The 479549-nt window shown below is 42.5% G+C and overlaps 9 protein-coding genes, 3 long non-coding RNA genes and 1 other non-coding gene across 33 annotated transcripts; 5 read left to right on the top strand and 8 right to left on the bottom strand.

Moving 5' to 3' along the window:
- Positions 1 to 17892: 17892 nt before the first annotated feature.
- On the bottom strand, positions 17893 to 17970 carry TRNAA-UGC (transfer RNA alanine (anticodon UGC)). The gene has a single exon. It is a non-coding gene; the product is annotated as a tRNA-Ala (tRNA).
- Positions 17971 to 70294: 52324 nt separating this feature from the next.
- On the bottom strand, positions 70295 to 149775 carry MYRFL (myelin regulatory factor like). Its single transcript, XM_053256231.1, has 25 exons — positions 149730 to 149775; positions 136106 to 136199; positions 132321 to 132380; positions 131954 to 132154; positions 130020 to 130108; positions 125818 to 125968; positions 116867 to 117062; positions 115469 to 115545; positions 112505 to 112615; positions 109657 to 109747; positions 106279 to 106479; positions 104715 to 104823; positions 104294 to 104403; positions 100058 to 100224; positions 97033 to 97096; positions 96114 to 96202; positions 94070 to 94138; positions 93701 to 93747; positions 93070 to 93231; positions 91722 to 91784; positions 80055 to 80142; positions 78110 to 78184; positions 72479 to 72587; positions 70640 to 70714; positions 70295 to 70545 (listed from the first exon to the last, which is right to left on the bottom strand). Exons 1-25 carry the CDS (start codon positions 149773 to 149775, stop codon positions 70459 to 70461), a joined length of 2631 nt encoding a protein of 876 aa, XP_053112206.1. The 3' UTR covers positions 70295 to 70458.
- A 5850-nt stretch (positions 149776 to 155625) lies between these two features.
- Positions 155626 to 201802, bottom strand: RAB3IP (RAB3A interacting protein). 2 transcript variants are annotated; one of them, XM_053256587.1, is made up of 11 exons: positions 201639 to 201802; positions 170135 to 170410; positions 169737 to 169995; positions 167051 to 167146; positions 166413 to 166490; positions 163256 to 163459; positions 162315 to 162443; positions 159521 to 159633; positions 157610 to 157709; positions 157428 to 157497; positions 155692 to 156050 (listed from the first exon to the last, which is right to left on the bottom strand). In XM_053256587.1, exons 2-11 carry the CDS (start codon positions 170383 to 170385, stop codon positions 155968 to 155970), a joined length of 1383 nt encoding a protein of 460 aa, XP_053112562.1. In that variant the 5' UTR covers positions 170386 to 170410; positions 201639 to 201802; the 3' UTR covers positions 155692 to 155967. The 2 variants fall into 2 exon arrangements, with proteins under 2 accessions (XP_053112560.1, XP_053112562.1); XM_053256585.1 differs by lacking the exons at positions 162315 to 162443; positions 201639 to 201802 and having other exon boundaries at positions 155626 to 156050; positions 170135 to 170430.
- BEST3 (bestrophin 3) lies at positions 201765 to 247494 on the top strand. Of its 4 annotated transcripts, XM_053256581.1 has the most exons (13): positions 201768 to 201824; positions 204208 to 204310; positions 207557 to 207713; positions 207930 to 208337; positions 211366 to 211535; positions 214190 to 214284; positions 216641 to 216874; positions 218439 to 218593; positions 221027 to 221104; positions 227149 to 227301; positions 241910 to 241990; positions 245871 to 246022; positions 246422 to 247494. In XM_053256581.1, the coding sequence occupies exons 5-13, from the start codon at positions 211384 to 211386 to the stop codon at positions 247335 to 247337; spliced, it is 2016 nt and encodes a 671-aa protein (XP_053112556.1). In that variant the 5' UTR covers positions 201768 to 201824; positions 204208 to 204310; positions 207557 to 207713; positions 207930 to 208337; positions 211366 to 211383; the 3' UTR covers positions 247338 to 247494. The 4 variants fall into 4 exon arrangements, with proteins under 4 accessions (XP_053112557.1, XP_053112556.1, XP_053112558.1 ...); XM_053256582.1 differs by lacking the exon at positions 221027 to 221104 and having other exon boundaries at positions 201765 to 201824; XM_053256583.1 differs by lacking the exon at positions 227149 to 227301.
- A 6172-nt stretch (positions 247495 to 253666) lies between these two features.
- On the bottom strand, positions 253667 to 284355 carry LOC128327521 (cathepsin E-like). Its single transcript, XM_053256384.1, has 9 exons — positions 284300 to 284355; positions 282895 to 283072; positions 279414 to 279531; positions 274185 to 274303; positions 271010 to 271209; positions 261244 to 261366; positions 259357 to 259498; positions 256541 to 256639; positions 253667 to 255701 (listed from the first exon to the last, which is right to left on the bottom strand). Exons 1-9 carry the CDS (start codon positions 284353 to 284355, stop codon positions 255519 to 255521), a joined length of 1218 nt encoding a protein of 405 aa, XP_053112359.1. The 3' UTR covers positions 253667 to 255518.
- A 9336-nt stretch (positions 284356 to 293691) lies between these two features.
- On the top strand, positions 293692 to 296797 carry LRRC10 (leucine rich repeat containing 10). Its single transcript, XM_053251978.1, has one exon. It carries the CDS (start codon positions 293783 to 293785, stop codon positions 294617 to 294619), a length of 837 nt encoding a protein of 278 aa, XP_053107953.1. The 5' UTR covers positions 293692 to 293782; the 3' UTR covers positions 294620 to 296797.
- An 824-nt stretch (positions 296798 to 297621) lies between these two features.
- CCT2 (chaperonin containing TCP1 subunit 2) lies at positions 297622 to 316111 on the bottom strand. Of its 2 annotated transcripts, none has more exons than XM_053252591.1 (16): positions 315917 to 316111; positions 314308 to 314382; positions 314116 to 314181; positions 313891 to 314002; positions 313368 to 313444; positions 312713 to 312825; positions 309566 to 309768; positions 306121 to 306221; positions 305842 to 305969; positions 305164 to 305267; positions 303519 to 303638; positions 301747 to 301875; positions 301530 to 301633; positions 299121 to 299220; positions 298145 to 298286; positions 297622 to 297866 (listed from the first exon to the last, which is right to left on the bottom strand). In XM_053252591.1, the coding sequence occupies exons 1-16, from the start codon at positions 316094 to 316096 to the stop codon at positions 297836 to 297838; spliced, it is 1785 nt and encodes a 594-aa protein (XP_053108566.1). In that variant the 5' UTR covers positions 316097 to 316111; the 3' UTR covers positions 297622 to 297835. The 2 variants fall into 2 exon arrangements, with proteins under 2 accessions (XP_053108566.1, XP_053108567.1); XM_053252592.1 differs by lacking the exon at positions 315917 to 316111 and adding an exon at positions 315260 to 315764.
- Positions 316112 to 321597: 5486 nt separating this feature from the next.
- Positions 321598 to 383002, bottom strand: FRS2 (fibroblast growth factor receptor substrate 2). 3 transcript variants are annotated; one of them, XM_053252593.1, is made up of 7 exons: positions 382843 to 383002; positions 346835 to 346935; positions 345596 to 345687; positions 339962 to 340148; positions 334350 to 334508; positions 332823 to 332986; positions 321598 to 332323 (listed from the first exon to the last, which is right to left on the bottom strand). In XM_053252593.1, exons 3-7 carry the CDS (start codon positions 345659 to 345661, stop codon positions 331334 to 331336), a joined length of 1566 nt encoding a protein of 521 aa, XP_053108568.1. In that variant the 5' UTR covers positions 345662 to 345687; positions 346835 to 346935; positions 382843 to 383002; the 3' UTR covers positions 321598 to 331333. The 3 variants fall into 3 exon arrangements, with proteins under 3 accessions (XP_053108568.1, XP_053108569.1, XP_053108570.1); XM_053252594.1 differs by lacking the exon at positions 346835 to 346935; XM_053252595.1 differs by lacking the exons at positions 345596 to 345687; positions 346835 to 346935; positions 382843 to 383002 and adding an exon at positions 335072 to 335118 and having other exon boundaries at positions 339962 to 340111.
- A 40-nt stretch (positions 383003 to 383042) lies between these two features.
- LOC128326193 (uncharacterized) lies at positions 383043 to 387161 on the top strand. The gene is made up of 3 exons (XR_008307882.1): positions 383043 to 383570; positions 384647 to 384801; positions 386923 to 387161. It is a non-coding gene; the product is annotated as an uncharacterized LOC128326193 (long non-coding RNA).
- Positions 387162 to 396518: 9357 nt separating this feature from the next.
- Positions 396519 to 407173, bottom strand: YEATS4 (YEATS domain containing 4). 6 transcript variants are annotated; one of them, XM_053256028.1, is made up of 8 exons: positions 407035 to 407173; positions 405334 to 405453; positions 405158 to 405191; positions 404673 to 404739; positions 404481 to 404575; positions 401981 to 402073; positions 401818 to 401905; positions 396519 to 397533 (listed from the first exon to the last, which is right to left on the bottom strand). In XM_053256028.1, exons 2-8 carry the CDS (start codon positions 405423 to 405425, stop codon positions 397364 to 397366), a joined length of 639 nt encoding a protein of 212 aa, XP_053112003.1. In that variant the 5' UTR covers positions 405426 to 405453; positions 407035 to 407173; the 3' UTR covers positions 396519 to 397363. The 6 variants fall into 6 exon arrangements, with proteins under 6 accessions (XP_053112003.1, XP_053112005.1, XP_053112007.1 ...); XM_053256030.1 differs by lacking the exon at positions 407035 to 407173 and adding an exon at positions 406767 to 406958; XM_053256032.1 differs by lacking the exon at positions 407035 to 407173 and adding an exon at positions 406787 to 406958.
- A 47-nt stretch (positions 407174 to 407220) lies between these two features.
- On the top strand, positions 407221 to 453024 carry LOC128327324 (uncharacterized). Of its 6 annotated transcripts, none has more exons than XR_008308585.1 (9): positions 407221 to 407358; positions 410619 to 410682; positions 416709 to 416777; positions 431922 to 431997; positions 435043 to 435121; positions 444747 to 444926; positions 448596 to 448686; positions 449551 to 449600; positions 451673 to 453024. It is a non-coding gene; the product is annotated as an uncharacterized LOC128327324 (long non-coding RNA). The 6 variants fall into 6 exon arrangements; XR_008308587.1 differs by having other exon boundaries at positions 448596 to 448697; XR_008308588.1 differs by having other exon boundaries at positions 407223 to 407358; positions 410603 to 410682.
- On the bottom strand, positions 416380 to 457412 carry CPSF6 (cleavage and polyadenylation specific factor 6). Of its 3 annotated transcripts, none has more exons than XM_053256011.1 (11): positions 457258 to 457412; positions 453078 to 453287; positions 452644 to 452747; positions 451579 to 451724; positions 450854 to 451027; positions 448842 to 449346; positions 446998 to 447090; positions 445898 to 446013; positions 445221 to 445374; positions 430612 to 430806; positions 416380 to 416800 (listed from the first exon to the last, which is right to left on the bottom strand). In XM_053256011.1, exons 1-10 carry the CDS (start codon positions 457315 to 457317, stop codon positions 430617 to 430619), a joined length of 1752 nt encoding a protein of 583 aa, XP_053111986.1. In that variant the 5' UTR covers positions 457318 to 457412; the 3' UTR covers positions 416380 to 416800; positions 430612 to 430616. The 3 variants fall into 3 exon arrangements, with proteins under 3 accessions (XP_053111986.1, XP_053111987.1, XP_053111988.1); XM_053256012.1 differs by having other exon boundaries at positions 430612 to 430803; positions 457258 to 457411; XM_053256013.1 differs by lacking the exon at positions 446998 to 447090 and having other exon boundaries at positions 457258 to 457411.
- A 5-nt stretch (positions 457413 to 457417) lies between these two features.
- LOC128327326 (uncharacterized) lies at positions 457418 to 469489 on the top strand. 2 transcript variants are annotated; one of them, XR_008308594.1, is made up of 5 exons: positions 457418 to 458567; positions 460911 to 460987; positions 462540 to 462601; positions 462887 to 463039; positions 467741 to 469489. It is a non-coding gene; the product is annotated as an uncharacterized LOC128327326 (long non-coding RNA). The 2 variants fall into 2 exon arrangements; XR_008308593.1 differs by lacking the exon at positions 467741 to 469489 and having other exon boundaries at positions 462887 to 463665.
- Positions 469490 to 479549: the final 10060 nt, after the last annotated feature.

Raw genomic sequence — 479549 nt, 5'->3', positions numbered from 1 at the left:
CATTCACACAATCAAAAACTGTGTTCTACCCAGCAGAAGCGTATCTAGGGAAAATAGCGCCTAGGGCAAGCACTGAAATTGCACCCCCTATCCAAACATCTGACACCCATCTTTCAGATAACTTTACCAGCTGAAAAATATAAGTCAAGCTCATTAATCTTTTAATATTTCAAAAACTATTTAGCAGTGGATGTAGCCAGACCAAAAAATGCTGGAAAACTTCAAATTTCAGTATGCTGGGGCTCATGAAATACCCAAATACTGTGTGGAGGTGTACTTGGAAAACTAAACAGAAGTGCCTGTCTAATTCTCTACTATGCATTATAGCATCACTATCACATAAGTTTAAAAAATTAATGGAGAATTTGACTTTTCCCAGATACTCTGAAAATAATTAAAGGATATGCAGAGTAAACTGTGTCACTGCTTGGACTATATTCTAGTATTTCAGAAAGACAGTTAAAATGAGAGAAAGAGAGCACGAAACTCCCAGCGCCTTAATACTAAGGATTTCACACTGATTCAAAGACAAACTCACCATTAATAGCCATATTATTAAGACATCACATTTAACTCACTTATCACAAGAAGCAAAGTAAGAGCAAATGAATACAATCCTAGCTCATAAGCTTCAGCTCAGTATTCACAAGCCCTGATTCTCTGTACATAGTGCCAATCTGAATATGTGTACAGTGATTTATATTATATTTTTTTAATTTAAAAAAATTTACCTGTAGCCCCTTCGAGGGTCTTCCTAAAGGCTGTGGAGGGGTCTGCAAAGGTTCCCCCCCTGGTCTCTAGGGACTCACAGAGGCCATTTGAGTATGTGCAGAGGCCATTTTGTTTTTGGCGGCAATTTTTTAAATTTTTTAATTTTAAAAAATGGTGCCCCCTTCAAGTGGTGCCCAGGGCACATGCCCTGCCTGCCCCACCATAGATATGCCCCTGCTACCCAGGTTTGAGAGCTGTGTGTACTCCCAATCCTTGGTTGTGTTGAAGCAAGGTAGGAGGAAAACCTGGGTAGCTTTTCCTCCTACCTTGCTTCCACACAACCAAAAACTGGGAGCACACACAGCTCCCAAACCTGGATAGAACACAGTTTTTGATTGTGTGAATGACTTTGCAGTCTTCCATAGTATTTTATATTCTACCCCTGCATATGTGTACATACGCATGTGCACGCACACATGCACACATCCCTAAGCCCAGTGAATATTATTCTAAAGCCACAAAACCAGAAACCATCTAGACATTTCAAATCCTTTGAAGTCAGATGTCAACAGGGTCATATGGGTTGTAGGAAATAAATGTTTAAAGTAGTCCCATTTGGAGATACTCTAGGAAGATGTTAAATGGAGTTTTTATTGACTTGTGCATTTTTCTCAGTTGAGTGACAAAGCAAAAACCAGATTAGAAGAGGCTGACCAGGATGTTTTCAGAGAGAAAAGATACTGGACAAAGGCAACACATCTGATTATTTCAGAAACAAGGGAGCAAAGAGAAAGCATAGCTAACTAGAGGAGCAGGACTGATGAGAGACAATGTTTCACCATGTGAGGGAGGAGAAGCTTGCACCACTGGACTCATGCCACTTAAGGGTTAAGTGTAATGTTAAGTTTCACTTTATTGAGGCCAAGGGGATTTGTATCTGTGGGACAGCTATTAAACCATAACACAGCTGTTGCAAGTCCACTGAGCGCTAAAGGTCACATGACTTAAACATTAAGAGAAACAAAGCCAGAGTAAGCTGTCCAGTTAATGTCTAGGGAAAGCTGAGAATGGAGTAGCCGGTTGCTCTGTAGGAGTGCTATCAAACATTTACTGCTACTATTAATGTTGATGCCAAGTGAGATTCAGAAGCTGTACATTTTTTTTTTTAAAATTGTTTTTACTGTAGACACTGGAACTCTAAACGGCTTGCTGATTTAATGCTAGTGTTTTAATACAGATCTGTATAGGCTTAGATTAAAATCAAAGCAAGGAGCTTTGCCAGTTGCATGCTGAAAAGAGTATCAGATTATTTCAACTGTTTAATCTTTCCTCCACTGATCTGCACAGTGTGCTTGCTTCAAATAAAAATAACTTCATTCCACTGGCTAAATTCAAGGTGAAATGCTGTAGAGTCCTGACTTCATTCAAAAATGGGTGTGTGTGTGTTAGACATACAAACTGTTTCCTTTTAGCGTTGACATTCAAAGCTCCTTTTGGAATCTTCTCTCACCCTGATAATCTTACATTATCACTAATTGGGCAGTTTGACATGTACAATTCCTTCTTCATGTCACGCCACATGCTAGCCTTGTCTTTGACCTCAGCAGATACAAGCAAGGCTGGACTGAAGAAACTTATCTATAATGTTTGTTCCCCAAAGGACTACAGAGAGGCCAGGGATCCTAAGAGGAGAAAATGGGTGTTTTCCACCCTTCCCAACTTTGCACTATGTAGGAAACTTGCGCCACCTTCCAACAACTACTGAAAGCTCTCAGCCAAGCACTGGGAGGGGGTAATGGACATACAAAGATACAAAGCTGCCTTACAGAGAGTCAGCCAAATAATCTAGTTCAGAGGTTCCCAACCTATGGTACTCTAGATGTTGCTGAACTACAGCTTCCATCAGCTGTTGGACAACTCCCAAATCCCTCTCCATTGTGACTGGGGGTGATGGGGCCTGTATACCAATAGCAGCTAGAGAACCTCTGGTTAGCCATCCCTGCTTTACATAAGATCCTTGTTTTTTAAGAAAAGGGAGGATTCACAATCCAGTTAGATGGTCAATGAGTGAGTACTCCTCTGAACAGAGGAAATCTCCAGTGTGCCAAATGAAGCAGATAATAAGGCTTCCAATGGCTTCCAAAGGAAAGTATAGTGCATCATTTCCTGAGCCAAGCCCCAGTAAGCAGAGCTCCCCTAACTAGTGTCAAGCCAGGGCTTTTCAGAGAAGCTTTGTTCTCACCACCACCACCACCACCACCACCACACACACACACACACTGGTCTTTCTTTCCAGATCAATAAATATGTATTTTGTATTTGTCATCCTAAACATTGTTGCTAATGAGAAAAATCTAACTATAGAATCAATATTACGAGTGGACAATACAGCCAAATCACAGAGGCACTGGATTATATTCCTGAAGGTTATAAATTCAGCTGTTAGGACAGACAGCTGCTTCAGATTTATCCAGCTTTAAACAGATACCTTGTCCATTGGGATGAATAAGACGGAAGTCAGATATCTTGTTGGCTACACAGCATCCTTTTTACTATGTCACAAAATAGATGTCACAAAACATGAATGACTTGAAGTGTTGTGACAATGAAAGATGGTCTCATTTAAAATTTAAACTGTATGTACAGACTCTATCTGTATAAGCTTATTCATGTCTACACGTATCGGCTCATTCTCTCCATCAGACCTTATAACAAGGGATTTATGTTTGTTTCTCTATACTATGGATCATTTCTCACATTTTTCCACTACAGCCACTAAGATCTGCTTGAGACAACAAATGTGTTTTCAGTGTGTTTACTGTGTGCCAGATGGTAAGCGTGGTGACGTTCAAAGGAGATTTGGTGTTAAACATATGGTGAATAGATGCCAGAGTACGAGGACAGATTTCATGTTTTGCCGATGTGTCTCCTTCAGATATTATGGTGCTCACAGCCTAAGACAGGTATTAAATGTGAATTCACAGATGTATACCTGCCATTTACAAGTAAGAGTGTTTACTGCATGGACATGTGAAAAACAAGTTTGGTACATGAAGATCTGGTTCACATAATGGTTCAAACCTAGGTTTAATGTGGTTTACCAAATTAATGAGCATGATTATGTGAACCTATACTAAGTTGGAACCATAGGAAGCTGTCAAATACCAAATTAGACCATAGCTCCATCTAGCTCAGTATTGTCTACACAGACTGGCAGCAGCTTCTCCAAGGCTGCAGGCAGGAGTCTCTCTCAGCTCTATCTTGGAGATGTCAGGGAAGGAACCTGAAACTTCTGCTCTTCCCAGAGCGGTTCCATCCCCTAAGGGGAATATCTTACAGTGCTCACACACATAGTCTCCTATTCAGATGTAACCAGGGTGGACCCTGCTTAGCAAAGGGAACAATTCATGCTTGCTCCCACAAGACCAGCTCTCCTTCTCTTGGTTCATGGCCTGAGAGTCCGAGCTTGGAGTGAGTTCATACAATCACATTAATGTTGGTAACCCACAATAAACCTAAATCCGAACCATTGTATGAACTAGGTTGAAGTGTGGAGTGACTCTATGTTCAGAGTGTTTAAAACGTGCAGGCCTAAACTAGGAGGCATTTAATCATCTCCTGTGCATATTTTTCCTTGCAAAATAGAGAAATAGAGGGGAGTGGGGTAAGAGCTGAACCAGGATTATGGTGGTAGTGGGGTTAACCCTCTGCATCCCAGCTGTCTTTCTACCAATCCCCGCCCTGCCTCTGCAAGCTGCTATTTGTTGCAAATTGCTACACCTATGGAGTGAGGTTTCTAAGCTCTGTAGAGCAGCCAGATAAAATATGGTTCCTCAGATTCTTTTCAACTGTTGGAATGTTCTCAGTCACAAAGAAATACTTTATTAGATAAACATGACTGGCTCACATTTTGTCAGTCAAATGTCTCTTTCACTTAGTAACCTCTGTAATGCTCTGCTTTCCCAAGAATATCTGTTCATGGCAGCCTTTTAAAATAGATCTTAGCTTCTTGTAAGGGAGAAAAACAAGCAGTAATGGATGAGAAAAAGAAGAGTACATCCACATGGAGCTTTTGAAAAAGTCTGCAAGAACTTTGAACTTCGCAGGATATGCATGGAGATATTGTGACAATTCTGTTCTTCAAATTCCTGGCATCACAGACAGAAATCAACTACTGTAGGTATCACCGCACGAGCCATACTGCCATCTGTATGACTAGCTTCCCAATTTCAAAGCAGCAAAGAAGATTCTTCTCTGCTGAGGAACCCTTCCAATACACTTTAAATCTAATGCTAAAATGATAGTGTGGGAAACTGCCATGCAGACATGCCCAAAGCAGACCCATATAATCACATGTTCTAATTTAATGCTTGTCTCATAAAATAACATGACAAGTGCTGCATGGCTTTTAACAGAGAGAGAGAGAGAGAGAGAGAGAGAGAGCGGAACAGCACTTTTAATCAAGACACTCTTAAGCCCTAGATTCAATTTTTTAAAGAATGAAACAAAGCAATCAGGAGATGGTACATCAAGAAGGTTATTCCCCACCACCACCGGAAATCCCCCTCAAACGAAGAACTAAACCTTATAAGTTATAACATAAATTCTAAAGTGTCCCTGAAGGAATGTGTTGAGAGACAGTCAAGATGCTACATGCAGACTCTGAGAAGCCTATATTAGTGAAACAGTTGGAAGCCAACACATAGAGGGATAATCCTTCATTTTCCACACAGGGGTTGAGTGGTTTGTTCAGCAGAGCTCAGACAGAACTCTGAGAGGTGTGGTATCCCCAGCACACAAAACATAATAACAGAAGTAGCTTGAAATAACATGCCGTTTGACACTGTAGAGATGCATGGAGTAATTAATGCCCTTACTTGCTGAAACACTGGTTCAAAGTGATGTAAAAGAAATTCTTCCATCTGTCCTCATTTTCTTCCTTCCGCAGGTTTGGCTGTTTTTCTTGTCCTCTTGTCCTCGAGAAGAGTTCATTCTCAAAGTGCGAGAGCTATAGCAAAGATGACTTTGTTACTGAGGGCTGAGTCACACATTCACACATCACTTATTAACACCTCATCACTAGATTACTCAGCTGAACACATGAACTGCACTGGCATGCCTTTATCGACAAGCTTGTGTTCCAGGTGTCTATAGTATGAGATTACAAGGTTTTTGAGCCAAAGTAGAGATTACTTTAAGTCAAAGGTTTCTCAAACTTGGGTTTCCAGATATTGTTTGACTGCATCACCGACCACAATGGCTGAAGGTGCCAAAATGCAAAAGGCCCTTCCACAGGTCCCCATCCATCTGACTTCTGAAGAGAGGAGACTTGAAGAAGGGCTTCTAATGAGGTTCTTAATAGCTAGGCAGGCCCGTGTGGCAGTCCCCGGAGCATAGCTATAACTGAGCAGATGGGTTCAAAGAAGCTGGGACCCCCAGCTCCTGAGGGCCCCAGCTCCACTCCTCCATATTTTCTTCATTATCTCCCTCACTCCAAGGGGCTGCTAGGGAGAGGGGTAAACATGGGCCCCCTCTCCCTTCGCTACACCCCTGAATCCCCCAATCTATTTAGGCAGGAATCTCTAACTCCACATGCCACCTCACCAGATGCCACCTCACCAACTTTGGCTTAGACAAATTCATGGAGGGCAAGTCTATCAATGACTGTTGGCTATGGGGTACCTTCTGCTTCTGAATACCAGTTGCAGAGGAGCAACAACAGGGCGATTTCCAGACTAGCTGCTGGAACAGCAGTAAAATGCCTCTGTTTGGACAAGTCGCATTTGGCACATAAACATCAGGGGGAGCAGTCTTGCAGCAACTAACAACCCCCCAAAACAGCAACTTTTTCACGCTGGATATACAATGTCCTTGCTCTGTATCACAGTGATTAAATTTGCAGCAAGGCATTGGAAATATGTATGGCACCCTGCTGTTCGCATAGGGACTGCGGTGTCACAACGCAGGAAGTGTGGAAGCACACTTCCCTGATACATCCTGACCCCGTTGTGCTCAGGAGAGGCAGCATGCCTTTACCACTTGCCTGTGGGCTTCCATCTGGTGAGCCACTGTGGGAAACAGGATGCTGGACTAGATAGGCCTTGGGCCTGATTCAGCAGGGATGTTCATATGACACACAGAACTACATAGGTCTTCCCAGAAGTAATGTTTCCACTTCCATTTTTGAGAAGGTAAAAAACACAGCAGCCCTTCTGAGTAGTGGGAGAGGTTCCTGCTGCTTAATATCATCACAGCCTAGAGATGTACATATCAGGTGGTATATAAATATGATTGATAAACAAACAAACAAATATTCCAGGACCCTGCTGCTCTCACAAAACCTCTACAAACGCTGGAGGACTCGAGAAAAGAAAGAAGGTTGGTGGCAATAACAGATAATGGCTAGCAAGTAAGTCAAGTCAACAATTGTGGATTTTTAGCCCTTAACGCATTAAATGCAGGAGCCCAGCAGCACCTTGGACTGAGCTTTGAAATGGACCACGAGCTAATAAAGTTGTTTTAAAACAGGTGAAATGTGTTCTGTACACCTAGTCTCTGTTAGTAAGCTTGCTGCGATAGTCTGTAACAACAATTATTATTGTTGTTGTTGTTTGTTGTTCACACAGACAGTTGTTATTGACTGGTTTGTTTTATCTAGACATTGAGTCCTTCCCAAGGACCTGGGATGGCTGAATTTTATTATCAATGTTGTTGCTGTTATTATAGATATCGTCGCAGAATATAGGCTGTTCCCAGTAAAGCTGCTTTTTGTAATTGGCTGATGGTGATTTCTGTGGCCCCTATGGTGTTGAGGTGCTCTTCAAGGTCTTTTGGAACTGCACCCAGGGCGCCAATTACCACTGGGATTATTTTGGTCTTTTTCTGCCACAGCCTTTCAATTTCAGTTTGTAGATCTTTGTATTTGGTGATTTTTTCTATTTCTTTTTCTTCTATTCTGCTATCCCCTGGTATTGCTATGTTGATTATTTTAACTTGTTATTCTTTCTTCTCGACTACAGTTATATCTGGTGTATTATGTGATAGATGATTGTCTGTTTGTAGTCGGAAGCCCTATAATATTTTTACATCTTCATTTTCTACAACTTTTTCAATTTTATGGTCCCACCAATGTTTGGCTACAGGTAGTTTGTACTTTTTGCAGACGTTCCAGTGTATCATCCCTGCTACCTTGTCATGCCTTTGTTTGTAGTCAGTCTGTGCAATCTTTTTACAACAGCTGATTAGGTGGTCCACGGTTTCATCTGCTTCTTTACAAAGGTGGCACTTGCTGTTTGTGGTTGATTTTTCGACTTTTGCTCTTATTGCGTTTGTTCTTAGTGCCTGTTCTTGTGCAGCCAGTATTAAACCCTCTGTTTCTTTCTTCAAGTTGCCATTCTTAAGCCATTGCCAGGTCTTGCTGATGCCTGATTTTCCAGTTATATTGTCCAAATATTGACCATGCAGTGGCTTATTTTTCCATTTTTCTGCTCGGTTCTTGACTTGTTCTTTCTTGTAGGCCTGCTTTGTTTCATTGGTGTTGAATAGTTTCTCATTATTGACCATTTGAAGTGCATCTTCTTCACTGTCCTTGATATATTCTTCAAGGCCTCCTTTTTCCTCCTCTACTGTTTGATGGACTTGCAGCCTTCCTCTTCCACCTGAGCTGCGAGGGAGGTATAGCCTATTGACATCACAGCGGGGGTGCAGAGCATGATTGATGGTCATGATTTTCCTGGTCTTACGATCTAGCATCTCTAGCTCTGCCTGGGTCCAGTCTATTATTCCTGCAGTGTATCTGATAATAGGTATAGCCCAGGTGTTTATGGCTTGTATGGTGTTCCCACCATTGAGTTTGGACTTGAGGATTTTTCTAACTCTCCTGATGTATTCACTTCCAATTTTTCTTTTAACTTCAGTGTGTGCGATGTTATCAGCCTGGAGAATGCCCAAGTATTTTTAATGTTTTTTCTCTTCCGGGTTCTTGATGTTGCTTCCATTGGGCAGTTCTATTCCTTCTGTTTTTGTTATTTTCCCTCTGTTCATTATTAATGCAGCACACTTGTCTAGTCCAAACTCCATTGCTATATCGCTACTGAATATACGGACAGTGTTTAGCAGTGATTCGATTTCTGACTGGGACTTTCCATACAACTTCAGATCGTCTATATATAGCAGGTGGTTGATTTTACTTGATGTTTTAGATCTTTGGTATCCGAGGCCTGTTTTGTTTAGTATTTGTGAAAGTGGGGTCATGGCGATTACAAACAACAGAGGGGATAGTGAGTCCCCTTGGGAAATGCCTCTTCTAATGCTAACCTGTCCAAGTGTCTCGCCATTGATTGTTAACTGTGTACTCCACATGCTCATTGCTTTTTAAATAAATATCTGAATGTTTTTGCTGACACCAGTTGTTTCTAAACATTTTAGTATCCATGTGTGAGGCAATGAATTGAAGGCTTTCTTGTTGTCAATCCATGCAACACTTAGAATGGTTTTTCTTGTCTTGCAGTTTTCTAAGATCATTTTGTCAATCAGCAGCTGGTCTTTTGTGCCTCTGGTGTTCGGGCAATTTCCTTTCTGTTCAACTGGAAGCTGTCTGTTAGTTAATAAGTGTTGCATGACTTCATCTGCTATTATTCCAGTTAATAATTTGAACATGGTTGGCAGACAGGTTATTGGTCTATAATTACTTGGAACTGCACCTTTTGCTAGTTCTTTCATGATGAGATGAGTTTTCCCAGTTGTTAGCCATTGTTCAATATCACCACCTTGCAAAATGTGATTGAACTGTTTTGATAGTTGTTTATGAAGGCTTGTTAGGTGTTTAAGCCAAAAGCCATGCAGTTCATTGTCGTCTGGAGCAGTCCAATTTTTAATTTTCTTTGCTCTTTCACTTATTAATTCTTGTGTTATTATTAGATCTTGCATTTGTTGCTTACATTTTTTGACCTCTTTCATCCAGCCTGCTTTTTTTATTATAATCTATTGGATTGTCCCATAATTTCCCCCAGAATTGCACTGTTTCTTCTTTATTTGGTGTTTCTATGTTTCTTGCAGTTTCTCCTTCTATGCTTTGTTAGAAACGTCTCTGATTCGACTGGAATTGGAGATTCTGCCTGTGTTGTGTAGTTCTGGTTTCATATCTGCTAATCTTCTTTGACACTGCTGTTATTTGCTGCTTTATTATTTCCAGGACTTCTCTAATTTTCCTTGAATCTAGGTGGTATTTTTGGATCAGATACTGTTTGGTGTTTTCATTCTTCAGCTTCTTGTCTTTCATATCTTTCAATTTACTAGCATCTGATCTAAGCCTGGAGATTTTATTTTCTAATCTAAGCTTCCATTTAGGTGATGTACTACTTTCTTTTTTTACAGGTCCATTGATCTTATATCCGAGCTCTTGTGTTGTTATTGTTGCTGCACTGTACATTAGTTGGTTTGTTTCTTGCAAATTATTGGTTGTTATTTCTGCAAGTGCAGCATTGACATCTTTTAATACCTGAGCAAGTTGTTTTTTGGCAACTGTTTTTAGAGCTGGAAGTCGAACCCTGGTGGTTGCTTGGTTCATGTGCTCAGTTATTTTTTGCTTTAGTTCTTGTTGCTTTTCTGTTAAACGGCATTTGGGTTTTTGAGGTGAAGGCAAAGGGGAGGTTGCCTGGTTTTGATTTTGAAACAGTTCAGCAACGGAGGTATCCTCTGTTTCCAACACCTCCTCCACCTGCACCTGAGCAACTGCTTCAGTTGGTGGTGATTCTTTTTCCATATCTTGAGCCTTGTTGCTCTTTGCAGTTCTTCCAGCTCAACTCCTGTGAATACTTTATTTCTTATTATGAATCTTCTCTGGTCTGCTAGCCTTTGTTCTGTTATTTCTGTATCTGGATGCTTCTCTTTCCAAATTTGGTACATTCTTTTTAAATAACCTCTTCTAGTTGGACTAGACTTGTAATAGCAGATCATTATTTCCTTGTTGGCATTTTTCGTATATTTTTTTCGGTTAAGCGACGTTTTTTCCAGGAACTTTGCTGTCTTCAGTCCTGGTTGCTCAACTGAAGATCCTGAGTCCTGTTGCCCACTTGCCACCAGATGTCCAGGGACTCCAGCACCTGGCGCGGTCCTTGTTAACCCGGGCGACGACCGATCCGGTATAGATTTATTAAAGTTACGTCTCACCATATTGTTATTATTATTTCTTGTTTACACAGTCAGACAGGTGTTATTGACAGATTTGTTTTATCTAGACATTGCGTCCTTCCCAAGGACCTTGGATTGCTGAATTTTATTATCAATGTTGTTGTTATTATTGTTTTTGTTATTTTATTTGTTGGCTGCTCCAAAACTTCTCAGTCCATCATTGCAAGTGCAGCATTGCATAGAGAACATTGCAGTCATCCAAACAAGATGCTGTTGTTATTTATATACTACTTTTCAACAAAAAAGATTGTTATAATTTACATAGGAAAAATATGAAGAAGATTGTTCCTTGTACCCTAAGAGCTGAAAATCTAAAATCAGAAATAAAAAAACAAAGTTGACAAGTAAACAAGTAAAACAAAACAAGAACCACTAAAGGAACTCTGTGCTGGAATTAAATATGGACAGTTGCTCTGTCCAGGAGCACAGGGACAATGGAGCAAGGGGGGACAACTGTCTCTAAGTCACCAGAATCTGGGGGCCCACCAAGGACCTCTCTTGTCACTCCCGCAAGGCACCCCCTTGTCCCCTCCCACACCCAGCTGGTGAACTTGCTGGTTGGGAATCTGTGAATGTGAGGCATGCCCCTCTCCTGTCCAAATGATGCTTCATTAAAATGCTGGCTGGCTCAGGGCTTCTTTCCCTGCCTCACTCCTCGTGAGGCAAATAGGCGAAAAAACCCTGACAGCATTTCAGCCAAAGCTGACTGGAATGGGAGATGGTCCAAATGGACCCTGAATATGCATATAACCATATTTTAACTGTTATTGTTCTCAATAGATTTTTAACACTCAGTAATCAGATCCATCATTCCGAAATGACATCCTACCCAAGAGAAGCAGAAGATTTTTCTCAGATTCAAATTTAATATGGCTCAATTTTATCATATATGGCTTTATTATATATGGCTCAATTTTATCATATATAATTATTCAATAGAATAAATACTGTCTGAAGTTTAAATACTACAAATTTCAAACTGTTCTTTTACTTCATTTTTGCAAGATCATTGACAAAAGATTATATTACATACATTGAATTCCTTGAACTTTCTTGTAAGTATAATCTATTCCTCATCTACTAGTCTATGTATGTGTGTATCCCATACCTCCACAAACAGATGTGTTTCTCTTTCTTGCTTCTGATCCTTCAAGAGATGCTGATGTCTCTCTCTCTCCCCGTTCTAAATGGGGATGTAAATGGGGGGGGGGGTGCGGAAGCAAAAACTTCAGCTGAGCAAGATGGTTTTGTTTCTTATGAATTACTGTACTACTGCCAAAATAACAGAAACCAATTGCTACATGATTTTACATCAATTGTTAAGCTAAACAGATGCCAAATGTCTCAAAATACAACACGGTTATTTATGATGTAAGCATGTACAGCTGTTTGTATGCACATGTACACATTCTCATATGAATGACTGGACATGCACTCATTTTAAAAGTCAACATAAGGACTAGACTCTTCAAAAAATGTAGAGAATGGATCTTAAGTACCGCTGTGTGTGCATCCAACATGAATTAAGAGAATTAAGTGTGCTCTCATACAGAGTCAGAGGTGCAACTAGGTAATTTTGGAGCCTAGACCTAAAGGCCTTTGGAGCCACCCCCCCAAAAAACCACTGCAAGTTAAGCATCATCCCCCCAATAATCCCCATGCTAGCTTAATGCATATGTTCTGGGATTGCCCCATAGTGCTAGGATTCTGGAGGGAGGTTATTACGCGTATTAATTTAGTGATGGATTCATTCCTTGCACTGAAGGATCTGAATGCAGTACTGGGGTATATCCCAACTGAGTAGGGACTAAAATCAGGTCCTAAACAGTGGCTATGGAGAAGCTTACTGGTAGCCAAGAGATTCATACTGTGGTGATGGAAATTAGGGATGTGCATGGTCCGGAGCAGTCTGGACCAGCACCGAAGGGGGGCCTTTCTTTTAGGTAGCCGGAGGCCCAGTCTACCCGGCCTCTTCCCGGCAGGTAGACCGGGCCTCCGGCGGAAGTTCCATTAGATCAGGTGTCCTATCACGCGCGCCCACGGCCCCAGTTGGGCCTGAGACTTTGGCGAGAGAGGAGCTCTGTTCGCGAGCTCCTCTCTTTTTTTTTGCAAACAATGTGGTGAGCACTCAGGGGGGGTGGCGGGGGGGAGGGCAGCAGTAGTTTTCTTTTGCCCCTAATCCGCTCGCGGGGGGGGCGGCTGGGGCGGCTGGCTTCCAGCGCCCCAATTACACAATAGAATACGGGCACTGGAGGGGGCAAAGAGGCGGGAGGGGTAAGCAAGCCCTCCCGCCCTTAAAGGAAGACCCCCCACCCGGACCCGGACTGGCCAAGTCCGAATCGGTCTGGACAGTTTGGAGGCCTTTAGAATGGCCTCCAGACTGGTTCGGACACACCCCTAATGGAAATCTCCCACTCGCCCTAGGAATGAGGAATGGGTGTATGATCTGCTTGAGTTAGCGGAATATGAAAAATGGGCTGTCATAGAAGTAAATAAACTGGATAAATGGTCAGAAATTTGAGATTACTTTATTGAACTATTCTTAGAATAATTAAAAAACACAAACAAACAAAAATCAAACCCAAAACACCCTTTCTGATTTACCCACATCTATTGGTGCAATGGTGTGTATCTCCTTCTCTTCTTCTCTCCCTCCCCTCCTGCTCCCCCTCTTCTTCTCTCTCTTTCCCTCTATCTCTCCTCTCTTTTCCCACCTCCCCCCAGCCAATGGAGCGCACAAAGCCTGGTTAGGGGAGGGAAGGTCGGGCTCGGGGTTGGGGCGGGGCAGGTGGGGGGAAGGATGGGGGGAATGGGGAAAGATGTGTGTAAAATAAAAAAATGACAAAAAACATTAAATAAATTTAAAAAGCATCACCCCCCTACACACACACACACACACACACACACACACACACACGAATATAAAACTGCTATATTTATGCAAATATGGATTAGCAGAAACATTTCAAAATGCAACTTAACATATTCCCATCCCACATATTTCTTTGCCCACTCCCCCCTCTGTCTCTAAAGCAGAGGTCACGCTCAGCCACCTGGAGCAAGTCACAGTCACGCTCAGCCGCCTTGTGCCGACGCCGCAGTGACCACACCACTCGGGACAGACTGAAGAGGATTTGGGAATCCCCAGGAGGTGTGAAGGCCCTGGACTTTGGCCTGCAAGTCCAGGGGTTAGAGCGCCTCTATACAGAGCAACAATCATGTGTATCATAGAAATGTTGAATGTAGCATGTTAATGGGGCTAGTATGAGAGCTAACATAAATATGAAGTTACATTTGTTCGTGTGACATCATGGGTACACATGTAGAGAGTGGGGCTTGGGCTGGCACTCACTGGCTCTGTCCTTGACTTTCAGGTGGACGCTCTGTATAGGCAGGATTTCGATCATGTGTACAGTCTGTGCACACGGAGGCTATGCTCAAAAGTTCTACAGAGGTCAGGGGCTGGGACTGGGCCAGCAGACATGATCCCACCAGAGGTGTTGACAGCATTGGGCCACCAGGGCACACACCCAGGATCACTCCGTTGGCACCTTAGCCCCCTGCACTGTCTGATAAGCCAGGGGCTCATTTGCTTTAGCTGTTTAACTTTAAATGAGAGCCAGCGTGGTGTAGTGATTAGAGTGCTGGACTAGGACCGGGGAGACCCGAGTTCAAATCCCCATTCAGCCATGAAACTAGCTGGGTGACTCTGGGCCAGTCTCTCAGCCTAGCCTACTTCACAGGGTTGTTGTGAAAGAGAAACTTAAGTATGTAGTACACCACTCTGGGCTCCTTGGAGGAAGTGCGGGATATAAATGTAATAATAACAACAACAACAACAGCCTCAACATTGTGCACTACTCTTAAGAGCCCCCTGCCATGCACACTGTGCAGCCACAACATTCTCTGCAACATTCTCACCCCACCCCATGGGATGATGACAGCAGGCAACAGCCTCCTTGCTGTGCAGTGTACCCCCAGTCAAGCAGGGAGTGCCTGTAGTGCCTACATGTGATGCAGAATGCAGGCTGCAATGCCTTCCTCTTCCATTTCCTTCCACTAACATGGATCAAGCACTGGTTTGGATAAAATGTCCAGAGCTTGCTGTTGCTGCTTTAAAAATGGGGTGGGTGGGGGGTGTTGCTCACTTTTCTTCTTTCCCAATTGTGTGTCTGAGATAGGCCATGCGGGACCAGGTCCTCAAACTTTTAAGTACGTAGTAAGTGTTGGGGTTTGTGATTATTTAGCAAAGCACCAAGGAAGCTACTACTCCAGTTACAGAGTGAAGAGTTCAGTTGTTGCAGCTATTTAAGTAACATGCATGGAGGTCACTGTAGATTCTAAGTTACTTAACCAGTTTATTGGTGAAGTACATTTGGGATAGGAAAGACCTATCCTATCTATCAGCTGCATAATGAAGAGGTAGGGAGAGAGAGAACGGGGGTGGGGGGAGAGATGTTTCTATCTTCTCTCTAGGAGGAAAGGAAGAGTTCTGACTCACTACAGGAAGTACCTGAGGAGTCAAAGCAGGGGTCATAGAGTAGAGGCAAGCAGGGACAGGTAAGGAGAGCCTCACTAACTACCTCCTTGCAAGAGCCCTGTAGCGATATAGTCTTGCACCAACACAATCACTGATACCGGGGGATGGCAAGGAGAGGGCCACAAGTTTCGCGTTAATCTGGGAAGGGATCGTGATGACTTCTTAGGAGGGAATATGTATATGAGGGCAAGCAAAGAATCCTGGGGTTTGGTCCACTGTGACAAAGGATGCTCTTGGACTCATAGACCCAGGCCAAGCAGTCCAGGAAACCCCAACACACTCCTTCCCCTGTGTTGGCTTGCTAGTTGGGGATTAGCCCTCTCATGAGAAGGCCAGTCCACTGAGGAGAACCAGAGGCAACATGTGCTTTGGGTCTCAGTTGGACTGCACTCTCATAAGGTAGGCCATCCAACTATAGGGGCCTCCATTGATGTGGGGCTCCCGATATCTCTGCTTAATAATAGAACTCATGCTCCATACCTTCCCCTTTCCACTCAACCCTTCCAGACTTCCAAAGAGTGTCCAAGTGGTTTCAGGTGGGCAGAGTTCTGAAACACTGGGGATGGATCCTACAACCACAGCCAAATGGGCCAGGCTGGGACCAGCACTGTGTTGTATGTAAATTGGCCACCACAGGGCAGGGCACCCATGGATCTGAGTAATCCCTGGCAAACCTGGTGGCTATCTGGGGAGAAAAAAAGTCCCATGGATATGTGTTGCAGGGAGACCAGACTGTCAGAGGGGGTGCTTGGACTCCTGGTTTCTGGCCATCACGGGGCCTGGGAAAGGTGTTGCTAGGGTACCCTTCCCTGGTGCTTGCATGGATCTAGCACTCAGGCTGGGTGGCAACAGCCCTCCGGTCCACATGTGTGTCTCCATGGCCAGGCACTCTCATGAGAGCAGAGAAGGGAATATGTATCTATTGCACATTTATTATCACACAAGGCTTTTGAGCACATCTCTTTTGCCTCATTGGTCAGTCCTACTCATGAAGTATGGCTGAGACTGCATGTTTGCATGCCAGGGGAAGGGGCTGGGCCCCGCTTCTCCTACAAACTGCTAAAAAAATTAGAACAGAACCACTGAAAAAAACCTAGGAGCTTTATTTTAACCCAAACTTTTGGGTTATCCCATTCAAGGTAGCTTTTCCTTTGCTGGTATGTGTGATTCTGCACCAGTCTGGGGTACCTCCAAGCCGGAGGGCCAAGGTTGGACATGTTGATACGTGTTTGTGTGTGTACGCGTGCTTGTGTGCATGCAGAGTTGAAAGTACCCCTCTATACAGTTGGAGAGAGCAGTACTGTCCACGGGAACCTTAAAAATACAAACACTGCCCAGGCATCCAGGAAAATCAATGCTCTGCTGCCCACAAGATACGACACACACAACACCTTTGAAAGGATGCCTTGCTGAGCAGCTGTGCCAGATAAGGTTGTGTTATTAATGAAAGGGGTTTCTTGCATGTGTGCCCCCTCCCCTTCCCCGGATAGAAGCTGTCAAAACATTGTATATGGTAATTCCAAAGAAAGGCCCTGCATGCCTGGCACTGTGCCAAGGTGTGCATTGCAGGCTGCTCAAGACATCCAATCCAATGGACAGAGAAAGTCACCAGATTTGTGAAGCGACGTGGTGTCTCTTTCTGTATATGACTGGACCATAGCAAAGCTTCAATGGCTGGGGTTCCCACAGATTAATGCAAGGGGTCGGCACATTGGTATTTCTGTTAAGCACTGTTGTATCACTCTCCCAGCGGCCTGGCATATGTGCCCTTTGTTCAGGAAACAACCTAGTTGTTCAATTTCTGCTGTTGCTGGGGCTTCATAAGTTGGTGCACATATCTCTGCAGCCCTGAACTGCAGAGAGACCTCTCCTGCTGTGCCTGTCTTGTCATCCCATCCTTTTTGTGAGGATGGACAAGGGGGAGCCATAAGATGCAGGTGGATGCAGGGTCTCTCCAATGTGGTTTTCCCCTCTAAAAGGATGAATGCTAGGGATGTGGTATCCCTGTTGCCAAGCAACAGCTGGAGGAGTGCGGAGATGGCGGAGGGTGGGGTAACAAATCCAAGAGGCAGCCAGCAAGCAGCACAGCCAGCATAGAGCTGACACATTTCTGGGCTGCTCTGAGCTGCCCTCTCTGTTTTGGGAGGAGCCACAGCACAGAACCTAGGTTATGGCAGTGGCAGAATTTGAACGAAACAACAGCCCTTTGGAACCTGAGGTTTCAGCAGTGAAATTCACTACAAATTGAAGATTCGAATTCAGGTTGGGGTCAAAAACCGAGGCGCAGTTGGGTGACAAAACCACGGTTTCACACATTCAGATGACCACAAACTGGAACCTCTGGCACATTTCCTTTGGTTTGGCATTATGTCCAAACACGGCCAATTGCCTACTCTGATCTACACTGACTGGCAGTAAGGTTTTAGGCAGGTGTCTTTCCCAGCCCTATCTGAAGATACCAGGGATTGAACCTGGGTCCTTCTGCATGCAAAGCAGATACTCTACCACTGAGCTAGGGCCCTATCCCCTAAAGGGAATATCTTCAAGCAGACAGTTTTCACATATAGTCACTAATCCAAATGCAAACCAAGGAAAACCCTGCTTAGTAAAAGGGACAGTTCATGATCACTACCACAAGACCAGCTCTGCATCCTAAAAATTATGGGGGGTAGAACTAATCTTATGTGAGGTGTTGGACATGCTACCTTGTAGGAGTGCCTTTTTGCCTTCACTTGTGTTCTACTTCCACTGATTTGTAAAGGAAGCAAAGATCACAAAGGCATATCACTCTCTTCCCCCAAAGGAAGCCAAATCAAGACTGGTTCTGGAACCTCTGACCAGTCAGGGAAGTGAGCAACATGCAACAATATTAGTTACAGAACTTTTCAACCAGGGGTGTAGCAAGGTTGGAGTGGACCCAGAGATAAGATTTTAAAATGCCCCTCCCCCTCACTGAAGTTCAGCTCATGAAGTAAAGAAATCTTAAATGAGGCTGAATAGTGGTAACAAAAAGCTGTGTGTGTGTGTGTGTGTGTGTGTGTACACACACACACACACACACACATACACACACACACAAACCTACGTGCCACAATAGAACATCATCCATGCTGTTCTGGTAGCGCCAGGTCTTAACACTCACATCAATTTCAGAGGATGAATAAACTGAAGTAAGCCTGGGCACAGGGTCATAACTATAATAGGGCAAGGGGAGACAGTTGTCTGGAGGACCACTGCCTTCCCCCCCCACCGAGGCAAGTCACATGACTGACTCACCCAGCTACGCACTCGCCCAGGCTTCCTTCAGTTGTATTCATCCTCCAAAATTTTAAAAATAATTTAGGATGATGTTCTATTGTGGCACATAGGTTGTGTGTGTGTGTGTGTGTGTGTGTGTGTGTGCTTTTTGTTACCACTATTCAGCCTCATTTAAGATTTCTTTACCTCATGAGTTGAGCTTCAGTGAGGGGGAGGGGAATTTTAAAATCTTGTCTCTGGGCCCACTCCAACCTTGCTACGCTCCTGCCTGGGCGGGTGCGCGGTGCGCAGCTGGGGGAATCAGTCATGTGACTTGCTTCTGGGGGGGGCAAGGCAGTGGGCCCCCAGACAACTGTCTCCCCTTGCCCTATTATAGTTACTCCCCTGATTTCAACTTCATAGGCTATGTACAACACTCCTACAATCTATGAATAGATACAGATCTGCATACAGCTATAGGTATTGACATGTATCCGGCATTTCAGGGGACCTGTACCCAGGTTCACTTTCAAAATGAACACATGCACAGTCATTCACACCAAAACATGGATGTGTGTACAGACAACTGAATGCAGGTACAGCACAATGTGTGAAAAGAGCTTTAGAAAGAGCATGAACATTTTAAGAACCAAAACCTTTGAGAAACTAGGGGAGGAGAGAATGTGTGGCTTGTACAAGATCTCTGGTTGTGCCTCAACCGAGTCCAGTAATTAGGAAAGAAATATGATGTTATAACCCTTAATCAGTGAACTTGAAGTGATAACTCCCAGTCTATGTCTAGCTCATTGTAGAAAATGCTTGACATGGCAAGTGATGCTAATTAGCACTTGTGGAAGCAGCTTCTGTTGGCATCCTGCAGCCTCTGTAAGCAGCTCCAACAGACCTTTTGATTGCTACTATATTTATTCATCATATGTAACAAGATGAGTCACCATACCATCTCTTCTTTGCCTCTTGAGACTTCAAGTTGAGAAATCTAATATTTATATATATATATTTGTTCACGTATCAATATGCATAAAGATTAATTTGAAATCTATACAAGTTCACAATTTATCTCATTTTCCCATGTCCTAGAATCCTATATACATGATAAATGTTAAACCTTTTGAAACTGGTGTAGCTGTCATGATTTCCCCCAAAGAGCCCTGGGAATTACAGTTTTGGTGAGCAATTACCATTTCCACTAAAAAGATTCCTAGCCATTTCACAGCACTACTGTTCCTAGTGTTCCTCAAGAGCATGATTGAATCAGGTTTAGAAACTGGTTTCAGTTCCTATTAAATCAATAGGACACCGGTCTTCTCACATCATGGAAATGTTTGAGACTGCATGTTGGATTGCATTAGAAACAAATGGTTAAAAAAAAAAAATCCAAACTTTACTTTAACCCCTTGCTATCATTCCTTCAGTCTGAAATAGTGAATAGACCATAAGACACTATTAATCAGATATTTAATCCTATGGATCATCTTAAGTAGCAACTGTGATAGTGGCAAATTGCATCACTGCAGCTAGACTACAGTAGAATCATATCTTAATTCAGGCCAGTTATAACCAAAAGGCCCATAGGATGTTGAAAAGGGGGCTCGTAGGATTGAGTCAAAAAACATACATCTCTCTTCACTTGTATTTGCATCCTAGTTTAAAATCCATGTTAATCTGGTAATATAGACACACACAATATGTGTTAATTCCTACTTAGCATTCAGATGTTGCTCTTGGTCCTTCTTCAACTGCTCCTGGACTTGGTTTAGATCTATTTTGGATGAATTTGACTGAATCTCTGAAGATGACATCTGTTCACTCTGACAATGCTTTGGAATGAGAACAAATTTATCTGTCTTTAAATTAAAAAAAACAAAGAACCATGACAAGTGTTAGAGAGCTTGGAGGGGAGATTTGTTTATCTACCTACCCCTTTGCTTCAGAAGTGCAAAGGCAAGGTAAGGTAAGCACTGCTAATTAATACTGTCTGGAGACATGTAGTTGAAGTTCTAAACAAAGTAGTTTATTTAAGAAATCCATCAGGGAGATAAATAAACCTACATGCCTGCCTGGTTGCTACATACTGGAAGAGGGGAAGGGAGAAGATGGAAGTCTCTCTCTCCTAGGCCTTTCACAGATGACAGACTTACCACAGAATTAAGTGGGGTAAAGTAGAGCGAGTTTTATGAGGTAATATATTAGCTGCATATAAGCGCAATAAAGATAATTCGAAGAAATGGGGGGGGTATATAGGGCTGCTTTAATATGGTTCCTATTGGTTCCTCCCAATTTTTCCCCATGCACCATTCATGCTGTGCACCATTCAGATCCATGTAGGGTGTACCACTGGTGGACATAAGAACATAAGTGTGTTTTCTTAAAACCTCGCCTTTTGCTTTTTAAAAAAAACACCCCACATTTGCTTGGTGATTTTGCAGAACATCATATGTACCTGCACCCACACGGGCTGGATGCACATGATGTTCTGCAAGATCACCAAGCAAATGCTTTTTGTTTTTGTTTTTAAAGCAAAAAAGTGAGGCTTTAAGGAAAGCCTACTTATGTTCACCATAAAGTACCACTGAGAGTGGTACGTCTTCTGGACGGTGCATAGCATGAATGGTGCATGGAAAAAACTTGGAAGGAACCAACAGGAACCCTAATTAACATCCTTAAGAGAAGAAAACTTTAATATCTTGACCATGTTATTAGAGGGGGGAAATACTCCTTATTGCAGTTAATCATGCAGGGGAAAATTAAAGGAAGAAGTGTCAGAAGACAAAGAACATCCTGACTGAAAAATGTGCACGAATGGTTTGGATGCACATCCTTACAACATTTTAGAGCAGCACTATCCAAAGTCAGAATAGCCTTAATGATAGCTAACCTCCTGTAGGAGATAACACCTGAAGAAGAAGAAAAGCCTACGTATGTTCATCATAAAGTACCACTGGGAGAGGAGAGCTGGTCTTGTGGTAGCAAGCATGACCTGTCCCCTTAGCTAAGAAGGGTCTGCCCTGATTGCATTTGAATGGGAGACTAGAAGTGTGAGCACTGTAAGGTATTCCCCTCAGGGGATGGAACCACTCTGAGAAGAGCATCTAGGTTCCAAGTTCCCTCTCTGGCAGCATCTCCAAGATAGGGCTGAGAGAGATTCCTGCCTGCAACCTTGGAGAAGCTGCTGCCAGATAAACCAATGGTCTGACTCAGTATATGACAGCTTCCTATGTTCCTATGAGTGGTACACCCTACACAGATCTGAACAGTGCATGGCATGAATGGTGCCATGGTGAATGAATGGTGAATGAATTGTGAGAAGACAAGAGCTGGTCTTGTGGTAGCAAGCATGACTTGTACCCTTAGCTAAGCAGGGTCCACCCTGGTTGCATATGAATGGGAGACTAGAAGTGTGAGCACTGTAAAATATTCCCCTCAGGGGATGGAACCACTCTGGGAAGAACAGAAGGTTTCAAGTTCCCTTACTGGTTTCTCCAAGATAGGGTTGAGAGAGATTCCTGCCTGTAACCTTGAAGAAGCCGCTTCCAGTCTGTGAAGAAAATACTGAGCTAGATAGACCAATGGTCTGACTCAGTATATGGCAGGCTCCTATGTGCATGGGGAAAAATTGGAAAGAACCAACAGTAACCCTATTAAAGCAGCCTTACGTAAACAGCCCCCAGGTTTCTTCAAATTATCTTTATTGCACTTATATGCGGCAAATATATTACCTCGTAGCTTGCTCTACATTACCCAACTTAATTCTGCAGTTAAGTTAATCTAGGAAAGACCCTGATCACCAAGCAAATGTTTTAAAAATAAAAAAGTAAAATGTGAGGCTTTAAGAAAAGGCACTCTATCAGCATGGCCGCTCCATACATCTCAGAATAAACACTGGTGTATATTGGATATTTTGAAGTATCCCCAAAAGCCACTGTAAAAAGTGGAACTTTTTAGTGCGTAGATAATGCGGGCTAAGTTCCAAAGTGCAGGGGAAACCTCAAATCGTATATGGAATGCTCCCCAATATCTCGCACTGACTTCAACATAAATCCACCTGATGTGTGAACGCACACCTGCCCTTCTCATGGTGAATCAAAGTACAATCACCATTTGGGAATGCTCCAGGGAAGAAAGTGAAACCTGAGACTATCAATCTAACAAAGGGAAATCTAACAAAGGGGAGTATTATTATTTTTTGTTTACACAATCAGACAGGTGTTATTGACTGGTTTGTCTTATCCAGACATCAAGTCCTTCCCAAGGACCTGGGAGGGCTGAATTTTATTGTCAATGTTGTTGTTGTTGTTATAGATATCGTCACAGAATATAGGCTGTTCCCAGTAAAGCTGCTTTTTGTAATTGGCTGATGGTGATTTCTGTGGCCCCTATGGTGTTGAGGTGCTCTTCAAGGTCTTTTGGAACTGCACCCAGGGCGCCAATTACCACTGGGATTATTTTGGTCTTTTTCTGCCACAGCCTTTCAATTTCAATTTGTAGATCTTTGTATTTTGTGATTTTTTCTGTTTCTTTTTGAAGTGCATCTTCTTCACTGTCCTTGATATATTCTTCAAGGCCTCTTTTCTCCTCCTCTACTGTTTGATGGACTTGCAGCATTCCTCTTCCACCTGAGCTGCGAGGGAGGTATAGCCTATCTACATCACTGCGGGAGTGCATAGCATCATCATCATCATCATCATCATCATTATTATTATTATTACATTTTATATCCCGCTCTTCCTACAAGGAGCCCAGAGTGGTGTACTACATACTTAGGTTTCTCGTCACAACAACCCTGTGAAATAGGTTAGGCTGAGAGAGAAGTGACTGGCCCAGAGTCACCCAGTAAGTATCATGGCTGAATGGGGATCTGAACTCGGGCCTCCGCTGTCCTAGTCCAGCACTCTAACCACTGGGCAGAGACAGAATGCCCTTACTAGCTGTTTCTACCCCTAATACCCCTAGTGGTCAAAAGTGTTGATGGTGCTAAGAATCAATGCCATGCAGGAACTGCATCTCCAAAACCATGACTCTTTCTATCTGGCCTCCCATATTGTTCCTAAGGGTTAGACTATAACACTCATTGAAAATAAAAATACTACAGAACATTGAAGAGGTGTAAAGTGTGGACAAATATGCATTTGGATAAGAAAAACCTAATTTAGAACACAAGTATCACTATCGAGAGTAGAGCTTTCTAAGAGAACATTTAAAGGGCCTAGTCAGTGGCTAATTCCTTCAAAGGAAGTTGTCAAGGTTCAAGCATGCATAGGAGGGCACTCTTTACCCAAGGAAGCTTTGATCTCAAGTGCCTTGTGTGTGGGGGAGATTGGGGTTACATCCTCAGAGGAACTCTCAATTAGATTCTTCTCCATGTGTTTCATCTCTGATTTCTTAGCAGAGGAAACAGGTTTTAAGATAAACTCTGATGAGCTGTGTCTCAAGTTAAGCCTTCCTTTCAGGAATTTTTTTATTTCACCTTTGACTTCAGTGAGGGAGACTTCAGTTTTCAGCCTGAGATCCCCCCACCCACCCACCGCCCCGATCTGTGCACGTATGAGTGTTCTGGAAGCTGTAAGACATAGGTGTTGGTCTGGATCCAGAGTTACATGAGTGGAACAAAGCTTTCTGACCTCATATTTCCTGCTGCAACTGCCTGTGCCCCCCACTGAAAACCCATTCCTGAGGGCAGAGGGAGCTTTTTGAATTGCATGTGATGTGGCTTGGAGAGGCCATAACTGAAGCACAATGATCAGAAGTTGGAGAGCTCATTTCTATCTCGCAAAAGGGCCTCCCTCTTGTGGAAGGCTCTCCAGATCCAGCCAGTTGAATGTTTAGTTGCTTGGCTTACATTTTTTACATTTTTTAGCAAAGATGGGGATTTTATGGGAGAACAAAATACAATGCATCAGAAAAAGGCTGAACCAGGCATGGCACAACATTAACCACAACATTTGGCTCTGCATGTATTTGGCTCATGTGCATTTGGCTCTGCATGTGCATGTGCACCTTTTAAGATAAATAGCAGCTGCAGACAGTCTCAGTCAGGAACGTGACTGTGGCATGAGGAAAGGGGCTTTTGAATTGGACTATTTGCCCCAGGAAGAAGGCTCCCAATGATGTCAATGGATGCTTGCCTTGTGCTACTTGTAACAGCTATCACAACTACAACTACAAGAAGGTGGGAATAAGGATTAAATACCTTCTTCCTTGTGTGCTACAGTCCACTCCTTATCTGCACCCCATCCTGCTTCACAGCTGCTACTTAACTTAAAAACAAAACAAAACATTCAGGGCCAATAACATGACAAAGATCACATGTGCTTTGTCTCATAGTGATGGGCCCTTAGCTTGACACTATGATTAATAGTCAACATAGAACACAATAACACAACAATGAAAAACAACATCACAAATATAAATACAAATAGCAGTAGACTAAAATAATATTCCCAAGAGGCAAAACATCACTAAATAGATCATTGGGACAAGATGGGACAGACTGTGGCTATAGCTCAGTGGGTAGAGCATCTGCTTTGCATGTAGAGGGTCCCAGGTTCAATCCCTGACATTTTTTCTTCTTCTTTTTAAAATATCTGTTTATTATTTTTCAACAAGGTGGCAGAAATAGAAAAAAAGACATAGAAAGAAAGATAAAAGATAAAAGTAAATTTACAATTAGCAGTTCTTAGACATCTCATAATTACATACATCAATTGGGAGGTTCAGCAGCCCTCTGTTTTCCACCTTCCAAAAAACACCCACCCACACAAAACCACCCTTGCCAAGAATTGTAAACAAACAACATTTTTTTAAAAACCCCACAGAAATACCACTTTAATTAACTGTGTATTCTAGAAAGAAAAACCAAATCTTGGATAAGGGTGTTGATGCCGTGCTAAATTGTAAATTAGGAAAGGTTCCCAAATAGAAATAAATGTTTCATCTGAAATATATCGTAAATAAGCAGTAACCTTAGCCATAGAGGCACACGCCCATAATTTTAATAACCACTCATCTACTGTTGGGATTATTTGTTGTCTCCATTTAGCAGCATATAAGCTTCTGGCTGCAGTAATCATATACAAAGACAGCTCCGAATACTTAGTAGGAATATAGGATTTAGTCATGTTTAACCAAAAAAAAAAAAAAAGCCTCTGGAGAGTAAGGGAAATTTATGTTTAAAATTCCTTGCATCTTTCGGTGAATTTTTTTCCAGAATAGTTGCGCATTGCTACACATCCACCACATATGATAAAATGTCCCCGCATGGCTCACACTTCCAACAATCTCCAGAGTAATTACTATTCATCGTTGCAATCATTGTGTGAGTAATATACCATTTTAAATACATTTTGTACCAATTTCCCCTTAAAATGCTATCTGCTGTAAATTTAATGTTCTCCTTCCATTGGTATTCCCATTGTTGCATATCAATTGTTCTGTTTAAATTTTGCATCCACTTGATCATACAGTCTTTTACCTGTTCTGTGTCTGAATCATATTTCAGTAGCAACTTATATATCAAGCCCAGTAAATGATTGGTTTTTTAGTAATTAATACTTCAAATTCTGTTAAGTCTCTAAGTTTCCCACCTTATCTCTGTATTTCTTTCTGCACTATAGTACTAATTTGTAGATATTGAAACCATGAGGGTTCATTGGACCATTCTGAAGCAAGAGTCTGGATGGATTTCATTTTTGATTTTCCTGTAGTTAAGCTTTGCAGATTGTATGCCTTTTCTCTCCAGTGGGCAAAATTTCTAGAGGTTCTTCTCCATGAAAAAAAATGTTTATGGTAGATGCCAAAGGTGATAGCTCTGGACTTATCCTGTTCTTATATTTGCCCCATACATGTAATAAACTACTTCTAATTGTATGGGATTTTATGTCATGATCTTTCCTTTTTATATTAGTCCATAAAGACTTATGTAACCCTTCTGGAAGTTCAAACCCTTCCATTGCCATCACTGAACCATATGGTTCTCTGATCCAGTCCGAAATCCATGTCAAGCAACTGGCATGATGATATAATTTCAAATTAGGAACAGCCAATCCTCCCTGAGGATTGCATGACACTGAACTTAATTCTTGGGGTTTTTTTTGGCCCAAATAAAGAATTTGTATTCCTCTGCCACATGTTCAATGTCTTATCCTCAATTTTAATAGGGATCACTTGAAATAAAAAGCTCATCTTTAGTAAAACATTCATTTTGACCAATACTATCCTTCCCAGCCAAGAAAGAATTAATTTTTTCTACCTGGTTAAATCTGCCATGATAAGGCTCCACAATGGTAAATAATTATTCTTGAACAAGTCTTTGTTATTCACTGTTAAATTAATCCCCAAATATTTAATTGGTTTTTCTGTTAGTTGAAATCCAGTCTTGTCTTTCAAATATAATAGTTCTGTATCTGATAGGTTCCATGTAAGAATCTGCATTTTGTTTTTATTAATCTTATATCCTGAAACCATGCCATAATGATTTATATGCTCTATTATTGAGTCCAAAGAGTGCTTTGGTTGAGTAATTGTAAGAACTACATCATCTGCATACAATTTTATTTTATGTTCTTGATTCGCCATTTTAATTCCAGAAACTTTTTGTTTTGTTTGTTCTTCATTGTCAATGGTTCAAGAACTAGGATAAACAACAATGGTGAAAGAGGACACCTTTGTCTAGAACCCTTTGTGATACTGCATTTTAAAAAAAATATCCCATTCACTATTATCTTTGCTAATTGTTCCTGATAAATACTTGAATCCATGAAAGGAAATTAGGACCACAGTTCATTTTTTCTAATAGTTTAAACAAGAAGGACCAATCAAGATGGTCGAACACTTTATCTGCGTCCAAGAAAATCATCGCTGCTTTACTCTTATTCTTTGAAATATCATCTATTGCATTCAATATATATCTCAGATTGTCTTTCATGTATCTCTTCGGTACATATCCTGTCTGATCTGGATGTATTATATCAATTTAAAAAACTTTCAGCCTTCCTGCCAAAATCACCGCAAAAAGTTTGTAATCCACATTCAGCAGAGAAATTGGTCTGTACAATTCTGGTCTAGTTGGATCCTTCCCTTTCTTATGAATAAGAGAAATGAATGCTTCTTGCTAAGAAGAAGGCAGTGTATGGCAATGTAATATTTCATTCATCACTTTGGCCAATGGGCTGATTAATATTTCTTGAGAAGACTTGTAAAAAACCACTGAAAATCCATCCGGGCCTGGTGACTTAGACCTCACCCGCTGTATTACTTCTTTTGTTTCTTCCTCTGAAATTGGTTTATTCAGCAGCTCTTTCTGCAAATCAGTGAACTCTGATATTTGTAAATCCTCTAAATACTGTGAAACCTTCTCAAGATCCAGCATTTCCTTTCTGTATAATCTGGTATAGTATTCCGTAAATTGGTCTATCATCTTATCCGTATTTGATAAATTCTTCCCCATTCCATATTGAAATGATGGTTCTCTTCTCCTGCTCTTTTCTCAATTGGTACGTCAATAATTTGTCAGACTTATTACCTTTCTCAAAATATTTTTGTCTTGCAAAAGTTATGTTCTTGTATCTCTTTTTGTCTCTATGAGATTTATTTGTTTACGGAGCTCCTTTATGCTTTGCCATATATCCGTCAAGGGATTCACCTTATGAGCCATTTCTAATCTAGTCAACTCGTTCAGTAAGGACTCCTTCTGTTGCTGCTGAACTTTCTTCCGCCTCCAAGCCACTGAAATAAGCAATCCTCTCATGAAGGCTTTACTGGATTCCCATACTGAAAATAATGAAACATCAGGTGTCATATTTCTCTGGAAGAAGCTCTTTTGTTCATATTGACATTTAAGCTTAACATCTTCCTGCAGTAACAGAAGATTATTCAGTCTCCATCTTCTTGGATCAGTAGGTTCCCTATTAAACCTAATGATCAATGGATTATGGTCAGCATACATTAAAGGTATGACCTCCAATCAGTCTCGATAACGCAGATTTTGAAGTCAAACACATATCAATCCTTAAATATGTTTCATGTCGTTGGGGGGAAAAGGCTATAGTCCTTCTCCAAGGGATGTTTATATCACCATACATCTTCTAAAGACAGGAGCACCATAAATCTCTGACATTTCTAGTTGGTAATAAATAATAATAATAATAATAATAATAATAATAATAATAATAATATAAGATAGTGTAGACAATACTGAACGAGATGGACCAATGGACTGGCAGCATTCCAGTTATGGTCTTGGGCGCCCACCTAAAAGCAGACAGGAATAGGACCAGGTGTACCTCTCTGAGAAGGCTGTTATGTAGTCTAGGAGTTACGAAAAGAAAGACCATTGCACCTCTGATAGTTGGGGGTACACAGACCAGGTCCTCAGAAGTGGAATGGTAGGGACAGGTTCATATGAGGGAGGCAGTTTCTGGGCACCTTGGTCCCAGGCCATTGAGAGCTTTAGAGTTAGAAAGCTGAATCTTGAATTGAACCAGAAAACCATTAGAAACCAGCGCACTTAGAGGATCAGCTTAATATGGTCTGATCTTCTGGAGCCAGACAAGACTATTGCAGTTACATTCTGGACCAGTTGATAATGCCAGACTGTGTTCAAGGGTATCGCCATGTAAAGGGCATTCCAGTAATCAAGGGTTGCACAACTTTGGCCCACCAGCTGTTGTTGGACTACAAATCCCCAGTCACAGTGATCAATAGTCAGAGATTATGGGAATTGCAGTCCAACAACAGCTGGAGGGCCAAAGTTCTACACCCTGCAGTAAACTAACTGAGTGCTTGTACAGAACACCACTATGATGGTTCATGGCCAGTTAACTCACAATCCAAGTAAGGGTTAGAAGACAAAAAAATTAAGTCACAACAGCAAGACTTCATGGAGGAAAAGGATTTGGGAAAAGGTAACTTGTATCAACCAGGAGAGGAAATCAGCAGAGTAGGCAGGCAGCAGCATCAAGATGCCAAAAAGTATTTTGGTAACGTTGCTGGTTAGTCTTGGCAGAGCTTTGCAGACAACTGCTTCCTCCATCAGATGTGTGGAGTGGACGAGGAAGGCTAACAGGATAAACTAGACTGGAAGACTGTTCCAAGAAGAGAGGTAAGCATGGAATAAAGTTGAAAAGGAAGTCACTGAAAACAATACCATGGAAATAATATTAGCCCGAAGTCCAGATATTATGAGCCCTTTCTCACCGAGAAAGGGCTCGAGGCAAAGCGGAGAGGAAGGATATTTGCACTTACTTCCCCATAAACAACCCCACTTCTCTCTCTGGGCAAGCAGATCACCCATCCACACAATTGCTGGGGGGCTGGGATACTTTGTCCCAGCCCCCGGAACTCCCATAATGCACTGTGCAAGTGTGTGGTGCATTAAGGGGATTCCCCCCAGCTGGAGGGCCAAAGTTCTACACCCTGCAGTAAACCAACTGAGTGCTTGTACAGAACACCACTATGATGGTTCATGGCCAGTTAACTCACAATCCAAGTAAGGGTTAGAAGACAAAAAAATTAAGTCACAACAGCAAGACTTCATGGAGGAAAAGGATTTGGGAAAAGGTAACTTGTATCAACCAGGAGAGGAAATCAGCAGAGTAGGCAGGCAGCAGCATCAAGATGCCAAAAAGTATTTTGGTAACGTTGCTGGTTAGTCTTGGCAGAGCTTTGCAGACAACTGCTTCCTCCATCAGATGTGTGGAGTGGACGAGGAAGGCTAACAGGATAAACTAGACTGGAAGACTGTTCCAAGAAGAGAGGTAAGCATGGAATAAAGTTGAAAAGGAAGTCACTGAAAACAATACCATGGAAATAATATTAGCCCGAAGTCCAGATATTATGAGCCCTTTCTCACCGAGAAAGGGCTCGAGGCAAAGCGGAGAGGAAGGATATTTGCACTTACTTCCCCATAAACAACCCCACTTCTCTCTCTGGGCAAGCAGATCACCCATCCACACAATTGCTGGGGGGCTGGGATACTTTGTCCCAGCCCCCGGAACTCCCATAATGCACTGTGCAAGTGTGTGGTGCATTAAGGGGATTCCCCCCGCCTCCCGACGCCGGCTGGGAGCGTCATAGTCTTCAAGCAGCCAGGGCTGGCAGACGATTTTAAAAATGGGGCTAAGAGAGTTCTAGCTCTCTTAACCCCATTTAAGAAGGTGGCCTCTTTGCAGGGTTTGCCACCGTACTGCCGCCAGGAGCCACAGGCTCCCAGCAGTTCTTACGATCAGCAAAGACTGGGCTTTGCTTTCCTAGCTCAGTTTATGCTGACCACAAGAACAGCCTCAATGATTTGTATATATTTAAAGCATGCAAGGGTTGACATCATGTTCATTTTGCTTAATTTCAATTCTGTGATAACCCATGACCAGAACTTTCCTAGATACAAAAATAAAAATTTAACAAGCAGTAATCTGATTAGTAATCTGATTTGATAAAATCTCTCTGTTTTTCTTATCTCGTGTTTGGGACACAAACAGTTATAATAATGAAGCATATTCATCTTACAGTCATCACTATTGTTCTAAAATTCAAAGGGGATGGAAATAGTAGAAGCATACCTTAGTAGGTCCCATCTTCTTTTCTCTTCCCTTCTTCGCTTGTCCTGAAGTCTTTCTTCTCTTTTCAATAACCAGAATATTTTTATTTTTCTTGGGTCTTGTCTGAATTTTTCTTACCCTTTTTTTCTGATGCCGCTTCATCTTGTGCACCATCACATCCCTAAATAATGCATTGAAGTCTACAGTTTCAGTCAATCTTTAACAAGCACAGGTCCTGCTTTCCCCCTTTAACATCAGTTAGGTAACCAAGTCTGTAGTCCTAAATATACTGATTATGGGCCAAGTCTGAACTACAGAGCTCTGTGGGCACCAGGAATCGGAATCGACTTGACGGCACACTTTACCTTACCTGACTGGAGAGAGCAGGCCTCATGAATAAACATGTGTAGAACTATGCTGCACTTTACCTTTCTGTAGGTATCTTCCAATAGTGGCTGGTGGGCATAGGAGCGGGAGCGGGGAGGCAGGGAAGAACCTGGTCACCAAGGCAGAAGCCTACTGCACACTTTTCTCCACGCCAGTGGGCTTGGATACTTAGCCAAGCCTGCCAACACTGAGGAAAACAAAGGGGGGTGGGGAGAGAAAAGCAGGGGCAAAAGTAGAAAACAGAAAGGTTTTGTGGGGTGGGGGAGGGAAGAAGGCAGAATGCAAAAAAGCCAGGGCAAAAAGCAGGGAGAAAAGCAGAAAGGAAGGGCAAAAGGCAGAAAGAGGGACAGAACGGAGAAAGCAGGGATTGCATCTCCCCTCCCACCAAACAAACAAGAAGGGGGGAAATGAAGTAACCAGGAAGTGCATTTTCAACCCATTATTTTCGTTCTTCCTGGGCGCAGTGCCCAGCGCTCTCCTAACCCCATTTCTGTGATCATCTGCCAGCCGGGGCTGCTTGCAACCACAGCTGGCAGATTGAGGAGAGCTCGGGCAGTTTGGGGAGGGGGGAATCCCCATAATGCACCACGCACTCATGCGGTGCATTATTGCAGCTCTGGGGAGTGGGTAATGTGTCTCGGCAGTGGCACCCCAACCCTCTGAGCTACTGGTAGCAGCCGGTAGTCGTCTGGGTGGGCGATCAATCGTCTGTGGGGGGGGAGGTCTTTAGGGCTTCCTCCCCGCTAACCCTCTTGCCCCTTCTCACTGCTTGTGAGAAAGGGCTCCTTCACTGGCTCCTGGTCCACTTCCAGGTTCAGTTTAAAGAAGGTTTTGACACCTGAGCAAATACATATGGGAAGAAGTCATTTGATTCTAAGCCATTTTAGGACTTTAAAAAATTACCAGCATCTTGAAGTGAGCCTGGAAATGGTCCAGGAGCCAGTGAAGTTGTCTCAACACTCCTCTACAGAAGGAAGTCCTGCTGTGTGCTCCCACCCCATTTGAGATGCAGCAGGCAAGGACTTTTGACAGAGTCTTCTCGATGGTGGCACCCCACTTATCTCCTCAGGTTTGCCTGGCACCAAGTTTGTTTTCTTTTTGGTGCTGATTGAAGAAGAGATCTTGTCAGAACTGGCTTTTATATTGTTTATGTTGCTAGAATAGTTTCAATGCATTAATTGTTGTAAACTGACTTGAGAGGTTTTTAATCTGGTGGATGGCTAGAAATAGGATACATTAAATAAAATATTTCTATTTTAGGCCTCTGTTTCTACACTTTAAGACTGCAATTCTAAGCACAGTTACTGGGGAGTAAGCTCCACTGAACACAGTGGAACACCTTCCAAGTACATACACATAGAATGGCACTGCATTTCACAGATAGGACTTTAGTTATTTTTAATTGCAGATCTCTTGGCTTAAATAGTTTGTGAATTGTGGCTGAAAACCAAAGTGCAGCTTCTCATGCTAAATCTTGCTACTGTGCCTATGTACAAATTGAACTTTCCTTACTGTTTCCCACCCCCCCACCCCCCGTTCATGGATTATAGATACTGTTCCACTCATTTGTAATAACTAATATGTTTTGACTCCGAATCTCCTTTCATCACAATGTAGAATGAAAAACCAGTGCAGAAAATGAGATAAACTCCCTATGATAAAGGGGGGAATGTAGCAAAGGACATTTGTCTGGAGGAAGGGCATCTCTTAGTGAGATGGAAGATGCCAGAACATTCACAAGGCTGGGATAGTTCTGAAGAGTAACTATTAATATTAGTAGACAGTGAACAATGGATTGCTGATATCTTGAAAAGGGATCCTTGCCCAACAACTTTTACTCTTCACAAGGGAGCAGAATCTGAGCTGATGGATTGTGCCCGCATGGTCTGAGGGCACATGACAGAGCCATGCTGCTGAAGCTAAGCAAGTTTGAGTCCAGTCAATGAATGAATGGATGACCTCTTGGGAACCCCATGCATGCCACCTTGAGTTCAATGAGGGAAGAAAGGCAAGATATTAATGTAATAAATACATATGTTACCTACATAGGAGGGTACTTCTGTCCATGCCAGCTTTAGCTGACTCAACCCCTTCATATACTCAGACAAGCATTTTCCCTAACACTGGTCTTATTGGCATGGTAGATGTTAGGTAGTTGTTAACTCATATACCCTTATAAAGCAATGGCCTTTTACATTCCAAATCATGTGGCTGGCTCTTCCTTTCACAGCAGATTTCTAGTGAACTACAGGTGGACCTCGTCACTCGCTGTCCTGACACCCATGGTTTCACGTATCCGCAGTTGGACAAAGGAGACCCAACCTTGGTATATACCATTTACAAAAGGGCTTAAATTTGCATATCCACGGTTCCTAGGTGGCTGGAAATGACCTCCATTTTGTGGCTCTTTCATAAAAGAAAAGAAAATAAATCCATGATTTTTCTTGGAAAATTGGCCTAATGTGGAGTTGGGGGTGGGGGCATTGCTGGACTGCTGGAGACACAGAAAGCATGTTACATTACTTCCTTTCTCTTATTTTTGCCTTTTAAAGCATTTTGCCTTCCCACCGCCCCCAGGAACCTAACCCTGCAATTCCCATTGCCTTCAGGTCTTGTTATCCACGGTTCTGTTATCCATGGTTGTAGGTGAGAACGGAACCCCCGCAGATAATGGGGTCCACCTATAGTCCTAAATAGACAGCACCATAAATTGTGTGAAAATCTGCCAAGGGGAAATAAGGTTGTGCTGGAAGTGACAAAGAAAGGCAATGTAATGTTTTAACTGCAATAATGTATTAATCATAATGTATTAGCTGCCACAACCACACCCCAAACTACAAGTAATTTTAAGTGTAAAGATGCCAAAGTTTCTATACAAGAAAGGTCAGTCAGTTGAATGAGTGCAAATGTTAAAGCCTCAAAATGGTATGGTTCTGGCTGTATGCATTTGCTCTGCTGCTACTGATTATTGTTGATTGGTTTTATTGCAGTTGTAAGATGTTGAAAGCCACAATGGGTGTTTCAATAAAATGGAAGGGTGGGTTATAATTTATGATAATAAATAAACAAATCTTAGCAGCACCTGCTGGTCTGAGACCGTAATAAAGATTGATTTGATTTGATTTAGCAGCACCTGTTATAAAAATCATACATCTTTGCAAGAGATTGGGGCTCGTGCTTTTTAAATTATGATTGCTTCATTCATGCTATTGGTCTAACAAATATAATTGAGGAATAAAAGGAGATACTGGTTCCTTCTGAAAATAAAATAAATAAATAACAGATTTTTATCGTAGCAGCTTGTAAAGTCTGTTGCCAGTTGTAAAGATCAAATGATGCTTGCTATTACCCCCTTAAATTGCATTTCCCATTGTATCATCTTTCATGCATACCACAGCACTTCCTCATTAAGTGCATATAAGATAGTTTAACAAGCACATTAAATATTTTGTATTTTTTAAAAAGGATAAAAATGCTTCCATGGTTGGAGGAGGCTAGTACACAGGGGCATCACAAATGGATATATTGGCCCATTGCCTGTTTTATTTCCATCTTCAAATTACCATCAGCTTTTAAACAAGGCAATGGAATAGTTTAATCTTGGTTCATTTAAGAAATCAGTCCACACATTCGTCGCTCATAGTGGTATTCTGAGCACGTACTGTTGATTTGTTACTGAAAAACATTAATCAAATATATGTTCAGTGTTTAATGCTTTTATGTAGAAGAGACGCTTAACTGTACTAGAGCCGTCTGGCTTTCGTGGGGTGCATAATTAACTCATTTGTAATGAGATAGTTGCATCAATTGAAGGGGCTTTATGCACTTGAATCCATTCCAGATTAGGATGTGTGCTAAGCAACTAAAAGTGCTTCCTGCCCATCCATACATACAGTACATTGTCAGAAGTAGTAAAGGTTATGGTGGCTGCAAAAGTAGTAGAGACAACCACAGTAGGATTAGTAGGATAGACAAAGAACTGGAGAAGACAGTGCCATGCATGTCAAAATAAACCAAGATGGGTTGTGACATTTGAACCAGCTGATCTTTCTTTATTTTAACCTGCTTATTTGAAATAAGCCATGATCTATAACTCACTTCAAACCTTTGATTCAGATCATGGTTTATTTCATGTAAGTACACTAGAACAAACCAAGATCAGTTGGTTTGGACATTGTGATCCATCTTGATTTATTTTATTCTAAATCGCAAGTAGATGCTTGTGTGGACATGGGACGAGACATGGGATGAGGAAGTGTGCTTGGGGACATCATGCAAAGCTAGATGTTAACCAAGATTCTGAGTGATCGGATGGTTCAGACATCACTCAGACATCACTATATATTAATTAATTAATTAATTAATTAATTAATATACTACAAAGGCTCTAGGTGGTTGATTAAAGGTGAACCCGCCTAATAATTAGCAGCAGATTTCTAGGATGTCAGGCAGAGGTCTTCCCCATCTCCTGAAACCTTAACTGGAGATGTCAGGGATTGAACCTAGGACCTTTAGCATGAAAAGCATGTGCTCTACCTTTGAGCTATTGCCCCTCCTCAGGGAAAATAGCCTACTAAAGCACATCCGTAGGACACAACATGGCACTAGCCTTGCGACCCAGTTAACTGGAGGAGAAGGCAGGAGCTCCATTATAGGGATGTGCACAAACCGAGGTTTGTGTGGATGCCATGTATATGCACAGAGGTTCTTGGGGGGAGTGCTATCGCAGCAGGAAGCTACATGGGGCAGCAGAGAGCAGGTAAGGACCTGCTCTCCTCCTTTTAAAAAAATCCCGCTTGCTGGCACCAAACTGGTTCAGATCAGATCAAAGTTTATTTTGGTCATAGACCAGCATAAAAAACTAGTTCAGATGTTGCCTGAACCGGTTTGGTGCCAAACCTGTGCACAAGCTTTACACCAAATTACCGAATCATAAAAAGATGCATTCACTAGAGCTGCACTATAAATCCACATTTGGTTTGTGCACATCCCTATTCCATTACTGTTTTGTTATGATAATAGTTTTGGCTTCTTTTCCACAGGCACTTTAAAATGCAGCTACACTACTCGCCTTAGAAACCTCCCTTAATAGAAAGTACCAGGAACATTGCTATCTGTAGCTTTAACCAAGATTCCTGTTTTATTGCCTTTAAAATTTATTGCCCTTTAATTTAATCAAATGTTCCCATGTTCAGGAGTCAATAGGGAACAGGGTGATCTACTAATATTATATCCCATTCTTGCCAAAGCAACTCTATCCCAGAATAAATAATCTGAATTTCTGCAGTCTTTTATTAAATGCTAATCTCATTAAAGCCCTAAATCTGGTATTTTTGAACATGTCTTTTCAGCCAACAGTACACAATAAAATTGGATGCAACCCTCACCAAACTAATTACACGATAGATTCTTTTTAAAATGGTTTCTGCAATAAAATGGTTACTGCAATACTGTTCTCTCTTCTTATGCACAGAGGCAAGGATTTGATCTTTCTTTCTTTCTTTCTTTCTTTCTTTCTTTCTTTCTTTCTTTCTTTCTTTCTCCACTGTTCAACTGCAGGCTTATTTATTAATACACAGTGATGCTATTTAAAGGAGTTTGCCCACATAACTTAATTAAGATTCCATAACTTTATATCCAAGCAACATTTCTTAATTTAATTTGGAAGAATTGCAGAATATATTACCTGAAATAATGTATTACCATTAACCAGTCTACTTGATCCCAGCTTCTCTATACGTTTTTAAAATATTTGAGCTTTTAATAATTTCTAAAAGTAACTTCCTGGCTCGATTTTATCAGGTCTCTCCATAATCAAACTTAAAGCTGATACTATTAATATACTGCTGCACATACATACATCACCACCCCTGAAGCACATTGAAGGAAACTGGGATCATGTAAGCCAGCAGGAAAAATGTTGGGGGATATTTTTATTTTGTTGTTTTTAAATGTTGCCAGCTGAGGGAAAGGATTGATTATTTGAAATATTTGAATATTTCAAGAACCCCCTGAAGCCCCTTTTTGTGCCAAACAAATTCACAGTGAAAATTCGGCAGAGCTCTAGATATTCTGCATTAGACGGACATCTGTCCCACTGCAAGATGGCATGAGATTGCACTCACAGAGGTGATTGGACCACTACCCAAATAAATCCTGTCAGGGTAGGAATGAGCAAACTTGCAGGCTGAGAGAGGGTCAGTGTGGTGGATGATGCTTCTCTCCCAGATAGTTTACATTTGGGAGAGGCTTGAATCTCAGAAACAAGGCTCGGGGAAAGATAAAAACAGGTTACTGAAGATGATTGAAGATATATTAATCAAGAGTCACTCATCAAGAGAGATGTACTCTCCAACTTTAACAAGCAATTCTGATGTGTTCTTTTTGATCTCTACAAAATGTTGTATACTGGAATAGAATGAAGACACCATTGATTTTGCAAAGGGAAATGCCCTGATGAGATGCTTATGTCCATCATTCCTCACCCCTGTTTCCTGCCCAGATAATATTGTCTCTCCCTTGTAGGTGGAGGATGACGACATCTGTCTGCAAGTCGTTCTCAGATTCCACAGGGCTCAAAGGTCACTTTGCTCATTCTCCCTGTCTAAAATATGATCTCTGCCACCAACCGGCTTGTGTGCATTTCTGACAACGATGTGATCCAGCAAAAAATCTTTTCTTCCTGATCTGTAGCACGACTCTGTTTTGCTGGGTTGAGCCCCCAAAATATTGTCAGTGCCATGGTTCAGTCCTAGCATGTGTCATATCAATGAAAAAAATGAAGTATGAGTACATGCAGAAGTGTTCTGACCCCTGGACCATGGGCCGCTGGTCTGTGGCCTCCTAGGTCAGGGAAGGCCTCCAAAGTTCTGAGGGGGCCTCCTGCAGCCACTCTGCGCTGCTCCGCTGCTGCCCCCACACCCACCCTGCTCCAGTGCACCTTAAAAAAAAAAAAAACCACCTGCCACTGCACAGCTGCGGCACTAGCTGCAGAGGGGGAACAAGGAGGGGAGAGTTCCCCTTTACCGAGATCTTTACCTAGGGGAGGGTGGGATAAGGTGTGGCAGTTGCAGGGAGGGTGGGGTGCAAGGAGGGGAGAGTTCCCCCTGTTACCATGGAACCTGGTAAGCTGTTACTTCCTTCCAGCTCCCCTCCCTCCTCCCAAGTGACTGGATGGGCTTCCCTGCTTCCTCCATGTGGAGGAAAGCTGGAAATGGAGGTGAGAGGCTGTCTATTCACTTGGGAGGAGGGAGCGGAGTTGGAAGGAAGTCGCCACCTCCCATCCCGGAGAGTAACCACTCCCCCCTACTCACCCCCCACCCTTCCTGCAACCACCACTGCCATGCCGCATCCCACCCTCCCCCTGGGTAAAGATCTCAGTAAAGGGGAACCTGCCCCCCCTCACCCTCCTCCCCACATCTAGTGCCACTGCTGTGCAGCAGCGTTTTTAGTTTTTTTACACTGCAAAAGAAGGGGACACCATTGCGATGGGGGGGTGCTCCAAAGCCTTTCAGGTTCAGGCTCCTAAATGACCTGGGCGAGCCACTGAGCACATGCAGCATTCTGCTAACCACTGAAAAATTGTCAGCCCACCTGCCCATTTGGGATTATTAGTAAGGGCTTTCAGGGCAGATCATGCAGCTTTCCCAGGGGAATTTCAGCTTCAGTGCCTCATTTTACATTGCAATCCCGTGCACAATTACTCAGAAAAAAGACCCACTGCATTTAATGGGATTTACTCCCAGAAGAGTATGCCTACAATTGTGGCTTCAAAGATCAGGCATAGTTTTGACATGCTTAGTTATTCTTAAAAGCCACAATATTTAATAATCAGTTTGTGATCATTGTATTATGGCTGCAAAGAAAAAATGGCCACCATCTTGACTACAGATGTAGCAGTGCTTCAGGGAGATCTGTTGGCACTGCAGAAGGCTTCCCAGTTACTACAGAACAGGCACTTGTGGTGCGGGGGCAATTTCGCCTCTCTCTCCTTCCACCAGAAGTGCCCTGAGCATCACAAAAATATTTCCCTCCAGATTGCATGATCCTTGGGGACAGATTTCTGTGATGCACAGGGCATGTTCAGAAGAAGAAGAGATCAGTGAATCCCCTCCACCCCTGCAATGCAGCATGTTGCACAACCAAGAGAAATGCTCTGCTAGTGCACACTTAGGATGTCAGTTGTTTTTTTAATTATATGGAAGCTGCCCTGTTTCAGGGAGTTCCCTTCCAGTTGATCATATATAACCAAGAAGTGCAAAGCCTTCCAACTAAATCTGAGCCAAATGTCGGGGTATTTTTAACCTACTTTCCAGTAGGCTTATGAGATCACACGGCATTCCATGTGTGTGTTTGTATTCCTATCAGCTTTGAAGTGCCTGGACCAGTATGAACCAAATCAGGTACAGTTGTAGGGACACACAGGGACACCTCACTGGCATAGTTTGTGATGATGCCATTCACCTCAATTCAAGCTGGCAGATGCGTGAATGTTTGAGGAGCAAGTGGGCTAACTTGTGGGCTGTCTAACTGATCTGAACCAAATTTGGTACAGCTGTAGGAACACAGGGATGGCTTAAGGGCACAGTTTATGGTGATGTTGTACAGCTGTAGTGAATGACACACAGGGACACCTCAATGACATAGTTTGTAATTATGTCATCCATCCTGATCCAAGATGGCAGACGCATGAATGTTTGAGTGCAAGAGGGCTAACCTGTGGACCGTGGAGCTGATCCGAACCAAATCTGCTACAAGCATAGGGACACATAGGGATGGCTCAAGGGCATAGTTTGTAATGATTTCATCTACCCCGATTCGAGATGGCAGACACGTGAAGGTTTGAGGTGCAAGTAGGAACCAATTTGGACCAAATTTGGTACAGTTGTAGGGACACATAGGGATACCTCAAATGCATAGTTTGTGTTGATGTCATCCAACCCAATTCAAACCAGCAGATGCATGAACATTAGAGGCATGACCTTTTGAACTGTCTAACTGATCTGGGACAAATTTAGTCCAGTTGTAACAATAGTGAAAGGAAAGTAGGCAGATTAGTACTTACTAGAACAAATTCTTGTTAAATTTTTCTCCTCCACAAAAATGCCCCCCATTCAGTGATTTTTTTCTTCCAGGAAGCAGGGCAGAGAGAAGGAACTCCTTGCATTTGGGGAACAGCACAATAATACATACATACATACATAGTATTTTAGTTTGTAATGTTTTGACATTTTAGTAATGGTTATTTTGTTTTATATGATTTAATATTTTAATTGTGTTTGAATTTGTAAACCATCCAGATATTTTATATGGGGTGGTATATAAATGCAATAAATAAATAAATGCCCTTGGGGAGAAGGGCTGCAGAGAAATAAGCTATGAAGGGGAGGATGTTTTGCGCTCCTCAACCCCAGAAACACACACACCCCATACACCTTACTGATCATACTCATGCCTAGCTTTCCCTCATTTTTATCCAGCTGTGTTTGTCTTGTCTTTACCTGTTGGTTTGCCTCCTCCTCACCAGCCCAGCCCATTCCTTCCTAATCTCTCCCTTCCTGAACAAATGATCAGCTTTTGATCTTTCACCACCATCACTTTGCTTTGTTCTTTCCTCATTTTAATACAGGACACATTTTCTGATTCTTCTCTTGGCATCCACCCGAATGGGACCTTCAAGGGGAAAAGCTGAAACCAGAGAAGCAGCTAGGGACAGCAATGTTCTGCTTTCTGCACTGCCTTCAGATGCAATGTTCAAAACTGCCTTCTTAGTTCAGCACTGCATCTGTTTAGTAGAAATTAAAGCCACTGTAGCTTTTAAAAAGACTGAGGAAATAGAGTGCTAAGGATATTACAGATGCTTTCGGCAAGCAAGCTTCAGTGCCAATAGCTTTCTCTTGGCTTAATATTGTCTTAATTTATTGCTGCACAATCATCACCCAATACATTGTGAAAGCACTTCTAGAAGTATGAAGGCTACAAAATTTACACATTTTTGTACAATAACATATAATTGCTATAGGCCTGTTATTCAACAGGGAGTTGTATAAACACAGTACTGGATAAATTAATGTGAAGTGTAGTATTTAGCCATATCCCTAAATGTAGACCCTGCAAAGCACCATAAAGGGTCTTGCCAAGGTTAGATTAGAACATGGAGGCCTGGTTTGTGTAATCAGTCGGTCCCTTTTACTCTCAGAAATTTTTCTTTTATTAGGGCATTTTGGGGTGTGGTGGGGTGGGGGAGAAGACATATGCACAATGGAAGCTGATAATAAAAGAAGTGCACAAAAATAAGTCTTGCAGCTAAAGAGAGGAACACACACACACACACGGGCTTGCAGTTTTCAAGCATATTAATGTCTTATCTTGATGTGACTCCAGTCTTTTGCCATGTCAATGAGGTCTCATTGCCTAGGTGCTTCACTGGGAGAGGTTTTCTGGATTTTCTCGGAAAGCAATGAATTTTTCTGGGGTTTTGGATTGTTTTGGTAGTCTGGCCAAGGTCTGGAACACACCTGCAAAAACAGCATGTTTCTATCTTCCATGATTTGGTCTGGGAGCTTCATATCAGTCAGCATTGCTATGAGAAATGTTAGCAAAGCAAACCATTCCGGTGTTTAGAAAGATCACCTGGTGCCACCATAAAAATGCGATTAAAATGTTAGATTCAATTTAGAAATTCAGTCCTTGATGAAACCCATTACAAGATGGCACTGCAGTATCAGAAAGCTTGCAATGGATGTGCAATAGCCCTTGACTAGACATAAAAGACCCCCTGATAATTCTGTTATGATGAGAGACTTAAAAAGTTAAGCAAATTCTCTGGAAACTACAGAAACCCAAACCTCTGAACAGGGAAATCAGTAAAGAAAAACACATGCTGAATACATGTTTGCAGACTCTGCCAAGTTTAAAAAGAAATATCTCTGATATTTAATATGTTGCTTTCTGCTGCAGTATGTTGCAGGAATGATTCTAGTCTAGAACAAGTAGTTGGGGGGAGCAAAGTGGTGGCAAAGAACATTGTTGGTGAGGGAAGATTTTGCTATGCATTAAAGACGAGGGAAGTATTTAATTATTGTTAAAAGAGGTAAGGTAATTACTGTAATTAAGGTAATCAATTTGTCTCCTTCCTACATAGCTGCGCTGGCTTCTGCAGCTTGTTCTGATGTAGAAGAAGGTGTGGATGAGGTTTCTGTAAACAACGGAGGCTTTTAAAAATAATTAATTCAAGCTATAGGACCACTACATGTTATGCTGGTCTTGTCTGCCACTTTGCTGTAAAGATCTAGCCTGATGGATAGGAAAGCAAAAGGGGTAGTGGAAATATTTTTCGGAGAGTGCCAGCAACTACCCCTGGTAGTTGTCCGTGTCTGGATGGCTGTGTTCTATTGTTATCCTTGTTTTCTCAGCCTGCAACACCATATATCCAAAGGTACCACTCACACGCCACTTGCAGTTCCCTGACATCACCTGCCTCCTGCAACAGCCCCAAGAGACCCTCTCTAGCAATCCCAGGGGCACCAGCCACAGGGATCCCACACGTGCTGGGCTGCCTTGAAATAGCCATCGAGGATGCTGCAACTGGGTGGAGAAGTTACAACAGCTCCTAGCCATCAGTGGCAAGCTGCAACTGGCTTGGCTTGGTTCTGTGATGCCCCTTGCTCTCTTTGTTTCCTTTCCTTTGTTTTCTGATATTGGCTTTTAAGATCGGCTGGGTTTTGTTGATGTGATCTGGCTCTTTGGTCTGGGGGTTTCAAGGTGGTTCTTAGTCACCTTGGAGAATGGTTGAATAAAAAGCACCTGAGGCATCAATCTTAAAATGAAATAAAGCAAAGTAATAAATAAGTGAGCCTTGCGAAACGCCATTCCTCCTGTAGAAGGAATCTCCAACTAGGATTGATTATAGACAGAGGCCTCCCCGTTCCATCAGACTCAATGCTTTATTGATCATGGTACCAGGTATCAGTCACGAGGTGAAAGAGCCCCACAAAATGGTGATTACAGATTATATACCAAAACCTTATCATTTGGTGCAAATTCAAAGGCCCAAATGTGCACTCATACATTGTACATCTCCAGACCAGCATTGACCAATCACGGTGCATTAGACCAGATACATTTCCTCTTGCTACTGTGCATGTCCAACCTCCAAGCCAGAGAGAGGCTATTGTTTATTGTTTTGCAATCACAGCACCTTTCCCAAATACCACAGACAGGGAGTAAAACTTTGGTTCACTTCTCCATCTTTAATTTCTTTCTTCTTCTTAGATTTCCCCCCAACACTCCCCTGGGTAAACAAAGGCTCATGCTGGAACTGAAACAACGCCTCCAGACTCTTTCTTTCTTTCTTTCTTTCTTTCTTTCTTTCTTTCTTTCTTTCTTTCTTTCTTTCTTTCTTTCTTTCTTATATATCCTGCTCTTCCTCCAAGGAGCCCAGAGCAGTGTACATGGCTAAGTTTATCCTCACAACAACCCGGTGAAAAAGTTTAGGCTGAGAGGTAAGTGAGTAGGCCAGAGTCACTCAGTGAGGTTGTTCACACATCCTGGAGGAGAGGGCAGCAGAGGGTGGTGGTGGGGGGGCTGGTTGAACTCACCTTTCCCCATATGACTGCTTCCTGTTTCTGGGAGCACAGGTTGTCCTAGATGGTCGCACTGCGTACCTGCAGGACAAAGCTCCAAATGCCAGGTTGACATGTCCTGGCCTCCAGAGACCCCACAATGCATCGTATGAGACGCACAATGCATTGGGGATTCCCCCAGGAATGAGTGCTCTAGGTGCCCATCTCTGTGTTTGCTGGGGCTGAACATAGCCCCAGCGGATACATGATCCCAGTGCCCGGGTTAAGGGCTCACTTGAGCCCTGGCTAAGAGCTGGATTTCAAAGCGGGGATAGGCGATGCTGCCCTGCTGGGATTGGGCATGATCCCAGCCATTTCTCACAGGCTACCTAACCCAGGCTGGGCTTCCCTAGTCTGGGTTAGGCCACATGTGAGAACAGCCTGAGTTAGTTTCATAGCTGAACAGGGATTTGAATTCTGGTCTCCCAGGGCATAGTACAGTATGGCGCCAGCATGGTGCAGTGGTCCCCTTTAACCACTACACCATGCTGGCTCTTGCTGTAGAGTTATATTGTATGCAGAGGCAGCCCTTTCATGAGGCAAGGTGAAAAGTATGCCTCAGGCAGCAGGTTACTGGGGTGCCAGCCAGGCAGCCAGATGCCTCCTGCTGCTACCACCAGAGCAGACTCCGACCCTTGCAAGCTTTTCAAGGAGCACAGAGAAAACAAAGAAGGCTGCTCTGCTCTCCTCATATTCTTGTAAGGTGGCCACCTTCCCTCCTTCCTGTCCCCTACGCCGCTTTCCAAGCTTGCAAGAGTCTGTTTTGAAATGGGGCAAGACAGCATTTGGTGCTTTAGTTCAAGCGCCACAGTATCTCAAGCCTCTGGTTGTATGTGGTGTGGCTTTGAGGTTGGCTGGCTGCATTCCCTGGCAACAGAGGGGAGTCATATCAGTGCAAGCCTCTGAATGCTAGAACAGGGAATCAGCCTCTCTCATTTGTGGGTGGATTTAGAATAATGAAAGTGGCCACATTCACACATAATGAGAAACTGGAGTTGAACGGGCCTGAGGTTGAATTTTTTGTACATCTGAATGTGTGTAAGCGTGGCTTGGACAGTAAAGTGACCCAAGATTTCCCTCCCCAAACTCCAATTTAAACCTTCTCTTTGTAATGGGTTTCATTTGTCCTACCTGAGGTTGAATTGCATCAGTATTATGTCCAAATGCTGCACTCCAGTCCCACCGTGATCCAACCGGAGTTGAGGGAGGAAGCTCCTCCTCACTCCAGCTGTGATTGGCTGCCGAGGTTGGCCTTCAGTCCAGAAGGAGAGAGGAGAGCTGGTCCTGTGGTAGCAAGCAAGACTTGTCCACTAAGCTAAGTAGGGTCCACCCTGGTTGCCTATGAATGGGAGGCTTCATGTGTGAGCACTGTAAGATATTCCCCTTAAGGGATGAAGCTGCTCTGAGAAGAGCATCTAGGTTCCAAGTTCCCTCCCTGGCATCTCCAAGATAGGGCTAAGAAAGATTCCTGCCTGTAGATTCCTGCCTTGGAGAAGCCACTGCCAGTCTGTGTAGACCACACTGAGCTAGATGGACCTATGGTCTGACTCAGTATATGGCAGCTTCCGATGATCCTATGTTAAGGAAGCCCACACAGCCACTTCTCCCTCCTCTCTGTAGTTTCCCTGACTGCTGTAGGGGTCCTGCCAGTTACGTCCAAATGTGAACAGGTAACCATGCAGGGTGGGAGGAGGTCAATTGGACCCACGGTCCCTCATTACGTGCAAATGCAGCCAGTGTATAGACAGTCATTGCAGACCTTCCATTTTTTTCATCCCAGAGTCTCCTGTCATAGGAAATTCACTCAACGGTTTCGTTAAAGACCTCTCGGAGCTAACAGGTTTCTTTCAAGAGCTTTTGTAGCCTTGTAGCCTTAAGGCACATTCAGGCATCGCTTCCTACAATGCTGGCTGTGAAACAGTGCTAAACCTCCAGTGCCAGAAGCAGGCACTTCTTGCAACCAATAAATGGGGGGAAATCATCTTATTGAGTGAAAAATTCCCAGTACATAAATACTGAAAAGCTTTATTACATATTGCAGCAATTTGCAAAGGAGATATCAATTGCTGTGTTTTTGTGTTGGCTCCCCCCCACACACACACACTCCAGGTAATTACGTTTAAAGAATCTGTTTAATATGCCTGGTCCGGCACAGAAACTGTCATATCATTTGGTCTGATAGTTGACCTGAGTTGTGCAGTGGTTAGCGTGTTAATTACCAGGAAACTGTCATATCATTTGGTCTTATTATCAGCCCCATTCTGACATCCCCTGCCCAAACACTCACACTTACAGTTCCAGAAGCGGGTGAGCAGTGCCACTCCAGAGCTGTCACTCACACCCTCTGACCCAATGTAACCGTGAGGGAAGGCACTTCCGTGATTGACAGCCTAGATTTCTCTGGGTTGCTGGTCATGGAAGCAACCTCCTTGCAAAAATATAGAACTTATCCCTACAATCAGGCTCTGTACTGGAGGACTGGAACATAGTCAATGTAACACTGATTTTCAAAAGAAGATTTAGGGATAATCCAGGAAGTTAGAGGCTGGTTAGCTTAACGTCTGTTCCAGGAAAATTGATGGAAAGCATCCTCAAAGATAAAATTGTTAAGCACATAGAAGAACAGGCCCTGCTGGGGGAGAAACAGCATGGCTTCGGCAAAGGTAAATCTTGCCTCACAAACTTTTTGGAGTTCTTTGATAGTGTCAACAAGTGTGTGGATAAAGATGATCCAGTTGACATAGTATACCTGGACTTCCAAAAAGCTTTCGACAAAAGTTGCTCATCAAAGACTCTTGAAAAAACATAGCAGTCATGGGATAAAGGGACAAGTACGTGTGTGGATTGCTAACTGGTTGAAGGACAGGAAAGAGAGGGTAGGTATAAATGGAGAGTTTTCACAGTGGTGAGAAGTAAGAAGTGGGGTCCCCCAGGCATCTGTACTGGGACTGGTGCTTTTTAATTTATCAATCAATAAATAAATAAATAAATAGGCCAAATCTGCAGATGATACCAAACTATTTAGGGTAGTGAAATACAAAACAGATTTTGAGGAGCTCCAAAAGGATCTCGCCAAACTGGGTGAGTGGGAGACAAAATGGCAAATGATGCTCAATGTTGGCAAGTGTAAAGTGATATACATTGGGGTGAAAAACCCCAACTTCAAGTATACGCTGATGGGATCTGAGCTATCAGTGACTGACCAAGAGAGGGATCTTGGGGTCGTGGTAGACAGCTCGTTGAAAGTGTTGACTCAATGTGCGGCAGCTGTGAAAAAGGCCAATTCCATGCTAGCGATCATTAGGAAGGGGATTGAAAATAAAACTGCTAATATTATTAGAATGCCCTTATACAAAACTATGGTGTGGCCACACTTGGAGTACTGCTTACAATTCTGGTCACCACATCTAAAGAAAGACATTGAAGAACTGGGAAAATTGCAGAAGAGGGCAACCAAGATTATCAGGGGCCTGGAGCACCTTCCTTATGAGGCAAGGCTACAACACCTGGGGCTTTTTAGTTTAGAAAAAGACGACTATGGGGTAACATGATAGAGGTCTATAAAATCATGCATGGTGTGGAGAAAGTGGATAGAGAGAAACATTTCTCCCTCTCACGTAACACTAGAACCAAGGGTCACCCCATGAAATTGTTTGCCAGGAAATCTAGGACCAACTAACGGAAGTACTTTTTCACACAACACATAATCAAGTTGTGGAATACTCTGCCACAAGATGTGGTGATAGCCAACAATCTGGATGCCATTAAGAGGAGTTTGGATAACTTCATGGAGGAGAGGTCTATCAGCTACTAGTTGGAGGGCTATGGGCCACCTCCAGCCTCAAAGGCAGGATGCCTCTGAGTAGCAGTTGCAGGGGAGTAACAGCAGGAGAGAGGGCATGCCCTCAACTCCTGCCTGTAGGCTTCCAGCGGCATCTTGTGGGCCACAGTGTGAAACAGGACGCTGGACTAGATGGGCCTTGGGCTTGATCCAGCAGGGCTGTTCTTAAGTAAGCACATTCCCTTAAGGTCGCAACCAGTTGCACTGCAGACAACCAACCAGTGCTGTAACCATGAGCAGCTGAAGACAGGGAGGGAGTGACAGCTCCAGGGTGGGACTTCTTACTCACTTCCAGAGCTGTAAGCATGAGTGATTTGCAGGGGGAAACATTTGAATGGAGCTCTAGATTCTAAGAGTGGGTTTACACATAATGGTAGCAGGTAAGGTGTCGCCAACCTCCAATTCCCGGCGAGCAAGATCAAAGTGTCCAAGATGCAAAAGAGCAGCCAAGGAATTTATTCCATTCTCTGATTTCACAAATCTGGTCTTACACTTGTATTAAAGGCCATACTGAAGATCTGACTGAGGCAGTATAGGGTCACAGTATCGGAAGCATTAATATTATAGGAAACCTTTTAAACCGGCATCCAACTATTTTTCATTTTAATGCAACTCATTGTGGATTTTTCCCAAGACTCTGCCAGGATCGGTGTCTCCCCTGTGTCTATAAACAAGTCCCCCCTAGTTGTTGGCTTAAAACAGCACTTATATTAGCAGGCCATGTGGTAACTGTATCTGTCTCAAAGAGGATGCATTGACCAATTTTATTTGCAAATAACATTTGGCACAAAAGAGCAATAAAAGGGAAGGCCTAATAATCAGAAGATCAATTTTATATTGCTGCATAGCTTTTGGCTGTGGATTATTAACATATAAATTAGCTTGCTGAGGACACTGAGAGTGTGGCTTATGGAGTTTATGAGATTTTGATATAGGTAAAAGAAAATATTCAAGGACTTCATTCAAGAACAAGAGCTTCAGATGGAATGAATAAACCTTGAATAGATGTATAAGCCATGTAGAAATCAGAGTGGCATTACATTGTCAAATGTTATATAAGATAAAATTATTGGTTTACTGGTGGTTTTACCATTGCTTTACCTGCTATTTTTTAACCTGTAACTCATCTTTGTTGTTAATGATTGATAGATTCTAGTGCATTTTAAAATGTTTTATGCTGTTAACTCTTACTAACTGGGAAAAGAGGCACCTTTTTAACTTGGTGATTCCCTTTATTTAGCAGGAGGAGAGTAGCTGGTGTCTAACTTAAGTTGCTTTTTAGATTGTGAGCCCTTTGGGGACAGGGAGCCATCTTATTCATTCATTCATTCATTCATTCATTCTCTATGTAAACTGCTTTGGAAACTTTTGTTGAAAAGCAGTATATAAATATTTGTTGTTGTTAACCACTTGGGAGTTTTACATAAAATGAAAAGCCAGGTCACAAAGAAAAGGTTAATAACAACAAGCAACTTCAGATCTATCACCCAGTTATAAAGCTGATCTCCCTCTTTCTTGTATTGCATCCTGATCTTCTGCTTCACTTACTTTGATATTTCTCTCTATTCCCTCCTGCTCCTTGGCCTTGGACGGCTAGAACAAGAGAGGGGAACACATTGTAACTAACAAGAAGTGTGCTCTGGAGATACATCATTATAAATATGTATTTGGGCATTTTTATTCTGCCTTTCCACTCAGAATGGGGCCTCGGTGAGCTTGTTGCTTGAAATGATAGGCTGGGCACATTTATGAGAAGATCTGCTTACTCTGCTTCATGAGTAGATCTTCTAAGAAGTGGTAGATTTCCCCCTTTTTCTGCTGATAGAGAAACAGTTGCTTGGCAGTAGAGAAAAGGGATGCAACTTGCAAATTCCCAAATAATTGGAAGTTCTTCAACAGCAGCTATAAGACCCATTGAAAGGAGCTTGATCTGAATACTTGAAGAGTTATGGATGCTAAAACACTGAGTATTTCATAGTTATTGTTCATTAAATGTCTATAACAGTCAATTAATGTGGTGGAGAACACAATGCAGAAGAGCATTCCGCTAATGTTTCCTGGAGGATTCCTCTCATTCTCCACTCCCCATGAGTATCACTCATGATGATACTCTCAACATGACATACGTCTATCTAAAGTCAGATTATAGCCACTTCCACCCCACCTCACCCCACCCGCACTTTCCAGGGTGTGTTACAACAGCATGATGTGATGATGTAATACTTGAGTGACATCTCAGCAATGCCAGTGTAATGACATTCCGGGCATGGTAGAAACAAAGTGATCATCCCTCTACCCCATCTGAAATGAACTATCTACTGGAATGCATTGTCCTCATCTCCAACCGTACTAATGTCAAAGAATATCATGTAACTGTGTTTGTCCAAATTCAATCTTTCTGCACTACCATACTGCTCTGTTTTGTCATCCTTGCTTCTCTTTTTCATTTTATCCCTTTGTTGAGCTTTGCCAACTCTGCCAGTAAAGTCCTTTGTTTAAGGGCCTGTCTTCTTCCTTATAGGAAGCTGCCTTATATTGAGTCAGACCATTGGTCCATCTAGTTCAGTATGGTTTGTATCAACTGGTTGCAGCAGCAGTTTCCAAAGGTTTCAGGCAGGAGCCTCTCTCAGACCGACATGGAGATGCCAGAGATTGAACCTGATATCTTCTGCATGCTCCACTAGTGAGCTATGGCCTCATCCCTATTTTACTTTGTAAAGCACTTTATTGCCTGACAGTTTGGAAAAAATGGAAAAATTATTCTTTAGGTTTATCAGTGAAAACGATCACGTGAAAAAAGGAAGCAACTTTGTGTGACATCCTCCTCACCTAATGTGCAGAATTAGAATGCAGGGCTTCTAGAACAGCTGCCTTCTTTTTCCCCCAGACATGAACATAAGAATATTAGAGGCCTGCTGGATCAGACCAAAGGTCCATTTAGTAGGAATTCAATCTTTTCAATCTTTAGTAGGGATTCAGTCTTTGCAAAAGATCACACAAACCAGCAGATGGCTGATTTGGCAGTGGGGGAGGGAGTTACCTTTAAGGAGCAGGCAGGGTGCTCCTACCCACCCACCCTACCATATTTCCCCCACCAGCACTGTGCCCAAAATTACTGGCACGGGGCAGCAGCATACCTTCTTGCCACCCCAATCAGTGTCAGACTAGAAGTGGTTAGTGCACATGCGCGACGTGCGCACACACACCGGCCACTTCTGGTCTGACGCTGACCAGGGTGGCAAGAGAGTACGCTGCCACCCCATGCCAGTAATTTTAGGTACAGAGCTGATGGGGGAAACATGACAGCAGGGGGAGAGTACCCTCCCTGCTCCTTAAAGGTAAACCCCCACCCCCACTGAACCAGCTGGACCCATTTGGAGGTTTAGAAAAGGACCTCTGAACCGGTTCATGTACATCCCTTCCATTTAGTCCAGCATCATGTTTCCAACAGTGGCCAATGAGATGCCTTTGGGAAGCTTACAAGCCAGCAATTATCATGATACTTTGTGACATAATACCATTAGATTTGTTTTTCCTCACCATGCCTTAGATAAAATCTGAAAAAAGATAAAGAGGGCTGGTTCTCATGATCCCAGGTAGAAGAGCTTCCAGCTAAGATTCCAGAGCCATGCATCCTCAAGAAAATTGATTGTTTGGCAGCAAAAATGTTGGGCAGAGGACCAGGATTTGATTGTGTGAAAGGAGTCAATAATAGTTGGTCAGTGTGGGCAGCCAACCTCCTCCACCCTAGACCAAATCTAAGCTCACCAATGTTGGCAGCTTGCACCAATCAACTGCAATTGACTCCTTGCACATGATCACTTCCCGGTCCTCCATCCAAAATTTTCACTGCCCACCCAATTGATTTTTGGGAGCATCACAGCTTTGGAATCTTAACTGGCAGCTCCTCCACTTTACTTTTGATCATGAGAACCAGCCCATAATGTAGCTCCTGTGTGAATAAATTTATAATGCTTCCAGAAGCACTAGTCCTTGAGTCATGTAGAAGACAGCACAAGTATGCCAATCCCAATAAACTATTGCTATATTTTTTCACAGTTAGTACTACACTTAATTTCCTGAAATACCCATATATATAGTTTTCTCAAAGGAACACTTCATGAATTTCTGCAAGGACACTGATACACTTCCTATGTGCTCATCAAAAGAGGAGTACAGACTTCAGATAAGAAACCCCTGCAATGCATTAAACAATCCCCAAAGAGCAACTCAAGAATTGGATTAAATCCCAGAAAGTGCAAAACTTTAGAACTATACTTAGTAACATTGAATAGTGTATGATTCATAGCAAAAATAAATTGTCAACATGGCCTTTAAAATACAGGACAGTAGCTCTCAAAATGAGACACAGGACAAAACCCAGTGTACTAGTTTAAACTTTGCAAAACTAATGAAAAGAAAGCAAGAAAAGATTAAAAGAAGTGGAACAAAGTTCAGTGTTTTACTCAGTGTGAAGTCCTTCAGTGTCCCTACTAACTGAGCAAAGAGTCACCTTCTAAAGTGGTGATTCTCTTATATTTAGCATGGGGAGAGTAACTGGTCGCATCCAACCCAAGCACAGTATTCTTCCAGTGGTTGTTCCTGGTGTCTACCTTACGTTTCAGAGACTCAGCTTATGGGTTTGGCAGTTTACACAGAGATCAAATTCCAGGAGATGAATTCTCGAGGGTTATGAATCGTGGAAAGATGTTTGCCAAGTGAAAAAAATCTGTGGCTTGCTAACCATGAACCCATTCAGAGAGAGCAGCCATTTCGCTCTCAGTATGGCGCGGCGGGGAAATGCTTGACTAACAAGCAGAAGGTTGCTGGTTCGAATCCCCGCTGGTAGACTATGGGCAGCAGTGATATAGGAAGATGCTGAAAGGCATCATCTCATACTGCACAGGAGGAGGCAATGGTAAACCCCTCCTGTCTTCTAAAACCACAGGGCTCTGTGGGCGCCAGGAATTGAAATCGACTTGATGGCACACTTTACCTTTACCTAAGACCAGGAAACTAAACCAAGAACAAAAGGTGGGGCTGCTTATTCTGGAATGACTGAGAAAGATAGGAAGCCCCCTTATTGTGGGTAATCCTATTGCATATCGACTAAAGGCTCTAGGCAACGACACAGGCTTGTGGCTGGACCACACTGCAATAATACATGGCTACAAAAGGGCTAGTACATAACAACCAAACTCTCTAGTCTGCATGCATTCTAAACCCATGATGCCCTCATGGCAAAACAGACAGCTGCTCGAGGTCTGCATAGCATCTGAATGTGCATCAGCTCTGTATTTTCAGCCACTGCACCAGCCTATGAATTTATGGGTAAAATGATCTCTCTGAGTTTTACCTAGCTGGTCCATGAAAGGACTCACAGGGCTAACCAGGTGCTCAACCCCATCTTTCAGGTGGTTTTTAAGGATTTAAATGATGTTTGGGTTAGTTTTTCCAGCAAGCTAAAAACCATCAGTTTATTCAAGGTGACCTTCAGAGCACAACTTCTGTGTGAATTATAATCTCAAATCCTCCAAATCAGTAGTCTTTGTTCTTTGATCTTAGCCATATGTCCTCCTCTTGGCAGCACAAACATAGTATAGACTGGACTGCATCCAGGAATGCTTATATATGCAATGTCTGGCAAGGAACCTCCTGTCATTCATGGCTGCGGAAAAGGTAATATGGGATTAATTTCAAAACGAATAAAGCAAGATTATTCCTGGCAAGATTTCTAGCAAATTGATGCAGTGCTTTTCAAGACAGGGTCACAGGAGTGAATACCTAGCAAGAGAGATTACATAAAAGTGGAAATGCAGCCTTGGCTTCAGGAGGCCAAACATGATTTGGGCAGAAATTGCAGAGCGGGGGTGGGGGGACATGTAAAAGTCACTGAAATAATAAAATGTAGCCTGTTTGTGGAAGGAATCAAACACTCAGTTTATTTTATCAGCACATGCCTAATGCAGTTTCAAGCAGAACTAATGCTTGACTGAAAAATCCTTGGGCAGCCAATCCTTCTTCTTCTGGCAATAAATCCTTTCCCACAAATACCTGCTGTTAGGATCACCCAACAGCAACAGGATTTCTAAACAAAATAGCTGGAAAGTGGTTGTGAGGAGAGTATCAGCAAGTACTGCTGTCAACATGGAAACCCTGAAGAGCTCATATTCTGCCTTAAATCGCCACACACTGTGGTGGATTTAAGGAGAGGCAAAGTAAACACTTGCCTACTGCGACAGAATTTGAGGAGCCACTCTTCAAATTTTGCTGCCCCTCTCTGGAGGCGAGGGGACCCCCCCCCTTTTTTTCTTATAAAAAACTGCTGCTGCGTGGCAGGATGGGGGTAGTGAAGTCTGCACAGTGGCGGCTGTGGGGAGGGGGGGCGAAGGAAAAGTCCCCCCTTTTACTTTAAAAAGCTGCGGCGCAGTGGTATAGCGAGTCTGCAGCAGGGAGGGTGGTGGTGAGATGAGGGGGGAATTCCCCCTTTTGTCTTTAAAGCAATGCCGCTGAGTGGCGGGACAGCAAGGGAGAGCTCCTTCCCGCTCCCCTCTTTCCTCCCACTGCACACCTCCGTCTGCAGCCCATTATGGACCTTTCTCCACACCTGCAGAGAAAGGCCCATAACAGACTGCAGCTGGTGGGGGGGGGGTGCAGTGGGAGGGAGGAGGGGAGCGGGAAGGAGCTCTCCCTCACCGCCCCACCACGCAGCAGTGTTGCTTTAAAGGTACAAGGGGGAACTTTCCCTACCACCCCCTCCCCATTGCAGCCGCTGCCACCCCATCCCACTGCGCAGAGGCATTTTCAAGTAAAAAGGGAAACTTTCCCCTCACCCCGCCTCCCTGCAGCCGCTGCTGTGTGGCCTTCACTGCCCCATCCTGCCACGCAGCAGCGGTTTTTAGAAGAAAAACGGGGGGGGACTTTCCCCTCGCCACCCCTTCCCTTGCAGCAGTAGTGGAGGCGGCAAATCCTTGGACAACTATGGGTGGCAACAGGCTCAATCCGCCCCTGGCCACACATGCAGCATCCTGTCTCAGAAGTCCTTGCCCCCAGGGCCTTCCAGATGGCAATAAACGGTGCTGTTCTGAGCACAAGTTCACTCACCCTCCACACACTCCCACAGGCTTCCGTCACCCTCCCCATGCTCTGTTCAGATGCTGAGCATCTAGAATGGTAAAAGAAACTACCTTTGGGGTTTAGAACTCAAGTAATCAGAAGATGAGGTTTTTAAAAAAAAAAAATCACTCCATGTATAAAACAAGCTGTCAGAGAAAGCAAACTGTTCTCCAGACATGCAGTTTTTCCCGGTAAAGGGAAATGCTTTGTACAGAGCAACAGTCAGACATGTGAGCCTTTACCTGCAGCTTGAAGTCATATGGCCCAGATACAGGTTTACCATCCCAGTGAGAACTAGACACAATTGGTATCTTCTAATGACTGGATTAAAAAAAAAAAAGATAAGAGAAACATATATTTATTATGGACAGTCTTCAAGCTCACCCAGCAGTGTTCCCTCTAACAGGGATTCCCAGATGTTCTTGACTACAACTCCCAGAATTCTCAGCTGCAGTGGCTTTTGCTTGGGGCTTATGGGAGTTGTAGCCAAGAACATCTGGGAATCCCTGTTAGGGGGGACACTGTCACCCAGCAATTAGGTCTATGGCAGTGGGCCTCAACCATGTGCCCCCAGATGTTGTTGGACTACAACTCCCACGCTCCCCATCCATAATGGCAAAATGCTATTGTGGCTGGGGATGATATGAGTTGTAATCCAACAACATCTGGGGGCTCAGGGTTGGGAACCCCTGTTTTATAGCATTTAACCAGTATTGGCTCGGTGCATTTTTTAAAAAAATGCTGCCATATATTTGCATCACATGGAACTAAAACATCTGCCACTTAACCATGATAATTGCTGCACTTTTTCATCTCTGCTTACTGCTCCTTGAGTTCCATGAGCCTGAAATATTTATGCATTTAACTGTGCATGACCTACTCCACATTCAAGCTCTTTTTAAAGAAAATGGCTCCTTAAGCCTGGTTGTTACAAAAGAAATAGTTTCAGTTAAATGGAGGGAGAGTAACACCCAAACACAACCACCACCACCCCAAAATTGGCCAGTTATTAAGCAAAAAGGCAGATTTATTGCAAAATACTCATCATAAGGCAACCAATGCATTTGATTATACATTCAACTCTAGGAACATAGGAAGCTGCTTCCTACTGAGTCAGACCACATCGGTCCTTCTAGCTCAGTATTATCTACACAGATTGGCAGCAGCTTCTCCAAGGTTGCAGGTAGGAGTCTCTCTTAGCCCTATTTGGAGATGCCAGGGAGGGAACCTGGGACCTTCTGCATGCAAGCATTCAGGTGCTCTTCCCAGAGCAGCCCCATCCCCTGCGGGGAATATCTTACAGTGCTCACATATCTCCCATTCAAATGCAACCCAGGGCAGGCCCTGCTTAGCAGAGGGGACCATTCATGCTGACTATTACAATACCAGTTCTCCTCCCTTGCAATTATTCATAAGGGGGAATCTAAATCAAAAGACAAAGAATCTGATGCAATTTAGTTTCATGTAGTTTTTCATTTCTTCTAGGAAAGGCTAGTGCTAGGATGGGAAGGAGCCATGTTAGTTCCTCCTTACATGGCGTCATCACATATGTTCTTGTGGTAGTCCTGGAAACAGCCATGCAAAAGTGGTAACCACTTTGGAAACACGAGAACTGTCCTGCCCCAAACAGATCTAAGATATCAGATGTTCTTAGGACAAGAGGAAGCATCATAAAACGGTAGCATTTATTTATTTATTTATTTATTTATAAATTTCTATTCTGCCTGATATAGAAATCTCCAGGTAGTGTACAAGTTAAAACATAAAACAATAGAAAACAGTTAAAATTCATAAAACAGATAAAATCTCAATCAATAAAAACACATTAAAATTTAGATTTCAATTAAAAACCTGGAAAAACAGGTACATCTTCAGGGTCTTTCTAAAAACAAACAGAGAAGGAGATGCTCTTATTTCTGCAGGGAGTGCATTCCAAAGCCCAGGGGCAGCAACAGAGAAGGTTCAATCCCGCGTTGCCACCAAACAAGTCAGCGGCAGCCATAATCGGACCTCTCCAGATGACTGTAATAGGCAATAGGGTTTATGACAGAGTCTCACTAGTAAGTGTTGAAGCCAACCAAACACCTTCAGTTTAAAAAAAAATTCACCCTATTATTTTCCATCTTGAACTGAATGGTATTCACTTTGACCCAGTTGTACATGTTCTAAAGAAGCTATGTGACAGAAAATGTGTGTGACCTTTACAAAAATTTGCACAATTTTTGGCAGATGACTAAATTTCATGCTCATTCCCATCATTTACCAGTAAAGAATGACATTTAGCCCATCATGGGTGTGAAGTGAAACACCATTCAGACATTCACTGAACCAGCAAGTGCCTTCAGCATATAACTCTGTTTCAGCCTGTTACTAGTAGATATCAGCATTTACCAAGAAAGGATGTGAAATGACAAGAACTGTGAAGAAATGCATTACTTTTCAGATATTTGCATATATTATGATTGTAGTGATCAGCCACCCCTCCCCTAAAGAGTTAACCGGAAGTGAACCCTGTCCTGACTGACAGGCGGGTGAACTCCAGGCCTCAGCCAATCAGCACACTAGGTGGGTGGGACCTAGAGAACCATTGGGAGGAAGATGAGTTTCTTTGTTAGAAGAACATGGGCTGGAGGTGCAGGAAGACACATGCGGCCATGGATGATGGCTGCAGGAAGATGACTGCAGCTCTTGAAAGATAGAACTTCAGGGACTTGAATTCTGAAGCAGGGTTTGGGTGAGTACAAGACAAAGGAAGCCAGGGCTCAGGCTTCTGGAAGTTTAGTCTAGGGAAAGTTGGATTAGTCAGATTTTTCATTAGACTTTCTGTTTCTTTGGTGTGTGCTTTATATATCCCTGATACTGGTCTATTATTGTTTGCCTGTAATGTAACTAAACTAAGAAAAAGTAGGCTTTACTCATCTAGCCAGGGCATTGCAAAAGACTCTGTAAGCTTTAAAAGGTACTTTTGTATTTTCTGACATACCCGTTCCTTGCAACTGGGCAACCACAGTGTTTAAAGCATGTCGCCCCAACATCATTCGGGGTGCTTTTTGAAGTATTCTTGTAACCTACTGAAGCTATTCACATGACCGCGCAAAGGTGGGATAATGCAGACCACCCTGCTTTTGTGCAGTTGTGAGAAGCACTGGGCTCACAGGCAAGCCTGGTGGTTCTCTGGCAGCTAGCCTGCCTAAAACCTCCTCCCCTTTACCCAGGTTAGCGGAGCAAGCACTCCACTAACCCGGGTTTTCAGGTCATGAGACACTGCGGTGTGTTTCTGCACCATGGCGACTCGTGAGGAGACCCCTGAAGAGTCCCCAACCAACAGGCTCCACCAAGCCTCCTGGCCTCGGGGGTCTCCCCAGCATGTCCCATGCCCTCATGCGGGACATGCTGGGACTTTCGGGTGCCAGGCACCCTTGATCCCCACCGCCCCAACTGGCTCTGTGACGGAGTCGGTAGTCATGTGGGAAGCCAATCCGGCCGCCCAAGGCAAGTGCTCTGCTTGTGTGCAGGGTGAGCAGGCTAAGCCCGCTCTCCCCACACTAACTCTCCTGGTGCTTCCCACTAATCGGGCGTGCCTCACTGAGTATTTTTATCTGTAACTAAAAGCTGAGAGAGCCTCAAATGGAAGCAGTCTGTAGCACTGGAATAAAACTGTTTTTCTTTTTGTTCTTTTCTTTTACATGCCTCTGAGTGGGTTTTTAACTCAGGAGAAGTGGGGCTGAAGGGGGCGTTCTCTGGTGCAAACACATAGCCTCAGGCATTCAGCAGCTATCAGTTTTTTCACCACATGCAGGCATACACGTGGAAGGTTTTTGTACTTATCTAATAGCAGAATAAGGAGAGTTTTCCCTGGGATACCACCCCATGCCCAGGGATGGTCAGGTTTTGTTAGAAAAGAAGGATGGTGTGGCAGCCATTTTTGAAACTACCAGAAATAAAGAAGAGTTTTAGGAGAAGCCTAGTCATGCAGCTCAGCAGGGAGGATTCAGCATTTCTTTCCCTCACGTGAGCTTGCTCTGAGACAAAGGGTTTCATCCACTACAATGATTTTACGAAGCAGCACAGTAGAATTCAGAGCTGCAATCCACATAATTTGAAATAGTTTGGTTCTTTGCCTACTTTTCCATCCAAATTTCTAAAAACCCTAGTTACTTCCACTGATGCTACATTTTACATTTGCACACTTCAAAACTGGCAGATTCCATATATTATCTATATCTGTACATCAATGGAATGGATCTGAGAACCAAACTAGACATGAACCAGGTGATTCATGAACTTAATATATCACAGTTTGTTTGTTTGTTTGTTTGTTCTTTCATTTAAAAACAGCCAGAAGAGGAACCCAAACTAGAACAGAGTCAGTCATGGTGCAGGAGTGGGCAGGGGAGGAGTTTAACTCTTTCCTCTATGCCATTTTCCACATTCAAGTTGCTCCAAAGCTGCTATTTGCCCTATGGATAAATATACAAGCACCACAGACATTCTTTCTCCCACAGGAGAAATAGGAGCATTGGGAGTGGGGAAATTTAATCAAGAAATATGGTCTAGAGGCCACTCCCACCCCCATTAGCAAAGAACACACATTTATTTTATATTCTTGTTTATTCCTCAAGTTCCCTGATAAGAGGATCTGAAAAAGCTGCAAGCAGAAGTAGTGAAACTGTCCTCTCTTTGCAATACAAATTCATTGATAACCTACACAATATCTTTTGAAGCGGAGCCCTGGCTTTATAAAAGCCTTAATTCCACGACAAAATCACTGGGCGATCTTGGGCAAGCTGCTAACTCACAGTCTCAGTTGTCCATCTGTAAAATGAGTCTAAGAGCAGCCTACATCACAAGTTTGTTGTGCAAATGAATGAGAGCATTCTCATCTGCATTTTTACCATTCATCTGACCTTTTACTGCTTAGGCAGGGATTCTCAATTCAGGACCTCGAATGTTATTAGACTATAACTCGGTCACTGTGGCTGGGGATGATAGGAATTGTAGTCTAACAATATCTGGGGACCCAGGTTTGAGAACCCCTGCCTGAAGGGACAATACAGAAGACATGGGAGTAGTTAGTTAGTAAATCTACCTTCCTCCACTCTTTGCTCTCCAAAATGCCAAGGGCATGTTTTTTGCATAGCCAGTAACCTCATCATGAGAGAATCCAGGTCTCTTGATGATCCCTTTGTGAGCTTCCCATCATGCTCACATTCCCTGTTTATAGGGCGCATGGTGAGAACATGTGCGGGATGACAGACAGCTCATGTACTGATAGCTTTGGCAAAGCTGCATTATTTCACAGAGGACACTCCATCTGTTGTTACATTCAGCAACAGAAACTGACCTCCGTGGCACTAAGGAAGCCCCGGCAGATTAACATTTAATGATGCTTTCAGCTTCAGCCTTTATCATTTTTCATCTTCCAGGGGACACAGAACAGGAAATGGGCAGCATGTGGTACAGTGCACTGGAGTTCTCTGTAACCCTTGCCAACTGCTTTGGATACTACCTACGGAGGGGGGGGAACCCACCTGCCTACTTATCATAGAGACTATGAGGTCATTCACACAATCAAAAACTGTGTGCTACCTAGGTTTGGGAGCTCTGTGTGCTCCCAATTTTTGATTGTGTGGAAGCAAGGTAAGAAGGAGAAGAAGTGATAGTCTGGAAGCAAAGTAGGAGGAAAAGCTACCCAGATTTTCTTCTTACCTTGCTTCCAGACAATCACTTCTACTCAGATTTTCCTTCTACCTTACTTCCACACGATGAACACTGGGAGCACACCCAGCTCCACCCAGGTATAATACAGTTTTTGATTGTGTGAATGACCTCTACAGTGAAAATGCACTGGAATTCTAAGAGTTCGTTTACACAGTCAGTATACACTAGGTTTATTGCCACAAGTGACAGCTGGCTAGGAGAAGCATCCAACCAGGTTCCAAGTCCAGTGTGCGCTCCTGAGAAACAGTTTTGTGTTGGCAGTAATTGAGGCAGGAGCAGGGGCGTAACTACTATTAGGCAAGAGGAGGCGGCTGCCTGGGGGCCCCCACGCCTCGAGCCCCCCCCCGATGCAAGTCACATGGCTATATATTGTGGTGTGTGTGTGTATCAGCGAGGGGCCCATTTTAAAATTTTGTCTCTGGGCCCACTCCAGCCTTGTTACACCTCTGGGCAGGAGGAGGGAAAAATGTTCGTGTGCTAGCTACAATCTGGGTGGATGGTGCAGGATGTGCTTTACTCCACACCTGATACAGTTCTGGATACATGACGTGGGTTGGCCGCTGCTGTCCTACCCAGATTGCGGCTAGCACATGATCACTCTCCCACCCTCCTGCCTAGATTTTTGCTGACACATGACCTTTCCTCAGGAGCACACATGGGGCTCGGAGATCCTCCTACCAGCTGTAGGTCATAAGAGCCAGCCCAAGGATTGTTAATCCAGAGTTGTTTCCCAGGGTTGCTCTTTCAACCTCTGTCTCCTATTTGTTGATCACTTCTGATGGTCCAGAGCTAACAACTCTGCTAATTTTTAAACAAGCAGTTATTCAGACCCCAGAAAGAAATTACTGTCTCATTTGATCGGACAATGGAGTGGCCTGATAGAAGAAGAGCTGGTTATCAATTCCTTGGCAGATGACATTCCTTATGTACCCAACAAGTGGCTAAGTTTGTTGTGGCTGCCCATAAACTGCTTACAGGTTACCTAAGATTAAGGTGGTTCACTATACAAAGTGCTGCCCTTTGAGATGTGTGTGTGTGTCTGTGTGCGTCTCTGTGTGTATTTTCACACTATGATGCCAAAGGAAGAAGGGAGGAGGAAGTGGTAACAAGCAGCAGTGTTGAGAGTCACTTCCCCCCCACCCAGCTTATCTTGTTGGTTTCTCATTTGTGGACAGCCAAGGACAACTGTAAGATCTGCTGGCAAAGGGACTCTGCTGTGCTTATTCCTTCGGTGCGTTTGCCCGTACTTTGTGGGCTATCTATCTTCCAGCTAACGGAAACAAACTTTCACCTGGGTCTGTTGCTAGAAGGAGAGACTAGCAGCCATTGCAGCTACGTATAAAGGAGAGGGCTGTGCTAAGGGCGCAGCTGTCGCCGCAGCCCATGGTAGGCCGCTGGGTGGGCTGCCTGTAGGTGATCGCTGAAGCTGGCCGCCAAGGGGACAGGTCTTCGGGGGCAAGACAGAGGGCTAGGGCAAGCCACGCTGTTGCTTTAAAAGCTTCTTGATTTGCTAGATCTTATGCACATGTGTTTTGGTGTGCCTGGAGTTGGGGGAAGCGTGTTCACTGTCCCTGGGGTGATTCCAGTGGTGGTGGGGAATAGAGGAAGTTGTGGTGTCGGCAGGGTAACAAGCCTTTATAAGGGAAGGGAGATTGGAAATGTAATAGCTGTTACCCCTTCCAGCTTCCCTGCCAGCTCATTGGCCTTGGGGAGCAGTACCAACCTCTCACAGAACCTCACCTTGCTTCGTTGCAATGCCAAGTCATTTCAAAATAAAACAGAAATCATCCATGATTTGATTGTGCATGATGTAACTGACCTGGTATGTATTACAGAGACCTGGATGGAGGAGGCTTGTGTTCCAGTTTGGACCCAACTTCTTCCGGCAGGATACTTTATTGTAGAACAGGTGAGAGGACATGGGATGGGAGGAGGGGTAGCTGTGGTCTATAGTATCTCCCTTACCAGGGTTCCTGTTCAGGAATTGGCCTGTACTGAGAGTGTGTACCTATATCTGGGCGTTTCCCAGATTACGTGCTGCCGCAGTTTCACAACGTGTCCGCTAAGTGCTCCTCCATATTGCCTGTGTTTTGACATCACAGTCATAGCACTGGCAGCTCGGTGTCATATTTCCCATGTCCTGTTTCAGAATTTATTGATGCGTTTTAGCCATACAATGCTCTAAATGCGTTGCAGGGAAATAGCTGTGTTTTTTCTCTGTAGGAGGCTTGCCCTGTCATTAGCCTAAGTGGCGCAGCAGGTAAATGCTTGACTAACAAGCAGAAGGTTGCTGGTTGAGTGCCGGACTAGGACCAGGGAGACCCGAGTTCAAATCCCCATTCAGCCATGAAACTAGCTGGGTGACTCTGGGCCAGTCACTTCTCTCTCAGCCTAACCTACTTCACAGGGTTGTTGTTGTGAGGAGAAACCTAAGTATGTAGTGCACCACTCTGGGCTCCTTGGAGGAAGAGCGAGATATAAAATGTAAATAAATAAATAAATAAATAAAATTTGTGCATTGCAATGAATTGTTTGAATGGTTCAAATCATAGTGTGACGATTTGGTCACTTACATAAGAGGAAGCCCATTGAACTGAATCATTTACTTCAATCCCATTTGCTTACTGCATTCGTTTACAGATTTTTTTTCTCCTTGATTACTGCAAGCAGAGAAGCCCAGTGAACTGAATCATTATTTATTTTTGCAGCCCCTTTCCACTCCATTACCTTCTATTTCTTATTATTTCTATTTTTTTGCTTACTGCTTATTTCTTAGTGTGCAAACAGGGAGCAGCAGGCAGGCAGACTTTTCCAGAGAGAATGGGGTCAGGAGCGAGCAATCAGAGAGAAAAAGAGGGTGACTGCGGAAAGGAAAAAGGTGTCCTGCCACCACCACATGGTTCCCCGGACCTAGCAAAGCTCTCCCGGGGCCACTGACTGAGGAGGAGTGGCGGAGGCTGCTGCTGCTATGGCTGCCCCCAACAGCCACGACAGGGGAGCTGAGGGGCTGCTGCTGCTCGCTGCCGCCATGGAAGAGAGTGCCCAACCAGGTGTGCCAGTTCTTCTCTTTCCTCTTTTTCAGGCTCGCCACGGGATTCCCTTTCGCTCCCCCATTTAAAAAATAATATATTTTTAAAATTTGTTCCTGGAATCACTTGTACAAGGATGCAATAAACAACCCTTTACTCTCGTTTTGAAACCGTTGCACTGTTCCGTCATACTTTGCAACACACTAACCATTGCAAATCTTGTAGTCCGGAAAACGCCCTGGAGACCAAAGATAGACTGGGACTTCTATTGGTGTACTGTTCACTTTGGAACCAATTTGTCAGGATCAGTTTAGGAATTCATAGCAGCCATGACAACTATGAGCCTACCCCAAATGGTCTCGGAACTACTACTACTACTACTACTACTACTACTACAGATATTTATATACCGCTCTTCAACCAAAGTTCTCAAAGCAGTTTACATAGAAAAATAAGTACACAAATAAGACGGCCCCCTGCCCCCAGAGGGTTCACAATCTAAAAAGAAACATAAGGCAGATACCAGCAACAGCCACTAGAGGGATGCTGTGCTGGGGTTGGATAGGGCCAGTTGCTCTCCCTCTGCTAAATATAATAGACTCACCACTTTAAAAAGGTGTCTCTTTGCTAAGTTAGCAGGAGTCTAACACACATTGGCCTGACACACATTGCTGGGCACACTTTCAATTTGGTTTTTTGCTCTGATCAAGATGGTATTCCATGGGTGCGGATTCCTGTGGTATTCCCACTGACATGGACAGACCACCATCTGACTAAGGTTGGACTTACAGCCTCAACAGGGGTGAAGGACTTATTAGGATGGTCTGCCCCAAAAGGCTATTAGATCCAATTGGATTCCAAGGAGGCTTGGATGGTTTTAAGGTTAGTTCTGCGAACGATTCTGTTGATGCCCTGGTTGAATAATCTAGGGCAGTAGACATGATTGCTCCTAAGCGCCCTCTCTGACCCACTTCTAAATTAGCACCTTGGTATACAGAAGAACTATGGGGGCTGAAGTGGCAAGATAGATGGCTAGAGCACAAGTGGAGAAAGACTCAGCTTGCATCTGACAGATTACAACACAAGAGTGCATTTGAAAATCTATGCTCTGGCAATAGATAGTTCTTTTCTGCCCACATTGCTTCTGCAAGCTCACATCCAGTGGAGCTGTCTAGGGTTGTGAGAGGGCTAGTACATGCCCCTCGCACCTTGAATGAGTATTTGGATCCATCAGTTACCCGTTGTGATGTTTTAAATGAGTTTTTTTGCCGATGAAGTATATTGCATTTGAGCTGAACTAGACTCTACAGTTACTGCAGAGTACTCTGGAGGTGTCCAGCACTCTTGTGTGGTTCAATTGGATCAATTTCAATTTGTGACTCCTGAGGATGTGAAAAGGCTACTTGGGACACTTCGCCTTACTACCTGTCCTCTTAACCCTTGCCCAACATGGCTTATATAATCTAGCAGGGAGGTTATTGGAGAGGGTCTTGCTAAGATTGTTACTGCTTCTCTGAGGGGGGGGCAGGATACCTTCTTGTCTCAAGGAGGCAATTATTAGACCACTTTTGAAGAAACCTGCATTGGATCCCTCAGAATCAGGCAATTATAGGTTGGGCAAGGTGATTGAGAGGGTGCTGGCATCTCAGCCCCAGGTTGTCTTGGAGGACCACCTTTCATTCCCTTCTTGAGAGTGGGTATGGCTTCCACTACCAGTGGTGAGACCCCTCCTGGAGAAATCCACTTGTGACTCCCTTCTATTAGAGTACATCACACTAATCTTACATCAACTGTCTTGGTTAGCTATTCATCTCCAGCCTCCATAGTGCTAGTATTGACCTTTTATAAACCTTTCATTAGGGATGTACACGGACTGGTCCGAAGCCCATTATAGAGTCCTCCAAACTGGTTCAAACTTGGGCCCGTTCGGTGGTCCGGCGCCAGTGGGGGCAGTCTCCGTTTAAGGGTGGGGGGTTGCACTTACCCCTCCCGCCGCTTTCCCCCTGCCACTGCTCCATTTTTGCGAAAAGTTTTTGTGGCGGCAGCGTTCCTCCCTGCCGCCCCTGCTCCCGCTATTGTCCGGAAATACCGGAAGTAACAATTGTGTGTGCGCCTGCCACCGCACGCACATGCCTGCCGCGCACATCACACGCTGCGTGCGTGATGTGCACACGCAATGTGTGACGGGCGTGACAGCGCCATGCACGCAGGCATGGTGGCGGGCACACACGCAATCATTACTTCTGGTATTTCTGGACAATAACAGGGGCAGGGGCAGCAGGGAGGAATGCTGCTGCCCCAAAAACATTTCACAAAAACGGAGCGCCGGCGGGTGGGAAGCGGTGTGAGGGGTAAGTGCAACCCCCCTGCCTTTAAAAGGAGACCCCCTGCTGGCGCCAGACCGCACCTCCGCAGTTCTGTGCACATCCCTACCTTTCATAGCCTAGGATCAGGTTACTTCAAGGACTGCCTTTGCCACAGAAACCTATCCAGCACTTACAATCACCCTTGGAGGCCTTGCTTTCTCATCCATCCCTGCTGATGATATTGCTGTGGACACTAAAAGCAGGGCTTTTGCAGTGGTGGCACCACAGTTATGGAACCGCCTTCCTGGGAAGATCTGAAAGGCTCTCTCTCTTCTCACTTTTCAATGAGCTGTGAAAATTCATTTTATTCAAAGAGGTGTTTGGTGTGTAATCTTTTCCACTGGTTTAACTGTTTTCCTGCTGTTCTAATCTGGGTACATGCTGTTTTACTGTTTGATTGGTTTTGCTTTTATTGACTTTTTATTTATTTATTTATTTATTTGTTTTATTTAGTACATTTATATACTGCCCCATACAAAGAAGTCCTTGGACAGTTCACAATATAAAACCAATTAAAACAACACAACTAAAACAATTTAAAATGCAATAAAAACTCTAATGAAGCTTTAAAACTATAAACCAAAAGCCTGATTAAACAGGTATGTTCTTAGGTCCTTATTAAAAACATTCAGAGAAGGGGAAACTCTAATTTCATTAGGAAGCACTTTCCAGAGTTCCGGGCAACTCTAGAAAATAACAATTTTTAGTGTTTCTGTTACTACCAGCACTTGTATACTGCCTTGAGTATATTTTCTGTGGAAAACTGGGATTGAAATAAACAAGTAATATTTTATTTGCAATTGCCTTCTGATAAACCAGGAGTCCTTTGTAGTTCTAGAATGTGAATATATATATGGTTGGCGGGGCGAGCAGCTATATAGCAAAGATATCTAGTGAATCAAAACAGCCAGCTGCTCCCTGGTTTTACGTATTATAACATAAAACCTGAATGAGAAAAATACACAACCATAATCATCAAGACAAAGTATCCCTCCAAGCTCAGTTGAGATGAAACCAATATTCACAAATCCTTTCACTGTGCTGTTAACACTGATGGAATAGATGTAGCAACCGGAAATTGAAGCACTCCCCTCCCCTTTACTGAATGAATTTTGTTTTAAATCTCATTCAAAAAAAAAAAAAAAGATTCCACTACTACCACTTATTCTGAGATAACAAGCTAGTATTTTATATATAACAATGTAAAGTCTTGCAGCAGCTTTGTTTGCTGGTTGAAAAGATAAAGCAGGTGCCTTGGATGATTGCAAAGGGAGTGATTCAAGTGTAATCATTCAGAAGGTTACATAAGGAGCAAACCAGTCGCAGGCCTTCACCTAACCAAGGTAAGAAATTCAGGAGAATTCTGGGAGTCTAATGGGAACAGGCAGGGTTAGTTTGTAACAGTGGTGTAGTTGCAAATTCAGAAGTGCAGGTGCTTTCCAGGATAGCCCCCATGGCCATGCCCACCCTGGCAGCCAGAGAAGCCGAGAAGTACCAGCACTGTGTCCCTGTGCACCCCACTTCCACTACACCCCTGGTTCACAAAGATGATGTGAGGGGAAAACCAAATATGACCTTTCTGGAGAGGCAAGAATAGAGGCAATCTCATTACTGTTTCTCAATAAAATGAAACTTTGGTAAGTTGTCAGAAGAAACAAACACATTCTGGATTCAAGCGGACAATAAATAAAAGGCTTTAAGTCCTGCCCCAGATTGATTTGGGGCGTGGGAGGAAATTCAGATGATACATCCAAACTGGCCCCCTCCACATAATTAGGGGCATGTAAACTCAGTCTCATTCCCCCTGCTGACAAGCTGCGTAGGGAGTGGTTCATCTGAGCTGCTCTCTCACGTGGAGTTTGTGTTTAAATGGCATGGGAGACTTGACACTCCCAAAGCAATTATAAGGAGAGGAATAGCATGTCACGAAGGGGAGCTAGATGTGTGCATGTCTCGAATCATGTGTGAGAGGGGCCAGTTGGAATGTATTGAGGCTGTTCTCATGAGCAGCCAAGACCAGGCTAAGGAAGCCAAGTCCGGGCTTGGATGCCTGTAAGAACCGCTGGGAGGCACACAGCTCCTGGTGGTAAACCTGCCTAGGGAACCCACCTTGGAAACAAGCTTAACGGAGTGAGCACTCCCTTAACCACATTTTCCTGATCATGTATCAGTGCTGAAGCACTGATGAGTACCTTTGCTAGGGGAATCCCCACAATGCACCATGTACTTGCGCAGTGCACTATGGGATTTCTGGGGACCAGGATGACACGTCCTGGTCCCTGTGCCTCCACACTTTTGGGGGCAGTGGCAGACCATCTGGGCACAGTGGCAGATCAGTAAGGGCAGGAGAGGCTACACCCCTCACAACAAAAACAAACATGATAGTAAAAGTTCAGACTTACCGGAGCAGGGAATCCTCCAGAGCAGAGAGCTTCCTCCAGCACATCCTCCCCTGCCTGTAACTTCTTGTTTAAGTCTTACTGGCTGGAACAGCTGCTACTCAAGCTGCTTCAGCCAATCTGATTCCTAGGGGGCTCCTCCTGGCACTGGCCCCAGGAACAAGTAATATAATGGGGGGAAATTGCACTTCCAGGTTGCTTCAGGATGTATATTTTTAATACATATTTTCCCTTCGTCCTGGGGGCAGTGCCAGGAGCAGCAGCTAGACTAGAGCAACTTGAGTAGCAGCTGTTCCAGCCAGAAAGACCAAAAGAGGAAGTTGCAGTCAGGGGAGGAGGGGTTGGAGCAAACTCCCTGCTCTGGAGGGTTCCTTGGCTTCTGGCTAGTCTGATGTTTTACTAGCTTGTTTGTTTGGTGGGAGTGGGGATGCAAACCCTGCTTTTTCCTTTCTGCTCCTCATCCTTCATTTTCTGCTTTTTGCCCTGGCTTTTCTGCTTCTGCCTTCTCCCCCCACCCCGCTCAACAAAACATTTCTGTTTTCTACTTTTGCCCCTGCTTTTCTGCTGTTTCCTCCTTTCTGTTTTCCTCCAAGCTGGCAGGCTTGGGTAAATACCCAGGCTTGCTGGCATGGAGAAAGGGAGGGGGTAGGCTCCAGCCTCGGTGACCAGGTTCTTCCCTCCCCACCCCTGCTACAATGCCCACCAGCCACTACTGTGGGCACGTGATTTGCACACCCAGATGGTCCTCAGAGATCATCTGCGGGGAAGGCAGGCTTATGCTGCCCACCTGCCCAGTCATGAGAACGACCTCATTGTTTGAACCAGCCCTGTGTGCACATTTCCTACTAACTAAGCAAAGTGGTGATTCTTTTATTTTTGCATATATATGTCGATATATCAGGTATTTTTGCATATATATCTAGATATAGAGATAGATAGATAGATAGATAGATAGATAGATAGATAGATAGATAGATAGACACACGCACGCACGCATTTTTATTTCCCAGAAGGGGGAATGTGGAGGTCTCACTGAGTGTGTGTTATTCAGAATTATTTTTGCACAGGCTTATTTGCTTTCTCTTCCTCTGGTGCGTATCTAAACACGTGACTGGTATGATTATACCACTACAGCTTCAATGAAATAAGAAGAAAGAGAAGAGTGGGATTTCCCCCAACATTTACAATGCATGTTTATGATGACATAGAAGAAGTATGGTTTGCTATTAGATTAACATGGTGGGTTTTTCCTAGATTGCTCATAATGGGCTACAAGGGTGGCCCATCTTGATTGCGTGGCACAAATCGCATTAGGAGTCCTGTTGTCTATCTTTAGTTCGGGGACTGTTAAACATGTTGAGGCTCTGAAAAAATAAAATTGTTTCTATCCAATTACTCTGTTCTATAGTACCATTAAAATGAATGATGACAGCCCAATCCACAAAATAGAGCAGACAGATAGTTGGATTTAAGCCAATTGAGACTTACTGATGAAATCAGCTTAAACTGAAGTAGGCTCATATGTTCTTTTTGAATTGTCAGCAGTCACACGGTTTTACTAGCATTGATTAGGAAATCCTAGTAGAACAACAAGATGCTTTTATTTGCTTCCATTTATATCCAAAATGAGGGTATTATTTTAGTAAGTGTTCACCAAGAAAAAAGATCATGTGACATGCAGCTGTCCTTTGTCAGACACGAAATCTATTTTTGCCTTTTTCCCAAGAAAGAGTTAAAGCCATCCTTTCACCTGCACTTGCGATAGAAATAGAAGAAGTAATCCGTGAAAAATACCCCAGCATAGTTGGGATCTGTTGAACAGTCTGCAAGATCCTGTTGGAATAAAATGAAGCAAATTAAGATAGAGTCTAATTGTGGCTAAATGTTATTTTTATTTAGTATAATTCTCATTTGGAACTAGACTTACTGGGGTAGCCACCCGGAAATGGTATGCACTGTCATACATGGAGGCTACAGGGAGAACCCAAATATGCTGAAACCCCTATGTAACATATGAAAGGAGAGAGAGAGAGAGAGAGAGAATGAATATTCATGGGGCACTTTGCTGTGAACACACATTTGAAAACTGCAGTGTGGCACAGTTTCCAAACATTTGTGACTGTATCAAAACAGACACTTGTGTAGCTATACATTCAGCTACTAAGGATGAATAGAGCATCACTGAGATCAAACAAGCCTATGGGAATCATCAGATAAACCGAAAAATCACATGAAAGTTAAAATTTGACTAATTTTAGAAGTCAATTGAAATACTGACTACAGGATGTTGGGTTGTGGTCTTGTGCTCCAAAAACCATTTTAGCTTCAGGAGACCAAGTCAGCTGCTCCTTGCTCATGAAAAAGAGATCTTTACAAATCTCTTCAGCGTGGTTTGAGCAGTGGCCACAAGCAGGGAGTCATCACCAGAGACCACAATCAAAACAGGCAATCAGAAACCCAGAGGCTCTGTGTTCCTGTGATTTCCCCCCCTTCTCAAAATGTGATTTTTTCAGAATCATACTTGAGTCCGAGGCATAGTTTTTGCCCAGGTCGGATTGGCTAGTGAATTTGTTCCCTGTTATGATAGAAATGACCACTGATTCACACAATCATCTTGGCCTTGGTGGCTGTAGGAAAAGACAGCTCATGCTCACTCTGGTCATACACATGCACCACCACAGACTGAATTAAACTGAGATTTGGCTTTTGGCATATCTTTGTAAGTCACCACAAACTTTCACTAGCAGTAGCATGCTGAGAGCTAAAAATGACCTGAATAAGAATTCAGGTCATTTAGCACATGAACATGACTGAAAGTATGGGCAAAAGCAGCTTCCATAACTGTCATGAGCTGTGGTTGTGTAAACTAACCTTATTTCATCCCAACTCATGAAAAATGCACCTCATTTTTACAAATTGTCATGCATGCAATTTCCAAAATCAGACCCTCCCTCCTTTTCCAAAGGTATTGCACATTCAGTCATCTTGTGACATCATCAAGCCCAATGGTATTGCCCATCAAGCCCAGTGGTATTGCCCAGTAGTATTACCCATTCAGTGATCTTGTGACATCATCAAGCCTAGTGGCAGCATGTTGCACCCTCAGGGAAATGCGAAAGGCTGGTGTACCGGGAAGCCTACTGACACCATGAGCTGCACTGGGCCTCTTCCTTCCCAGAGACATAGGTTTGGGGCATTATAGAAATACGTTAAATAAAAATAAATAAAACATTGGCATGGAGAGGCACAATTGTAATTCCCTCAGAATGCATTGCCTTCTCTAAATAACACCACTCTGGAGTGATGCTGTGGCAGAGGCAATGCATTGTGGGGATTCAGATGGTGTCTCTCAGTGCTAGAATTGAGAAGAAGTGCCACCTGGTGCTGTTCCATTCTGCCACTCCTCACCCAGTAAGCTGACTAGGGCAGACCCACCCATGGTGGCACTTAGAGGAGTACCAAAAAGAGCGCCACTGACTGCGATTGCTGGCCACAGGTCTTGCCAGGCTTCCTGCTGCCCGATAAGCCACTCCAGTATTGGAGGGGCCCACAAAATGCAGAAGAGGGGGCCCAGCAGAGGGTCTGCTTAAGGCCTCCCAAACCTGGTCAGCTCTAGACATCACTAAACAGATGCTCCTTCCCCTGCCCATTCACCCACACTGGCCACAATTTAAAGGAGATTTTCTGTGCTGCTTTTTTGTTCTGAAGGTTGCTTGTTAGTGATTTTTTTTTTTAATCGTACATACAAGGCAACAAAAACCATTACCTGTGTGGTTTCTTGAAAAGTGTACCTCTTCTTACGGGGTTGTGGATGATAGAGGCAAGGATTCCCGAAAGTGATTTTACATTGATAAATAATTAATGGTTCTGTTGTACTTCAAGAAACAAGAATAATATGAAATGCTCTAAGGTGGCAATCTACTACTTTTTAAAAAAAGTATACTCTAAGAAATAAGAACTATGCAACTACTATAACATCCACAGGAGAAAAATAAGCACAGCACAGAATGCAAGCACAGGGATCTTTACATGCCATTGGAGGTAAAGTATGCTGTCGAGTCGGTTTCGACTCCTGGAAACCACAGAGCCCCCCTGTGGTTGTCTTTGGTAGATTACAGGAGAGGTTTACCATTACCATCTCCCACACAGTATGAGATGATGCCTTTTAACATCTTCTATATCGCTGCTACTCAATATAGGTGTTTCCCATAGTCTGGGAAACATACCAGCGGGGAATCGAACCAGCCACCTCTGGCTTGATAATCAAGTCATTTCCCCACTCTATTGAAAGGCAGTGCTAATTCCAACAATACAGCTGCTCAGATATAGCCCCAAGGACTCCACAGAGATATGGGAATGGCTATCTGTAATACCTAGAATGTGCTTAGTGTAACACATTGATGCCACTTGTCAATTTTAAAATCTGTGTGTCAGTTCATATCTGGCTTATATTCATATTTAATAGCCGAAGTGAAGATCTGTGTGTGAGAGCAGTGTAACTCATTGGTAAAGGAAAAATTCAAAGTGCTGTCTATTGACTTTAAAGTCCTTAACAGTTTGGGATTTGACTATGTATAGGGCCAGTTCTTTATTCAATCAATGCCTTACAGATGTTCCTGCTGATGTGGGATACAATCCTTAAAGAAAGATATTATAATAAATGATTGCCTCTGAGCATTCTTAAGTAGGGATGTGCAGAAAGTTTAAAGCTTGAAACTTTCCAACTTGAAATGGGCCATTTCGAGTGTTTCAAGCTCGAAACAGAACGTCCTTCAAATGAAGGGCCTGTTTCGAGCTCAGAACAGAATGATCCCATTCTGAATCAGAATGTTTCAAGTGTTCTGGGTGCCATTTTGGATTCCTGTTTTTCCCTTGCTGACTGATTTTGACACTGGCTTCCAATTGGCTTGAAATCTCCTTGCTTCTTGGTTGGCTCGTTATCATACAAATCAAGCCAACCAAGAAGCAAAAGGATTGCAAGCCAATTGGACGCCAGTGCCAAAACCAGTCAGCAAGGGGAAAACAGGCATCCAAAATGGCGCTCGAAACACTTGAAAAGTTCCAAGCTTTTTCTGTCAGAAAAACCAGCTTAACCGGTTGTTCCGATGGAACATTCCAGGCATTTGTGTTCCATTCCAAGTTCAGAATGGAAAGCAAATCCTGTTCCATGCATATCCTTATTCTTAAGCTCAAAAAGCATAAGGAAATGACTGAATAAAGAACTGATTCATATTCATTCATTATCTTTGGAATCTTCTCCCCCTCTTATCTTAGCTTTTTGGAGTTGTGTCATTTTCCTCCCCCCTCTCCCCCCCCGGTACATGAAAGACCACCTTCCAGGGGCATATCTAGGGTGTGGCAGGCAGGGAAGGGGGGGTGCCATTTTTGGGGGAAAAAATTTTTTTTAATGGCCACCAAAAACAAAATGGCCACCATGCATGCTCAAATGGCCTCTGTGAGGCGCTAGGCCATGCCAGGACTCGCAGAGGCCATTTGAGCATGTGTGGCGGCCATCTTGTTTTCAGCTGCCTTTAAAAAAAAAAAAGTTATTTTTTAAAATGGCCACCACACATGCTCAAATGGTCCCTGTGAGGCCCTAGAGGCCAGTGGGGAGAGGGGAAACCTTTGCAGACCCCCTCACGGCCTTTAGGAAGCCCCCCAAAGGGGCTACAGGTTAAAACAAATAATTTTTAAAAAATATAATATAAGTCACTGTACACATATTCAGATTGGCACTATGTACAGAGAATCAGGGCTTATGAATACTGAGCTGAAGTTTATGAGCTAGGATTGTATTCATTTGCTCTTATTTTGCTTCTTGTGATAAGTGAGTTAAATGTGATATCTTAATAATATGGCTATTAATGGTGAGTTTGTCTTTGAATCAGTGTGAAATCCTTAGTATTAAGGCCCACTGGGAGTTCCTTGCCCTCTTTCTCTCATTTTAACTGTCTTTCTGAAATACTAGAATATATTCCAAGCAGTGACACAGTTTACTCTGCATATCCTTTAATTATTTTCAGAGTTTCTGGGAAAAGTCAAATTCTCCATTTATTTTTAAAACTTATGTAATGGTGATGCTACAATACATAGTAGAGAATTAGACAGGCACTTCTGTTTAGTTTTCCAAGCACACCTCCACATAGTATTTGGGTATTTCATGAGCCCCAGCATACTGAAATTTGTAGTTTTCCAGCATTTTTGGTCTGGCTACATCCACTGCTAAATAGTTTTTGAAATATTAAAAGATTAACGCGCTTGATTTGTATTTTTCAGCTGATATTATGGTAAAGTTATCTGAAAGATGGGTGTCAGATGTTTGGACAGGGGGCGCAATTTCAGTGCTTGCCCTAGGCACTATTTTCCCTAGATACGCCTCTGCCACCTTCTTCCACATGAACCAGCCTGAACTTTGAGATCTTTGTGAGAGGCTCTTCTCCGGGTTCCACCTCTGTCAGAGCTTTGCAGTGACCTAAGTCAGAGCCTTCTTGGTGGCAGCACCTAGATTATGGAACTCCTTCCCACTTGAAGCTCAGCAGGTCCCCAGTGTCCTGACTGTGATCTTTTTCCACCACCAGATACAGTCTTTTCTCTTCCATTAGGCTTTTGCCAGCTGTTGAATTATCTTGAGCCGGCTGGAGTTTATTTTTATCTTGTGCCAGCTGCAGTGATTGTTTTTATTGCAGGGTGTATTTTTATTTTGTTTCAAATTGCTTTAAATTTTCTACACCACTTTGAGTACAAAACAGTAGAAAAGCATTCTAAATATCTAATAGGTAAATAAATAAGAAATAATAAAAGAACTCCCAATATTGCACACAGTGGTGTAGTAAAGTGAGAGGGGGCCTGTGTTCAACAAATGAACATTCCTCCCCTCAGTTTTTTCTCATGATACCTATGGTACCGCTTATTTTATTTTATTTTTTAGTTTTTATGTTTAACAAAGCCCCATCCACCCTCTACCCATCCCTGCAAATGTCCCTTACATACAAGGGGCCCTTGCTGCCACCACTGTTGCTGCTCCTGCCACTCACTGCCTGCTGACCAGCTGCCCCACAACCCCAGCCCTCTCACTCGCTCACTTCCCATTCACCTGCCGCAGTCAGCTGACCTCAGCCAGGCTGCCCACTGCCCAGACAGGCTCCGGGTCTGCCCTCTCCACTGCTCGCTCTCCCCTCTGACATCAGCTCCAGCAGACAAGCACCTGGCAGCAGTTGCTACTGCACTTGCACCCAGCCCAACTATCAGCTGTTTGGGGGGTGGACCTAAGGCAGTGTGTGCTTTGAAGGCCCTCTCCACAGAGGCGCTCTAACCCCCAGACCTTGGGGCCCCGGTCTGTAGCCTCCAAGGTCTGGGGGGGACTCCAAATGGCCAGGGGGCCTCCGGCGGCCAAGCCATGCCGCCCCACTGTGCCAAACCTCAGTATTTTTTTTTTAATTATTGCCGCCACGCAGCTGAGGTATGGCTGATGGTGGGGGCGGGTGAGCGGAGCAGTCTTTCTCCCTCCCCCCACCAGTGGTGGTGGCCGGAGTGACACTAGGCCTGTCCGTTCAGCACAGCGTCTCTTGCTAACTACACAGGCATGCAAAAGATGCTGGACCGAATGGACACGCCCAGTGTTGCTGTGGCCACTGCCGGCGGTGGGGAGAAGGACTGCTCCGTTCACCCACGGCAACCATCCCTTGGCCGCACGGCGGCTGTAATTTTAAAAAAACCACAGAGGTTTGGTACAGCAAGACAGGCACAGGTTGGCTGCCGGATGCCCCCCCCCCAGCCAAATGGATGTTTGGTGATGTCACGGACCCCCAAAAGTAGGTTTCAGGGGTTGCTTGCACCAGGGGCGGTCCAGGCACCAAGATGATCTAGGTGCACTCCTGCTCCTCCATTATGGCTGCACGTCCCATGTGACTTCTCTCTGCACTGGCATCCCAATCTTGGTCCCACTCTGCAGCAGGTGCACAGGTTGTGGAGCCTTCCTTCCCCCAGAAACATTTTTTCCAATGGGCCTGTGTTCACAGGACCTGCTGGAACACTGGTGGTTCTGCCCCATTTGCAAGCCAGCATAGGTGAGCACTGATATGATGGAGTGCTCATGAAAGCTGATCTGCAGAGGCGTATCTAGGGAAAATAGCGCCTAGGGCAAACACTGAAATTGTGCCCCCCTGTCCAAGCATCTGACACCCATCTTTGAGATAACTTTACCATAATATCAGCTGAAAAATACAAGTCAAGCTTGTTAATCTTTTAATATTTCAAAAACTATTTTAGCAGTGGACTTAGCCAGACCAAAAAAATGCTGGAAAACTACAAATTTCAGTATGCTGGGGCTCATGAAATACCCAAATACTATGTGGAGGTGTACTTGGAAAACTAAACAGAAGTGCCTGTCTAATTCTCTACTATGTATTGTAGCATCACCATTACATAAGTTTTAAAAATAAATGGAGAATTTGACTTTTCCCAGATACTCTGAAAATAATTAAAGGATATGCAGAGTAAACTGTGTCACTGCTTGGAATATATTCTAGCCTTTCAGAAAGACAGTTAAAATGAGAGAAAGAGAGCAAGAAACTCCCAGTGGGCCTTAATATTAAGGATTTCACACTGATTCAAAGACAAATTCACCATTAATAGCCATATTATTAAGACATCACGTTTAACTCACTTATCACAAGAAGCAAAGTAAGAGCAAATGAATACAATCCTAGCTCATAAGCATCAGCTCAGTATTCACAAGCCCTGATTCTCCTCCCCCCACTGGCCTCTAGGGCCTCGCAGGGACCATTTGAGCATGTGCAGTGGCCATTTTTAAAAATCTTTTTTTTTAATGGCCACTGAAAACAAAATGGCCACCGTGCATGCTCAAATGGCCTCTGCAAGGCCTGGCATGACCTAGGGCCTCACAGAGGCCACTTAAGCATGCACAGTGGCCATTTTGTTTTTGGCAGCCTTTTAAAAAAAAATTAATTTTACAAAATGGCGCCCCCCCTTCAAGTGGTGCCCAGGGCACGTGCCCTGCCTGCCCTACCCCTAGATACGCCCCTGCTGATCTGGCACTGTGCAAGTCCCCTCTGTGTCCACTACACTGCTCACATGATACACCATCTGAACCAAGTCTTAAATGTAAATATCAGCAATCATATAAATGGATTTAAAGATGCCAACCAGCTCCATTAAAATCAATGGAGATTTGACATTGACTACAATAGAAGATGAATCATAGTCTAGCTCAGTAAAAAGAATTCATTATTGTCTTTCTATTTTAGATTTTCTTGCCTTTGCCAGTTTGCATAAGAGCTGTTAAGACTTCCCCCTGATCATCACCTATTCACACAAACAATACCAAATGCATTATGAAAAATAGTTTGCCTGTAGCCAAATCTGCCCTTGCACTTACTTGATTTCCAGTGAGATTTTTACCTTGACAGGTGTGTATTTGTTAAGGGGAACAATGTAACTATAATTTCCAGACCTAAAATGACAGTAAACACAAGAATGTTGACATTTTGATATTGTAGGTGTATATCAGTGCGTGGAAACACGTAGGAAATTCATGAAAATATGACTGGTACAGTTCACAGTGGCAAGCTAGACAGCTAATTTGAATGGAGAACAGTGAGCACAACAGCGCAACCATTGTGACGGGATGATGGGAGTTGTAGTCCAACAACATCTGGGGACCCATGGTTGGAAACCTCTGCTCTAGAGGGAGGCCTACACCAACAGCTCACAATTTAGAATATTGCTTATTCTGTTCTTAGATTGGCTTAAGCAAATGTCATGTTACAAGATCTGGACTCTGTATATGTTGGGGAAAACGTTTGTATTAGGGATGTGCAGGAAACAGATTTTGCATTTTGTTTCAAGCTCGAAATGGCCCGTTTTGAGGTTTCGATGTTGAAACATTTTGCCCATCCCTAGTTTGTATAAACATGATTAACAGTTTAGCCTCAATTATATCCTCAGGGTAATGAGCTCACAGCCCAGACTAGGGACCCAGGATCTCTGGGCCTGGGTAAAATGTTTCCTCCTCCCCTATCTTGGTCCCTTTATTGGTTCCTGCAAACCTGTTGAGTGGAGAACAACAATGAGCAATCGTATTTCTCTGCAGACAGCAGCCAGTCAGCTTATTGCAGATCATCTAGGATCTGAACTAAAATGCAAAGCAACAATTGGGAAATCTTGTTCTATGTCCACTTGTGCAGATGAGTGTGCAACAACTCAAGCATGCAACATCACCTTGTGATTAAATGCAAATATTCATAGATATAATTGGAGAGGAACTGGAGAAGAAACTACTCTGAACAGGACATAACACTAGGTTAACTATAGGTTAAGGAAACGACTAAGATGGCAAATATTTATATACCACTTTTCAACAAAAGTTCCCAAAGCGGTTTAGATAGATATAAATAAATACATATTTTATCCGGAACTATCCACTGCACTGGGATCATAGTACACCCATTTTGAAAGAGCTACATTGGCTGCCAATTTGTATCTGGGTTCAATTCAAGGTGCTGGTTTTGACCTTTAAAGCCCTTAACAGTTTGGGACCTGGATACCTGAGGGACTGCCTGCTCCCAAGGTTTTCTGCCCACTTGACGAAGTCGTCAGAGGGGGCTCTGCTCAGTGTGCTGACAATGAGGGAGGCTTGGCTGTCATGCATGTGGGACAGGGCCTTCTCAGTTACTGCCCTCAGACTTTGGAATGCTCTCCTGGTGGGCATCGTCTCCATCACAGTTTTTAGAAAGGAAGTAAGATCCTGGCTTTTTAAGCAGGCTTTTATATTGAGTGTACTCTGTATGTTATGGTCCTGTCGTGTATGTTTTTTAAACTTTTGATTAGATTTGTATTTTTATATTATAATTTAATATTTCATTGTGTATATTTTATAGTCTTATATTGCTTTAAATGTTTTGTAAATCGCCTTAAGATTGTTTTAATGAAAGGCGATATAAGAAAAATCAACAATAAATAAATAGATAAACAAACAAACAAATAAATAAAATGGCTCTCTGACCCCAAATAGCTCACAATATAACAAAGAAACATAAGATAGATACTAGCAACAGCCACTGGAGGGATGCTGTGCTGGGGATGGATAGGGACAGTTGCTCTCCCCCTGCTAAATAAAGAGAATCACCACTTTTAAAAGGTGCTCCTTTGCTCAGTTAACAGGATCATAGATTTAGCAATGGCAAGTTTGGAATTAACTTCCAGGGTTTCTCGGTTACAAAGATTTTGGTGGTGGCACTGGCATGGCAATATAACCTTCAGCCCAGCAATGTTGTGCTGCACCAGACAAATGAGACATTTAAAAACACCAAAATTTTACCCACCCACACTGTAGGTTTTTGCTGCAATAACGATGATCAATTTTTTGTTGCGTCTCCAAGATCTGCATTGAGCTGATTGTTGTATCAGTCCCTAAGAATGAAAACAACAACTTTTGTCCAGATCATCATCATCATCTAGATATTATATACCACTTTTTAATATAAAGTGCTAAAAGCAATTTCACATTGACATGTAGAAAATCTGGGCAGTATTCCAGTGGTGTAACAAGCTCTGAAGTGGCTGTGAACAACAATTGAACATGGGCTCCAACAGATAATTTCTACATAGGGATCAATGGGAAAATCAAGAAGATTAATAACTCCCAGTCACCAACTGGAGATTTCTATATCAGGCAGTATAGAAATACAATAAAAAAATAAATGGTTGGGCAGAAAACTGAAATTTCACGTGGTGTTAAATTAAATTAAACATTTACTAGAATCACATGATGATAACATTAAGTATGAAGACTTTTAAGGATATTGGCTCACTTGTCAAATTGTAATGATTTTTTAAAAGTTTATAAAACTCTTTAAAAGTGTCATAACTGCTTTATTTTGTGTCAAAAAAGCTACAACAATTTCTGGAATTTAATCACACACACTGCCCACCATTCTAACCTCATTTGTAGGAAACTGCTTTTTGCTTTCATATAAAAGGAGTAATATCCCCCCTTTTTTTTGCAGCCCATGATATAACTTTAGAATGGCAGAGCAGAAAACTATTAAAATTCATATAGGAGTAGCACATAATAGTAGCAGTAAATGTGTGGCCGTTCAAGGAGATCAGTCCACCCATAGAGTTTTAATGAACTTTTTTATTTAAAAAAGTTTAAATTTTGTTTTTACTGTAATTCCTTAAATATGCACATATTTATTGCTATAATTATGTAGGAACACCATGTAAAATTTCAGCACTTACTGCCAGCCATTCATGAGTTATTCTTTTTGAGTTTTCAATTGATCCCTCTAAGAAATTATTATTCAAAATCTGTGCAAAGCTCCCTCTAGAAATGAGTGATGGCCAATGTTCATTGTAGATTGATGTAGAGGTGGGAAGTCCCGTCCCCCACCGCCCACCATTCCAGCAATCACCTCTAGCCTAATTAGGATCCATGAGGAAAGGCTCTGGAATCCTGTGTATTGAGAATCACAAATTCTTTATCCTGACAGAAGGATATTTTATTATCTCATGAGATTGCTAAGCAAGCATGATGACAATGTATTTAATGCATTTCAAAATAATCTCATACTGCACAGGAGGAGGCAATGGTAAACCCCTCCTGTATTCTACCAAAGAAAACCACAGGGCTCTGTGGGTGCCAGGAGTCGAAATCGACTTGACGGCACACTTAGTGTTAGGGATTCACACCACATTCACCGAGGAAGTGAAATTCCTCTCCTCCCCTCCACTGACACATTTCAAAATTCTGAGTGTGACACACAATAGACTTAAATTGGTTTGTCATTCCCTCTTCCCACAGAACCTTGGGAACTGTAGTTCAGTGAAAGGTGGGCTAGGACTGGAGTTCACATTTTGCATCCCCAGATGTTGGACTACATGTTAGACCCAGTTGCTGTTGAATGCTTTTTGCCACAGTGGACCAACACAGCTGTGGGGGAAAGCTTCCTGAGTCCCTAGATGTTGCTGGACTGCAGCTCCCATTATCCCCAGCCACAATGACTTCTGATCCTTGCAGCTGGGATGGTGTAGTAGAACTTCATCTAGGGACCCAAGATTGGGCACTCCTGGATTCAGGGCTTGGGCAATTATCAGCACTGTCTCCAAACTAGAACTCCCAGAATAGGACGAGTATAAAACACATACATGTTTGTAGTGTAGATAGGTGCCCACCAGCTACATCTCTTCCCAGTGCTGAAAGATGACACTTGGCCTCCACCTCTGCAGGTGGATATTATGACATCACCTGTGGTTTCTCTATTGTGATGCGCTCATTGTCTCCTTGGTGATGGCTACAGCTCAAAGGTCAGGCTCAGTGGTGTGGAGGATACAGGAGAAGCAACAGCAGCATCTCATAGAGGCAGCTCGGTTCTCCTCCTCCTATCCCAAGAATAGATGGGATAATCATGGCAAAGCAGTTGTGCTCCTTTTAAATCCTCAAATGAGTAGTAAGTCTACCCGGTAACAAGTATCTTTCCGTTATAGAACAGGAAACTGGCTGGAGGCAGTTTGAAACTAAGTGATCCCTCAGATGAAGCAAGTATTTCAGCATCTCTAAAAGCCTTTCTTTCTTTCTTTCTTTCTTTCTTTCTTTCTTTCTTTCTTTCTTTCTTTCTTTGGCTCTGTAAATAACTTTTGTCAAGGCTTAATTCTAGAGACAGGAGGGAAGAAGATACTACATTGTCTGAAGAAGAATCTTCACCCTGGAAACAGACCAACTTGCACAGGAAACTACAGACAAATGGACAACAAAAAGACAACCTTCATTTTGGGAATCATTTGGAAAAGCCAGATAGATAGATAGATAGATAGATATAGATTCTGCCAAGATTAAGAAAATAAAATCATTAAAAAATTGTGGCACAAGGTAAGGAACATAACTTGTTGCACTATTTCAGAAAAGGGGAAGCAAAAAGCTTCAGATATGAACATCACCAACACAGAGGTAAGTGCTTAATTGACAAAGAAAGCAACCCTTTGGTTTCTTTCCTAGAGAATGAGAAGCAGCACCATCAAAACATGCTTTACTAGCAGGAAATGGCTTGGCTTGAAATGCATGGGTTTCAATCAGTTTAAGAAAGCAATACACTTATAACAAAAAGTTTGATGATACACATCATTGCACTGTTTCAGGAAGGAGGAAGTGTAACAATTGTTTGTGAACCACCTCAGTACTTTTGTAATAGGCAGTATATAAGTGTGTTAAATAAAATAAAATAAAAGATTACAGGTGGTCACCGCCAACATGCAGGTAAGTCTTTAAGAGTTAAGTCATTTCCTGCCAAAGAAAATGAAGCTATTCCCACGATCCATGGAAAGCAGGCAAAGGGAGTTTAGCCCCCTTTCCATAGATCATGGGAAACACCAGGCTCGCGGGCAAGCCCGGTACTCCTGCATCGCTGTGGTGTGTGGCAACACACGAGTAGACCCCTTGCAGCCTCCCGGGTGTGGGGGTCTCTCCAGGATGCCCTGTAAGTTCATGCAGGGCATCCTGGGACTTCCAGGGGCCTCACGGCCCCCAATCCCCACAGCCCCTGCAGGCTGCATGACGGAGTCAGCAGTCGTGTGGGCGGCCAGTCCGGCCACCCAGGTCTCCACCACCGATCGTCTGCAGGGAAAGCAGGCTAAGCCTGCTCTCCCCACAGACCACACTGAGGCGCTTCACAGCAATTGTGTGAAGCACCTCAACGGCTACTTGGTTTCTTTTCTGGCCCACTGGCCTTTTCAAATCAATCACAGAAGACATCTATCATGATTAAACCAGTGATGTAGCAAGCTCTGAAAGGACTGTGTGCAAGAATTGAACATGGGCCTCATTGGACAGTTTCCTCATAGAGATCAATAGGAATATCAAAAATATCAATACTCCCCAAATGGCTGGGCATAAAGCCCTAAAAATTCACATGGAGCTCCTACATGGTGATTGCATTAAATGTGTGAATTTTCAAGAAGATCAGACCACCTGATGATTTTTATTTTATTTTTTTAAGTCGAGAGAAAGAGATACTATACTTCTCCAAGTAAGTGAAACAAGATACCTTTGTCTTGCAAACGTACAGACTTGTATCAAGAACTGGATGGAGGGCAATCCTTATTTGCAGGAAATGACTTGGCTTGAAAGGCATAAAGCAATTGATAGTTTCCCATAAGCTCAATCCAGAAAGCAACACACTCATAACAAAAAGTCTAGTGAGAGGTAGGGAATACCAAAATTGCTGCTTTGCTTCAGGAAGAAGGAAATGTGGAAATAGACCCTTAAGAAGTAAGTGCTTTCAATGATTAAACCAGTCATTGAAACACCAATGATGGTTAAACATCTATTTGATCATTTTGTTGTCTTTTTATTTTGCAGATTGAAATGGAATTTTTAAGTTTAGCTAAAAGGAATTGTTGTCCACCCATTATCTAAAGATGCTATCTCTGTAAGTGGTTATTCTACAACAGATAAGCAGCTGGAAGGAAAATACCATCTTTTAAAACAGTGTAAGATCTGTAAAACCAATCCATCTTTCTTACAAAGCCAAACAGTAGATTTATCATCAGGAATATTGGGAGCACAGGTACTTCCGTTGCTTTATCTCATCCAGAAGTAACAGCACAAGGTGTGTGAGAAGTAAGTAAGTTAGGAACATAGGAAGCTGCCATATACTGAGTCAGACCATTGGTCTTTCTAGCTCAGTATTGTCTTCACAGACTGCCAGCAGCTTCTCCAAGGTTGCAGGCAGGAATCTCTCTCAGCCCTATCTTGGAGATACCAGGGAGGGAACTTGGAACCTAGATGCTCTTCCCAAAGCTGCTCCATCCCCTGTGGGGAATATCTTACAGTGCTCACACTTCTAGTCTCCCATTCATATGCAACCAGGGTGGACCCTACTTAGCTAAGGGGACAAGTCATGCTTGCTACCTCAAGACCAGCTCTCCTCTTCTGAGGCTTATGCAGCACTACTGCATTCAGTGAATTGTGTTTGCCATTCAGAAGGGATCGTTCCTTCTCATGATATTTGAACTATTAGGAAGTCTTGTCATGAAAACTCAAATGTTGCCACATCTGAGAATACACTAAGCTTTGAATAATTTCTCTGACAGAACTACTCTGATTTTTTTCATATTTCATTCCCATGTTGAAACAATATATGTATGTATGTATTGGTTTATTTCGGCCCAAGGCCAGCATAGTTGAAACAATATAGTACAATCAATGCATGAGATTTTACTGTTTAAAAAATGCATGTGATAACTGTGCTATAGAAAAGCAGCCGGAAGGGACTACAAGGATCACCCAGTGTAACCTCTTGTTCAGATCAGAAAATCATTATATTCCTAATACAGTATGTCCCTATTTAGTGTGCTAGTATATCTATTCCAATGAAAAGGTTCTCAAGCAGTTTACAAACAAGAGGAAGAAGAAGAAGATGAGGAAGAGGAAGAAGAAGGTGCTTCCCTGTCCCCAAAGGGCTCACAATCTAAAAAGAAACACAAGGGAGACACCGGCAGCAATAACTACTGGAGGGACACTATGCTGGGGCTGGATAAGGTCAGGTGCTCTTCCCCTGCTAAACATAAAGAGAATCACCATTTTGAAAGGTGTCTCTTTGTCCAGTTAGATTTTTTCCTTTTATTTAGACATGGGGAAAGCAGAAGTGGTGTGACATCAGCTGGCTACTATCATAGTTCTTTGGAGGGCTGCAATTGCCTCCAGCAACAAGTAAATATATAAGGTAATATTTTCTTCTTCACCCACAGAAAATTCTCATGGTTTTTCCAGACTGGCCATATTTTGGTGCATGGTGACAAGCTGCTTCTTGAAACCCCAGTTCAACTCCTGCTACACCTGAAAGAGTTTTAGGCCTAGTGAACCAGAATTTAGCAGTAATTAATCAAAGCTGAAAATCTAAGGTCTGCTGGGAAGTGGATTTAAACCTGTCTCTGTAGGGGGACCTTTGCTCCATGTGCCGATGTTGAGAGAGGCTAAATTGTTGTGCACACAGGACAGGGTCTCCTCTGTTGTTGCCCCCAGGCTCTGGAATGCTCTCCCAGTGAATGTCCGCTCTATGACATCTGTGGCTGCTTTTAAAAAAAACTGAAGACCTTTTTATTTGTTCATGCTTTTAACCCTTAGGTGTTACCAGGCCTCTCCATTCTCATGCTTCTGTTGTCCTTTTTATAATGGTTGTTTTTTGGTGTTTTACAGTTTTTACTGTTTAACTGATTTTAAGGTTTTAACTGATTTTTATGGAATTTTATTGTATTTTAACTTTTGTAAACCACTTTGGGATGCCTTATGAAAGGCAGTATAAAAACTGAACAATCAATCAATTAATGTATGACTTTTGTCTGAGATACAGCAAGGGATGCCGAACAACAAGATGCATCTACTATAGCTAAATGTATTGATAAAGGGTGGTCTTCTTCTGAAGATGTGTTTGACCAAGTCATAACAATGTCTGGGACCAGAGTCAAGTTGCTGAATTGGCACCTGTGATTTGAAGACATGCCTCTGGACAAATGGTACTTGGTTATGGATAAAGAGGTGATAAGGGGATTTCAAAAGGGATTATAAGAAATGGATATAGCTCCTAAAACAAGAGAATAGGAAATTTGGCATCTTCTCCTCCATTCTCCGCCTCCAGTATATGAAGAGAGATATAAAAGGCCAAGAGTGAAGGCACCCAGGCAGCTCCCTGGGAACACCTCTTCGTTGTAGCATCACTTTCTTCAATATCCCGCCCCTTTCCTTCATCTCAGTTCCTTTCCATATTCTTTTATTTCTTATTTCTTTCTTTTTCAGGCAGCTCTCTTTGCATTTCTCCTTAGGAGATCTTTGCTTCTTCTTCAGTTGGTATGCTTGCCCTTTTCTTGACTTGAAGGTAGCCAAAGTCTGGGATATCACAGGGCTATATTGCTGGATTCCCAGATAGCTATAACCTTGCTTGAAACTACAGAGATTGTTCAGTAGAAGAACAGGAAAGTATGAGGAGATAAACAGATTGTCTAGAAGTAAAATAAGAGTCAGGAGTAATATTTCATCACTTGCTTTTGAAAATATTGCTGCTAAGAATTGCCTGCGTTGTCATGGATTCAAATGCATTGTGAGTTCATCTTTCCATTGTCTGTGAATGCCTTATGTGCTCAGCTTGCCATCAGCCTGAAAGGTTCATTCATATTCAAGGATCTATTTGCTTATTTTACTGTCATTGTATATCCTGTTGCTCATGTGCTGGATCTAGTGTCTCAATAAACTACTGCTAACACATTTCAGTAAAACTAGTGTGAGTCCGGGTGTGTTCCTTCCTGGTTATGTGTTTAGTCCACTGGGGCAATAAAGAACCTCATTTTCATTGGTGCATTGAGTGGTTATAATACTAGAGTCAGTGATGAAAGTGGACAGGAATGTACAAGTTTGGAGTAGCAGCCATGTGTGTTGCGGAGGTGCTGGAAACACTATGCAAGCTACTTTAAACATGAATTGGAGTTCAAACACTTTACAGTAACACCAGAATAACTATGCAACTATATATTTTGGCTCCAGTACATAATTTGGAAAACAAATACCTGTGTACATATTGGCTTAAGGACAAACATCAGGAGGCTCATGGAGGCTAAAATATACATTTTTGATGGTAGCATGAATTTCTTTGTCCACAAAGGGTAAAATGAGTAATTTTCCTTGGTATAGCATAGGGCAAGTAAAACAAATGTCTCCATCCCCATTTGAATACTTCTAACACAGGGGTGGGGAACCTTGGCCCTCCAGCTGTTGTTGAACTACAAGGGAGTTGTAGTTCAAAAACAGCTGGAGGGCCAAGGTTCCCCACCCCTGTTCTAACACAATCCTGTGTACAGGTGGACCTCGTTAATCATGGTACCACTGTTCACGGTTCTGCATATCCACGGTCGAAGAATGAGCACCCAACCTCAATATCCATGGATACAAAAGGGTTGAAACCCACATATCCATGGTTCCTAGGTGGATGGAGATGACTTCCAAGGTCATTTCTGGCCACCATTTTGATGAAAGGAGCCATATTGTGGCTCATTTGTGGTGGGGAGGGGTTCCGTGATTTTTCATGGGGAAATTGCAGTTTTGGCACTTTGTTGGGGGGGGGGGCATTGCTGGACACCTGGAGACATGGTATGGCACTTTATTTCAATTATTTCCACTTTTTTGCCTCCCCCCCCCCGCAGCCTCTAGGAACCTAAGCAGCCAATTCCCATTGCTTCAGTGCCTCGCTGTCTATGGTTGCAGTGGAGACTGGAACCCCCATGAATAACAAGGCCTACCTGTGTTTACTCAAAAGTTCCATTGAGTTCAGTGGGATTAATCCCAAAGTAACTGTGCATAGGATTGCAGTCTGAGAATAATTCAGCACAGGTTAAAACCAGAGCAAAGTATAGGAGATATGCCTCTCATTGAAAAGGTGACATTGTAGCATGGGCTATCTTTGCTAGTGTCACTGGGTCCCTTTAGAGGCAGCAGCTGCACAGTCCAATAAGAAATTGGATCAGACTACCTTTGGATGACCCTATTATGGTTTACATTTTTATCCTCTCTTTCTTCCAAGGAGCTCAGGGCAGTGTACATGGTTCCACCCGCTTTTACCCTCACAACCACTCTGTGAGGTAAGTTAGGCTGAGGGAGAGTGATTGGGCCATGTCACCCTGTAAACTTCATGGCTGAGTGGGGATTTGTCCTAGCCTAAGTCAACATTCTAACCACTACTGCGGGGAGACATGATAGAGGTCTATAAAATCATACCTGGTGTGGAGAAAGTGGGTAGAGAGAAATTCTTCTCCCTTTCACATAACACTAGAACCAGGGGTCATCCCATGAAATTGATTGCCAGGAAATCTAAGACCAACAAATGGAAGTACCTTTTCACACATAATTTCACACATAATTGGCTTGTGGAATTCTCTGCCACAAGATGTGGTGACAGCCAACAACCTGGATGGCTTTAAGAGGGGCTCGGATGACTTCATGGAAGAGAAGTCTATCATCAGCTACTAGTTAGAGGGCCAGAAGCCATCTCCAGCCTCAAAGGCTACTCCTGCCTGTAGGCTTCCAGAGGCATCTGGTGGGCCACTGTGTGGAACAGGATGCTGGACTAGATGGGCCACGGGCCTGATCCAGCAGGGCTATTCTTATGTACTCCACACCAGCTCTAAGCCATGATGTTCTCAGACCCTGGATGTGGTTACAACATCAATTCTGAGGAAAACAGGGCTCATCTGAAGATCCGTAAACATTAACAATGTTAAAGGTAGAAAGAATTGGGCACACTTCAGACTTTATGATACAGTAGATATTGGTAACTATTTGTCCTAGGGCTTGAAATTCCTGGGGAACTAAACTTCTGATACATGCAAGAATTTCATGAATATTCCTATAATTGCTTTACTGTGAATTTAAAGGGGAAAGCCACTTCTCTAGTGGAACTGCATTTTAAATGCATACAAATACACAAAAATATAAGCAAACTGTACAAAAATTATACAAGATGCATGTGTATGTAAAAACATCACATATATACTAGCTTTGTCATTAAGCCCACAAAAATTTCTATTCCACAAAATGAGGCTCTCCCCACAAGCAGTGTGGACAGCCATAAGGGGTTTCGCAGGGAGAGCAGGCTTGGCCTGCTCTCCCCGCAGACGGTCAAGTGACTAGCCCTGGATCGGCCGCCCACCCAGATCAGCCACCCACCGGAACAAACGGCTAACCCCGGTTCAGCCGCCCACACGATTACCAGCTCCATCACGGAGCCAGTTGGGGTGGTGGGGATCAGGGGCCTCCTGGTCCCCGGAAGTCCCAGAATGCCCCACACAAGTGCATGGGGCATTCTGGTGAGCCCCCCGAAGGCAAAAGGCCTGTTCTTGCCTCCCCATGAGTCGCTGTGCTGCGAAGCTGCACTGCGGCGATACATGATCAGGTAAACGGGGTTAGCGGAGCAATGATGCAAGGGCAATGACGTGGGCTTGTTGTCAGGAGCCGCACAACTCTTGTTGCAGCACATGACCCACAGTAACCAGGCTGGGCTCCCTTAGCCCAGTTTCTGCGGGTCATGAGAATAGCCTCAATATGTTTTACTTTACTTACCTGGCTACCGAGGATAGTGGGTAGGAAAGTGGGCAACATAGTGGGCTTCTTTTCTTTGGGCTGTATCCAAATCCTGACCTACTCACACTATCTAGTGTTCACATAAGAGAGCATAGAAGGGGATATTGGATCAGCAATTCCTCCTCAACTCTCCAGCTCCTGGCTGAAAATTCTCCCCCCGCAAATCTGCTCCTGAGGATTGAGGGACCCTAAGAAGCCGTTTGGGGGGGGAGTACAGGGAACAAGAGAGGGAAGGATGAATTGCCAAAAACTGCCCACTTCTTGCATGAGCACTAAACAATATGAGTGGAAAGTGGGGTTTAGCTACAACCCAATCAGTAGTTTACACAGTGTTGCCTGATGCCCATTGGGCTAGTGAGACAGAGCGCTGGGGTTACCTCATTTGCTTTAACTTCTAAATTCCCAACCCCACAAATGAGCAGCCCACACTGCTTATCAGCTGAGAGGACAACACCCATTCTTTAGTTTCTTCTCCTATTGCAGGTTAGCTATCATTAAGGCTACTTGATCTTTTGATACTGTATCTCTAAATAGTGACACAGTGCTTCTACCATACTAGTCTCTAAGGTTTTTCAACCATGATGTTTCCATTCTTCCTGCCTTCGATCCTTCCTTGCAATATTAATTGCAGAAGATGATATCTCTGATGTCTTATCACATGTCCCGAATATTCCAGTTTCCTTTCTTTTATTGTTCTTAAAATTTGCATGTTTCTATTCATTCTTCACAGAACTTCTAAATTGGTGAGTCTATCTACCCAGGACAACACCCCACCTATCCTTACTGAGGAGCCTCTCCTGAGTTTACACCATTCCTTTATGAGCAGCAGTGGCTTCAACCATACTTGAGGAGCTGATATTGTTTATGATCAGCTCCTGCTGGTCACCAGTTTTCTCTCTAGATCTAGAATATTCCAGAAAGTGACCCTTATGCTCGGACGGTGAGGGGGGGAGGAGGGGTGTTAATTAAAGGTGACCAGCAGAAGCCAGCCAGTGGAAACTATCACTGCTTTGAGTGCTGCTGGAGCTACCACGACCTGCAGAGTGGCAGTGTAAAACTTTTAAAGGACTCCCCCCCTCACCCGCCACTTACCTGGATATAGTTCCTAGTGACCCTTAGTGACTAGCCAAATGCCAACTCTAGTATAAACATTTGTTTCAAATCCTTTGCTTCAAGTTAAAATATAAACAAGATTCACAGGCAGCCTTTATGCAGTTTCAATAAGACACTACCGACAAGCTTGTTTAATATTCATTCCTTCTTCCCAGGGAACCCTGGGAACTATAGTTCTATGAAGGCGAGCTAGGGGTCACCCGAGTATCTACTGTTGATGAGGTTTTTAATGATTGGGGGGGGTCAGTAATTTTGGGGGGTTCAGAGGTTCAATCTGCTCATTCCTCTTGGTGATCCTTGCTGTCCCTTGCCAATTTAAAATGGTTATAGAGGGTTCAAAAAGTTTCCAGACGTTTGATCTGCTCATTCTTCTTGGTGACTCTTGATGATATCACATGATTTTTGTTGTTGTTAGCAAATTTTTTGTATTGTTTTCCCTTCATTTTTAGGTCTTTTTGCTGCCGTGATTCCCCTAACCCCCTGATTCCCATAGGCTTTAATGCCTTGCCAATTGCAAATTTGCCAACGGCGAGGTTTTGCCAGAATGGAACCCTTGCGGTTGGCAAGGGATGACCGTCCTGCCAATTTGCCACTTGCCTGATGGAGTGGCAATATTCCTTGTGCTTTCCTTTCCTTCCTGTTCCGACTTTTACTTAGCTGCTTGTAAGTATCCATACCACACCTCCACCCTGAGGAGTTTATCCCAGATCTTTAAGACTTCAAAGGATTTTATTTTAAAGGGCAGGGGGAGACTCACAGTCATTTCCAAGGTCAGGCTTCTCAATCAGGTTTTGTTCAGAGAGTTCTTCTCTTTTGTTTCCTGGGGGAAGAATGTGCATTTATTTTTCTTGCAGAGGCCCTTCATAAATTGAAACAGTTGCATGACAAGTAGAAATTCTTGACAGATATTTTTAAAATAAGCTTTATCTTCATTTCTCCTGGAATGTCAGTCCAAGACTGGTTTAAATGATGTTTGTGGAGAACTATTCTAATGAAAGTTTGTGGTGGTTTTGTGAAAACGCTTTTCACACTAAAGCTCTTGGCAGTCTTTACAAGGCCCATTCCCTTTGGAGGACAGAGGGCATGGAGAATATACCTGCCGATGTGTCCTTATTTTCCCATTCAGCTGAACAGGGAGATCGGGACATGTTGGAAGGCATGTAATATATAGGTTTTTTGTTGTAATGATCTGGTTGATTTGCAGACAACCAGATTATTACAACAAAAACCCTATATATTCCGTACCTGCCAACCTGTCCTATTTCCCCATTCACCTGATAAGCTATTGTGGAACTGAAGTTGCAGACTCAGGCAATGACTGTTCCAAAACAATATTAGGCCAGGTCTCCAAAACCCAAGCAGCAGCAAGTACAACTTCTCAACTGCTTCTCCCAAAACTCCTCAGAAGTCTTGCATCATCCAAGGAAATGTTTCAGCTTCCACTGCTTATAAATGCACCGACTTCCTGACATATTCCTAGCAGAGAGATGCAGATCCAAACAGACATAGGCCCTAACTTGCTGTAATGCGATTGTGTTATACAGGAGGCCATCTCTGAAAAGTGTCTGAAAATTTATTCAGCTGCTATGTTGTACATGTTCACAGGTGTCTGTATGCATGTACATATTTTTGTGTGTGAGTGGCTATATTTGTGTTCATTTTAAAAGAAAACCTCAGCACAAATACTCTCAATCAGGGGTGTAGCTATATTTGAGCAGACGGGTTAAATGAACCGGGGGGGGCAGCTCCTGAGAGCCCCCCAGCTCCACCGCTATCTATTTTCTTCATTATCTCGCTCACTCTGAGGCGCTGCCAGGGAGAGGGGCGATCACAGGCCCCCTTTCCCTCAGTTACACCCTTGCTTTCAACTGCAGGGTACAGGTAGGAAGGCTACTACTGTACATGCATTAAGCATAAATGTGTGAATAATGATACATGCATATAGATCTCATACACCATACACAGAATGTACATGCACTGAGAAGAGTGTGTGGATATTACATGTTATGATGCCAAAAATGTCTCTACAATCACAGAAATTCCTGCTGAGTCTATTTATCCTACTCTTGAGCAGCAGCAATATATAACTTCATGATTTAACTTACTCTCTTCTTTTGGCTTCATCTTCTCATAACTTAAATTTGTTCTCAGTGTTTGACGAGCTGTGCAGCAATATGTCTTGTGACAAGGTAAAATGCCACAGAAATTCACTTCAGGACTATTGGTAGTGGGTTTCGGGTTTGAAGGCATTGTACTGTATCTGGTCACTACAAAAGAAGAAATTCATCAGTAATGCTTATATAACCACTGTTTACATAACCAAGTTGTGTCTCAAGATAATCCACATTCGACAACCTGAATAACTTATTGCAAAAGAATCATGGCTGCGGAGGCTGGCTGATTTTACATTGGCTTTATTTCTCTTCTGCTGTATGTGGGAAGCATATCCAGAATCCTATCCTATCCAGAACAGTAAAGCCCCACATACTGGGACTCCTGCGCCTAGATTCTGAAGTCTTTTCTCACACTGCTCATATGTATTTAAACTCATGCCTTCAACAGTAAGGACTAGAAACTGAAGCTATTTTGAAACAGAAACGAAAGCTAAGATTCAGAAGATGCTGAAGTCTGTGTCAAATATAAAAATTCCATTATTCAATGGTATAATTAATTTTTACCAACTCTTTATTTTTGTTGAGATTTTTCAGCCTCAGAGAATGACTTATAGCACAGTACCTGTCAGAGTGGTGGATGGAGGAAGTGTGATCAGACTTGTCGAATTGCTGGGGAAAGTGCATACAATAATATTAGCAAATAAAAGCATGCAGACATTACTCCAGCACAGCACACCAGCACAGCAGCTACAAGGAAGCATATTCATAATTCAAGTGCACCATTTATGCACCAGTCTATAAGACAAGGGCACATGAAAATGAGTGGAATTGTATTCCTTTGGGGACTGGCCAATCCTCTTAATGCCCACCACTTGAAACTTTACATTTTATTCTTATCTCCTTTGAATAAGCAGTTATCTGCCCAGAGCATTTTGAATAGGGAGGAATTAAAATCCAACTGAGCAAATGAACAAAGAGATCAACTACTTGCCTGTGTTCAGAACGGATAATGTCTTGCTCTGGTATGCTAAGTACATAAAGGGTGGATATTGTCACACCACTGTAAAGAGACATTTATTTCATAGATTAGATTGATATCATCATATACAAAGAGAGTATAAAAGCCAGAAATAGAAACAACAACAACATAAACAACTATTTATATACCGCTTTTAAATAAAAGTTTCCAAAGCGGTTTACACAGAGAAATAATAAGATGGCTCCCTCTCCCCAAAGGGCTCACAATCTAAAAAGAAACAGACACCAGCAACAGCCACTGGAAGTACTGTGCTGGGGGTAGATAGGGCCAGTTACTCTCCCCCTGCTAAATAAAGAGAATCAACACGTTAAAAAGGTGCCTCTTTGCCCAGTTTGCAGGGGTCAAAAGACTCCTATTGATTTTTCAGACGCATAGAATAAAACCCTTTGTCAGCCATGAGTTCTATAGGCTGGGGAAACCCATTTCATGCTACAGAAGGGAGCTTCTCTACAGCCATAGGTATACTAGTTTCATGTCTTCAGACACACAAGTCACATGGCATGACTTATCTCTGGCAGCACCGAGGAATTTGGAGAAAGGGTGAGCATAGTGATGAAGGCCTTGCTTTCCAAAAGTTCATTCATAAGAAGACCCGTGCTGGATCATACCAAAGGCCCACCTAGTCCAGAACCCTTCTTCCATCAATGGCCAACTAGATGTAACCAGATGACATGGAGGTTTCCTACAATCATCATGGCAAATAGTCATCAATACAGCTATTCTGAATGAATATGTCAAATCCCCTTTTAAAACCATCCAAGCTAAGGATAATCACCACAACTTGTGCCAGTCAAATTAGTAAAACATTCTGTGAAGAAGTCCTTTCTTTTGTTTGTCCTGAATCTACTGCCAATCAATTAACTGGATGACTCCAAATTTAATGTCATGAGTCCCCCATGAGACATCATGCACTTCTATTTGTATGCTAAGGCAATGTTTCTCAACAATTTTGGAGTCATGGACCGGTACATTCTTCATGCACAGTTTCCTGGACTAGCAGTTAGTAAAGGGGTTATCCCACCCCCACCCCTACCCCCAGTGATGTCATGCGCAAAGGAGGCGGGGCCCAGGGTCCAAGGAGCCCAGGCGAGCTCTCCAGAGCTCATTTCTAGGCAGGCAGCCTTCACTACTGGATAACGTTCATTTTGCTTCCTCAAAATGTACATTATCCAGCAGTGAAGGCTGCCTGGAAATGAGCTTCAGAGAGCTCCCGGTGGCAGCCCCTGCCAGCCTGAAATTGGTTTTTTTTGGGGGGGGGGGATTTTTATTAGTGATGCCTTGTGGACCAGCACCGATCTGCAGACCAGTGGTTGAGAAACACTGTGCTAAGGTATCAGAACAGGAATGGTAGCATGGGAAATGTCCATATAGGATTATGACCTTTAAATATCTTGTTCTTGTTGCTAGTCTTAAGGTCCTCAGTTTATGACCAGGGGCAAAGTAAGTATACCTATTATAATCGTTATCATCAATAGTAGAAGTGACAAAATGTATAAAACCTGTCTAAATGTTCTCAAAGAACTGGTAATTATATTTTCTAACAAAAATTATAGGAGAAGGATGATGAACAAAACAATGAGGTGTTCTCACTCAAAGCCTAACCCAGGCTAGCGATGCCCAGCCTGGGTTAGGCTGTTTGAGAGAATCATTTGGATCAGACCTGATCCTGATGGGGTAGTGCCACCTAGCCCCACTTCATAGCCCACTGTTAGATGAGGTTGAGTGCTCCCTTAACCTGGGCTATGGGCTTGTTGGGGCTATGTTGAGCCCCAGAGGACACAGAGACGGGCACCTAGAGTTGTCCTGACCAACCGAACTTTGTGCAGCAGGCATGCAGTGCAGATCATCTGGGAGCACATCTGCGCTCCCAACAAAAAAGCAGCACCCTACTGTATTCGAAGGTGCAATAAAACAAGCTTTCTCCCTCACCCAACAACCATCACACCTGCCCGGCTATGTAAATGACCTCAGAATCTAATGAATATATTTGTCTTACCAGAGTGCCATAACAGCAACCAAAGCAATTACAGTTATCTGGGAAATCCTGGTACTGGACCATGACTGGTTTTTCACCAGAAACCTCATCTAAGGAGGAAAAAGGTAGGAATATGGACAGAATCCAGAGACAGCTGCATGAAAAGGGCACTGTGCATCTTTAGAATGAAAGAAAATTCTTTTCACGCAAATACATATTCATATCAAATATAAGATGCTGATAGGTACTTAGTTTTCTCCTGCATTAAGATGCAGAGAGCCAGTCTGGAGGGATAGACAAGCTAACTGCACTGACTGTGGTGCCATTATGCTTGTTTCATGTGCTACAGTTTGGAATTATATGAAACTATTGCTGAGGAAATTATATTATTACCCAGTATCCAAATACCTGTGATCCAATCTGGACATGGTTGTTTTTTGTTTTTTGTTATCCATGCAGCATGAGAGTGTTTCATTGGGCTGCATGCATGGAACTAGTACATGTTTCTACCATGCATGGGAGAGGATATTGAATTACAGTGCTTGGGTTTCCAGGGGAGAACTATTGCTCTGTTTTCTTTGGACTTTGCATTACATGAATCACTCTGCTCACTTGCTTGAGCAATCTGGACCATTTTACTAACGGTCTTTCAATAAGGCTCGTTTGTCTGTCATTGAACACCTTTGTTGCTGCTGCTGCTTTGTGTGTAGCACAATATATTCTCAATAAGAATGATCTGGGGAGAACGATAACATGTGATGTAGATGTGGCTTAATGAATGAAACTTCCTATCTGGAGGCAAAGTGCTTCTCAAATCATACCTTCTTTTCAGCTTAAGGTACCATGAGAAAGGAACAATTATTTTCTCAAAAATGGTAGAGTCTCTTTCTCTCTGACCCTCTGACCGTCACACACGATCTACACTCTTAATTCTACTAACCTTGCTGGGTTTTATGGGAACTGGTTTTCTTGATGGCAAACAAGAAGTAACTCGGCTACAGTTCCTGGAACATAAAATATACTTTAATTTCCAATTCACCACAGTCAGTAATAAAATGAGAATATTATGGATAGAAATCAACAGGGAGGGAATCACAGGAGTCTAATTGCAGAGGTGGGGAATCTATCATTACCTTCCTCAGATAGAGGCTATCAAAATCATCATCATCATCCTTTATTACAGTCATAGACCAGCATAAAGGCTATCAAAATGTGTTTTCATTTTTTAAAGTACTCAGAATTATGAATTTCTGTCGCTTCCACAGAAGCTGCAATAGACATTTGCTTGAATGATATGCAACTGAGATGCAATTTTGTCAGAACATGTAGTTTCCAGAAATTATTAGTACTAAAGTATGATTATGAACACATAAATACTTATTTAGATAGGCCATGTTCGCACATAATGCAAAACTGCAGTTAAACGGGGCAGAGGTTGGAGCTCAGTTATGTCCAAATGTGTGCAACCATGGTTTTGAGGCAAAAGTGACTTGCTGTTTGTCTCGCCAAACTCCTATTTGAACCTTCCTTTTGTAGTGAGTTTCGCTGCCATAACCTGAGGTTTTTTGGAGGCAGCACTATGTCCAAACACGGACACTGCCATAACCGTGGTTTCATGCTTCTTTTGGAACCGTAATAATAGAGAGGACAGCCCAGGTCCACCAAGGAATGTGGTAGTTCTATGCAAGCCACGGCTCTCGATGGCCACCTCTCAGCTAAAGTGCCACCCGCCCCCATCCTCTTCTGTCTTACTGCAGATACGCTGATTGAGTATCTATCCTGTCGGGTTTTGCTGGCTTTCTGCTGCTTCCCAGGGGAACTGGGTGCCCCCTTAAAAATATAGTAAAGAGACAGGAACAGTGACAGCTGGGGATACATGCCCACCTGCCACTTCACATGTTGTGCCTTTCAAGCCATACTGGTGGCCGTCTGTGCAGAAACTTGGTATGCACAACACAGTGCTGCACAGTACCCAAATGCTACCCCCTTACAGGGCCCCCCTCTTTGGGACTGCAGCACCCACATGAAGTTTGGCAGTGCATCTAACCCTTACACATGTCAATGAGGCAATAATCCCATTACAATTTGAGAGCACAGTGACATGAATTGCAGCTCTAAAGAAGCAACCAAATAATGCAGCCATATTAAAAGGTGCCTGTAGTAATCAGAAACTCCAGGCCGCTGTAGATGTTGAATGGAACCTTGGTTGAAGCCAAGCTCTGCACAACCTTCCTCAGCCCCAGAAGTGCACAGTCTCCAATCCCATCCCCACACAAGTGCCTACTTCCTTTCTAGGTTAGGATATGCAGAGATTGTTCACAACATCCAAACCCACCAATCTCATCTTATCCAAACTTATTTGCAGAGGCGTATCTAGGGTGGGGCAGGCAGGGCATGTGCCCTGGGCGCCACTTGAAGGGGGGCGCAATTTCTTAAAATTAAAAAAAAAAATTAAAAATGGCCACCAAAAACAAAATGGCCACTGGGCAGGCTCAAATGGCCTCTGTGAAGCCCTAGGGCATGCCACGCCTCGCAGAGGCCATTTGAGCATGCACAGTGGCCATTTTGTTTTCAGCGGCCATTTTTTTAAAAAAACCTTATTTTTAAAAATGACCACCGCATATGCTCAAATGGTGCCTGTGAGGCCCTAGAGGCCAGTGGGAGGAGGGGGAAACTTTGCAGACCCCCCACAGCCTTTAAGAAGTCCCCCAAAGGGGCTACAGGTAATTTTTTTTAAAAAAAATTAATATAATATGTCACTGTACACATATTCAGATTGGCACTATGTACAGAGAATCAGGGCTTGTGAATACTGAGCTGAAGTTTATGAGCCAAGATTGTATCCATTTGCTCTTACTTTGCTTCTTGTGATAAGCGAGTTAAATGTGATGTCTTAATAATATGGCTATTAATGGTGAGTTTGTCTTTGAATCAATGTGAAATCCTTAGTATTAAGGCCCACTGGGAGTTTCTTGCTCTTTCTCTCATTTTTACTGTCTTTCTGAAATACTAGAATATATTCCAAGCAGTGACACAGTTTACTCTGCATATCATTTAATTATTTTCAGAGTATCTGAAGTATGTGAACTGCCCTGCGCCGTATCAGAAGGGCGGTATATAAATCTAATAAATAAATAAATAAATAAATCTGGAGAAAGTTTATTTTTAAAACTTATGTAATCGTGATGCTACAATGCATAGTAGAGAATTAGACAGGCACTTCTTTTAGTTTTTCCAAGTACACCTCTGCATAATATTTGGGGATTTCATGAGCCCCAGCATACTGAAATTTGTAGTTTCCCAGCATTTTTGGTCTGGCTACGTCCACTGCTAAATAGTTTTTGAAATATTAAAAGATTAACAAGCTTGACTTGTATTTTTGAACTGATATTATGCTAAAGTTATCTGAAAGATGGGTGTCAGGTGTTTGGACAGGGGGCGCAATTTCAGTGCTTGCCCTAGGCACTATTTCCCCTAGATACGCCTCTGCTTATTTGCTTCAGAAAACCTGAGATCTGAAACTAATTTCAACACTTGGGTTCAGAGCTTGTGTTCTCTGAAGCAAGTTCCTAAGAATAAGCAGAGATTGTTGGGTTAGGATGTCATGACCAATCTTGGCATATCCCAACCTAGTAAGGAAATAGGGGTTGGGAGCAGTGTTCTCTATAACAGGGATTCCCAGATGTAATTGACTATAACTCCCAGCAATCCCAGCTGCAATGGCCTTTGGCTGAGGATTCTGGGAGCTGTAGTCAACAATATCTGGGAATCCCTGTTACAGGGAACACTGGTTGGGACAGTAAGCTCTCATGGCTGAGAGGTCACATGGAGCTCAGCTTCAAGAGAGATTCCAAACACCATCTGAACCTGTCCTCCAGTTTGAAACCTGTCCTCCAATTTGGGCACCCCAGCTGTTGTTAAATAATTTGTATGAAATTGTGTGTCCCTAGAAGACATGAAGATACCTCACTGGGTTCTTTTCACTGGTTGCTGTCGACTTTAAGCTGTTCATCCGTTTCCATCTGGCCAGTTTTTTATTCCATGCTTCCAACTCTTCTATCCTAACTTCAAGATTGTTTGTTAATTTGCAGAGCTGCTTAACTGCCCCAACATTCTCCATAAAAATTTGATCCTAGGAAACAAACATAGAGACAAAGAATTGCATCACTTCATAAGACACAAAAAAGCAAGGCTTCAAAGAGCTTGCAAGTATCCCAGAGTGGCATTTCTGTTTGTTTGTTTGTTTGTTTGTTTGTTTGTTCACACAGCAGATCCAATCCACACAATATCATATCACAAGCTGCTCTTGAGACTTGCATTAGTTTCAAAGGTTGGGTGCATGCAGCATAGGTGTTCTTTAAGAATCAGAAAATCTTCCAAGTCCCTTTGGACACATGGAATTAGCTGCATAGATATTTGGATACTAGGCTAGTGCCTCAGTTCCACCCTGTAAAGAGATTTAGTGTATAAAATCAAGACTATTCAAAATAAATAGAAGACTATTATGGACCACAACATTCCCTCCTAAACTGCTGATTGGTGGGGGAGAGAGGGATTCCATCTGTAGTCAATTGCTAGTGAGCACTTTTGCAAGAGACACAGCAACTAACTAGAGGCCATCATCCACCACCACTCCAAAACATTTGTTTTGAATTAATGTTGTGCCTAATCACTAAATATATCATGGCAGGCAGTTGAAGTTTTAAAATGTTTTCCTGTACAAACTGTTTCCCAAAGACAGATCCAGAATTCCCCAACACACGGTACGTTCTGTGCACATCAGATGGTGCAGACAGGCTCAGCTGAACCATTTATCTTGCAACTCCAACACAACTTCCCGAGAGAGAAAAAGACAGATGGAAGAGGAGAGTCCCTTATGCTATTTCTGAAATGGGAGCTCGGGAAGAATTTTGCTAAAATGGATAATGATACTGAAGAGACGATGCCAATCCCTGACATTTTCACAAGCCTGCCGTGAGCTTTCCTCTGTACTTGCCCATTTCATTCCGTCTTGCAGCAGGAATGAGTGGCTCTGCACACATACAGAAGTGGTCATGTGGCTATATAAAAGCACATCCCCAAGAGCAAGTATTTTAATGTGCTACATGGTGAGACTGGAGAGGGAAGGAACCAAATTGTATGCTCAGTCTGAAGATGTTACCAGCACAGTGAAGAAGTAAGCCACATTGAAGGAGTTCAAAAGTTACATGTGACTCGGGCCACAACTTGCTCTCTCAAGATCCTGGGTCTCTTTATAGATGAGTAGGTTGTATAAATAAGCAGCTGTGATACTTTGCTCTGACACTATCTTTTCTCGCTCCGTTTTACTCATCACAGCATCAATGCATGCTCCCTTTTATTTTTGGAGGAGGCACAGCCACTTCTATAGTGTGGGGGGGGGCGGGGTATGCAAAGGCCTGCGTAGCCTCATAGTATTTATAATACTGCATTTTCTAGAACTGGTTTCCCACACCATCATGCACCATGAAAATTTCCATTTAGACTTTGAATAAAGCACTTCTTGTTCCATATGTTGTTAAGCCACTGTAGTGTGTTTAAGGCACACAGGACACCATTGTAAATGACAAACAGAGATTTTCTGTTTTGATGGGGCCTGTATTGTCCTGCCGCATAAGTTACGGAGCACAAACAAAACCTATGCAGTGTAGTAAGCCCACACAGTTAACAAATACAAAGCACTCCACCATTTATTTACTGAATAGGATCTTCAAAACACTCATGTGCTTGAAGCCATGAAACTGATGTGATGGTCTCTTGTCCCCTAGAGAAATGATATGAAGCTGCTACTTTTCCAAACTTGGTTTCAAATCATGCCTAAATTCTCAAGCAAAGGGACAGTTTGAAGAGGAGGAGGGGGAGGAGGGGGAGGGGGAGGAGGAAGAGGAAGATCTGAGTTTTATGTAGGCCTCCAAAACACCCAATACTTATAATCAAATAAGTGGCGGACATCCACACTAACAAAGCACTTGTGACCAGGGGCGTAGCTAGGGGAGAGTGGGTCTGATTTCACCCCTCTCCCCAGAGGCCCCTCAGAGGAAGGGAGATAATTAAGAAAATAGGGGGGAGGAGCTGGGGGTCCCTCAGGAGCTGGGGGCCCCGGGTTCTTTGATCCCATCCTCTCAATTATAGCTACACCCCTGCTTGTGGCAACATTTTGCACTAGCACAAGGCTGTTGCACTAAGTCTGGAACTTTTGTTTCAAATCCAGCCTAGTGTGGCATTAGCACAAACATATTTGCACTTGTGCAGCAAGGTGTGGATCCTGTGGCCTGTCTCATCTGTTTTGCAGGGGACATTCGCTCAAGGCAAGAATGAAATTTCAAATTTTTCCATCACTTTGTGTAGCTATGTGATCTTCTTGCACTAGTGCAACATTATTTGTTGCACAACACTGTACGTTGAGCAAGTGCTTCATTAGTCTGAAGGTCAGCTAGGGTTCCCAAAAGAACTACTTTGCTGGATCAGACAGTGTGTCAATCAGTATCCCATCTAATACAATGGCCAACTACATCATGGGTTCTCAACTTTGGGTTCCCAGATGTTGTGGGACTACAGCTCCCATCATCCCCAGCCACAATGGCTAAAGGATGATGGGACAAGAGAAAGGACCGATATCAAGGTTCACTCACAATCAAAACAAAATCCAAAAGATCCCCAGCTTTTAAGAAATTACAAATTTATATTAATATGAGTAAAAAAGTTAATACAAATAACCCAATAAAAGTAGCCAGTAAGTCATTCATAGAATTTGGTATGCCCACTGGATCCACACCATTTTATTCTCAAAAAATGGTCTATATCCAAAGAGTAGTTCAAAAAGTCTTAGTACACAATGTGGTGGAAATAGTATTCACTGTTTTCTAAGCAGAGCCTATTATGCATTCTGCAGGGACTGACAAAGATGAACAGTCCTCCATATGAGTTTTGAGTTCTATGATTTGATTGCCAGATGCATTTCAGCTTATTCCAGCCTTCTTCAGTGGCATCCATCCAAAGTGAAAACTATAATGGAGGCTAATTCACAATATCCAAAAAATCCACCAAACTAAAACACCAGTCAATGATTCTTATACCCAAAGAAATAATCTCAGGTTTCTAACTCTATGAAGTAGCTTTGGAGTACGGAGTAGCTTCCTCAGCTTTAAGACATTTAAGTGAAAAGCAACTTAAACATCTGATAATAAATGCATTGACAGACCTATCCTCCATACGTTTGCCTATATTCAAGCTTAGAACACCATGCAAATTAATATTAGCACTATGAATATTTTTCAGAAAAACAAACTGAGATAGACATCTTTGGCAATTTTTCTTGGAACAGGTGCAAGTCTATTTAGCTTATCCACTCATGCAAGAATTCCCTTATTCTTTCCAGGCGCAGGTGATCATAAACACTCAGGATCACTTATCTTGAGCAGCTTGAAAAAAGTTGCCTTTTGGTTTCTGAAGAACCAGAATTAAAGGCCGAGTATTTTATTAAACTTTGCTCTTGGTTCCAGGGAGACCACTGGTAAATCTACCTTCCCACGCCAGTGGTACAGGCTCAACACCTCAGAGCTCATTCATATGGCAGCTTGTCATCAAGGTTCTGGTGGAGCAAAAGGGAGTTCAAGAGACAGGAAAGGATTTTCTCCCAAGCAAGATGCTCTTGCAGTCACCATTAATGAAAACCATGCAAACTACACAGCTCATACCTATCCCTGCTGACTGTGTGGGGTGCTGTTGGCGGGAGGGTAATATAGACTGAAGCACTAAAATCTGGGCTGTGGAAACGGTGCTGAAAAAGTATGCCCAACTATTTAAAAAAAACCCTACTGACTTCTGGGTGTGTCATTAATATCTGTACTGCTGCTTGTTCTGTTGGGACTGTACCTACTTTTCCTACTGCTTTAAGATCCAAATTAATCAAAGACCAGAAATTCTCTTCTTCTAAAAGCAAATACAAAACATTATGCGGAGCATCCAGATTAACTTACTCATGACTAAGCACCACTGAAATAAGTGAGTCATGACTACCTTAAGTCTTATTAATTTCAGTGGGACTTAGTCATGATTAGCTTGGACTGGATCTTGCCCGATGTGTCCAAAAATTACCAACCACCACTTGGGTTTGCTTTTTTAAAAAGGCTTACTTGCAGAATAACTGTTAAATAACTGTTATTCAAACCAAATAAAGTTACCTTATCAACCATGAGGAAATTATCCACTTTTTCTCCAGTTCCACATGTGACGTCTCCAACTTCTCTTACAGCTCTTGGTAGAAGTTTTTGCACTTCCTGGGCAATTACTCCTGATTACAAAAACAGGGAAAATGAAGCAACCAAAAGCAGCAAACATACATCACAGATAGTGACTTTGGTACCCTTTTTCATGGTTTGCCTACCAACTGCAAATATTACTGTATCCTTTACTACTGTAAATTCTCCTAATCTAGATATAATGCCTGCTTCTATTCCTCCCTTGCTCACTCAGCATATAATGTACCTTACTGGGTCTGTTTCAAAACAAAGGCAATGTCAGGGTTATCACAATGGAAGAGGAGGCTGTATTCAAGATCATGATGTCTGAAAAACTAGAACAGCAGATGAGCTGACTGGATACCTGTTTCGTGAGTTTCGTTAATTCCCATAACAGATGCAAACTCGGGCTTGTAGTCATATTCAACCAGCCTCATCTGTGCTATTCTTCTCAGCTGCTCATGTGTATCAGCCTAGTTGACCAAAGAGAGAGTGTTGCGTGTTAAAATATTTAATAGCATCGTCAGGTCAAGGGCTTCAGGGCTCGCATCTTTTGACATTTGACATAGCAGCAATTAGTTTTACTATTTATCATTAAGCAGCTTTTTCACATAGATACACACACAAACAGAGAGATGTAGGACTTCAATAGCTGTCACTATAGATTCGTCACTATGTTGATTGTCAGGAAGTTAAACAAAACTTCATGTTTGAAATACACAAATACCGCACCTAAAGAGAAAGATTTATTCAGACTATCACAGTCCCACTCCCACCCCTGATATTCAAGCAAAAAGGGAACATAACCCTCCTTATATTCTGTAGGCTGTCACTGCTTGCAGGTCACTCCTTGGTCTCCTGAAATAAAATCCTGTATCTCATTAAAGGGATTCAAACCTTTGTGAACTTATTCTGAGTCAAAATCTGATACTGGCCTTCTTTTTTGACTTATCACATCCTTCCTTCATTCATTCATTCATTCATTCGATGTCTATCCAATTCTATACTCTTTCTACATTATTGGTTGAATTTGGAGTGGATGCCAGGTTCCTGGCAGCTCTGGGACAATGCTCTGCACTGGGTCTTCCCAATAGTGCACATGCACTGTCCTGCACACAGTGCCCCGCCCCCTGGGAATCCTGAAAGAGGAGCAGATGGACACTTCTTCAGCACCACCATCCTCACTGCAGATAGCAGTACTGAAGAAGGGACATATGTTGCTGTTGCTGCCCATAGCCAACTAGTGAACCTCCCCATTGGCTACCCCAGCACCCAGTAAGCCAAGACCCAAAGAGGAAGCTTACTGGGCGGTGGCAGCAGCAGAAGATGCTTTAGGGATCAGACAGGTGGGTCTCCCAATGGGTGTGGGCCTTCAGGTACCCAGGTCAACTGAGCTATGTTGATTATAGCCTTGAAGATAGACAGACAGGGTGGACATTCTTAAAATAAAACTTTCCCCCCTCTTTTGAACATTTCCCAGTAAATTTGCAACATTGTACTTTTGTACATTGTACTTTTTGTATACAACATTGCACTTTTGAACAACATAGTAAGGTGTCACTCTGGCAACTTGTGAAATCCATTCACTAGCAAAAGCTAAAGCTTCGGCTACTTCACAATATGGAATCAAGCTGCTTTGCCATTTCTCTCAAGGCATCTGGACTGTCACAACATTCATGCACACATGTGCTGCTCTTGTGCACATTGAACATGCCCTAACTATTCAACAGCACCAGGGCAGCCCTTCCATGAGGCAAGGTGAGGTGGTTGCCTCAGGCAGCAGATTATTAGGGAGCCACAAGGCAGCAAGATGCCCGCCTGCCCCCAGTTTGAAAGAGGGAGAGGAGGGTGTTCATAAGGAGGGGGAGCATTTGGGGCCCTGCCTCAGGCGCACGGGAGATCTCGGGCTGCCACTACATAGCACTCACTTCTTGGATATTCTGTTTGGCTCGGCTGTCCGATGGATGCATGACTGACCCCATAATTTTCATGTTCCCACAGACAACCAGGGCTTCATCAGGTGCATCTGTGTTAATTCCAACTCGGCCATGACAGATGATTGCTTCTGGAACATGTCCACGCTGCCAGAGCATATCGCTGTCATTCTCAAACTGTCCAGGATTAGAGGCCTGAAAAACATTTGCAAGTTAGTTGCTTACAAATGCATGGACTGGTTTTCTAAGGGGAAAATTCATGCCATTCAACCCCTGCTTACAACATTTTACTTATCTATCTATATTTATACCCTCCTTTTCCGTTGTAAAATCACAACGTGGCTTACAAAAGTCTACAATAACAGGCCCATTCACACATTATGTCCAGCACTCATACAAGGAGTATACACTGTGCACAAGTACATATCTGTATGCAGGTACAGTGATTAACATGTTATGCTGAACGCAGGTACAAAAGTACACTTTCTATCTGTATCATGCATTTGAAGGGCCTGTATCCAGGTTCACTTTTAAAATGAACACATGTATAGTCATTTACACAAACAAATGTATGAGTGTACATGAAATGCAACCTGATGCTGCTTGTATAATTAATTAATTAATTAAAAATATTTATATCCCACCCCTCCAGTACACTACTGCTCGGGCCGGCTCACAACAATAAAATAGATACAGTATACAATAAAAGTAATAACAATAAACAAATTGAGTAAACAAATTAAAAATTAGGTAAAAAACCACCATCAGTATTATGTTAGGAACTGTAGGAATGCTTTACTATTTCAACTCCCTCTAATGATTAACTTGAATATTACAAAGACACCATCAGCCTCCATTGAGCTCTTCCTCCAGAGCAAGCCAGAATCCTGGGAGTGCTGCATCTCAGGAACTTCCCACCATTCAAGGAAATGGGGAGCACCCATATCAATGTGTGGCTAGCATACTATGCAATATTACACACACAGAATGTAATGTTTGCACAGTTTCACAAAAGCGATATTGCACAAGCATAAAAAATACATACAAGCCGGGTTGCACAACAGTGTAGACATTGTATGTATGTGTATAAAACTTTTGCACTTGCACAACTGTGCAAATATTATGTTCCACCAATTGCATAACGTGCAGAGTGTGTGTGTGTGATTCTTATCATATCATTTGTTAATTCTAGTCCATATGCAATAACTCAGAAGCAAGCAGTCTGGCTGCAAATGGTACAAAACATACTGATGCAGATGCTAACCTTTTATTAATTTATTAACCTTTATTTTAAGAAGGCAGAATGATCAATATGGATTCCAAGCATTCCAATTTGGATCTAAGCAAAACAGCATCCCAGAAGCTCGGCATTCATTAGAAAAGCCTTCTGTTTTTTCACCAGACTATGCCATCTGTGGTACATAAAACCAAGCATGCCACAATTAGAGCATGATCTGATATGCCTGTTAACCACAATTCAGTGGGTAGATTTTTCATCTTTTCTACGATTGTAGGCCAAGCAGAACATACTTTTTTCTCTTGCAAAGCACTCACTGGTCTTTGCCAGACACACGGATAAAAGCAGAGATATTTAGACTCATTAGGTCTTGTGTCTGAAGTACAAGAGAAGAATGCCCTCCAATTTTCTTATCATATTTGCATTAAGCACATTTCCCTAGGAGTTCAGAGCAGTATAGAGTCATGGTTTATCTCATTGTATCCTCACAACAACCTTGCAAGGTAGTTTAGCTGAGAACAGTGATTGCTCCAAGGTCAGCCAAGGAGCTTCATTACTTGGGGAAGAAATTTGAATCCAGCCCCTGCCCCCCTCCTGACGTATTTTGTTTGTTTGTTTGTTTGTTTGTTTGTTCGATTTCTATACCTCCCTTCCAAAAATGGCTCAGGGCGGTTCACACAGAGAAATAACAAATAAATAAGATAAACAAAATTGATCCCTGTCCCCAAAGGGCTCACAATCTAAAACGCATAACATACCATTCAGTATATTACTATCCAAGCATTATCCTTGTGTAATATGTGTTTTCTGCTATTTATATGAAAGGGAAATGCATGTTTAAGGCAAAACACTCATATTTAACAAGAGTATCAGAGTAGTTTTTTCTAGGGGTGTGCACAAACCGTTAAATGTCAAACTGGTTCACATTGAATCGGGCCAGCTCAGCGGCTTGATCATGAACTGAAACAGGGCCAGTTCAGTACGCAACTGAACTGGATGAAGCCCTGTTTGAAGAGTAATCCCACCAGCGATTCGGCTGTACTGGGGAGGCGGGCAAGCAGTAGCGAGCTGGTAAGAACCTTAAACAACCTTTCTTGTAGGGATGTGTGAATTGATTCGGATACAAATCGATTTGTACCCGAATCTAGTTGATTCGGGTGATTTGGAGACAAAATGAATCACCCCTGTGGTCCATTGGCTAGATTCGGGTACAAATCAAATCAAAGAATCCAAACACTTAAAAAATAGTGACCACACATTTTGCTCCATAACTCCACTTCTATAAGGGCTAGAGCTTAGCTTTTTTAAAAAATGAAAGCTGGGAATCTGGGGAAATTAATAGGACAGATCCAAAACCCGAATCAATTTGATTCAGATCAGCCACGATTTGGATCTGAATCGAATTTGGGGTGATTCGGATGGGTCATATTCAGATCCAAATCAAATCAGGGCTGTTTCGATTCAGTTACAAATCGAAACACAGAAAATCCAAATTGCACACCCCTATTTTCTTGCTGTTCCCCCGCCCCTTTACTTTTAAAGGAGAATCCTCACCAGATTCCCCTTTACAAGTATTACCACCCAAACCGCTAAACCAGTATAATTGAACAGAATAGACCAGCTGGTTGGTTTGACCGAACTGGTCCAGCAGAATGCAGTTTGGTTTTAATTCGATTCAAATTCAAACCAAACCATGGTTTTGATTCGTGCATACCCCTAGCTTTTTCTGATAAGCAATGAATATGATAATCTCAAATGAGAGCCAGTGTAGTATAGTCAGAGAGTAGGACTAAGACTGGGGAGACCTGGGCATCAAATCTCCACAAAGCTTACTGAGTCTCAGCCTAACCTATCTCACAGAATTCTTGTGAGGGTAACATGTGAAAGGGAAAGCCATGTATGCTGCACTAAACTCCTTGGAGGAAGGGTGGTCAAGGCTGCAATACAAATAAAATAATAAGACAATACTGTCCTTCCTATGAGACTCTTCAGTAAAAATGTGTTGGGAATGCAGAAAAATGTGCTGGAATGCAAAAAACAGTGCCTTGAAGTACTCATGTCAGCTCCCCTTTTGTTCTGGATCTTTTAAAGAAAAAACTCAAACTATACACTTACAGTCAACCTATTATACTTACCCTGACAATTATCCTTTCTGAGACATGAGCAATCACCAGATAAGTCTGGTCCTGACTGACAGCATATAACCCAGCCACTAACATGAAGTATCTAAATTAAAATAATAATAATGTTAGTTAATTACATCAGTATGCATCATACACACCACAGCTTATAGCTCTAGACAAAGCAACTGCACTGTCTTGTACTTATTTTTAAAGCACGGTGTTAACATTTGTTGGGATCTCCCTCCTGTGCTATAATTCACTGAGCCTGTTCACACATGCAGCAGAAACCAGGCTAAGGGAGCACAGCCCAGTTTCAGCTGTGTGTGAGAACCGTAAGGAGCCACGAGAAATTGCCGGGAACCCTCTGAAGTCGTGTGAGAAACTATTTCACACAAACAATGGGGGAGAGGCAATTTTTGAAAACCTCCCCTTGCCTTTGCAGCCCTCTGTGCCTCCCCAAAATATGTCCATGCAAAGACATTATTTAAAGATGCATGTGGGGGGGGGGTGGCTGCGGAAGAAAGGAGGGGTTCGGCAAAAGTTGCCCTTCCCCCATGGCACTCATTAACCATTTTCTAGTACACGCAGGGGCCATTCACATGACCTACCAGCAGGGGCACACCTCCTAGGTAATTTTGGAGCCCGGACCGGAAGGGTTTCAGAGGCCCCACCCCCGCTTGAGGGCTGGGGGCAAGTCAAATCTTTTTTAAAACATTTTTTTAAAGCACCACTAAACGGTGGGGACAGGAGCTGCCAGTGGGTGTGTGGGCACTCGGGGGAGGGAGGCGGCGGCAAGAGCTCCTTCTCGGAGCCCACTTGTCTGCCTCCCAAATGACAGATCGGGCCATTTCCATCCCATTTAGGGGCTTTCTGCGCACATATTTATTTATTTAATTGTTTGTTTGTTTAATACATTTCTATGCCGCCCCAAATGCAAGCTCTACACATGTGCTCTGTGTAGTGCGGCGCAGAGCAGATTGATTTGAGGCCAGGACTCATCCTGGCCTTTGTGAGGCCCACAATGCAGTATGTGACATGCACACTGCATGGGGGGATTCCCCCAAGAGCCGGGCACTCTAGGCAACCATCTCTCTGTGTGGCTGGGCTGGAAGCAGGCCGTGTTTGCACATGAGCAGGTAGCTGGGAGTAAGGGAGCACTCGCTCCTGTAACCTTGGCTAACAGCTGGGCTTAAAAGATAGGCTAGGCGGTGCTGGCCTGCTGGGATTGGACCCAATCCCGGCACTTCTCACATGCAGCCTAACCCAGGCTGGGCATCCCTAGCCCAGGTTAGGCTGCACATGGGAACAGTCTCTCTGTGTTAAATGTCAGCCACAATTTTGAATGTATTTTATGTGAACTTTTTCTTTTTCTCATTTTTGCCTTTCATTTGCTTTGTAAACTGCTTTATGAACTTCTGGTTGAAAAGCAGTATGTACATATGAATAACACTACTACTACTACTACTACTACTACTACAATGTTGTTCCATTTACTGTTTGCAACATTCAGACTTCTTTTTCAGACTACAAAGGCTGCTAGGCATATTTGTGGCAGCTACTCAGTATTTATTGTTCTTGTATTTTATTATCCGTGTTTGTCGACTGTTATTAAGTACTTGTAAGGAAATACCTACGATGTTTACTTGAATCCAAGACTAGGTTTTTTCTTTGATATTAGAAATTAGGATCTCTGCTGGTGTGTTTCCAATGATATGGAAAACTCCTATATTGGGCAGAAGTGATATAGGAAGGTGCTGAAAAGGCATCATCTCATACTGCGCAGGAGAGGGCAATGGTAAACCCCTCCTGTATTCTACCAAAGAAAACCACATGGCTCTGTGATCGCCAGGAGTCAACACCGACCAAATGGCACAAACTTTCCTTTCCTTAAATTCAGAGTGCGGTTTGTTTGGGGTAAATCCTGTATTTAACCTCTGTTTTTTAAGGGGCTTGTCTTCTATTCAGGTAAATACTGGCATTTCTTTACAAGAACTCAATATTTCATTTTCACCTGCAACATTGTAGGCATTGTACACAACACAGACATGACATAGTATAGATCCAGTAGCCTCACAATACGCTTTTGGCAGTGGATTTGGAGTGTCAGACTTACTGATCTGGTACAGTACATCCAAAATCTGCAAGCCATGTAGAAATTGCAGCAATCCTGAACTGACCTCCAAACAGCAGACAAGGGGATTAGCGATGCCATCAGAGAAGGCAGAATACAAGTGACAGATTATTGGAAGATTGTTGCACACACAGACACACATGCCTGCCCTGTAGATCTTAATAAGGATTGGCCTTATTTTAGATTGCGATCGCCTCAGAGCAGCGACGTATCTTCTTCCATTTTGTATAGTGCTCTGCATATTGATGACATTGCATATGTGTATGTAAACAGATTTTTTTTAATAGTGGTCTGGTGAACCTCCACAGAAAAGAGAAAAAGAAGGGAGAGATGTCTGAGGAGATTAAGGACAGATTATAATTAGGACATATTATATAAATAATTAATTTATACCCCTGCTAACTTGGCAAAGAGGCACCTTTTCACGTGGTGATACTCTTTTATTTAGTAGGGGGAGAGTAACTGGCCCTATCCACCCCCAGCACAGTACCTCCAGTGACTGTTGCTGGTGTCTGTCTTCTTATTTCTTTTTAGATTGTGAGCCCTTTGGGGACAGGGTTCCATCTTATTTATTTGTTATTTCTCTGTGTAAACCTCCCTATGCCATTTTTGGAAGGGCGGTATAGAAATCAAATCAAATAGATAGATAGATAGATAGATAGACAGATAGATAGATAGAGTGAGGACTAGATAGAATGTGTAGGATGTTTGTGGTCAAACACAAATTACCTTTGATCAGGGTTAGGCTTTCCTTTCTTTCTCATATTATTTGCTGTTGTTTCACTAAAGTGCAATCTTGCCAGAGTTACTTTGGTTACCTGGTTTCCAGGCAGTTCAACTCTAACACCGAAAGAGAAAGAGAGAAAAACACATAGCTTTCAGTTAAACTATTAATCCTCATTTAGTTACCCATTAGGCAATTGATAGGTTTTCCTTAGCTAAGGTAAGTTTTCAGAATCCATAAGGTGGTGGACAGAATCATAGATTACTTGTAATGCTAACATTTTAAGATTAGGGGTTGTTCACCTTAAACTCATAGTAGTAGTAAGCACTGTATTTACCTGAATCCAAGACTAGGTTATTTCCAAGTTGTTTGATGTTGGAAATCAGAGGATCATCTTAAAATCAGGCTCCTCTTTCTTGGGTAAATATAGGTATAACCTGTACTTAGCCTATAGTTTTTAAGGGGCTCACCTTAAATTCAGAGTCTTTCTTGCATTCGGGTAAATACAGTAACTTGTTGTGCACACAGGACAAGGCCTTTTCTGTTGTTGCCCCCACGCTCTGGAATGATCCCAGTGAATGTCTGCTCGTAGACATCTGTGGCTGCTATTAAAAAGCAACTAAAGACTCTTTTATTTGTTCAGGCTTTTACCCCTTAGGAATTGTCAGGCCTCTGAGCTCTCCTGCTTCTGTTGTCTTTTTTTATGGTAGTTGTTTTTTTGGAGTTTTGTGGGTTTTAAGGTTTTCAGTGATGTTTAAGGAATTTTATTGCATTCTAACTTTTGTAAATCACTTTGGGATGCTTTATGGAAGGTGGTATTGAAATTGAATAATAAACAAACAAACAAACAAACCTTCTGCTTTCCCCTCTCGACAATGCCCATTGTACCTCTCAAGCACACATTGTAATGTAATAAGGTATGGTAAGATGACAGCAAAGTAATGCCAGGTTGTACATATTACTGATCAGTGATGAAACTAACGGCATTCATGTTTGTGAACAGAACTGTCCATGTGAGTATTCGTGTAGGAAACATTGCTGAGTTTCTGAGCACCCAAGTGTACCTACATCTCACCATTCTTCATTCTTCTCCTCTTGGTTTGCATCACCCAGATGAGATAACCCGAGTTATTTTTCTTTTATTTCATTCCATACTTCCTTTCATTTTCGAAATGTAACCATGCCATTTCAGCACCATAACAATGCTCTAATATGAATTTCAGCAGAAGCAATGAACGTTCCAGGAAATTACTGATGCTGCTCAGCTACCAATTAACGGTTAACTTCTAGACTAATGTTGTATGTGTAGAAAAATGTTTCCTGTGTGCAATAAGAGAAGGGTGATTTTTGCTCAGGGGTTAGTTATAATTGAGTGAATGGGTTCAAAGAACCTGGGCCACTGAGCTCCTGAGGGCCCCTCAGCTCCATCCCTCCCTGTTTTCTTCATTATCTCTCTCACTCCTAGGGGCCACCAGAGAGAGGGGCAAACACAGGCCCCCTCTCCCCTATATGTCCCTGTTTTTGCTGATCTCCTCTTTCATTTGCAAATGCCTGTGCCTCCCAAAAACATGTCCCTAAAGCTTTAGGAATACATTTTCTGGAGGCACAGAGGGCTGCAGAGGGATGGGAGATCAACAAAAAATTGCTCTTCCCTTGTGTGTGTGAAAACCATTTATCTGCACATGTAACATTAATCTGGATGTCAGCCACCATGACTGAGATTCAGACCACCCAAGTGGGATCTCAACCTACCAGTCGGAGAGCCAAATAATATATAACATTAAACTAGCATTGAAACTGAAATTTCTCCAAAGTGAAATTCAAAAGAGAACTTGTGGAGTAACTGAATTTTCAAGAGGACTCCAGGATTCCTCCCAAGCAGAAATGTCAGAGAATGGTCTCAGGCAGTTTCTCCTCCTCCTTAACTTAAACCTATTGTGAACTGCCCGGGGCCTTTTTTGTATGGGGCGGTATATAAATGTATTAAATAAATAATAAATACTAAACCTGTTGTTAATGTGAATGGGCTTAACGTTTCTTTAAAAATAGTTGCTGCATGGACGGAGAGCAAGATTGGAATCATGGAAAGAGAGAGAAATAGTTGTCGGTTAGAGGAGTTCTTGCCAAACTAATGTTCTTAGTTCCATGGCAGAAGCAAATGCTCTCTCCAAAGCATCAGGACCACAACATAGCCATTGCCCATGTTTTTCAGTTAACTAATCAAGAAATAGGAAAGAGGAACAAAATATGGAGCCAGTTGAGACTCTTCTAGAGAGTCACAGATAGATGGAGAGAGAGAGAGAGAAAGACATGGCTGGGGATAGATGATGATGCCACATCCAAGTGATCAAGGTCTATCATAGATCATGCAGTGCAGGACAGATGGGCTTGCAAAGCCTTGAAAAGAACTATTCTGGCATCCAGAATCTGTCCAGCAGGAGCTTCAGTAATGATATGGCATGATTTGATTAAGGGCTTAATGGGTTGCCAGGAATTCTGAGGAAGAAAGCATTACAGAGTTTGGCAATAAGCCAACTCAGAGTTGGCTCTCCTAAGTCTGAATTGAATTATGACTATTGTCAGGAAAAGCTTTGGATCTGAGAAAGCTACATCAAAAACTCAACCAGCCACACAATTGATCTCAACCACTTTACAGCACTTTGTCTGAGCATACAGTTACTTTTCACTTACAAAATATGAGAAGATGTGACAGCTATTCCATGAGTTATACCAACAGCAAAAAAAATTAAGGGGGCAGCTGTTGATATGGAGGAAACAGGGAGCCAATGATTGGTCAGGGAGCACATGCCCTATTACAGTGGCAAATCTGGTACTGAGAAGTGTTCAGACTGGAGGCCCATGGAAGCCCATGGAAGCCACTCTGAGTTTTCTAAAAGGAGAAGTAGGATATAGGTACAATAAATATATAAGAAATACTTGTTAAAGACATTGTATGTTTTTTCACTTACTTAACAGGATAAAAAGGTTTTTTGCTTCGGTCAGATTGAGATTGTTCAATGACAATTACTTGATTGGGAGCTTCCATCTATATAAAGAAACAATAATCAAAGGTGTTAGTATGCAAATTTTAAATGAAAGAAGATTTAAAAGACATCATATTCATTTATGAGGCTAGCAAACTATTGTAGTGCCTTTGGATGAAGACTGGGTATGCAAATTTTAGGACCGGTTGAGTCTTCATTGATTATTGGGAAATCAAAGATATGATATAAGCCAGGGGTTCTCAAATTTGGGTCCACAAATGAGAGGGTGATGGGAGCTGGACTACAACTTCCATCCTCCTCAGCCACAACGTCACAAACACCTTGTGAATGGGGTTGCAATGAAAGGTAGTGACTGGCCCAAAGTCACTCCATGAGCTTCATAGGTGAGCAGAGATTTGAACCTGGGATTTCCCTCATCCAGGTTAAATATTCTCGCCCTTAGCAAACTATACTGGCTCCATACAGATCACAGAGATAAGTCAGACTCAGGCTCAAAATACCAGGCGCACTGCAGGCTGCATTGTTTTCCAGCTGTATGGCAAGCCTTCACAACTGAACTGACAGGTGTGCATAGCAGAAAATGAACTGCTGGAGGAAACTTGTCAGTCCTCCTTATTTCCCTGCCCACTTCCTCCTTCCCTGCTCTGGCGGGGGAAACCAAACAAAGCATCTGTCTGAGTCAATTGGTTAACTTTCCTCACTGGGACAGAAGAAGGAGGTGGAGCAGGAAGTAGAAGCAGCAGCAAGGGGAAGGGGCAGGACTTGGAGTATTTCAACCAGCATTCAACCTACTGATATACCTGTCTGTCATTTCCCTTGTGAAGGCAAGCTCAGGATGCAGCTAGCCCCCTTAATGCACAATATCACTCTTTTCTCATAATTAAGTTTGGAGAAATTTTTTTACTCCAGAACATTTTGACTTATATTTGAGGACAGGAAGACTAAGGATAAGGGATACAGATACCCCCATAACCCTCTGAGGAGTCCCCCCCCCCTCGTTTTATTGAAGTCCCCTGTCAAACCTAACAATTTATATCTCCCCCCCTCACCCCCACCTGCAAAATGTCTTTCCTTCCCCCACAAAAAAATTTGAGGAGTTCCTCTTCAAGCTTTCCCTTTCCCCCTCTTTTAGTGGAAGAGCAGCTTCCACAAAAACAGGGGGTATAATTTGGCTGCTGGTGACATTTGGGCTTATTTTCTCCAAGAGTATTTGTTTTCTCCTTTTCCTTACAATGACAGGAAATTATGACTAAATCATTTCAGCACTATGGAAACGGAAGATGAACTTCTTTACTATCTATATGTTAAGAGGGTTTGGAAACCATAATTACTGAGGAAGCAATGTATGTAGTATTAACTTGCCTTAATACCAAAAGCTTTCAAGTAAAATTGTTCCACTGGCTTCAGTCCCAAATGAGTTTTGACAAATGCTGGATTTCCAACCATTCGAATATAGACTGTGATCTGGAAATGGTTTTTCTTCTGACAAACAAAAGCATCATCTGTTGCTGAAAAATTAAATCCTTTGTTGGTAACAATGTGATATCCCACATCCGGGCTACAAAAACAGGAATCAAGAAATACCTGTGAGTAATATTTCAGCAACACTAGTATCTCACATTGCCCAGACCAAAGCACAAATGTGGATACCCCAGCCAACAAATATAACCAACTTCCAAGACAGGAAAAAGAATTCTTTAGCAGGACTCTAATACCATTCGGAAATGAGTTGAAAAATACATACGCTTTGAAAATAATTTCAGACTGCCTTCCCATGTTATCTTTTTAAAAGTGTGTGTGCCTCCTTCAACAGCTGGCAGGAAGCAGGACAGACAGGAAGCAGAAGAAGTGCTTAAATTGGGCCAGATTGGATGCTACTATTCCAGCCCATGAGATTAAAAGGTGGGTGCATGGAGAGTGCCCCCGCTATGAAGTGTTTTGTGGATGTCCTGACTCCCTCCCAGCGTGTGGGGGCGGATTGTTCAAACCACCATTCTACAGTACATGTATTCATTCAATTTATATACTGTCCTTCCTAAAGTGGCTCAGGGCTGTTTACATTTAAATCAAAAACACATAATAAAACAAATAAAATCAGAAAACATTTAAACCAGATTCAGAGGTGCATCTAGGTAATTCTGGAGCCTGGACCTAAAGGCCTTTGGAGCCCCATCCCAGCTGGAGGCCCCCCTTCTCACTGCAAGTTAAGCATCATCTACACACACACACACACTGTGACACACGCAATATTTTTAGCACATGGGTTCTTGAGGGCACAAATAGCAACTAAACTCACAAGAAGATAAGAATATAAAACAGGTATATTTATGCAAATATACATTAGCAGAAATATTTAAACACACAACTTAACATATTCCCATCCCACATATTTCTTTCTCCACTCCCTCCTCTGTCTCTAAAGCACCCGGCACAGGTCACAATCACACTCAGCTGCCCGCCACAGTGAGTGCAGGCCAGTGGCAACCACACCACTCAGGACAGACTTAAGAGGATTTGGGGGCCCTCAGGGGGTGTGCAGGCCCTGGACTTCGGCCCCAAAGTCCAAAGATAAGAGCACCATTGACCAGATTAAAGCTTATTCAAATTAAAATTCAAACTAAGGTAAAGTGTGCCATCAAGTTGATTTAGACTCCTGGCTCCCACAGAGCCCTGTGGTTTTCTTTTACAGAGGGGTTTACCATTGCCATCTCCCGCGCAGTATGAGATGATGCCTTTCAGTATCTTCCTATATTGCTGCGGCCTGATATAGTACCAGCAGGGCTTTCAACCGGCAACCTTCTGCTTGTTAGTCAAGCATTTCCCCGCTGCTCCAGGCCAATTTGGTATCTAAAAAAAGCCAGGCTTTTTACCAGGCCAACCTGGTATGTATCACAGAGATTTGAATGGGAGAGGCTGGTGGCCCAGTATGGTCCCAGCTTCTCCCTCCAGGGTACTCTGTTGAGGAGGAGATGAAGGCATGTGGACAGGGAGGTAGAGTGGCTGTAGTTTATAAAAACAACATCTCACTTACCAGGATCCCTATCAAAGTGTCTGACCATATCAAATGTGTGTACTTAAGTTTGGGGACCAGGGATAGACTGGGACTTCTGTTGGTGTACTGATCACCCCACTGCCCAACGGAGTCCCTAACTGAGCTGGTGGACTTGGTCTCAGACTTGGCATTGGCGTCCCCCAGGCTTGTGGTGGAGGGGGACTTCAGTGTTCATTTGGGGACCAATTTGTCCAGGGCAGCTCAGGACTTCATAGCGACCATGACAACTCTGGGCCTATTCCAAGCGGTCTCAGGACCGACACACATGGTTGATCTGGTCCTTCACTCTGATCAGGGTGGTGTTCCGTGGGTGGGAACTCCTGTGATTTCCCCATTGTCATGGACAGACCACCATATGGTTAAGATTGGACTCACAATCACATCCCACCTCCGCAGGAGTGAGGAACCTATTAGGAGAGATTATTAGCTAGGGTATTTATGTAGAGATTGAACAGGGAGGGTGCCAAAATGCCCTTCTTTTTCATGCTGTTACATGAGGCTTCTATGCTGGTGTATTCTGTATAATTTACTTCTTATCTGAATGTAGTATCATCTGTTTGTATATATAACTGATCAATGATCGTAATAAAGCTATTCACTAGGAACCATTGATTACCCACTGTGACATTTAATGAGTTCTATGTGGATAAAATCTCTCATATTTGAGCCGACTGAGATTCACACCCCACAATTACAGCAGTGTCTGGCGCAGAGGTGTCCAGCAATGCCTCTTTTGAGGTAGGCTGGATCAGTTTCAGTTTGTGACTCCCGAGTATGTGGGCAAGCTTCTTTGGAACAGTGCGTCCTACCACCTGTTCTCTTGACCCTAGTCCAGCATGACTTATACTATCTAAAAGGGGGGTTGTTGTAGAAAGTCTGGTAGATATAAATGCTTCTCTGAGGGAGGGGTGCTTCCTTGTTTTAAGGAGGCAGTTATTAGAGCTCTTCTGCAGTTGCCACCGGCTTGTCTGGTGACTACTCAGCAATGGGCCTTCTCCATTGCTGCCCCCAGGACTTTGGAATGTGCTCCCTGTTGAAATTAGAGCCTCTCCATCTCTGACAACTTTTTAAAAGGCAGTTAAGACACATTTGTTCACCCAGGATTTTAATTAGAGTTAAAGTTTTTAACTGTTTTTAACATTGTGTTAAAATTTAAATTGTTTTAATGTTTAAATTGTTTATATTATGAACCACCCATAGACATAAGTTTTGGGTGTTATATAAATTTGTTAAATAAATAAATAAATCAATAAAATAAAAATATATTTTGCCCAAATACATATTGACAGCCAGTACAACTGTTTAAGAACAGGCATAATGTAGTCTCTCCAGGATACCCAGAGACCAATCTGGCTGACACATTTTGAACTAACTGAATTTTATGAACCATGTACAGAGGCAGGCCTAGACAGAGTGCATTGTAGTAGTCCAACCTGGAGGTTACCAGTTGGTGTACCACTTTTTTAAGGTCATTTTCCTCAAGGAACAGGCAGAGTTGTCAAATAAATCATAGCTGGTAAAAAGCGCTCTTGGCCACAGCCTCAACCTGAGACACCAGGGTGAGTCCTGGGTCCAAGAGCACTCCCAAGCTATGAACCTGTTCTTCTGGGGTAGTGTAACCTTGTCCAGAACAGGAAGTTCTATCCCGTCTTGCAGATTACGACAATGAGCACCTCAATTTTTCTTGGATTCCGCTTCAGTTTATTATCCCTCATCCAGCCCATTACTGCCTGTAGACAAGCATTTAAGGGGCTAATGCCATTAGCAGTCCAAATACTACCACCAAGTTTAAACTAGTATTTGGAGTGTAGGGCAGCATTTCAGAAAATACTGCCATGCAATAAAGGTATGCACTGGAAAGGAGCCAGAACAGCCACAAAACACATCATGATGGGGACACTCTCAGTGCATCCCCCTTTTAATCATATGGACTGGTTCATGGGGGGAATATCATCTGAACCAGCCCAATGCCGACTGAAATAGAAAAATATGGGGCAGGATTGCCCCATATCAATAGCAAGCTGCCTCCAACTAAAGGAGCTATGCCATCTTGATGTGTGACTGTTCTGATGGTTTGAATCTCTGTGGTGCTTTCAAACTTGGTTCCAGGCATTTCAGAAAAACATTGCCACATGGAAGCACTTTTAGGTAAACCTCATACAATGAGGACATGAAGGCATTTATTTCCAAATAAAGGTATACTTTATAGAGCATCACAGTCTATCAGGAGCTCTCTACAGGATGCACTCCTATGAAATATCTATTTTATTTTATTTATCAATTATATTTTTATACCACCTGATATGTACATCTCTAGGCAGTGTACAAAATTTAAAATATTATTATTATGATCATTTACATTTTCTATCCCGCTCTTCCTCCAAGGAGCCCAGAGCGTTGTACTACATGCATAAGTTTCTCGTCACAACAACCCTGTGAAGTAGGTTAGGCTGAGAGAGAAGTGACTGGCCCAGAGTCACCCAGCAAGTATCATGGCTGAATGGGGATTTGAACTCGGGTCTCCCCAGTCCAAGTCCAGCACTCTAACATCAACACAGATTAAAATACATGACAATAAAACCAATAGAGTAAAATAATTATTAAAACAAGTTTTTAAAATTAATTCTAATTAAAAGCCTGCAAAAACAGCAGAGTCTTGAGGGTCTTCCTGAAAACAAACAGAGAAGGAGATGCTTTTATTTCAGCAGGGAGCATATTCTAAAGCCCTGGGGCAGCCACAGAGAAAGCCTGGTCCTGAGTCACCACCAGATGAGCTGGTGGCAACCATAACCGGACCTCTCCAGAAGATCATAACAGGCTGCAGGTTTTATGACAAAGGATTCACTCTCTTAAATAGCCTGGACCCAAGCCCTTAAGAGCTTTATAGGTAATAACCATCACTTTGTATTTCACACAGAAACATATTGGTAGCCAATACAGTTCTTTTAACACCTGTTTTATGTGGTCCCTTCGTGTTGACCCAGAGACCAATCTGACTGCCTCATTCTGTACCAATTCTAGCTTCCAGACTATGTACAATTTGCAACAAGTACTACATATTATAGTTTGCAAGTAGGACACATTACATTGTGGGGCCAGAATCCAAAGCACCATGCAGCTCTTTCCATGAACCTAAAGGGGCTTTGGACTTGGATGGATAAAGGGGCTTTGGATTTCCCCAGAGAGCAATCACTTATTTTGCATGGGAAACAAAGTTGTTTTGATGTAAACTGCCCTGAGTAATTTTTGGAAGGGTGGTATATAAATCAAATAGAGAGATAGAGAAATAGAGAGAATAAAATAAAACCACTTTCCAATTTCAAAAACAGCCTGTGATACAGCAGTGGGAGTTGATGATGAAAGAAAACTTTTTAAAATTGCACTAAGTATGGGCATGTTCTGGGTTTGTACCCACACTGAACTACTTTAATGCCTTGAACATGGGGCTGCCCTTGCAGATGATTCAGAAATGTCAGCTGGTACTGACTGACAGAGCCCCTGGTGGCGCAGTGGTAAAAACTGCCGCCCTGTAACCAGAAGGTTACAAGTTCGATCCTGACCAGGGGCTCAAGGTTGACTCAGCCTTCCATCCTTCCGAGGTCGGTAAAATGAGTACCCAGAATGTTGGGGGCAATATGCTAAATCATTGTAAACCGCTTAGAGAGCTCCGGCTATATAAATGTAAGTGCTATTGCTATTGCTACTGCTACTGAACTGTTGATGGACTTGGGTCAGTTTCCTATGTAACACTGTAGCAGATTAAAGCCTTTGTCTCAGAGCTAGTTCACATAAGGGAAGGAAAATGCTGAGTCATCCCTACTGAATGCCTGAGAGGACTTCTCATAAAACTATTCTGTTTTACCAGTAGATTCAAAATGCTGCTACCAAGCACCCTAAAAATAGCAGAGAACCATACCAGTGGATTGGGTGCTGTAACCCAAGGTCCTTCTGTAACTGGGTATTGGGCAAATTATAAAAAAAATTTCCACGTTAAGTTTACATGGGATGGGAAAAACAGATAGCTGCTGAGCTCCTGAGAAGGTGTGTGCACCAGAGAAATCCCCCTTCTTCTGCTGAGTTAAAAAACCCACTCAAGAGTCTTTTAAAAAGAAAGAAAGAAAACAGAAAAAGAAAGCTTTTATTCAAAAGGCTACAAAAGTAGGTTGTCTCAAGTTTCAGTAATAGGTTGCATTTAAGAAGGCTTAAATGGTTACAGAGTAAGTTACAAAAATAGGTTATGCATGCTTAAAAGTTTACAGAGGCTTTTGTGATGCCCTGGGTGTGTTGAGTGTAGGTAGGCTACTGTTTCTTATATCAATTATGTTGCATTTAAACAATAATAGAACAGTATCAGGAATATGCAAAAGCACACACATACAAAGAAATATAAGTTCCTAATGCACAGTCTAACTAAACAAACTGTTCCCTATGCTGAATTCCCTTTTCCTTGAACTCACCAAATTCCTGATGAGAATCAAGCTTCCTGCAATCCTTTCTTTTAAGGATCTACAAAAGTTATTCCATGAGAGAAACCTCCATATTGGCTTTGACCATGAGGAAGCAAATCTCCATTGCCTCTCACTAAGCCTTTCGGCACATGCTTCTCTCTAACAAAAAACACCCTTCTTGTTCTCAGAATTCCCAGCAACCACTCTCTAGGTTGCTCCAACCTGGTGTACTGGTTGGCTGCCCTGGAGTTCACCAGCCTGCCAGTCGAGAAAAGGGTTCATTCCCTGTTAACTCTTTAGCGGGAGGGGAGGCTAATCACTGCAAACACCCACTTTAAATGGCTGCACTGGCTATCAATATGTTTCCATGACCAATCTGAAGTGTCAGCTTTCACTTTTGAAGCCACAGACTTAAGATTTCTGGAAGTTAACTTTGGTGGTTGTTGTTGTTTTAGCCAAGACCTTGGGAGCTACCAGCATGAAATAGCAGTCTAGTTGACTGGGCCAGTCATAAAATGATGGCTTTGGGAGGTTGAGCCAGTCACAAAATGGTGGCTTGTACCAAAATTTACATTTACAGAAAAAGGGGTTCACAGCTTCTGAAATCTAGCCTAGTATCTGCATTTATTCAAAATAAATAGGACTCTGGATTTAAGAAAACCTGCTGGTTTCTAATATTTTAAAAAACTGGGGGGGGGGGGGGACTGGTCCTGGATTTAGGTAAATGCAGTATTTGTGGGAAGCGACCCACTGTGAGCTCATCATACACAAAGACTCATTTCTTCCTTACAGATCACAGATCACAGCTCTGCAATAAAGAACTGAAGAACAGTGCTGGATTTTGGCACAATCTCAGTGAGTTACAGCTTAGGGCCTCACATTATGAGGGGCCTCTGAATACAAAAATTGACTCTATATTTTCATTTAAAGGTATTTTCAATTCAAATAGGTTCCTTGCAAGGTAACTATTGTTGTCAGATTATTAGTTTTCATTGTATCTTTGCCAAATAAAAATAAAACTTTATTATTTCTGTTTTCGTTGTTATATGAATGAGAGAGAGACTGACTGGCTGTCTGGCTGGCTGGCTGAGGAAGGGGGCCTATTAAGCTTGATATAGCTTAGAGCCTCAGCATGTCATAATCCGGTCCTGCTGAAGAAGCGTAGTAAATTCTGTCATGTAAATGAATGAAACAGGCTTCTCTGCAAGTTAATTCCCATGCCCATGATGTAGACTCTGGAGTGTATATGGAACTCTGCTCACAAAAAAATGCCTTGCTCTGAAACTTGCAGATTCCATGCTAGGAGTGCTACTATCCTGAAATATTCAAAAGTGTATTACAAAGCGTGGGACATAAAATGAGCTTACTAGATTTATTTTCTACCATTCCACAAGGAGCAAAGGTGTCAAAGATCTGAAAAGAAGCAATGAATTTGCTATCCAGACAATCATGTCTTTCTGTTTGTGTAAGTAATACATCACTCCAAAGCTGACTGCCGACTGTTCATTATATAGAGTCATTTTGGCGCTTAAGGAAAGACTGAACAATGATATCTTATCACATGGCCCTCATTCCAGGCCGCCAATAAAAGGCAGCTTTTCGGGATTCTGTTCTTTCATTTGGCCATTTGAGGTTAGAAAGGTCTAATGTATAGACTTTATGAAAGATTTATATCAACTATATTGTCTTAGCAGGGTGACTAAAAAGATGCAAAAGGTTCCTTTGCGATCCACTTTCTCCAGTACATTTTTAGCACACAGAGAGTAGAAAACTGGTTCATAAATGTCAAGTTCTATCACACTTGAATTTGTACAGAGCATAATAGAAAAAGATAACAGGTTACAAACAGATTATAATAAATGAATATGAGGCTTGAAGTATCTGTACATTCAAAGTTTGTTTCTTTATATATAGGGATAATCATTTTTGCTACTGAAAGCAAAAATTATCCAATGTTGCATGAGGGGAACTGCCCTCTCCTACTGTTTATACCTCAGCAACTGGTATTCGGAAATATTTCTGAACTTGGTGGTTCAGACTCAAGGCTGAATGCCTCTCCCTGAAGTTAGTGTACATATAATGCAATGGTATACTGCTTTAAAGGGAAAATGGACTTCCCACTTACCTAAAAATCAACAACCAAGTGAACTCTTTTATTGATTATAACAAAGCTGCAAGGTTTACCAAGTACTAAATTGTTCCTGATAGTGACATATTGGGTTAAATAACAATAATAATCCGAGTAAAAAGTTAAATTATCACCCTGAAGGCAAATATTTAAAAAACACATTTTGGAAATCTTAAGTTGCCTGATCTTTGTCATTTTAGTATTGTATATAATTTAAATAATACAGGGAATTTGATTCTTTCTCTATCTGTGACAGCAGAAATTAAAACTTAAACAAAATGAGAAACCTTAAATGAGCTTGGGGACCATTATCTCCACATTACACTATATCCTTGCACTAATGCAACAGCATTAAGCTAGTGCAATGCTAATCTGGACAGAGGTCAGAATCAGGTTGCATCTTTTGCAAGATCGAGCTGTTTCATGCTTCATTTTGGCTTTCTCCAAAGGCCCGAGAAAAGTGTATCTTTGTGATAATTATTCTGTCAGATCATGGGCCCCCATCACAGGTGTACAATTCCCATGATTCTTGAGGAACAAGCAAACAATAACAATCTGATTTTCATATGCAATACAAACACGCTTATCCTCATTCTTAAGAAAGCATCTTGTGCTGTTTATTTCTGGATCCTTTCATGCCAACCTGAGCATCACAACAAAGGAAATAAGCGTGACAAGCACTTACAGTTTTTCATAATTGTGGTTAAACAGGCTGCTCCAGGGAGATACTCGATACGGTTGCCATGCTAGGGACTGGCTACATTTTTCAACAGATGCTGCATTCTGTCCATCACTGTCATATTCTTGCATTTCAGAAGAAGAATCCTTAACAATCACTGCAAGGAGACCAGGGAAACCGTTTACTTGTCAAACAGGTGGCACCGTATTGTTGGATGGGGCCTGGCTGGAAGCACAGTGCCATCACTTGCCACATACTGTGCCATGGGGGCAGCCTGACTGCTGCTCCCGGGATCAGAATGTTTGATGTGCAACTAAAAGCAATGCTTTGGTGGCCCTTCACCTGCTTTGTGTGTCACATAGGAATGAATGTCATTAAAATGGGAAAGTATTCAGAAGAAAATTAATTAAATGCACACCGCTGTCAAGGTAGATTTTACATTCAAGTTAGGTATAGGGCGTATTCAGACATCATATTGTACCTGCAGTCAGATGTCTGTACACACTTATGTAATCACGTACATGTTTTTGTGAATAAGTATACCTGCATTCATTTAAAAAGTAAACCTGAGAAGAGGTCCTCAAATGCATGGAACAGATTGGAAGTGTTCTGTTCTACCTGTGTTCAACATCATGTGTAGATAAATGTACCTGTGTTCAGATCCGTTCCGGTATACACTGTATGTGTCTTGAACATTACGGGTTAATAGAGCTACAGACTCAAAATCGGGGATGCCATTCCAAATTGGGAAGAAACAGGTTTCACACAAACATTCAAAATCCCACCCTTGAGTATGAGACCCTTATAGATATTCAAGAAGGGTAAAACCAACATACACTGAGGTGGAGCAGCAGTACAGTGATGGCTCCATCCTGACCTTTGTGCATTCATTAAAACACCTGTAGAGAACCTTCACCTTTTCAGGTTCCCAATCATAATGAAAGAACTATCTGCCAGTGACAACACCAGAGAAAATCGGGGGTGGGGGGGTGGGGGGAGAGCACACAAGGGACAAAGAGCATTTTTAGGAGCAGGGACAAGCTTCATACCACATGTCAAATGTCTTAAAAAGAAATAACAGTGTATTTCACACTAACACACACACCCCATCCTAAACAATTTTCCTCTGCAGCAGGTCCTGTTGATTTTTATGATACTAACTTTCAAGCAAGTAGGCTTAGGATTGCAGCCTTATTTTTACTCTAACTTCCAATTAATAATTCAACATTGGGTCCAGCAATTGGGAGGGGGGTGAGCCCCTTTGCTTTGCACATACAGCTGGACATGCAGATGTTATAAAGAACACACATTCATCGCCGGGGAGGCAGAGCCACTCGCACACAACAATGCCGCTCCCACCTCATGTGTTCATTTTTACTCCTTTTGAATATCTAAAAGGGGCTGTGATCCAGATTAAATGCAAACCACCCAAAGTATTGGGCACCCCCCCCGTAACACAGCCCCCCTCTAAAAACAACAGGATGCGCATCTTTTGCCATAAACACACAGCCATCTTTAATGGTTTATAACAAATAGTCACTCAGTGTGCAGACCCAGTGAAGTGGATAGAAATATGGGTGCTCCTGAGGCACAATCACATGTGACTTAAAACACAGAAGAGAGGGAGATGGACCATCCCTTGCCCTCCCTAAATGGCACTCCTGATTAACACAGAGCAAATGTACACATCAGATGTGAAAGAGGCCTAGAACACACTTCTCACTTTAAATCCTAAAGCTAATCTTGCCCACCTTATGTGATCTCCAAGTGAAGACAGACCTTCGTAGTTAATTGGTATTGGACTGTTGCTGTTGTGTATAGCTTTTGCTCAAGTACAGGTGTCATTTGGGAAAGAGGATGCAGCATTCTGCTAAAATGTGAAAACAGCCCTAAGGGCCTCAACTCTTCAGAACTAGAGAGCAACCACTGAATAATGCTTCAGCATCAGAAGTGTGTCTGACCTCTGGGCACATTACGGTAAAATAGGTCAGAGTTCCACAGTGATCCCAGCCAGCTTTACAGGCTTACGGCATTTCAGAAAGGGTGGGGCTGGGGGCTGAATGCTTTGTCAGATAAAAGGAGTGCGGTCAGGACTATAACTAATACCTCTTTGAGCTGCAAAGCTAAAAGGCTTTGCATGGCCCAAGGCAACACAGGACAAGAAAGAGAGTACAACACCACAGCATAATTGCAGCTCAAAGGTACAGAGAGATGGGCAAGCACTGCAATTACTTGAACATTCATAAAGGAATTCACTTCTTGCTCTCCTTTTGTGTTCATTAGACACCCGCGTGGGGTGCAGGGATCTGACTCACCAGTATTTCCCAGAAACTGCACTTTAAATCCATGCATGTTTTTAAGGTGGGAGAAAGGGCTCTAGGGGCTCAGGACAGGATAAACATTTTTTTCAGGTGAGTTTTATATCTGCGAATTGAATGGGCAAATCATAAAGTTACAATCTAGAGTCTTTTAATAACTGTGTAAAGGAGTTTATCACAATCATAGATACAGTGGAATAAACAAAGAAAGGTTCCAAGAACTAGTAATTCTTCAAAGTAAAAATTGTAGAACACATACGGAATTGAATTATGGAACACTATATAATGAAGCAAATCCATATTATTCACTTCAGAGAAGGAAGTGGGGGATGCAACCAAGAAAGGGCTTTTGAAGAAAGCAAAAACCTTTGCCATTAGCCACCTAATGGCGCAGTGGGGAAATGACTTGACTAGCAAGCCAGAGGTTGCCAGTTCGAATCCTTGCTGGTATGTTTCCCAGACTATGGGAAGCACCTATATTGGACAGCAGCGATATACTGCCTGAGAGACGGCAATGGCAAACCCCTCCTGTATTCTACCAAAGACAACCACAGGGCTCTGTGGTCACCAGGAGTCGACACCAACTTGACAGCGTTTAAAACCTTTATTACTGGAATCATCAGGTGGCATTTTATGATGAAAGTCCGCCAATCGGGGCAGAGCGATTTCTAGCCCCTTCTGCCATTCCCCTTCTGGAATTCACACATACTACAGCTGGCCAGGTCAACATTCCGCAGTATTCAAGGTGCTGCACTGACTCCTCACAGTACAAGGTTCTGGGCCTTATTGAGGATGCTCATGACTTTGGCTCTTCAAATCCTGGCATTTCTCGGCATATAACTGCTGCCTCCCATTGTGATGTCTAATGTTAACTAGGTGCTTTACTGTTTCTGGATTCAGGTTTTTCACTGCTCGTTAGAGTACAGCTCGATTTATAAAGGTAAAGTTGTGCCGTCAAGTGGGTGTCGACTCCTGGCGACCACAGAGCCCTGTGGTTGTCTTTGGTAGAATGCAGGAGGGGTTTACCATTGCCATCTCCTGCACAGTATGAGATGATGCCTTTCAGCATCTTCCTAGATCACTGCTGCCCAATATAGGTGTTTCCCATAGTCTGGGAAGCATACCAGTGGGGATTTGAACCGGCAACCTCTGGCTTGCTAGTCAAGTCATTTCCCCACTGTGCCATTATGTGGCTGTAACCCGATTTATACCCAGGGTTTAAAAAATCCACTTTTTGTATCGGGTTTTTTCGATAGTGTTGAGTTTGCAGTAAAGCCTTGCAGATAACTCACGTTAAAGCCTGCTGTATGGACTAGAGAAACTCCCTGGCCTGTCGATCTGCGCTGACCTCACAAACACAAGCTGAAACCTTGGAGTGAGAGAGAATGAAGCATCCCCTTCCCCCACTACTTCTCCACTGCAAATTGCCCAAGGGCACTTTGGAGTACAAGTGGTTTTGTTCTGAATTATATAATGGCACAAATCAAGGGCAAATGACTTGTTGTAATGGGCTAGCATTTGGTGCCTCAGATTAATATAGGGCTCAATTTTCTGCACACACATGCATGTACACACGCGTGCACACTTGTGTGCCCATGCACATGCTTGCAGTTCAAATCTGTTGCTGGTTTACATCTTGAGACAATAGGAAAAGTTATAAATCAAAATTAGACCTACAAATAAGTCTTGTCATACAAGCAACCACAGGCCTGGAGCACATTGGTGAGATAGACGGACAGGTACAATATATGCTTCCTCTAGGCACAGTTCTCTGAGCTGACCAGGTGAGGGTTCCTTTCCAACCTCACTATTCCATTATTGATAAAGGAGAATCAGACCACACCCTGCAAGGTATGTTGAAGCCTGTGGATTTTCACAGGTTTCACTTACTTTGTCCAACACTGCCATTCCAGGTGAGAAATTCTAGCGGATCCTCCAACACTTCAGAGTGCTTTCTCTTTTTAGACATCAGGGAAATGCTAGGAAAAGTTAATAATAATATCAGTCATTAAAACACTAAAACAATGTTACAGGCAAAGATCATATGATTCAAAACAAGCCTAATTCCTTCTAAAAGGAATTGACTTCTCCTTTTTCAGAATTAAATATACTACCAATAGCTCTTTCTACATGAACTGACCCAATGACCATATAGAAATGCAACCAATAGCACTTGTGTTGGGCACGGCACCTGCCTTGCAGAGGCGTAACTAGGGAAAACGGCGCCCGGGGCAAGCACTGAAATGGCGCCCCCCCGCACCCCCCAACATACTACATTATACTTAGGTTTTTCCTCACAAGCGCCTACCGCCGCCGCCAAGCCAGGCCACTGACTGGCTGCCAGGCGCCAGCAAAGCAATGGGGGGGCGCAGGTGGCGCGGAAGGGACCGCTTGTGGGGGAGGGGGCGCCAACGCGCTCCCTTGACTGCTGCAGCGCTGCTGCACTGAGCAGGAAACATTTGTATTAACAAAAAAAATTTAAAAAATTTTTAAAAAAATTGTAATGGCAGCGCCCCCCACGTGACCAGAAAAGATGGCGCCCGGGGCACGTGCCCCCCCCTGCCCCCCCTATAGTTATGCCTCTGCTGCCTTGATAGCCTGTCAGCCGGGGCTCAGCAAAAAATGTTACTGTCCAAGAAATCAAGAGTGATGCACAACACATTTGTGTTCCCTGAAGGAGGTGTTGGGTTTTTTTAAAGGATGTTTGTACCTATGCTTGTGTACATAAATACTTCTATTGCCCTCTTAAAAGGGAAAAAATACTGCAACTATCTCCCTCACAACAGCAAAGTTGCATGACTTCACAATCTCATTTTTAAAAAATCAGTTTTTCTCCCCGCCTCCCAAACTGTTTGCAGATAAAGATCCTTTCCAGAAAAAAACATTAATCTTAAAAGTTCCCAGGTTTTTCAGGGGGGTAGTGTACAGTATATAAAATTTATTAGATCTGAAGCTGTTTGCCTTTTGATTAATTTATTATTAATTTTCCTTTGTAACCACTTTGGAAACTTCTGTTGAAAAGTGATATATGAGTGGTGGTGGTGGTGTCTCACTTGTGTTGTCATTTATTTTATTTATTTTTTTCAATATTGTGAGCTCTTTTGGAACAGGGAATCATCTTTTTATTCATTTTGCTATGTAATCTGTTGGAAATGTTTTTGTTGAAAAGCAGTACATAAGGAAAACAAAGCAAGCAGGTTTTTCCAATGCAGCCAATGCTCTCTCTCTCCCCACTGCCCTTCTGCATTATATGTGTACAAGTATAAAGTTACCAAAACTCAACAAGGGTTCATGCCACAGTACAGTCATGCTCAAGGAGTAAGCCATCCCATTTCTCTGCATCAAACAATCATCTATGCACAGCAAAAATTCCTGCCACCCACCCAATATAGACCCCTAATGGAGAAAATAACTACTTGTTTAAACTAAATAAAATTCTACAACCTGGAGCACAATAGCTCCATTAAAAAACAAGAAGTTTTAAATCTTGAAAAAAGGGATGAAAGGAAGAAAAAGCCACGCGGCCTCTTAAACATTTAAATACTGCCACCCTGTGGGGAGATGTAAATCCTGCTTTGCATAAATTAATTTCATGCATCTGCTGAAATAGGCTCTTCTCTTCAAAGTCTCATGCCACAATAAGTTAGCAGGTCTTTATGCTGCCTATAGCACATTTTGTTTGTCTGCTACTTCCAAACATAGTCATGCTTCTGGAATTTAAATCCTAATCAATTTTCTGCAGGTTTGTCGTCGTTTCTAATGTGCCAGTAATCCCACCTACAGCTTCTTTCTGTGAATTATTAGTAGCATAAATTATAAATTACTTAGGGTTGAGAGAGAGTGATGGGCAAGCATAATTCAAACCCAGGCCATTGGAAGGCATAGAATGATTCCAGGGAGTTACAACAGTGCTGGTCTTCAGACTGTCATCTTGGTATGGCCCACAGACATGTCCACTGGAGCTCATCTTGGGTGAAGTCTCAAGTCTCAAGTCGCAAGGAGACCTATTGGCAGGGCCATTAGAAGGGAAAGAAGATGGAGGTCGCAGTCCAGTGGAGCAGGAAGTACTGTAATAGGTGGCTGAAGTGAGAGAAATAAAAGATGTGTTATCCCAGGTTGATACTTAATATGAACATGAAACACAAAACAACATGCTAATAAATGAGGACGTCATGAAACCAACCTTTGGATTGTGGTGGTGAATATGGCTCTGATCCTGAATCTGGTGGGGAGTCCAGCAGCTGACTTTGCCTGAAATTGGAATCAGGAGAGAAGGAAAACTGGCTGCTGATTGTGAAATGTTTAGCTCTTTAATGTTTTAGTGGTTTGTTTTAATTGGAAACCGCCCTGAGCCATTTTGGAAGGGCGGTATATAAATCAATCAATCAATCAATCAATCAAATAAATAAATAAGTTTCTCGGTGTAACAAGAAGCTATAATTCACAACCACATGAAGAGCTTTTAATACAGACATGCATGACCATCAGCCGTTAAGGGTAACTGGAAGGGTAACTAACCCTAGAAGGGTAACTGGAAGATGAGCTGTGGGGTAAGGAGTTTTTATCTGGTTTCTACGCTCCTTCTGGGTGGGAAAAGGGTCTAGCTGAGGCTTTTCTGTGCTCTTTTCCTCCTCTTTGCAGCCTGTTTGTTATCAGGGGATGAGCTCACTCTAATTGTGCTTTGATATTCTGCACTTGGCCAAATTGCTCGATTGGTGGGGGTTGGGAGCCACACCCATTAGGCTTCTGATCTCCTGGCCCTTATTAGGGTGGGCAGCAGCCAGCAGCACAGTCACTGGTGCAGGCTGCCACTGAAACCAGCCGCCAAAGGGGACCGGCCTTTGGTGGCAGCCTTCGGGGTTGGGACTGAGGGCTGGGGCCAACTTATTATCTTGGGTAACTGGAAGGAAGACTCTTGCTCACTTCATTGTTGCCTAGTACTTAGGCCTGGTACAGGTCTGTGTTTTTGGTTGATGGGGAGGTGGGGGATGACCCTGGGGCAGCTATACCAGTGCTGGTGGGGAATCAACGAAGATATGGCATTGGCAGGCCAGCAGGCCATTATAGGGGAAGGGAATTCAGAAATCTAATTGCTGTTTCTCCTTCCAGCAGGCCTACCACCTCTTTGATTCTGGAGAGCAATGCCACCCACCCACAGAACCTCCCCTAATTATTGTGTAATGCCAGGTTGGTTCAAAATACATCTGAGATGGTCCATGACTTGATTATGGATGAATGAGCTGACCTGGTATGTATTATGGAGATCCGGTCGGGAGAGGCTAGTGGTCCAGTTTGGTCCCAGCTTCTCCCAGAGGGTTACTCCATGGCAGAAGAGGTGAGAGGATGTGAGTGGGGAGGTGGGGTGGCTGTGGTCTGTAAGAATACAATCTCCCTTACCAGAATCCCTGTCAGGGATTTGGCCTATACTGAATGTGTGTACCTAAGTCTAGAGACGAGGGATAGACTTGGACTTCTTATGGTGTACCGATCACCCCACTACCCAGTGGAGTCCCAAACTGAGCTGATGGACCTGGTTGCTGAGTTGGCATTGGAGTCACCCAGGTTGTTGTTGGTGGGGGACTTTAATGTTCATTTTGGGACCAGGTTGTTGGGAGTGGCTCAAGAGTTCATAGTGACCATGACAACCGTGGGCCTATCTCAACTGGTCTCTGGTCCGATACGTGATGCTGGTCACACACTTGATTTGGTCTTTTGCTCTGATCAGAGTGGTGTTCCATGGGTGGGAACTCCTGTCATCTCCCCATTGTCATGGATGGGTAACCATCTGGTTAACGTAGAACTTACAGCCGCAACCCATCTCTGCAGGGGTGAAGGACCTATTAGGTTGGTCCACCCGAGGAGGTTATTGGATCCAATAGGATTCCAAGAAGCCTTGGAAGGGTTTAGGGCTGGCTCTGCTAAAGATTCTGTCGATGCTCTGGTACAAAGATGGAATAATGAACTCACTAGAGCAATAGACACAATAGATCCTAAGCGTCCTCTCTGACTTGCTTTAAAGACAGCCCTGTGGTATTTGGATGAGTTACGGGAGCTGAAGTGGTGAGGTAGATGATTAGAGCACAGGTAGAGAAAGACATGGCACAAGTCTGATCAGGCACAACACAGAGCATATTTGAAGTCTTATGCTCTGGCAGTGCGGGCAGCAAAGAATCAGTTCTTTTCTGCCCGTACTGCTTCTACAAATTCACATCCAGCTGAGTTGTCTAGGGTTGTGAGGGGACTAGTATGTATTCCCTCCACCTTGAATTCAAACTTGGAATCATCAGTCATTTGCTGTAACATTTTAAATGACTTTTTTGCAGATAAAATATCTCATATTCGGCCAAGCTGGATTCCACACTTACTGCAGAGTCTATTGTGGAAGTGTCCAGCAACTCCTCTTATGGGATTAGATTGGATAATTTTCAGTTTGTGACTCCTGAGGAAGTGGACAAACTGTTTCGGTCTGTGCATCCTACAACCTGTTCTCTTGACCTTTGCCCAACTTGGCTTATCGCATCAGATAATCATATTATCAGGGAGGATCTGGTTAATCTGGCTTCTCTGAGAGGGGCAGGATGCCTTCTTGTCTTAAGGAGGCTATTATTAGGCCACTTTTGAAGAAAACTACACTGGATCCCTCAGAGTTAGCTAATTACAGACCTGTTTCTAATATTCCATGGTTGGGCAAGGTAACTGAGTCGGTGGTGGCCTCTCAGCTCCAGGCAGTTTGGGTGATGCAGATTATCTAGATAGAGGTAAATTTCTAGAGGTGAGTGGCCTTAAAACAGTTGTAGGTAACCTCCAGACTTGACTACTGTAATGCACTCTATGTGGGGCTGCCCAGAAGCTACAATTGGTACAGAATGTGGCAGCCAGACTGGTCTCTGGGACAACATGAAGGTACCATATAACACCGGTTTTAAAAGAACTGCACTGGCTGCCATTATGTTTCTGGGTAATTACAAAGTGCTGGTAATTACCTATAAAGCCCTTAATGGCTTGGATCCAGGCTATTTGAGAGTGCCTCTTTTGTCATGAACCCTGCCACCTGTTACCATCTTCTTGGTTATGGTTGCCACCAGCTCGTTTGGTGGTGACCCAGGACTGGGCTTTCTCTGTGGCTGCACCAGGTCTTTGGAATATGCTCCCTGCTGAAGAAAGAGCATTTCCTTCTCTGTTTGTTTTCAGGAAGACCCTCAAGACTCTCCTGTTTTCTCAGGCTTTTAATTAGAATTAATTTTAATAATTCTAAAAGCTTGTTTTAATAACTATTATATTCTATTTTTATTGTGTCATGTATTTTAATCTGTGACTTCTAAATATTTTATATTTTGTACACTACTTAAAGAAGTACGTAGGTGGTATAAAAATATAAATAAATAAAATCTTATTCTGGGTGGATGCCAGTAGGTCCAATAAATGGGCAGACTAGCACATTTCCAAGAATCAGACAGAAATTATAAACACTGCACAGTTATTAAGAATCAACCATTTCATGACAAATTTAAGGTGAGAACAATGTTTATATTATTTCCTTCTTGCTCCAGACTTATTTTAATAGTACTTTCAATTAATCTCAGCCAAGTCACAAGAGTTTAATGAGTTATCAGATCTGCACTGCCTGTTGAGAAGCAAGATGTAATTTTAAACTGTAACACCCCAGCATCCCATGAAACAGAAGCTCTGAACAAATGATACCTTCCCTATCCCCTACAACTCTTACATCAATCTTGATATTTTTAGCACAATTTTGTCCCCTTTACTAAATATTGTAAAGGAAAATCCCATTGTAGCGATTTGGCTCGATGTCAAAAAAACTCAACTGCTGTTCACATAACTCATACTTAAAAGGGGAACATTCTCTAAAGCACCGATCTTAAATGTATCCTATTTCAGGTATGGGATTGTAATAAAATAGCTGAAACAAAAGAAAACTGCTGAGGAGAATGGTATGTACAGCTTTTCATACTTACAGTGTTCCAAGTAACTCAAGGTCGCTCCCTAGGAATTCTTCCAAAACAGTTGTGTCCACCATTGCATTCTCCAGTGCCCTGTTAACGTCTTGCCCTTCAGATTAAAAATTGAAAATTCAGTCTGCAATGTCTCACATAATTCCTGCCCTTCAGATTCCAGTTTGAGGTTGAAAATGCTATGAAGCATTCTTCCATTTGAATGTTGGGTATCCATAGAATTCTGGATTCAAAGAGCCAAGGAAAATTGGCAGCATATGGCAAAGAAAAAGCTATGGAAATTTTGTCAGGAAAAATCTCATGACCTTCTCTTTATCAGATCCAGACAACCCTGCAAGCCCACTACTGATCTCCTCTAGCTTCCCAGACAAAAGCTCTTCTTTTACTGCACATTATTTCTCTCCCTCACTCAGCCCCATTTCCCTGCACATTTTCCTCCACAACTTGCAAGAGCCCAGTTGCTTTTCCTTCTCATCCTCTCACATATTTCCCCAAGCCATTTGTATACTATAATCACCCAAGCTGAACAACTCTCACCCTCGAGTTCTTCCCTCATAAGCCCACACGCTTGTGTGACCCAGAAAGCGTCTTCAGACAGGTCATCTTTGCACTCCACAAGTCCCCGACTGCATTCTGTCAATGCCTCTTCTCGACCCAATCTCCATGCTCCTGAGTTCAACACAACCTCTTGCACACTCTGCTCATCTGACAGACAAAAGGAAGCACTACTTCATACCGCACATAATTAGTCCATTTAATTTATTACTACTGGATGTGGTCATTTCCCCCAGCATGGATAGCTTTAAAGGGGGCTTGGACAAATTCATGGAGAACAAGTCTGTCCATGGCTTTTAGTCTGGATGGCTATAGGCTACCTCCAGGTTCAGAGTTAGGATGAGTCTGAATAGCAGTTGCAGGGGACAAATGGCAGGAGGGACATGCCTTCATGTCCGGCTTGTGAGCTTCCAGAGGCTTATCGTTGGCCATTGTGTGGGAAACAGGATGCTGGACTAGATAGGCCTTGGGCCTAATCCAGCAGGGCTCTGCTTGTGTTCTTATGCTTGAGCTTCACTTTCAGCCCTCAAGACCCAAGTGATAAGCTGGCTCTCCCTTTTCTGGGTTCTGTTATAATCTGCATCAAACAGTATCAATGCTTTTGTGTTTGCACCTCAGGATAGTGCAGACTATATCCCCGAATGATAAAATGTGGGGAGGCGTGTGTGTGTGTCCAACGAGATGCAGAAGATTATGACTGTTGACCGATCCTTTTCTGGGCAGTGTCCAAATTTTGGCATTGTATGGCTAGGTAAGTTTGGCTATGCAATTCATTAAGCACATTTAGGAGGCAAACTATGGTTTTTTATACGTTTATTTGTTTATTTATTTATTTATTTAATTTGGAGCTGCTTGCTGATTATCTTTGGTTTTCTTTTTTGCTGTCACTCTTTGTTTTTTAAAACAAGCAAATAAATCTATTGGTTTATTGTTAAGGTTAATTAATATTGGTTAATTGTTGGGGGGCCGATTTGTTGTTGGGGGCCTGATGCAGAGGCGTAACTAGGGAAAACGGTGCCCGGGGCAAGCACTGAAATTGCGCCCCCCCCGCCGCGCTCCTTCCCCCCGGCCGCCCCCGGAAATATGGAAATGTGTCACAGCCATAGTCAAATGTGGGTTGTGTGCTGCATCCGTGCAAGTATACTGGGACAGGAAAAAGGAAACATGAGGCTACAAGGCTCTTTAGAAATATATATTTTAAAGAAATGTCTTGCATACCAACAGCCTAAGTTTGCAGTCCTCATGGCCAGAAAATAAATGCTTTTAAACATAGTAATAGGTTTTGTGTCCCAAAATGGAAAAGACAAGACAGGTATTCTAGTCTTTTCCATCATAGATATTCTAGTCTATTCAAGATTTATGCTTATATTATAATAGAGACTTAAATTATAATAGACATATATTCTAGTCTATCATAGATATTCTATGTTTATTAATTCTATAATAATGTCTATTTGTAGCACACTTTACGTTGGTTGTATTCCTGGGAAACTCAATAGCCACATTCAGCCACCATTATTTGAGCCCTGATCTCCTCCTCTTTCTGCTTCCCTATCATACACAGTCTTAATAAATAACCTCCTGGTTTAATTAAATCACCGTTTGCCTATGCACCTGAACAGCAAAACTGAGGTTTGGGCCCTTCATATACCAGAATTGCAAACCACACTGTGTGATCCTAGTTTGGAGGGCTTACTCAGCAGTTTATTGGATGTAAGCTGTGAATGTGAATGCATCCAATTGGATTGAACGTAAGGGCAAGTTATGGTTTGATTACGTAGGAAGCTGTCTACAGAGTCAGATATTGGTCCACCTAGCTCACTATTGCCCACACTGACTGGCAGCAGCTCTCCAAGGTTTCAGGCAGGAGTTTCTCCCAGCCCTACCTGGAGGTAGGGATTGAACCTGGGATCGTCTGCATGTTATTTGCAATTACATCTGACTTGCTTGAAATAAAAACACAGGCAAATCAAAAAGATCATGAATAAGTAGGGGTGAGATTTTTCTTTGTTTTAAAAAAGCCTTCCCAATTTCCTCTTATTTTTAAAACTCTCTCAAAGGAAAATATAAGTTTTATATGTAAAACAAAATACACATTGAATGAAAAACCGTGATTAACTTTTTAAAAACTATTAAGTATGTAATTAGAAGGATTCCATTACATTAAGATACCAATTTCTTTAAAGCCAGAAATAATACCTACTGAAACTTATTTAAACAAGGAGAGAAAAAGGCATGTTATCTTCCCTAACAAAGATTAAAATCAATTTAATTGGTTCTCCACTGCCTTGACATGATTCTCGCTGTGAGTCAAGCAACCAAAAAGGGAAATTAATATCGCAGCTGTTAATCAAGTGATATTTGTGCACTCTATCTTATTAAAGCTACAGGGGCAGAAAGAAAAACTTCCCATTGCTACTTTTTGGACCAATTTGTTCACACTGTATTAAATGGGATTTCCCGCCCCCCCTTCAAAAATATAGATGCTGTACTTATGTTTTGGAGACAGAACATCTACAATATGCACCAAATGAACAAGGCTGAAAATGTTGTAGACTGTATGTTGCTAATAAAAATCTGCTATAAAGAATAAACCTAGTATTAATCCAGACAGACTGAACATTATTCAAAAATTATATTAATGAGTTCCAAATTAAATTTGCCACCCCACGCCCCATGCTAAGGGATGATCCAGAAGTTGTAATTATTAGCAGAGCTGCAAAGATCTTGTGTACTAGTCTACTAGTTTCCTTTTGCAATCCCACCTCTGCAAAAGGAAACTCATGCATGCAAGCCAGGAGAGCGACTTGTGGCTCCACTTGCATTGCATGAGTTTTCTTTTGCAGAGGTGGGATTGCAAAAGGAAACTCGGGCAATACAAGTGGAGCCACAAGTCGCTCTCCTGGCTTGCATTGCGTGAGTTTCCTTTTGCAATCCCACCGGGACTCACACATTGCAAGCCAGAAACACATTGCAAGCCAGAAACACATTGCAAGCCAGAAACACATTGCAAGCCAGAAACTCACACAATGCAAGCCAGGAGAGCGCCACTGGCTCCACTTGCAGGCAGCTACCCTCGGTTTAGGGGTGGGGGGGTGAAGCCTGCTATGCAAAGCACAGAAGAGCTAAAAGGAGGACGTTATGCAAGGGAGTAGGGGCATTCTCTCACACACAACACACACAGGGGAGAGAGAGAGATTTGAGCAATGAAACTTACTTTGTTAATGCAGAACAGAAGAATAAAATGCAGCCAGAGGCAGTGTGGTGGGCAAATGGCAGGCAGACAGAGTCAAGGAACGTCCCCAGCAGCAGCAGCTCTCGCAAGCTACTCCGCTCCACTCCTCCTGCGTGCAGCAAGCAGGGAGGGAGGAACTGAGACAACCAGCATGGTGGGCATGTGTTCTCCGGCAGCCAATGGGAGCTCCCGCCCACCGGAGATCTCCGTAATGACCAAAAAAAAAAAAATCACAAAAAAAATTTTTTTCCCCAAAGGACTGGCAGGGGCCCTTTTGGCGCCCCCTCCCAAGTGGCGCCTGGGGCACGTGCCCCCCCTGCCCCCCCTATCGTTACGCCCCTGGCCTGATGTGGCCAGAAAAGTGGGATATACATGTTTTTATAAATAAAGAAAAATGCATAAATTATTTGCTCTGGACATCTCTTCACCACACACACACACACACACACACACACCATGACTTGAGCATTTACCCAGGATGACCTGTGCTTCTGGGGATGATCTTATTGCTACAGGTGAATAAAAGGTCCAAAGTGGCATGAGAAGAGAAAACTTTACACTAACAGACAATTTTCTTACAGGATTTATGGGAAAGCCACACTCTGCTGGAACTACTTCAAGAACTGTGGGAAACGTTAACCCTTACCATAAGCAGAAGTGAAAGACTAATCTCACCTCCTTCACATCTCTTGCAAAGATATCCCTTACTGAGGTTTTGTTCTCTCTCTCTCTCTCTCTCTCTCTCTCTAGTTTAAGAATTTAGACACACTGTGGCAGATGGGGAAAGCAGAGTAGGACGCAATGATACTGCATGAAAGTTTGTTGCTTTACTGTTTGCTAGTTTGTTTTGTCTGCTTAAAAATATATATATGTTTCTTATAACTTTTACATAAGCCACCTTGTGACATTTTTAGACAGAAAGACAGCCTAGAATTGTTTTATTTATTTAATTTTATTTTATTTCTATGTTTTAATCAGTAATGAATGAAATGTGCTATGGCAGAAACTCTGAACACACACACACTCACAGAGAGAGAGAGTGTAACTTCACATGCTGAAAATCCAGCTTTCAATACTACAATATTCAACTACATTCTTATAAACCTATTATAAACTTTTTAAACCTGTGGAATTGTTTCGAGTCATCTGCCTTGCTTCAGTCACCTCTCTGTCTTTCAGACAAACTATGTATGTATGTAAGTATGTATGTATATATCTCTCTGAGGCGTACCCGTCGCTAATCCCATGTGTAACAGCTCTCATGAGAGTTCACAAGCAAGCTGCTGGCTGGGAAAGAGGAAAGCAGCAGGGCTGGAGGCGAGGCAGAAGACAAAATGGCGGGGGGAGGGACAAAACAGCAGCGGCGGGCAGGGGAAGAAAATGGCGGGGGTGGGGGCAGGCGGGCAAAACTAGAGGTGCAGATGAACTGCGTCTGACCTAGCTAGTTTTATTTAAAGTAAGAAGGTTTACAGAACTCTCTGTCTATGTCCTCTCCTTTCGTCAGCTAGGCAGGAAGCGAGAATTGCCCTTAACTTGTTCCCAGTTCCTCTCAGAACACATAATTTATCGAACCTGCCTGCTGTGTCTCTTTTAATATTGCTACAGGAACCAGATCAGCCCTTATATGTAGGGTAGTCAGCCATGTCATTCAAGTCAAATAGTCATTCAGCCATGCTGAATGCTTTCTACATTTTTAAATATTATAAACCATTTCCCACCTTTGCATTTCCTTGAATTTCTTAACCAGATATGAAGAATGATGCACACAACTCTGAATTCACTTATAATGCAAAAGGCTTCAGGACTTTGTCCTTTCGTTGCTTAGTAACTAAAGGAGTCTAAATTAATCTTATTATTCTTAAATCAATGGAAGCAACACTAACTTTTCAAAACAATGCTCTGGCAAGATGAACCACTGAAACGAAAAGTGTTTTGAAGTTCCTAGAGAAAGGCTGATAGCTAGTGCAACTTTGTCAGTACACTGCTGTATATCTAGGAGATGTGAATTCAAGTCCCACCTGTGTCATTGATTCATTGAGTCCATTCTCATGACCGTTGGGATGGCAGGAGGGGAGGAAGGCTGCATAACCTCACCTTCCCCACAGACAGTTACCAAGACATTGCTGGGCGCAAAGATCATGTACCCAGTCTGCTGCTGCCCCAGGCAGTGCAGGGGTTGGGACGCATCATCGGAAATCCCTCAGTGCACCACGCAAGTGTGCAGTGCATTGTGGGGATCTCCCTGGTGACGGCCAGGAGCCACTTTGGTGCCAGTGCCGGCTGGGAGCAGCTGACACTCACACACAAGCAGTTCGCCCGAGTTAAGAGCACGCTGGTTAGCCCTTAACCTTGGCTAACTGGATAGCTTCATAGCCGGGTTTGCTGCCACGGTGGTGTCAGGATCTGCATGGATCCCAGTGGTTCTCACAGGCAGCCAAGCCCAAGTCTTGGCGGCCTTCCTCTGGTCTTGGCTGCTCATGAGAACAGCCTCATTGTCTCTTGCAGACCATCTCTATAATGGGGACAATAGCAATCTGCTTCACAGGCTATTTACAGGATAAAAACGTAAATAAAAGATCTGCTGATTACAAGTGCTATCGGTAGCAGAAGTACATGTTACCAACAAAATAGATGGCTAAAATTTCATTATTTACATAATTCATTATTTGTTTCTCTCTCAGCCTGTATTTTCATCCACATTAAGACAGTGTGTTCTCTTACAACAGCTGTTTAGGTGAGACTGTATTAATTCTTGGGAGCAAGTAGTTCACTACACACACACACACACACACACACCCCACTCACAAATGCCTACCTTGATAGCCATCCCCACACTATACTGACTAAGGGGTATGGGAAATGTTGTAACAGCTGTGAAATGTCTGTGGGCCCATCACTCCTTATCAGCCCCACATTTGAACAATATGAAATAGGTAGAGGTTTTTGTGCACAGGAATTTATTTATTTATTTAATACATTTCTATACTGCCCAAAATGGAAGTTCTCTGGGTGGTTTACAAAACAATAAAAGCAGCCAATAAAAGATTAAAACATTTCAACAATTAAAATTAAAAAGTTAAAACTATTAAAACACAATTAAAACAGTATCTAATGAAAAGCCTGGATGAACAAATGTGTCTTGACTGCCCTTTTAAAAGCTGTAAGAGATGGGGAGGCTCTTATCTGAGCAGGAAGTGTGTTCCAAAGCCTCAGGGCAGCAACGGAGAAAGCCCGTCCCCGAGTAGCCATCAGATGAGCTGGTGGCAACTGCAGAAGGAATGATGATTGCTTGGTTAATTACAGTAACTCCCAGTTACCAAAAGGGGGCAACTTTGCTGCAAAGGGTCACTATTATGATATGCAATGAACAAAGTGAAGCATCTCTTTCCAGAAGCAAAATACCTAGACTGGAGGAAGGCAATTTGCGTCAAACCTCAGAATTGGTTCCAGAAGTTCATTTCCTCCAGAGGAAGAAAGCCTTTGGATCCAACCCATTGTCTGTTCCTCAATATTATTTTCTTTGGATAATTAATGCATTCTAGAATCCCAAGGAAAAGTTAGAAAGTGTTAATTCTTTTCTTGGCCCTTTCTGCTTTCAGCTACCATGTTAAAATCCACCCTGAAAGCTGAAAACTAGCATAAAAGTCATTATTTGGCCAAACCACCATCTTCATTGAATAGCCCTATACTCCTAAGGCACATGCTCTGCATTCACACTCTTTCTAAAAGCCTTGGCACAAGTACTTATTTGAAGTGTTGACTCTAGCAAGAATGAAGGAAACAGTGTAAGTGAGCAACAGCTTTGGGCTGAAGTTGCCTGAAAGTAGATTGAAATCATTGGGGCCTATTGGGCTGAGGTGGACCTGAAATCACTCATACAAGGCTTCTCTCCAGGATCTTCCCTTGCAGATCAACAACATTGTGTAGATTTTTGTGCACACAATTAGATTAATCTTTATTTTCCAGGCAGCTACTGTCTACTATGGCAATGAACATCCAGAGATGGGGAGACTCTTATTTCAAGAGGGAGTGCATTTCCAAGTCTTAGGGCAGCAACAGAGAAGGCCCGTCCCTGTGTAACCACCAGATGAACTGGTGGCAACTGCAGACAGTTCTCTTCAGATGATCTCAATGGGCGGCGGGGCTCATGGCGAAGAAGAATTCTCCTAAATATCCAGGACTTAAGCCGTTTAGGGTTTTATAGGTTATAACCAGCACTTTGTATTTTGCCTGGAAACCTATTGGGAGCTAGTGTAGCTCTTTTAGTAAGCAGAGGCCATGTGTGTGCCAGCTTCATGCAGGGGCATCTGGGAGATGTCCCACCAGCATGTGGACTTAGCTGGGGGGAGCACCAGGATTACAGCAATGGTGGCGATTGGAGGAGCAAGTATGGACTTGCTCCCCTCCGTATTAAAGGTGCTATGTAAGCCCTTGATTTTAAAGGGAGTTGCCCATGATTCAGAAATTGAATCATGTTTCGGACACATCCCTAGTACAAAGGTAAGGCAGCCCCACAAAGAGGGCATTGCAGTAGTCAAGTCTGGAGGTTACCAGCATATGTACCACTGTTCTGAGGTCACTTATCTCAATAAACAGCCACAACTGGCGTATCAGCTGAAGCTGATAGAAAGTACTTCGGGCCACCACCTCTACTTGGTACACCAGGGAGAGGTTTGGATTCAGAAGCACTCCCAGACTCTGTGCCTCTTCCTTCTGGGAAAATGCGACTCCATACAAAACCAGCAGATTAAAATCATCTCCCGAGTTCCGATCCCGCACAATAAGTGCCTCCGTCTTATCTGGATTCGGTCTCAGTTTGTTATCCCTCAACCAGCCCATCTCCATCTCCAGGTAGACATTTAGGGAGGTTATGCTTTCTCATGATGATGCTGACATGGAGAAAGAGATTTGGGTGTCATCAGTGTGAATAAAACCCTACACCAAATCTCCTGATGAACTCTCCCAGCAGTTTCATGTAGATGTTAAAAAGCATTGGAGACAGTATGGAGCCCTTTACATTGCATGATAGAACAGCCTGACATGAGAAGAGCACTGGTTTCTTTATTATCTTTACTGTTACAATTTATGCATACTGGCCATAGTCCAGCAAGTCACTTTATGAGCACTAAAGGCAGAAAATCAATTGAAACAGAATAAGAAACTTGAAACAATTATTATTGGCTTGTCTTACATGGTGTGGGAGAATTGGGGCTTCTGCCATTGATGAGTTTCACCCTTCTCTAATCAGCTGGGCTCACAGCAAGCATTTCTGAAACTGTCACTGTTTCTGGATCCTCAAGCTACCATGGAAGCCAGCGTGGTATCCAGCAACACTACCTGGAGGTTTTACAGACAGGGCTTTCCCCCAAAATCCAATCTTGATTGGAGTGTGCCAGTCCACATATTCGCTGGATGGATTTAATTAGACTTCCCTGCAGGCTATCAGGGACCAGAACTGATAGGACTTTGATTCTCCCTGAATGGAGGCTGCGAATTCTGGCTTAGCCCGAGTTATGTCCGTTGTTAAAAATTCATCTATTTCCAGCAGATTTGCAAATTTTGAAAAAAAAACACCCTGCTTTCTCCAAAGTTGTTGGTGGAAGTTGTTGATGGAGGCAAAGCAGATTCGCTCTTCAGATACCCCGAGGCATAGAGCCATGTGTGAAAAACCTCCCAATAAGACAGCTGTGGCCTTCTCTCAGATTTAGCTCTAGCAATCAATCACTTGTACCTTTATCACTTCAAGGATAGACGTTTGCAATGCACTGCTCAGTGAGGCTGCCTTTGATGATGGTTTGGAAGCTTCTGCTGCTACAGGAAGGATACGACCAGCCTCTTGATTTTATTTATGTATTATTTTATCTGTCTCTTTTCCATCATGGAGTTTAAGACCATGAGCAACATGGAATTCCCAGGCAATTACACATCCTGGCCCTGACCAAACCTAAACTTGTGTATCTTCAGCAAGGTGACTGTTTCATGTGACCTCAGATCATGCTCTAGGACTCACATAGTGGGGGGAGGCTGCATATCAAAGAACACATCAAGACTAGCAGTTCCACCATCTGTACTTGCTCCTTCTTGCCTTCTGGCCTCACTGCTTTCATATTCTATCACCATCTCTAGGTACACTCTCTTAAGTCTACCATCTTTGTACCAAATTATTTCATTCATTCAGTTTATATACCACCCTTCCTAAAGTAGCTCAGCGCGGTTTACTTTAAAATCACACACACACACACACACACACACACACACACACACACACACGCAATTAAAATATAAAAAAGATTTAAACCAGATTAAAATTAAAAGTAGATATAATTAAAAGCCAGGCTAAAAGGTGGTGTCTTGAAGGCCTCCAAAGAAGATAATCCTCTAATCCCCTGCTAACTGAGCAAAGAGGCACCTTTTAAAAGTGGTGATTCTCTTTATTTAGCAGGGGAGAGTAACTGGCCCTGTCCAACCCCCAGCACAGTAGCTCCAGTGACTGTTGCTGGTGTCTATCTTGTGTTTCTTTTTAGATTGTGAGCCCTTTGGGGACAGGGATCCATCCTATTTATGTATTATTTCTCTGTGTAAACTGCCCTGAGCCATTTTTGGAAGGGAAGTATAGAAACTGAATAAATAATAAAATAATAATGTTGGCAAAGGTGTGCAGAAAGGTATTCTAACCAGCGTTCCCTCTAACAAAGATTCACAGACATTGTTGACAACAACTCCCATAATCCCCAGCCAAAGGCCACTGCAGCTGGGGATGCTGGGAGTTGTAGTGAATGACACCTGGGAATCCCTGTTAGAGGGAACAGTGATTCTAACCTCAGAAGTGGCCAATGCTCTATACAAGAAATATAAAGATTTAATTTTTATTTGGCAGCTAGTGACAGGTTTTATAAGGGCTTTATGCTTTTACCATGGGTGTTAACCATCCCAAGCTTTTTGAGATGAAAGGGCTACAGACTGGATTTAATTCTCTATTAATATGCAGGGAAACGTTCACATGGCCATTTGGGGAAGGTAGAAGGGAAGGAGCACTCTGCTAACTGGGCAAAGAGACACCACTTTAACATGGTGATTCTCTTTATTTAGCAGGGGGAGAGTGAGTGGCCTTATCTACCCCCAGCACAGTACTCCCAGTGACTGTTGCTGGTGTCTGTCTGCTTCTTTTTAGACTGTGAGTCCTTTGAGGACAGGGATCGGTCTTATTTATTTACTTATTATTTCTCTATGTAAACTGCTTTGGAAACTTTTATTGAAAAGCGGTATATAAATAATTGTTGTACCTCATGACTCCCAGATGACTAGAACCTCTGTTTGGGTTGACAAATCCTGCACGCAGACAACAACTGAGGCAGCAGCCATCTGCAGAGCAGAAATCAAGAACTGAGCCCACCAAGTATCAGAAATGTCAGTAGATGCATCGTGCATCATGCTGTCAGTAGACTGGCAACTCTCAGTACATTGTCGGCTGCCCTCTGATTGGCCATGAAGTGGCAGGAGGTGGGACCTGCCCTGATGAAGATGTTCCAAGCAACAGGAGCATAGAGTGTTCTGTGCAGAGCACCCTGGGCCCTGCTCTTTTAACCCCATTAAAATTAACTGGAAGGGGGCACTGTACTGTCCAATTTGCCTCAGGCCCTGCACCCTGCCTGGGCTCTTGAGGACAGCCCTGTGGCACATTCACAAATGGAATAGCTATGTAAAATAGATACATTGTGTCTATTTTATTGTTGGGAGCCACCCCAAGCAGTAGTGTACTGGAGGGGTGGGGTATGTATGTATTAATATATAGATATAAATATATATTGTAATGTAAGTAATAAATAAATGTAAATAATACATTTATTTATTGAATGTAAATAGATAGATAGATAGATAGATAGATAGATAGATAGATAGATAGAGCATGCAAGCAAGCAAGCAACCCTGAAAACAGAGGGCCCCATTCAGGGTCAAAGAGAATCACCCCTGATTTGACCCAAATCGATTTGGGTGATTCAAGCACCATTTAGAGGTCCATTTGGTTGGGAAAATGGGCCTGAAAATACTGCTTTTTTCCGGGGATAACTGGTCTACCAATTAGGGTTGGCTGGTAGACCAGTCCTCCACTCCACCTTGGAGGACTGGTCTACTGGATATTCAATTCAAGCTTGAATCAGCCAAACCAGCTGTTTTCGACAAATCATTTTGATGATTCTGTGATCCAATTCAAGCTCAAATCGAATTGCAGAATCTGATTCATGTGGACCCCTAGTAAGAAGGCTCTGCTGTTGTCCTACCTTGGTTTAGAACAGAGTAGAGTATCTAGGTTACAGAGATTTGGGAAGGCTGGGTTGGTGGAATTCCCGTGGCTCCAAATGAGCTTAAATAGCTGGGTTTACTGCCGCCTACCTTGAAATGAACGGTTGTGGAAACAGTCCCATTTTCTCAAAATAGTAGCCCATATAGATCCATGCTAAGCTGGGTATTTTTCAGCAACAGAGTTTGCATTAACTTCATTCCAATGATTAAAATGAGCCAGTTTCCTTAGAACACCACCTGTACAGTCCAAATCCAGAACCAGCCCAGACATGCATGAATAGCACCTGATCTGTCATTTGAGCGCTGACACCCTGCAGATTGTGTAAATTCCAGTGGGGGGAAAACTGTGCTTGATAGAATATGAAATGCACTTCCTGCGATCCTCAAAGAACTGATCATAAAACTGCTTGATGGGCATCTCCTGTTATAGTACTTGTTTTGCAACAATTTCTTAGATGAATGTATACATGTAAATATTGGACTTCCATTATATACAAGAATATTCTCTCTCTCTCTCTTTCTCTCTCCAAGTTAAACAATGAACAAAATTTCATATTTATTTTATTTTATTAATTTAATTTTATACCACCCTTCCAAAATGGCTCAGGGCAGTTTACGATTAAAACACACCACTAAAACAGGAAAAAGCTAAAACAAATTAAAAAACAATATAACAATTAACAATTTAAAACATTTTTTTAGGGGACAATTTTAATCGCAGCAGCAAAATATTAGCTGCCAGGTAGCAGAAACACATTAAAATTGTCCCCTATCTATTTGTGGCATGTCAAGTTAAAATGTGGGATCTGACTAATACATCAATTTCATTCTATATTATTAGATTTCAGAAAGCTGTTTTGCTGAATGGAAGTAACAAAACATTCATTGAGAATTTAAGGGCTAGATCTGAAGTGGCACTCATGCTGCTGCAGGAGTGGAAGCCCTTTTCCCCACCCTCATCACTACAGCCTCCAGAGTCACTGGGGGGAAATCTTGGCAGCTAAGGGACCCTCAGCAACAATGCGAGATGCAGCAAAGGTGGTTGCAGCGGGAGGCAGAAATTAAAAGTAAACAGGTTGATATAGGAAAGAGCTTTGTGCAGGTGGAGTGCTAGCATGGATGCCACCCAGTTGTTCATTTAAATGTTTTTATATGCAACCGAACAATTTTTTAGAAGAAAACCTTTCATGAAGTGTTGATTCTCTCAAATTGGCAATCTTGGGCCAATTCTTCATGTGAAGCTACAACCATGTGTGTGTGTGTGTGTGTGTGTGTGTGTGTGTGTGTGTGTGAGAGAGAGAGAGAGAGAGAGAGAGAGAGAGAGTTTTCTAAGGAGTGCACTTTATCTCCTATTTTTCCTCCCATTCACACAAGTGGCTCTACCACACATTTGCAGCCATTTCAAGACCAAGACAGTTGAGTTTTGATTCCATTTGAATTCAACTTTGGGTGCTTGAGAGTAAGGGGCAATGAGAGTCACTGGGACATATACAAAATGAAACCACCACATTCTTTCTTTCACCACCACATTCTTACCTTCAAAGAACTGTTGTAGGGCTTCATTTTCATCCACCACATCCATGGATAAGAAGCAGGGGAAATCAGCTCTCACAGAAACTTGGGAGAGTTTAGTCTTAGTTCATGCTTTTTCAGATGGCTGCAAATATGTCCAAAATTCCATTGTCTCATCATTCCAGTGAAACACCAGCTATATGCGACAGAGAACTCAGCACTTGAGATCTAGGGCCAGTAGCTTATTTGAAAAGCTTCTACCTGGGGGAAAAATCCTACCACATCATTAGGAGAAAATGACACAGCATATCCCCGCTCTTACTACAGCTGCAGTACACAGTGGAAAATGCTCTCTTCCTTGTTTTAAGGACCTTTACCCTCGAACTCGGTGTATGCAACATACGTGCAATTAAGAAAGCAACAAAGGTTACTTATCTCGTTATCGTCCTTCACCTTTCTGTGTTTATATGTAACTGGGTAAATGCTATGTATATGGAAGATGCAATTTAAAACACACACCAATGGATTAAAAAGGCAGCTGCTACGCTAAGTGCCAATCAGTGTTGATATGCTGATCTCATAGGCATTTTACAAAGCAACATACTGCTCTGTTAAAATGGACAATGGGAGGATAGCAGAAAGAGGGTTTAATTACTGTTTTGTTGCTAGATAGTTTCACCTTTTAAGTTCGTAATTGTTTCTTGATTCACCTTCATGGTGGGAATTATGAAATGCCCTAAACTGAAGAGTGTTTTTTTTTTAATATTGCCATACAGACGGGAACTCAGAACGAGAACCAGCTTAGCACAAAGCACACCTGAACAGTTGTCTGGGAAAGCCCAGGAAAGAGGAAAAGGAGGAAATGTCATGGCAGAATGCCTTCTGAAAGTGATAAGAAAGAGAGGTAGTCATCCACCATTACAGGAGCATGACCATAGCCTACCTCTACAAAGGTGTTGCGTTTTGTCATCATTTAGCAGAGCACCAAAGAAGCTACCACTCCAGTAACAGAGTGCAGAGTTTAGTTGTTGCAGCTATTTTGAGTAAAACTCATGGAGATCGCTGTAGAGTCTAAACTAAATTGATTTATTGGTGAAGTAAATTTGAGATAGGGAAGGCCTATCCTATCAGCTACATAATGAAGAGGGAGGGAGAGGTTTCCATCTTCTCTCTAGGAGGAAAGGAAGAGTTCTGACTCACTACAGGAAGTACCTGAGGAGTCAAAGCAGGGGTTAAAGAGAGTAGAAGAAAGCAGGGACAGGTAAGGAGACACTCACTAGCTACCTCTGCTTCCAATGCCCCTAGTGGTCATTAGGATAGTTGGTGCAAAAGGTCGATGCACTGGAACTCCATCTCCATCAAAAAGAATGTTATTGAGAAATTGGTGTACCAGGCAGAAGACAAACAGACCAGGAGAGGAAAGCATACTTCACCACATAAGCTGGAGAGTGGCGGAAAGTGGCACCATTTCATCTCAGTATAGAAATGCCCAAGACAAGTTCTGTATTTTGCTTGGAAGGGAGCAATTTTTATAATAAATACATAATGTTTATTTATAATAAATTGAGCTCCTGCAAGTACTGCAGAAAGCAGCCAGAGTTCTTCACAAGCCATCAGAATATTTCATTAGGAGCAGAACAAGCATTTTTACCAAGTAAGCCTTTGGGGATGGAAGGGAGTGTTTTTACAAGGGAAGGAGTTTAATATGCTACAATTTAATATGCTACAGGAGGCCTATACAACTTCTGAAGTACTAAGCCAAATGCAGCCCACACCAGCTGCATATTATAGCCTGTCAGGAGGTTGATCTTGTTCTTGCTGTGTATATAGGACTGCCAAAAGTCGTGGGCTGTCAAGTAGCTGGCAAACCCTAGTACTTATCTGATGGGCTGCATTTGACTTAATGGCCTTAAGAGGCCTTGTAGAAGCCTGTGCGCTCTCTCCCCGCCCCTCTGTGTGTGTGTGTGTGTGTTTCAGGGTTGGCTATATTTTCAAACACACATTCTAATGGTGTGCGTTGAGGTGGGGAATCAGTGCACGTCCTTGCTCTTTGAGCCCCTACTAACAGACACAGAAGCAGGGCATATCTAGGATGGGGCAGGCAGGGCACGTGAATGGGGGGGGGCGCCATTTCTTAAAATTAAAAAGCCTGCCGAAAAGAAAATTGCCACCGCACATGCTCAAATGGGCTCTGTGAGGCCCTAGGCCATACCAGGCCTCACAGAGGCCATTTGAGCATGCGTTGTGGCCATTTTGTTTTCAGCTGCCATTTTTTTAAGAAAAAAAAATTAAAATGGCCACCGCACATGCTCAAATGGTCCCTGTGAGGCCCTAGAGGCCAGCAGGGGGGAGGGGAAACCTTTGCAGACACCCCCCCCACAGCCTTTAGGAAGCCCCCCCAAAGGGGTTACAGGTTTGTTTGTTTTAAGTCAATGTAAGTCACTGTACACATATTCAGATATGTGACTTGTATGTGACCTTCAGACTTGTATTTTTCAGCTGATATTATGGTAAAGTTATCTAAAGATGGGTGTCAGATGTTTGGACAGGGGATGCAATTTCAATGCTTGCCCTAGGCGCTATTTCCCCTAGATACGCCTCTGCACAGAAGCTATTTTCATGAGCAGCGGAAAACCAAGCTATGGAAGCTCAGCACAGTTTCCGCTGTGCATGAGAACTGCTGGGAGCCATGCAGCTCCCAGCGGCAGCATGCCCTCTAAAGTAACCCACTGCTTAACCTGGGTTTTGGGTGCGAGTGTGCCCAAAACCCAGGTGTATCGATCATGTGTCAATCGCAGCTGCTTGCAGCCATAGCTGGCACACTCACGGGTGGGGGGGATAATGCACTGCACACTCACACGGTGCATTGTTGGGGCTCTGGGGGCTCCGCTTCCCTGCACCAGACCCCCGGAGCTGCCGGGCGAGCCACAGGCAGCCCACAGGAGAGCCGCCACTCTCCATGACAATGCCTCTCCTGAGTTTCAGTCCAAAGAAGGCTGAAAATCCACTCTCCCCCCAGACATCCTTTCACACGGCTCGTGAGAAGAAACTTTGACTGAAACTCAGGAGAGGCATTGCCATGTTTCCTTCAAAGGTTTCTTTCCTGTCGTTCACTGGTCATGCAGAGCCCTCCCATTTTTCTTCAAAGCTGAGCTTCTGTTGCATTTCCCAAGGACTCAAAGTGCAACATGATGTACTAAGGAAAGTGCAACATTGCCCTGGATGGCACAGCCACCGCTATTCAGTTTTACTACAAGGAAGTAGAAGGCAAAAGAAGTTGCGGAAACTTATTGGATCTTTTTGGAATGTTAATTAGTCAGGGATCACAGCTTCCCTACTAACCTGCCATTATCTCACAATGATGTCCATATTTTAAAAACTTTTTAGGAAGGCAGTGCACTCCCACATAGCACACACACTCATCTAGCAATTTTTAAAGTCGCAAAACTAGAGAGACTATGCTCTCCCCATCTCTCTCCAAGATCTGACATTTTAGGAGACTTTTATTTGGCTTAAAAAACAATGAAAAAAGGTCTTGGAAGCATCATGCTCCTGCCCTACCTACAACCTAAGCACACAGTTTCCAGCTCTTGGGTGAGGCGAGGAGACACAAGAGAAGCCCAGCTATGCAAAGCATATATTATGCTGGGGGTTTGGAGGACTGTGGCACAAAGACCCACCTGTGGCACAGCCATGGCTATAATCAAGTGTACAGAAAACTCTTGGCAGTGCATAGCTTTTAGAGCACACATTCTGCCTCTTAAGTATAAGGTAGGTAAAAGAAAAGGTTATTAACCACCAATCATGTCTGAATTTCTCGTTTCATTCTGAATATGGCATCAATGTGGAGCTGAGAAAAATGTGCTGTCACAGCTTCTCCCCTAAAATAGTTTTGCTGCTGGAGTAGAACACCGAGAGCTGACTGTTGCTTCAACATTGCTTAAAATTGTAAATGTTACATTCAACAGAGGTTAAATCCTCCCAACATTTATTGTCCTCATAGCTCAAGACGTATTTATTTAGACTGTTCTGCCCTATCCTCAACTATTCATAACATATTAATACAGAAAAGGTAACCCCAGTGAACAAAAAAAGCAAAATTATTAAAACACATTTTCCATTTATCTTGTCAAGGCAGGTCATAACACCACCTTCCCGGGAAATGCTTCTAGCAAATCCTTGTGAGCCAGGAGAACACTATGGAGGCACTCTCAACAGCAGATGCCAGTTGTGGGATAGATAAAATATCCTATACAGAGCCAAAGAAGCTGCCCCACACACAGAGGGCATCAAGTACAGAGTTGCTTTCCCACCAAGAGACTCTGATTTCCATTGGCAAACATGTTTTGTAGGCGTGTATATGGGGTTGGAAGTGATCGTTGGAAGCAAAACAAAACACAAAACCCAGATCTTCCTGTGCAGAACAGCTTTCATGCAGTCACTTTTTAAAGCTGCCACCATGTAGCCATTCCTGTTGATTAAGGAGCAGTGAACACAAACCAGTGCTGTATCACACATTTTACTGCAGCAGTTCATTGTTCCGTGACCTTAGTTTGCATACTCAGGACTGATAATGACAAGACATGTATGATTGGATAACCAATTACAATAACCTGCAATGAGGTACTTACAATTAGATGCGGGTACCCCCTCTGTGGGTCAGCCTCGTAAGAAGGACTGCCCACATCAGGGTGAAGGACTGAGTGTCGATTCAGCCCAGCACCAAGTCTGGATGTCACCACAACCGCGAGGCTTTACCCCACTAAGGGGAAGCCAACCAGCCCCCACCCCACCCAGGCTGGATAACACTGAGTGGTTGACACCAGCCAGCCTCCGAGTAGGGGCAGCTCCCAGCCCAAGGGCCGCAAAATCTGCAAGGGATCCCCCTTTTGCTAAGTGGGGTATGCCCTGGTTTGCATTAGAATGAGACACTACATGTATGACCACTAGAAGATAGTCCCCTTATGGGATGGGGCCGCTCTGGGAAAAGCATCTGTAGGCAGAAGATTCCAAGTTCCCTCCAGGTCATCTCCTGAGAGAGACTCCTGCCTGCAACATTGGAGAAACCACTGCCAATCTGTTTAGACAATACTGAGCTAGATGGACCAATGGTCTGACTCTGTATAAGGCAGCTCCCTATGTGAGCATAAATTAGACCATCTGAAGCTACCATAATACTGCCTATCTGTCATGATCATCATGCAATCAAGACTGAACAAAAAGCATCATCTGGCCACTAGCAGAATGGCTATGACAACACCTGGCTCCTAGTATTCTCTTAAATGTGTTCAATGGCTGCATCTTGGCTAACAGCTAACAGCCTATGAAGAGAAAATTTGAGAAGTGAAAGTTATTCTCCAGCTTATTTGCCAGAGAACCATATTCCCTTTAAAATGTTGAATGGTTGGCAGAGACTACGTCCAATCTTTGCAGAACTTGCATTGTATGCATGAGTTTTTATTTAAGCCATGGAAGAAAATAAAATGGGTGTGCAGAGCACCACTCTTTGGTAGTTCATATGGAGAAAAAGGAAAAATATACAAACAGAATGGGAGAAAAAGATTTTAAGGTAGATATAGAAGGTGAACTACTGTCAAGACAAAAATGTGAAAACTTAATATCTGCTTCTCAGCATGTGTCACTTCGATAAAGAATGTATGGCTCATCAGTGATCAGATGTTAGATACTTATATAGCTATGCCTATACTATCACAAAAGCTGAATCCCCCACATAAACTAGTTTGGAGAATTTAGTGCAGAATATTAAAAAAAGAAGAAGAAGCCCTAGCTGTCATTTGCTTAAGCTTCAAGCACTGCATCACTGATAGTAATGAATAGAATGAAGTAATGAAAAGAAATTTTCCACAGAATGCACACACCACCATATAATGTTTTTGTTAAAATTTCAGATATCACAGGATTCAGATTTGAGCTAATTTTTATTGAACTGAAACCCTACTCGCCAGAGAACAAAAATGAACACAAATCTGGAATAGCATTTATTTAAACTGCATTTCTCAACTGTAAATTACAAACCACTAATACACGTAAAAATCTTCTTGCCTTTGTTTTAAACGGAGCTATGCTGCTGTTCACCCATACATAAGGTCATTTCATTGAACTACAAGAGTACATAGTGCAATTTGCACAAAAGGAGAAACCTTGGACCCTCTTTGAAATAAATATCAAGTGACAAGCATTTTCAACCATTCTGAAGATATGTACACTTATGGAAGTTCATGCGAGCACTCAAGTATAGAAGTTACAGCTCTTCCTTGTAGTATCCAAGTTTTGCTAATGACATCTCTTTCCTTAGTTGCATAACCTCCCAGAACATCTGATCCACTGCAAAAGAGAAAAAAGGGTTTTGAAACAAAATCTGTTTTATTAAAAACTCCTAGAATTGTGTTATTTAAAAACAACATTCCTTACTAGCAAGGTAAAAGAAAAGAAAAATATTCATTTCCACCATGCTCCCTCCCCAAACATTTAACACAATGTCAGCTAGATACAGGCATTCCAGAAAGCACTGTTAATTTACTTTATAAGAGTCAAGTCAAAGATACATTATGAGTCTGAAACCACAGCTTTTCAAAAAAGATAGCTTTGAGTTTTCAGACGTAATTCCATTTATTAAAAATAAAGCAATGAACAGTATCAAAAAGGGCTTTGCTGTTGTTCGTTGCTGAGGGAGGAGATTCCGACATCTCTCTCACTTGACTCAGCTACAGCTATTTGGATCATATTAAGAATGATAAATAATATTTATTTTACCTATTCATTACTGTGTCTGCAATTTTTGCACTATTTAAAGTTGTCTCTCTCAAAAAAAGCTGTAATTGCCAATAGTCACATTTCTGGTTTGGAGGCATATGGGGCGAGATATCCCTCCATTTTTAATTCTCTTTCAACTTTTCAGTTTAAAAAGAAATTAGTAAAAGCAAAGTGTGTGATCCCAAACCAGAACAGTTTTTCAGTACATTTTTTTTCCTTATTTCATTCCAAGACAACAAAACACAGATCCTTGATATTTATACTCAAGTAACAAAAATTAACCCAATCTAGGAATTGTGCATTCGCTTCTGAAATGTATTATGAATGGAAACTCATCAATCAACTGCATGTTTAGTTAGTTCTGGCAGCAGACTGAAGACACGACACCACTCTTACATTATTTAGTTTGTCTAGGACTAAACTGTATCTTCCTTATTCACCAAGCTTTGGCACTTCATGCACTGGTCCTTGCCCAAGAGCTCATGAAACAGCACTAATACATTCTCTCCTTCTGCTCACAGTTCTTTGGAGACCAAGAACTTAAAAATGAACTGCAGAGGTTGTACAGGGTACTTCTCAAGAGTTGGCTTGCAATTGTATTAATCTCTGTTTACAGAAATCCAAAACCCTAAGGTGACTATTGCTAACCAAGACTAATTCTTCTTGCCAGCTTTATACCGCTTCTCCACATACCTGAAGCAAAATAGGTAACATAAGAGATTGTCTCAGAGGCCGATATTACAGCACTACACAGTTGCCACCCCAAGTTCTCAAGTCAAATGTCATGGAGCTACAGTTCCAAAATTTATTGCCAATAAAAATAAAATGGGCAGTCCGGGAGGCCATGAAAATCTCAGACCTATTGACAGAGATTCTTTCAGCAATAAAACTTACCAGCACTACTTTTTAAAGTTATTTACATGTTTACTGGAACAAACCTTCACTTACCATCTTGCTGCTTTACAAGCCCCTGCTGAATATACCGGATGTATGTAAAGAAGTTACATACAGATGTGATCTAGATACAAACACAAAGAACATACAAGCTTTAATTCAATATGCTGAATTATACATATCACACAATATGAATTGTGAGCTCAGGATCAGAGCACTGGGAAGCCGATACTTACCCTGTACCTACAAAAAGGAGAAATGTAGTAATAGTTGCTTGAATCCCCCAACTTGATTCTATGCTTGCATGTTTTACTTTGTCCACTGAGAGCACATTTCCTGCATTAACAGAAGAGTTTTTAGAATAGTTTTTATTAATTTAACCCACATAAAAATTAAGATATACATTATGGGCCAATTCACATAATTAAAATAATCTCTGGAATGTATTAATTCCTAGATTTCCACAGTGTGTGTACCTTCGACTTCCAGTCATACATAGTAGAGAAAAATCAGCGATGCCAGGTTGGCATGACACCAGTCTTACGTGCAAACTCTGGCTGTTGATCCCATGTAGACACCATGCCAACCTGACATCACCAGTTTCCTCCAGGTTTGCACAATCAGGAGTGCACATGTCACAGGAATCTAGGATTTAAATGGTTACCAGAGATCAATTTAATCATGTGAACAGACCCTATTTATAATTAACCAAAGAGTGTACTATCTGATTTTGTAGCACTCTTTGCAGACACTTTTCTAAATTACAAGCTACTGTGGTTTACACTGACCATGCTGTTTATTGCTTCTAAAAAATTTCTTTAAAGCCCTTAAGGGAGCACCTCCACTGTAAGTGATCTCTCTGTCATGTATCTCTTTCATTTAATGTATTTCAGATGGGTTAAAAGTATCCTTGGACAAGGAGGATAAGAACTGCCCACATCCAGGGATCCAAGTCATGACCATGATTTAAGAGCAGTTGAAATGACTGCTTTTAGATGTTGTGAAGGATGTATATATAGATATAGATACACACACACACACCTCTCTACCTACCTACCTCAAACTCTAAAGAAAATCAATATTATACTCAGTTTGTACAACCCTTTGTAAAACTGTAGGAATCACAGACAAAACTTTTACCATATTACCATTGTACATTGCCACCAAAAAAAGGACTGCTGCCTATTTTTTTTAATGTTTTAAATAGCTTTGAAGATCTAGAAAGAAAATCTCTTTTAAAAACAGAAGTGGCCCAGACATGCATGATTTAAAATTATGGAGACTAATGATCCTTCACCTTCCAGATCAAGGTAACGACCCTACACTACTCTCATCTTAGCTACCCTGTGCTGGAAAATGCTTCTTGGAAGAGAATCCAAAGCAAACACCTACACATGGGGAGGTTTGGTTAGGAATGTAAATGCTTTGTGGTATTGTTGACAGAAGAATAAAGGGTGTAATTGGGGTGGAAGGAAGATTTCATTCTTGTGTGCCTCCAAAAATGGTAACGTGATTATGTGCAGCAGGGAGGGCAGGGGAAAAGACAGAAAGACAGGAGAATGTCTGCTATGCCTCACTACTGGTGGTCCAATGTCCTGCCACTCTAGAGGTTGTTGACCCATCAAATCAAGCAGAGTCCACCAGCCAACTATTGTGGCTTGCCAAATGCTTGGCAACAGTTTTGGCAGTCCCAGGCAGATAAGTAGTTCCGATTAAGGAATTGCACTTTACCCAAGTTAATGCCATCCAGCAAATTCTTGCCTAAACTAGAATATGAAACTAGATAGCACAAACCAATTGGGACTATTTTAAAATAGGTAATTATTACTTCCATTTATATTCTGCCTTTTCTCCAAGGAACTCAGGGAAATGTACAAGTTTGCATCCAACCCAACCTATGTACTACTGCTGTCATGCTATGTACAGTGGCTGTCCCTGCCTTTGCTACAAGTCAACTGTGGCTACATGGCTCTGCCATGGGAAGGGAATGAGGCTCTCAATGGCCTCCCTGTGCAGCATTCCTAAGGGATTTCCAAGCAAATGCAAATCTACGCCAGCCATTTTGAAGAAGACCAGTAATTAACCCCATATGTTGAGAAAGAGTTCTATGTTTCTTATATTATGGGATTCCTGCAGTTCAAACATACTTTGGTCCTCCACATTCAACTGCAGATGCTTTTACAAATCGAACAGGCTGCAGACCAACGGGTTCAATGCTTAATGTATTGTTTTCCACAGACTCCAGGACAGCAGATGCCAACTGAAAATGGACAACAAAGAAGTGAAAAGTAGTTTTGACCACAGCTCAGCCTTCTTATGGGTAGAAACAGAGCACATTGCCCACATTCTCTCTCTCTCTCTCTCTCTCTCTCTCTCAATAACAAAATTATACATACATATACATAGAATATCAGGATTACAAACCAGAAAATAGGATTATGCCCCCAGCTTGTGTTAGTATTTTTGGGATCAGTACAGATGTGGCATCAAAAAATAATTATTATTATGTGCATATGCTAACTGCTGCCATGTTAGGTATATCCAAATACTGGGAAAATCAAACCATGTCGAAGGATAACTGATAAAAGAAAGACTTATGCTGGCCTTGGGCCGAAATAAACAAATACATACATACATGATAAAAGAAAAACAGGTTGCTTACCTGTAACTTATGACTGACCATCAAGGTGATCCATTGTCAGTCATGAGAAATGGGTTACTGTGCCTGCACAGGGACCTTCTGGATGGATTAATTAGCTCCTCTCTAGGGCCCCTCACTGCAATGCATGTGCTCAGTGCCGGCCTTACTCAGCAGGCACAGTAATCCATTTCTCATGACGACAACAGATCACTTCCAGATCTTACGGCATATCACAATCTCAGAAAAGCTAACCCATATTATTCGGCCCTGTTCAAACCAGACTACAAATAATGCTTTTTATGTAATTTGGTCAGATTTTATTCTTTACACTAATCAGGAAAATTATGCTTGGTTTCCTACCTTAGACAATTTTAAAGTTTGGATCAATTGATGAATTGGGGTTTGTTGTATTAGGTTCTGCTGTTTGTGTTTGGATCAATGTTGTTTAGTGTTGTAAAATTGTTTTTATAAAGGGATTTTTAAAAATTTATATATATATATATATATATATATATATATATATATATATATATATATATGAATATGAGAGAGAGAACATTATACTTAATTAAAAAACACTGTGTAGCGCAGATAAGACAACAGAACCTGGGAAGACTGGTTCAAATCTGTGCACAGCTATGAACCCACAGAGGCTTTTGTCAGACCATGCTCTCTCTCAACCTTAATCTACCTCCTTCTCCCACCCTGTCTGTAGTATGGAGATGACAGTATTGGCCTACATCACAGCACTGTTGTAAGGATCAGCAACATGAGGTTATGAACACTTTGAAAAATATTTTTTTTAGAAAAATCACACCTGCAGCAAGAAAATTGATACAAAAAATATAAGACTCTCAGGAGAATCCTAACATATTTGTTAGTGACAGGAAAAGGCCACTGAACTGGCATGCAGCACTAAGAGCTTGCTTGGGGTGAGAGAGGGTAGAACTCTCCCAGTTATGCCTGCTGCAAGTCTTCAAGCAGAAATCTAGACCTGATGGACAGGGAGGACAGGCAACTCTTGCCCATCAGGATTCCACCTCCCTTGCAGGGTCTCCTGATTTCAAGTGCATGTGCCTGAAGCTTGGCTATTGAGACAAGAATAGGGATTCAGTTAGTGTACTGCCCATCCTTAGTAGTAAGTTACTACTCCAATAACTGATGAAACATAATGGAATATTTGGATTCCTTGGAGCAATACTACTGGTACAACAGAGGCAGCAGCAGCAATATTACAGCTTGAAAACAGTGTATTGTTCTTGAACTATTATCATTACTAATTTATCTACACAAAAATTTAGGCTGGGATTCAGAGTACTGTGTAGGACCTACATGCACACATGATTTTTATGTCCCCTTTTCAACTGCAACCACTTGCATTCTCCCCACCCTCACAAAAAACCCCATCTCTTCCAAAGGCTGAGGAACATCATGCAATTCATGGGAAAGCAGCAACAGGGGCTCAAAATGAGCCCCTCGTGGCGCAGTGGTAAAACTGCCGCCCTGTAACCAGAAGGTTACAAGTTCGATCCTGACCAGGGGCTCAAGGTTGACTCAGCCTTCCATCCTTCCGAGGTCGGTAAAATGAGTACCCAGAATGTTGGGGGCAATATGCTAAATCATTGTAAACCGCTTAGAGAGCTCCGGCTATAAAGCGGTATATAAATGTAAGTGCTATTGCTATTGCTAACAGCCCTCACCATACATATGGGGAAGTGCATCCATGCATGCACAATGGATTGTCTGGATCCTAGTCCATTATATCAAGGGGGTAATCCATAAGTTTTATGAATACAACCTTAACATTGTGCAGGGATATATACCTATAATTCAACAAGGAGGAGACAAATGTCCCAGGGCCCTGAGGGAGGTGGGCCCACTAGCTGGGCAACAGTTTACTTTCACTTTCCCCCTCCCACCTCTGACTCAGTGGCATACTGCTTGCTCCTGATTAGTTGCTCCTGTGCATGACTGGAGGACTTCTCTCAACTTCAAGCCAAGATATACATGTTAAAAAGTGTTTCTGAGCCAGGAAAGAGGGTGAGTGAAAGTGTTCGCATATGTGGGAAGTGTATTATTTGATTTGCAAAGAAGTGAAAGAAAGGGTGTGCCAATAATGCTTTGTTTTTCAGCATATTCTTACAATCTTCCTGCAGCAAAGATTTGGATGGGAGCATATCTTTGGCAGGGGGCCCAGAGGCCCATCCTCACTTTCACCGAAGGCTCACTCTAACCTTGCTAAGCCCCTGACGTTATGTAATTTGTTCTAACAACAACTATACAGTGTTTCAAAACATTACCTCACTTTTTGAGAATGTTAAACATGGAAAGATATCTTCCTGATATATTTTATCCAGGAAAGGGCATGTCCTGTCCATTGTGGGTTCATCCTTCCAGGATCTGAATTCATTATACAGAGCTAGATCAGCCTAACACAAAGACACAACATTTAAAGTCTAGCATTCATACTTCATAACGTTCATGCAATACAGACAACACCCAATGTATCTTCATATAGAACAACTGTATTTTAGTAACTATGGTAAATGGACACAATCTAGCCAGTGTGAAGAACGTTTCAATCTCCATTTATATGCACATGCTTAACTCTTTCATTAAAATAAATGAACTTTGGCTGGATTGTGCAATCCAGCCAAAGCTGGATTGAAAAGAAACTCTTTACACAAGAGCTACTTGAGTTGTACAGTAACTCCAATTTTTCACTATACTTGGGTCTAGCATTGTTATATACAACTAGGGCCTTTGCCAACTTCTAACCTTTCACTTAGGTCTTGACACACATCCTATAGGGACCTATTTAAATAAATGTGCAAATAACGTTTTATAGCCCTGGTTATCTTTTTTGAGCATGCAGAGGGAAGAAATATTGAGCACACAGGTCAGAGTTTAATCTTCAAAATTCACAATGATAGGAAGTATTAAACCTCTTAGTTAGCTTATTTGATGCAGCCTAGGGGAAATCAGCCATGAAGCAGCCCCAATTAGCTTAAACCCCAAAGATCTATAGATATTTTACTGTGTGCTTTTCCCTAAAATGTTCCCTTGAATTTAGACATTCTAATTGAAATCTATTTTAACGAGTCAAGCCTATTTGCTTTCTATACTTCACTCCATTGGGCATTTACCCAGAAAAATGAATGTCAGCCAACTTGATTAAACTAGTTTGGGGGAGAAATTCTTGTTAAGTAATCATATTTAACACATAAATGAAACTAAATACCTCTTTGCAGTCTTTCACAATTGGTTGCATCATGGTGAGATCCTGGTTACCGACACCCATTGCACTACTTGTACTCTTATTCCTTGTATGTCCTTTTTTGAAGGGAGTTTTCCCACTAGATTGCAGCTCTTTTGTTGGTGAGGTTGGAGAAGTGGACAGCACTAATGTTTTCAGGGCTGCTACTTCAGCTTGAAGGACATCAATCTAAGTGACAAAAAACAACAAGCAGCACCAAATTGAAGTTTGCATAGAATTTGCTGGCAGGGATATGCTTGCTTTTGCTACACTGTAAGACACTTTATGCCATATTGTCCCAGAAGTACCGTGGAATGAGGGAAGTAGGTTATAAGCTTCATATTTCATAACAGGGCAGTGGGCATGCCCTTACCTCTTGCATGTGGGCTTCTCAGAGGCATCTGGTGGGCCACTGTGGGAAACAGGATGCTGGACTAAATGGGCCTTAGGCCTGATCCAATGGGGCTGTTCTTATGTTCTTAAACATAACCCAATATAAAAGGGCATGTGTCCACCCCCCAAAAAAGCACAGGGCTTCATTGCACCAACAACAGACCATAGGTGATGTCATTAAAGCAACAATTCTATTAATCTCAGTAACTTTTGAAGTGTTTTGGTATGATCCAATAAAAGATCTTTGGAGTAGATCAAGCATTTCTCCAAATAGAGATCTCTTACATAGTTTGTGTACAACATCAGGAAGGCTGGACTGAGGCAAAATCTCATTGATTAGCTAGCTCCAGACGTTAGCAGCCATCATGAGAACCAACAACTGTACTGGATGACCCAATGTGGACACATTTATAGCAGAGAAGAAAACTCTGCTGCCTTCTCTGCAGCAAAGGTGTGTTCAACAACAAGGTGTGTTCAAAGAAGTGTCATGCTATTTGGCCCATTCCTTATAATCTGTGCTCCAGTTTCTGTTGCTGCTTCACAGACTGACTCCTCAAAACACAAAATAAGGTCAACACCGTGTTGATTATAGAGACAAGACTTCATTCTACAGTCAATCAGCAGTAAATAAATCCTGTAGAAAATTCCAGGGCAGGGGGAGAAGTCATGCTATCCACAGCTCAAGGACAGACCAGCGTAAGTGGTCCAGCACCCCACCATGGTTCCATTCCATAGCAATCTGGACCTTAGTGAGAGAGCAAGATCAACCATGACTACACTGGGATACACTTTAACTTTAGATCACCTGGCATGTGACCAACAACATATTATGGGCCCCAGGCTGCTTCTGACAAGTCCTCAGTAAGGACATTCAGGTCCCTAGCACAATAAAGCTATGAGAGTGCATTACTTTCATCAGGTCTGCCAGCATCTGTTCATTAGTGACTGGTACATCAGTAGAATCTTCAATATATACTTGGCTTCCAACACAATGCACACACTTTCAAAGCTCAGGCTACTCTGCGATGGGAGTCTCTCAACAGTTAAAGATTCTGAAACAACCACAACTCTGCCCTGCACTTGTACTGCACAGAGAACCCAGCCAGAACCAATTGGGCTAGAACTAGCTCCCCAGCATCATCTAGACAGTGAAGTATACCACGGCAGCTGATTTCTACAAGATAAAACCACTTTCTTCTGCAATATTAACAGTCATGGACCTTACTCTAAAGAGTACCAATTTTAAAAACTGGCAACCTATTGATTCTGAATCACTAGAGAAAAATGGATGCACCATACATTCCATGAACCTTAGTCTTGATCATATATCCACAACTTTGAGGCTTACACATTGCCCCTTGACCCTGTTCTTTCCCACATGAAAGCCCCATTTGTTAATATCTAGGGACAGAAAGACTTTCATGTGTCCTCAGGTCTTTGTAGATACCATGTATTCTGGAACTTTATTAATTCCCAAATGTATGACCAACAAAACTGCTCCCTTCCCTCGCAGGGGAATTCAAGTGTGCCTTAGCGGGCACTTATTAGTCTTTGAGGAAAGGTATTTTCCCAAAGCTAACTCTTATCTTAACAAAGGGAGAATGGGTCGGATCAATCAATCAGCTTTATATCCACCTGCCTAACAGCTCTTCCAATTTACCTATCAAGGCCATAAAGTTAAAAAGTTCAACTCTGAAAAAATTGTTTGCTTTCAAATATGCCCTAGTGAATATGGACTGCAAACAATCTCAAACCAAGGCCATTGCCCAACTTCCCTTTACACTACCAAAACAGAATTCTGAACATACAAAGTGACAAGGAACATTCCAAATTAACCGATCACCTACTCTGGAATATTCTAATCAATTAATGACCCTATTCCAGTGTAAGTGCGTAGTGTGGATGCAAAAGTCATTTCAGCAAGAATTGGCCCATTCAGTTAAACCAACATATGCTACAGTGATGAAGATCTTTCATTTAAGAACTGAATAAGGCTGGTGCTGTATTGTTCAGAGTGATTCCCTTCCAAAGGAAAAACTAGGAAAAAGAAATATGTTCATCAAGAGTGACTGCTTCCCTTTATACTGCTTCTACACCTAAACCCTACCACCCCATCTCATTCACCTCTTTTCTGAAGTCAAGGCTTTTAATAAGCAGTTTGGGTACTTGAAAAGGAGGATGGATTCTGAAAGGGAGACTTCTTTTTTTTAAAGTTGCATATGCACACAGAACATCTATTATTTTAAATAAATATATATATATATATATATATATATATATATATATATATATATATATATATATATATTTCTCCTGGGTGTGCCTTGGAATGTGCGTCCCAGCGCCCAGCTGATTGGCTGGGTGGCGGACGGGCCTGATTGGCTGAGGCGCACGCAGCAGGATTGGTTGCCCCGGCAGCAGCTGGCCTGGCCACAGAGGCAGCAGTGGGCCCAGCCCAGCCACGGAGGCAAGGCCCAGGAGGGGTGGGGAGAAAGGGGGGGTAGAAGTGGCGGTGGGGAGGAGAGGCGGCCAGGCCTCGAAGTGGAGACTGGAGCAGAAAGTGGGGGAGAAGAGGCAACCGCCGGTCCCAAAGAGCACACAGATACTCTGTGCGTGGTCAGCTAGTATTAATGAAACCTGTTGGATTCCAGTCCATAACATTCATGAATAGCTATAGATTAAATGGGGGAGAGGAGAGGGAGAGAAGACACACACGCGCGCGCACACACATTGAGCAGCAAAAACTCACTTTTCCTTGTGCTTCTTTCAATTGTTTTTCAGCTGTGGCTTGCTTTATGTTAGCTTCTCTCACCATTTTGTGTGCTTCCTATAAAAACCAATGCTTATGTAGTATAAATGCTTTATACAAGTTTGCATGCAGTTTGAAGACTAACCTCTGAAAAGAGAAAGTTATTCTTTTATACAATAAGACAAGAACAAGATTTTGGAAGTGTTTGGCCAAACTTATGAGCTGCTTTGCATTTTACTTTTGAAAGCCTCAGTATCAGGGGAAACATCTGGGTCCAAGAATGAGCAAATCATCAGGCTGGAACTATAAGATAGAAGTCCGAAGCCTAATTCAGACAGATCCTCACTTTGTGGCTTGGTTACCACTTAAAAGGAAACTGTGTGGCTACCATTCCACATGGGGAGCCATCTATTTGTTTGAAGCAGATTGCCTGGTTTGGGTAATTTCAACCACATCAACACAACTGTGTGCACACACTCTGATGTGGCTGAAGTCACACCGAATTTCATAAGGAGCAGCTTCATTCTTGATTTGTGACAAATACATCCCAAATATGGGTTCTGAAGAAGAAAACATTAAACACAAAAAGCAGCCACCCACTTCTCTTGAAGTACAGTACAGCAAAGTCTCCAACAAACCTCAAACAGACTAGCAGTTAGTTCTTCCAATTCCTGCCCAAGTTGGTCACGCACTTTAGAAAGTCTTTCACATTCTTCATCTTTTAGTTTCAGCTCCTATGGAAAAACATTTAGAGTTGGCCAACTGCTTTTTTTACAGCCCTTCAGAGCTAGCAGAATTAGAAGTGATATTTGGCCCTCAATGGAACAGATAACCATTGCTAAATAAAGCTGTTCACAGCAATCACTCCTGGAGCATAGCCAGCTTCATCATGGGCTTTCAGGCAAATGAGAACATACAAGGGGTGCCTAGCTGTGTCTCCACAGCCATTTAGGCAGCCATCCAGCTCTCACAAAATCCCACCTATTGCCATCCAGATGGTAAAAATTAAAAAAAAAGTTATCAACAATGACTAGTGGAGCAGCAGCTGTTTCTTTCTGAAGCTATCACAAGTTACAGACACTATTTCAGTTGCCTAAAGCTCTAGGTGCAGCTCTTATTATGTCTGTTAAGTACTTGTGACTGTCAGCATTGTGCTAAATTGTGACTGGGATATCACACACAGAAGAGGATAACTAGCTTGCATATGTACAAGCAAAAGCTGCTGCTTTTTTGCAGGACCTCAAAACTGCCATGTCTGCAGCCCAATCTCAGCAAAATACTACCAAGAGTCAGAAGCCTGCTGTATAAAAGAAAGCCAAGGGGGAAATCTCAAAGCTCCATTAGTGTTTTCATTTCTCAGTGTTGTGTGAAGATAATATATAGCACTAGGGGGCAGCCAATATTTAGAAGACAAAGACAGTAAACTTACAAGAGTAGGAAGTTGAACAGAATCTATAAGGAGAAAGGAGTGACGAGGCAATATCATAACTCAGCATTAAGCATATTACCTTCCATCCACAGATAGCAAAGCTTTCTACAAATACTACATCTCAGCAGAAACTGCAAAAGCAAGAAGGGTTTCATTTTGGAAGCAAACAAAGCAGAGTAGCAGATGTCAAGGACTGTGCTTCAGACTGCAGTTCTTAACCTACTTACTCTGACAAAGCCCCGTTTACATTCGCAGGGTTACTCTGGATTAAACAGCTTGAAGCTTGTGACAAAAGTAACCTCATTTAACAGCAAGGCTGGAACTTTATGCAGAACATGAACTAAAAATACCCCAAGAAACACTATTAAAGACCTGCACCTAGTTACAGCTGCTATTTCAAAGCAAAATTGATTATGTAAGAGCATGTTGTGCAGCACTGTGCCTAGAAATATACAACTTCAAAGAAAAAATGGGAAAATAATATCTGGGGGACAGAGACAGACAGACTTGGGCTGAATATTATCAAGAAACCCAGGGCAAAGCATTTAACACAGAAGTGAGTTATCTTATTATTAGTATTCCTACAAAATGTCTATTTAAATCCAGTTGCTTATAAGTACATACACTGGTAGGCAAAGGCAGACATTTACAGCACTGTAAATACCCTATGCTAACAAGTTATACAGCAAAGAAAGCTAGTTTTTAATCTGTATAAATTGGGCAAATTAGTAAATATTTGCAGGTTATTCTGCTTCCATTCAAGGGGAGTAGGGTGCAGACCAACAAATCCCCCTCTTTTGACCACTGAAAATCTTATTCACATTTTCTCATCCCCCACCTCCCTTTAGCGAAATCTCAAAACATTGCCCACAGATTTTCAAGTCTGTCTTCACTGCCATACGCATCATCAGCATCATTCATGGGACTCTCTTTGAAGACTGTCTAAAATGCTGGAACCCATCCTTTAATAGGCATAAACCTAGATGAGCATATTACACCTTCATTATGACAGTGCCATTGGTTACCAAACTATTTCCAGGCACAAGTCAAGGAGCTGGTTTTATTTTATTTATATACCATCTGATATGTGCATCTCTAGGCAATGTACACACTCTAAAAAACAGATATAGAAAAGTTAACACAATTTCACAGAACAAGTTAAAAACAGATAAAACAGTTTAAAACTAATCTCAGTTAAAAGCCTGAGAAAACAGGTGCATCTTGAGGGTCTTCCTAAAAGCAAACAGAGAAGGAGATGCTCTTATTTCAACAAGGAGCATATTCCAAAGCCCCGGAGCAGCCACAGAAAAGACCCTATAACAGTTGTGGCCAATAAAGCCCTAAATGTTCTGGCCCAGAATAATTTCAAGAAATGCTTTATCTCATATGAAACCCTATTCACCCCATTCTTAACTATCTGCTGGTGAGGGTCTGCTCAGATGCAAGATTAGTCGCCACTAGGAGCAGGGCTTGCTCAGTAGTCACTCCAGTGTTATGGAACGCTATCCCTCTGCAGGCTTCCTGGCCGGATGGCTTGCCTCCTGAGGAGGGCAGACACATTTTGCTCCCTTGGCCTTTTGTTCACAGAAAAACTGAGATTTAAAGATCTGTAAGTAACTGTATTTGAACTGTTTTTACCAAGCAGACTAAATGATTTTATTAATTATTTTTTTCAGGTACTAGTTTATGTTACAACCCATTTTGTAAATTGTAGAATTACTGTACATACACATGTACGTTAAGGTGGAGAATTGCTGGAGGAAAGGCAGTCATTTGGGTTTGTTTGTTTTTTTAAAACAAAATCCAAGATTCCCAGAATGCTGAATTGTACGCCCAATGCCCAAATTCCACACTTGCAGAAAACTAGAAAAAATAAGCAAGATGTTAAATCTTACCCTCTGAGCTTTAGCAAGTTCCTCTTTCAATCTTTCATAACCCTTCTCTCTCACTTCCAATACAGAAGGGCTCCGCAGATGAGACAGGCTATCTGTGCTCAGCCCCAAGACATCATCACTCCCTTCAGAATAGTCCGTTAATGTTGCACCCTGCAAAAATTCTCTCTCTGCATTACTGCTTTCCTTTCTGGAATTATGTTTGGATGACCCACCCAGGGGTCCAGAGGTAGAACAAGGGACAGTTTCCGTAACATTGATGCTGAAAAGAAAGAACATTGCTTTTAGCAATCTATCTTCTATAGTTATGGGCTATTGCATACAAAACAGACTTTACGATCCAAAACAAACTTCATGAAGCACTTACTTACAAAATACAGCAATTATTTTTTACAACCAACCTGATGCCTGATGTTTCTGCACAATTTAGATGTCTGGGAGAGGAATAGACAGGTTGTGTAGGGAGATCAGAAACGTTCAGGGCACTTGGTTGAATAGGTGTGGAGCAGACAGCTGAGGGGTGAAGCCGGTAGATGACGGTAGGAGAGGTAGATTGTTCAGAAGTCTTTGATTCATACACGCCCAGAAGATCTGGTGTAGTGGGCGAGGCTAGATTCACTTCATGAAAACCCTCCAAAGTGTCGTTGGCCATAATAGAAGAGGCATCATATGAAGACCTGAAATGAGTGGAGGGTAGTTGACGTATTGGACCATGTATGTCATCCAAACAATCCATGTCTGACCATGCTGAAAGTTTCAGAACAAACATTAGATTTGCATTTCTTTGGAATGAGCAACTCTAGATCACTACAAAACACATGACCACTTAACACTAGAACAGAGATTCTCAATTTGATCAAGCCTATCAACTGAGGCTCAGTTTGCATAAAGTATTTTATTTTTGAGGTAGAGAAAGGAACATTGGTCTTACCATGAAGGGTTCTTTTTCCTGGTGGTAGGAGATCCTCAGGAAGGGTTAGGAACTGCGCATGCCCGAGACAGAACTGGACCATGTGATTCTTGTGGGCGTAGCTGGCTCCCCAGTTCCAGGACTGTTGAGCGAGGAGCATCTGGCCCATAGAGAGAGCGGTGTGTTCGAAACCTACAGGAAATGTGAACTAAATAGGGGAGACAGAAAGTCTAGAACAGATAACACCGTGAGGATAGAAGGATGAAATAACCTGAGACAGATTCTGAAACCCTGAGAGCTGCCTCATCTAATTGATAGGCCAAAATAACAAAAAAGGCCGGTATCCCCCCAAGACTGTAGAGAGAAGCTGTCAACATTCGGATAGGTGCATCCGGGTGGGGCTGAGGATCTCCTACCACCAGGAAAAAGAACCCTTTACGGTAAGACCAATGTTCCTTTTTCCTCTGGTGGTAGGAGATCCTCAGGAAGGGCCGTGCCCAAGCTGAAGACACTGATCCCTGGGAGGGTAAGATGCACTTACAAAACCTGCTGCAGCACCATGCGACCCAAAGCCGCCTGCTGCTCGGAAAACTCCAAAATTTTATAATGTCGAATAAATGGAGACGCAGATGCCCATGTGGCCGCCCTGCAGATCTCAGAGAGAGGAACATGAGTGGAGAACGCCGCTGAAGCGGCTGCACTCCTGGTTGAGTGGGCCATTATACCCCCTGGTGGTGGCAGGTTCCGAGCAGAATAAGCTAAAAGAATACAAGACCTGATCCAGCCCGCCAGGGTGGCCTTAGAAACCTTGTTCCCCAAGGTAGGACCATGAAAAGAAACAAATAGAGCATTTGATTTTCGGATGTCTTTAGTTCTCTTAAGGTAAACACGTAAAACTCTACGTACATCGAGGTTATGCCATAACTTCTCCGTCGGGTGTACTGGAGAAGGACAAAATGAAGGCAAAACAATGACCTGTGACCTATGAAACTGAGAATTAACATTAGGTAGAAAAGTAGAATCAACTTGCAGCAGAACTGTATCAGACTGAAAAGTGCAGAACTCTTTTTTCTATGACAAAGCCCCCAGTTCGGAGACCCGTCGGGCCGATGTAATTGCTACTAGAAAAAGTACCTTGTAGGACAAAACCTTCAGAGGCACAGATGAAATGGGTTCTAATGGGGCCCTAGTCAGAGCGTTGAGAACCTTATTAAGATTCCAAGTAGGGAAACGCTTGATGGATGGAGGTGCCAAGTTGGAAGCGCCACGTAGGAACTTCGAAATATGTGGATGTAGCAATAGATGGTAGCCTGCGGAGAGATTGAGAACCGAAGCTAGTGCTGACACTTGCCGACGTAAGGTCGCCAGGCGGAGTTGTTTGTCTAAACCCGCCTACAGAAAATTAAGAACCTCAGGTACCCCTGCCGAAAGTGAGTCCAAGCTGGATGTGCGAGCCCAGGTTAGAAATGCTGACCATGCAGTTTGATAGATCCTGTGAGTAGAATCCCACCTAGAAGCCAAGACGGTATTCTGCACTGGCGATGAGTATCCACTAGTCACTAAGTTCGAGTGCTCAACCTCCAGGCGGAGAGCTGTAGCCATTGTGGTGCCGGGTGGTGTATCGGCCCTTGAATCAGTAGGTCCTGGCGTGTTGGAAGATGCCACGGAGGACCTAACGCCAGTTCTATGATGCTGGAGAACCACAGGCGACGTGGCCAGTGGGGAGCTATGAGAATGAGTTTGGCGCATTCTTGAAGCGCTTTCTTGAGTACCTTCATGATGATGGGAACTGGAGGAAAGGCATATAACAGCTTTTGGCCACAGAGAGTTTAGGGCATCCATCCCTTCGGCTAGTGTTGAGTGGTACCTTGAATAATAGTGGGGAAGTTGATGGTTCTGTGCCGATGCGAATAGATCCACCTGGGGATCGCCTAGGATTTGAGTCATTTGAAGGAAAACTTCTGGGTGGAGAGACCACTCGCCTGGGTCGAGTGATTTGTGGCTGAGCCAATCCGCAAGTTCATTGTCCTCCCCTTTTAGATGTTCTGCTGATATTGATAGGAGATTGTTCTCTGCCCATTCGAAGAGGAGATCAGAATCTTTCATCAGTATTCTGGACTTGGTGCCCCCTTGTTGGTTGATGTGAGCCTTTACTGTTACGTTGTCCGTTCTGACCAAAACATGATGATGTCGAAGCAGTTCTTGAAAGCTGAGAAGCGCCAGGCGGGCCGCTCTGAGTTCCAGCCAGTTGATGGGTCGCCTCTGTTCGTCTAGAGACCAGGAGCCCTGTGAAACCTGAGTCTGGCAGTGGGCCCCCCATCCCGACAGGCTGGCATCGGATGTGACTACCACCCGTGCTGGTTCCTCCAATGGGAGGCCCTTGTTGAGGGATGGGGACATCCACCATAGTATGGACTCCCGGACGTATTGCGGAATCAGGACCTGAGCTTTGGAGCAGGCCATGATGTTGTCCTGCCAGGGGAGTAACAACCACTGTAGGGGGCAAGAATGCCATCTGGCCCACAGAGTGCAAAGGAGACAGGCAATCATGGAACCTAGGGCTTGGGCCAGAGTCATAACGTCCTCCGAGGTCTTGGTAAGGAGCGAAGTTGTTGGGTAACCTTTAAACATCATTCTAGTGGTAGGAAGATCTTCCCCCGAGCAGTGTCGAAGAGGGCCCCCAGATGAACCAACGTCTGGGTAGGTTCAAGATGGCTCTTGGTTTGGTTAACTACAAAGCCGTGGTCCCTTAGAGCTGTCAATGAAGTGCGGACATCCTTGATGGCCTGTTCCCACGAGCGGGCTCTGATCAAGAGGTCGTCCAAATAGGAGTGAATGTGGACTCCCTGGAGGCGGAGGTGTGACACCAGTGCTACCATAACCTTGGTGAACACCCTCGGGGCGGATGAGAGGCCAAAGGGAAGGGCGCAATACTGATAATGAACCCCGCAGGAAAAGCGTAGATGCTTGTGAGAGCCGGTTCTGATGGGAATATGCAAGTAGGCCTCTGAAAGGTCGATAGAGGCCAAAAAATCTCCCGGCTGTACGGTCTCCTTTAAGGTGTGCAAGGATTCCATCCGAAACTTTCTTTTTTGGACAAAGCAGTTGAATGCCTTGAGATCTAATACAGCCCTCCATGTTCCATCTTTCTTTGGAACTAGAAAAAGGATGGAGTAGGTACCTTGAAAAAGCTAGGAAGGAGGGACCTGCTCGATTGCTTACATCTGAAGTAAGTGCTGCACTGCCTGAAGCATCCGTACATGTTTGTGAGGATTGGAAGATTTTGGTGTGGGGATGAAACGTTCGTGAGGAACCGAAGAGAACTCGATGTTGTAGCCATTGGTCACCACGTCTAAGACCTAGACATCCGATGTTGAGGACATCCACGTGGTGCAATGGTCCGACAGTCATCCGCCTACATGAATGGCGTCATTGTTTCTTGTGATTGGCAAAGGAGCCAAATTGCTTGTGTGGGTATCCTCTGTAATTGCCCCTGAATTGTTGTCTCCACTGAGGTCTGAAGGAACCTCTGGAAGGAGTGAATCAGGAATCTCGCACTTGATAATTTTGGTTGAAGCTATGCGAGTATGGTTGATTGAAAGCTTATCTATATGGACGGAAAGATCTGGCAGAGTAACGAAAGGAGCCACGAAAACCCCCACGAAAAGACGGCATAATCTTTTTCTTATCCCTAGAATCTATCAATACAGGATCAAGAACAGGTCCAAAAAGCTCACCGCCTGCAAAAGCCGCTGGTGTTAGGGCTAGCTTTGACTTATAATGCACGTTCCAGGATTTAAGCCAGAGAGACCTACGAATTGCCACGCCTGCAACCATGGCTCTAGAGGATTGCTGGATGTTATCTAAGCTAGCATCGGCCATTAGTGCAGCTGCCTTGGCCATTTTATTAATGCCCTGGCGAAGCTTGGGCAATTCAGGGGGGACCATCTTAACAAGTTCTTTGGCCCATAACAACGATGCCCTGGCAAAAATTGAGGTAGTCGTTGAGATTTTAATAGAGGAGGAAGAGGCATTGTGTACCTTCTTAAGAAGGGAGTCACAGCGACGGTCTTCCTGAGACTTCAATTGTTCTTGACCCTCTGACTGAATTACGGTTCCCGAGACCAGCTGGACCACGGGAGGGTCCACTTTAGGGGTGGCAAGGAGTTTGGTTACTTCCGCAGGCAACATGTAGTGTCTCTTAGGAATGTTACCTATGGGTTTGGTTGCAGTGGGTCACTGCCACTCAGTACACATGACCCTTCTAAATAATGGAGGAAAAGGAACTGCTGGACTCACCGGCTCAGAGGCAGGAAACACTTGTTGGTTTAGCGTAGAGGTTTGGCTCTCCAGCTCTGGCGGAGATACATCATTAATTACCCGCTTAGCCTTAGCTAGGAGGATCTCAAACTCTGTAGAAGAAAACAGCCTGGCCGAATTAGGGATAGGTGGGTTCACTTCTTCATTGGAAAGTTCCCCATCCTCGTTATCTGATTCAATGGGACCAGAGGCGTCCTTAGGTGGCAAGTGTGGTGAGCCCCCTTCTGAAGAGGAGTGTGTGTGTGTGTACAGGAGAGTTTGGCCTAACAGGGCACATGGGAGGGAGTGTAGGTGGAGGCGGCATGAGGTGGGGGAGAGCGGGTATCGAAGGGACTGAGCGCCTAGGTTGTTTCCGCTGGTGCCCTTCGTTAGAAGAGGAGGAGGAGGAAGAGCGCCTGCGTTTTCTGCTTGGTCTATGTGGTAATGGTCTGGGAAAGAAAATTCCATGCTCAGATATGGGGATAGCCCTACGTCTAGGACTTGAGTTGGGGGAGGATGATGAAAGCCTATCCGAACCTCTCCAGTTGGATGAGCGCCTGTGAATGGTTCTGCTCCCTTGCACTGGATTAGGAGCGTCAGCCACCAGAGGGAGCCTGTCTGTTTGTACAGGAGGTGCCTGAATTGCAGTTACTGGTGGTTCTTGCAACATTTCCCGCCTAAAAAACTCCCTCAGCCACTGAGTGGCTCCAGGGGAAAACGGATCTTTACTCACGGGGGATGCAGTAACTGGTCTAATAGGAAACTCCTGCAATGAGGTCCCAGGAGGAGAAGTAGCCCTTGGTGTATCCACTGCTAAGTTCTCTTGAGGCAAATGGTCAGTCGCCGGAAGGTTGCCCACCAGGCACCGGCCGCCCTGTTTGCTTTGAGATCTTTTCTTGTGCCCCTCCTTTACTTTGGCGCCATTACCCAACGTTTTGGACTTAGAGCGGCAACACACCGCTTGAATCAGCAAGCGTTCGCTGAGACGTTTGTGTCCCTCCGCTTTGGCCAGGGACTCTTTACGTTTCTTTTTGGTAATCTGGTCCCCCAAATGCTTAGACTTTTTAAGGGCTTTGGAGGACAAGTGCCCTGAGGAAGATGGTTCCATTGCAGTGGAATTGCAAGTCAGGGCAGCATTTATCGCGTCTGGAGACCCCACCGGGGCAGATTGATTTCCTCGCGCGTTGCCCAGGTGCTGCAGCAACACAGAAGCCTCCAACATCGAGCCCTGCAAGAGCTCTTCAGCATGGGTAATGTCCATAACAACAGACGAAAAGTGAACAAACAAAAGGTAAAACTAACTTTGAATTAGCCAATTGTATTCCAAATGTAAAGTAAAAAGGTATTTTTTTTAAAAAAACTTTAATCTGGAGCCGAATGGAGCGCGAGCTCTCCTCCCACCTTCACACAAACTAACTAGGATAGGCAGTAATTAGAAAACTGAAAGGGAGACGAGAAAAGACAGACCAGAATGTAGAATAAATGCAGTATCAACTGAGGTCTCTCACAAAAGGTCTAGTCCCGAGCAAGACAGAAATGGAACTGGGGAGCCAGCCCACAAGAATCACATGGTCCAGTTCTGTCTCAGGCATGCGTAGTTCCCTTCCTGAGAATCTCCTACCACCAGAGGAAAAAGAACATTACCCACCTTTGGCTAACTTCTGTTAGAGGATGCAAAAGACCATACAGTCATCACTTGCCAACCACGGTTTTGAGTATGTGTGACTGGCATTTTGTGACAGGTCTTGCGGAATGCAACCTGAGTATCCACGAGTTATCATGAGATCCTGTTTGTGAGAGGCATGAAGTTGAGGAGAGGGAGAGAGAAGCCTCGGCCCAACTCCTTACTTTCTCCTGCTGCTTCTCTCCTCCCCCACACTCTGGAGATGGGGCAGAAGCATCCCCCCCCCCCGCCGCCACCACCAGCGCCAAGAAGCAGAGGCACCAGCAGAGCGCCAAGCAGCAGAAGTGAGAGAAAGGGGAAGAGAGTCTTCCCCATGTCGGGTTTCTCCCCACCACTGAGTGCGACGAGAAGCAGAAGCAGAGATGAGAGAGAGGAGGAGAGAGAGAATATCCCCCACGCCAAGTTTCTCCTTGATGCTGAGTTTCTCTTGCACCTGCTAAGGTGCCAAGTTCCTCCCCTCCGCCGAGTTTCTTCCCCACCCAGTGTGTGCCAAGACAGCAACATTCCTCCCCACTTGCTGTTTCCTCTCCTCTTCCTCCTGCTGCCGTTGTTTCTCAAGATGGAGTGGATGGAGGGCTAGGGAGAGTTACTGTACTGTCATTCCTACATTTGGCTACATTTTTAATGGCTACATTTTTAGTTATTTTCAACCTTTTTAAAGTGATTCAACCTTCTTAAAGTAAACCCCCATGCTGTTTAACATCTACATGAAACAGCTAGGAGAGGTCATCCAGGGACTTGAGACTGAGTTGTCAGCAATATGCAGATGACACTCAGCTCTCTCGCTCTCTCCTTGTCACCTGATCCTAGGGAGGCAGTGGATGTCCTGAATCAGGGGCTGGAGGCAGTGATGGGCTGGATGTGGGCTAACAAATAGAGATTGAATCCAGGCAAGATGGAGGTACTGTTGGTCAGCAGGAGAGCCAATAGGGATGATCAGATTCTACTGGTTCTGGATGGGGCTGCACTTCCCTTGAAAAAGCAAGTGTGCAGCTTGGGGGTACCCCCATTTTGAAAAAGCTACATTGGCTGCCAATCTGTTTCCGGGTCCAATTCAAGGTGCTGGTTTTGACCTTTAAAGCCCTGGATACCTGAGGGACTGCCTGCTCCTAAGGGTTTCTGCCCGCTCGATGAGGTCATTGGGGCGTGGGCCCTACTCTGTGTGCCAACAATAAGGGAGGATTGCCTGTCATGCATGCGGAACAGGGCCTTATCATTGTCCCCAGACTTTGGAATACTCTCCCGGTGGGCATCTGCTTCTCAATCTCCATCACAGTTTTTAGAAAGCAAGTAAAATCTTGGCTTTTTACCCAGGCTTTTAAATGAGTGTTTTGTTTACTGCTGCTTTGTATCTTATGATTATATTGTACATATTTTTTTAACTTTTAAATTTGTATTTTTATATTCCATTTTAATTTCTTATTGTGTAGTTTTTATGATTTTATATTGTCTTAAATATTTTGTAAACCACCTTGAGATTATTTTAATGAAAAGCGGTATAAACATTTAACAATACATTATTTTATTTTTTTAACCTTTCGTGACCAAGGTTCCCTCATTCCCATTGATTTCTACTGCCCGCCATCCATGATTTTGCCAGAACGTAACTCTTGCGGTTGGTGAGGGATAACATATTCAGGATTACTACTATTTACAGAGCTCCAAAAATATATTTAGAATATACAATATTCTCCCAGGATTTCTGAGATTTAATTATAAGTGAACACCATTTTACCCCATTTTCATTTTGTCAGCTACACATTCTTATGCCAGTTCTCTAGATATGCATTGCCCACATAATAGGTCGATGCATAACAGAGAGTATTTAGAAACTATAAGTGCAAATCTGCACTTACGGTACTAATAAGTGGTGTAGTTAGATATGGTTGGCCGCACTGCTCTCAGAGAATAAGTACCACTGCAACCATTATTTTTCCTTAAAGATGCTGGCATAGGTTTGAGAGTTCAGCATACATCAGGCACAGGATATTAAGACATGGCTCCTTCTGCCTTCATTTACACTTGTTACTCAAACACTTAGACAGGGAAAGGATACATAGTCTAACAATCTATCTACCACATAATTTAGGCCTTTCCCCTAACCAACAAATTGTGCACATTCAGGGAATTGTGTTGCTCTAAATTAATCACCACACAAAAGAAGCTCAATTTAAATCATTTACTACTGGCACTTCATATATCTTCGAAACAATGATCACTTCTGTTCCTTCTCCTATATTACTTTACCTAATATTCAAATCCCCATTCAGCCATGAAACTAGCTGGGTGACTCTGGGCCAGTCACTTCTCTCTCAGCCTAACCTACTTCACAGGGTTGCTGTGAGGAGAAACTCAAGCATGTAGTACACTGCTCTGGGCTCCCTGGAGGAAGAGTGGGATATAAATGTAAAAATATTATTATTATTTCTTGTTTACACAGTCAGACAGGTGTTATTGACTGGTTTGTTTTATCCAGACACTAGTAATTTTAAGCCCGTTAAAATAACGGGCGCTAGCAGGGTTGTGTAGCTTTTCACATATATGTATGGAGCTTTGGTCGGTTTGGGGGGGGGTGCTTGTGTGTTACTTTGTGTGCTGTTTGATGTGTTTGCCACCCAGAGTGTTGTCCGCTGATCCCGCCTTTACCCTCTACCCATGGCCGGTCCTCCTGCCGCCGCCTCTACCCTCACCCCGGCTTGCCCGGTCGTGTTGCCTCGGCGTGTTTGTGGCTGGGCTGGACCCGCCGCCGCCCAGAGTGTTGCCCGCCGATCCCGCCTCTAAACACCCCGCGGCATGGCCAGTCCTCTTGCTGCCACCTCTACCCTCCCCCCGGGCTTGTCCGGTCATGTGGAGCCGCCGCCACCCAGAGTGTTGCCTGCCGATCCGCCTCTACCCTCCCCGTGGCATGGCCGGTCCTCTTGCCGCTGCCACTACCCTCCCCCCAGCTTGTCCGGTCATGTGGAGCCGCTGCCGCCGCCGCCGCCCAGAGTGTTGTCCGCGGATCCCGCCGCTACCCTCCCTGCGGCATGGCCTGTCCTGTTGTCCGCCACCTTTACCCTCCCCCCGGCTTTGCCGCCTGGTTGCCAAAGTTGCCGCCGCCAACATGGCCGCCTGCTGCCGGCGGTCGTGTCTCTCTCGGCGTGTTCTGGGCATGTGCTCCGCACATGCCCAGAACAGCCGAGGGAGACATGGACACACACAATCCAACGAAGACACGGACACACGCCAGGGACTTTATTATAGAGGATTGAGTCCTTCCCAAGGACCTGGGATGGCTGAATTTTATTGTCAATTGTTATAGATATCGTCGCAGAATATAGGCTGTTCCCAGTAAAGCTGCTTTTTGTAATTGGCTGATGGTGATTTCTGTGGCCCCTATGGTGTTGAGGTGCTCTTCAAGGTCTTTTGGAACTGCACCCAGGGCGCCAATTACCACTGGGATTATTTGGGTCTTTTTCTGCCACAGCCTTTCAATTTCAATTTGTAGATCTTTGTATTTGGTGATTTTTTCTATTTCTTTTTCTTCTATTCTGCTATCCCCTGGTATTGCGATGTCGATTATTTTCACTTGTTTTTCTGTCTTCTCGACTACAGTTATATCTGGTGTATTGTGTGGCAGATGTTTGTCTGTTTGTAGTCGGAAGTCCCATAATAATTTTACATCTTCATTTTCTTCAACTTTTTCAATTTTATGGTCCCACCAATGTTTGGCTACAGGCAGCTTGTATTTTTTGCAATGTTCCAGTGTATCATCCCTGCTACCTTGTCATGCCTTTGTTTGTAGTCAGTCTGTGCAATCTTTTTACAACAGCTGATTAGGTGGTCCACGGTTTCATCTGCTTCTTTACAAAGGCGGCACTTGCTGTTTGTGGTGGATTTTTCGACTTTTGCTCTTATTGCGTTTGTTCTTAGTGCCTGTTCTTGTGCAGCCAGTATTAAACCCTCTGTTTCTTTCTTCAAGTTGCCATTCATAAGCCATTGCCAGGTCTTGGTGATGTCTGATTTTCCACTTATATTGTGCAAATATTGACCATGCAGTGGCTTATTTTTCCATTTTTCTGCTCGGTTCTTGACTTGTTCTTTCTTGTAGGCCTGCTTTGTTTCATTGGTGTTGAATAGTTTCGCATTATTGACCATTTGAAGTGCATCTTCTTCACTGTCCTTGATATATTCTTCAAGGCCTCTTTTCTCCTCCTCTACTGTTTGATGGACTTGCAGCATTCCTCTTCCACCTGAGCTGCGAGGAAGGTATAGCCTATCGACATCACTGCGGGGGTGCAGAGCATGATTGATGGTCATGATTTTCCTGGTCTTATGATCCAGTGTCTCTAGCTCTGCCTGGGTCCAGTCTATTATTCCTGCAGTGTATCTGATAACAGGTATAGCCCAGGTGTTTATGGCTTGTATGGTGTTCCCACCACTGAGTTTTGACTTGAGGGTTTTTCTAACTCTCCTGATGTATTCACTTCCAATTTTTCTTTTAACTTCAGTGTGTGTGATGTTATCAGCCTGGAGAATGCCCAAGTATTTGTAATGTTCTTTCTCTTCCAGGTTCTTGATCTTGCTTCCATTGGGCTGTTCTATTCCTTCTGTTTTTGTTATTTTCCCTCTGTTCATTATTAATGCAGCACACTTGTCTAGTCCAAACTCCATCGCTACTGAATATACGGACAGTGTTTAGCAGTGATTCGATTTCTGACTGGGACTTTCCATACAACTTCAGATCGTCCATGTACAGCAGATGGTTGATTTGACTTGATGTTTTAGATGTTTGGTATCCGAGGGCTGTTTTGTTTAGTATTTGTGAAAGTGGGGTCATGGCGATTACAAACAACAGAGGGAATAATGAGTCCCCTTGGAAAATGCCTCTTCTAATGCTAACCTGTCCAAGTGTCTCGCCATTGATTGTTAACTGTGTACTCCACATGCTCATTGCTTTTAAAAAAAATAAATATCTGAATGTTTTTGCTGACACCAGTTGTTCCTAAACATTTTAGTATCCATGTGTGAGGCAATGAATCAAAGGCTTTCTTGTAGTCAATCCATGCAACACTTAGATTGGTTTTTCTTCTCTTGCAATTTTCTAAAATCATTTTGTCAATCAGCTTTCGGTTCAACTGGAAGCTGTTTGTTAGTTAATAAGTGTTGCATCACTTCATCTGCTATTATTCCAGTTAATAATTTGAACATGGTTGGCAGACAGATCATCGGTCTATAATTACTTGGAACTGCACCTTTTGCTGGGTCTTTCATGATGAGATGAGTTTTCCAAGTTGTTAGCCACTGTTCAATATCACCTCCTTGCAAAATGTGATTGAACTGTTTTGATAGTTGTTTATGAAGGCTTGTTAGGTGTTTAAGCCAAAAGCCATGCAGTTCATCGTCGTCTGGAGCAGTCCAATTTTTATTTTTCTTTGCTCTTTCACTGATTAATTCTTGTGTTATTATTAGATCTTGCATTTGTTGCTTACATTTTTTGACCTCTTTCATCCAGCCTGCTTTTTTATTGTAATCTATTGGATTGTCCCATAATTTCCCCCAGAATTGCACTGTTTCTTCTTTATTTGGTGTTTCTATGTTTCTTGCAGTTTCTCCTTCTTTGCTTTGGTAGAAACGTCTCTGATTCGACTGGAATTGGAGATTCTGCCTGTGTTGTGTAGTTCTGGCTTCATATCTGCTAATCTTCTTTGACACTGCTGTTATTTGCTGCTTTATTATTTCCAGGACTTCTCTAATTTTCCTTGAATCTAGGTGGTATTTTTGGATCAGATACTGTTTGATGTTTTCATTCTTCAGCTTCTTGTCTTTCATATCTTTCAATTTACTAGCATCTGATCTAAGCCTGGAGATTTTATTTTCTAATCTAATCTTCCATTTAGGTGATGTACTATTTTCTTTTTTGACAGGTCCACTGATCTTATATCCGAGCTCTTGTGTTGTTATTGTTGCTGCACTGTACATTGGTTGGTTTGTTTCTTGCAAATTATTGGTTGTTATTTCTGCAAGTGCAGCATTGACATCTTTTAATACCTGAGCAAGTTGTTTTTTGGCAGCTGTTTTTAGAGCTGGAAGTCAAACCCTGGTGGTTGTTTGGTTCATGTGCTCAGTTATTTTTTGCTTTAGTTCTTGTTGCTTTTCTGTTAAACGGCATTTGGGTTTTTGAGGTGAAGGCAAAGGGGAGGTTGCCTGGTTTTGATTTTGAAACAGTTCAGCAACAGTGGCATCCTCTATTTCCAACACCTCCTCCACCTGCGCCTGAGCAACTGCTTCAGTTGGTAGAAATTCTTCTTCCATGTCTTGAGCCTGTGTTGCTCTTTGCAGTTCTTCCAGCTCAACTCCTGTGAATACTTTATTTCTTATTATGAATCTTCTCTGGTCTGCTAGCCTTTGTTCTGTGATTTCTGTATCTGGATGCTTCTCTTTCCAAATTTGGTACATTCTTTTTAAATAACCTCTTCTAGTTGGACTAGACTTGTAATAGCAGATCATTATTTCCTTGTTGGCATTTTTCGTAGATTTTTTTTCGGTTAAGCGACGTTTCTTCCAGTAACTTTGCTGTCTCCAGCCCTGGTTGCTCAACTGAAGATCCTGAGTCCTGTTGCCCACTTGCCACCTATATGTCCAGGGACTATAGCATCTGGCGCGGTCCTTGTTGACCCGGGCAATGACCGATCTGGTATAGATTTATTAAAGTTACGTCATACCATATTGTTGATGGGAGAGGCACTCTTTGTCTGCCTCCTCTGGTGAGACCTGTCCATTATGGTTGGACCTCTGGCATAGCTCTCACCTTCATCAGAGCACACAAGCCCCACAACCACGCCAAGGTAGTGCCTCACTGGGGGTTGATATTATTATTATTATTATTATTATTATTATTATTATTATTATTATTGCCCCAATCCCACTCCAGAAACAGTGAAAGATTTAAAATGTTTGCTCACTACAGCACATGTGTGTTTCTCTGCTTAGAGATAACTATAATCGCCTAAAAGTTCATAAACAAGAGCTAGTAGCTACTAGGGATGTGCACAGATCAATTAGGCGCATCCAGTAGGATGCCATCTGCATCCAAACACTGCACACAGGCTGCTGGGTAAAGCCACATGCAGATCTCTGCTCGGTGTGCCTGGAAAAGCAGCAGGGTGGTGGTGGAGTAATTAAGGATCTTTTGCTTTACTCATGCTTAAAAAGGTACCACTCCCTGCCCCACCGAAACATTCGTGCACATCCCTAGTAGCTAAATCAACAGAGCAGAGTCTTTTCACAAGATGAGAAGAAACTAGTATGCTGCTAAAGCAGAAAGTCACCCAAACACAGTCCCAGACTCAGGCACAAGCTAAGTAAGCTACAGCTTAGGGTCTCACATTATGAGGGACCTCTGAATACCAAAAAATGACTAAAATTTCAAGTTTCACATAAGTTGAAAAATAAAAGGGGGGACTTTAAAATATACATCATCATTCTGATAAGACAAAAATACTTATGTGGCTACACAATTATTTATTATATTGAATGTATAGATCTGTGCAGAAATAACTAAGTTCTCTTGAAATTTTGTTAGTTTAGACCAACTCCAGCCATCACAGTTACAGATAGTGTTTGCCTTTTCAGACAAATACTAATGCTGCTGTAACTGTGAGTGGCACAGCAAAGGGGTGGGGATGAGTGATGTGCAGGTGTGTGACTTCTGACCCATTTTAATTCTATGGGTCCATTTAAGCTCGACAAAGCTTAAGGTCTCAGTATGTCAATCAATCATCTTTATTATGGTCTTAAACCAGCATAAAATTAAGGCAAGAAGGTCATAGTAGCATAAAAGAAGTAGTAATCTATAAAACTATAAAGCCAGTTACACTGTAGAAATTACAAAAGACTGTATAAAGTCCACAGCTGAAGGGCATAAGACTTAAGATGTAAAAAAAACCCCTGCATCATCATCAAAATCTATTCTATAATAATAAAATATTTGATTGATAGATAAACTTTATTATGATCATAGATCAGACTGTACAACAAAAAATATTACATGACTAGAGTGTATAATATGAACAATGTAGCAAAACCTAGCCACATTGGAAGTGATCTCTTTACAAAAGTTAGATAACAAAAACTCTAAATAAAATTCATCGAAGTGACATGGAAACTTCCCCAAAAGAGGAGTAATTAGTTTTAAACGAGCATCGCTATATAATTTACAATATAAAACAACATGAGGGGTCGTTTCTACAGCACCCAATCCACAGGGGCAAATCCTTAAGTTAAACTAAATCCCTTTATATCTACCATCCCTAACAGCCGTCGAAAGGGTGTTTAGGCGGGCAAGACTAAATGGATGCCTAAGTTTAGGGATAAGATCATCATCTAAATATGCTGCCAGTTTGGAATTTAAAAGTTTTTTCCCCAGAGAGATGCCACTCCTTAACAGGCTGTATCCACTTGTAATTCTGCATCGGCAACACGCTGCTTAATAACCTGCCAGGCCTGATCATGTCCTAATCTAAGAATTTCCTCATGGGAGAACCCAAATTGAAGAAGTTTATTTTTAACCAAGGTCTTCCACTTATAATTACAGTCATCAGTCATTACCAAGGAAGCCAGGCCTACATCGGCAAAAACCAGTTTTAACCAAAACTTTATAATACAGGTCCAGTAACCCGATTCAACCCTAGCAAGACCTACTTCTCGTCTGGTAAGAGAGCAGGGAACGCAGAGGGGAAATTGATGAATAGCTCTAATAAATTTAGACTGTACAGCTTCCAGAAGACCAAAATTACTAGGAGGCCCTAACTGGGCACCATTTTAAAAAGGGGGATAGACTTTAGCAACAAATAACTTAATCACCACTTGGATAAATGAGGCCCCTCTCGTAAAATGGAATGGTTTTATTATTTGTAGCAATTTGAGCATTTTGTATGGACAAATTTAAGTGGGCGTTTCATGAGCCAGAAGACTGGAAAACAATTCCAAGATATTTAAACTTGACCTGCTCGATTTTGTGCCCCTGCATAACCCAATTGTGATATCTTGGACGTTTGGCAAACACTAAGATTTTCGTTTTGTGATAATTGACCTCAATGGATTCCTCCCTACAGAAATCATATAATATACCAAGGGCACGGTTTAATCCTATGGGGGTCTGAGTCACGGTGGCCATATCATCTACATATAGAAGAAATAGGAACATGTCTATTGGCCAGTTTTGGAGGATGAATGACAGGAGTCGAAAGACAGGACACTACAGAAAGAATATAGATTTTATTTATTTATTGTTACATTTATATACCGCCTTTCGTTAAAAGACAACCCCAAGGCAGTTCACAAAAGTTAACATATACAGTAAAAAGGCAATAAAAACATCAGGCTAAAAAATATAAACACATAAAATACAGGCATAAAAATAATACAACAGATAAAAACACACAGAAGCAGCAGTAAAAACGATTATGTAAAAGCCTGGGTAAAAAGCCAAGTTTTTACAAGCTTTCTAAAAGCCATGATGGAGTCTGAGGAGCGAATGGCCACTGGGAGAGCATTCCAAAGTCTGGGAGCAGCAACAGAGAATGCCCTGTCCCGAGTGCACGACAGCCGAGCCTCTCTCACTGTCGGCACCCGGAGCAGGGCCCCCCCAGATGTTCTCATCAAGCGGGCAGCAACCCTTGGGAGCAGGCGGTCCCTCAAATACCCTGGGCCCAAACCGTTAAGGGCTTTAAAGGTCAAAACCAGCACCTTGAATTGGGCCCGGAAACGAACCGGCAACCAGTGAAACTCTTTCAAAATGGGGGTGATGTGCTCCCAAAGGGCAGCTCCGGATAAAACCCTCGCTGCCGCGTTTTGCACTAGCTGCAGTTTCCAGATATTCTTCAAGGGCAGCCCCACATAGAGCGTGTTACAGTAATCCAGCCGTGACGTGACTAAGGCATGGGTAACAGTGGCCAGATCTGCCTTCTCAAGAAATGGACACAGCTGGCGCACCAGCCGAAGCCGTGCAAAGGCACCCCTGGCCACCGCCTCCACCTGAGCTTCCAAAAGCAGAGCCAGGTCCAGTAGTACCCCCAAGCTGCATGCTTGCTCCTTCAAGGGGAGTGCAACCCCATCCAGAACCGGTAAAATCTCCTCATCCCGATTGGCTCTCCTACTGACCAACAGTACCTCCGTCTTATCCGAATTCAATTTCAGTTTATTAGCCCACATCCAAACCATCACGGCCTCCAGCCCCCGATTCAGGACATCCACCGCCTCCCTAGGATCAGATGACAAGGAGAGATAGAGCTGAGTGTCATCTGCATATTGCTGACAACTCAGTCTAAGTCTCTGGATGACCTCTCCCAGCGGCTTCATGTAGATGTTAAACAGCATGGGGGACAAGACCGAACCCTGCAGGACCCCACAGGCCAACGGCCACGGGGCCGAGCAGTAGTCCCCCAGTACCACCTTCTGGGCCCTCCCCCCAAGAAAGGACAGGAACCACTGCAACGCAGTGCCTCCGATTCCCATACTCGAGAGGCGGCCCTGAAGGATACCATGGTCGATGGTATCGAACGCCGCCGAGAGGTCCAGCAGAACGAACTCCCCATCTAGTTCCCGGCGTAGGTCATCCACTAGAGCGACCAAGGCAGTCTCAGTCCCATACCCGGGGCGGAAGCCAGATTGAAAAGGGTCCAGATAATCCGTATCATCCAAGACCCTCTGCAGCTTGGACTCCACCACACGCTCTATCACCTTGCCCAAAAAGGGAAGGTTAGACACAGGTCTAAAGTTATCCAGGTTGGAGGAATCAAGGGAGGGCTTTTTTAATAGTGGTCTTACCAACGCCTCCTTGAGGCACGATGGCACCCTGCCCGCCCATAATGAAGCATTAACGATCACCTCCAGCCATATGCCTGTCCCCTCCCTGGCAGATTTTATTAGCCATGAAGTGCAAGGGTCAAGAGCGCACGAAGTTGCCCGCACACTGCCCAGGATCTTGTCCACATCCTCAGGCCGCACCAACCGAAAATAATCCAACACAACGGGACCAGATGGTACCAGAGGCACGTCTGCCGGAACTGCCAAAACTCTGGAGTCCAGGTCAGCACGGATGCGAGCGACTTTATCTGCAAAGTGACAGGCAAACTGATCACAAAGAGCTGCCGATGACTCCTACCCCATTATCTGGGGGGATGTGTGGAGCAAGGTTTTTACCACACGAAACAGCTCTGCTTTTCTGCACTGAGCAGACGCAATGGAGGCAGAGAAAAAGCATTTCTTCGCCGCCCCCACCGCCACGGTGTAGGTCCTAAAATGGGCTCTAGCCCGTGTTCGGTCAGATTCGTGACAACTCTTCCTCCAACGTCGTTCCAGCCGTCGCCCGAGTTGCTTCATCGCCCTAAGCTCCGAGGAAAACCAAGGAGCAGATAGGACTCTACCAAGCCGGAGAGGGCGTTTAGAAATGATAAATATGGTTGTACAAGTTATGATAAAAGCTGATTATAAAAGAGCGCAAACATTGAAAAAGCACAAAATACGAGGGGAGTGTTAAAGATTAAAAGACTGTAATTAAAAATTATGGAGCTGAGATCAAGCTGAGGCTGTAGTCTGGAAATTCATGCAAAGCTGTAGCGGGGCTTTAAAGATACAAGCTATGATCCCGCAGGGCAGGGTCTGATGGCTGTAGGGACTGGCAAATCCTACACACTGCCACGCAGAACTTGGCAGTGTTATATGAGATGGCTGGTCTTAATCCGAGAGCAACAGCAAGGTGTAAAATTGACTTGGCTGTCCAGGGTATTTGAGGAGTAGTGGCAGAATGAGCTTGGTACAACTGTCTCTATAGAAGGGGCAACAATGGTGTCTAAACTCATGTGCCTAACCAAATGCCTGTGGTCATATAGTCTAAGACCACTGCTAGTTTTTGCTGACAGGCTATGCAAATGCTTACTCAGCACATCATAATCCGGCCCTGACCGAACACATTTTGAAGGGGAGCAAGTGTGCTCTCTCACACAGAGTACGCAGCATAATACCAGCATGGAGAGTCAGCACGATGCAGTGACTGGGGTGCTAGACTGGGAAACCCAGGTTCAAATTCCTAGTTAGCATAAAATGCAGTGGGTGCCTTCAGGTGACCTCTCTTGATTACTGCAAGACTGCTCCAAGATCCTAGAGACAGGGAAGCATACCAATATAGCCAATATACAGAATGAAATACCATGCAATTGTTTAAAAATACTACTGAAAAATAGCGCTCTCCTTCTGGATCTTTTAAACAGGACAAATTATAAAGTTACAATGGCAAAGATGGGTTTCCTTCCCCACAAAGATCTTTTCTATTACGTCTACACTCAGCAATAACTTCAAAAGTATTTGAGCCACTCATTGTTTCAAAATAATGAAACCTGTGGCTTATATGGAACTCACAATGTTGTTCTCTCTCCTATATTAAAAACCACATGCAGAGCAGTACGCAGAAAATTACTACCATGACAACTGTAACACAAGCTTTGACTTCCAAAGAAAATGAACCTAGAAGTACCCACTCAAGAAACACTGTAGTTTTCTGTGGAATGTTAGGTCATTACTTCCAAAATGTTGGAAGAACCTCACTCCCCATTCAAACAATAATGAGTCTGTATAGTAACTTGTAGTCCTACATGTTTTCTACAATCATACACTCTATTCATAAGTAAGAAGGTAACACCCAATCTGATTTACATTTTACATAAACCCACACTACTCACTTTGATACTATGATAAGGCCTCTGAAAAAGAAAAAAGGTTAAAAAAAAAGATAAAGAAAAAGAAAAAGAAAAGAAAGGGTAAATGATAAGTTACCAATATAAAGGTTATTGTTGCAAGGTGAAATTGTACCTATATTTCCAGTTCTTGTCTACAGCAAACACAATGTTCCACTGCATTTCACAAGCTTAGGCACTCTGGTCGCCCAGTGTCTATACATACTGACTGATACTGAAACTAGTGACACACCAGAAGAACAAGATTTTTCATTGCACGAGTGGGGCAATTTTTAGCTATCCCTCCTGAGCCACCTGTGCCTTTTAAAAATATGTCCCCAAGAATCCCCACAAGGTAGATGGGCCACTAAGCTTACTATATGACATGGGGCAGAAATACACCATTGTTTACATGCCAGAACCTCATCCTTTTCTGCATATTCTATCTGGGGAAAAGCAACTTCAACTAGTTAAGAAACACAGATCTAATTCAGGCTAGAATCATTTTGTTTCCCTAAAAACCTGACTAGCAACCCTGATTTGACACACTAGGTTTGTGATAGTGTCATAAAAATTATTTTGGCAAATATTCAAGATAGCGCAAGTTCCCCATCTGACCAAGTTTCAGTTCATCTCTCAGTGAAGAGTTGTGTACCTTTGTTGTTGCTATGCAATGTACATAATTTAACTTAAAACCGACCCCAGATTGTAAAGTCTGTACTTAATGCTTTAGCCTGCATTCCCAAAACGAAAGCCTGTGTGTATTTGTAACCGCACTTGTTCACATTTGTCCCTTGTAACCCTGCTATAATTTCTTTGTTTTTTAAAATTGACATCTTCCTCCAACTTTTAAAGTGTTACTCTTATCTGGAACCTTGTGGAGCAAGTTCTGCAAGCAAAAATCAATTCTGTAAACAATAATGAGTGGCTCAAAGACTTTTGAAGTTATTGCTGTAGACATAATTCTGTAATTGGCATACATCAAGAAAACCCAACAGATTTCATCATTTATTCTGATAAGTATGTTTTGAAGCATACAGAAATATGAGGAAAATACAAACTAACAACAAGAATAGAAGCAAAATATTTCAGACATTTGCAAATGCTACATAAATGCTAAGTATTTTTTTGATTTGATCTTCTTGGCTTTTGAGAGGAAGATTTAACTTTTTCTTAGTGAATACCATCAGCCATCACAGCTTTTTCCCTTTAATTCATAAGCATTTTTTAAAAAATTCACAAACCAGGCCTCAGTACATTTCATGACAAATCTGTATCCAGTGGTAACAATGAAGTGCAGCACTAAACCTTTGTTTTATACAGTGTAAGCCAAACCTCTTCTGGTGGCTATGCTCCAGAAAGCTTGCTGCCACCTGATGCAACTCCCCCATCCTATCTCTTCCCACCAAGTACATCTTGAGGCTCCAGGCATCTTCAGCAAAAGAGGAAGCTGAATTTAGACAAAGGGTTTGGAATGTACATAATTGACACTGATGAGGATGTAAAGTTACAGTAATTATGAAATGTTTCTAAGGACAGCACCACAAGTAAACGACGATTCATATTTTACAGTTAGGCACCGTTCTATGATTTAGCTGTCAACGACTAGGGAAGGGGAGAGAAGAGATGAATCTAGAAATCTCTTATAAATATGATCCAAATGGCCCAGAAATAATTCTATTCCAGAGAGTGGAATTTTAAGATGTTCATCTGGTCTACTCAAAAGCAGCATGCCATCATTTAAACACGATTCAATTCACTCCTTAATCATAGTATTTGGCTTTGCTGCAGTACTAATTTGTTAGAAGCCTGTCATGTCTTTTTTCCCCCTACAGTGTAACACAGATGAACATTTAGCATGTACTCTTAAATGCAATACAAATATGAACACAAGAACTGGTTTATCAAACTCTGCCTGCCAATTTTTTTTTAATGCTTTGAGCTGTTACTTGGCATTAAATTCCTTCATCAATGCATAGTATTTACTTCAAGACCAATTAAATAAGTTAAAAAGCATCTTTGAGAGTCTTGTGAAATAATTGTGTCAATGTAGTAAATGCAAAATATATTGGACATATAAACCCCGATATAGCTTTACACTCTCATTTGAAGGTGGTTGGGGAACAGTTTAAACCGCATGTGAAGATTTCCTAGGACAAGGAGGGTCATTATTTACTCCAGAAAACAGAAAGTTGTAAAAAAGCTATGAAAAACAAACTACAATCTTTGTGTATTTATGTTTTAGTACCATAAACAAAGTCAAAGTGATAACATTTCACTGTGACTCAAGACCTGTTTACACAATCCAAGGTAATCACTTAAAACATGTTTCAGTCTAAAGGTTTGTCAGAAACTGAAGCAAGTTCAAAGGAAAGCACCTCTGACCAGAAAGCTTCCACTTATCTCTGGATACATGACTATTGATATTAGAGACTATCTTCATTAATCAGCCATTGGAGTTCAAGAGCACAGCAACATGAGGGCTTACCTACACTTCCCCCACCACACACACACACACACTAAGGTCTGTACCATTTCAGAATATAATGGTAGGGGGAGGGAGAGAGACTGTATGCTTGAATTATTCCTCCATGCAAGAAATTCCAGGCACTCAGAAAACAATTACACAGAAGACCAAGCTAGAACTATTCTCCCTCACATTGCTTTCTATGGACAGAGCATTTTTGCCACAAGCGATCTTTCCAAGTTGGAAATTCCAACACAGTCTTCTACCTACACTACATTCCAGACTCCAAGAAAGCTTGCACAGTGGCTTGCTATCTCTCCCACTCCCTCCCCCTTTAAAGACATATACTACTAATGTAATTTACAACAACGACCACATTTTCAGATCATAATTAGTTTATATTCTGGAAATTGTGTGTTAATGACTATTCCAGATATCTAATTTTCCCTGCAGTGAACCCACCTCTTCCATTTCACATTCTTTTTCCATTTCTAAACTTCCATTAGTCTTTCCATTTCAAATACATAATAAATCTTATCCTTCCCCCCGCCCCCCAATCTGGTATTGTTTTTGCCTTCCAAAGTCTCACCCAAACAATTTTGGCTGCCACTCACTAACAGATGCATAAGGGTTTTTGCTTTCTGAACATGTAAAGGTAAAGTTGTGCCATCAAGTCAGTGTCGACTCCTGGCGACCAGAGCCCTGTGGTTTTCTTTGATAGAATACAGGAGGGGTTACCATTGCCATCTCTCCGCCTGATGCCTTTCAGCATCTTCCTATATTGCTGCCACCAGATATAGCTGTTTCTCATAGCCTGGGAAACAAACCAGCGGGGATTCAAACCAGCAACCTCTTGCTCTCTAGGCAAGTTACTTCCCTGCTGCGCCAGCACCCTAAAATTCCCAATTCATCTAAGCAACATTTAATTTAGTACTAACTCAGATATTACATGTTTACCTATGCAGGATGAATTGCCTGCAAAGTAAGTTGCATGCAGTTAGTGCACAAGTTATATGGCAACTAACCTTTGATATAAATGTTACTACTTCTAACATTTTAGGTTTTCACAGATTTCTTAGAAGCCACGTTCACAGGTTACTAATCCATATTATGCAGCAGCCCAGATAGATAGATGGATAGATAGAACAGCCAGCCTTTTAGCTAGCTAGCTGCTTGGGCCTCACTCACAGCAAATTCCCAGACCAAACCAAAAGATAGAAACATGACATTTTAACAGGCAGGCTTCAGACCTCACACACACTACCAGGGGTGCCGTGGATTCAATCCTTTACCAGAAATTGCAAGAACACTCTCCCATTGGAAAAGCATAGGAAATGATGCCTTCTGACTAATTTTGGCTTTATCAGGTACTTTTAGAGACAGAAAGTCTGGACTTTCACAGAATGATTGATAAACAAACAAGCTATATTTCAATTTACTGCATTTCAATCTGTGTCTGATCTCCATGAAACTCACTTCACAAATTGAAACCCCCGGGGGGGGGGATTTATTAGATGTCTTCATTCATTTTTCTCATTCAATCTCCTAGAATCTGTATTTTTCAGGGGGAAATACCGCAATACAATTACATGCTCAAAACAAAGCAGCTCTTCTGGTCATCAACTTGCAAGGATTGAAGGGAGAGAGCATGGTTATTTTTTTGTACAGGAAGAATGCTTGCAAATTTCAAGCTTTTAATAGTACAGATTCAAGAATCATTCCCACAGTCCACAACAGCCCTCTGCAGGATAACCCTGAATGAACAGCCTGTAATACCTCACTTATATTATCCCACCAGAGCAAGCAAGCAAGCAAATAGATGCTAAAGGCAAGGAATGGTTAAATCCTCCTTCAGCTTCCTCTGGGGAAAAGCCTCACAAAGCCCACTTTTGTTCTAACATTAACCCAAATGATACTCCTGGCAGCTTGCCCAGATCCCTCAGATTTGTGTCATCACTGGCTCTTGTATCCCATCAGCATAGCTAGTCTTTATTAACAGTAGTAGCTAGCCTGAAAAGCTGCCTAAATAATTCTCCTCACTTTCTCCAAAGGATTCTGCCCCCCCCTTACAAAATTCCAATTTCAACTGCTTTTCAAGAACACTGGATTGTCATTTGTTTTACTAAAAGGAACGTTGTGCAACAGAAGCAAGCCTATCTTTTTAATGAGAATACTGAGAAAGGAAAACATGGACATTCCACCTCATCCAGTGTTATCTATGAGGCCTAAAATCTTATTTGTAACTCTAATGCCCATGTTTGCCAGATGTAACTCTAAAACAATGTTTCTATGAAGCCAGTTCTTTAAACTAGGCCACAAAAGTGCAACTTGAAGCACCTCTGCTGTAATTTGTGTCTTGTGTTCTACCATGTAGGAGTAGAAACTGAAAAAACTGCAAATGTGAATGGTTAAATTTAATATAGAGTGGTATTTTTGCAAGTCCAGAGTTTTCATACTGCGTCCCCAGCTGAAATCAGCCCCAAAGTAAGGGTTTCTCCTCATAGCCAGCGTGGTGTAGTGGTTAGAGTGTTGGACTAAGACCGGGGAGACCCAAGTTCAAATCCCCATTCAGCCATGAAACTAGCTGGGTGACTCTGGGTCAGTCACTTCTCTCTCAGCCTAACCTACTTCACAGGGTTGTTGTGAAAGAGAAATTCAAGTATGTAGTACACCGCTCTGGGCTCCTTGGAGGAAGAGCGAGATATAAATGTAAAAATAATAATAATAATATACTTTGATGTTCAAAGAAAATGAAATGTTTTAGCAAAAACACTTATGTAGTCATATGAAAACTGGAAATTGATTGACAGCTCCTTTCCTAGCAACTAGCCTGCTTGAATTTTGATTGGTCCTGTCTCGGAGCATGCTGAGGCCGATAAACCGTCAAGGATGACCTCCCTGTACCATGGAAAAATTAGTTCTGTGACTAGCTCATCCTGCTGGAAATAGTGATGCTGGATTTTGATATTGTCTTTTAAAAGATGCAACTGGTCTTTTAAATATTTGAAACAGACCCCCTTTGATTTTAAAACATTATGATTTACTTCTGTTTCAAGAAATACCTAGAAGTCTAACTAGCTAAAGTTGAGCTTTTATGAACTCCAACACTTGGCTGCCATGTGTAGTGCTATCAGTTAGAATAAAGGTAACACTTTAAAATATAAATATATTGCATTATAAGGACATGAGAACAGTCCTGCTGGATCAGGCCAAGGACTATCAGATCCAGCATCCTGTTCCACACAATGGCCCACCAGATGCCTCTGGAAAGCCCACAAGCAAGAGGTAAGAGCATGCCCTTTCTCTTGCTATTGCCCACCTGCAACTGGTATTTGCCTTGGTCAGCCTGATAGATGATCTCCAATTGGGAATTGATAGAGGAAGTGTGACTCTGTTGGTCCTTTTGGATCTCTCAGGGGCTTTCGATACTATCGACCATAGTATACTTCTGGAACGTCTGAGAGTGTTGGGGGTGGGAGGCACTGTTTTACAGTGGTTCCGCTCCTACCTCTCGGATAGATTTCAGATGGTATCGAATGGAGATTGTTGCTCTTCGAAATCTGAGCATAAGTATTGTGTCCCTCAAGGCTCCGTACTTTCTCCAATGCTTTTTAACATCTACATGAAACCGCTGGGAGAGATCATCAGGGTATTTGGAGCTGGATGTTACCAGTACGCTGATGACACTCAGATCTACTTCTCCATGTCAACCTCTTCAGGAGTTGGCATATCCTCTCTAAATGCCTGCCTGGAAGCAGTAATGGGATGGATGAGGGAGAATAAACTGAAGCTGAATCCAGATAAGAGGGAGGTAATTATTGTGTGGGGTCAGAACTCTAGAGACAATTTTGATCTCCCTGTTCTAGATGAGGTCACACTTCCTCAAAAGGTACAGGTTCACAGTCTGGGAACACTTCTGGATTCACACCTCTCCCTGGTTTCTCAGGTTGAGGTGGTAGCCTGGGGTGCTTTCTATCAGCTTTGGCTGATACGCCAGCTGCACCCATTTCTCGAGATCAATGACCTCAAAACAGTGGTACATTTGTTAGTAACCTCCAGACTTGACTTCTGTAATGCGCTCTACGTGGGGCTGCCTTTGTACGTAGTCCGGAAACTTCAGTTGGTTCAGAATGCGGCAGCCAGGTTGGTCTCTGGGTCATCTCGGAGAGACCACATTACTCCTCTGTTGATGGAGCTGCACTGGCTGCCAATAGGTTTCCGGGCAAAATACAAAGTGCTAGTTATAATTTACAAAGCCCTAAACAGCTTAGGCCCTGGGTATTTAAGAGAACGTCTTCTTTGCTATGTGCCCCACCGCCCATTGAGGTCACTTGAGGAGGTCCATCTCCAGTTGCTGCCAACTCGTTTGGTGGCTACACAGAGACGGGACTTCTCAGCTGCTGCTCCAAGAGTGTGGAATGTGCTCCCTACTAAGATATGAGCCTCCCCATCTCTGGAAATTTTAAAAAAACTTCTGAAAACACATCTCTTCAACCAAGCTTTCTCAGCTTTTTAAAACTTGTTTTTAAATTGTTTTGGCTATTTAATTGGTGTTTTATGATGTTTTAATTGTTAATTATTATATTATGCAGTTTTATAATTTCTGTTTTAATTTTTAATTGATTTTAATGGTGTTTTAATGTAAACCAACCTGAGCCTTTTGGAAGCGCAGTATAAAAATTTTAATAATAAATAAATAAAATAAATAAATAAATATTGAGAGGCAAAATCCCTCTGCAGCTGTAGATGGGCTATAGCCACCAGACTAGTAGCCACTGACAGAACCTGTCCTCCATGATTCTGTCTAAGCCCCTTTTAAAGCCATCCAAGCTAGTGCCCATCACAACATCCTGTGGCAGAGAACTCCATAAATTAATTATGCTGTGTATGAAAAAGTACTTCCTTTTGTCAGGCCTAAATTTCCTGACCTTCCATTTCATAGGATGACCCCTGGTTCTAGCGTTGTGAGAGAGGGAGAAAAAAATTCTCTGTCCACTCTCTCTACTCCATGCATAACTTTATACACCTCTATCACGTCTCCCCATAGTCTCCTCTTTTCCAAGGTAGAGAGCCCTAGATGTTGTAGCCCACTCTCATAAGGAAGGTGCTCCAGGCCCCTGATCATCTTGGTTGCCCTCTTCTGCACCTTTTCCACTTCTTAAGAGACGGTGACCAGAACTGTAGGCAGTACTCCATATGTGACCGCACCATGGATCTGTATAAAGGCATTATAATATTAGCATTCTCATTGTCAATCCCCTTCCTAAAGATCCCTAGCAATGAATTTGCCTTTTTTACCACCTATGTAGTCAACACTTTCAACAAGCTGTCCACCACAACCCCAAGATCTCTCTCCTGATCAGTCACTGACATATCACATCAATGTATCAGATCCCATCAGCATATATGTGAAGTTGGGGTTTTTTGTCCGAATATGCATCACTTGCTTACATTGAACCACATTTGCCATTTTGTCACCCAGTCATTCTGATGTTGTCGCCCATGTTGTCGCCCATTCTGATCAAAAGGTGATTTCCCCCTCAGTTAAAGTGTCTTTGCCAGAAAATGCCTAACTGTTCTACTTCTTCAACTATCCCTTTTTTCCTGTCAGAGGAAGATGACACCATGCATCTGATGAAGTGAACTGTAAGCCACAAAAGCTTATGCTGAAAGAAATGTGTTTTTCTTAAGAGGTTCTCTACAAGACTCTTTTTTTGCTGCAACAGATTAACACGACTAACCCCTGGAAGCTTCCCCCCTACTGAAAAAACCTGTGGATTTAGATCTTATTCTTTACATTTCCACTATGACCAGCAATTTATTTCATAAAAGCTCTCTCTTTCTCTTCTACAACTGTGTTAGGCTTAAAATGGGAAAACTAAAACAAACAACCCTACAATATAAACTAAATTCCTACACAGCCAGAGTCCAGTAGTAGTATGCATGCTTTATATGCTGGACCAATGGCAGCTTCATATGTTTACTGATGGGCAAGGATTTTTTTCCCTTTGTGTCCCAGAAACATGCCTCAAATTCATGTTTTCAGGGGTGCATCTATAACTGAATGAGGGGCACACAAATGTTCTTAGGCCTTCGAAGGAGGGAGAGCCCATCACCTGAGCAACAGCTTCATCTTCACACTCTCCCTCCCGACTCTATGAAGGGGGCAGGAGCCGATCTTCACTTTTTGCCCCAAGGACCACTCAAACCTTGCTACACCCCTGCATATTTTAGGTCAAATTGTCCTAAAGCAAGGGTGCATATGTCAAATACCCTTAGGGGCTAGAACCAACCATGACTTGGTATGCAGGGGCCAAGGTAATTTTTCAGCACATTAATGAATACTTTAAAAATATTAATGAAAGCAATTATTAATTACCCACAGTATGAGGAGGTAAGAGGAGGCTCCTAGCAAGCAGCCTTTCCTCTTCCCTGTCCAGCATGCACTTTCAACACTTGCAAAGGTGATTTCTGAAAGGGAGCTGACCACCTCCAGGTCCATGGGGCAAGGTGGCATTTTGCACCTCACCTCAGGCACCACAATACTTTGGGCCACCCCTGGGGCTGGCAAAAAAGTCCCTGCAAGCCACATCTGGCCCCCAGGCCTTATGTTGTGCAGGCCTGTCCTAGAAGGGTAGACAACTTGGCTAGCCCATTGAATCACTTTATGACCAGCACCCATTCCAATGAGCCCACTTGTTCAGTGTGGTTACAGGAGTGACTTCCTGTAAAATTAAATCATTAATAAAATTTGAGGAATGACTTCCTGTGTCACACAAAATTGCAGAGGTATGAGCCAAAATGGCCTAGAAGACAGAGCAAGGATCACCAGGAAGAGCAACATCTGCTACTCATTATTCAGGAGAAATGGATGCGTCACAGACACACGAAAGAGAGAGCTTCCTACCCATGTCCTGCTATTTCAGTATACACGATACAATAAATGAATACATATGCAATGCCCTCAGTATACCATCCTTGCTTAGTACAGATTAACAGACCAAAAACTGTAATGATTTGACATATATCATAATGATAGACCCAAAATCCCCATTGCTCCTACACCTCTCTCTGCTTTCCCAGCAACTACTAGCCCTTTAGTTCAACCACCCCAGAAAATACACAGTGTTAAAAATAGCTACTACAGCAGATAAACAAACATGGCAATGTCCTATGTGTCAAAGAAACATGGCAGTCAGGATTTGGGAGCTAGTGACTACCGGAAGTAGCAATCAAAAAGAAAATGCTGATAGTGTTGGGTCAGTGGGTCACGTCTACCCTCACAAGCAAACAAAGATTAATACTGTCTATCTTTTACACTGGACAAAATTAATTTGCCATCCGGGTTCAAAACAAGCTATGTATACAACACTACTTTAATATACAGTATTAGAATATTCATAGAAACATTGAAAAATCATTACAACCAGTCTGTTTCCAAGATGCTTTCTTGTGTACAGATCAAGGCAGTTTTTCATCTAGTAAAAAGAATAATTCTGAGATATGCTAGAATATTCACCATCAAATGCTGTCCCTTTAAAGATTTAAGTATTCAGCATCAGCTGCAAGGTACACACACATTAGTTATTTATTAAAAGCGTAATGACTAGGATAAATTATTTATCCCTCTTTATTCTCAAGGTAATGTTAACCTAGTGTAACAGAACTCTACCACTACTACACTAAAAATAAAAGACAAAAGTTTGGATATGGCCAGGCACAGAAACCATAAAACATTCACTACCAGAAGAAGAAAAATAAGTTTAAACACATTATTTTGCTTCATATTGTGAATATCATCCCTCCCATTTCATGTATAATAGATTGAGTTCAAGAAAATGATATTCAAATGCATGTATAAACAGCTTTCCATCTATGTCAAAGCAATTTTCAAAGAACTCTTCAAGTTTTCTTTCCCCAAGTTTATTTTTTTAATTTCTTATTTCAGAAGTAATTTCTACAACAAAAAGTTGTGGCAAAGAGTCAAGATTTAAGAAATAAAGTATTACACAAATAAAAGTGCATCACAGGCACACAAACACTGCTTCTGAAAAGTGCTTTTAGGCTACAACCCTATGCACACTTGCCTGGGGTTTATCTTTCAAGTACACACACCCAGGATTGCACTGCTGAAATTGTTACATTTCATTCCATACTAGCACTATCCAAGCAGCACACGCTCCATTTTTCTTGGTCCAACTTAACCTCAGTTTTATAGTGCTATTATCTTAATTCTGTATCACTTAAAGGGTATTAATAATTTCCAGTTACAAGCATTAACTTGCGATCACAAGCAGGTCTATTGTGGATAAGTGATTCTCAGTTTTACAATACATATTTTAATGCTTTAAAAACCAGGAAAACCTCGTGTGTTACATCCTGCTGACATCATATTCAGAGCTGGACTTTAAAGGGACAATGTTTTAACAGACAATATTTAACTACAAGAACAAGCCTTAAACTTCACTCTTTTAAAGTAATACTAACCTACTCTCTCCACATTTAAATACAGTCAAATGTTTTGGAACTGTCACCTATACATGCATATCACCCCAATGTTTACTTTATTAAATGTTAAAGTTCTTAAGCAAATATAACGCTTCTTTAAAAAAAAATCTCTGTATTATGTCCATCAAGATTAAAGATGCTAAAAATTATACAAACTGAATATATGCAAAGTTAATTAGCACAAAATATATGCTAATTAACTTTGTATATATTCAGTTTGTATAATTTTTTTGCTTTCAGGATATTTTCTGCTTTCAGGGAACGGTAGAGAGGAAGAGAAAGGACCAGGTTTCCAGAATGGAACAGTGTGCGTGTGTGGGGGGTGGGGGTGGGGGTTGTAATAATAAACATGGGTTCAGGAAGTCAGTTGACTGCATGTTGCCTGAGGAATATAGTAAGCTTTTGGAGGGCAGAAATTATGCTTGTTGTGCAGTTTCTAGCATTACTCTGCATGTTTACAACCTTTAAGGTACCTTTATGAGTGTTGGGTTTCTGACAAACTATGAGGACTGTAATGCTTGAGGCATGGGGGTAGGACTGCTAGGAATCAGGAGGTAGTCATGAAAGTCCCGATGGATCAAAGACGCTCAGAATAAGGCTTCAAGAATAAAGAGGAGCAACGGATGCTGGGTGTACAAACCCTTTTTCCAGATCATGGATGCTAATCACCTGTGAAATACTACTGAGGTATCCCGCAAGCCATATACAGTCACATCAGGGTGTGCATGTGTGTACATATCTCCTAAACTCAACATCACCCCCCACACACACACGTTTGTAGTTCCAGAAGCACTCTCCATATCAAATGGATGGGAACTGGGTCCATATGATTTTGAACTTATCCTCTCAAACACAGGTTTAGGAAAGACACAAAACAAGCACGGGGGGGGGGGGGCGGCAGGAAGGATTCCCTCTGGCGGCAAAGAGAACAAGGTGACTCCGGGCCGGGCGTGAATACGCGAAGTGCTCTCGAACAGGAGCCCAAGCACAGGAGCGTTAAAAGCCTGGGAGGGAGGGAGGGAGAAGGAACCAGCCCCCTGGCTAGGAAGCGGCTAGTCAGGAGTCCTGCTGCCTGTGAAGCAGGGAGAGAGGCGGCGGCAGGTGGGACGGGGGAAGAGGCCCTGAGCTAAGCCACACGCCCAGACTCCCGAGAAGCGGCAGCTCCCTGGGTACTGAAGCCCAGCGGCACTGGGGATGGGGCGCCGGGCAAGAGGCGTCACTCTGGGTGCTCCCGGGAGGGCAGGAAAGAGGAGGAGGAGGCGGTGCCACAAGTGCGGGGCGCCCAGAGACAGCCAGCTCTCCGAGGGGGCCCCTCAAAGCTTACCTGCCGAACCCAGCGAGACCGTTCCCCCAGGCGGCGGCGGCGGCGGCGACAGCCACGACAACAGCGACTGCTCGCAGCGTTGCTGCTGCTGCTGCTCCTCCCTTCGCTGCCAGGTCCCGAGAGCAGGCGGCGGAGCGAAGGAGACGTAGCCGCTTCTGGCCTGGCGGAACTGGGTTAATAAAACAGGTATAAGCCCTGGGGTAGGGCTAGGCGGGCGGTGCCAGGGAGCTCCACGGCTCCCCCTGGAGTCTGTATCCCGCAACTTCGTCGCTTGGGCACCAGCCGGGTCCTTCCTCCTGGCCCATTCGTCCCTGTGGCAGCTGACAGTCGCGAGGGGGAGAGTAGGCAGTAAAGGAGGACAAATATATTCCTTGAGGATGCGGGCACTAGCTCTGGTCAGAGTCCAGACGTTATGTTCAACAAGCACACATTCTGTGCAGTTTACACGTGCATATTTATTCACACATTATGTCCAAGACACGTTAAGTTAAATAACTTAATGTTGTACACTTGTTGGTAAGAACGTCAGAGCAGCCCTGCTGGATCAGGCCTAAGGCCTATCTAGTCCAGCATCCTGTTTCACACAGTGGCCGACCAGATGCCACTGGGAGCCAACAGGTAGGAGTTGAAGGCATGCCCTCTCTCCTGCTGTTACTCCCCTGCAGCTGGTATTCAGAAGCATCCTGCCTCTGAGGCTGGAAGTGGCCTATAGCCCTCCAGCTAGTAGCTGTTGATAGAGCTCTCCTCCATGAAGTTATTCAAACCCCTATGGTGTGGCTGCACAATAGTTTTGTACAAGGGCATTATACAATTATAGCAGTTTTATTTTCAATCCCCTTCCTAATGATCCTAGCATGGAATTGGATGTTCTCACAGCTGCCAAATATTGAGTCAATACTTTCAACATGCTGTCCACTATGACCCCAAGATCCCTCTCCTGGTCAGTCACCGACAGCTCAGATCCCATCAGCGTATACTTGAAGTTGGGGTTTTTTGTCCCAGTTTGCATCACTTTATACTTGCCAACACTGACTGAACCGCATTTGCCATTTTGTTGCCCACTCACCCAGTTTGGAGAGAATAAGAACATAAGATCAACCTGTACCCTACATTTGCGGGGCCTGTACCCAGGTTCATTTTTAAAATGAACGCATATAGTCAGCCACACAAAAACATGTACATGTGTGTGCATGCTGTATGCATGACTGTAATACATAGTCCAGACAAGTGAATGTGTTCACCTTTTGCAACAAAGAGTGTCTTGCAGCACTGAGGCCTAGCAGATTTCTTGTTCCAGAAGTGTTTGTGGTCTAGCACCCACTTCATCATCAGACTATGAAGTTTTGTGGACTTTTAAAATTCAAATGTATACAGATAAGATTGTGAGCCTTTTGGGGACAAGGAGCCATTTTTTGAATTTATATCTATGTAAACCGCTTCGGGAACTTTTGTTGAAAAGCAGTATATACATATTTGTTATATCATATATATGAATGATATATATGATATATATAACACTACTAAAGTAATAGAAACATCACAGGGTATACCTCTATACATTTGCATAGCCTTTGGGGTGCAATGTTTATAATTTCCCCCTGTACCCATGAGTGTGTATGCTTGCACACTTGCTTGCATGCATGCACGCACACACAAACACACACACACACACACACACACACACACAATGGCTGAAAATAACACTTCATGCATCTGACTAAGTGTACACTAGGCCCCATGAAAGCTCTTACCATAACAGTTAGCAAATCTGTTAGTCTTTACAGTGTTACAAGACTCCTGGAGCTTTTTCAGACAGCACAGCAGGCTTGAGGCTTTACTGTGAGTTCAGGGCTTAATACATACTCCAATGCAAAAAGATGATTTCTTTACACCAGACATAAATCAGGCTAAGTTGGTTCCAATACGGAGGGGAAACCCAAATCGTGTGTGAAGTGCTCTCTGAAATATGTCACGGACTAAAGGGAATATCTGTCAGATATGTGAGCGCTGTGCACACCCACCCTCCCAAAGTAAAGTTGTGGTATAGTCGCCGTCTGTAAAAGCTCCTGGTTGTGCCACCCAGAAACTACCACATGCTGCTGTGTCTGAATTTATCCAGACTAAAACTGCAGCTGTAATCAGTCTCTTAAATACAGACGTTGTGTGGATCACAACCTCCTTCAGGCAAATTGGTGCTACTATCCCTCGGGTTTAGTTGGAGCCAGAATGTGCTCTGCTCGCAGTGCCAGATTTGTTGGACAATTCACATCATCCTCTCTCAGCCACAATGGCCTCCGAGAACCCAAGCTTTGGAACCCCTGTTTCAGCTGATAGCATTTCTCTCCCCACTGCTGCCAGGTTCAAGCAGGCCTAATAGAATGAGATAAAATGCAAAAAAAATGGCATTTTTAAATATCCTAAATTGGTTTGATCTTTGATGAAAGATACCCCCTAATACCGAGGGCAGCAATCACAAGATATATCCTGTACAATGAATCAACAAGATGAATCACAAGTTATATCCCATATACTTTAACAGTGCATTTTAACTTGGTATCACACTTTTCAGCTGCTGCCGCCACTGCCACCACTGCTATCACCATCAACAACAACCATTTTCAAAAACTGTGAAGAAGGAAATTGACCCTGTAGATTCCATGCTTTCTGGATCTGTAAGTAGCACTGCATTCATGCTCACTACTGTCCTGCCCCTTTTCCCTCCACCCACGCATGGGGAATATTGTGGAAGGAATAAACAGACTCTGAGAGGTTGCTCTCTCTCTATATATATATATGCATTGCAAGCATCTGCTAAATCTGCTAATTCCCCGCTAAGTAGGGGAATCTCCCTAGCTGGGGAATATGCCCTGCCCATCTCCCATAATTTGTATTCTCACAAGTACAAATTAGCTAGACACATGTCTTTTCCCCCTGTAATGTAAAATTCATATGACATATGTGAGACAATCAGCACAAAGCCAACAGTACTACCTATCTCATTACATAAGCTAAGAATATTGGAGAGCATCCTTGAAAAAGACCTGATACTGCTCTGTCCATTATCCATTATTAAGATACTGTCAACATTAGCCAAAGAGTCAAGAAAAGGTTTTGGTGCTGTTGGGGAGGAAAAACTCTCAAGCTTTGATAAAATGTAATGTAAACCGCCCTGAGCCTTTTGGAAGGGCGGTATAAAAGTTTTAATAATAAATAATAAATAAAATCTACCTTTGGTCTTGGAATTATCCTTCAAATAGAATTATCGTTGAAATCCTCATTGTATGGATTTTTCCCATGAAACAATTTTTTAAAAATATGATCAGACAAGGTGTGTTGACATGCAAACAAACACACACACACAAAAGCTGACAAACCTTGTAATAGTTCACTCATGCAGTCTAGTACAGTGGTCCCTCGACTTACAAACTACGTGACATCCGAAGTTTTCGACTTACGAACGACAAAAATGACCGGAAGTCGTTGCTGGTTTAGATGCGGCTTCCTCGACTTACTAATTTTTAGATGCGGTTTCCTCGACTTACGAATGTTTCCAGACCTCCGTGGGTGCGCTTTTCGACTTACGAAAATTTCGACCTACGAACTTGCATTCGGAACGGATTAACTTCGTAAGTCGAGGGACCACTGTATTATGTTGAACTTATTTCTGCAGTCAACCAAATTAAGTTGTATCCCTTGTACTCCTGTGAATATTACAGACATAAATTTACACATGCATACACAATCGTAAGAGCTTGTGCAAATATCTGGGAAATTATGGCTGGTCGGAGTATAGATCCTAAAGCTTCCTTTGAAAGAATACTTCATTTTTATCCCCAACACTAACCCCCATAATGAAAATATTCCTTCTCCTCAAGACTTGCTAAAGCTCAAACCACATTTTTATCAAGGCCTTCCAATATTTGTGCATCCACCATATATTTGGGGCTAGTTTACCTTATTCTCAGTGTTTGAAGCCTACCTTACACAGCTTGCCCAGTGCAGTAGTGGGGAAACTACTGGCAGTTTCCATGAGACTACTTTGGAACAAATGTTTCCTGACAATCTCTGGAAAGGATTCTAAGCGTATGTAAAGGTAAAGTGTGTTGTTGAGTTCGTGTTGACTCCTGGTTACCACAGAGCCCTGTGGTTGATTTTGTCGAATATAGGAGGGGTTTACCATTACCATCTCCCATGCAGTATTTATTTATTTAACATATTTTAATATGTATGAGATGTATGTCTTTCAGCATCTTCCTATATCGCTGCTGCCCGATATAGGTGTTTCCCATAATCTGGGAAACTATCAGCGGGGTCATGAACCGGCAACCTCTGGCTTGCTAGTCAAGTCATTTCCCTGCTGTGCCATTAGGTGGCTTGTATGTACTTCTGAGTAAATCCCACAGCCTGCAACAACACTTCTTAATGTGTGCATATCTGGCCAGGCTTTCTGCTTCCTGAGAGCAGTTCACTCTTGAGAAGCCAGTGTTTTTTTAGGGGCTGCCAAGATCTGATCAAGCAGCCACTGTGACCCTTGAGCAAAAAGAGCATGGCCCTAATCCAACAAGAGGCTGTGCACCTGCTGCTGCACTGAAAGGCCCTGTCTTTTAGAAGAGGACAGCGTCCTCTTCTAAAATATGATAACCTCTCAGGGTTTAGGTGCTGATCAGGTGCTGATCACCAAGCATAGGCAGAAGGGAAGGAATGCATCTGTTCTGAGTCTGGATGGAATCTACTTCCTACTCCTTCACCTCACAACTTTTCAGCCCCCCACCAAATGATAAACATTGTTTCTTAGGTGGTGCAGCAGGGAGTAGAACTCTGCAAGGGCATTCCAGATATTGAACTGGATGCCTCCCCTCCCTGCAGTAGTCCTGTTCACTACAGCAAATCTGTGCATGGATTGCTCACATTGCATTGAGGTCTCTGAGTGCAAGGATTTTCACTGGCAGCAAGCTGACAGCAAAGCCTCGTTAGCCCATCTGTGGCTGTGCATGTAGATTCAGCCTGCTGGACTGCAGTCTACATGTTCATTCAGAATGAATGATACCGGCTAACATTTGAAAAGTAGTTCACCTACTGTCCCAGGTCATTAGTTAAGCCAAGAAAACTAGGCTGAGTATGCAGCGACTTCATCATGTTTCAGACTAAGCCCGCACATTTACCATACCAAATTATTCATCTTATTCTGTTTATTCAGTTTGTTTATTTGTTTAACATATTTGTATACCATCCACTACCAAAGTCTCAAGGCAGTTTACAGCAATAAAATCAAGAAATTTTAACAATTAAAACATTAATAAATCAAATTAAAATGCCCATTAACACTTCTTAAAGTTCTACTCTACATTACAGATTTGGGCCCTAATGAAATTCTCAGCCACCCTGTCTCATTAGAGACAGGCGTGAGGTGAGAGGTGAGGTGAGAGCCAGCGTGGTGTAGTGGTTAGAGTGATGGACTAGGACCAGGGAGACCCGAGTTCAAATCCCCATTCAGCCATAAAACTAGCTGGGTGACTCTGGGCCAGTCACTTCTCTCTCAGCCTAACCTACTTCACAGGGTTGTTGTGAAAGAGAAACTCAAGTATGTAGTACACCGCTCTGGGCTCCTTGGAGGAAGAGCGGGATATAAATGTAATAATAATAATAATAATAATTAGTTTCACACATTTCCAAGGACTGAGCTACCCCTGCCTCAAACATTTCGCCCCACAGGTCACACACCCCCACGTTTCTCATTTTCCAGGCTGAGAAAAATGTGTGACATGATTCCTAATTCCTCAGACAAAACTCCTGAATAAACCAAATCAAAGCATGTTACGCATGTATAGCATTAATGACACTAATGTAGACTGCTGAATAGTGTAAATTGTAAATCCACAATTTGTTCTAATTTTCAAGTTTGTATTTTCTGTTTACAGAATCTGGGACTTTTAAAGCACAGAATTCCAGACCACCTGTATATCTTGTCTCTTATTGTACAGTCTTCATATGTATCACAAAATTCTTGTGGCGATTCAGCTACTCATAGGAGGTAGTAGACATGCACACAGATCATCTTCAGGATAGAGAATATAGGTAAGGCAACGCCTTTTATTAGTCCAATTTCCCTTGGTTAGATTACACAAGTTTTTGCGCTTCATGGAGCTCTTCAGCTCACAGCCAAAAACGTGTTCCCAAAAAAGTGTACCAAAAAAGTGTACCAAAAGTACACTTAATTATTTTGACTCTCATTCTCTTCTCAACAAAGCACCAATGCTTGAATCACCTTTTTGAAGTTGCTCTCTTCTCCAGCAGGCAAAGGGCAGAAGGAATGAAGCCAACATTCACAAGTTTGATGCAAATAATGTTGATGATTCCTCATTCAGACCAAAGGGGTCCTCCTATGGATGGATAACAAGTGGAGTGATAATTATAGATGAGAAAAGAGCCAGATCAGCAGCTGCTGCTTGCGTTTGTTCCCTGCTGTAACTGACAGCAGTGGGGAACTTGGCAAAAACAGGCTTCCAGAAGTGGAAAGACACGTTAACCCCTGTGCTTGTCAGTCCACTCCTGTGAGAGCTCCAGAGCAATTAAAGCCCTGATAGGCTGTGTGCCTAAGGTGAAGAGGAGAACAAAGTGACCAGAATGCTCCTTCACTGGGAACCCTGCAGGAACACAGAAGGCCCAACATTGTAATCTGTGGCTTAATCACTATAGCAGGTCAGTGTACATAGAATTTTAATTTTGGCATCTCTTTATACTGAAGTTAACCTGTAGCTGATTTCTTAAAATGCTTCATAATGTGCACAGTTAATTTTGATAGATTAAAAAAAATGCAGACCTGACTGTGTAATCGAACATAGACCTGGTGAAAAACACTTAGATACAGTTGTTGTATCTCTACTGCTATATCTTTTTTTCATCATCTATAATACTGGGATAGCCGCTATGCATGTAAGACTTACACCCAGGTTCAGAGATGCACATGCATTATTGGTGGCTGACATTCATGATGGAGGAATTCCATTTCCCTCAGGACTTGCTAAATATCAAACATTTTTCAAGAATATTATATGGCCACTTCATCTGGGTTGCCTTTTTTTTGCTGCCAAGGGAAGGATGATAGGATTTAACCTTAAATATACATTTTATATTACAGTTCAGTCATTATTTTTAATATAGGATTTTGATTTTAATATTAATTTAGAACTCTTGGAATAGATAAAATGAGAATTCAATAATCCATAAAGGTAAAGTGTGCTGTCGAGTCGGTGTTGACTCCTGGCAACCACAGAGCACTGTGGTTGTCTTTGGTAGAATTCAGGAGGGGTTTACCATTGCCATCTCCTGTGCAGTATGAGATGATGCCTTTCAGCATCTTCCTGTATCACTGCTGCCCAATATAGGTGTTTCCTATCGATAGTTCAGTGCTAAAATGCTAGGTTCCCCCCCCCCGTGGATTGGGGCCCAAGTTACAATCATGACATCCATGATGTGTGGTTAATTTCTGTAGACTTTAGTGGGGACTTGGGGTGGCAGAACGTTTCGGCTCAAAACAGGCTGTTTCGAGTGTTTCGAGCTCAATACAGAACATCCTCTAAATCAGCCCTGCTCAACTTAGGCCCCCCAGCTGTTTTTGGACTACAACTCCCATAATTCCCAGCCACAGTGGCCAATAGCCAGAGATTATGGGAGTTGTAGGCCAACATCTGCAGGAGGGCAGCCCTGCTCTAAAGGGCCTGTTTTGATCTCAGAACAGAACAACTTTGTTTCACTCTTTCAACCTTTCGAGCACCAATTGGGTGGCCTGTTTTTTCCCTTGCTGATTGGTTTTTTGGCACTGGCTTCCAATTTGCTTGCAATCTCCTTGCTTCTTGGTTGGCTTGTTATCATACAAATCAAGTGCTGTCATGGGCAACTGTGCTCCCATTGACAGGAGGGAGGGGGGAAACAAAAGGAGGAAATTTCAAAATTTATTCAAAGGGACTGGGAAGCAGAGAGAGCCCTTGTGCCTCTCTTGAAGAGGTTACATCAGGAGAGGAGGTAGGCAGGTTTGATTTTGTGGTTTTCTTTTCTCAGCACTGAGTATAATAAGCTTTGCTGGATCTCAGAACCTGGGTGTCTGCCTTCCTTGAGTTGTGGTTTGTTTTGTTTGTGAGATAGTGTTGTAGCAAGAAATGGACAGTGGCAGCTGTGTGTGTGTGTGTGTGTGTGTGTGTGTGTGTGTGTGTGTGTGTAATATTTCTTGGTGAATGCTGTGATGAGCTCTATGTCTGGCCTTGAGACTAACTTGTGCTTCGCTTACTGCTCTGGTCTGCTCTGCAATCTTCACACCAAGGTGTACTCGGTCAAATGTGGCTGAAGTTGCTCTAGTTGAGCTTATAGCTATACTTGCTGCTAAGGGTGCTGCTGTGGCAAGTGTTGCAATGTTAGGAAGTAATGTAAGGAGTCATAATTGTGTGAGAGAGAGCAATTTGAGTAATGATGTTACTACAGCGCAGGCACTGTGGCTGGCCGTGGATTCTGGGTCAGTGATTCTTTTTCAGCTATTTTTGAACTGTGTTTGAAATGTGTGTTGGGAGGGACATATTCCCTTTTACTGTGTGCTTATGCAGTGTGTTTCAAGGCAGAGTTGCAAAATGCATTGCAAATTGCAATGCAAAACTTGTGTGCAGTGCACTCTGTGAATGCAGCTTGTTCCAGCCATAAGGAACAATGAGGAAACTCAAAACGGGCAGTTTTTAACAGGTTTTTAACCTTCCCCACCCCAACCCCCTATAGGATTCTATATGGGTTTGGGGGACAGGTTAAACATGTTAAAAAAATCACCCACCTGCTCATTTCTTTTGTGGTTTAGGTGGTAGGTAGCACCAACCATGCCCTACTGACACCATGGGGAACAATGGGGTGTTTTGAATTTCCCCATTGTTCCCTATGGCCAAAACACCTAAAACATTTTGAGTTTGTTCCATCAAAACAGCTAGTTCAACTGTTGTTCCGACAAAACATTTTGGCCATTTTGCATTTTGTTTTGAGCTCAAAACAGAACACAAAATCCATTTTGGGCACATCCCTACTATGAGTAAGTACAAGCAAAATTGCAGCCAATGTCTTTATTACATGTATACTGCCAATAAAAACAAAGCTAATACATTTTCTAACTCTGGATCCTAATCCTTACCAATCTTACTAACTCTGGATCCTAATCCTTACCAATCCTCCAAAAATGTTTCAACAAGCGGACCCACTAATGGAATTTTTGTCTTGATTTGGAAATTGTTTATTCCTCCAGCTGCAGATTCTACCTACCACAGAGAGAAACTCACATTCTGAGCATGTTGAACTTCTAGTAGAAGTTCAAAGCAGTGATGTTTAAAAGGTGTATTGGCTCCCCTGTATGTAATGCAGCATCATTACTAATAGCTTGTTAGGTTTCTATTACTGGGGGATGAGTAAGGCTGTGTGCATTCTGTCTATCAGCAGGATTTCCATACAACTGCAGGATCTGATGTCTGCTGCAGAATCCATCTACAGCATTTTTTTTAACTCCACCTGTTTCTATCCCTTGTGGTTGTGCAAAAGAGCTTGAAAAAGACAAGGCTGTGCCCACTGAAATCACACCATCCTATCCAAACAGACAGCTGATGACACAATTCATATAGATAACTGTGATGGTGTACATTCAAGTCAATATTCTACATAAAATATTATTGGTTTTCTGTTGTGTGTTGGCTTTCTGTTTTTCCAGAAAGAAACAGCAGAGAAGATGACAGTCACCTATTCCAGTAAAGTTGCAAATGCCACCTTCTTTGGGTTTCACAGACTGCTTATCAAGTGGAAAGGAAGCATCTACAAGCTGCTTTACAGGGAATTTCTTCTCTTTGCTAGCCTTTATACATCAATAAGCGTTTTGTACAGGTACATATTTTTTGTCTTGTAAATCATCCTGCCTCTGAAGTGTCAAATGCAATCTTTTACTCATTGCAATCTTATTTGAGACTAAATTACAGGGAGCATAATGTGGCCGAGCATTCTCCTGCACAAAACTCCATTGAAATAAACAGGAGTTCATAAGAGCACTCCTGGACTGTTGTACTTTTCTATAATTCCCTTGTCTCGCCACACTCTACCGATCCATTAAACATGCTCAGCTGTCTAAGAACTTGCAACCAACATTCACAACCAATGCTTATGACTGACATTCACTATCGGTTCTGTACCTTTTGCAAAACACTGTATTTGACTGCAATCCTGCTCAGATATACATGTTCAGTTCAGCTTCAGAACTGTGACGTTACATCAAACTCAACTCCAGGGAGTTATTCACACATGGCTTCATGCCGCAGGGTATCTTCACAGCAGATACGCAGATGTTTAATTTGGGGGATTAAATGGACAGTTCACATAGGGTCGGCAATCCCTGCACATCTGTTTCCTGTGCACGTTTCCACTGCTTGCTCCGGGGTTTTTATCCAGCCAATCCCATCCCAGAGTGTCCATTTGTAGGGAGGAGGAATTCGCCAATTAACCTTCACGCCCTCTCACACTAAATTACAGACACGGGCATTGTCTCAGAGTTGGGGAAGAGGGAAGTATATTCACTCCACTCCTTCACCTATCAGCAGGAATAAATATCTGTGCTCCTCCCCAGGAGCCCACCGCACCAACAGCCCCGTCCCTGCTGATCGCCTCATCCTCGGCAGCCCCTGCCTTAAATAAAGCCCTACACTCCTCCCCACTTCCAGCATGCTCCTTCTCTCTTGGCCAGGCAAGTGGATTGGCCACCCAATCTCTGGCCTCCCTCTTTTCCTCCAACTCTACCCCCCTTGCTAGCATTTCTACACAGGGCTGCAGCTGTGGGGCAGACATCATCACGATTCCATCTCCACCACTCTGCTGTCTCTCGGGCTGCACCAGTCCATCCCCCAGCAGCCATCACCCACCTCTCTGAGCTCTTCCTATCTTCTGGGAGGAAATTGCTGGGGTTGTCCCAGCAACTGGAGCCTCCTGCCTCTCTTGGCACGTCACCGTTTGACCGGGTAAACAACCCTATTTCATAAAGGAGGGTAGGGAAGCCCGACACAGAGAAGGGGGCGAGAGAGCTTTTTTTTGTTTTTGTTTTTTGTTAGTCTGACAGCTGGTTACGGAAGACCGCTAGACTGGCATGACAAGTTGCCAAGCAACCCGAACACTAACTCTGCCTTTGTGAGTGACTGCCTTCATCACCTCATGCCCCCTCCCCATCCCAGACCATTTAAGAGGCAGGGAAGTTTAAAGTAGAAATCATTGCTTCCTCTCTGCCATGAAGAAAAATGCAGCTGATGGAATCAGCTCAGACACAAAGGGCTCAGGTTACATCGGAGCTGTAGTCTCCATTCTGCATATGTAAAGCTATAAGTGTTTAACTCAGGAATTTCTCCCTCCCCCGCCCATTCTGGACTCCCTCCATAGAATTTCACCAATCTGCCACAATCCCTCCCACCGCCAACACTTGCAATTGCAAATCACTCAGAGCAGACCATACCAAACATAGCTGTCAAACTCCCCTTCATTGAGTTTTTAAAACCCCAAATTACTGCCAATGACCACCAGAGGCGCTCTTACCCCTGGACCTTGGGGCCCTGGCCAATAGCCTCCAAGGTCTGGGGGGCCTCCAAATGGCCGGGGGGGGCTCCTGCAGCCACCCCGTGCCCACCCTGCTGCTACCCCACTGCACCGAACCTCTGTTCTACCCCCATAATTTAAACCGCCATGTGTGTGGCTGAGGGGTGGTGGCTGGGAGGGTGAGCCAAGCAGGCCTCACAGACACACACACCCTGCAGTGGTAGCGGACGGAGCAACCGCTGGGCCTGTCTGTTCGACCCAGCGGCTCTTGATAACTGCGAGGCTCTCCAGCATGCCTGCGCTGTTGAAATACATCATTGCAAGCTTGTCACAGGTTTGCGACAAAGCAGATTTCAGAGAGCCATCGCAGCGATGCAGCTAATATGTGGACTGGCACACTCCATTCTGGAGTAGATTCGAACCAAAAGCCATGTGTGTAAAGGCTCCAGGTGGAGCTGCATTCAGTGTAGAGTTAGGATTTGGAGCTGAGCGCTTTATCTATGAGTGAAGATGTTTGCCTTAGTTACATTTACATAGCTGGAGCTGTGAGAATATATAGCATATAGCTATCACAACCTACCTGCGTAACTCATGATTACTAATAACATTCCTAGATTTTCCGCATGAGAATTATACAAATAGACCTGTTTTTGCTAAACTGTATTTCCAATTTTGTGTGGCCATTGGATGTATGCAGAAATCAAATATTTGTCTTTGTAACATAAGTTGCTAAGTTTCTATAATATAGTTGATTTTACACATCAATAATTTCCCAGTCAGTTGTCAGTCTTGGTGTAATGGATGCCTTTGTTACTCACAACAGCAAATCACTCCTATCAGTTTCCTTATTAACTGTTACACTATAAATGACAATGCTGAGTATTCCTAGTTGCCCGTATCATGTGCTTTATAGTAAATCCTTTGCTGCTTACATCAAAGTCATTAAAAAGACCTTCCCCCCTTTCCAGATTTTTCCTTACAGGGAGCCAAAAACGGTACTTTGAAAAGCTGTCAATTTACTGTGATAGGTATGCAGAACAAATTCCAGTAACTTTTGTGCTTGGTAAGCATATATTCCATTATTTATTTTATTATTATTTATTTAACGTATTTGTATACCGCCCAAAACGTACGTCTCTGGGCGGTTTGAGACATTGAGGCGCTTTGAGACGTTGACAAAACCCACAACATATCTTTATTAGGACTTTACTTACATCTTTCTTGGAAAACATGTCAAGACAGAACTATATGTTATCTCAGCAAATGCATGTTCTGAAACTTATCTTTGTCCAGTTAATATGAATGGGTGTGGTGGTAAGCAGTGTTCCCTCTAAGGCATGTGCACATGTGTGCACTCACAATTTTTTAATGTCTGCTCAGTTAATTTTAGATCCCGCTCAGGATGAATCAGGAAGGCCCCTCTCTGAATGCGCGTGCACACACACTACCTTGATACTGCTGCCCAGAACAAAACTCATTCTGCACACAGATGAAAAAAGTTAGAGAGAACACTGGTGGTAAGGAGTCTATCCAAAGGCAAATATCAGTGTATGGGACAAAGGGGTGCTTAATCCTTTCCACCCTTTCCATTCTGGTTCTTCCCTATGAATGCACCCAAGACTGTCGTTCTGCGCATTGGCCTTCCTTGCAATTCCAGACCCCAGCTGGGAAAGAACACAAATTAAAAACAGCTGAGAGGGGGTACATGCAAGGGACAAGACAAGAAAATGTAAAGGACCCCCCTCCTGCCACAACGCCTGCCAGTCCTCCCAAGCCCCCTCCATTAGTGTTATGAAGGTGCAAACCTGGGGTTAGGAACTCTAAATTGCCTTGTAATATATAGTTCTGCCCAGAGCTGAAAGGAAACTAGTAATTTGCAGTAAAATCACCACCCACTTCTTATTATAGCTTAACGATCTTAGAAGGTGGTGACGTAAATAACTAAAATCTCACTGATCTTTTTAAAAATAGCCAACATGATGCACAGCAGTAGGTCAGCATAATAAGGGCTGTGGGGCTGCAGAAGCTTCCAGCATGCCTGTGGCAATGGCTCATTGCACAGCCGAGTGGGCATGGAGAGGGAGGTGAAGCCAGCTGCACTTCTCTCTCCTCCCTCCAAAAGCCCTTTTTACTTGCAGAAATACATTCCTGAGGGGTGCACAACCCTTGGGAACATATTTCTGCAAGTGGAAAAGCCTTTTGGAGGAAGGGGAGAGAAGCTCAAATCACTCTCCCTCCCGCTCCTTACCCACTTGACTGCACAACAAGCCAGCACTGTTGGAGGCTCCCTGCAGACCTTACACCAACCTACTGCAGCACATCATGTCGGCCATTAAAAAAAAAAAATCAGTGAGATTTTATTTATTTATATCACCACTTTTTAACATCATTAAGACATATTAAGAAGTGGGTGGTGATTTTACCACTTTTCAGTTTAGAAATCTCTCAGGATGACTCACATGGTCATAAAACAAATACTAGGATAACAGAAATACAATTTTGCCCTTGTACTTGCTCCTGATGGCTTTGGCCATACTGTGAACTAAGCATCCTAATATTTTAAGCTGTCATGGTAAAGGACTTGGGCATTCTATATAGTTTTGCCGTTGGCTCATGCTAGTGTGGATTAATTAATTTATTTTTTTATCCCACTCTTTCTCCAAGGAGCTCAGAGCAGAGTACATGGTTATGTTTATCCTCACAACAACCCTGTGAGGTAGGTTAGGCTAAGAGATGTATGACTGGCCCAGAATCACCCACTGAGCTTCATGGCTGAATGGGGATTTGAACTCAGGTCTTCCCAGTTCTACTGCAACACTCTAACCACTATGCCATGCTGGTTTGATCAATTAACTAGATCAATTAACTATATCCACGCTATATCTTTAAAATACTCATATTATGTGGACACTGTATCTTGAAAATACACATAGAGGGCATGTCCACACAACAGTATTCCATACTCCCAGGATGGGATTGCAGTGCACTACTAGGATCATGGCATATTTTCCCTGCTATCAAGGCCAGCATCAGCACAAAGCATGCTTGGGTAGCTGCCAAAGGCCTAAGGTCCCAAGGGAGCCCACTTTTGATACCTGCCCTGGTCCCCGGGGGAGGATTGCCCTATCCAGCCACCCTCTCCTTACCATGGTGGTGGGTGCACAGCAGCAACAGTGCTCTATGATGTGATGCTACATGGGACATTGTGAGGGGGAAATACGGCAGACAGCAGCCATTGCTAAAACACTGTTGTTGGTTCTGCTGGTCAACCAAGAATTTTAAAAGACGTGTCTGCCCCCATAGTAACACGCAAGGGCCAACTCAGGTAGAAGGGGATCCATCAGACTTATTCTTTGAAAAACCAAAATTGTATGCATTGCAGCAAGAAATATGAATCAAGATTTTTCAAATATTTTCAGGGTTCTACGTTACTTTGGTGGTTAACCGCTGGTGGAACCAGTTTGTCAATCTACCATGGCCGGACAGGCTTATGTTCTTGATCTCCAGTACTGTTGAAGGAAGAGATGAATATGGCCGCTTACTCAGGAGAACTCTAATGCGATATGTGAATTTAACATCCCTCCTCATCTTTCGTTCAGTGAGCACAGCTGTCTATAAAAGATTTCCAACCACGGACCATGTGGTGGAAGCAGGTACTGTACCATTCAACCATGTAGACTAGGCACTGTATTTGGGAGCTGTGCCATGTGTGTGCAGCTATCTGTGCTCCCACCATTTTCTAGATAACAGTGCTTTCTTTCAGGGGCAGGAGGCTAGGAAGCATGCAGATGTCCCAGAGCATGCAGAGCTGGTGGTCCAATCCTGAGGTGGGGCACCAAATGCCACCTTCCCCACCACTGCCATCATTCATCGTCCTCCTCTTCCCATGCTCCCTAGATTGAAACAAGGTTAGGGGACGAGAGTGGAAGAGGACGTGGAAGAGAAGAGGCCTAGAGCAGGATGGTCACTGTTCAAAGGGGCGGACTGATCTGACTCCCTCATATATGCCGAGGCATGCTCTGTAATAAAGTTGGTATCTCCCAGCAGCAACAGCTTCACATAGAAAACAAGTGCCTGGTTGGTATAAGGCTGTTGATTGGGTGGGGAGGATGTGATTGGCCATGCTACTTGGCTTGTCCAGAATGCACATGAGATAACAATTTAATAAAGTTCATGTGACATAAATGTTGCTTCTTTTGAAATTGTAAGCATGAGTTTTTGTGGTTTTTTAACACACTGGCTGACATCCTGACTAATGAAGCTCTTGTGTAACAAGCAACGTTGCGCTAGCGCAAGAAGCTCATATAGCTAAAAAAAAACTGTAATCCACACAATTTCACAATTTGGGCAAAAGTTCCCTTTAGAGCAAATAAGAAACACAGCTCTTTCAAAATTCTAACAAAATTAGAAACACACCTGTTTCATCAGGCTTTTAGTTTATGATGTTTTAAAGTTTTATATTTGGTAATTTTAATACGTTTTATATGATTTTTTGGTTTTAGTTGCCATTTGTTTAAATTGTAAACTGCCCTGAGATTTTATATAGGGCGGTACATAAATGCCTTAAACAAACAAACAAGAAGTGCTACGTGTACACACCACTATTGTGCAAGTGCAAACATTCTTGTAGTAGCGCAATGTGGGTATGCAAGCTCCAGACTTAGTGGAACAGCTTGTGTAAAAGCATTGTGCAACAGCTTTGCACTAGCATGACATCTTACACAAGCACTTCATTAGTCAGGATGTCACCCACTTTGATTAAAGTTTGGTAGAGTCAAGGGAACAGATCAAACTGTTTCAAGGATCAGGTCCAGTTTGTAGGCCACCAACTAGCCATTCCCGGTTTAGGCCTAGGTTTAATAACATATGTCTGTTTGAAGGGGAATACAGTGGTTGATGTACTGTGCTCAAGAACATCAATCTAATAACACTAAGTTGCTCAATAACAAAAATTGTGCAAATCATGTTCAAGATTAAGCCCATTAAATTCAACAGGATTCCTCTTACGTAACACAATCTGCATAAACTGTGCAAATTCGGCATACTCTTGTGCAGCATGTCAGCCAGTATATATTTATATGAATACATTCAAGGCTGTTAGGTGCTCAGAATCATTTACATTCATATAAACTTGAGACCCATAAACACCCTGTTTCAGATTATGTGCCCTCATTAAAAATGGGACATTAGAAGGTAGCTCTATTTCTTTTTAAACAGGTTTTATGACAGTAGAGGAAAGGAAAATGTTTGATAATCTTCAGTCTCCCCATCTTAAATACTGGGTCCCGTTTATCTGGTTTGGAAATTTGGCCGCGAAAGCGCGAAAAGTTGGAAGGATCAGAGACAGCGTAGATTTGCAGACACTGATGCATGTAAGTAAGGAAACACAGTAAAAAGTTAGGATAAAACCTATGCTTCAACTGTGCTTCTACTTAAACTTGTTTGTTCTGTATTTTTCAACATTTTTCACTTTTCCAACATTTTCCTGTCCATTGTTTCATGGATTCATTGGATTTCACCCTGTGCTTCTGTATCCCTATAACTGCACAAACAAATCAAAGACATTAAACAGCTGCTAAGAGATGATAGTCTACCTTTGACATTCAGGTGTCAGGCCTTGGCCCATCTCCACGCCAGGCTACAGCTGAGGAGTCAGTTCTGGTGTAGACAGAAGAAAATCAAAAGGGCAGAAGATGTGGCTGAGGGCAGGCTGGTGACTCAGCACTGGGGAATTAGGCAGTGAGGCAAGGCAAGGGAGTGTGGATAGCTACTCTGTGTGACATGATGCACAAATCTGGGAGCCAAGCCTGGGACAGTTCTTAGATAGCACCAGCAGGGCCCTCATTGGCTCTGTAGGTCACCTGATTCTTCTTGGGCTGACTGATTACAGGAGGGTTACACAACTTTGACTCTCCTGCAATTGTTGGACTACAGCTCCCATCATCCCTCACTATTGGCCACTGAGGCTGGGGATGGTGGAAGTTGTGGTCCAAAAACAGCTGGAGGGCCAAAGTTGTGGTGGCCCAAACTACAGATTTCCTTCCTACCATTGTTGTGGGGCGCCATAGAGCAGAAAGGTTCAGGCTAGCCAGTACAGTACTTCCGCCCGTAAGGTGTCCTGTTGGTGCAGGAGGCAAGACGTTGGAGTCTGGCATCTGGAGGTCCCAGTGTGAAACAGACACAATGCATTATAGTGAGGCTACTATGCCTCCCCCCCACCCACTAGATGCATCCAAGGCCAATCATGGCCCTGAAGATGGAGTTTTTTCAGTGTACACATGGTGAATAAGGAGACATGTAGCTACCTCACATGTTCTAAGGTAGAAGTAGTAAGGCTTGCATTGACAGAATAATTTGAGAAAGGAGTGTAAATCATTTCTAAAAAATTAATTTCAAAATACTGGGCAAAGATTGATTACATGCAGTATACATTTATAAAACATTAACACATGTTCAGGAAGGACAGTGCTATATTGCTGGCCATCAAGCACTATAAGTGACAAGTGTCCTCTCTCTGTCTGCGACAATGGTATAAGTCAGGGTGTAATTTTAAAGCCTGTGGAACAAAGGCAGTGTTTATACAGTATAGTTAATTAAAGGTTATCTGACTCTCCGGTTCCAACTCAAAGACCTCCGATGCCTCTCTTAGAATTCAGCTGCCTAGTCCTTGCTTGCTCTGCCAATTTTTGACATCAGAGCAACTAAGCTAATGGGAGCCAGAGGACATGACACATCTACCTGCCAAGCTTGAACACTACCCTGCTACCAGAACAAAACAGACAGCAATAAAGATATCATTATTTTATTTATTTATTTATCTATCATTTTATACCTCCTGATATGTGCAGTGTACAGAATTTAAAACACAACAAATATAAAACAGAGTAAAAACAATTAAAATGTCAGATAATCTATATAATTAATTCTCCAAGATGGTCCATCTTGGATGCGTGGAGATGCTTGGCAGCCTCTCGCAAGAGTGGCAGCACCACTTGCGAGAGTTCCTGAGGGAGCTGCCACCGCTGTCAGAAAGAAATAATGGTGGTGGCGGCGGCGGGCCTGGCCCAGCCACCAGAGTGAGGAGGAGGAGGCGGGCCCAGCTCGGCCGCCAGAATGAGAAGGAGGCGGTGGCGGCGGGCCCTGGTCTGGCTGCCGGTAGGCCGGAGGAGGCCGTGGCTAACCAGCCTGGCCTGGCCACTGGGAGGAGAAGGCAGCAGGCAGTGGCGGCGAGACTGCCGCCTGGTCCTGGCCTGGCCCTGGCCTGCCTGGCTGCCGGGGTGAGGACAAGGCAGCAGCAGCAGCGGGCCCTGGCCCGGCTGCTGGTCGGCGGAGGTCCAGCCTGGCCTGGCTGCCGGAAGGAGGAGGCAGCGGCGGGCCCTGGCCTGTCCACCAGGAGGAGGAGGCGGGAGGAGGAGGCAGGAAAGGAGGAGGAGGAGGTGGGAGGAGGAGGCGGGAGGTAGAGGAAGTGGGCCGGCCAGCCAGCCCACAAGAAAGGGGGGGCGAGAAGGGCGGGGAATGGTCGGCTGGCCGACCAGACAGAAAGCCAGGCATGCTGGCGTGTGGGGGTGGCACCAACTTGGCTGAACTAGAGGCACAGATGCTCTGTGGGCACAGATGAGGCACAGATGCCTCAGGCACTAGAGGCACAGATGCCCACTAGTAAAAAGTCAAACAATATCATAAGATAAAAACAAATTAAAACAGTTCAAAATTAATTTCAGTTAAAAGCCTGAGAAAACAGGTGCATCCTGAGGGTTTTATTTTGGATAACCCATCCTATATATTCATTATTTTTTTCAATTTAGGAGATGAATAAGTATCGATCATGGTGCAGCCTGCTATTTGGTTATGACTGGGTCGGAATTCCACTAGTGTACACACAGGTACTGACTGAAGTGTGAAGTTTCATCATTCCCACAGCCCAATAAATCTTGTGTTGCTGAGAAGTTTAAATGCAAATAGGCCAAGGTAAAAGGTAAAGTGTGCTGTCAAGTCGATTTCGACTCCTGGTGCCCACAGAGCCCTGTGGTTGTCTTTGGTAGAATACAGGAGGGGTTTACTGTTGCCTCCTCCTGCGCAGTATGAGATTATGCCTTTCAGTATCTTCCTATATTGCTGCTGCCTGATATAGTACCAGCGGGGATTCGAACCAGCAACCTTCTGCTTGTTAGTCAGACATTTCCCAACTGCACCATTAGGTTTCCAAATGGACCAAGACCACAAGAGATTGCACAATTTGAGCAGCCACGCAGCTACGTGACCTTCTTTTGTGTATGCATCTTTGTTCGTTGCACTAGTGCAGCATTAGTCTGGATGTCAGCCAGTATCTTGAATTGGGCTACGTCGATTTTAAAAACTGTAGTCTATTTTTTTTCTAATCTATTATGTTGAAAAATATCAAATAAAAAGTTGGGGCAGGAGGGATCACTGGCATGATGTAATTGTGATGTCCAGTTTTCATCAACAGCCTGTTACACTTTCAATCACCTCTAATTTCTGGACATTCTTCAAGGGCATCAAGGGTAGGTTCTTTAGCTTCTTTAGCTTTTTATAATTTTCATTTTTAATTTGAACCTAATAATTGTGGTTTTTAATCTGACTTTTTTTAAAAAAATAGTTAACTTTATTAATTTTATTGTATCTGTGTCTATCTTATTGTTGTGAGATGCCCTGAGCAGTAGTGCACTGGAGGGGCAGGGTATACATATATTATATTATATTATATTATATTATATTATATTATATTATATTATATTATATCACAAGAACATGGATAACCGTGGCTAAATCATCTCTCTCCAGTATAGGTAAAACTGGCATACCAGCCAAAGCTAGAAAAAGGAACTGCATGCTACTTATGCCACCTAAGCATCCAATAGCAAAGCTGGATCAAGCAGCACCCCCAAACTGCAAACCTGTGTTTTTTTTTAAGGGGAGTACAAATCTAGAATAGAGTCAGTACCACTATGCTGGACTGATAAGACTATTCACCAACAGTACCTCTTTCTTGTCTGGATTGAGCTTCAGTTTATTAGTTTTCATCCAATTTATTGCTGACTCTCCACAGCCATATCTGGCTCTGGTGTGAAAAGTAGGATGGATAGATGGATAGATTTTGATGTATTCATACCAAGATTAATTCTGAAAGATGAGAATTTCTGATTAAAGGATGTTTGTATACCTTCTAAGTCCCTTGGGTTGCTTAATATCTGTCCAGAAACTGCTTTTTCCCCTAGCTCATCTTGATGGAAACCCACTGTGGTATGCTTGGGGTATGTTTTAAGATACAGGAACACCTCGTTAATCGCAGACTCAGTATCCATGGTTTCGCGACTCCGCAGTTGAGTAATTGCCACCCAACCTCTGTATGCATGAAAAAATTTCACATTTAAAGGGTTAAGACTCTAGGGGTTGGGGATGAGGACAGGAGTCATTTTGTGGCTCCTTTTTGGGAAAAGAGAGAGAGAGAAACACAATTCTTCACGGGGGAAAAACCTTTTGGGGGCATTGCTGGACAGCTGGGGACACACAGAGCATGGTAGGGCACTCCCCCACCCCCAATATTGTTGGAAATTCTCTGTGGTGAGAGAATCCCTTTCTCATTATAGCAGAGTGCACAGAGGCACAACACAGCGGTAGTTTAGTTAGGCAATGCGTGTGTGCTGAGAGTAAAGTAACTTGGAGCCAGTTCATAGTTTCAAATCAATATAAAAGGCATTTATTAAGGAACTCCATTCTAGATAGGAAAGTGAGGAGTTAGGATTTCTAATCTATCTATCTAGCTGGATGCAGATGGATTCTGCATCTTCTCTGCACACATGGTGCAGGGAGAGAGGCTTGCCATGTTGCAAGGTAGAAAGGCAGGTAGGGAAGAGAGAGAGGAAGGAAGTTGAATCCCTAAGAGTAGCAATCTACATTTCAAAGGGATAGCATCAGAGCAGTGGAGAAGTGATGACAAATGTCTTGACCCTCTAGCCCTCTGACTTACTAGTCTGTCCTCCACTGTCTGAGACAAAGAGACAGCGCAAAGTCCTTTAACTTCCAACAAATATCCCCAATTTCAGTCCATTTCTCTTTCCATTTTTGGCAGCCCCTTTGCACCATTTTCAGCAGCCCTTTTGCACTGTTTTTGCCCTCCCCGCTGCCTCAGAAACCTAACCCCCCAATTCCAATTACCCTAATGCCCCAATATCTGTGGTTTCACTATCTGCACCCCACCCCACCCCATGGAATGGAAGCCCCATGGATAATGGGATTCCCCTGTACATTGGTGGCATTTGCACGTAATGGCAAACTGCGGATAGATGAATCTGAGGTTAATTTTTGTAACCATGAATTGCACCACAGACGTTCATCCAACCCTAGCCCAGCAACCTCTGGTTTCAGGGCAGGGGAGCCACTCCCTCTTCCTGATCCACTGAGGCCACATCCCAGCAAACTTCATAGCGCTCACATCGCCAGACTAGGTAAGGCATCAGAACATCTACAGGGTGGCCTCCATTAATCACGATCTTCAAAGGGACATGCCAAGCATGATTGTGTCTTTTCAGAATGGACTGCCCATTCTTGGCAGGGAAAGGGCATTTAAATCTCCTGATAGCAATTGCACCGTTGCCCTCATAAAAGCCCTGTGCAACAAAACAGTCTTGCACAAACACAATTACTGGCAATGGTGGGATGGAGAGGGGCACTATTTTTTTCTGTAACTCTGGGAAGAGATCATGATGTCATTCCTAGGAGGGAATATGTATATGAGCAAGGGCAAAGGATCCTGGGGTCTGGTCCACTGTGACAAAGTATTATTATTATTATTATTAGTAGTAGTAGCAGTAGTATTTATTCAATTTCTATACCACTCTTCCAAAAATGGCTCAGTGAGACTCAGGTTTGCCATCGCAAGTATGCTCTTGCGATGGCAGACCTGGGCAAAGCAGTCCAGGCACACCCATGCACACCCCTGCCCTTGTGTGGCTTGCTGACCAAGGATTAGCCCTCTCATAGGAACACAGGAAGTTGCCTTGTACCGAGCAAGATAATTGGTCCATCTAGCTCAGTATTGTCTACACAGACTGGCAGCAGCTTCACCAAGGTTACATGCAGAAGTCTCTCTCAGCCCTATCTTGGAGATGCCAGGGAAGGAACTTGGAGCCTTCTGCATGCAAGCATTCAGATGCTCTTCCCAAAGTGGCCCCATCCCCTGAGGGGAATATCTTACAGTGCTCACACGTCTCCCATTCAAATGCAAACTAAGACTCTGCTTATCAAAGAGGACAATTCGTGCATGCTACCACAAGACCAGCTCTCCTCCCATGAGAGGCCCTCTCCTCATGGAAGGGCCAGTCCACTGGGGAGGACCAAAGGCTCAGTGAGCTTTGAGCCTCCTTCGGACTGTGCTCTCATGAGCCAGGCAACCCAGATCAAGGGGGCCCCACTTGTGTGGGACCCCTATTCTGTCTGATAAATAATAGAACTTGTAAATCGTGACTCCCTCCTCTCCAGGCAACCAGTAGTGGCGCTCCATGTGTCCGGGCAGTCCCGGCTGGGCAGACTAGGGAAACAGTGGGACCAGGGATAGCTCTTTACTCACATTCAAATTTCCTGGGTTTGGACCAGCATTGCAGCGTATTCAAATCAGCCACTATGGAGAATCACCATGGGTGAGGGAAGCCCCAATTATCAGCAACCCCAGGAAAGTAGGTTGGCCATACTGGGCAAAAACAAACATGGCCATGTGCCAATGGATGACTAGGCTGGCAGAGGGCCTGCTTGGAGCGCTTCTCTGTGGCATTCGCCAGGACAGGGAAAGGTGTTGCTGGGGTAGCCATCCCCATGGCCTGCTTGTGTCGAACAAGGCAGCAGCAGCAGTCCGGCCTGCATGAGTGTCTCCATGATCTTTCACTCTCATGAGAGAGTGATCCTTGAGAGAAGGAGCATCGTTACACATTCTAACAATTCAACCCTATCCCTGTGTACCCCAGGGTGGTTCTTCTTATGAGTAGTGCATGGGTCTCTCCATGGCCTTTCATTCTCATGAGAGAGCGGTCTACTCCGGAGCAGTATCTGTCTTCATCACATAGGAGGAATCTCTTGTGTGACTGGAGGCAATACTGCTCCTGCTGGGTGGTTCTTCTCATGAATAAGACAGAGACCTCATGCTTTTATTCAAGGGGAAGGGGTTGGACCCTCTTTCCCCAACTTTATTGTACAGAAAATAGAGCAGAGCTATTCAATAATTCCTGGGTGAGGCTGCCTTTTAAACCCAACCCTGGGTATTGCTGCTCTGCCATATGATACCTTTGCAGTGATCTAATCAGGTTGCCTGGTTTATAGGGCCACCGCAACTCTATGTGCTTGTGAACATACCTCTTTATTGATTCATTTTTGGAGACCAAAACACATAGTGCCTGTCTTGCCATCCTGTCCCATTTATCTTCTGATTGCTAGAGTGGGGAATAAGAGACACAATGGAAAGTGGGCATCCCCCAGTGTGACTTTTCCCTTTGACAGGCTTCGAAGCTTGGGATGGGACAAGGCAGCATCCCTTTGGCTGGGCAACGGCTTGAGGAGTGCAGAGACAAGGGACAGGACAAGTGATCAGAGAGGCAGCCAGTGAGAAGTGCAGCAGGCATAAGAATATAAGAGCAGCCCTGCTGGAAGAGGCCCAATGCCCAACTAGTCCAGCATCCTGTTTCACACGGTGGCCCACCAGATGCCACTGGAAGCCACAGGCAGGAGTTGAAGGCATGCCCTCCCTCCTGCTGTTACTCCCCTGCAACTGGTACTCAGAGGCATCCTGCCTTTGAGGCTGGAGGTGGCCTATAGCCCTCTGACTAGTAGCCATTGATGGTAGACCTCTCCTCCATGAAGTTATTCAAACTCCTCTTCAAGCCATCCAGGTTGTTGGCTGTCACCACATCTTGTGGCAGAGAATTCCACAAGTTGCTTATGTGTTGTGTGAAAAAATACTTCTGTTTGTTGATCCTAGATTTCCTGGCAATCAATTTCATGGGATGACCCCTGGTTCTAGTGTTATGTGAGAGGGAGAAGAATTTAATTCTATCCACTTTCTCCACTTCATTCATGATTTTATAGACCTCTATCATCTCTCCCCACAGTCGTCTTTTTTCTAAACTAAATAGCCCCAGGTGTTGTAGCCTTGCCTCATAAGAAAGGTATTCTAGGCCCCTGATCATCTTGGTTGCCCTCTTCTGCACCTTTTCCAGTTATACAATGTCCTTTTTTAGATGTGGTGACCAGAATTGTACACAGTACTCCAGGTGTGGCCGCACCATAGGCATGGAGCATGACCTGAGCGGGTCTGGGACATCCTCTCTATGATTTCAGTTCCAGAAACAGCACAAAACTGGGTGCAATGCTGCCGCCTTAAGTCGGAGTAGTGAAACTCTCTACAAACCAAAGGTTCAAATTGGAGTTTGCTGAGGGAAACCAACGATCACTTTTGCTGTGAAACCACGGTTTCACACATTCAGATGTACACAAATTACTCTGCCCCATTCAACTCCAGATTGACATTATGTGTGAATGCGGCCGCTGTTAATCACAGGGCCACCATTAGGGATCAACACTGCTGAGCAGCTGTTGAGGGCCCTGGGCCCTGGACCCTCAGGAGGACCCATTGCCAATCCCTGAGACCCCCTCTGTGCCCACAGCCTTCATGATGTAGTGGCAGAGTGATTCTTTCAGGGCCCACCCTCGTGACCTGTGGAGGACAGTTTGCCAAGGGCCCTTGAAATCTGGAGCTGGCCTTGAATTTGCACAGTTTGCACAGTGTTTTGCAAAATCATTGTGTGTGCTTTAAAAAATGTTAAGAATATTCAGGTCTTTGGGCACAAGGTGCGCTGACTAATAATGAATTTATTGTTATATTAATAATAGTATTTTTAATGTGGGATTTAATTCATTTTAGGTTGTCACACTTGCTGTCTACACATTCTTCTTCACATGCCTGATAGGACGCCAGTTTTTGGACCCTGAACAAAGCTATCCAGGTCATGATTTAGATCTTTACATTCCAGTCTTCACATTGTTACAGTTTTTCTTCTATGCAGGATGGCTAAAGGTAAATTGCCTTTGCGGTTTATTGTGCTTTGACTGTTCTTGTAGAGCGTCAGTTGCTAACATTCCTCCAAATGAATGGAAGAAAAGGGCCCTTTGTTAAGACTACCATCTACTGTATCATTTTACATGGTCTATGGTGCTGGGTCAAGAGGAGTTTAGTGCTTATGTCGAAACATTGACCTTCAATGAGAGAGTTAACCATTATTCAGTAACATCGCTTCTCCAAATTGCTTAAATTGATAGTAAAAACTTCTGGCTATGAGATGCTTACTGTGTACACCTCTGCACTCACCAAGTGAGGCTGAACTTATGCTACTGGTAATGGATATTGCAAAATCCAAACATGTGGAATTTGCAATGACAGTGTTAGTATTTCTGGATCACACCCAACTTGATAAGGTGAGGCTCTCTGTAATAGTTGCAGCAAAAGTGCTGTTAACTTGCTTCTTGCTTATGAATCGCTACTGCAGAGCCTCCTGGCGGGTGTGGGGGGCAACAGTCCCTAAGCTGGTGGCTTTATTGCTCCTTGATGAAAGTTCCAGCTCCAGAGAAGCTTGTTTTTGATAGAATAGGATGTATTAAGTTGCCCAAGTTCTACTGGGGCTAAGGGGAAGTCTAAGGTCACAGCTTCCCTTGCAAGAATCCCAGTTTCCTGGGGCTTAAGCCAGGTACCTTTATGGTGATCAAGTGATCTAAAAGAGAGTCAGTGGTTCTCAGGGCCACTTGCATCTCCTCACTCCTTTTATACTCCTTTTTATATCAAGGGGTGACCGTATATTTCCCATCCAAGATGCTGCCTGTGATACTTCCTGAGCACAGTCCTTAAACTCTATTAGCTTGGCTGTCATGGAGGAATGAAGGCCTGACGGCAAATCTTGTGATGCTGGTGCTAATGTATCTGTATGCATATCCCCCTGCACAGGCTCCTGTGTGTCCATATTAGTGTCTTCTGATTGCCAGAGTGGGGAATAAGAGTGGAAAGTGGAAAGTGGGCATCCCCCAATGTGACTTTTCCCTTTGACAGGCTTAGAAGCTTAGGAGGGGACATGGCAGCATCCCTTTTGCTGGGCAACGACTTGAGGAGTGCAGAGACAGGGGGCAGGACAAGTGCTCAGAGAGGCGGCCAGTGAGAAGTGCAGCAGGCATGGAGCGGGTGCATTCTGGAGTGGGTCTGGGACACCCTCTCTATGATTTCGGTTTCAGAAACAGCACAAAACCCCAGTTAGGGTTGCGTCTGTGTTTGGACGCAACGCTCTTGCCTTAGGTTGGAGCAGTGAAACTCACTACAAACCAAAGGTTCAAATTGGAGTTTGGTGAGGGGAAACCCCATATCACTTTTGCTGTGAAACAGCAGTTTCACATATTCAGACGTACACAAATTCAGCATGTTTTGTCAACAGCTTTGCTGCTCCCTGTGCCGTTATCAGTGACTTTTTTTAAATAAAGGCTGCTATGATCTCATGTAGATTTTCCAGATAATCTATATGAGAATAGTTATCTTTATTCAGTTCTTTTAGGCAAGAGTCTGAGGTATTGTTTTATCTGAAGTCTGCAAGTTGGTGTTTTCTTTGGCAATGGGCCAGTGCAACTCTTATGTTTTGGCCGCCTGATCCTCAAGGTTACAGGGATTACTCTTTCTGGTCTCTGAACTGGACGTAACCCGTTTTTGGCATAGAGGGAGACAGGAATTGTCTTTAAAACTCTAGTGGAAAAGATCTGAAAACAAGCCAAATAATCATGCATTCGGTGGAGCATAGACAGAATTACAGGGTACTCAAAGGTAAGTACTAATATCTTATACATGGAGTAATTAGGTAGCCAAAACCAACTTTGTACATCAATTTGACCAGGAGGGCTGTAGAGCAGTTTGCTTAAAGAGTCCATTACTGTTTTCCAGCTCACCCAATGGTTTCTGTTCAGGTTGTTCATAACTATATAAAGTGCCACCTATTTGTTTTGCAGGCACCAAGAATTAGTGGTTCATTTTTATCTATTCTCTAGGGAAGTATTTCCCAGAGACTCACCCAAATTGTCTGGGGCTGGATGCTTTGCTGGCTTAAATATAATGTGGACTTTATCTTACTGCAAGGGCAGGGCTCTTTCTTGTTTAGGAAAACCCTTCTTCAGAAACATTAAAAGTTTTCCTTAATCCATCAATTTGCCCGCAAAATTTTCTAGCAAAATGGTCACTGTCCATGCTGGAAGTAGTGTCTGTTCTGCTCATATTTCTGAAGTAAGTATGGGAGAACTAGATACTGTCATACCTCGCCAACTGCAAGGGTTCCATTCCAGCAAAACCTCGTGTTTGGCTAATTCAAGGTTGGCGAGCCATTGAAATCAGTGGCAAACAGGGGGTTAGGGGAATTGTGGTCATGAAAGGAATGCAAAATATAGTAAAGGACAGTAAAAAATAGAAAACATCCCTGAAAATCACCCCTGACCACCAGAAATCACCCCTGACCCACAAAAATCACCTCGACCCCTGAAAATCATGGGGGGAAACCCCAAATTGCCAAAAAATCTCACGAATCTGTGGATATTCAGGTCACAGTTGGTGAGACCTGCCACAATTTCCCAGTCATGGATACTCAAAACCACGACTGGGAAACCTACAGTTGATGAGGGATGACTGTATTTATTGTATATCACCCTCAAAAAGAGGAATCTTCTCGTCTGGTGTTCTCTCTCTGCCGGTGATACTGTTTATTATTTCTGCTCCACAGTTTGGATTGGTGATTCAGCTTCCAGTCGGAGGGGCTCTTACCCCTGGACTTTGGGGCTGAAGTCAAGGGCTTCCACAGCCCCAGGTGGGGGCCAAATCCTCTTTAGTCTGTCCCAGGTGATGTGGTCACCTGGCCGAGAATGATTATGCTTAATTTGCAGGGGAGGGGGCCTCCAAAGGCCTTTAGGTCCAGGCTCCAAAATTACCTAGGTGCACCTCTGCTTCCAGTACATTATACAGTACCTGTTGATAGCAGTGACACACGTTGTCAAAAATGGTGCCCAGACTGCCCCCCACCGTGAGACCCCCCTGCATTTGGGTGGAGGTCTCCTCCGCCACCCCGCACCCGTCCCTGCCCCACCGCGAATTGCCAAAAGTTACCTTACTTTAGCCACCAATGTGTGCAGCCAGGGGACAGGAGTGAGCCGAACAGGCCTCTGGCTGCCCCATGGCGGCAATGGGCAGAGCAGCCACTAGGCCTGCCTGTCTGGCCCAGTGGTCCTTGCAAACTGTGAGGTGTTCCTTTCTTCACAGGCATGCTGGAGCGCCTCACAGTTTGCAAGGACCATTGGGTCAGAGAGGCAAACCCAGCGCCCACTCCAGCCACTGCCACTGTGGGGCAGGGGGAGGCCTTCTCAGCTCAGCTCAGCTCACCACCCACCCACCCACCCCTTCCATGCAAATTGGCAGCTAAAGTAAGCTAACTTTTGGCAGTTCAGCGTGGCAGGGCAGTGGCAGGGCGGGCACGGGGTGGTGGCAGGAGGCTCCCCTACTCCTTTGGAGGTCCCCCCCAGACCTTGGAGGCCACAGGCCGGGTCTCCAAGGTTTGGGGGTTAGAGCACCTCTGGTTGCTAGTAGGAAATGTAACTTGCGCATTCCAAGTATTTTGTATGTTGTCCTGTCCATTATCAGCACTGTAAATGTGTTCAGCCACTTATAACCCTGCTTTGCAAACAGCTTGTTATCAGCAATGCAGATTTGCTCAGTTTTATATATAGCTGTCTATTATCATTACTGCTTCTTTGTCTCTTGTAATCCAACTGAACGTATGTGTGTGTGTGTGTTTTCCCTTTCTGTTCTGCCAGTGAATAAGTTCTGCGAAATTCAAAGCTTGCAGATTCCCACACCAGCCTAAGCTAAGGCCATTTCACATGTTAGTCCCCATACAGAGGCCACTGAAAGTCATATGGAGCCCAAAACACACTTTTTAACCTTTCACTGTTTGTGCCAGCCCATTGACATGAGGAGCCTCCATAACTGGAGGCCACCAAGAATACGTTGAATTGGTCATATCATTTTAGCTGCTTTGTGTCTCATAAGAAAAATATCACAATGCAAAGTCTAAATGAATTATGTACTGCCCTAACTACTTATTTTTGCTATTTATTTTAATTCAATGTCAACCAAATCCATTCTATATCTAGTGAAAATACAAGGAAGCTACTAGATGTATAGAACTATTATTCAGAGTGAAAATTGACTGTACCTCTGCTGTCATATGAAGTAGCTAATTACAAATAAAAGTTGTGCAGCCCATTGAATGCTTTCTAATTAGTATTGATTTTTAACTGACCAATTTTTCAGATCCTCATCAAGGTTATAATTAAGTCGGAAACCCACTTTAAATACCGTATTGATTCTTTTCTCTCTGGTGAATCTGGACTTAATTAAAAGGGGAAATACATTGATCAAATCATAAACTGTTTCTGTTCGATTACTACAGAAAGAACCAGTTTGCATTAACACTGTTTTGTTTTGTTTTGTTTTAAATAAGCTGGTCATTGTCAGGAACAATGGCCTGGTTGGCTTGTTAAGTTTAGTGAGGATCACAAGGCTGGATTGGCAATGATCGTAAGCATGCTGGAGACTGGCCAACAGCCCTCATATGGGTGCTGGAGGCAGTCATGTGGAAGCATCATCATTCCTCTGAACCAGCACTCATGGGAGGGCTGTTGGGCAGTCTGAACAGTCTGCAGAGGTGCCAAGATTCATCTGATGGCCAGAACTGCTTGCCTGTTCAAAAGTTGTGTCAAATGATATATTCCAGTCTGATTTTTTCATATAATAAAAGTCAAATTAATTTTATTATGGTCATTGACCAAAGAAAAAATAAAAGGACAAATAGAAGAAATTTAAAACAAACAAAGTAATAGAGTAAGATAAAAATTCATAATAAGATAGCATTAACATTAATAGAAGCAGCTAATTATAGCACAACTACTGAGTCCATTAGCCCCAAGACAATGTTACAATCGGATATAGCGCAAATACTCATTCTCAGTATTATGCATACCCTTCTGCAAACTATGTATTATTAATAACTTCCAGTCAAATCCTGCCGGCAATATAACAAAATCTGGCAACCTTGTATAATCTGGCTTCATTCTGCTCAGCTAAAAGAAGGGTTAAATAAGAATGATCATCAAGGTCTGGATACAAAGCAAGTTCTGGGGAAATAAACTTAGATCTGCTATCTCTGTAAAGCTGGCAATATAAGTGATCATGAGCCGTATCTTCAATCTCCCCCGTTCCATCAAATAATATATGTTATCTTTATTATAACTCTTGCACATCCTACACCCTAGGTATAGGACAGGTTATTTTGTTTATCTATTTATTTAGTACATTTATATACCTCCCCATACAAAAAGGTGCCTGGGTGGTTCACAATATAAAATCATTAAAGCATTAACATAACTAAAACCATTTAAAATACAATAAAAACTCTAAAACCAAAGCTTTAAAATGATAAACTAAAAGCCTGACTAAACAGGTATGTTTTAAGGTCCTCCTTAAAAATATTCAGAGACGGGTACTCTAATTTCATTAGGTTAGACATTTTAAGCAAAGTTAAGACTTGCCCTCAAGAGACGTCATTTATATTTAAAATGTAATAAAATCAAATACTTGAATTATTTTAAAAGAATAATTGAGCCATGATACTTACTCGAGTTTCTAGCATCTTATCTTGTCACTCAGAATAGCAGTAGTAGTAATACTAGCAGTAGTGTAAACACTAGCTAGTTCTGCTCTGTCTGAAACTTGTGCACCAGGCTAGTCTCACACCGGTGCAACGGGACATGCTTGCTCAGCCTGTGATGCACTTCCTGCTGTGAAATTCAGTCCATATATTTTTCAGGGAATGATGCAGTGCTATATGCCAGGGTTTCTTAACCTTGGGCCCCTAGATGTTGTTGGACTACAACTCCCATCATCCCCAGATATGGCCTTTGTGGCTGAGGATGATGAGAGTTGTAGTCCAACAACATCTGTGGGATCGGTTAAGAAATTCTGCTATATGCGATCCTTGTGCAAGTGCAACACTTGCACAAGCAGACCGAGATTGAACAAGATTGAGTAACTTTGAGCAGCCTCTCAGTCACACAACTTCCTTGCATGTGGACAGGCCTTCTCCGCTGCTGCGCTCTCTGCTGAAATAAGAGCCTCCCCATCTCTTAAAACTCTCTAAAGACACATTTATTCATCCAAGTATTTTTAACTAGACTTGTGGTTTTGAATTTTGAATTTTTGATTTAATTTTAATTTTTTTAATTTCTGTTTGTTTTATGTTGTTGTTGTTATTTATTCAATTTCTATACCACCCTTTCAAAAATGGCTCAGGGCAGTTTACACAGAGAAATAATAAATAAATAAGATGGATCCCTGTCCTCATAAGATAGACACCAACAACAGTCACTGGAGGTACTGTGCTGGGGGTGGATAAGGCCATTTACTCTCCCACTGCTACATAAAAGAATTGTTGTAGACCATGCAGAGATGTAAGTTTGGGGTGGTACATAAATAAAATAAACAAACAAACAAATAAATGTGTGCATCTTTGTTCATGCCACTAGTACAGCATTAGTCTGGATGTCAGCCACTAACAGTAGTAATTATTTGCATATGCTGTCCCTTTTCTATTTGAAAAGTCCCCATAGCAGTGTACAACATTAAAATCACAAAATGCAGTCCCTTGAAATGTAACACTCCAGTGCAATAAAATTCATGGGCCAGGGCAACTCCATTTAAAAAGCCTAAAAGATCCATATTCTTTAAAAGCAGTCACTCTTCAGATCTCCCTGTTCACCACCACCCCGCCACAGCAGCACATACGCAGTATTTGCTTTGACAAACTGCAGTTCACTAGTGTCTACATATGAGGCCTTGTCATGATGGAAACAGTAGGATGAAGACACCCTAAGCTGAGTTGTCTATCAAAGAAAGTATGCTAAACTGCTCTCCGCTTTCAAGATCTTAGGATCACTGCACGGCTGCCCGCATGGTACAACAGCATTGTTGCATGCAAGAATATTTTCTTTGAAGAATTTTTAATCCCCCTTTTGTTGTAGAAAGGATTTTTAATTATTAAAATGCATCTATTCGTTTGTAAGCACAGTCATTGAAATAACAGGTTATTTAAAGTCATTCACTGGCTGCCAACCACACTGGTTATATATAGGACAATGGTTCCCTCACATGAGGTGCTCCTAATCCTCCCCTGTATTGTCCTGGATTAATCCATAATCCATTTAGTTGTCAAATCCAGGAATCCTAAAATAGCACTTAATTGTTCTGTATGGCATTCCTTTGCAGAGTATGATATCATGTGCCACATGCCAACGGCAGGTCAGCCATTCATTAAGTCAGTACAATGTTTCCCCCTGAAGTCACTCTTACATCTGTCTTTCACATTCATTTTAGGATGTCCTGCTCTCTGCTTGCTTGTTCACAAGTCTTTGTCTAGCCAGTTGGTAAAATGAGTCTTGCCCTGCTTCTGTGGGTTTAACAGTTACGTAACCATATGTTACGGTCATCCTCAAAGACCCTTCTCTGTGTTGGCCTGCCTTTGGACGGGGCTGGAGTTCAGTGGTAGAGCATCTGCTTTGCATGCAGAAAATCCCAGTTTCACTGCCTGGCATCTCCAGATAGAGCTAGGAGCGCCTCTTGCCTGGGAGTTATTCACACATGGCTTCATATCATGGGGTATCTGAAGAGCAAATCTGCTTAGCAGCAGATTCACAAGATGTTTAATTTAGGGGATTAAATTGACAGTTCACATAGCCATCGGCTCCTCCCTGCACTCCCTAGCAGATCTTTTTCCTGTCTGTTCCCACCTACTTGCTCTGGGTTTTTCCTCCAACCAATCACAAATCACACCACAGAAGGCGAGGCAAGAGTGTGTTGTTGTTGTTGTTGTTAGTTTGACAGCTAAGAGCGGAAGGACGGCATGACGAATTGCCAAGCAGCTGGATCAAACAGCAGGACGCTTAACCCTTGCCTTTGTGAGTGACTGCCTTCGCACCTCATGTTTCACCACACACACACACCTAATGGAACTACTCAGACAAAAAGGGCTCAGGCTGCATCCATTCTGCATATCTAAAGCCTATGCAAAACATAGGAAGACACACATTTTGCAGTTTGTGTTTAACTCGGGAATTTCTTCCTCCCCCTCCCCTTCAGGATTCCCTCCACAGAGTATCACCATTCTGCAACAACACCTCCCCACCCTCCAGCGCTTGCAATTGCAAAGAGCAGACCATACCCCAAACAGCTGTCAAACTCCCCTTCATTGAGTTTTGAAAAACACCCATTTAGTGGCATGACCACCCCACACATCACAGAGAAACTGTGGGGCATAACAGAAGCCCTGAGCTTTCCCCCAAAAAGCCTCTGAAACTAGAGGGTTTTTTAAAGCCAGATATACTTTGGGCTAAGCCAGAATGTGCAGCCTCCATTCGGGGGAAAACAAAGTCCTGTCTGTCCTGGTCCCTGATAGCCCGCAGGAACATTGGGTAAATCTAGCTAATATGTGGACTGGCATACTCCAATCTGGAGTGGCCCTGTCTGTAAAGCCTCCTGCCAGTCATTGTAGACAATACTGAGCTAGATGGACCGATGATCTGAAGCTGTCGGTAGACAGCATCTTCTTATGTTCTGTGTTCTTGGATGGAAGATGGGGATAGTGCCAGGCTTCGCGTATTTTCAGTTGCATAAATGGCTACAGAACCTTCACCCCAGGGCAGCTCACCCAGTGCCCTCTGATGTGTTTTCGGCATCTGATGAAAACATTTTTATTTTGCCAGGTCTTTTTGCTTTTACAAGTTTTTAGATCTGTGCTTTTTAGTGACCCCATTTGTACTTTTAAAGATGTTTCAACGTGCAATTCTGAAGGTTTGGAGGGCATCGCCGAGCCAAAGCTGTTGGCTCTGGCTCACCACCCAGCAGTTTGATTTTTGCCAATCCACAGGACAAAATAAAACAGTTCCAGTCAGAGGTGCACCTAAGTAAATTTGGAGCCCCACCCCCTTCCCGGCAAATTAAGCATCATCATACTCAGCCAGGCAGCCACAGCACCCGGGACAGATTAAAGAGGATTTGGGGGGGCAGGAGCTGTGGAGGCCCTGGACTTCAGCCCGGAAGTCCAGGGGTAAGAGCACCTCTGGTTCAAGATAAAATAATTAAAACAGACCCCCAAAGTTCCACAGAAGGGGCATCAATCTTAAGCGTTTAAGACAGGCTGCTATTGTGTTGCCATCTTGGGTCACCTTTTGGTGTTTAATGCTGATCTTGCTGTGTTGCTGCTGATAGTTTTTAACTTTGTTGTTTTTCTAAAAATAATTGATAATTACAATAACATCACTACAGATTTTCGTGTGATATTACTAAATCACTTTGAAATTCTTTTGACTGAAGAGCAGGCTATTAATTTTTGTAATAAATAACGCAATAAATCATTTTACATGGAATCATAATTCTTAAATGGGTATCATGCCAGGTTGGGCTTGTGGGAAACCCAGGTCTGTTTCTCTACTCAATATGATGCTCACTATGTGGCACACTGAACAATTTCTACTTCTGTATCTAACTTCCATCATAAAGTTTTCATGTGTTTCCAACACTACTACAGTGAGCTCCAAAGAAAGTTCATCATTACCAAGTCCCACTGAAATGAATGGGCCTTGAGTTAGTCATTTCTCAATTGTCTAATAACTAACTTTCTTTGGATACAACCCAGTGTTAGAAAACAGGAAGACCTCAAAGAAAACTTTGCCTAAAACCTTATCAGATCTGGTTATAGTTAACATTCTGCATTTTCGTTTTAGACATCAACATGCAAGGCAGAAATTATTTATCATATTGTTGTACCACCTGACATGTACATCTCAGGAAGGAAGAACTATAGATTATTCAAAACAGCAATTCTTTTGAGGGTGTTTTGAGGGGGTTTTGAGGGTTTTGAGGGTGGGAACACAGCTTTAAAAGCAACAGCTGCACTTATTAAAATGTGTATTAAAATATCATTTCATCTTTTGGACCCCTAGATGATGTAAGCATGAAAGGGATTATTAAGGAGGATAAGCATTTACCAAGAAACTGAATGAGTTCTTTGCATCTGCCTTCATGGCAAAGGACACTGACCATATTCCACTCCAGAACTTGTCATGGCTCAGACTTCTCACTCAGAAGAGTCAGAGCAGGATGACTTACCAGCTAGTGAGAGCTTATAGGCACAGCCATAGGATTTGGCAGAGAAACCAGACTCTGGAGCTGAGGATTCACAACAGCTGCCAGACATGATCTCTGGTGGGGAAGAGCCTGGGATTTCACCTGTCTTGAGACGATGTCTTAAGAGGCAGGCTCAGTGGGAGTCACACAGGTGTGGGAGATCCCAAGAAAGAAAGCCAAAGTGCTGACTCAGGGAAGCCTGATTGGCTGCTGGTTCTCTTGAGCCATATATATTCAACAATCTCTCTTTGCTCTGATGCTGTTTGCAACTTTGTTGGCTGTAGATAGTGTGCTCTTGAATTTCAACCATTTCTGTGTCCCAGTTTGCCTTGTCTGTACTTTCCTGCATTGTTCCCTTAATTCCTTGTTCTGTGTTCTTCGCTTGTTTCATTCCTCATTTTGTCTTTTCCTTCCACTTGTTACTCAGTTAGTGTTAGAGGGGGGTACCTAGTTTCAGTTCAGGGGACTTAATCCATTGACTAATTGCTTTGTGAGCCTTTTATTTTCCTTCATTTGGTTTTGCTGCTGCTTTCTGGTTACTCTCAGGGGGAGTGCTGAAGGGGGTTGTAAAATCCTGTTGGGTTAGCCGAGCTAACAGATTCACGACAGAACTTTGCTTCTCAGGCTTGGAGGGTGAAGAACTGGGCCAATTTGAGGTAATGAGATAGGATGTTCTAAACTGTCCTGAAAAACTAAAAAAATTACAAATCACTAGGGCCAGATGGTATTATCCACCCAAAAGTTCTGAAGAAACTGAAATGTGAAATTGCTGATCTCCTAGCAAAAATATGTAACTTGCCCCTACAACCAGGCTCTGTACCGGAGGACTGGAAAGTAACTAATGCAACCCCAATTTCCAAAAAGGGATCCGGGTGGATCCAGGTAATGACAGGCTGGCTAGCTTAACTTCTGTGCCAGGTAAATTGATGGAAAGTATTCTTAAGGACAAAAAGATTAAACATATAGAAGAGCAAGCCTTGCTGAAGGAGAACCAGAATAGTTTCCGCAAGGGCAAGTCTTGTCTCACTAACCTTTTGGAGTTCTTTGAGAGTGTCAAGAGGCATGTGGATAAAAGTGATCTGGTTGACGTAGTATATGTAGACTTCCAAAAAGCTTTTGATAAAGTTCCCCACCAAAGGTTCTTGAATAAACTTAGCCTTCTAAAGGGGCAGGTTCATGTGTGGATTGGAAACTGGCTGAAGGACAGGAAATAGAAGGTAGGTATAAATGGACAGTTTTCACAATGGAGGGAATTAAGAAATGGGGTCCCCCAAGGATCTGTACTGGGACCAGTGCTCTTTAACTTGTTCATAAATGCTCTAGAAGTTGGAGTAAGCAGCGAAGTGGCCAAATTTGCAGATGACACTAAACTATTTAGGGTAGTGAAATCCACAACGGATTGTGAAGATCTCCAAAAGTATCTCTCCAAACTGAGGGAGTGGGCAACAAAATGGCAAATGTGGTTCAATGTAAGCAAGTGTAAAGTGATGCATATTGGGGCAAAAAACTCCAACTTCACATATACACTGATGGGCTCTGAAGTGTCAGTGACTGACCAGGAATGGGATCTTGGGGTTGTGGTAGACAGCTCATTGAAAGTGTCAACTCAGTGAGCGGCAGCTGTGAAAAAGACCAATTCCATGATGCTAGGGATCATTAGGAAGGGAACTGAAAATAAAAATGCTAATATTATAATGTCCTTGTACAAATCATGGTGCGGCCGCATTTAGAATATTGTGTGCAATTCTGGTAACCATATCTTAAGGAGAATATTGTAGACCTGGAAAAGGTGCAGAAGAGGGCAACTAAGATGATCAGGGGCCTGGAGCACCTTCCTTATGAGGCAAGGCTACAGCATCTGGGGCTTTTTCGTTTGGAAAAGAGGCGACTATGGGGAGACATGATTGAAGTGTATAACATTATGCATGGAGTAGAGTGAGTGGTAAGATACAAATTTTTCTCCCTCTCTCCCAACATTAAAACCAGGGGTCGTCTGAAACTGAAGGCCAGGAATTTTAGGACCAACAAAAGTACTTTTCTACACAGTGTGTAATTAATATATGGAATACTCTGCCAGGGGAAGTGACGACAGCCACTAGCTTGGACGGCTTTAAAAGGGGCTTAGACAAATTCACGGAGGAGAGGTTTATCAATGGCTACTAGTCAGGTGGCTATAGACCACCTCCAGCCTCAGAGGCAAGATGCCTCCAAATACCAGTTGTAGGGGAGCAACAGCAAGAGAGAGGGCATGCCCTTACCTCTTGCCTGTGGGCTTCAGAGGTGTCTGGTGGGCCACTGTGTGAAACAGGATGCTGGACTAGATGGGCCTTGGGACTGATCCAGCAGCGCTATTCCACTGTTCCTTCTAAGGTGTGCACATGTGCGTGCGCTCACAAGTTTTTGGATGTCTGCTCATTTAATTTTAGATCCCGCTCAGGTTGAATCAGAAGGCCCCACTCTGAATGCAGGTTTGCACACACTCCCTTGATACTGCCACCCAGAACAAAATGCACTCTGCACAGAAATGAAAAAAATTAGAGGGACCACTGGGCTATTCTTATGTTCTTGAGAAATTTGGAGGTATGCAGAACTATTTGTGAAACTGCTGCTTAGTTTGTGGAGTATTATTCTAATTATTCTATTCTGTAGAAGGATTGTTTTTGTACAGCTCAGAATAATACATATAATAAATGTATAGCAGGGATTGTATCACCTAAAGTACTGGTGGAAGATAAGTGTTAAGATTACCCAGTTTCCTTGCCTGAAGTTACTGAGGCTATTAATGAGAAGTTGATATAGATCTAGGGAGAAGTTGGAAATAATCTTGGTTGTGCAGCATTGCTACAGTTAAAATGAACTTTCCCCTTAATTACTCTATATTTTTTCCGCCCAAACAACTGAGAAGAAACAATCTGTATGATACAATTTAGTGTAAACAATTGTTTTGCAAGGACAAACCAGAAAATGTTCAAGTATACTTGCTGATATACTATATAGTATATATGATGGTGGTATCGAAAGGTCTATGCCTCCCATTAGTCTGTTTTACTCTCCCTCTCAGCTAGTTACATAGATAGATCAGTTTCAAACTGATGATGATGAGACGTGGATGGAATTAAAACTTCCTCAGAAGGTATAATCTGGAGGGACAAGGGCCTAGAATTCTCAGGAAAATGTTGTTGCTTCTGCGTAAAAACCTGGGATAAATATAGGCTATATTTCAGCTTTCTGCTGTCTTCACAGATTGGAGACATCTGTTCTGCATCATAAATAGCTTTTAAAAGATGAAAGCAGCGAGCAACTTTTCATAATGTGAAAAATTAATATATGTATTGAAGACTTTATTGAGCATCAGAATTTATACCTTAAAATGATGCAAGAGAAATTAAAAAATTTGCTTCATCATTCAATATCAACAGTTTAGAACAGGCATCCCCAAGCTGCGGCCCTCCAGATGTTGCTGAACTACAACTCCCAGCATCCCTAGACACAGTTTTATGTGGCTGGGTATGCTGGAAGTTGTAGTTCAGCAACATCTGGAGGGCCGCAGTTTGGGGAAGCCTGGTTTAGAAGCTTTGGGCAGCATTCAGACTCGATAGTCATGACCAAGCACCATTGAAATCAATGAGACAATTCAGTCATGTCTAACCAGGACTGCCCTGCTAATGAGATGTAATTAGGTGGTCGCCACAAGTGGCAAATTAGCAGAAGCAGTAAACTGGTCACTTCCACAGATCTGTTCTTACCTCCAACCACCTCATTCCACCTATCACCACCACACTTCAAAACATGTTTCTTGCGGCATCAGCCACCACTGCCGCTGTCCACCATTCCTCCTCCCTCCCTGCCACATCCCATCCTCTGACAGAAGGCATGGATGTTGGAGGACCAGGAAGTGATTAAACATACTTCTGGCCACTCTAACGTCCCCACCCTCTGTTTTTTGGAGAGGCAAAGAGCAAGATGTCGCAAAGAAGTAGAAAAGGAGCATGGGTGGCCACCACCGCCGCTGCTGCTGCCACTGCTGCCACCACCAGATTAAGGTGGGGGGAGGTTCAACATTGCCTCCAGTGGTTACAAAGGTTACATGGGAAGATCCTGCTCTATTATAAATCTTTCCAGCCTGGGGTTTTAGGGGAGGCTGCTGGCAACTCTCCTTCCTCACATGGCACCTTTGCAGAACCTTGCAAGGTTTGGATCAGGAGCTCCCTATCCAACCCTTGCAATGCTCTGCATGGACCCCATGAGAAGTGGGAATCTTGTTATCCACTACATACCAAAAGCATTGTCCTTGCCATCAGATCTTTCATTAGTACAAATCTGAACAGATAAAATCATTATAGATTGCAGTTTTAGGTAATATGTACTCTAATTGCAGGTTGCTGAACAGCTTATTAACCCATTTGGTGAAGATGATGATGATTTTGAAACAAATTGGTGCATTGATAGAAATCTGCAGGTGAGACTATCTTGCTTTCACTTACTATGCTTTTCTTTTGACATACAAGTGCTATCTTCTTTCTTTTCTGCTGTGGATCATATCTAGTGGCATAGAGTAGCTTTGAAAGTGCGACATTACACAATGTAGATAATAGGTACAGAATCAGTTTTTTCTCCTTTGCCACTCAAGAAGTCCATGGTCCAGCAGAGCTTTGAAGCTAGGCCTTGTACATCTAAACTTTGGGCTATCCACTGCAACATAGGGGCCTGCCCCATTCTTTTCTATGAGGTTTGCAGATGAGTTCTTCCTGGAGAATTAGTTTGCAAGGAAACTCTGTTTTAAGAGTTTGTAGAGAAGCGTAACAAAGTATATAAAAACAGTACCTTTCCAAATGGGGACAACACAATGGCTGACATCCAGAGCAACAGACCAAGAATATAGAAACATCTGCATCCTCATTCCCAAGCAGCAGAGCACACTCACATGGGGAGGGAATGATTTCCACTAATCTTTGTCCCCATAAATGCTCTGTGCCTTCCAGAAATATATCCATGAGGGTCATGCAGCCCTCAAGGACATGTTTCTGGAAGGCACTCTAGAGGCCAGAGAGCCCAGTGAAAATCATTTCCCTCCCCATGCACATGTGCTCTGCAGTCTGGGAAGCTTCTAGCTGTCTTAAGAACAGTTTATGGCTGCACGGACACAGCTCCAGCTGCATATTTGGCCCATTGGTCTGGATGTCAGTGTAGTCCAAAAATAATAGATCACATGGTTTTCTGGTTCATAAGAAAACTGACTGGATTTCTGATTCATGGTATGTATGGTGAAGGATTCCTATGGAATCCTTCAGACTTAAGCATGCCCAATAGGGATGGGCAAACATGTTCGACGACGAACCTGTTTGGTTCAACCATTCGGGGTTGAACCAAACCATCCCCTGTTCGGTTTGACCCTGGACTAAATACCCCCGACTGTTCGGGGGGGGTGAATTATTTTTTTTAAGTTTTTAAAGTTTAAGTTTAAAAAGCTTACTCCCTTCAGGGGAGTTGTTGGAGGCAGCTGGGGAGTGCGTGGAGGTTCTCCCTCCCCTGCCGGCCTCAATGCAGCCTGACCCGGGCCATGCAGAGTCCAATTGCACAGGTGCAGCGGCCTCCAAAATGGCCACCGTGCCAGAGGGGGAAGGCCCGAATGGTCCGAAGAACCAACCAAATGGGCCAGTTTGGGCTGCATTGAGGCCAGCGGTGGGAGGGGGAACCTCCACGGACCACACACACCCCACCGCCTCAAAGAACTCCCCCAAAGGGAGTAAAGGTACCAAAAAAAAATTTAAGGTCCACAAACCCCACCGGACCCAACTCGGGGTGGGAGTTTGAGGGGGTGCCGGACCGAACTGGCCCAGTCCGGACTCGAACCAAACCGGGCCAGCTGGTTCTGTGCACATCACTATCACTATCACTGAGCTTTGTGGTTTGGATTCCCCATCTTAGAGCAACCCCAGGAGGCTGGTTAACAGAGCAAGGAGCAAGTCCATTGCAAGGTTGCTAACACAGGAGATTGTCCAGCCAAGGAGTCAAAAATGCAAATAAAACTAGAGTGTCGGCAGAAGCAAATGTTGCACCAGTGACATCCAGGTAGCGTGAAGTTGTATAGCTGGTGATGATCATTCAGACTGTTGTGGGCCAGGCCTGATTTATAAACTAAATATGCTCATTAGCTAGCATACAAAATTAGGCCTGTCTCATCAGTGTCACCAAGTGACCAAGTTCTTTTATATAGTGACCATGTAGGATCTGGGTGCAAGGAAGAAAGGAGATCAAAGCAATCCTAAATGATTCAATGGGCTTTACTGAGTATAAAAGAATAACATCAATCTAACTGAGCAGAAAGCAGAACATTCTATCAGTATTACTAACAGTATTTCAACCCTAGCCAGCACCAATATTCACCCAGTGTTCCTAACTAACATATGTGTGTGTATTAAATCTTCCTAGAGCCTAATACAATTCAGATATAGACGGAAAAGGTAAGGAAGGCTTGAGGGCTGGCATGGTTTGGGGAGATCAGGAATTAGTAGAGGGACGAGAGGAAAGGAGAAGAAGGGGAAAGGATGGAGGGATCCAAGGCTTGTGGGGTGGCATATTACCCAGATCAGAGCCTTGAGAACGGTGGATCTTTCAGCTGAAGGAGAGAGGCTTTTGGCTGGGGACAGGAGCTTTGAGAGCAGTGATCAAGCATGCAGTTTGCTCAGAGCCCGGCTGAGAGTCAGAGCACCATGGCTGGGGAAGTCTTGACTTCTCACTGTGCAGCAGAAGTCACAGAGAGTTCCTGTCCATGGACAGAGTTCCTGCTTGTTGCCCCATGGCTTAGCAGCAAACCCTTGGATTGCTCATGAGCAGATCTTGCTTGTAGGCACAAGATTGCTAGGGAGTATCATGGCTGGGGAGTCTTGACTTCTCACTTCACAGCAGAAGTCACAAACAGTCCCTTCTCCCATGGAAAGAGTTCCTGCCTCTAGCCCCGTGGCTTGGGCAGCAAACCCTTGGATTGCTCATGAGCAGATCTTGCTTGTAGGCACAAGATTGCTAGCCCTCTGTCCAGTAAGCCTCATTCTTTATAGTTGTATTTTCCTTTGATATCTCATAGAGTCTATTCAAATCTCCTCATCTTTTCCTGGGTCCCCAAAAGGGTGACAATGCTGTTACCTTCTGGATAATGTCTTTTAATTAGTCAGGATATTGGCCAGTCCAGAGAAATCTGAATCCCATCTTCTGTAAACTGTAAGCTTGGGGGGGGGGACATTGCCCAAAGCAAATCTGCATCTCTGAGTTGCCAATGGGCCCCTTCTCTTGTCCCAGATTTGCTAGCCTGATTCCATGAGGTGTTACAAAGGGTGTTAGTACAAGGATTTAATCTACAGGTGTTTTCTTTGTGTGCATTTACCTATGTTGAATTTCTATAGAGAGCAATTGAGTATAGCAGAGCAATCATTGACAAGGATTAACATACTGTAGACTTCTTGCAACAGGAAAGAGGAGATCAGCTTCTGGCCTCTTCCACAGACATTATCTGATAGTGAGTCACATTTTAGCATTTGGATTGTTCTGGCCTGGCTTTTGTGCTTCCTTGAATACCCATTTCACAATACAATGCTGGATCGCCTCTTCCTCATGAGGTCTGGGTGTCAGTTCACCCTGAGTCCAGGCATTAATTCATTTCTTAATATAAAATGAAATCAGACACAGGCCTCAGTTCCACATACTTCTGAGTTGGTACCTCTGAGTCTAAGGTTGGGGTGCATGTGCCCCCAACAAGACCTTGTTCTAGGGTGTACTTTGACTTGTGCTTTCTCTTCCTGAGCGTGGGCTGGTCCTGACACATTGTAATCTCTATAGCACAGAAAGCTTCTTTAGGCATGGCAAAAGTCTTCTATGCATCCAGTGTGAATTGAATTTTTATTTCCCCCTTGATCAGCGGTCGCATTGCAAACTGCTTCTGAAACTACCACAGATTTCACATCTCCTCCAGAATGGAGGTGTGTGTTCACAGATCGGCCAAATTTACCCCGAAGTTCCTGCAAGCTATCCAGGAGCACTTCACGCACAATTCAGGTTTTTCACTGGGCATTAGGGGTTTAAAAAATCTACTTTTTGCATTGGTTTTTTTTTTTTTTTTAGCAACTTTGAATTCGCAGTAAACCCGTGGTAAAGCCTGCTGTCTGAGAAAGCTCCATGTGGCACAAGGGAGCTTCTGTTTAATAAAAAGTAAGTCAAAGGCCACATATTGCACGCGTGTGTGCGCGCGCGCTGACTTAGCTGTGAAGGTCTCTGGTATGTGACATAAGTATATTATGTCTGAAACTGTGTTGCAAACATTCTAATTTATAGTGCAATTATCCTAGGTCTCACTTCTAGCTGTGGATGAAATGCATATGAATTTACCAAAAATGAAAAAAGATATCTATTGGGATGATTCTTCAGCCCGCCCACCATATACCCTAGCAGCTGCAGATTACTGCATTCCCTCTTTCCTTGGATCAACTATTGAAATGGGGTATGTAGCTGACCTGAACTGCTTGACTTTATCTGGCCCCTATCTGATTTTCTGTGTTTCCTCTGCAGCTGCAGCTTTCATGCTGCTTTTGAGTTATTTTCAGTAATGTGTTATTACTTATTTCAGTGTAGGCCACCTTGGGTAGTCTGGTTCTTCATGACCAGAAGGTTCCAAACCCAGGAAGCTCCAATCCCACTACAAATTACATGCATGCAAATGTTGTTGAAATTAATAGGACTTCTGCATGTATAACTGGTTGGAAGATTACACCTCTAATAAATGTCACAAATCTGTTGGAACTATTTCCCTATTTAATACTACTGCCAGTGATATTCAGTTCCTAATGTTAGCATTTATTCAATGCGGAGCCCATAAGCACTTTCATGTTTTATCCTGTAGTCTGGCAGACAGCCAATTCCTCCGTGGAGACAACTGGCAGTGGGATGAGGATAAACCCAAAAGGCAGAATTCAGTGTTGAGAAAAGTGAAACGCTTTCTGAGTGTCCGTGAAGGCTCCCCTTCTCCAACCAGGAGAACCTATCAAAGACAGTCGAGTGAAAACTCTGTCTTTTTCCCTTCTCACGAAATGCATCACATTGGAAATTTGCAAGAGATGCACTCTAGAGGGAGACCTTTCATCTCAAATGCCAAGAAAAACCATGAAGGGCCTGACCGGAATTTGAAAATGCGTGGGAGTATAGATCTAGGAGTCATCAGAGAAACCAGCAAGAACGATGCCCTGGAGACATGCTACCAGTCTAGTATGGATGCGATTACAGCCAAAATGGATTCGCCTGTTTCTGAAATGGTTACCATTGAAACTGAGGACAAAGAAGCTGGGCCGGATTCACCAGTAGACAACACTACCAATGTCCTGACAGAAAAGGATTCTGGCAGTCCAACTGAGTCAAAGACCAGCTTGGAGGGTCTCACACTGATCCATTGTAGGCCATCCAACAGTCCTACTGATTCTCTGGAATCTCCTTTAGAAATGGCATCACTTAAAATGGAAGCCGGACAAGAGGATTCATCTACAGATGTAAAAGACAGACAGCAACCAGGTACTCCAGATGATCAAATTCTGAGGTTCCCAAGTGTTCATACTCACCATGTGGTACCCAGCACACAAACTGCACCTCTTTTGACAGAGTCTGAAACAATCTGTAGAAGAAGCAACTTAAGCACTGAAGACACTCCAGCATCTATTCCTACTGCTATAAATAAAATTGACATAAGCCACTTACTGAAAAAACTAGATACCAAAGAAACTGATATCGTTGAGTTTAGTAGTGAGAAAAATAAAGGACATCTCTGACAAATCAGAAAGTGTTTTGCTACTATCTTGTGGCATTCAGAAGGGTTATTTTTAAGAGCATGCCTAGGGACAAACAAAGCCCCTCAGACTATATCATGCCACCATGTGCTCTCAATGTCTTCATTTTAATAATGCAATTCAAAATGTTTGAAACCTACTTTTATGTCATTCTTTCTGAACAGATGCCTATTCAAACTAAACAAACATGAGATTTAGCCTAGGTTGTGTTGTTGATGCAATCATATCTCAAGGAATGGGCATTCTAACTGTTTCTGAACTCCCAAGGGGAAGGGACAACATCCAGCAGGTGCCATTTTTGTCATCACTGTGATTCTGTGATTGAAAAAGCTTCATCTATGAAACTTCTTCAAAGTTCTTAAGTTCTTAAGAGAACAGAAGTCCTTTCCTTTTAGAAATTGGCTAGTGTGTGTGTGTGTGTGTGTGTGTGTGTGTGTGTGTGTGTGTGTGTGTGTGTTGGGGGGGGTGACAGTGAGGAAGAGTTTAATGGAGAACACCTTACTATTTTTCCAGTTTATTCATGAAGTTAAAGATGAAAAGCAGAGATAATGAAGGAAGAGAGAAACCAGACTGACAGCTAACTAGAGATAACTCCCTCCTTTTGATACTTTGCAGGTTTCCAAATATATAGCGCTAAGTGTTTGCAACTGAGTTGGCCTCACAGAACAAGCCATACAATAGGGAAAATGTTTTATCAAACCAACTATTTGTTTGAAATGGCAAAAGTTGTTAAAATAGCATCTTCCTCCTCCTACAAGAGGCTAGTTCATGTGACCATAAACTGGGTTTTCTAGGCATCCTACCCAGGTTCAAGAGCTGTGTGTGCTTCTGATTTTTGACTGTGTGCAAATAGAAACCTAGATGAGAGGAGGGGGAGTGATTGTGTGGGAGCCTCTGGACTGCCTGAGGGAAGTGGGATTGGGTGGCACTGTTTGACAGTGGTTCCGCTCCTACCGCTCTGGAAGATTCCAGGTGGTGTCACTTGGAGACTGTTGATCCACTAAGCTAGAACTGAAGTGTGGAGTCCCACAAGGCTCCATACTGTCTCCAATGCTCTTTAACATCTACATGAAACTGCTGGGAGAGATCATCATGAGGTTTGGTGCTGGGTGTTATCAATATTCTGATGACACCCAGATCTACTTCTCCATGCCGACCTCATCAGGAAATGGCATATCTTTTCTAAATGCCTGTCTGCAGGCAGTAATGGGCTGGATGAGAGATAACAAACTGAAGTTGAATCCAAATAAGACAGAGGTACTGACTGTGTGGGGCCAGGACCCGAGAGATGGTTTAGATCTGCCTGTTCTGGGTGGAGTTACACTCCCCCTGAAAGATCAGGTATGTAGCTTGGAAGTGTACCTGGACCCAAAGCTCTCCCTGGTTTCTCAGGTTGAGCTGGTGGTCAGGAGCACTTTTTATCAGCTTTGGCTGATACGTCAGTTACGTCCATTTCTAGAGGTGAATGGCCTTAAAACTGTGGTACATATGCTCACAACCTCCAGGCTTGACCACTGTAATGCGCTCTACATAGGGCTGCTGTTATATGTAGTCCGGACACTACAATTGGTACAGAATGCGGCAGCCAGATTGGTCTCTGAGACAACATGAAGGGACCACATAACACCAGTTTTAAAATAACTGCACTGGCTGCCAATATGTTTCCGGGTGAAATACAAAGTGCTGGTTACTACCTATAAAGTCCTTAACGGCTTGGGTCCAGGCTATTTGAGAGAGCACCTCCTTCGTCATAAGCCCTGCCACCTGTTATGATCTTCTGGAGAGGTCCAGCTATGGGTGCCACCAGCTCATTTGGTGGCAATCCAGGACTGGGTTTTCTCTGTGACTGCCCCAGGGCTTTGGAATATGCTCCCTGCTGAAATAAGAGCATCTCCTTCTCTGTTTGTTTTCAGGAAGAACCTCAAGACTCCCCGTTTTCTCAGGCTTTTAATTAGAATTAATTTTAACAATTTTAAAAACTTGTTTTAATAATTATTTTACTCTATTGGTTTTATTGTCATGTATTTTAATTTGTGACATTTAAATATTTTAAATTTTGTACACCATCTAGAGATGTAGATATTGGGTGGTATAAAAATATGATAAATACATAAATAATCACACTCGGCCTCCTGGCACAATGTTGACCAGTAGCAACCACACCAACCAGGACAAACTGGTTTGGAGGATTTGGGGACCCCCAAAGGGTGTGGAGGCCCTGGAACTCAGCCCTGAAGTCCAGGAGTAAAAGCGCCCTGGATCCAGGCTTATTTCCTCAAAGTAAAGCAACGTGCTGATGCTGCTCCAAATTTTACATTTTCCACTCTTATCAACAGCCATCCTGCATTTTATATTAGAAGTGCCTGTGGGGGAGGGATTGGGAAAGGCATTTCCTCACCAATTCCTCAATCCAAATCAGGGGCTCCCACAGCTGCGTTTAGAAAAGCAAAATGATGTTGGGGTTATTGGGGTTTGTGAGTATTTAGCAAAGTTGGGGTTATTGGGGTTTGTAAGTATTTAGCTACCACTCCCGTTACAGAGTGCAGAGTTTAGTTGTTGCAACTATTTAAGTAACACACATGGAGATCACTGTCGAGTCTAAACTAAATTGATTTATTAGTGAAGTACATTTGGGATAAGAAAGAGCTATCCTATCAGCTACATGAATAGGTAGGAGGGAGAGAGAGATGTTTCCATCTTCTCTCTAGGAGGAAAGGAAGAGGACTGACTCACTACAGGAAGTACCTGAGGAGTCAAAGCAGGGGTCAAAGAGCAGAGGAAAGCAGGGACAGGTAAGGAGACCTTCACTAACTACCTCTACTCCCAATGGCCCTAGTGGTCATTAGGATAGTTGGTGCAAAAGGACGATGCACTGGAACTCCATCTCCAACAGGGAGATCCTATAATAAATCTCTCACATCACATCTAGTTTGGCCCTCAGCCCTGGACCAATGCATATCAGTTTCCCAACATAAAATCTCTAGCAAAGCTGTTATTTTACTTTGCCAAATATTTTACTCTGCTGTCCAATAGATTCTCACTTAATATCAGAATTTTTAAAATTAGTGTGACAGTGTAAAGCATCATTTGTGTTGATGTTTAAACTAGAAGGAGCAGCAAAACTCTTGATGGGGTGCGTTTCCCTTAAGAGAGACGGGCTGAGATCTGTGGGTCCTTCTGGACTTGCAGCTCCTGCTTGAACAGCAGGTGGAGGCTGTGGCCGGGGTGCCTTTGCCCAGTTTTGCCAGTTATGGCCTTTTTTCAACCAGCAGGCCCTGGCAACAGTAACTCATGCCTTTGTTCCCTCTTGTTTGGATTACTGTAATGCATTCTACTTAGGATTGCCTTTGAAAATGATTTGGAAGCTTCAACTAGTCCAGAATGCAGTGGCCCGCCTCCTCATGGGTGGCTGTAGATTTGATAGTTAGTGTCACACCTATTTTATGGTTGCTGCACTGGTTGCCTGTTCGTTCTAGGTCCAGTTCAAAGTGCTGCTTCTCACCTACAAAACCCTTATGGGCTTAGAACCTGTATATCTCTGGGGTCACCTCTCTTGGCTGGTTGTATCCCGTCCTGGAAGGTCTTCTCAGCTGGCTCTCCTTAGTGTTCTGGGGCCTGGTGTAGTGCACGGTGCCTGGGCACGTAGGAGGGTCTTCTCTGTGGCCGCCCCTCTTCTCTCCCCCCACCCTCAGATTCATTCAGCCCCCTCCCTAGCTGTTTTTAAGGCCCTTCTTAAGACCTACCTGTTTCACCCGGCATTTGCTCTTGATTTATTTTTTTTCAATGGTATTGGTATTGGTATTGTTCACCACCTAGAATCTTTGGAGGAGGCGATATATAAGAAGACTTTAATTAATTAACTAACTAATTAATTAATTAATTTTCATTGCATAATGGGAAAATTGCAGTCTAGTTAGAAAATGCATACATGAACTTTGAAAAATAGCATCTATTTGAATAAATACGCTGCTTGTTATTTGTACGGGATAAGTTAAAGTTAGCTTCAATTCTCTTGAATTATCCTTCTGACTACTATGCCCTTCTATCCTTTTCTTTCATTATATTATCTTGCTAAAATAAGCCACTGCAATAGCCAAATCAACAATTCCAGAAAACAGCTAGAAAGTAAAAATAATCCAAATGACTGGTACCTTTTACAATATTGATGTTCTCTTACTTAGGGCCAGTTATTATCCATAAAAATATTTATGCTATCTTGCTTAGAGCCCAATAAATAAAGTTGTCTTTCTAGACAACTGTATTATATAATCCCTGCATATATTTAGGAAGTTGGAAAATAAGGCAGAGGAAATGTAGAGGCAGCTGCATGAGATGTATTACTTAGTGACACAGATGTCTAGATAGCAGAGGCTGTATCAAAGTGCATTGTCATGTCTTACAAAAATAGCTTTTTTCTTTCTGGAACTACCGTAAAATCCAGAGCAAAAAAATCCAGATTTTGTTTGGTTAAATGGACATATACATATGTGTTTGCATATATACATACTTTTTTTTTTTTTTTAAAGTGCAGCACTCAGTTTTGCAGTTGTTCTTTAACAATATCTTGGGAAGGTTATTTATAGCTTCAGAGAATTTGGACTAAATGGCACTGATAATCCTTCCAACCCTATGTGTTGATAATTTTTAGAGTGTTGTCTGTCAAAGGATCAAGCAGGGCTATTTCACAGCATAAAATCTGAGAGCCTATAACTTTCACATGTTTCATTTGACAAGTGGAGAAATATCTAGGTGCCATATGACATTTTTTTAAAAAATACTAATCTGTACTAAAGTACAGAGACCAAACAAATAAGTTCTGAACAGTTTAAGCAGTGCTTTAAGAACATGCTGAACATGTGTTGCTAATTGCAATCAACCAATTCTGTAATGACAGCAAATCTGTCTAACTCCAGATATCATCTTTGGAGTGGACTGATGAACAAACTTGACACTCAACATTCAGTCATCAAGCCAGATAATCCATCTAGGGTTTTATTCAACCAAAAACGATGGGACCAAATCTATTCATTAATAAGCTACTGCCCTCAAAGAATGTTAAGCTGAATAGCTACCAAGAGAATGCACTAGTCAGTTTCCTTGGCCCACCCCTTGACAGGATTTATTAACCATGTCTGTATCTTAGAATGCAATAGGCTTGCCAAGTATTGTGGGAGGGTAACTAAAGTAATGAAGTTTTAATCTAAGCATACTCTATAGGAAGATAAATTAATTGGAACATTTCTACAATCTGTAAAGAACTTCTTTACGATTGTTCTTCTTCAGTTAATTCAGCTTCAATTATAATTCCTTAAAGTTTACACATGTTGCCAGCCCCACCAGAGATATCCAGTCACACCAAGCATCCATATAGGGAAATTTGGTGACTTCGGAAGAGATTCGAAAGGAGAAATTAATCAAAGTAAGCAGTAGTGACTGTGTTATTTCTCATAACCACTTTGGAGATTTCCACCCGATTACTTTTGGATCTTCCTCCTTTCATGCCTCCAACAAAGACAAGTTCCTTTGTATAGAAGAGTTAAAATATTTCATTCCCTTTTCCCACAGTGTAAATCCATAAGCAAATCCAAATCATTTGCAACTGAAAACAAACTGGTCAAACAAAGTGAAAATAGGACAAAATCAGAGGTCATTTTCTTGATCAACTTTAATTCATTTGTACACCTAAATCTAGAATCAAATCTAACAAGCAAAAAGCGGAGAAAAAAATGCTAAAAGCAGTGAAAGAAATGCAGCTTTTATATTTCAGAGTATGCCACACTTGGGTCATGATGGCTCTGAATATATTTGACCTTTGCAAAATAGGTTTTTGTGAAAGGTATAGTAGTCATGGAGGCTGTTCTCATGTGCAATCTAAGCCAGGCTAGGGAAACCCAGCCTGCAGGGGCGTAGCCACCATTACGCCAATGGATTCAAAGAACCTGGGCCGCCAATGAAAAGGACCGCTGAAGCCCCGTGGCTCAGGCTCCAGAGGAGCCCAGAGCGAACTCCTCCCTCCCATGCCCAGGCTGCCAAGGGCCCGGGCAAACTCTCCGTTGGTTGTTTCAGGCAGCGCCGACTGCCTGATAGAACGTTTTTCCTATCAGGCAGCTGGCACTGCCTGAAATGACAAGCTGAGAGCTCACTCAGGCTCTCGGCAGCCCAGGCCACTCCCCGTTTGCTTGTGATGTCACACACAAAGGGGCATGGCCCGGGCTGCCAAGAGCCTGAGCAAGCTCTCAGCTCGTCATTTCAGGCAGCGCCAGCTGCTGCCAGTGCTGCCTGAAATAACAGATGGAGAGTTTGCTCAGGCTCTCGCTAGCCAGGGCAGGAGTGGGGAGTTTGCTTTGGGCTCCTCCAGAGCCTGAGCCATCATGTGCACGGGCGAATGTGGAGGGGGCCGCCAAGCAGGGCCGGACGCAGGCCGCCGTTCAGCTGCCTCCACAGCTTCCAGCCTGGATTAGCCTATGCATGAGTATCGCCAGGATCAAGACCAATCTCACTTGGGCAGTACCGCCTAGCTCCTCTTTGTAGCCTGGCTCTTAGCCAGGGTTAAGGACTTGAGCGAGCCCTTAACCTGGGCTCTGGGATCGTGTGCTTGCTGGGCTATGTTTAGCCCCAGAGGATCCCCTGCACAGTGGGATCTCTGGAGGCCAGGACATGTCATCCCAACCTCTGGAACTCCACACTGCAGACATGCAGCATGGATCATCTGGGAGCGTGGTCTGCACTCCCAGGAACAGGCAGCAGTCAACTAGGGGGGAAGTGAGTAAAATCAGCCTTTCCCCCCTGCCCGCCCTCTGCCCTGCCTGCCCAGTTATGTGAATGACCTCTTACTGAGAGACAGCACAAATCTGGATTTTAAAAGGGAGAGACTTGGGCATTTTTCTGCCATTTTAGGAAGTGATAATTACATTGGTGATGGGAATTTCCACAGCTGAAACCTGCATTGGCTAGAGTATACATTCAGTTTACAAATTGTTTCTCTCCCACTGCACATTCCACATACATGGAATGGACACAATGGACACACATTCCAGACTAAGACATATTCACTTCACATGGAACTGATAACATTTTCACATGGAACTTAAATCAACAGTGTTTTTGCTTACCTACAACACAACACAAAGAATTGTTCCAGACAAACCAGAACTCTTTTTCCCCTTACCAGCACTGGGAGGAAGGAGAATCCCAGTTTCCCAGAACAACTTTTTTTTTTCCAATTAGGCTGGTACCCTACTTCTGCATTAAGAAAAGAAACATGCCATTAATATACAGTGGGTGAAGACATTCATAGCATTCTTAGAGTAGTTGGACTTCTCTAGAAATGACCTCACTAAGTTCAGTCCAACTTACAGTCCAGGTTCAGTACTTCCCCTTTGACCCACAGAGCTGAGCTCTGAAAAAAATATGAGTTTGTAGCAGAAGCCGAGTCAAACTCCAATTAGGCTGCCATTTCCATTCATTAGCCAGCTTCCTTCAATGATGCTCTCCCTTTCCCAGAAAAGAATCCTAGTCAACAGATTAAGACTGCAATCCTATGCATGCAGACATATATTTGAAAATACACTTATTTATGAGCAAACCTGCATAGAAGTAGACTATATGAGTTCATTTCCTTGGCTGAAATCCACACTACACTGTGGTGGCGCAACAGTGCTGATATCCAGAATAACGCTGCACTCTTACACAAGAGGGAGAGGGACAATTCCGAAACTCTCCTTTTTTCTCTAAAGCCCACAATGGCTCCCGAAAATACATCCTATCCATCAGGGACATATTTTGGGGAGTCAATGGGCTTCAGAGGGAAGAGAAGTCTGTAAAAAAAATCTTCTCTCCCTGCATTGTGCAACAGCACAGTGTTAGTCTGGATGTCAACACTGTTGAACCAGCACAGTGTAGTGTAGATGTCAACCAGCCATTGTTCAGAAACTATACCACATTTATGAGATTGCTTTTAAAGGAGTTTTGGGATTAAATCAGATCACTGATTAAATAATTGTACAACTCAACTACAGACACACAACAGAGGAGGATCCTGCTACAAATTTTGGCTCCATAATTTTAAGCCCTCTTCACTCCCTCTTTCCCATCTTCCACCTAACATCAAAAATTATTTGTACATATTGCAATAGAGGAAGGTTATAAACATGATGCAAATTTCTATACTCCATTCACTCGTTTATGAGCAGCTTTTGCAAATCCAACCCTATTGTTCCCGCGATCAAAAATACAGTAAAATGCTGACATAAATACATCTCCCAGAATCCATGCTGGTTCATCGCTGGTGTCCATTTGCTGAGTCTGAAAACCACTTATGCACACAACTTCATCTTCAATCATCTCCTGTCATATAAAAACAAACACTTGTGTTTCAATTTTGTCTTTCAGCTAGTGCTAAATTGAAACTAGGAGTCATGTTTTGTGAATGCATTGGCCCTCATGAAACATACCTCCCTTTTGACAATTTTTTACACCCTCTTGTAAACAAAAATGTTTGCAACGAAATAGGTGTTGGAGTGCAGATGAAGAATATATCCTCATTACCAGGACAACCAGTCTGACATTTCCTCCCCAATCCAGCTGTGCCTGGTTAATGCACATCTGGAGGAGAGTGCTCATATAGAGGCATATCCAGGTGCACATCCAATTAAAAGTATGCACTTCAGGTAGACTATATCTGCATCTTGGTGTGCATTCTAATATGGATGTCATCCATCTACAGTATGTTGAAGAGCATATCTCACTCCACACTGACTCTGCCCCATGTGGAGTAGAACTGCATCAGCGTGAATGTGACCAGCATGGAGTCACAAGACAGGAAACATTATTCAGTTGCCTGAGCAAATAGAAACCCATTCATGCTTCCCCCTGCGCTCAGAACAATGGAAAGACTTTATGGGTCTGAAATCGGATTAGCTATGTGGTGCTATGTTTCATCACTATGTTCACTCTAATTGGCTTGGAACACTCAGTGAAAAGGAAATATGCTCTAAAAATGACACTAAAGCAGCAGTAGACTGGAGGTGCCATTTTTTTCACATTGAAAAGACCAGCAAGTTAAGGAGGTTTTAATGGCCTTTTTGCTCCCACTTTGCATATCAAGAACTCATGAAATGTCAGCACAGCACCAGCTTCTACTGTACTGTTCAGGATATGGCAAGGGTGAGAATTCAGATACACACCTTGATAATATAGTGCTCTGCTGTTATTTCGAATTTTCTCCCTCCAATGGTAAATGTTATCGTGGGCAGGTAGGGCATCCTTCTGCAGTCCACGAGAAACTGCAACACAAATGAATTTATTCCTTGAACTGAGGGTTATTTCCATTTAAATAAAGAGATCAGCCCTATTAAAGTACACATCAGTCTCAAGCATCTGGAAAGCTCACAAACAGGGCACCAAGGTGATAGGTGCAAATTCCTTGTTTGTCGTTGGCATCTCGTAATCAGAGGCAAGTTACCTCTGAACAGGAACGGTCCATTTTTAGCTATTATGACTAATAGCCACTGATCAGCTGCCACGGTAGGCAGATCTATGGGCCAGTCCTATGAGCCAATGAACTGTCACAATGCTCCTAAGATGCAATATAAGGATATGAAGAGGCAACCTTTTGCACTGTGCTAGGAAATCCCAGCCTTTGCACAGGGCTATCCCTGGATGACCACTTGGGCCATGCAAAGCCCATTGTGCCAATCTAGTGAGTACAAGGAAATGGCAGGAAAAGAGGCAACCTCCCCTGTCTTTTTTGACCAACAGGAGCTGCTGGAGTTGACACAAAGCTGAACTGGCCATATAGGAGTAAGTGGGCAGAAGCAATGAGGCTTATGATTTCAATTCAGTGGTAATATCACAACTACGTCGCCTACAGAATCTGATAAAAATTAATGGAATGGCTTCAAGACAGGGGCACAGTTTAAATAATCCTGCAGGATTATGTTTAAAGCTTTCTTTTTTTCCTTCAAGACACTTGGAGCATGTGAATCATACTGCATATCAAAATGCCAGCACTGAAACTTGAGCAAATGCATGATATTGCATTTGTTTGAATGATAGTTCACTCTTAAAGAGATTGATTGCACTGGAACTCACAGCCAGGGCTGTGTGCTTAGAGTCACAAACTGAGAACATGCCACAAGATGACATCATCTGCCTGCACCACAACTATGTGAGCTCAACAAGTTTTTATTCTAGAGCAGGGATTCTCAGCGTTGGGTCCCCAGATGTTATTGGACTTCAACTCCCATAATCCCCAGCCCCAGTGGCCTTTGGTTAGAGATTTTGGGAGCTGAAGTTCAATAACATCTGAGGACCCAACATGGAGAATCCCTGTTCTAGACAGAGCATGTCATGGATCCCCTCACATGAAAAGAACAAGGCGAACCCAAGTCAGCACCTCCTCCACAAGCTGAGGACACAGTCTTCCCTCTTTCCTCCATCGGAGGAGTCTCCTGAGGATATTTATTTATTTATTTGAGCTATTTATTTATACCCCCAACCCTCCAGGACACTACTGCTCGGAGAGGGTCTCAAATTCAATGGGGGGGGGGACCCTATAAAACCAATATATAATTAAGACAATTCATATTAATTTAAAAAATCTCAGTTAAAATCAAATCTAAAATTATAAGTTAAAAACCCACCAGATATAAGCGGCAGTATTTTCCCCACATAAATACAGGATGCCGTTATAATTTGTTCAGTTATCGTTTGATAACTAGTCCCAGAACTTCCACTGATAACTATACCAATTCACAAATCCTTTCAATATAGACACTTCAGGAGAACCTCAGTATTCACGGGGGTTCCGTTCTCTGAAATTAGCAAGGATACAGAAACTGTGAATACTGAATCATTGGGGCAATGGGATCATGGGAGTTAGGTTCCCAGAGGACCAAACATCTCCCCTAAAATGGGGAGGGAAGTTTAAAAGGGCAAAATAAAATGCCCTACCATGCTCTGCGGGCCTCCAGCAATCCAGCAATGCCCCCCAGAAGTAGGAAACCGTACATTTTTAAGCATTTTCCCATTTTTTTTCTCTGGGGGGGGGGGTTGAAGTAAATGAACCACAAAATGGCCCCGTTTCACAAAATGGTGGGCAGAAATGACCTCAGCGGTCATTTCTGTCCACCCCTGACAGATACGTGAATCTTAATAATCCTTTGTGTGCTGGTTTTTCATCACGTATACCAAGGTCAGGTGATAATTACCTAACCATGAATACGCAAAACCACAGATGCCAGGTCTGCGAATGCCGAGGTTTTCCTGTATAGACAAAACGAGGACATATGGGAGGGGACCTTCCACATTTCCCTCCAGTGTTTTATCTTCCTTTCTCTGTTTTATTTTGAGTATTGGTTCTTTTGGTTCATAACCCAAATAGTAGCCTAGATCCAAAGATGGCTTTCTGATAGTGGAAACCCTCTTCTGCTTACTGAAGAACTGTTTCTAACTTAGTGGGAAAGCATTCCATGAGAGAAGTAACCCCAAATCCAGAGGAATTCCACAAGCTCCTTTCAGCCTAACCTACTTCACAAGGTTGTTGTGAGGAGAAACTCAAGTATGTGGTACACCGCTCTGGGCTCCTTGGAGGAAGAGCAGGATAAAAATGTAATAATAACAATAACAACAACAACCTTATTACACCCCATGAGAGTGTATATGCTATAGCTTGTATCTCTCTTATTCACCACATTTCTCCTACAGCAATACAGGGGTGGCTAACCTGAGGTTCACCAGTGGTACCACAACTCCCATCACCCCCTTTAGCAATGCTGGAGTCCTAGTCCAACCACTGGAGAACCTCAGGTTGACTACTCCTGCTGTAACACAATTCCCAGCCATGGGACACTGTGGTTCTGCACAGAAAGATGTATCCCACTAGCACTTTATGGAACTGCACGGAGTCATGTTCTCTTCCACTGCTCTTTGGATCCAAGCTAATATATACAGCATGATCATAAAATAATCACACACACCCCAGCTCTACAATTCTCTTTACCTCTCCGAACATGCTTGGGCTGGCTCCGATTTTTTCTTGTATCCATTTTATCTTTTTGGCTGGGCCCAAAATGAGAGAAGTGCCCGAATCTACAATGGCCTCACAGCCAGAATCACATATTGATTGTTCCTGGGATCTGACACTGGATTATGGGGAGAAGAGAGAGGCACACATGATAATACTTTCAAAACAGGTTGCATGGATATGGGGGGAAATAAGTGACTATGAAAACATATCTGTTGCTACACACCTGATTAAAACGCAAGCCGGAAACTGATAGAAATTATTCAAATATAGTTATGACCTGAAATATTCTAAGTTGGCCCCTGCATTATGATGATGAATACGAATATTTATATACCGTTTTTCAACATCAGTTCCCAAAGTGGTTTACGTAGATATAAATAAAATGGCTCCCTCTTCCCAAAGGGCTCACAGTCTAAAAAAAGAAACATAAGACAGACGCCAGCAACAGCCACTGGAGGGATGATGTGCGGGGGCTGGATACGGCCAGTTGCTCTTCCCTGTTCAATAAAGAGAATCACCACTTTAAAAAGGTGCCTCTTTGCTCAGTTAGCAGGGGACATTAGGCAGTAGCCAGTTCTAACTTTGCAAGTATTAAAATAAATTAACACATGCAAACATTTACTTCTTTCCTTTATAAGTGGAGGCAACTCTGCCGTCAGGATTTCCTGACTCTTAATGGCAAGAATGTCATTCACAGACATAGAAGGGGGGAATAGCTGGAATTTTTTCTTATCTTCATCAACCATGTCTTTTTGAACAAAGATTTAGATAGTAACAGGGGAGGGGAATGTCACAGTCAGAATAGGTCTGCCTAGCTGATAAAATCATAGATTTGTAGCATCATTATAAATCCCAGTACTAGCATGAATCCCAGTTTCACTGCTGCCCAGAGAGAGGAGGCAGGCAACAGCATGGCTGCAATGGTTCGTTGCTACGTCTTCTCAGTCCGGGTGCATCAGGGTTTGTGAGTGCACCGTCCCTGGGTATTGAAGCCTCAACAGCTCAGATGCCAGTCTCTGATATTAACGCTGAAAGGAGATCCTGCTCTGTCTCATGTCATCATCCGAGATGCAATTGGTGGGCATAAAGGACATAGGAAGCTGCCTTGTACCGAGTCAGATCATTGGTCCATCTAACTCAGTATTGTCTACACAGACTGGCAGCAGCTTTTCCAAGGCTGCAGACAGGAGTCTCTCTCAGCACTATCTGGAGATGCTAGGGAGGGAACCTGGAACCTTTCGCATGTGAGCATGCAGGTGCTCTTCCCAGAGAAGCCCCATCCCCTAGAGGAATATCTTACAGTGCTCACACATCTCCCATTCAAATGCAAAGCAGGACGGACAGGGCCTTCTTGACAGTGGCACCCAGGTCATGGAATTTCCTGGCACAAAAATTTTGACAGGCTGCTTATACCTTTAAGTTCCAATTAAGAACAGTTTTGTTCTTAACATGTGTCTTTCAGGAATTTGCTTTGCAATATTCTACTGACCTTATTATTGCTGCTCATTGCTCTTTTTTGTTTAAATGTTTTTGCTGTTTCTATGATTTTTTTTTTAAACCTTGTTTCATTAGTCTTTTCATGAGTGTTAGATGCCTTGTGGATTCTATTCTAGAACCTAAAAGTGATGTAAAAATATTTTAACAGATAAATAACTCTAGATAGAAGGCTGCTCTACCTCCTTGAATAACTAGCTGAAGTATACATGAAATCTTCTGCTCCCAAAATATTCTAATATATCTGAATATACATTAGAATATAATATTTATAGGCCAGTTGCTGCTGGCATATATAAATGGGGATCAGGACATGCTTTCCCTTTCTAAATTCCTACCCAAAGGTTTCATTTTAAACAAACTTACTTGTCAATGTGAATTTGCCAGTATCTTCTTACAGTGACTGGAACCCAATGAATTGACCCATGGTACAGAGAATGGTCTATGCCCCCTAATATCAATTCACCCCCGTTTTCAGTGTTATCTCCTCTAAAAAAAAAGAGATGAAATATGTAAGTTAACTGATATGATAAATGAGCAAAACATGCAGTCATTAAGAAGACATGAAACTTAATGGGAATGAAGTCCAGTTCTGTCTTCTCAGATAGTTCTGAGAAGTTCTGAGAAGTTCTGATAGTCCTGAGAATCTGGAAGTTTCAACTGTCTTTATCACGACTAGAGATGGCAACAAGCTCAGCAGCATTAGCAGGAAAAGAAAATAGTTGAGAGTATGGTAGGCTTGGATACAACTTATTTTAAATTCCACATGCATAGTTATGACCAAGTCTCAAGGATGGCGGGGCTGTTTGTCATGGACAGTGCCACGCTGGAGTGGTGGGGGAGGGGCAGTGGAGGGGCAGGTGAGACCTCTCTCCATTTAAAGCACCCACTCGTCATCACCCTGGATGTGCATAAAGCGCTTTGTGCACATTCCTACCAGGTGAAGACATTTTTATTCCGCCAAGCTTTTAGTTAGTTGCTGACGGTTTTAATCTGTGCTTTAATACAAGATTTTTTAATTGAGGCAGTAAATGACTAGGCCAGACAACTGAAATGGTGCTAAAAGGAGCACAGGGCAAAAACCCAGGCCATAACTATATTAATAATCATAATATAAGCAACCAATTAGGTGTTGTCTGCAAAAGGAGACTGAAGGCCGGCAACCAATAGCAAGCAGAGAACATCCAGGGCAGGGCAAGCAAATAAGCTGTATAAAGCTATAAATCGACTAACACAAAGTTACAAGTATCTGCTAATTAATCAAGGAGGGGAAAATTAACAACTCCAAAGGTAAGAATGTAGCAAGAAATAAGCAAATACCCAACGTTAACATTCAAGACTAATTGTCATGCTGTCCCTCAGTCTCCACCGCCTCTGCCAACAGCCAGCCACTGCTTGGAGAGGGGATATACTCTGCACAGTGCCACCCTTCAGCTGAATCCCAGCTCCCTTACCCAACTGATATGTCTTGGGGAAATGTAAGTGCAAAGAAACCACAGAATCTTGCACTGAAACATCCTGGAACAACAAACAAAAGTCAAACATGGACTGAGGCAAGCACTCACGATATGCAAAGCTCCAAAAAAAAAAACAAAAAACCAAAAAAACCAGTAGCACAAAAGCGAGCTGGAAAAGGCAGACCTCAAAATCTGAAGAACAAATTAGGGGCAAAGCAGCAATGATTCACATAAGAATTGGGACCTGGACAGGCAATCTAGCATCCATGGACTTACATGCCACCCTGGCCCAACCCTGAATGGTTCTACAGACCCTAAAATCTGTGCATGGGTCCATCACCCTGTGTGTTCTAAGGAAGAAATATATTGCTGCTAGCTGCCACAAGAGGGAGCGATGAAACAAGACCTTCTCATGAATTAAAACAAGAATCTCTAAAACATGCTCAGGGGTAAAACCATGCCCACACCAGAACCAGATACAGTGAAGAAAGTCAAAAATTGCCCAAAAGCTTTAGAGTATAAACACGATTGCGAGTGTAAGGGGCAAATGAGGCGAGAAGGGTCTGGTCTACCTTGCTGCGCCACAGGAACACAGGAACATAGGAAGCTGCCATATACTGAGTCAGACCATTGGTCCATCTACCTCAGTATTGTCTTCACAGACTGGCAGCTGCTTCTGCAAGGTTGCAGGCAGGAATCTCTCTCAGCCCTATCTTGGAGAAGCCAGGGAGGGAACTTGAAACCTTCTGCTCTTCCCAGAGCTGCTCCATCCCCTGAGGGCAATATCTTACAGTGCTCACACTTCTAGACTCCCATTCTTTTGCAACCAGGGCAGACACTGCTTAGCTAAGGGGACAAGACATGATTGCTACCACCAAACCAGCTCTCTTCTCAGACCAGCTCTCCGACCACAGGCCCAGAGCAAAGCAGACTGAACCTGGAAAACTGACTGCGTGAAAGGACATCTGCAATCCCATTTTCCAGGCCAGGCACATGATGAGCTTTAAAGGAAATACTGAACTTTAAACTTTTAAATACTGAACTTTAAACTTTTAGATTCCCACACTAGGCACCAGATCCTTGCTTGTCTGGAAGACTGACTGTTAACAGCCTGCACCACAGTGAAGTTGTTGCACCAAAGAAGAACAGGTTTGTTTGAGAAAGAAGGATTCAAACCAGCACTGCCACCAGGACTGTAAAAAATTCCAGAAATGTGAGGTCCTTCTCAACTTTGTTAGCCCACCATTCCACAGGCCAAGGGGCCACGCACCACTGGCCCCACCAATATAGGCCAAAGCCAATGGAGCCTGCTGCATCTGAAAGCTGCTTTCCCAACAAATTGAGTCCCTCCAAAAGGAGACACCATTGAATGAATTCAAAAACTCAAGCCACACAGCAACATCCTTGAGAAATCCTCTAGTCAATCTAATCATATGATGCAGGACCTTAGCTAGGCATAACAATATATAAATGCAATAGCAAAAAAGTCTGCCTGGAGCCACCACCCTGCAAGTGAAGTTAAGGTGCTCTGCTAGAGACTGCAGTTCATGCATTGAAACCTTCTTGCGGATTCTAACAGACAGCAACAGCTGCCAAAGGGCAATCCATTTGGGTCCCAGCAACCCGGAAATGCAACGGACAGAGTCCAACTCAATGCCCAGAAATTGGAGGGTATAAACAGGACCTTCAGACTGCTCTGGGGCCAGTGGAACTCTCAGCTCTGACATGGTATGGCAAATTTGTCCATAGCCTGGTAACAGCCATCAGTGCCTGCTGGGCCAACAAAAAGAAAATCATCTAGAAAATGGAATAAGATCCTGAAACCCATGTGAAAAACCCCTGCAGAAAGGTGTTTTCTCAAAAGCAGAACAAGAAACAGAGCAGCCCATGGGTAAGAGCATAAGAACAGCCCTGCTGGATCAGGCCCAAGGCCTACCGTGTTTCCCCGAAAATAAGACACTGTCTTATATTTATTTTTCCTCAAGGAGACACACTATGGCTTATTTTCAGGGGATGTCTTATTTTTATTAAGTGTGGTACAACAATATACATTTATTCAATTATAGTTAAGTCATCTTCTTCTGGAACATCATCATAACTCCAGGCTCGGACTGGCCCATAGGTCAACAGGGCATATTCCTGGTGCGCCCTACCCATGCGGTGCCCCTGCGCCCCAACTCTCACCCTTAATTACCTATTCTGCTCAAAACCTGGCGCCCTCCCCACATACATTCCGGCGCCCTCTTGGTGCCCCCAGTCCGGCCCTGCATAACTCTCATATGATCCATATAAGACCCACAGACTGTTGCTGGTCAGTGTTGGGGAGCAGCAGCTTTACAGTGTTGGCGGCGTCGCTTCCCGGCGTACTCTTGCCACCTCCCGCACCACCGCGCCAGGAGGAGGGGAGATTTTCTGAGGAGATTTTCTGAGGAGATTTTTTACCGTACTTCCCTCTACCGTATGCCTCAGCTTGCAGCCTGCCACCCCTACCGGTATCGTTACGCCCCTGTCTGTGGGTCTCTCTCACCCCATACACACACACCAGGGGGATAGGGGGAAAGCTTCAGCAAGCAGCCTACTACTGAGCCAGGAGAGATCACCACTATGTCTTATTTTCGGGGTATGGCTTATATTGCACAACTGCTTAGAAATCCTGCTACGGCTTATTTTATGGGTATGTCTTATTTTCGGGGAAACAGGGTATCAGGTCCAGCATCCTGTTTGGAGCTCCTCACAGTAGCCCACTAGATGCCTCCAAGAAGCCCACAGGCAAGAGGTGAGGGCATGCCCTCTCTCTTGCTGTTGCTCCCCTGCAACTGGTATTTAGAGGCATCTTGCGTCTGGAGGTGGCCTATAGCCACTAGACTAGTAGCCAGTGATAGAACTGTCCTCAATGAATTTGTCTATGCCCTTTTTAAAGCCATCCAAGCTTTAATTAATCTTATGGAATTCTCTGCCAGATGATACTAAACTCTTTTGGCAAGGGCGTGGCAAGGTTGGAGTGGGCCCAGAGACAAGATTTTAAAATGCCACCCCCTTACTGAAGCTCAGCTCATAAAGTAAAGAAATCTTAAATGAGGCTGAATAGCGGTAACAAAAAGCATATACATATACATACACACACACATATACACATGCACGTATACATAAATAAACCTATGTGCCACAATAGAATATCATCCTAAATTTTTTTTTTAAGGTTTTGTAAATTGTGGACTATGCAAGTCATTTAATGGTACTAGAGAAAGACATGCTGTTCTGGTAGCTCCAGGTCTTAACACACACATCAATTTTGGAGGATGAATACAACTGAAGGAAGCCTGGGCGGGTGTGCAGCTGGGGGAGTCAGTCATTTGACTTGCTTCTGGGGGGGCCCCCCAAGGCAGTGGGCCCCCATACAACAGGCTCCCCTTGCCCTATTATAGTTATGCCCCTGTCTTTGGGGTAGTGAAATCCAAAATGGATTGTGAGGAGCTCCAAAAGGATCTCTCCAAGCTGGGGCAGTGGGTGACAAAGTGGCATATGCGGTTCAGTGTTGGCAAGTGTAAAGTGATGCACACTGGGACAAAAAACCCCAACTTCAAGTATATGCTGCTGGGATCTGAGCTGTCGGTTACTGACCAGGAGAGGGATCTTTGGGTCGTGGTGGACAGCTCATTGAAAGTGTCGACTCAATGTGAAAGCTGTGAAAAAGGCCAATTCCAATTCCAATTCAGCTGTGAAAAAGGCCAATTCCATGCTAGGGATCATTAGGAAGAGGACTGAAAATAAAACGGCTAATATTATAATGCCTTCATACAAAACTATGGTGCGGCCACACAAGGGCGTATCTAGGGTAGGGCAGGCAGGGCACATGCCCCAGGCACCACTTGAAGGGGGGCACCATTTTAAAAAAAAATTAAAAAAATTAAATGGCTGCCAAAAACAAAATGGCCACCATGCATGCTCAAATGGCCTCTGTGAGGCCTCACAGAGGCCATTTGATCATGTGCAGTGGCCATTTTGTTTTCAGTGGCCATTTTTTAAAAAAATATTTTTAAAAATGGGCACCGCACATGCTCAGATGGTCTTGCCTTAGCCTTGCCAGGGCATGCAGAGGCCATTTGAGTATGTGTGGTAGCCATTTTGTTTTTGGCAGCCATTTTTTAAAAAAAATTAAAAATGCCCACCGCACATGCTCAAATAGTCCCTGCAAGGCCCTTCGACTAGTAACTTGCCAGGCCTGGCAGAGGCCATTTGAGCATGTGTGGCAGCCTCCAAAATGGCCACCATGCCGATCTTTGCAGGCCTGATCAGGCCCAAAATCAGCCTAGGACAGGCTGTGGCGGTGAATTAAGAGGCTGGCAGGGGGAGGGGGAGCCTTTGCTGACCCCCCCCCCAGCCTTTAGAAAGCCCCTGAAGGGGTTACAGGTAAATCTTTTTTAAAATATATATATAATATAAGTCACTGTACACATATTCAGTTTGGCACTATGCACAGAGAATCAGGGCTTGTGAATACTGAGCTGAAGCTTATGAGCTAGGATTGTATTCATTTGCTCTTACTTTGCTTCTTGTGATAAGTGAGTTAAACGTGATGTCTTAATAATATGGCCATTAATGGTGAGTTTGTCTTTGAATCAGTGTGAAATCTTTAGTATTAAGGCCCACTGGGAGTTTCTTGCTCTCTTTCTCTCATTTTAACTGTCTTTCTGGAATACTAGAATATATTCCAAGCAGTGACACAGTTTACTCTGCATATCCTTTAATTATTTTCAGAGTATCTGGGGAAAGTCAAATTCTCCATTTATTTTTAAAACTTATGTAATAGTGATGCTACAATGCATAGTAGAGAATTAGACAGGCACTTCTGTTTAGTTTTCCAAGTACACCTCCACATAGTATTTGGGTATTTCATGAGCCCCAGCATACTGAAATTTGTCGTTTTCCAGCATTTTTTGGTCTGGCTGCGTCCACTGCTAAATAGTTTTTGAAATATTAAAAGATTAACAAGCTTGACTTGTATTTTTGAGCTGATATTATTGTAAAGTTATCTTAAAGATGGGTGTCAGATGTTTGGACAGGGGCGCAATTTCGGTGCTTGCCCTAGGTGCTATTTTCCCCAGATACACCTCTGCGGCCACACTTGGAGTACTGCATACAGTTCTGGTCACCACATCTTTAAAAGGACATTGTAGAACTGGAAAAGGTGCCGAAGAGGGCAGCCATGATGATCAGGGGCCTAGAGCACAATCAACTTGTGGAATTCTCTGCCACGAGATGTGGTGACAGCCAACAACCTGGATGGCTTTAAGAGGGGTTTGGATAAGTTCATGGAGGAGAGGTCTATCAATGGTTACTAGTTGAAGGGCTATAGGCCACCTCCAACCTCAAAGGCAGGATGCCTCTGAGTACCAGTTGCAGGGGAGTAACAGCAGGAGAGAGGGCATGCCCTCAACTCCTGCCTGTGACTTCCAGCAGCATCTGGTGGGCCACTGTGCGGAACAGGATGCTGGACTAGATGGGCCTTGGACCTGATCCAGCCGGGCTGTTCTTATGTTCTTATGCTGTGTGAAAAAGTACTTCCTTCTGTTGGTCCTAAATTTCCCGACCTTCGGTTTCATGTGATGACCCCTGCTTCTAGAGTTGTGAGTGATGGGGGGGGGAATTCTCTCTGTCCACTCTCTCTACTCCATGCATCATTTTATACACCTCTATCATGTCTCCCCATAGTCACCTCTTTTCCAAACTAAAAAGCCGCAGGTGCTGCAGCCTTCCCTCATAAGGAAGCTGCTCCATGCCCCTGATCATCTTGGTTGGTAAGGCCTTATTGAAAAAAAACTACACTGAAAGTGGAAACCCAATAATTCAAAGTCATCAGGATGCACCGGAAGCAGATGAAAACCAATTTAATGTCACATTTACCCATGGGTGCCCCCACACTGTTAGTGCATACCAGTTCCATAGTGGCATCAAATGAAGCATTTTTAATTGATGCTTATTCAAGGGCAATAAAATCAATCACTGAGCCACCCTTAAAATAGGACAGGAGATGGATCAATCTACATTCACCTGGGGTCTTCTTGGGGATAATGCTTAAAGGGGGAATCCTAAGATGGGGAAAAGATGGGTCCCCAACACTCGGCAAGCCTCAACTTTTTTGCAGATCTTTGCATATACTGTGTCCTCCAAACCAGTGTTGTCTCTAATTTTTTTCATCAGCAAGCGGAATGAGTTTTGTTCTGGGTGGCAGTATCAAGGCAGTGTGCACACATGTGCATTACAATGTGCCACTATAGATTACACATACACACACACACACACACCATAAATATGGAAGGAAATACATATATTTTACAATTCTATTCTATTTATAAAATTGGATTTTTACCTCTCTTTTTTAGCTTTCATTCAAGTATAATAAAAACAAGGAAGAATCTAAAACAAGGCCTTTAAAAAAGGTTTGCTAGATAAGAATGTCATACATTCAGATTGTCATATACTTAGATAGGAAAGTCATGCATTTAGCTTAGCATCACAACAATCTGAATAGTTGTTTAAAAGTGAAAACTGCATGTCCAATCAAAGTGAACATTTAAAAGTGAAAACTGCAAGCCCAATCAAAGGACATTATGTTAGACCAAAGCTCACTGTCCTTTTGGTCCCAGAGCAGAGCCTTGCTGCGCATGCGGAACAGCTCATCATATGCCAGCCATGAGGCGCCCGTGTAAGCATTATATAAAGTAAAGTTGTGCCATCGAGTCAGTGTCGACTCCTGGCAACCACAGAGCCCTGTGGTTATCTTTGGTAGAATCCTGGAGGGGTTTACCATTGCCATCTCCTGCACAGTATGAGATGATGCCTTTCAGCACCTTCCTATATCGCTGCTGCATTATATGCCCTGTGAATAATTTCCAGATATTTTGCTAAGGACAGGGCACACCAAGGTTGTGCCTGAAAAACAATTGCCATGAATATGGAGTGCCCATATTAACAATTAACCCAATTCTTCTCAATTTTAGGTTACTTAATCTGTTCGACTTCCTTAGGGAGCTTGACACCCCGTCCCTGACTAGAAGCTTCAATTCAGGGTCCCAAAACAGCAGGGAAAACACGTCAACACATTCCCCCCGCCAAATCTTCTTCCTTGTGACCTGTTGCAGGTGGCACCCTAAAGGAGGGGGCACATCTAAATAAGGGCTGAATAAGGAAGGCCAACTATTCCAGCTAAGCCTCACACCACAGTCCTGCTACCCACTGATGGGAAAATGTGCCACTGCCCCCAAACCAGGACTATGCCCCACACCCCATTCCCGGGAGTAGCTGAGGAAGTTGGGTTACCTTGAGGAACAGCTGGGGCAGGAACAGGAGGTGTAAATCCCAAGCCATTCGCAACATTACTTGTGGCTCCCGGAGTGGGCCTGTGCTGCAGTGCTCCATCTCCATGAGCACCAGACACACCGGCCGCACCATGGGCAAGGCCCAGTGAGCCAGTGGGTGCTGAGTTGCTTCGCAATGAGGCTGATATAGACAAGGCACTCCCTGCACCGACGGGTTGCCCGAGGGTGAGGAACCTCCTGCTCCAGAAAGGGCAGCTATACCTCTTGCCGAGGAGGCCGCAGCTAAAGCCCTGCTGTTGCCTGGTTTGATAATCACCATAGGCATCTGCTGACATGTGGCCAGCGCTTGAGATTCCTGCTGCCTAGAGTAGCCCACAGTTTGGTGGCTGCACTCCTGTCAGCCGCCAAACAACCAGCGCCACCGCAGCAGGTCAGAGTAGGCTCAATGAGGCCTGGGTGGAAGCAACACGCACGGTCATGCACGGTGGGAAGTCCATGCAGACCTTGTGTTCCCTGACTACCCTCTCTAAGGCAGATTCATCCCGAACAGGAGATACCATGGGTAAGGGTCTGGACTGGCTGAGGCAAGGCTCAGTCTAGATGACCTGTGAGGAGGGAGCAAATGATAAAGATTGGCTTCTGGATGAATGCCTTTCAAGGGCACTGATGGTTGCCAAAGTGCTGCCCAAAAACTCCCCCAAAGGCTCAACAGAGTTAGAGCCTACCGAAGCTGAGCCCACCACCTCAGCCCCGCACCCCTGCGTGTTAGACTCTTCAGTCCCCATTCTCCTTTCCAAGCACTAAAGGTGATCACAGGCATTGACCAACAGAGCCTGAAGTCATGTCTCCTCAGAACCCTCCTCCAGTGAGAATGCAGAGCGACGCTGCTTAAGAGCCATGCTAAGACCCCGAAGATACACTTAGAAAACACCAAGACCAGAAAGCAATCAACGTGTGACCGCTCCCTAACAGGCTGACAGAACAACTGGAACATGCCAAGACTAAATCTCTGCCCCACGGCATGGCACAAAGGGCGGGACAGATAACCCTGTGCTGGCCTATCATGACTCACCTCAAATCACCCCACCACAGCATAAACAGTGGTAGGGTGCAATTACTGTGGTTTATGTGCTGCTGTGTTTTATTGTTTAACTATTGATTGTATATAGTGGGGTTTTTTTTATTGTTGTGCACCACCCTGGGAAAATCAGCTGACAACTGACAGAATTTTCATTCATATATATATATATATATATATATATATATATATATATATATATATATATATATATCCCATTAAAACCTATTTTGTGAAAATCATGGTTTGTTCTGTTCAATTCATGGTAAACTACTGACCTGTTCAAGTAGAAAGAAAATACCGGCTCCTCTACCAAACCTTGCTGCATTATATTGTCAAATACTGGAAGTGTTCCCCCTTCGGACAAGGATGGATATCCTAAGCCCATGATGCCATCGAATTTTGCTTCAGCAAAAGTCTTGCCAGGCTCGAGGATGGACTCTCCAAAATCCTGACCCACAACAGAAATGTTGCTAATCTGTTCATTTATTTATAAAGGGAAGGAATATGAAAAATCATCAGTCATATTATAGCTTCATAGCAGTTCAAGGCAATCGTCTTTCTTGAATTGCTGTTTATAACACAAAAGGATATATATAATATTATATTCTCGTGTAATAAAAGCATTATTCACTTTTTAGAAAATAGAATAAGGCAAACCAATTTTTATAAAAGGAATCTACTTTTGTCTGCTTCCCTTGACTTGTGCATTATTAATTATTTTGGCTGACATGATAGGAAAATTATCAAAGTGGTCCCATTGAAATTAACATGGACAAATTAGGCATTGTCCTTTTAATTTCAATGGGACCACTTTGAGTAATTTTCTTCATCATGTCAGCCTTTGCCATAGCAGTAGAGTCCCATCGTTTGGGTCACTCCTTTTCAGGAAGAAAAATATTTCTGTTTTCATTATTTACACACAGAATTCTTGCTGAAGTGATCATATAAGCCACCATTCTTCTGTCTTGTAACATTCATTTCTTTTTATTGATGAACAATATAAAACATTGAGTTTAATTGTATTGAGTAGGAATGTGCCCAGGAGGGTGGGGAGTTACTTTAAGAGGCAGGGAGGCTGCCTCCTCCTGTCTCCTACCTGCCCATCCCTGCCCCACTGATTTCCCCCCGTGCTGCTTTTCACGTGCATCGGCCATTTGTGTAGTGACTCTGAACAGGGCTGCAAGCAGGAATGCTGCAGCCCCGCACCCACACTTTTTGGGAGAGTGCCAGCAGGTGGAAAGCAGCGGGGCAGGAATGGGCAGGTAGGAGGCACCCTCTCTGCCCCTTCAAGTAAACTCCCCAGCCTCCAAACCGGCTTGAACACTGGCACATCGAACTGGTTCAGTACTCTAGAAAAGGAGCGCTGAACCAGTTCCATGCACATCCCTAGTTTTGAGGTATCGTTCAGTCCACTCCTGCACACATTTACTCAGAAGTCCTGCTCTACTCAATGGGGCGTACTTTTTCAGTACATTCATATGTGTGCACCATATATATATATTTTCAACATGTTGGACTGGCCATTATCTAGGCCAGGGATTCTCAAACTTGGGTCCTCAGGTGTTATTGGACTTCAACTCCCATAATCCCCAGCCTCAGTGGCCTTTGGTTGGGGATTATGGGAGTTGAAGTCCAATAACACCTGAGGACCCAAGTTTGAGAATCACTGATCTAGGCATTACTACAAAATGCTGAAAGCTGCCCCAGTGGTGGAAGGAGCTACTTGGGCCCTTCGTCCTCTAGGATCCCTAGTTCTATCTCCAGGCACCCTATAGCTACCAGGAAACCAATGAAACACAGGTGCATTCAGAAGCAACATGGAACCTCGATTGAATTTCAGTATTCCCAGTTTGTTTTTTCATCCAAATACACCTCTCACATTCAACCGAGACTCCATTTGGCCCAACCCACTGACCTTTGTAAACATGCGTTGTAGCTGGCTTCTTTGTTTTAACTGCACTTCAATTCGCCATCACATTGCACATGAACCGAATCTGGTGATTTGTTCTTAGCTTGCTACAAAATCTTCATCTCCACCCACAGAGACACTGGCTCAGAACAGCAGAGAAGCAGCTGAGTAATGTGACTGTTCTTGGCAGCCGTTGCCTCTCCATGGTTTCTCCTTTGAACATGCTTGGGCGAAACATGCCTAGTGACTACTGACGTCACCACTATCATAACTCCTCTGCAACAGCCACACTCACATAGCGTATGAGCACAAACAGGAGATTGATGATTGGATCAAAAGGGCAGAACATGACCTTGGGTGGGGGTGTGGGGGGGTGTTGGAAGTGGCCTCACCACTTTGACCTCCTACACCCAATGCAAAGCCCAGATAGTGTGCACTCTATAGATGAATCTCAGAGATTCTCAACCCCTTGAATTTTGATTCAAAGATCTAACCACTTCATGAAATCACTAGCTGCACTCACTATTTTCGGTATTTCAACCCTTTGGGAGCTTTAAATCTAGCCTGTGTGTGTACCTTCTCCATCTCTGATACAGCCCAGGAAAGCTACAAAGATAGAAACCAGATAGAAACCAACCACTCCTCCCTATTCATTATCTCCCTCACTCTCATGGGCCTCCGGGCAGAGGGGTGAACATGGGCCCCCCTTCCCTAACTATGCCCCTGATGCAAACATAGTATCAGCCACTGGTTGATGACTCCCGTCTCATCTCTCTTCTTTAACCATCAAAGTTGTGTCCTAGGAGGACCCCCATCTCTTGCTTCTGAAGCGTGCAGAGTTGAAGTGCTTCTATGATCAGAAGTCTAATCCTTAGCATAGCGAAGATCCAAATTTGCATCACAAATAGGTATCTCCAGCCATGTTGGGGGATTGTGAAAGGGTAGGTAGCTAGCACTTCCAAAATCTCCCCATCTCATGTCTCCCTTCAACAAGCCTCTCCTTCAAGTGACCATGACCAACATGGGAACAATGTGCTCTTGGGTTCGTCTGCTCTCTAGTCTAACATCCCTCTTCATCATTTCAACCTGACATTCTATCACCACCAGTTACATACACCTGGTTCTGTAGATCACAGCAGCAGGGCAATGCCGTGTTTTGCCTGTTTCCTCCTTCACTCACTAACTTGCCCCTTGATTCATTGCATTTCCTGTCTATTAACCCAGTTCCCTGCAATTGCCTGTCTTGGAACCATTCTGTGGTAGCATTCGAACATTAGCAGCTAATTCAGCTAAATGTGCCGAAGTGGCTTGTGCAGTTTTTCCATGCCCACACCAAACAGGTGACCAATGGCAAGGGTGATGAGGTGAAACACTGCCAGACTGGGAACTCTGGGATGGTGTCCTGGAGGACTGGGCAAAGGAAACGGCCAAATGAACCACTTTATTGATTGTCTGCTGAGTGAATCCCTGCTTGTTTTCAGAAACTTGGTTAAAATCAAACAGTCCACAGAATGTTTAACAACAATTCTCATTTTACTCACCTGTACTGTGTCTCTGGAAAAGATGCCCATCAGCTCACCAGTACCATATTGTATAAAAAACTGTCGCCCTCCATGTGTGTAGGACTGTGAAAGAAATGGCTTGAATTTTTGATGCATCCCTGTGAAAACAAATCCCGCTCTTAACTCTGGCAAGAAGCACGATTTCCCCCAATCTAGGGCTAACTTGTAAATGTTCATCACAGAAATGAAAACAGTGGCTGACATTCTGCACAGTCCTCCGTCAATGTTAGGAATCCACCAAGGCTGCTGCACACATTAAAGGCAACCCCGACAATTCTGTGTAACAGGGCAGTTGTGAAACCCCTTGAATCAGCCTGTACACAGATATGCAGCATGACTTCCAAGTTTCATTGTGTCCAGTGCTGCAAACCCCATTCTGCAACACCGTTTGGACTGCTTTTTACATGCACAGAAGCCTGGGTGGGTCCCTAACACTAGCAGAGGACTGTGCAGAATGTCAGACTTAAATAATGCCCAGTCCGATTCCAAACTACAAAATGGCAGAGAAGGGCAGTATCTAAAACAGAAGGATTTAAAACATTTTCAAAACTTTTGTATTTTGTATCGAAAATACTTTTCAGAAAAGTATTTTGTATCTAAAATACATTTACTCCGGTATTTTGTATTTTTAAAATACATTCCTGAAACTAAAATACATCTCAGCCAGTCTTTGCTTTGCTTTCTTGCTTCAGGATCATTGTATTTACTTTGCTTTCCTACTTCAGGAGCCACCTTTTTATTGCAAGCGGGCAGCCCATTAGCTTCCAAGCATCCTCATGTATGTGCTCTGTTCCTCCCTCTCTGCCCCCTGAAATTTGAATAGTTTTACTCTGCTGCTAACTAGTCAGTCAGCCAAGTCTCAAAATCAAAGGTTAAAAAGAGAGATACTGTCCCTGTGAGTAAAATGGGAAATATGGGGTGAGGGTGGCATGGGAGTCCATGGTGGGGGCAGAATTATTGATCTGATGTTAAACAAGCTGGAAATACTCCAGTTTTTGCAGGACAAATCCAAGCACATTAGTATGTTGGTTGGGTATTCCGCTGTCCGATGGCTATTTTTTTTAGATATAATACAAGTGTGACATCAAGTGGTCCTGTAGAACAGATATTTCCCTTTGCTGGGATGATTCACAGTCCCAGAAGGCACCACTGGAGTGATTTAGTCTTTGAAAAACCTTTATTGCTTAAAGGAAATGGAAACAAGTTTGGATAATAAATCTCAAATGGTTTCCTGTTTTCAGGCATTGTATTTTGTATTTTAAGATGTATTTTAAAATACTATTTTGTATTTGTATTGGTTGTTTACCAAGTGTTTTGTATCTAAAATACCTTTGCTTAGGTATTTTGTATTTTATATCTAAAATAAATTTTAGAAGTATTTTGCCTATCTCTACAGACTGGAGCATATGCTCCAGACTTGGATGAAATCAGACTTGGATTTCAAACAATTCAGAATCAATGGCTGTTCAAAGCTCCATGGTCACATAAAGGCTATCTTACTGGACATTTAATCCAGCCCTCAAGCCATCAGTTCTATCTGTTCATGCATGAATTCAGTACAAAACAGGGACCCTTCCAATACATACTGTTGGCATACTCTTCGAAGTGACCTAATGAGTACATGCTGGGGAAAGTTACATCAAAATTATCTTTAATGTGAATAATCCCATAAGGAAATTACAAATTCTAGCTTGCTCAAGGATTGGTTCTTTGTTAATATTTTGCATCTGAAGTCATGTGAGTGGGGGGAATAACTTCTCCAAATGTGTTATACTGTCATGCACCATCCATAACCAATTCTAGCATAACCTTTCCACAAGTATGTGCTCATAGATCCCATTAGAAGTTATCCTGTAAGTGATAACAATCAGGGATTCACACAACTGGAATGCAGGTAAGCATTCACAGCTAAAATTTTTAGAGCAAAGGTTCCAAAACAGGCAAATGCATATTTATTTATTTATTTATTTATACACCACCCCAAACTTTTGTTTCTGGGTGGTTAACAATATCATAAAACAAGTTTAAAACATTTACAAAAACTTAAAACAATGTAACAATTTAATAATACACCAGAGATTAAAACCTAAAAAATTAAAAAAGCTGAGAAAGCTTGGGTGAAAAGATGGGTTTTCAGGTGTTTTTTTGAAAATTGCCAGAGATGGGGAGGATCGTATCTCAGCAGGGAGCGCATTCCACAATCTCGGGGCAGCGACTGAGAAGGCCCGTCTCTTTGTAGCCACCAAACGAGTTGACGGTAACTGGAGACAGACCTCCTCAGATGACCTCAATGGGCGGTGGGGCTCGTAGTGAAGAAGACGTTCTCTTAAATACCCAGGGCCTAAGCCATTTAGGGCTTTATATAACTAGCACTTTGTATTTTGTCCGGAAACCTATTGGCAGCCAGTATAGCTCCATCAGTAAAGGAGTAATGTGGTCTCTCCGAGATGACCCAGAGACCAACCTGGCTGCCGCATTCTGAACCAACTGAAGTTTCCGGACTACGTACAAAGGCAGCCCCACGTAGAGTGCATTACAGAAGTCAAGTCTGGAGGTTACCAACAGATGTACCACTGTTTTGAGGTCATTGATCTCGAGAAATGGGTGCGGCTGGCAAATCAGCCAGAGCTGATAGAAAGCACCCCTGGCCACTGCCTCAACCTGAGAAACCAGGGAGAGGTGTGAATCCAGAAGCACTCCCAGGCTGCGAACCTGTTCATTTTGGGGAAGTGTGACCCCATCTAGAACAGGGAGATCAAAATTGTCTCTAGAGTTCTGACCCCACACAATAAGTACCTCTGTCTTATCTGGATTCAGCTTCAGTTTATTCTCCCTCATCCAGCCCATTACTGCTTCCAGGCAGGCATTTAGGGAGATTATGCCAGCTCCTGAAGAAGTTGACATGGAGAAGTAGATCTGAGTGTCATCAGCGTACTGGTAACACCCAGCTCTAAATCCCCTGATTATCTCTCCCAGCAGTTTTATGTAGATGTTAAAAAGCATTGGAGAACGTTCGGAGCCTTGAGGGACACCATACTTATGCTCAGATTTTGAAGAGAGACAATCTCCAATCGACACCATCTGAAATCTGTCCGAAAGGTAGGAGCGGAACCAATGTAAAACAGTGCCTCCCACCCCAAACACTCTCAGAAGTTCCAGAAGGATACTATGGTCAATAGTATCGAAAGCCACCGAGAGGTCCAAAAGGACCAACAGAGTCACACTTCCTCTGTCAATTCCCAATTGGAGATCATCCATCAAGCCAACCATGGCAGTCTCCACCCATAGCCCGCCCGAAAACCAGTTTGAAATGGTTCAAGAAAATCAGTTTCCTCCAAGACCTCCTGGAGCTGAGAGGCCACCACTCTCTCAATTACCTTGCTCAGCCATGGGAGGCCGGAAACAGACTTATAATTGCTCAGCTCTGAGGGATCTAATGCAGACTTCTTTAAAAGAGGTCTAATGATTGCCTCCTTAAGACAAGGAGGCATCCTGCCCTTCCCCAGATAAGCATTTATGATTTCCACCAGGCCGTCTACAACAGCCTCCCTGCTAGATAGAACAAGCCATGTTGGACAAGGGTCAAGAGAACAAGTGGTAGGCCTCATCACTCCAAGCAGCTTGTCCACATTCTCAGGAATCACAAACTGAAACCGATCCAGTCGAATCACATAAGAGGAGTTATTGGGCACCTCCAGTTCAGATATCAAATTAATTGTGGAGTCTCCATCTAGGTCGGCCTGAATCCAAGAGATGTTTTCTGCGGAAAATTCTTTAAACACATTGCAGCGGGTAACTGATTACTCCAAATTCTGGTTCACGGGAGTGGGGGCAGATACTAGTCCCCTCACAACCCTGAACAATTCTGCGGGATATGAACTCACAGAAGCAATACAGGCAGAAAAGAACCACCTGTTTGCTGCACTTATTGCCTGAGCATAGATCTTTAAATGTTGCAATCTCTATGTTGCAATCTTTCGGATTCGAGTCAAGTCTTTCTCTACTTGTGCTCCGGTCGCCTACCTTGCTGCTTCAGCCCCCATAAATCTTCCATATACCAAAGGACCAATTTTGAAGCAGGTTGGAGGGGACGCTTGGGAGCAATTGTGTCTACTGCCCTGGTGAGCAAGTTGTTCCAATTCTCAACCAGGGCATCAACAGGATCACCGGCAAAGCCAACATTGAATCCCTCCAAGTCTTCTTGGAATCTTACTGGATCCAATAACCTCTTCGGGAGGATCATTCTAATAGGTCCCTCACTGCTGCAGAGGTGGGAAATGGTTGTAAGTCCAACCTTAACCAGATGTGGTCTGTCCATGACAATGGAGAAATCACAGGAGTCCCTTATTATTTAAAGACACATCTGTTCACCCAGGCTTTTAATTAAATGCCATTTTAATAGTTTTAACATTGTTTTAAAATATTGTTTTAAGTTTTTATATTGTTGTAATGTTTTAACTTTTTGCTGTCATTTATTGTAACCAATGTTTTGATTTCTCTGTTGTCATTTATTTGTTTTAACTAATGTTTTAACTTTTCTGTTGTCATTTTTTGTTGTAAACCACCCAGCAACAGGTTTTGGGCGGTATAAAAATATGTTAAATTTATAAATGCAATAAAAATGTTGCCATTAGCCCCTTGCTTCTCATCAAACTCCTAGAGCTCTTGACTTATGAGTTTCTCCTTTCACACTGAAAGATGGGCGAAACTCCAAGCAGCCAGCCTTTCCATTTACACAGTGGTGCTCTCTAACTGAAGGCACTGGTGCTTCCTTAGTCTGCATGCCAGCCATGGTTTTGTTTTTCTAAAAAGTGAATTCCAGTGTTTTATCAGAATAGACTTCCCAAGGCAGGTAAGAATGATAATGAAATGACAAAAAGTAAAACAACAAGCATTGTTATACAAATCAAAGACACAGTAGCAGCAGCAGCAGAATGTTATCATCAAAAACCTGAAGAAGCTCAAACCCCTAACATCTTTATTCCCTTTGCTAGCTAATATTCTGTCTAGAAAACTCTTCCCTCCCTCCTATCCATGCCTTCTTTTCAGTCCTAAAAAAAAGCCTCAAAAACAATTCTAAATAATTTAATAATTGTTGTTATTAATTATTTCAGTCCCTGGAAAATAATTCATCATTATGTAGCTTATAAATTTGAAATTGTTGAGGCTACTGCTGCTTAAAAACTTCAGTGATGTAATATTTCTTACTGCAAGCATCGCTGATGCAATATGCTGATGGGATCCAAAAATTGGAAGAGCCAGTGTCAAACACCACGGTGAATGTCTGGGGTGGAGTACCAACACTCACTTCTCCATAGTACTGGGCCTAGGGGGGGAATAATTCATCAGTTTAGTATTCATATTCCCTTCTCACTTATAACTGAAGTAAATGTTCATAACTGATACAATGAAAGATATTTCTGACATGACAATTAGCTCAGATCTGACATTTTTTAGGCCTAGTACTTTCTGTCTGCTGCTCTTCAGTTCAAACTTCAGGAACTGTAAGGTCAGAAACACCTTCCAGATTCTGGTATGGCTACCTACAAACCCAGTCAGGCCTTGAGATCTAGCCTCTACGGTGTCAGCTTGCAATGGTATTCCAGCCTGGGCAGGCTGTGCAGCAAAGCAGGAGAATCAAATCAGCTTAAGTGACAACAGTTCACAAAGGGGAGAAATTCACAGACTTCTAGGCAGAATGGTACCTTTCTGTATCATTGCTTTGCAGCATGGCATCAAACTCAGAGCACAGGAAACTTCAGAATCAACATAATACCCTTACAATACTCAAAAAGGCTGACTACAGTGGAATTCAGCATCATACACTGATTGGGATCCATCTGCATTCATATGCAAATACGTTTTGTTAAACAATCATTAGTAATTCTGCATCATTCTGATTCAGAATTATCCTGCACACAGGACAGGGAGGACAGGGCCTCCTCTGTTGTTGCCCCCAGGCTCTGGAATGCTTTCCTATAGTGAATGTCACTCTTTGACATCAGTGACTGCTTTTAAAAAACAACTAAAGACTTTTTATTTGTTGAGGCTTTTATCCCTTAGGAACTGCCAGGTCTTGTCTCCTGCTTCTGTTTATCTTTTTTATGAGGGGTGTTCAGGAGTGTAGCTATAACTGGTTCAAAGAACCCAGGCCCCCAAGCTCATGAGGGGCCCCCCAGCTCCCCCCTTTCCTTCATTATCTCCCTCACTCCGAGGACCGCCGGAGAGAGGGGTGAACACAGGCCCCCTCTCCCCTAGCTAGGCAGTGTGTGTGTGTGTGTGTGTGTGATGGTTTATTTAACTGATTTTTAAACTGATTTTAAGGTTTTTAATGAGGTTTTTATGGAGCTTTATTGTCAACTGAATGAAGTCTCTGCTTTGTGCACTTCATGTACTGTGTGAAATGTTCAAATGGATTCAAAACCCAGACAAAGCATGCTGGGTGCCAAGAGTTAATGAGTGAGTGCACCAGTGAACTCTGACTTCAGGAGTTTATCAGGCTTCCATTTCCATATCAGCCTATGGAACACTGCAGCAGCGTCTGGCATTCTATTTATAGAAAATGCCATTTCTGACACAGCTGCAAATTATGAAATGATACTGTACACCAAAAACAGTTCCAGTATTCTGTTATTCATGTCTGATTCATATGTCCATTGCTTTGATTCGAGTGCACCTAGGTAGTTTTGGAGCCTGGACCTAAAAGCCTTTGGAGGTCCCCCACCCCATCCACGAACTCAGTATTTTTAACACATTTTAATGTGGCCACACCACCCTGGACAGACTAAAAAGGATTGGGAGCCTCCCCCGCCCCCCATGGGAGGGTGGAAGCCCTGGACTTCAGCCCCAAAGTCCAGGGGTAAGAGTGCCTCTGTTTTTGATTATATGTTATATTTTGCATATGCCATAGTCTCCACAAAGTCTAAAGTAAAAGATCCCATGGTCTGAGAGGGCGGCTGTAGGAATTTAGGGACAAATTAGACACAAATTAAACACCAAGTAGTTTAGGGACAAATTAGATTGACTTTAAAGACAATGGTTTGGGCCCTGTATGTGGCTTCTGTCAGTAGCCATGGGGAACCTTTATTAGCAGCCATGGCGACTGCAGTAAGGAGGGAATTTAATTGTTTTCCCCTGCCTCTGTCTCCATCTGGAGTGGGGAGGGAGGCTGCAGCTGCTATTTGCTCCAAGAAAGAAGCTGCCATTGGTGTACAGGTTTTAAACAGATTGGGTTGAAACAAAAAAACAAAACACAGGTCATATTTGTGGGTTTGCTACTGAATAGCTTTTTGGAAAACATTCCTGCTGCCTCTTAGCCTAAAGGAAACTGTTTTTCCATCTCTTTGTGATCTTCTTCCACCCGTTTTAGGAGTTTCTTTTCCCATGCATGTTGACCAGTGGAATTCCAGCTTCATCACACTCTACCATCTTTCAGACACAACCTCTTCCAAAAGGCCTGTTTTTGAAGTCCAGCCATCTCCTCCTGTATGGACAGATCTAAACCAAGAATCACCCGTAGTTTCCTGGACCAAAAACCTGATTGGCAGTTCCTCAAATGGTTAGCTCTGCTCAACAATAGTCATGGTTTTTGTTAGGAAGCCCCAACCATGGGCATAGCACCCATTGGACAAACGGGGAGAAATGTCCCTGGGCCCAGAGGATCAGGGGGCCCTCAGGGGGTCCCCAAGCAGGACATTCCTGCCCCTGCCCCCACCCCTGGCCAAGTAGCAGCGGCGGCGGCTGTGGCCACCTGGCTTCTCTGCCAGCCTCTTCAGCCAAACAGTGTGTTGGCCGGGGGTGTGAGCTGGGTGGCGGCGGATGCTGTAGCTGGGTGGCGATGGGCACTGTGGCCAGCCGGCTGGCCTCTCCGCCAGCCTCTCCATCTGAACTGCATGCCTGTGCAGTTTGATGTGGAGTCACAGGCCCATGGGCCAGCCAGCCGGCCATAGCACCCGCTGCTGCCAGGCCCACCCCCACCCAAGCCAACACAAATAGTGGCGGCAGGGCAGGGACGGCAACAGGGAGATTTTGTTGTCCCACCCCCTTGTGTCGAATGTCAGACACATGGGGTGTGCTTAGGGGGCTGGGGGTGCTTGTGCTTTGCACGTGATGGGGAGGCCCCCTATTAAAATTTTGTCCCCTGGCCCCCAGGGGACCTGCTATGCCCGTGGCCCCAACCATCCTCATCTTTGCTGTTTACTAAAATTAAACCATTGTTGCTTAGGGCTAGGAATTTGCATATGAAACCTCTATTATATTTTAAGAAACATTGGGTGGTTTCGCATAACCTGTGGAAACTAGGGTGGAGGGAACCAGAGGTTCCTGGCAAGTGTGCACTCACAGCACAGGTCAGAGCTTAGAGACGTTTCATGTTGTCTTAACCCACCAATGTTGGGTTCCTCCACCAACCAACATCTTGCTTCCCATTTGAAATGGGCAGGTGATGGAAGGGAACCCAACACTCACAACTCAACACTGGCGGGTTAAGAAGACCAACCTGAAATGCATGCAACTTCTGGCTCATATTGGGAGCCCATGCTTGCCAGGAATCTCTGGCATCAGTACTTCTGGCTGTTCTATAACAAGTTGATTAAATGAGGGCCAGTTCAGCCCTTAGGTCTTGGAGAGAGAAAATGTACTTTGAACAAATCTGCTTCTTTTTCATCCCATTACGCAAGAAAATACTCACATTCATGTAGTCATATAGCGATTCAGTTGTAGATCCTGCAGATAAACGAATATCTGAAGGGAAGCAATACAGGTGCCTCCGTGAAAAAATGTCCAGTTGATGATCTTTCCAAAACTGTTCCAATTCTCCTCTTTCTTTAAGCTGTGCTCTGATAGATTTAAATCGAATTAGAGGAATCCTGGGGGAACAAAACAAATAAGGTTTTGGTGTGGCATACAACAGTTTACTAGATTTCAGTATGTTTTACAGCTATGAAAGCAGACTACTGCCAAAACGTATTTATTTTTACATTTATATACCACTCTTCCTCCAAGGAGCACAGAGCAGTGTACTTGGTTATATTTTTCCAGTTTAGGCCTTGGATACCTGAAGGACCGCCTGCTCCCAATGGTTTCTGCTCACCCAAAAAGGCGGTCAGAGGGGCCTTTGTGCAGTGTATTGATGCTGAGAGAGGCTAAATTGTTGTGCAAACAGGACAGGGCCTTAAATGTCCACTCTTCGATATTTGTGGCTGCTTTTTAAAAAACAACTAAAGACCTTTTTATTTGTTGACGTTTTTTACCCCTTAGGGGCTGTCTGGTCTCTCAGCTTTCCTGCATCCGTTTGCCTTTTTTTAATGGTTGGTGAGTTTTTACTAGTTTATTAAGTTTATAGTTTATAATTTTAATAACTAATATTATTAGTTTATTATTTTAAGGTTTTTAATGTGATTTTTATGGAGTGTTATTGTATTCTAACTTTTGTAAACTGCCTTGGGATGCCTTATGAAAGGCAGTATAAAAACTGAACTATAAATAAAATCCTTACAACAACCCTGTGATGTAGGTTAGGCTAAGAGATACTGTAAATGACTGACCCAGATTAACTCAGTGAGTTTCATGGCTGAGTAGAGGTTAGAACTGGAGGTCTCCTTAGTCCTAGTCCAACACTCCTACCACTACACCACAGTAGCTCTCAAAATCCACCAAAAACATAGGAAACTGCCTTACAGCGAGTCAGACAGTTAATCCATCAGTATTGTCTACACTGATTGGCTGCAGCCCAATATTTCAGGCAGGGGTCTTTCCCAATCTTACTTGGAGATACCAGATATTAAACCTGGGACCTTCTGAATGCAAAACAGATGCTCTGTCAGTGAGCCACAGTTTCATCCCCAAATGTTACCTGCACAAGTCCAAAATGAACTGGATTTGTCCAAACGTCTGGACATGGTCCTATTCATTTCAGCTGGCCTTGTATGGGAAATGTTCTTAGTGGATTTTGCCCACGGTCTTGGACAAATATTTTTCATCATTATGCAAGCTTCTTTTAAATAAACAACTTCTGAAGTAACAGACGAGATTCCTTCACACAAAAAAGCAGGCACTACTAAGAATAGTATCAAATCCTTGAAATATTTCCTTACCTTTCGAGAGCTGTGATGAATGGAATATAAACTGCAGCTGCTAAAAGAACCCTCATGGCTTCAGCTGATTTAAAACAAAAATGAGGCTGCTTTTCTCTAGTAATCTCTTTTTTATATGTCACTGGGTCATAATCAGCTGTTCGCCAGGTCAAGTCAGTGACTGGAGGTCAATAGCTTGGCAGGACATTTATAGTGTGTAACTATTGATTTCTGTAAATATTACAATCCATTTGAACATATCATAAAAGTGGAGGACTGCAGCGATACATCTGAACGTATATGCAAATATACATCATAAACAGGTCAATTTTATCTTTCCAAGTGCAGAAGAAATGGAGAACAAAACAGACAACATCCCAATGTATGATTTACTTCACCTCATTCTTTTGGAATGACTTGTCATCTTCTCAATGAAAACTACACTGAAACCAAGTTTCAGGCATCCAAGTTATCATTTCTGTTGTTGCAAGAAGTAAGAATGTTGGGAAGCAACAATTCATAGGCAGTAAAGACCAACCATCTTTGGATTCTTGGTCACCAGGTTTGTGGCAGGAGAGACAATGAAGCCTTGCTTGCAGTTGCATTGTCCCCTTTTGTTGACTCTTCTCTTTCAGACAGCTGTTTCTTCCAGCAAACAGGAAATGCAAACAGACATGTATAATTTGTTCTCATCACTCCAAGTTCCAATTATTAAACCAGCAACCAGCTTGCTAAGCTGTACTTTCAGAAACCATTCTTCTTGGAGAAACATTCTTGTGGATTTCTTATGCTGCTTGTTTCTACACACCTCCCCCCGCAAAAAAATCATGTAAACTATTGCATATCATTTTGATGAATTCAGTTATGACACATTGTCTCTCAGTGTAACCTGTGACAGCGTAATCTGTGTCTCAGTGTAACCTGTAACAGTTGTCCAGACAACAGGAGGAACACAATAAGGTGATGGAAATTAGAATCCTAATAATCAGAAATATAATCAGGTGCAGACCCCATGGACTGGCTGATATCCTGACCAATGGTGCTCTTGCACAAAAAGCAAAGTTGTGCTAGGGCAACAAAGATTGTGTTGCTGTGCAAAGGCAGAGGGGTTTTCAAAATTGCACTCTTGTGCAAAATTTCCCCTTAAAGCACATGAAGTGTGCCACAGGTTTGGCACCTGTTACACGTGCAAGCATGCTCGCATTAGTGAAACACTCATCTGGAACACAAACTCCAGACTTAGTGCAAATAGTTAGCCCAGCAGCCTTGTGCCAGAATGTCCTGGGAAACATATCCTGAAAAGATGGTTGTTGCAGACGTAACTGCAACTACAAGCGACAAACCAAAATAAAACATACGAAGAGAAAGGGCAATGTATGGACACTGGATACTTTGAGCCAGCAGCTCTTTAAGCAACTGAACACCAATAGAGGAAGTCCAACAGCAAGCACCTTAAAGGTGCTTCAAAAGGCTGAAATTAGTGACATTAGTATGGTAATGCTATGGTGGTCTGAGACCATAATAAAGATAATTTGATTTTATTTGATTTCTATGGTAATATTTGTCTGCTGTCAATCCTTCAATATTACTCATATTCCAATATCATGTTGTTGAGTATACAATACCTCTAATTGCCCTTCAACATCCTTGTGGTTGTTTTTATTTGCATTTCATTGCCTTTTGTTCAGATGTATTTTGAGATATTGAGGTGATCCTTGTTTTCCAGCAGGAATAAAGCGGTATATGTGAGCAGAAGGAAAACATTTACTCTGTCCCTCGCTAGCATATGTTAATGCTGCTTTGCTTCCCTTTAAGAACTTCATATAATACTAGAGCAGAAGCTGACTCCATCGCTTGCAATGTATAGATTATTTCAAATAGGAAATAAGTTAATGTAACATTCATTTTTTAAAAAAATATTAGAAAGTTCTTGCACTTTCTTTTACAGATTCAGCCTACACAAGGACAGATATGCAATCAATACAATACAGGTAGATGGTGGGGGGGAGGACAAGGTGGGGATGCATGAGAAGGGTGGAGCAAATCATCCCACCCACAGTTTGATAGTAAGTGCCATACCAGGCATTTGGCTGCATTTGCAAGCATGTGTATGTAGCCATAATGTAACCTCAATCTTAAAATGTCCCCAAGTCCGTCTGACTAAGCATCTGTAAATGTAACCAGTCAGAACCCTACAGAAAGATGAAGGGTGACATGGGGCCTAGGTACAATTGAACGGTGGGGGGAATTCCTTTGGCCCCTGAGGGAGGGGAGCTAGCTAGCAAGGTGACAGCCTACTTTTTGCTTTCCTTCCGCTTCGCAAAGACTATGGTCACAGAGGTGTTCTTAGGGATCAGCAGTGGCTGTTCTGAAGACCCTGGATCCATAGCAGCTGCCCAACAATGCTAGCCCTGGTTGAGTAAATCCTTAGTTGAACTGGCTTGCCAATGTCAAATTGTGCACTTGATGGCTCCATAGCACTTACATTTATATACCGCTCTATAGCCGAAGCTCTCTAAGCGGTTTACAATGATTTAGCATATTGCCCCCAACATTCTGGGTACTCATTTTACCGACCTCGGAAGGATGGAAGGCTAAGTCAACCTTGAGCCCCTGGTCAGGATCGAACTTGTAACCTTCTGGTTACAGGGCGGCAGTTTTACCACTGCGCCACCAGGGGCTCATCCATACTCACTTAGCTCACCTTTTACAAACAAGCAGGGCTGTAGATTTTTTAGCTCACCTTATTGTACACTGCTGAACAAGCAAAATGAATTATGGAGGCATCACATGACACTTTCAGGACATGAACTAGACTGAGGATCCACACAACCCACACAACCCACATCTAGACACATGTACAGGGTCATACAAATAGGTAACCAGCTCTCTTCATATGAAGGGACAACTATTGTTTATCTCAAGATCTTTGAGAGGCATAACTGATCTTTTTTCTTTATATGTTTTAAGCTCGTCTATAATGTACTATATTCTGGTACATTTTTTTCAATATCCTGATCTCATTAGCTCATTTTAAGGAGACTTTGTCTTTGCCAACAGAAGCACAACATGCAGCAATCTAAAGTCATTGTGACCTTTGATAAACTGGATTAATGGTTAAACTATAAGCCAGAGTTTTTCACCCAAAAATATATTTTAAGTTCAAAATACTTAACAATTCATAAAGGAATAAAGGAATTCATAAATGAATTCTGCACCCTACAAAAATTATATTTCAAATAAATTAAATAAATTAAATAAAAATAAGATAAATTGTCTAACTTTGCCATAGAATACAACAGATCTATTTTAAAATATTTTAAATGCTGAGGCCTAACCAAAATAATTCAGCTTTCTTTTCTGCTTATAATATTCATGTTGTTGGTTTTGTATCATCAACAGCCATATAGCACCACAAAATATACTAGGCAGTAGGATGTGTTCAAATTCAGGGAGGCAATCTAGCTCTAAAAAAATCATCCTGTTCAGGGCTGCACAACTAAAGGTATCCCAAATGACCAGGAAACACATTTTAAAAAAATATATATTATTTTTAATATAAGCACTTACAAAGACCACAGATGACTGGTGTTGTCTTAGAAAAGGTATTCCCCCATGAAACAAATGTCCTTTCCAATGTCACACTTGCTGTGCCATATACATGTACCTTCTGAAAACAAGGTAATACGAGCACTCACTCCCTTATCTTGGCTTAAGAGGCGGGCTCCCTAGATGAATTTCCTGCCGAGATGCTGTCGGGGGCCTGTGAGCTCCTGCAGAGTCCCACTGGCAGCCAAGCCCTGGCTTAGCTGCTCTAGCCCGGTCTTGACCACTCGTGAGAACAGTCTCCAAGTGGTCAAGACTAAGCACCATTGAAATAAACGAAACATAAGTAACTTAAATCCCATTAATTTAATTGGACTTAATCATGACTAACTTAGTCTGGATCATGCTTGTTATCTATTAATTACTGTTGTTTTGGTTTGAACTGGGAGCTTTCCTGTCTGCCAATGTCTTTTTGAATCCCAGGCCTCACTTCCAAAAAGGAGATTCACACACATTCCAGAATGTCCTCCTCCTCTCTCCAGCCCCTTGAGCCCCTTGCAAAACAGCTTTGCCACTCTGGAAAAGCTGCGTCTGAATGGATCCTACTGTATTGTCTCCATTTGCTCTGTTGCCCTGACATCTTGACAGAAAAAAGATAGCCAAGTAGCAATGGAAGCAACAGTAAGAGGAGAGCGGCAGGGGCCTTTTGCCTTTTCCCAAAGGTTAAATCATTCAGCTAGTGCCTTCTGGGGCTGTGAATCATCCCAGCGAAGAGAAATAACTGTTCTATGCAACCACTTGATGTTACATTTGTATTATATCTTTAAAAAATAGCCATCGGACAGTGGGATACCCATCCAACATACTAATGTGCTTAGGGGGAGAGAAGGAAGAAGGGAACAACTTGGGTGAGGCACTGACTGTGCTGTTTTTGCCTCTGTCCCACCTTTCCTCCAGGTGTGTTGGATCTCCTCTGGGCTGCTGCTGCTGGGAATCTGTTCCTATATAGGGCAGGCTGGCCCAAGGGCTTGGGGGAAGGAAGAAGGGAACAGCTTGGGTGGGGCACTGACTGTGCTGTTTTTGAACAATCAATCAATCAATCATATTTGTTCTGCAAAAACTGGAGTATTTCCAGCTGTTTTTAATACTCAATCAGATCAATAATTTCAAAACATAATACCTGGTTTATTTTTGCTATGTTTGCTATGTTTCTCCATTCTCACCACCCTCCATTGGCATCTGCAGGCTTTTTTCTTGGGGTGGGGGGGCAAAGGTTTATCAATAGAAATCAAAACACAACAGGATGTATCCAATGTTAATCCTGCTTAGAGTAGACCCATTGAACTAATTGAAAGTTAGTCATGACTAAGTCTGTAATCCTATAGCTGTGGCATAGTCAAATGAGCAACAAGTTGTATTGATGATAAAGTAATCATATGGTCAAATCATATGGGGAAAACAATTGCTTTTTCCCCAATGAATCCACTCCCCCACTTCCCCCCCTCTCTCTGATATTCTTGAAGTGCTAAGAGTTATGGGGGGGCGGGTTATAAGAGTGACTCAGAAGGATCCGCCTAAACCCAAGCTGTTACTCGGTAAGAAAGCTAAACAAAGCTTCTAGTCTCTATACAAACCAAAAGGCTTTATTTGTATATCCTCCTGCAAATGAAAATAAAAAAGATTCTAACTGCTTCATAAGTCAATGTGGTGTAACAATTAAGTTGTTGGATGAGGACTAGGAGAACCAGGTTGAAGCCCTCACTCAGTCAGATCACTGGGTGGTCTTGGTTATTGACTATTTCTCAGCCTAGCCTACCTTAAAATATTGTTGTGAGGATAAAGGGGACGGGGTGGAAACAAAATTGGAATACTATACATGGAGTCATCTGCTCCTGTGAGGCACTCTTCCCCTCACTTTAGAAGCTTTTAGTCCCGTCTAAGCAAGCATGGCTGCTAGATTTCCTGAATTGTTCTGTGTGTCCCACAGTGATACTGAGGCTGTTCCCATGACCAGCCTAACCCAAGGGGCAGCCCAGCCTGGGCTAGGCTGGTCATATAAAGTGTTGGGATCCTCATGGATCCAGGTGCTCCCGTGTAGCCTGATTCTCTTACTAAAGGGGGAATTCCGGCCATATCTGGCCAACGGAGGCAACGGGGCAGCAGGGAGGTACACTGCCAGCACGATTTGCTTAGTACAACAAAATCTTTTTTTCAGCTCCTTTTTTCCCCACCCACGGTCCCTGGGTGAGGGACTGTGGGTGGGGAGGTGGAGTGGTTGTGGTCTATAAGAATAACCTTTCCCTTACCTGTTAGAGTGTTGGATCATATCAAATGTGTGTACTTAAGTCTGGGGACCAGGGATAGACTTGGACTTCTGTTGGTGTACCGATCACCCTGCTGCTCAACGGAGTCCCTAACTGACCTGACGGACTTGGTCTTGGACTTGGTGTTGAAGTCCCCCTGGCTCGTGGTGCTGGGGGACTTCAATGTTCACTTTGGGACCAATTTGTCCGAGGCGGCTCAGGAGTTCATAGTGGCCATGATGACTATGGGCCTATTCCAAGTGGTTTCGGGGCTGAAACACATTGCCGGTCACACGCTTGATTTGGTCTTTCACTCTGATCAGGATGGTGTTCCATGGGTGGGGGATCCTGTGATTTCCCCATTGTCATGGACGGACCACCATCTGGTTAAGGTTGGACTCACAATCACTTCCCACCTTCGCAGGGGTGAGGGACCTATTAGGATGGTCCATCCGAGAAGGTTATTGGATCCCATAGGATTTCAAGAAGCCTTGGAGGGATTTAGTGTTGGCTCTGCTGGTGATCCTGTTAATGCCCTGGTGGAGAATTAGAACAGCAAACTCACTGGGGCAGTAGATATGATTGCTCCTAAGCATCCTCTCTGACCCGCTTCAAAACTGGCCCCTTGGTATACGGAAGAACTATGGGGGCTGAGGCAGTGAGATAGACAACTGGAGCACAAGTGGAGAAAGAATCGGCTTGAATTCGACAGATTGCAACATAGAGCTCATTTGAAGACCTATGCTCAGGCAATACGTGTGGCAAAGAAACGATTCTTTTCTGCCCATATTGAATCCACAAGTTCACGTCCGGCAGAGTTGTCCAGGGCTGTGAGAGGGCTAGTATGTGCCCCTCCTCTCTTGAATCGGAATCAGGAACCATCGATTACCTGCTGTGATGTGTTTAATGAATTCTTTGTGGGGAAAATATCTCGTATTTGGGTCGACTTAGACTCCGTCTCCACAATTACTTCAGTGTCTGATGTGGAGGTGTCCAGCAACTCCTCTTGTGTCATTAGGTTGGATCAGTTCCAGTCTGTGACTCCTGAGGATGTGGACAAGCTGATTGGAACGGTGCGGCCTACCACCTGTTGACCCTTGCCCGACATGGCTTATACTATCTGGCAGGGGGGTTGTTGTAAAAGGCCTGTTAGAGACTATAAATGCATCTCTGAGGGAAGGTAGGATGCCTCCTTGTCTTAAGGAGGCAATTATTAGACTGTTTCTGAAGAAGCCTACCTTGAATCCCTCAAAGCTGAGTAACTACAGGCCTGTCTCCAACCTTCCGTGGTTGGGCGAGGTAATTGAGAGGGTGGTGGCCTCCCAGCTCCAGACAGTCTTGGAGGAAACTGATTATCTAGACCCATTTCAAACTGGCTTCCAGGCGGGCTATGGGGTGGAGACTGCCTTGGTCGGCCTGATGGATGATCTCCAACTGGGAATGGACAGAGGAAGTGTGACTCTGTTGGTCCTTTTGGACCTCTCGGAGGCTTTCGATACTATCGACCATAGTATCCTTCTGGAGCGCCTGAGGGGGTTGGGAGTGAGAGGCACTGCTCTGCAGTGGTTCCGCTACTGCCTCTCAGGCAGGTTCCAGAAGGTGTCCCTTGGAGACTGTTATTCTTCAAAATCTGAACTTTTGTATGGTGTCCCTCAAGGCTCCGTATTGTCTCCGATGTTGTTTAACATCTACATAAAACCGCTGGGAGAGATCATCAGGAGATTAGGTGCAGGGTGTTATCAGTATGCTGATGACACCCAAATCTATTTCTCCATGTCAGCATCATCGAGAGAGGGCATAACCTCCCTAAATGCCTGTCTGGAGTCAGTAATGGGCTGGATGAGGGATAACAAACTGAGACTGAATCTAGATAAGACTAAGGTTCTTATTGTGCGGGGTCGAAACTCGGGAGACGATTTTGATCTGTCTGTTCTGGATGGGGTCACACTTTCCCAGAAGGAACAGGTACGCAGTCTGGGAGTGCTTCTGGATCCAAGTCTCTCCCTGGTGTCCCAGGTTGAGGCATTGGCCAGAGGTGCCTTCTATCAGCTTCGGCTGATACACCAGCTGCGTCTGTTTCTTGAGACAGATGACCTCAAAACAGTGGTACATCTGCTGGTAACCTCCAGACTGGATTACTATAATGCACTCTATGTGGGGCTGCCCTTGTACGTAGTCCAGAAACTACAGCTGGTTCAGAATGCAGCGGCAGGCTGGACTCTGGGTCATCTAGGAGAGACCATATTACTCCTGTACTAAAGGGGTTACACTGGCTGCTGATACGTTTCCGGGCAAAATACAAGGTGTTAGTTATAACCTATAAAGCCCTAAATAGCTTGGGCCCTGGGTATTTAAGAGAACGTTGTCTTCGTTATGAACCCCACCGTCCATTGAGATCATCAGGAGAGGTCCATCTGCATTTGCCACCGGCTCATCTGGTGGCTACTCAGGGACGGACCTTCTCCATTGCTGCCCCAAGGCTTTGGAATGTGCTCCCTAGTGAAATAAGAGCTTCCCCATCTCTGACAATGTTTAAAAAGTCTTTAAAGATGTATCTGTTCACACAGGCTTTTAACTGATACTGTTTTGATTGTTTTAAATGTTGCTTTAGAATAATGTTTTAAAAAATTTAAATTGTGTTTTAAATTTCTTGTTTTTGTTTTTAACTAATGTTTTAGTGTTGTTTTTATTTTGTTGTAAACCACCCAGAGACGTAAGTTTTAGGCAGTATGAAAATATATTCCACCTTCAAACCAGTTCCATGCACATCCCTAACTCACACACCAAGATGACCCCATGCCACACTTTGGGGCAAAATTTTCTGCAAGTTCCTTCCACCACTCTACATACATACACTCTTTAACCTGCAGTCCTGTTTCCTTCTTTCACCCCTCTGTCTTCCTTCCACCATGCTGTTTTATATGCTTGGAACTCTTTGCCTTTCTGCATGTTAGGGTACGTACCTCTCCTACTCCATCCTTTTTCAAGGCTAGCATTTTAGCCAAGCCTTTCCTGAACTAACACTCTAGCTTCATCTCATCTGCTCCTTTTTTTAGCACCTGTCTTCACCCCAGCCCAATCCCACCACTGGTCTCTATCCCTGGCCTCTCCCCCATCTCTGTCTTGCCCAGCTATAATCTCTTTGGGGAAGAACCATGCTCCTGTTTTCTGCCCAGCACTGGACACATTACTGACAATACACATATATGCACTTGTCATAGAAGATGAAATATTTATGCATGTATGGGTGAACTAACAGTATAACTCACCTTTATATAATGCAGCCATAAGATGAAGCATTGTGCCTTAAAAGCTGGACTTGCTAAGAGGGAAGGGCGGCTTTTGGAACATGTTTCTAATCAACCACAGTATTATTTTAGAACTTCTCAACGATCATTTTTCTTCTTTGGTGTGTGAGAGCTGATCTAAAGTCATGTCCGTACTTTTCATCAGCAGACACTCATTCACTTATCAGAAACATTTCAGGGCTCTTGAGATTCCTGATTGTTGCTATGTAGACGGTGTATATATTGTAGTGGGAAGGAGGAAATACCAGTAGAACAAGCACAGAGAGCAAAAACCAGGCAGTTTCCCCAAGCTACAAGGTTTATCCCTCTGGTAGCAACAGCCAAGGTAACTTTGCAAAGTTCTCAGGATGGGCAACACGTTCAGAGCCATTCTTGCCTTTATTCCTTCTGAGGCGTGCCAGAAATACCTCGTGGGGAACCTTGAAGAGATGCCAATTGATAAAATGTTGGACCTGAGTGGCAGGCAGCTGAGGCGCTTTCCTTCATGCATTTGTTCTTTCCGGGAGCTGGTCAAGCTGTACTTGAGTGACAACAACCTGAATCATCTGCCCCCAGAGCTAGAACAGCTACAGAACCTTCAGATCCTGGCACTGGATTTCAACAACTTTCAAAAGCTGCCTTTGGTGGTGTGCACCTTGAAGCAGTTGTGTATTCTTTACCTGGGCAATAACAAACTGGGAGACCTGCCTGCAGAGCTATGCCAGCTGCAGAACCTCAAGACATTATGGATCGAATCCAACTGGCTGTACCACCTGCCCAATGTGGTGTGTGAGCTGAGGCATCTGAAGACACTGCATGCCGGCTCCAATGCACTGCATTCCCTGCCTGGACAGCTTCGATATCTGCAGGAGCTGCGCACCATTTGGCTATCAAACAACCTGTTGGTTGACTTCCCACCTGTGCTGCTCCACATGCCTCTCCTGGAAGTTATCGACGTGGATCGCAACACCATCCATTACTTCCCCAGCCTCATGCACCTTAGTGGTCTGAAGCTGGTGATCTATGACCACAATCCCTGCAGAAATGCGCCCAAGGTAGCAAAGGGGGTGCATAGAGTAGGGAGGTGGTCTGAAGAGAGTCCTGAGCCGAGGAAGCGATCTGGGATGGATAGAGACAAAGCAATAGAGGACATCAACTCCCTCCTCCCTCCTCCTCCCCCCTGCAAGCTGTCTCAGTCCAATTAAAGAGCAACACTTTCCTCAGATTCCCAGGATCACAGAGCCAGCAGTTTGCTACAGACTCTGTCAGGTTGGACTCCTTCAGTCAAAAAATGCCTTTGATATGCTTCATTTGGGCTCACAATTGTTCCAGGCCATACTCTTGCACAAAGTTGTGCACATGTGAATTCACTTGATTCCTATGGTATGTCGACATGCATAACTATGTGAAGAATTGCTGCAAGTGTCCAGATAAGATAAACTTTAAATTGTGGCAGCAATCAGCAGATCTAATGTTTTAAGCATCTGCAAATGCTTCTCTTCAAAGAATCCAGATGGAGGAGCAAAAGCACATAAACTTCCTAAATACATCAAATGTGGGGGCGATAGGAGATGTCCATTTAAACCCAAGAGATAAAGAATGAGCTGGTTTAAACTCTGTGTGTGTGGGGGGGTGTGTGTGTGAACTCAGTGCCCTATTGTCTTTTCTGTAAAATGACAACTGAAGCAAAAACCTGTGACAGAAGAAAGGTCTAGAAGTGTTTTGAGGATATTTTTAAAAGCACTTGCCACCCTAATACAACCAAGTAAGGTACACTCAATACTGTTCTTAGTAAATGTAAAATGTTTTGTGTTTGAGTTTAATGGCCTGCCATTAGGATCAAGTCATGTTATTACCAGAGCATCCTAAAGCCTACTTAGGGAACTCCTGCATACTGAGTTAATGCTCTTTCCAAAAAAATGTAGCACTGTGCATGGCTACATGGGCTAAGATGACTGGCAGAATTTGCAGCACCCTCACCAAAACTAGTTTCGAGAGTTATTTGGGGAAGTCGTGTCCAAACTAGTATAAAATCAGAATCTATAGACATGCTGTTGACATAGGCTTGTTGCTATTTAATGTCTTGACCTATTGTACATATAACTGCAGCTGGAAAGAATGCCCATACATCTTCAGTAATTTTTATGTTTAAACAAATGAATTAAAGTTGTTAGTTTTGACATAAGTAGGCTTATTGGAAGTACGTTCCACACACATGCTTCCACATAAGTATCTTTACAATGTGTTGAAAATATTTTCATACCGATACCTACAGAAGTAAACTTTATACACCAGGATAAATTTGTACGTTTCAAGAAGTCCCAGTCTTTGGCATAGCATCTTTTGAGAGGAATTCATTGAACCTTTGGACTTCATGTGTCTAATTCACTACCAAAGCTGTGCTTCAGCAGCACCAATGCTGAATAATCTGCACCTTCATGCAGGTACCACATAGAAGCAGTTACTTGCAGTGGGGCATATCCATACAGTATTGTGCATGCCTGGTGCAGGCGGGCTCCTTTACAGGAAACCAAACCCCAAACTGCCTCGGTAATGGCTGGGACAGCTTGCAACGGGAGGTGTTGTGCAGTGATCACAGGTCCCTCCAAGTGTTTCCCCCTATAGAGCTCTATGGGGAAAGCTCCTGGAATACCCCATGCCACTGCACCCCATTATTGAGCCAGTATAGGGATCAACGTCTTATAAAGGATGCCCCCTCCACAAGCACAGTGCTGCACTGAGATAGTCGCAGTGTGAGGAGCTGTTTCCATGCAGTACCTGTGCAAAGGTGCAGGTCTGGTGCTTCCCAAGTACAGGCTGCCTGCCTATCCTCATACATTAAAACAGAATGTTTGAGTAACTATGTTTTATATGTAAAAATTAATCCTGTTGGTCTCTGGAAAATACACAAGTTATAACTCTGCTCCATCTACAGCCCTGTTTTTCTTGGTGAATTCTTCTCACGTGAACCTGACTTACAGTCAGAATTAGTACAGTCAAGTCAAAGTTATACCACCACATCGGGGGGTGGGGTGAGAGGGATTTGTAGATCTTCATAAACAACTGCCTCTCCCCCTATGAGCCTACTAGCTAACTCCGTCATCAAGCATTGCTAGCTGTTCTTAATTATGGATCCAACATTCTTCTTGAAAAGTTTAGGAAAGTTACCTTCTCGCTATATTTTCAGAGATGCTAAAATATTGTGAAACACTTTGAACTATTTGAAAAAGTAATGTTTTAAGTACATCGTTTCTATCCAACCTCAGAGATCCCGAGTAAGAAGACTGTTACTGAGCATTCTCTCACACTGATTTTCTTTCTTTTGCTTATGATCGGTGACTCGAAGATTAAAAATGCTATATCCTAGCACACTGAAGGGTTAACCTACAGACTTCTTAATATTGTCATTTTCCATGTCTGATTTGTGTTTATTTATTTATTTAGGCCTATTAAACAGGACAACACTGTGCACAGGTAAAGATGCACACTAACACTGTGTATCTTTACCTGTGCACAGTGTTGTCCTGTTTAATAGGCCAAAAGAACAGTTTTGGGTAAGCAGACTAACACTGTGGGAGGGTATGCAGGCCATTCAGCCATGACTGGAACTGGTGTTTGGTCCAGCAATCATATTGCTCAAGAAGATGTGGATATGGGTTGGAACTTGTGCTTGGATTCAGCCTAGGGACACTCCTAATTCCAGTCAAGTACTGTCTCTTGTACTTTCCCCCCCTTTTAATCTCGCTGTAATCCGGTTGTCCTGAGTTTGTTAGCTACCTCATGAATCTGATAAAGCTGATTACAGCCTTAAAAACCTCAACACCACTTATTAACATTTATGGTACCAAAGGATTATTGTTTCCCTGCAATGAACTAACTACTGAATCTTCTGGAGTTCAAGAAAATAAGCCAACCAGAAATTCAACTGATCAATTTTTCTTGAGCATATCTAAGTAAGAGATTAAACAGAGATCAAATACTTTCCCCCACTATTATACGAAAACACAAGTTTAAAAACTTGTATCTTATTTCAAAATGGATGTAGCAGTTAATTTTTAGATAACAGTCAACTCAGTTTGTGTAACTGTCATCTGTGCATCTTCCTTTGGATTCCTCTATCATTCATATTTCCAACTATTCTAAGGCCTTTTCTACAAAAAATGTACTCAGTGGTACTACTTGAAGGAAAATAAAAGGTGAGAATATATACTGTTGAAACTTTTATTACAGAATACGAGAAGGGAATGGTGGGGAAATATAGATGTACATTTGAAAATGAACTGGTCTTTAACACAATATAAGTTAAACAAATGAATAACCAGATGCCAATGCTAGATATGCCAACCCTTTATTCCGTAATCTGTTAAAAGTAAGTTCTTCGCACATTTCTGGTCCACATGTCTTTACTGCCTGCAGAATACTTAACAGGGGTAACGGTCTGGTACTCGTTTCCTGAAAGAAGAGAGTCAGGATTTAATACAGGCAGAGAAAATCATCTTCTACAGTTCTGCTCAAACTTTTCAAACTAACTGCAAGCCTACAACTCAAAGTCTTGATTAAATAATATAGAAGGGCATGTACAAGTTAGCTAGGAACAATCTAAAATAATTTAACAAACATTCTCATGATTACTACAAAAACACATTTAAAAGCCAAATGTTCTGGTAAATTGCTTTACTTTTAATGAAGACATTCCTACAAGAATTGGAAACATTTTAACATTGTTTTACCTTGGAGCTGCTTTAATAATGTCATCGACTCGGAGAATCACTTCTGCTGCTTCAGCAGCACTCAGCAAAACCTGCCGCTTCACTTGAAAGCTTTCAATCACTCCCAGACTTGCCATGTCTCCAATGGTACCCGCCTTCATGTCTTCAAGAGATTTAAAAAACATTTGTTTGATGTGAAAATGTGACAAGCAACTATTCAATTTATTTTGTATTCTCCGCCTTAGCGCTATAAAATGGGGTTTGTGATTATTAAAGTCCCGTGAATTCTCTACATTCAAACAACTATCATAAACAGTTTGAGTGGAAGAAGTGCATGAAGCTATGAGAGGTCTTTTCCCAAATCCCACAAAGAGCACCAAAGTGCAGAAGTGGGGAGCCACAGGGAAGGTAGTAATGGGTGACAAGGACAGCAGTGCTGGGGCTGAATGATCAAACCCCCATTGGATGGGGCAGGGGGGACCCAAAAGGAACTAGCTCAGGCAATCTCTTGTAAGATCCCATAGGGTTCTAAGATTGCCAAGATCAACAGAGGGGGCTAGCATCGATGATGGCACAGAGTGTGGAATTGAGGCTGGAGGTCCTGGTGTGGAGTCCAGCTTATATTTATTATTTATTTATTTAACATGTTTATACACCACCCAAAATGCAAGTCTCTGGGTAGTTTACAACAATACAATAAAAACAACAAATAAAAAGGTTAAGTTATTACAACAAATTTAATTTTAAAAATATAAAACCATGTTAACACTATTAAAAACTATCAAACTATTAAAACAGTATCTAACTAAAAGCCTGGGAGAACAAGTGTATCTTGACTGCCTTATACTGACAGTGAAACCCAGAGGTGCAGGCAACAGGTGTTGAAGTAGTCTCTCACCTCCATATCTGAGGAAATTATGGGGAGAGGGGAAGTCAAACAAGGAAGCAGAACCAGTGGGATCTCAACAGCACCACATAGAGATATGAAAATCCTCACCAAGTCCATAAGCAGTTTTCCCTTCAATGTGAGCAGCTCGAAGCTGAGAAACCAGATCTGCGCTGTCATAGCCAGCATTATCAGCTATGATAGTTGGGAGCTAATAAAAGAATACAGTTGTTAGATCATCATTAAAGGAATAAAGCTGCCAAACTACTGGCCAGTCACAAAAAAAGAAGAGAACATTAGTGGTTAAAAGGAAAATTTAAAAAATCAATCTTCGCTCTAGTTATTATGTTCACAGAACTTTTTGATCACAAATCTCCACTGGCCTTGAATTTGGCATGATTGTCTATATGGAAAAACAGGTTGCTCACCTGTAACTGGTGATCTGGTAGTGATCCGTTGATGTCCATTAGAATGGGCTCTGCGCCTGTGTGGAAGCCTCTTGGTGTCGAGTTCTACAGCTCCTTTTCGGCGCCTGCACCCCACCCCACATGACCATGTGGCTATTTAAGGCGGGAGATAGCGCAGGCACCTTGGTTCCTTGGAGACTGCCGAAGCAGTCGAAAAATCTGATGTAGCAGGTAAGTTCTACTATAAGAGGCAAGCACTACTGCGGAGGGGAGGTTCGGGAGGGTCTAATGGATATCAATGGATCACTACCAAATCATCAGTGCCAGGTGAGCAACCTGTTTGAACGAGGAGCCGCAGAAACCGAGTGAACCGATCTCTAAGGCGGTCGCAAAGAAACTGAGGGAACCTTAAATAGCTACGTGGTCACGTGCGGCGGGTTGCAGGCGCCGAAAAGGAGCTGTAGAACTCAACACCGAGAGGCTTCCGCACAGGCGCAGAACCCATTCTAATGGATTCAATGGATCACGCACCAACTCTCTCGCTCTCTCACACACACACACCTCTCTCTACACCTTTTAGATCCAGCTTTTGTTTGGGGGCAGTGAGGGAAATAATAGTGGCCAATATTTAGATCCAATGTGGAAGGGGGTTGCGATTTCAGACAATTCCCACCTTTCCACTGCAGCCACTTGTGCCACTTAAAACTATGTCCCTGAGGGCTAGGAGACCCTCTAGGACCTCATTTCAGGAAACCCTGGCAGCTGCAGAGGAAAAGGGAGGGAATCACTGAAAATCATAACACCCCCACTCCCACCCAAAAACGCTTTAGTGAGCTTTAAAAATTTTAAGTATGAATACTCCAAGTGTGTAAGCTTGATGCATAATCTGCATTGGTCAAAACTGAATGCACAGTCCTGTCAGTCTCTCCTTTATTGAATAGGGACAAATTAAAAATGCAGTCCAAATATCAAGGGACTGACAATTTTTAGAGAGACAGTAAGTCAACCAATACATTACATACCAGACAATACAAAAGGATCACACACATCACCACTGTACCGCTTCATAAGAAAGTGGTAAGTAGGACAGTGAGTTGAGTTGACATACCTCTTATAAGGGCTTTCCACCCTGACAAACACTGGATAGCACAGGAGAATGCAGACATATTATTCTAGCAGTTTTCCACAAAAGTGATCAATCATAGCAATGGAAGTTGGATTCCCTTTGATAAACTTCACTTGAAAGTTCAATCACCTAAAGGTTTAGCTGCTTAATCCGTGGGGGCCAATTTTGATCGGCACAGGTGAGACTGATAGGTATGCTTTATTTCTGAAGCTATTGTGACTAAGGTGTAACTGTTACAGGTTGAGTATCCCTTATCCGGACTGCTTGGGACCAGAAGTGTTCCGGATTTCGGAATATTTGCATAATGAGATATCTTGGGCACGGGATCCAAGTCTAAACACGAAAGGCTATTGTATTTTATTTTCTCTCTCTAAGTCTCTCCACCCTGCTTGCTTGCTCCTACATGCCTCCATTACGGTCCTTTTATTTGCATGGCAAGACCCCCCAGAGTGCTTCACATACAAGTGCTGAGAGAGTCTCGGCTACCTGCCCTGTGGGCCCTCTGGGCTGCCTGCAACACCACCACAGAGCCTGTGTTCACCAGCAACCTTTTTTCCCTGGCCAGAGGGAGGCCTCCGGAGCATGGGGACGCCGCCAATCAGCTGTTCGGTGGCGTCTGGGAGCCGAAAAGGCTGCAGGCCTATTGTGGAGAAAGCGGGGAAGCGCGCCTCCGCTTCCGCTTTCCCCAGCTACCTCTCACCAGCCAACAACAGAGACCAGCATACCCATAACCTCCCAGTTTTGACTACATGTTCAAAAGGAGCAAAACTGGGAATCTGCAAATGAGTGAGTGGTGTCTGGATTTCAGATGTCTGGATAAGGGATACTCAACCTGTATAAGTAATGAAAGAAAATATTCAAATAATGAATTATAGCCTTTGTTTAATAAATTGCAAATTCTCACACTTTCCTATCTCAAAAAGGCACCTATATTATTGCTGCAAAATATAATCAAGTAACAACATAGTTAACCGAACACTAACTTACCATTCTCAAGGCCTTAGCAAAAGACTCCATTGCAACCGATTCTTTGCCTGGTGTTCTGTTTGCAAGCTCTGTGACAGCATTTGCCATTAGCATCTCTGAACAACCTGCAATTTAGAAGAACCTGGAAACTTTACAACCAGCCTCGGCAACTATTAAAGATCATCACTGCACTGCTAACAAGTGTTTAATTTTTTTTAAAAAAAATCTGAATATTCACCTCCGCCATACACGGTTCTGGTATCTTTCACAGTCTGGGCAAGAACACAGAGGGCATCATGCAAAGATCTTTCTGCCTCATCTATTATCTGCTCTGTCGCACCACGCAGAACTATAGTGCAAGCTTCACCTAAAGAGTTACAAAATTGCAAAGAGAAAATTCAAATATTTCAAATTAACTTAACTGCAGACATCTCAGCCTCCTATTAACTGATACACCAAAGCCCAGTTCAAGTGTTACTTTGGCAGCATGACTGGCATCCTCAGCCTGGTTGGAAGCTATTGAAGGGAGATTGCAGTATTATGGATTTTCACCTGCAGCCATTCTTCATCTGCCTTATGAGGAGGCTAGGGGCAGACTTAAGGAAAGGATTCTGGATGTGGAATCTCAGATTGACAGGAGTCTAATTCCTAGGGGTGTTTTCCTGAATGTTGAAACTGTAAGCTATTCTCCAGCTAGATATTTATCTATTCTTACAGTACCTAAATTTCATAGGGCTTTAACTTTGGCCCATTGTAACGCCATGAATACAGCTGTGCTGCAGGGGAGATTCCAAAATATTCCTTATCATTGCCGTGTTTGTCCGTGTGGTTCGGGAGAAGTTGAGACGACTGCTCATGTTCTTTTGTATTGCCAATTTTATAGTGACATTAAGAAGAAATATATTTCACCTCAACTTATCCTGTTTCCAGGATTAACTGAAATGGATTATTTAAATTTAATTTTAAAGGCTTGTAAAGAGGAGTACTTAATGTTGCTAAATTCTGTTATATTTGTGGTGTTATTCGGAATGCAGTTGTTAATTCTAAATGATTTTATTTTTGTAATTCTGGCCATTGGCTGTATACTGACTGGCATCTCCCCTGATTGTAGCACTGATGTTATCTGAAGTTCTGCATTACATAGGTAACCAAGTGTCACATCACCTTCCCACCCCTAATCAGGGCTGCTATTGCTAGGCAAGGGGAAGTACCCCTGTCATCTATGCAACCCACAGTGACAAAGAAGGAACCAGAAAATAATATAAGGTAAGTATGGGGTTCAGTAGCAACAATGCCACAAAAGCAGCTTTTGAACAAGGCCTTAGATGCAGATCTCGTAAAAACGTATGTTTAATTTTAAGCTCAAATTAATAAAGTTACCGAAGTAGTGGTCAAAGGTTCTATATCACCCCTTTGATACAATCTATGTAGTGGGTACAAGGGAAGTTTGCAGTAATTACATGTTACAAATGGTAGCAGTAGGGTTTCCTAATCCAAACCACAAAATTCATTTTCATCAGTATAGTGGATTGACAAAGGCTTTCATTTTAATCTAGCCATGCTGGTAGGAACACTGGCATTCTACTCTGTACCAGTTACAAAACTTTGGCATTCTTATGGCAACAAGAGTGTTTTTCTCTCCTGAAGGCTGCAATTTTAAGCACATTTACCCTTGGAGTAAGTTCCACTGAACTAAGTGGGACTTAATTCTAAGGAAACACGTGTAGGATTGTGTTGCCAAAGTGTTAATGTTTGTTTATAACTTATTATTTTGATAAAGCGATATTCTATATGCATCTCTTATTTTAAATTTAGCATATTCATGTGATCTGCGCTCATCAGCTGTTGGGAACAATGTAATATGGGAGACAGGTAAAATAAGCACAAACTGAATTCAATGTTCAGGTTCTCCTTCAAAAATGTTGCTTTACTTATATTTGTTATAAACATCTGTCATTAAAAGCATACAATAGTAAAACCTGTATTAAAGCACCTAGTAGTAAAACCTACCCATAGCAACTCCAGAGAAATGAATAAGTTTATCTTCACCAATCATGACTTCTTCAATCAGCTTACAGCTTCCTAGTTTTACTAGTTCTGGATGATCAAAAGTTGAAGCAATTTCACCTCCTAAGAAAGCACACACTCACGTTAACCTTTTTGATTAGTATGAAATAGCACCGCCAAGAAACACATGAAATAAAAGCTATGAAGTTAGCCAGCTAACTTCCCAAAACTTCAACACACACCGCTAGATGAAGAAGTTCAAACAAATTACTTCTCACGCATTGCTTTCTGGCTCTCATGGCTTCAAAGATACATGTCATTCAGTACTACTATGCTACCCTTCACTTCGCAATTTAAGTTGTGAAGACACTGTCAGGGTGATGAGGACTGATAACCATGGTTAGTTTTGACAATATCCAGCCCGGACCTTCATTGCAATAATGTTTAAATAGCCCGTTACCGAACAGACACAAAGTAGGCACATACAAGTTTGGAAGCAAGACTCATGTAGGATAACTCTCCCTGCCATATGGTCCTGCCAGCTGAGAGCATCAATGGAGGTCCTGCAAGGTATCCTGCAACTACTAGAGGGAGGTGCAGCTGGTAGAGACATGGGGCATGCCCTTTTCAGTTGCAACCCCCAAACTTTAGAACATTTCTTCTCCAGCTCCAAGTCCATTTGAAGGACTTTTTTGTTTTGTTGGAATGCCTTTTCCTTCTCTTGCAGGTATGTTGCTGTTTTGCAAGGTTCAGGTTTGTTGGTTGTTTTTATAGATATACTTATTTTTATTCCTGTAAGCATTTTTTGAATGATTAAAAAAAATACAGTCAGTACTATGCAGTACTTTAAGAGCTCTCTTTTGGGCAGAAAAACAGCCTATGAACCTATAGCCTGCGCAATGGGCCTCCAAAATGGCCACCACGCTGGAGAGGGAAGGCCTGAATGGGCTGAAGAGCCAGCAGAATGGCCAGTCAGAGTGGCAAGGCTGGTGGGGGGAGGGGGACCCCCCGCTGGACACACACCCCCGTCATCTAGAGGAAGTCCCCAGGAGGGGTTGATTTTTTTAAAAGTTGTTTTTTTGGGGGTGGTCGCGAAACCCCCCACCAGACCAAAGCGGGGGAGGGGGGTGTTGAGGGGGGTGCCAGACCGAACTGGCCCTGTCCAGATTCAAACCGAACTGGGCTAGCCAGCTGCGTGCATACCCCTGCTCCTCACCCCCAGGAGCACTTTGAGAGATGCAAACAACTGCAGTGGAAAGGGGTAGGGAAAGCCTGACTGCATGCGCAGAATGCTGCCTGCAGTTCTTTCAATCCAAGGCAGAGTCTTTCAAATGTCAGGATAAAGCCCAGAACATTCAAGATCAAAGGACCACACAGTGCCCTGAATACAATTTAGAATGCCCATGTTGGCCCATCTATTACACCTCTGAATATGTGACATCTTCAAGTAATAATTTCTTTAAAGACATTTCTTCCACTTTCTCTAAACCAACTGAATTGGAAAATCATTGTAAATAGAAAGCTAACATTCAACAACATGGTCTATGGAGATATGTGCCTTAATCCCAGACTGAATGACTGACAACATGATATTCAATTCCAATTCTAGCTACACACTGATCCGAGAATAAATCATTTTTCACTGTACCTGTAACAAGAGCCAGACGTTCTACTCCAGCAAAATCAGCATGTTCAATAGCCATAACGCCAGCAGCAGCAAACATTTGTTCTGGGTAGTTATAGATCAATTGCCTAGAATTAAAATGTTTATACAATAATTTGGCAGAAAACAGTGGATACCATCTGCAGTAAAAGTTGTGTGAGCAGAACACCTGCACGTACAGCAGGAGGCGAGGGGAGGGAAGACTGGGATTTTTGGCAACTCACCCTTCACTTTGCTACACCCTGAAAATCTACTCTCGGGCATCTCCCATCCTCAGAAATATAGTTTTGGTAGGTAAAGAGGGAAGACTTGGGGACAGAGGGAAGGAGAAATCGCTAAAAATTGCCCTTCCCCCCACTGCATGAGCAGAAGCGCTCGGTTCATGCAACTTTGACTAAGGATGCTATGCATTTATTTCCCAATTATATTACATTAACAAACGCTCCCCAATGTGTACATGCTTGAAGAATACAAGCTATTTACTGGTAAGTTTTTGGACATATATTTACAATTATATGTACATTTATATATGTGGGGACCAATGACATAGCTCAACAGTATCTCTGCAAACTTAAAATTTTAAAATAGTTATGTAGCAGCTGGATGTTAATTGAGGTTCTAAAGTGTCAATCTACGTGTTCTGAACAATGCACAGAAACATACCTGTTGATAAAGCAGTTTATTCCATGCTTCAAAATACGCTCAACCTTCTCCTTCATTTTCTCTTTTTCTGCTTGTTCTATTTCTGCTACCTTTGCCGTAGAATCCACTCTTACACGGGAACCAAATATCTAAATTGAAGTATAAAGAAGGCAACATTTATTTATCTATCATATTTCTATACCACCTGATACAGACATCTCTAGGTGGTGTACAAAATTTTTACTATACACTTAAACTGCTTTGATTATGTTTTAAAAAATGTATCACAAAATCATGCACCTTAATTTTATCGGTATCCATGCCAGTATTTGCAATAAGTATCTTTGCATTTTCAATTCTTTTTGGCTGGTTGACTCCTATCTTTTTATCCAACAAAAATCCTAAAAAGAAAAGAACCAGGCATGTGTTATAAGAACATTAGAAGGTACCGACTAGCTGAATACTTCTGAGGCTGCAAAGTCAATTTACAATTATTTGGATAGCATGTATTTTTAAAGACAGGGAAATTCATTTTTTTATCTCATTGCCTGGAATAAAATTAAAAATATTTTTTTATTCCTGGAAATTGTTTAGTTTATGGCATTTATACCTGCCCTTCTTCTATCATGGAACTCAAGCTGGTGTACATGGGATTCCCAGGTGGTCATCCATCAAGGGACTGGCCAGACCTAGACTTCCTTAGCATCATCATCAGTACAATGGGGAAAACCGCAAACTTTGACTGGGAAAATATTAACTCACACAACGGTTAAGTCCAATTGGATCAAATACCAGAAGTTCCTTAAATTTAAGACTAGTTCAGATGCTCATTCCATACTAGAGTTGGGGGCCCCTTCCAGAGCAGGATGGAATGTAGCATGGGGGTGGGGGGGCTGCAGCAGAAACTGGGGTTCAAAAGGGGATAAAAACAGGAGGGATGTGCAATTAACATGCGAATAGATTTGCACTTAATCAGCGGTGATTCATGGATTTGACTGTGAACTGAGGGGCTGATTCAAGATCAAATCAAATCAGGCCTGATTTGGCATGAATCTATTTGTGCAGTCATTTTGACAGGCTTTCCCTCCTTGCTGATTGGTTCTCTGGCACTAGCTTGCAATTGGCTTGATATCTCCTTGGTTCTAGGTTGGCTTGTTGTCATTAAAATCAAGTGTTGGCATGGAAAACTGTGCCCCTTTTGTCTGGGGCGGGCGAGGAAAACTTTAGAGGGAATTTCAAAATGTATTGAAACTGACCGGGAGGCAGAGAGGAAAAGAAGATACATCAGGAGGATGAAGGTTTGATTTTGCCGTTCCCCCAACCATCCCGCTCAATACTGAGTATATTATTGCTGTTATAACTGTTTTGCTATTCTCAGACTGAGCGGGGGGGGGGGGGGGGAGGAGAAGAGAATTTAAGAATGTATTCAAAGGGACTGGGAGACAGAGAGAGCCCTTACATCTAGGGATGTGCACAGAACCAGCTGGCCCAGTTCGGTTCGAGTCCTGAGCAGACTCAAACCTGACCAGAACAATTGGGTCCAGCAATCCCTTGAACGCCAGCGGTCCGGGGGTGTGCGTGTTCACGAGTTGTTTCTTTTCTTCTTTTTCGTTTTTACAGCACTTAACCCCATTGGGGGGAGCTCCTTGAGGCGGCAGAGGGATCTGGGGAGGTTCCCCCTCCCCCCTCCGTTATCACCACCTCCCGCCAGTTTAGCCAGTTCTTCGGCATGTTTGGGCCTCCGTAGATCGGTGCGGCGGCCATTTTGGAGGCCGCTGCACATGTGCAAATGGCCTCTGCAAGTCCTGGCATGACCCAGAGCCTCACAGAGGCCATATGTGCATGCACGGTGGAATCCAAAATGGCCACCACACCGATCTATGGAGGCCAGAATGGGCCAAAGAACTGGCAACGGAGGCCGGCAGGGGGAACCACCGTGGACACACACACACACCCCCGCCACCTCAAGGAACTCCCTCAAAGGGTTAAGTGCTGTTAATTAAAAAAAACAAAACAAAACATCTCACAAACCGCTGAACAGTCCAAGAGTGTCCGGTCTGGGGTCAAACCAAACAGGGGGTTGTTCAGTTTGACCCCAAATACTTGAAGCGAACCGGCTCGATGTCAAGCCGGTTTGCACACCCTTACTTACATTAGGAGAAGCAAAGAGATTTGTTTTGTGAGGGTTTTTTTCCTCAGCACTGAGTACAATGCTGTGCTCTTGCTTGCTGCTTTAACTATCTGGTTTTGCTGGATTTCAGATTGACAAAGGCAGAATTTGGGTGCCTGCCTGCCTTGAGCTGTGGTTTGGTATATTTGCAAGATGGTAGTGTGGCGCAAAATGGACAGTGGCAGCTGAGAGACAGGGAGCGTGTAATTTATATTTCTTGGCTATTGCTGTGATGAGCTCTATGAGAGTAATTTGTGCTTCAGTGCTCTGGTCCACTCTGCAATCTGCATTGCAAGGTGTACTCACTCAATCAAAACATGATTGAAGACATTGCTGTAGTTGAGCTATGCTGGCTAGGTGCTAAGGGTGCTGCTCTGCTGTGGCAGCTGTTGAAAGTAAGGACGGAGTCATGACTGTGTGTGAGAGCACAATTTGTGCTAATGATCTTACTGCAGTGCAGGCACAGTGGCTGGCAACAGATTCTTGGGCAGTGAATCTTTTTTTCTTTTTTTTTTGCCATCTTTGGACTGCGTGTTTGGCAAAATGTGTTCTGTGTTAGGAAGGACTGTGTGCTGATTCTGTTTTACAGTGTTTTTCAGGGCAGGGTCACAAAATGTGTACACAGCGCACTTTGATTGTTTTGCCCACAGGGAACAATGGGGAACTCAAACCACCCCATTGTTCCCCATGTGTAGGTCCTAGGAACATCAAAGTGGGCTAAGCGGTACGGCATGATAGGTGCTACCTAGCACCCAACCCACAAAAGAAATAGGCAAGCAGGCAATGTTAAAAAAATATTTTAACTTAACTCCCTGCTAACTGGGCAAAGCAGCACCTTTTAACGTGGTGATTCTCTTTATTTAGCAGGGGGAGAGTAACTGGCCCTATCCACCCGCAGCACAGTACTTCCAGTGACTGTTGCTGGTGTCTATCTTGTGGGGTTTTTTTAAGAATGTGAGCCCTTTGGGGACAGGGAGCCATCTTCTTACTTATTATTTCTCTGTGTAAACCACCCTGAGCCATTTTTGGAAGGGCGGTATAGAAATCGAATTAACAACAACTCCCCATAGGATCCTATGGGATTTGTTTTTTGAAAGTTTAACTTTTTTTTTCATTGCCTGCTTGCTGTTTTGGGGGGGGTTGGGTGATAGGTAGCACTCATATCCTACCATCCAACCCAATGGTGTCCCTAGGACCTACCCATGGGGAATTGAGTGATTCAAGTTTCCCATTGTTTCCTATTTCAAATTTGTTCCCTATCCACAAATTTCTAGCAAATTTTCAATTCATTAGTCAAACCTTCAATGAATCGATTTGAATGTTTGCAATTCGATGTTGAATTGAACAAAAAACAATCTGAACACCACTAAAAAACAGCCTGCCGCCATGCAATTAGAACTACTGCTGCTCCTCTTAAGAGTACAAAGAATACAGCCCAATGTTTCTATTCAGTAACCCACATTTTTATACATAGTGATAAGCTTGCTATTTTATCATCACAGTAAGCACTTGCAAGGTTTCCTGCAAAACATCTCATCACACAGTTTATTGAATGACAGTCAAATAAAAGGATACCTTCATCCAAATAAGAGTCTATTAGACTGCCACCTAGCTTCTTGATGACATGAATCGCTTCCAAGTTACCAGATCCCTTCAGCCGAAGGACAGCATCCACTGCAAGTTTAGCAAAGTGATCTTTATGATGAGTAAGCAGTTTTGAGGAGAGAGTTGTTTCTGCAATGCTCATTAAGTCTTCATGAAACTGTGTTTCATTTTCACTGAAAACATACCAAAAAAAGCTTAGAATGCAATATCCATTTATAAAATGGCCATGATCTACCGGGCCACATGGCACGTTGCAACAAAGCTTCCAAGTCCAGATTTTCCTACAGAAACAACCAACAGCTGACAAACTGCTCTCTAAACCTGGAGTAGGATCTTTACTGCATGACCACCAGTCAATACAAAAAAATTACAAGAACCAGAGACAAAAGGACACTACGTAAACATAATCACCTAAATAAATATAAAACAGACTACAAATTAAAATATTTGTCCATGTCAAATGGCCAAAAGTTTTCTTCAACTTTTCAGACACATGAACAAATTTAACTAACTGAATAACTTTAGGAATATCAACAAATCTGGAGAAATTTCAGTACTTTCAACATAATACCAGAAACTCATGTCCGAAACAAAAAAAGTGAGGAAGTCCAATGTATGCACATAAGCCCTTGGATGTGCATAGTAGTCTGTGGTTGAACCACGCAATGAATCATTAGGTATTGTTCTCAAATACTAAACAATTTCAGCATTTGAAATCCATGAATACCAAAGTCTTATAACAGATTTTACCATCAACATTCCAAATTCTAGAATACAGAACATATTTCCAATTCAAGGCAGTCTTGATCAGGTAATTCCCTGACAAGCTGTCTAGCGGCCCAGGTGAGGTGAAATCTTGCCTCTTAGGGATGAAAACCATGCTTAACATTTCTACTCAACACTGGGTAGAACTGAGCACACTTACAAGGAGGAGGGCTAATTCTCCCTTGTTGGTACAACAGGAGCAGCAAGCAGTAATAAGGAACTGCGGAATAGACATTTCACATCCTCCTCCTCCTACTCCAGAACTCTTGGGAGCGGTTGGAAAAGCCAGCAGCTGAAGACCGTCCAGCTGCCTTGGAGAGATGTTCCATTCATACAAACAACTGTGCTATCTGGCTCTGGTTGCTAAATAACACACTTGAAGGAGAAGCTATTTTTCAGATACCACGAATATTTATATTGCCTTCACCGCTTTTTTAACTTTTAAAAATCTTACTATATTTAGTGTAGGTTAATTTTCTGTCAACTACCAATTATCAGACAAAATATACTTACTTTTAGTAAATACTAGTATGTTTAAGCCCGTTATAATAACGGGCACTAGCCTTTTTTTTACACACACACCCTTTTTTTTTAACCTGTCTGTTTCTTTCTTTATCTGTCTCTCCTTGTGTGTGTGTGTGTGTTTTCCTGTTTCTTTTGTTTCCCCCTCTTCCCCCTTTTTTTTTTGCTTTCTTCTCCCTTGTGTCAAAATCTTGAGGGTTCCCCCCCCTCTGTCCTCCCGCTGCCCGCTCACCCACCCTCCCAGCTTCCCAAAATCTCCTTCCCCGCTCCCCCCCCATGATTAAAGGCCAAATTGGCCCATGAGAAGGCCTCCGCCCCCGCCTATCGCCCACCCTCCCACTCAGTTGCCCGAGCCCACCTTTCTTGCTTCAGCCCGCGGCAGTCGAACGGAGAATAAGCATAATTCGCAAAGAGGAAGTGAGGAGCTCACGAACAGAGTTCCTCTCTGTGCTAATCTGCTGCCCATACTGTTGCAATGGACGCAATTGGCGTCCTTTGCGTCCATAGCGGCAGTTTGGGCAGTAGCTTAGCACAGAGAGGAGCTCTGTTCGTGAGCTCCTCATTTCTTCTTCGCGAATTATGTTTTTTCTTCGCCCGACTGTTGCGGGCTGGAGCGGGTAAGGTGGGCTCAGGCCGCTGGGTGGGCTATAGGCAGGGGTGGCGGCCTTCTCATGGGCCATTTTGGCCCTTATTCATTTGAGGGGGGGAGCGGGGAAGGAGATTTTGGGAAGCTGGGAGGGCGGGTGAGCGGGGTGGCGGCCGCGGTGGGGTACATTTGTGCCAGGGCAAGGGCAATTTTGGGGCCGGCCAAGGGATCTTTCGTTTTTTTGTTGTCCATGCTTGGCGGCGCGGCCAGGCCTCGGCGGCGGCTTCGCCACCACGTCGGCCGGAATGGGGACCCTGCCGCCACCGCCGTGCTTCATGCCCCGGCCGGTCTTCCCGGTCTTCCATGCCACGGCCGGTCTTCTCCTTGGCGGCGCCGCCAGGCCTCGGCCGGCTTTCCCTGCTACCTCTTCCCCCCTCAATCACCGGCCGGGCGGTCTCTGGAGACGCCGCTGCTGGCCTCCACGGCCGGGCCCTTCGCGGTTGGCTCTGTGCCACTGGCCGCTGCTGGCCTCCACTCCGTCCCCCGTCTTGGGCTCCATCTCTTTCGGCCGAGGTGGTGGCTCTGCCGCCGCCTCGGCCAGTTTCTCCCGCCGCCGCTTCTCCGGCTTCTTCGGGGCGGCCGCTTGTGGCTGCCCAACATGGCCGCCGTGTGCTGGCAGTCGTGCCTCCCTCGGGCTGTTCTGAGCATGCGCTCCGCGCATGCCCAGAACATCCGAGGGAGGCACGGACACATGCTTGGTTGTCCACGGACGGACACCAAGCCTTTTATTAGAGAGGATACAAATATCTGTAGTGACATGTGGCAGAATTTGGAATGTGAGGACTCACTCAAGTGTTTCAAGCCTGTCACAGGCTAACAAGGCTGGAGTGGGCCCAGAGACAAAATTTTAAAACGGGCCCCTCGCTGACACACACACACACAAACACACACACACACAATGTGACTTGCCTCTGGGGGCCCCCTCGAGGCGTGGGGGCCCCCAGGCAGCCGCCTCCCCTTGCCTAATAGTAGTTATGCCCCTGAAGCCTGTGTTTGTTGGCAAAACAAGAGCCATAACTTGTTTCAAGTAGCATGAAACCTTTCTTTCAGGAAAGCAAATAGCACTGAATTCTTAATGCTGTTTCCTTCCCATATGTATCTGCAAAGCACCTGCCATTATTTACTTAATATTTAAGCCTGATGGTTCAGGAGATAAATGCCACTAGTTTAAGACAAGAACCAACCCATGATCCACAGCAGATTTCACCAAGGCTTCTCTTGCTGCTTTTGTGGCTTCTCTCCAACCTGCAATGATGATTTGAGGATGGATCTTCCTTGCAATTAATAGTTCTGCCTCCTATTAAAAGAAATAATGTCATTTATCTTAATGTAAATCTGAAATTAAGCAGCATGCATAGCTAGTTCTTCAGTGAGTACATGCCACTTCATAGTGTATTTTAGTTGCACATACTAGTTGTTTTAATGCAGTAATAGCTCAAACAGTAAGCCATACACATGATGAATTCTGAGTTGTCTATGAAGATTACCTGGAAACTATGACTAATATAAGCCACCAAAAAATGGTATTTTAGGCATACCTTATATCAATTTTTATTTTATAATATAATATATAAGTTATTAGTTTAGTGATACATTTGCAGGATTTTCTCATCTAAAATTATGCAGTGCTAAACTATAAATAGCTAAAGAAAAATATTCTGAATCATTTTACTTTACAACACAAACACAGACCAAAGCATCAATTATGCTACTTTGAAGAGATTAGAACTTTCTGTAGATCATGTGATTAAAGTATATAAACTTAGTACCTCAATGTATTGGAATATTTTTAGTAAGAAATGCACATGAAGTTAGGATAAAATATCAATATTTTGTTACCCTTAGTAATTCAGCTGCAAGAACAGTGACTGAAGTAGTCCCATCTCCAACTTCATCATCTTGAACCTTTGACATATCTGTAAGGAGATATGTAAAGAATATTAGCTTTATTGCTGAAATATATATTACTTTATCTTCATTAGTTGCGTGGGGGCTGCACAGACACTACCACTTTAGAAACAGTTTTTATTTAACAGCAGTTTCTGGTATACAGAAATGTCAATCACATCCACCAGGGCTGTTATGTTACCAGTTCTTTAAGTACCCCAAATAGGTCCTTCTTCCATTCCAATCCCAGGTCACAGCTAGCAGAAGCAGAATTCTGAAAAACATAGGTTGCACATCCCGCTTTTCCTGGCACATAACTTTTTATCGTCTTGGTTCAGACACACAGCATGGCATAGTGGGCAGAGTACCAGTCTTTGACTGGAGAGACAAAGGTAAACTGCATATTTTTCACTGGAATCAGAGCATGTACAGTTTTGTACATCAACCTCACTGCAAAACAGTTAATCAAACTTACCAACCAAAACCTTGGCTGCAGGGTTGTCAACTCCAATAGCTTTTAAGATAGTTGCCCCATCATTGGTTACTGTCACTGTGCCCTCTCTTCCAGTACTGAGAAGAATCTTGTCCTGTAAGATTCAAGTACAGCAATATTATATATTTTACTCACAGTGATAACAGTGATAAGGACAACATGCCATAAGTTGTGCTGTCTAACTTCCATAACTTCCAAATATATTACCATGCCTTTGGGTCCCAATGTGCTTTTAACAAGGTCTCCAATGGCAATTGCTCCAACAAAAGATGACTGGAATTTTAAAAAGAAGAAAGAGAATTAAAATACACAACTAACCAGAATCGGTACAAGCTCTAATTTATGAAGCAAAGCCCAAATGTAGTTTCTGAAACCAGTGACAAGTAACATTCAACTTACCAGCCGGGCAGTCTCTGCTCTCTCTTCATCGGCACCAGCCTTGAAAATGTTCACAGGTGCTAGGGACATGGATGCCTGAAATAACAGTAACCACCATGATGATGCTTAACATATAACAAAGACTTAACCTTTGAAATGTTTTACCAAGTAGCAGCTTTTTACTTAACAATACAATTACTACATGAACTGTGTGTTTATTTGTTCTCTTCATTTCACAGATCTATACTTTTAAAGTGTGCAATTAAACACTGGGTTCAATTAAGAGTCAACTATCACAAAGAATGAAGTGATCTCAACTGAACTCACTCATGCCCTTTTCCAGGAATAGTAAAATTGTACTTTAATATTTTACCATATACAGTATTTACTATAACAACCATGTTACCTTGTTAATGTGACTATAGTTAATAAGATCAGAGGGGCGCTAGTCTTGTGGTAACAAGCATGACTTGTCCCCTTAGCTAAGCAGGGTCCACCCTGGTTGCAAATGAATGGGAGGCTTGATGTTAAGCACTGTCAGGTATTCCCCTTAGGGGATGGAGCCACTCTGAGAAGAGCATCTAGGTTCCATGTTCCGTTCCTGGCATCTCCAGATAGAGCTGAGAGAGATTCCTGCCTGTAACCTTGGAGAAGCAGCTGCCGTCTGTGTAGACAATACTGAGCTAAATGGACATATGGCCTGACTCAGTATATGGCAGCTTTCTATGTTCCTGACTACACATTGTACCTATATGCCTATGGAATACGACTGAAAGACACACACACACACCCCACCTTTTTAGATGAATGTACGTTTTTTCATTCAACCTTGTGAATGAAATACTACCTACTATTAAACAGAACTACTTAAGGATTCACTTCTCCAAGGAAGCCATCTACGGATCTGAAAAGTATATCCAATTGATATGAAATATTGTTTAAGCGTTTCAACTTTGTTGCCCTCCAAACTTACACTGGGCAGAGAACGAAGAAAAAGGGGGAAAGGAAATCTGAAACAGCGCAAGGGAAAATAGGCCAGGTTTCCATTAAAGCTGACTGGCCTCAGGTCCAAACTTTCTCTCAAGCGGACTGCCTACAAATAACTGTAACAAGGCTGCCCGACAGTCTGATTTTCAACAGCAGTAGCAGCAGCTGCCACCTTTGTCTCTGATGCCAACTATGTCTGGAGAGGCGCGTCCTTTACACACCATCGCGGAACGTAAAAAGGAAAGAGAAAAGCATCCAGCACATAGCAACTACTAAAGAAACGGGATCATGAAACAACGTCATTCTTCGCAAAGAAAATATAAAGGAAAGAGAGGGGGGGGGACTGGCGCCTCTCAGGCCCCGAGTCCCAGGGGCGTCTCCCTACGCCAATGTGGAAAGCGCCTCTCTTGAAGGCTCGAAATTCACGGATTACACAGCACCGCCGGCACCTGACCGGGCTCGACAGCCACCTCGGCCTCTTCCTTCAAAGCCATTTCTGGAATGTTCGATGCCGCTGTTTAGTCTCTTGCCCCCACCCACTCCCGCTCCCCCGTAGGTAGCGGCCTATGAATGAAGGCGCTTCTCCATGGCCTGCTACCCACAGTTCGAGGTCAGAGCGGGTGGAGGAAACCTCAGGACTCACCATGGTGAAGACAGCGACGGTCTTAAGGCCGCTGCTCCGATCTTTCCAGCCGCCTCGTGCACGGAGTTGCTGCAAGCGCGCGCTCGAGCCCACGAGCTTCTCCCAACGAACACCGGAAATGGCGTTCCCCCCCCAACGTCGCCGGAGAAGGAAGAACCGCTGACATGTTGGACATTGCATCCTGGGAGTTGTAGTTCTCTCTCTCTCTCATCTGAGGCGGTGCCCCCGACGACAGTGGTCTTCTTGGTGTTGGCCCACGCGTGCCGTGAGAAGACGCTAACCCAAGGATCGGCACGCGCACCACAACGAGTGGGGAAGATGTGGTTCGAACTTGGCTAACTTCGGGCGAACAGATATTCTGTAGGGCTCCTCCCGCTTTTGTAGTTACAATTTGCCCTGTTAGATTATTGAGAGACAGACAGGGGAAGGCAAGGCAAGCTGCACCTGCCGAAGCCTATTAACGCTATGTCAGAAGCCCGCTGTTTTATGTATCTGCAAGGTCTCATTTACAACACAAGCACACACGCGCACTCGTACAACTTTCGGCTGCTGCAGTCTTATTATATATCCGATCGCCCTGGGGTAGGCTTTTAGCCTACTTTTCAAAAGGGAGGAAGGCGGAGATAACAGAGTGTGTGTGTGTCCCTCTCCAATATAGGTTGCGTTTACATTCTGATACCAAATTCACAGCACACGGGATGGGGTCCTAGAGACCCCCAGGGGATATTATTGCCAATCCGCCATGTTTCCACATGGTTGCTACTCAAAGTATAAACAACCCATATGCACTTGGGATGGGATTCTAGGTAAGAGACGCCACGTTAGAAGAGGCAGAGAACAGGCTTTAATAGAACTACGTCTGTCGTTTTCCTTCTTTCCAAGATCTGCAGCTTTTAATAGGCTGCAGCAAGGTTTAGCCAATCAATCAAAAGTGTTTTGGCCAGTTAAAAGGGTTGTGTGTTTAAGAACTTTTAGATTAGGCAGCAAATACTTTTTGCACATTTTTTTTTGTAATACTTTTTATAAAAAAATACTTTTTTGCACATATTTGAGGGGATAGGTGCCTTCTTGAAGAACCGTTTCTTCTCCCTAGGGCAGGAGGCAGAGTCTTCCTAGACGGTGCCTAGTGTGATATGCCTGTGCATAATCGAACAAGCTGTTTTAGTAAGAACTAATTAGCCTAATTTCCTTTCACTGTCTCTACATCTGGACTAGATTTGGTGCAAATCGAAGTCCACAAGTTAAATCTCTTGCACCTCAAATGTTCATGTGTCCGCCTTCTTAGATTGGGGTGGATGTCATAATTACAAACTGCACCATAGAGGTGTTCCTGTGTGTCACTCACTCCAACTGTTCCAAATTTGGTTCAAATCAGTTAGACAGTCTTCAAGTTAGTGCTCTTGTACCTCAAAGGTTTATGCAACCTGCCATCTTGGATTGAGGTGGGTGACATCACAAACTACACCATTGGGGCATCCCTATGTGTCCCTACAGCTGTAGCAAATTTGGTTCAAATTGGTTAACTCACTTGTGAATTTTTGTGTCTCAAACATGTATGGTTCCATCATCTTGAATCAGGGTGGATGACATCATCACAAACTACATCACTGAGGCGTCCCTATGTGTCACTCGCTACAACTGTACCTAATTTGGTTCAAAGTTACAGTCCACAAGTTAGCCCACTTGCGCCTCAAAAGTTTACGTGTCCACCATCTTGAATCTGTGATGATGTCATCCGCACTAACTACGCCATTGAAGTGTTCCTACAACTGTACCTGATTTGGTTCATATTGGTCCAGGCGTTGCAAAGTTGATAGGAGGGAAACACACACACGGACACACACACAGAACGCTGGGTGATCTCATAAGCCAACAGGAAAGTAGGCTAAAAATGAAAATAGAGGCCAAAAGTCAGAACTATTGTTTCAATCAGTCAACCAAGATGTCTTAAGCAAAAGCTGAAGTACCAGAAACATTGGTCCCATCCACTGCCAGAATAACTTCCATGTAGAGCAGTCGTGAGGGAGGAAATAACTCCTTCAGGAGAAGAAGGCTGCTGTTGTGTGAATTAGATGAGGAGACAAGATGAACAAGATCTGTTAACTAAGGGAGGGAGAGGAAGACAGAGGGGAAAAGCGAGTGGAGGAGAGAGAAAGAGACAGAGACAAGAACATCTTCCAACCAGATGAACATCAAGAACATCTGACCAGTAACAGTTGCATTCCAACTGACCTTAAACATCACAGGCTCCTCCTCCCTATATGCATATGGAATCCTCACTGCCCAGTCAGGTACTTTTGCTCACAAATTCTCGTGAGAGCTGCCACGCACGGGATTAGCCACGGGTATGCCTTAGAGAACTAAATATATAGAAGATATTAGACTATTAGCAGGATCAGTTGGTAAAAGCCTTTTGTGGTACTGTCTCAGGTTACAAGTGAAAGATTATATGCTAGAATGGGTAGGGAACTAACATGAGGGAGAAAAGTTCAACTTAGCCTTTATATATAAGATGTATATATGGCCTTTTGATCAAATGATCTTCAAAGTGTCTTACAATGCTACAAAAAACTACTGAGCAGCCATTGTTTCTCTGACCATTGGCAGAGGCTAGTGTCCCCTTGCCCTTGCTTTTGCAGCCCCAGGGCATTGGGCAGTTGCAGTAGGGTTCTTTCTGGTAGGGATAGGGGAAATATGCTCCCCTACCCCTGCAGCTGCTTGTTCTCTGAGGCCAGGGTGGACTCCCCCTTGTCTTAGCACTGGAGTGCAACCTCCCAGTTGCCCTTATTTCAATGGCCAGTGTGACCTCTCTTCCGCTTCTGCAATCCCATAGCAACTTGTCCCTCACACTTTTTTTGGTGTGTAAAGTTCTCTTCCCCCACAGTGGAGCAACCCTTCATGGAAATTCCATAAACTTGTCCTCAAACCTAATTCAAGAGTTGCCTTGAAGTACAGGAGCAACTTTCATGTGGGCTGCTCCTACTCCAGTCCAGTAATGTGTAAACAAACACTGTGTAGAGTGACAGGACAATGCAGTTACTGCCCATGTAGCATGGCCGTAACTATGATTAGGCAAGGAGAGACAGTTGTCTCGGGGTCCCCTGCCTGGAGGGGCCCCTCAGAGACATGTTACAGGAGTCCCCATTGCCCACCTGCCCAGCCCCAAGGCCCCTCAGCCACTTGCCCTGTTCACCCTCTCTCCTGCTTGCCCTCCTGGCCGGCCATCTAAGCAGCCTGCAAGCTGCTTGAGCTCCTTCTCTCTCCGCCTCTCAGCTGATCAGTGGGTGGGCAGGGCTTCCAGAGGGGCCTCCGTGTAGGCCTCGCTGAAGCCTGAAGCTCTCCAGCAAGCAAGCAAGCCAGCAGGCAGGCAGAGTGGCCAGCACTGGCTGCCCTTACCCACCACAGTTCTCTACACATCCTCTGCCCAGGCCAGCCAGCCAGCCCAGCCTTTGCCAGTAATGGAGGTAGAATGGGAATTCCTTTTTGTGGTTACCCCTTATCACCACTACCTCTGATATATAGGGATCTGCTTGCCATAGGGTTTTGATGGGGGGGGGGAGTGAGATGTCTCTGAATATTTAATTTGAAACAGATTGGAAAATTTGCTGGCTTAAAAAAATGTCCTGTAAGTGGCTTGTTTCATGGCAGAAAATTGCAAAAACTTCTGGAACAAACAATATTATATTTATATTAATTCATTCATAAATGCACTTATGTTCAAGTTGTTTTGCAACCCAGAAGGTCTGAGTGAGAACTGTGAAGCATATGTTGTGCTTTTACTTTATTTTTCTTTAGAAATGCCACGCTGGTTGGACATGTGCAAAAAACCTCACTCACACTATTTACACTGTATGCCATCTGTCAGTATGATTCTGTAATGATATGAAATGTTGAGGCGCTGCACATGCTGATTGCCCGCCCCCCCGCCCCATATCCCACTAGGGATGACCCTGCTTCTGAGCACCTGCAGAGAGTGGTTTTTATCTCAGAACAGTGAGAGACCACAACCAGCCTCACTTCCACATTGGGGAGCAGGGAGAATGACTTTTAGGACAGACTAGGGCATAACTTCAGGTGCTCCTTGAGCCCCAGCATGTCTCATCTATCTTAAAATTTTACCAAGAAGAGGCAGATTCCTCATTCTCTCCCCCCACACACACTTTTCTCCTGAGGAAAGGTGCTAATTCTTGCTCTTTTCCCTATTTCTCCCCACCTATCTTCCTTGCTTCAGTGGCACTTACTGGTCTCCTATAGGGAGCAAAATATGCTGGGAGCACAAATTAGTTTGGTTTGGTTTACATGCCTGAGCATGTGCAATCCTATATGCACTTACCAGGGAAGGATCTCAGATAGTTGAATGCAATGGAGTTTATTTTTAGGTAGACATGCTTTCCTTGCTAGTAAGTCCTTTAGGTTTCAATGAAATGTACTTCCAGCTAAATGTGGTTAGATTTGCTGCCTGAGGCTGCAATTCTCCATACACTTACTTGGGACTTTTACACACAGCAGGCTTTACTGCAAGTTTACTGGGAGACTTTACTGTGAAATTGAAGTTGTCCCAAAGAACCAATGCAAAATAGTGGGTTGTTTTTTAAAAAAACCTCTGGATATAAATCAGGCTACACTCTAACAAACAGTGAAAAACCTGAATTGCGTGTGAACTGCTCCCCAGTAACACGCAGGGACTTCAGGGTAAATCTGACCAAGATGTGAATGTAGCACCTCCATTTCCAGAGGAGATGTGTGTTAAAGGGCTTTAAAAGCCCTGTGTGAAAAACCTCATGGATGAAAGTCTCCTTTGCTAATCTGCAGTGAGGGGCCTATTTTAATCATTAGTGTTTGTAGTGTGTTCTAGGCATTAAAAGTAGCACAGATATATAGTATTCAATGTATATCACTATATATTGCAAAGTGTCTGTGTGTGTGTGTGTATTCAGTGAAATGTATTTCCAGGCAGCATACTTATTTTGAAATAGACTTAAATCCTTGGGGGCCTGGTATGTGTGGAGGCCCTGGACTTTGCGGGGGGGGGATTTTAAAATCTCGTCTTTGGGCCCACTCCAACCTTGCTACACCCCTGCAGGATGGGACCAGACTATACAAAAGCTGCTCCCACAGTGCAAAGTTATTATTTGAATATATGCTTTGAGGACAAACAATTTAGATACATAACCAAAAGGAGCACGACATTGTACTTCAGGAGGACTAGGATGGGAGGACCCTTCTGACTCTACTGAAACCCTAGACCACCATTTGCCTACCCTAACATACACCCCACTTCTGTACAGTATTCAGTCTTCCCAACTCAAGGACTAAATTAATTGTAAACTACTTAAACAGCAGAGTTTAAATGATTTCCCAGAAGCTACAGTTCAATGCATTCCTTCATATGATATTATAGCCAAATGAATTCTGGAAAATCATTCCCATTTTGTGGGTAAAGTAGTTCAATGACACCTCAGCAATATTTCTCAATCTAAAGCACCATATACATTTTATAAAAGATTGATCCTAATTGGTCCATATTGACCACTTTCAACAAGGCCAGATCTAATGAGTGTGCCATGTAGCTAAAATTATTATTAGTTTCAGTCAACTTGAATGTAAGAGGAAAATTGCCACACACAAAGTCTCTGAACCAGTTGGCCCATTCCATCCATCAAAAAAACCAGTACATACTCTTATATAGTAAAAATCAATATTTTATTGCCATGCTACAATTCTTATGAAGCTGGCACTGGTGAGGGGACAATGTTGTCAATATTACAGAATACATTTAAAAATTGATATCTGGTAAGCTCAATAAAAATTGAAGCCAAAATTAAATGGTAGTATATGGATGTTGATAAATAAACATACTATGCATAGTATACTTTTAATCACTCACTCCCAAAAGGAAACCTGGAATGTTTGGAAACAGAACCATGGTGGGGAAAGAAAATAGTTTTGTGAATTTTTTCAGTCATTTGGCAATGGTAATACCCAACTCTTTAGACTTTTTTATTTTATAAAATAAAACTCTAGAAAGCTACTTTTATACAAAGTTGCTATATTGATGCCTTTATGTAGGAAAACATTTGTATAATGCAAAATTAGGACATACAACAACTTTACAGTATTTTACAATGCAATGACAAAGTAACATACAAATACAGTTTTGGCTTTTATAGAAATGTATATTTATGCATTTAATAAATGCATTTGTGGCACACTGGTGATTACTGGACTATTTTCAGTTTTCATGCCAAGGCTTTAGATCAGTTGTACTGTAACTTTGGAACCACAGTGCAGTTAAAGAAGCAAACAATATTTCCAAAGACATAACTGTAGTTGATGCTACAATGGAATGAAATGTTATGCTTAAACATAAAAAAGAAAGGCACCATACTTGCTGGTTGGGACACACCATATTGTGGTATACCAGACAAACACTATTTCCTTCTACAAAATGGAAGCATTCCTATACATTCAGTAGCAATTGATGTCTTACAAAACAAGACAACTGCCTGCATTCAAGGTTTGGCAAATATCAGGGAAAATACAGAATTAGTACCATATATATGCATTTTTATATAATATATATAATATTGCATTGGAAACTAACAGCATGTTAGAGGTTGTTGACATCCATTGCTAAACAAAAGCAAAGTGTAGCAATTCCTGAGTGATGGGTCCTCATTTGATATTCTCTCTCTCTCTCTCCCTCACACACACACACACACACAATACCTCAAAAAGCAGAATTCAGAAAGTAATCCCAGCTTTGACCACAAATAGGAATAAAACATCTTATTATTCATATAACTTTATAGTTGTACATGTTCAGGTCATGTTTAGGCAACATCTGCCAACCAAATGATTCTGTTTGATGCAGACAGTTCATGCTCTCTGCTAACAGAATTTGAACATACAAGCTATACATGAGAAGACTAATTCTTTCCTCTTTTCAGGGGGAGAATGGAAGAGGAGCAGGAGCAATCTAGTGGCAAAACAAGACTGCAGCAAGATTGTACAACCCCTTCTTCATTGCTAATAGAGATACAAGGATGGAGGAAATGGCAAATAAGAGATATTGTTAGACAGCATGTCTCAAGGCGTATATATATAAATGGCCTCAATCAAAATGGTACTTATGTACTCCATAGTCCTTAGCAACGGATAAGGGTGTAAGCTGACACTCATATGTGGTAGGTTTCAAAAAGAACAAGTGATGTAAAAAAGAAGCCTTCTCATGCCAGGCCCTTCATGAAAATAGAGGAAAACTGCCCTGTTCCAAGAGAACCAACAATCTAATTCTTTAGGACAGTCATCCATTTCATATTTATACACATAGGTACAATTTAATGGATTTAGCAGAAAACATGTATTAAAACTGTGAAATAATTTTAAATGCCCTTTGTAAATAAATTGTTAAGATTTTTTAAAACCCACCATGAACTTATAAAGACAATTTTGTATGTTTGATACTAAATTTCACCCTTATTCTCCCCAACAAAACACTGCATTAATCTGGAGGAAACTGTATTAGAGAAACACTTTGGCCATACCTCAATAGGAATTATGGAGACCTTTATTGCTTATGGCCAGAGTCATTCTGCTCATTAGATCTGAAAGAAGTGGCTAGGATTGGAGAAGAATATAAACTGTATTTTCTTACACATACACCTTGGATTAGAAACCTTGAATCTGTTATTAACACTGTTCGTTTGTGGCAGAAAAATAGCACAGGTCTTTTTTTGGAATGAGAAGTAGGGTGATCTGCAGCAGAGAAAGATAGGGTTTCTGTACCTAGGGTTGTGTAGTGGACATTTTGACAAAGACTGCCAACATTCCCACTTCTGTGATACAGGAACTCTGTCCCCATATGTATCTGGTCACAGTAATTGGGAGAACTGACCAAACATTACAAAATTACAGTCACTGAGTATTTTCCTGTTACTAGGCAAAGATAATCAGATGTGAATGCACCGTTATTCACAAAGGCTGCAAAAACTTAAATGTTCAGGCAATATTGCTAATTCAGGTGTCTAAATATAATCCAGGGTTTCATAATTTGTTCTGAAAGTCAATAAGCTGCCTTTAAAAAAATAGGGATGAGTACCTATTTCAGCCTTGCCTTGGTAACTACAAAGGGTAACTTTATAGAAGTATAAGAGAGATTTATACAACTATATGAATCTTAGGAAAGGGAGTCTAAAACCCTAACAAATTCACCAATGAATCATTGTCAAATAAGAACATAACATGCAATACTGCTTAGTTCTAGTCCACTATTGGATTGTGTATCAAATATCATCAAAATTTCTATATTTTAGCTAAAAACGTAACTCACAGTATAATAGAAGAAACTGTACCATTGACAACTGGAATTCCAGGCCATGAACTTGTATCTTGTGTTTGATAAATGAGCTTTGTCCAAGATTGGTTAACTCTTAGGCTGTGTCTACACACGCTTCACATTTCACCTTTCCTCACTGGCTCAGAAATAAATCTTAACGCGTTTCCTGTATGTCTGTGTTTTTCCCCATCCAGAACTTCTGCAATTGCTTCCATACACTTTACCTTCGGCAGCATACTGCACAAAACTCCTGCATAACTAAATTTAAAAATGTGGGGGAGGGAGTGGGGAGAAGGAGAAGAACAGGATAGCAGACAATCTTGAGCTGGAACTGATTTCTAGGATCACCAAGCCTCCAACTTTGGGGATCATGAAGTAGCCAGTTTTTCAGCTTTTGTTAGACAAAATTAGTAAGGAGTCTAAGCAAATGGATGCAATAGTGCATATTCATAGAAAAAATAATGAAAATAAACCTGCAGTTGTGAAAGAAACGAGCTGGAACAGTGGCCTTGAAGTGGGAAAACACTGGATTCAATCAGCACCAATCATGCAAATACATATAAGTAGGTGGCAATTAGGTACACAAGAAGCAAAGGTAGGTTTTACCTCTTTAATACACGATTGTGTGAAAGAAAACCAGGAAGCTAAGCACCAATACAGATTCAGGGGACATAGAGTAGAAACTGTGTCTATTCTGCACATGAGTGTCAGTGGCAGATTATGTAAAAATAATAATAATAATAAATTACTGGACACAGACATTACCATTTTGTTTCCTCTAAGGCTGTCCACCCACCAGAGATACGGCTTCACTTAGCACCTGCTTGAGACAGTTTCTGCCAAGCTTTTAGCAAAAACAAAAAGTAAGAAAACAACAACAACTCAGCACAGTTTCACTGAAAACCAGTAGAACAACAGAAAGCAGTATTATCCTTTAAACTCACATTTTGGTATTTAGTGTTATTCAACTGAACTGATAATGAACTCAACAGGCCTGCCTAGTTGGTGGAAGCCTGGGACAATGTGTGTTGTGATTACCGCACAAACACAAAAGGTGGCATCTACCTGATGTTTGGAGAATCCATTTCAGCTCTCCACCACCACCTCAATTTAAATATCCTGCTTGGTAGCCGAAATTAAGCTTGGAAATACGTAATCGATGTCTGGTGACATCTCTGAAACTGAGGCAGTCGTGGCTTCCTGTAGCCACAATGAGACCGTTTTCCCTTCTGTCAATATTTGTCCCTAATATACTTCTTTTTGGAAACATGGGCTTTTGAAGGAGAAAATAAATAAAGATCTATATGTAAAATTTTATATTTACTCAATTTGAGTTAAGACAACATAAACAGTCCTGGGGCTGGCCAATCTAGAACTTTACAAGGATAACTGAAGATAGTTTCCAGAATAGTGTTGTATACATACATTAGCGAATAAATCTGGCAAAGGTTTATGTCTGCAGATGTGATAAGCTATCACATCTTCTCTAGTACTTTTCATTACAAAAACAATTTCACTATAAGGAATTCAAAAGAGGCAATATTAGCATATACACTGTACCTTTCTGAATTGATGAAATGAGAGGGGTAACTCACAACTAAGGTTATAACATGAAGGCACCAGAGAAATGTATTATGTTCTTTCAGGATATGTTTCAACAGAAAACTTGAATAGTATAACCAAAGGGGTATTGCCACTTTTTACAGGATATTGGGGTACAAAATTACTTCGCCCCAAAAGTATGTGTGTTCAGTGCTCTCCTGCTAAGCATGTTTGCAACCTTAATGCAAAATATTAATACTGATGACAAAGTAAGAGGAGCCCCAAATCTGCAAATGACAAACTTCTTATCAGAACTTTGATGAGTCTCCAATAAAGTGCATATCTTATCATTTGATAGCAGCTAATTAGACAGACTGAACTGTCTCACTGAACAGACAGAAACAACCACAAGAACAGAAAATGAGGTGACAGAAAATGCAGAAAAAATATCCCAATTTCTTTCCAACATACATATAAGCAGGTGGTAATTAGGTACACAAGAAGCAAAGGTAGGTTAAAGGGGGAAAAAACTAGATAATTTTGATCAAATCTGGGCTTTGTATAAAGACATTTTAGCCACATCCTCTTTTATATTCCACTGTATACTTTGCAACAGCAACTATTTTACTCAAGCAAGATCCTGAAGCTGAACAAAATGGAGTCCTGCCAATCAGGTTTTGGATTGCTGCAGAACACCAGTAGAGGAGTAAGGGCTTTCATATTATTCAGACATACTTTGAGAGAGAGAGAGAGTCTAGACCAATACTTTGACCAAAATTAGGAGCTGAAATCCAAAAAAGAGAAGTTGTGCATGCTTAAGAAGTCTGCACAGTTGTGTGAAGTTATGGTCTCCACAATGTGAAGCTGCACCTCTAGCTGCACTACAAGACTGCGCAACATGTTGTGCAAATTGTCGTCTTCTGCTAGAGAAAGGACTAGTCTGGAAAGACATTACTTTCTCTGCACTACCACAAGAGTATATGCTAGCGCTACATTAGTCTGGATGTAGTTCAGGACCTTTTTTTTAAAAAGTCTTAAGTATATCAATAGGGTTTTTTAGAAAATCTAATCTTTATTATGATTGCAACCTATTCTAGCTGTATATTCAAATACCATCCCACAGAATGTAAGGAAGAAGCTATTTCAAGCAGCATAGCTTCTTAAGTATTATTGAAATGAGGACAAAATCACAATGTAATTAAAAAGCAGCTTTTCCAAGGGGTTCTTCACATAAAGAGCTCAGATTTAAGGTTTTGGGTTGTGTGTGTGTTTGCTCAACTACTGCAGGAAGATACTTGCAATTATTTGATATATTACAGTTTTAGACAATACAAAAATGCACATGAAGACATAGGGAAACTGGAAAATTTGGGGGAGAAAATGGTGGAAAAATGAGAAGTTTGAGGGAAAACTAAAAAATGCAGTATTTTCTCTTTCAGAATAATACTTTTACAAGCATACTGTTACAGCAAGTTACACTGCTGCAAAACTCCTAGATCCAAGACACAAAGGTTGGTTATGGCATTAATTTTGCTATTAATGATAAATAGCTGCCTTATACGGAGTCAGACCCTTGGTCCATCTGATTTGTAGAGTCTTTCCCAAGGCTACCTGGAGTTTCCAAGGATTGGACCTGGGGCATTCTGCATGCAAAGCTGACCTACTGAGCTACAGCCCCAGCCCCAGCCCCAGAGGTGATCATCAGTGTTAGTGATTATAGGACTGCTACTACATTTGTCCAGATTTCTAACCAAGCAACACTGTTAGCACTTGATGTTAGAAAAGTACTTTCAAAAGTGGCAGAATACAGAGCATTTGCAGGCATGTGGTCCAAACCAGACATCTGCAAGCATATTACTCCTGCAATATGATTGCAAGGCCTTACTCCTCTTGGTCCTTACTTGCCTCATTTCTCCATCTTCTGCACTGTGAAATAAACTGATGAATACTTGAAAATATGTATAACAATCAAAGAACAAAGTAACATGGAAGAGTTCGGAAATTTCAATTCATTCAAACCTTCCATTTTCTCAAGTTCATAAAGTAAAATTCGAGATCAGAAGCTATTGGGTCTTTCAGACATTTATTAAAGAAACAGTATGTGTGTGTATATACACATACATATACATATACACACACACACACACACACACGAGTTCAGAATAGCAATTTTTTTCTAAAGTTACTCTGAACACTTGAGCCTTCTATCTATACATGCTTATTCAGAAGCAAGTCTCACTAAATTCAATGGGCCTCAAATTCCAATCAAGTGTGCACAGGACTGCAGTCTGTGTACATTATAATTACTTTTTAAGGTATGTTTCTTTTCTGAATGTCCTTCCTAAGAATATATTTTCTCTTAACAAAACCATGTTTATTACTAATGATTATGTAAGCACTAAGTCCCAATAATAAAATCTTCTGTTGTATACTACACCACTTATATTTCAATTTTCAGTGTTCATTTTATGGTTTATGCTATTTTGTCAACTGTCAAAAACCAATACATACACTTAGGTAGCAGCTCCATTTCTAACACTGGGAAGAGAAACCATGAATACAAAGGCATCAGGGCAATGTGATCATGGGGGTTAGGTTCCTGGAGGTTGAATGTTCAAAAATGTTTTTTTAAAAAATGCAGGGGGAAGTGACCTAACATGATCCACGGGTCCACAGAAGCACAGCAGTGCTCCCAACAGTAAAAAATTAGCCAAAAATCACATTCACCCCGGTCCCCACCCCTAAGGGAGCCATTTTGAGGCTCTCAATTCCAAAATGGTGGTCAGAAATTACGTCTGAGGTCATTTCCGGCCACCCCCGACCCGCGGATACATGAAATTTAACCCCTTAGTTGCCGTTTTTTCCACGTATACCAAGGTCGGGTGCCAATTCCCTGACTGCGGATACGAAAAACCGTGAATATGGAGTCCGCGAATACAAAGTTTCACCTGTATTTGTTTGAATAAAACAAAGACTTTATACCTTGCAATTTCATAAATATACCAAACAGTATCATTTTATGTGCCAAGTGATACATGGCACTTTTCATGTTCATAGAGTGAATACAGGTTTAGACAGAAAGGAAAATTTGCATATATTTGGATTTTTCCTCTAATTTTCCATTTTCTTCCTAGAAATCAATCTCCCCAGTGTTAATTTCTGGAAATGTTTACGTCTTCACATGTGCCTCATCAGCTTACATCTATTGCTTCCTGCACAACTTTAGATTTGGGGTGGTTTGTGCTACATGAGCCTTCTGCTACACGGGCTATTCTATGTACTGTGAATCTGAACAGAGTATTAGGTAAGATCAGCACATGCCAAAATGTATTGGGAATATTAAGCAGTAGTTAAGCTATCAGCCATCTATTAAACAGTCAAGTTCATATATCCATGAATATTACTTTCAGAGATTCTCTACACATTTTCAGTAGGTTCTGTTCCAGCTAACTGCATGCTGTGCCAGCAGTGTCAGCATAATACTACCCAAAAGGAGTACATTATGACAGCACTAGATTATATGCAGGTACCTTAGGTAGATGTGCCAACACAAACACTTAGATCTCAGTCTTTAACAATCCAAGAGCACTATTATTTATGGAATCATTTTGCTAGCTTGTACCAGTAAGTCATATGATGCCTTCGAACTGAGTATTATAGGCCTCCAATTCTTTTCTTTTGGAAGAAATCAAGCATAAAAAATACAGGTCTTAATATGCCAATTCATCTCCAAGCTGCAATAGCACTTTGTCCTCGACCATCCATAATGCAACTTTCCATAAGAGAGCCTTTCTCTTAAGCGAGAATATTGCCAATAGGTCTTCCAAAAGTTTCCCCATGGCAATATAGAAATTGAATAAGATGAAACACATAAAAATACACTAAACAAAGACTATGTACAAAATTAACAGCTGCAACTCAAAGACTGTACAGGACAGACTGAAACACAAATGAGATGTGAGGAAAGGAAGAGAAGTTGAAAGAACTAAAAGAAAGAACTTATCCATCCCCAGCACAGCATCCCTCCAGTGGCTGTTGCTGGTGTCTATTTTGTTTATTTTTTAGATTGTGTGCTCTTTGGGGACAGAGAGCCATTTTATTTTATTTATATCTATGTAAACTGCTTTGGGAACTTTTGTTGAAAAGCGGTGCATAAATATTTGTTGTATTCGTCTGCGTAAAGGCGATTCCACCATACACACAATATAATTGTGAATTACATCACAAATATATTTTGTTTGTTACATCTGTACAACTCTACAGAAAAACCTGAAGCTGCCATTTGGAAAGTTGTTGCAAGCCTAAGGCTGATGTTATACTGCTGAAATAAAACATTGATGTGTCCTCTTACACACAAATAGCATGCACAAGGAGGACTGATGTGTCCCCCCCGCCCCCACTTCCAGCAGTACTCCTCCACCAGATGGGATGATATTCAAGCATAAAGCATAAAGGGCTCCCTGATCTTCAGAGCCATGGGGGGGGGGGAGATGCAGAGGGCCACAGTGGGAAGAGAGTGCCAGAAAAGGCACATTGTGAGGTCCTCTGTAATCTGCACAGAGAAATTATAGCCCTTTAGCCCAGCACCAACTCCTTTATGCTACCTACTCAAATGTCACAAAAGGTACAGGTCATTTCAATTTGACAGAGCAAAAGAAACAAACCCTAAAACGACAGCATAGACTTTTTATCTGAGATACAAACTGATCTGATAACTAGTTTTTCAATTACTAGTCGCTGGATTTATGCTTGATAGTTTTAAAGTGCATCTGGTCATTAATTTATGGACTGTTTTAAAACTGATACCAAGTGCTAAATGATACTAAATATTTAAGAAGCTGCTGATTTCATCAGTTTTTCTCCCTTCCAAAAACTAGCCACTCTTAAGTCGTGGTACCCTTTTAAAACTTATTAATTAGCTTTATTAATACACTTGTACTCTTCAGCAACTTGACAAGTTACTCCTATTGTGGGGGCTTTAGAGAATGACAGCTGTTTGTCCTCTCTAACAACTAAGAAGTGGTTCGTGCATACCAGAAAGTTATTTATCCCAGATATGCTAGATAAAAAGGAATTTGTACTGGAATTCGACTCAAATTGACCAGAAAATCTCCCATTTATGCCATGAGCCCGTGTTCAATTGGAAGATGCAAATATACAGACATACTATGAGAGACTAAACTGATCTGCTAGTAATGCAAGCTTCAGGAGACACACAGATGTCAGAATGCCTTCAGTGACTTTAGGCACATGGCCCGTCTGTCAAAACTGGCATGTTACTCCAACTTTCAGTCAATGAAATAGGCACTATTAAAATGCTTCCAAAAGCTGTTACTACAATGGTAAAATGAAACTGTATTATTCAATACTCTTTCTACTTTAAAAATTCCCTTTCGTCAAACAAGCACATGATGAAGTATTCTGAAAAAAAATCTATCGATCTACGAAAGGTGATAGCACAAAACAGAGCATTCATTCAGTTAATTAAAAAAACCAAACACTTCATAAAGGTGCAATTTAACTAGTGTTTTCCAGGCTCACATAGGCAGGTCAGTACTGTTATGTCTAGTTTTTCTAGATGTACCATCGTCTCGTGGCAGTGCTTTCTGCAAGCTTGACATAGCAGCTGTTCTTTCAATGTCAATCACAGCATACAGCTCTGTGCGCCTGGTTGGAGTCTGTGGAAGTGGAGTGGTAGGTGTTTTTGGAGTCTGAGGGTTGTCAGAGTCACTGCCACCTTCCAAATCAACCTGTATATAATTGAGCTGCCTGTGTTCTGAACTTGGTCGCCTAATATCAAAATTAAAGACTGTTGGGGTACAGTCCCGACGTCTTGCATATTCTATTTTGTGAGCACTTGATGGCACTGTTACGTTCTCTGTATTGACATAATTATGCATGGGATCTAAGTTATTGTGGTAGCCATTCAGGGAAGGGGTCTTTGGTCCTAAACTCTCCTCCTCCTCTTTACTTAGTTTGTGGGCTTCCCAAACTGGAGGCAAAGATGGCAAATTTTCATAATTTAGCAATGCAGTTCTTCTCTGAGCTGAATTGTTGATATTCTGAGTATCAGAGGTGCTGGATGATAGCAGACGACCTCTCCTGAGCCCTGAGGCACTAGGGATGGACAATCTATTTACATTTTCATATGGTAATTTGTTACCAGAAGATATTTCTTTGCGCTCATCACTGTCATATCCAGTGTCCCATTCATTGTTACTGCTCCCAACAGCTTGAGTACTGTTTCCACTAGTTTCAGTACTGTTCCCACTAGCTTGAGCACTATTCCCACTTGATTCCAGTTTTTCTTTTTCCATTAACTGCCTCTGGACAGGCGTTGGGCCCAGAACAAATTTGACTCCTTCAGGTTCCAGTATGACCTGGGCATCTCTGTTCTCGGAACAAGTTTCACCATCTTTTGATTTGCTTGCTTCTGCATTAGAAGCCTTTCGTTCCAGAGGTGTTCGCACAGTTGGCCTGTTTTTTCTTTCCTCTTGTACACCAGTTGTGTTCACATATGTATGGACCTGTAAGGACAGAATAAATAATCAAATGGAGTGTCACCCAGTTGCCCCACCATTTAATCTTACCCCCTTTTTTGCTTGCGATCACACATTTTTGTCATGTCCTTAAGCAATAACATAAGAATACTTTCAAGAGCACTTCCATTATGGAAGACAGGAGCAGTAGAATAATTTCAATGTAAAGTGTATAAAAATAATGGCAATGATGGAGGAGTACAATGGGTTGTTTCCGAAACCTGTTTTCTGCAAACAAAACTGCTAGTTGCATGGCGGGGAGCAATTTTCAACCGATCACTTCTTCACTCTTCAGTTCTCCATGCTGTATACCTTCCTGTTCCCCATACCAACCCGAATAGTTTGCGAGGGGAGTGCAAAGGGCTGGAGAGGGATCAGCAACTAGCCCTGCCCCCATGCACAATCAGAAGCTTTCCCATTTGCGGAAGAAATGGTTTGGATACAATTAGACGAAATAACATGTGAAGTAAAATGCAGAATTACTTACTTGCTCCTCTGCTACAAGCAAGGGGTGTGTTGACTCTTCACCTACTGAAGGAAGACGTGCACTTCCTACAGAGGGGTGTCTACTGGAGGGATGTGATGAAGCATCTCCATAGGAGGGATACCTTGGATAGCCATTAGGTAGACTCTGCCCACTCAACCCAGGTGCTAGTTTAAAAGAAAATCCAGTTAGCCCATTGTTAATAAAATACTACTCTTTCCTCTGGAAAACATGTGGATATATTTGAAGATGTTAGAAATTATCCTTGTGGATCGGAGGGGAAGAGAAAGCCCTCTCTAGACTGGTAAGTCAGCACTGCAGTAAATACACAGTTGCATTTATATTGCATCAAAGAGAACTGGAAATTAATGCAAGTTATAGAGCCATTGAATATTAACACTGGAAGGCACCTTCTCCGGAACTGAATCAGGACTATGTTATACATTCTTGTACCATGGAGACAGACTGACAGTTCAGATGATACTTTCTCCTGATGCAATTAAGAACAGGTATACACTGTGTTCCTTTATTGCTTGAAGCCAGTAGCTCCGCTGAGCTGCCAGTCTACATGTAACCCAAATACTAGTTTTTGTAATGAGTGTAGAGCATTGCTTCATACAACCTGCCCCTCATGCAATAAAGGAACTTGCCAGGGGGATGTCAGGACAGGTGCCCTCTTGGCATGGTCCCCTTCTAAACCTAGGAGAGTCACTGCACTAAAATACAAAATTCCCAATTCTGAAAGACACAAAATTAGCCTGACATCTTTAAGATTCCTGAGCTGTATTGACCAGGAAACACTACCTACTTTCTGCCGACTTCCATGTGTACAATGATCTACTAAATTAGGTCCACATTACCTCAGAGTGCCTTTTCTCCATGGTTATCTGGAGAGTCCCACCTCCAGTTGCCACCAGTTCATCTTACTTTATTTATCTCATTTTATTTATCTATATGTAAACCGCTTTGGGAACTTTTTGTTGAAAAGCGGTATATAAATATTTGTCGTATTCATATTCATCTGGTGGTGACTCAGGATCGGGTCTTCTCCGCAGCTGTTCTTAGGCTGTGGAATGCTCTCCCCACAGAAATCCGAAATGTGACTACTTTACTGGCCTTCAAGAGAGCCCTTAAGACTTACTTTTTTGGTCTGGCCTTCCTGAGTTTTTAAACTATTTTTAAATTGTTTTGAATTGTTTATATTATTTTTGGTGCGATTTTGTTGGTTTTAATTATGTTTCTATTTTGCTTGTTGTGAACCATCCAGAGCTGACATGAGGCATTCTAGAAATACTACATACATATATACATAAATCAGAAATGTGTGTGTGTCGGGGGATGTCAAAGTGAAACTGGCATGAATGCCTATAAATAAATAAGTCTTTTAATCAGCAATTACCAAACTGTTAAAAGCAATCTGTTGTGGATTCCCTGACCACAAATTTTATCTTTGTTAGTGGCTTACTTAATTTTTGTTTACCTGGTAACAAAGTTTCACATTCAACACTCAAGCAGGATAAATAAACTTACTAGTAGGTGTGCGGGGAGTTCTTGGAGCTTCAATTTCTGTTTGATGTTGATTCCTTTCTACTACTGGCTCTTCTACCACATTTATACTATTATTCTGCATGATCTCTTGCAACATATTAAATAGTTCTTCTGCACGGGCACACTTGAAGGCAAATATTCCTACAAGAACATATGCTCTATTAGATTTTTTTTTTTTTTAATGAAAAGGGTAAGGTTTCAATAAAAGATGTTGGAATAATCCATTTAAGCGAATACCTGTTAAAAAAGAGCTATCAAATTAACCACAGTTTAAAACCTTTTAAGAGGTTCTAATAATTTTATAATCACAATTTAAACAAAGGGTAAATTAAAAAAAAAAAACCCAAGAGAAGAGTAGTATGCACTTCAGAAAACAAATCTTTCCTGGTAAGCAATGTTCCATGTGAGAACAGAGTTTTGCTGCAGAAAAGTTATATTTCAGGTTTCTACTCAATTACTGCTACAAAAATCAATATAGAATTCTTGAACAAAAAGGTAAGAAAGATTTGACACAGGGTACAGCTTCAGGTTGGTGTAAAGGTTAAAGATGAAGGACTATAGGACAGATTTGGATGAAACAGACAACGGCAATTTGGTTTTGGTCTCAAGGAAAGACACAGAAAACAAAGCAGACAATACCATGGATTCCCACGTAGTATTGTTCCACTTTGCTTTTCAAAACAGCAGAGGGAGCCCAAACTTACCATCAGCAGCAAAGAGAGAACCAGTGCAGTTGCAGCTTTGGGTTATTCTTCCATTGAAAGCATTAAGTTAAAGTTGACATTCTTGTTAACAACATGGGTTTTTTTGCTACTGCTGAGCTTTAGCTTATCTAACATGATAAAACTATTAGACACTACTCTATTTCAAAAAATAAAATTAGGTGGGCAGAGAGGTAACAAAAGTTGTAAATCCCAAATTTTAGTCTATTGCTTGTGTGTCAAAAATAGAGGCAAATGCAAACAAAACATCCATAGTGGTGATTTAAAAAACCTACCAGGTAGTTAACTGCCATATAAAATGAAAAAAGGCACCAAGATTTGTCTGTAGCAGAAATGACATTCTATTTCCAGAGGGTTTCTAGGACAAAGGTAGTAAATCTAGCTCTGGTTCTATAGTTTCAAACATTACTTTTGGAGAACCTTTTTCACCGCTGAGGAACTCCTAATCATGTGCCTTGTGTTAAAGCTAGCACTCCAAGACACGAGGCTACAGCATGGGAACTGCTGCAAACTGCAAAGAATTCTAAGGCACACCGTTATTTATTTATTTACATTTTTATCCCACTCTTCCTCCAAGGAGCCCAGAGCGGTGTACTACATACTTAAGTTTCTCATCACAACAACCCTGTTAACTAGGTTAGGCTGAGAGAGAAGTGACTGGCCCAGAGTCACCCAGCAAGTCTCATGGCTAATGGAGATTTGAACTCAGGTCTTCCCGGTCCTAGTCCAGCATTCTAACTACTATACCACACTGGCTCCTGCACTGCACAGTTACTGTACTGGTGAGATCTGTGGCACTTCACCATGGTGCTATTTACATGTGAACCAAGCCCTACAACATATCCAATATCCCCTTTCAGCTCTGCATTTTAAGGAATGATAGGCAAGCTGCCTTTTCAGGGAAGCTTCTCTGCCCTTACTAACTTTCTTATCAAGAAATTCCTTATAATGCTCCAAGGAACCTGGATTTGCCTTTAACATGAGTTGAAAACCACTCTCTTAGGGACAACCCACATCCTAGCTTTTAGAGCAATGTAAAAGAAATTCTAGCTTTGTCCTTAACATCCTAGTAGGTTACGTAGGACCAAGTTTCATTAAAGTAACTTCCATGATGAAATACATAACTGAGTACCAGTTGCAGGGGAGTAATGGCAGGTGAGAGGGCACGCCCTCAACTCCTGTCTGTGGCTTCCAGCGGCATCTGGTGGGCCACTGTGCGAAACAGGATGCTGGACTAGATGGGCCTCGGGCCTGATCCAGCAGGGCTGTTCTTATGTTCTAACTACTCTGATGGTGATGCCCAGGCCCAAGAAAACTAGTAAGTCCATGGTGAGGGGATGCAAGAGCTACCCCAATGGTACCAGCAATGTCATGAACTCTACATATTGGGTAGGGGAGGGTTATAAGGAAACAATCATGCATACTGAACTTTGGGAAGGTGAGCATCCTCACCTTCCCCCCAGCAATTGCTATGCCTGCTTTGAGATAGGCACATCTGCAAATTTGAAACACACTGGGTCTATGTCCTCATGACTTTTTACAAAATAAAGTATTGGTGCAATTTGAGGCTTTCCAGCAGTTTCTGCAAAGCCATTTGGAAGATATCCTCTTTTACTTATGACCTCCTTAGGGTCTGCTTTACATTTCAAGAATCTTAGTTTTAACTGATATGGCTTTTGAAAATAAAAACTGCTCTAGTAGTCCACCAGCTGGAGATGAGATTTTGCAGCTGTGGCTTATAATGCTTGGTAATATGAATATGCACTGTTAAAATGTAATGAAAGATTAAACTATTTCTGTTGAAATACTCTCTTTATGATAGCTGTAACACTTAGTAATACTTAACACCACACACACACACACACACACACACACACACACAACACCACATGTCTCACACAAGTAGGAAAATATTGTATCTCACATTAAAAGGCTGGAGATAAAAGGATAGTTTTTGGTAATTACACAAGACAAACCATATAACCACACTTCATTACTGCCACATTTAATAATACTCCATTAAAACAAAATCTAAAGTGTTGGTGAGTAGATGTCTTAGATACATGCACTTGCTTCCAAACACAAACAAGGAGATAACAGAGTTCCTAAGAACTGCTGAAGAGTTATCTTGACACATTTTTCTGGAATACAGTCTAATAATAAAATCACCAAGAAAAATGTTGTTGCACTTTTCAAGTTAAGTGTTTAAAGCTTATATTACTTAGCCCCACAAGAGGGTTGTGGGGGGTTACAGCAGAGATAAAAATGGATTTACTGCCATCATGCAAGTTCCATGACTCAAGTCCTCCTCACTGACTGCCCTCCAGATACTGTTATTCAAAGGCATATTGTCTAACTAGACAATGGAGTTCCATTTAACTCTATCATGGCTAATAGCCACAAGCTGTTGGAGCCCTCCTGGGATAATGCAGGGGTTCTTAAACTAGGGATTAGGACCCCCCATGGGGTTCCAAACAACTCAGAAGGAGCTGTCAGTATGGCAGGGGCCTTGCCCAACATGTCCACGGTGTGGAAGCGATCAGGGATGATGGGAGGCAGACAGAGACAGAAGCCAACAACTACTTGGCTTCTCCGCCACTCACAAAGCCAAGGGCAGGCACAGTCACTTCTTTGGCTGAAGGACCAGGGGAGAGTTCCCTCTTGAGAGACACTCCCTCGAGCTCATCTAGTGAGTGGCCAAACAAGTGCCACTGCTGTGCTGCCCTTGGCTTTGTGAGCAGTGGAGGATCCAGCTAGTTTTCCGCTCCCGTCCCCCTTGTCAACCTCCCCATGTCTTGGAGAAGTTGGAGCAGTTCTTCACTTTATGTTCAACAGTGTCTCTTCCTGAATTTTGAATTAGTGTGCAGACTGGTCTCTGGGACAACCCGAAGGGATCATATAACACCAATTTTAAAAGAACTGCACTGGCTGCTGCTATGTTTCTGAGCAAAATACAAAGTGCTGGTTATTACCTATAAATCCCTCAACAGCTTGGGTCCAGGATACTTAAGAGAGTGTCTTTGTCATAAGCCCTGTCGCCTATTGAAATCATCTGGAGAGATCCAGTTACAGTTGCAACCAGCTCGCGCAACTTGGAACTGGGCCTTCTCTGTGGCTGCCCTGGGGCTTTGGAATATGCTCCCAGTCAAAATAAGAGCATCTCGGTTTGCTTTTAGGAAGATCCTCAAGACACACCTGTTCTCCCAAGCTTTTAACGAAATTAATTTTAAACTATTTTAATTGTTTTTATCTCATGAAATTATTTTAACTTTTTTATTCTGTGAAATGGTTTTAATTGCTTTTACTTTTATATTTGTTTTAAATTGTGTACACTGCCTAGATACACATATCAGATAGTATATAAATATGATTAATAAATAAGAGTACAAAGAATTAAGTAAGAAAGCCATGAAAATACTGACTCCCTTTGCTCAATTCCTACTTGTGGGAATCTGAGTTATCAGCAGCTGCTGATTTAATGAGCAAATACCTAGCGAAAGTAACTATGAACCCAAAATTAAAATTACCTTACAGCACTGTTTTGAGGATTGTGGGATAATACATGTGGATCACTTTGAACATTTGAAAGCACTATACAAATGCTGTTATTATAGACCTATACTCCATGAATTTGTCTAATCCCCTTTTAAAGCCATTTAAGTTAGTACTCTTCACCACATTCTGTTGCAGCATATTCCATAAATTAGTTGTGCTTTGTGTGAAGAAATGCTTCTTGTCTGTCCTAAGGCTACTGCTAGTCAATTTCATTGTCAGGATCACCCAGTTCAGATATAATGCAGAGTGAGGACTGAATCCTAGTATCACACAGCATTCTCTAACCTTGGGCACATGAGGGAAGAAGGATTTTACTTCTGATCCTAGCTTAGAACAAGCTGGGATCTCTCATTATGTCCAGACTGGATAATACTAACTTATTCTAACCAGAGCTGGCAATTTGCACATGCAATCAAGGCTCAGAATGTCACATAAAACCAGAACTGAATCCTCACTCTGCGTCAGGCCACTGAGTGACCCTGAGGTTTTGTACAAGAGAGGGAAAAAGATCTCTATCTACTTTCTCCAGACCATACATAATTTTATAAACCTCCTCCTACGCCAATAATCTTTTCTTTCTTTCTTTTTTTAAACTAAAGAACGACATGCTTTAGCTTTTCCTTGTAGGGAAGGTGCTATAATTCCTTCATCATTTTGTTTGTACTTTTCCAGATTTACCATATATTTTTTGAGATGGGGCAACCAGTAAATTATGGACAATCAATATTTCACATTTGAAATATTGTATACAGTATCCTAAATGTGTTAACATTACACACATATATAAGGATATTACAAAACAAGTCTGTTCACTCAGTCTGGAATGTTCTGGTATTGCTTGCAGAAATACAGCAAATACTAAAGTACTGCTAACTTGGCAAAGAGGCACCTTTTAACGTGGTGATTCTCTTTATTGAGCAGGGGGAGAGTAACTGCCCCTATCCACCCCCAACACAGTACCTTCAGTGACTGTTGCTGGTGTCTATCTTATGTTTCTTTTTAGATTGTGAGCCCTCTGGGGAGAGGGATCCATCTTATTTATTTATTATTTCTCTGTGTAAACTGCCCTGAGCCATTTTTGGAAGCGCGGTATAGAAATCAAATCAAATCAAATCAAAATCAATAGTGAATTTCATTAAGATATAGTTTTGAGGGGTTTTTGAAATTCAGAGTAGATCATGTTGCTCAGAATTACAGATGATCCAATGAATAATATATATGTTAGGTGGTCCCTCTGTGGGACCAGCATAACTACACTTTTACTTTGCCAATGAATTTCACTCACGGACTTGTAAAATTAAGGGCTGTCATAAATACCTGGTCCAGTTTGACATCTTCGCCCACTTTCAAAAGAGAAGAGATTGGAGTCATAGCCGTAGCGGCGCAGACAGAGGTAATGCCATTTGACAGAATCCCGTTTACGGGTATACAAGATTAGTTCTGTATCTGAAAGTTCCATTATACCAGAACCCAATTCATTACCATCATCATCCACATTAATAACCTAGAAAACAAACATTTTAAACACACATCAAAATGCTAGTGTATTCAAAGCCAACATCACCATAGCTACTTAAAACATGTTAACCAAAACCATGTACCCTATAGATTCAACTGAGCAAAATATTTGGCACAGAACACTATATAGTAAGAGAAATAAAACTTGGTATGGCTTCCTGGTATAGTGCTCAGTTCAAATACACCTTATTTTCTCCCTGTAGTGCATTTATGCATGACTAGGCCACATATACTTCCTCCTTCCAACATTTCCAGTCTGGCTATTTTCTCCTAATCACTCGATGGAGAAAGAAACATTGGTCTTACTGTGACGGGTTCTTTTTCACAGTGTACAGAAATCATCCTATAGGATGGGTTGTCGATCCCACGTGCTTTAATAGACAGAACCTGTTTGAATTGGCAGTTGAGGCTTATTTCCTGTAGATAGAAGTGCCTAAGCCCCAGTTCCAGGACTGTTGCCACTTCAAAAAATAGGTAGGAGAAAGAGAGAGACCAGCTTTCAGGGGGAAAGACAGTGCGAGACAGACAGAATAGCCTCACTACACCTATACCCTGAGAGTCACCACCTCCCCAAATGAACCCATAGGAAATAAGATAGAAAAGATCCACGTGTAGGTTGGATGACCTCCATATACTGTGAAAAAGGACCCTTTATGGTAAGACCAATGCTTCTTTTCCCACAGTGTAGGAGGTCACGATGGAACACACTCAAATGGGAGGGAGTGGATCAGTTAGACTACCTGTTGCAAGATGGTATGGTCAAAGGCTGCTTGCGCTGATTGGAATGTGTCAGACTTATAAAGTTTAATGAAAGGTGTGATAGAAGGCCATGTAACAGATCTCGTGTAGAGGAGCTTGAGCCAAAAATTGCTGCAGATGTGTAAGCGCTGTGAGAAGAATGAGTGGTGATGGCATGTGTTACCGGGAGAGCTAGTGACTTGTACATCAAAGTTATATAAGCTCTAATTGATCGGATAGAGTAAACAGACATTTTAGATCCTAGGGAGGAAGGATGGAAGGAAATAGAGAGGGAGTCCAAGTGGTGGAATTCCTTAGTTTTTCTAATGAAGGTGTGGAGGTCCCAGTGAACACCAAAAGTGTGCCAGGCTTTTTCCTTCGTGTGAGAGGGAGATGGACAAAACAATGGTAAAATAATACCTTGGGCACAATGAAAAGTGGAATTGGCTTTGGGAAGGAAGGTTGGATCTACCTTGAGCACCACTGAGTTTGGTTGAAAAGGGCACAATTATTTCCTAACTGAGAGAACCATAAATTCAAAGACCCATCAAGCCAAGGTCACCGCTATGAGGAAAACACTTTGTAGAACAGGAGTCTGAGAGAAGTGGAGCAGAGAGGTTTGAAGGGGGCTTGAATGAGTGCTCGGTTGTTGATGCTCCAGGATCCGTGAACAAGGTGAGGAGCGATGTTGTAGGTCCCTATAAAGAAAACACCTGATTTGAGGGTGTAAAGATGATGAATGAGAAAAGGGAAGCTTGAGAATCAGACAGAGTGCTGATGTCTGTCATTTTAGTGTGGGAGGCTAGAGACCATGGTCTAAACCAGCCTGAAGAAAAGCTAGGGCTTTGGGAATGCCAGCAAAAGAAGGATCAATGTGCTTCCCCTGGTCCCAATGTCGAAAGGTCGCCCAAGTGGCCTGGTAAATGCAGTTGCTCAAAGGATGATGTGATACCAGGATGGTGTTTTGTGGAGTAGCCCTTCCAACCTAGGAAGAGTGCTCAGTTGCCAGGCACCAAGTTGGAGTAACTTGGGGTCCAGATGAAGAATAGGTCTGGATGAAGAATGGGTTACTAGGAAAGAAAATGTAGCCGATGTAGTAGGTGCCATGGGGGCTGGACTGAGAGGGCTATTAGATCTAAAACCAAGCTCTCCTGGGCCAATTGTGGGAGGGATCAGAATGAGGCCTGACCTTTCAGATAGCATTTTGTAAATCACTTTGCTGACGAGACCTGTCAATGAGAAGGCAAAGAAGAGCCCTTGGGTTGTGAGAGCATTGGTGCCTTTTGCTTGAGGGAAGTGGAACCTGTTAAAGTATCTTGGTAAATGTTGTTTGTTTGGTTGGTGAAGCAAATAGATCCACCAAAGGTTGACCCAGGTGTCGGGTGATGATCTGAAATACATCTCGGTGGACACCCCATTTTGATGGATTGACTGAGCCAATTGGTTTGTAGATTCAACATGCCGCTGAGGTGTTCTAAAATTATGGAGGCTAGATGGCATTCTGCTCAACAGAAGAGGCGACTGAATTCCATTATCAGAAAGCAAGATCTGGTGCCTCCCTGATGGCTGATATGATTTTAGTGAACACCTGGGGCACTGTGGAAAGGCCGAAGGGAAGGGCTCTGTATTGAAAATGTTGTTGGTTGTAACAGAATATGAAGCAATGTCAATGGGCTGGTAGGATAGGAATGTGGAGATAGGCCTCTGATAAGTCTATGGAGGCTAGGAAGTACCCTGGCCGGAAGGCCTCCTTGATTGTTGTCCTGAGTGATTCCATCCGGAATTTTCTTTTGCAGATGAAGTGGTTCAGGCGATTCAGGTTTAGCACTGCTCTCCACTATCTGTCCAATTTTGGCACTACAGATAAACAGAATAAATGCCTTGACATGTTTCTGTCATGTTTGCTATGTGCAGGGGGAAAATTGGTGTGAGATCTGGAATTTGGAAGGAACTCTGTTCCTAGGGTTCCACTGGTTATGCTAAGTCAGTTGGAAGGTTGGTTGTCCTTGAATCTGGAGAAGGATCTAGAGGTATGAAAAGAGCTGTTTGGATTTGAACTGCATCCAAGTGTCCAGATGACAAGCCACCTTTTTATCTTGAGTTTCAACAAGAACAATCTCTAGAGATTCCCCCCCAAAGCTCTGCTCCCTTAAAGGGGTTAGAAGCAAGATAAAAGTTTGAATTGAATGTTTGAGCCACAGGGATCTGTATACTGCTACATTTGATGCCATAGAAGCATATTGGAGGCAGTCTACACTAGAATCAACCATGAAGGCTGCTGCATTGGCTAATTTGATAAGGCCTTGTCTTAACTTAGTTTGTCCTGGAGAGGCATCCTTAACTAGCTCTTTGTCTCAGAGTACAGAGGTTCTGGCATATATGGAAGTTGCAGCAGCTGCTCTGATGACTATGGTGGAGGCTTCATGTGACTTGGCAAGCAATGAGTCACTCTTTTTGTCTTCAGGGGTTTATCACTGTCCTTATTCACCACTGCTCCAGAGATCAACTGCCTGTGATGTGTGTCAATGAGAGCCATTGCTAACTGAGACATAATAATCTCAAGTGGTTATAAATTGTTTTAGACAGAGTCCATAGGGCCTTAGATAAAATAGGGGCATTCCATTCTGCCACCATGACATTGTGGAAAAGTTGCGGGGTGTGTGTGTGTGGATTAGTAGAAGGAGAAGAGGATGGGAAAACCTCTTCATCTAGGCTGGTAGAAGAGTTGATTCTAGAGGTGTAACAATCTTGATGGTCCTCTTGGCCTAAGCAAGTAAGATTTGAAAGTCCTCAAGGGAAAAGAGGTGGGTAGAGATGGGGGGGGGGCCCTACTGAGTAACATCCTATCAGACAATTCACCTTTTTCTTTGTGGCTCTCACCTAGGGACTCAGAATTGGGAAGAGGGATGATGATGAGGTTGGCTGGAAGCTTGGCAGGCAATGGATCCTTGGGAAGAGGCTTAGGAGGAGAAGGAGAAGGTCTCTTAGGCTGTGGAGAGTCATTATCAGAAGGCAAGGGAGCAACAGCCTTGCATTTGTGTCTTATCGCCGTGGGACGAGGGATAAAGTGCACTCTCTCTATGGGTGGAATGGCACCTCAAGCTGGGCTAGAGTCCAGAGCGCTTATGGTCATTACTCTACAGGGGCTGTGGGAGCCCCTGGATTGGAGGGAGCTAGATGCTTGGGGGTGGGGTGTGAGCAAGAAGGTGGGATTGAAACTCACACACAACCAGGTTTTTAATCCAATCAGAAAGATCTTCAGCAAGCACGGCACCCTGCAGTTTTGGAGGGTATAGCAGTGTGGAGAGACCAGGTAATGGACTGTACTCACTGTTAAGAGGCGAGAAAGAACCAAGGTGATCTGGCTGCATCGTGTGGTCTTCAGGTGTGGTTTGAGTTGCCGCAGAAACCCCCAAAGGTAGGGGGGCCTCTTTGGAGCAGGTTCTGTGGGGCAGAAGTCCCCATCTAACTGCAGCTTCACTGCCCTAATTTTATTTATTTATTTTTTATTTTTACATTTCTATACTGCCTTTCGTTAAAAGAAAACCCCAAGGCAGTTTACAAAAATTGAAACATACAATAAAAGCAGTAAAAACATCAAGCAATAAAAACATCAAGTTAAAACATATAAACAAGCATAAAAACATGGCAGTGGGCACTGCCTAATGGCAGTGGGTATGAAGGTGAAGGGGAGCACAGTCAAAGAGACTCCTCCTGTATCGTGGGCAATGGTTGAGAAAGTGCAACAAGTCCAGGAGTAGCCTCCTCAGACTCCCCAGTGGTCTCCTCAAGTGTAGGCAGTGTAACAGGCAATCCTCGCAAACTGCCCGCAAAAGCAAACACTCACTCAGACAAGTGGCAAGATGCTTTGCATTTTTGGAGGCTTTTCCTGCTTGCTCCAGAGCTTCTCTAGATCCTTGCATTGAGGCTCCTCTTTTCCCTTTCGAAGGGGGAAAGGGTGAGTGGTGGCGATATCATCTAGCCGGCTTTGGTCTATGCAAAGACTGACATGCACACTTGATTTGAGGCAAGAGAGAGAGCGTGCCTTGTAAAAAACCCTCCCCTTGAGCAGGATCCATAGCCCAGAATGGAAAACAAAAGTGAGTTAAGTGAAAGAAAAATGCTAAGGTCCAAACAGCCAAATTAAAACAGAAAAAAATGTTATCTTTTAGGGAAAGGAGACCCTTTCTGCCTCAGAAATGAGTGAGGAGGAGGAGAGAGAAAAATAGCAATAGCTGAAGCAAGCCAAAGTCAAAGGAGACCAAGCTTTTTGCAATCGTGTTAGCATGGAGCAAGAGAGGACAGGAACTGGGGGTTTGGCGCCTCTATCCACCAGAAGCAAGCCTCAATTACTAATTCAAACAAGACCTGTCTATTTAAGCATGTGGGTCGACAACACATCCTGCAGAATGACCTCCTACACTGTGGGGGGGAAATGTAATCTGTATTTAGCTTTATAATGCTATGAGAAGGCAGAATCCAGGCTTGTAAACAGGGAGGAATTCTACAGTATTTCAGTCCTTTCATTATACAAGCTATGGCTTAAGTTTGTTTGTTGATCAACTGAAAACTGAGAATTTGTAAATAATTTCCATTTACCACAGAATTCCCAACTACCAGCCATCACAATTCTTGCTACCTCCCTGCCACCCCAAAAACAGAAATTCCACAAAGTGACAAAATTCCACATTTTACCTTGAATTTGTTTAGATGATTATCGGGAATTGTTTCTTTATCTGGACAGCTACAACAGCTACCCATGACTTCTTTAGGAGACCATGTAATTGCTACAACAAAAGCAAAGAACATGTTTTAAAAGAGAGAGAAAAGCAGTACATGCAAACAGCACAGCAGATGCCTATAAAGAAAACTGACAAGAGGGGAGCGACTAGTAGAATGATAGAAAGTAAACACATATGAGAAAAGATTAAGTTATAGTGCTTTGTTTATACAACAGTTAATTATTGTTAAGAGTGAATGACAATACAATTACCAATTTCAATCTATTAAACATAATAATGGATTGTCTCAAAATAATATTCAGAATTCCAAGGTAAAACACTATCAACAATGTCACAATCCTTTTAAAACTGTTAAATTAATGGACATTTATGATGTTTGGGTAATTTCTGTAGCTCATACTGAATGCTGGAAAAGTGCCAAAGTAACTGAAGCCGAGCAATTTGCACAGAGAGAAGTGTCTTCCAATGAAAAATTATGACAAGAACAATGGACAATGACAAGCTGTCCATTCGGCAATAACTGGTTTCATTTGAAGGATCCTCCTTAAGAAAGCAGGAGAAATTCTAAAATGGAGAATTTTCTGGAATTTTTTCCTGTAGTTTTTTCCCCATGGGGAAATTTTCATTTCTAAAATTTTTACACGGCTACTTGAAAACTGACATAAAGTGAGGAGAAATTAATACCGTGGAGGTGGGTTTTTGTTACTGTATAAATAGGTCAAATAACATGCCAAATCAGTCACAATCAGATCACATCAATAGGGCTGTGCACGAAATTCGCTCAAGTTGATTAAAATTTGAAATCATTTAATAGAGTGGAAATTCGACTGAATTTGACTAGACTGTGTGTGAATTTGAACTGATTCGAGTGAATCTGCACTATTCAATGGTTTCAAATTCAAACGGGTTTGAATTTGAATTTATTAGAGTTACCTGTAATTTTGTGCACATCCCTACTATTTAGGGCATCAGAAAACTGTGTGTGTTTGTGTGTGACATTACACACAAATGAAAAGTAATGCAAATTTTATGCAAATGAGGGGAAATTTGCATGAGAATTTTTTCCAATTCCAAATTTCCCAGAAAAGCCAACATTTCTGTTCATCAGTAAAGTTTGTATTACAGTTCTACACTGAACCAATTCAGGAAAAGAGTTCAAACATCTGCCCAAATTGAAGTTACATGCACTCACCTAGATTTGGCCATTAATACTCCTAGCCACTGGTGCAGCATCAGTACTTGTGTCATACTTCAAAACATCATGTTGCCATTCCACACAAATAGCCACTTGACCTAGAAATCCAAGTTTAAAAAAAACTAAACTGTAAGAGGAACTTCAGAAAGCTATTTTAAATAGGAGACTGACCTGAAAAGCAAAACACCTTAAACAAGGGATGCTTGTAGGGCAACAAAAGTGCATGAGTATGTTATCCTCCTACATTATAATTCGAGTTGAGGGAGGGCCCTTTGTCTCCCTCTCTGAAAGCAAGCAAGCAAGCATGGGCAGATCAATAAGAGAATTCTGTATGAGGGACAGAGTGCTGACAGAAAAATGCCTCACCCCAAAAGTCATTCTTTGTTGTATTCATTACAATACTGCAATATATCTGCAACAGATCTCCCCTCCATTTAACTCATACTGCATATTAAAATGCTTACTCCATACAGAAAATATATATTTAGGTGTTCTTGGTTTCTACCTACCATTACACTGCTTAACTGGAGTTTATTGCTATTTAACCCAGGTGAGCATCTAACTACAGAGAAAACAGATGTTACAACGAACATTCCTATTCAGACAAAACACAACATAAGATTTCATGTTTTTGAAGTTTAGAGTTGATTATTATTTTAAATTTTTCCAAAGAGAGTAAAGTTGTAGAAAGCCATGGCTTCAAAATTTCTAACAGCCCAGTAACATCCCAGTTGGATTATTGTAATATGTAGTTATGTGATGTTGTCCTCGAAGACTGCAAACTGCAGTTAGTATCAAATGTAGTAGCTGGGTTACTACCTGGACTGCGCATATGGAAAACTTGTCTCTGGTGTTAACACAACTTTACTGGCTCCCAGTTTGTTTCTGGACCCAATTCAAAGTGCTGGTGGTCTCTTTAAAACATCTTAGAATCAAGATTAAGGAGTTCCTTCTCCCATATCAACTTTCCTGATTGCAAAGACTAGCCATTAGGCACTATCCCATCTGATCCACATTGGGTGGGAATCCCCATGCAGGCTTTTTCTGTAGAGGTGCCTCACTTCTGCCCTTCACTGGGGGGTCAGGGGGGTTGCCTAGTGCCAAGGCTATACTTGTTTTAGTGTCAGGTGAATACCTTTTCATTTGCCAAGGTCTTTTATTGGCTTCCTGTATTTATCTTGCTGCATTTGTTTTTATTGTTCATACTAAATTTCATTACAATTAAAGGGACTTAAGTTAGCCATGACTAATTTGTCTCATTGGTTTCAATGGTACTTAGCTGCAACTGACTAGTCTGGATGCTGCCTATTGCTAAGGGCCTCGATGCAAAAAGTACATTCTACCAGCTTTGGCCAATTCACCTACCACACAATTTCATGGACAAAGATAGTTTGGGCTACAGTTTTATATTTTTAGGTGAAATTTGCACCGAAGTGGTGTCCAACTCCAGTATTAGGTCTCAGAAAGGGGTGTTTAGGGAAAGGATACACAACTAAATAAGGAGGGAACAATGTTAGGAGGATTTCGGGTGTGGGGCGAAGAGAGCTAAGAAAGAAACAAGTTTTATTGAGGCCACCAGGCAACTTCTGTCTTGTCCATCATGCTCCCTTTCATTCAGGGAAACACAAGTTTGTCTGGCCTTGATAATAGACCCAAATTTATTTATTTGTTTGTTTGTTTGTTTGTTTTATATACTGCCCTATATAAAATCTCAGGGCAATTTACCATCTAACCAAACAGCAACTAAAAAAACCGGACTGAATCCAAAAAGACGGAGGTACTTATTGTGTGGGATTGTAAGGCAGGAGTCAATTTTGATCTGCCAGTTCTGGATGGGGTCACATTTCTCCAGAATGAACAGGTACACAGCCTGGGAGTGCTTTTGGACCCAAATGTTTTCCTGGTGTCTCAGGCTGAGGCAGTGGCCAGAGGTTCTTTCTATCAGCTTTGGCTGATATATCAGCTATGTCTGTTTCTTGACATAAACAACCTCAGAACTGTAGTGCATATGCTGGTAATCTCCAGACTTTACTACTGCAATGTGTTCTATGTGAGGCTGCCTTTGTTAGTAGTAAGACATAGTCAGGAAACTGCAATTGGTACAGCATGTGGTAGCTAGGTTGGTCTCCAGTTCATCTCAAAGAGACTATATTACTCCTATATTAAAAGAACTACATTGGCTACCAATAAGTTTTCAGGAATCAATCAATCTATTTCGGTTATAGACCAGTTCAATAAGATAAAAACAGATAAAAAATAAGATTTAAAAAAGCAATAAAAGTTCATTACACCATGTGAGCCCGCATTTGACATATTATATAGCAAAATTTAGCCACCGTATATACAACATCAGAATTTGGATTGGTAAGCAAGTAATTTAAATAAAATTCATCTTGACCAGGGAAATTATTCAAAAGCGGGGCTATTAATTTACATCTTACTTCTCTATAATAGTTGCAATACAACAGGACATGAGTGGTTGTTTCAATATGGCCAGATCCACATGGACACACTCTAGATACACTTGACATGCCTGCAAATCTTCCAGATAGGACCGTTGTAGGTAGAGCATTTAGTCAGGCGACGGTAAGGGCTCGCCTGAACTTTGGTATCAAGTCACTACTTAAGTATGGAGTGTGTATGCGTATATATATATATTTTTCCCCCCTCTAAGGCATAGATAGCCACGGGACGAAAATGGTGGTGGCAGCCAGCCAGTGAGCGGGCCAAAAAAATGGGGGAGAATAGTGCCGGCCAGCCGAAGAAAACGGTGGCAGGCAGCAGCACAGAAGGCTGGCAGGGAAGGAAAAAGAGGGTGGGCAGGGGGTGAGCAGGAAAACAGACTGCCGGTGGGTGGGGAAGGAAGAAAACGGAGGGCAGGAGGTGGGTGGAGAAGAAGATGGGCAGGGGGAGAATGAGGCGGGGGCGGGCAGGCAAGAACGCAGTGGCGGGGGGGGGGCAGAAAGCAGCATCGGGTGAACTAGGGGCACAGATGATCTGCACGAGATCAGTTAGTAACCTAATAAAGCCCTAAACAGCTTAGGCCCAAGGTATTTAAGAGAACATCTTCTTCACTATGAGCCCATCGCCCATTGAGATCATCCGGAGAGGTTCATCTGCAGTTGCCACCAACTTGTCTGGTGGCTACACAGGGGTGGGCCTTTTCTGTTGCGTACCCTGAGACTTCGGAATGCACTCCCTGCTAGTGATGTGCACGGAACTGGTTCGGAGGCCATTTATGGGCCTTCAAACCAGTTTGACAGCAGGGAGTATCTAACTTTAAGAGCGGGTGAGGATGCACTTACCCCTCCTGCTGTCAGCATCCATTTTTTCAAAGCCCATCAAGATGGCAGCATACCACGCTGCCACGCTGTTGCCCCCGTTGTCCGGATATGACCGGAAGTCTCAGACGTGCCTGTGCAGGTACTCCTTTCATAGGTAAGACCAATGTCTCTTTCTCAAATTTTAATCATTTAAATATATGTGTGTTCCTCAGTATGACCTATAAATTTTATTTGTAAATAGAACAAGAAATACAAATTATAAATGGAATTTTTTTAGTTCCCTCACTAGTGAAATTTTTTAGTTCCCTCTGCACTATATAATATTGATGCTAATGCGAATACAAAGGATACAAGATATTCTCCATATTTATCACATATTCATTATTGTTTTGAGTCATTTGTAATATACACAACTGTGCTACTGTAACCCAATTCAAACTGCTAGTGAACACTCCACTCCTAATTGTTCTGCAATTCATTGTGCATCATCAGATACTTCTCTGTCTTACCAGCAAAAAACAGTTAATATGGCAGCAAGATGAGATTTCATAACATTAGGAATTGCCAGATCACCATATGTATTATTTATTATTATTATTACATTTATATCCCGCTCTTCCTCCAAGGAGCCCAGAGCGGTGTACTACATACTTGAGTTTCTCTTTCACAACAACCCTGTGAAATAGGTTAGGCTGAGAGAGAAGTAACTGGCCCAGAATCACCCAGCTAGTTTCATGGCTGAATGGGGATTTGAACTCGGGTCTCCTGGTCCTAGTCCAGTAATGTAACCACTACACCACACTGATCATCCATCCGGCTCATCATCCATCAGGCCAACCAAGGCAGTCTCAACCCCACAGCCCACACAAAAGCCATTTTGAAATGTGTTAGGGTGGTTGCCACGCTGGCTATTTCACTTTTTTGCTAAGAGTTTTATAGTTCAGATTAATAGGGCATTTCTTGCAGAGCCAAATCCATTCCTCTATCTAAAAACTTTAAATGTAACTTACTTTAGAGTGTATTACACTTACAGATATTAGTTCAGTCTCCTTACACTAAAGGTAAAGTGTGCCTACTGAGGGTAAAACAGTATTTCATGTTTTCTGAAATAAAAAACTTCTCAAAAATATCTCAGTGTGAAAATACTAGCTTGTATTCTAAAAGTGGAATAGTACAAGCAGAAAACCAGGGTGGATTTGATTTAAATCAAACTGATTTAAATCACGATTTAAATCACTAGCAGGGTGGATAAAAATCAAAAAAATCCGATTTAAATTTTAAAAAATCCAATTTTTTTGATTTAAATTGGATTTTTTTTATTTAAATCGGATTTTTTTTAATTTTTATCCACCCTGCTAGTGATTTAAATCGTGATTTAAATCAGTTTGATTTAAATCGTGATTTAAATCAGTTTGATTTAAATCAAATCCACCCTGCAGAAAACATTTCTACTCATGTAGAGTGAGGGCCTCTATTTTTGCAGATTACCCTTATCTGCAAGACACTGTGCCTCCTGAAAAGCTGTTCCTGTGGGTGGAATTCATAGTCTGGAAAGTGTGCTGCCACTAGGGATGTGCAAACAGGTTTAACATCGAACCTGTTCGGTTCAACCATTCAGGGTTGAACCGAACCATCCCCTTTTCGTTCTGACCCCGGACCGAACACCCCCTGACTGTTGGGGGGGGGGGTTTCATGGTTTTTTATTTTTTTTATTTTTTACTTACACCCTTTGGGGTTGAGTTGCTGGAGGTTGAGGGGGCCCACAGAGGTGCCCCCTCCCCCCGCCAGCCTGCCTTATTGCCGCCACCAGCCATTTGGCTGGCTGTTCAGCCCATTTGGGCCTCCCCCCCCGCCGCAGCGGAGGGGGACCAAATGGCCAGTGGTGGCAATAAGGGAGGCCAGTGGGGGGAGGGGGAACCTCCACAGACACACACCCCCGTTGCCTCCAACAACTCCCCCAAAGGGGGGGGGGAGTTAACATTTTTATTTTGTTTTATTTTTTAAATTGTTCACTAACCCCCGAGGACCAGATGGTTCGAGGGGGGGCCGGACTGAACTGGCCAGGTCCAGGTTCGGATTCAAACCAAACCACACCAGCTGGTTCCGTGCACATCCCTAACTGCCGCAGATAGGAAACACTGGTCAAAATCTGTGTAGGGCCATCCACCATATGCTGCTAGTCAACGTAGCCTTATTACTCCCTTGTTATTACATTACCCTGGCCAAACTGATGAAATTTATGTCGCATTTCTACTTGCAGACAATAAATCTATCAAACACAAGGCTGCTAAATTTTGTGCAGCCATTGTTAAGATCCGTTCACAATTAATTTCTCCCCTTTAGATCCCAACATAAGATGTTTTCTTTGTTGGTGTACTGTATGATAGATCTCTTATCTGAATGTTGTATAATTGGTTGGGTTTTCAGCTGATCTATGATAATAATAAAGCTACTCATTCGTTCAGTGCAGAGCCATTTTTAGCCCACTTTCCAGTAGGCTTATGAGATCACCCAGCATTCCATCTGTGTATCTGTCTATCTGTGTGTCCCCTGCATCAACTTTGCAATGTCTGGGCCAATATGAACCAAATTGGGTACAGTTTTAGGGACACCTCAACAGCACAGAGTGTGGTTATGTCATCCACCCCCATTCAAAATGGCAGACACATGAACATTTGAGCCGCAAGTGAGCTAACTTGTGAATCACCTAACCGATTTGAACCAAATTTGCTACAGCTGTAAGGACACATAGGAATGCCTCAACAGCAAAGTTTGTGATGATGTCATCCACCCTGATCCAAGATGGCAGATGTGTAAATGATGAGGAACAAGAAGGCTAACTTGTGGGACTGCCTAACTGATTTGAACCAAATTTGTTACAACTGTAGTGAGTGACACACAGGGACACCTCAACAGCATGGTTTGTGATGATGTCATCCACTCCAGTTCAAGATGGTGGACATGTGAACATTTGAGGTGTAATTGGGCTAACCTGTGAACTGCATAACTGATTTGAACCAAATTTGCAACACCTGTAAGGACACACAGGCATGGTTCAAGTGTGTAGTTTGTAATGATGTCATCCACCTGATTCAAGATGGCAGACACATGAACGTTTGAGGTGCAAGTGGGAACCAATCTGGACCAAATTTGGTATAGTTGTAGGGACACATCGAACACATAGTTTGTGATTATGTCATCCACCACAATTCCAGATGGTGGACACATGTGCTTCAGTGTCAGGTACTGAGTTCTACCTTCATTTGTGAAATATAGTTTGTTTCTGTTTAGACAAACACTTGGGACAATTCTTTCAGAGTTACACACATGAAAATCTAGAAGCTCTGAGGTCTGTATTACATACAAATTAAATTCAGAACACATGGACCAAATTACTAAGATTATAACCTGGTTCTTATTATATAGTCACTGTTATGACTAAGAAACATCTTGCTCAAAAGCTGTTTAATTATATGTATTGTATAAAACATTTTTTTCTTACAGTGTGAATAAATTGCCACTAGGCATTCCTTTCATCTTGCATAATTAAATTGCACTGGGAAGGCTAGATTTACATCTCTAAGCTTACATACAACTATGATTTTTACACAGCTCACACATATGATCCCTCAGCTCTAGAGCACAGTCTTTAACACCATATACAACAAAATAATAATATCCAGTTTATTTTTTTGTCCTCTCTATGACCAATGGAAAAATGCATGAAAAGACCTAGTTTTAATTGTCAAAATGATTTTACACTTCAGCTTCATTAGAGTAGAAGGGGGAACAATCTGGGAGATATTGACTGTTTATCATTTCTAACCTGCTTTTCTGTTAAACATACACTCAAAACAGTTTATATTACAAGCTGGGGCCGAGGGTGGGGGTGGGGGGGAGAACAAGCTGGGGCCGAGGGTGGGGGTGAGAGCAAGCTGGGGCCGAGGGTGGGGGTGGGGGTGAGAGCAAGCTGGGGCTGAGGGTGGGGGGGAGAGCAAGCTGGGGCAGTTATGGTGGCCAGGATGAACTGGCAAGGAGCAGGTGGGTGGGCTGCATGGCCACAGATGCCAAGTGAGCAGAAGGGGGGGGAGGATAAAAATGGGCGGGCGGTGACGGGGGGGCGTAAATGAAGTCTCCGGAGGAGAAGCCAAAGGCTGAGTACACTACCGCACAGATGCTCTGTGCTGGGTTAGCTAGTTACAATAAAAACAGCACTAGACATACATAATTATGAAACAAAAGAGTATCTAAAATCAGATCAAACATTAAATTTTTTCAAAATAATGAGAAATGATGAAGCTGTTTGGCAGATTGTCAAAGAGGATATGCTAAGCAAGGCCATTCCATGTTTTTGGTACCACCAATGTGAAGGCCTCGTCAAGAGACAACAGACAACACACACAAATGGTAGCAGAGAAATAATGCATCTTTGCTGCTCTCATCATCATAAAGTGTGCCATCAAGTCGATTTCGACTCCTGGCGCCCACAGACCCCTGTGGTTTTCTTTGGTAGAATACAGGAGGGGTTTACCATTGACTCCTCCCATGCAGTATGAGAAGATGCCTTTCAGCACCTTCCTATATTGCTGCTGCCCGATATAGTACCAGCGGGGATTTTAACCAGCAGCCTTCTGCTTGTTAGTCAAGCATTACCCTGCTGCGCCATTAGGTGGCTCCCATCATCATAAAGCAAGCCCTAAATAATTTGAGGATATTTTTCACCACATGCACTCTGTCGTCCCATTCATTTCATTGTGCCCAGTTCCTCAAAAAACCAGGGAGCCAGCTAAGTTATACAGTTTAGGAGAGAAACTTTAAGAGCTATTATGTATTTGGCCCAAGTCATTTGACCATTCAAGAGGTTGACCATGGCATTGACAGGACTAGACATGTCAGCATCAGTGTTCCCTCTAAGGTGTGCACATTCACAATTTTTTTTTTTTAATGTCTGCTCAGATAATTTTAGATCCTACTCAGGTTGAATCAGGAAGGTGCCACTCTGAATACATGTGTATACACACTGCCTTGATACTGCCGCCCAGAACAAAACTCATTCTGGCCACAGATGAAAAAATTTAGAAAGAACACTGGTCAGCATGAAAATTAAAGACATCAGGAAACTAGACTGTTTGACCACCACCACATCCGTCCACCCACTCCAAATACAGGAGTCAGTAGTAGTGCCAACCCCCTCAGTACCCCCAAGATCCACAGCCCAGCTCCCCAAACACACAACTAAACAAACACTACCAACCAAAGGCCTGCTTTTTATCATGGACTTAAAAAGCAAATTCTATTCAACGTGAAGTAAACATCCAAAGAATCTCAAGCAATACAACCGATTGAGCACAAGTACATGTATGTAGTTTATCCTGTAATAAAGGTGTAAATTTACAGGGCTGACCATCAAATAAATCGGGTTCTTAGTTTTTAGAATTTCTAGATCATATAGATGCACCCTACAAATCACGCCAATCAGGAGAAGCAAGGTGACTTCAACTGGTGAAAACCTTGTGATGGTTTCTTTCAGAGACAGCATAAGGACAGTTAATGGTAGCAAGATTGAAACTGGACAGTTGGTTCCACTAACCTGCCCTGCAGAAAACAGTCTTAGTTTAAAAGTAATATTTAATTTTCATTGTAAAAATTATGTTTCTTATTTTTAAAATATGTATTTAACGAATAAATATTTTATTTAGATAGGGAGGGACATATGATTCAAACAATATAAATAATTTAAAAAACTGATACTATAAGCTGTGCAATTGGAAAAACACGTGCTAAAATGTTGCAACTAGTTGCGCAGGTAGGTTATCAATATGGTTTCTGAACCCCAGCATTGAAAGTTCAGGATTTAAAGATGCAAACCTTGAATCACATGTCACCTTAAGAAGCAGGACTATCTGAAACAAGTTGTTCTAGTAAGAACTAATCAGCCTACTTTCCTTTCACAGTCTCTACAACTGAACTAAATTTGGTTGAAATCGAGGTTCACATCTCTTGCACCTCAAATGTTCATGTATCCACCATCTTGGATCGAGGTGGATGACATTATTACAAACTACACGATTGAGGTGTCCCTGTGTGTTACTCACTACAAGTGTATCAAATTTGGTTCAAATTGGTTAGACAGTCCTCAAGTTAGTGCACTTGTACCTCAAGAGTTTACATGTCCACCATCTTGAACTGGGTTGGATGACATTGTCACAAACTATGCTGTTGCGGTGTCCCTATTTGTTCCTACAGCTGTAGCAAATTTGGTTCAAATCGGTTAAGCAGTTCACAAGTTAGCCCACTTGCGCCTCAAAAGTTTATGTGTCAGCCATCTTGAATCAGTGTGGATGACATCATCACAAACTACACCGTTGAGTTTCCCTGTGTGTCACTCACTGCAATTGTACCTAATTTGGTTTAAATCGGTTAGACAGTCCACAAGTTAGCCTGTTTGTGTCTCAGATGTTCACGAGGCCACCATCTTGAATTGGAGTCGATGACATCATCATGCACGCCATTTGGACATCCCTATGTGTCCCTGCAGCTGTAGCAAAGCAGTTCACAAGTCAGCCCACTTGTGCCTCAAAAGCTTTCGAGTCCACCATCTTGGATGGGAGCGGATGACATTATCACAAATTACGCTGTTGAGGTGTCCATATGTGTCCCTACAACTGTACCTAATTTGGTTCATATTGGTCCAGGTGTTAAGTTGATGGGGGGGATACCACATGGAGAGGCGCGCGCGCGTGCGCGCACACACACACACACACAGGTGATTTAATAAGCCTACTGGAAAGTAGGCTAACAGGCCCTGTCTAACTGGAGCAAGCTGAGGAACACAATCCATAGTTAAGGATGACCTCCTGTGTGAGTAATATAACTTATTTTCACAATTTATGTCCTGTTTTACTAGCATAGCTTTCAGGGAAGCAAAACTGGCTCCTCAGTATACAGAAGATCTACGGGGGCTGAAGCGGCAAGGTAGGCGACTGGAGCGCAAGTGGAGAAAGACTCAACTTGAATCTGACAGATTGCAACATAGAGATTGCAACATTTAAAGATCTATGCTCAGGAAATACGTGCAGCAAAGAGGCAGTTCTTTTCTGCCCGTATTGCATCTGCGGGTTCTCATCCAGCAGAGTTGTTCAGGGTTGTGAGGGGACTAGTATTGCCCCCCTCCCTTGAACCAGAATTTGGAGTTATCAGTCACCCACTGCAATGTGTTTATAAGAGCTTTTCGCAGATAAAATCTCTCGGATTCGGACCAGCCTAGATGGAGACTCCACAATTATTTTGATGTCTGAACTGGAGGTACCCAACAACTCCTCTTATGTGATTCGACTGCATTGGTTTCAGTTTGTGACTCCTGAGGATGTGGACACACTGCTTGGAACAGTGAGGCCTACCACTTGTTCTCTTGACCCTTGTCCAACATGGCTTGTTCTATCCAGCAGGGAGGCTGTTGTTGACAGCCTTGTGGAAATTATAAATGCTTCTCTTGAGAGAGGGCAGGATGCCTCCTTGTCTTAAGGAGGCAATCATTAGACCTCTTCTAAAGAAGCCTGCATTAGATGGTAGGCGGGCTATGGGTGGAGTTGGTCGGCCTGACGGATGATCTCTAATTGGGAATTGACAGAGGAAATGTGACTCTGTTGGTCCTTTTGGATCTCTCAGGGGCTTTCGATACTATCAACCATAGTATCCTTCTGGAATGTCTGAGGGTTCTGGGGGTGGGAGGCACTGTTTTACAGTGGTTCCACTCCTACCTCTCGGATAGATTCCAGATGGTATCCATTGGAGATTGTAGCTCTTCAAAATCTGAGCTTAAGTATGGTATCCCTCAAGGCTCCATACATTATCCAATGCTTTTTAACATCTACATAAAACTGCTGGGAGAGATCATCAGGGGATTTGGAGCTGGGTGTTATCAGCACGCTGATGACAACCAGATCTACTTCTCCATGTCAACTTCTTCAGGAGCTGGCATATCCTCCCTAAATGCCTGCCTGGAAGCAGTAATGGGCTGGACGAGGGAGAATAAACTGAAGCTGAATCCAAATAAGATGGAGGTACTTATTGTGCGGGGTCAGAACCCTAGAGACGATTTTGATCTACCTGTTATAGATGAAGTTACACTTCCCCAAAAGGAACAGGTTTGCAGTCTGGGAGTACTTCTGGATTCACACTTCTCTCTGGTTTCTTAGGTTGAGGAAGTGGCCAGGTTTTCTATCAGCTCCAGCTGATACGCCAGCTGCGCCCATTTCTCAAGATCAATGACCTCAAAACAGTGGTACATCTGTTGGTAACCTCCAGACTGGACTTCTGTAATGTGCTCTATGTGGGGCTGCCTTTGTACGTACCCCAGAAACTTCAGTTGGTTCAGAACACGGCAGCCGGGTTGGTCTCTGGGTCATCTCGGAGAGACCACATTACTCCTTTACTGATAGAGCTACACTAGCTGCCAATTGGTTTCCGAACAGAATACAAAGTGCTAGTTATAACTTATAAAGCCCTAAACGGCTTAGGCCCTGGGTATTTAAGAGAGTGTCTTCTTCACTACGAGCCCCACTGTCCACTGAGGTCATCTGAAGAGGTCCATCTCTAGTTACCGCCAACTCATTTGGTGGCTACACAGAGACCGGCCTTCTCGGTCACTGCCCCGAGATTGTGGAATGCGCTCCCTGTTGAGATACGATCATCCCCATCTCTGGCAATTTTCAAAAAACATCTGAAAACCCATCTTTTCGCCTAAGCTTTCGCAGCTTTTTAATTTTTTTAGGTTTTAATCTCTGGTTTATTTTTAAATTGTTAAATTGTTTTAAGTTTTTATAAATGTTTTTAACTTGTTTTATGCTATTGTTAACCGCCCAGAGACAAAAATTTGGGGCAGTGTACAAATTTGATAAATAAATAAATACATAAATATCAGTAACATAAACAAGGATTCTGATATTCCCAGACTGACTATCACCTCATCTCCAGACAGCCATGCATTATTGCATATCAGTTTGAAGAGCAATTTGAAAACAAGTTGTGGCACAGTGTTGATGAACAAGTATTTGTAGCTAGATAAATGCATAAAGTTGTGCACCATTGGGCTTTTTTGCCTAAGGCCACTAGGTCTTTGACTCGACTAAAACTACAGCTAGATTTGGGTTCTGAATCTAAGAACTAAAATGGCAGATCTCTTTTTAGTTCAGGAAGAAAGTCTCAGCTGTTGGTTTTTAGGCTAAATTGTTTCAAGGTTTCCCTGAAACAAAATTATTATTGCAGAAACATCCATTTGAGCATTAATTTTGCCATCCTTAAATTAGCTACATCTGACTAGTAGTTGGGCCAGATCCAAATTATTCCAAGGGCTGAAAAATTCTAGGCAACAGGCTGCCAGGGCTCTTATAAAGCCTGGAAATATTTTCCCAGGTTTAAGAACATATGAACTACCTTCCTGAATCAAATAAAGATCCAGCTAGTCCAGCATTCTGTTTCAAACAGTAACCAGACAAATGCCTTTTGAAGAAGGATATGAAGGCAAGTAAGATATAACGGTAATGCCAAGGATTGTTCCCAGCACCTTGTAACTTAAGGGTATACTCCATTTAGCTAAACTGAGAAGCTCCATTAAGCTGTCATGTCTAATCTTGGACAGATTGATTCTCCACGAATTTGAAATCCTTTCTCAAACACATCTAAGATAATTGTCTTCACCACATCTTGCAGCAGTTATTTCCATGTAAGCCATCTACGCACTGCATGAAGCAGTACTCTCTCTTATCTTGCAGAGAAGAACTAAACATCTGCTCTATAGGTAAAGATATTATGGGCAGATTCCTACGATCTCCCATAAGTCGGTAAGCCAGTAACAGGTAGGTAAGAGGTTGGGACATGAGAACATGCTCCCAGCAGGCATGGAGTCTGAAGCCACCTAAGTCCAGTTCACACCTTGCTTCTCCTGAGATTCCACTGATTTCTGTCACCAAGATTTGAAACTAACTTGATGAAGTCAGCAGAATCTTGGCAACGCAGTGCGAGCACCAGACTTGGGCGGCTTCAGACGTCATGCCTGCTACGAGTGCGCAATCTCACATCCCAACCTTTTACTTACATGTTACTTACATGGGTTATGGTAGATCATGTGAAACTGCCCTATGTATGCTTCCTAAACATAGAAGACTGTTCTCTATGGCCCGATTTAACATGTTCCCATCAGCACTTCTGGAGGGCACGTTTAATAGTGCCATAAAATGAATGTGTCTGCCCCTGTGGTGCAGCAAGGGTAGAGACAGTAGGACATGTGTTGTTATGCTGCAGTTTTGATAACCAACTTCGCAGTAAGCTAATTAACCCATTTCTCTCACAGTTCTCAGGTTATTCAGAAGAATTTTATGTGTCTTTTTTAAATAATCAGATAAGCAACCAGTGATGACTTACTGAGTGGCCAAATTTTGCACTATGGCTAGTAGAGTGCATCGTGAATTAACAAAAGACTCCTCTAAACTATAACTGAGTGAACTGACTAATGTTACACTACTGAATTTAACTGGTCTCTGTGCACAATTGATTATATTTTATTTTATTTTGAGATGTAGATTCTTTATTGTTATACTGTTATTACATATTATACAGTTATATATATAGTTTATATTTCCTACTGTTACATCACTGGCATTATAGTGTTACTATGTTGTATCACATCTGGTGAAAGACTACAATAAAGGATTTACTTACTTACCTACGTATGCTAGTAAAAAACAAACACTAAGCAGATTATTATATTCAAGTACTAGTTACTAAAGACCAACAACTGCACATTTTAGACATTATGAATCCTGTTCAGATAGTATCGTGATGGGTACTAACCACAAATTCACTTTAAGTAGTAAGATATTTCAAGAGCAGTACTATACTTCAGTAGCCAACAAAGCACTTTTATATGTATACTTCCTTCCCACTCACCTAATTAAGGACATACTTCTGGATTTTAATCACTGCTGATGGTTAGGGATGTGCACAGAACTGGGCGGGGGAGGCTCGAAGGCGTGGGGTGTCGCTTTAAGTACAGGGGAGGGTGAACTTACCCCTCCCATCACTCTTCCCCCGCCAGCACTCCTTTTTCAGTAAGTCCATGGGGCGGCAGCATACCTCCCTGCCACCCCGTTTACCAGATATACCCGGAAGTATCAAGCACGCCTGTGCGGGGACGTGTGCGTTGCGCCTGTCATGCGCCCATGCACATGCCCCCACATGCACAGGTGCACCAGATACTTCCAGGTATATCTGGTAAATGGGGGCAAATGGGGCAGTAGGGAGGTATGCTGCCGCCCCATGGACTTACTGAAAAAGGAGCACCAGCGGAGGAAAAGCAGCGGGAGGGGGAAGTTGACCCTCCCCTGCACTTAAAGCGGGACACACACACACACACACAACCCTTCGAACCTGTTCCGTGCACATGCCTACTGATAGAGAAGAAGAAATCAGAAGAAGGGTTTGACTTAAGGAAGCCAGCTGTCTTAAACCAGCCATCTCTCATTGGACCAAAATCTAACCAACAAATAAGCAGCTAAGCTATACACCGGGATATTAATTTTTAAGACTATTTTGCTTCACAGATACTTTATTACTTAAACCCTAAAAAGTGCAACTGAGTAGAACAAACCTAGTAACCTTAATTTCATTAAGATCTACCAGTTTTTTTTTAAAATACATTTTTGTACTGTGAGTTAGCAAAAATTCGAACACCTTAGCCAGTCTAAACTGTTAATTCTTAACCAGTGTAAGTTATAATTTGCTTGTACTAGCATGCAAAGGAAATGCTTAAATGAGCAATGCAGAAAGTCTTAAGCACTGAGAAAAGTCTACAAAATAAGGTTCTTACTGAGCTTCAGAACTAAGTGCCACAGCTGCATGCTTTCATAAGATGAAAGAGACTACATTCAGTTTGGAACTTTATGAACACATTCTTCAAATACCAGTAATATTAAAGGTCTCAGAAGAGTCAAGACCTTGTTCCCCAACCTTAACATCACAGTTTAATCCTTGGAACAGCTGATAAAAAAAACCTCTGCCGTTTAGCTGAACTTGACAGTTTGAAGGGAAAATCTGACATTCTGAAGGGGGAAAGCTGAATACCTGAAACAATAATCTTACACTGATGATAAAGCCTGAACCTTTAAGGAATCTCACTTTGTGATTAACAATTTGTGATTACTCTGAACATTAACAGCTCTGCTGACTAGTCAACATGCAGCAAGTCTTCAAATGAATATTCAGCTCATTTGCACACAAGTTCCACATCATTCAACCATACAACTCATTTGCACAACTTACCGCAAAACTTCCAATTAAATGGTCCCTGTTACAATTTGTGGTTTTAAAAGTTATATCTTAACATACTTCAGAGTACTAATCCATCCAAGTTGTAAATAAAGGTTAATACAACATAAATTCCAGCAGCTTAGTCTGTAAAAGAGTAGATTAGCATTATTTTGGGACAGTCCCTTTGTAACAGAACTTTACATCCAGTATATGTTTTTGCAAACACACAATGATTTCCCAGACTGATCACAAAATGTATTCAATCTATACATTTTGTAGACGCATCCAATCATATCAAGGCCAAACACTTAATAGCAATTCCCTATTCAAGTGTCTCAATTTTTTAAAAATAAATATACCTACTGAATTCGATGACCTCATTATTCAAAATACATAATTACACACACTACAATTTCTTCAACCTTAATAAAGCATTTCAAGGTATCAACAGATGTTGCCTTTTTGGATTCATCTATTTACCTCCAAAAAGTATTTGCTGCATGGACTAGTTAAGACAACTCCCTTACAGGATAACCTTTGCCACAACATCAGGCATTTTTCAACCATGAAGATAATTTTTCAGATCTTGTAATTTCTGTTTAATTATAGCCTATCCTTTTCGCAATCCTCATGCTCAAGGTTGTACAAGGCACACTGTACTTACACTATATATATCCTAATAGTTTCTCACTTTTCAAGCTTAAACAGAGGATTAAACACAGACATTAGCCTTGATTCTGCATCCCCCCCCAACCCGCAACAGAAAAAAGAAAAAGAAAAAGCTGAATCGAACATCTGTCTTGGGCTTCCTATGTTTTTGCATTAATCTTTTGGAAATCAAAAACTGAGAAACAAGAATAGCCATTCATATAAGATATCCACAGAGCTAAATATGTAGTCTGGAGGGGAGAAGTGTTCTCCAAAGATGATCTGAATGTCCCTTGTCATAATGGCAAGGTAAGCCATTAAAAATCCTGAGATTGAATGTATCCATTATCTCTGCAATTGCAAACAAAATGCAGTATCAAATATATCAATAAGTCTCTCATCACTTTGCCTTAAACCAAAAAATGTGGAGTCTTCGTGGTAAACTCCATGTGTTTTGGCTCCTAGGAAAATGAAGTAATTGGAAGCCCCACACAAGCTTAAACAGAATTTTAAATTGCTACACACCGCCCACATAGCTTTGAGTGCTTGAGTGTGTGTGATTAGGAGGGCCGATGCATGATCACACCAAATTCCTTCCCTCAACTCACAGATCAAAAACTTGCCCTCTCAGCTACATTCTCCTTTAAACAGCCACTGTTACCCTGGCAACCCTATGCTGCTGACACAGACAGCTGGTCCATTTAAAGTCGGCCCTTGAGCTGGCAAGTGAAATGTTTGTTCAATCAGTTGGGAATAGTTCTCTCAATTCCCAAGCTACATACTGGAGCTGCTGCCTTCTACTTTCATACCAGATTATCACTTTTAAAAAATCTATATTTCATTGTGGTTTATAATCTTTCTGACCACATACTTAATTCACATAGTTTATTTACATACACCTTTTTGTTTCTAATGAAACAAACTTAAAATACTTCATCGACTTCAGCTGTACCTTAAGAAAAGGAATAGGGAGAAGAGAAAATATTTTTAAATTGTTATTTAAGTATATGTAGTGGAATCAAAAGTTCTTGTGTTTCCCTTCAAAATCTGTATTACAAGTTGCTGCCACAGCTATAGATCTATATGGATACTAGACATAAATGGAAGCCTTTTACCATGTTCCTTCGAGTCTCACTTAGTGAAATGTTTTTCCTTAAATTAGAAGCATGCTTCATTTGTACAACCAAAAAAGGTTCACAATCGTTAAAGAGTAAAAAAACAACAACCCAATCCTTACAGCAGACACCACCTTATGTTTCTGTATGAGCTGCTGCTTTGGACAAATCATCCTCTGAAGACAGGTAAATCTGTTCCATCTCTTAATGGAAAGTAATTGAATGTTCCACTCACACCCATAGACACATAGCAGAATGACACATCCTTAGCTGAGTGGCAGAAAGCAAGCAAGATTCGAGCAGTGAATCATGCAGAAATACAGTGGAGAATCCTCTTGAAAAGTGGGTATTTGGGCCCACAATCTATCTATCTAATTCTCTAACATGTACCCATGGCCAATCCTGTGTGTGACAGCTCTCGCAAGAGTTCATGAGCAGAAGCACCTGACTGGGAAGTGGGGATTCCATATGCAGATAGGGAGAAGGAGCTTGTGGCACCATGGTGATTGGACAGTGAGGATTCTGTATGCAGATAGGGAGGAGGAGCCTGTGATGGTTAAGGTCAGTTGGAATGCAACTGTTACTAGTCAGAAGATGTTCTTGATTGTAGAGAAGAGGAATAGATAAACAGACGACAGGGGTCTGCGAAGAGAGAGGTTGTGAGGGAGGAAAGAGCCCCTTCAGGAAGAGGCTGTCGTTGTGTGATTTAGATAAGGAAACAAGATGAACAATATCTGTTAACTCAGGAAGGGTGAGAGAGAGAAAGAACGGAGGGGAGGAGAGAAAGGAGGAGGGGTGAGGGACCGGCCCAAGCCTGTCAGCGGCCTGAGGGAGACGAGTGGCCATGGCGGGGCCTATGGGCAGCAAGGAAGGGCTGAGTCAGCCACAGCTGCTGTTTGGGGCTACCGAGGCCATTGACGGAGGGAGGCAAGCAAGGTACAGTCCTGAGCCTGTCAGCGGCCTGAAGGGAACGAGTGGCCGTGGTGGTGGCAGGGAGGAAGGGCCCAGTCAACCGCTGCTGCTGCCGCCCCTGTGGAGAGGAGCAGGAGCGGGGCTTGGGTGAGGAGGTCTCTGGAGATAGGGGGCTGCAGCTTGGCCAACAGGCTCCAGCAATGCTGCAGCTGTGACCAAGAGGGGTGAGGGGGATAGAAGCAATGGGATGGAGGAGGAGGAACAGGAGTGCGGCTCAGGTGAGGGTGGAGAGATCCCTGAGGTGAGGGGGGCAATCAAGTACTAGCGTGCAGATGCTCTGCACGGATTAAGTCAGTAATCTATAATTTTTGCACAAATCAAGTTATTCAACTGTTGCCTGATTTGGTTTAACTTTTCTGTCCTATAACAATACAGAAGAACCAGTGCTTGCCAATGGATGGCCCCAAATTGGAGTTGGAAAGCAAGTTCAAACATACTTTTTCCTGGATAGTGAACAGTACCAATGAAAGTATTCCCAACCTATGTAACTGACATCCCAACTATGGGTGAGATGAGAAGTTTAATATTTGTCATGACAGGAAGCCCAAGTAGTTTTAACACAGCTGTCCAGATGGCTCCTTGTCATGACAGGGCTCCTGGGGAAGCATCTTGAGGACTCATAATGAGTCATGAGAGTGTGTGCTCCCTGGTTCAACCCCAAGGTTTGAAAGTGCACTGTGGATCAATTCCTGCAGTAGGATTGATACAGACAGTCATCTTCCGAACCACAGTCAATGTACTGAATGTCAAGAAAGTGGTTAGCAGGACTGGAAAACTACAGTGCAAAAATAAATTGAAGTTTTGAGGTAAATGGCTGAGCGGAGAATGCTGTACTGACAGAAGGCAAAAGCTCCAATTGAGATAGAGCAGTAGGCTGGGAAGTGGGGTTAGGTATGGAACAATGTTGTTCGGGAAGACACTTAAGACTGTGTTTTCATATCTCTGTGCTTTTTGGGGGGGCGGGGGGGCATTTTCATAGGAACCAAAGGTTCAGGAAGCAACAGCAGTGGAAGCAAGGAAGGAGCCAAGAAGAAGGATAAGGAAGTTACACAAGTGAAGTCTGAGGCTGTGGTGATGGCCACTAGCTTGGGTGGCTTTAAAAGGGGCTTGGACAAATTCATGGAGGAGAGGTCTATCAGTGGCTACTAGACTGGTGGCTATAGGCCACCTCCAGCCTCAGAAGCAAGATGCCTCTAAATACTAGTTGCAGGCGAGCAACAGCAAGAGAGAGGGCATGCCCATGTGAAACAGGATGCTGGACTAGATAGGCCTTGGACCTGATCCAGCAGGGCTCTTCTTAGGTTCCTATGTTGAGGTATTTATTTGTTTTCAGTATTTATACTCCGCCCCTCCAGCACACTACTGCTTGGTGCAGCTCACCATAAGAGGTGCTGCAGATTTGGAGGCCTGAGGCATCTCCATTTCCAGATCTCCCAGTACTGCCATAAGAATAACTGCAATTGGGCCTAAAGCTACAAGCAGAACAGCAGGGAGAGCCAATACCAAACAAAGCAGTTTGGCACACATGCTTGGGCCAGGGAATTGAAAACCTAAAACATTTTTTCCTCACAATGTGGCACAAAGCCTGGTAGATCAAGTGCAGTGTGCCTGATTGGTAAAGTGATGATAGCAGATGCAGGATTCAACCTTGTGCTTTTCACCAGAACACAGAAGGCAGTGATCAAGACCACAGGCTGGTAGAAAGCTTATTCCCACAAATTCTGCACTTTTAAAATGAGCTCCATAGGCACAGCTGCAAATGGGGAAATGACAGTGGGAAGGCAAGGACATGAAAGAAATTAAAAAGCCAAGCAAGAGAAGAAAATATGAGAATAAAAGGAATTGCTAAAACCAAGTGAAAATAGGAGCCAAACTCACTCGTTTTAGCAAAGCCCAAGAAAAAGTTATTTGCAATGCTACTGCTGCAGCAGTAAAAGAACTGAGGGAGGAGATGGAGGCCATGCTCATTTGGGCATGCATTCTCACTCCAGAGCAGTGGGCTCACAGTACAGTTTTTTAGGATGAGCTCTCAAAGTTCTGAATGTGAAGTTCTCTGTGAAGTCATATCAATCTCATAGATATGATTTCAGAGAGACTGCAAAGAAGAAAAATAGTTTATATTGTTAAGATGATCAAGATTGCACAAGGCCTAAAGAAGTATAAAAACAAGGACAGCCAGCGTCTTAAGCCTGAGGGAGCCTGTCCAGCCACAGTGACAGAAGAGTTAAAGAAGATTTCCATCAGGCTAGGATCAACTAAGCACAAGTCTGCCATCTGGAAAACAAACAAAATGCACAGTCTGTTAACACCTTCCAGAGTTGGTACTGCCAACCTTTCACTTATTTACTTGCTTTTCTGACTGTGAGGAGTCTTCAAAATCCATTCGAGGAAAACTTTCCACAATTACTGAAAAATATTCTTCACGCTGAAAGCTAACCATACTAATCATGACTGCCAGTTCAACCAATAAGGAAAGCAAGCAAGCAATAATCTGAACTGGGTGTGACAATCAAGTAAATATTAGTACTGAGTCAAACAGGTATGATTATTTTTGCAGAAATAGCTACCTGAAGCCACACGCAGAAAGAAGAGGTGGCAGATTTCATTTAAGATCATGCAAACTCATTTCTAACCCACTAATTATGCTGCATATGGCGGAGACACTTCTCTTTCCATTCTGCCATTTGTATTGCACCCAATTCAGAAAACTGCCTGCTTTTCTTCCTTATTGGTTGCATTGGCAGTCAAGATTAGTACATTTTTATGCAAGTGGAATGTTATACACATATTGTTCAGAAAAATGAATATTTGCAAGGCAGAGGAAATGCCATTGCATTCCACCATACTTTGGTGACTTTTTTTGCATCTTCTCTTTCAGTTGCATGTGTCTTCAACCCTACATGCAGCCCTGTCTCAGGACTTTTATACTTCAAGAAAAAGAGTTTTCTTCTCTTGCACCTTTTTGGAATGGTAATCACTTATTTGCTTAATCACTGCCAGCTCAGCAATGAGATCAAATGACCATTTTGCTTCAAGGAGATTTTTGTTACCACACGACACTCCAAAAAGCAGCTCCTTTAACCAGCCAACAGGAGGCAGTTTTAAGGCTTGGCACACCCTCATTCCCCATTAAAGTCCAGGCAGATCCCCATAAACAGATGACACCTTGGCATAATTCCAATTCAGCATAGGAATAAATGATTTATCAATGAAAAACTCCTGCTAAGCAAGAGAAAGCATCACCACCTCATTTCCCTCCCAGTACACGGATCCCAGGTAATGAGTAGCTGAACTTGATCTAAACATGCTCAGAACTCAAGCAGCTTAGAATCTGAAGATATTTCTACTTAGCTGGCTCCATTATTCTTGCCAGAAGGACTGAAATGGCATCCAACAACAACTTCAGATGGATAGAATAGGAAGCCATTCTTTATCTGCAGTGCTGGTGCTAGAACCAATCCCTTCTATCACAGAAGTAATAATATGCAAGTCAGGTCCCATGCAGATCTTTTCTTGAAATTCAGAATTACATAAAGAGCATACGCTGCCAAAGGCAACCTCCATGGAAACTATGAGTTAATCTTACCAGACTACAATGACTTAGGATACAAGATTCAAGTTGTTACTGCTCATCTAGTTGTGTATTATATCACCTGTGAGGCAAGGAGCACCCCAGACCTTGTAGTCTCTAAAATGCTTGACTTTGTCCAACTGGCAACAGAGGCTTGAAAGCCATCCCTACCCCTAGTGCCCCAAACATAATTCACAAAGGAAGCAGCATCCATTCCTGTTTGAAACCCCTGGTTCCATGAATAAAGCTCCTAAAGTAGCTTCTGATACCCAAAGTGTGCCAGTTTGCACTTTTTAGCTGAATGATGGCTCATGGACTTCTAAACAGTTGCCTAGTTCCAAGTCCTACCAGTCCCCTCTTGTGTAGATCCCACCTCCCAGATGTCCACAAAATGTGTGCTCACAACCTATGCTGTCACTGAAGGGGGAGGGTCTCATCTCTGATGCCATAGTGACAGACTGTATGAGCAGGCTTCCCGTTTTCCTCCCAGCTTGGAGTTGGGGGCTTGTAATGTCACACTCAGCTTTATACTCATATGGGGGTGGGGGAACAATTCTTCCTACAATAACTAAGACCATGTACATGGTCCACAGCACAGCATCCCTCCAGTGGCTGTTGCTGGTATCTATCTTATGTTTCTTTTTTAGACTGTGAGCCCTCTAGTGACAGGAAGCCATTTTATTCATATCTATGTAAACTGCTTTGGGAACTTTTGTTGAAAAGTGGTATATAAATATTTGTCATATTTGTATGTACATGGACCCACCCAGTGCTGTTCATCAGGAGCTATGCAATCAGCAAGGATCTGCTCTTGCATTAGTAGCCACTGTCAAACTGCTAGTCTCAAGAGGTTATAGTCAGAAAAGCAGAGCAGGTGGGACTAATCTTCATCCTGGCCACAAAACCTGCCACCCCTTTGAGGAAAAGAAACATCTAGACACCATGGAGGATCGAGGGCTCTTGTGCAGGCTATCAAGGAATGAAGTTTACCTATAGGCTGAGAGGATTACTCACCAGGGAGCAGTGACTAGCACCCCAACAGTGAGAATGGAATAAGTTATGAAGAGGCAGAATACTAGCTGGCAGCTCCTTGAAGCAGGTTTTTCTCCTCCGTTCTCTTAATAATGATTCAGCTTGTTAGATATTTTCAAGAGTGCCACCTGATGAAACACTAGGAAACAGATTTACTACTTTTTGTGACAGTGCAACAAAGCAAAGGCTGCCAACAAGTCATCTTAAAGGTAAAGGCACTATTTTTTAAAAATGACTTTTAAATGTATTCTTAGCTCAACAAAAATTAACAATTTAGGCTCCAGTTAATTGTGTAGCAAACAATACCACAAAACAATAGGGGGAAATGATTTCTGCTTATTTAAAATTAAAGACCTTTAGGACTACAATCCTATGATACAAGTAGAATACAACAAACCTCTTAGCTATGGAAATAAATTTTTATAATCCAACCTCTTATTTATACCAACAAAGCTGTGGTTTGTTACAACAACAAAATCTCCAAGCTGTATAAACGGGGGTGGTGGTGCTGGGGGGATGGTTCCCTGTTCTCAAACGGCTCAAAATCTAAAAACAAACAAAAAAAAAGACACACCAGCAACAGTCACTGGAGTAGTTGCTCTCCCTTATAAGAGAATCACCACTTTAAAGGTGCCTCTTTGCACAATTAGCAGGAGTTATTATAATTACAGTCACACAGTTACTGTAGTGGAGCAACAGCAAAAGTGGCAACATCAAAGTTGGGAAGATCAGGCCTCAACACCTGAAAAGCCGGAGTGGAACAAACATGTATTTACACAAGACCCTTTCCATTTACATCCCAATCCTTAACACATGAAATCAACCTGTTGAAACCAGTAGGACAAACTCACATGTGACAGATATAAGATTAAGGTATTGCTATTATGTTTTAGATCAGAGCTAGATTTTTTTTAAAAGGCATAATTAAACAAATCTGAAACTAGCTTAAATTTATTGTGTAGACCTTTACTGAGCATCTTACTAGGCTCTCTGTTCCTTCCTGTCCCCGAGAAAGCAACACTTTCAAAAGGCTTTACCTCTTTTTTTCCTACCAGCCACTAATATTGCTGCACACATGCAATACACTATCATGCAATCTCCTCTCATTCAAGAGAAAGGTAAGCAGTCAGGCAAAGCTGGAAAGAGGTTCTGAAGCTGCTGACCGGGGAGTGTTGCACTCACTCTAGTGTGTACAGCCCACTGAAGAATCAGCACAGTCATGTAGTTATTGTTTTACTTATGAACATAAATAAGGAAGGGGAGAGGGTTATCTGTCCTCCACTAACTAGTTGTAGGAAATAGCTTGGTTCAAAACTATGGCTTTGAGTATAGCAGCATCTAAATGTCCCAACAGAGTAGTTCATCCTCTCAGTGGCAGTTCACAAGCCTACTAAATCAGTGATCCTCTACAAATGGTGGAACAGTGGACTCATGCACCTCCACCATCACATGTGATTGAAGATGTAGCCTATAAACTATGCCTCACTGTCTGACAAGTGTATGAACTAGTCCCTTAAAATGGCATTACCATCAAGATAGTGTGAACGAGAGAAGTTGTCTTACCACACATAATTTGATTAATAAATAAATTATGTCTAGTAAGACAACTTCTCTCGTTCATACCATCTTCTACCACTTTGTTGTGAGAAAATTAAGATGGGGAGGCAGACTTTAGGCTTACAAAATCTACTCTGGTTTTCTAGAACCCAGAAGAGAACCAGGAAGAAAACAGTGGTTGGGGGAGGGACACAGACATACAATTAGAATTAAGAAACTAGGTGCCTCTGAGCATATGCTCAACCCAAGATTCCCACCCACCCCCACCCAATACCAGAACTGAGTTCACAGTCCTTTCACACAAAAAATCCACTCTTGACTTTCCCCTCAAGCTCTCTTTCAGCAGCCTATTTTTTTTTACTTTTGGGAGGGGGGGTATTTTTATTGTTCCTATGGCTAAATAACTGGGAGTCAGAATCTACTCTGGGTGCAAAGCATCCAGAAATCTACCAGTAGATCCTGATCTAGATTTTGTCCATCTCCAAATTAAAAGCATAGCTTTTCTTCATGTCAACTGGCACGGTGTCTGAATTCCTTCTCTCATTGGTCTTGCAACTTCCATGGACATCTATCAGCTATTTTCAGCTTTTTCCTATATGTAAAAAAAGTAATGGGGTGGGGGGCACCTTTGCCACAACTGGTTTAGACTGATATGCATGCCTGTCTGCAAACAGCAATTAAATGCAAAATCCTGAAACCTCTAACTCTGGCCTTAACACAAATGGTGCTCCCTGAAAACCAAACCTTGAATCATTTGTAATTATTCACTGGCTCTCTCAGTCACATTAACTACCTAGCTATCCCATTCACTACACCTATACCTCTGTGCGGCACAGGGGTCCTTCTCTTGCTTATCTCTTTAAGCCACTGATCGTGCCAACTGTGTAAAAGGTTAACTTTGTAACAGACATGCAGGAACAACTTGTCTTGAACAAACAGTACTCTTAGGGCACATATAGTGAAGACAATTATACTCTGTGCAAAAACAAAAAATCTGCACACCAAGAAAAAAGTGAACTAGGCATTCATAGGTTATGCCTCTTTTGCATAATTCTGTTTAACTCGCCAAACTATTATTCTGAACTGCTTTTTTACCCTCTGCATTGTGCAAGTTACATGCACCCACTTGATAGGATAAGAATCAGTTATATTATTGGGATATATTCCTCTGCATGGCACAGAAACTGCCTACCCTCCAGTTATGAGCACTCTAACTTACCTCAGACTTGGCCACAGACATGAGGTTTGCAGATCCCTTCACCTAATGAGAGCTAGAAGCAGTAGTTTCTCTTCCCCCGCCCCTCTAATTTGAGATACTTACGACTCTGCATGCACTGAAATGCAGAAGACAAAGAGCTCTACATGTACTGTGAATGTTGATCAACTTATTTGTCTCTCATTAGGATGCTTTCATAACCACATAATGGATGCACTTTATAAGAAAGTGCATAGACAAAGACAGTCAAAATCATCCCCTTCTCAAGATTGCTTTGAGAATATGCTGTTCAAGTTCTAGTGGGCTTTTCATGCAGCCCAGAAATCAGCTGATATAGTGTGTAAAATATACCATTAAAATAATTCCTCAAGCAACCCATTAAATGCTTCCCTCAAATGAGAAGTTGCATGGCTTGAAAGGCACTTCAAATTATCCTGGCCCATGAAGAAGAGTGGCATAGAAATGGGCTAGGAAAGTGAATGACACAGACAGTTGGCCAAATATAACCTGAATGGGGAAGGGAAAGGGATGAAGCAGTCTGAAAGGTGACTGGCCTGCTGAGGAGTTGTTCTACTCCCAGTCTTCAAAGTAGATCACAGGCATCTGTAGTGCTACTGTGAGCAATTTTTAAAAATGCAGAAGAGGGCAAGTGCAGGCAAAAGGGTATTCACATGTGATTTTTTTTTAAACCGACTATGCTTTTTCCATTTTCTATTAAATGTTTCAGTGTGATTAACAACTATTCAGTTTTATTCCAAGCGTCTTCAAATCTCACAACTGTTAACTTCTTTCTAAATATTTCCATACTGTTCCAAATTGTTGATTTAGTACTGTTACCTCATAATGGATTTGGGGTGTGTGTGTGTCTGTCTGTCTGTCTGTCTGTCTATCTATCAGACGTATGCTACCACAAAATGCCCACTCTGAGGGAAGGCAGAGTCAACAAACTGCTTCTTTAATGCTGGCTCAAATCAGAACACTGAATATTATTAAAATAATATTCACAGTTAGAACAGACTACAACTATTGTTCCCTGCTCAGACCTAATTTTTAGATGTTCCATTTTAGTTTTTCTTGGTTGTTTCAAAGCATTCTTTAGTTAGGTTTACATATTTAACTTCTCCTCCTCGGAAAAGGTCAAGCAAATCTAAGACTTCTTGCAGCTACATCTTTTTAATTGGTATAGTATACAGCCCACTTGAGAAATATATTTGGCACAGAGGAGCCCAAGCGCTTAGTTGCTCAAAAACACACTGTCTTATTTATCCCTCCCCACTAGGAAGGTTTCATATCTTTCCATATATAAAAGCTAACATTATTTTCAGTTCCTGGGATAAAGCCAAGTTTTGTCATTTTCAACTACTAGCATTTGTACACACTAGTGACAGAAAAGCTAAACTAATTTAAGGCTCAACATAACCACAATAAAACTAGCTGAATATGTATTTTAAAGAAATAAAGTCAACTAAAATTAAATATTACAAAGTCACCACTTTAAACTGGAGAAGTGGATTGATTTTGTTGTATTAAACTATCACACGCACACATTAAAGCAACTAATTAAAAGTGCAAAATATTAATATTTTTAATATTATACCACTGAATAATGCAGTCCAACTGCAACAGACAAGAGATTATACACCATCTTAAACATGTTTATGTAGAAGTGAATTCCACCCAAAGCTTGTGGGACTTACTGTTTATTAACACTGTAGCTTAAACTATACACAAATAGCTACTAATATTTAGCAGTCACAGAGGAATCTGACAATTACAATATAAACAATATTTGCATAAGTAGTGCAAGCTTTTTTTAAAAAATGAAAAACTTTCTTTTTAGATTTTAAATTGGAAATGTTAGTCGTTTTAATCAGCATAGCCTGTCCCAAGTGTTTAGAATGGAGAAGGACAAGAAAATAGGGATATGCTTGAAATACGATTCAGCACGCAAATCGCGGGCACATCCCTTTAAAACAGAGATTACACAGCCCCTTTAACACTGAGGAGAGCAGGTCCATACCTGCTCCTCCTCCATCAGCAGTGACAGCATGCTGGTAGGGCATCCCCCACCTGGCCCTGTGCTATGTCTGCATGCACATGGCCTCTGTACATGCGTGATGTCACACAGGGGCATCAAGGAGATACCCTGCCGGCACGTGTTCATAGCTGGGGGGCAGCACAGCCATACAGAAGTAATAGTGAACAGAGGAGGAGCAGGTATAGACTTGCTCTCCTCCATGTTAAAAGGTGTTGTGTAAGTCCTTGGTTTTAAAGGGATGTGCCTGCAATTCGGATTTCGAATCATGTTTCGAGCACATGCCTACAAGAAAAGTCAATATGTATTGACATATAGCATTTAAAATGTATCAATTAAATCAGTTGATAGATCGTAAAAAAAATAAGAACATTAAACCAGGATCATACAAGTGATTTACAAAAGTTACACTATACCCACTGGGAAAACTTCTAACAAAAATACAGGGAGACAAAACATGTACTTGATCTGGAGTTCAGCTGAAGGCTATTCAACTGCTTCATCCTACTCTCAGTGTAAAGATAAAGTGTGCCATAGAGTCTGTGCCAACTCCTGGCAACCACAAAGCCCTGTATTTGGTAGACTACGGGAAGGGTTTACCATTGCCATCTCCCGCCGTATGAGATGATGCCTTTCAGCACTTTCCTATATTGCTGCTGCCTGATATAGGTGTTTCCCATAGTCTGGAAAACATACCAGCAGGGATTCAAACCAGCAACCTCTGGCTTGCTAGTCAGAACTGTAGACTATACTTCAGATTCTTAGGTTACAAAACAGTAGCTTACATACTGAGGAAATTTACGCAAAGTAGTCCCATTAAAATTAACAGGACAAGTTAAGAATTTAACTTGAGAAGAGAGTGCTACTGTCTCGTCATGTTCATCCACTGCACAGCACACTGGTCTTTTATATAACTCAAGCTGGTCTAATTTAATCACATTTATATCATGCCCTTTATCTAAGGAGACTGGGGCAGTACACTTGGAGCTTTCCTCAGCTTACCTGTTATTAGTGCTTGCTGTGCACTCCAAAGTCATTCTGTGAAGCACTGAATGCCTCACATCTAAGAATGCTGGCCAATATCCAGAGCAACATCACATGTGGAAGGCTGCTACGCTAGCTAGCTGAACTAAATCTGAAATCTGGGTGCCAGAATAGCACTGGGGTGTGCAACAGTTACACAACTGGGACATGCCCCATTTGTTTAAATGGGAACTGTTGTGCAAGAGTGCTATATCACTTTTCTTCTGCAAATCCCCTTTTTAGCACAACTAAGCCATCCTCTTGTGTCCATGCAACTCTGCTTGTTCTGCATGCAGTTTATTGCTCATTTTTAGCAACTCATTTTGCTACACCTTCCTCCAATGAGCTCAGGGTGGTGTATATAGTTGTATGTCCCCACCCCCAGCTACCTTTTTATCCTCCCAACAATCCTGGGAGGTTGCTTAGGCTGGAAGAGAATGACTGGGTGAGCTTCATAGCCAAACAAGGATTGGACCATGGGTCTCCCAGATCTGAGCCCAATATTCCAATTGATACAATAGCCTTATGCTTACACTGTGACCAGGTGAGCAGTTGCAACGGTAGGGCCTACAAGGGCATATTTAGTAAAAATACTGCCACAGATGCCATTAAAAATAAATAACTCAAGTTGATGTTACAGCAGAGAGAGAAAGAGTTTCCAATAATACACGAATTCTGATGGTGGAATTCCCAGGCCCCACAACCAAGAGGCATTAGAACATGGGGCAAGTGCCCCAGGTAGCCCTATGGTGGTGGAAGCCCTTTAACTGGATTCCCAGCACTGGGGTGGGGGCAGCTGGGTGGCACGGTAATATTCGGGAAGGGGCAGACAGGGAGTGACAAACTTTTTCCTGGGAAGGTCATGCAGGTTCTGGAGAAAACCAGCCCACACAGAACTTCTCCCATTTAATTATTCATTTATCTATCTATCTGTCATATTTATATACTGCCTGATAAGTATATAAGTATATCTCTAGGCGGTGTACACAATTTAACACAACAAATATAAACCAGGGTAAACACAATTAAAACAATTTCACAGAATAAAAAGTTAACAATTTCATGGTGATAAACACAATTAAATGCTTTAAAATTAATTTCAGTTAAAAGCCTGAGAAAACAGGTGTTCTGAGGGTCTTTCTAAAAGCAATCAGAGATGGAGATGCTCTTATTTTGACAGGGAGCATATTTCAAAGCCTTGGGGCAGCCACAGAGAAGGCAGGTACTGAGTTGCCACCAAACAAGCCAGTGGCAACCGTAACCAGACCTCTCCAGCTGATCTCAATAGACAGGGTTCACGACAAAGAAGGCACTCACATTTGAGAGAAGGGCTTCCCAGGAAGAAGTCCATCACTCCTGCCTACCTCCCCCCGCAAACTCCCAAACATCACTGCGCCACCAGCCGCCCAATGTTGGGAGGCCAGTTAAAGGGCCACCACCACCAATGGGCTACTCAGGGCACTTGCCTCACACTCTAATGCTTCTTGATGGTGAGCCCCAGGAATCCTGACATTGAAATTTCCTGTTGTCTGACTTGCACAGACCTAATAATTACTATTATGGCCTATAGTTTTAGCAACATAAATAAGCTAACTACCACTACTAAACATTAAACATCTCTAGATCATTAAAGTACCACATATTTGTATGATCTAGTATCTTACAAGTCAGGTATTGAATTTTAAGTTCTATTACCATATGTCTCGATGGTTCCATGATTACTACTATGAGTATTTATATACCGCTTTCCTCCTCAAGGAGAACTGTCCTCCTTTCTATGAACATCCTCTTTGACAAAGTGGAAGGAGAAGAAAATAGTTTCCATCCAAGTAGCCTCTTAAACTCTGGCAAAAGCCCCCAAAATCCTCTTCCTCTGTCTCAGAGAATTCCTTCAAACCAAGTATCTGGTCATCTCAATTTTCTTACAAAATCTCTTAAGTAGTACATATACAAAACATCTATTTTAATGACAGCAATTAGTATGAAAGGGAATACTAAGTATGATTAGTTGTGCCTTGACCTCCATTATTAGGTTTGATGGGCTCACACACCACCTTCTCATGCCAGGACCTGTCATACAAGCAAAGAACTTTAGGCAGGCTTCTCTCCATCCCACATCTTCACCACCAACACAGACACTCTTTTTGGTCTCCCAATTTCTCAAATAGAAAACAAACAAGCCACACAGTTAGGCAGCAATACTAAGCACACTTTCCTCAGAGTCCCAGTGAACCCAATGGAATTTACTTCCAAGTAAGCATGCACAAAAGCAGACTGCAAATTTGGCAACACTCAACAGCTCATCACCAGTGCAAGTGTGTTCCATGATAGATATGTCCATAAGATTAATGGAGCAAACACTAGATCTTACATACACACAACCAGAGTTGAGTTCTTAAAATAAACATATTTTCTCCTTTCTTACACCTCTGAAGTTCAGTAAAGTTTACTGAATAACACCTCTGTCTCAAAGACCAAGAGAAGTCAGTGAACATGGCACTGATTTCCAAACATAAATAGAACAAAGCCGTTCCACATGAAGAGAGATTTTAACTCTTACTGCAAGGAGGTAGCAACTATTATTTCTGTACTTAATGCTAACTTTTAAAATATGTTGTCTTACATACTGACTAAAGCCATGCATGCATCATTTTTCGCACAAGCAGGGGGGAAGGGACAATTTTTACCAATCCTCCCTTCACTCTGCTGCCCCCTGAAAATATATCCCCCCAAGGAACTTCAGTGACATAGTTTCATGGAGCATCAAGGGTATAAGTGGAAAGAGGGAGGGATTAGCAAAACATCCTTCCCCCCCTTCTGCATGCAAATTGTTATGACATGCATATGACATTAGTCAATTTTTGAGCCTTATATATTAAATGCAAATGCCTAATTAATGCTTAAATCCAGTGTAGAACAGGAAGCTACTCCTCCCTGCAGTGCTACAGTCAAGGATACACAAGGTTGCACCTTTGGTAGTCACTTCTGCCAAACATACACACCTCCACCCCCAGTACACTTTCAAGCAGCAAATACACTACTGCACAGTCATCAAGGGGTATTTTGTAATTCCTTTGAACCATATCTTCTACTCAGGAATTTATAAAAACAGAAGCCCTCTGTAGAGTGTAGAAACAAGAAAGGAGGTTTAAGATCATGCCCATCCTCTCTGGCATTTAAACAGTCCCACTCTTATTCCTCATCTCTGCACTCTACAGAGTTCTTTTGCCTCTTAAGCTTATGCACAATTAGATAGTTCCTGAACTCAATCAGCAACACAGTAGTTTTAACTTTATGCTGTGACACAGAACAACAAAAGCAAGAAGAGTCCTGTACAGCCAATCCCCTAAGCCATTAATTATTTGGACATAAATTGAATAGTAGCTTAAAGTTATACACATTTCTTTTCAGTGTCCTCGTACCAAAACAAGTGCATCAGAGGTCCCTCAAGGCCATTAACACATAATTGTTAGTTATAATTCAATAATGTATACACATATTTTCAAAGTGTCATTGTTATCCCAGCATCTTCTTCATTTTGCAAAGCTGCCAGGTTATTTTACTACCATACATTAGGGATATTCACAGAACCGCGGCAGAGAGGCTCGAAGGCAGCAGGGGTCTCTCTTTAAGAACAAGGGAAGGTGCACTTATCCCTCCTGCCGCTTTTTCTCCGCCAGCATCCGTACTTTTGCAAAGCCAATCAGGGTTGCAGCATATCTCCCTGGTGCCCCATTGCCCTCGTCTTCTGGGTAAGTGCACCCTCCCCTGCTCTTAGAGAGAGACCCCCACCACCTTCGAACCAGCGGAACCACCGGTTCGTGTACATACCTACCCTACATTGCAGCACAGAATTAAGATGTCTCTGTTTACCACTAAGAGCAGGAATTACTCAGCTTTGCACTTCCAGGTTTTGTGGCACTTAAAGTTGTCCTAATCTGAACTCTGCACTTCAGCATTTTTCCTGCAACTGAATTTCTCTGTGTTTCTGAAATATCAAATGATGCAGGGCTACTTCACACATTCCTATTCTTCTTTAACAAAACAATCTCTGTGGGAAATACACAGAAGTTTAGAGTTCAACATATAAGGAGTAATGTAGGTGCGTTCAGGGTGGCCAAAGATATTGAGGTGCCTGGGGTGAAACACCAAATGCTGCCTTGCCCCATGATCATTGTAGTGGCCATCTCTTTTTCAAAACTGACCTTTGCGAGCGTTGAAAGTGCTGTGAGAAAGAGGGAAGGTTGGCAGCAGCCTTCTCTTCTCTCCTTGCAAGCTTTGCAAGGAATATGCGGCGAGGTTCTCCTTGCAAAGATTGCAAGGGTCAGATTGCTTCCAAAGAGCTGCACAGGTGGCCAAAGTTGGGACAACTCACCACCTTGTAAGTTACTCAATAATGTGCCACTTTGATGTGGCTGCTTCACTTTGCCTCATGAAAGGGCCGCTTTTGGGTGAGTTTGTTTTGACACCAATTGGCCAGCCAACCCTTGAAGATGCTGCCTAATCTAAGTATTAATAACAGAAACCCTACAAAAACATGCATAGCACTTCAGACAAATACAGTAAGCTGGGCTTTCCTGGCTTCACAAATTCTGGACTGCAGGATGTTTAGCAATAGCAATAGCACTTACATTTATATACCGCTCTATAGCTAGAAGCTCTCTAAGCGGTTTACAATGATTTAGCATATTGCCCCCCAACATTCTGGGTACTCATTTTACCGACCGCAGAAGGATGGAAGGCTGAGTCAACCTTGAGCCCCTAGTCAGGATCGAACTTGTAACCTTCTGGTTACAGGGCGGCAGTTTTACCACTGCGCCACCAGGGGCTCTAGTCAGCACACCAAGATTTCACTGGTCAACATCCAGTTTAATGCCCAGAACATATTTTCTGATGCATGAGGAAGGGTTGATTATCTGCAATCTGATCCTTACCTCTGCAGGTGCCTGAGTCTGCTGAAGATGTCCCTGAGGTCCCACAACCCTCAGGGAGATATTTTTGGCAGGTATAGGGGCTTTCACAAGGACGGTAGAAATCAACCCTATGATAGAAAATGCTGTTCTGCCAGTGTACCATTAGTCTGGATGTTAGCCACTGTTTGTCACTTAAGTAATGTAATATATCTGACCTCAGAATCTTTAAATGTAGTATTGTAATCCTCAAAATTTGTATCAGAAAATATATTAAAAATCATTGATCAGCTCCTGAAGCATTTTATCAGATTTAAGAAAGGTAAAGGTATAAGTAATGAAGCTTAAAAAATCAAATTTAAATAATCTCTTAACACAATTTACCTACCTTACAAAGAAAAAAAAAGAAAACCAATTAAACACACAACTGGAGTACATCATTACGAGCCCCATCTAACTCATGATTTATTTTATTCATCATTAAATATTTATTTCAAATGAGACTGTTTTAAATGCACGAAGATTCAAAATTTCAGTACTTTCTCCACTCTGTTGACAACCTGACTATCCAGATTCAGGCTAAATTAGCTGCCATCTAACTCCAAAGAGATAGTTGTCATTCTACTATCCTGACTCCAATCTGATACTTAGTCCTCATCTCAATAGTTTTAATAACTGGACATGCATTGTGCAATGCAAGGCTAACTCATCCTTGGTCTAAGTGAACAAGTCAGTTGCCCTATATTAGGTTTCTTTCATGTTACTAGAAACCTTCCTGATAATACAAGCACATCTTCAGTTTAAACCTGCATTCAAATACAACTCTCATTTCAACTCCATGAGAAATTGATTGAGAAGGCAGCATCACTCATTTCAACACACATGCATTTTAGGACATACACTAGTCAAAAACCTGATTAATCTGAGGATACAGAAACATGACAGTTACTCTAAAGAATTCATGGAAGGCATTATTTAGAACACTAACTGAAAAGACCAGGTGACCTACGAGTTATTCAATATTTTTTATTTTTAAAAAATCAAAATTAAAATTCCCAGTGCAAAGAGAATGCCATTCTTTCTTAGAAAATCCTTTGGTTTTTATTCACTTATAGGAATTTTGGGACCTTCCATCTGAATTATTTTGTCATTTATAGCAACTCTAATCTTAGATAAATATTTTGTAAAATGCATCAATCTTTGTTTCTCTCTTCACCTCTGATAATTCTAGTCATCATATAATCTTAATATATAAGGACCACAATCTCGGGGGGAGGGGGGGAGACAGCAATTTACATTATTCAAATGGTTTCCCTTATTAGCTCACAAAAACTAGCCTTTCAAGATTACTATTTAAACCATGCTTTACATTTATCATTTTTAAAAAATACTGCCTAATATGTAAATCTCTAGGCAGCTTTGCAATCCATACAATCCTATCATATTGAAACACTCTAAGCCAATTTAAGTTCCACGGATACAAGGGCACAAGGCTACCTAACCAAGAGTTATGTACTTTTATTTAGAAATAAATTCCACTGGGACTTAGCTGCTAGTTAATATGTTTAAGATTTCAGCCTAACCGACTTGCAGAGTACTACAACTGAGACGGATCTCACGGTTCCATAGAACACACGAGTGTCTGCCCATCTCCACCACCTCATTTTCTGAATGTATACCGCACTAGTGCGACTTATTACCTGTCAAGTAAATGATCAGCAACAAGCATCATCTCCAACACGAGCCTAGCACAAGACAGACACTCGTTGGCCCCCAGACGCCCCTTGCACCTGCAGTGGAAGCGCTGGACACCACACACCTCACGAGGAGACGGAGCCCCCGAGACCAGTCACCCGGTGACATTGACATTACCGTCGAAACCAAGAGAGCTGCCCGGCCAAAGAGATCGTTCCGGCGGGTGTTTATTTACCCCGGCCGTCTTCCTCCTCTCCCCATCAACAGGAGCGTTGCACAAGCAAAATATGGAGCCGCCGCAGTCCCGCTTCCAGGCAGCCCATCCCTCCTGCGCTTTGCCCGTTTCTTGCCATCCCCTCCCGCTGCCCAAGCGGATGGACACTGCTGGAGAAGTCAGCAGCCAGCCGCCCTTCGCTTGCCTTCACCCTGGCGGTGCCAAGCCTGCCGCCCACCCGGCCAGAAGGAAGGGAAAACGGAGAGCGCGCGCGTCTTCCTCTGCCCGTGTCTCCGGTTTGCCAGCTGCCGCCGCAGCTCTCACGCCCAGCCGAAGAAAACGACCGCAGCCCGAAGCGAACCCCCGAAAGGAAAGCGCTGGGTCGGCGGGGAGAGGAAGAGCCGGCGGCGGGAGATTCCGCGCTCACCTTCTTCATGAGGCCCAGCCGCCTGCGGGTGGCCAGACGACAGCAGCCCCGAGTCCTCCTTCCCCGCTTGGCCGAACCGGAGCTCCCGTCCCGAGAGCGGCAGCCAGGCCTCGCTCTGGGCCGGACTCTGCTCAGGACAACTTCCGAGGCCAAGCGGGCAACTCCTTCCGGGGCAGCGGGGAGGGGGGCGGAGCGGGGAGCGAGCCCGAGCAAGGAGTGTCGGTCGGTCTCCCTCGCGTTGGGGCTCCTCGCCCTGCCCAGCGGGAGGGAGAGGGGGACGGAGGGAGGCAGCCACCCACAGACGGCCTACAGGCCTCGCCTTCGTGGGCGCCACCTTTCGCCGTTGCTACGCAACGCCTGGCTTGTGCGGGGATTTTCTACGCCTGAAAATCAGCACACAGCAGAGGCAGGAACTGAAAGGAAAAGCGCATATTCGTGGGAGAAGAAGGAAGCCTAGAAAAGGGGCTGCCCGCCGCCTGTGGTCCTGCATGTGAAGAGAGCTGGCTTCCAGATGAGGAGGCGGCGGCTAAGTGGAGGGCGCTCAGATTCAGCCTGCAGTCAAGCAGCCGCCGCTTAGCAGCAAGTTCTCGGGTTGGTCGTTTGGAGCAACTCCTCGACTTTCGGGCGCTCCATGTTGACGAAATCGCACGAGACGAGTGCTCGTTTTTGTCTCTTCATTCACAACAGAAACCAAAGCCGACCTAAAACAGATAACTGCGGTTTTATCCGTATGTCATCTTCCATCTGATAATGATTGTGGTTTTTAATCTGACAACTTTTTTTTGTTTAATTTAGTTAATTTTATTACATTTATTGTATCTTGTGTCTATTTTATTGTTGTTAGCTGCCCCGAGCAGTAGTGCACTGGAGGGGCGGGGTATAAATATTTTAAATAAATAAATAAAGGTGTACTCTTGTCTACAAAAGTTTATGCCACAAAACTTCACTGATACATGAGAACTACTTTTTAAAAAAATAATAATTAATTAATATGTCGGCAAGGATGTGAGAAAAGGCTGAGCTGCTAATATAATTTCACTGGAATTGGCCCCTTAACTAATATCCATATTAGTTTATTTATCATATTTATAGACCGCCTGAAATGTGCATCCCCTGTACAACAAATATAAAAACAATAACATGATTAAAACCATTATGATATAAAACCAATTAAAATTAATTAAAGGCCTGAGAAAACATGCATCTTAAGGGTCTTTTTTTAAACAGCCAGAGATGGAGAGACACTGACTTTAACAGGGAGTGCATTTCAGAGCACTGGGGCAAGCCCAGAAGCAGCCTGGTCCCAAGTAGCCACCAAGTGAGCTGGTGGTAGGGGAGCTCCCCAGATGCTCTTAATAGGCTGGAGAGGGTTTATGACAAAGGAGGCGCTCTCTTAAATACCCTGGACTCAAGTCCTTAAGGGGTTTATAGGTAATGACCAGCACTTGGTGTGGATTTTTTAAGTTCCAGTTTTACCAATATTTGTTCGCCCAGTTACATCAATAGGACATGCAGCCCAAACCTATGGATATTTGCTCAGTCACTCTTGAGTTCAATAAGCCCTCCTCCCAAACAAATCTCTGCAAGTCTATGCTCACTTAATTTGGCTATAGTTCTATACTCATTTCATTTGGTATATGGCAGCTGCCATATACCAAGTGAGACCATTGGTCCATCTAGCTCAGTATTGTCTACCCAGACTGGCAGCAGCTTCTCCAAGGTTGCAGGCAGAAGTCTCTCTCAGCCCTATCTTGTGTCCGCCAAGGATGCCCACTGAGCCCATTACTTTATGTTTTTGCCCTAGATCCGATCCTGATCAGGATTCAGAGAGAACCCCATCTGCAAGGACTCTCAGTCTCTATCCCTCCGCCCTGCGAGATCTTCCCGGGAGGGAGGAGGAGGGAGAGTGATGGGATAGCCGAACCACCTGTCCACTCAGAACCGCATTCTGAGTTTAGGGTAAAATTTGTAGCTCATGCCGATGATGTTACATTACTGTTATCGGATGAAAATGAAATCTCTGTAATACTAGACCTCTTCTGGGAATATGGCAAGATCTCGGGCTCAGAATTAAATGCTGACAAAAGTGTATTTGTTAAAATGGACCCCGGACGCAAGCAACTTTCGCGCCTACCCATCTCTGAATGTAAAAGCGAAGGAGCCCCAGAGTCCAAACTGAAGTGGGTAGATACAGTAAACATTTTGGGGATTGAATATGGGATTAAGGAAAAAGTCTGGGGGGAAAATTGGACAGATTGGGAAGAAAAAGTAATGCTTAAAATCACCATGTGGAAAAAATGAAGCCTTGCCATGTTCCAGAAAGCGGTTTATATCCAGACTTACCTCATACCCCCGGTGCATAACCTGGCGGTAGTCTATCCTCCCCCGCTCGATCTCCTTCAGAGAGTTGAAAACCAGATCTGCCATCTAGTATGGCACACAGCATCCTTCCCTTTGGCCGGTGCGGTAGCATTTAAGGAGGTTGAGTGGGGAGACCTAGCCCTACCTGCCCTGCAACCCTATTTTGTAACTGAATTAATGTCCTACAATTTTGGAAACTGGATTTTCGTGAATGTCCATAATATGTCGAACCTCCTGCAAAAAACCTGGGTCTCGCTTTTCGCTTTGTGTTGGTGCAAGTCAGCATGGGGCATAGCATGGTGGGGGAAAGGATCTTTCAATGGTAATATCACACAAGTATTAAAAAGAGAACACCCGGACTACTTGAGAGATTTGTTATTCACACTTAAAAAATGGAAGGTTGAACCGGATCTATTTAAAGGATCCTCAGTTAAGCAGCTAAGGAAAACAATTTATGGAGAGTTTCTAGAAGTGGGTTTTTAAAAACCGGATTTAGAACGTAAACGCTACAAACACCGCACCTCACAGTACTTGTTGCAACCCGATCACCCTATTGCTCTCTTTAAGGAGAAAAAAGTCCCTTTCCATTTATGGGAAACAAGGTGGCACTTATACCACCAAGTACTGTCACTTAATGCAGCTAAGCCATGGTTCCCAGAGGACAAGCAAGAGTGTCCTAAAATCACCTGCAAACAGAAAGCTAGAGAGCTAGGCAAAACATTCAGGGAAACCCACTCACATTTCTTTAAAGAGTGTGTGGTAGCCAAAAGAGTGTGGAAGGGAGTAAACAAGCTGTTAGAGTGGCCTGATTTGGAAAAACAGACTTGGGAAGAACTAACCTCGGGTTTGAGCAATAGAACCTCTTTTCGAGGTCCCAGAAATAAACCTTCAAGGAAACGGGATGGAACGGGTGCCCTCATAATAGGGAATTGGAATGTTCCCCGTCTCATAATCAGGTTAGTAAACCTGTATGTCATTTATGCAATGGTCCTGCATAGGAATAGGGAGGGAAGACGCAACCAAGAGGTTCACGCAGATGAGACAGTAAATCTCTTCTGGAAAGGTTTGTATGGTTATGTGCAAAAAGACAAGAGTATCTCTTCTAAACAGCAATGGGATAAATTGTGGAAATGGACGTTGGACGTAACCCCCCCAATTACCTTATGTGCCTTGAAATCCCCCACCCCCGAGTTACAGTACTACCTGCATATACTTCATAACCTTGTGGGTTTCCAAATCCTTGTGTGTAAATCTTTGTAGATATATCATGTACAAGGGTTTCCAAATCCTTGTGTGTAAATCTTTGTAGATATATCATGTACAAACAACCACTTTGTATATAATTGTGCTTTGGAAATGTACTGTATGCTTTGGTAGTTTGTTGGTTCAATTAAAAAATAATAAAATCTTGTCCTATCTTGGAGATGCCAGGGAGGGAACTTGGGACATGCTCTTTCCAGAGCAGCTCCTAGCCCCATCCCCTACGGGGAATTTCTTACAGTGCTCACATGTAGTCTCCCATTCAAATATAACCAGGACAGACTGCTTAGCAAAGGGGACAATTCATGCTTGCTACCACAAGACCAGCTCTCCTCCCTTTTACTTTCTACTTAGTAGAAAGTCTAGTAGAATTCACTGGGATTCAATGCCAAGTAAATATTCATTGGATCAGGCCACTTAAGAGCCTTATAATATGTACCCATTATTATTTTGTTTCAGGTACCTGATCTCTACTTGCAAAGATCCCATCAGACCAACTAATGGTGCAGATGGATAAATGTCCTACTACAGGTTAATTGTGATATTCTCTCACACTTTCTGCATTTTAAAAAATTGCTATGTCTCTGGGACTTTATGTAATCTGAGTAACACCAACAATTTTGCAATCCAAACCAATTACAGTGTGAAAGCTCATTTACGATTTTATACTAGTTTGTTCAATAAAAGAGATCTTGTTAGCTCTGTGTTTCCAGCTCCTACATTGTTTTTTCCTGTACTTGTTTATAAAGTGTATGAAGGAAAATGTCCTGTGTAGCACTGGAATGTGGACAGATTTGAAGAAACTGTCTGGCAAAGCTAGATTTTTGTTACACATAAATGATTTTAAAGCATATCTTAAAATTATACAGACTTGTTCATGTAACAGTGTTACCAGTAGTAAATAATACAACATTCAGCACACAGTTCACATCCATGTATTAGCTGAGGTGTTAATCGTCCCACAATATCAGCCTTTGTTTATTGGGAATGAAATTTAAAAAATAATTTTCCAGTATTTTAGCTGTCAAATCCAATGCATGTTTACTCAGACGTAATTCCCACTGTGTTCAGTGGGGCTTGCTCCCTAGTAAGTGTGTTTAGGATTGTATTTTTAACATTGCATAGTGTGTGTGTTTAATTGTGTATAATGCAAGTGAGTAGTCTGCTTAGGCCTCTTGCTCTGCATCCTGAGCCTAACCGTGTTTACTCAGAAGTAAGTCCGATTGACTTCAGTGAGACTTATTTCCAACTAAGTATGCTTTGCACTGCAGCCTTAAATTGCTCACGTATCTGTGGCTTTGTGGTTGGGGCCTGCATTAGCTTCTCTTTCTCCCAAGGCATCTCAATCTTGACCTGTCATGGCCCTATTATTCCAGTCCTTGCACTCTTATAAGAAAGAGCTGCTATTGTGTGGTGCTTTTGTGATGGAGATTAGACTGCATAGACTACATATTTTCACCTGTGACCCATATTGTTTTAGAAAGTAGCCAACCCTGTAGTCTAAAGAGCAGTCAAGCAGCATAACTTGTTTTTACACAGTGGAATATATCTGTTAAATAAATTGTTCCCTATTCTTTCCCATGTTCTCCTTTAGTTAGCAGGAGTAAGCTTCATTCCTCACCAGATAGTTTCCCACAATCCTTTGTGGACACATTTCTGAGAGAGGCACTTTTCAAAAGAAAAACAGGCTGATTTTAAAGGGGTATAAGCACCCTCTGCTTCTAGTATGGACCCCACACATCTCTGGCCTTTTATCAATTTCACCAAAACAGTCACAGGCAAAAATAGTTACAACTGAGTATGGAAGCAGGTAACTTTCCATACCTGATATTCACCATTGCACAAAGATTGTGGCCAGTCTACTCTTTCTGCTGAATAGGTTATTCCCAGACAGCTAGGGATGCACTTCTGCTACATGATAAATGGTACCAAGTCTGGAGCTGTGTGACATTTTAAAGAATCCCAGTGCAGGGAGCCAGGAAAGCCACCTCTCTCCGATGAAAGGCTCTGAAATGATTGCTCTGTTTTTGTTTTTGTTTAACCTGAAGCTTTGCCCCATAACTTATTTAGCACAGCGGTTAATCCTATCCTTGGGAAAGGTTTAGGATTTGCACATCATGAATTGTTTAACATTCTCCCTGTTATCTGGAGGTTGTTAAAATCATGTTGACTAAAACAGGAACCCTGTGAAACCAAAACAGAGTTCTAAACGATTGATTGATTGATTTCTAAACAGTAAATGTGCAGCAATAAAATTTCTCTTGTTATGAAAGGAGATATTGTGGCTGACATCCTGACTAATGAAGACTCTGCAAGGGCACATCAGGAACACAGCTCCCCTAGTCCACCACAAACACTGTTCTGTATGGAGCTTCTGAGATCGGGGACACATGTTTCTGATCTTGCAGAGTGCTTCCAGAGCATGAGCAGTGCTCAGAGGTGTTAAGTCCTGGGTCACAACACCACATGAACCGGAGAACTGGAGGAGTTGTAGGATGGCTTCCAACATGTCCCTGCAGTGAAGAGCCTCCTTACATACACCACTCATTAGGCAGGATGTCAGCCAATATTTTCACCGCTGAATGTGCCGTTCAGATGCAAAAGAACCGGCAGATTATGCAATGCATGAAGTCTGCTCCACCTGTCAGCACTGCTCCACAAATATTTCCCCCGTTATAAATAATACGAATACATAAGGGCTTTGATGATGAGGTATTATCTAGACAGAGCTGTACATGAGATATCCATCCCTGCTTCTGTAATTGCCTCCTTTCAGCATTTATGATGACTCATCCACAAATGTATCCTCCTAACTGAAAACTGGTAGAGAAGACCTGTCTGCTGATCAAACAAACCTCTCACTTCCTCGTGTGTTGCCTCCAGACTCTCCTTCATTCATTTATTTAACACATTTATATACCACCCAAAACGCAAGTCTCTAGACTCTCCTTCAAGGCTGCTTGAAGGCCCTCATTAAACTGCCTCTGCGCAAAGTCTCTGCTTTCTGCTGGACTTACTGTTGGGACACTGACTTCTTACAGGAATGGAATTATTTGGTCCATCTTGGCTCACTCAGCAGCTCACAGTTTTCTCTCCAAGGACATCATAATCCACTCCAAACCAGGGCTCAGCACTCCCCACTTCTGTATCTGCTGCATAGTTCAAGGGCAATGCTACAAGGTTTCATTTCCTTTGGATTAGAGAGCACTGGAGACATATTGGTTATTTGTAATATTTGTTTTATTTACAAATTTATGGATATTGGAAGCAAACAGATCCCTAAAAATAGACAGCAAAGCCTGTCAGGTACTAACAAGACACACCTCTTTTTCACAAGCTTTTAACTGAAATTAATTTTAATAACTTGTTTTATTTTATGAGAATTTTTAATTGTGGGTTATTTATTTATTTAACATATTTGTATACCATCTAAAACGCAAGTCTTTGGGTGGTTTACAACACCACAATAAAGACAAATAAAAAGGTTAAAACATTACAATTTAAAATTTAAAACATGAAAACTCTTAAAAACCATCCAACTATTAAAACAGTATCTAATTAAAAGCCTGGGTGAACACATGTGTCTTGACTTCCTTTTTAAAAGTTGTAAGAAATGGGGAGGCTCTTATTTCAGCAGAAGGCACGTTCTGAAGTCTCAGGGCAGTGATGGAGGCCTGTCCCCATGTAGCCTCCAGATGAGCTGGTGGCAACTGTAGATGAACCTTTCCAGATAATCTCAATGGGCAGTGTGGTTCATAGCAAAGAAGACGTTCTCTTAAATACCCAGGGCCCAAGTTGTTTAGGGCTTTATAGGTTATAACCAAAACCTTGTATTTTGCCCAGAAACTTATCAGCAACCACTGTAGATCTTTTAAGATAGGAGTGATATGGGCTCTCTGAGATGACCAAGTGACCAACCTGGCTGCTGCATTCTGGACAAACTGCAGTTTCCAGACTATGTACAGAGGCAGTCCCACATAGCAGTAGTCAAGTCTGGAGTTGACTAGCCGATGCACTACTGTTCTGAGGTCATTTATCTCAAGAAATGGACGCAGCTGGAATATCAGCTGAAGATGATAAAAGGCACCTCTGGTCACTGCCTCAGCCTGGGACACCAGGGAGAGTTTTGTGTCCAGAAGCACCCGCAGACTGGTTCCTTCTGGGGAAGTGTGACCCCATCCAGAACAAGCAGATCAAAATAATCTCTTGAGTTCTGACCCTGCACAATATTTGCAGAATGTCAACTATTTTTACTCTTTATCTTGTGTTTTAAATTGTATACACCACCTAAAGATGTACATATCAGGCAGTATAAAAATATGACTGATAAATAAGTGAGTAAAACATGGGTCCCTGTAGCCCCCACAAGCTGCAGATACATTCACAACTCAAAACCCTCTGCCTCTGAGTCCAAATTAAAATTCACAACTTATAAAATGATTTTATCTAAATAAAACTCAAGCACATGAATGCTCAAATCATTTTGTCTTGATTTGGCCAGGCATATGCTAATGTAAGCACTTACTGGCAAACCGTATTTTTTTGAAAGCAAATCTTTTTTTTTTTAAAGTTTGACCATGCTCTATTCCTTAACTGCTGTCTGTTTTCCTAAGGTGTTCACCTATTTTATGTTTTTATAAGTCTGTTGCCACCAACCAATATATCCATAGATGATATTAGGCTTCCCACAGATCGCAACATAATCCAGACTATAACTGTGCCTCAATCAGAAAGCAGGAAATAGACTACACGTTAAGAACAGAAAGCTCAACTGCGCTTCACACAGAGTTTGTAGAACCACACATCACACCGAAGTCTCATACACTCACAAATAATGCACACACATTATTCTCTCTCTCATGCATACAAACCCGATTTATAGCTGGAAATTAGAGCCATTTTTGGAAGGGTGGTATAGAAATAAAACATAAATAAAATAAGATAATAAATAAATGCCAAGTGGCAGGAACAAACAGCTGTTGCCATGTGGCTGCAGAGTTGGTGAAAGAACAAATAAGCAGAAATTATGCCACTAAAAGGCACAGGAAAACTCCCTCTCAGAGCTCAGTAATGCACATTTACCTGAGTAAGCCCCAAGCAAACAAAGAGTGGCTGACATCCTGCCTAATGAAGTACACGTGTAAGGAGGCTCTGTGGGGAGGCCCCACAAGCCCATGCACAACTGCCCCAGCCCCCCTACATGCTCACTGTTGCGCCAAAAGGCTAAGACTTCTGAGTACTGCTCATACTCTGGAAACACGTCACTGACCCTCAGTGACGTGTTTCCAATCTTGCAGAGTCCTCCCAGTGCACAAGCAGCATTCAGAAGGGTAGCCCTGTGGTACTGGGGGAGTTGCACGTGTAGGCTCCCTGTGTGTCCCCGCTGAGCCTCCTGACACACTTAGTTAATGTTAGGAACCTCAGAACATAGGAAGCTGCCATATACTGAGTCAGACCATTGGTCTATCTAGCTCAGTATTGTCTTCACAGACTGGCAGCGGCTTCTCCAAGGTTGCAGGCAGGAATCCCTCTCAACCCTATCTTGGAGATGCTAGGGAAAGAACTTGGAAGCTCAGAAGCTCTTCCCAGAGCACCTCCATCCCCTGAGGGGAATACCTTACAGTGCTCACACTTCTAGTCTCCCATGAAATGCAACCAGGGCGGACCCTTCTTAGCTAAGGGGACAAGTCATGCTTGCTACCATAAGACCAGCTCTCCAGTGGGACTTTTTTCTGAGCAAACCTGGTTAGAACACATGCATGCACATGTGCACGCACACGCGTGGACAACACACAGGGCACAGAATTTGTTCTCTTTGAAATATGAAATGATATGATATCATTGATATGAAATCCTTGAGACCTTCACAAAGGGGCATAAAACATACAGGTTACAGAACAAATATGCTCTTGTTCTTGCATACAAATGTATGCACACATACCTTCATGTGTGCAGGGTACAGAAATACACCAAGGTTGATCTCACCAAACCCACTGCTTATTGTCACTGAGATGCACCGTAGATGCTATTCAAAGTGTGTGGGCCTGGCGCTCCCCTACCTTTAGCCTTTGTGCACCCATGTATGTATCTGCATACATGTTCAAAAGGATTAAAAATACATTTCCCCCCTCTGGGTATTGCTAAACATGCCCAGAGATTTAAGACTGGAGACCAGGCAAGGATGGGCAAACCCCAAAGGTTTGCATCACACCTTGGGACCCTACTTATAGGGTTAAAAGGAAAGAATTTGTGTGAGCAAGGGCTGGGATTTGGTTAGCTCCTATCCCTGAACAGTTCATCTCTCAGTTTCTTCTGGAACCTCAGTTGCAAAAAAACCCCAAAAAACCCTGAAGGTGCAGGGAGAGGAGAATGGAAAATGTAGTTAATGTTTCCTAACAATGTTGTCATGTTTCTGTATAATTCAGTTCCGTTTTATTTAAGGTATTTCATTCCTCCCCACATGATTACTGTTACTTCTTGATGATTTACTTTCTCTAAGGAACTTTATATAGGTATCTAATTACCAGCCACAAACTATGAAATATTATAAGTGAACATCATTAAATATTATGGCTCACAAGCTGTGCAGGATAATACAGATGGTTCAGCACTCCCTGTACCACTGTGAATATCTAAAAGATTGCTACCATGTTGCAGAAGAGCCCCGTTTCACTGGGACTTAAAACTGCACAATCACACCAATGTGACACTACAGCCATTATTTCCAATGGGCATTTTTGTGCAACTGTGATTGCACAATTTTAAGTCACCATGGAACAGGGCTATTGCACACCAGAGGAAAGGTTTTAGATATTTGTAGTAATGTGGGAGGTGCTGAAACATGTCATTACCCTGTGCAACATAAGAGCCATTATTTTGAAGTATGCCCCAATGACTTCAGGGAGCTATACAGACATGTCTTAGAAGTTTAGGACCAGAATATTACACTTGACACTTCCTGTACATGTTTAGGATCAGAACAAAAAGTAATGAGACCTGTTTAGGATCAGAACAAAAAGTAATGTAGCTTTGCAAACTACAGCCATCACTCTGAACTTGGTTGACTTGCTCGTGCTGTAAAATCTCCTAGTTATGTTGGTATCCATCTATTACAACAGCTGAACCACTGTTTTTGGCTCCAGATCCAATCAACAGCAGATGAGATCAGTATCAGGGGATGTTGGCAGCTTTCTCACCTACCCACACACCAGTCCCTTCCACAGCCCAGCTGAGCCACACAGGAAGCAGCACCATAATTGCTGCGCCAGCAAATGCTTCTGGTCCCATCATCATGATCCTATGAACTGCTTGTTCCACAAAGCAATGATTAGGATAAATCCTCAAGGGATCCTATATAGATAACAGATGTCAGTGTTCCCCCAACAAGCTTGGGGGCATGTGGCAGCCCCTAAGTGCAGCTCCCTGACTAATTGTTTATTGGACCTATTTTGGCCAAAGCTGAATACTTTGAAAGAGCCTCTGGCACCATGCAGAGAGGACCATTCTCATGGTGCGGTGCTATGCTAGCCCAGCGCTGAAGGGTGCTCCTTTAAGAGATGTGGAGCCCCCTGGAGCCTTCGCACCCACGACCTTGGAAGGTGTGCACAGAGTGCTGGGAAGGGTAGTCCTTCCTAGCGTTTCCCCCTGAGCTCTGCCTCTCTTAAAGGGCCCTCCCAGCACTGAGAAAAGCACAGTACCATGTAGAAGTCAGCACAGAGGGAAATGGCTCTCCCGTTTGTTGCCAAACTGGCTCCCATTTGAAAAACAGTGAAGATCACTGATGTATGTACTGCGTTGCTGCCTTCTATCAAATCAGCAGTAGCATTAGAATGTCTTCTTTGCTTGAACTGTTTATTTTTGCTCACTTGTAGTGTCTAGTAGACAAAAGTCACCATATAAACACCTCAACATCAAACATCTCAACATAATAATGTACAAATAGATTTTTAACTGTTGACACCATTTTATTATGGGCCTTGAAAGAACTTTCACCCTCCTTGCCAAAACTTCAATACATGTTCATAAGAAACACATCAGTGACTTTTTACACAGCTGCCACCTGGTGGAGAATGTATGGACTTCATATTTAAAACATCTCACTACATGACTTCAATAAAAGATTACCTCAAATTTAACCTAGTATTAACCCTGCTGTAATTAGTTTTAGGAAAGTGTATAGTATTCAAATACAAGTTAAAGTAGAAAAGATACAGGCAGTTTAGGAACCAATTCCCTAGAAAAAACACAAAGCTGGATCCAGTTTTATTTGTGAAAGGACTTCTAGGGATGTGCCTGAACCTGTTTGGAGGCCCTTTTTCGAGCCAGTTTGAAGAGTTTGACGGCAGGGGAGGGTGCACTTACCCATCCCTCCACTTTCCCCCTGCCAGCGGTCACTGGAAAACCGGTCTGGCGGGGCGGCAGTGTACCAGTTCCCCCGCCAGTTCCGTGCACATTCCTAAAAACATTGGATTCAGCCCACAGCCACTATATATTTACCTAACCATCTCAAACGCTGCAGATAGCACATATCACCACTTCATACTTCAGGAATTTCTTCTAACAAGCCGACCCTGCACAGAACATCTGTTCGCTCTTTGGGGCCGGCTACCTCTCTCTCTCTCCACCCTCCCCGTCTCCGGCGGGGCTGAGTGCGGCTGCCGCCGCCTGGCCAGCCAGCGAGCTGAGTGCGGTGGCCGCTGCCAGCGGCCTGGCCGGGCCGGCCAGCCGCTGCCTTGCATCCGCCACCGCCATGGCGGGCCGGCCAGCCGCCGCCTCGCATCTGCCCAGCCAGGCAATTCTCCTGGGTGCGCCTTAGCCAATCAGGCGCCCCCGCAGCCCAGCCAATCAGCTGGGCTGCTGGGATGCACATTTGAAAGGCACACCCAGGAGAATTATATATAGAGAGATATTCCCTCATGATATCAATTCATCCTGTAGAACTTCTTGAGCTCTTACACAGAACATAGGAAGCTGCCTTATAGGGAGTCAGACCATTGGTCCATCTAGTTCAGTGCTGTCTACACTGATTGGCAATGTCTCTCCAAGGTTTCATACAGGGTTTTTTCCCAGCCCTGCCTGGAAATGCCAGGGATCAAACCTGGGACCGTCTGTTTGCAAAGCAGATGTATGGCCCCATCTTTTAATAATGTGGTATAATCCATAGATGTTGTCAATATGAAGTACGGATAAAGGGGAAAAGCCACTGAGAGTTACACCACTTCCCTCCCAAGGAAGTTCAACACTATGGGAAGATCAGACTGGCACCAGCCATCACCCAAAGAACAAGCAGCTGAATGAAGCTCATTGCTGCTGTCCCCAGGATTGCCAACAGGATTTGGCAATCCTGGGGACAGGGGCCTAGTCCAGTATGTGAATTGGGTCCCATCTCCCTGCCAAACTATTGACAAGAACTGCATGTGAGCTGCTGCCCCCTTCTCAGTGTACAAAACACACACCTGGCAGTTTTTCCTGCTGCTCCAGCTCCTTGCCAAGATCCCTTTCCCAAGCTGTGAGGTGTGCAAAGCACAGCCAGCAAACATTTCTGTTCCCCTAGCCCAAATCACCACCGACCTTGTCTTCTCTCTGGTAGCATCCTCTGCTCCCAGCTCCTGCTTTTCCTTTGAAAAAGAGCAGAAGTATATTGAGGCTAGTAGTGTGCTGACTGAGAGCATCTCTGCAGAGATGCTCAGAGCCAACATGCTGTTGGCTTCCATATACTTCTTTGCAGTGGCAATGGCAAGGAGAGGTGACGGTGGGTGGGCAAGCTACCCTGCTTAATCCAACTCCCCTCCCAGACTAAAAGACATCTTCAAAACTCTGTTAACTTTTCCAGGACCATTAAAGTGTGGAAGAGCTATATGCTCAGCAAACACCTTTTCCTATTCCAAGTATGTACCTTGCAAGCATTATTTGCAAAAATTCTAGTAGTGTATTGGTAAGCTTTGCTCTGTGATCCACTCATGGACTTGTACACACCCATGCAAAGGAATTCACTTTCACTTACATTGTACATAACATGAATGTGCCAGTTCCTTTAAATTAATCGAAGGCAGGCAGTGGTTCTTATTATTTTATTAAAAAGGTACTAAACAATGGTATGTTCGAGCCGGACTACATGTTACCAAGCTGACTTAATCTTATGTTTATAATCCACCATTTAAAAACAAAACAAAACACTAAACATTATTCCTACATAATCACATCCTGCTCTAGTACTGAAGAAAAAATACAAGATGCATGGAAAATGTAAGCAACACAATATGGAACTATAAGTATTAGTTTTTCTTACAGTACTTTTATTCATGGAAGTTGAACCAAAAAGCTGAAAACTACTGTTTCCAACCAGCAATGTTATCATTTGTCAACCTAACTTATATAAATCAACCAGTAATTCTGCTTGATTTACAACCAGTTCACCAGCAGCAGCTTTCTGATGATGCTTACAGTTCTGGAAGCAGACAGACATACTTTACCTATTTATGCCAGAAAATTCTTGCCTCCTGTCTAGAACAATGGACACTCATTTCATGAAGTGAGCAAGTATTATCTTACTAAAACATCTAACATCAATTATGTGGCAAGGTTTAACTTAAAACTTCAATAAACTATTCTATGAACATCTTCATAATATACTACACGGTACCACAACAGTAGTTTGGGAAGAATTTCTTGGGAAGAACAATATTAAGATGAAACATCTTTAACTACTAAACAAGTAAAACATCTTTAACTACTAAAATCATGTTTTAAAAAACATGTTAATTAGTCAAATGGCATATACTGTATGTCCCAAAGAAACTCACTTATATGTTGCTGCCTATACAAAATCCAAGAGAACATGTTGTGGGTCCCATGATCAAAATAAGTTTTATTTTTAGTTCCTTTCAAGAAGCTGCTACTGTTATATATCTTTAGACTGATCATCATCTTCAAGTTTTCTGATTTCATTTTTCAAGCAGTTGATAGTTTCACGACTTGCTTTTAGTCTCTCTTTAAGTTCAGCAATTTCAAAACTAGTTTTCTTCTTGGCAGCTTCCAACTTCTCCCTAGTTTTCACTTCGACATTGGCAACTGGAAGCAAAACAAAACACAATATACTGTTATGCCATGATTACGCAAACAATATCTGAATGCTTAGAAAGGATTATGATCCCAAATTAATCCACTATATCTTTTAAAATCCAAACAGTAAAGCAGCCCAGAGGAACATTCAGACACGATCTTGTTGTGCCTGACAAACTGGATTTCCCATACACAATTCCTAAAAATCTAGCTGCATTAAAGGTAAAGTGTGCCATCAAGTCAATTTCGACTCCTGGCGCCCACAAAGCCCTGTAGTTTTCTTTGGTAGAATACAGGAGGGGTTTACCATTGCCTTCTCCTGCACAGTATGAGATGATGCCTTTCAGCATCTTCCTATATTGCTGCTGCCTGATATAGTACTAGCGGGGATTTGAACCAGCAACCTTCTGCTTGTTAGTTAAGCATTTCCCTGCTGCGCCACTTAAGGTAACCTACAAAGTCATATTTTAAGAATCTAGACCTGATATGTTTACAGACTTGATAGGAGAAGGAACCAATGAAACCCAGCTTTGTACAGAATCTTTTTTACTTCTCAGCAAGAGAAGTGACATGTTGCTCAAATATAAGTGATTTCCTTATATGGCACTTAAATTACTGAGGTGCAGAGCCAATCTCAATTTTACTGTTCTCCATTTGGATTGACAAGAGAGTAAGTTAGAATGGCTATTTTTACAAGTTATACCCTGCTATGTCTGCAGCTGAAGATACAACAGAAACTGGATGGTGAGCTGTCAGGGATGCTGCAACAATTCCTGCACTAAGCAGGGAGCTGAACTAGACCCTGGGATTCTATGTTTACTACTTCCCTGGAGGATGTATGTATGTTTGTTGATTTATTTATTATTTATTATAAACATTTGATATACTGCCCACTCTGAAGACTCTGGGCGGTGTACAAAACCATGCAAAACAAGACAGCATTAAAATTACATTCTAAATAAAACTAAAGTAACTAACAAAAAAGGAAAAGGAAAACAAGCAAATAGGTAAACTACAGGGTAAAAGCCTGACGAAAAAGAAGTCTTCAATAACGATTTAAAAATCAACAAGGAAGGAGCTAAATGAATCTGCAGGGGAAGGGAATTCCAGAGAAGTGGGACAGCAGCCGAGAAGGCCCTTTCACGGGTCCTAGCACCCCAAACCTCTCGGAGATCAGGAACTGACAAAAGGGCCATCCGAGCAGATCTGACTGGACGGGATGTAACTGGATGGGAGAGATGGGTCTGTAGGTAGACAGGTGCCAAACCCCGCAAGGCTTTGAAGGTCAAAACCAGGACCTTAAATTGATCTCGGTAGCAAATAGGCAACCAGTGCAATGACTGCAGGTTAATGTACTATAATTACAGACAAACTTCAGTATCCATGGGGGTTCTGTTCCGCGGGGAGAGGGGCATGGTAGGGGACCCACCATGGTAAGGGATGATGAAACCGTGGATACAGAGGCATTGACTCTATGGATGGGGGTGGGTGGGTAAGCTCCTGCAAAATGGGGCAAAAACGTGTGTGTGTGGGGGGGAAAGGTTACCTACCATGCTCTGTGGGTGTCCAGCTATCCAGGAATGACCCCAGGCCCAAATTGCCAATTTGTGGGGGATGCTTTAAAAAGAAATTAGCCACAAAATGGCTCATCCTGACTAAAGGTTGGCTGGAAATGACCTCTGTGGTCACTTCCGCCGGCCCTCTAGAAATTACAGATGCATGAATTCTAACCCTTTCATATCCACGGATAATGAACTTGGGTGTCAATTATACACCTGTAAATACACAGAACCGCAGATATAGAGTATGCCTACAATGAAGTTTGCCTGTATACAAAAGTAGAATTCTACTTTACTATCCCACTTGTAGTGGAGCAATAGCCAAGTTAACCTTCATATAAAAATAAGACAGCAGAAATGCTCACCTAAATTATGTGCTGCTAAATGCTCAGAGATCTACAAGGGCTATCTTTTCTTTCTTTTGTTCCAGAGGTGCTTAATTTATACCTGCTGCAATTAAACTATTTTTTAGCTAAATCTTCTATACAGTTACTCTATGGAGTTCAGATTGGACTGCCAATTTTTTAAAAAAACCAAGCAAAGTAGAAGTCCTTCAATCAAACTTTTTAAGGTGTATCTTTCAGGCACCATGGTGTGCCCAACGTGGCACTTATCTGGAGGCAGCAATTTCCAAAACTGAGACATGGCAATGGTAAGCATCTTTGATCTATGGTTAAAATTAAATTTCCATCCTTCTGGTTTGGTAGCACTGGTACTCACGGATGGTTTTCAATCTTATTGGAAACAAGCTGTGGAAAATAAGTTTATGGGCTATCCCCGGGTTATTTAACATCTATGGAGTTTTCAAAAGCCAAGTAGGTAGTTAAGCAACGTGCATTAGATATGGAGAAGCAGATAGAGCTCAGTTGCATGCCCAGAGGCGTTATCTTGGGAAACCAAGGTGTCAATAATAAACCAGCTAGATAGCTTAGTATAGTAAATATTCCCAAGTATCACAAAGCTCTAACACTAGCTCATCTCAATGCACTTCAAATGGCCATACTAGAAGAGAGGTACAATAAAAGACCTTATGCTGAGAGATTTTGCCCTTGTACCTGTGGGAGTATAGAAACAACAGCACATGTATTGCTATATTGTAATTTTTATAGGGACATTCGAGATTACATTCAAGATTACTATTTGTTACTCCTCATAAAATAATTTCCAAGCCATCAAGATAATTTTTATCTTATTTGCTTTTAACTGATACATCTGATAAAATTGCTTTAAATGTTGCCAAGTTTTGTTCAATAGCTGGGAAAGTCTACCAGAAGTTGGTATCAGTTTAATGTATAGTTTTAATGGTGGTGGTGTTGAGTAATCAAATGGTGCAGTGGGGAAGCAACCTGCCTAGAGAGCAGGAGGCTGTTGGTTTGAATCCTTGCTGGTGTGTTTCTCAGAATAAGGGAAACTCCTATATTGGGCAGCAGAGATATAGAAAGATGCTAACAGGCATCATCTTATATTGCGAAGGAGAAAGCAATGATAAACCACTCCTGTATTCTACCAAGAAAACCACATGGCTCTGTGGTTGCCAAGAGTTGACACCAACTCAATGGCAATACCTTTCCTTTCCTTTACTATTATTTATTTATCATATTTTTATACCGCCTGATATGTATATCTCTAGACAGTGTACAAAATTTAAAATATTTAAAAGTCACAAATTAAAATACATGACAATAAAAATAGAATAAAATTATTAAAAACAAGTTTTTAAAATTATTAAAATTAATTCTAATTAAAAGCCTGAGAGAACAGAAGGGTCTTGAGGTTCTTCCTGAAAACAAACAGAGAAGGAGATGCTCTTATTTCAGCAGGAAGCCCTGGGGCAACCACAGAGAAAGCTTGGCCCTGGGTCCCATCAAATAAGCCAGTGGCAACCGTAACCGGACCTCTCCAGAAGATCCTAACAGGCGGCAGGGATTATGACAAAGGAGGCACTCTCTCAAATAGCCTGGACCCAAGCCCTTAAGAGCTTTATAGGTAATAACCAGCACTTTGTATTTCACCTGGAAACATACTGGCAACCAATGCACTGGTGTTATGTGGCCTCTTCGTGTTGTCCCAGAGACCAATCCGGATGCTGCATTCTGTACCAATTGTAGTTTCCAGACAACGTACAAAGGCAGCCCACATAGAGTGCATTACAGTAGTCAAGCCTGGAGGTTACTAGCATATGTACCACTGTTTTAAGGTCATTCACCTCTAGAAATGGACGTAGCTGACGTATCAACCGAAGCTGATAAAAAGCACTCCTGGCCACCGCCTCAACCTGAGAAACCAGGGAGAGCTTTGGGTGCAGGAGCACTCCCAAGCTATGTACCTGATCTTTCACGGGGAGTGTAACCCCATCCAGAACAGGCAGATCTAAACCATTTATCAGGTCCTGGCCCCCCACAGTAAGTGCCTCCATCTTTTTTGGATTCAACTATTAGTTAAGCCTTTAACTGAATTATGGATTTAAAGTGATCTTTTTCTTTATTGGGATTCTGTGTAATTCTGATCAATGATCAAAACAAACTATTCATTCATAATATAAAAATATGATTCTCTAAAAAAGTTGTATGTAAAAAAATTAACCAGATTGCAGACTTGTAATTTCCCACAGAAAGCATAATTACATGCCATTATATACATAGACATTAATTCTTAAAACAATGGCAGAGGAGCCTTTAAGATCACATTTAAGAATTCATGTGTAGCTTTAGAATCTCTGCAATTCGAGACTTACACTCCGTTTCATGCTTATAAGCACCAAGTGTTAACTGACGAGATGTAGTCAGCAGTTGCTGCATCATTGCAGTAGGATCCTGAAAAATCTAAGGAAGAAAAAAGTATAAATTTCTATTCTGTGCTAAGATAAGCAGCTTTTTTCAAAAAACTGTTTTTCTTACCATCTCATCATAAAATTCAGAAACTACAGTTTTCTTCCCCAGGATCGCATTAGTGTCAGACTGAAATAGCTTCAGCAAGTGATACAGAGTAACCTGTGCAAGAAAAAAAGTTTATAGCACAAAAACAGATATTACTTAAACCTGAATTCAATAACAGGAATTGAATATTTTCGCTTTCTGTGCTTCAGGACAACAATGGTAACTAAAGTAGCATTCAGAGACAGGATAGTTTATTGTATTTGGCAGAACCGAATGAATCCAGCTAGAAGTCACAGATCTTATTCATTCTCCGTCTCTGTAACAGATGCCAATATATACTAACTTGATCTAGTAAGGTAATGTATCATATCCAGCAGTTTGACACAAAGAATTGTTGCTTCGTCACACAGAATGGCAACTCAGTTGAATGATCAGCTTCTGTAGGGACCCAAAGCTTCCATGCACCCCCCGCCCCCACCATGCTTTTGAACCAATAAGAGAATTCACCCTTTCAAATCTGTGGTTTGTCAAAACCCCAGTTGATTACAGTTGACCCACACCTTGCTATCAAGTCATTTTCATTATTATCTAAACACACCTCTCACTTTTTAGGTGCAATGAATAATTTACCCCACAGAGAACTTGTCCTAGAAACAAAGCACACAGTCCTATTTTCAAATATTTTTTCCATTATATGCTATTTCCTGTGAGCATCATACTGTTCAAAAGCACAAAATAAAAAGGAGCGATTCAACCAATGTAAAGACCCAAGACAACAAAATCAAATGACAGCAGTATCTCCCAGAAATATATTTACAAATAATAATTTGTACATCCGTTCTCAAAACATCAAGTGCTTCTACACTGACCAGGCATAAAGCAGGAACTGCTTCAGCCAAGGCTGAACTATGGAAATCCTTTACAATTTGAAAGGATCTTTGTAAAAAGATGACTATTTGATAGCAACAATGTCGCTGTTACTTTAGGACTGGATATATAAAGAAACATTATTATTAATTATTATTATTTGCATTTTATATCCCGCTCTCCCTCCAAGGAGCCCAGAGCAGTGTACTACATACTTAAGTTTCTCCTCACAACAACCCTGTGAAGTAGGTTAGGCTAAGAGAGAAGTGACTAGCCCAGAGTCACCCAGCAAGTATCATGGCTGAATGGGGATTTGAACTCGAGTCTCTTCGGTCCTAGTCCAGCACTCTAACCACTACACCACACTGGCTTTATGTCAGTATTCAAAATGGAGCTTCAAAAGGATCTCTCCAAACTGGGTGAGTGGGCGATAAAATGGCAAATGCGGTTCAGTGTTGGCAAGTGTAAAGTGATGCACATTGGGACAAAACACCTCAACTTCAAGTATTCACTGATGGGATCTGAGTTGTTGGTGACTGACCAGGAGAGGGACCTTGCGGTCGTGGTGGAAAGCTGGTTGAAAATGTTGACCCAATGTGCAGCAGCTGTGAAAAAGGCCATTTCCATGCTAGGGATCATTACGAAGGGGACTGAAAATAAAACTGCTAATATTATAATGCCCTTATACAAAACTACGGTGCAGCCACACCTGGAGTACTGTGTACAATTCTGGTCACTATATCTAAAAAAGGACATTGTAGAACTGGAAAAGGTGCAGAAGAGGGCAACCGAGATGATCAGGGACCTAGAGCACCTTCTTTATGATGCAAGGCTACAACACCTGGGGCTATTTATTTTAGAAAAAAGAAGACTGTGGGGAGACATGATAGAGGTCTATAAAACCATGCATGGTGTGGAGAAAGTGGCTATAGAGAAAATTTTCTCCCTCTTACGTAACACTAGAACCAGAGGCCATCACATGAAATTGATTGCCAGGAAATTTAGGACCAACAAACGGAAGTACTTTTTCACACAACGCATAATCAACTTGTGGAATTTTCTGCCACAATATGTGGTGATAGCCAAAAACCTGGATGGTTTTAAGAGGGGTTTGGATAACTTCATTGAGGAGAGGTCTATCAATGGCTACTAGTTGGAGGGCTATAGGCCACCTCCAGCCTCAAACGCAGAATGCCTCTGAATACCACTTGCAGGGGAGTAACAGCAGGAGGGAGAGCACGCCCTCATCTCCTGTCTGTAGGCTTCCAGCGGCATCTGGTTGTCCACTGTGTGAAACAGGATGCTGGACTAGATGGGCCTTGAGCCTGATCTAGCAGGGCTGTTATGTTATGATCCTCTGTGCAAATCAAATAAATATGTATGCACTGGTAGTGCCCAACACACAAGTTAGAGATGCTGATTCTTTCTCTAGCTGCTAAGAATGCAGAATTTCAGCAGGCCCAATTTCTCATACTGCAGCAGTCTTGTAAGAAAAACTGAACCGCCGCAAGCACCTTTTCGGGTCAAAGGCACCCTATTCCCAATGGACTCTAGCAAGGCCTACGGGAGCCGATATATGAGAGAGTTTGGCTTCTGCAATATAATCAGGTACTATATACAAATCTTTCCTATTTATGTAGGAAGGAATACTTACAGGTCTTTCATTTGGATCAATAAAAAATATCTTGATGATTATTTCAAATTCACCCCAGCCTGTTTCAGTGATTTCATATGGTGGCTTAGTTACAACTAAAACAGAAGAAAAATGTTAAACCACATTATCTTTGAGAGCAGAAAAGTTTTCATCTACTAATTTTTTAAAAAAAAAACACCTTATAAGCCATACCTCTTAATGGATTGCCATAGCTTTCATGTAACTTAAACTGAATTTTCTTTACATAGGCAGACATATCCTAGAATAAACACAACATAGCCAATCACTTACAACTTGCTAATATACTTTGTATTGCTTCATTCTTTTCTAGTTCTTCACCCCAAAGCTTATCATGGATTTGTTCAGAGTGTTTTAGCAATTTCAAGCTGCCACCTCTTGCAACATTTGGATGACATCTAATCCAGTTTTTCCTCCAAGGCTACAATCCTATGCACACGTATTAGGCAGTTAGTCCCACTGAATTCAGTGAGACTCATTTATAAGTAAGCATATTTAGAACTATACTACAAGATGTTTTGTAGCACTAAGCATATTTACCAGGAAGTCATTTCACATAAAAACATTTAAAGCTGTAGGCAAAGGGATTTCAATTAGCCAATTTCTTCAGATCATAATCTTTTCCAGGGTATTCTCCATACCTTTTCCTATGCACTCACCATTTTGGTCTTGGAAGCTGCATATATCCTTAACCTAATTAAATATTTAGAAATGGCACACGTCAATCAATGTGTCAAGTGACTAATTTCACTTGACACATCAATTTTCAAGTGATTAAGATAGGATGGAACACATTAGTCTGTATGTATATATTTAAAATTGAGATTGATCTTACCTCATTTCTGTAAGGCTTAACATAAACTGTCCACTGATGTGTATGCCCATCTTCTTCTCGCTTCTTTCCAAAATAGCGTGCAACATTCCCATAAACTATGGGTTTCACAATAGTAACACCCTTCAAACATAAGAAAGTTATTTTTTCAGAATTCCACTTATAAAAACTCATAAAATATCTGCCACTTCTCAGTAAAACATTGATATTGAAATCACACAGTTATCTTTCATTAGATACCTAATCATATTCCTTCAGAGAAAAGACAAACCCAGAGTGCTTATCTTCAGTACTAACAAGACAGTGTAGAGTGAAATGTGTAATTTTCTCTCTGCATGTAAAGTATGTGCATAATTTACGTTTCCACATAAAGCAAGGAAATCATACACTTACAAGCTTAATAAGAACTAGATTTGAAATTCTAGAAATTCCAAATTTTTTGTGCTACAAACTTGGAAGCCCCATTGAGATTTCAATAACTCAAGGCTTGCAGCTACAACAACTGTTGTGTGGTTTTTTTAAAAAAATCAGTCTTTCCCCTTCCAGAGTTATCACATTTGGTTTTCACAAATCAGCACTAAAAATGCTTTTTTAAGGAATTCAAAACTTCCTAAGACTAGATTAAATGGCTAACTTCTTTTTTCTTTATCCTAAATAGAATAAAAAAGCTTCACTAGCCATAGCTTCCAACTTTCACCAAAATACCGAAACATCAATTTGGGAAAACAAACAAAAACAGACAAATTATTGCTGGTTCTGAAACAGACATCACATTGCTGCTAATCAGGTCTGACCGCCCGATCAGTGCCTGAATGGAAGACCTCCTAAGAACTCCATCCACACTATTCTGATTTTCATCATGGAAGAAAGGTTTGATGTAAGCATAAAAGTGGTCATGGCAGAAGACTAAGACTGTAATTATTAGTCAGTTCAATGACTGACTTTTGATTGACCAAAGAGCTTTTCTGATTGGTCCAATACATTTTTAAATTAATAAAACCCAAAGATAGCACTATCTTAAAAGAGGGGCTCTCACTTTTCTCTAACAATGGGATTTCTTTCTCCTTCAACATTATTGTTTCAAGGCAGCATCCACAACAAGATGTGCAGTATCATCGAAAGCCATACAGCTTTTCTCTCTCTTCAAAATAACGGTTTTGCCCAGATGCAAATTCATGCAGATGAAATAATACAAACTAACTGGCTTGCAGGACAGTCTTATACGTGTTTACTTGGGAGCAGGCTACATATATTCAATAGCGCTTAGTCCCAGTTAGGTGAACAGATCTGCAGCCTCATTAAGCACAGTGAGTCTTCTTTCAGATAAACATGAACAGGAGTCAGCCAGGGCAAGAGCACGAAGGAAGACGCATTTTGTGATGGGTTTGATTATGGCTCGCTGACAGATATGATGTCTTTCTGAAGAAGACACGTGCCTCTGGAAGCCACTAGTTACCAAGGCAGAGGCACAGATACGAGGCACGGAAACCCAGAAGTGCCCCACAAACTCAGACGCTCAGGAGGAGCCGTTCTCTGGTCGCAGCTCAAGCTGCAAAACGGGATTCGAATCTCCCGATCACTCAAAACGACCGTTAGGGCGACGCGATGGGATGGAACAGCGGACCCTCCCCGCCCGGCTCCCGCACCTTCACTCTCCCCCCTGAGTCAGGCCCGAACTCAGCCATTCTCTTGAACATATTGCACCGAAAGGACAGGCTCCTCACGCCGCTCGAGAGCAGCAAGGCCAAGCTAAGGCACGGCCGCCTCCATCTGCCCTGTAGTCGCTTGGGGAGCCGCCGTGGCTGGCCGGTGGGGGGAAGAGCGGCCTCCCCCCGTTGCGCCCATCACCCTCCCTCGGCCCGCCTGCGTGCAATAACTTCCGGGTGAAGGGGGGGGAAGAGCCCAATAGCGCGCCCTCTCGCGTGGCCGCCTCCCGTCTTCGCCAGCCACTGCCACAGCGAAACCGGTGTCACGTGCGCATCACTGCTGCGGGCCCTGCCTCCTGCGCTCTAGTCACACATTATCCAGGTGGTGTGAGTCACTTGTTACACAGGGGCATATTTTGTGTGTGAATAACTGTGCAGGGGTTCATCTTGAAAGCGAGTTTTCATTTTGAAAGCGCTCCCTCCCTCAAAGGCAGGCTACAGAGAGGAAGTGTAGTCGGGAACAGGTCCCATTGAATTCAGTGGGGTTTGCTTGTGAGTCAAGCCCTTACACGGGGCAGCCTTAAAACAGCGGAGGGACTCTGCATGCGGAGGCTGTCCAGTTGGAGTTTGTAGACTAAGGCTGCAATTTTAATGTTATAAGCACCAGGGAGTATAAATATTCATAAACTCACTGGAACGTTTTTCCTCGGAAATACAAAGTGCAATATGGTAGATGGCGACGATGCGACTTAGTTACGTATGGCTCTTAGCAGCTGTCACCACCCTTGGAGACAAAATTATTTCCCTAAACCGTGAAGCTAAAACACTAGAGTAGGCTATCGTGGCGTGAGGGCACTACTTCCACCTTCCATTAGTTCAATGCACGTTTAAAGTGAATGCTCCCTGGAGTTCATACACTGAAGGGCAATTAGCACTAGCTTTACATATAAACTAACTCAGTTTGTCCCTACCAGCACAACAGCTTTTAAGTAAGGCTTTGGCAAATTGGCAGTATCTGCTGAATAATCTGTAGTACGGTAGGAGAGACAAGTCTATACATTTACCATTTAAATGTGGAGGGGTATATTCTGGATTATAATGAACAGTATATTTTGAAAATACTTCAAAACATCCATAGAATAGTCATGAAACCGTTTTTCGCTTATTTTCTTCCACATAATGGCTTATTTAACCACAACCTAAAGGGACACTTTGTGCTGCAACATAAGCCCTGCTCAGGCAGGTTATGTTCAACACTTAGTGGGCCATACTGATCCCATCACTTGTGCTCAGGAAGGGAGCACACCCTCTGGGATATCCTCTATGTTCATCCAATGGTCTCTAGCACTTGCTTAAACAAATATCTGGAGTACATGCTTAGAAGTTATTCAAATAAGCAACCCCCAGACATGATCAAGGGACATGCCAGGAGGATGTTGGGATGTCCATGGAGGAGATCTCAACAAGTAAACTCCCTTATATGTGCTGGAACCAGTATTGCTTGTTTGAACTAGCTCACTATCTCTGAATAGTGTACAAATATATAGTTACTCATGTGTTCTGCTGAACACAGGTACAACATGCTGAATGAGGAAGTGTGCCATCTTCATAAGGCTATGAGCTAACTATGTTAAGCCAGAATTAAGCAACATTGAACTTTTAAGTTGTAGTAAGTAGAGGTGGTTGCCTCTCATGAGTGGATTTTGGATGACACAGTTTGTTCCCACAAGCTTTTTAAAAACTCGAGTAGGCTAGAGGAAGAAGTAAAAGGCTGCTCAACTTCTGCCCTCCTGCAGATGTTGGCCTACAATTCCCACAATCCCTGGCTATTGGCCACCAAGACTGTGAATTATGGGAGCTGTAGTTCAAAAACAGCTGGGTGGCCTAAGTTGAGCAGGCCTGGAAGCCAGATACAAGTACTGTGTGCAAGTTTACAAGAATAGACTGGTTAGGACATTGTGCATGCCTAGCATTATCTTAGAAGTTTCACCACTACTAGGAGATGGATCAGGTACCACTAGCAACTCAAAAGCTATGGTTGGAAGTGTGAGCAATTACAGTAAATGTTTTTGAGCTGTATATGTAGTACTTATCTTCCCCTCATGCATTTCTGTCACTTCCCTTAGGGGGGAAATTAGACTGGAGGTCACAAATCTAGAATACTCCTAGTGATCAACTTGATTTAATAACCCATGTGCCCATTTGATAATTCATCTTGCCAAGCTACTTGTAACTCAAGTAGAAAAGTGTAGTGGAAAAAAAGATTATCACTACACTTGCAGGTAATCTGATGGCAATTTTTATTCACAAATAACCAGGCAAGTGACTTCTAAAATTCATCCATACCACACTTTGACATTCAGCCTTCATTCCATACTGCTTCATGTTCTATTTAACCTGAATAGTTCCTAGGGCACATATTAAAGCTCTGATCACTCAGTGAATAAACTGCCAGTTTTCTGTCACTTCCTTTAGTGGGGAAATTAGACTGGAGATAACTAATATATAATACTCCTAGTGAGTATTATTGTGAATTGGACTTCTATGGTAACATGGTTCATTTCCATTTGGAATGTTTCTTTTCTTTTTCCAATCATGTTGGGAGGAAACTGGTAGTAGCCCAAAGTGGGGATCTGATCCAATGAGAAAGGGTACAGTAGGAACTGGTAAGATTATCTGGGAATACGATGAAAAAAGCTGGGATGGCTGGCTAATAATGGAGCAAGGTTCAGAATGAATGAGAAGTCACAAGGCTCAAGTCACCAACGGGATGAAAGATGAGTAGGCAGCTAGAGGTAGAAAGGCTATTATGTTGTTACTGAAAGATGTTCAATTAGTTGAATAATTTGCATGCACAATCCAGATTAGCAAACATTTCGCAAGAATACTGGGGAGATCTGGTCTTGTGGTAGCAAACATGAATTGTCTGTTTGCTAAGCAGAGTCTGCCCTAGTTTGCATTTGACTGGGTGACATATGAGCACAGGGATGGGGTCTCTAGCTCTAGCAAGAGAATAATTGGACTGAAGTTAATAATGACTAACTTGCTTCATTGATTTAAATGGTGCCTAGTCATTACTAAGTCTGGATACTGCCCAGTAACTTCATTACTGTACTATTTAGAGTGCAGGTGTGCATGCGTAACAGGCTTTACACTATAGCAGCATTGACAAGGATTGAACACTGCCATCAGTACAAACCTGCCCAATGAATCGTACTCTTTTCCATTTGTCTTCCATGGTATTCATTCAGCATATGTTACTTTTCAAATAAGCGTGACTTCATGTTTTCACAACTATTCAATCTTATTTCCGAATATATCAGAAATAAAGGAAATATATCAGAAAGGATGTTCCTTCTTTTGAACACCCTCCCCCCCATTTGTTCAGCCCCCTCCTTAGTGGCTTTTAAGGCCCTTCTTAAGACCTAGCTTTTTCGCCAGGCTTTTTTGCCCTTTAATTTTTTAAAAAAATTATTATTGCTATTGTTATTGTTGCTGTTCACCATCTAGTCTTTGGAGGAGGACGTATACAATAAATGTTTAATAAATAAATAAATAAATAAATCCAAAGAAATACAAGCTAGACAAACTTTCATAAAAATTCAGTTTATTTTCTTCAATACAAGGTAACTTCTTTTGCAGTTTAAAGACCAACAAATGGTTGGACAGCAAATTCCTAACAGTCACCTAAAGACTGGAAAGAAAGGTAAGTAATCAAATAATACAAAGTATAAAAGTGAAAGCATTTCTGATAAACCAAATTTAGAGATGGTTTTGGCTCCCCCCCCCCCTTTACAAAAATCACATGTAAATGTGATGGGATATCCCTCTTACCTTGTGAAGACATTTATGTGTCCAGAAACAAAACACTACAGAAATGTGTTTAGTTGCTAGGTACTAGAAAGCCATGAGTCATTAAAAGAACTCTTGGAGTTGGTCACACACCAATCAACTTAAAACCTGTAATGCCTCTGTTGTTGAAGGCATACAACATGCTACACTTGAATATTTGTTTGTACACATTTGAGCAGAATGCAACAAAATCAAGATGAGAAAATCTCTACAGGGAAAGTAGTTTGTTCCACTGGCATTCTACAAAATAAGCCACCCTAACAGGAAGATGCATAGGGCGGTGGAGAGCAGGTAAAGACCTCCTCTCCTCTTTGTTAGAGTTCCCCCATGCCGCTTCCGAAATGTGCCTGAACTGTGGTTCGTGCACATCCCTAAACTGAACAAATCAATGAGCCTCTGCACTCCTCACATGCCTGGCTAAATAAAAAGCTTCTCAATTTATCAAACTTTCTTGAAACATCTGAACTGGGAAACTGGTTTAAGCAATGCCAACAAGCCAAGATCAAACTGTAGTTCAATATGCTTGTTTACCAGGATGCTTAAACCAATTTCCTGGTCCAGACATCACAGAAAACTTTGGTTACAAAATGGGAAGCTCTGAGTTCTGCTCAGCCATGAGGGGAAAGGAAAGAAGGGCACAAGCAGGCTCATCAGCTTGTTCACAATCTGACCAACCATGGTTTGTTAGATCATGTGAACCAGGTGAATGAGTAAACTTGGCCTCTAAATTACGCCAGATGTATCTACAAAGAATGGAAGATTGTTACTGCTATGATTCAGTGTTACAGCATTTGCTTAAAGCTTACTTCCAAGGGAAGTAACTATGTACAGCAGGCTATTCTCAGTGGTGACCTAAGTCACTATTTCATCTGGAGATCTAGATGATGATATTTAACATCTACAAATGATCCTCAATTAAAGTAAGGAAATGAACCAGTGTCAAGAACTAAGAAATCCACCTATAATAGTCCAGCTGATATCAAACAAAATTATCTAAGACTTATCCAGAGCACAAAAGAACCCCCTAACACTGGTTCATCCTCTATTAAAGCAAAATGGCATCTGGATGCAGGATATGCTCTGGTTTAAAGTTCCTCAACTGACAGAAACTGGATCACCAGAACAGAAAATCCAATAAATATTTAGACTGTAAAGACAGAACAATAAGTATAATGATTATACTTCTCATTAACTTAATTGGACTTAAGCCCAAAAAGCATGAAACTGTTTCCCAACTATTTTTAAAAGTCCATGATACATTTGTTATGGGCACAGTGGCATTTCAAAAAACAAAAACAAAAAACCCTAAGCCAAATCCAGAATTAAACACAAATGAGAGACAAACTTACAATGAACATAAATGCAGAGTGTTCTCGGATCCATGCATATGTACTGCTCCCATACTAAGTTTAAAGAGCTACGTTCAATACATAAAATACTCCCAACACACTTTTAAAATACCTTACTCTCAAATTAGCTATCAGTATGTTAATCTTTACAGATACTTCCCTCCCTGCTCAAACTCAAGCAATTTATGTACTTATTTTCAAAGAACTCTACAATTTTTTCTAATTTCCTTCTCAGACTATTTCACAAAGCTGAAATCTTAACACACACATTTTCTTTTACAGAGGATACTATAACATTAAAAGTTGCATTTTAAGGCTGTATGTTCTGCACATCATTCTACACCAAGTAAACAGCATGACTAGTTAAGATCCTACATATAAAACTTGAAAAATATGCTTGAACTGTACATGAGTGAGAAATGATATATTGTACAATATTTACATGGGATTTTAAAGTGTGAGCTCAACACATACATTTAAAATCTGCAGTTCATATTGATGGGGAGACATGTGAGACCTACATACTCAACTAAACAGACTGAGAATAATCAAAAATGTCTCACACAAAGCTCAGTCCCAAACTAAATCAGAATGTTCAGTCAAGATCGCTTCAAAGACTAAACATAAAATATGTATCATATGCACAATACAACATTAACTTAGCAGTATGTCAGGTTTAAAATCTGGTGCAAAAATAGTGAGTTATTAGTGGAACACTTTAAAAATGAGAACTGGAACAAAAGGCAGCACATACTACTTCAATACTGTTTCAAACAGCTTTGTCTGAAAATATCTTCTTCAGAAGCACTTCAGTTGCTAACATTAGCTCAGAACAATGGACTGTATTCTGATTTGAGCAAGTGGAAAGATCAATCAAGGGGACTCCCCTGCCCTTTTCTTCCCACAGCACCCCATGCACCTGGCCAAAAGCATTCCCTGAGAGAGAGAGAGAAGGCCCCCAGTAACAGGGTGGCATACGGTAATAGGGCTGTGGGGCGGGAGGAGAGAATCTGCCAAAATTGGGCAGACCCCTGAATTTGGTGAATTCAGCTACCTGCACTACATGTGTAGGCCCATGACCCTCAGGAGAAGCTTTTGGGGAAGAGGGGGCAGGAAGGTCCCCGTGCACATTTTCTTCTTTCATTCACATGTCAGGACACAGCTCAGTGTAAGAAAAACTACTGAAAAAAAGGTCAATGATGCTATTCAGACTTCTTGTGCCACCTTAATTTCTAGTTGGTACCAAAAGTACCAACTTCTCAACAAGGCACAATATTACAAACACATTTACAGTGGCACTAGACATCACCACAAGTGCCCAGGATCTGGGTGCCATTAAGGTACTTTAAGTAACTCATCTTTTAATGAAAAAATAAGATGTGATTGCTTTTACCTATGAAAGTTAACATACAGAATAGCAGTTAACTTCTTTGTTGGTTATTTACATTTCCCAAACAAAAACAGATTAGATACAGCTCATCATCAAAGCACACTTCAGTAACCATCAAGACACTACTCAGATTTTAGTTTACTATCAGGTAGGTATATAGCCTTGTAGTGTTTGCTAGTCTGGAAATACGGTACAGATTTATTTCTAGAGCTTATCACAGGTAGAATACCTCCTATGACATCTTGTTTGTCAAAACATCTTTGGACTTCTTAAAAACCAACTGAGAAGAGTTCCCAATTAAGGTTTACTCACAAGACAACTATTAGAGCTATTTACTACTATGCTAGTTAAATGTTCAGCCTAGACATATCAAAAAGTTATAAAAAATGATTCATATTTGATTTTTTTGGCAGATCCATTGCCAGCAATGAAAATCTCTAGAGCAGGGATTCTCAACGTTGGGTCCCCAGATGTTATTGGACTTCAAGTCCCATCATCCCCAGTGGCCTTTGGTTGGGGATTATGGAAGTCCAATAACGTATAGGGACCCAATGTTGATAATTCCTGCTCTAGAGGAGAAAATGTAAGAATTTATACACAACAGTACCTCCCGTGTTCAGCGGCAAAATGTACATTACAGAAAACTATATTATGATTTTAAAATGGTTTTCATTTTGGTTACTGAATATCTGGAATTTTTGTTCAAGTAAAAGCTTTTATTATACACACCCACACCTCTAACTTACCTGCCATTCCTTCAGCTTTAGCCATCTCCAATACAATTTAATCCAAATTTTCTGCCCCTTCCCCTTGGCTAAAAGTAATACCGTATTGGACTTCTTAGGGTTGGGACAGTCACTCAACATTCACAAGAGATTTCAAAGTATTTCAGCCATATCCCATTTACTGATTTTTCTCAAGTCATTCAGATTACAGTTTGTTTCGCTGGGAAAATATGGACTCCTATTCACCTCTTCCCAAAGCAAACCACCTCAACACTTACATTATCACTTAAACCAGGGTGAAAACTTCAGGTGAGCCAGGAATCCTAGTTTGTTTCTTTGTTTCAATTCACACCAGCTTCTGAATCACACCCCCAGCATATGAATTCACCAGAAGCTGAAGAGAATTCAGAAACTGTCATCCTTAGTTAACAGCTTGAATATTATTTTGGGCTGATTTATAAAAAGGAGGTTAAAAATTGCATGTAAGTGTAGTAGTTCAGCAAAGCCTATTCATATAGCAGGAATGGAACACGAGAAAACTTTCAGTGTACAATTACTAAAAGGCAACTTTCATATTAAAAGGTTAATCATTAAAACTCTCCAACAGTAACACACCCAAACAACTCAATTACACGCAATTCAAAAAATTATATTGATCAGAAATGGATAAGCCAACTGCCATTGGCTTGAGCTCTGCAAATGACAAGTTGCTTCTTGCAGTTATATACATCTTTAGTTGTATAGGATGCAGCCTTCTGAGATAGTAACTTGAATGTTTCCAAGTTTAGCAACACACAACCTATAGACTGCTTCACACATAATGCCTTTTAGTTATATGTAAGTGACAAAAGCGTAAACAGCACAAATGTAAAATTTGTTGGTCACAGTTCCTTGTAAAGTGTATGCTTGGGGCAAACACAAGTTTGAGGATACAGAATGTGCAACGTGGCCTTCACTTAAATCCATATCTGAGTAAATTAATATTACAGGCCATAATGCATCATATAGTTAGATTTTCTGAGACAGTTCCTGCAAAATCTGGGAAAATATTTGAGCAATACATTTCTTAAACGATTGACGCAAGTCTTGAAATAACTAGCAACAGGGCAGTTTTGTACTGAAATACAGAAACGTTTTGATGAAAGTATTTTTGAAAACAAAAAAGTGTCCTAAGTAAGCAACATATTTGTTAATGTATGAAATACCAGTTTGTTTTCATCCTTCACCAAGTTTAGAATGGAGCAAGATATGTAAGATCTACTTTTTAAATTTGTGCTGTGATATAGATTAGATGTTTCACCACAGTTTTAACAATCTGTTTAGCAAAAGTTTGTAAAATCCTCAACCATGGAGTCCATTAAATTTCCATCTATTTTTTAAGGAAAATTATTACTGTATTAGTACACAAGAGGTATACATGCACTGTCTTTTTACATATATGCAAGAGCCAATTCCATTGCTTTAAGAAGCCTTTCTTGGTTAGTTTGGTTTGGTTTTAAAGAGAGGAAGTTTTCTTCATTCACTTTCAATTGGCATACAACTATGTACAGAATGTCTAGGAATTTGGAGGCAGGACATAATATAAGCACTAAAAAACTGTAAATCACTGCAGCATTATTTGATAGTAGCCAATTATTTTCCAGTTGTATATTAAAAGCTTATTGTTTAGTGTTGCATATTGCAATAGGCAGGCTTCAGTATCCTTGAACTGAATTTCAGACTTCATCTTCCCAAAATAAAGTTCAGTCTATTTGGATCACAGAATGTTAGTCTACAGTTTTTACAGTTTACACAACTTCCAGAATTCACAAACCATCTATTGTGGAGAGAGGAGGATGGGGAAGCTACAAATTAAAAAGTGTAACCACTATTCTAGTTTCAACATCAAGTGCTGGACACAACTGCTATTCATTCATCAAATACAATGTTGATGCATATGCACAAAATATGCAGTTTTGTTAGACAGTTTTAAAAAAAACAAAACACCAAAACAAAACAAAAAACAAAAACACACCATTAAATATTGCTACACACAAGACGCTCCCTGAGGTGTAAACATCAAATAACTTGAACAGCTTTACACATCATCCCCATTAAACAGTTTATTACAACACTACATCTATTGTAATCAAATTGGTGCTCTTTACAGACATTATCATATGAACATTTAAACAAGAACCAACTACTATAAAAACAAGCATTACTTGACTTTTTCCCCCATTGTTTGCACATTTTAATTGTCAATGTATATAACCAGTAATAAAGTTGCAAAAAGCTATAAGTTTCAAATCACACAGGTTCCTTCAAATAAAACAGCTAAGCAACATAAAAAGGTAAGAGATCTACTGGTTACCATGTATGCAGATTTGCCTTATTCAGTTCTATTCCTGTTCATTTTATCCATGAATCCTTACAGGCTCTGTTCGATCACAAGAAGCAAAACTGCTGGACAAGCCTCTTTCCACGAAGTTACGTTTCTTGTCTGGTGAGGTGCTCCTCTTCCTTCAGCTGTAATGTGTCAAAATTTGTGATGTAGATTTTGCTAGGTCCCACAGCACGTAAAAATTGTTGGTTTAACTATACATACATAAATCGTGCACCTACTTCAGCATAATGGAAATCTAACACGAGAACAGCAGCTACTTGCCTGATAATCATCCAAACTACAATTCTTTCAAGACAATTTTAGAACAATTTACAGCAACACAGAAAAATACCATTTAATCCCTGAAAATGACATAGGTAGAGTTTTGTAAAAATTGAACACAAATAAGAAATTTCCTCAGATTAAAAAAAGGCACATAAAAGATAATGAAGTAGCTAGACGGGGTTGTTACATTTTTTTAAAGCCAAGTTTCTAATAAAAAGATAACTAACTGTTGAGCAGCACAAAAATTGTAATCCAATACTACCTCACTGATACATTTTAAGGCATAGTTTATATTATTGTACTCTTCACAGTGTTGTATTACTCATCAGTATAAAAACAGCTAATGGAAGCCAGAAAGGAATTTAAGAGCTGGTTTGTATGAGCTCCCCAAAATGTGGACAACTATGTGCTAGGGGAAGGGGAGGCACAATGGTTCAGTTCATGGCATGACCAAAACCCACAGATGATCAGGTTCTGCTTAGGACTGACATCATGATTTTTATGAGCAACAGCCATATGCTCAAGGCATGTCACTCTGCAACATTTGAAATAACGCCAATATTTGCCAACATCAAAGACACCACACCAACACAACAATGTTTCTATCATATGAGGGGTATGTGCAATGTTCAGCAATTCCCCTTTCCCTCTACAGCCACTTGTGCCTCCTGCCGTAACATGTCCCCAAGGGCCCAATCATCCCAGTTTATTGGGAGGCATGGGTGGCTGCATGCACATTGTGGGGATGTGTCTCTGAAAATTGTACCCCGGCCCCGCATGATGGAAAACCCTGTTGCACTGGCATGAAATTTAGCCTGGGTATCTGTCATTATCAGTCGTTTATAGCCTGTAACACATTAGTCCTGATCCAGCTGTGTCTTGCTCATGTGGGAGCCATCTTTGTGCTTTGTGAACGTTTGGGGATAAGGCTTCTATAAGTTGCTCTGAAATCAGTAGATGTAATCCAGAGAACTGTTTTAGGCAAGCCCAAGAGCTTGTATGCACTCTGTCGTGTGTGTGTGTGTGTGTGTGTGAATATAGTAAACCTTCATGCTAATATCAAGCTGCTTTTGAAATCCCCCTCAATATGAGAAGAGATTTGCTACATCACTTAAGGTAAGAAGAGGGGGCTGGAATTCAGAAGCTCAAGGCTTAAACACATTAATTGCAGTTTTTTTAAAAAACAAAAAATTCTGACCAATGAATTAAACAATACTGCTGCAGATACTACCATTGTTTCTTCTGACAAACATGTAAAGTGTGGACAACATATCTTTACCTTTGTTTTTACATACCCATGTACATGCATTTGGGAACCTAGGTTGAAACAAGGTTCCCAGATACACATGCACAGACAGTTTTAAACATGTAGATATAAGTTGCCCACATTAGGATACTGTGGTGTATCTGCAGCAATTGTGTGCTGCATGAAGTGTGGAGTTGCTTTTATTTCCAAATAATGTACTTAAGAAGCAAGGATACAGTAGTTAAGCTGCTAAGGAAGGGGAAGGGTTTAAAGGTAATTTAGTGGTTAAGTAATCCAGTGGGAGAATAATAATAAAGTTTAATCATTAACTTTGTAAAAACAGGGAAAGGAAATACTACAATGGATACACAAATATACACAAATATTACTTGAACAGTGTTACACATATACATCCTGATTCTAATTTTAGCTGGAAGCAAGCTCCACTAATTTCAATAGTGCTTACATCCAAGTGTGCTTAGGTTTGCAGCCATAAACTGCAATACTACGTATTCTTGATCAAAAGCAAGTTATGCTGAACCTAACGGAAAATCCTTTCAAGAAATTGGTTTAGGATTAAAGTGCAAAATTTCAATAAGTACAAAGCAGTAAGCTTTTTATCAGTGGTTCACATTAATTTCCAAAGCTTTGTGAAGACTTCAAAATCAAACTATTTGCAAAGTCACACATTAAATCATTTGTAATGCAAGATAAATAATTTCACAACATATAGCAGTATGCAGCTGTCATAAGACCACTCTTATCACTGACTTGACTAAGACTGTTTAAATTACAAAACAACTTGTGTTATTAATGAAAGCGTGAGATGTTTCCCACTCCCCCACTCACTGCTTTTAAGAATATCATATTAATTTTGATTTCAAATATTCAATTCTGACTAGATATTTGCTCCTTGATGAAGCAAAAATCTTAGTCCTTTAAAAACTAGTATTAAAAATAAATCAAATGCTAGTTACTAAAAGACAAGTTGTTAGTGTACCTGTAGGATCTCAATCTCTCAAAGTTTCAGAGGAGAAAAATGACAGCTGCAAGACTGCGTATTAGAGTTTGCCAGTCTTGCTACACAGTATTCTAATAGGATCAAGGATCTCTACAACTTCTGAAGGAATACTGAACAGGAAAAATATTTCATTTTGCCATGATATACTATGCATATGCTATGTATAAATAGCAGTTTCAAGATGAGGCAGTACACACATTTTAAAGAGTGTGGAAACAACACATTTAAAATTTCATTATGTAGAAAATACTCCAGAGCTTATCAGAAACTGGCATACATTCTGTTCTTTAAAACTATTCATATATGGACTACTGAATTTAAACTCATTTTAGTGGTTTCCATTACAGGGAACCTGTAAAAGCAACATCAAATGTTCCCCATATTCTATGGTTTGTAGGACAAGAATATATTACAGAGGATCAGCTTGTAAACATTCATTTCCAAAAAATCAAATTTTCTCAGTGATTTAGACAGTAGCAGCTGCTGAGCACCACTTCAGGGAGGGGGGATACAATCCTAAACAGGAGTGAATTTACCCACCGCTGGTTCCCAGTATGCTCCATGGGGGTTGTGTTGCCCTCCCCAGCATCCCATGAGAAGGCAAGGTGCTGGAGTGGACATGATCCTCTATAGCATACTGGGAACCAGTGTCAGCTAGGTTCGCTACTGTTTAATGTTGTATTCTCACTGCCCCCACCAGAGCAGCACACACTGACTGCTACTGGATTACTATAATATTTTTATAAATACATGTTATATCACAGCTGTATGAGCTTATTGCTATTCATTGAAGTTTCCCAATATCTCTATTAAAATTATTAGGATGTACTATTGAGAACTTCAGAATGTTAATCAGACTTTGGTATCTTCACATCAGAAAAACAGCATCAATCTTGCCTTCCAAAAATCCTCAGAAACATAAATATTTTTGTAAAGCATTTTCTATTTTTTTTTTAAATGTATTGGGCAAATTATTTCAGAGCACAGATTTCCCTCTGCAGCAATATGTAAATATAACTTTTAAAATCAGAATATATTTTTAGCTATTTCATGGTATGTGCAATAACTTCACTAAACAGCAATAAACCCCTACAGCTAATCTGAGTACACAAAATGATCCTTAAAACTATCCATCATGGACTTCAAATTAAGGCCAAGCGAAGATAAAACATAAACTGGGGTTTAAGGGAATGGGAGCAAGAACACATGCTTCCCTCTCTCCCAAAGTCCATTTCTCCCAACTCTAAACTAAGTTAGTGATTATCATCACTTCTAACACCAAACTCAGGTAAATTAACCATTCAGATACTGCTAAACTCACTTTGAAACCTGCTTAAAACAAAGTCAAGGTGAGTTTAGGAGTGCTCCTAGCTGAAAATTATTTCATGTAATGCCAAATGCAGATAGACAGGCAGGGAAATATTTTGCAAGATATGGAGGGGAAGGACACATGTGATCTTACAACCGAAGCATGATCGCTAAACCCTAGTTTATGTTTACACATCTGCAAGTGTTCCAACTTTCCCTTTTACCTATTCACTAAACTTAAAAATCTAGAACTGTAAATTGAATTTCATATGAGCTTCTCTCAAATGAGGCTAATACACAATACAATAACCTTAAATACAAAATCTTTTTTCTTCAACCATACATGAAAGTTCTGTGATCCTTTATATCTGCTATTGTGTCACATACTTAATTCAATTTTTTTAAGTTGTAAAGGTTACTTTTTCAACAACTAGCCTTTTATATTTTGATCTCTCTCCTACAACTGTTGTGCTTAGCATACACCTCTGTCCAACTTTTAATGTTTTTCTGGGATATATTTACAACCATTTGGTCAGCTGCATGTGTCTGCATAAACTGTTTAGTTACTTGGTTTGTTTACTAGATACAATATAAACAAGTTTGGAGTTATGAATGTATGTTCCAGACACATAATGAGTCTGCCGATCTGTCTAATAGATTAGGATCACAGTTCTGATACTACTTATCAGATTCATATTTCCCTTTACTCCAATATGATTAGAAGCTTTGTTTGTTTTGTCTGAAGTTCACAGGTTTGTAGTGTTACAATGCATGTAAGAAATTAATTTTATTTCAAATCTTAGCAGTGATAACCCCCGGCACAAAATGATTCATATTAGACTTTGCATTTTTCCATTCCCACCACATTTTAGTTATATTTTATTTTCTTAAGTTACAAGAAATGTTCATGCTGAGGCATGACAAAGACCAATGGAACTCAGATTGCAAGAAGATGAAAAATATCAATGAGGAGTGTTTTTTAAAAGCAATCAATTCTCAAACCACAGTAAGCAAGAGAGATTCAGTCCAGCTCAGTTGTTGAACAAGGCATTCCAATCAATGGACCTCCTGCAAGCCCCACCACCCCTCAAAATTAAGTCATTCTCCAAGAGGTAACAAAGCTTAACATGCTTAGTCATGTATCTACTGAACAAAGCAAGCTGTACTGTACTTACAACTACTGATAAAAAAACAGAAGCAATAAGAAAACTGGATTAACATAAAACTTGCAACATAAATTTAACAACAAATTACTAACATGTGCACAGGATTATTATTCACTATGCAATTATACATTTTTACAAAATAAAACAAAAAGCTTGCCAAGAATGGTAGGCAATCATATTAACATGAAGTATTTTTTTGTGCAAAGACATAATTTGTAGACTAACAACTCCGAATTGCACCAGTGCAGCCAATACCACAAATAAATTATAGAAAAAGGACAAAACATACAACTCCTACAATGGATTTAAAATACAAATAGGAACATACCTCTTAGGAGGAATGCTATGCTCAGAGAAGAGCTACTGAGCAGAAAGTTGGAATACAATGGAAAAGATGATAAAGGAGAGATGCATAGCTATTTGCTATTTTGATGGTTTGTAAGTGAATCCTCCTCTCCAACAATTACATCTATTTTCAATTTAAGAATTGCATCTTATATGAGGGGTAACATATTGATTTAATCCAGCAATAGTATCCATCCATCTATATACAAATAGGCATTTAGTACAGCTATCTAATCCATTTGGGAAACTTGGATTCACTAGCATAAACAGAAAGTAAAGCAATTGAATTCCAAGTAATAATATACTCATTAATCTGATGCACATATCCTGTTCCTGTACTTTAATGTGTGTAGAATCTATGAACAGTGGAGAATAGGATTTAAAAAAATAGGATTGCAGCAGCATGATTTGGATTGAAGGGACAGGATCTCGCAGATATGGCCTACATGCCTAGATCTCATTCATGCATATCCAATGCATAGATGGGTAGTGGGCTTTATGAGCAGTTCCCCCACTGCACACACACTACACACATTAAGGCATATGTGAATATGATAGGAACATTCAAACAATAACTCCTCAGGACCAAACACTTTTAAAAGTCATAGTATTCTTTCTACACATAGAAAAGATAGCTTTGAACACTTTTTAAAATAAGCAACACTTCACCATGAACACTGTTTTGGGTCTACATATTAATTGTTGTTAGCTGCCCAGAGAAGTAAGTTTGGGCAGGGTATAAATTTGATAAATAAATACATATTCAAACTACTCTTAATATTTGAAGAGTTTTGCTTATAGTGGTTTGAGAACAGAATACAGGAAAATGTTATGCCAAATGGAGTTCAAGCTCTACATACATAGTGATCAGTGCTAGGGTGCTTGATCCTTTTTAAATCAGTACCAGTCTAGTTAGCTTTAAAAACTTAAATCATAATAAACAGTCAAAATATGCAATATTCAGTTATTCTAAAAACGGACAGATTAGCTAGTTATTTTAAAATACACATATCAAGCACCAGTTTAAGAAGAGTTCATACACAATAAATTTCCTACAGAGTAGCAGTATTATAGGATAAAGCATAAATCAGTGGCCAACATCCAAACTAACATTGCATGTGCTGAAAAATGTCCAGCATGCATGAAGAGATGATGACTTTTGCAAAGCTCCCCTTCCCAATGCAGAAAATATGTCCCTGAGGGTTGCAGATATTTTCAGGAAGTGCAGTGGGCTGCAGAGGGAAGGAGCTTTGCAACATTAGTTTGCATGTCAGCCACTGTGCAGATCATCACATGTGATGGTCTATAATATTCATGCTTGAAGCAATTGGATTTGTGGTGATTCTGATGAAATTACATTATTCTATTGTTATACATTCATGGTGCTGTCAGTGTTTGTTCTAGATATGTATATGGCCCACACAAACATGGTCATGATCTGCTGATGATTTGCATACAACTCCTGTGATTTCTAGCAGATCAGTACAAGAAAATAGGTACATTTAAAAATATTCACCATTTTCTTGTACTTTTATAATGACAATATACAAAAGACATAACAAAAAGGATACAGAATTTCATGAACAGGTTCAAAATAACCAAGTAGCCAAAAATACATTGTCAATGCACATTTAAAATGTAACCAAGTTTAAGCACATTAAAACCACATGGAAGCCCACTTTGGGATTATCCAGAGTACTATTCAATAACCAACACAAGAAAGCTAGAAAGGCACATCTGATTTCACAAACACACACCAATTGAACCAATTTCTATGGGATGTGGATGGCTAACTGTGGATGGCAGTGTGATTAATCAAAATTCCACTGTAGATGAAATATACAGTGAAATATAAAAACATTCAGTAATTAATGTGTTTAGCATGTTATAGCATGCTATCATTCACTAAGTAACTGAAAGGAAGGCTATGCTACATGGCTGCTGGAAGCCCAATATAATACATTATATCTAACTTGAGCATTTAGTTGTAAATGGGCATAACTACTATCTTAGGAACACTAAGATTGTTTGGCTCTTAACCATTTTAGTTAGCCTAAAAATCTAGTTTAAGAAAGGCATACATGTGGGATTAAAAAAAAAATCAAAACCATAACTGTTAATTAACTGGGTATGGAAATTTGTTCTTGAATAATCTTAAGTGTACTCTTTAGAGAACATATAGGAAGCTTAGATGCACAACATATGCATTTAAATGAAGGTTGCATCTTTTATACAAGTGCAAAATAAGCCTGGGAAACTAAACTGTGAATGAGAAAAATACTTAAGGTTACTATTCTATAATCACCACAGATTAGGACATTGTTCCCTTAGCTGCCTCCTCTATGAAGATGCAAGAATTTAACACATTATATACAATCATGGGATTTAAATCTTTGCCCTATATAAATGTCTGAGCAATACAAGCTTACTTTATAGATAACCAAAGATAATTTTAAAGAACAGATTGTTTCTTAGTGTGATGAACACAGCACTCTATTTATACTGAATCTCCTTTCAATGGACATTTAGTATCTTTCTGACAAAGGCAAGAACCATTTATTTTCTCACAAGACAAAATTAATTTATACCAATAAGTACACATTCACTTTGAAAATATAGCTATTATACAATCCAAAAGTGATGTTGTTTTATTTTAAAACATTCTGTTGTCTTTCAAACCCCCATACTCTGATCTCCATTCAAAAGAATTCCTCCTAAGCATTGTGAAGTTAAAAACTAAGACCTCACATTTTATGCTTAAAAACTAATATGTACACAGTGATATGTAACAGCTAATTTAATTTATTGTGTCTGGTATCAAGTCAAACTCATTTACCTGAACATACATTCTATTGGTTTCAAATAAGCTAGGAATTCTGATGAGCTAGGAATTCTGGGAAATCTCCAATTCAGGTGACCACTGTTACTATATGGGCAAGTCACTATGGACTGTAGCCAAAGAAAATATATTCTGTCTAATGCTAATATAAAAAGTTTACTATAAAAAATTTACAATCAAAAGGTCTATATAGACAGTAACTTCATGATGATCATGAAACACCAAGAACACAAACAATATTAAATCAGTGCAAGCAGCATTATTTCTATCTGAACTGAATGTGTACATACGAGATGCTTACTCCACAATTTTATTAGGTCAAAGTGCTTTGATTTGAGGACAATTAAATAAATAAATAATCACTTTAACTGGGTTGTGGACCCAACTGGAAGAAAAAACTCATTAGAAATTAATATCCCCCCAACCCCCTTAAATATCACTTAGGCCAGGATCCATAAGTTGTACAGGTCCAATGGGATTCTTATCTTTTAAAATATATTATTTTGAACAGTAGACCCCCAGTGTCATGACATAGAAACTCCTTTAAAGACATCCTGCAATTATAAGTGGGATTGCCATGTTGCACAGGAAAATGCTGTTCAAAACATTGAAATCCAAATCCCTTTGCACATGCAGAAACAGATGTACATGTCTTTGGATCTTGACCCTGGACTCTAAAATCACAAGCATTATATACAAAGCATGCAATTGTAACACATGCATTAGGAAATGAAAATCCAGGGTTAATTCAAAAGTTGTCAACCTCTGGCAAAATCAATTCATATGAGCAGGAAATGCCTCCTTACTATCAGGGCTTACTATCCTTGAGAATAAGCAGGGATTTTCAGCTATCTCCGGAAACAGGGTTTACTATCTCTAATGGGAGGAGAGCTGGTCTTAGCAAAGTGTCCCCTTTGCTAAGTAGGGCCCACCCTGGTTTTAATTTGAATGGGAGACCACATGTGTGAGCACTGCAAGGTGTTCCCCTCAGGGGATGGGGCCGCTCTAGGAAGAGCACCTACATGCTTGCATGCAGAAGGTTCCAAGTTCCCTCCCTGGCATCTCCAAGTGAGGAATGAGAGAGACCTTCTCTGTAACCTTGGAGAAGCTGATGCCAGTCTATGCAGACAATACTGAGCTAGATGGATCATTGGCCTGACTTCATATATGGCAGCTTCCTATGTTCCTAAACACTGGCAGAATTTGCTGCACACTGTGGGCTTCTGACAAAATGAATTCTGGCCCATTTGACATTTCTGCCACAGCAAGTGTCTTAGTCTATACAGTGCCACAAGCCACTAGTGTTTTTGCTGCTACACATTAACTTGGCTATGTCTCTGGAACTGTGGGATGTGCATCCCAGAGGAGCTTTTGCTCCTGAATTCTGAATCTTTGGAGCACATGTCTGTCCATCCATAAGGCAATCACAGCTGGGACTTACCTTACTACTGAACTGGGAGAGACAGCGAGACACGTGCTGTAATCTGGCCCAATCTGCAGATCACTAGAGGGTACCCATCTGCCACTGTTACTAATTAGAGTTTATTTACCTGGTTTATCTTTGATTAACAAACAAGGGAGCGAGGGAATCCCAACTCTTCTGGACCTCTGCTGAGCTTTAAAATGATTTCTGCAATTTTGAATTAGTCTCACCCCATGGGAAAAAACCTGAGGCTGAAGGTTTTGTGAGTAACTGTTCGGTTTTAGGCTTATTCATACAGTCTAAAGTTTTCAATTGAACTTTATAGTACGACTGAAGAGAATATGTAAGTGTAAAAGCTAATATTTTATCATGTGATAATGAAACCATAGGAAACCCATCTTCAATGTTGTTTGTTCATCTATCTTTTCATTACTGGCAGAAATATTTTGTGGCAAATGTTAATTTCTTGCAGTAGTTCATCTGCTCATAACAATAACTGAAATAGTAAAATTCTGAAAACATATTATGCATAACCATTCCCCAATCTCAAACTCATGAATTTAAGCACATAAATAGAAAAAAGCAGGATTAACTAGCTTGAGAAACTGTAGTACTACTGTGCATAAAATTCTGACCTACATTAAGAAAACTCAAGGAACTGTAAATGTTCAGTGTTTTTGGTAGAGGAACTGCTTCCGTCAGAGTGTCCAATGTTTGAAAGAGGTTCGAAACAGAATGACACACAAGGAAGTGAAATAAAGAATGGGGCTTATTGAAAAGTCAGCTACCAAGGTACCTACAGGGTGACTGCTTCAAAGTCACCAGAAAGACAAAATCTTTGCAGGTACCATGAAAAACAAGCAAAGACCCTGGGAAAGAAAGTAACCATGATATCCTGATCAGGATATCAACACACAGATGACATTAAATAAAATAATTTCTAAAGAAATCACTTTATTTAAAGTGAAAGTTATTTTTATAAGATAAGCACAGTAAGGCTTTATAGCACGTTATAAAGAGTTTGTATGTACTATCAAACCTGAGAAAAACTAAGTGTATAGAAAGAGAGTAATGCTTCCATGTTTGTCAACAAAAGACAACTGACACTTGTAGTAGTAAAGATTATCTCAAATATAGTCTCATTTAGCATCCAAAGTGCTTTGCAGTTCTTTCAGTAATCTGTGGGAATGACCATAAATCCCACGTTAATGATGACATCTTGAATTCCAAAGATTTCCAAAGCTATCTGGTGGCCAACAAGCTGGGTTATGAATCAAGCCTTGTTCCATTAATTGTATTATACTGTGAGGACATACTGGACAGCAACAGTTATACCTACCTGGAAAAGTCTTAAATAAAGGTCTGACTACTCTGATTGAAACAATGTGGCAATGAACAAATATAACTATTTTAATACAGAAAATTGTGAAGTGAAGTGCTTGCAATAATTCCATACAGAAAATCAGTAGTATATTTCACCTTCGGCCCCCCTAGAGGGGATTAAGTAAACAGGCTTAAAAAAATAAAGAAGTGGGGGAAATGCCCACAGGAAATAGAAAGGCAACATATATTCTGATAAGCATAGACATGAGTGGATAATGATGCTCTCCAAAAAGAAGGAAAGCAAACAAAAATCTAAATAGGAATTGTATAAGGGCCTCAAATTATCTTTATAATCAGATGGAATTGACAAAAAGGTGTCTTGACACTGGACAGTTAGAAAGGTTCAAGGAGAGTGAAATCACCAAGGACATTTTGAATCATAAAACATTAGAACCAAACCAGACATAACAAGACCTTTGTTTTAAGAAACAACCAAAAAGGCAGAGCAAAGGAGCAGCTGGAATATGGTAAACAAGGCATAAAACGTACCTGTACTATAGCAAGTAAAGAGGGCAGTCTTGGGACAGCTGAAAAGAATTACTAAGTTATGACTGAACTGATAACAGAACTGTAATGATAAACTGAATTGCAGCCTCATTAACCTACAGGTAGAAGTGAACAGGACTACCTGTATATTAGGTTAAATCCAAAGGTGCACTTCCACAAGCAGATATCTTCTGCTCACAAACAGGCTGTTTTATACCTCAGAATGTTTTGCAAGAAGTAAAACTAAATTTAAAGTCAGATTGGAGTGCTATGTAAGAGAAGTAGAATGTGCATCAGATAGATTATTCATTTTTGTGCAAGCATAAGAACTACTATAGACCCCATCGACTCTAGCACTTGGACAATCTCTTCCACTTGCATGTCTGTGAAACAGTGCTAGTGGCTATTTCCCCCCCTAGTTCAATGATCCCCTAGGATCTAGTTCAATGACTGCAGACAAGCTTATGTGCAAGAGTAATAAATTCTGGGAGCACAATGATGAAAAACTGAATGTTGCACTTCACCAAGCAAAGAACCAGGTGGAAAATTTGCAAAAAGGAAACTATAGATGTATTTCCTATTCTAGATTCTTATCAAGAGGTCTATACAAAGTTTCATCTTCTGAAATTCATCAATATTAATCATCTGAAATTGTTAGGATAATGAAGAAGAAATTCAGCATTATTAAAAGTATTGTTTGTTTAAGCAAGGAGCACTCTATAAAATAGATTTTGAAAGAATGCCTAACAGGAACCACAGTCCACCAAAATAACTGATATCTTGTTAATTAGCATAATTCCTTTTTTCCTGGGAAGGACACCAGTGCCCATGATACTTTGCTGCTGCGGCCAAGAGTTGTACATCTGGGATCACTTAGGCTGCTACTGCAATCAGTGCCCACTCTGCCCAATGAACAAGAGTCACAAGAGCATTCACTGAGCTCACACAAGAACATCAGAATTACAGATCACACTGTGTTCAGACAATTCAAAAAAGGAGGAAAAATCAAATAACTTATAAACTTGAGTTCGTGGAATTTAAGCACTGAACATACACACATTTTGTGAATTTTTACTACCAATGATTTTTTATTTTATTTTAAGACAAGGCCAAATGCTTGCACCTAACCAATTGCACTCCAGCAGGACTCAAATATACAACATGGTGTAGTGGTTAGAGTGTTCGACTAGGACCAGGGAGACCCAGGTTTGAATCTCTGTTCAGCCATGAAATTCACTGGGTGATCTGGGCCAGTCACTTCTCTCTTAGCCTGACCTACCTCACAGGGTCATTGTGACAATAAACATAACCACGAACACCGCTCTGGACTCCTTGGAGGAAGAGCAGGATATAAATGGAAAAATAAATAAATTAGCTTCAATAAGACTGATAATTAAACTCCTAAGTACGTGGTGATGTTCTAATATTTACAAAAATTGATGTGAGACCCTTTTGTTCAGAATTCTTTGTAATGTCACAACTTCTTGTGCAGGTGACCCTTGTTGTTTGCAGGGGTTTCGTTCCCGCCAATTTCCACAGATAATGAAATCACAAATAAAGAGATCTTAATCCTATGGGGATTGGGGGGGTTAGGTTTCTTGAGCATTAAAAAATGCTAAAGAAGCAGGTAGGGAACAGGAATAAAGATAGAAAAGCATAGTACCTTGTTCTCCAGGAATGCCCCCCAAATCCTCTTATTTTTCACTGAAAATCTGTGTTTTTTTAAAACATAGAAGAGCCACAAAATGGCTCTGTGCTTCAAAATGGCAGCTGGAAATAACATTGGAAGTCATGCCTGGCCACTCGGGAACTGCGGATAGGCGAAAATTGCTTATATTTCATGCCATGGATAAAGAAACTGGGTCTCATCAGTTTCTTTATCTGTGGATACATTAAACCACGATCCGCAAATAATGAGGGTCTCCTGTATTATATTGTTGGGAACAGTTGACCTCAACATCTGGTGCTATCAAGAACTTCCTGGTAACAGCTTTGTTATACTATCACTTTGCAAGGATGTGTGTATGTAAATGTTAGGTCAAAGTCACAACTGTCTGGCTGCATGGCACTCCAAACTCATGTACTTTTCCTCTTACCAAGTCTTCATGGGTGGGGTTGTAATGGCAGACCCAAGCTGATCCTACAAGTCTTCATTCCCTACAGTGGCACAAGCCACTGTTACATGTAAAGTAGTTGAGATCGCCACTAAAACAGTAAGATTACAAAGCACATACCAGAAGACATTCATGCAGTTAAAGTGGGAGGGGTGGGGTGATGGAGAAATCACATTATTTGTGCATACTTACCTGAATTTGTCTCCCTATAAGTAATAAATTAAGTATAGCATACAGCTATACAAACTTGAGAATAAACATTCTACAAAATCTTTCCAAGTTAATATTAGTGGGGGGGGGGACCCTTATCCAACAAAGTGTGAAACTGATATGCCCACCTCCTTTAACGATGGCGATACTCTCGTTCTCTATCTCGTTCTCTGTCACGATCTCTGTCACGGTCACGATGTCTCTCACGTTCACGGCTTCTTTCCCGGTAATAATCATCATGGCGATCTCTGCTACGAGATTTATGACGCCGACTTTTTTCTCTTGACCTGCTGTGGTCTCTCTCTCTTGATCGCTCACGTCTTCTAAAAAAAATTACTTCATTAATTCTCTCAAATTACACCATGTTGCAGCTAACCCAAAGCCCTGGATATATTGGCCTTGAGTACAGAAAACTCTGCCTCAGTACAAGGAACAGAATAAAATGAACTTGAGATCTCTAATAGGCCTACAGTCCTAAGCTAAGAAGTAAGAAGTGCACTAACAAATTATTTTAGCTGCAAAGTATCCAATAGTTTAGTTTTACTGTTCAGAGAGTATTACATGTCCTTCAGACTGATCCTTTCAGAGCTCAGCTGATGTTAAAAAACCCCTCCACATATTTTTCACTAACTTAGAAAGGGGGACTCAAATGATAATAGCTTTTAGCAAAGATCTATTATAACAGGTTAAAAACAGGTTGCTCACCTGTAACTGATGATCTGGTAATGATCTGTTGACATCCATTAGAATGGGTGTTTAGAATGGGTTCTGTGACTGTGCTGAAGCCTGTCAGTGTGGAGTACCACAGCTCTTCTCAGTGCTTGCACCCCGTCCCGCGTGACTATGTGGCTATTCAAGGCGGGAGGAAGCACCAGCACTTCAGTTCCTTGGAGACATCGAACATCTTTGGAGCAATTGGGGAGTTCTACGTAGAAAACTTGAGCAATACTGCAGAGGGGAAGTACGGGAGGGTCTGATGGATGTCAACAGATCACTACCAGATCATCAGTTACAGGTGAGCAACTTGTTTATCTAGGGCGTGATCCGTTGAATACATTAGAATGGGTGTTTAGTGAATTCCTTTAGGAGGAGGAAGCAGTAGAGTCACTGTAACACCCTTTTGAGAACGCCTCCGCTGCAGAACACAAGTCAATGGCATAGTGTTTTATGAAGGGCTGTTCTGTGGTCCAGGTTGCAGTCCTACAAATATCACAAAATGATATGTCAGATAAATGAACCGCTGAGGCAGCGTAAGCTCTGCTTGAATGTGCCTTGACAGACAGGCGGCTGTACTTTTTGTAATTTGCAAGCCATTAGGATTGACTCTGCTAGCCAGTGAGATAGCCTTTGTCTTTACAAGGCCTGACCCATAGATCTTCCTTTGTAGGATATGAACTTTTTTTTTTTTGGTCTTTCTAGTCGTCTTTGTTCTTGACAGGTAGAATAGAAGAGCCCTTCTGACATCCAGGGAATACAGGGCCTTTTCAAGAGCCATGCTTGGAGTGCTGAAGAAGGTAGGAAGCAGGATCTCTTGATTTATGTGAAATTCTGTCACAAGCTTAGGTAGGAAACTAATGTCCAGACGTAGCAGCATCTTTTCTGAGTAGAAGCGTGCATAAAGTACATCCATCCTCAGGGCTGTAAGTTCACTCACCCTCCAGCAATTGTAATAGCCACCAAGAAGGCAGTCTTCAGAGAAACCAGCTTTAGGCTAGCTGTTGCCATGGGCTCAAAAGGCATATCTGTTGGTGCTGAAAGGACCAAGGATATACTCCACTGTTCCAGTGGCTGTCTTACTAGAGGATACAGATTAATGAGACCTTTTAAAAAGCTCTTGCAGCTGGGGTGGGAAAATACCGTCTTTCCACCCCATCCTGGGTGCCTCACCGATATTGCTGCTAAGTGAACCTTTATGGAGACATTGAGAAGCAAGGAGGTCTTTAACGTGGTAAGGTATAGGAGGTCCTGGCTGACAGTAGCATTCACTGGGCGGAAACCATTTGTGGCAGCATAGCAAGTGAACCTTTCCCACTTACTGACATAATTTCTCCTAGTGGAAGGCTTCCTTTGGTTAAGTAAGATTTTATTAAGAAGCCTATCTTCCATGCTGTTAGCTGTAGAGTGGGCACCTCTGGTTGCAGTACTTGTCTGTTTTCTTGCGACACAAGATCTTGGCGCTAAGGAAGCCTCCTGTATGTGTGCTTTGATAGTTTGAGTAGATGTGGAAACTATAGTTGTCAAGGTCACCATGGAATGATCAGGATGCATTTGACTTGGTAGGTCAAAATACGAGCCACCACTCTCCCTACCAGAGGTAGAGGGGAATACATGTACAGCAGGTGTTGTGATCAGTCCATCTGGAATGTGTCCACTATTGATTATGGATTGTGACCTGCCCTTGAGCAGTATCTTGTGCATTTGGCATTGAGTGCTGTCGCCAACAAGTCTATTTCGGGGAACCCCCAAGCTCTGAATACCGGTAGCAAGTATTTGTTGTTCAATTCCCACTTGAGTGTCGCTCTTCCCTGGTAAATGAGCAACTCAGATCATCCATCAGGACATTTTCTGTCCCCTTTATGTGAATGGTCCAAGGAGTAATGCTGTTTCTGACGCACCAGTGCCAAATCTGCACGCTCAAAGCACAGAGTGACCTGGAAACCACCCCCCCTTGTCTGTTTAGGTAGACAATTGCTGTTGTGTTGTCCAATTGCAACTGCACAGTCTTTCCTCTGAGCATTGGTAGAAAGGCCTTCATGGCCTGGAAAACTGCAAAGAGCTCTAGGAAATTTATGTGGAATTGTCTCTGTCGATAAACTCCACTGCCCCAGGTCATGTTGCCATTGCAATGGCCGCCCCAGCCCAACAGTGAGGTGTCCGTTGTCACCCATACTGATGGGGTCTGCAGTTGAAAGGGGATTCCTCCAAGTAGATTTTATGCTCAAGTCCACCAACTCAATGACTGGAGGCTAACTTCTTCTGGGGGTCGTCTATGTTCAGACAGAAGGTGGATATGAACCATAATTGCAATTTTATCATCTTTAGGCATGCATGCTGGACAGGTGTCTTGCAGGAGGCCATAAGGCCTAATAGGCGTTGAATCTGCCTTGCACGTTGTATTGGATTGGTTTGGAACTGATGCACAAGTTCCACAATCGCTTGGTATCTTTCTTGTGTCAGGTATGCTCTTCCTTTCTGGGTGTCCAGAACAGCCCCTATGTACGAGATGGACATCACAAGGTTTATATGGGATTTCTTCCAGTTGACCTCTACCCCAAGGAGAAGGCGCAACAAGTACTGTATCTGAGAAAGTAACCCTTCTCTGTCCTTTGATGTCAAGAGCCAGTCATCTAGGAATGGGTAAATCGCCAGCCTCTTGATCCAAAGGTGTGCCACTACCACTGCCATGCACTTTGTGAAAACACAAGGGGCAGAACAGAGGCCAAACGGTAGTACCTGATATTGGTAAATTGAAGTCCCCACCATGAATCTTAGATACCTTCGGTATGAAGGTCTGATCCCTAAGTGAAAGTAAGCATCTCGCAGGTCTAATGTTGCAAGCCACCGCTCCTGATGTAGAAGTGGCAGGATTTCTTGCAACATCATCATCCGATGGATGTACTTGTTCAAATGCCTTAGGTCCATTATCAGTCAAATTCCTCCATCCCTTTTGCGGATTTGAAAGTAGCAGGAGTAGGACCCTTCCCGCCTCTGTGCCCACCGCACCGGGACAATCACTTTTTTGCACAGTAGTTCCTGTACCTCCTTGTAGCAGGGCAGGAGTTGCTTTTGTGAAACGCAGCCCTTTGCAAGTTGGCTGGGCCTTGAACTCTATGGCATAAGAGACTATCTTCAACACCCACTGGTCCAATATTATGTGATGGCTTGCCAATCTGATGCTGTTGATGGCTGAAGGTATTGTTTGTGCCTGATAGGTGTTGCAGGTAGTCATATTCTGCCCTCTGGTGTTGGGGAAGGCTGATGTAAATAATTTGTCCATTGTTGTCTGCAAGTGTGATGGGCTGATGTTGGTCTCAAAGGTGCTGCTTTTGAGCCTCCACTTACTTATTACATTGGCCCTGGTTGTTTTTGTTCTTTTGTGGGTAACGCCTCTTAGAATAAGGTGGGTAGGTCTTTCTAAAATCTCTGCAATCCTGCTGTCTAAAGCTGGGGCATGGACGAATGTAAGTTTTTGTTGTGTATGTAGTAGATGAAGAAGCAGAAGTAAAAGTTTTAGCAGTGAACTTCAATTTCTTAAGCTTCTCCGTTGTTGCATCTGTCTGTTCTGAAAACAGACCTTTGCCATGAAATGGTAACCCTTCAATTTTATTTTTCATGTCTGTTTGTAAAGCAGCTGAACGTAGCCAAGCATGGCATCTCAAAGTAATAGAAGCACTCATTGCTCTGGACTCATGCTAGGTGTTTTGCAGCGCTTAATTGCTGACATGTTGATTTTTGAAGTGTTTTCTTAGAGCAGGCTGAATAATTCGCTATCTTTACAGATAGGCATGTAGTTGAATATATTTTTCTACCTAATACATTTCTTCCCTCTTTATCTGCAGATGTCATGTGACATATTCCTGACCTTGATGACATAGAACAGTGACTCACGAGGGAATTCAGCAAAGGAAGTTTTAATAGGTAAGTATTCATCTGGTTCGTGATCCGTTGAATCCATTAGAATGGGTTCTGCGCATGCGCGGAAGCCTCTCGGTGTCGAGTTCTACAGCTCCTCTTCGGCGCCTGCGCCCCACGTGACTCTTTTGGAGTGGAATTGTGTGGAAAAACAGGATGCTCACCTGTAACTGATAATCTGGTAGTGATCTGTTGATATCCATTAGAATGAGTTCTGCGCCTGCGAGGAAGCCTCTTGGTATCGAGTCTACAGCTCCTCTTCGGCGCCTGCACCCTGCCCCACGTGACTATTTAAGGCGGGAGGAAGCGCAGGCACCTCAGTTCCTTGGAGACCGCCGAAGCAGTCGAGTAAGCAGGTAAGTTCTACTGCAGGAAGGCAAGTACTACTGCGGAGGGGAGGATCAGGAGGGTCTAATGGATATCGACGGATCACTACCAGATCATCAGTTACAGGTGAGCAACTTTTTTATCTGGATCGTGATCCATTTAACCCATTAGAATGAGTGTTTAGTTAGCTCCTAAAGGAGGAGGGAGCAGTAAAGTTATTGAACACCCTTTTGAGAACAGCTCTCCCAAAATTTGCCTCCACTGCAGACCGTAGGTCTATAGCATAGTGTTTAATGAAAGGTTGCTCAGAAGACCAAGTAGCAGCTTTACAAATGTCTTGGAAGGATATGCCAGACAGGTGAGCAGCTGACGCGCCATAGGCTCTTGTGGAATGTGCTTTAATGGTCCTTGGCGGTTGAACCTTTTGCAGAGTAGGCCAGCAGATGGTCTCCACTATCCAGTGTGAAAGCCTCTGTCTAGACAATGCTTGCCCTTTCTTCACTCCCTTATAGGAGATGAACAGTCACTTTGACAGCTGGAAAGGCTTAGTCCTCGAAAGGTAGTAGAGAAGTGCTCTACACACATCCAAGGAACGCAGAGCCTTCTCCAATGGTGTGGTTGGCGAATTGAAGAAAGTGGGCAGCACCAAGTCCTGATTTATATGGAAGTCAGACACAGTTTTAGGCAAAAAGGTGATATCTGGTCGAAGGAGAACCTTGTCCGGGTAGAAACGGGCATAAGGGACATCCATCCGGAGCGCGGTAAGTTCATTCACCCTGCGAGCAGTGGTGATAGCCACCTAGAAGGCAGTCTTCAAGGATGTCAGTTTTAATGCCGCCGAATGCATGGGTTCAAATGGAGGCTCAGTCAGGGCTGAGAGAACCAGCAAGATGCTCCACTGTTCGAGTGGTTTACGGATTGAGGGGGGGGGGGATAGGTTAGAGAGGCCTTTCAGGAAACTTTTGCAAGATGGGTGGGAGAACACCGTCTTGCCATCCCATCCCGGATGCTTAGATGACAACGCTGTCAGATGAACTTTGATTGATACATTGGACAGATTCTTTGTCTTCAGGGAGTTATACAGTAAGACCTGCCGGATGGAGGCCTCCTTAGGGCGGAAAGCATGTTGGGAAGCGTAGATAGCAAATCTTTTCCACTTGCTGGCATAGTTTTGCCGTGTAGATGGTTTACGCTGGTTCAGCAGGATCCTCTTTAATCCACCATGCTGTTAGTTGCAGAGCCAGAACTTCTGGGTGTAGAAGAGGACCGTCTTCCTGAACCAGGAGATCTGGATGGTTTGGAAGTCTCTGAAAAGTGTTCGAAGCTAGTCTGAGTAGATGCGGAAACCATGCTTGGCGGGGCCACCAAGGTGTGATCAGGATGCCATTCACATGTCCCAACAGACGCACTACAACCCTGCTCACAAGAGGTAGAGGGAGGAACATGTAAGTCCAGCGCCCCAACCAATCCAGCTGGAAGGCATCCCCTAGGGACAGAGGTTCGTGACTCGCTCTGGAGCAAAACAGCTTGCATTTCTTGTTTCGCTCTGTAGCAAATAAGTTTATCTCCAGGAAACCCCAGAGCCAGAATATGTTGTGTAATTAAGCATCGTTCAGCTCCCACTCGAGCCTGAACTCCGTCGAGAAGGAACGGGTGAGGTTGTCCACCAGTATGTTGTTCGTGCCTTTGATGTGGATAGCTATTGGCGTTATGCTGTTTCTGATACACCAATGCCAAATCTGAAGGCTCAGGGCACACAGACCTGGAGACTGTTCCCCCTTGTCAGTTTAGATAGACTATGGCCGTAGTGTTGTCCAGCTGCAACTGTACGACCTGGCCCCATAGCATCGGAAGGAAGGCTTTTATTGATTGAAACACCGCCAACAGCTCTAAAACGTTTATATGTAGATGGCTCTGTGAGCGCGTCCAGAGGCCTTGAGTCTTGGTGGCATTGCAATGACCACCCCAGCCCCTCAGTGAAGTATCTGTCATCACCCAAACCGATGGAGCCTGTGCTTGGAACGGCACACCTCTGAGTAGGTTGGCTTTCTGAGTCCACCAGGACAGCGTGCACAGGACTGGTGTGGGCACCTGCAAGAGTTTCATTGGGTTGTCTCTCAGCAGATTGAAGGAGGAGAGAAACCACATCTGCAACTTCCTCATCTTCAGACAGATGCATCGAACGGTGGACTTGCAAGAGGTCATCAGGCCCTAGAGGCGCTGCACCTGACGAGCTGGTTGCAATGGGTTGCTCTGAAAAATGACGTACCAGCGATATGATAGTCTGGAAACGATCCTCTGGAAGGAACGCCTTTCCCAGGGTAGCATTTAGCACAGCCCCAATGTATGAGCTGACGGGTACCAGTGTGAGGTTGGATTTTTTCCAGTTGACCTGTATTCCCAGGTCCAGGAGAAGCCTCAACATATATTGTATTTGTGAATGTAACTCGCCTTCGTCCCTTGACGACAGGAGCCAATCGTCTTTAGCCCTTTTGTCCGCAAGTGGGCCACTACCACCGCCATGCACTTTGTAAAGACACGTGGGGCAGTGCAAAGTCCAAATGGTAGCACTTGGTACTGGTAAACCGCACTTCCTACAGTGAACCGAAGATACTTCCTGAAGGATGGATGGATCCCTATGTGAAAATAGACATCTTGAAGATCTAACGTCGCCAGCCACCGTTCCTGATGCAGAAGCGGTAGGATATCCTGCAACGTTGTCATGCGATACCTCTTCACTTGGACGTATTTGTTCAGATGTCTTAAGTCCATAATCAGCTGAATCCCTCCATCTTTCTTTGGGATCTGAAAATAACGAGAGTAAAACCCCTCCCGTCTTCGTGCCCATCGCACTGGCACAATCGCTTTCTTTTGCAAGAGTTCTTGCACCTCCTGGCACAAGGCTCGAATCGCCTTTGTAAAGCGGATGCCCTGCAATCGCGGAGAGCTTTGAACTCTATTGCATAACCGCACTGGATAATTTTTAGTACCCAGCAATCTGATGTTATGTGGCGCCATGCTTTCGCATGACTTGTCAACCTGATGGAACTGATAGCTAGTGGATGCGGCTGTTTGTTGTTGTTCACCGCCCCCAAAATATCCCTGATGTTTAGGGGGGGTAAGCAAACGTGTCATTCAGTGATGCGATGGGCTGTCCTGAATCTCAAAGCTGCTGCTTGTTCTCCTCCACAGGCTTTCGTTGGCCTGCCTGAAATTTTCCCTTTTGCTGATTGTGACGTTTATTATATGGCTGGTAAGACTTGCAGTAGTCCCGTCTGTCCTGTTAGGCTGGACGCGGGCGATAGAAGGATCTTTGTTTCCCCCCATAAGATGTTGAAGCGGAAGTTGAAGCCGTAAATGTCTTGGCGGTAAACTTCGATTTTTTCATTTTCTCCATGGTTGCATCTGTCTCATCCGAGAACAGGCCCTTCCCATCAAAAGGCAGTCCTTCTATTTTGTCTTTCATGTCCTGCTGGAGTGCAGCCGAGCGTAGCCAAGCATGTCGTCTCAGAGTCACTGCCGTGGTGATGGATCTGGACTCCGATTCCGCCAGATGTTTGGCCGTACTTAGCTGTTGGCAGGTGAGGTCTGCCACCTTCTGGAGAGTCTTGCGGAATCTATTCTTAAGCTCCTCTGGCGACAGCGAATCAAAGTCCTTTTCCACTTTCCCATATACAATAACTATATTTCGCCATGCAGGCAGAGTAATTTGCTACTTTAACCGAAAGGCAGGAGGTAGAGTACAACTTCCTCCCCATAACATCCAGTTTTCTCCCCTCCTTATCAGCAGGGGTGGTATGTCTCCTCCCTGACCTCGAACTGGTGGCACAGTCAATGACTAGGGAGTTCGGAACAGGATGTTTGAACAAATACATGTTATCCTGTTCTTGCACCCGATAAAGTCCCTCCAAACGTTTTGACGTGGGAGTAGAAGTGTGTGGCACCTGCCATGCACACTGAGCTGCATTAGAAATGATAGGAAGTAATGGTAAAGCCACTGGTTGGGCTGATTGAGATCGTTGCATAAAGTTATAGACCGGGTCGTCTATGGTCTTTAGTTGAGAAGAGAGGTCTAGACCTAATGCAGCCGCCATCTGCTTGACATGTGAATGGTACGCCTTCAATTCCTCTGTTGGTGAAACATGGGCTGGGGTAGCTACATCTGGGGATGGATCTGCCTCCCCGGTTTCCATGTCTGATTCAAAATTGGAGGAGCCGTGATGGCTGTCCCCAGAGCCCTCATCCGAATGAGATTGAGTGGACGGTGGTGGGCCCGGCAATTCAGGGGTTGGTGGAGCCAGAACTGCCAAGGGCTCAGTCTGCACCGCTGAGTCACTAAAACGTCTTACTGCCGTCTGGGAATATCTGTTGGCAGTAAGAAGTCTAGGAGTCTGAGTGGAAACCGTATATAGTGTCTCCATTGGCCTTGCAGGAGCATCTCCTGATGACAGCGGATGTACACGGAGTGGTGCAGGATCTAGTTCAGCCTGACAAGCCATGGAGTCCCCTGGTTGTCGAATCAGGGAGTTCGCTGGTCTCTAAGCCCTGTCCTCCAGGTAGTCATAAGCCATCCCTGGCGAGGAGGCGCATGGCAGTGCCGTTTCTCTCAAAGGTGTAACAGCATGGCTAAAGCCACAAGTGTGCCAAGGTGTCGGAGTTGTAAGGTGCATGGAGGTCAGTAACCTCAGAATCGGGATAGAGTCAGGCGCTTGGTCATCATCAGAACAAGGAAACCCTCAAAAAGTCGAGGGGGTAGCAGTAGTGGAGTCCAGTATCTTTAAAAGAGGGTCCAGCGGAGCCGCCTCTGCATCAGAAAGATCTTCCTCATCCAAAGAGAAGGTCATGGATGCTCTAAAATGAGGAGTTACGGTAGTGATATTGGTCCATGTATGCAAAACTGACGGTTGTTCCCCATCCCTCAGCGTCGATTGAGACCTGATTGTTGTTCATAGCAGGCACCAAATCACGGGCGGAAGGTATAGCGGGTAAGGATGCCGGTGCGGCCATCAAAACCGTCTCCGTCGATGCCGATGTGGTTGTCGAGGTCGATGGTGCCAGGTCTCTCGATGTCGTCGAGGTTGAGCGACAAGCCCTCAGTTTCAACAGGACTGGTTTTTCTGATATGAAAGGTGCCGCCGAGATCGAAACTACCTCCACTTCATGAGCCGACCTTGGTGACAGCGTTGAGCTCGATAGGTTTTGAGTCTGCTTTGTGGGCTTTTTGGTGGCAGCCATTTTATCACACGGCCTCTTCAAGGACTTGGGGTAGTCTCGGTGGGCATAGAGGTTTTAGACTGGGTCGAACCCGGGGCCTTCACGCCTTGTGGAGATTTTGACGAGGTGAAAGGTGCACCTAAGACATCATCATATAGAGCCGCCCTTAGACGAAGTTCCCTGTTCCTCCTCGTCTGCTTTGAAAAGGACTGACAAATTTTGCAGACTGAAGTTATGTTGGCCTCCCCCAAACATATCAGGCATAAGCTGTGGCCGTTCTGGGAGGGCAGTTTCACTTTACATTTAGTACAGTGTTTGAACGTTTTCTTTCCCTTAGGGGTGTCCATAGTACGCACTCCACAAACAATCCGTGATCTAAGTCCAAGAATCCGTCCAATCTTTTCAACGTACAAAATCGGTAGGCAAGGCAGCAACAAAAAAAGTCCGAGATCAAGAGCAGTAATCAGTCAGTCCAAACCGCAATCAAAAGAGTTGTCAAAATACAGTCCAAAATCAGAATGATACAGCAATAGAACTTTTTAATATAGCAAGGAACCGAAACAAAGGAGCCGCAGAAATCGCGAGTGATCCCCACAGCGGTTGAAAAGGAACTGAGGTGCCTGCGCTTCCTCCCGCCTTAAATAGCCACGTGGTCACGTGGGGCGGGGCGCAGGCGCCGAAGAGGAACTGTAGACTCGATACCAAGAGGCTTCCATGCAGGCGCAGAACCCATTCTAATGGGTTCAACGGATCACGATCCAGATCTTCTCATGCTCACAGAGCAGCCTTTGAAATAACTGGTAAGAGAGGCGAGGCAACCAGCTGTGCAGATAAGGATTTTGCCATGAAGTGATATACAGGGTCATCAATTGTGGACAGCTGTGATTTTAGATCCAGACCCAGTGCTGAAGCCATTTCTTTGAGCTGGACATAGTAAGCCTTAATTTCCTCTGAGGGGGATACATGTGAAGGCATTGCCATATCAGGTAAAAGGTCAGGGTCTGTAGATTCTGTATCAGATTCAAAATCTGATGATCCATGGTGGCTCTCACCCAATGGTACTGGGGAGAAATGCAGATGATGATCCTTAGTGGGAGAGCTGGGGGCCTAGGCATTTGAGATTCCCAGGGGTCTGTCTGGATAACCATAGAGAAAACCTGTTTACCTTAGTTTGCGTTTGTTTAGCAACTAGCATTGGCTTTGGTGGGGATGAAGCCTCTGTAAGCATTTTGTGTGGCTGCAGCCATTGTCAACTCCACTTTGCTAGGTAGCATAGGAGGAGCATCTCCTCCTGCCAACATGCATACTGGGATAGATTGTGAATAAGGCCCGGCCAAAAGATTGCTTCCAACGAATCCTGCAGACTCCAAGATCTGTCCTCTTCATAACTGTAAGCCATTCCAGGAGAGGTTTGGCCAAGGGTTGGCATCTGCCTAGTAGGAGATACGGCAGGGAAGAATCTACATGTGTGCCACGAAGATGAAGTAGTCAATTGTGCAGTGGTTAGAGCTTAGGGCACTTGTTGACGTGTGTGGTGTTGTCATCTCCGAAGGCTGAGAACATGTATCTCCCTCAACTGATTGTGGAAGCCCTCTAAAAGTCAATGGGGTGGTCGTGTTAAGAGTCCAAAAGAGATTGTGCTGTATTTTGATCTAACGCACTTACTTCTTAGGCACCTTGAGAGTCGTCCTCCTCCTCTACTTCAAAAGTAACCCATGCGCGGTATCAAGGTATTACAATAGTTATTATTACAGGAATATTTAACGTTGAGGTAAATTGCTTTTCCTTCGGTGTCAAAGACCACCTTATCAGTGTTGCTGCCTGAGATAAAGAGAGGGCTCTTGATGACTTAGGAACCGGCAGGGTTAATGGCTTCGGTGTCAAAGGTTCTGATGTAGAGTGTGTCGATGTCGACGCTTGGACATGAATCGTGCTAGTTGATGTCAAGGGCCGTATCGATGTCTTGGTTTGTTCAGAACTTATCGATATCAAGGACGGGTTCTTCGATGTCAAAGTCATTTGTGTTTAGGTGTTGCTTGTCTTGATATCAGAGCAGTCGGCATCGATGGCCTAGACACAGACAGAAAGACTACCTCCTGTGACCAAGTTGGGGAAGGAGTTGCTTTCTACATCAAAGTTTTCTTCGTTTTGGCATGCTCTGATGCCTCCATTTTGTCTTCATGCCGTTTCAGAGCTTTTGGAGACTTAAACACTGGCAACAAGGGTTTCGACTGAGTTGAAGCCACAGCGCTCGAGCCATCCTTCTTATGAGATTGATAAATTCCCTCTTTAGATGGGCCAGGGGAAGTTAAATCACCATCATAAAGCACAGCCCTCAAACGAAGCGCCTGGTTGCGTCGCATTTGTTTTGAAAACGACTGGCAAACCTAACAAGCTGAGGTGTTATGGGCTTCCATCAAACATGAGGCATATCATGACCATCTTGTTAGGGTAATTTTACTTTGCATTTTGAACAGCGTTTGAAAGTTTTTCTCTCTGTTTTTTTCTCTAAGGCAGGGCTACTCAATTTTGGCCCTCCTGCAGATGTTGGCCTACAATTCCCATAATCCCTAGCTGTTGGCCACTATGGTTGGGGATTATGGGAACTGTAGTTCAAAAACATCTGGAGTGCCTAAGCAGTGTTCCCTCTAATTATTATTATCAGTGAGCGGAAAGAGTTTTGTTCTGGGTGGCAGGATAAAGGCAGTGTGCACACATAACTTTCTCTGACACACACACACAGCGGCGGGGGGCGGGGCACCTGCCAGGACACGAACCTGTTCCTAGCAAAGGTGAGACTGTAGCAGGTATGTGTGAGGTTTCTCTGTAGCTGTTTTCAGAAGATCTTTTGAGCCAGCAATGGACATTGCCTAACTCATAACAGAAGCACAGTATTTGGCAACTTTTACAGCACCAAAAATACGAAACTATACAAGACGGGTGAGGAATTAACAGCTATCACACAATATATGAAGGAAGAGGGAGGCAAAAGGGAATTGGGGAACGGAGAGAGAAGGAACACACAACTGGAAGGGAAGAGGCTATGGGATCATAGGAGGCAAAAGGGAGATGGGGCGGGGAGAGAGAGAGAGGGAGGGCAGGGGGAACACATGTGGGTATAAGCCCATCAGCACTAGGGTTTTTTCAGCATACTTTATTTACAATGTACTGTGATATTACAAATGGCTGGGAAACTGATCATTTTGTTTAAAATGGACTGCATGCATATGCTCAAGGCCACTGTTCTTACATCATTTTTTAAAAAGGCTTTCTCCGGTTAGGAGTAGCTCTGAAAATGCTCAAAAGCACTCTCTACCCAAGGTTATTTTAAGGCGACAGACTCAAAACACAGGAAGAGTCACAGCAGCCACCTCCAATCTCCACTCCTCAGATCAGCCAAGCCAAGGGCAGAGTCCTTACCCGAGCATGCACCATCCCCATAGCTCTGAAAAATGAGATGGAAGGGCGGAAAGAGGCTTAGCCACTGCTCACTAGCCTCAATGCACTCGCATATATTATTGGAAGAGTCAGAACAGAAACAGTGCCCACCATTGCACTCGGCGTTCTGTCTTCTACGTTGAAACAGAAAAAGTCTAGAGTCAAATTATCTGCAGGCATTAATGACGCCGCTTTTTCTGTTTTTACGAAGAAGACAGAACGTTGGGTGCAACGGCAGGCAGGAAAAACAGGCAAAGGAGGAGGTGGCTGAGAGAAGCAACTGGAGTCAGGCAACTGACTCCAGAGTCTGAGACGATAGGGGAAAGAGGTGGCATGGGGAGAGCAGCAGCCACATAGGAAGCGGCACTTTCTGGGAGGGCTAGGGAAAGTGAGCGCCTCTGAAAGATCCCCACGTTGGGGGGGGCGCTTGGAGAGTGTGCGTGCATGTGCAGCTGCGCGCCTTGAGGGAACAGTGGGCCTAAATTGAGCAGGCCTGCTCTAAGCGTTTCGCAGTATCCATTTTTATTCCGATTTCAAAGCCAAAATATCTATCCAATCTTTCACCACAAATAGTCCATTACACAAAATATGCTATCCAGAAACACAGTCCAAACGTCAGATAAGCCAATAAAACAACTTCTTTCTCTTTTAGAACTCACTCAGAGCGAGTAACCAGAACAAGAAGCCGTAGAAACCAAAGAACCGATCCCTACAATGGTCGCAAAGGAACTGAAGTGCTGGCGCTTCCTCTTGCCTTAAATAGCCATGTGGTCCAATGCGCACAAGCACCAAGAGGAGCTGTGGTATTCCACACCGACAGGCTTCAGCGCAGGTACAGAACCCATTCTAAATGATTCAACGGATCACACCCCAGATCTTAAATAGCTATTTCAATAGCACAATTAGGCTTTGACATACCACAAGACTATGTATTTATATAATTATTTTGTATGTATTTAAATACATTATAGACTATGCCTGAATTTCCTAATAAATAAATAAATATAAGTTTTACAAAGTCAGGGAGGTATTTTAAGAACCATGCCAAGTGTCTTAGTTATCATATCTCCCACCCGATCAGGAATTTTATTCAAAACTTGCACTACTTTTTATACAAAAGGTTTACCTTGACCCAGAACCATAAGACTTTGACTCAATGCCATGGAGACAATCTTGTAGAGAACTAATAAGTACTTTGCAACGATCATCAGCAGATACTTTGGACTGTTTAATTAAAGAAATGGCAGTCACCAAGGTTTCTATAGCACTTCCATAGTCCCCTAGAAGGTGAAAAAACAATGTGGGTGAACAGATAAATGGTTTCTAAACATCCAAACACTACTATTTGTCCAGCTGTTTTCTACATCTGTTACAACACATTACTACAGCAGTCTATGCTCAGCTCCCAGAAACAGCCAAGAGGGTTCATAAAACTTTGCCTGGACTATACAACTTCAGATTGTAGAGGAAGCTAACATGACAAACTGCTTCTTCATACAAATCGCATCCCTCCACATAGAAAACTAGAGAGAAGAGTCCTAGCCTAGCATTATTTTTGACATGCTAGTTTTCTATGCTCAGGAATTTTTTTTGGTGGGAAAACATTCCATTATAGCACCTGAAGTGGTACAATACACACAGACGTTTAGCATCTTGCCTGCTTTTTTGTGGAAATAGGTCTAAATTATGGAATATTTTCAATGGGATATATTTCTCCAAGCAATAGCAGCTTTCAGTTAAATAGCAGATTTCAATTAAGTTTAGATTATGGAACCAGACAGTCACCAAATGAAATATACTGACCAGCACTTGCATCTGATACAGCTCTTGAAATGGCACTGCTAGAGATGGCCCTATTTCTATTCATGATTTCTTCAAATTCAGCTTCACTTAAAGGTGTCCTTGCAGCATCTATTTCTCTGTAAACACACACAAGTTCAAAACTTTTACTTCCAGTTTAATCAAGGCATTTGTTTTAACTCTAGTTTGCAATCCTAAGCAAAGTAACACAAAGAGAAAGCTTTTTCTAAATCAAGATATTTTACAATGCAAAACCTGCAGGCTAGAGAGAGAAAAAGCATATCACAGAAGCTACAGCTCTGTAAGTAGTGTTGAAATCTTCAATTAAATTGTCTATTTATGCAGTACTTTCCATATTCAGGAAGCTTTAACAAATGCTTACAAGATTTTCAGCATTAAGTAGCTTTTGCCTCAAACATATATATAATTGAGGTAGAGGAAATTATGGCCCACTCAAATCAGTTTCTAAACAAAGAATTTTGCCCTCAACATGTACCCTTAATTCCTATTTATAATGAAAATAAACAATAAATGTTGCCAAGCGTTAAGAATGTTCTATGGTCTGTAACGATATTAATGCTTTTAACACAAGCAGTGTGATGTACTGGATGCACACTGAACTAGTTGATCAAATCACCTGAAGTGTCAGAAATCAACTAATCTTCTTCTGAAAGAGCCCCCCTGAACTTTCATGTCTAACAGTTTTTGCTTTAAACAGATCTGGAAGTTGACAATAAGAATAAAGAGAGCTTTTCCCCTCCTACAGGTACCCCTGCTATGCTTGAAGTAATTCCACCCAGCTTACTCCTTCCCTTTTCACAAGAAACACACTAATCTAGATAATGAGACCTAGTTTGACTGAGGCACCTAGAAAGAAGATCATGCCTTAGAATGCGATGTTAGACTATATGTCCTTCATATTCCTTTCAGCACTGCAAAATTATATGGCTTTACTTGTTTTGAGATATGTTCCTTTGAAATGTTAGTTCTTCTGGTAGAAAGAAAATGCAGAATGATAAGCAATGCTATCCTCTTAAGAGCAAGAAGTGGATCAAGATCCTATAGCTGATTTAGCGTAAGAGGAAATGTCTAAAAATTCATACCTCCCTGCGTTTTGAGTATTATTTTTCGTTTGTCTCCAATACAATGGCATATGTAATTGTTCTCTTATGGACATGTTATTTCCAGTGAAACGCCTATGATATATAATTGACAATTTAAATATAGTTATGGATTGTAGTTGAGATCATCATGAAAATATTGGACATTATGTGCAGAGGTTCTACTGCTTTCACCACCCTCAGCCCTCCCTTGCGAGTACTATCTTAACATAAGAAGACAACAAGGGTTTGATTTTTTTCCTTTTAAAAATGGGTTCTCTGGATATTCTTTCAAGCAATTATGCTCAACGCTCTAAATTTCTAGACTTTTATAAAATTTCAGACATTAATTCCATCAACAATGACCAAAACTGGAATCAATAAGCTTAAATAAAAAATTATACTTATTTAAAAATTATGCCAAAGCCTCCCTCATATGCATACAACATGCAACTGTATTTTTAATGTATCATATAAACTATTGCGAGATGGTACAACATGCACAGAAGACAAACCGTATCACAGGAGCAGAAGCAGCAAAGGGTATAATCCAATAGGATTTTCTCAAATGAAACTAGAAAACAAGTGTGAATTTAGACCTCTGAGGTAGCGGGTGACACTGTGAAGCCACCATGGGGTGCCTATGCATCGCTATGAATAAGTCTTGAAGAATGGAACTATACCTCTGTATCACCTCCTGGATAGCTTATAAAAATAAGCAGGTGAGGGGTTTTCCCTCCTTTCATTTTATTTTAATTCCCCAGTGGTAGGTTCTCCATATCATTCACCATCTAAGATGGTTGCCCTAATCCATCAGTCAGATCAAAAGATTACTCTAAATCACAGGTGTTGCAAAGAAGAGTTTCCCACCTTCCTAGAGATGCAGGTAAAGGACATAAATAAGGAAGACATCTCAGCCTAAGAGAATGCACAAAGGGCTCTCTTACTGAAATGAGACCATTTCAAAGTCTGACTACTTAAAAGAATGAACAAAAAATTATGTTGCTGTACCACTAGGAACCAGACTGCAACTTTGTACAAGCCAAGAAACCTTGAGAGGTGGGAGATTCGAGCAATTACAATTTAAAAAGGGTACAAGCAAGATACAAATGCTACCGTTAACAAGATCTCCACATTTATTTATAAGACAAAAGGGACGTAACAATGAAAGCAAGAATAAAGACAAGAATGCAGGTAAAGGAAAGATGATGACCTTAGGATTGTTTTACATGCACTAGTTCTTAAACTGTGCAGCAGACTTCCCCTTCAGATAGCATAGCACACTTAGACAGGGAGCAATTAGTTCCAGGGAAGGATAGAATCTTGAGGCATGTAAAGCAGAGCCTTCCTTCCCTCATCAGACAAGGCATGGGTAGGTTGAAGGAAAGGATCCCCACTGGTTCACATTGGGTCTGTAAAAGTGATTATGACTACTCCTCCACTTGCCCCAACATCCTAACCTAATTTGTTAAGACCTGCTGCTCTAATGGTCTATTCGAATTTATTCTAATGTTCTTTCCCTGATTTCAGGATGTGTGATCACAGATGTCTTGTTGTTTTACTTTATAATGCCAATGTTAGGTTAATGTCTCAATCCACAGATCTTTGCACAAAGCAGCAGCATACATGCGCACAACTGTGTGCAAGGATCCTACATGAAATTGATGATGCCGGATTGTAGAGGCCCAGAAGGTAGTATAAGTGTAAGAGTGGCAAGAAACTGAAATATTTTGAGAAACAATGAACTAACATTCCCACAATTGAGAAACACTTCTGAAACAAATATACTGAGACTCTAAAGTTCCTAAATGAGAATAGATACATTGTCAATATGGAAACACACTCACCTGCCTGGTGGCCCATAATCACCTCTGTCATATGGTGGAGGTCTGCCATATGGATCTGAAGGTGGTGGACCACGGCTGTCCGATGTAGGTATGCCACTGTTGGCTGGTGGGGGGAAGAAAGCTGGATTCACGTGTGGGGCTGGTGGGGGAGCACCCGGTGGTGGCCCAGGCAAGTGAGGAGGAGGAGCCAGTGTCAGAGGCGGTCCTAGTGGACCAGGTGGACGAGGGGGGAAGGGGCCTGGAGGCGGAGGAGGACCCTGCTGTGGGGGTGGAGGACCTGGTGGAGGACCATAGCCTGGAACTGGAGGTGGAGGACCTGGGGGAAGTGGACCCAGTGGAGGTTGACCAAAGGGTTGTCCTGGAAATAGAACTGGAGGAGGGGGGCGGTCACCACGATTAGGAGGACCAGTTAATGGAGGAGGTAGAACCTGGCCAGGTGGTGGAGGACCTGGTGGGCCTGGAGGGCCAGGAGGACCTAGAGGTGGACGTGGAGGAGTTTGTCCAGCTAAAGGGGGAGGGGGAGGAGAAAAGAGAAGTAGTGATTTCCACAATTAAAATGGAGAAAAATCTTGTGAGAATACGAAGAAGCACTTTAATATGCATGGAAGGCTATTTATCTGTCTTCAATAACAGAGTTATCAAATACCAAGCAACTCTAATTGTGGATAAACAGCAGGTATCATTTAACCCTTCTATTTGTATTCCTTAGCAAGGAGCCAACATTCTAAGAAAGCAAAAGATTCCTACAGATGGCTGAAGGTAATTATTTCAGGCATAAACTCATGAAGGGGAAAACTAATTTTAAAAAACTATAATAGAATATCATTTGAAACAAAATTTCTTCAGAAGAAAATGCTAACAAAAGTGGCCATAGTAGAAGACTCTGTAGTATTCCAGGAGTCTCTTCAAAGCAGGCCAAGGCTCTCTCTAGTTTACAAAAATCTTCAACAAACTTGCACTGCCTCGAAAAGTTTCCTGTATGGCTGCTTTCTTCAAGAGAATTCCCGTAGAGATCATGAGAATTTGCCGCCTTCCCCTCACACTGATACTGTAGCAATGATGAAGAAACAGGAAAAATACTTCAAGTTTTGAGTTTGTATTTTTACTTTAAAAAGTTTTTTAGAAGTACTGCAGTCTTTGTCAAATCACTCATTTCTTTAGAGAAGTTACTAAAGCGGCTGGCTGACATCCAGACTAATAAAGCACATGTGCAGTATGGCTGCATTCAATACTGAATATGAACATGATGAATATTTATATACCACTTTTCAACCAAAGTTCCCAAAGTGGTTTATGTAGATAGACAGATAGACAGACAGACAGGCTCCCTTTCCCCACAGAGGACAATCTAAAAAAAGAAACGTAAGATAGCAACAGCCACTGGAGAGATACTGTGCTGGGGATGGATAGAGCCAGTTGCTCTCCCCCTGCTAAATAAAGAGAATCACCACTATTAAAAGATGCCTCTTTGCTCAGTTAGCAGGGGACTAAAGAAGCATGGGTGCTCGGGGGCCAGGAGAGTGATCACCCTTTCCGTCTGAAGCGCTCTGTGCCACCCAAAAGTGTTTCTGTTGTTTTAAACTGCCCAGAGATGGAAGTTTGGGGTGGTCTACAAATTCAATCAATAAAGTATGTTTCTGGGGATCATGCAACCCCCAGGAACACTTTTCTGGGTAGTACAGAGCAATCGAAAGGATCAGCAAAAATCCACCTCCCCCACCACTCACTGCTTTAGTCTGGAATGCTACGTGCACACTTTTTTAAATCTTAAAAACACACTACGCAGCTTTTATGAGTTCTAACACTCAAGGTTGCTCTGCTGGATCCTAAATGGAGCCTGTTCATCTACAAGCAAGTTGTTCAGCTTAGAACATATCACTATTTCAGAATAAAATAATCTTATATTCCAGCAACAAAGCAACACCACCTTATGAATGATCATCAAGTCAATTATTAGAATGCCATTATAGGGTGTATACAAAGGCAACGAAGTACTATGAACAACATATTACCTGGAAAAGGTGGGGGGGGTCCTCCTGGTCCAGCTGGTCCAGGAAATCTGTCCCCTCCAGGAAGGGCACCTGGAAAACGACCTCTCCCTCTGCTGCTTGGTGGAAATGTTGCCCGTGAACCACCTCCTGGAGGACCAGCCTTTCCTTCTCCAGACATCTGACCTGACTGGGTAGCTGCAGCAGTGAAACAAAATTGCTTTTATACAACATGAAATTAGCAAGGACTTTCAAATGAGATCATGAAATTCTAGCATTAAAGAGACACAGGTGTTTCATGCTTAGGAATAATCATTTTGGCAAGGATCCAAAGAGCAACTATAAGCATAACTAAGGGTTTGGATGTACCCAGTAGCACCCAGTGTCTCCTTAAAAGTAGAACCCCATGCCATGTCACTAACTGTTTCTGGGCTCTCGGGGGGGGGGGGTACAATCCAAAGTCCTCTGTGGAAATGAAGAATTAGCCGCACATTTATTTGTATTCTGGCCTCTATTATTCTAAGACTAGCAATAAAACATGTCCCTTTCTCTCTCCACAACTATGCTCTCAGGGCGGCGGGGAGAGATCTCAAACATCAACAGTAGTTTGAATAAGATATTATTTCAGTATATAAAACTTTAGCTAATATATACCTTAATGCTTAACAGCCAAACACAGAGACAGCCTTTGAGTTGCCAAATTAATATTTTTCCTCTGAAAAGTGCCTGTAGCTGACAGCAGTACTTACTTTTCCTTGACTGCATTTCAAACTGACTCAAAAACTGCTTATTACATGGAGTTACAACAGGATTTTGACCATGCAATTCTCTTTTGGGTAATAGATCCAACAGTTTTTTAGAAGATGCTTCAGATCCCACACCTACAAGTGCAAACCTGAATATGGAATGAAGGAAAATAACACCTTTAGAAGCTGTTCACAAATTTATATAACCATTTTTAGAACACTGTAAGACGTAAATGATCATTACGCATTACGTCAATGCATGGGCAAGTCTGGAAGTAGGCTTATGTGTTCCCTTTGCCCTCTCACAATGCACAGAACACCCAAGCTAGGAAATCCCACTAAAATTTGAATGCAGGATTTCCCAGTGACTGCAGTAATAATAAGTGACTGGTAGGGAACATTAGCCAGAGATGTGGTGTGTTGTACATTTGGCAAGAGGATCAAGGTAAGGAGAACACAAGCTTGAGACCCATTACTAATCTCACCTGTGAAGGGTGGGTGAAGGGAGAGAGAGGCCATATATTCCAAACATGCCCTTAAATGATTAACTGAAACATTCTGGAAGAATTTGGAAGATATCCCTAAAGTTAAAAAGCTCATTAATTCCCTCTTCTTTAAAAAGAAAAAAAGAACTAAAGCTAATTCATAATTATGAAGACGAATTAGAGAACCCAATCAATTGCATAGTTGTATTAGAAAGTCATTATCAACTACATTCCAAGCACCTCACTGTTAACTTTCATCTGTTAGCCATATACAGTCCACAGCTCTCTATACTTGGGAGAGGCTTTTCCTTTTGCTTAAGCCACCTGTTCCTTTTTCAAGCCCTCCTTGAACCAATTTCTTCAACAAAGTATTTTCTAGACACACAGCCCTCAGACATTCCCCAGTCGCCACCAGTTAAACTTGCAGAGACTTCCCAAAATCCTGTTCTTGCCCCATCTTTGTCCTGTCCTATCAATTCCAGACAACCAAAATGCAGAGTTCCTACAGCCCCACATACTGTTAACTAAATTTCCCCACTAAAATAATAAAGTGGGGAAATGTTGAATTTAAACAAATTCTTACCCCTTAGATTGGCCATTAGCACGGTTTTCAAAAAATTTTATCTCCAAAATATCATTTACACCAAGTGAATGGACTGCTTCAGTCAAATCTTCATCTGTGGTCCACTGAAAAATATTCATAGTTAACATCTCATTTTTGAATACAGTAGGGGAGAAAAACAATTTCTTTCCTGCTGCACCATTCATGGGAGCAGTACTTAATATATTAGATGCATTTGAGCTGATATATTCCATATGAAAGGATGTCTTTACCAAAATTGACTTAAAGAGTTTTTGCTTTTTAAAATAAACTGCCTATGCCTAGCTGATATTATCTGAACTTATTTTGTTTGTTTCAAAAATAAACTATTTTTAATTTACATCAATAAATTTCTATCACCAATTCAAAAGAGCATATTATAATCATTACCTAGAGAAATGCAGCTGGATACTTACCCAGGTAAGATTCCCAATATACAATGCAATTCTTTTTCCTGTATATGTGTAAACAACATTTGGTGCTGATCCTTTGCCTACATCATCCCCAACAGATGGTGGGAGAGAGTCCATATAATCACGATCCTCTGGTGCATCGCCGTTATTGGCAGATGGAGAAATTACGTCGTCATACAAATCTATTTGATCATGCCCACCATATTCAGCCTCCTAAGATAGAGAAGTTATAGATAAAATACTTTTCTCATTTTCAATGAGAATTGAAATTTCAATAAATTGTCAATTTGAAATGTCAATTTATCCCCCCCCCCGAGATGGGGGGGCACATTACATCCAACGTTAGAACTCAAAAGACAGATGTGCAGTTCAAGTTTTGACACCACTTAAGAGAAAATGCATGAACCTGATTGAGTTCCCCTCTATTCTTCTCAATAACCTGGCTACTGTAAAAGAATTCCAACAAAAACTTACAGTCAATTTAGAGTTCATAGCACATTATGTACATGGCAAAAGAATGTCATTATAGTAACAGATGTCAAACATATTATTGAGGCATCCCTGTTGCCATATTTATTTTTACAGCAATTTCATTAGTATCTATATCAAATGTTACAAAGCTTTGCTCTTAAAAAAAAAAGTGAGAAGACTGAAGTAAATGAAGACAAACATTCCCATGAAGCACAATGGACAGTATTCAGACTTCAAGAAACTGGGACTCTGGTATCTGCTTCAACCCTAAGTTAGCCTTGGAAAAGTTGCTCTGATTCAGACTAACCTACTTTACAGATAGTTCTTGGGACAATTAACACACAATATGTATTTTTTGCTTATCCTGAATTTTTGTGATAGTAAACATAAATTTAAATGCAACACACTGAACTCTAAACATATTTTTATTCTGAACAGCACTTCAAGTTTCAGCTGCAGGGCATGAAGGAAAATGTTTATTTTAGAAATATATAATTTCTATATGTTTACCTTGGAAATATATAATCTCTAAGAAGATGATTCTCTTTAAAGTGAGAGAGCAGTCATCAGAACATTTGCACAAGACTTAAAGTTAATTGATATTCTAGATAGAAAATACATCTGAATTTACTCTGCCATTATTTATTTCTCAGATTTATATCCCACTCTTTCTGAAAAGCTCATAGTGACTTACAACATTCTTTAAAATTAATAACCCTGTCCTGAAAGGGCTCACTCTCTTTTTAGATTAGAGAAGCACTTTTTAAAATCCAGATTAGAGCACCAGCATATCAATAAGTGAGAAAGCAAGATATTTTAAAATAGCCACATGAATAATTACTCCAGTGAATCTTGCAGGTGACAAGTCAGCAGTCCCCTATCTTTGTGCTCCTCAATCCTACTGTTCTCTACACCAGTGAAGGACAGATTATTACTACTTTTGAAGGCTCAGAATCATGGAGTTTCAGGATGCAGGAGTAGAGGAACTTGGCTCCAAGCTTGGTGCCATGATACACAGGGCTATAGTACTGATATTGCCAACTGGGCGCTCTCCTTCCTAAATGAAGAAAGCCAGTGATCCTTAAAATATAGAAAAGAGCCTTGTAGCAGGTGGGGCTCACCTTAAGACAGTGTAATCTCACCTGAAAGGACTGACCTGGAGACAACTTACTGACCACAAATGGCTAACTGCAAGTCTATATTACCCAGGGTTTACTACCCTCATTTTCACTTGTTACCAGTGCAAGCTGGTATCAGTGGCTCCTGAAACTTTAATGCAAAGAAAGAGAACCAACCAAACATGAAGCCTCCTTGGCTCAGTAACACTTTCATCAAATACAGAGTTAGCTAGCTCTTTCGTTAATGGCACCCACACCATGGAGTGCTCTCTTAGTGATTTTCACTTCCACCCCCACCTCTGTTACCAAGTAGAACTTGACTTTTCCAGACCTTTAAAAATACATCAACAAATCTGATGAATATAGAGATAAACTACACTGAAAGAAAAAGTGAGCAAAAGCTAGAGGTCTCACAAAGAATACAACTAAGTTCCATATATATGTGTGTGTGTGTGTGTGTGTGTGTGTGTGTGTGTGTGTGTATATCTCCAACAAGGGGAAACGGGACCATCCTATTATTAATCATCATTATTAATTTTTTTCTAGGTAAACTGCTTTGAGAACTTTTTCTGTGCTGAAAAGCAGTAAATAATAGTAATATAACTTTGAATATCTCCCTTGACGTATCCACACTACAGTTTTGTATTTTACACAAAATTAATGGTCATACTTCCTCCAAAGATTCTTGGGAACTGTAGTTTACCAAGGGTGATGAGAATTCCTTGTTAGAAACCCATTTATTTCTGCAATACCTGCAACAAGGAATGTACAAGTAGATGCTACAACAGGTGCAAATCATAATGAACTTCAAAAACAAACTATAAATTGCAATGTATAGTCTTTCAAAATTTGGATCTTCAATTACTATGCAATTACAGAAAACCTCTAACATTAGGTATTCAAATTAATTACCTGACATTGAAATTTGTAGATTCAGCCTATATTGCTATGCATATGAACCAATAAGGCCCATCAAACACAATGGGACTTACTTCTGAGCAAATATGACATTGTGAGCAGTATCACTGCTGTGCACCTACTGAGTGCATATAGGGAGCATCTTATCCCATATGTACCTCCCTATTCCCTCAGTTCCAAATTCTATTTTCTTTCCTTTACGGAAGCAAGAATGCAGAATCAAGCCCTTTCAGTGAAGGCGCCAATATCATGAAGTGTTCTCTCTAATGGTTTTCACTTGCCCTCACTATGGTCTTCTGTCATCAAGCAAAACATGACTTTTCCTGAATGCATTGTCTAGTGACTGGAATAAATATACTGACTGTTTCACAGCCGTTTCTTAATACATTAGCAATATCAGACCCAGCAAGAATGGAGAAAAGCAGCATTTTTGTAGCACCAACAGTTGTCCCTACTCAAACAGGAGTGCCTCCTGGAAGAATGACTCCTGTTCCAAACTAGAAAGAACTGAGTGCCATCCACTAACTAGAACTATGGCTTTTATAAGCATCTTTGAAATGTAGTCATGCCATCAGTTTAAAACATTGCCACCTTTCTGAACAGATGTTTAAAGCAATCCTGAGATGTGTTTATAGACATGTTCTTGCTTAATTTTCAACATCTCCACAACATTCCCCTGAGACAACATAAGAGAATGAAACCAAGAATGGGTGAATCACTCAACTGGTTTCTAAATTTTTCAGCATCAAATCAGGTAAGAAGTGGAGGTCATACGGTACTCCTGACTTTCACTGCATGTTTTGTATTTCTGCCCTTTCTTGCAACCTCCTCGGAGATCAAGGATTCTGCCTTTTTCTAAGCCTATTTTTAAAAAACCCAGTCTTCAGTAAGCTTTCTATCCTATCTAAAGAATATTAAACCCAGGAAGAGAGCCATTCGGACACAATTACTTTATTAAATTGAGTTTTAGTTTTGAAAAATTATGAAAGGATGTGAGGGAGGGGTCTGCGCATGGCGTGCACGTTGAACAGAGCGTTTCTGTAAGGAAAATTGAGCGGGAAAACGCTACCTTACAAAGGTTTGTGGAAGAAAATGTTTTGCCGCTACTACCCCCGCCTACCAAAGCCACCATGGTGTAGGATTTACAATATTGTGTGTGAGTACACTTTAGGGAGAGCTTTAGTCTGTTCGCGCAAATATATATATGGCAGCTTCCAGGGAAGCGCCTACTTGCGCCGCCGTCTTAGAACCTTTCTCGTCCCGAGGGGGGGAGAAGGAGGGAACACAAGCCCTGCAGCGTTACAAGAGGCTCCATCGCCGGCTCGCTGTTTTCCAGCCCTTGGGGCCTCCCAGAGAAAAGGCAACTAGGCGGGAGGGGCAGGCATCTCCAGGGCTCGGCCGCGCCCCCTGCCGCTCCAACAGGGGGTCCCCCGGGCGGCGAGCCCACTCCCGGGAGCCGGTCGGAGCGTCAAGGGGGAAGCTCACGGGCCGCCCGGCGAGCGCCACAGCACACAATGGCGGCGGCTTCTCTTCGCGCTGCAGGGCCCTTACCGAGCCAGCCAGCGCGCCTCTCCCTCACGCGCGCACCGCCCAGCCGCACCAGGCCTGCCCTCCCCGCCTGCTCTCGACTCTTCGCGTCTCGGCCGAGGCGGAAGCCGGGCGCGCGGGGCCTCTACCTGGTTAAATTCCTCTCCAACATCGGCGTAGATGTCTATGTGGTCCACGCCGTCCGCCATATTCCGCCTCTCCTCCTCCCTCGCCGCCGCCAGCCCCGCCTGGCTCTCCACAGCTGCCTGCCGCCGCCAGAGAGGGGAGGAGTTGGAAGGGACGCGACGCCACTTCCGGAGGAAAACAAGGGAGCTTCCGGTGGCGGCGGGCTTGAGTGTGTGTGTGTGTGTACTTCTAATCTGGGGAGGGAAGGCGCAAGGGGCTCGCACACGCTCTGTTGTGCGGAGGTTGGCTGGTGTCTCCATATGTGGGTCTCTACTCGGTTCGTTGCTCCCCAGGGCCCCACTAGTCATGTTATGGGGTGGCTCGAGCAAGGATGCTTTTCAGCATTCACAGCCAGAACTTATGCTGGGGGGCGCGGGTCTTGCTTTTTGACAGGGCTTACTCCCAAGTAAGTGTGCGAAGGAATTGTGCTAGTTTCTTAGCCCAATTCTATGCATTTTTAGTCGAACCTTAAATTAGAACAAAGGACTTTACTTTGGAAATAAAGTATTCTGCTTTTTAGGGATATAAAATATCTTTATAGGGTTTTTTTTAACCTTGGGTAGGGTTTATAATGATTATCAGTAATAAAGTGGTGGTTCTCTTTTGTTTAGCAGAGAGGGAGCAACTGTCCCTGTTAACCCCTGCTAAATGAGCAAAGAGGCTCAGTTTTTTTAAAGTGCCGATTCTCATATTTAGCGGGCGGGAGAGTAACTGGCGCTATCCAACCCCAGAACAGCATCCCTCCAGTGGCTGTTGCTGGTATCTACCTTCTGTTTCTTTTTAGATTGTGAGCCCTTTGGGGACAGGGATCCATCTTATTTATTTATTATTTTTCTGTGCAAACCACTTTGGAAACTTTTGTTGAAAAGCGGTATAGAAATATTTGTTGTTGTTGTTGTAAAGCAGCAAAGCTTCCTGTGGCACATTAAAGACTTAAAAGGGGGGGGGCTTTTTGTGTGGCATGTTAGCCTTTAAGGTGCCACAGAACTTATTGTTGGTCTTGCTGCAATAGACTAGCACAGATGCTCCTCTGGAATGTCACTATACATTTTTATTATTTATTTTTCATATTTTGTAGGCTGCTTTTGTATTGAAACAATACACTTATTTACTGTGCTGATATTCTCCAAAGCAGACAAAAATTGTTGGTTCTGTGTAAAAGTAGAACTAAATGGTTCCTAAAGGAAGTTGACCTTAAGAATATATGATTCCTCCTGGATCAGACCAAGTGTTCATCTACTCCAAAATCCTACTTCTCTCACAGAGCTAATAGGTAAGATTTGAAGGCAATAGCCCTTTCCTGCTGTTGCTCTCCAGGACCTTCTACCACCTAATGATGGGATTTTGCTTGTTGGGAAAACATGCCCTTCAAGCACTACATAAGTTTCATTATCCATAACTTCTGCATTCTGTCTTGCAAGGCACCGATGTGTTCTGATTAGTGCTAGAAAGAAGTCTGAGTAACTGCAGGCTTTGTATTTTCCAAAAGAACAGCCATTTCCAAGTGGTGCAACCTGAGACATTTTTCGGACCTTGCATAGCCTATCCAAAAAGTTGCTAACTGAGCAAGGAGGCACTCTTAAAAGTGGTGATTATTTTATATTTAGCAGGGGGTGGGGAGCGATTGTCCCTCTCCATCCAGCACATCATCCCTCCAGTAGTCGTTGCTGGAGTCCATCTTTCTTTTTAGTGTGTGTCATTTGGGGGACACAAAAGCATCTTATTATTATTATTTTTAATGTAAACCACTTTGAACGTTGACAAGCAGTATATAAATATTAATCATTGTCATTGTAGTAACCTAACATATCTGCATTACACCTCCTTCACTCCATATTACAAACTGCAGACTAAGACTTTTTCACCATGCCTAGCAGCATCGTTTCTCTCTCCTTGCCACCTTTGTTTAATATTCAGCCTAAAGAAGAGTTCTGATTAACTAGAAAGTTTGATCACTACTTTGTAAAGTATTATCAGCTGCTACTTCTGTGTTAATGTGGTTTGTGTTATTTGCAGAGAAAAATGTTTTATGTGGTCTAAATCAGGTTATTTACGAATTATAACCCTAGCTCAGCTAGATTGCTGAGAAATACAAAGAGTATTGTATGGAGAAAGCAGAGAGCATGGATTTTCTTTTTTATTATTATAAGCAATGAAATTACATACAGCATCTATCATCATATTCATATGGTTGTTCAACTCAAAGTCATGAATTTTAATTCACAGGTAGTACTTCTTACTCCTAAGTAGTCCCATTGGTTACATAAGATGCCCTGCAACTTTTCCAGACCATAGAACTTACAAAAATTGTACATTTCACTTCAGGGGAGTGCAACGGCGATACCCCCCCATCCCAAACATGGTGCCCTGTGTGACTTCACATCTCACTGAAAATGTGAGTTGCTAGCTAAAAAAAAAAAAGACATTTCAGACTCAATATTAACGAGGATCCAGACTTTCTAAGCATTTCAGTTGAAAGTACACTGTAACTGACTTAAAGGCAGTCACCAAAGGACTGGTAGCTGGGATGTGCACGGAACTGTTCAGCGCTCCATTCTAGAAGTGCTGAACCGGTGCCATCAACCGGCGTTTGAGCAGGTTTGGAGGGGGGAGTTTGCGGCGTTTGAGCAGGTTTGGCTGGTTAAGGGGCAGGGGTGGTGCTGCCTACCTGCCAGCCCTTGCCCTGCCACTCCCCCTCTGGAGCTCTCGCAAAAAGCGGATGTGCAGGGGTGCAGCATGTGCGCATCGGCCATTTGCATGGCAATGCTGATGCAGGCTGCAGGGAGGCATGCTGCAGCCCCACACACCCACTTTTTGTGAGAGCGCCAGTGAGGGGAAAGTGGCAGGGCTGGGGCTGGCAGGTAGGCAGCACCTCTCCTGCCCCTTAAAGGAACTCGCCCTCCCAGGAGTGCACAGAACTGGTTCCATGTACATCCCTACTGGTAGCTGGTTAAGTGTATTCTACAAACCATTCTCCCACAATTGTCACTTTTTTGTGTGTTTCCTGCCAGCTGTCTTTGGGCACACACGTTTTGGGTACATACAGCCTCTTCTGCCCATCGAAGGCAAAGAAGAGATGACAGTGGTTCCCTTTGTAAATATGGGTGCATCTCTGGAGGTATGTCTGGCTTGTTTTGTCTCATAGTGCCTACATCGGTCAACTCCTTGCTCAGAAGAGCCTCTAAGTCTGCCAGTTCTATCCCCTACTACAGTGCTCCAAGTGTTTTTCCATAGTTATAGAAGTTACTGCATAACATGCAGGTTGACTTGCCTTTGCTGTGCCTTTGCCCCTAACCCCCATTTGACATTGGTTTAAATGGCTCATCTACCATGAATTTGCCAACCGCAAGGTTTTCCAGGAACGGAACCTTCTCAGTTGGTGAGGGGTGACTGTATGTTGTAAACCAATCCATAGCCGGTTTGAGCCGGTGTACAAATATACTAAATAAATTCTCTCAAATCCACATCCATTCATCTTCCTCCAATGGAGTGGACAGTTCTCTGGGGATGATCTTTCTTAACTCTGTTGCATTGTCATACATTGATATTACAGTAGATGTCACTATAATTTAAGTCAAATTAACCAACCCTGATCCTGCAGTTCTTCTTCTTCCAGATAGATATGAACACATCTTTATCACCTTTATGAACACATCTTTATCTCAAGGGAGAATTGTAGAATTAGATCTTTTGGTAAGTATTCAGGCAATATCCTCGTTTTAAGGCAGACAATTGAATGTTCAGCTACACTTTCTTGCTTGCCAATAGCTATATACTGCTTTTCAACCACAAATAAGTGATGAACAACTCTCCCACACTCCCTTAACAAGGGTTGGATTCAAAAGTTCCCTTCCTCCATCGGTTCCAGAAGAAGCTCCTTTTGATGGAAGAAGGAAATTTATTGAACAAGGCCCATATCAATTAAAATAATAAATTTAAATTGGCAATTAGAAAAACAAAGCAAAACAGCAGATAACACAAGATAACATCAAAGTTCCAAAATGGTTAGGTAAAAGAAAAAAGAAAAGGCACAATTAAATAAATAGGTCTTTACTCTCCTCTGGAAGAAGCGGAGGTGGGGAAGGAGGATACAACCCACCCATAAGACAAAGGTGTGATACCTAGTTGTCTGTACTGACTGCTCCTCTAAATATAGGTAGGACAGCCCATCTATTATGTTGCCCTTGGCTAGGAGGTAGGGAAAGAAAGGTGGAGATCTTCAAAAGATGACTTCATAGCTTCAAGGAAATTGGTGGATAGGGAGAATGGAGGCAACTGCTGAAAGAAGGAAAGACATCTGAATAAAAACTCCATTATTTCAGAATGCTTTTGTATGTTTTGCTTTTATTATACCTAAATTCTAAAGCAATTCAGGTCCTATTGATTTCAGTGCAATTGATTGTATTCACTTCTAAATAAGTGAATCACAACATACAATGGCTGCCTTTTGGACCGGACTTCCAGGTGGAAGTCCTCCACGCCAGGGAGGGGGAGCCCCAAAATGTCTGCTGGGAGCTGGGATGACCATAGTGCTGGCCTGCACTGGGCAGCCAAGTGTGCAACTGGGGGCGGCTGCAGCCAGCCCAGCACCCACTGATCACGTCAATGCGTCACGGGGGCTAAGGGCTGAGCAGGCCAGCCTGACGTCATGTGCTTTGCTTGCAACACTCGCGAGTCGCACTGTGCAGGCACAGGGAAGCAGCTGCCTGCTCCAAGCCAGGCCCAGTGCCTTAGCTGCCAATGCTGTGGAGGCAGGCTGGCCACGGGCAGGCCCCCTCAGCCCCTCTAAATATAGGTATAGGTATATCCTCTAAATATAGGTAGGACAGCCCATCTATTATGTTGCCCTTGGCTAGGAGGTAGGGAAAGAAAGGTGGAGATCTTCAAAAGATGACTTCATAGCTTCAAGGAAATTGGTGGATAGGGAGAATGCAATCAGCGCCCCCCCCCCCCCCCGTGCACAGTCATGCAAGATGAAAGCAGGCCGCAGCTGCCCTCAGAATCATGCACTCGGCCATCCGGCACGGGCTGGCAGTGCAGCCACCCTGGTCACATGGCAGGACATTTTGGGAGAGCCCCAGACATAGCCCAGGCCCACTGTTTAGACAGCTAATTTAAGTGGCAGGACCGCCCATACCAGATGTGATAAGTACAGGTCAGTGGAAGTGTTCATAATTTCTTCTTTTTTTAAAAAAAGTTTCCAGCTTTCCCTGAGCATGATCTGGTGTTTTGTTTTGTTTTAAAGTGCATGCAGCTAATTTAAGTGGCAGGACTGTCCATGCAAAATGTGGCATGTGCAGGTCATTGGTAAGTTTCTTATTCAGAATTTCTTCTAAAAATACCCCCCAAAAGTTTCCAGCTTTCCTTGAGCATGTTCTGGTGTAAGAAATAGTGCATTGCAACATCTTTGGGGCGGGAGGGGGGGGGAGGCCTTTAGGTCCAGGCTCCAAATTTCCTCAGTGCACCTCTGACAACATAGGTGACCCCATTTCTTATGATATCTGAAAATATTTCTCTCTTTCCCATTGTTGGACAGTTCTATCGAGTGTATTGTTCATGTGGAAATGACGTGCATATTTACTTTCCTTGTAGGAAGAATCTTACATTGCCTAATACAGAGAAAAAAAACTGGTTTCTAAAACAGAATACACTTTTAAAATATAATATCAAGCTGTTTGGACCTCACTGAATGACATGAAACTCCCAGACCAACCCATAAAAGCTAGGAACATGCTGTTTTCTCAGGTAGGTTCCAGACCTCACCCAGACCATGAAAAAATTCCAAAAAACCCAGGAAAAATCATTACTTTCCCAGAACATCTGGAAAATTTCTTCCATTGGAGAACATGGGGAATGCGACCTTATAGAGCTAGAAAAGTTCTAGTCACAGTGACATAAGAAGTTAAGTTGCTTGTAAACTCCAAGCCTCGCTTACTGACATGAAACTCCCAGACCAAACCATGAAAGATAGAAACATGCAGTTTTTGCAGGTGGTTAGCAGACCTCACCCAGACTACAAAAGAATTCAAAATCCTAGAAAAATGCATTGGAAAAATTATTTTATTTATTTATTTTTACATTTATATCCTGTCCTTTCTCCAAAGAGCCCAGATTGCTGTATCATGGTTATGTGTATCCTCACAACAGCCGTGTGAGGTAGTTTAGGCTGAGAGATACATGACTGGCCCAGAGTCACCCAGTGAGTTTCATGGATGAATGGGGATTTGAACTCGGGTCTTCCCAGTCCTAGTCTAGCACTCTAACCACTACACACCACACATTTTGCTTGCTACTGTAAGAAGCAAGCAAAATGTGGGAAACTGTTGTATTCTATCTAGTGATCTTTTGTCTTTTAGAAGTTTGTTCCAGTGGGGATCCTATAGGGCGAATGTGGGGTGGGTGGGGGTAGAATCGGAAATAAAAAGGAGGGAGAAGTAGGAGAAAATAGAGTTGTTTCTGAATAAAGTCTTAGTTAAACCTACATAAGATTTCTTTGTGTTTATGAAGGGAGCAATTACCATTGGACAGTATGGGTCATGAGACCTCATAGAGCTAAGAAAAGTCTAGAATCATAAGCAGAGCATAAAGACTTTCTTAATCACCTTGTAAGAAGGAGTCTGATGGAAGTATGGGCAAAATATAAAAAATGGAGTGTAAAATTCCACTATGGGTATCCCCAATTGATGCTTTGGCACGTAAAGAGACAAATATGCAATCTGAATGGGGTACTTATAGGGATTTGTTACATTTTCAAGAGAAGGGCTGTAAACTAAAAAATTTAAATGAAGTACAAAATTTAGTTAGTAATTGGTTTCAGTATCATCAGCTAAATGAAATTTATAAAAAGGATCTTAAGGTTGGGTTTGTGGATCAAATGTCGAGATTTGAGAAGGAGCTGTGTGAAAATGATGAAAGATTAGTCTCTAAGGTGTATAAGTTGTTGCTTTTGGAGGAGACAAGAGATGAAGTAGTTAAAACAACTATGATAAAATGGGCTCAAGATGTGGGTCATATGGCTGCTTGGGGGAAATTATGGAAAACTGATTTAAAGTTTACTGCATGTTATACTTTAAAAGAAAATTATTATAAGATGATGTATAGGTGGTATCTGTCATCTGACACTGAAAAAATTAGCATTAATGTATAAAAATGTTTCAAACAAATGTTGGAAATGTAGACAATGTGAAGGAACTTTTTTCCATATGTGGTGGTCATGCGGGAAGGCTAAGGCTTTTTGGGATATAATATACAATGAGTTGAAGAAAATCTTTAAAGTGACATTTCTTAAGAGGCCAGAATCCTTCCTGCTGGGAATAACTCAAAGAGAGTTCTCCAGAAGAAATTTAACATTTTTTATGATGCAACCATGGCAGCCAGGATAGTATATGTGTAGAAATGGAAAGACACTAAAATGCCCTCAAAAGAAGACTGGTTGATAAAAATTTTGAAATATGCTGAGATGGCAAAGCTTACAGCACTTGTAAGAGACGAAATTTGGAATGTTTTAAAGAAGATTGGGAACAATTTTTGCTTTACTTAAAGAATTATTTTTCTAATATGGACTTTTAGTAGGGTTTGAAATATAGTAATAATAACAGCAGGTTGGGTTGGGTAAAATCGAGTAGTACTGTGGAGTATGTATGTTTTGAATTATTATAGCAATGGTTTATATGTATAGTTATTGTGAACCGCGCAGATAGGCAAGTCAATATTTACTTATATGTAGAATTAGATAAAGGAATATAATTTTAAACATAAAAGCTATTGTAAAAACCAATAAAAATTTAAAATGCAAAAACCCCCGAAAAGACTAGATTCACAACAACATAAGACATTAATATGTTTGCAAACTACAAGCTGTTTTAATAGTATTTGTTTATTAAGTGTGCATATGTATACATTCAGAAATATATTTTATCATATAAAGAAATCTGTGCAAGCAACTGTATAAGCATGCATTCTTCACACAAATAATGTATGCTGTGCATAAAAAGCTGAATCCATCATTCAAATAATGTTTGGTGTTCATGGGATGACTTTAAGAAATGATTCATACACAAAGGGGAAAGAATTTGTTATCCAACAGAATGTGTGTGAGGTGTCCTTTATTTCTGGGAAACATACATGGTCAAACAGTTCTAAATTAACCTTTTCATGTTAATGCATACACTCAGGGGATCACTTCCGAAACTCATGCTATTAGTGTCAAAGGTTATGGTGGGACTGTCATAATAATGTATCTTATCCCGGCCCTTCCTCTAAATTCTAAATGTTCTAGACTCCCTCAAGGCTCTCTGTCAGCCTCTGTTCCAATTTTGAAGAGTGTTAAGGGTGTATTTTAGTGCCCTTGCTTTTTAATTTTTACATAAATGGGATTGCTATTAGATTTGATAACCCAAAGTATCATCCGCCAAAATTGGCAAACAAGCATATTTCCATCCTTTTATATGTTGATGATGCGGTTTTATTATCAAGGTCACCAATATGTCTTAAGAGGGCTTAAAATTTTTTTGCAGAGTTCTGTCTGGAAGCTAAGCTAGAAATCAATTATGATAAAACAAAGGTAATGGTCTTTGCTAAAAGACCTAAGAACTTTACTTGGTCAATCAACAGTAATGTCATCGAACAGATATCTGTATTTAAATATCTAGGGGTTGGTATTCAGGCTAGGGGTAGCAGGAAGGCACATGGGGACATGGTTGCTTATAATGCGCATAAGAGCACTACTGCCCTTCCGAAATTTCATTTCACCAGGGAAGGCCTGTTTATTCCATCCTCAATTGCACTATTGGCCCAGGCTTTGTATGGAGCTCAATTAAGTCTGCTCCCTAATATTGTCATTTTAGAGAGAATACAATCAAAATTCCTGAGGGCTATTTTTCAGGTCCCATGCTGTGTTTCTAATGTGGCCTTATGCTTAGAAGCCGGCTTGGTGAGTGTTACTGCTAAATTCTGGTTAGCTATGCTAATTCATTGGCTTAAGCTCTCTCTTTCCCCAGTTGGTCTTGTACCCCTGATAATTGTTGATGACTTCCATTCCTCTTGGAAAAGTGCAATTCAATCTAAGCCCTCTTTACTAGGATTTTTGTCTATGCAGCTCTTATCTAAGGGGTTGGAGAAAGCTAAGTCATTACTTAAACAGCGTATACCTGACATTGAGTATCAAGTGGACTTAGCCAAAGCCCCTTTGCTGCCCTTACATGAGCTTGTTAGATACCTAGTTACCCCTGCGGCCTACCTTTTTCATCTGCCTCTCCCTCACCATTGTAGAGTGTTTTCTTTGGAAAGATTTAATGCCCTGCCTTCTGCTCTGGTGGAGGGTAGATATAAAAAACTTTCATACCATCTACGCCTCTGTCCTGTGATGCTAACCAGGTAGAAAGGCTAGAGCATGTGTTTCTCTGCTGTGAATTATATAACAACATTAGTTCAGTTTTTCTTACACCTGTGCTGAGTGTGTCTGGGGATTTTGCTCCTCACAAATTTTTGTTATCTGATTCAAGTCCTCATATTACTCAGGTTGCTAAATTTTGTGCAGCAATAATTAGAATAAGGCAGGCCATATTCAAAACATTTGTTAATTGCTAATCTCAAATAAGTATCACTGTTAAGTTTGTTTTTATGCTTCTTTTTAAAATTCTTTTTTACAACATATATTGTACTATAATGTATGAGCTTATGCTTTATGCTGGTTTAAGACCACAATAAAAGATTTGAAATGCTCTAAAGAGGTATTAATTGTAATATAACTCTTAAGCTTTATATAGTCACCAGTTAGACTGCAGACTTTGAATTCTTCTGCCATGAAGCCTCCATTCTGTTCCATGAAGTTTCCATTCTGCTCCATGAACTGCTAAAGTATTTCCGTGCTTACTTGTGTTGGCAGTTTGGATAATTCCTGCTGAAGTTAATGGATAAGTTCATTTTGGGTCAGCAGTCTAAATGGTGAAGATAATTTACTTGGGCACATTTTGGCTCACTCCACATTCCCTTCTTGTGGGACATTAGAATCTATGCTCTAGTGAGTTTGGGTAAGCTTTGAGACAGTACTTCAAAGACTCGATCAATTACTTCCAGATACAATAGAGATACATTCCAGGAGCAAAATATTCATGAATATAGCTGGCCATTGCTGTTCATTGCAACATAGCAACTGCTCTTTGGAATGTATTTCCTTTGGAGTGTATTTCCTTCTATATGTCAGGCTGTAAGAGCCAAATTGTATAAGACAACAAGGCTGGAATATACTGTGTTAATATACTTCAGGAGAATAGTTTGGAAAGCATGTACTAAGTAAGATGGAGGAAATCTGGACCTTCTGAAATGCTGATTTGTTTTAAACAAACAATAAATCTTTATCATTCACAGCTGCTTTAGAAAAAGGAGAAAAGAATAATAGTATCTACCAGTAACAATATGGTTCTATTTTATTTCATATTTTCATAGTGTTGTCCAAAAAGTACCGGTTACAATTGAATAAATCTACAAGAAGATGATCTGTACTGTTCCAGATCCAGCATAATCTGCTCATCTCTGAAGGCTTAGCCCCTTATCTTTTTGCCCTCAGATCTCATTATACTCCTGCCCATGACCTTTGCTTTTCTAGTTCCAACACCCTCAGTCTTCTAGGTCTCCTGGCCACTCAAACAACTTTGCCCTTTCTTCCTTGCTGCTCCTTATGCTTGGAACAGCCTCCTGAAAAAACCTATGCAATGCTTCCTCTTTCTTACTTCAAATCCCTTTTTAAAACCCATCTTCTCCATTAAGCCTTTGGCAAACCCCTTTGTTGCTATACTCTATTGTAACTAAGCCCAAAGACACATACCTGAAATAATTGCATCTTCTTCGCCAGTACAGTAATACCACCACCATAACAGATGTGAGGATTTCTGGGTTGTCTTGTCCATGTGTGTTGCAGTTGACACAGGGTAATATGTTTCTGAAACAAGTATAGGGGCCAGGAGCATCTGCAGGACTTTTTCCAGGGGAGGGGGTGGGCAAAGCCAGCAATCCAATACCCTGCTCCCTGGAGTATGGCCCATTTAATTCAATGGGAACTGGTTCAATCCATGGGGAGGGACAACTGCCCCTTCTTGCCCTCTCTGAATGCCCATGAGAAAGGTCAATGTTTAATTTTCTGAGACCGCTAGGTAAAGCAGTGGTCTTCATTATTTTTCAAATGGGGTTTGCTTTGGCAAAAAATAAGTGTGAAAGCCATTCCCCACTATTCTGACTTCTGCACAGCACTACTCTTTTCTCAGTCTGGGAGGGCCTTTAAAGTCCTCTTTTAAGAGTTCTGTGGGGAAAATGCTGGAAAGGGCTACACTTTCTGAACGCCTCTCTGAATGCCTTCCAGCACTCTCTGAACACCTTCAAGATAGTGCAGAGGCTCAAGTGGGCTCAGTTTTTCATAAAGAAGCCCCCCACCTCAGCAAAGCGCTGCACTGCACATAGTGATAATGGTGGTCTCTGCATGGTGCCAGGCGGACTGTATAGAGAATTCAGTCTCAACCAATGCTTCACATAGGTCCAATAAAACATTGGTCAGAGGGCCACAGTTTGCGTTGGTGGGGCTGCCACCAGCCCCTGGTCATACAGTGAAGAACACTGAGTTAAAGGATAACAGCAGGGCTAAATAAGGCTTTCTACCTGAGAGCTGAGGTCAAGACTCACTTTCTGTGGTTTTTGAGCATATTAGACTCAGAGGAGCACCTAGGTAATTTTGGAGCCTGGACCTAAAGGCCTTTGGAGGCCCCCGTCCTCAGCAAATTAAGCATCATGGTGCTTCACCAGGAGACCACACTATGTGGGGCAGGCTAAAGAGGATTTGGGGGCCCACCAGGGGCTGTGGAGGCCCTGGACTTTGGCCTCGAAGTCCAGGGGCAACAGCGCTTTTTACTAGACTGGATGGATAATTAGTCTAATAACTCAATATGGCAGCTCCCCATGATCTTCCCGATCAGCATTCTTTCTCTAAGGGAAAAACCTGACCAGTACAAAATTGCATAAAATATTTTCTTGGTTTTGATTGTTTTTAATGTTGTTTTAGAATATTGTTTTAACAATTTTGAATTGTTGTGTTTTAAATTTCTTGTTTTTGTTTTTAACTAATGTTTTAATGTTGTTTTTATCTTGTAAACTGCCCAGAGACATAAGTTTTGGGTGGTATAAAAATGTGTGAAATAAATAAATAAACTGTTTTGCAAGCTCATTTTTACTTGAATGATAGTAAGGAAGAAATTCTGGCTGAATCAGATACAAATGATTCATTGATCCTATAAGAAAAATACTAATCTTGGTTTCTCTGCTGAAATAAGTCAACACTTTTGTTAAAGAAGCAGGTGCCAGCATTTCTTATTCCAGCTGCTGAAAGGCTGTTGCATAAGAACATATGGCATATGACATTTCAAGTCTGTTTTGGCTCTGCAATTTCTGGAAAGGGTATTGACAAAGTTTTGAGGAGAAAAATGTAGAGGCCACAAACTGTAGAACAGAATAAAAAGTTCCCCTTGAGGGGAAGAAAGAACCAGTCCAAAAGGGTAAAGGTAAGTAGTTCATGAAATGTGGGAGTATGCAATATGTCAACTAATGTCACCAGTACCATAGAGTGCCTTTTATAATGGAATCACTGGAGCATTGTCTAGTTGTAGTAATGGTCTCATTCCAGTTCTTGGGTTTTGGGGCTTCAATACTACTATGTGGCACAGAATTATCTTGACAAAAATACATATTACATCAGCTTATTCTGTGTTGGTGTACTAATGAAATATTCTTGTATAACTTAAGTAGGTGCAGTGTGACAGTCCAAATCTCCAGTTTCAATACAACCATGATACTCTGTTGCCATAGCACACGGAATGTGTGTTGTATAGGTTGCGTTGAAACTAACTGGATTTGCATAAGAGCAACTTCCCATATGTTTCAACTGCATGATGAAGAAGAAGTGTCCAGTAGCAAGACATTCTTGGCTTGATTCTAGAACTCCCAAACCAATCACTGATTTCATGGTATGCTTCCTTCTTCTTTTAGCTATGGACCAAATGCTGAAGTTCATACTTATTTTTTTGCTTAGCCTTTATGCATCCCAGATCAACATTCCCAAAGAAATCAGCAAGAGTTTAAAAGAAAAGTAAAATACCACCACATTTCACCATTTAGTACTTGGAAATTAAGTTAGATGCAAAAATAACTTGAGCTGCAGTGTAGACCAGCTGGTAGGTCTGACAGAATAACTGAAACTTCATGAGAAGTGACTCAATATTGTAGTATAGTACTTGAAGCATATAACTTGTTCAAAAGGAATAGACTCAAGAGAAAGGGAGAGGGAGCTGCATTAAATGTAAAGTTATACACCTGTGCAGAAATCCACAAATCCGAGCATGGAAGCCCAATCAAAAGTGTCCAGGTAAAAATAAAAAGAGCGATAAATAAAAGCAATGCCATTGTGGGTGTTAACTATAGACTATCTGACTAAGAGGAAGATGTGTGATGCTTTCCTTACCAAATTTTGGAAAAGGTCGTTGCTTATACTAATGGAGAAAGAACTTCAGTTATTCTGACATTTGCTGGATCTAACTCTGCTAAGAGTGCGAGATCCAACAAGTTCTTGACTTCTCTTGCTGACAATTTCATCTTTCAGTAGCAATAGCAATAGCACTTACATTTATATACCGCTCTATAGCCGAAGCTCTCTAAGCGGTTTACAATGATTTAGCATATTGCCCCCAACATTCTGGGTAGGTGGAAGAAGGAACAAGGGCATTGGCTAACTTGGACTTAGTACTTTCCAATAGGGAATAATGAAGGGCCAATTACTATGCCACCTTGGAATTAATTATGTAAATGGGAGGGGAAACTTCAGATATGAAGTCAGATATGAACTCTGACTTTAAAGCTTGCTTCCCCATTTCCTGCCAACTCAAGCTGCCAGTTGCCCTTGGGACTGAAGAAGTGATAGGAAGGAGATACTAGCCTTCGCCACTAGCCAGAGGAACAAGGACTTTTGTGTACTTTTGTTGTATCTTAAATTTTTTGTAAACTGCCTTTGAGATTATTTGAGAGAAAGGTGTGGTATATATATTGTTAAAACAAAGAAATATGCAATTTTAGGCAGGAAACCAGAGCATGATTTTAGAAGCAGAACAAATAGATTTGGAAAAAAGTTAAACATCCGAGAGTTTATTTGTTAATGTTGCTCAGAGCCTACTTTAATCAGACATCTGGTTTTTTGTTGGGATACCACCCCCATACAGTTGGGTGTGTGGTGTGTGGGTGTGTTTAATATATATATTAATTGCTTTTTATTTATGTTACATATTGCTGAAAGCAACATCCTGACAGAAAGATAGTAACATCCCTTCAGGAAATTGAATCAAAGTTTATGAGTTAAAAATCAAATTGCATGTCAGGGAGGGGTGCGTGGAACAATGGATAATTCTGGTCTGTTTCTGAATTCCCATGTGAGATAGATTGATTTTTTACATGTTATCCTTATTTTTCCTTGTAAGTTATATAACAGGAGTATAATTTGTAAAGGGATTATTTAATAGTTGCTATAACAACACATAATGAGCATTGTGCATTCAGTACAGTTCAAGGCATATTAGTAGATCATAGATAGAGTAGACAATATGTAATCCTTTGAACCATATCAGATATTGTGATAGTCTTGTGAATGTTGTCAACCATTCACTGATTTATTTATTTTTTTGTAAGACATATATAACATGAAGGATTGTCTAATCATTTGGGTTCACATAAATTCAGAACACCACAGTTCTCCTCCTGACAGGAGTGAAGAAGTTATAGTGCAGTCACTGTTCTCTATACTCTGGATTTCTTTTTCTTTTTTTACTGTTTCATTTAATTGAAACATCTTTTGTGTAGCAAACTGGGTGGCAAACTGGCTTTGAGTGGGTGCCTACATTTATAATGTGAAAGAAGCAAAGGTGTGACTGAACTGACACAAACTGCATTCCCTGCCCTCAAGGAATCACCCAGTAAAAGGGAATTCAGTGAGCATAATGATTCAACTCAAAGCATGTCCTGACCAGAAAGACCTGGAAATATCCAACCAGAAATGACATAATGCTTTTGCATAAGAACAGACTAGTACAGAAGCCTATTTAAAAATAAATAAATAAATAAATAAATATAAAAAGCTCAAGCTCACCTTTATATTAGACTAGTAATTTTAAGCCCGTTAAAATAACGGGCACTAGTAGGGTGGTACTTCTTCGCCCAGGCTGGATCCGCCCCCTCCCCATGGCCTGGCACTCTCCTTCCCGCGGTTGGTCCAGAGGAGGAGGAAGAGGAGGAGCAGGAGGTGTTGGCCGGGGCTGTCACTCTTGGAGCTGGGCTCTGGTGAGGAAGAGGAGGAGGGCGGCAGGTTCCAGGGCGGGCGGCGGTCGTGGGGGGGTGGCCGCACAATATAGGTCTGAGGCGGCGGCGGCAGGCGGGTTTGGAGATGGCGGCTTGTGGGGATAAATGTGGGCTGCTGGCTGTTCTGGACTTGGTGGCAGTTAGTTTTTTCCTCCTCCCCCCGTTCGTTGGCGGCAGCTGCGGCTCTGTCGCCGCCTCGCCCGGCTTCTTCCGTTGCCTCCTTCCCTGTGCGGCGGTGCCTTGGCTGGCTTCCTCCGCTGGCTCGGGCCCGGCTTCTTCTGTTGCCTCCTTCCCCGTGCGGTGGCGCCTTGCCCGGCTTCCCCCGTCGGCTCCTCCCTCCGTCCGTCGGCTTTCCCTGCGGCAGGGCCGGTCCCGCCGCCGCCTCTGCCCTCCCTGCAGCCCGGCCGGTCCCGCGGGTGCCGCGGCCGGGCAACCAACCGGCCAACATGGCCGCCTGGTGCCTGCGGTCGTGTCTCCCTCGGCGTGTTCTGGGCATGCGCTCTGCGCATGCCCAGATCAGCCGAGGGAGACACGGGCGCAGACACCAGAGACACGGGCACACACGCAAGGGCTTTATTATATAGGATTAAACCTACCTGTAATATATATGTAACAGACCATGGGGCTAGCTTTTTCAACTGCTGCACCATTGTTGCTTGCCTCTCAACAAGAAGCCAAAGCCTGGTTCTTCAAAAGAATGTTGGACTTGATTCAACTGCTGTGTATTTCTGTCTGCTTCTTTTCTTTGGGGTGGTTCTATATTGTTCTAAATATAGAACTATATTCTATTTGTTTTATATGTGTTCTATATTGCTTTAGATGAGTTTTTAATGTTATCACTGTGAGCCACGTGAAGAGTCCCTGAAGGAAAGATTTGTTTGTTTATCATATTTTTGCACAGCCTGATATGTACATCGCTAGGTGGGGTACAAAATTTAAAACACAATATAAAACAGAATAAAAACAGGGTTTTTTAAAATTCCACAAAACACAGTGAAAACAATCTCATAAAAAGAAATTAAACGGTTTAAAATTAATTTCAGTTAAAAGCCTGAGAAAAGAGGCACGTCTTGAGGGTCTTCTTAAAAACAAACAGAGAAGGAGAGGTTCTTATTTCAGCAAGGAGCATATTCCAAAGCCCCGAGGCAGCCACAGAGAAGGCCTGGTCCCAGAGGTGTATCTAGGGAAAGTAGCACCTAGGGCAAGCACTGAAATTGTGCCCCTTGTCCAAACATCTTACACTCATCTTTCAGATAACTTTACCATAATATCAGCTGAAAAATATAAGTCAAGCTCGTTAATCTTTTTATATTTCAAGAACTATTTAGCAGTGGACATAGCCAGACCAAAAAATGCTGGGAAACTACAAATTTCAGTATGCTGGGGCTCATGAAATACCCAAATACTATGTGGAGGTGTACTTGGAAAACTAAACATAAGTGCCTGTCTAATTCTCTACTATGCATTGTAGCATCACTATTATGTAAGTTTTAAGAATAAATGGAGAATTTGACTTTCCCCAGATGCTCTGAAAATAATTAAAGGATATGCAGAATAAACTGTGTCATTGCTTGGAATATATTCTAGTCTTTCAGAAAGACAGTTAAAATGAGAGAAAGAGAGCAAGAAACTCCCAGTGGGCCTTAATACTAAGGATTTCACACTGATTCAAAGACAAACTCACCATTAATAGCCATATTATTAAGACATCACGTTTAACTCACTTATCACAAGAAGCAAAGTAAGAGCAAATGAATACAATCCTAGCTCATAAGCTTCAGCTCAGTATTCACAAGCCCTGATTCTCTGTACATTATGCCAAACTGAATATGTGTACAGGGACTTATACTATATTAAATTTTAAAAATTATTTTTTAATCTGTAGCCCCCTTGGGGGGCTTCCTAAAGGCTGTGGGGGGTCTGCAAAGGTTCTCCTTCTCCCCACTGGCCTCTAGGGCCTCTCAGGGACCATTTGAGCATGTGTGGTGGCCATTTTAAAAAATAATTTTTAAATTTTTAAAAATGGCGCCCCCTTCAAGTGGCGCCCGGGGCACGTGCCCTGCCTGCCCCACTCTAGATACACCTCTGCCTGGTCCTGAGTCACCACCAAATGAGCTGGTGGCAACCGTAACTGGACTGCTCCAGAAGATTGTGATAGGCATCATGGTTCATGACAAAGAAAGCATTCTCTTAAATATCCTGGGCCCAAGCCATTAAGGGATTTAAAGGTAATAACCACCACTTTGTATTTCACCTGGAAACATATTGGCAGCCAGTGCAGTTCTATTAACATTGGTCTTATGGGATCCCTTCGGATTGTCCCAGAGACCAGCCTGGCTGCCATATTCTGTACCAATTGTAGTTTCCAGACTATGTACAAAGGAAGCCCCACATAGCATGCATTACAGTAGTCAAGCCTGCATGTTACCAGCATATGCACCACTGATTTAAGGTCACTAACCTCCAGAAATGGATATAGCTGATGTATCAGCTGAAGATGATAAAAAGTTGTGCTGGCCGCTGCCTCAACCTGAGAAACTAGAGGAGCACTCCCAAGCTACGTACCTGGATGCTGGAAGTAGGGGTAGAGTTGCACATGACCATCAGTGAAGCATATTGATGCTCAGGTGTGGGCCAGGTGATGTAAGTGGATGGGACTGCATAAGATAGCCCCACCCTTGCACTGTCCCTCATTCGAATTTAACTGAGCACCCTCCTGTTGTCACTATGGAGAAGCCAGCCACTATTGGAGTCAAGTAGGAATGTTTGATTTCTGCCTTGATTGGCCTTAAGTGAGGATTTGTTTTTGCCTATTCCATGTAGTTAGGAACATAGGAAGCTGCCTTATCAGACCATTGATCCATCTAGTTCTGACCATTCATTGATCCATCTAGTTCAAACCAGTCAGACCATTGATCCATCTAGTTCAGGACTGTCTCCAGGGATTCAGACAGGGATCTTTACCAGCTCTTTCTGGAGATGCCAGGGGCTGAACTTGGGACCTTCTGCATGAAAAACATTGAGCTATGGTTCCATGACCTGGTTAGCTTCAGTAAGGTGACTGTATTGTGTACTGTTAAACCATGCTCTGGTTTTTTTAAGGGCATCTTTAGTAGTGGGTGCTTTAACTAGAGTAGCCTTTGGTCACAACAGGCAATGAATGTGAGTAGAGGGGAATCACCACAGTACCATTTTTGACACTGTTATACAGTAGTTAGAGGGGGTTTTCATGGAGCATCCTATCAGTATTTTGTGGCCTGCAGGTGTCTGGGAATTGGCCTCATTTTGCCCATTTGCTTGTTTTGCCCACTCAGAGCTATGAGGATTGAGTGATGAGGATTGGGGGAGGGCAATGCAGGAAAACCTCCAATAACAAACAGTGTTGAGCAGGCAGCAGACCAGCAGAGTTGCCAAGCCCAGATGGTGAAAAAAGCTGATATCCATCACCAAAGAAGTGGAAGTAGAGGATGCTTCTCAACTTTTTTTTCTTTTTTAAAAGGTGTCCAAAAAGTCTCCACTTTGCAAAAAGGTTGCATATGTTTATTGGTATTATATATATGCATATTTTGAAACAATTGGATAATATGAGGATAAATGCAGCTCACCACTGTGAAACTGATGAGCAGGTGAGTTATATATCTGCTGTCTAGGCGCAGAGTTCTCTAGGCCCCTGCTTCCTAACTGTAAATTCATCTCCTGCTTAGGTTTACCACACAAACAGTCCTCTGCCCTCCTCCCCCACGACTCACCCAGCCTGCCCCCCCCGCCCAGCCAGGCCAGCAACTTCACCTCTTGGCTCGAGGCAGGACAGCCAGCTAGCTGCCGAGCCAGCCCCTGTGCAGCGGGGCATGCATGGTCTCCCACTCGCTTGCTGTTCTCTGTGATGGCAAACATTTATATACAGCTTTTCAACAGGTTTCACAGTGGTTTTCAAAGAAAAATAAATAACAAAGTGCTCCCTTGTCCCCAAAGTAGGGGTGTGCACGGAACCGCGGAACTGGCACTGGGGTGGGGTGTTCCTTTAAGAGCAGGGGGAGGGCTTACTTACCCCTCCCGCCGCTTTCCCCCTGCGGCGCCCGTAGTTCTTTTAATGATTGGGGTGGCAGGATACTTCCCTGCTGCCCCTTCTTACATTTTGCTGCTGCTGCTGGCTATACTCCAAAAGGCTTCAATAAGCCTGTAGCGCACATGCACGTCGCACGCGAGCTTCACGTCTCCGCGACGCACGTTGCGGAGACGTGAAGCTCGCGTGCGATGTGCGCATGCGCTACAGGCTTATTGAAGCCTTTTGGAGTATAGCCAGCAGCAGCAGCAGCAAAATGTAAGAAGGGGCAGCAGGGAAGTATCCTGCCACCCCAATCATTAAAAGAACTACGGGCGCCGCAGGGGGAAAGCGGTGGGAGGGGTATGTAAGCCCTCCCCCCACTCTTAAAGGAACCCCCCCCAAATCACCCGAACCTCGAACCGCCCATGTCCGGACTGGTCTGGAGGCCTTTAGAATGGCCTCCAGAACGGTCCGGGCTCATCACTACCCCAAAGGACTCATAATCGAAATGGAAATGCAAGGTAACACCACCAAAAGCCATTGAATGAATGCTGTGCTGAGGTTGGATAGGGCCAGTTGCTCTGCCCATGAGAAATAAAAGAGATCTTTAAGGTGCCTTTTTACTTAGTTAGCAGGGTATCTGCTAACTGAGTAAAGTTAGTTTGCAAACTTCTCACTGCTGCCACCACATTAAGGAAGGAAGCTGCACCTGCCAGGCCCCCCTATCCATGCTCCTGCACCATGTGTTTCTGTAACCTTCCACTGAAGCAGAACCTCCACTCTGGCTTCCCCATTGGATGGATGGTCAGTAGGAAGGGGAAAGAGGAAGAGGAAGATAAGCTGCTCATGAGAACAAAGTGTTAGAACATAATATAAGAACACAAGAACAGCCCTTCTGGATCAGGCCCAAGGTCTATCTAGTCCAGCATCCTGTTTCACACAGTGGCCAACCAGGGTGCTTTCCAGGTTGCAATGGGTTTACGGCAGATCTCCCAAGTGTGCTTCCACACTTCCTGTGTTGTGACACTGCGGTCCCTACTCTAACAGCAGGGTGCCATTCACATTTCTGATGCCTTGTTTCAAATTTAATCACTGCGCTATAATGCTATCACATCATGTATTCGGTGTGTAAAAAGTTGCTAGCTTTTTTGGTTGTTAGGTTCTGTGAGGCTGCTCCCCCTGCTGTTTACGTTTCGAATGTGATTTGCCTGAATTGAAACATTTTGCTGCTGTTGAGCAGCTAACTGGAAAGTGCGCAGATGCCTCTGGAAAGCCCTCAAGCAAGAGATGAGGGCATGCCCTCTCTCTTGCTGTTGCTCCCTTGAAACTGGTATTGAGAGGCATTGTGCCTCTGAGGCTGGAGGTGGCCCATAGCCACCAGACTAGTAGCCATTGATAGACCTGTCCTCCATGCATTTGTCCAAGCCCCTTTAAAGCTACCCAAGCTGGTAGCCATCACCACATCCCATGGCAAAGAATTCCATTGATTAATTATACATTGTGTAAAAAAGTGCTTCCTCTTGTCAGTCCTAAATTTCCTAACCTTCAGTTTCATGGCATGACCCCTGGTTCTAGTGTTGTGAGAGAGGGAGAAAATGTTTATCTCTGTCCACCCTCTCCACTCCATGCATAATTTTATACACCTCAATCACGTCTCCCCTTAGTTGCCTCTTTTCTAAAGTAAAGAGCCCCAGATCCTTTAGCTTAGCTGCATAAGGAAGGTGCTCCAGGCCCCTGATAAACTTGATTGCCCTCTTCTGCACCGTTTCCACTTCTGAGTGAACAAAATGTTCCAGCTGCTCCTCAGAACTTCGATCACAACACATGCCTATTTATTTTTTTATTTTATTTTATTTTATTTTATTTTATTTAGTACATTTATAAGGAGCTCAGAGCAGTGTACATGGTTATTTTTATCCTCACAACTACCCTGTGAGGTAGGTTAGGCTGAAAGATACATGACTGGTCCAGAGTCACCCAGTGAGTTTCATGGTTGAATGGAGATTTGAATTTGGGTCTTCCCAGTCCTAGTCCAACACTCTAACCACTATGCTATGCTGGCTTTCTTGGTCCCCAAAATAATCTCTATTCCTCCTAATGCAAAAAACATAATTTAGTCCCTAAAATAGTTGCATGTCCATAAAAGTCCCTAGTTGGCAACCCTGCAGCGGACAGGTGATTGCTGCTCCTGGGCCTGGTTTGCTTGCAGAGGCGTAACAGGGGGAAACAGCGCCCAGGGCAAGCTCTGCCCCAGAAATTGCGCCCCTGCCCCCCCACATACCTGCGCCCTGGCCAGACTCTGCGGCGGTGGCGGGCGGCGGCGGATCGCGCGGTGGTGGTGGGCGGCGGCAGATCGCACGGCGGTGGCGGGCAGCAGCGGGAGTGAGCGCGGCGGTGGCGGGCGGGGCAGTGGCGGATCGCTAAGTGCGCAGAGCGACGCCAAGGCCTGCCGTCTGGCCTGGCGTCACTGCACAGGCACGCCTGTGCAGTTGGGAAGTGACGCCAGGCCAAACGGCAGGCCTCGGCGTCGCTCTGCGCACTCGGCGATACACCGCCACCCCGCCCGCCACCGCCGCGCTCACTCCTGCCGCCACCCGCCACCGCCGTGCAATCCACCGCCACCCGCCACCGCCGTGCTCACTCGGTCACTCCCATGCCGCCACTGTGAGCTACAAGCCATGGGGCACATGATCCGCCACTGCCCGCCACCGTGCGATCCAGGGGGTATGGGGGGCGTGGCACTTTTTGGCGTCCCCCACGTGACCCAACAAAGTGGCGCCCAGGGCACGTGCCCTGCCTGCCCCCCTATCGTTACGCCCCTGTTTGCTT

The sequence above is a fragment of the Hemicordylus capensis genome, chromosome 5 (genome assembly GCF_027244095.1).
Source record: "Hemicordylus capensis ecotype Gifberg chromosome 5, rHemCap1.1.pri, whole genome shotgun sequence".
Taxonomy (NCBI): domain Eukaryota; kingdom Metazoa; phylum Chordata; class Lepidosauria; order Squamata; family Cordylidae; genus Hemicordylus; species Hemicordylus capensis.
Note: the sequence above shows the minus strand (reverse complement) of the source record. Positions and strands in the feature narration are given on the sequence as shown.

What these genes read in the sequence shown, in the direction of transcription:
- CCT2 (XM_053252591.1), bottom strand. Translation starts at nt 316,096, where the DNA reads ATGCAATGTCCAACATGTCAGCGGTTCTTCCTTCTCCGGCGACGTTGG. An exon ending in CATTGGGACCCAAAGGCATG is followed by an intron (nt 314,003 to 314,115) that starts GTAATATATTTG and finishes TGAATCTTACAG; the next exon opens with GACAAGATTCTTCTCAGTAC. An exon ending in TTTCTCTGGAGTTGCTATGG is followed by an intron (nt 301,876 to 303,518) that starts GTAGGTTTTACT and finishes GTAACTCTTTAG; the next exon opens with GTGAAGCTTGCACTATAGTT.
- LRRC10 (XM_053251978.1), top strand. Translation starts at nt 293,783, where the DNA reads ATGGGCAACACGTTCAGAGCCATTCTTGCCTTTATTCCTTCTGAGGCG.
- LOC128327521 (XM_053256384.1), bottom strand. Translation starts at nt 284,355, where the DNA reads ATGAGGGTTCTTTTAGCAGCTGCAGTTTATATTCCATTCATCACAGCT. An exon ending in TTGCATCAGCGATGCTTGCA is followed by an intron (nt 274,304 to 279,413) that starts GTAAGAAATATT and finishes TTGTTTTCACAG; the next exon opens with GGATGCATCAAAAATTCAAG. An exon ending in TTTCCAGAGACACAGTACAG is followed by an intron (nt 271,210 to 274,184) that starts GTGAGTAAAATG and finishes ATAAATGAACAG; the next exon opens with ATTAGCAACATTTCTGTTGT.
- YEATS4 (XM_053256027.1), bottom strand. Translation starts at nt 407,027, where the DNA reads ATGTTCAAGAGAATGGCTGAGTTCGGGCCTGACTCAGGGGGGAGAGTG. An exon ending in ACTCAGGGGGGAGAGTGAAG is followed by an intron (nt 405,454 to 406,976) that starts GTGCGGGAGCCG and finishes TTATGTTTGAAG; the next exon opens with GGTGTTACTATTGTGAAACC. An exon ending in CTGAATTTTATGATGAGATG is followed by an intron (nt 401,906 to 401,980) that starts GTAAGAAAAACA and finishes TTTCTTCCTTAG; the next exon opens with ATTTTTCAGGATCCTACTGC.
- MYRFL (XM_053256231.1), bottom strand. Translation starts at nt 149,775, where the DNA reads ATGGATGTGGTGGATGAAAATGAAGCCCTACAACAGTTCTTTGAAG. An exon ending in AACCACAATTATGAAAAACT is followed by an intron (nt 117,063 to 125,817) that starts GTAAGTGCTTGT and finishes CTGTTTTTGTAG; the next exon opens with CCCGGATGTGGGATATCACA. An exon ending in AGTGAAAAGAACCCAGTGAG is followed by an intron (nt 97,097 to 100,057) that starts GTATCTTCATGT and finishes TTTATGTTCCAG; the next exon opens with GAACTGTAGCCGAGTTACTT.
- CPSF6 (XM_053256011.1), bottom strand. Translation starts at nt 457,317, where the DNA reads ATGGCGGACGGCGTGGACCACATAGACATCTACGCCGATGTTGGAGAG. An exon ending in GCTAATGGCCAATCTAAGGG is followed by an intron (nt 451,725 to 452,643) that starts GTAAGAATTTGT and finishes TTCCATATTCAG; the next exon opens with GTTTGCACTTGTAGGTGTGG. An exon ending in GATTATGGGCCACCAGGCAG is followed by an intron (nt 447,091 to 448,841) that starts GTGAGTGTGTTT and finishes TATATATCATAG; the next exon opens with GCGTTTCACTGGAAATAACA.
- FRS2 (XM_053252593.1), bottom strand. Translation starts at nt 345,661, where the DNA reads ATGGGTAGCTGTTGTAGCTGTCCAGATAAAGAAACAATTCCCGATAAT. An exon ending in AAGATGTCAAACTGGACCAG is followed by an intron (nt 334,509 to 339,961) that starts GTATTTATGACA and finishes ATGTTCTTGTAG; the next exon opens with GAATATTTGCCTTCAAGTGT. An exon ending in AACTCCCCGCACACCTACTA is followed by an intron (nt 332,987 to 334,349) that starts GTAAGTTTATTT and finishes CTTTTAAACTAG; the next exon opens with CACCTGGGTTGAGTGGGCAG.
- BEST3 (XM_053256581.1), top strand. Translation starts at nt 211,384, where the DNA reads ATGACAGTCACCTATTCCAGTAAAGTTGCAAATGCCACCTTCTTTGGG. An exon ending in TCTATGCAGGATGGCTAAAG is followed by an intron (nt 227,302 to 241,909) that starts GTAAATTGCCTT and finishes CTCTAATTGCAG; the next exon opens with GTTGCTGAACAGCTTATTAA. An exon ending in GGATCAACTATTGAAATGGG is followed by an intron (nt 246,023 to 246,421) that starts GTATGTAGCTGA and finishes TTTATCCTGTAG; the next exon opens with TCTGGCAGACAGCCAATTCC.
- RAB3IP (XM_053256587.1), bottom strand. Translation starts at nt 170,385, where the DNA reads ATGGCCAACGACACTTTGGAGGGTTTTCATGAAGTGAATCTAGCCTCG. An exon ending in AACTTGCTAAAGCTCAGAGG is followed by an intron (nt 167,147 to 169,736) that starts GTAAGATTTAAC and finishes GTTTTTCCATAG; the next exon opens with GAGCTGAAACTAAAAGATGA. An exon ending in TAACTGCTAGTCTGTTTGAG is followed by an intron (nt 166,491 to 167,050) that starts GTTTGTTGGAGA and finishes TGGTTTTTATAG; the next exon opens with GAAGCACACAAAATGGTGAG.